This window comes from Elephas maximus, chromosome 18 (assembly GCF_024166365.1).
Source record: "Elephas maximus indicus isolate mEleMax1 chromosome 18, mEleMax1 primary haplotype, whole genome shotgun sequence".
Lineage (NCBI taxonomy): Eukaryota > Metazoa > Chordata > Mammalia > Proboscidea > Elephantidae > Elephas > Elephas maximus.
In genome coordinates, this window is record NC_064836.1 from 29,998,483 (window position 1) to 30,575,198 (window position 576,716).

General features: G+C 44.5%; 1 protein-coding gene and 1 pseudogene across 9 annotated transcripts; one reads left to right on the top strand and one right to left on the bottom strand.

Moving 5' to 3' along the window:
• The first annotated feature begins 33,124 nt into the window (after positions 1-33,124).
• On the top strand, positions 33,125-471,545 carry TIAM1 (TIAM Rac1 associated GEF 1). 9 transcript variants are annotated; one of them, XM_049858597.1, is made up of 31 exons: positions 33,151-33,212; positions 39,065-39,284; positions 47,154-47,337; positions 143,474-143,584; positions 266,270-266,462; positions 312,362-312,539; positions 323,149-324,122; positions 341,288-341,735; positions 348,796-348,968; positions 359,682-359,906; positions 362,000-362,185; positions 368,841-368,987; positions 371,392-371,466; positions 375,273-375,443; positions 380,934-381,038; positions 390,498-390,579; positions 398,685-398,771; positions 406,188-406,412; positions 425,774-425,877; positions 438,281-438,460; positions 439,826-439,894; positions 440,195-440,320; positions 447,415-447,523; positions 451,968-452,147; positions 452,233-452,351; positions 455,828-455,936; positions 460,873-460,931; positions 461,434-461,536; positions 464,128-464,215; positions 467,239-467,411; positions 471,024-471,545. In XM_049858597.1, exons 7-31 carry the CDS (start codon positions 323,160-323,162, stop codon positions 471,491-471,493), a joined length of 4,776 nt encoding a protein of 1,591 aa, XP_049714554.1. In that variant the 5' UTR covers positions 33,151-33,212; positions 39,065-39,284; positions 47,154-47,337; positions 143,474-143,584; positions 266,270-266,462; positions 312,362-312,539; positions 323,149-323,159; the 3' UTR covers positions 471,494-471,545. The 9 variants fall into 9 exon arrangements, with proteins under 9 accessions (XP_049714555.1, XP_049714558.1, XP_049714556.1 ...); XM_049858599.1 differs by lacking the exon at positions 39,065-39,284 and having other exon boundaries at positions 33,135-33,212; XM_049858598.1 differs by lacking the exons at positions 39,065-39,284; positions 47,154-47,337 and having other exon boundaries at positions 33,125-33,212.
• Positions 471,546-511,599: 40,054 nt separating this feature from the next.
• LOC126061746 (60S ribosomal protein L32-like) lies at positions 511,600-512,926 on the bottom strand (annotated as a pseudogene).
• Between the last annotated feature and the right edge of the window lie 63,790 nt (positions 512,927-576,716).

The following is a 576,716-nucleotide window of genomic DNA, read 5'->3' on the forward strand; positions in this document are numbered from 1 at the left end:
TGCACAATACTGGGAATCATGGCCTAACCAAGTTGATACACACATTTTTGGTGGAGACATAATTCAATCCATGACAGCATCTCAGGGACTGTAGCAGACACTGATTTCTGTAATTGCTCTTTAGTAGGTTCTGTAGGCTAGAAGGGGAGTTCAGAGATGGTGTTATTAGGGAAATAAGAGGGTAGAATGGGGCACAAAGAGAAACTAGCCAGCGGAAGAGCAGAAGGGAGGGGGGAAGGTGCCTGACATTGCAGCTCCTTTTGTTTCCTAGTTAATTGAGAAATACTATCTTACAGGGAAACCATTTTGCTTTCCTGGCATCTTTTGGAGACTTCCAAGTACCAATCCAAGTAGGCATCCCATTGTAGTTGCTGAATTCAGGAGCCCTTTTCTAATTTACTGCACAGAAAAACTACCTTATCCAGCTCAAAAGAGCCCCACAGTGGCCACTTTTTTTCCAAACTACCTTTAATAAAAGCATGCCAGCAATCCAAAGTGTTTGTTCATATAAGCAGCAGGGCACCCAAAGGCAGCCCTGCTGAGTCCCTGGAACTGGCATTCATCATTTTACTAAAACGGTAAACAACATGTACTATGAGACTTAATTTGCACCCAAAACCTAATGGTGCACTGAGACCTAAATATGTGTCTTAAAAAGATGAGTTCAAACTTAATGGGCTGAAACCTTGATTTTCCCAAAGTCAGCTAAAGTCCTATCAGGGCTCCTTGGTGCAGGGTTGGGATTAGGTTTTGCTTAAACCAATGTGTGTCTTTTGTTGAACGAGAATTTGCCTGCAGCCAGTGGGTACCCTAGCACTCTGGTCCATCTCACGACCCAGCTTATCCTGTCACAGGAGATTTTAAACACCTCTCAGCAAAGCCACTCATCAGCGGGCAACTGCCCTATTGGGTTTTACTGGTGGACCCATGCCCTGGGTTTCTGCAGCTCATTAGACCTGGGAGAATCACAGCAATCGCCTCACCAAACTTAACCTGGGAATGAACTCATCAAGATGTTTAGAACATAAACTGAAAATGAAAGTAAAGAAGAAGTCCAGCAATAAATCTTGAAGGGCATCACATAAAGAGAGCAGGGCTCTGACTCAAAAAACTGTTTACCTGGGACAACTTCTGTGAATCCAGGGAAGCAGCAACCCCAAGCAGCTCTGCTGGTACCAGGAGCCTGAGTCCTCAATGTCCCGGAAGCCACCAAAGGCAATGCATCTTCAAAATCCTATCACTGCCACCAAGAAATGTCTAAGAGTAAGAACACTCACTCTATTAAAGTAAAAGCAAAGAGATTTATTGAGATAATACAATTTGTGAACTGGGGAAACAGGACAGAGAGGAATCTACCAAGTGTTCCCACCTTCCAAGGGAGAGGTAAGTGCCTATTATATGGTAGGATGGGTAGGGTAAATGCCTGATAGCACATGACTAATAGTAAAATGGGGAGGAGTGAAGAGAAACCATCAACACCATAATCTTTTTTAACATCAGTGAACCAGTGAGGGGAAGAGACCATCAACATCATAATCTCTCTTATCAGCAAACCCTTCCCAGAAAAGCCATGGGCTACATTCTCAGGATGCAGAGGCAGAGGATTTGGTCAAAATAAAGTTTGATTCAAAATGAAGTCTAGTTAACAATTTGGAGTTTGATTCAAACCAGGGTTAGCTATCCTGTTCCAGCCAGGCGCCTCAATTTGGAATATTCCTACACACAATGAATACAAAAGCCTTTTTCTGACCTTAACAAAAATGTATATTAGTATTGATTTAATTATGTCATGACTGTATTTAATTAGAAGTCTTTCTGGTCAAAAGACATTTACCTATGAGTGAAATTGCTGAGTTATAGAGTGTCCTTAAAAAAAAAAAAACAAAAACCAAACTCATTGCTGTCAAGTTGATTCCGACTCATAGCAATCCTATAGGACACAGTAGAACTCCCCCATAGAGTTTCCAAAGAGCACCTGGTGGATTCGAACTGCTGACCCTTTGGTTAGCAGCCATAGCACTTAATCATTATGCCACAGGGGTTTCCATAGAGTGTCCATATAACCCAGTAATTCTACCTCTCTGTATAAACGCAACAGAAATGTGTGTATATGCTCACCAAAAGACATGAACTACAAGTTCAGCGCAGCACTATTTGTAATAGCCCCCAAGTGGAAACTACACAAATGCCTGTCAGCAATGGATAAATAATGTGCAGAAGCTTCACCCAGTGGAACACCACACAGTAGTGAGGATGACTGATCTAAAGTATGCACAGCAATGTGGATGAATCTTGAGAAAGTGTGTACTGTAGGATTCCATTCCTAAAAAATGCAAAAACCCGACGATTTCATGCCATTAGAAGTCAGCATAGATGTTACCCTTTGGGAGATATGGTGACTGCAATGGGCCATAAGAGACTTCTGAAGTTCTGCCTCTGTTCCATTTTTTTGATTTGGTTGCTGATTCAATGGGCATGCTTGGTTTGCGAAAATTCTTTGAACTCTGTGTTTTGGTATTGTTATAGATTGAATTGTGTCCCCCATGAAATATGTGTTGGAATCCTAACCTGAATACCTGTGAATGCAATCCCACTTGGGAATAAAGTTTTCTTTGTTATGCTAATGAGGCCATATCAGTGTGGGTGGGTCCTAAACCTAATCGCTTCTGAGTTATAAGGAGCAACACAGATGCTGAGACAAACGAACACATACAGGGGAAAGCAGACAATACCTGAAGACAACAGAAACAGATGAATCTACAGCCCAGGAACTCCAAAGATCACTGGCTATTAGAAGCTGAAACAGACCAGGAAGGGTCTAGCCCTAGAGCGCCACCCTGAATTCAGACTTCTGATATTCTAAACTGTGAGAAAATAAATTTCTTTCCTTTAAAGCCATCACTTCTGATATTTTTGTTATGGCAGCACTAGGAAACCAAGGCATTTCTGTATGTAGGTTTTACTTCTATAAATAGTTATTATTGTTAAAAAAGAAAAAAAAAGGACATTTATACCTAAGAGAAATGTTTTACCATCCCAAGGACTTGAGTTACCCACTCGGGGGGCAATAATACCGCACTACAGGCAGAGATTTTTGCTGAGACAGGAATCTGGGCTGTGTGCATTTCTCAGAGAATCTCCTCAAGCTTCTGGAAAATTCACTGAATGTTTTTATAGTCACCATAATAGAAGACCCCAAGTGCATCCCCTCAGTGCAACCAGGTTACATCCCTGTCTCTGGGGTTCCTGTCACTCTCCTCCCTAACTTGTTCCCTGATTTGACTCACAGCCTCCATAGAGGCTGTATGTACCCACTGTTGTTGAGTCTATTCCAATTCATAATGACCCTATAGGACACAGCAGAACTGCCCCATAGGGTTTCCAAGGAGCACCTGGTGGGCTTGAACTGCCAAGCTTTTGGTTAGCAGCCCAGCTCTTAACCACTGAGGCTGTATATAACTTCCTTTTTTGCTTGGCTGCTTTTCTCTTAGCTCGTTGAAGACACTTTTATGTCTTGCCATCTGGCACTTCCATTCCACTGAGTCGTTCACACTTTCAAGTGATTCTTCCCTAAACTCTTAATTTTACCACCTGGTTTGCGTGGTTGGAATTCTGCACTAGGGTTGCCCTATGTTTACTCATCTCTTCAGGCTCTGCCTGAATCAGGAGTTCCTCTCTGTCCTTCCCATCCATCAAGGCCACAGCTCGCCCAATTGGATTCTGTATTTCTCTTCTGGCCTTTTCTGGCTTTCTTTCCTGACACTGGAATCATTGTGACGACACAGACGAGGTCTGGCCAGAGGACAGTGGGGACTTTTCTTCTCTTGGGTAGATCAGAGTCCCTAGGTGATGAAAACAGTTAACACCCTCAGATGCTAACCGAAAGGTGGGTGGTTTGAGTCCATCAAGAAGCACCTCAGAAGATAGCTCTGACGATCAACTTCTGAAAGGTCACAGCCTTTAAAACCCAGTGGAGTACAGTTCTATTCTGTAAACATGGGGTCACCTTGAGTCAGAATCGACTCCATGCTACTGTTAGTTTAGTTTTGTTTTTTGGCTTGATCAACTTTTTTCAGCAAGGCCCAAACCCAGGGCTGTGTTGGTGTCACCAAACCCATTGCAGTGGCGTTGATTCTGACTCATAGTGACCGTATAGGACAGAGTAAAACTGCCCCATAGGGTTTCCAAGGAGCGGCTGGTGGAGTCCAACTTCTGACGTTTTGGTTAACAGCCGAACTCTTAACCACTGTGCCACTAGGGCTCTATGCTAGCGTTAGGGGGCCGCCAAGCCATCTTGTTGGTGAAGATTGAGATGGTGGTAGATGGAACATTCTAGGCCTTTTTCACTTGGTATTCTGAACCTGTGGGCCAGACTTTACATTTATCCTGATTAAATTTCAGATGTTAGGTTTCATCCATTATTCCAGCCTGTCAAGATATTTTCCAATCTTAATTCAATTGAACAAGGTAGCGTTTAACTGGCCAATAAGCTGCCCTCTCGGCATTCAGAGATGACAGTGCTTGACAGGGGCTGACAATCCTCTGGATGGTGCCAGGTGTGGGTTGCTGCTGCCTCATGTAGATAAAGAAAGAACAGAGGGCTGCAGGAGGCCCCAGCAAGGATCTGGCATTTCAAGGCTAAGCCCTTGGATCATTTTTTCTTAAACCCCTGGCTTCCAATTCAAGGCCTCGCTCCTGGGCCAGAGATGGTGGTTCTGAAAGAAAGTTTCCAATGTGAGTTTCTGACAGGGCACAGATGTGTTAAACAAGGAGGCTTTATGGTTGCCTTTTTTTTTTTTGGCAGTCATCATCATTACTTATTTCCAGAACGTTTTCATCATTCCAAACAAAAACTCAGTGCCCCGTAAGCAATAACTTCCCAGTTCCCCTTCCCATCCATCCCTGGTAACCACTGATAAACACTGGTCTCTAAACATTCATCTATTCCAGGTTTTTCATGTAAGTGGAATCATACGATATTTGCCCTTTTGTGTCAGACTTGTTTCACTCAGCACAATGTTCTCAAGGTTCATCCATGTTGTAGCGTGTATTAGAACTTGACTGCTCTTTATGGCTGAATAATTTTCCATTGTATACATATACCACATTTTGTGGATCCACTCATCTGTTGATGGACACTCAGGTTGTTGTGGTCACTTTTTTGGACTCCCCTTTTCTGCCCCTGGAGTCCACAACAAAGATGACCAGGATGGCAGGCTTCAAGAACTACACTGGTGTCCAGGCCCTGGATGATGCAAACTGTTAGCTCACTCAGCTGTTAACTGAAGGGTTGGAGGCACCTCTGAAGAAAGGTCTGGTGACCTACTTCTGAAAAATTAGCCATTGAAAACTCTGTGGAGCCCAGTTCTACTCTGACACAGAGGGGGTCACCATGAGTCAGAGTCAACTCTATGGTACCTGGTTTAGCTTTAGAGTGTCAGAAATCAGCCACCCAATTGTCCAAATTGGTGAACAGGTGTAGTGAAGTTAATTTCCTGGCCTAGGCCACCCTGAAACAGGGTGTCAGCTAGGACAGGGACCCCAGTCTCCCCGGTCTCCTCTCATTGGACCTCCTCAGTGACCACAGCCCTGTACCTGCCACAACTTCCTAGAGAGCCAAAGGGCCTCCAGTGTTGGGGGGAAAACATTAGTTTCTTTTCCTGGGGGTGGGGAGGAAATTTTTTTTTTTAATTGTGCTTTAGGAGAAAGTTTACAGAGCATATTAGTCTCTCATTAAACAATCTATAAACGTATTGTTTTGTGACATTGGTTGCCAACCCCTCAATATGTCAACACTCTGCCCTTCTCCTCCCTGGGTTCCCCATTTCCATTCCTCCAGTTTTCCTGTCCCTTCCTGCCTCCTCGTCTTTGCTTTTGGGCTGGTGTGCCCATTTAGTCTCATATACATGATTGAACTATGAAGCCCGTTCCTAATGTGTGTTATTATTTTAACCAAGTTCTTTAACTACTGCACCACCAGGGCCCCTATTGTTTTGTAGACCTGTCTAATCTTTGGCTGAAGGGTGAAACTTAGCAGTGACTTCAGTACTGAGATAAAAGGGTATACTATGAGTCAGAATCAATTCCATGGCAATGGGTCTTGGGTTTTTGGGGAGGCCACACTCCTGGGGTTTCTCCAGTCTCTGTCAGACCAGCAAGCCTGGTCTTTTGTGTGTGTATGTGTGTGTGTGTTTGAATTTTGTTCTACACTCTTCTCCTATTCTGTCCAGGGCCCTCTATTATGATGCATGTCTGAGCAGCCTGTGGTAGCCGGGCACCATCTAGTTGTTTTGGGCTCAGTCTGGTGGATGCTCTGGTAAGTTGCGGTCAATTAGTCTTTGTACTAATATTTTCCTTATGTCTTTGGTTTTCTTCGTTCTCCCTTGCTCTAAACCCTGTGCCGTCGAGTCGGAACGACCTTTGCTCTAGACAGGGTGAAACCAGTGGAGCATCTTACATGGCTGCTCACAAGCTTTTAAGAGCCCAGATGCTACTCACCAAAGTAGAATGTAGAACATTTTCTTTATAAACTGTCTTATGCCAATCGAGATAGATGTCCCTGGAGACCATGGTCCCCAGCCCTCAGCCCAGTAACTCGGTTCCTCAGTGAGTTTGGATGTGTCTATGAAGCTTCTGTGGCTTTGTCTTGGTCAAATGAAAACGTTAGATTCTTATTAAAACATACAAGGATAGATTACAGTGTCAAATGCCTTATTCACTTGAATTTTAAAGACAAAACCAAGGATTCAAAGAAAGGCTCTGCTTTTGCTAGCTACCTTGGGCCATGGACACCAGATTCCCAGGTAATACAAAAATAGATTATTTTGCTTACAGAACAGCTTTAAAGCAGAGAAATACACCTTTAAACAGGCTCAGTGAATGCATCAGCGCTGTGTATGGAGAAATGTCAGTGGAAGTGGGGGGTGTCGTTGCTCTCCCCCACCGCCATGTTATCGCTGCTGCTATTGTTGCTGTTGTTCTTTATTTGTAGGGTGTGACCAGGGCACAGACTATAAAACAAAACATGTTCTTTCGGATAAGAAGCTGTTGTGGAGACCTTGGGTGCTACAAACAGCTAACATACTAGGCTGCTAACAAAAAGGTTGGAGGTTCAAGCCCACCCAGAGGCACCTTGGAAGAAAGGCCTGCCAATCTTTTTATATATATTAAAATATATATATCTTTTCTATCTATAAAGAAAAAGAAAACCTTACGGAGCACAGTTCTACCCTGACACACACGGCATTGCCATGAGTTGGAGTGAACTCTCCAGCAGCTGGTTTAAGAAGCTGTTGCAGGGTTACGGTCACCAAGCCCCCTCTGATACACAGGTTCATTCACCTTCTCCTTACAAGGGCCTCTGTCAGTCTCACAACAAGGAAGCAGACTGGCTGCGTGACTGTGCCCTGGCTTATTACCCGTAATTAGCCATTAGTAACTTCGAGGGTGATAGCCTTTTGTAGAGGTGGATTTCTACCCTGAAAACATCCTTCCACTCTGAGCAGCTCTCACTGAATGTTGCTATGAGACAGCGGCTATTTATTCTTCCACGTCTCCCTACACAGCTCCTACCGACTCTGGCGACAGAGCGTATTTCTCACAGCTACGCATTCTTTCGTATTATCTCTTACATAGAAAGAAAAAATGCCATTTGTGTAACATCTCCCGTAAATACATTAGAATGTTAGAGGGGGGATGGACCCCAAGGGTCAGGGCAGGGGAGGCCCTTTCGACTGTGTCAATTCCTTTTTAGTCTGATGATGTGGTAGAAAGTAGATCTGCCTTGAAGAACCAAGGATCATCAACGTTTCATTCAATTCAACACACCAGTAACATGCACGTTGTTGTTAGTTGCCATGGAGATGATTCTGACTCAGGGCTGTCCCATGTCTGCAGAGTAGAGCTGTCCCTTAGGTTTGTCAAGGCTGTGACCTCTTGGAAGGAGATTGCCAGGCCTATCGTCTGAGGCACCTCTGGGTGCATTCGAACCACCAACCTTTCGACTAGTGTTCAGGCACTTAGGCATTTAGTCACCCGGGGACTGGCACAAATAGTTAAAAATCGATGCCTCTTAGAATAATAGATGCATTGGTTTTAGACTAACTATGCTATCAGCATCTTTATCAATCAATCAACAAACCCATTGCTGTGGAGTCGATTCCAGCTCACGGATGGAGTAGAAATGCCCCATAGCATTTCCAAGGAGTGGCTGGTGGATTTGAAGTGCTTTTGGTTAGCAGCTGAGCTCTTAACCACTGTGCCACCAGGTACATGACACATGTCTGTTCCCCGGTGGAGAGAATATCTGTTGGTTTTGCCCATCTGTTATCCATTCCTTCTTCTTTGGCTACAGCAACTCAGTTTTCTTTTGGTGGCCACCCTTCCCAGGGGCGATGGTCACAGTATGTTACAGCTGGAATGGTGTGGGCTTTAGCCACACCTAACTGGAATGGATGCTGATGGCAACAACTGGCTGAGCCCAGCCTTCCTGGACAGATACACTTTGGCAAGACTTGAAATCAAGGTGCCCTGACCTTCCTTACACATGGGCTGGGCATGGGCCACCTTAGGCCAACCCCACTCTCTGTCCCAAGATTTTGTGTATTGATCAGAGTGACACAGGCAAGGCTGAAAAGGATTTGGTACAAGTGTGTCCCAAAGGTGTTGCCCTGGCAACAACAACTTCCTGGATGCTTGGTCTTCCCTGTTTCCTGTCCTTTCCGAAACCTTTGTCTTTGACAAAGACACTAATGTGTCCATCCAATTCATTTCTCCTTCTTTTCTTTTAAATTTTGTCTACAGAATTCGTTTCTGTTGCTTGCAACCAAGGAACTCTATATAGTATGTATTTCAGAAAATAAGATATTGAAGAAAATTTCTGCAGTGAGAATTCTGTGTTCCTGTGTCACTGCATTATAAAAATTCAGAAACACTTTCTGGAAGAGAAAAATTCTCAATAGAATAAATCGGAAATAGGATTGGGAAAAAAAGGATTACGAGAAGCAACATTGTGTGGCGGAAGGGCCAGTCACCTGTCTGGCCTCAGTTTACTCATCAGCTTCTCTGCTGACTGCACTGTGAGGTGTAAAAATGCAGCAGAAGTGCTGGGCTTTCTGCCAGTTTCTAGCCTCCCCCCCTTTTTTTTTTCATTTCTAGAAGTAGCTCCCTCCTTCTACAACCCCCCTTTGGCCTTCAATCACCAGACTTTGTCTTCTATGAACTCTCTGCTCTTGGAACTCAAATCCACACGTGAATCACCCAAGGGGTCTCATTAAAATACAGAGTCTAACTCTACGTTTCCAACAAGCTCCCACTGATGCTAGACTGCTGACCCAAGGACTGGACCTTGAGTACTAAGGCTCCAGGCCAGAGGATTTCTGTCCTGCCCGTTTCCCCAGACTCTCCATCCAGGTGTTCTCTTTGACTGCGAGGAGCCCTGGTGGCACAGTTGTTAAGCACTTGGCTGCTTACCAAAAGGTCAGTGGTTCAAACCCATGAGCCGCTCTGCAGGAGAAAGATGTGGCAGCCTGCTTCTGTAAAGATTACAGCCTCGGAAACTCTGCGGGGACAGTCCTACTCTGTCCTATAAAGTCACTATGAGTCGGAATAAACTCAACAGCAATGGGGTTTGGTTTGGTTTTTTTTAACTGTGTGAGGGAGCCCTGGTGGCACAGTGGTTAAGCATTTGGCTGCTAACCAAAAGGTCAGCAGTTCAAAATCACCAGCTGCTCCTTGGAAACCCTATGGGGCAGTTCTACTCTGTCCTATAGGGTTGCTAAGAGTTTCATTGACTTGACGGCAACAGGTTTTTCGGGTGTGAGCGACCACACGTGTCATACCAAGCCCAGCCAGCAGGTGCCGTCAGTGCACTCTGAGAGTGCCAGCTGCAGGGATTCTTTGCTAAGGACCGCTGGTGTGTTCCAGAAGGATTCTTGTAAAGGAGCTTTAAGACCTCCCCCACACCCCAAAGGGTGCAGTGGTGGTTCAGTGGTAGAGTTCTCATCTTCCGTGCAAGATTCACGGCCAATGCACCTCACGGGCAGCCACCATCCTTCGTCAGTGGAGTTTTGCTTGTGGTTGCGATGCTGAACAGGTTTTAGAGGAGCTTGCAGACTTAGATGGACTAGGAAGGAGTTCAGCTAATGAAAACCCTATGGGTAGATCACAGGGTTCATTTAGTGGTGCATGGGGTCCCCATGAGTCGGGAGCCAACCCCACAACAAAGAAGCTCCAAACAGGCACACTCCATAGCATTTGGTTATTTATTGTGAGCCCCCAAGCAAAAGCCCAGTGAAGGGGTTCTTGCTAAGTATTTTTATAACCTTTTTTTCTCCGTGATTTTAAAATCATCTGTCTGTGCCTACCTGTGGAAATTTGGCTGTTGACATTTGTAACTGGAAAATAAGAGATGCTTTAGCAAAGCGGGAGCCCTGGTGGTACAGTGGTTAAGAGCTCAGCTGCTAATCAAAAAGCTGGCAGTTCGAATCTACCAGCAGCTCCTTGGAAACTCTATGAGGCAGTTCTCTTCTGTTCTGTAGGGTCACTATGAGTCAGAATCAACTCGACAGCAATGGGTTTGGTTGTTTTGGTTAGCTTACTGTGATTAAATCTTTAAAGTGTTTTCTCATACATTATCTTATTGGATTTTTTTTTTTTTAATAAACCTCCCCCCGCCCTCATAACCGCTAAGAAACTTTGGTCTCTGTACATTTGCCTGTTCTTGTCTTTTTATATAAGTGACATCATACATTGTATTGGATCTTTAGAAGAATCGTTAGTATTGTTATTCCCATTTTAGAGATGAGAAAACAAAGAGAGAAGAAAATTTAGCGACATGTCCAGGGCAACAAAGATAGTGAGGGGCAGAAATGAGAGGCAACCCTGAGCTTCTACTCAAAATCCCTCACTCTTCTTCCTACTGTTTATGAGAGGTAGAAACACTGCACCTGGGATCTCTCCTGCATTAAGCTTCATTCTTCTCAGTAAGATTGAAAGTGAACGCATCTTTACCAGGGACAAGGCTGTAAATTTTAGGAATCCCTTGTTCCTAATCGTTGGTGCTGGGCTATAGATAATTCTGAGCCTAACTCCTGGAATGCAAATATACACATTGGATACAGTTATCTTAGATGCCAGGGCCCTACGAACATTGTATTTATTCACAATAACTAAGGAATCCCTGTCCTACACAAGGTATCAAAGCCCCCTTTGAAAAATTTCTGGGGAGGTTAGAAATTAGTGAAAAGGTAACATTTTGAGAATGAAGCCAAGGCAGTTTAGTCCCTGAGTAGGAGGGAGTTTAGGAGGGTTGACCTACCATCCCTGAGAGTCCCCACAAGCTCTGTAGCCACAGCAATCCCTAGGGACTACTCTCAGCCTCCATCTCCCCACCCCTTACCCCCAGCCCCATCAAATCTGGCACAGAGATTGCTGTGCTTGTCAAGGCCAAGCTCAGCAGATTCTTGGGCATAAAATCCCAGGGTAGGAAGAGCTGGCGTCGGTGACTGCTTAGAGCCCTTACAGTTCCAACAAAAACCCGCTGCCGAGAATCGACTCTGACTCAGCCAACCCCACGTGTTTCAGAGTAGAACTGGGCTCTGTGGAGTTTTCAATGGTTGATCTTTCAGAAGCAGATCACTAGGCCTTCCTTCTGAGGCACTTTCTGGGTGGACTTGAACCTCCCACCTATCAGTCAGCAGTCAAGCTCATTAACCCTTTGTACCACCCAGAAACTGTCCGTCTAGCTCCCAAACCCATTGCCCCTTGCTTGTCACTTACAATGGCCATACAGTGTTCTAAGAGTTGATCATTTATTTAGCCAATCCGTGTTGCCATCAGGTTGATTAGGACTCATGGTGACCCTATAGGACAGAGCAGATCTGTAGGCTTCCATTGCCAAGGCCGTAATCTGACGGATTACATAACAATGATGGTGATGATGGTGAAGATGGCGTAGGGCTGGGCACCCTTCCCTTCTGTTGTCCACAGGGTTGACATGAGGCGGAGCCTACTCAACGGCACCTGACAGACAGACAGAAATCTTATGGAAGCAGACCACCACATCTTTCTCCCACAGAGTGGCTGGTGGGTTTGAACCACTGACCCTTTGGTTTGCTTTAACCACTGTGCCACCAGGGCTCCTCCCTTCTGGCTCCAGGAGCCTCAAAATTATCTACTTCAAACATTTTGCAAAATGTGTTCTGTTGGGTGTTAATATGGGGAACTGGGTGGAAAAAAAAATGTTTCTGTGGTCAAATAAATTTGAGTAACACTGGTTTCAGTTAAGTTACGCAAGTTTCGTCCCAGCAACTGTTCTTGGAGCTTTTTGTGTGCATTCTGGATCTTCAAGTAAGAGATGGGGCGTGTGCCCTATTTCCCAGCTCTGAGACTAAGGAAACTTTTGTTCTTGGAGCATCTGAGGCTCACAGAGCACCTTTTGAAAGTTCTAACCTAGTTTGCCTTCCCCTACAGACAGGGCTGGCTTCAAGGATGTTTGGTTTAATATTCTGCTATCAAGAGCTAATACTCTGCTATCAACTGCTCACCTAAAGGTTGGCAGTTCTAATCCACCAGGTGTTCCTTGGAAACCCTGTGGGGCAGTTCTACTCTGGCCTATAGGTTCACTTTGAGTCAGAATCGACTCAATGGCAACAGGTCTCTATATTGAAATTCTTTATACATTTGGGATGAGGAGCTCTGCATTTTCATTTTTTGCTGGGCCCTGCAAATTATGTAGCCAACCCTTCATATGGATGCCCCAGGGGAGGAAACAAAGCCCAGGAGAGAGGGGTCTTATCTTGAATATTCTCCTTCCTTTCTTCCTCTTTCTCTCTGCCCTTTTCTTTCTCTTTCTTCTTCCACCTCTGTTTGCTCTCTTCTCCCGTGTTTTCTACAGCTTCCCTTCTGTTCTGTGCCATGTGCTTTTCTCCTTGGCATCTTCCATTCTCTTCCTTCCTTTTTACCCTTTCTTCTCTACCCATGGACATAGTATCTTTGCTCCAGCCCCAGCTTTATAAATCACCGAGATGATGTCCTCAGAGTTCCTTTAATTCTTTTTGAGATTTTCTCATGGAAAGAGCCAAATTCCACAGTTTGGAAGTTGGTCATTATCCCCAAAAATTCCATAACAAAACTGGAAGGGAGGTTCAGGTTGGTCCAACCAGGTTATGACTCACAATTTGTGAGCCCACCCTGAACCAATCACAGTGACCAGGAGAATGGAGTGCACTCTGATTGGCGTGATGTAGGTCATGCAGTACAGGTCACATGGTGCTGGTGGTGGTGATATTGAGGGGAAGAATGAGCTCTAGCCAAATCATGTAGCATGGGTTCTCTATAAAAAAGAGGGCTCCTAATACTAGATGGGGCCAGCAGCAGCTCAGTGGTAGAATTCTTGCCTTCCATGTGGTAGACCTGGGTTCAGTTCCCAGCCAGTGCACCTCATGTGCAGCCACCACTCTTTTGCCAGTGAAGGCTTGCACATTGCTGTGATGCTGAACAGATTTCAGCAGAACTTCCAGACTAAGAGTAGGAAGAAAGGCTTGGTGGTCTACTTCCAAAAATCAGCCAATGAGAACCCTATGGATCACAATGGTTCCACCCACAAAGAACCGGGCAGGACCAGACAACATTTGGTTCTGTTGTGCATGGGGTCACTGTGAGTCGGTGGACAACTCAGCTGCAGCTAACCACAATCAAGTCTAAGAACAAGGGGCGGGGGAGACTCTGTGTCAGGCAGACAAAAGAGGGCAGCTACGGGTTGTTCTCATCTTGTTCCTTGACTCCCCGCTCACACCTTGCTTACATCTGTTGCAGGGTTTTTGTCGAGCTCTAATCACCTTCCTTTCTCACTTTTCCAAATCTAACCAGGTCTTCAAGGCTGAGCCCACAATAAATACTCGGAAAAAACCTGTGTACTCTTTTGTGGCCAGTGGAACACTGGAGAGGCTTCCCAAGGGAGGAGATCTTTCTTTGAATTGAAATTAATTGGCTCTATTCTTGCTAACTATTTTTATCACTCTTCTGTGAGATGATGTGCTGATCAAGGCTTTTTTGTTGCAAGGATCAGATAGACAAATGAGTTAGCACAAATAAAAGGGGTAGACAGAAAGGATTCAAGGATGTCTCACAGAATCAAAGAACAGAGAGCCTGAGAGGAATCTAGAAGCCGATAGGCTAAGATGAGGCTCAGTCCTTCCGGCTCTCTGGAAAGACATGGTCTCCCATCTTTGTGTCCGTCTGTCTGTCTTAGCCCCCCTCCTGCTTCCCTCAGCACTCTGCTATTGTCTGATTACCTACTCACTGCTGTGCTCTGTGGGAAAGATGCCAGCCTCAACCTGGTGACATCACCTTTAACTCCCACAGCGACCATTAAACTACACTCTCTGGGTCTCAGTGTTCAGATTTTTTGAGAAGGAGAGAATATGTTTGGTCACTGACCAGCCAACGTGTTGGCTTTCCCTGACATCTCCACATTAGTCTACTAATGTGTCCATCAGGACCATGTGGCACAAACATGGTGCCCAGGCCATGGGTGAGGAGGAGGTCTCAGGGACTTTCTGGTCGATGGGCTGGGCAGGCTCCACAAACGTACCTACTGAGAATTGATGGGGCACCTGTCTCACAGACTAATCAATTAAAGCTCAGAGAAGTTAAACGACTCAGGCAAGGCCTCTAGCAAATGAGAGGTAAAGTTTCTCCTTGGACCCAGGTGCTCTAACCACTGGTATTTGCACCATTTCTAATAAAGCAGAGATATCTGAAGCCCTAAGATGGACTAGCTGTCTGTGGAAGGCTGTGGAAAAGGAATTCGGGAACAAAGATTGGGCTTTGGTGAACCCATGGTAAGTGTTGAATGTAGGTGCCCATAAGAAGAAAAACTAAGGAAGATCCTTGGACTTGACTAAATTGCCTTGGGTAACCTGCAAAAAAGTTGTCTCAGGGGGTTCTAGGAAATGACAGTGAAGTGGGAGGTGAGGTGAAGAAAGGATGGAAAGAAATGGAATAGAAAGGAGAAATACATTATCCAGAACAACACACAGTGAAGCCCTGGTCCATGCTTGGGCATTATGGAGCCCAAGAGGACACTGCTCTCCACTCCACAGTATTCAAAGAAATTCCAGAATAGTGGGCTTTCTAACTGTTATGATAAAAATGAGTGGAAGAAACAGATGGATCCTGATCAGAAGGAGGAAAAGCGTGGAACTGAACTCCAAACTCGTATGAAAAGCAGGCTTACTGGATCAGTTGGGACTGGGGAACCCCTGAATCTATTGCCTGGAAATAATCTTTAAACCTTGAACCACCCAATTAAAAAACAGGCAAAGGATAAGAACAGGCACTTCACTAAAAAACACATTCAGGCAGCTAACAGATACATGAGGAAATGCTCACATTCATTAGCCGTTAGAGAAATGCAAATCAAAACTATGATGAGATTCCATCTCACTACAGCAAGGCTGGCATTAATCCAAAAAACACAAAATAATAAATGTTGGAGGTTGTGGAGAGACTGGAACACTTATACACTGCTGGTGGGAATGTAAATTGGTACAACCACTTTGGAAATTGATTTGGCGCTTCCTTAAAAAGCTAGAAATAGAACTACCATACCACCCAGCAATCCCACTCCTTGGCATATATCCTAGAGAAATAAGGGCCTTTACACCAACAGATACGTGTACACCCATGTTTATTGCAGCACTGTTTACAACAGCGAAAAGAGGGAAGCAACCAAGGTGCCCATCAACAGATGAATGGATAAATAAACTATGGCATATTCACACAATGGAATACTATGCATCAGTAAAGAATAGTGACGAATCTGTGAAACATTTCATAACATGGAGGAACCTGGAAGGCATTATGCTGAGTGAAATCAGTCAGTTGCAAAAGGACAAATATTGTATAAGACCACTATTATAAGAACTCAAGAAATAGTTGAAACAGAGAAGAAAATATTCTTTGATGGTTATGAGAGTGGGGAGGGAAGGAGGAAAAGGGGTATTCACTAATTAGATGGTAGATAAGAACTATTTTAGGTGAAGGGAAAGAGCACACAATACAGGGGAGGTCAGCACAACTGGACTAAACCGAAAGCAAAGAGGTTTCCTGAATAAACCGAGTGCTTCATAGGCCAGCATAGCAGGGGCGGGGGTTTGGAACCATGGTTTCAGAGAACATCTAAGTCAATTGGCATAATAAAATCTATTAAGAAAACATTCTGCATCCCATTTTGGAGAGTGGCATCTGGGGTCTTAAACGCTAGCAAGCGGCTATCTAAGAGGCATTAATTGGTCTCAACCCACCTGGAGCAAAGGAGAATGAAGAACACCAAGGACACAAGATAATTATGAGCCCAAGAGACAGAAAGGGCCACATAAACCAGAGACTACCTCAGCCTGAGACCAGAAGAACTAGGTGGTGCCCAGCTATGACTGAGGACTACCCTGACAGGGAACACAACAGAGAACCCCTGAGGGAGCAGGAGAGCAGTGGGATGCAGACCTCAAATTCTCATAAAAAGACCAGACTTAATGGTCTGACTGAGACTAGAAGGACCCCAGAAGTCATGGTCCTCAGATCTTTCGTTAGCCCAAGACAGGAACCATTCCCAAAGCCAACTCTTCAGACAGGGATTGGACTGGACTATAAAACAGAAAATGATACTGGTGAGTAGTGAGCTTCTTGGATCAAGTAGACTCATGAGACTATGCGGGTGGCTCCTGTCTGGAGGGGAGATGGGAGGGCAGAAGGGGTCAGAAGCTGGCTGAATGGACCTGAAAATAGAGAATGGAGAGAAGGAGTGGGTGCTGTCTCATTGTGGGGAGAGCAACTAGGATTATATGGCAAGGTGTATATAAATTTTTGTATGAGAGACCGACTTGATTTGTAAATTTTCACTTATAGCACAATAAACATTAAAAAAAAAAATCTTGAAACTATCCCATGAAGCCATTGTTAAACTAAATAACAATCTAGCCTAATTAATAAAGAATGTTTGCCTTGAACAGAGGGCTCTTATAAAGAATTATCTGTATGAGTTCAAACTGACAACATATAATCTAAAACACAGACAAGAATGTTAGGTGGCAGAGAGCCTAAATTAATGGTGATGAAACTATATAAGTAGGGTTAGTGAGAACGATGACGCAACGTGAAGTATGCAACCAGTGTTATTAAACTGCTCATGTAGAAATTGTGAATAGGTGTGTTTTTGGTTGTGTAAAATGCCATGAAAAATAAATAAAATTAAAAAAAAAAAAAAAGACTGGAAGGAAGCCCTCAACTTGCTACTCAAACATTACATCGTAAGGCTCTGCTTTACTTCAAAGAAACTAGGAAGTATGTGCTAAATATGATAAAAACAGGTGAAAAGGCACACTTAATAGAATAAAGTTCAAAACAAGTTGACAACTACTGAAGAGGTTCTTATTAACTCAGAAAAAGCCTTTTCTAAATTGTACAGTATAGTCTTTTTTCTTGCTGTATTAAATGCATTTTGCTCTCCAAAATTCTTCATCAAATAGGAATGTTCTTGGCCCCTCATGATAGAGATTATAACCAAAAGAGGTTTAGATAATGCATATGTTTTTTACGTATCTCAGCAAAAATACTGGAAGTTAGTGTTTCCAGGGATGGCTTAGGTGATCAATTATGTCATCCAGCATCCAGATCTATTTTTCACTTCACCCCTAATGGTTGGTTTTTTAATCCATACACTTGTCATGTCATAGTTTCAAGATGGCTGCAACCCCTGGAAGAAATGGCACTAACAACTTTCTTCTTATACCCGTCTCTTTTTATCAGGAAACAAATTGTCTTTCTGAGAAGCACTCTAGCAGATTTCCCTTAAGTAATGAGACTGTCAGTTGGCCAATGTAGCTGCAAGGGAAGCTGGGAATCTGAATATCAGTCACAAGGGAATGTGATAGCGATGACAGGTTCAGCCCAATCATGACTCATCCCCTGGGGATATGCTGGTTGGGTATATTATCACTTAAGCAAAATCTAAGCTCCATGAACAAAGAAGACGTGAAGGTATTAGTTCCCTAGGGCAGCCATAACAAAATGCCACAAACAAGGTGGCTTTTAAGAACAGAAATTCATTGTGTTGCAGTTCTGGAGGCTAGAAGTAAAAAAAAATCGATGTATCAGTGGGGTCATGCTCCCTCTGAAGTCTCTAGGGGAAGACCCTTTCTTGTCTCTCCCAGCTTCTGGTAGCCCAGGTGTTGGCTGGTTTGTAGATGCATCTTCACATGCCTGTTCTTCCTCTGTTTGGCTCTGTCTCTTCTCTTTCATAAGGACACCACTAGGATTGATACAGAAACCTTGGTGGTGTAGTGGTTAAGAGCTATGGCTGCTAACCAAAAGGCTGGCAGTTCGAATCCACCAGTCACTCCTTGGAAACCCGATGGGGCAGTTCTACTCTTTCATACAAGGTGGCTATGAGTCGGAATCGACTTGATGGCAACAGGTTTGATTTTTGGTTTTCAGATTGATACCATTATAATGATAAGCTTCCCCAGTGGAGACAAGCAGTGCTAAGGCTTTGTGACAGCATCTTTAGTTGTCTTATGATTGGCTTATGTGCCTGAATCAAGCATGGCTCTGTTAAGATCCAGAGTAAGTTCTATTTTAACACAAAACACCAGGGAATATATCAAATCTCCTATTTGTGAGATGACTTGACCAGCTTGGATTTGCAGATACAGTACTCTTTAGAAAAAAAGAGTAATTTTTTTTAAGTGACATTTCTTACAGTTGCTTCATATTAAGGATTTCAATCCATAACAAATGTGCAATGACCCTGTAACGTGTCACAGATGTCACTGATGTTGGTTTATTTCATAATGAAAGCATAACTCATATCCACCAACACCAATTACACAGTGTTTGTTCTGGATGGGATATGTTGCATTGATTTTGATTTCTTTTCGCCTCATTTTCAAATTCATTATGTATCAATGTATTTGTAATTGAGATTAGTTCATTTTTTGGTTAAATATAAGGTTTTCTGATTTGTTGATAATAAAAACTAAGACAGTTAAGACAGAAAACTCCTTGCCATCAAGTCAATTCCAATGCATAGCGACCCTATAGGAGAGAGTAGAACTGCCCCATAGGGTTTTCAAGGAGCAACTGGTGGATTCGAACTGTCAGCCTTTTGGTTAGCAGCTGAGCTCTTAACCACTGCGCCACCAGGGCCCCAGTTAAGTTAGAAGCTATGTTCAAATAAGTGAATGTTATTCAAAATCTAGCAGTTGCCCAAGCAAAGGCTCACAAAGGCTGGAGGCCTGGTGGGGATCTTTGCACACTGATGGGTTTGTGCCATGTCTGACAACTGTGACCCTGAATGGGTCGGGCTGAGTGTGGCCAGATCTTTTGACTTTTTAAGAGAACCAGAAATCTAGATTTTATGGGAAGTCTCCCAATTTTTGAAATATTGAAAACAAAGTCTCGAAATTTTAAAATACTGAGGGCCAGACCAAAACAGACGTATGGGCCTGATTCAGTCAGAAGGTTGCCACTTTTCAACCTCAACGTCGTTGTTACGGTTATTAGTTGCTGTTGACTTGGCTCCAACTCATGGTAATCTTACGTATAATAGAATGAAACGTGCCTGGTCCTGTGCCATCTTCATGAATTGTTAGTATGTTTGAGTCCATTGTTGTAAATATTGTGTGAATCCATCTCACGGAGGGTTTCCCTCATTTTCGTTGGCCCTCTACTTTACCAAATGTGATGTTTTTTTCCTAATAATTGGTCTTTCCTGACAACACATCCAAAGTGAGCAAGTCAAAGTCTTGCCATCCTTACTCCTAAGGAACATTCTGGTTGTAGGTTTTTTTTTTTTTTTTTTGAACATTTTATTGTGGTTTAGGTGAAAGTTTACAGAGCAAATTAGTTTCCAACTCAACAATTTATACAGGGCTTGTTTTGTGACATTGGTTACAATCCCTACAATGTGTCAACACTCTCCCCCTTCCTCCCTGGATTCCCCTTTTCCATTCACCCAGTTTTCCTGCCCCTTCCCGTCTTCTGAGCTTTGCTTTTGAACAAATGCTGCTCTATTGGTCTCGTATGGTTGACTGTTCTGAGGTACGCCTTCCTCATGGGTGTTAGCGTTTACTGTGTAGGCCTGTCTATTGTTTGGCTGAAAGGTGATCTCTGGGAGAACCTCTTTTGGAATTGTGTTGGCTCAAGAAAGCTGCATCACATGGAGACTTAGGTTTTTCTCAGGGATTGCCTGCATCCAATGAGCTACCATTGGTCAGGGCCTTTGCTGAGACTGAACTGCAGTCAGATTTCTCCCTCTGCCCAGACCTACTTCCTCCCCTCCCCTCACCTGCCTCCCCTCCCCTCCCCTTCCAGGAATGTTGATCCCAAGAACAGCCCCCACATGCTAATCTCCATCTCAGCTTTTCCCTCCCTGGACCTGTGATACTTAGTTCTTCTCTCTGTCTCTTTTCTGTTTCCCAAGTAAGTGTATTTTAATGAGCAAGGCCAACCTAAAATAGTAGCAAGATTTCATAAGGACATTTTTCCTAATCAAATCTAAGAAGGTTTTCTTCTCCAAGAGATGTAATTTGAAAAAGGCCTCCCACACACCAATTTTTTATAAAGCCCACAAAACTTCTAGAATATACCATATTTTCATCATTTTCCATAAAGCAGATGTGGTAAGCAGAATATTAGCCCCCAAAGATGGTCAAGTTCTAATCCCTGGAACCTGTGAATATGTGATGTTACATGGCAAGGGGTAATTAAGGTCGAAAATGGGATTAAGGTTGCTAATCATCTGACTTTGAGATGGAAGATTATCCTGGATTATCCCAGTGGACTGAATGTAATCACAAGGGTTCCTACAAGGGAAAGAGAGCGGCAGAAGAGAGTCAGTGTCAGAGCTGTGCTCTGGGATAGACTCCACTGGCCACTGCTGGCTTTGAAGATGGAAGAGGCCACCAACCAAAGAATGCAGTCGACATCTGATGTTGTTAGCGGCCATCTAGCTGCCCCCGGCTCATGGCAACCCCATGTGTTACAGACTCGAACTGCTCCATAAGTTTTTCTTGGCTGTAATCTTTACAGAAGGAGCCCTGGTGGTGCGGTTGGTTAAGCGCTCGGCTGCTAACTTAAATGCGGAGGGCATGAATAATACAGTCATTGAAGGGCATTTATAGATGGAGCTGTCAGAGACCTGAAACTCTGTGGGTTCTGTGAGATAAGGGCTCCTCTCTCTGGCTGAGGGGTCTCCGCCCCCATGTCCCCAGCATCCCCTCCTGCCCCCTCCCCAGGGCCTGTCTCAGTTTTGACACTAAAGCTCCGTAACAACCATCCTTCTTCACTTGCTGGCCTTCCAAAGAAACATTTAGAAATCCCAGTAAGGCATTTTTTCCCTATTCGGTGACCCTTTGCTAACCGACCAAAGAAGTCAATTCAGTCAACAGACACTCGCTGCACAAAGGATACTGACTTGAACCTGATGGCACGAGGGCATAGGTGCTGGCTCTAAATACTTGGCCGTGTGGGTTTATTCTTCACAGCGTAGAAGACATGGTGGGATGGTGGGTGCTCAAAATGTCAAACTATTACACCCCGTTGATGAGCCTACCATTGGGTTTGTGTGTATGTGTGTGTGTGGGGGGGTAGTAGGTATGGAGGTAACGAAACGTTGGCCATTTCAACAGTCTTCACGTGTGCAGCCCAGTGACATTAATGGTACTCATCGCTTTGCTCAGCCATCACCCTTACTCGTTTCCAAGTTTTTCTGTCATCTTTAACAGAAGCTCAGTGTCCCCTAAGCAGCGGGTGCTCCCTTCCCCCTTTCCCCTGCCTGTCCCTTGCTATTGAGATTAAATAGCAGCCCAGACTGAAACTCTCGGGTTCTAACTTGGAATGCTGAAGCTGGCTTCTGCCACACTTTGCCCATGCTCAGCACTGCCCGTCCTGGCCTGGATGTTGGGATTTCAACCCTTCCTTTCCTCCACTGGAAACTCTGGTGGCGTAGTGGTTAAGAGTTACAGCTGCTAACCAAAAGGTTAGCAGTTCGAGTCCACCAGGCGCTCCTTGGAAACCCTATGGGGCAGCTCTACTCTGCCCTATAGGGTCACTATGAGTAGGAATCGACTCGACAGCAATGGGTTTGGTTTTTTGTTTTTTTCCTCCTCTGCCTCCCTCTACCTCACCATGACCTTGGAGCTGGGGATTCTCCAGTTCGGCATTTCTCCTTTTCCTGCAGCCCCAGGATAGCACACTGCGCAGAGCAGGCAGCTTTAGATGCTTGCTCCCTCAGTCCATGTCTCTTCTTAGGCACATTCCTTACCATGTGCGTTTCCTAGGGCGGCCTTAGGGGTCACAAACCAGGTGGCTTAAAACAAAAAAAATTCCTCTTTCAAAGTTCAGGGGGCCAGAAGTCCAAGCCAAGGTGTCGGCCGAGTCCGTTTGTTCGTCAGGGCTCAGAGAGAGAATCTCTGGGTGGCTGCTGGCAACCCTCGGCATTCCTTGGCTTATAGCAGCCTGTCTCCAATCTCTCCCTCCGTAGTCACATGGCGTTCTTCCCTGTGTGTTTCTGAGTCATTATGTGGCCTTCTCCTCTCTGTCCCTGTCTCTCCTTCCTATTTTTATAAGCACACCAGTCACGGGATTAGGGCCCAACCACTCCAGTATGACATCTTAACTAATTCCATCTGCAAAGACCCTACTTCCAAATAAGGTCACATCTTGAGGTTCCGGATAGACATACATTTTTAGAAGGCACTATTCAACCCAGTTGGGGCAGTGGTGGCTCATTGGTAGAATTCTCGCTTTCCGTGTGGGAAAAAAACTCGGGTTCAATTCCTAACCAATGCACCTCATGTGCAGCCGCCACCCCTTTGTCAGTAGAGGTTTGCTCACTGCTACGATGCTGAACAGGTTTAAGGGGCACTTCCAGACCAAGACAGACTACGAAGAAAGGCCTGGCGATCTACTTCTAAAAATCTGCCAATGAAAGCCCTATGGATGACAATGGTCCCATCCACAACTGATCGTTGGGATGGCACAGGACAGGGCAACATTTGTTTCCTATGCCTAGGGTCGCCATCAGCCAGGGGCCAACTCCATGGTGGATAAGGACAGGAATGGAGAGGGTAAGTCAAAGCTGCTGTCCAGAGTTCCAGCTTGCATAATGCCTCCCTAGATGGTAAGGCCAGAAACTGACCTGGGAAACAAAAGGGAAGGATTTGTTTCTTGGCTGTTATTTGGGGAAGGCGCGGGTATAGATACAATGAGATTACGAACATGTTGAATTATGAGGCTTTTTGGTTATTTAGGGAAAGGTGCTTTTAAGCTTTCCCAGAGTAAGTCTGGCTTTTTGTAGATGAGTCAGGGATACTTAGTCTCTCTAACACTAATCAGGTGTGTTCTGTGGGCCAAGTGCTGTTCTGAGTTCTTTACCATATTAACTCCTTTAATCCTCATAAGTCACTGATGAGAAGGGCCCTTTTATGACCCTCATTTAAAAAAAAATTTTTTTTTATTGTGCTCTAAGTGAAAGTTTACAAAACCATGTCAGTCTCTCATACAAAAACTTATATACACCTTGCTATACACTCCTAGTTGCTCTCCCTCTAATGAGACAGCATACTCCTTCCCTTCACTCTCTATTTTTATGTCCATTTAGCCAGCTTCTGACCCCATTTGCCCTCTCATCTCCCCTCCAGACAGGGGATGCCCGCATAGTCTCATGTGCCTACTTGATCCAAGAAGCTCACTCCCCACCAGCATCATTTACTCTCCCATAGTCCAGTCCAATCCCTGTCTGAAGAGTTGGCATTGGGAATGGTTCCTGTCTTGAGCTAACTGAGTCGGGGGACCATGACCTCTGGGGTCCTTCCAGCCTCAGTCAGACCATTAAGTCTGGTCTTTTTATGAGAATTTGAGGAATGACCCTCATCTTGCAGATAAGGATAACAAACACAGAGACAGTAAGTATCTTGCCCAAGGTCACACAGCTGGGAAGGGACAGAGGCAAGTTTGGACTCATGACAGGATCTTTGCCTTTGACCACTGGCCTAGAAACTGCCTCTCTGAGGCAGTATGAGAGCAGGACCTGGGTAGAGGAAATGGGGCTGCCACCTGATCCCGAGAAGCCAGGTCGGTTTCCATGATTCCACTGCACCCGTTCACTGTCCTGGGAAGAGCCTCCTCCCAGCCTACTCATGGCCTTGCTGAGGCAGCATGGCTGCGTGCCAGCCCTTGTCAGGGCGTGCTGTTCCGAGTGGGGACAGATGACACTTGTGCAGAACAGAGAATTCACGTTCTTTTCCGGGATGAGGCAGGTGGAGTTGTCAGCACGTGTCCTGGCAGGTTTGCTCCGTGGAGCCTCGCCCAGGTGGTGTAGGTGGGAAAGGAGACCGCCCGACCTGCTTCCCCCTCACCGGGCCAGCAGGAATTCTCAGCATTGTGCGCAAGCGAAGACAGAGCCTGTTTGGCTTAGATCTATCTGGTACATGATCTCAGAAGCCCACTACCACGCAGTAGTTGTAGCCTGTTCTCTAAGAGGCGATTTGTTCTTTCTTATGGAGATGAATTAATAATTGAGCTGGAGCAGGCATAGAATACAATCAAATCGGTTTTCTTTTGGAAACCCGTGGATGCAGTGACAGCAATTTTTTTTTTAATTCCTCGCTCTTTCTCCTCTAAATGCAGCGCGAGGACTTTTTTTTTTTTTTTTTTTTATTGTTTGGTTGGTTGTTTGTCCCTTTGCCTTGAAGTTTCTGAAATATTCCATAGCACTGTCCTTGCCAATTCTGCAGAAGTGTTGGTGTTGCTCAGAGCCTGTTCACAGCCAAGTGGGAGAGTTTCTCCACAAACTGCCACTTCAGTGAAAACAGAGAAAATAAAATGCAATAAAGCAAATGACAGAGAGGAGGCCCAGTGACGCTCCTGGAATGTATTGTGGTCTGATTTGCCTGGCCTTGCCTCTTTGACCTTGAGGTTGTTTGTATTTATTAGTTGGGCATGTTAGTTTGCATACTGAGGCTTCCTTACTCCTTTCTCCATAACCGAAGGCTTTATCATGGCTGGGGAAATACTCTGTCTCTTCCTTCCTTTTTCTGGACCCCCGGTTACCCCACCCCCAAATTCTGTCCTTAAGTAAGAAAGCTTGGGTTAAGCTAATTCTTTTAGTAAGGAGTTTTTCTGTACCCTGTTACTCCTTCCTGTGGTTCTGCATTTTCAGAGAGAGGACGCTGTATCTCCCAGATTTTATACTGCAATACCAAACCAGTCCAGGGACATCTCAGCTTCCCTTCCCAGTCAGTTCAGACCTCAGCTGCCAGCAAACCCCTTTCTCATCCCTGTTCACAGACCCAGGGCCAGGTCAGTGGGTACTGGCCCCTTATCCGTTTTTTAGGTACAATGAATGATCTGTTGAATCACGACTCAAAAACTACAGGGAAAGGGCTATCTTTAATCTAGCAGGAAAAAGCAAACACAATGGTGAGGTCTAGGAAGGATCTCAGCGCAAAGCTTCCATGTCCCCAGGAGACGTGCTTATCCTTCTGAGACTAGGTGTTTGTTTTCTCCACCCAGGAAGCTCCAGTGAGCCTCCACCTTCCAAGGCTTTTTACTGGCCTCACCTTGTGGTCATGATAGATGACATCATGTCTGAGGCTTAGTCAGCTTTGGGCCCCTGGGGATCCCTCTTGGTCTGCCCAGTACCCCCCACTCATGGGCCTTTGGTGTGGTCTGGCTCTCAGGAACCAGGCCAAAACCCAAAACCCTAAACCTGTTGCCACTGAGCCGATTCCAACTCACAGCGAGCCTACAGGACAGAGTAGAACTGCCTCATAGGGAACCAGGACCAAAGGCAAATTGTTTACTGCAAGGGGGTTCCCTACCTCGCACAGACACAGCGGAACCCCTGAGAATCTCTTAAGATACAGCTGTAGATTCAGCGTCTGGGACGAGACCTGAGATGGTGCATTTCTGACTCCAAGTGATGCGGTTGCTGCTGATCCATGTGCCACACTTGAGGCTTTTGAGGAACACTGAATGGCTATAGGACAGCTATTGGGGTGGGTGTGGGTCTTCCCTGGGGTCCTTGCAGCCCCTGGCTTTTCCTCGCTTGTCTTCTTGGAATTCTCTATTGAGAAGCTCCAGCTAGGCCCCTTCATGGGCTGGTGTTTGTTGTTGTTCTGGATCTCCAGGTCCTTCATCCAGGCAGGGCAAAGGCTCAAGGGCATTTGACTATGGAATGTCTGGGCTTGCTCCACCAATTCTGGCATAATAAACAACAAATGATACTTTACATTTATGGTGAACCCTTTAACATACCTATATTGTTTGCTGTGAGAGGGGTGGAAACCGTGGTGGCGTAGTGGTTAAGGGCTATGGCTGCTAACCAGAAGGTTAGCGGTTAAATCCACCAGCCACTCCTTGGAAACCCTGTGGGGGAGTTCTACTCTGTCCTATTAGGTCACTATGAGTCAGAATCGACTAGCCTGCAACAGGGTTTTTTCTGGTTTTACTAAGAGTTACAGCTGCCAACCAAAATGTTGGCAGTTTGAATCCACCAGGTGCTCCTTGGAAGCCCTATGGGACAGTTCTCTCTGTTCTATAGGGTTTCTATGAGTTGGAATTGACTCAACGGCAATGGGTTTGGTGTTTTTTTTTTTTTTTGGTCAAAACTTATTAAGAATTTCAAGATTGCAAGAGGAGAGCATTAGAACTAGCATGGGGCCCTTCTGAGTGTGGTACTCTGTGTGACCCCACAGGTGGCATGCCGACGAAGCTGGCCTCAAGAGTGCGTGGAGGGACAAAGAATATATGAAGAGCTGGAAGCAATATGGCAGAAGGAAAGGAGGGCGAGTGAACTCAGGAACCAGGTCTGTTCAAAGCTCCTGACTGAAATGCTGGGGTATTGATTTGTGCCTTTTTTTCTTCTTTTCTGCAAGGTAGTTTTTTTTTTCTTAATGGACTTTTAGAGTGGAGTCTCTACCCGGTGGTACAAACAGTTAATGCATGTCATGGATTGAATTGTGTCCCCCCCAAATATCTGTCAACTTGGCGAGGTCATGATTCCCAGTATTGTATGATTGTCTACCATTTTGTCATCTGATGTGATTTCCCTATGTACTGTAAATCCTATCGCTATGATCTAATAAGATGAATTAGTGGCAGTTGTATTGATAAGACCTATAAGATTAGATAGTGTCTTAAGGCAATCTCTTCTGAGATATAAAAGAGAAAAGCGAGCAAAGAGACATGGGGACCTCATACCACCAAGAAAACTGCTGGGAGCAGAGCGTGTCCTTTGGACCTGAGTTTCCTGCACTGAAATGCTCCTGGACCAAGGGAAGACTGATGACAAAGACCTTCCTCCAGAACCAACAGAGAAAGAAAGCCTTCCCTTAGAGCCAGTGCCCTGAATTTGGACTTGTAGCCTAGTAGACAATGAGAGGATGAACTTCTCTTTGTTAAAGCCATCCACTTGTGGTATTTCTGTTAGAGCAATACTAGATGGCTAAGACACTTGGCTGCTAACTGAAAGAAAGATTGGAGGTTGGATTCCATCCAAAGGTGCCCGAGAAGAAAGACCTGGTGATCTACTTCTGAAAAATCTGAAAACTCTATGGAACACAGCTCTGTTCTGACACCCATCGCGTCGCCATGAGTTGGAATCAGCTCAACAGCAGCTGGCTTGGTTCTAGACACTAGGGAGCCAAAGCCAATCAATGGCCTGCCCTCCGGGCTTCTGCTGCAGTGGGAACTTAGCTCAGGAACAGAGGTGAGGCTAGGCTGCCTAGAGCAAAGGCGTGAGCTCATCTCTGGGGTGCTGCCTGCTAGGGGAAGGCATCTGTGGTGGCGACATGGCTACGGTTGTATTTAGTGAGGCTCTGAATAAGTGGTGGGGAAGCGTTGATTCGCCACTGAGGTTGGGTCATGCGCTAGAAAAGTAACTTCTGCTCCTTCCTCCTGCCCTAAACCTTCCATGCTTCATTCACTAGTCCCTTTTTCTTTCATAGAGCCCTGGTGGCGCAGTGGTTAAGAGCTCAGCTGCTAACCAAAAGGTCAGCAGTTTGAATCCACAAGCCACTCCTTGGAAACCCTATGGGGCAGTTCTACTCTGTTCTATAGTGTTGCCAAGTTGGAACCAACTCAAAGTCTATGGGTTTTTCCTTTCATGACAGTTCCATAGTCTCCTTAGATGTCAACGGTGCCCTCAGGAGACAGGACACTGGAAGAGTCTGCCAGATGGCATTCGTCTGTTCTTTTAATCAAAATGCCCCATTACCTTTGCCACAGTGTGAGGCAGCAACCCACTGCGCTAAGCAGGGACAAGAAAAGGCACAGAAGCAGGCAGAACTTCTCAGGTTTGAGAGGTCAGGGAATTTACCCGAAGGGAAGATCAGCTTAATTCTCTCAGCCCCAGTTGCAGCCCCATGACTGTGGGAGCAAAGCCTCCCTCAGCCAGCCCCAAGCAGATTCTGAGCCGTGAAGTCCAGACGCGTAGACGTAAGCAGGGTTCAGGGTGACAGCAAGAGCCCAAATGGCAGTTGCCTAGCTATCCAAGGCAGTCCCTGGGTGGTGTAAATGGTTAACATGCTCAGCTGGTAGGTGAAAGTTGGAGGTTCAAGTTTACCCAGAAGTGCCTTGGAAGAAAGGCCTGGTGATTTACTTCCCCCAAATCAGCCACTGAAAACTCTACGGAGCACATTTCTACTCTGACACACATGGGGTCACCGAGAGTTGGAAAACTGACTCCAAAGCCACTAGTTTAGCTACCTTCTCCCCTTTCTGGGCAGTGAGCTAAGCACTTCTTTTACACTGTCTCATTTAAGTTTCTCAGCCACTTAAAGTATTATTATCGCATTTACAGATGAGGAAACTGTGGCTCATAGAGGTTAGCTAACTTAGCTGAAACCAGTATCTTCTATGAGTGCTTACTATGTGCCATATGTGGGACCTCATTTTAATCTCCTCGACATCCCTATGGGTTAGGTCTTATTACCACTACTTAGAGAATAAAGAACTGAGGTTTGAGAAAGATTAAGTAACCTGCTCAAGGCTACAGAGCTGGTAAGTGGTACAGCCTGGATTGGAATCAGGCCCTTCTGACTCCGGGCTTCTGTCTCTTAACTGGCCTCTAGCTTTCTTAGAGAGTCTCTGGGTGACTCAAATGGTAAGCACTGGACCACTGTACTAACTGTAAGGCTGGTGGTTCAAACCCACCAGAGGTGCCTTGTTAGACAGGCCTGGACATCTGCTTCTGAGAGCTCACAGCCATGGAAACATGGCTCCCCATCAACTAACAACAAGTTTTCTTAGGAGCAGAAAGAGCTTTGCCCAAGGCAGCTGGATGGCTGATCAGAAGATTCCTCTTTAAGCTCACCTTGCCCTGATGTTACCTCCTCAACAGGAGGGCCATGAGGGCCACGATGGGGGCAGACTTCAGAAGAGGCAGGAGGAGGGGAGGGGCCCTCTGCTTATTTCTCGGGAGGCCTCTCATAACCTGCCACCAATTCAGGAGGCCGTGGCAGGTCCCAATGCATGTGTCCCTGGTGGAAGGTGTTAATTTATTCAACAAACATTATGTAAAGCTACTATATGCCAGGTCATCTACTTTACTGAACACTATGTCCTTTTTAGAGATCGGTCTTTCCTGATGATGTGTCCAAAGTAAGTGAGCCTGAGTCTCGTCATCCTTGCGTCACATCTGGCCAACGAAAACGAAGGAAACCCTCAATGAGACGGACTGGCATGATAGCCTCAACAATGGACTCAAACATATCAATGATCATGAAGATGGCACAGGACTGGACAACGTTTGGTCTATTTTACATAAGATTGCCAACAGTCGGAGCTGACTTGATGGTAACTAACGATAACATGTCAGGCTCTCTTCTGAGCACATTGCTAACATTAACTCATTCATCCTCATACCAATCTGTGCAGTGGGTGCAGTTACCATCTCAATTATATAGCTAGGGAAACTGAGGCACAGAGCTCTGCCAAGGTCACAGCTGGAGAGTGACAGGACTATGATTAGCATGCAGGCAGCCTGGCTCCAGAGTCTGTGCTCTTAAGCATGACCAAACGCATTTCTGAACTTCGCTAGGAAAAAGCCTTATTTTCCTGGATACATGATTATACACACATTTCCCTTCTAAAGATGGTAACAAGTTAAGAAATTGATTCTTCTTCAAAAGGAGGAAAAATGTGGACTAGAACATCAAGTTCCTATGGAAACCAGACTTACTAGAGCCATTGAGACTGGGGGAACCCCCTGGTCTACTGTCCTGAAATAATCTTTAATCCTTGAACCAAAGCTATCCATGTTTGGTTTAGCATCTGTAAACAAAACAACAGTGTAGCTCAATTAATAAAGAATGTCAGCCTTGAGTTATCTACATGTGATCACACCGACAACAGTAGCTCTAAAGCACAGATGAGAACTTCAAGGGGCACAGAGAGTACAAGTTAATGGTTGTGAAACAACACGGGCAGAGATGAGAATGGTGACACACCGTGAAGAATGTAACCAATGGCATTGATCTGTACACACAGAAATTGTTGAACGGGTGTATGTTTTGCTGTGCATATTTTCACACGCACACAGAAAATTAAAAGAAAAAAAAAAAGAAACCGATCTTTCTGCTTAGATTAAAAGTCTTACAAAGGAACCATTCGCCATGGAGAAGCTTGGGCTTGGTATTGGCTGAGAGGAAGCTAGTTTCGGAAAGAAACAAACATCAATGAGATCTGACTCAGCCATCTCCCTGTAACAGCCATCATGGACCCTGAGGGGCAGACAGATCACTGAGGTCTACTATCCGTCTCCCTGTAACAGCCATCATGGACCCTGGGGGACATACCACCCTGAGGTCTACTATCCGCCTCCCTGTAACAGCCGTCATGGACCCTGGGGGACATACCACCCTGAGATCTACTATCTGTCTTCCTGTAACAGCCATCATGGACCCTGGGGGACATACCACCCTGAGGTCTACTATTTGCCTCCCTGTAACAGCCATCATGGACGCTGGGGGACATACCACTCTGAGGTCTACTATCCTGATCATCTTCTAAAGCTGTTTTAGAAGCACTTCACATCCTCAAAGCTATTGCTTATAACCATAGCTCATCTACAATCCATTCATTGACTGAATTTTTGTGTACCCAGAATGTGCAAGTACTGTGCTGGGCGCAGGGATACAGCAGTGAGGGAGCAGGAGACCCTGGCTTACTGGAGGCATGGGCTATTGAGGGAGAAGACAATTAAGAGGCACCTTCAACACCTTGCGGGGCCCTGGTGGTTTAGCTGTTGAAGAGCTCAGCTGCTAACCAAAAGGTCGTTGGAAACCCTACGGGGCAGTTTTACGCTGTCCTATAGGGTCGCTATGTGTCAGAATCCACTAGACAGCAACAAATTTTTTTTTTTTTTTGGTTTCAACACTTTGTACAACAGGCCAGGCCAGAAGTAGGAGCAGCAGCAGGAGTATCTATTCTTGGCTGGTTGAGGAGACCTACAAGGGCATCTGTGCGCAGTCGTTCAGTCAACGTCGGCTTGGAGTCCCTGCTGACTAAGCCGGATCCGGAGAATGGGTTGTTGTTAGCTGTCACCAAAAGGCTGTACTGTTTACACAAGCAGATCGCGCAGCCGCTGGTCAGTTCAAACGCCAGCCTTTCACAAATCAATCACAAATGACTTGCGCCTTGCAGGTTCCTTCCAAGGCTGGGTAGGAATTAGTAAAAGGAAGGGAGGGCTCAGTGGTTGGGAGGGGGTAATGCGAACGTATTCCGGGCAGAGATGAGAGAGCAAACAGAGATGGATCCGTTTAGACGGGCCACTCTACAAAGACAGGTACAGATTTCCGGAAGCAAGGCCGGGGGTAGGGAGGCCATGGGAAGCCTTTGATGTGGTGAGGGTGAGAGACGGTGGCAGAGAGGACGCTCAGCAAGAACAGAGGGGTTTTCCGGTTTAGGTCTTCCCTCTAAGTCACAGGCTATTCCTTTTGAGTTTCATTTCTCTCTGAACAGGATAACCCCTCCGGGGTGCACTAGATATTCATGCCAGCCTTTGTCCCTGAGGGTGAAGCCTCGAGGAAAGGGGGAAGCACCAAGCCCGTGCAGGGAAGAGTCTTCCTGAGAGTCTCTACGGTCAGGGTCCCCCTGTCCGCCGCAACCTTGCAGAAGCAAAACTGCAAATATCGTTTCCGGATTTTACAAACAGAGCAGGCGGTCTCCGTGAACCTTGCCCGAGTCACTTAGGAACATGAGGCCCGCCCCACGCTGGGATCCCAAGTTCACTAGCTTGGCAAGGTGAGTCAAGCCGGTGCGTCTCGGACCCTCCAGAATCCGGTTAAGGTCATCATGCCCTACCTGGAGCCTGGCAAGTACCCACCGCCCTCCAACATCCACGGGCAGGAAGAGCTTTCGGGCTTTTTCTCTCACCCAAAAGTTCCCCTTAGAGCCAGGGACACGCCTCCCAAGCCAGATCACGTGCCGCAGGTACGGCGCTTTTTGGCTCTACCCCTCCCCCGTTCCGTTCCCCAGTCCTCTCCGCCTTAAAAATAGGTAGCAGGAAAATCCTTTACCTCCGACCAATCCCACCGATGCCGAGCCGCGCGCGCGCGCGCTAACCCGAGCCCCTTCCCTGAACATCATTGGCCACCTCCCCCTCTGCGGACTGACAGGCATCTTCGCCGGCCTATTGGCGGCGGAGGCGGAGGCCGCTCGGCCCTCCCAAAGCTGCTTTGTTTGGGGCTCCCTCGCCGTCCCCCGGCCCGCCGTGCCTCGGGTGCCTTCCCCGACTTCCGCGGCCCGCGCCGCCGGAGCCTCGCGGGCCAGCATCCCCGGAGCGCGCGGCGCCCGCATCCCTGCAGCGGGCCCGGGATGCAGCCGAGTACTCAGCGTGCGCCTGTTGCCACTGTTCGGGCCAACTCCGAACGCCCCGCTCCTGCATCCGCCGCCTCGGATTGGCCGGCCGGAGGCGGAGCGATCGTCCGACCAGCCAACCGAGGCTCGGTTTCCCACGGGCGCCCGCGGCTCCGCCCCCAAGGCCGCTGGCCAGGGTGCCCTGACAGCTCCCATTGGCAGACGGCTCGCGGGCGAGCGGCCTGGCGCGCAGCTCTGCAGCGCCGCGCACGCCTGGGCGCCCGCATCCCGAGGCCCCGCGGCCCGCATTGTCCCCAGCACCCTCCGCAGACCCGGGGCGAGCCTCAGGGGTGAGTACCGCGGGACTGAGGGACAGCGGCGAGGATGCCCGAGCCGCACTGCCCGTGACGGGCACGTCCCGACCCCCGTCTCCCGCACTCCGGGGCTCCGGCGGGTCCTAGCTCTCGCGATCGGCTGGACTCGTATTGTTCCCGTGCTCGCACACTTGGGAGGTGGGGGGACCGGGGAGGGACCGGGAGGCATCCCTCGCTCCGCGGAGGAACGGCCAGCGGGGAGGCGAGACAGCGGAGCCCAGCGCCCGGCGCCAATGGAAGTGACAGTGGCCAGGCTTTGGCACTTGGCCCTCCCGGCTCAGGTCAGCGCAGACCTGCGGCAGCGGCACTTTGTATTTGTCGGCTGATTTTGATCAACTTCGGGGAGGGCGTGTTTGTGTGCTTGTGTGTATGTGTGTGCTTCTGTCCCTGACTTGAGCGGCCCCGGGCCTGGGTTTTCGGCCAGGCTGTTTGGGCGCACACCTTGGCGAGCTGTGCTGCGCTCGGGGCCGGGGGCACGGGGCCGAGAGCCCGGGGGTCGCCGACAGGCGGGGAGGGGGCATGGAAAGCAGAATCCTGCGTAGACAATGACTCGCCCGGGTGGCGGAGGTCCCCGCGCCCGCTCTGGTCCCAGCCTCGCCCTCTCCTTGCGCTGCTCGTCGCCCGGCGGGGTCCCGCGTGGGGCCCGCTTTTGTTTACAGACCTCGCCATTGGGCGAGAGCGGGGCGCTGCTCTCCCCCGGCCCCCGCGCGGCTGCCGCGGGCCCCCTCTGCGCCGGGAGAAGTTGGTGCGCGCTGTCAGGTGACGCCCCCTCCCCGGGCCACCGCGCGAGACGCTGCAGGAAAGAGGCGGCGAGACGGCGCCCGCGCCCTGTCCCCGCCGCGCACGGCGCCCCCAGGCCCCCTACACCTGGAAGCTCCCCGGCCAGAGACTCTCAGGCTGGCGGCCTTCGGGGCGCCGACCGCGGCACTATCAACCCCATCCCTCCCAGTCGAACCCTCTGGTCTAGCTCCAGGGTCAGTCCAGGTTGACCCAGAGTGTGTCTTTCCCTGCGTGTTGGCAAGTCTTGAAGGACGAGCTCAAGCCCTTGAGGCTCTATCCGACTCGGGCCCGCTTCGGTAGTACCCACGCAGCAGAGCGGTCCGGATCGGGTTACCCATCCGTGCCCATTTGGCGCACACTTCGGGCTGGAGCTGAGGTTGAGAACCTGGCGCTGAGATCAGATAAACCCGAGTTCCAATACCTGCTCAGTGTCACTCACGAGCCCTGTGGTCTTGATGGAGCTGCTTAATTTCCTTGTGTCTCAGTTTCCCGAGTCTGTAAAATGGGAATGAATATTTGCCTCCTAGGTTTTTTTTTTTTTTTTTTTTTTTAGGGTTACTGTGGAGAGATTTTAAACAAGACATTACGAATTAACTGCTTAGCCCAGTGACTGCCACATTGGAAGCACTGAGATACTGTTGATTCCCTGTTGAAGGGAATGCGTTAGAGGACAGCCCTGTGTCTCCCCCTTTCTGTCTTGTACACTCCCCGGCTCCCATTTTATTTTAAAAGGCCTACAGCACTGCTCTTTTCAGCTTCAAACCCGGCGTGTTTTACTTGGCCTTGGGCGTGATCATACTTTCCTCATCGCTTGCAGCTCCTTTTTTGTGTTTCAGTTTCCATGAAGGTTTAGTTGCTGCTTCTTCCTTCCTTCTTCCCCAAGGCTAAACTGCAGGGCAGGCCTGAGGTCAGAGGAGGAAAACCCCCTCCAGAGGGCAGATGGTTCCAGGGAACCAGTTGCTTCAGTGCAAAGTGATTAGCGCCCTCTTGGAGGGAGGTTTGAGCTAGAGATACCTGGAGACTCTGGAGGGAACCACTCCACTATATGGACAAGCTGGTGGACTACTTCCTCGCAAAGGTGAACTTTGTGCTGGGTCTTGTAGCAGAAGTGTGGGGAAATGCTGGTCTCCAAAATACACCCGGATTGCACCTCATAGCAGGAAACCCTGGTATCCTAGTGGTTAAGAGCTACAGCTGCTGACCAAAAGGTCGGCAGTTCACATCCACCAGCCTTTCCTTGGATACCCTATGGGGCAGTTCTGCTGTGTCCTATAGAGTCACTATGAGTCAGAATCGACTTGACTGCAATGGGTTTGGTTTTGATTTTGGACACCTCACGGCAAAGAGCTGTGCAAGGGGGTGCCTCTGGGTGGGAAACACCTAAGTTGCTAAGTAATTATCTTTGAATAGAGAAGAAATAAACTTCAGGAGGAGGCTTTTGAAGGTATAAAGGAAAATTGATTTCACTGAATATCTTCAGAATGCTGTCAATGTGATTTTTGACTTGTTTTTCCTCTGTTCTTTAGGCAAAGAGAGAAGCCAATTTCATACGGAAAGAAAAAAAAAACTGAAAAATAACTAACCATAGTCAGAAAAATATTGAAAAAAAAAAAAGAAACACAGGCTTGTTGAGGAACTCTGGTGAGACTTTATTGAAAAATGCCTGCTGCTTCAACACCCTTTTGCCTGTTGGGGCAAATTATTGAACAGGGTCCAAGGACACATCCTTTGGCTGTGGACCCCAGGGGCCTTTATGAGCCAAAACAAGCAAACAAACAAGTAAAAAAAAAACTAGGTGAGGAGGGGCTTGCAGTCTGTTCCTTCGGAAGTTCCCAGGGAATGCCCCTTGTGCCCCTCTGGTCCCCTGGGCCTGCCTCTGTTGCCTGAGGTGGAAAGGGGCCAGTAGTGTTGTTGCTGCCTATCTATTAATAATGTGGCCACTAATATACAGTTTCACTCCCAGAAGTGATGCTGAATCTCCCCAGCACTCCTTCCGGGAATTCTCTGGCCCCTAAGGATGCTGAAGGCAGCTTTCCCCCTGCTGCTTTCTGGGGATCTAATCAGTTGGGGGCCTGGACTTCAAAGGAAGCACGTGGTTAGCAAATCTCATTAGCTGACAATTTAACTTCCCTCTAGTGCTCATCCACAGAGCTAGGACAAAGACGGCCTCTGCTTTCTTTCCTTCCTTCTGCAGCCCTGTCTCCCTGCTCTCCTCCCCTCACCTCCCCTCCCCCTCAAAACCAGAAAGTAAAGGCTTCTCTGGCCCTGTCCCTTCCCCCAAATGACCCTGCAGTTCTGCAGCTCTGGGCCAGGAATTCTGCCCAGAAGGCTTTGCTGAGGGCCAGCTAGGTGTGCCCTTTCCTTCCTGCAATGAGCTTCTGTCTGAAGGAGAAACATTTTTGTGAAGGTTGAATGTCACAAGACAAAATTTTAATGTAAGATGCGCAGAACAAGCCTCTGACTTTCCAAGGGAGGAATCCAGGTGCACGCTTATGAATCACATCACAACCTCACCTGGATGTTGATGATGGGACAGGGGCTTCTAGCTGTGTGAGGAGCACAGGACGCCTGAGGGTGAGAAGCCAAGAAGAGCATTTCGTTCCTGTGGGCTGTATAGATCTCTACCGCAAGTCCAGGCTGCCATTGAGAAAGATCTTTATTTTCCTTTGGACTCCTGTATCTGATACACTGTTTCACTCGGGGTGCGACACACACACTCACCCACCCACATGCACACATGTACATACATGTATACATATATACACAAATGGAAGAAAGGTCCTGAGATTGGCTTTCAAAAATCAGCAAATGAAAACCCTGTGGATTATATCAGTCTGATGCCCAGTAGATCATAGGGATGGCACGGGACTGGGCATCGTTTAGGTCTGTTGTGCATAGGATTGCCATGAGTGAGAGGCATATTCAGCGACAGCTAATGACAACATGCATACATAGCACACATGCATACATGCATACATATGTATACATGTGTATACATATGTGTGTGTGTATATATATATATATATATACACAAAATACATCTACACACATAGAAAGGCAACGCTGGTGGGGCAAACGGTTCAGTGCTTGGCTCCCAAATGAAAGGGTGGTTTGAACCCACTCAGAGGAGCCTTAGAAGAAAGACCTGGTGATCTATTTCTGAAAAATTAGCCACTGAAAACCCGAGAGCACAGTTCTACTCTGGCATGCATGGGGTTGCCACGAGTTGGAACCACCTCCATGGCCGCAGGCTTACACGCATGTACACACATCCATCTGTATACATTCTAGGTAGAGTGTATGTTTCTGTGTCACGTAGCCTGTCTTTTTTTCCTTCCCTTTCTCAGTACAAGAGCAGAAAAGTCAGATGTGAAAAGCCCCGGCAGACGTTTGTTTTTTTCTCAATTCCCAACGTCCATACTCTTCATCTCTAACTATTCAGTTTTATATAAGTAATAGCCCCTGTGTTGAAAAAATTCTCTCATTTTTTATTGTAGGCCATACCACTTATTTTTTAAAATCACTTATTTCCAAAGTTTTTTTTTTTTTAAATAAAGGAGGTACTCAGAAATAAACCAGTACTCAGCAAGGAACAGAGTGTTTTGAAAAGAAAACAATGTTCTAGTGTAAAAGGGTACAAGATATTAATAGTGAGGCAGGGTTTACCCTTTCCGTTCCCTTTCCAGCTCTGGCACCTTCTTCCACACCCATCCAACATAAGACCTTCCCTGTTGCTCTGGTCTCTAGGGACCTTGTTAAGGAATTCATAAAGCCTAGACTGTGGGTACCGCAAATCAGAGAGGTTCCTGTGAGATCCTCCCAGAAGACCTTGAAGCTACATATTTCGTTAGGTGAAGATCTCGCTGCCCCAGTTGAGCTGAGTTGGAACTGAGAGATTTGTCTCACCGTTCATTGAAACGGGGCAAAGAAGTGTTGGAGGGGCACAATACCAACAGGGTGGGAGAGCTGCCCATCAGTTGTGTCCTTCAAGGGTGTTAAAGACTGCCCATTCAGCCAGGAGCTCTGTGGGATGAAGGTTCTTTCAGCTGAGTGCACCTCAGTTGAGGAATGGGTCAGTGCCCTTTGAGCCTCTGTCTAGTCAAAGCCATCCCACCCATAAAGGGAAACGTGGCTGTACTGGGGTGAGGGGACAGGCATCCTAGCATATCAGAACACGGCCAACTGAAGTATAATGGTAAAACGTGAAAGGTGCCCACATTTCCTGCTGGGGCCACACTGAATTCCTGAGGTAGGAGAAATCAGGGGAGGGGAGAAAGTGTCTTTGGCTTAAACAAAACAAAAAACACATGTGTTACTGAATTCCAGCGTTCACCCCTACAGAGCATGATTTTATTAAAGACCAAAGGATTCCTAAGCAGGTGTGTGAGGGAGGACAGGGTGGCTGGGAGACAGTGAGTCTGGGTGCCAAACTTGGCTTGGTATTGGGTGGGGGGTGGATGGGAGGTTAGGCTATGGATAATCAATCACTTTTCGTTAGAAACCCAAGATGCAGCTGTCTGAGGCCGTAGGGGAGGCGGGGCCGCGGGGAGGCGGGGCCGCGGGGAGGCGGGGCCGCGTGGAGGCGGGGCCGCGGGACGCGGGGCCGCGGGGAGGCGGGGCCGCGGGGGCGGGGCCGCGGGGGGCGGGGCCGCGGGGGCGGGGCCGCGGGGGGCGGGGCCGCGGGGAGGAGCAGGGTGAAGAAGAGTAATGGGTCTGTGACTTCCCTCAGCCAGGTGTGTGGGTGGTTATGGGATTTTTCCACTCATTGCTTCTCAAAGCTCCGACGTCTGTGATACAAAACAGTTGCTGTGGAGTCGACTCCAGCTCTTGCGAGACCATGTGTATCAGAGTAGAACTGTGCTCCATGAGGTTTTCAATGCCTTTCTTCCCAGGTGCCTCTGGGCGGACTCGAACCTCCAACCTTTAGGTTAGCAGCTGAGTGTTTGAACCATGTACACCACCCAGGGACTCGTGTCTCATACATGCTGTTGAGAGCCAGGGGCCTGGAGGAGGGGCCTGTGTTGCTAAACCTCTCCTTTCTCCTTCAGGGTTTTGGGGGAGAGATTCCAGCCTGAGGCCTGAGCACCCCACCTTTTTCAGAGTTTGGGGACTTATCATTCAGGATCTCTTTGATCCGCATGGCATGGCCTGTGCTGGGTGGACAGTGCGTGGCTGTATCCTGGGGAGATGATGACTTCCAGCAGGACGGCCTAACAGGGAAGGAGCCCAGATGGTGTAGTGGTTAAGCTCTCAGCTGCAAACTGAAAGGTCAGTGGTTTGAGTCTACCAGCTGCTCTGCAGAGAAAGATGCTTCTGTAAAGATTACAGCCTTGGAAACCCTACAGGGCAGGGAATTCCACTGTGCCCTATAGGGTTGCTGCGAGTCCGACTCGCACAGAATCGTGGGGTTTCTTCTCCCCGTGGTAAAGCTTTGACCTTCAGGATTTTTTTTTTTTTTAACTTAACATAAGTGACCCAGCTAACTGAGGTAATGTGTTCTTTGTTGTAAAGTGCCCATCTTCATCTCTTCACGTGTAGCTATGTGGTAGCGTGGAGGGCAGGCTCTGAGCTTGTTTTTCTTCAGCATCATGGAGGTTCCCTGGGTTTGGTAACCTAGGGGCTCCTTTCTGCTTGTCCAGGCCCTAAGCTCTCTGGGTATCCCGGGACATTCCTGGCCACACCTGTTGCCTGGCGGGGACTATTCATTTTACCATCTGACATTCTCTAAAGTGCCCCAGTTTGGCGGCTGGAGTCCTGAGTCCCAGGTGTCAGTTGTAACCCTGATTGTGTTTTAAATAACACTATGCTAGTACTCTCCTGATATAAACTCTGCTGTGCTCTGGTGGGAGCCCCAGTGGCACAGTGGTTAAGAGCTCGGCTGCTAATCATAAAGGTTCGGCTCCACCACCTGCTCCTTGGAAACACTATGGGGCAGCTCTACTGTGTCCAGTAGGGTTGCTATGAGTCTGAATTGACTGGCTACAAGTTTTTTTTTTTTTGTCCCTAGGTGGCACAAACGATTTGTACTAAATTACAGGGTCACTCACTATGGGTCAGAATTGACTCAATGGCAACAGGTTTGGTTTTCTGGGTTTATAGGGTTGCTGGAGCCCAGGTGGCACAGTGATTAAGAGCTATGCCTGCTAACCAAGAGGTTGGCACTTTGAATCCACCAGTTGCTCCTCAGAAACCATATATGGCAGTTCTGTTCTGTCCTGTAGGGTCACTATGAGTCTGAATTGACTTGATGGCAATGGACTTTTTTTTTTCTTTTGGTATTACCTAAAGGTTGGTGGTTCAAACCCACCCAGCAGTGCTGTGGAAGAAAAGCCTGGCAGTCTACCTCTGCAGAGATTAAAACAAAAAAAAACCAGTTGCTCAAGTCAATTCTAACTCATGGTGACCCTATCTGTTTCAGAGTAGGACTGTGCTCCATAGGGTTTTCATAGCTGTGACTGTTCATTAGCAGATCACCAGGCCCGTCTTCAGGGCACGTCTGACTGGGTTCGAACCACCAGCCTTTGGGTTAGTAGCCCAGTGCTTACCTGTTTGTGCCACCCAGGGATATGGGCAGTTCTACTGTGTAACACGTGGGATCTCCATGAGTGGCAATCAACTCGAGGGCAGTGGGTTTGGTTTTTTCGGTTTTCTGGTGGTGAGCTGCCTCTATCTTTGCCTTTTGGTTTTTAAAATGTGTTCAGACTGGAGTTGGCGGTGGGGGCATAGCGGGGTGACACGTACTTCCCTTCATTTAAAATGCTCTGTGGGTCCCGAAGTTATTAGAACTTTCAATGTTTCTTCTTGTCAAGGTGAGGCGGTGGCCTTCTTATGAGGATCCTTACTGTCTGCCTTCATAGGGTCAGGGCTTTACAAATGTTTCTTGTTCTAAGAATCTAATACATTAAAGGTGACTTCGCAGTGGGAGGAAGCCCTGGTGGTGTAGTGGTTAACAGCTACAAATGCTGACCAAAAGGTCGGCAGTTTCACTCCACCAGTTGCTCCTTGGAAGCGGTGTCGGGGACTTCTCTGTCCTGTAGGGTACCTTCGAATTGGAATCGACTCAACAACAACAGGTTTGGTTTTTGGTTTTCACAGTGGTAGTGCAGTCTTTGGCTATTAAACTTGAGAGTCAGTTTTGCTTTTGCTTAAAAGTACGTAAATCACAATTTCACACAGTAATGATGAGCCAGTTTAGTATTTTTTTATATGAAGTGTATTCTTATTTCATTCAGATTCTTCGCCTCAAATGATGCTAAGTGTGATTTGATTTTAAAAACAACGTGCAAAGTAATAATTCCATGTAGTATTAAGAAGCTCATCGCTGAGATGGGCTTTTCATGAAAGCAACAGCTGTCTGTCCTCATCCTGATTTATTCAGATCCTCTCCAGAAACAATCTCTCCTGTTCGTTTTTGTCTTTAGTTCTGCTAGTGGTTCTTTTATATCTCTAAATAATACGCACATATCATTCTATTTATTGACTTCCTGTTAGGGTAAATGACAGTTTAGCTTACTTCTTGCCTCTCAGTGTCTTTTCTCATTCTCCAGATTTTTGGTAATTATATCGATGGTTCCCATATTGATTTTCCTTAAATCTTGGTATTGCTTGCATGGACCTCTCATTGAATCCATCACCTGATGCCAGTGACTTTTACCACCTGTTTTGTAAGGTGAGCGTCTTGGGGGCCTGATCTTCCTTCCCCTTCTGCTTTCCTCCCCATTATGCCCCAGCCTCCATCAGCTGTCAGGGCTGTTAACGTTCACATTCTGTCCTGTGATGAAGCCTTCTGTGCCTTGACCGTAGATTGTTTTTGTAACAGTTTTATTAAGATACAACACACATATCGTACAGTTTGCCTCTTTAAGTGTACAATTCAGTGGCTTCTGATATGTTTACACAGTTATGCATCATAGTAGTCAATTGCAGAACATTTTCATTGTCCCTAAAAGAAATCCTATAGGATGGCTGATCCTATACCCATTGGCACTCAGTTCCCTCCACTATCCCTCCAGCCACTGACAATCACGAATCTACATTCTGTCTCTGTAGACTAGCCTGCTGTGGGAATTTCATAGAAATTAAATCATACCATATGTGGTTTTTATGACTGGCAGCTTAGCATACTGTTTTCAAGGGTCGTCCACGTTCTAGCATGTATCAGTACCTTGCTCCTTTCTATTTCTGAATGGTATTCCATTGTAATGACATACTGCATTTCATTTATCTATTCATCAGTTCATGGACTTTTGAGTTGTTTCCACTTTTTGGCTATTGTGAATAATGCTGCTATGAACATGGGTGTACAAGATCTTGTGTGGACATGTTTTCAGTTATCTTGGGTATAAACCTAGGAATTTGGAATTGGTTGGCCATAGGGTTTTTCTGGAAACCCTGGTGGCACAGTGGTTAAGAGCTACGGCTGCTAAGCAAAAGGTCAACAGTTCAAATCCACCAGCCGCTCCTTGGAAACCCTCTGGGGCAGTTCTACTCTGTCCTATAGGGTCACTATGAGTTGGAATCGACTCGATGGTGCTGGGTTTGGTTTGGTTTGGTTATGGTATGTCTAGAAATCCTGGTGGCGCAGTGGTTAAGAGCTACAGCTGCTAACCAAAAGGTCAGCAGTAGACGGCTTTTTTTTAGAATCCACCAGCCGCTCCTTGGAAACTCTATGGGGCAGTTCTACTCTGTCCTCTACAGTCACTATGAGTTGGAATCGACTTGATGGCAATTTTTTTTTTTTAATTGTATGCCTATGTTTAACCTTTTGAGGAACTACCAGACTGTTTTCCAAAGGGGCTGTACCACTTTTCTCAGTATCCTACCAGCAGTGTTTGAGGATTCCAGTTTCCCCACATCCTTGCCAACATTTGCTGTTGTCTGTCTTTTTGATTACGGCCATCCTAGTGGGGGTGAAGTGGTATCTCTGGCTTGCATTTCCCTGATGGCTAATGATGCTGAGCATCTTTTCATGTGCTTACTGGCTTTTCTTATATTCTTTTTTGAGAAATGTCTCTTGAAATCCTTTGCCCATTTTTTAATTAGATTGTTTGTCTTTTTATTATTAAGTTGTAAGAATTCTTTATGTATTCTATATGTATTTAGATATATGATTTGTAAACATTCTTTTTCTATGGGTTGTTGAATCACTTTCTTGATGGTGTTCTTTGCAGATTGATTGTATTATTTTTACTTTTTAAATAATACTTTTTATGTTTTTGGTGAAAGTTTACACAGCAAATTAGGTTTCCATTTAACAGTTTCTACACAAATTGTTCGGTGACATTGGTTACATTTTTCACAATGTGTCAATATTCTCATTATTTCCATTCTGGTTGTTCGTTTCCGGTGGTCTAGTTTCCCTTCCCCTTACCCTCTCATCTTTCCTTTACAGTAAATGCTGACCACTTAGTCTCATATAGATGATTTTATAAAGGAGCATAGTACTTACAGGTGATATTCTTTATTTGATGAGCCAGTATGTTATTTAGCTAAAAAGGGATCTCAGGGGACAGTTTTGGTTCAGGTTTAAAGTGTATCTCAGGGTGATAGTCTTAGGGAACCCTTTAGTCTCAACCAATCCAGTAAATCTGGACTTTTTAAGAAACTGAGTACTGTTCCACATTTTTCTTCCATTCTGTCAGGATCCATCTATTGTGTCCCTGATGAGAACTGTCAGTTGTGGTAGCTGGGCACCATCTAGTTTTTCTGGTCTCAGGTTAGATGAGGCCATGGCTCTTGTTGACTTTTAGTCCTGTAGACTAGTTTCTTCCCTGTATCTTTAGTTTCCTTTTTTCTCTTTTGCCCCAGAGGAGTAGAGACCGACAGTTGTATCTTAGATGCCAGCTCGGCAAACTATGGTATTGAAGGAAGGAGTCCAGACTGCACTGAAGGCATTAGCAAGAAGCAAGGCTGTAGGAATTGACAATATATCAACTGGGATGTTTCAATAAATGGATGCAATGTTGGAAGCACTCACTTGTCTATACCAAGAAATCTGGAAGACAGCTACTGGGCCAGCCGTCTGGAAGAGATCTGTATTTGTACCCATTCCAAAGAAAGGTGATTCAGCAGAACATTGAAATTATTGAACAATATCATTAATATCATACACAAGTAAAATTTTTCTGAAGACAATTCAAAAGTGCCTGCAGCAGTACATTGACAGGAAACTGTCAGAAATTCAAGTTGGATTCAGAAGAGGATGTGGAACAAGGAGTATCATTGCTGATGTCAGATGGATCTTGTCTGAAAGCAGAGAATACCAGAAAGATGTTTACCTGTGTTTTATTGATTATGCAAAGTCATTCGACTATGTGGATCATAACAAATTATGGGTAACATTACAGAGAATGGGAATTCCGGAATACTCAATTGTGCTCATGACAAACCTGTACATAGACCTAGAGGCAGTTGTTCAGACAGAACAAAGGGATACTTTGCAGTTTAAAATCAGAAAAGGTGTGCATCGGGGGTGTATCCTTTCACCATACTTATTCAATCTCTGTGTTGAGCAAATAACCCAAGAAACTGGTCTATACAAAGAACATGACATCAGCATCAGAGGAAGACTCCATTAACAACCTGCGATATGCAGATGACACAACCTTGCTTGCTGAAAGCAAAGAGGACTTGAAGCACTTACTGATGAAGAACAAAGACTACAGCCTTCTGTATGGACTATACTTCAATATAAAGAAAATAAAAATTCTGACCACTGTACCATTAAGCAACATCATGATAAGTGGAGAAAAGATTGACGTTGTCAAGGATTTCGTTTTACTTGGATCTACAATCAATGCCCATGGAAATAGCAGTTAAGAAATCAAATGTTGTATTGCATTGGGCAAATCTGCTGCCAAAGACCTCTTTAAAGTATTAAAAAGCAAAGATGTCACTTTGAGGACTAAGGTGAGGCCTGACCCAAGTCATGGTATTTTCAATCCCCTCAGATGCAGAAGCTGGACAATGAATAAAGAAGGCCGAACAAGAATCGATGCCTTTGAATTATGATGTTGGTGAAGAATAATGAATATACTGTGGAAACCAGAAGAACGAATAAACCTATACATACAGCCAGAATGCTCATTAGACACAATGATGGGGAGACTTGGTCTCATGTACTTTGGACATGTTATCAGGAGGGACCAGTCTCTGGAGAGGAACACCATGCTTGGTAAAGTAGACGGTCATCGAAAAAGAGGAAGGCATTCAACTAGATGGATTGACACGGTGGCTACAACAGTGGGCTCAAACATAGCAACGATTGTGAGGATGGCACAGGATCGGGCATTGTTTTGTTGTATGTAGGACCAGTATGAGTCAGAACCAACTTGATGGTACCTACGACAACAACAACAATATTGGATATTGGCTGACTCTGAAGATATTTTTTGATCGTCACACTGAGGAGGTTCTATTGACTTCTAATGGGTGGAGGCCAGGGTTGCTGCTCAATACCCTACAATGCCCAAGACAGCTCATGACAAGGAGGACTTATTTGGCCCATAAAGTGAATAGTACTGAGGTTGAGGAAGTCTGCATTTGAATTGTTATAAATTGCTTCCTCCTAGAATCTACATTGGAATCCTAACCCCTATACCTGTAGATGCAGTCTAAAGTAGTATGATCACCTTCCATAACGCAATCTAATATAAGCACAGTTCACAGTGCAGCCTATCCGTTGAGATCCTGTCAGTGTAGGGTGAATCCTAGATCTAATGACTCCTGGGTTATAAAATGTCCAGAAGGGGTAAAGAAACAAGTATGAAAGACATGCCATGTGAAGGTCATCTGCAAGTCAAGAAATGCCCACGACTACCTACAACAAGACATGGCTGAGAACCTGATTTGAACTTTTAGCCTCCGGAACGTAGGAAACTAAGACATGAATCAAACAAATACAATTAAAAGTCATATATTTAAATCCCTTTACCCAGGAATGGTGTTCATGTTTTGTGGATCTTTGGAAGTAAGCTGTCTCTAGGCATTAGTTGTAGATATTGTTATTATTTTTTTTATTGTGCTTTAAATGAAGGCTTACAGAGCAAATTAGTTTCTCATTAAACAATTAATACACATATCATTCTGTGACATTGGTTGCCAACCCCACCATGTGTCAACACTCTCCCCTTCTTGACCTTGGGTTCCCCATGATCAGCTTTCCTGCCCCCTCCTGCCTTCTCATTCTTGCCCCTGGGCTGGTGTGCCCATTTAGTCTTGTATATATGGTTGAGTTATGTGTATTATTGTTTATTTTATGGGCTCTCTAATCTTTGGCTGAAGGGTGAGCCTCAGGAGTGACTTAAGTAACTGAGTTAAAAGGATGTCTGGGGGCCATACTCTCAGGGTTTCTCCAGTCTTTGTCAGATTAGTAGGTCTGGTCTTTTTTTTGTGAGTTACAATTTTGTCCTGCATTTTTCTCCAACCCTGTCTGGGACTCTCTATTGTGATCCCTGTCAGAGCAGTTGGTGGTGGTAGCCAGGCACCATCTAGTTGTACTGGACTCAGTCTGGTGGAGGCTGTGGTAGTTGGGGTCCGTTAGTTCTTTGGACTAATCTTTCTGTAGTGTCTTTGGTTTTCTTCATTCTCTGGATGTTATTTTTGCTGGAATTAATTTAATAAAGTGTATTTCTGTTTTATGATAGAAAGTTTTAAACAACTGGATAATAATTTTAGGCATTTTGGGATTCTTAGTGCTTGTTAAAAGCTCCCAGTTAATAATTTCAGATATTGCTAATAACTGTATCAGGAAAGCTCGTCCTTGGCCCTGAATTCTACTGTGGTTTGTATTATGGAGGTAAAATATTGCTGGGTGATCATTACAGTGTTATTCCTCTTAAACAGTTTATTGAGCACTGAGAATATTTAGAAAAAGTGTTCTAAGGTCTACTGTGGCATTATAGAAAGATTTTATGCGAGTTTGAATAATTACCTCATCTTGAAATGTCTGCAATTAGGAATTATAATTTCAATTCTACAATTATGTCAATTGAATTTTAACATTTCATTACAGTTTAAAAAATTAAAACCTCATAAGGATGGGTTTTCATTTTAACGAAACAATTTATCAATCTAATTATTTTAAAATAGAATTAAAAAAATTCACCCTGTGGTTTTTGTCATTTTTTTCCCCGACAGCTCCTTGCTTTGATTTGGGGTTTGAATCTGCCTGCAGCCTTGGCCCAGTGGGCTCCCTCCAGTTGTGTTCAGCAGGTCACATTCCCTTGGCCCAGTGAGCTCCCTCCAGTTGAGTTCAGCAGGTCATATTCCCCTGATGAAGACCTATCGTGGGAGCCAGTGGCATGCTTTCATCTCCATTCAAGTAAGAACTCCTGAATGGCCATCTCCTGGGTTTGCTGAGAGCAGATGGGGAAAAACCCAGGTGGACTTTGTCATAGTTACTCATTGGTGTTAAGAACCTGGTGTCTTCACTTGTAGGGGACACTGAGCTGCTGTTAAGGGTGCTGGGAAAATCTGGAAATGGATAATATTAATGGTTGAACAATATATTAAACATAAATAATATCACTGGATTGTACACTTGAAGAAAGTTGAAAAGGCAAATGATTATTAAAAAAAAAAAAAAAAGCATCTGGGGTCTTTTTGCCAAAGACTTTAGAGATCCCTGTTAATAGTCCATTTTTAACCAGGCCCAGTTTCTGTTTTTATGAGAGGTCTGAGATTACTCCTCATGGACCGCCTCTGAATTTTAATTGCCGTAATTTAAGCCATGGCTGTCAGTTTGTCGTACTGTGCTGGCTTGCCTATTGCTGTGATGCTGGAAGCAATGCCACCGGGATTTCAAATACCAGTGGGGTGAGACAGTAGGAAGAAGAACCTGGTGATCTACTTCTGAAAAAAATGCCCAGGGAAAACCATATGGATAGTAGTGTAGAGGGTCAGTGAAAAGAGGAAGACCCTGAACAAGATGGATTGACAGTGGCTGCAACAGTGGGCTCAAACGTGGCAACGATTGTGAGGATGGTGCAGGACTGGGTGGTGTTTCGTTCTTTTGTACATAGGGTCGCTATGAGTTGAAACCAACTCACTGGCACCTAATAACAGCAAACATCTTCATAGCCTACAATGCAGTAGTTCTGAATCCCATCCAAATCAGGAAAACTGAATTTATGGGTCTCCTAGCAACCAGACCTGGCTATTGAGTGCCCAGACCTTGTCTTTATGACAGCACACAGAGCCGACACCTCCGCCATTCTGGTTACAGGGGCTTGGGGAGACTGATTCTTAGGGTATGAGATACGGCCTTGAGTATTATGTTAAGGTTGCTAGGGAAACCATAACTTGGGATTTCCTAATTTGGGAAACCATTCAGATCTCTCAAGGAAATATTAAGGTACAGTTTTTCCAGCTTGGAAAACTTATTTTGTGGAATTCTGGAATGGAGAGTTTGATTACCACATGAGCCAAGTTTAATAGTTTGATACCATGAGTATTGCAGCTGGCCTGTAGAGGCCACGAGGTTCGTATCTTGAATTTTCTCCTTTGATACGAATAAAATCTCTCTTTCCTCTTTGGCAGAGACGGTTAAGTGCTTGGCTGCTCACCAAAGGCTTGGAGGTTTAAGTCTACCTAGAGGTAACTAGGAAGAAAGGCCTGGTGATCTATTTTTGAAAAATTAGCCACAGAAAGCCCTGTGGAGCCCAGTTCCACTCTGCCATACATGGGGGTCACCGTGAGTCAGAATCGACTAGATGGCGGCTGATCTAGAGAACAAGCCCCAAACCAAACCAGTTGCCGTTGGTTCAGTTCCGAATCGTGGACCCCCATGTGTGTTAGAGTAGACCTGGGCTCCACAGGGTTTTCTATAGCTGCTTGTTGAGAAGTAGATCACCAGGCATTTCTTCTGCGGCATCTCTGGGCAGACTTGAAGCTCCAACCTTATGGTTAGCAGCCAAACACTTCAACCTTTGTACCACCCAGAGACCCCGCTCTGTTCTCTGCCAGTACTGAAGTGGCTGCCGGCATTTGATCACGTGGGCCACCCTTCATTTTTCTCAGGCTTTCTGTGAGTTTTCTCTTTTCTGCCTGGGTGATTCTTCCCAAACTCAGTCTTCAGAGTTTTGGTTCTTTCTTTTTTGATTATACAACATTTAATTACATCAGGTATGCCAAAATATTGCTGTTGTTGTTAGGTGCCAGGGAGTCAGTTCCGGCTCATAGTGACTTGATCTATGTACAACTGAATGAAACACTGCCCGGTCCTGCGCCATCCTCACAATTGTTATATTTGAGCCCATCGTTGCAGCCACTGTGTCAGCCCATCTCGTTGAGGGTCTTCCTTTTTTCGCTGACCGTTTACTTACCAAGCATGATGTCCCTCTCCAGGGACTGGTTCCTCCTGATAACGTGTCCAAATTACATGAGACGAGGTCTCACCATCCTCACTTCTAGGGAGCGTTCTGGCTGTACTTCTTTCAAGGCAGATTTGTTTGTTCTTCTGGCAGCTCATGGTATATTCAATATTCTCTGCCAAAACCATACATAATTCAAATGCATTGGTTCTTCTTTGATCTTCCTTATACATTGTCCAGCTTTCACATGCATGTGAGGTGATTGAAAACACCATGGCTTGGGTCAGGTGCACCTTAGTCCTCAAAGTGACATCTTTGCTTTTTAACACTTTGAAGAGCCTTAGTAAAACAGTAAATATCTTTTAGTGTTAAGAATGAGGGTAGTTCTTACTTTCTTGTTTATAATTTTCTCTGATGTTGAAAGTTTTTACAGTGAGTAGGAGTTACGTCTGTATTCAGAAAATTTGCATTAAGGGATATACACATTCATCTTTGGCTGGGTCGTGGCTCGTGGAAAGCGAACTCCCCCAAGTCGTATTTTCCTGTTTTTGTAATCCACTTACACGTGGGGGTTCCTAGCAAAGTGCCCCTCTCAACACTAAGGACCATGAGAAGAATAAAGAATATGTGAATTCGGGCAGAAATAACCAAAAATGAGAAAGCCCGAGGGATGGCGCTGGGGGGCAGCGAAGAGCTCAGTGATTAAATATCAATGGAAGGATTAGCGCTATTGTTGATGGAGCCATTCAGGCTGGGATGGAGCCATGGCTGGTAGTCATCAGAAAATTGCTTCTTGACCTCGGAAGGTTGACTGTCCCTTCCTTTTTTCCTCTTTCTCCTCATACAGCGGTCTTACACTCCACAGTTCTAGTCATGGGCGTACCTCATGACCATAATTTTTCTCGAGATACCAGAAGACCAAGCAAAAAAACCAAGAGTGTTCCACCAATTTGCGTTTAATTCTGAGGTGAACTCTTCTAGTTCTGGACATTCTTATGGGCCATGGAAGATTGGGACAGTTCTGGGCCAAGCCTGCAGATAGCTTGGGAAGGTTGGGGAAGAACCTGTTTCTGGATACTGAGGGTTCATGGGTAAAAAATAATGGAAGATCCTGAGGGTGGTCATGAGGGTTGAGGGACAGGTAGGAATAATGAGAGACTGAGTTTCCTGACCTAAAGGAGGATACACTTTGGCCGGGAGGTAAGACTATCCCAGAGTCCGTTGGTGGTGCAAAGGGGTACATGCTTGGTTGCTAACCAAAAAGTTGGAGTTCAAGTCCACCTACAGGTGCCTTGGAAGAAAGGCCTGGCTATCTACTTCTGAAAAATCAGCCATTGAAAACCCGATGGAGCACAGTTCTACTCTTGACACACATGAGATCACCACGAATCAGGCTCTATGGCAACTGGTTACCGGTTAAGACGATCCTACGATAGCTGTTTACAAGCACAGAGTGAAACAGAAGGCTGAGGAAATCTTCACGAAGGGTGGTGCCTCAGAGGAAGGCTCCATAGCCTGTGGTTGGCTAAGGGGGTCGAGGGAATAGCAGTCACTGCACGTGACCACAGAGGAAGGGATGAAGGCTGCTGGTTTTAGGGAAGACGTACAGTTGCCGATTGAATTCAGGTCAGGGTCTCTGCTTGGCATTCCCACTTGTTTCGTTGGGCAGGGAGCTGTAGGTAAACACCTGGGTAAACAGGTGACTTTTTTTTTCTGTTTTTTAATTGAACTTCAGGTGAAGGTTTACAGAACAAACTAGCTTTTCATTAAACAGTGCGCATATTGTTTTATCACATTGGTTAACAACTGCACTACATGTCAACACTCCCTTCTCAACCTTGGGTTCCCTGTTACCAGTTTTCTTGTCCCCTCTTGCCTTCTCATCCTTGCCCCGGGGCTGGTGTGTCCCTTTAGTTTCATTTTGTTTTATGGGCCTGTCTAATCTTTGGCTGAAGGGTGAACCTTGGGAGTGACTTCTTTACTGAGCTAAAGGGTGTCTGGGGGTCATACTCTCAGGGTTTCTTCAGTCTCTATCAGGCCAGTAAGTCTGGTCTTTTTTGTGTGAGTTAGAATTTTGTTCTACATTTTTCTTCAACTCTGTCTGGGACCCTCTATTGTGATCCCTGTCAGAACATTCAGTGATGGTAGCCGGGCACCATCTAGTTGTTCTGGACTCAGCCTGATGGAGGCTGCAGTAGTTGTGGGCTACTAGTCCTTTGGACTAATCTTTCCCTTATATTTTTAGTTTTCTTCATTCTCCCTTGCTCAAGATGGGGTGAGACCAGTGGAGTATCTTAGATGGCCGCTCACAGGCTTTTTAGACCCTAGATGCTACTTGCCAAAGTAGAATATAGAACATTTTCTTTATAAAGTGTGTATTATTGATTGAATTATGTCCCCCCAAAATATGTGTCAACTTGGTTAGGCCATGATTCCCAGTATAGTATGGTTGTCCTCCATTTTGTGATTTTCCTATGTGTTTAAATCATAATCTCTGCCTGTGGTTAAAAAGGATTAGGGTGGGATGTAACACCCTTGCTCAGGTCACATCCCTGATCCAGTGTAAGGGGAGTTTCCCTGAGGTATGGTCTGCACCACCTTTTATCTTACAAGAGATAAAAGGAAAGGGAAGCAAGCAGAGAGTGGGGACCTCATACCACCAAGAAAGCAGTGCCGGGAGCAGAGTGCGTCTTTTGGACCAGAGGTTCCTGGGCTGAGATGCTCCCAGACGAGGGGAGGACTAATGGATCACAAGGACCTGCCTCTAGAGCCGACAGAGAGAGATAGCTTTCACCTGGAGCTGGCGCCCTGGATTCGAACTTCCAGCCTACTGGACTGTAAGAAAATAAATTTCTCTTTGTTAAAGCCATCCATTTGTGGTATTTTTGTTATAGCAGCACTGGATGACTAAGACACTGTGTTATGCCAGTTGAGCTAGATGTTCCTGGAGATCATGGTCCCCACTGCCCCCATTGCAGCAATTTGGTCCCTCAGGGAGTTTGGATGTGTCCATGGAGCTTCTCTGACCTTGCCTTGGACAAATTGTGCTGGCTTTCCCAGTATTGTGTACTGTCTTACCCTTCACCAAAAGTAGGTGGCTTCTAAAGGAACCAGCTGACTCCTTAGAAAAAGTATATTTATATTTATTACATTGTTATTATAAGAACAATAAAGTACCTTGAAAGAACACATTCTCCTACATGCCTACCATAGGAACACATTTGTTTATCTTTGGTTTTCTCTGTTCTTTCTTACCCATATTTTTGCAGACTTTTTATAAATTTGTAACTCTTGCACAGATACAACTTTGTATTTTGTTTCTTTCCAGGGAACCTTGCGTCTTTGGTTTTCTCTGTTCTTTCTTATCCATATTTTTGCAGACTTTTTGCAAATTTGTGACTCGTGCACAAATACAACTTTGTATTTTGTTTCTTTCCAGGGAATGTCACATCATCAGCATGTATAAGATAGCCACGCAGCTCTCCTACTTGTGGTTTACAGCAGTCCTACAATGTTCCAGGAGTTGATCATTTCTTTTGAGTCGATTCCAACTCATAGCGATGCTACAGAATAGAGTAGAACTGCCCCATAGGGTTTCCAAGGCATTAATCTTTAAGGAAGCAGACTGCCAATCTTTCTCCCACGGAGTGCCTGGTAGTTAAGAACCACTGACCTTTCTGGTTGGCAGCTGAGCACTTTAACCGCTGTACAACCAGGGCTCTTTATTTATTTAACCATCCTCCTGCGATTGAGTATTTATGTTCCCTCCTTTTTTAGTTGCTATTTTAAGATTCTTTTGAAAATGTTTTTATTTTTCTTAGGATCAGTTTCCAGGATGTGGTATCTATTAAATATGACATTTTGGCTTTTGATTTGAATTGCAAAACAGGCTTCTAAAAGTTTTCATCAGTTCATGCTTCAAATTCTTTGAATTAACTTATTCAAATAAGTTGAATTACCTTTCCTACAATTACAGTTTCCTACAAAAATTTTAAATTATTTTAGATTTTTTGTAGGAAGTTTAATTTAATACATGAAGGTATTGGGTTCACCCCAGCATAACCAGCACCAAGTCTTTTGGTTTTAGTTTTATTTTGTTGCCGTTAACTGACTTTCAATCTCTTTTTCTATTTCTTTGATTTTCAGGTAGACTGAACTTTTTATGTTTTTTTATTGTTGTTGTTGTGTGCTGTTGAGTCAATTCTGACTCACAGTAACCTGATAGCACAGAGTAGAACTGCCCCATGGAGTTTCCTTGGCTGCTCTTTGTGGGAGCGGATCACCAGGTGTTTTCTCCTGTGGAGCTGCTTTTGTGTTCAGACCTCCGTTAGCAGCTGAGTGCTTAAGCATCACTTTAAGTTTTCACTAAGCACTGCTTGGGTTATCTCTTAAAGCCTCAACATCCCCCAGACCGAAGTGCCCCTACCAAACAAAACAAGAAATGGCTTTCTTTAGATTCCTCACGTGTGCAACAACGAGTTTGAAGCAGATTGTTTCTGAGGTACTTCTAGATTCTGGGTCCTGTGTCGTTGATTTTATGCACCAGAAGCTTTAAAGGAGAATGGAAGGCAGCATTAGGAGATCATCTCGTGCCTGTGTTGGCAAAGTGGTTTTGGATGACCCATTGCTTTGTGTTTTGAGGAGACTGACATCACCCTGAGACGTTCCTCCTGGGTTTTGGAGAGACTGACATCACCCTGAGACGTTCCTCAGAGGTCTTCCCCCACCATTCCCTGCCATTCTACTGCGATTGACTTTGGGTTGGGATTTTAGGGTTACGACGTAGCTCAGTGCTCCCTCCCACCCCTAATCTACTCTCTGACCTCTCAGCTGAGGGATGTCACCTGGGCCTTCGTTGCAGGTCCTGTTATAGAATAGAGGAAAGAAAAGGGGACCCAGAGTCAGAGGTCTGGATTCAGCCTGAGTGCTGACTTGGATTAACTGATTGGCTTTGGGAGAGCCATTTAACTTTTCTGAGGCTGGTCCTCTCTGGTTCTTCAGCAGGGCGACGCTGGAGCAGCACCTGCTCTTGTGGGGATGACATGAGGTACATGTGGGCAGATACGAAAATCAGTTTAAAGAGGCTGATGTGGGCAGCGTTGTCCTGGTGTGAGCAAGCGAGCTGTTAGAAAGCCCTTAATCATGGGAATGGAGACTGGCCTCTCTGAGGCTTCCTCGCACTGATGCACTCACTCTTCAGGGGCTCTTTTCTAGTGAGACATCACATGTCCTTTGTGTAAGATAGATTCTTTAGTTCTTTGATACCTAAACCAGCATTTCAGATCTTGTTGTAGGAACGGTAATTCCACTTCATCCCCATCTTTATCACCTCTTTTCATTGCAAATAAACATTTGCCAAGTTTTATTGCAACCCCTTTTATACTTTTTTTTATTGAATTTTTTTTTTTTTGGGGGGGGAATGGATGAGACTTGTAGTTCAAATGTTGTCCTTAGAAATGAGGAGTCTTTTTTTCAAGTAAAAATTAATGCTTTTATACGTGGTGTTTATGACTGTAGTCATTATATGCCTGTACAAGTACCAGTTGCCGTCAAGTTGATTCCAACTCATGACGACCCTGTGTGTGTCAAAGTAGAATTGTGCTCCATAGAGTTTTCAATGACTGATTTTTGGGAAGTAGGTCGCCAGGCCTTTCTTCTGAGGTTCCTCTGAGTGGACTTGACCTGTCCACCTTTTACATAGAAGCCAAGTGCTATAACCATTTGCACCACCCAGGGGTACCTTGGAGCCCTGGTGGCATACTGGTTGAGAGCCGGGCTGCTAACCATGAAGATCGCAGTTCAAATCCACCAGCCGCTCCTTGGAAATCCTAGGGGGCAGTTCTACTCTGTTTATAGGGTCGTTATGAGTCAGAATCTACTCCACTGCAACGGGTTTTTTATGGGTCCTCTCCTTTGTGCTGGGCATTTTTGCTGCTTTACGTACGTTTCCATTAATCCTTGCAAGATGGGTATTATTGCCCGCATTTCACAGGTGAGAAAGTGGGGCCATGGACAGATTAGATGAAATGTGACCAGAGTCACAACCTGGATCTGCCTGAGTCCAGAAGTCCGTGCTCGGCAGGCTGATAACAGCACCTGTGTGGCCTGGGGGCTGGAATCTGCTGAGCCCCCCCCCCTTTCAAAACCTGCCTCTGCCAAGGCCATTACCTTCTCTACCCCCCCTTGTCATTTTATGTCCCTCTCTGAGCAGCCCAGCGTAGCCACCTAACTCCGCCAGACTGCACGAACCGTGCGTTGAAGAATAACCCATTTTTCTGTTCGCCTCTAATTTAGTGCAACCCAATCGCTCAGAGTCCTCAGGCAAAGGCATTTCATTTAGGCGAGACCATTTGAGAATGGCCAGGATTTCCTGTTGGAGGTTTTATGTATGTGGTGTGGGTGTGCTCTCGGAGGCAAATGGATGTTTAAGTGTGTGTGAGGTGACGTCCAACAGATTCCGGAGGTCTGGGGACCACTCCAGCATGTGACCTTTACCCTCACGCCAGCTGCCCAGCTGTGTGAGCCCGTCTGGGTTTTCCATTCGTGGGGCTCTTTGACAGCAGCGACACCTGTTTAAATCTGGGGTTTCCGTTCCCAGGAGGCAGGGTAGGTGGCTGGAATGAGTGGAGGTGCAGGGATGAGGCATGCAGGCTTCTGTGCCCGGGTGGCCCCCTCCTCCCGCCACTTCTTATGGAAAATCCATTTTTGGTGTTTTGTTTCAGCAAGAGAAGCAGAAAACTATTTTCAGGGATCGCCTTGCCTGTGGCTGAAATTTCAGCCTGTGACTACGGGGGCCAAAGCGCACAGCACGACATCTCTATACTCATATTTCTTCTGGGAGAAAGGTGGTCTTTGAAAGCACGTCCTGTGGGCTCAGTTCTGTGGAACTGAGTGGCGTTAAGCCTGCGTGTTGACAGCGTCCTTGGTCATTTCCCTTCCTGATGTCATCAGACAGTAAAGCGGGCTGATAGCATCCCTACTTCACAGACAAGAAGCTGTTCACCAAAATTTTTGTATGTGTTCATTTAAAAAAATATATTGAAATTGAAGTATAGTGTGCACACTGAAAATCATATACTGTCATTCTAAGCGTATAGCTGGATGAGTTCTTATAAACTGAATACAGTTGTGTCGCCAGCCCTCAGATCGAGAAACAGAACAGCCGGCACCCCAGGAAACTTCTTCGTGTCTCCTTTCCGTCAGTAAACCCCTGTGGTGGTTGATTGTATGTGTCATCTTGGCTAGGCTGGGGTGCCCAGGTGTTTGGCCAAACGCTAGTCTAGTTGTTGCTGGCAGGGTATTTTGTAGCTGAGATTAACATTTACAGTCAGTTGACTTTAAGTACTGATGATGCAGGTGGGCCTCATCCTATCAGTCAAAGGCTCAGAGCGAAAACTGAGGTTTCCAGGGGTAAGAAAAATTCTGACTCAAGGCTAAGATAGAACTCTGGCCTGAACTTCTAGGTTGCTGACCTGCCCTGCAGATCTCAGACTTGCCAGCCTCCACAATCATGTGAGCTAGTGCTTTAAAATAAATCTCTTTATATGTGTGTGTGTGTATGTGTGTGTGTGTATATTCTATACGTATACGTGCATATGTGTATGTTATATGTTTGTGTATATATTATATATTTATATGTATATACACACATATATTAACCTGAGAAAGCTGGAACTCGTATAAAGTAGAAACCTGTCAGAGAAGGAGAACTCAAATATTTTCTGCTAATAGAGAGCAATGGAAAAGTGGTAAGACTGCACCCTGTCAAAGGCAGAAACCTTGGGAGACACAGAAAAACAATGCCATCCTGTCAAGTTCCTGCTCTCTAAGGTTTCAGTTGCCTCATATGCATGCAAAAGCTGGGCGATAAATAAGGAAGACCTAAGAAGATTGATGCCTTTGAATTGTGGTGTTGGTGAGGAATATCCAGTATACCATGGACTGCCAGAATGAACAAATCTGTCTTGGAAGAAGTGCAGCGAGAATGCTCCTTAGATGCAAGGATGGTGAGGCTGCGTCTTACATACCTTGGACATGTTGTCAGGAGGGATCAGTTGCCAAGGGAAGAACACCATGCTTGATAAAGTAGAGGGTCAGTGAAAGAGAAGACCCTCAATGAGATGGATTGACACAGTGGCTGCAACAATGGGCTCAAACATAGCAACAATTGTGAGGATGGCACAGGACCCAGGCAGTGTTTTGTTCTGTTGTACCTAGGGTTGTATGAGTCAGAATCAACTTGATGGCAATGGGTTTGGTTTTATGCAGTTAACTTAATTGATAAAATCTGCAAGAAAAACCCCATTTTCCCAAACAAGGCCAGATTCACAGGTGCAGGGGTTAGGACTCCGCCATGTCTTTTTGGGAGACATAATTCAATCCATAACAACTACCATCTCTAGCAAGTCTTCTCAGACCTTCTCTGCTGGCATATCACCCATCATCTTCTGTTAATCTGTTTGTGTGTCTTTGTTGAGACCCTGTAGTCCTTGAGGGCAGGTCAGTTTTAGACCTTGGTCATCCCTGCTCCTGGTACGGGGGCTGGTACTGCTAGGCCTACAGTTGGGTTCTTGCTCAGGGAAAGAAAGTAATGAGTATCCTCCCTACAGTGCCAGTGGATGTACTGGGCTGATCCTCTCAATTTCAGCTGCAAACACTAGGCTGGTGGCTTTTCTGTTTCCATGAGAAGGGAGGCGTGGAGAGTGTCTGAGCTCTGGGAGAGACCATAGCAATGGGAAGGAGCAAAAGGCCAGGAGAGAACCAGCCTGCAGACTTGTTTACCATTTACAGGAATGACCGCTTGTAGGGACTTTCCAGTGTCCAAAAGCTCCAGTAGGCTCCGGCAGAGACTCAGGTCTTGGATCAGCAGGCCAAGCTCAGTTCCCAACTCCACGGTGTTTCAAATAGGGTCATCTTGTCACAGAGCTTGGCAAGCTTGGTGTTCATACATTTCATGGATTTTTAAAGAACCAGAGTTAACTGAAATTCACTTTAAGGTGATGGGGGAAAATGGGATTGACAAGGACTTCCTGGATGAACTCATGACAACAAGGACACTGAGAATAAATGTCTACCACTGCAAACCTGACAGTGATTATTCTTTTAAGCCTCTCTGGGGCTGATCGAAGCTCAGTGATGGCAGCAGTCTTGACCAGGCCGGCAGTTTTGCGTTTGTTACCAAACCTGGGAAGGTGGGTCCTCGTGTGGCGCACTCAGTCTTGACGGTTATCTGGACACTGGTCTTTGAGAAAGAGAAAGTAACTTTATTGCAATGTGCGGAGCAAGGAGCTGGAAGTTCCTCAGATCCGGCTCCCCAGGCTACGGGGAAGTAGGGCTTATATGTGATTTAGGCAGCAAGATGGTTGTTCCTCCGGGTTACTGGGGAGGAAATTCTGAAAGGCCGCCGGGAACCAGGAGGTGACGTGGTTCTTGTTGGACTTCTTGCTACCGAATAGGGTCTGAGTGATGATTTTCCATGTGATTCGTTCCTTCTGTTGCTGGGTCCTCTGTTGAGGTCAATTAGCTGTCACAGCTGGCCCTTCTGCGCATGCAGGGCAGGCCAAGTCTGGCTTGGGCTAGTTTACTGGCATTCTTGGGGTCAGGTTACAGGTTCTTCTTTGATTTTTCTTGGAACTCGGAACAAGACAGGTCATTAGCTTAGTAGGATCAGCTATCTATTGCTATCTAGTTGGTTTCGACTCAGAGTGACCCTGTAGGACAGAGTTGAATTGCCCCATAGCGTTTCCAAGGAGCATCTTGTGAATTCGCGCTGCTGACCCTTTGGTTAGCAGCCGAGCTCTTAACCACTGCATCACCAGAGCTCCAGTGGGCTCAGCTACCTGTAATTAAATATGGTTCCCTTCTCAATGTGTTGTTGTTAGTTGCTGTCAAGTTGGCTGCAACTCATGGTGACCCTGTATACAACAGAACAAAATGTTGCTTGGCTCTGCGCTATCTTCGCGATCATTGGCATGCTTGAGTCCATTGTTGCAACCACTGTGTATTTTGAGTGCGTTGTAGCCAAGGGGGCTCACCTTCCAGCACTGTATCAGGTATCAGACAATATTTTGTTGTGATCCATAGGGTTTCCCTTGATTAATTTTTGGAAGTAGATTGTCAGGACTTTCTTCCTAGGCTTCCTGAGTCTGGAATCTCGGCTGAAACCTGTCCACCCTGGGGTGACCCTGCTGGTATTTGAAATATTCAAATATGATGCTTCCAGCATCATAGCAATATGCAGACTGACAGATGAGTGGTAGATCTTGGGGTGGGCACTGAGATATAATAACTTTTTAATAAGGCATGAGGATCTATAAAATAAAGATTTGTGTAGTGTGTTAGGCTTAGATGATAATGGATAATGATGATTTTGAACATGTTTCATTCCAGCACCTGGATTGTTTTTTGTACCTGTTACTGTTGTTAGCTACCATCGACTCATGGTGATACTACGCACTCAGGAATGGACTGTTTTGATCCATAGGGTTTTCACTGTCTGATTTTCAGAAGTAGGTCCCCAGGTCTTTCTTCCTTGTTTTAGTCTGGAGGCTCCGCTGAAACCTCTTCAGCATCATAACAACGTCATAACAACATGCTAGCCTCCACTGACAGGTGGCTGCACGTGAGGTGCATTGGCTGGGAACTGAACCTGGATCTTCCACATGGAAGGAGAGAATTCTGCAACTGAACCATCATTACTCAATAAATATTTCATGTTTGCCATTGAATTGAGTGTGTTCGGTTTTTGGATGTGAGACTCAGGATACAGGAGAGGCTCTTGTGATTCCAGGCAGCTGTTGCAGACAGACCAAAGGGCCCATTTCCTCCTTGACGGTGCTGTGTGAAAGAAGATCTCAGCATATCCCCTAAGTGGGCATCGAAGAGACCAGCACTCCCTCACACTCAGGCAATTCCCTTCTGCCACACACTGTAATCACTGTGACGGCCCCGGGTCCCCTGTGTCAGCTGAGCATGTGAGACTACAGGCCAGATTTCAAAGATGGAGTAGGGAGGAGAACAATGAAAATTATTGCCATCATTTGTTTATATTGATTGTTGAAATGTTAACATTTTCAATATACTGAGTTGAATAAAACAGGTTATTAAATTTAATAACATTTTTTATTTTTTAAAATGAGGCTACTGGAAAATTTAAACTTATGTTTCTGTTGGACAACCCTGGTCTAGAGAGTGGTTGCCCACCTATCCTCCTGCAATAACCTGCAGGGGCTGGGGTTTATCTCTCATGGCAGCAAGCGCTGAATTCCCACAGACTGCCTACAGCCTGTTTGAAGCTAAACGTTGATTACAGCAGGGCATGGGGAGGAGGCCGAAGCAGAAGGGTAAGCAGCTTCCAAAGCTGAGTTTTCATAGCTAGTCCCTTGGAAAGACAGAGGAGTTTTCTCTGCAGCGAAGTTAATTTAAGTAAATATAAAAGATCAGGTAGATAGGGTATCAGTGCCTATTGTGAGTAATAATAGCACCAGGTATTTAATTGCTTGACTCCCCTTAAAAAGCTTAAGCATAAAGAGGTAAGAGTTGTTAATAAAGACCAAAAATAGTTTAGGGACGATTAATCAGGCTTGTAAGAGCACTAGCAGAGCAAAGGAAAAAAGGCCCAGTGTATCATGGCGAGATTTCTTCTTTTCTTTTTGTGACATTGGTTGCCAGCCCCACGACGTGTCACCACTCTCCCCTTCTCAACCTTGGGTTCCCTATTATCAATTTTCATGTTCCCTCCTGCCTTCTAGTCTTTGCCCCTGGGCTGGTATGCCCCTTTAGTCTTGTTTTGTTTTATGGGCCTGTCTAATCTTTGGCTAACGGATGAACCTTGGGAGTGACTTCATTACTGAGCTATAAGGGTATCCGGGGGCCATACTCTCAGGGTTTCTCCAGCCTCTGTCAGGCCAGTAAGTCTTTTTTTTTTGTGGGGGTTGCGGGGGGTGAGTTAGAATTTTGTTCTACTTTTTTTCTCCATTTCTATCTGGGACCCTCTATCGTGATCCCTGTTAGAGCAGTTGGTGGTGGTAGCCAGGCACCACCTAGTTGTGCTGGACTAGGCCTGGTGGAGGCTGTGGTCCATTAGTCCTTTGGACTAATCTTTCCCTTGTGCCTTTGGTTTTCTTCCTTCTTCCTTGCTCCAGATGGGGTGGGACCAGTAGGCATTATCTTAGATGGCTACTCATAAGCTTTTAAGACCCCAGACGCTACTCACCAAAGTAGAATGTAGAACATTTTCTTTATAAACTATGTTATGCCAATTGAGCTAGATGTTCCCTGAGACCGTGGTCCCCACAGCCCTCAGCCCAGCAATTTGGTCCCTCAGGGAGTTTGGATGTGTATATGGAGCTTCCATGACTTTGCCTTGGATAACTTGTTTTGGCTTCCTCAGTATTGTGTACTGTCTTACCCCTCATCAGAGTTACCACTTATCTGTTGTCTATTTAGTGTTTTTCTCTCCCATCCCTCCCTTCCCTCTTAACCAGCAAAGATTGTTTGTTTTTGTATATAAACCTTTCCATGAGTTTTTATAGTGGTGGTCTCATACAATATTTGTCCTTTTGTGATTGACTTATTTCACTCAACATAAAGCCCTCCAGATTCATCCATGTTGTGAGATGCTTTGAGGATTCGTCATTGTTCTTTATGGTTGTGTAGTATTCCATTGTGTGTATGTATCATAGTTTATTCATTCGTCTGTTGATGGGCACCTAGGTTGTTTCCATCTTTTTGCTATTGTGAACAATGCTATAGTGAATTTGGGTGTACATATGTCTGTCTATTCGTGTGACGGCTCTTATTTCTCTAGGATATATTCTGAGGAGTGGGATTGCTGGATCATACGGTATTTCTTTTTCTACCTTTTTAAGGAAGCGCTATATCATTTTCTAAAATGGTTGTACCATTTTGCCTTCCCTCCAACTGTGCATAAGAATTCCAATCTCCCTGCAGCCTCTCCAACATTTGTTATTTTCTGTTTTTTGGTTCGTGCCAGAAATATAGGGATATCTCATTGTGGTTTTGATTTGCATTTCTAGGGTCGCTATGAGTCGGAATCGACTCGAGGTCACTGGGAATGGCTAGTGATCGTGAGCATGTCCTCGTGTGTCTGTTACCTGCTTGAATATCTTTGATGATGAGATTTCATGCATTGCTTTGTTACCTCCATAATTACTGATGGGCTGTTTTGGTGGATTCATCTCTCTTAGTTACCTAGGACTGCTGTAACACAGATACCACAAGGGGTGGCTTTACGGAACAGAAGTTTATTTCCTCATAATTCTGGAGGCTAAAAGTTCAAGTCAGGATCTCAGCTGTGTGAATTCCTGGGCGTTTCTTGGCTTGTAGATGATCCTCATAGTACGTGCCTTCTCCCTGTGTGTCTCTGTGTCTATTTTGCTCTTTTTATAACTCAGAAGTGACAAGAAAAGGATTCTCCTTACTCTGGTATGATCTTGTTAACATAACAAAAGAAAACCTATTTCCAAACAAGGTTATATTCACATGGGGAGCCCTGGTGGCACAGTGGTCAAGTGCTTGGCTTCTAAGGGAAAGGTCGGTGGTTCAAACCCACCAGCTGCTCTGTGACAGAAAGATGTGGCAGTCTGTATCTGTAAAGGTTACAGCCTTAGAAACCCAATGAGACAATTCTACTCTGTCTTACAGGGTCACTGTGAGTAGGATGAGTAGGAATCAACTCAATGGCAACAGGTTTGGTTTTTTGGTTATATTTACATGTACCAAACCCATAATGAAACCCATTGCCATTGAGTCTATCCCTGCTCATAGTGACCCTATAGGACAGGGTACATCTGCCCCCTAGGGTTTTCAAGGAGCAGCTGGTGGATTTGAACTGCTGACTTTTTGGTTAGCTGCTGAGCTCTTAGCCACTGTGCCACCAGGGCACCTTTACATGTACAGGGGTTAGAATTTCAACATACTTTTAGAGGATACAATTCAATAATCCATAACAGCATCCAAGACTGCCTGGTGTCACTGGTCCAAGGGAATATTCTGTTTCATCTCTCCCCGTGCACCACAGCCAGAATATTTCGTCAGTCCTTGCATCACTAAATGGCTTTTTGCCTTGCTTGCTGTTGGTTTCATATGTAGCACTCTGATTTGTTCCTAATAGCTACCCAAATCCTTGAATGGGCAATCTTGTTTTATTCTTTTAACTCCTGTATTGTAACCATAAAATGAATATTCAATTAGTATTTGTTAATTGAAAAATAAACCAAATCCATTGCTGTTGGGTTGATTCCAACTCATAGCAACCCTATAAGACAGAGTAGAACTATCCCATAGGGCTTTCGAGGCTGTAATCTTTATAAGAACAGATTACCAGGTCTTTCGCCTGTGGAGCCGGTGGGTGGGTTTGAACAGCCAGCCTTTCGCTTGGCAGCTGAGTGGTTAACCACTGTGCAACCAGGGTTCCAATCAATAAGTACTTGGTGGTTAATAAAAAAAGAGCAGCTGATTCCCTTTGCTTCTCTTCCACCTTCCTTCCCTCTCTGGTCCCTGTCTTTTATTTCTTTCTCTCTCCTCTCCATTTCCTTCTACGTTTTTCTTTCTTTCTTCTAATGTATGGGTCTGTGTCAGCTTGCTAGAGCTGCTGTAACAACAGAAATTGTTTTAAAACAACAGATAATATTTATTCTCTCACAGTTCTGGGGGTGTCACCGGGGCCATGCTCCCGCTGAAGGCTTTACGGGAAAATCTGTTCCCTGCCTTCCTGGTAGCTTCTGGTGTTGCTGGCAATCCTAGGCGTTCCTTGGCTTGTAGACTCATCACTCCGCAGTCTCCATCGTCATGTGGTATTCTCCTCGTGTGTCTGTCTCTGTGTCTCTTCTCTTCTTATAAAGACAATGTTCCTATTGGATTAGGGTTCACCCTAAGGACCTTATCTTAACTTGATTGTGTCTACAAAGACCCGATTTCCAAATAAGGTCACACTCATAGGTACTGGGGGTTAGCACTTGAACATATCTTTTTGGGAGACACAATTCAGCCCATAGCATGTAGTCCCATGGAGAAGGCCTGAGAATTCTGTGTTCAGTGGCTTTCCCGTCCCTTTCTTTGACCTGGCTTTACCAAGCGTCACTTTAGTTTATATTTGACTGTTTCTCCTCTTCCCTCCACGGGGACTTCTCTCACTGAGTCAGCTCGCTAGAGCTGAAGGCCCTCACATGGTAGGTACCTGGTGGCTGGCTCGCTCAGAGCTGCCCTGGACAGGGGCCAGGCCCAGGGCTGAGGCTGGGCACACACTGTTCCTCCAGGGACCTGACTGGACCAAGGCCCAGGGCGGAGGCCCCATGGGCTCAGTGGAAGCCTGGTTTTACTTAAGATATTCCAAATCGTGAACCAGAGAGTAAACAGTCAGCTAATTAAATCTGTAGGTGGCAGTACATTTCGAGGCGTAGCAAAACCCTCTGCGTACAGGGGACACTGGGAAAACACAAAGGGCTGTAGGAAGGTGAGGCTTGGGGAGATCAGATCTGCCTGGAAAAGTACAGGCTGCCATCTGGAGGGAAATTAGTCCTGGTTGTGTGCTCTGTGGGGTGTAAGTCAGTGGTGCTGTGATTGACTTGGGGCCAAGATGGTTAAGTCCTGCAACATGTTCTTGATAGTCAGCTGTAATCTTTTATTTTTTTAACACCTGAATTTGTTACTGAGGAATAAACCAGCACTACTGTACTCTGTTTATAAGGCTGGGCCTTAGAGATGAAGAAGTAAGATAAATCTTCCAAAAACACTGCCGGCCAGCCCACTTACATTTTCTGTGGCTCTGGACTCTCTGTCAGCCTTGGACTTGGAGGTTGGATCTGGGGGCTGGAGGTGTGGCTGACCAGCTGGTGGGGCAGCTGACTGCTCAGCATGATGAGAAGTTGTCTTGCTTATGGGTGTGTCCACTGGGAGGGTTATGTAGTTGGTCTCTGTGGTACCCTAAGGAGTTCATGGCTCCATCTGCCTTTGTGGCCTTGCTTCTTCCTTGTTGTTAGCTGCTGTCGAGTTGGCACCAACTCATGGCGACCTTATGTGTAACAGTGAAACGCTGTCCTGTCCTGCACCAGCTTCATGGTTCTTGCTGTGTTTGATTATTGTTGCTGCTATTGTTTCCAGCACTATATTGGACAGTATTCTGCTGTGATCCATAGGGCTTTCATTGGCTAATTTTTGGAAGTAGATCTCCAGGCCTTTCTTCCTTGTCTGCTGTAGTCTGGAAGCTTTGCTGAAACCTATCCATCATGGGTGACCCTGCTGGTGTTTGAAATACCAGTAGCATAGCTTCCAGCATCAAAGCCACCATAGTTAGACAAACACGTGACAGACACGTGGTGGTGCTTCTTTGAAGGTTTATAATCACACACGTATGTGTTAGTACCTTGAGCTGGCTTCCATTTGCCAGTTTGAAAAACTACACTCTCACGGTAAGAGACAGAATAACATGGAGGCTGAAGAACAAGGTTTTTTGTAGTCTCTGGGAGATCTTGGCCAAGTTGCTTAACTTCTCAGCCTCGATTCCCTTATCTAAAATGGAGGTGATAGGATTAAATTAGACACTATCTGTAGAGAACTCTTCTGGGGCTTGAGCTTCAGCTGGATAGGCAGCAGCAGCTGCTCTTTCTTTTATGGTCTGTGTGGGTCCGTATTAGTTTGGTAGAGCTGCTGTAACAACAGAAATTTTTAAAACAACAGAAGTGTATTCTTTCACTGTTCTGGAGTTGTTAGCAGGGCCATGCTCTCACTGAAGGCTCTGGGGGGAATCTGTACCCTGCCTTTCTGGTAGCTTCTGGTGTTACTGTATCTCAGTTTGTCACACTGTGGTGTCTGTCTTGCATGTTACTATAGTGGACAGGTTTCAGTGGAGCTTCCAGACTAAGATATACTTTGGAAAACTAGCCAATGAAAACCCTGTGGATTCACAACTGAAGGTTGTCTGAGGCAGTGCGGGGAAGATGAGCCCTGCAGGTTGGAAGGTGCACACAGTGGTTGCAACAGTAGACTCGATCATGCCAGTGATTACGAAGATGATCCATGGCTGGGCAATGTATTATTGTGGAGCCAACTCAACAGCCACTAATAACAACAACCATTCTTGAAATACTTGTAGGTGATATTAAAAATCTTTTCAGTGTGAGTTCAGAGGAGGTCCTCCCAGGTGACATTGCCCAGGAAATGGTGGTCAAAGTAAACAGGAGCTAGAAGAACAATGGTGACATCAGGCGCCACAGAAGCTAAGATAATAAGGGGTTAGCTTCACCTTTGAGTTCCGTGATATGGTTGTGTGAACACCAGGTTATCTTGCTTCCTGACATGTTAATTTAAACAAACACTTGCAGGGAGGGGGCATACAAAAGCAGTGATAGGTCCTTGCTCGAGGCAAGATGGTAACAAGTAAATACCATCATGTCCACAGTACTTTACTGAAGGCGAGGCCACGTCACTGTGGCCACAGAAGGGTCGGAACTTCACTGTGGCCACAGAAGGGTCGGAACTTCACTGTGGCCACAGAAGGGTCGGAACTTCACTGTGGCCACAGAAGGGTCGGAACTTCACTGTGGCCACAGAAGGGTCGGAACTTCACTGTGGCCACAGAAGGGTCGGAACTTCACTGTGGCCACAGAAGGGTCGGAACTTCACTGTGGCCACAGAAGGGTCGGAACTTCACTGTGGCCACAGAAGGGTCGGAACTTCACCGTGAGAGCATTCTTCACTTTCTCTGCGGGCACTTCCTTGAGGAGGAAGGGGCATGACAGAAACTTTCCCCTAGAGCTGAAGGAGGGAAGATGACATGTGGTTGGAAGTTTTGGACTTCAGTTTATAGACACGAGTCTGTACAGCTGCCTTGAGATGTCAGCTGCTCTTGCATCTGAGGAGGACACCACCAGGAGGAACTATTTTGGGGAGAAGAGCCATATTGGTTGGGTGACCTAATTTGTTTCCTTTGTTTCTTACAAGCTGGTAGCCCTGACCTACAAGGTCTTACACTCCCTGAAGGGAAATCCATTTGCTGATAAAGAAGATGAGCTTAGAGATAAAGAAGAGAATGTTTTGTTTACAGCTTCCTTCTCATCCTGGGGAGCCTCGGGGGTGCAGTGGTTAAGAGCTCGACAGCTAACCGAAAGGACTGCGTTCAGATTTACCGGCTACAAAAAAAAAAAAAAAAAAAAAGAAACCCTATGGGACAGCCCTACTCTGTCCCTCTAGGGTCGCTGTGAGTGGGAATTGACTGGATGGCAATGGGTTTGGTTTTTGGTTTCTTCTACTGACTTTGGGTTGGATCAAGGTATTAAAGAGCTGGTGAATGGACCATGCCCCTCCCGTCTCTGAAATTCTATCCTTAGAACTCAGACAAGTTGAAATTACCCTGGTTAGTATTCTCTGATTTTAGTTTTATTTGCCTTGGTTTTCTCTCCCCAGCTCAAAACAAGGGAAAGCCTCCTGAGGATAGGTTTGCTGACTCTCTGTGTTCCACCGTGACTGGACTCAGTGAATACCTGTTCGAAGGATTAAACCCAACCAAAGCCATTGCCATTGAGTCAATTCCGACTCATAGTGACCCTATAGGACAGAGTAGGAATTCCCCATAGGGTTTCCAAGGTTGTAAGTCTTTACAAAGCGGACTGCCACATCTTTCTCCTGGGGAGCAGCTGGTGGGTTCAGATCGCAACGTTTCAGTTAGCAGCTGAGCACTGAAACAGGGCTTCTGAAGGATTAAAAAAAAAAAAAAAAATTTTTTTTTTTAAAGAAGGGTTTAATTTTCATAATTTATATTCTTCTTGTTTCTTAAAGGGCCATGATGAATATAACTGAATTTTTATCTTGAGAAATATTTCAAATGGAGGTCATATATTTAGACAGTACATAGCTATCTCCATGACTTCCTGGAAGAAATACCTTTCTTTACCCCACTTCCAGCCCCCTTCAGTCCCTACTCCCCTAGTTATCCATTTCCCTCTGTTAATGGTTGTTGGTGTTTAAATACTGAGGTCTCATCTACCTTTTCCAGTGCTGGGAAGCTTAGAAAGCTAAGAGTCACCACTGTTTGGGGCTTCACAGAGCCCTGGTGGTGCGATGGTTAACCAAAATATTGGCAGTTTGGCTGTTACCCAAAATACTGGCAGTTTGAATCTACCAGCTGCTCCTTGGAAACCCTGTGGTACAGTTCTACTCTGTCCTAAAGGGTTGCTATGAGTTGAAATTGACTGTATGGCAATGGGTTTGGTTTGGCTTTTTGGGGCTTTGCATCTCAGATAATATTAACACTGCAATACTTTTGCATCAACAGTGGACTAACAGACTGTTAGACTCAGGAGATGTGGGGCTGCTACCCTGTGTCTGTATATGACAAAGGAGACATTTCCTTGGGGAGAATTTATTTCCAAAGCGTAATGGTGGGCTTGGTCATGAACTTGACCATTGGGAGATTGTTGAGTATGAATGATTTAGGAGGGTGGGGCCTGGGAGATGGGAGGTGTTAAGGAGATTTCAGATGAGGCTAGGCTTGGTGACCTCTAAGATCCCTTCTCTATTTTAAGATTCTGGGATAAGTGGAAGGGTGCCATGGGGCGGGGGAGGTGGCTGACAAATGGGTGAGTTTAGCCCAGTTCCCTTCCCTCTGGGAGTGTCTCAGCCTGCCCAGAAGTTAAAGTTGGAGAATCAGCTCTGAAATCAATGATTCAGGCAAATGGTGAATTGGTGAAAATGCATGTTAGATAGCAAGCTCCCCTTTGTCTTGAGCTTAGCAGGTACTCAGTAATTTAAATTAAGGTTAGTGATTGTATGTAGTTTACACTGACTGTGCCTGAGGTTAGTTCCTCTCCTGACCTTATGTATAACTCTCCTGTTACACTTCAGTCTTTATGTCCTGTGCCATCCTCATGATCTGTGACAACCTAGGGAGGCTCATCTTCCAGCACCGTATCCAACAGTCTTCTGTTGTAGTTCATAGAAACTGGCTAACTTCTGGAAACAGATCACCAGACCTTTCTTCCTAGTCTGTCTTAGCTGCAAGCTCCACTGAAACCTGTGCACCATGGGTGACCCTGCTGGTATTTGAAATACTGGTGGCACAGCTTTCAGCATCATAGTAACATGGCAAGCCACCCCAGTATTACAAACTGACAGATGGGTGGTGGCCTGAAGTCATTAGTTGTTGTGGTTGGGTGCCGTCTTCTAGAACTTTCCACCACCCATCTAAGTATGAGGTAGGCTTCCTACAAAGTTGAAGCAAAAGATCTTTTTTAGTGTTGCTAGGTGATTCCACCAGTCGTTCTTTGGAAACCCTACGGAACATTTCTACTCTGTCCTATAGGGTCACTATGAGTCAGAATCAACTCAACTACAACAGGTGGAGCCCTGGTGGCACGGTGGTTAAGAACTACGGCTGCTAACCAAAAGGTCAGGCACTCCTTGGAAACCCTATGGGGCAATTCTACTGTGTCCTATAGGGTCACTGTGGGTTGGAATTGCCTCAGTGGCAATGGACTAGTTGGTTTGGGCTTCCTCAAAGGTACCAGTATACCCTGGGCTTTCCTCATCCTCTTCCTATCAGAACTTGTGGCTGTTGTTGGCTGCTGCTGAGTGGAGGGACCGACCCCATGTGTTACAGAGCAGAACTGCCCCAGAGGGTCTTCTTGGCTGTAATGCTTATGGAAGCAGATCGCTGGGTGTTTTCTCCTGCAAAGCTGCTGGATGGGTTCTAACCTTGCTTCCTAGAAAATGCCTGATGCGTCAGCATAACCAAATTTCATTGGAAGTGATGACATGTTCCCTTTAAGGCAAGGCAAGGCAAAGCAAGGCAAGGCAAGACAAGGCAAGGAAGCCCCAGCTGCTGGATTGCCAGAGGGTAGAAGATGTGGATGTTTTGTGGAGGGTCTGTATTGCTGTGAAGAGTCCCTGGGTGGCCCAAACAGTTAATATGCTTGGCTGCTAACCAAAACTTTGTTTGTTCGAGTGTACCCAGCGGCATCGTGGAAGAAAGGCCTGGCAATCTGCTTTCATAAAGATCACAGCCAAGGAAACCCTGCGGAGCAGTTCTGTCTTAACACATGGGCCACCATGAGGTGGAGTCGACTTGATGACACCTTTTTTTTTTTTGGATCGGTGCACAGTTTTTACACTCCTGCACTTACTTGCCTGGACGGCTGCATTTGAGCAGGAGTATGTTAAATTGATTCTCTTAGCTGGAGCCCCACTTTGCATGTGTCTAGTCCTGAGTGGGCACCTGGACAGCATTGGAAGTTTTTGGAAGCTTGACATAAGATGCGAGAATCAAAGACCATAAGCTTTCGAGAGTCTCAGATTATGTGGACCAAAATATGGTCCATTTGGTCTCAGATGGACAAAACCATCACAGAAATGAGGGACTCTCAGTGCCCAGTGCCGTCGAACATGGGAGGAGCGTCGGGCTCCAAGCTCATTGGAAGCTTTCCCTTGAGCGGGTACAGCAGACCCGTGTGAGAGTTGGGAGAGCATTATTGTACTATCTTAGAAAAACGGGGTGTCTTGGGACCTTCTTTGTGGGACTTCCACTCCCAGTGATTTGCTGAACAATTCTTTTTCTATTAAAAAAAAACCTTGTTGCCATGGAGTCAATTCTGATGCATAGTGACCCTACAGGACAGAGTAGAACTGCCCCATAGTGTTTCCAAGGAGTGGCTGGTGGATTCAAACTGCCAGTCTTTTGGTTAGCAGCTGAGCTCTTGACCACTGTACCACCAGAGGTCCATTGGTTCTACTTTATTCTATTCAGGTTTACTTAAAATGCTGTTGTTACGTGCCATCTAGTCAGCTCTGACTCATGGCGACCTTGTGTATAACAGAACAAAATGTTGCCCCATCCTGAGCCATGTTCATGAAGGTTGATGTGCTTGACTCCATTGTTTCGGATGTTGTGTCATCTCACTGAGCATTTCCCTGGTTTTTGCTGGCCTTCCACTTTACCAGGAGTGCCACGGTGGCATGGTGGTTAAGCAGCATGATGTCCTTTTCTGGTGACTGGTCTTCCTGATAACGAAGTGTCCAAAGTAAGTGAGCTGAAGTCTCACTGTCCTTGCTTCTAAGGAGCATTCTGGCTGTATCTCTTCTAAGACTGATTTGTTTGTTCTTCTGGTGGTCTATGGTGTATTTACTATTCTTCGCTAACGCCAGAATTCAGATGCATCAACTCTTCTTTTGTCCTCCTTTTTCATTGTCCAGCTTGTATATGAGGTGGTTGAAAAGACCGTGGCTTAAGCCAGGTGCACCTTAGCCATCAAAGGGAGGGATATCTTATATAGAGTTTTAAAGAGGCCCTCTGCAGTAGGTTTGCCCAGTGCAATATGTTGTTTGATTTCTTGACTGCTGCTTCCATGGATGTTGATTGTTGATCTAAGTAGAATAAACTTCTTTTTCATTTTTCATGATGTAGTTTATCAGCTTAGAAGGTTTAGAAGGTTAGTACTTTGCCAAATGAACTCAGCTTATGGAACCCCTCACCGTAGACAAAACGGTCATGCTTAACCTGGACCAAGCTTTCCACTAGGCACGTGTTCGTCAGAGTCTGCAGAAGAAGGTGATTGGTTGTTGACCTCTTTTGGTCAACGCTGCCTGCTTTGCACTTTCATCCTTTTCTGGTCACTCACTTTTTCTCTTTCCCTCAGTTGGCTGCTGAGGTTCCCTGCTGAGAGGACCCCGATCTGATCCTGCTTGGTCACTTGTCTGTCCAAGTGCCCAGTGGTGCTGTGTGGTGGCTGTCCTTCAACAGGCCTGAGAGAATAGCATCGAGTAAGCATGCAGGTGCTGAGGCCAGGTGGACCAGGTTCAAAGCAAGTGGCATTCACCTGGGTGAGGGATTTAACATCTTACCCTCACAGTTTCTTTCTTCATGCAGACAATGGTGGCAATATGAGCCTTTGGTATGGGGCCTCATAGCATGGATGCTGCCACCATACTAAGTGCTATGTCAATGTTTGCTCTAATGACCTACGTAGAGGGAGCATCACATGATGAAATGAATGTCAAACCTTTGAACATAGTATGGGCTCAGTATATTTCAGTTCTTTTGCTTACCAGCAACCTTGGCAGGGGTAAACTCTGATTGTTCCTTCTGGTGTTCCATCAAGTTTTCCATTTTCCTGTTTCAGCTAAGCTCTGGGGACCAAAACCGTCACACAAATGAGGGGGAATCTCAGGGCCTGTGCCGTTTAGTGTTGGGTGTCTGAATCAGACAAAATGGACTCTTGAGTCCTGGTCCTGGCATTGACTGGCTGTGGAATTTGGTTCTGAATCTTAGCACTTTTTCATCCCTGAGTAATGGGAATCATGGCAGGCAGGGTATGTATGATTATCTCCACTTTATTAATGAGCTAACTGAGGTTCCAAGATTAACGGACCTGCTCCTGGCCACACGATTAGCGAGTAACCCATCAGAGCCTAGAAAGTACGGTCTGTGTCCAGGGTTGTTTTTCTGTTACTTGGTGCTGTAGTTCTGAAATAATAGCCTTCCTTCCTCACTTGGAAAGCCCGGACATCTTACCTGACAGCAGTCTTAATTGGATGGTTCATATGACTCGCCTTCAGCTGGGAAGTTTTTTTTGCTGCTTACTGAAATAATAGCCTTCCTTCCTCACTTGGAAAGCCCGGACATCTTACCTGACAGCAGTCTTAATTGGGTGGTTCATATGACTCGCCTTCAGCTGGGAAGTTTTTTTTGCTGCTTACATAAATGCACTGTGTTTTTTAGACCTCTCTTAAATGCATTATTTGGGACTTTTTTTTTTCTGTAAAAGTAGTTAAATATTCAGCTCATTAAACCATGTTTAGTGAAAGTTGCACTCAATGAAGCTTCAGAGAGCCCTTTTTCTGTCTTGGTGCGGTAGCTCTGTTCTCTGATACCATTTATAAAAAGAAAGGAAATATAACAGGTACTTTGTTGGGTTTACTTCTCTTTGCAGGTCCTTTTTGTAAGGTGTGAAAAGTTGAAAAGAGAAATTTGGTTTTGCAGAAAGCTACTGTTGCTTGAGAACCGTGGTGCTGGGTGGCAGGACAAAGTTATTTAAAACGTGTCACAGAGACTGCACTAAACTCATTTTCCAGTGGCATGGAGACTCATACTGATTGCTAAATCGAAACGATAGATTTCGTGGTTGTAGCTTAAAAACTTGTTACGTTGAGATACTGGGTTCTTTTTGTCAGCTATTTTTAGGTAAACCAGAATGGGAAAATAAAATTTCAATTTGTTATTTAAATTGGTTGAGTCAAATGAAACTCCCTAGTCATTACTGTTTTCAACGCTTGCTGTGTTATTTCCAATTATCCCATTTGGATACGACTGTGTGTGAAGGGGAGCCCTGGTGGCGCAGTGGTTAAGCTCTCGGCTGCTAACTGAAAGGTCACCAGCTGCTCCATGGGAAAAAGATGTGGCAGTCTGCTTCCATAAAGATTTATAGCCTTGGGGCAGTTCTACTCTGTCCTGTAGGGTCGCTATGAGTCAGAATTGACTATACGGCAAGGGGTTTTGCAAAGGCCAACTTCAGTTGAAAAGAAATGGGCCTTTCAAATGTTGTGGGACTTTCCTGCTTGTTGTTGTGTCCTGTGGAGTGGCTGTCCTAGTGACCCCATGTGACAGAGTAGAACTGCCTCATAGGGTTTTCTAGGCTGTAATCTTTGCAACAGCACATCACCAGGTCTTTCTCCGGAGGAGCCAGTGGGTGGGTTCGAACCAGCAACTGTTCAGTTAGTAGTCAAGTGCTTAACTGTTGTGCCAGAGGGCTCCTAGAGGGCTGGTGAGGAGTCCTCTAGAAGGATCACTGAAGCTCACTGCTGACAAAGAGCCTGAGCCTCAGAGATGAAGGCTTCTCCGGCATGTAAACAAGTGTGCTGAATAATGTAATGGTGGGGACGTGACAGATAGTTTCCTTACAATTTAGGGTGGTGTCTGAGAGTCCTTGTGCTCCTTCACTTTTTTTCTGTTTTTAACTCCCTATCATCCATTTGGAAACCCTGGTGGCACAGTGATTAAGAGTTAGGTCTGCTAACCAAAAGGTCAGCAGTTCAAATTCACCAGGTGCTCCTCGGAAACTCTATGGGGCAGTTCTACTCTGACCTGTAGGGTTGCTATGAGTCGGAATTGACCTGATGGCAATGGGTTTGGTTGGGTTTGGTTTGGATCATCCATTCACTCATTTATTTTTGAGTGTGGTGAGATATATATAACATAAAATTTGCCATTTTAACTATTCTTGTGTATAATTCAGTGGCATTAACATTCACAGTGTTTTGCAACCATTATAACCATATTTAAAACTTGTCACCAGCTCAAATAGGAACTCTACCTATTAATAACTCCCCATTCTCACCTTCCCCAGCCCCTGGTAACCTCTAATCTACTTTCTGTTTCCATGCTTTGCTTATTCTAGATATTTCTCGTTGTTGTTGTTGTCAGGTGCCGTTGAATTGGTTCCAACTCATAGCGGCCCTGTGTACAACAGAATGAAACACTGCCGGGTCCTGTGCCATCTTCATAATCATTGTTGCGCTTGAGCCCATTGCTGCAGCGATTGTGTCAATCCATCTCGTTGAGGGCCTTCCTCTTTTTCGCTGACCTTCTACTTTCCCAAGCATGATACCCTTCTCCAGGGACTGATCCCTCCTGACAACCTGTCCAAAGTATGTGAGATGGAGTCTCGCCGTTCTTCTAAGGAGCATTCTGGCTGTACTTCTTCTAAGACAGATTTGTTTTTTCTTTGGCAGTCCATGGATGTTTCTCATAAGTAGGATTACACAATATTTGTCATTTTGTGTCTGACTTGTTTCACTCAGCATGGTGTTTTCAAGGTTCATCCATGTCATAGCATGTATGAGAACTTCCTTTCTCTTTATGGCCGAGTAATAGTCAATTGTATGTCTCCTTTACTTTTTAAAGAAGCTCAAATTGTGTGTGTATGTTTCACATCACTATTTATGACATGACAACCAAGGCTCAGAGGGGTTAAGTAATTTGCCCAAGGTCACACAGCTTGTATCAGAACCTTAGGTTTTCCGCATCAAGAGTCTGACCTTTAAGAAAAACATGGAAACCCTTTTCTAACTTAAATCAAGAATTTTGGGTGGATGTTTGGCCAGCTGGCTTGTCATTTCTAATTACCCGACCATGAAAGTGAAAAGCAACCTTGTTAAGAATCTTAGAAGGAGAGTTTCTTTGGAGAGAAGGTGGGAGCATTGAGGTAATTTAATAATAAATCTAGCAGTCTAGTTCTTCATTAGAAAAAGTTAAACAAACACATGAAAATATGCTTAACATTATTAGTCATTACCAAAACCCTTTGTCATGAAGTCGATTCCAACTCGTAGTGATCCTGTAGGACAGAGTAGAGCTGCCCTCATTGGGTTTGCAAGGAACGCCTGGTGAATTCGAACTGCCAACTTTTTGGTTAGCAGCCAAGCTCTTAACCACTGCACCACCAGGGTTTCCCCCGCCCCCCCCCAAAAAATTAGTCATTAGGAAGATGCAAATCAAAACCACAATGAGATCCCATTTCACCCCACCAGGGAGGCTATGATTTAAAAAAAAGGAAAATAACAACTGTTGGTAAGGATGTAGAGAAATTAAAACCCTAATCCACTGCTCCACTGCTGTTGGGAATGTAAAATGATAGAACTGCTGTGGAACACAGTTGGACTTTTCCTCAAAAAGAAACACAGAACTACCAAATGGCCCAATATGTCATCCCAATTCTAGGTATATACCCCAAGGAACTGAAAGCAGAGACTTACACACTTGTACACTAATGTTCACTGCAGCCTTATTCACAGTAGTCAACCCAAGTGTCCATCAACAGATGGTGGATACACAAAATGTGGTCCATACACACACTGGAATACTACTCAGCCATAAAAGGAAACCAAGTCCCGGTATATGGTACCACATGGATGAACCCTGGAAACATTCTGCTGAGTGATATCAGCAGACACAAAAGGACAAATATTGTTCAATCCCACTTATATGAAATATCTAGAGTCAGCAAAGGGATAGAGACCAAAGTTCATTAGTGGTTACCAAGGGTGGGCGGGAGGGAGGGGAAAGGGGGCTCATTGCTTAGGGGACACCGAGTTTCTCTTAACGGAGGTGGAATAATTTGGAAATAGATAGTGGTGATGGTTGCATAACGTGATGACTGCCATCAATGTCACTGAATTGTACATGAAAAGAATGTTGAATTGGCAAATGTTTTGTGACATATATTTTTATGATAATTAAACAATTAAAAAAAGTTTAAGGCATAAATACAAGGCCACTTGAGGTATAGGCACGTATCGGTGTGGAAGGAAAGGAAGCGGACATTTCTCATTTGTTAGTAGGCTGTGTTCTTTCACACACATCTGTACGACATGGGTCTTCTTGAGGGTTTATCAGCACCCCTTGGAGCAGGTGTTTCTCCACCTTATGGAAATGGCCACAGCTGCCTGGGAGTTTTTTTTTTTTTTACTTGTCCAGTTGAGGGAACCAGTGGAAGAAGGAAGTCTTGAACTTATCTTCTGTTTCCCAGGCCAGGGGTCTTTCTAAGACCCCACTACCTATGGGACATAAGGTTGCTTTATGTTTATATGGGAGGTGAATCTCCTGTTGGACTGCTGGGAAGTGCCTTTGGCTGGCCTTGTTGCTGCAGCTGTCTGAAAGGGATGGCTTTCATAAACCCGGAGAGGGGGTTGGATTTGCACTTTGTGATCATTCATATTACACTAATGGGGAAGGTCGCTACTGTGGGAATTCCATTAACCCCGAAGCAGTGAGTCCTCCATGAGTTGGTGCGTCCCGGGATAGTCACATTTCTTTCGGTGTTTAAAACCACCCAGAAAAAATTTCTTTTGGTGTTTAAAACCACAGATGCTTTTTTTTTTTTTTCCTCTTTAGAGAAATTTCATGAATGAAAATTTAGATTCAAAGAAGGAAGGAAGAAGGAAAAGGAAAACAGCCCATCCCCATGAGCCCATTGCCCTTACATATCTGTTGTTAGTACAGGAGAGACTGGGATGTCTGTCTTAGCCTCCTGGTGCTGCTGTAACAAACACCACACGGGGGTGGCTATAAGCAACAGAAATGTACTTTCTCACAGTTCTGGCAGCTGAAGTCCAAATCAGGGTCTGGGGGGAGCTGATTCCTCTCTGGTCGATAGCCCCAGGCATTCCTTACTTCCTTGGCTTGTAGTTGGGTCTCACATGGCATCTGTCTTCGCACACACACGGTGCATGCTTGGTGTTTCTCCATCTATTCTGCTCTTTTTATAAGTGGAAAGTGATTAGATTTAGAACCCACCCTGCTCTGGTATGATCTAATTAACATAAGAAAGAAAACCCTCTTTCCAAGCAGGATCACACTGCAGGCTAAGATTCCAATAATATTTATTTTTTGGTGTGGGGGGTGGGACACAATTTAATCCACAGCAGTGTCCTTCCACAGGGCTTTTATACCTCATTATCTGTTTTTTTTTTTTTCATGAATGTAATCATTGTCCGGAGGCCTGGTGGTGCAGTGGTTGAGAGCTGAGCTACACTGCTCCTTGGAAACCCTATGGGGCAGTTCTACTCTGTTCTACAGGGTCGCTGTGAGTTGGAATTGTCTTGACCACATGGGTTTGTTTTTTATTTTGTTTTAATCATTGTCTACACACACACATAAGTTAAATATATCCGGTATTTCCTACCAACCATCATCATCAACAGGTTTAGCGTTGCAGCAAAGTGTGAAGGTCTGTTTTGAATTCAACTGATTGTTGAGGTATGTACTGATAATTCCCACCACCCCGGATTCTTCTCCTTGGGAACCCAAAATGATTGGGGTTTTTAGCAGCCAGTGGTCAGTAACACCACATGGGGCCATGTTCATCGCGAATACTCTTCTGGACTTTAAGAAGAAGGGATGGAATTTCTTAAGGAGTGATGGGCCTTTGGTTAGGGTCAGTTGCACCTTTTCTTTAGATGCTGATGTCCAGGGGTAGGGCAAAGCCAGCCTGTGACTTATGTGGCATCATAGTTTAGACCCTCCAGTGAGGTGGTTAATTTCACTACTTTGACTTCTAAGTTGAAAAAACCATGCTTCTGTGGTGCAATGGTTAAGCACTCAGCCGCTGAAGGAAAGGTTGATGGTTCAAACCCACTCAGTGGCTCTGCAGGAGAAAGACCTGGCGATCTGTTCCTGTAAAGATGACAACCTAGGAAACACAGTCGGGCAGTTGTCCTTGTCACATGGGTTGAAATCGACTCGAAGGCACCTAGCAACATCAACAACTGGGATGGCCCCCTTCCTGCCATGAATGGTGGTGTTCTAAACTTGCTTCTGTCTTTTATTTGGACTCTGTAGTACAGTTTTTATAGAAGCAGTGTTACCGGGGTGATTGTTTCCCTGGCTACCCCTAAAGGCTGTGGAAGCCGCGTGTTGACTCACTGGAGCTAACGAGGCTTATTAGGGGTTCCTGGATTGGTTTAGTTTGAAGCTGGCTTTGCCCCAGAGATGTGACCGAGCATCCTGGTCGACCCCTCTGAGCCTAACCTTCCTGGCCCATACGATGAGGATAATGCTGGCTAGCCTCGTTGAGAAAAATACGTGGAAAAAAGGAGTGTACAGGTTTCTTGTGACTGCTGTAAGAGATGACCACAAAGTTCATGACTTAGAAGAACAGAAATCTATTTTCTCACAGTTCTGGAGACCTAAAGCCAGGAAGTCATGATCAGTGAGCTCCCTCTAGAGGCTCTAGGGGACATTGCGTGCCTTACCTCTTCTAGCTTGCTGGCTGCTGGCATTCCTTGGCTTGTGGCAGCATCACTCCAGTCTCTGCCTGCGTGGCTATAGTGCCTCCTACGTGCTCACGTTATTTTCCCCCCTTCTGTCTGTGTGGAGTCTCCCTCTGCCGCCCTCTTATAATGGTACATGTGATTGATTGCATTTTGAACAAGAACCTTAATCACATTTTTTACCATATAAGTTAATATGTACAGATTCTGGGGGTGGGGGCCTGGTATCTCTGGGAGACGTTTTTTATCCTACCACAGTGAGTAAAAGTAGTAAAAATACCACCTGTTTTTATGTGACCACCGCCACCAGTTGCTGTCGAATCGGCTCCTACTCATGGCAACCCTGTGTGTGGCAGTAGAACTGTGCTCCATAGCGTTTTCAGTGGCTGTGATCTTTTCAGAAGTAGATCACTAGGCCTTTTTCCCGAGGCTCCTCTGGGTGGATTTGAACTGCCAACCTTTCAGTTAGGAGCTGAGCTTGTTAACTGTTTGTGCCACCCAGACTGTCTTAGGGTTCTTCACACAGGTCACCTAGGATCGTGTGGTGGGATGGGAAGCTTGGCGGCCTTGCTCTGGAGCTCTTATGTTAACCCTGCAGCGTGAACATGTAATGCTGGTGTGGGGCCTGGCACGAGGCAGAAACCCAGTATGTACATGTAACTTCACATTGCTACAAATTTCATGCTACATTGGTCTGATTCCCATCCAGTTCTTTTTTAAAATTGTGCTTTAGGTGAAACTTTACAGCACAAATTAGTTTCTCATTCAAAAATTTATGCACACATTGTTGTGGGATGTTGGCTGCAATCCCTGCAGTGTGTCAGCATTCCCCCTTTCCACCCCGGGTTCTCCGTGTCCATTTGTCCAGTTTTCCTGTCCCTTCCTGCCTTCTTGTCTTTGCTTTTGGTCAGGTGTTGCCCGTTTGGTCTCCTATACTTGACTGAAGAAGCGCATTCCTTACATGTATTGTTGTATGTTTTCTAGGCCTGTCTAATCTTTGTCTGAAAGGTGGACTTAGGGAGTGGCTTTAGTTCTGAGTTAGAAGGGTGTCTGGGGGCATAGTCTTGGGGCTTCCTCAAGTCTCTGTCAGACCAGTAAGTCTGGTCTTTTTTTGTGAATTTGAATTTTGTTCTACATTTTTTTTTCTGCTCTGTCTGGGACCCTCTATTGTGATCCCTGTCAGAACGTTTGGTGGTGGTAGCTGGGCACCATCTCGTTCTTCTGGGCCCAGGCTGGTAGAGGCTGTGGTTCATGTGGTCTTTTAGTCCTTTGGACTAATACTTTCCTGTGTCTTTGGGTTTCTTCATTCTCCTTTGCTCTGAGTTCAACATGATAGGGCCAATAGATGTATCTTAGATGGCCACTTGCAAGCTTTTAAGACTCAAGATGCTACTCACCAAAGTAGAATGTAGAACATTTTCTTTATGAACTGTGTTATGCCAGTTGAGCTAGATGTCCTCCAAGTCATCCAGTTTTATTCTAGTATCTGCCCGGTTTTTCCTCATAGGTGGGCTTGGGTGCATGGGCACCCATAGCATCTTGGGTTTGTAGGGTTGGGGTTTGGCATGAGTGACTGTGTTGAACCCAGAGGGCAGCATGCCAGATGTTGTGGGTTAATCTCACTTAGGTAATTCCCCTTCCTCGGGGAGCCTGTGGGGGCAGTTCTCTCCTGTCCTCATGGAGTGAGAGAAGACCCCTTCTGAGACACAAACCAGTGTTCTTCCCAACTTTCCCTAGTGTGTTCTTACCTGTTAAGGAGTTTTAACATGGACAGTAGCAATGAATGGGAGCCTTGTGTTAATGTATCCTTTTTAGTGGCAAAAATTATGTGCCCCGTGGAAATTATAACCAACTTGGTTTCATTCTACAGGATTCCTGGCTACCATTGCTTGCCAGAGCATGGTGGTGGGGATTTGGTAGCCTGTAAAGTGCTGATTTCCCATTGCCCTTCCCAGTTCTACAAGAGGTTCATCAGGTTAATTCAACAAACATGCATTACAGGGTGCCTAGCCAGGTTCTGCGGGCTTGCAAAGAAGGAGCTCCCCAGCGTAGTGACTAGAAAGTATTGACTGTGAGTTACAGCAGTGGGCCCCAAGCAGGAGTGGGCATCAGAATCACACAGATTGCTGGCCCACCCCTAGAGTTTCTGATTCACTAGGTCTGGGGTGGACTGTAAGAATTTTGATATTGATGTTGCTGGTTCAGGGTCCACATTTTGAGAACCACTTTGGTATGAGTCATGAGGACAAAGTATCTAATTCAGCCTGGAGGTCAGGAGGCTTCATGTTGTTGTTGTTAGGTGCCCTAGAGGCGGGTCTGACTGATAATGACCCCACTTACAACAGAACGAAACACTGCCCGGTCCTATGCCATTCCCACAATCGTTGTTATGCTTGAGTCCATTGTTGCAGCCACTTTGTCAGTCCATGTCATTGATGGTCTTCCTCTTTTTTGCTGACCCTCTACTTTACCAAGCATGATGTCCTTCTCCAGGGACGGATCCCTCCTGATAACATGTCCAAAGAATATGAGACAAGTCTCACGTCCTCACTTAGAGGGAATGATTTTCTAGCTGGGGTTAGAAGGGTGGATCAGATTTTTCCAGATAGGCGAAAAAGGGGCACTTCAGGCAAATGGTTAGGAGATGGTGGGTCCTGAATTTTAGAGGAGTGTCTGGATGGCAAAGAAGGGAGAGTTGGAATAGAGTTCAGGAGGGTTATTCTGTTGAGCGTAGGAACCTTGGGTTTCTGTAAAACTATAGTCCCCTCTGTGGAAAGCTAAGGCTGCCCTTTGGCAAAAACACAAAACAAAACCAGTTGCCATGGAGTCAGTGCTGACTCATGGTGACCCCACACGTGTAAGAGTAGAGCCGTGCTCCATAGGGTTTCAATGGCTGGTTTTTCAGAAGTAGATTGCCAGGCCTTTCTTCTAAGGCACCTAAGGGTGGACCCCCCCCCCCAACCTTCCATTTCCTAGCAGAGTATGTTACCCATTAGCACCACTCTGGGATTCCTTTGGCAGTGAGTCACCAAACCAGGTGTTATGGATTGAATTGTGTCCCCCACACCCAGCACTAAATATGTGCAGGAATCCTAACCCCTGTACCTGTGGATTTAATCCTATTTGAGAATAGGGTTTTTTTGGTAGAGGCCCTGTCATGTAGGGCGTGTCCTCAACCTGATCCCTTCTGAGTGATAAAGACTAGATTAGACGCAGATGGTGAGCTGGGGAAGACGGAAGCACAGGTGAGGGTCGCCAAGGAATGGCCAAACACGGGGTTATAGAAGCTGAGACAGGGACCTTCCCCCAGAGCCGATAGAAAGAGAGCCTTCCTCTGAGGCTCGTGTCCTAACTTGGGACTTCTAGCTTCGTAAACTGAGAAAATACATTTCTGTTCATTGAGGCCACCTACTTGTGGTATTTTTGTTATACCAGCAGTAGGTAACGAACCCGGCCAGGCCCTTCAGCCTGCTTCTGTTGGACCTTTGATGGGTGTCTTGGGTGCCGGGTGGTGTCTTGGAAGCTTGCATGTACATGTGTGATATAAATAATCAGAGTTGGGTGAAGAAAGAGTGGCTGTGTGTCGCCTTCCATCTCTGACAGCTTCAACCACTGGCTTTCCACCCTCACAGAGTCAGCTTTGTCTCTGGAGGCCGGCTTCCTGCAGAGCAGGCCACACCGGCAGGGACTCTGCGGTCCAGAATCTTACAGGATTTGAGGACCGTGGTTGTATCCAAAGTCAAATAAAAATGATCTTTACTTTCTTTCTAACTTGTAACTGAACGTTTCTGGCCCCCAGGAATTATTGGTGACTTACCTTTGGAGCTGTAGACAGGAGAACCTAGAATTTGCAAAAGTCTGTCATTAAACCAGTTTGGGGGGGATAATCACCTTTTCAGCTGAAACCATTTTTACTTTCCTTAGTCTGGCCTTGGGTGGCTTCTTGGGGCAAATGTTTTTGATTCCACAGTGGGCGAGCCCCGTTCCTAATTTCCACTCTCAGATCCTAAAGCGGACAGAATTGGGGGTGAGGTGGGAGGAGGATGGGGTTGAATTTGAAATATGAAGGAGTTTATCCCCCAGAAATGCCCTTCTGTTGCACGTGGGAACATTGTTTTTGCAAGCAGGTCTGGTTAAATCGTAAAGAAACCTAACCAACAGGCGTGATCCCTGTAGTAGAGATTCCTTTACAACAAAGCCAGCAGTTTCTGAGAGCTTGTTTTGACAGTGTGATGCCACTCCCGAGTGACATGGAAGGAGTGACTTGTAGTGACTCATCCTGAGGGGGTGAGGGCAGCTTGTGGGTGGCCCTCTTGGGTGGCTGTGTAGCAATTAAGAGTTTGTACTTTGCAAGATGGTGTAACATTGAGACTATAGGAAGGAAGTCGGCTTAATACTGATCATGGATACCTGAGATAGTGAGATAATTGACTCAGAGGCCAGCCTAGTGGGTAAGAGCATAAAGCTCAGTAGCTTGGCCTTGAATCTTGCCTTGGGCTTCTCTGGGCCTCGGTTTTCTCATCTGTAAAAAGGGCATAATATGGTTCATCTAAGGAGCCCTAATGAGGCAGTGGTTAAGCACTTGGCTGCTAACTGAAAGGTTGGCAGTTTGAATCCACCAGCCTCTCTTTGGAAACCCTGTGAGACAGTTCTGTCCTGTAGGGTCGCTGTGAGTTGGAATCGACTCAACAGCAGCGGGCTAGTATAAGAATCATGACTGTTGGTTATTTTCTTTACAATCCAACCTCGTCTTCTATAAAGTGGGGATTAAATGGGAAGCACTGAAATACATTTAAGCCCTCAATAAAAGGGAATTATTTTTGGGATAAGGAGCCCTGGTGGCACAGTGGTTAAGCACTCGACTGCCAACTGAAAGATTAGCGGTTCGCCGTTCCACGGGAGAAAGACGTGGCAGTCAGCTTGCGTAAAGATTTACAGCCTTGGGAACCCTATGGGGCAGTTCTGTTCTGTCCTATAGTGTCACTAGGAGTCGGAATCGACTCAGCAGCTGTGGCTTAAGCTTATCTACCTCTTAGGGTCATTGTGAGCATTAAATGAGTTAGTGTTTGTGAAATACTTAAAATAATGCCTGATACATGGTACATGTCTATGTATGGGATATAAGTATTTGTTAAAATAAACTCTTTGAAAAAGATAGGAATAATGCCTAAGGAAGAGTAAGTTAAAATTTACTGACCCTCTTTTTGCACAGACCTGTTAGCCTTCTGGAAAATGGCTATTTATGTCCAGTAATAACTTAATGTGGTTTGATCAAAACATTCTGGTTTCCTCTGTGTTTAGAGAAGGCAGTCGTAGACTTCGGAACAGAAAGAGAATGACCTGAGATTTTCCTCAGAATTTAGTCCTTGAAGCTAAATACTTTGGAAAAATAGAGCAGTAAGGGGCTTAGAGAGTGCTTTAAACTATAGGTCACAAGCCATTCGTTGGTCTATTCAGTGCTGTTTGGATAACATGAAAAAAGAAATGAGCTACAAAAAGCAAATTTCAGAGTATGTTACATATAATAAGGCTTTGTTGTTGTGGTGTGCTGCGAAGTTGATTCCGACTCGTAGTGACCCCATGTGACCGAGTAGAACTGCCCTGTAAGGTTTCCTAGGCTGTAATCTTTACTCTGTCCTATGGGGTCGCTATGAGTCGGAATTGACTTGACAGCAACGGGTAATCTTTACGGGAGCAGATCGCCAGGTCTTTTCTCCTGTGCAGCCACCGGTGGATTTGAACTGCTGATATTTCGGTTATCAGCTGAGCATTTAACCATTTGTATCTCCAGAGCTCCTTATAATTAAGGCTTAGTGTCTTATAAAACTTTTGTTAGTGTTACGTTGCCATGGGTCTGTGTATCAGGGTGCCATGTGACAAACAATTCTTGCCATGAGCTGTGGCTCATCACTTGACCCTAATCTGCCCCCTCCTTTGTATCCATGGCGAGATAGTGTCTCTCTTGTATGTTTCTGTCAGCTCCAATTGACTTTTTTTTTTTAGGTATAATTTTATTTATTTTGCTGTTGTTGATACTATACACAGCCAAACATAGACCAATTCGGGTTCCTATATGTACAATTTAGTGATGTTGATTACATTCTTTGAATTGTGAAACCATTCTTACCCTCCTTTTCTGAGTTGTTCCTCCTCCATTAACATAAATTTGATGCCACTGAGGTCCTTACAGAGTCCTGGTGACTCAGTGGTTAAGAGATTGGTTGCTAACCAAAGTCGGCAGTTCGAATTTACCAGCCATTCCTTGGAAACCCTATGGGGCAGTTCTTCTCTGCCCTGTAGGGTCTCTATGGACTGGAATTGACTTGACGGCAATACGTTTGGTTTTTTGGTAAGGTTCCTATGTAATCTTTTGAGTTGGTGTTGTTAATTTGATCCCACATAGATAGTTCTTAAAAGAGCGTAATGCTCAAGTCAGACATTTTTTACTAGTTAAGCTAAACTGTTTGGTTTTAAGAAGATTTCTGGGGATATTTTTGGTTTAAGGTTTAAAGCATATCTCAGGGCAATAGTTTCAGGGGCTCATCCAGCCCTCAGGGCTCCAGGAAGCCTAGAGTCTATGAGAATTTGAAATTCTTTTCTGCATTTTCCTGCTTTTGATCAGGATTCTTCTATGGAATCTTTGATCAAAATGTTCAGTAATGGTAGCCGGGCACCATCCAATTCTTCTGGTCTCATGGCAAAGGAGGCAGTTGTTCATGGAGGTAGTTAGCCAGACATCCTATTTCTGACTCTCCTTCTTCCTCTGTTGCCTCAGGCAATTAGAGACCCATTGTTGTGCCTTGGGTGGCCCCTTACAAGCTTTTAAGACCCCAGGCACTACACATCAAACTAGGAGGTGGGACAGAGACACTAAACATGTTATTAGCCCTTTTAACTGGGATGTCCCGTGAAACCATGATCCTAAACCTCCAAACCAAGAAACCAAATCCCATGAAGTTTCTGCTTGTACATAATCAGCCTCAGCAGCTACTTTTTTTTTTTTCTATCGTTGTTGTAAATATATCTATCACACAGCTTTTGCCAATTCAACTTTTTACAGGCGTACAACTTAGTGACAGCAATCGGAATAATGAGCTGTGCAACCCTGCCCTTATTCAACTCGATATATCCATCACCATTAGCTCCCCCTTTCCGTCTCCCTGGTAACCATGCATAAAGTTTATTCCTTATATATTTATCTTTTCTTGTCTTTTTATATAAGTGAAGTCATATATTTGCCCTTTTGTAGTTGACTTATTTCACTTACCATAATGTCTTCAAGCACCATCCGTATTGTAGCATCTATCAAGACTTCGTTTCTTCTGCTGGCTGAGTGGTATCCCATTGTATGTACCACATTTAGTTTATCCATTCATCTGTGGGTGGACATTTAGGTTGTTTCTACCTTTTGGCTATTTGAATAGTGCTGCAGTAAACATTGGTGTACACGTTTCTGAGTCTCTGCTTTTAAGTCTTGAGTATATACTTTTTTTTTTTAATATACTTAGGAGCAGGATTGCTGGGTCATATAGTAGTCCTATTTTTAGGTTTTTGAGGAACTGCCACGCTGTTTTCCACAACGGCTGTACTATTTTGCATTTCCACCAGCAATGGATAAGGGTTCTAATTTTCTCACATCCTTACCAACACTCGTTGTTTTCTGTTTTTTAATATTAGCCATCCTAATGGGAGCGAAGTGGCATCTCTGTGGTTTTGACCACCTGACTTTTCAAATGGATTCTCAAATTAGATTTTCTTAAAAATATTTTTCCCTTGCTTAGCTTGGGGTTTTAATAATTTTGGGATATTTCTTTCGTATCATTACATTTTTTGTTTCTGCTCTTCTCTTCCTGGAACTTTGGTGAATTTTTGGGTTACAGGTCATCAGTCCAGGATTAGGGGGTCCTGGCTCAGAATTTTTAGCAATGTCACATTTGTGACTGAGAGAGACATCCCTTGGTGATTAAACCCTTTCATAGCTTGTGCTCTGTGCTAGGCATATAAAAGAAAAAACAAAAATCAAACCTGTTGCCTTCAGGGAGATTCTGAGTCGTGGTAAACCCACGTGTGACAGAGCATGACTGCTCCGTAGGGTTTTCTTGGCTGTAATCTCTATGGAAGCAGATCGTCAGATCTTTCTTCCATGATACCCTCGGGTGGGTCCAAACCACCAACCTTTCAATTACCTGCTGTTCTCAAACTGTTCAGTGCTTTACAAATTCAGTTGATTTTCATTATTCACGGCTTCTATATTTGTGAATTCACTTCCTGAAATTTGTAACTCCATATTCAACCCTTGTGTCTCTTCATGGTCATTCATGGATGTGATTGGAGCAGTGAAAAATGTGAGGTGCCTGACACATTCCCAGGTGGGGTTGAACAAGGTGACACTCTGCCACCTACTTTCAGCTCTCTACTGTAAGTCTCTTTTTTGCGGCCTATTTGGTGCCATACTTTTTTGTATTTTCATGCGTTTTTGGGGTGGGGGGCTTGCTGTTTAAAATGACCACAAAGCAGCCTAGTGATGAAGAGCTGTCTGGTATTCCTAAGCCAAGAAGGCTGTGGTGTGCCTTATGCAGAAAATGCGTGTGTTAGATAAGCTGTGTTCAGGAATAGGTCACAGTGCTGTCGGCTATGAGTTCAATGCTAATGAATCAGCAATCTGTATTAAATAAGGTGTGTTTGAACAGAAACACAACACAAGGCTGTGTATTGATCGAGGGCAGCGGTAGTTCAATGATAGAGTTCTCGCCTTCCGTGCGGGAGACCCGGTTCCGTTCTGGGCCAGTACACCTCAGTACAGCCTCCACTCGTCTGTCAGTGAAGGCTGCGTGTTGCTGTGATGCTGAACAGGCTTCGTCAGAACTTTCAGGTTATGGTGGGCTACGAAGAAAGGTCTGGTGATCTGCTTCTGAAAATCAGTCTGTGAAGACCTTATGGACCACATGGTCTGATCTGCAGTTGGTCATGAGGATGGCACAGATCTGGGTGGCAGCTCCTTCTACTGTACATGGTTCGCCCCGAGTCGGGGGCCCGCTTGACTGCAGCCAACAACACAGCAATGTGTCAGCTGATTGATGAAAATGTGTGACCAGAGGCTCGCAGGTGCCTAACCCTGTATTTCTGCTGGCACCAGTGGCCCAGTATTTGCTAATTCATCATTCCTGGTGACTTTACAGAGCACAAATTTGTGAATAGTGACATGGACAGTATTTATAGATGTTACCTCATTTGATTTTCGTAACACTATGTCATACTGTATGTGTGGTAAAACCTCGGAGAACCGGAACTCAGCGGGACCACCTTTTTTTCCTGGGTCTCACAAGTTTTCTGCCTTTGACAGGATGAAGTCTTACCACTTTTCTATCACTGTATTAACCCATTGCTCTCAAGTCGATTCTGACTCATAGTGTCTGTCATGGATCGAATTGTGTCCCCACAAAATATGTGTCAACTTGGTTAGGCCATGATTCCCAGTTTTATGTGGCTGTCCTGCATTTTGTGATTGTAATTTTATGTTAAAGAGTGTTAGGGTGAGATTGTAACACCCTTATCCAAGTCACCTCCCTGATCCAAAGGGAGTTTCCCTGGGGTGTGGCCTGCACCCCCTTTTATCTCTCAAGAGATAAAAGGAAGGGGAAGCAGAGCAGAGAGGGAGGACCTCATACCACCAAGAAAGTAGTTCTGGGACCAGAGCATGTCCTTTGGACCCGGGGTCCCTACTGGGTCTCTGCGCAGAGAAGCTACTAGTTTGGGGGAAGATTGATGACAAGGACCTTCCTCCAGAGCCAACAAGAGAAAGCCTTCCCCTGGAGCTGACACCCTGAATGTGGACTTTTAGCCTACTTTACTGTGAGGAAATAAACTTCTCTTTGTTAAAGCCATCCACTTGCAGTATTTCTGTTAATAGCAGCACTAGATGACTAAGACAGTGCCCCTATAGGACAGAGTAGAGGGGCCACACATGGTTTCCAAGGATGTTAACCACTGCACCACCAGGGCTCCTTGCCCTCTGTTAGTGGAGAATATTTGAGTTTTCATTTGCTGACAGGTTTCTGCCTTACAGAGATTCTGGCTTCTGCAGGTTTTACTGTATTTATATACGTATTTGTGTATGTGTTTCATTGTTGTTAGCTGCTGTCTAGTTGGTCCCTGACTCATAGTCACCCATGCGGAATGGAATTGGACGGTTGTGATCCACAGAGTTTTCACTGGCTGATTTTCGAAGTGGATCACCAGGCCTTTCTCCCTAGTCTTAGTCTGGAAGCTGCAACCTGTTCAACATTATAGCAACATGCCAGCCTCTACTGACAGATGGCTGGGGCTGCACAAGAGGTACATTGGTCAGGAATCGGACCCAGATCTCCCGCATGGAAGGCGAGGGTTCTACCAGTAAACCGCCACTTTCCTGACATATTTTATAACGGATGATTACCATTCTCATTTTACAGATGAGGGAAACTGAGGCATTGAGTGAGTGATTTGGCCTAGGTCAGGTGGCCGGTAAGCAAGTGTCAGAGCAGGGATTTGAACCCAGGCGGTCTGGTTACAGGATCTGTGCTGTAAACACTCTGCTACTCTGCTTCTCAAATCAATTTTTAAAATTAAAAAAGGTAATCTCTGATTAAGGCTTTCTACATATTGCTAAGTGTTTTGAGGGGTCTGATCTTTCAATACCCATTGAACTACTCAGTTTTGGGTTTGATTTCAGATTAGGAGGCCCTCTGGAGCACAGAAGGAGCTCTGGTGGTGCAGTGGTTAATGCACTCGGCCGCTAACTGAAAGATCGGCAGTTTGAACCCACCATCTGCTGAGGGAGAAAGATGTGGCAGTCTGTTTCTGTAAAGATTACAGCCTTGGAAACCCTATACGACAGCTGTACCTTGTCCCTATAGGGTCACTGTGAGTCGGAATCGACTTGATGGCAGTGGGTTTGGTTTTTTGGTATGAAGCACAGATCTATTTGGACATACATGGGGTTGCTGTGTGTTGGATTCGACTTAACAGCAGCTGGCTTCAGAGACTGTGCTGTTCGAAGACCAGCGGTCCGGCCTGTGAACGTGCTGGGAGCGGGGCGTCTTAGTTATCTACCACTGTTATAATAGAAACACCACAAGTGGGTGGCTTTAACAAATAGAAATTTATTCTTTCATAGTCGAGGAGTCTAGAAGTCCAAACTCAGGGACCTCAGGTCCAAAGGATGTGCTCCACTCTCGGTGCTTCTTTCTTGGGGGCATGAGGTCCCTCTCCTCTCTGCTTGCTTCTGTAATATTTCAGAAGAGATTGACTCAAAATGTAACCTAATCCTGTAAATTGAGTCCTGCCTCATTAACAGAACTGCCTCTAATTCTGCCTCATTAACATCATAGAGATAGGATTTACAACACATGGGAAAATCACATCAGATCACAAAATGATGGGACAGTCACACGATATTGGGGATACACCTCAGTCCGTAACAGTGGGGGTCAGCTTTCATGTCTTCCCAGCCGGGGCACTGGTGTACCTGCTTTGAATAAATAAACACAAGTCCTGTGTGGGGGCGGGGCTGGAGTTGGACGTCAAGACAAATGATTGGATGACTCATGGCTGGAGTCCTTGAGGCCTTAAAAGCCCTGGGCACCTGCTGGTAGGAAGCGCTGTCGTGCCAGGTAGCGGGGCTGCCAGGTAGTGGGGGCTGCCAGGTAGTGGGGGCTGCCAGGTAGTGGGGGCTGCCAGGTAGTGGGGGCTGCCAGGTAGTGGGGGCTGCCAGTGGGACAGGAAGGTGCAGTTCCATTCGCTGCTGGGAAGAGCCTCTGCCTGTTCTTGTCCTTTAGAGATAGATGGCCCCTCTGACAGAGCAAGGAGCTGTTGCCACTCAGGCTGCTGTCCCCTCCACCTGTTGTCCTGTCTCCTGGGAGGAGAGGTGCCCCTTCCCAGCCCCCTTGCCTGTGGAGGGGATGAGCCATTGCTATGAAACGGCTGGTTATTTTTACTCCTGCCTGGCAGTGGGTGTTTGTGTTGACAGCGGCGGGGGAGGCGCGGTGATGGGCACTGGAACACTTGGGTGCCTGGGAGCGGGTTGGGAGGGGGCGCCTGTGCCAGGCAGGTGACTTGTACTCACGTGGCCTTGGGGGAGGGGACCTGGGGGCTTTGTGAGACCCCTGGAGCACTGGATTTGCTCCTGCACCACAGTGTCCACTGCCATCCTCCATGTCACTTGCAGAGGGCTCCCCAATGCCACTGCAACACACCCCAGTGGCGTGGGACACCCCCAGCTGGAAGGGCGAGTCTCCCTGGGGTGGCCCCCCATCTCACCAGGTAGGGCTTAGCGGCAGGCCAGGCGGGAAGAAAGGCAGGTGGTGGGGCCCTGCCCCAGGGGCTTAAATACACTTCAGCTGTAGTCAGACATCAGCCTTAAGGAAAAAGAGTTGTTTGCTCTGCTGACTGTGGTTCAAGACACATCCCTTCCCAGTGGGTCTCAACTCAGAGGAGGTGCCACAGAAATATGTCAGGCAGAGTTTTTGTTCCTTACAGTGGGGGGGGGGGTACCCAGTGAGTTACTGGCATTTAGCACCCCCACCCATGGTAAACCCTGGTCGGGGTGTGGTTAAGAGCTACAGCTGCTAACCAAAAGGTCGGCAGTTCAAATCCACCAGGTGCTCCTTGGAAACTCTATGGGGCTATTCCACTCTGTCCTATAGGGTCACTGTGAGTGAAAATTGACTCGATGGCAAAGGGTTTGGTTTGCTTTTGCTGCCATGGTAAATGTCCTGTGGTGTGTCACACCTGAAATGCCACTAGTGTTCCCATTGCCCTCCTCCTCTGCAGACAATCTGAAACTGCCCTGTTAGAGGCTGAATGTATGCCTCAAAAAGATAGGTTCAAGTGCCAAAAGCCCTTCTCCCCTGGTGCGCATGAAGGTGACCTCATCTGGAAATAGGGCTTTGGAAGATGTTAACCCAAAAAGTCAGCGGTTCAAATGGCAGTTTATTTTCGTAAAGATTATGGCCTTGGAAACCCTATGGGACAGTTCTACCCTGTCTTACAGGGTTGTTATGAGTGGGAATTGATTCAAAGGCAACGGTGTTTTAGTTTATCAGTTAATCCTTTGGTGATTTGTGGGATAGGACTGTATCCCAACCACTTTTTATGCCTCTGGAGTTCTTTGGGGAGGAGGTAGGCAGATTTTAATGCATTTACCCTCAAGGTGGGAGCCTTTTGAAATGTGTGAAATTCAAGAGCTCTGAGTTGGAGCCTTATTTTTGTGTAGATTGAGCCTTGTTTTAGGTGGTGCCTCCTGGGGATGTGTGAATTTCCTAAATTTTGACAAGTTTGCCTTTATTTCTGTGAGATAAGCCTCCTCACTAAGTTTCCCAGTTACTATGTTCTTGTGAGAACGTACTTAGCTTGAGAGTAAGCTATTCCCAGTCTTCATTCAATCACAGTGGCCATTTTTTCCTTGATGCCATTCATTGTTTCCAGGTGTTACTGGCTCCTTGCTTTTCTAGCTTCTGAACAGTAAATAATGCCTTTGCCAAAAAGCAAACCAAACCCATTGCCATCAGGTCGATTCCGACTCATTGCTACCCTACTTGCAGTAAGGAGTAATGCAGTGCAACGGTGCTTTTCAAGAGACTTGCTCCTGTAAGTTATTCTTACCCACCATTCAATCTTAGGGCCCAATCATTGCTTCCACGTGTAGCAGGTGGCATATACTGCAGCTGTTTCTGCTTCTTAGCTGTTAGTACTGCTGTTGTTATAATGAAGAATGCATAGTAGTGGTAATTTGCCTGAGATTCAAACTCCTTTATTTTTATTTATTTGGCTAGTCGGTACTGATTTTCCTGTAAGGAAGAATGCATTGTAATGGTAATTTTCCTGAGATTAAAAAAAATCTTGGCTTTATTTATTTGGGCTGTAAGTGCTGCTTCTGTAGTAAGGAAGAATGCATCGTAGTGGTAATTTTCCTCACATGAAAAATCCCTTGGCTTTATTTATTTGGGCTGTAAGTACTGCTTCTGCAGCAAGCAAAAATGCATTGTACCATGTTTTAAAGTTTTGTGAAAAATAATAAGGCTACAGTAAAATGTATGTGCAGTCATTGCCTGGAGCCTTCATGTTTTAACTCATGTTTTGCAAATTTTCAGGAAATTAAAACAACAACAAAACGATTTTATCATTGACTTGAATCAGTAGAATTTACTACGTCCAGGGTTAGCTGGGACATATGGGATCCCAGAAAACGGGTATCAAAATCCATAACTCAAAACAAAAATTCTGAATTGGCCCTTTAATCAGCATGCCTTCTGTTCGTGAAGAAACACACGGGTATCCACAAAAAATTCAAAGGAGAAAGTAATTGGGTCACCAAGGGGTTACGTTGGCATGAGGCCATACTGGAGGAGGGTGGATCCTAATCCTGTTCTAGTGGTGTCCTTAGAGAAGAGACGCAGAGGTAGAGAACACAGAGGGAAGGCAGCTGCTTGGAGATGGAGGCAGAGATTGGAGTGGTATCAATCTCATAGGAACACCAGAAGCCACCAGATGTTGGAAGGGACAAGGAAGAACCTTACATTACAACCTTCCAAGGGAGTGTGGTCCTGCTGACTCCTTGAACTTGGACTTCTAGCCTCCAGAACTATGAGACAGTGCATTTCTGTTGTATTAAGTCACCTGGTTTGTGTACTTTGTTAAGACAGCCCTGGAAAACAACCACCCTTGTGGGGATTTTGAGACCAAGATCCCTTCAGTGTAGGGGTCACTGGTGTGGCTTAAGGAACCCATTCCTCCTACAGACAGAGGACTGAGACTCAGGCCAACAAGCCTGGGTAGTAAGTGGTTTGTTGTTGTTAGCTGCCGTTGAGTTGCTCCTGACTCATGGCGACTGGACACACAAGGGGATCAGACTGTTGTGATCCATAAGGTTTTCATTGGCTGAATTTTGGAAGTAGATCACCAGGACTTTTTTCCTACTCTCTTTTAGTCTGCAAGCTCTGTTGAAACCCTTTCAGCAGCATAGCAACACACAAGCCCCCGTTAACAGATGGCTGGTAGCTTTGTCTGAGGTACATTGGCTGGGAATTGAACCTGGGTCTCCTGCGTAGAAGGCAAAATTTTATGACTGAACCACCACTGCCCTCAAAAACCAGTTGCCACTGAGTTGATTCCGACTCATGGTGACAACCTTAGGCTTAGCAGCCAGGCGCTTGACTGTTTGGACCACCCAGAGTCTTCCATAAGTGGTTGGTTGGTTAGAAGTGTCGAGAGGAAAATCTAATTCTCTGTTTCTCCATCTCTCCTATCCCCACCCCAGGAAAAGGTGGAAAAGAATCCCAGTCTAGGGTTTTTCTACCTCCCACCCTCACCTCCAGGTTGCCGCTGTAAAATGCCTTCTGGTAATGGATTGATGTTAGACTCACTGCCGTCTGCATTGGTTTTGTTAGTCCTGTCTGTCTGTCCCTTTCCCCCTCCCCATTCTAGCTCAGAGCCGTTCTTTTGATGAAGTGGGGTTTTTCCTCCTTTCCCTGCTAACGTTGTTTAGTCATTATTCTTTGCCTCGTCGAGACCCCAACTACAACACGCTTTTTCAAGAATATTTTTGTTTCGTGCCTTTCCTGGGAATGCACATGTTCTCTGAAGGTCCTGCATGGCACAGAGTGAAAGCAGATACTTCCCCAGGATTCTGCCTGCTGGATTGATTGTAGGCCCCAAGAAGATGGGAACCCAAGAAGACTTCAGCTCACCAGGGATTGTACTGCCCGTACTCAGCACTGAGGCCTAGCACGTTAACCACAGTTAACCAGTTTGTTAAAAGAAACAAAAAAACCCAAACCCGTTGCTGTCGAGTGGGTTCTGACTCACAGGGATCCTAGGACAGAGTAGAGCTGCTCCATAGGGTTTCCAGTTTGCAGCTGGTGAATTCGAACTGCCGAACCTTTTGGTTAGCAGCTGTAACTCTTAACCACTGTGCCATCAGGGCTCCTAACATGTGGTTAGTGCTCAAAAAATATTAAATAAAAAAGAAACTTGCTTTTCTATTAATTCTAGTTATGGAGAGGGGTCCCTGGTTAGTGCAAATGGTTAATGTGCTTGGCTGCTAACCGAAAGGCTGGAGGTTCGAGTCCATCCAAAGAAGCACCTTGGAAGAAAGGCCTGGTGATCTACTTGTGAAAAATCAGTCACTGAAAATCCTGTGGAGCACAATTCTGCTTCTACACACACGGGGTCGTCGTGAGTTAGAGCTGACTCGATGGCAGTTGGCTATGGAGAAGCGTGATATAGTTCTTAAAAGGATAATGTGTGTGGCGTAAAAGAGACAGTCGAGAGAGACAGTCGAGAGAGAGTGCTCTAGAGGACAGGAAAGAAATTAGGAATGGAGGGGGAGGTAGCCAGAGGAGCTGGCTGATGCCTGCTGTGAAGAGAAGCTGGCTGTCGTGGGAGGAGGGGGACATTGGGCCAGTCGTCAGTGCCTGGGCTGTGATTGTAGTCCGCCTCCCCCCAGCTGTGGGACCTTGGACAAATCACCTGTTCCCTATTGTGGCATCAGCTCTTTAAAGGAGTTGGAATAGTAACCTCTGAAAGTCTTTCCAGCTCAAAAAACTTCAGAGATTTAAGCATCTGAAAGGTAATGCTGATTCACTGATTGCATTTATTTTTTCATGATTCTCTGCAGTACCTACACTCAGTGGATGCTCTGAGAATCCCCTGGCTCCAGAGTGTGCCTAGGTAAAGCACTCATCTTTTTGGTCAAGAATTTCCAGTGTTTTCTGATGGCATCAGTTAGTTTGGCTTCGAAAGAATTTATATTTTATTTTTCCTTGATCTCTCTCTGCTCCTAACAGTATTCAGCTATCAGGTCTTCTGGTTTTAAAATTTCCTTAGCACTTCCTTTTCTTAGAATCTTTTAAGATTTGTTAGACTTGGTCCGATGTTGTTGTTGGGTGCTGTTGAGTAGGTTCCGACTCATAGTGACCCTGTGCACAACAGAAGGAAACACTGCCTGGTCCTGAGCCATCTTTACAATCATGCTTGAGCTCATTGTTGCAGCCACTGTGTCAGTCCACCTCGTTGAGGGCCTTCCTCTTTTTCGCTGGCCCTGTACTCTGCCAAGCATGATGTCCTTCTCCAGGGACTGATCCCTCTTGACAACATGTCCAAAGTACGTAAGACACAGTCTTGCAATCCTTGCTTCTAGGGAGCATTCTGGTTGTACTTCTTCTAAGACAGATTTGTTCGTTCTTTTGGCAGTCCACGGTATATTCAATGCTCTTCACCAACACCACAATTCAAAGGTGTCAATTCTTCGATCTTCCTTGTTTATTGTCCAGCTTTCACATGCATATGATGCGATTGAAAATACCATGGCTTGGGTCAGGCACACCTGAGTCTTCAACGTGACATCTTTGCTCTTCAACACTTTAAAGAGGTCCTTTGCAGCAGATTTGCCCAATGCAACGCGTCTTTTGATTTCTTGACTGCTGCTTCCATGGCTGTTGATTGTGGATCCAAGTAAAATGAAATCCTTAACTTCAATCTTTTCTCCGTTTGTCATGATGTTGGTCATTGGTCCACTTGTGAGGATTTTTGTTTTCTTTATGTTGAGGTGCAATCCATACTGGAGGCTGTGGTCTTTGATCTTCATGAGTAAGTGCTTCAAGTCCTCTTCACTTTCAGCAAGCAAGGTTGTGTCATCTGCATAACGCAGGTTGTTAATGAGTCTTCCTCCAATCCTAATGTCCCGTTCTTCTTCATATAGTCCAGCTTCTCGTATTATTTGCTCACCATACAGATTGAATAGGTATGGTGAAAGAATACAACCCTGACTCACACCTTTCCTGACTTTAAACCAATCAGTATCCCCTTGTTCTGTCCAAACAACTGCCTCTTGATCTATGTAAAGGTTCCTCATGAGCACAATAAGTGTTCTGGAATTCCCATTCTTCACAGTGTTATCTATAATTTGTTATGATCCACACAGTCGAATGCCTTTGCATAGTCAATGAAACACAGGTAAACATCCTTCTGGTATTCTCTGCTTTCAGCCAGGATCCATCTGACATCAGCAATGATATCCCTGGTTCCATGTCCTCTTCTGAAACCGGCCTGAATTTCTGGCAGCTCCCTGGCAATATACTGCTGCAGCTGTTTTTGAATGCTCTTCAGCAAAATTTTGGTCTGATACTCTTTAGTTATTCATGCTGGTAATCATATCTCCCATGTGTGGCTAAGCTTCATGGGTGGTGCAAATGGTTAATGTGCTCGGCTGCTAACTGAAAGGGTGGAGGTTTGAGTCCTCCTAGAGGTGCCTTGGAAGAAAGGCCTGGTGACTTTCTAGAAAATCAGCCATTGAAAACCCTACAGAGCATAGTTCTAGTCTGACACACATGGGGTCCCTGTGAGTCAGAATTGACTAGATGGCAACTGGTTTGTTTTTCCGTGAATTATGTCACTCAGTCTTTACTACGACAATGTGAGGTGGTGTAAAAACGGTATGAGGGCAGCGTCTGACCTCCTCCAACCGCACAAGGGGGAAGGAGAACCAAGATCAATAGCGCAAGGCCGACTCCCATGAGGTGGAGGCCGGACAAGCCTCCTCTCTCTGCCATCTTTACCAATTCTGACACCAACCACCCCTCGCACAGCACTCTCTACTTCTCTGCTGGGTAGGATAATTCATTGCAATGGCCACACAGAATTCAGGCCATACTCACAATTATGGGGTTTACTAGGGAAGTAACAGTTACAATTCAGGCTCAGGAACACTCAGGATACAGTTCTTCCCTCAGGACAGCCTCTTCCCAGCCGTGCTCATAGGCACACCTCTCCCTGGCCCTAGGTCTCTGCCCAAAGTGCTCAGCTTTCTCTCTCCGTGGGCCAGGAAGCCCACTGCGCCATCTCCTGCTGCCGGGTCTCTGATGCTACCTCTTCTCACTGTCTTCAGGGTTACAGCTTGCTCTCTTTCTGTCTCCTGCTTCCAGGAGCTTCTCAGCACGGGGATCCTGGGTCCAAAGGACGGGATCTTGGCTCCTGGCTGTTCTTCCTTGGTGGTGGCAGGATCCTCTGCTCTGCTCTGGAATTGGCTCACCCCTTGATAGGCCACAATTACCCTATCACGCAGTCCCGCCCAGTCACCTGGGTGGGAATTACAGGACCATGGCTAGAAAGGCCACACACAAAGGTAATTAATCTCACTGCAGGTGGATTTTTTATCTGTTTTATAGACAAGGAAATTGAGTGGGTAGGTGTTGCTTGGCCTGTGATCACCTGGCTAGTCCATGTGAGGTGTGAGTTGTGATTGAACCCGGTTTGTCCTTAATTATGCATTTCAGGATTCTGTTCCGGGGCCCATGCTGTCCTTGTTCCTCTTGTATCCTGAGTTTCTTGATGGCAGGGAGCCTTTTTTTTTTTTTTTTTGCACTTCTGAGGTCTCCAGTGCAGAGCAGCTGGAGCCTCATAAAAAAGGTGTTGAAGGTACTTGTGACTTCTTTGTTGTTGTTGTTCTCAGTTGCACTTGAGTCTGTCCCCACTCATAGCAGTCCTGTGGTATCCTCACAGTTGTTATGTCTGAGCTCATTGTTGCAGCCACTGTGCCCGTCCATCTTGTTGAGGGTCTTCCTCTTTTTCACTGACCCTCTGCTTTTCCAAGTGTGAGGTCCTTCTCCAGGGACTGGTCCTTCCTGATGACATGTCCAAATTAGGTGAGATGAAGTCTGGCCGTCCTTGCGTCTAAGAAGCATTCTACCTGTGCTTCTTCCAAGACAGATTTGTTCATTCTGACAGCCCATGGTATATTCAATATTCTTCGTCAACGCCATAGATTAATGGCATCAGTTCTTCTTCGGTCTTCCTTATAATTGGCCAGCTTGTGCACAAATATGAAGCGATTGAAAATTCCGTGGATTGGGTCAGGCACAGCTTAGTCATCAAAGTGTCATCTTTTCTTTTCAACACTTTAAAGCGGTCTTTTGCAGCAGATTTGCACAATGCAATACATCATTTGGTTTCTTGACTGCTGCCTCCATGGGTGTTGATTATGGATCTAAGTAAAATGAAATTCTTGACAACTTCAGTGTTTTCTCCATTTATCATCATGTTGCTTATTGGTCCAGTGTAAGGATTTTTGTTTTCTTTATGTTGTGGTGTAATCCGTAGTGAAAGCTGTGTAGTCTTTGGTTTTCATCAGTAAGCGCTTCAAATCCTCTTCACTTTCAGCAAGCAAGGTTGTGTGCATATTCAAGGTTGTTAGTGAGTCTTCCTCCAATCCTGATGCCACATTCTCCTTCATATAGGTGTTGTGATCCATAAGGTTTTCATTGGCTTATTTTCAGAAGTAGATCACCAGGCTTTTCTTCCCAGTCTCTCATAGCTGGAAGCTCTGCTGAAACCTGTCCACCATGGGTGACCCTGCTGGTATTTGAAATATCTGTGGCATCATAGCCACATACAAACCACCACAGTACAACAAACTGACAGACGGGGTGTGTCCTGAAAGTCTTATGTCCTCTGTAATAGATTTGTCCCCGTCCTGCACCGGCACTGTCCTCAGCAAGGTGGCCAAGATGGAGAAGCAGCCATAAGAAACTTCTAGGCTGAGATGGGGAGCTGAGAAGAGGCATGTGCAACAATCCAGATAACACGGAAAGTGCTGAGCTGGGAGTCCTTGTACTCGGGGACCCTTGAGACTCCATAGAAAGCTGGAGCGACCTTCACAGTTGCTTCGTGCTCAGCGGATCTTGGTTTCCCTCGTGCATAGTCTGCATCAATCCTTGTAGGGCGACCTGTGGAGTTGCTCCTCCACGGAGTCTGTGTACACTAAGCAAAGTCATGGCCTGCTCTGGGTACCAGGATACCCTGACTGCTTTCTGACGAACCCTGGCAGGCCCTTCAGGTGTGAACACTGGGGGGCAGGGGTAGTCTCTTTAGAGGGAAGGTGGTAATTGGGTTTGCCCCATATTTCAAAGCCAAATACTAGCTTTCTCAGTAGAATTGATTTAATTGCTTCCCTCTGTGAGTGCAGTGATGGAGACACTACTGCCATTTTCACAGAGAACCACAGCCAGCAAGGCCTCTGGGATGTTCACTTTGTGTTTTAAAGACTCAGTTCACCTGGGTTTGATCCTGACTTGTGCGCTGGCCTCCTGCTGTGCCTGCATGTTCACCTCTCTGGGCAGGTACAAGGAGCACCTTGCTGGGGGTGGAAGACCTGGTTGATCCATTAACAACAACTAGTCTTGTAATTTGGGGCCATCCTCAGTACCCAGTTTTTTTTCTTTTTTTACCTTTGAAACAAGTAGGGAACTTGAATGGCATCCAGGTGTGAAATATTCTGATTCTAAAATTGCTGGGCCCAACTGGACTGGTAAACAACATCATGGTAGATGGAGAAAAAAAATTGAAGTTGTAAACTATTTCATTCTACTTATATCAGTGTTCATAGTAACTGTAGTCAGGATATCAAATGTTTTGCATTGGGCCAATCTGATAAAAAGACCCCTTTAAAAAGCAAAGATGTCACTTGGATGACCAAGGTGCTCATGACCCAAACCATGGTATTTTCAGTCGCCTCAGTTGCATGGGAAAGCTGGACAGTGAATTAGGAAGACCGAAGAAAAATTGATGCCTTTGGTAAAGAAGATTGAATGTACCATGGCTGCCAGAGAACGAACAAATCTGTCTTGGAAGAACTACAGCCAGAATGCTCCTTAGAAGTGAGGATGGTGAGATTTCTCTTTGCTTACTTTGGAAACGTGATCAGAGGGGACCAATTGCTAGAAAAGGAAATCGTGGTTTGGTAAAGTAGAACCCAAAAAAACCCAGTGCCGTCGGGGTCAGCAAAAAAGAGGGAAACCCTCCGTGAGATGGATTGACGCGGTAGCTTCAACTGTGGACACAAACATACCAGTGATCACGAAGATGCAACAGGACTGGGGTGTCCTTGTGTTACACACAAGGAGCCAGAGCCAGCTCCATGTCAGCTAACAAACTCTCTGAGATCTTTTTTCTTTCTTTTAATTACGTATATAATTTTTTATTGTACTTTAGATGAATATTTTTTTATTTTAATTTTTTTACTTTTCACTCAGCTCCGCCAAGGCAAAGTCATCATCCTAATTCAAGCAAGAGGTTAGAATGTGAGGAGTTTTTGCTTGACCGATTGCTTTTCCCTCCACTTCCTTTGCCCTCCCTTGGATGGAGCTGCTCCTAAGCCGAGAAGTGGCAGGCAGCCAGAGTTGGAGAGTTCCATCACCTGATTGGCAAGCCTTGAATGACTGGCCTCTGCGTGGACAGGGGAGCTATGAAGTGCATTAAAGGGTGTACTCCACGGTAAACCAAGAAACCGAAGATAGATGGAGTGGCCAGTCCTCTCCCTCTGACGCATGATCTGAGCCTCAGGGTCTCCTCTTTCTCTGGTGGAAACTTGACTCTCGGTCTCATATTGCACACTAGTGCCTTGTGCTGCCCTAGGTTTGGGGGGTGGGGGTGGTGGTGGTGGGGGTGGTGGTGGTGGTGGCGGCGGCGGCAGCAGCAGCGGCGGTGGTGGTGGTGGTGGGAATCAGTGTTGTCCTAACATTACTGGCTTCCTGGCCCAGATTGCGGGGCCTGAAGTGTCCCCTCAGGTAGTCCCCCCTTTCCTGTTCTCTAAGATATGTCCTCTAGTGGACCGGTTTGGCAACCTTATTAGACCAGGGCTCTTAAGTCATTATATTTGCAGTTGGATTCCTTGAAACTGGAAGTTTCTCCTGAGCCCTCAAAACAGGTAGAGGAAACCTGGACAATATGGTGGAATGAGGAAGGGTGGAGAATAGAAACACTGGCCAAGGCAGCGCCCTTTCTTGGTGAGTCTTCATCCAGTTGAATTCTTCAGGTGGCTGGTAGCGAGGCATCAGCCTGTGGGCCCCACGTCTCGCCATCGCTTCTATGCTGTCGGTAAGATGGTGTCATGGATTTTGCGTATCCCAGGGAGACAATACGGGCAGGCAGAGAGGAAAGGCCAAGGGAGTTGGTCGGACTCGGGCGACTTTGGTGGACGAGGTCAGGCCCAGGCATCGGTCCTCTTCTAGCTAAGCAGACGTCTAGGATAGCGATTTTCCCCCTCGGAGCGACTCTTTCCCCCATCCTTCCATCCTGATTGACCTGTGGTTTTGCTGAGAGCAGATCATGGTAAAGAAACTCCAGCCCTTCTCCCCCAACAAGAAGTTGCTGCCAGTCTTACCGGTGGAGTGGTTTGAGGGGCTTCTGGGAAGTGGAATGTGTGTGAGCATGTGAACCAACCTCTCTCCTGTGGTGGGATGTGCGACCTTGACATTCTGGACTGCATTTGAAGGTCATTCCTTAGCTGTGCCTTCATCTTTTGGGGATGCGTAATTGACCATTTGCAGCTGAGTTGATGCCAACTCTTGGAGACCCCACGTGCACCATAGGGCTTTCAATGGCTGAATTGTTGGCAGTAGATCACCAGGCCTTTCTTCTGAGGCACCTCTGGGTGGACTAGAACCTCCAGTGTTTTGGTTAGCGGCTGAGGGTGTTAGCTGTTTGCACCACCCAGGGACTGCAGAATGGTGGCTTCTCCCAACTGGACGGACAGGGAGGGGAAGGGAGGATTAGAAAAAACCATACTTCGGTTTCTTCTGTAGAGGCTTGTTACTTAAGCTAGCTTTTCCAGGGATGTCATTTATTACTTGTATTTGTAAAAGTGTCCTACCTTAAGATGAGTCAGGAATTTCACTGCTCCTTAAAAGGCGGAAGGGGAATTTATGCACTGAGCCCCAGGTGAGCATTGTTGGCAGAGGCCCAGCACGCAGGCACGATATTAAAACCACCAGTTGCCCTCCAGTCCGTGGAGGCCCCATGTGTGTCAGGGTAAACTGTGCTCCATGGGGTTTTCAATGGCTGAATTGTTGGAAGTAGATCTCCAGGCCTTTCTTCCAAGGTGACTCTAGGTGAACTCGAACCTATAGCCTTTTGGTTAGCAGCCAAGTGTGTTAACCACTGGTACCACCCAGGGACTCCAGGCACCATGTTAGGCATTTTAAATTTCACCTGCTTGATTTAATTTCATTGGTAGGACAATTCCGAAGGCGATGTTATTTTCGTTTTATAGATGAGGAAACTGAGCCTCAGAGCTTCAGTAACTGGCCCAAACACGTACTGTCTGTAGGTAAAGAGCTGGGCTGGAATCCTGGCCAGGTACGTTCTCCTTCCAAGTGCAGAGCCTTTCCTCCTCTTTTGCTGCCTGTCTTTGCTGAAGTCCATCATCCACAGGGGTAAATGCCTCCTTTGAGCACTGGAGTGGAACCCCGTGGGGAAGGACTGAGCGTACCCTCACATTTGTTTGTTGTCGATGTTTGTCCCCTTTTGCTAGACTGGGCGCTTCTCACCCCGGTCTTCCCAGGGCCTTGCTCACTGTTGACACATAGCTGATGTTCAGTTTATCTTTACTAAATAAAGATTTCATTAAATTCTGGGGGACCCAGGTGTCCATCAGCAGATGAATGGATAAACAAAATGTGGTGTATCCATATGCTGGAGTATTAGTCAGCCATAAAGAGAAATGAGATACTGATACTTGTGGCTACTGGGATGGACCTTGAAAACATTACGTTGAGTGAATTGAGTCAGACACGGAGGAAATGCATGACTTCACTTATATGAAATATCATAGAGACAGAGCGTATTAGTGGTTACAGGGGCTGGGGCAGAGGGTGGGGAGTTACTGCTGAAGGGACACTGAGTTTCTGTTTGGGGTGATGAAAACTTTCGGACATGGATATTGGTGACGGTTGCTTAACACTGTTAATGTAATTAATGTCACTGAATTGTGACTTAAAAGTGGTTAAAATGGCAAACGTTTTATTATATATATTCTAACATAATAAAAAAAATGCTTAAAAAACTTCTGGGGGAGAAGGAGGCTGTGTTACCCAACCTATATCATGCCTTCTCACTATCCCCCCACCCTCTTCCATGAAAAATAGTAATCGAATTTCTCATTTTAAACACAGAAATCTACAAAAGTGTACCCACCCAAATATTCCCCCAGAGCACTAGGGACTGAGCCTGGGGGCCTGGATCTTGGTTTTGAGAACAGCCCTGGATTTCCTCAGGGGAGAGAGAGGCACCATGGGGTCCCCTGCCTGATGTTCTGACCACTGGACAGCTTGACCAGCCCACAGCCGGGGGAGCTGGCCGCCTTCTCAGCCTGGCTTCCCTAGCCAGTAGCATCTATCTTCCTATTTGATGTCAGTTAAAGTTGCGTGTCAACTCGGCTGGGTCATGATTCTCAGTGTTTTTGCAGTTACGTGATGGTGTAACTTGGCAGTTATGTAATGGTGTAATCAACTCTGGGATGAGATCTGCTATAAGCAGCCAATCAGTTGAAAGGGAGTTTCCTTGGGGGTGTGGTCTGCCCCCAGCATATAAATGGATGTTCCAGCAAGGCTGTCATTCTGGATCCCCCATCCGGTCATCATCAGCTGGCCTCCGATTCTTGGAACTTGAGCTAACACCTTACCCGCTGGTCTTGGGATTCATCAACGTTCACAGCCTGTGGATCTTCAGTTCACCAGCCCCTGCAGCTGTGTGAGCCAGGAGAACCTCCGGCCTGACGCCTGACCCATGGACTTAGGAACTTGCCAGCCTCTACAACCGCATGAGCCATTTCCTTGAGATAAATCTCTCCCTGCGCGTGCATGCGCGTGCACACACACACACCCACCCACACGCACATGCACACACAAGTCGCTGGTTTGGCTTCCTAGAGAACCCAGCCTAAGCACGATTGTTGTCTGAGCATGTGCTCATTTCCCATGAAGTCTAACAGAGGCTGGGTCTTGACTCGCTCATCTCCCATCCTTAATTGCCCAGCACTGGAATCAGATTTGATCATCTTAAAACCAAAGAAACCCAAACCCCTTATCATGTAGTTGATTCTGACTCATGGTGACCCCTCATGTTATGGTCTAGAACTGTGCCGTGGTGTTTTTTTGGCTGTAATCTTTACAGAAGAAGATTGCCAGGCCTTTCTTTTGTAGCACCCCAGGGTGGGTTTGAACCAGCAACCTTTCTGTTAGTAGTTGAGCAAAACCATTTGCGCTACCCAAGGATCTTCTCGTCATCTTAACCAAAAAAAGAAAAAAAAAAAAAAAAAAGCTGGTTGCTGTCGAGTCAATTCCAATTCAGAGTAACCCGATAGGACAGAGTAGAACTGCCCCCTAGGGTGTCCAAGGCTGTAATCTTTGCAGAAGCAGACTGCCACATCTTTCTCCCTTGGAGCCGCTGGTGGATTCAAACCACCAACCTTTCCATTAGCTACCGAGTGCCACCAGGGCTCCTTGTTATCATTTTAGAAACGCTTAAATGTATTGCATAGATTCAAGAGTGTCTTTATTCTAGTGACATAACATCTGAATGGCTCGTTGACCATTATCTCCAAGGGGAGGGTGGCTGCCACTGAAGGTGATCGGCTGCTGTTTATATTCGGGTCTGAGCTGCGGATGGACTTGTGTCTACCACTGCCCAGAGCCGTTCCTCCAGGGGTTGGCAAGTCATGGCAGGTGAGACCCTCCAGTGCCGTGAAGGACACACAGACCAGTGCATGAGATGACTGAATCTCAGAGTGAGCAGCAGCGGCTATGGGGAATCATCAGTGGGAAATAAATAATTTATTTTAAGAGAAATTTCTATCCGATTTAGGCTGAAACTCGATAGAACCTACTTTTCCAAGCCCCCAGCTCTGATTGCCTGGAATGAGCCCTTTCTAAGCAAGCAGCTCTCCAAGCACGTTGGCCCATGGGGGTCACATCTGGCCAGCGCCACGCCAGGTGGCTTTAATTCCGTTGCCTATGTTTCTCTGGTCTAAGTTATCCCAAACCATCTGCTTGCACTATTATTTTTCCTTCACATTTTTTTTTTTTAAGGAAATTTTATTTTGTTTATTTATAATTTAAAATAGGCAATTTATTCACATGGCTCAAGATTCAAAGTATATAAAAGAGTTTCCAATGAGGAGCCATAATGGGTGCCATTGGAGACGGACCCTTAAGCGGGGGTGGAAGGAATTCATCAGAAATGAGGGGGCTGGCATTTCCAAACAGGGAGAACAGCTTGGGCAAAGGCAAAGAAACAAAACTTCAAGGATTCTGGGAACAGTGCTTAGCATCAAGTTGGGCTGGAATGCAGGGTACACATTCATGAATCAGATTAAAAAAGAGCTGGCAAGACATGGCAGAACTCAGTGCCAGGCTGAGGTACTACCTTGGTTGGAGACTTTTCCCCTCAACTACCCTGTTCCCCCTTGAGGCAACTAACGTTACCAGTTTCTTCTGTTCCATTACAGATATATCTTATGGTAACCTAACCTAACCATTTGCCGTGGAGTTGACTCTGATTCATGGCAACCCCATGTGTGTCCGAGTAGAACTGTGCATCATAGCGTTTTCAATGCCTGTGATATTTTGGAAGTAGATTGCCAGGCCTGTCTTTGGAGGCGTCTGTGAGGGTAGAAAGCAGCTTGGCTCTTGTTCTGAGTTCCAGAAAGGTGGATCACTCAGGGCCTGACACTGACCAAGTCTCATGAGGCATGATGAAATTTACCATGGCCACATGGTGAGGCTGAGAACAGTCCCGAGCACAGAGGCTTACCTTGGGCCCGATCCTGACAAAGCCTCAGGAGGTAACTGATAATGGCCATGTGACGAGGCCAGTAGAGGCTTTGGGAGAGGGTGCTCAGTGGAGCATCAGGGATGGAGAGAGTGAACATCTGCTCTTGGGAGGGTAAGCATGTTCCCTAGGGCACGGAGGCGCTGTGCTGGGACCTCTCCAGTGCCTCAAAATTTGTGTCTCTTGTATCTTTTCTGGTTATGATGAGTTGGTAACTATACGTTTGGAAACTCTCCATGAATTTGGTGAGTCGTTTCAGGGAATTATCAAACCGACAGGCGCAGTGAGAGCCAGCAGGGGCTGGCGTCTGGCTGTTTGGTTGCCTGAAGGACTGTGCTCTTTTAACTCATGTACCCTGACCTAGCCCTGGTGGCTGGGATGAAAGAGAGAGGGGGCTGGCAGGTGAGAAGTTAGGGGCCCAGGGACCCCTGAGCTTGTGGTCTCTACCCCCTGACCTAGCCCGGGTGGCTGGGATGAGAGACAGAAGGGACCGGTGGGTGAGAAGTTAGGGGACTGGGGACCCCCGAGGTTGTGGTTGGTATCCCGGACCTAGCGCTGGGTGGCTGAGATGAGATACAGAACGGGCCAGCAGGTGAGAAGTTAGGGGTCTGGGGTCGGTACCCCTGACCTAGTTCCGGGTGCCTGGGATGAGAGAGATTGCCCTCTTACAGTGGCTGGCGGTGAGGACGGAAGTGGGAAGGTGAGGAATGGATCCATTACCAGCTGGGGATTGGATTCATGCCCATCCAATTAGCTAACTTACCACGTGCTAACTTACCACGCAGTTAGCAATGAACGCCCACCGTGTCCCCTGTTCACTACAGCGCCTCTGGGTGGACTTGAACCTACAACCTTTCGGTTAGCAGCCAAGCATGTTGACTATTTGCACCAGCCAGGACTTCACATTATATGCATGTAACTGCAAATGTGTATGTATAGTTTTTTTTTTCCTCTCCACTTCTTCGCACAAGCTAAACATTCCACGTAATTCATTCTGCATCTTGTTTTTGTTTGTTTGTTTTTCCTCACTTAACAGCACACTTAGAGTTCCTTACGTGTGGATATATAAATAGCTTCCTCATTCTTGTAACTATTTGTTTTGATATTATTTCAAACTTCCAGGAAAGCTGCAAGAATAGTGTAATAAACTTATGTATTCTACCCAAATCCACCAGTGCTTGGGATTTTATCCCAGTTGCTTTGTCATTCTCTCTAGATACAGGTATATGTTGTCATGAGGTGCCATCGAGGCAATTTTAGACTCAGAGTGACCCTATGTGACAGGGTAGAACTGCCCCATAGGGTTTTCTAGGCTGTAATCTTTATGGGAGCAGATTGCCAGTCTTTCTCCCATGGAGCCGCTGGGTAGGTTCAAACCGCCAAGCTTTCAGTTAGCAGCTGAGTGCTCAACTGCTGCGTCACCAGGGCTCCTTATGTAGATGTATATCCATGTGCAATGACACCCACACATGCTTACACTCACACACACTTAAACATGGAGGCATGTTTTTCTTCTGAAACATTTGCGAGTACGTCAGAGACACCATGTTTCTTTGCTCTTAAGTCCTTCAGCGTCGTCCCGAAGAACAAAGACCTCTCTAGTGCTCAGAGAACCCTCTGTTGTAGTGCACTTTTCTCCAATTCTTATCCATATTGGTTATATACGCCTGTATTTTTGTTCATTTTTAGGTCCATTCTATGGTGGCTTCTCCCTTGGAGAAGGAGTGGAGAGATAGAAAGCGTGTTAGGTGTTTTTTTAAATGTATCAAGCAGATAAAACCAAAGACCAAACCAGTTGGTGTTGAGCTGAATCTGACTCCTGGCGACCCCACGTGTGTCAGAGTTGAGCTGTGCTCCGCAGTGGTTTCCACGGCTGTGACCTTTGGAAGTAGACCCTCAGGCCTTTCTTCCAGTGCGCCTCTGTTGATTTAGCAGTGGGGCACTTCACCGTCCATCAGCCAGATAGGTGCCCTTTTTTGGACTGTTAGCCCTTTCCCACTTTGGCCTTTTCTATGGTGTTTGTTGAGCTTCTGTACTTTCCCCGTGTTTGGTCAGGGGGAAGAACATTCTTCTTTGGAAAAGGAAGAAGGAAGGTTTTTTCTTCATCTCTGCTGCTTTATCTCTCTACTTCTTGGACTGAATCACTTGTCTAAGGAGGCAAGAGGAGCGCTCCAGGGGCACTTTGCATCGTTCTTTAGTGTCCAATGTGGCTTAGGGACCTGTGGAAACTACAGAAAAATCGGACCCCACCCCTGTCCACAGGAAACCCGTTCAGCTCCTCATGTACCTACGAAGCACCTCTGCTGGGCCTGCCCTGCTGTCGGCTCTGGGTAAACACTTAGTACCTCTGGCTGCGTTAGCGTGGGGGCCTCCAGGCGGGTTCCCCTTCTCCTGCTCTGGACACATCGCTCCTCCACTCCTTTTTGTAAAGCTCAGCACCCATCGTCACCGCCAAACCAGGCTCCTGCCTCACTCCCTGCTGCCTGTCAAACCAAGGCAGGCGCCATGTCCTGCCAGCCCGTTTTTAAACCTACGATTCACGGTTTCACCTATACGTACCCTATATTCCAGCCCAGCTTGATACTAAGCAGTGTTTCCAGAATCCTTGAAATTTTGTTTCTGTGCCTTTGCTCAAGCTATTTTCCTTCTCTTATAATGCCAGCCCCCTCTTTTCTGTCTGCTGACTTCCTTCCACCCATCCTTGAGGGTCCATTTCCATCGCCACTTCTCCCAGGAAGCCTTTTCTGAAATTCTTGTTTTTCTTTAAATTTTATTTTGTTGTTGAGAATCTACGTAGCAAAACATACACCGATTCAAGTTTCTACGTGTACCATTTAGTGACATTGATTACATTCTTTGAGTTGTGCAGCCATTCTCATCCTCCTTTTCTGAGTTGTTCCTCCCTCGTTAACATAAACTCACTGCCCCCTAAGGTTCCCATCCACTCTTTGCAGTTGCTGTTTTCAACTCGATCCCATATAGATAGTTCTTAAAACAGCACAATGCTCAAGGCAGACTTTTTTTTACTAGTTAAGCTAAACTGTTGTTTGGTTTAAAAAGACTGCAGGGGATATTTTTGGTTTAAGCTTTAAAGATTATCTCAGAGAAATAGTTTCAGGGACTCATCCAGCCTTCATGGCTCCAGAAAGTCTACAGTCCATGAGAATAGGAAATTCTGTTCTGCGTTTTACCCTCTTTGATCAGGTTTCTTCTATGGAATCTTTGATCAAAGTGTTCAGTAATGGTAGCCGGGCACCATCCAATTCTTCTGGTCTCATGGCAGAGGAGGCAGTTGTTCATGGAGGCAGTTAGCTACACATTCTATATCATCCTCCTGCTCCTGACTCTCCTTCTTCCTCTGTTGCTCCAGGTGAATAGAGACCGATTGTTGGCCTGGGATGGCCACTTGCAAGGTTTTAAGACCCTAGGCACTGTGCAACAAACTAGGAGGTAGAACAGAAGCACTAAAAACTTTCCTGAAATTCTTAAGGTAGTAAGATTTCTTCTTTTAAAGCCTTTTGTCACGTCTTGTCTCTTTCTCATCAGTGATTGTACACCTTACGTTATATGTGTGTGTACTTAACCTTCTCAGACCCCTTTCTCTCCTAATTAGGCTGTACATTCTTGGAAGATTAAATTCATCCTCTTCCCTGCTCTTCCTCATTTCAATTCCAGAGAGAATTCAAGGCCATCAGGCTGTATGTGAGACAGAGTTGAATTCTCTGCAGAACCTGGTAGAGCTGGCCCTCAGATATTTGCAGAGTTAACCCTAATGAAGGTAGAAGGTCACTGAGGGGCTTTGGTAGATTTATAGTTTTCAGGTACTGGAGAGAGCTGGGAATGAACATATACTAATTATCAACTTACAGAATTCATTTAAAAAAAGAAGTGAACACAAACTTCAAGGATCTTTGTCTGTCCAAATTTACTTCTTGTATTTTCATTGAGTACAAATGTGTTCTTATTTGAAATTAATATGAATATGTGATGTTGCTTTTGCTGGGTACTGTCAAGTCGATTCCAACTCCTAGTGACCCCATGTGACGCAGTGAAACTGCCCCATAGGGTTTTCTTGCCTGTAATTTTTACAAAAGCAGATTGCCAGATCTTTCTCCCGTGGAGCTGCTGGGTGAGTTTGAGCCACTAGCCTTTTGATTAGCAGTTGAGTGCTTTACCATTGAGCCACCAGGGCTCCTTTGTAATAGGATAGAAGGATTTCTGTCACTTAATAGTTTCATAAGCCCCCCCAGCCCCCCACACGTTAATTTTTTATAATACTTGTGGGCACATAGCACAGAGATTTTCTGTCTGGTCAGATGTGTTTGCATTTGTTCTATGTCTGTCCTCTGAGGGTGAGAGGGCTATATGAAATTCCTATCTGTAACAAGGTGTGTTCCCCAACAACCTCCATTTCTTGAAGAAATTGCTTTGGAAGTTTTCCTTCTCCCAAGTCTTAGAGGTTCATCAGTTTATTTGAAGTCTAAGTTCGAGGGTGACTTAGCAGTTGGGAGGAGCCCTGGTAGTGTAGTGGTTAAGTGCTCAGTTGGTAATCAAAATGTTAACGGTTCAAACCTACCAGCTGCTCCACAGGAGAAAGATGTGGCAGTCTGCTTCCTTAAAGACTACAGCCTTGGAAACCCTATGGGACAGTTCTACCCTGACCTATAGGGTTGCTATGAGTCAGAATGGACTGGATGGCAACAGGATTTTGATTTAGCAGTTAGTAGTCTGTGAATCTACCTCTGTTAGTTCTGGGTGGGGAAAATGGTTTGCACTCAGCTACTGACCTAAAGATTGGTTGTTTGAATGTAGCTCATGGTACGGCTGAAGAAAGGCCTGGCAACCTCCATCTGTAAAGATCCCAGCCAAGAAAACCCTATGGAGCAGTTCTCCTCTGTCACATGGGGTCATCGTGAATCAGAATCGACTTGACAGCAATGGGTTTTTGTCAGTGAATTGCTAAAACAAGAGATAGATGATTTAGATCTTTGGAATCCTGGCTTCCGTTGCTCCTCTGGGGTGATCACGAAGCATTTATTTTCTGCATCTTGAGTTTGTCTTAGATAATATCCGCTGCTTAACTTTCTGCCAGAGAAAGTGACATCAGGGTGTGGAGGAGGGAGAGTTGGGAAACAGATTGGTAATTGACAGAAAGTTGTCACGAAGGTTCTGGCCAGCTGTCCTCTCACTGCCTTCTTGGGGATCTAGTCTAGATGGCCTGACACTTCCTATTTCAGCTTTAAGGTATTTGCAAAACTGTAGACTCTTAGTAGTGAACCTTGGTGTAGCGTTTTATCTGCTCAGATGGATTTGACCACTAGAAACAAAAGACCCAACTAAAAATACCTTGAACGATGTGGGGTTAAGTATCTCACATGAGGAGTCCCTGAATGTTGCAACTGGTTAACGCTCTTGATTGCTAACCAAAAAGTTGGAGGGTCGAGTCTACCCAGAGGTGTCTCAGAAGAAAGGCCTGGTGATCTACTTCTGAAAAACCAGTCATTGAAAGTCCCACAGAGCACAGTTCTACTCCGATGCACACGGGACCGCCGTGAGTTGGAATCGACTGGACGACCATCACCGGTTATCTCACGTGAGGAGTCCAGGGTTAGTTCAGAGGTCAGTGATGCACCAGAATCAGGGCCTCTTTCCCTGTCTCTGCTCCACTGTCCTCAGGGCATTTGCCAGATCCTTGGGCTTGTGTCTTCAGGATGGCAAGGATGGCAGCTGGAGCTGCAGCATTGCAAGGAAACACAACATCTGGCTGAAAATGACAGGCATTTCCTCCAGCGTGTCTCCGCATCTGGAAAGCAAACTTTTCCCGGGACTGCCCGGCTGACTCCCCCGCCCCATTCTCTGGACTAGAGCTTGCTTGCAGGGCCACCTGACCCCAAGCACCGGCCAGGAGGAATGGGATGCTCACGACTGGTTTGCAGTTCAGGCTGGGAGGCTGTGTTCCCTCCATCCACTGTGGTCTGAGAATGTGAACTTGAGCAGTGAGTGTCTGTGGGCAGGAAGGGTGGTGCCCAGGGGTGGCTCTTGGGCAGACAACTAGGGATTTGTTATTATTTCTTTAAAGGATGGGTCTCGGCCTACTGATGGAGCCTAAAGCTTGTTCTTCTTTCTTTCTTTCTTTTTTTTTTAAATGATGGTAAATACATATGTAACTAAACATTTGCCATTTCAATATTTTTTGCATGTGTAGTTCAGTGTATTGTATTTATTGTGTGGTTCAACCATTGCTGTTATCTCTTTTCAGATTTTTTTCATCACCTTTAACAGAAGATCAGTGTCCCCTAAGCAATGACGCCCTCCCCTCCTCCCCTGGTAACCACTGTTAAGCTTTGGTCTCTATACACTTGCCTACTGTAGATATTTCACATAAGTGGATCATATAATATCTGCCCTTTCATGACTGACTGATTTCACTCAGCTTGTCTTCGAGGTTCATCCATGTAGCATATCAGAGCTTCGCTTCTCTTTATGGCTGAGTGATAGTCCACTGTATGCATATACCACCCTTGGTTTGTCCATTCACCTGCCGATGGACATTTAGGCTGTCTCTACCTTTTGGCTGTTGCGAATAGTGTTGCAGTGAACATCCATGTACAAGCATTTGCTTATGTTCCTGCTATACCTTGAGTCTATACCTAGAATTGGAATTGCTGGATCATAGGGTAATTCTATGTTTAACTTTTCAAGGAATGGCTGAACTGTTTCCCCCAGCAGGGAAACCATTCCACAGTTCCACCAGCAGTGGTTGAAGTTCCCAGTCTCTCCACAGCCTCACCAACACCTGTGGTTTTCCATTTTTTTCTTTTTTCCCAGTCACAGCCATCTTACTGGGTTAAGCCTCTGCTTTTTATTCTTGCCTCACCCAAGGGTAACCTTTGGCTGTTTTGTCTCTTTGCATTTTTTGGTGTGATACCTTAAACTTGGGAGGTTCTTCCTCAAACTTCAGGAGATCTGCGGGAACAATGTTTTGATTGCTTGGAAGCCAGTGACTCGTTTAACACAGGTGCAGTAGAGAGGAGGGCCTCATTATGGCCTCTGAATAATGGCGGTGGAGATAGAACAGACTGCCGCTGTTAGTTGGCAACAAGAATAACAATGAAGACGGGTAATTGATATCGGGTCCCCCCTCTGCACAGTCTAGGAGGAGCCCTGGTGGGGCAATGGTTAAGTGCTAGGCTGCTAACTGAAAGGTCGGCAGTTCGAACCCACCCAGTGGCTCTGCAGGAGAAAGACCTGGCCATCTGCTCCTGTAAAGGTTACAGCCTAGAAAACCCTATGGGCCAGTTCTACTCTGTCACACAGGGTCGCCATGAGTCAGAATCGACTTGATGGCACACAACGACAATAGCTGCACAATCTAGACTTTTACGGGGAGAGAGACTCCAAACTGAGAGTTTAAAATAACACAAGTACAAACTCTGGCGTGGGAAAAATGGGAAAAGCAAACTTTTCAGTGTACTCTAGAATTCTTTTCCTTGAGCAGACTTTCACATTAGACACTAGATAAAAAATCCTCGTTTCCTCTCACTCCGACCAGTTCATAAAATGGTTGAAGGAAAATTTTAGTGACCTGGAGACGTGGGTTTTCTGGAAGTTGTCTTCAGGCCCTTGGACTGTGGAAGCAGACTGCAGGAGGGGTTTTGCCCTTGTATCTCTGTGACCTCCCGCTTGGGTGCTTACGCTGGGAGACAGATGAGGAGCTGCCTCAGACTCGGGGCACTGTCTTTGCTCAGGAGCCGATCCCTGACAGGTGCCCATCCCTGACAGGTGCCCTGCAAGCACGGCCTCGAGAGGATGATGTCCAAAGCTGCTGTCCGGGGGGCTGTAATGGGCCTGAGCAAGCCAGGGGACCCCTCCACACCTGTCAGCAGGGAAGGCTGGCCCCCTTTCCTCTGCCAGGTTCTTATAACTACTGGAAGCCTTGCTGTGTATACTTGTTGGGTATTTATGTTTTGCTCATTTTTTCTTTCCTGATTATAGAAGACATTTTCGTTGGAGAGTATATGGTTAATACAGGAAGAAAACAAAAGTTACCCCTAATTCCACCTGTACATACCTGTGCTAACATTCTGATCTATCTTTTTGCAGTCTTTTTGATCATGAAGATTTATGTTCATCTGTCTGTCTGTACCTATGCCTCTCCCTCCCTCCTTCCTTCCCTTTCTCTCTTCCTTCCTCTTTCCCTTCTTTCCTCCCTCCCAACTCCTCTTCTGAGTAATGTGGGACCTTTACATGCCACAGTTTCCCAGGCTGTGAAATGGGGCTAGGCCGAGGGTAAAGGTCTCTGGAGTGCTTAGTCCAGTGCCCAGTGCTAAGGCCTCCTCTTGCGTCTCAGTCATCAAACTCATGTTCTGAGTTTCTCCAGCTTGGCACTGTTGACCCTTGGGGCTTGATCCTTCTTTTTCTGAGGGGCTGTCCTGCGCAATGTAGGGTGTTTAGCAGCATCTCTGGCCTCTACCCACTAGATGCCAGTAGTAATCCCTCCAAAAACTGTCTCCAGACATTGCCAAATGTCCCTTGGAGGCACAGTCTGCCTTGTTTGAGAAGCACTGGGCCGGACTACTCATGGTTTATCACTGATGGACAACCCTTTCTCAGTGAGTATCTACCAGGCACGGTTTGTAGGGGGGATGCTTTAGGGTCCAGTTCTCATAGAGTCCGAGGAAAGACCTGCCCATGGATGTATGACCACATCTTCGCCAGAGCCACTTTCTGTCCTTTCTGGACTCAAGGTTGAACTCCTGTGGCCCCAGTGACGAGCTGGACGAAGAGGCCTCACAGCAGGAAGTGGGGGCCGAGCAGTGATGTGACTCTTACTTTGTTTCAGGCTCTGGGCAAGGCAGGGTCATAATAGAATTGTTGTTGTTAGCTGCCTTTGAATGGATTCTGACACATGGTGACCCTGTGTGACAGAGTAGAACTGCTCCATAGGGTTATCAAGGCTGTGATCTTTCAGAAGCAGATCACTGGGCCTGTCTTCCAAAGTGCTTCTGGCTGGGTTTGAACCACCAGCCATTTGGCTTGTAGTCAAGTACTTAGCCATTTGTGCCACCCAGGGACTCTTGGTAATCAAACAGCCTTGCACAATGTCCTTCATGTCCAAGACTCTTCCAAGTCAACAGTACTTGAGCGTTCATGGTTGTTCTGATTTCTCATCCAGAAGGGCTGCCCAGCCTGTTCCCTTCTCAGCTGGGAGAAGCAGGGAACCCTGGGCCAACTCCCTGGCTGCTGATGAGTTCATTGAAGTGGCTTGTCTTGGTTATCTAGTGCTGCTGTAACAGAAATACCACAAGTGGATGGCTTCAACGAAAAAAATTTATTCTCTCACAGTCTAGGAGGCTAGAAGTCCGAATTCAGGGCATCAGCTCCAGGGGAAGGCTTTCTTTCTCTGTTGGCTCTGGGGGAAGGTCCTTGTTACCAATCTTCCCTGGTTGAGGAGCTTCTAAGCACCGGGATCCCAGGTCCAAATGATACACTATTCTCCTGGCTCTCGTTTTTTGGTGCTGTGAGGTCCTCCTGTCTCTCTGCTCTCTTCTCTCTTTTGTATCTCAGAAGAGATTGATTTAAAACACAACCAAATCTTGTAGATTGAGTCTTGCCTCATTAACATCGTAGAGGTAGGATTTACAACACATAGGAAAGTCACATCAGATGACAAAATGGTGGGCAATCACACAATACTGGGAATCATGGCCTAACCAAGTTGACAGATATTTTGGGGGGACACAATTGAATCCATAGCATGGCTGATGGAGGGGCTGCCACCGTGGGGTAGTATGACGTGATACTGGGTGGTTCAGACGCTGCGGAGCCCAGAGCAGCCCGTCAGGACACAGGCTGCCAGAGCAGCGACACTCCCTCTGCCCTCTTGGTCTGAGTTCAACCTTGGACTCACCTGGGTTCTGGGGGGCTTTGTGGGGGGAGGGAAGGTGAGTGTGCCAGAGGCCCCAGCCAGCTATCAGGGGGTGAGTGCCTTCATCCTTCCGGAATGGTCCAGAGTTGAGAACATTCAGCGCCTGGAGATGGGTGGCTGACAGTCTCTGGTCCTGAAGGCACGCTGTCCTGTCAGCCATGCCTGTGGCACGTCTCTCCCCACACAGCTCCACGCTTATGGTGGGCTAGAATCAGTTTTCATCCATGAGTCATCAAGTGGTGGAGGGCGGGCACATGCTGTGACTGCCACTTGTTGGCATACAGCTGATTCTTGAACTCGAATATGACCCATGTTGTGCTAATGAAGCTGGTCTCCAGACCCGGGGAATCAGATGAACCCTGTGGAAGGAGGCAGAACACAGCTAAGATGTGCTTGGAGTCTGGCTTGTGACTCTTGCACTCACCTGCTGGGTGACCTTACACAGGGGACTCAGCTTCCTTGGACCTCAGTTTCCTCATCTGCAGAATGGGGAGAATAGCAGCCCTATCCCTCAAGAGTGCTCCAAGGGTTGAGCGTGCTTCTATACGGAGGGCATGTGCTGGTGTCCCGGGGCCTCTGTAACAAAGCACCACAAAGTGGGGGGCTTAACACAACAGAGATTTACTGTCTCACAGTTCTGGAGCCAGGAGTCCACATTCAGGGTGCTTGCAGGCCGTGTTGTCTCTGAAGGCTTTAGGAAGGGTCATTTCTTCTCTCTTCAGCTTCTGGTACACTCAGCATTCTTGGCTTGTGGCTGCAGCACAGCTTCCCTGTCACATGCCTGTCTTTTTTCCTCTGTGTTTCTGTCTGTCTTCTGCTGTTTTATAGGCTGCCACTCAGATTGCCTTAGGGCCCACCTTACTCCAGTGTGACCCCATGTTAACTAATAACGTCCCCAAAACCCACTTTCCAAACAAGGTCACATTCACAAGTACCAGGGGGTTAGGACTTCAGCATACCTCCCCCCACCTGTTTTTATTGTGCTTTAGGTGAAACTTTACAGAGCAGATTAGTTTCTTCTTAAACAGATAATACACAGATTGTTTGTGACATTGATTGCCGGCCCCACGATGTGTCAGCGCTCTCCCCTTTTCCACCCCAGGATCTCTGTGTCCATTCGTCAAGTTTTCCTGTTCCTTCCTTCCTTCTTGTCATTGTTTTTGGGCTGGTGTGCGCATTAGTCTCATATACATGATTGAACTACGAAGCACGTTCCTTATGTGTGTTATTGTTGGCCCTATTAAAAAAAAAAAAAGAAGTGTTGTCAAGTTGATTCTGACTCATAGTGACCCTGTAGGACAGAGTAGAACTGCCCTATAGGGTTTCCAAGGAGAGCCTGGTAGATTCGAACTGCCAACCTTTTGGTTAGCAGCTAAGCTCTTAACCACTGTGCCAGTTGTCTAATCTTTGGCTGAAGAGTGAACCTCAGGAGTGATTTCAGTACTGAAGTAAAAGGGTGTCCGGGGCCATGTTGTCAGACCAGCAAGCCTGGGTTTTTGTTTTTTTTGTGAATTTGAATTTTGTTGTACATTTTTCTCCCGCTCTGCCTGGGACCCTGTATTGTGATCCCTGCCAGAGCAGTCGGTGGTGGTAGCTGGGCACCATTTAGTTGTTCTGGGCTTAGTCTGGTAGAGGTTGTGGTAGTTGTGGCCCATTAGTCCTTTGAACTAATCTTTCCTTTGTGTCTTTGATCTTCTTCATTCTGCCTTGCTCCAGCCAGGATGGGACCAATAGATGTATCTTAGATGGCCCCTCGCAGGCTTTTAAGACCCCAGTTGCTACTCAATACAGTCAGATGTAGCACTTTTTTTAATAGACTATGCTATGCCAATTAAGCTAGATGTCTCCTGAGACCATGGCCCCCAGGCAACATACCTTTTTTGGTGGACATGGTTCAACCCATAACAGGTGCTTAGACCAGAATTTTGCTGATGGTTGTTGTTGTTAGGTGCTGTCGAGTTGGCTCCAACTCATAGCCGCGCTGTGTACAACAGAACAAAACAGTGCCTGGTCCTGCACCATCCTCGTGATTGTTGTTATGTTTGAGCCCATTGTTGCAGTCGCAGTGTCAATCCATCTCATTGAGAGTCTTCTTCCTTTTTGCTGACCTACTTGACCAAGCATGATGTTCTTCTCCAGGGACTGGTCCCTCCTGATAACATGTCCAAAGTAAGTGAGGTGAAGTCTCACCATCCTCGCTTCTAAGGAGCAAAAGGTGTCAGTTCTTTTTGGGTTTCTTATTCATTGTCCAGCTTTCCATGCATATGAGGTGATTGAAAACACCATGGGTTGGATCAGGCGCACCTTAGTCTTCAACGTGACATCTTTGCTTTTCAACACTTCAAAGAGGTCTTTTGCAGAAGATTTGTCCAGTGCAATGGTTACTACAAAATAACTCTTGTTTGTATTGTTGGCACTATGCTGTGTCCCTGGGACATCAAATGTGGACACCAGAGTACGAGCTGTCTTTGGAGGCAGGGAGCTGTTTTTGCGTGTGGGGAGCTGTATTGGGGTTGCTGATGCAGCAGCAGCCACTGGAGTTCAGCAGAGATGACGTGGCCTTTGCTGCTGCTGTTAGTTGCCATCCAGTCAGTTTGATGTGGCCTTTGGGAGTTTGAAACTCCAGGTCTAAATGTTGACTCAGCCCTAGAGATAGTCATTTGGTTTCTCTCTGCCATTCATCCCCACACTCTCACACAACCAAACTCAAACCAAACCCACGACTGTTGAGTTGATATCTGACTCTTAGCGACCCTATAGGACAGAGTAGAGCTGCCCCATAGGGTTTCCAAGGCTGTAATCTTATTTTAGTTTTAATCTTTACGGAAGCAGACTCCCACATCTTCTCCTGCAGAGCAGCTGGTGGATTTGAACCGCTGTCCTTTTGGTTAGCAGCTGAGCGCTTTAACCACTGTGCCACCAGGGCTCCTTAGGTAACAGGACTATTAAATGTTTTCACTTCTTTGCCCTTGGGATTACCATGTGAATTTTACAGGTTCCTAGAAAACGCCTCAGTGAGTTATAAAATGTTTATGCAGCAGCCCAGCCAGTTCCCAAATCGTTCTGTATTCTCTATCACAAAATGAGAAGGTGGAAATGGCCCACTCTGAGAAGCACCGGGGGCTGTTTGCTGGAATGAATTGGAATTTAAAACCTGTTGCCATCAAGTGGATTCCGACTCATAGGGATCCCATAGGAACCCTGGTGGCACAGTGGTTGAAAGCTCAGGCTGCTAACCAAAAGGTTGGCAGTTCAAATCCTCCAGCTGCTCCTTGGAAACCCTATGGGACAGTTACTCTGTCCTACAGGGTCACTGTGAGTCAGGATCGACTCGACGGTACACAACAACAACAACAACTGGAATTTGGTGTGGGCTGCTTAGTGAGGAGAGGCCTTGCTTCTGGAAAGTCAGCTTGGCCTCTAGGCTTGTTCTTAATTCTGTTTCTCTGAATTTTTGTGCCACAATTTGTGCTGTCTTCAAGTTCAACCTTTGTGGCTTGCACACCTAATTCCCCACCGTGATCCTCTCTCTAGGCCATAACCAACCACTTGCCATCAAGTTAGTCCTGACTGATGACAACCCCGTGTGTGTCAGAGTAGAACTGTGCTCCACAGGGTTTTTAATAGCTGATTTTTCGGAAATAGGTTGCCAGGCCTTTCTTCTGAGGCACCTCTGGGTAGACTCAAACTCCCAACCTTTCCATGAATGCTGAGTGCGTTAATACTTTGCGCTACCCAGGGACTCCTGTCTCGTGGACATGGTACCTTCTGGAAGCTGTGTCCCTGGGCCTCAAATGTCCAGTGGGTAGGATATCCTTTTCTAGCTCATTACCCTGTCATTTCTGGGAATGCTTTACAACAGGAAGGCAACCATGGCTGGGGTCCTGGCCCCTGACAGTCTGTGGAGTCTCCTTCCCAGAGACAGCTCTGGGTTCAGGCAGTGACCTGAGTGAGCATGATCTGAAGTTACAGGGCACTCAGTGCTGTGACCTTCAGGGCTTGGTTTGACAGCTGGGCTTTGGGTAGTGGTGGATGGAGGATTTGAACCCCATGACTTCCTCTCCTTCCAAGCCAAAACCAAAGCAGCTGTCCTTGAGTCGAATCCACCTCAAAGCAACTCTATAGTGACCCTGTAGGATAGAGTGGAACTGCCACATAGGATCTCCAAGGCTGTCAATCTTTATGGGCCTCTGGTGGTGCAGTGGTTAAGCATTTGGCTGCTAGCCAAAAGGTCGGGAGTTCTAATCCACCAGTCGCTGCTTGGAAACCCTGTGGGGCACTTCTGCCCTGTCCCATAGGGTTGCTATGAGTCGGAATTGACTTGACAGCAATGCGTATGGGTTTTTTTTGTAAATCTTTAGGGAAGCAGACTGCCACATCTTTCTTCCACACCGTGGCTGATGGGTTCGAACCACTGACGTTTTGGTTAGCAGCTGAGCACTTTAACCACTGTGTCACCAGGGCTCCTCCCTCTCCTTCAGGCCCCCTCAAAATCCTGTCATGTTTGTTATCTCTCAGAGTTTCACATCGGGTTAGAAGATACAACAGTTACGTGAGGCTTTTGGCAGGAGGTGGACTGAGCTTGGAGGCCACCCACGACACGAGCGCCCTGGCGCTGACTCAACAAGCCTCTACTGATGTGTTGAACCAGTGCCTGCTGGGCTCTGGTACATGTCAGGGAGAAAGGCAGACATTTCCCAGCCTCTGAGACACATCCCAGAGTCTGGTGGGGGAGGTGATGAGTACAGGCAGTTGGGGTGCAGCATCAAAAACAAAAAAAGTTGCCGTCAAGTTGATTCTGACTCCTGGCAACCCCGTGTGTGTCAGGGCAGAACTGTGCTCCGTATAGTTTTCAGTGGCTGATTTATTGGCAGTGGATTGCCAGGATGTTCTTCTGAGGCACCTGTGGGTAGACTCTAACCTCCAACCTTTTGGTTAGCAGCTGAGCGCCTTAACCATTTACACGACCCAGGGACTCAGCATACTTAACGTGTTTTCTGAGTCCTTTTTCAGTGGCGATCCAAACCCACTGCCCGTCAAGTCGATTCCCACTCATAGTGACCCCATAGGACAGAGTAGATCTGCCACATAGGGTTTCCAAGGCTGTAATCTCACTTCTTTGTCCTATAGGGTCGCTCTGAGTTGGAACCGACTCGACGGCACCTAACAATAACAACAACAAATCTTACAGAAGCAGACTGCCACATCTTTCTCCCACAGAGTGGCTGGTGGGTTCAAACCACTGACCTCTTGGTTGGCAACCAACTGCTTTAACCACTGCACAACCAGGGCTCCTCAGCAAAGATCAGGGATCTGCAATTCCCTGGTTCACTCCCTCTTTCCAGGGTTGCCTCAATTCTGCCGGACTCTGCTCTCTCACCTGAGGGGGGCAGCACCCCGTTTTTGGTCCAGTGTGCAGATTTGTCAGGTTGTCCCTCAGCTGCACACGCCAACTCTGTCATGAAGTGCCTCGCAGAGCATCAGCTGGGGTGACCACGGTCTCTTCCCGTCCTTTACTCCGCAGGTCTCTTGAGCACTCACAGGGCCCACAGAGCTGCCGCCCTGCGTCTAACAGCAAATCTTTGCCCCATGGTCCCCTGGTTGTCCTGAAATGAATGGAAGAGACTGTCACAGAGCAGCTGCTTCTACTCTTAGAAATACGTTGCAAGAAATGAGTCTCACCACGTTGAAGCTGTGACATGTGTTTGAAAATAAAGTTTTAATTAGAAGGAGCATTTCTCAGCCTCAACCTGGTGCCTGCTGTCTTAACATTGAGACTAAAATAAACCCGCTGCAGTCTTGGCACAAGACCGGCTCTGCCGTTTGCACATTGAGGTTTTCAGGTTGAAGCCTGTGCTGCTGATTGCCTTACCATAAAACACACCAGGAGAGGGTGAGTGTTTGACCACAGTGGGGTGGGGTCTGCAGTGTCATTTGTCCCGGGGCCTGTAGGATTGGCTGCTGATGTTTACTTAAGATTATAAAATGCTTCTGGCCTGAAGAGAAGGAGCCACGAGAGATGGCATGGTCAGCCGGCATGGTCAGCTGGTGTCCCAAGACCATGACCTTGGGCTGGTCACTTAGTCCATGAACTTCAATTTCCTCACCTATAGAGTAGGTTGGTAAGTCACTGGGTGGTGCAAGAGGTTAAGCACTTGACTACTAGCTGAAAGGTTGGTGGTTCAAATCTACTTGAGAGGCACCTTGGAAAACAGGCTTGGTGGTTTGCTTCCAAAGGTCACAGCCTTGAAAACCCTTTGGAGCTGTTCTACTCTGCGCACATGGGGTCACCATGAGTCAGAATCGACTCGATGGCAACTAACAACAACATACAATAGGTACAACACTTTCTTTTTCAGTTTGATGGCAATGACGATAGATTAGATAAGTGCAGTGCTGAACACAGTAACTGCCCAATAAATGGTGTCCATTGTTACCGTAGATTAAAAAACCAGTTGCCATTGAGTTGATTCCAACTTACGGCGACCCCACGTGTATCAGAGTAGGACTGTACTCCATAGGGTTTTCAGTGGCTGATTTTTCGGAAGTACATCGCCAAGCATTTCTTCCGAATCACCTCTGGGTTGGCTCAAACTTCCAACCTATTGATTAGCAGCCGAGGGTGTTAACCATTTGCACCACCCGAGGTCTCCTATTATAGATAAATGGTTGGTAAAGTCCTTACCTTGCTCTGGGTCACTGCCAAGGTCCCCCAGGATGTTTTCAGCATTACTGTAGCTTTAATGGGGGATGCTTCTGGCATAGTTAGGAACTGGCAAGCCTAAAATGAACCGCAGCAGATGTACACAGGCTGGCAGGTAGGTGTGTTCCCTGAACGTCAGCTGGCGTGGTGCACTACCGTGCTGCTGTGCCTGTGTGCTGCCATCCTGTGTTCTCTCTTCCCACCTCCCTCCAGAAGCCACCAGTAAACAGAAACAAACTGGCACGGCACAGGGACCTAAAAATAAGCCCTGTCTTGATTTCTAATGCTGAGTTCATTAGCCCAGGTGAACAGAAGGTCAGGTCTTCAGATGCAGGTACAAGGCAGAATTTTCAGCCTGAACGTGTGACTAGCAACAGGTCCCCTAGCATGGAGCTTGTGACTCCGGTTGGAGGTATTGATCGGGCCCTTGAGACCTGGGTTGGATTTTATTGTTGAGCTGAGAAAGACATTGATGGGCATCCGAATTCACTTTCTTTTTAATGTGGGAACTCCTTTTACAACGCCCCTGACTGATAGGCTGCCGTCCGTTCCCCTTGAATACTTCCAGTGACCGAAATTCCATCGCAAAGCAGCCCCCATCCATTTTGGGGGGAAATCTCTAATTTTAGCTTATATTGATTTGAAATCTCTCTTTCAGTGACTTCACCTAGTTGCCATAAGAGCCCTCAAGTATCTGAAGGTCACTGCAATGTCTTTCCTTTGTCTCTCTGTGTAGGTTAAACTTTGCCATTTTCTCAAACTTACATTCCCTGGACTTTGGTTTTAAACTATGTAGGATCCTTGTTGCTGGCCTCTCAGTGGTCCTCCAGATTGCCACAGAACCCTAAACCAAACCTATTGTCTTCAAGTTGATTCCGACTCATGGTGACCCCTTGAGCTTCAGAGTAGAACTGTCCCATAGGGTTTTTAATACCTGTGTTCTTCTGGAAGTAATATTGCCAGGCCTTTCTTCTACAGCACTCCTGCGTGGATTCAAACTACAAACCTTTTGGTTAGTAGCCAAGTGCAAACCATTTATGCAAATCAGGGACCTTCCAGATTGTCATCCAAACCAAACCCATTGCTGTCGAGTTGATTCCAACTCACAGTGACCCTATCGGACGGAGTAGAACTGCCCCAAAGGGTTTCCAAGGAGCACCTGGTAGATTCAAACTGCTGACCTTTTGGTTAGCGGCTGAGCTCTTAACCACTGCACCACCAGGGCTCTTTAAAATGGCCCCCTTAAAATGGGGCTGGTTTTCTTATAAGTGAATCCTTTATCCTGATTGTACTTTGACTGTTATTTCCCTGGTTCTAGTTTCATTCTTTTAAACGATGCTTTGTCTTTTTTTTTTCTTTTTTGGCAGCCCCATGGCACTGTTGCCTCCTTTAGCCTCAGTCAGCTAGTTAGTGTGGAATCACATTGTACCAGGTCTCCTCAGCCTGTACTTGTGCTCTTGGTTGTATTTAAGCCAATGTGTAGAAGTTTATTTCAGCCTAGATTTAATTTTACTTCCACTGTATCCGGATCTTTCCATTGCCTCTATAAGGTAAGTTAATGAGACAGTAATGGTGTTCTTGTGTTCCATGGCCTGGACATAGGATGGCTTCCTGATAAGCCATCCATCTCACAATACTCCCAGTTCTTTTAACTTTGAAGTTAAATGATGCTGGCTGCCAGCAGCACGTCTAGACTATTAGCAGGTACAAGGAAAGAAGAGAAGAGAGAGAGAGGAAAAATGGGTCTATAGCTGGAAGTGATAAGTTCCCACCATTTTTTTTTTTCCATAGTGGCAGCACATTGAAGTCTACAGGCCATATACATACGTTGTTAATGTCCAAGTAATTCAGGCCTGCTACTTAGGCAGGACTGTACTTGAGCCAGTCTCATTAATAAGCCTAAAATAGTCTCAGTTTTTCCCCAGTTTGGAAAAGCTGTTCCTCTTGGCTAGTTTAGTAAGTGACTGGACATTATTTAGCTTGAAAGAGCCCAGGCCTAATCTTTTTTATCAGCTCTCATTGGTAGCTAACTGGACTTTCTCTGTTACCCCACTTACAATCTTTACCAAAGACATGGATCTTTTTTTCCTCTTCTTGATGAGTTCTTGCCCTTCTGTACTGCTAAGTCAGAACAGTGGCTTTTATTGGAAGAATGTAGGGTTTGCTGTCAGAGGGCCTGGGTGGGAATCTGGACTCCCATACTCAGAAGCCCCGTGACTATGGCCAAGAACAAAGCCCTCCTGAGCCTTAGCTGCTTCCCTTGGTCAGTGGAGAACAGTGGGCATGTTGTGAGGTTGCAGTGTGAAGGTCACTGCAATGTGGGGCCTGAAGGGTGATAATTAATCACCTCCTTGTCCTCACAGAATTTAGAGCCAATTGATGAATATAACACGGAATTCAGACAGATGGCGATCACAATACCAGCATTCTTGCACATAAAGTTGGCTGGAGAACAAGACTTGGTGGTGAAGGTCAAATGGGCTTGCTAACCGCCCCTCCTTATCTGTAGATGTCTTAGCTCAGGGCACAGAAGAAGGCAGTGACACCTGAGGATGGTCAGCTCCCAGAAGAGAAGACCCTGGGCAATGTGTGCTCAGTATCTTCTCCCAACCCAGCCAATCAGCACAAGTCCGCTTCCTCCCCAGGACGAATCTGTTAGGGGATGCTGAGGGGTCAGTTTTTTCCTCACAAACACATCCTGCCAGAAAAGTGGAGAAAGATTTGTGTCTTTTGTGAGAATACTAATTACCAGTTGCCATCAAATCATTTCTGACTCATGGCCACCCCACGTGTGTCAGAGTAGAACTGGGCTCCACCAGGTTTTCAGTTGCTGATTTTTCAGAAGTAGATCACCAGCCCTTTCTTCTGAAGTACCTCTGGGTAGACTTGAACCTCCAACCTTTTGGGTAGCAGCCCAGGAAGTTAACCATTTGTACCAGCCAAGGACTCCCTTGTAAGGAGTAGTAGGTATCATCGTAGCCAGTAGGCGCTTAGTAGTTTCCTACCTTTCTTCCGAGAGAAGCAGCTGTGGGCGACTCATTTGCAGTAACCTTGGTTGGTTGGCTCCTTTACCCTGCCACTGAGCAGAGCGATGACTTCTTGTCTGCGCTGTTCCCAGGCGCCTGTCTTCCTTTAATGGATTGGGTAAGTAAAGATGAGAAAGCTTAAGTAGTTTTCTCAAAGCCACTTTAGTGGATTAAGCAATGGGACGTGGGGGTGAATCAGAATGCCCTCAGAGCACTCTTGAATAAATCCAGGACAAATACGTTTAATTCTTTCTTTAAACATGCAATTCACAGTGACATGTGGATGTCACTGAGTTGCAGAAAAATGAAACAAAGTGGGTCAGTGACACACTGCGCTATTTCGTGACAAACGTAGGTTAACTGATTTAATGGAAAACCACAATCACAGGGAAAGTGGACTTGAAAAGCTTAAGCTCTTGAAAGTCTCCAGCCACCCAGTTATGGCTAGGACAGAGTATGTGCTGAGCTTTGAGGCTGAATCTTTTGTCATCAAACTTTTTTGTTTTTGCTCTGCTTTGTAGTTAAAAGTGTTGTTTTCATTCAGAGTACATTGATTGGGTGGTGGTTATGTGCCTGACAGTGCTAGGCATTAACCTCCAAGAACTAAAAGATACTGTTCCTATCCTGGAATAGCTGACAATTTAGTGGGGCCAACTAAATGCACAACACACTGTACTGTAGGTGTTACTTAAGCCAGTTGCTGTTGAGTCAGTTGCGACTCATGGCGACCCCAGGAACATCAGAGTAGAACTGTGCTCCAAAGGATTTCCAGTGACTGATTTTTTGAAGTAGATTGTCAGGCCTTTCTTCCGAGGGGCCTGAGGGTGGACTCAAACCTCCAACCTTTTGGTTAGCAGCCGAATGTGTTAACTGTTTGCACCACCCAGGGGCTCCAGGTATTAATTAGCCCAAGCCAAGCTGAGCCCATTGATGTTGAGTCGACTCCAACTCGTAGTGACCCTATAGGACAGAGTAGAACTGCCCCATAGAGTTACCAAGGAGCGCCTGGTGGATCTGAACTGCTGGCCTTTTGGTTAGCAGCCCTAGCACTTAACCACTATGCCACCAGAGTTTCTGGTGTTACTTAAGAGGGAGGTAATTACAGCATGACGTGGAGCACATGGCGGGCATCTGACTAGGCTGGAGGAGTGTCAGGCTTAGCTTCACTAAAAGATGTGATGCTTCAGCTAAGTTTTGAGTGAAAAAGTCCTGATTATCCAGCAATAGTGTGGAATGGTTTTTCAGACAGGGAAAACAGTAAGTGCATTGACATGGAGATATTGGGGATAGCCTACTTGTAGAACTGTGTACATCTTCTTCTTCCCCCTTCTGCTCTTCCTTCCCTTCCATTGGTCTTCCTTCTTTTCCACCAATTTTCCTCTCTTCCATTGATCTTTCTTCCCTCCACCAGTCTTCTTTCCCTTCCATCAGTCTTCCATCGCTTCCACCAGTCTTTCTTCCCCTCCATCAGTCTTCCTTCCCTTCCATCACTCTTCCCTCCCCTCCATCAGTCTTCCTTCCCCTCCATTGGTCTTCCTTCCCTTCCATCGGTCTTCCTTTCCCTCCATCAATCTTCCTTCCCTTCTGTCAGTCTTCCTTCCCCTCCATCAATCTTCCTTCCCCTCCATCAATCTTCCTTCCCTTCCATCACTCTTCCTTCCCTTCCACCAGTCCTCCTTCCCTTCCACCAGTCCTCCTTCCCTTCCATCAGTCTTCCTTCCCTTCCATCAGTCTTCCTTCCCTTCCACCAGTCCTTCCCTTCCACCAGTCCTCCTTCCCTTCCATCAGTCTTCCTTCCCTTCCATCAGTCCTCCTTCCCTTCCATCAGCCTTCCTTCCCCTCCACCAGCCTTCCTTCCCCTCCACCAGCCTTCCTTCCCCTCCATCAGTCTTCCTTCCCTTCCATCAGTCTTCCTTCCCTTCCATCAGTCATCCTTCCCTTCCATCAGTCTTCCTTCCCTTCCATCAGTCATCCTTCCCTTCCATCAGTCTTCCTTCCCCCCATAAGTCTTCCTTTCCTTCCATCAGTCTTCTTCCCTTCCACCAGTCTTCCTTCCCTTCCATCACTCTTCCTTCCCTTCCACCAGTCTTCCTTCCCTTCTACCAGTCCTCCTTCCCTTCCATCAGTCTTCCATCAGTGGTATGCTAGCACACTGGCTCTCTGGGGAGAGAAAAAATAAAGCCCTGTTTACAGCATTTGCAGGTTTCCATAATGTGAATATCGTTTCACAGACTATTCCAAGCTACCAACGTGATGTCAACTGGCTCACAAAATTCCTAAAACCAACCAACAAAAAAACCAAAACACACCTGTACAGTCTCACTCCAGTACACGCACCCATCCACCCACCCACCCACTGACCCACTCATCCACCCACCCACCCGCTGACCCACTCATCCACCCACCTACCCACCCACCCACACACATAGAGCTTTAACCAGATAGAACCATAGGAATAAATCGTGTCACAAATTTTAGAGTTCCTATAGTCAAGGTCCTCATTTTACAGCCTCATTTTATTTAGAGAAAGTGACTTCCTTCAAGTCTAGTTGAACAGAGATTAAGACTGAGGTCTCTACAATTCAAGTTTGTAGCACTTCCCTTGAGTAAAGCTAACACAACTCCAAATCAAAAAGCAAAAAAAAGAAAAACCATTACCGTTGAGTTGATTCATGGAGACCCCCACGTGTTACAGAGTAGAACTGCTCCATAGGGTTTTCTTGTTTGTAATCTTTCCCGAAGCAATTACCAGTTCCTTCTTCAAAGCTGCTGGGTGTGTTTGAACCATCAACCTTTAGGTTAGTAAACAAACAAACAAAAAACCCACTGCCGTTGAGCCAATTCTGACTCATAGTGACCCTATAGGACAGAATATAACTAACTGACCCATAGAGTTTCCAAGGAGCGCCTGGTGGATTCGAACTGCTGCCCTTTTGGTTAGCAGCTGTAGCTATTAACTACTTTGCCACCAGGGTTTCCTTAGGTTAGCAGGGGCGGGGGGGGGTGGAACGGACAACAAAAAACCAGTCATTGAGTCAGTTCTGACTCATAGCGACCGTACAGGACAGAGTAGAACTGCCCTACAGGGTTTCCAAGGAACTCCTGGCAGATTTGAACTGCCGACCTTTTGGCTAGCTGTAGCACTTCACCACTATGCCACCAGGGTTTCCAGGTTGGTAGTTAAGTGCAAACCCTTTGCGCCACCCAGGGACCCACAACCCCAAGCATGGCTTGTTAATTCCCGAGCTGAAGCGATGTGGAATTCAAGATGTGCGCACCAGAGTTCTGCTGTCTCTGCCTTTCGCCAACAGCAGCCGGAGCTCCTGAAAGTGTTTTTGCTGCTCTTCGCCTTGACTGTTGCCAGTTCTCGGCAGGCCCACAATTTCCTTCAGAGGTGGTTCAAAATGTCCTTGTTGAAATAACATTCTTCTCCCCAGCGTGTCGCAGTGCACCCCAAAATCTAGTTTAGCAGTTGGCTCTTGATATTTATTTAGTCTTTGGTGTTTTCTGCATTTCATTTAGGTTTTCTTTTCTTTTTTGGGGGGTTATATACATCTCTCCTTTGGGACTCCAGCTCAGGCTGTCCTGTTTGTTGTGCTAACCAGGTTCTCCTTGGGCGCCCCATTGGTATTGGGCTCAGTTTCCTTGGATATACATGAGGGGCTGAATAATTTCTTTTCTCCTTCTTCCTGGACTTCTAGCAGTGTGCCTTGGAGCTTTTGGGGGATAAATAATTGATCCTGATTTTGGTATTCTACAGACCCGTAAACTTGGAGGGAGGGAAGGCGAATCTTACTGTCTGAAGCTTTATTCTGAAAATGTGGACAAATCGTCTGGAGAATATGAACTACTCCAGAGGATACCACTGAAAACTAGCTCCAGTGCTGTATCGTTGGGTGAAATAAGCACGTTGCTGAGGTATCTGTTAGGATGTCGCTTTTGTGAAAAGCAAGCAAGTGTCCTGGCGGTTATCGCTGGGATGTGAAGATGAGGGTAGTGATGAGTCGAGAAGACTTTCACTTTTAACTTCCTGTATTGTTTAATTTTTTTTTCTTTTTAATTACAAGCATGCACTGCTTTTGTTATAAAGCAAATCCAGGCTACATGGAAAGCCTGCTTGTAGCTTAATAAGACTCATCTGGAAATGGGCAAGAAACGATGTGTCTTCTTCAGTTTGTCACTTGCCCAGTGCAAAGTTTACGTGTTTCTAGTTTATAATTTAGGAGTTCCTGGGTAGTCCAGATGGTTAGGTGCTCAACTTCTAACTGAAAGGTTGGAGGCTCCAATCTACCCAGAGGTGCCTCAGAAGAAAGGCTTGGGAATCTACTTCCAGAAAAAGATAATCAGCCACTGAAAACCCCATGGGGTGCATTTCTACCCCTAAATACATGGCGTTGCCATAAGTTGGTATTGACTCGACAATAACTGCTTTAGTTTATAAGTTGTTATTTAATAATCCCAGGTATAATTAGTTATGGTTGATAGAAAATTATGCTCGAATAGGTATTCAAACCTGTTCATGAAGCCCAGAAATCTAAACATGAACTTCAGTGTGAAGTTTCCCTTTACCTAATAATTTTTGCCAGTTCTTCCTTAATGAGCTTAATTATCTACCTGTATGGAGCCCTGGTGGTGTAGTGACTAAGAGTTCGGCAGCTAACCAAAAAGTTAGCAGTTTGAATCCGCTAGCCGCTCCTTGGAAACCTTATGGGGCAGTTCTATTCTGTCCTATTGGTTCATTATGAGTTGGAATCAACTCGATGACAATGGGACTTTGGTTGTTAGGCAGTGCCTGAACTGGTCATGATTCAGGACTTCCAACAGAGGTTCTGAAAACCTCTGAGGGATACTCTGAGTTGACATAGGGCCGTTAGGCTTTTCCAGCGCTCTTTGACACACAGTCATTGGCTGTCACCCGATTCCCAGGAGTAGTCTCTCGTCTTCCATGATACCAGCGGCCCTGCCTTCCCCGTTCCCCCTGAAATGAACTTCTTTCCGCCCTTGGCAGTTCCCTCCTCATCTTCAGGATGTCCTCTGCTGTTCCTGATCTCAAATTAGGAAAAACAAATTTAGTCCCTTTCACTGGGGCTCAAAGCATTTGAAAAAGGTAATGGACTATGTGGGTATCGTACAAGAAATAGTCACATCAGTCGGTAATCACCTAAAACGGAAAAACAAATGTGACTTCGTGTTCAGGCATTTGCAGGACGACGCAGATTGGCTCTCATCAGCTCACAGGAGAAGAGTTTCAGGAACTGCGTGGCCTAAGGAAATGGTGCGTCATTGATGAGCACTTCAGATGCGAAGCACAGTTGTGATTACCCAGGTGGATGAATAGATTTCCTCTATTTCAGAGTCTGTGGAAACCTCTTAAGTATTAGGTTGAAGCATCCGAATTGCCAGATTGAGCTACCAAAAGGGCAGTTTCATGGAGTCCGACCTCAGCTTAATTGTGGCTAACTTGTAAGGCCTGGGACATGAGGCAGGCGTGCTTTAAGGAAACCCAGCTTCCCTTTTTTATTTGGATCCGTTTCTGCTGGTTAGTGTTCTCCTAGCTGACACTTGGTTGTTGCCTCACTTGCTTTCAGAAAGTATCTAGAGCAAAATTGGTTGCCTAGCAACATGTTCCAGTCCAGGAGAGTTGGAGAACGGGCCAGTGATGAACAATTACGTACAATCAAGTTTAAAAATGCTTAGAGCCTGCAGCTGCCACGCGCTGACCACCAGACGGCATCTGCTCTGCGCCGTCCTGCCTCCCGGGTTGATGGGGATTGTGTGTGAATTTATTGCAGCCGTGGTCTTGACCTCATGGTTGCAATTAAGATAAACTTTGTTCTGGACCAAAATGGGCTTATGCTGCGCGGATCCATTTTGCAGAAGCATCTGACACCCATCGTTGGGTTGGCTGCCTGTCTGAACATTCACCCTTTAGAAAATGAAAAGAGAAGATGAAGAATCTGGGTATTTATGACTGTTGCCATCTCAACCAGTTGGCCCCTATTAGTGGATCTGTGATCTACGAAAGAGCAAGAACACAAAATGAGCGACATCGCCATCCTAGCTCAATGTCCTGAGCCCTTAATCATTTTTCTTCCTTCTGTTCCAGCAAAAGACAAATTTTGCATAATCCAGCCCTGACTTCATCTTTCTGTCAGCACAGATATCTGTGGTGTAAATCGTGGAGCCTGCGGTGAAGCTAGGAGGCATTTTTTCACTCTGGCAAAGCTAATAACACACATTTCATTGTTGAGAATCGAGTTTAATGGGCTCATCAACTTTTCGGCCTTTTCCACTTGTATTTTGTTTAATCAACAAAAATAAATCGCCCTGCCAACCTTGGATGCTCCAAGTCCGGGAACAGTGGCAAATACTTTGATTGTCCTGCCAAAAGTGCTTTCCAGCATAAATGTCTTCACTGAAGATGATTTACATGCGGAAGCACGGAGGTTTTGTCATTCGCCTGAAGAACGGAAATTTTTTGAAGAACGGAAAGGCTGTGTAAGCAAGCAGTGGGCAGCCGTTCTAGGCGATATTTTTGGTGTTTATCTGTTCTCTTTATCCCCAAAGACCTTCCCAGTCCTTCTTCCTAATGACTCAGACACCACCCCAGGAAGTATTAGCATTGTTGTTGTTGTGGTTAGCTGCATCTAGCTGCCCCCAACTAACGGTGACCCCCCTGCACAAAAGAGCGAAATGCTGCACTGCCTGCACCGTCCCCATGACTGGTTGCAAATTGAGCTGTTGTCATCCATGGGGTTTTCATTGGCTGATTTTTGGTAGTAGATCACCAGGCCTTTCTTCCTAGTCTATCTTAGCCTGGCTGTTTCACTGAAACCTGTTCAGCATCATAGCAAAACACGTATCTCCACTGACTGACGGGTAGTGGTTGCATATGAGGTGCATTGGCCAGGAATCAAACCTGGGTCTCCCACAAGCAAGGCGAGAATTCTACCACTGAACAACCCACCCACCCCAGTGAAGTAGCTGTCACACATTCCTCATAACCTTTGGTTAGAGTCAGACTTTACTGGGAGCACTGCCAAAACCTAGGCCTTTCCCTTATCTGCTGGGTTTTACTGACTGCGATTCCTGCACTCTGGGCCCTTGGTGGTGGAGGAGGGCTGGCATCTTAGTGTGGGAAGACAGGCCACCTGAGCGCATCTCAGTGAGGGGGGCTGACGTCTTGCTTTGTTGATGGGAAAACATCACTAGCCACACCTGGAGGTGGGATCTCAGGGTGCCCTAGGCTTCGATCTGGGCAGGTGGTGAACTTTCTTGAGAATTACAAGAATCCAGCTTTTGCCTTTGCTGCCATCTCTGCAACACAAGACAGCCACAGTGGGGAAGGGGTGAGAGGTGGTAAGAAGTACCATTTATTGAATGCCTGCGTGATATGTCCTTGTTCCTGGCAACATCCCTGTGATGTAGCTAGACCCCAAACTAGGAGGATGAGCTTCAGAGAATACCAGTCTATGTGCAGTGGCAGCAATTTGAATCTAGTTCTCTAATTGTCTCCCCACTTCACTGGCTGCTGGAAGCTGGAAAAGACACCCAGCCCCCACCTCCTTCACCCCGCACCCCCTACTGGGATTTCAATTCATTTCTCTGAACCAAGTTTCTCTTCTGGGAGGTACTAACCAACACCACCAAGGCTGTTGCCCTGGAGCTGGTGCTGACTCACGATGACTCCTTGTGTCTCAGAGTAGAACTGCACGCCAGAGGGTTTTCAAAGGCTGCAGTTTTATGGAAAGGAGCCTTGGTGGCCCAGTGGTTAAAGCGCTCAGCTGAGAACCAAAAGATCGGCAATTCAAATCCACCGGCTGCTTCGAGGGAGAAAGATGTGGCAGTCTGCCTCTGTAAAGGTTTTTAGCCTTGAAAACCCTGTGGGGCAGTTCTCCTCTGTCGTATAAGGTTGCCGTGAGTTGGAGTCGACTCCGTGGTGACAGGTTTGGTTTTTTGTTTGTTTAATCTTATGGAGGCAGGTCACGCGACTTTTTTCCCTGGTGCCACTGGGTGGGTTTGAGCTGCCAACCTTTTAGTTAGTAGCTGAGAGCAAACCGTTTGTGGCACCCAGGGTCTTGCAGGGTGGTACTAAAGGGTAGTAATGTCTGGCTGTTTGTGGGTGGTGGCCGCGTGTCTGCTTTGCTGAGACCTTTGCATCTATTCATGAATTTAATCCCCACTTGTCTGTTAGCTATTGCTGTTGTGGTTTTACAGATAAGGAAACTGAGGCACAAAGTGGTTGGGTGACTGGCCTAAGGTCACATGGCTAATATTTGGGGGGTCAGGATTTGACCCAGACAGTGTGACCCAGCGTCCACGCTCTTAGAGAACTGCCTTTCACTGAAGGTACCTTGTCTGTTCAGTATTCTCCAAGCCTCTTGTGCAGCGAGGAAGCAGCGAAGATGACAGGTGAAAGGAAGACTGTGTCGCTTTATGGACCTTACCTTAGACTTTATTAGGGACAGTAGCCTGGAGGATTTACCCATTGTCTCATGTCTTGGCTTATTCATTGATTGTCAGTTTGGCGCCTTTTGCCATGCTGCACTGGGATGCCCTTCCTTCTACCTTCTACCTTCTCTCCACTTTTGATTGACTTTCTAAAGCATCCTTCCTCGGGTCCCTCTTCCATGGGCCCTTTCAGACTTATGGGGGAGCTGTTATCCAGGAGCCAACAAGAAACAAACACGATGACCTGGAAGTTACTCCATGGGCAGAAAAAATTAACCTTGAATTACCCCGAGAACCGGTATGCAACTCAGCAACTTTTAAAACAATGCTCTGTAAGTAAGTACACCCACTCCTCACTTAGTGCCATGGTTAGGTTCCAAAGACCAGGTCGTTACTTGAAAATTAGCTTTGAGTGAAAATGGAGGGTGACCACGTCAGGTCACAAAGTGGAGGATGACTACATCATTACATAGCTACCGAATTACATTATTGTATAACAGCCAATTTACATAATTAAATAACTATCAAATTACATCATTACATAACTGCCAAACTATATCATTACATAACGGCCAAACTACATTGGTACATAACAGCCAGATTATATCATTACATAACGGCCAAACTACTGAGACTCATGGCCCAGCCAAGTTTGACACATAACTTTAACCATCACAGCCAGCGTTACTCTTGCCTTGCACCTCAGTTTTCATTACGGCCAGACGTATGTCGTTAATGTGCAGAATAGTTGGACAGTAGATTTTTTACTAGTGTCGTAAATGAGAAAAGTCGGATGATGAGATAGCGATGACTGAGCAGTAGGTGCAGTTTTCAGAAGAATGGTAACAATGCAGCAAGGGCTGGAAGCTCTGCTGCACCTATGTGTTTACCAGCCAGAAGCTCAGTGTCCCCTAATGCCCCAGCTTCTTGATTGCAGCAGTCCCTGGTACTGCTGGGAAGGGAACAGTGTAGTGGACAGCCACAATCGTGAGGTTCCCTGGGGGTGACAGTCTCTGGCCCCTGCTGGGTGGTGCTCAGATGGCTTGTTCACCCCCTTTTGGCATCTGCCCTGATGAGGACTTGGGAAGTGAATTATGTTGCTCTTGTAGCTTACCTTTCGCTCACACCCTTGCACACATGTTTTCTCATTTTTCTTGCTTACTGTCATGACAGGCCTGTGGGGTTCATGCTGAATGTTATTGTTAGTTGCACTTGAGTTGGTTCTGACTCATGGTGACCCCATGTGTGCAGAGGTGGAACTGCTCCATAGGGTTTTCAGTGGCTGAGTCCTTTCGGAAGCGGATCTCCAGGCCTGTCTTCTGAGGTGCCTCTGGTAGGGTTCCAACGGCCAGCCTGTGTCGGCTAGTAGTCAAGGCGCTTAACTGTTTGTACCACCCAGGCTGAGTATTATCTCCAGTTTGCAAAGAAGCCAACTGTAGCTAGTGAGGCCAAGTCACATTTATGGTCCCTCAGCCAGTGAGGGGCAGAGCTGGGCTTTGAGGCCACAGATCCTGGGTTTTTCTGTGCCCACGTGGACATTTTCCTGTAGGTCAGCTCTGCTATTTTGGTGTGTCTGGAGCATTCCCCCTCCTGGTGAGCTACCTCAATGCCTTCCTGTGCCTGTGCAGCCCAGAGCTTTTCAGAGCAGCAGGGTAAAGTTTTTTCCTCAGCCGGAACTGTTTTTGCCGTTGCTTGTGCATCTGAGCACCTGCTGAGCTGTGAGAGATGCCTGGAATGCACAATGCCAGCTGCCTCCCGGGGACAGGTGGGTGGAGGGCAGGAGGGCGGGCAGTGGGCCCTCCTCCAGCCCTAGCTCCCACAGTGAGGGGAAGAGGGGTAGCAGACGGTGTTCCCCTGCTTGCAGCTTACTTGGGTACCCACCATCTGCTGGGGTGCCTTCTCTTTTTCCTCTGCTGTGGTACGTGTATGTAGGTAACATGAAGGTTGGCGTTTCAGTATCTTCACATGTACAGTTCAGTGGCATTAAATATGCTTGTCCTGTTGTTCAGCCATCACCCTTCCCAGGAGCTCTGTGTCCCCTCATCCCTGGGCATCTTTCTTCTCCTGGACAAACAGTGGCTGTTTCTGTGCTGTGTTTCTTTTGCATTATTGGTTTTGCACAATTTTTGGTCAACTTTTGAGAATACAGTGAAATGTTTGACCCTCTTTTCAGCAAAGTGCACGTGTACACAAAATTCTACGTGTAAATTTGGGCTTTCACTGACACCCTCACAGACACATGATAGTATCTAGCTTAAAATTTGGGTTCTTTGCTCCCACCCCTTTCAATTGAGGGCAAGTACAGAAAGTGGAATTTTAGGCTCTGTGCCGCCCTCCTCTCTCCATGGTTACCTGGCCCCACAGGAAGATAGGCGGTGTACTCAGAGGGGTGATGGAAGAGAGGTCAGAACTACCAGTCTAAGAAAAGCAGAAAGGGGGAGTGAGATGCATTGGAGCAACAGTAGGAAGCCCCTCCAAGCCCTAGGGCACCTGGAAGGAGCTGTGACCTCTGACAGAGGGACCCCAGCTGACCCTGCGGGCAGGGAGCAGGGGAATAAAGGCTTTACCCTCTTTGAGTCCCTTTTCTAGCGGTTGGTCTTTTCTGATGACATGTCCGACCGAGGTAAGTGTGTCAGTCTTGCCATCCTCGCTTCTAAGAAGCATTCTGGTTGTGTTTCTTCTAAACCTGATTTGTTTGATCTCCTGGGGGTCCATGGTAGGTTTAATATTTTTTGCCAACACCACAGTTCAAACGCGTGTTTCATAAAGTCGAAGCCCAACGAGAATGAGGAAAACCTTCAGTGTGATGGATTGACACAGTAGCCGCAAGAATAGACTCAAACATGCCAGTAATCATGAAGATGGTGCCGGATCGGTCAATGTTTTGTTGTGTTACACACAAGGTTGCCATGGGTTGAGCCAACTCAACAGCAACTAAAACAACACCTTCTTTCCCTCCTCCCATGGGGTCAAAGGGCAAGAGGGCTTGGTTGATTCAGGCCATAGAGGTTAGCCTCCAGGGCACGGAACACAGTGGAAAAAGTTGGAAAGTAATCTGAACAGGCAGCTAGAGAATATTTAGCACTTTGCTGTTATAGATCCCTAAATAATATTCATCCAGTAGATGGCGCTTTTGGATGCACAAGGGAGGCAGCTTTGTTATCCTTAAAGGCACTGCTGGTATTTGGGCACCTTAGGAAATTGCTTAGCTTGTGCTCTGGCAGTTTTGTAGGGGGTTTAGCACTTCCTGTTTTTTGTCGTGTGTTTTTAATTCAGCTTTTTAGCTTTCTCCATTTGTATGCCTGTCTTCACAATGCCACTTTGAAAGGCGTCATTATGTTTGATGATGATGAACCAATCTGCCTCAGTCTCACAGGGAATTGTATGTAAGTTGCTCACATGATGTTATGTTCAAAGCTAAGTTTTCCCTTATCTAATGGCTGTTTGATGTATAGAAACTGGCATTTCTAGGTTTTGCAAAACAAGGAAATCACATGCGACAAAGCATGAGAGAAGTTAAGTGTTACATGGTGTAAGGTATTGAGAGGCAGTGGGTGGAACCAATACCACTGAGCTTGGGGCCAGGAGGTCTGGGTCCTGCTGGTACTTGGTCTGCACCCCTGTCTGTGAAGTTGAGTTACTCTTACCCAGCTTGTTGTTGTTGTGTACCCTCGAGTCCATTCTGACTCATGGCAACCCTATAGGACAGGGTAAAACCGCCTCAGGGTTTCCTAGGCTGAAGTCTTTATGGGAGCAGATCACCAGGTATTTTCTCCCACGGAGCGGCTGGTGAGTTTGAACCGCCAAACTTTTGCTTAACAGCCAAATGCTTTGCCACTGTTCCACCAGGGCTCCTTCTTACCCAGTATAAACCTTGGAATTGCTTGGGATCCTCAAGGACCTTTGACCCAACCCCTACCCAAGCTTGGAGCCCAGGTGTGCAGGGTCTGCTTCCATACCTCAGAGATGGGGAGCTCACTGCTTTGCAGCACAGGAGGAGACCAGGCATCTCCTTGTGGGTTGGTTTTCGTTGCTAGGAAGCTCTGCCTTTATATTAGGAGTCCCTAGGTGGTGCAGACTGATAATGCTCTTGGCTGCTAACTGAAAGGTTGGACATTCAAGTCTACCCAGAGGCACCTGGAAAGAAAGGCCTGGCTACTTCTGAAAATCAGCCATTGAAAACCCTGTGGAGCACAGTTCAACTCTGACACACGGGGGGCACCATGAGTTGGAATCGATTTGATGGTAACTGGTTTTTTGCCTTGATATGAAGCCTGAAATCTGCTTTAATTTCTACTCAATGATCTTAATTCTGCTGTTTTCTGAATCCTGATCCCCTACCCCATTAAGCAAATAAATAAGATTTTAAAATTATAACCATTTTAACTGAAAATATTTTTAAGTTATATCATGTATTGCCTTCCTCGCTTCCTTTTTTTACAATAGCTTTGTTGAGATATAATTCATATACCATACAATTCATTCATTTAAAGCATGTGATTCAGTGGCTTTTAATATGTTCACAGAGTTGTGCAATCAATTTTAGCACATTTTTATCATCATGTCAAGACAACTCTGTACCCGTTAGCAATCATTCCCCATTCCCTGCTCTCCCAAGCCGTGAAAAAAAAAAAAAAAAAAAAAACCCAACAAACCTGTTGCTGTTGAGTCAATTCCGACTCATAGCGACCCTGTAGGATAGAGTAGAACTGTCCCATAGAGTTTCCAAGGAGCACCTGGAAAATTCAAACTCTCAACCTTTCGGTTAACAGCTGTAGCACTTAGCAACTACCCCGCCAGGGTTTCCATCCCAAGCCCTAGGCAACGACTAATCTGCTTTCTGTCTCTATGGATTGTCCTATTCAGAAAACTTTGTATAAATGGAATTTTATAAAATGTGGTGTTTTGTGACTGGCTTCTTTCACTTAGCATTATGTTTTCAAGATTCATCCATGTTGTAGTTCGTATTAGTACTTTATTCTTTTTTTTGTTTTCAAGTTTTTATTGTGCTTTAAGTGAAAGTTTGCAAACCAAATCAGCCTCTCATACAAAAACTTACATGCACCTTGGTATATACTCCTAGTTGCTCTCCCTCTAATGAGACAGCACACTCCTTCCCACCATTCACTGTTTTCGTGTCCATCTGAGCAGCTTCTGACCACCTCTGCCCTCTCATCTCCTCTCCAGAGAGGAGCTGCCCACATAATGTCATGTATCTACTTGATCTAAGAAGCTCACTCTTCACCAGTATCATTTTCTATCCCATAGTCCAGTCCAATCCCTGTCTGAAGAGTTGGCTTTGGGAATGGTTCCTGTCTTGGGCTAACAGAAGGTCTGGGGACCATGACCTCTGGGGTCCCTCCAGTCTCAGTCAGACCATTAAGTCTGGTCTTTTTACGAGAATTTGAGGTCTGCATCCCACTGCTCTCCTGCTCCTTCAGGGGTTCTCTGTTGTGTTCCCTGTCAGGGCAGTCATTGGTTGTAGCCGGGCACCATCTAGTTCTTCTGGTCTCAGGATGATGTAGTCTCTGGTTTAAGTGGCCCTTTCTGTCTCTTGGGCTCATAATTACCTTGCGTCTTTGGCGTTCTTCATTCTCCTTTGCTCCAGGTGGGTTGAGACCAGTTGATACATCGTAGGTGGCTGCTTGCTAGCGTTTAAGACCCCAGATGCCACTCTCCAAGGTGGGATGGGCAATGTTTTCTTAACAGATTTTATTATGCCAGTTGACTTAGATGTCCCCTGAAACCATGGTCCCCAAACCCCCGCCCCGTTACACTGGCCTTTGAAGCGTTCAATTTATCAGTACTTTATTCTTTTTATTGCCAAATAGTATGCCATTGTAATGGCATACCACATTGTATTTATTCATTAGGTGATGGACTTTTGGGTTATTCCCAATTTTTTGGCTAATATGAAGAATGCAAGATTGAACATTCGTGTACAAGTTTTTAGTGGACATATGTTTTCAGTGCTTTTGGGTATATACCTAGGAGTGGAACTGCTGGGTCATAGAGTAATTCCATGGGCTCAGCATAGCAATGATTGTGAGGATGGTGCAGGACCAGGCAGAGTTTCCTGTTGTACATTTGGTCGTGGAGTTGGAACTGATCTGGCGGCACCTAACAACAATGGAGTAACTCTATGCTTTACTTTTTTTTTCTTTAATAATTTTTATTGAGCTTTAAGTGAACGTTTACAAATCAAGTCAGTCTGTCACATATACACCTTACTCCATACTCCCACTTACTCGCCCCCTAATGAGTCAGCCCACTCCCTCCTTCCAGTCTCTCATGACAATTTTGCCAGTTTCTAACCCTCTCTACCCTCCCATCTCCTCTCCAGACAGGAGATGCCAACACAGTCTCAAGTATCCACCTGATACAGGTAGCTCACTCTTCGTCAGCCTCTCTCTCCAACCCATTGTCCAGTCCCTTCCATGTCTGATGAGTTGTCTTTGGGAATGGTTCCTGTCCTGGGCCAACAGAAGGTTTGGGGACCATGACCGCTGGGATTCCTCTAGTCTCAGTCAGACCATTGAGTCTGGTGTTTTTATGAGAATTTGGGGTCTGCATCCCACTGATCTCCTGCTCCCCCAGGGGTTCTCTGTTGTGCTCCCTGTCAGGGCAGTCATCGGTTATGGCCAAGCACCATCTAGTTCTTCTGGTCTCAGGATGATGTCAGTCTCTGTTTCATGTGGCTCTGGCATCTGTCTCTTGGGCTCATAGTTATTGTGTGACCTTGGTGTTCTTCATTCTCCTTTGATCCAGGTGGGTTGAGACCAATTGATTATGCTTTACTTTTTTTTTTTTATTATTAACTTTTATTGAGCTTCAAGTGAACGTTTACAAATCAAGTCAGTCTGTCACATATAAGTTAATTTACATCTTACTCCTTACTCCCACTTGCTCTCCCCCTAATGAGTCAACCCTTCCAGTCTCTCCTTTCGTGAAAACTTTGCCAGCCTCCAACTCTCTCTATCCTCCCATCCCCCCTCCAGACAGGAGATGCCAACACAGTCTCAAGTGTCCACCTGATATAATTAGCTCACTCTTCATCAGCATCTCTCTCCCACCCACTGTCCAGTCCCTTTCATGTCTGATGAATTGTCTTCGGGGATGGTTCCCGTCCTGTGCCAACAGAAGGTTTGGGGACCATGACTGCTGGGATTCCTCTAGTCAAAGCCAGACCATTAAGTATGGTCTTTTTATGAGAATTTGGGGTCTGCATCCCACTGATCTCCTGCTCCCTCAGGGGTTCTCTATTGTGCTCCCTGTGAGGGCAGTCATCAGTTGTGGCCGGGCACCAACTAGTTCTTCTGGTCTCAGGATAATGTAGGTCTCTGGTTCATGTGGCCCTTTCTGTCTCTTGGGCTCTTAGTTGTCGTGTGACCTTGGTGTTCTTCATTCTCCTTTGATCCAGGTGGGTTGAGACCAATTGATGCATCTTAGATGGCCGCTTGTTTATGTTTTACTTTTTGAGGAGCTGCCAGACAGTTTTCCAAAGAAGCTGCACCATTTTACATTCCTACCAGCAGTGTGTGAGGGTTCCAAGTTCCCCCCGTCCTCCACAACACTTGTTATTATCTGTGTTTTTGGTTATAGCCATCCTAGCGAGTGTGAAGTGGTATCTCACTGTGGCTTTGATTTGCATTTCACTGATGGCCAGTGATGTTGTGCATCTTTTCATGTGCTTGTTGGCTATTTGTATGTCTTCTTTAGAGAAAAAAAGGAAACCTCGGTGTCATAGTGGTTAAGCGCTACGGCTGCTAACCAAAAGGTAGGCAGTTCAGATCCACCAGGTGCTCCTTGGAAACTCTATGGGGCAGTTCTACTCTGTCCTATCGGGTCGCTATGAGTCGGAATTGACTCAATGACAATGGGTTTTTTGGTTTGGGGTTTTAGAGAAAAAAAAAACAAACCAAACCCATTGCCAGTGAGTTGATTCCAACTCATAGTGACCCTATAGGACAGAGTAAAGCTGCCCCATAGAGTTACCAAGGAGCATCTGGTGGATTTGAACTGCCCTTAACCACTATGTCACCAGGGCTCCTCTTTAGATAACGGTCCATTCAAATCCTCGACCCATTTTTAAATTGGATTATTTCATCTTTTTTATTGTTGACTTGTAAAAATTCTTTACATATTCTAGATACAAGCCCCTTATCACATATATAATCTGTAAATATTTTCTCTGTCATATGGGTTGCCTTTTTCCTCTTTTGATGGTGTCCTTTGAAACAAAATTTTTTGATTTTGATGACACGCAATTTATGTATGCTTTCTTCTGTTGCTTGTGTTTCCTTTCACAGGTTTCTGAGCCTTGTTTGACCTACCTGTCCAGGTGAGTCTGGGGCGTTGCTACAATTAGAAGGCCGTGTTAGGTTGATCTCCTCGAGGATTTACTCCCTGTGGGACTGTTTGCCTCTGTTCCAATGGCCTGGATTGTCCTGCTCCTCTGCTGCTCACGCCCTTGCCGCCTCCCTCTGCTGTCAGCTCTTGCTGATGCCTGGGTTGATACGGCTTTAGAAATGAAGGGTGTCTTTTTCTTCCATGGAATGAAGTGCGTGCACTTTGTGAAAGCTCAGAAGCCTTTCTCACTCACATGCCTTTTTTTTAATTCTCAGGTTCACAGCTGTGTTCCAGATGTTACCCTTGTCAGAAGCCTGACCTCCACAACGGTGAGCAGTGTACGCTGTCATAAACGCCCTGTCACGTGCTTTGGAGGACTTTTTAGGGTATATAAATACATTTCCTTTTTCGTTTATGTCATATCCCATATAGTCCTAAATCTGTGCCTATGTTTGCTGATTTTTCACCTTCTATTCTTTCTATAAGCCCTGGTGGTACAGTGGTTAAGAGCTTGGCTGCTAACCAAAAGACTGACTGTTCAAATCCATCAGCTGTTTCTTGGAAACCTTATGGGGCAGTTCTTCTTTGTCCTGTAGGGTGGCTATGAGTCGAAATCGACTTGACAGCAGTGGGGTTTTTTTTGTATTCTTTGTATATATCACTTCACTCATGGGTATATTTGTAAGACAGTGACTTCTACAGAAAAGAGAATCAAATCAGCTAAGGGCATTTGTATCTTTGTTTGAAAAGGAATATTGGGGTGAGGATTTAAAAAAAAAATCTCGTTCATTTATAACTATTTCAGCATGGTTCTCTGAAAGAGGAAACTAGTCTGTATGAATAGCCTGCATGAACCAAGGCCTCACCTGCCTTGAGACCAAAACAACTAGATGGTGCCCGGCTACCACTATTGACCGTTCTGACCAGGGACACAATAAATGGCCTTGGATAGAATAAGAAAAAAATGTAGAACAAAACTCAAATTCCTAAAAACGGCCAGACTTACTGAACCGGTAGAGACTAGAGGAATTCCTGGGACTGTCCTCTTGGACACCCTTTAAACTTGGAACTCAGACCACTCCTAGAGTTCTACCAACCAAAAGACAGAGTGGCTCCTAAAATAAATGATATCACCCATGAGTACTGTGCTTCTCTAGACAGTCCTCTAAACGAGACTTAGCGCTCAACATTTACCCAAGACCAAAGCTGAGAAGGTCAGAGGGGACAAGGAAGCTAGATTAATGCAAATGGAACAGCCAGAATGGAAATAATGAGAATGCTGATACATTGTGAAAAACACAAACAAACAAAAAAACCAAACCCATTGCTGTCCAGTCGATTCCGACTCACAGCGACCCTGTGACTCACAGCGACCCTGTGACTCACAGCGACCCTGTAGGACAGAGTAGAACTGCCCCATGTGGTTTCCAGGGAGTGCCTGGTGAAGTCAAACTGCTGACCTTTTGGTTAGCAGCAATAGCTCTTAATCACTAAGCCACCAGGGTTTCGCATTGTGAAAAGTACAACCAGTGTCACTGAATAATAGGTGTAGAAATTGTTAAATGAGAGCCTCATTTGCTATGTAAATTTTCTTCAAAAAAATTTAAAATATTTAAAAAATCAATACATCTGTACATTAAAAAAGAGAACAGCAGTTCACTTGTTAATATCACTGGTATTCATGTTTAAATTTCACTTATTGTCTTATAAATATTTTTTAACAGTTAGTTAAAAATATCTCAAGGTAATCAAAGAATCTGAACAAAGCCTAGTCACTACATATGGTCAATAAGTCTCTTAAGTTTCTTTTAAGATGTAAGTTCCTGTCCCCAGCTTGTTCTGTCTTGTAAGTTATTTTTTGGAGAAGCTGGGCCATTTGTTCCGTCTTGTTCCACAGTGTCTTGATTTTGCTGCGACATCCCTACGGTGTCATTTAACATATGTCTTTCCTATAAAGGCTGAATCAAATTCAGGTTCACATTTTGGGGCAGGAGTATTTCATAGCTGATGGCACAACTTCCGTCAGGTGGCACATCTGTCACTTTCTGCAACATTACACTGACAGGTGTGGTCAGTCTGATCGATCCATTAATTATGTTCCCTATCAGCTTTTGCCCTTAGGGTTTTAGCAGCCATTGCCGATCATTGCTCAGATCCATTATTTCATTACCAAAAACGGTTGCTGTCATGTTACTCTTGACTCATGGTTGACCCCATGTGTGTCAGAGTAGAGCTGTGCTCCATGTGGTTTTTAATGGCTGATTTTTCTGAAGTAGATTACCAGGCCTTTCTTCTGAGGTGCCTCTGGGTGGACTTGAACCTCCCACCTTACTATTAGTAGTTGAGAACATTAGCTGTCTGCACCTCCCAGGGACTGCATTATTTCATCAGGAATTACGAAAAGGTGATACTCGAATTCTATCATTTACTCTGCATTTATTAGCTGGGAAATTCTATAAAGAAAACCCTCCAAACATTTTTCCTTTTAATTACCTTGGGGTATAGTTTATATGGGAAAGGCAGGGTAATGCCTTGATTCTTTCCTTTTACCCATCAGAATAATGAGTTGTCCCTGCCTCATTCTCCAAATGTGGTCCATGAGGGTTTTTTCTTTTTAAATATCATTGTAAACTCTTGGATTAATACCATGTTTTATATTGGGTTGAGAATTTGAAAGAAACTGAGTAAAAAAAGTAGCCCCCCTTCTTTAAAAAAAAAGAAGATTTCTAAATTGTAGTGAATAGATGCTTCTAGATAACAAGGAAAGACAGACAGAAAGGGATGATTTGGAGTGGTAAAGGAAGAGACAAGAAATCGAATCATAACTGAATGAAGATGGAAGTAGGATTAATTAAACTGTGATAAAAAACAAGAGCTTTAAAAAAAAAAAAAGAAAAAAGGAGTGGTCTGAGATACTCCAGTGCAAGTAGTTGTGAGGGCACTAGTTGAGTCAAAAACCCTCCTTTAGCACCTGCTCTGGGCCTCTCTCTGTTCTAGGCACCTGGGACAGAGTTCCTGCCCTCACGGGGCTTCCGTTCTAGTGTGTGTGCAGTCAGAAAAAGGAAATGAACGACCATGTAAAATGTATAGTGCGCCATATGGTGGGTGGTGGGTGCTGAGGAGAAAACTAAAGCAAGGAAGGACAATAGGGAGCCCTGGGGGCGGGATAGGAGGGCGACAAACCAGTTGCCGTCAAGTCCATTCCGACTAACGGTGACCCCACGTGTGTCAGAGTAGAACTGTGCTCCGTAGGGTTTTCAGTGGTTTTTTTGCTAGTAGGTGGCCAGGATTTTCTTCCAAAGTGCCTCTGGGTGGGCTGGAACCTCCAACCTTTTATTTAGGAGCTGAGTGCACTAACCATTTGCACCACCTAGGGCTTCTGTAGCAAGGTTGGGTTGTGATTTTAAAAATAGTGAGAATCTCTCTGAGGAAAAGTTTGAGCAAAGACGGGAAGGAGAGGAGGGAGCCAGCCCCGCGGATTACTTGGGGAGGAACGTTCCTGGCCGAGGGAAGAGAAGTACAGGGGCCTGAGTTTCAGGTGTGGCTGGGTTGTCTGAGGAACAAGGACGCCGCTGGGATGAGTGGGAGACAGCTAAGGGTGATTAGGGATGAGTGGGAGACAGCTAGGGGTGATTAGGGAGGTGGTGGGGGTTGGGTGTGTATTGGGGTCCAGATTGCATAGGGCCTTGAAGGACATTCATAGCCGGGACGTTGGAGGTCATTAGAGGCTCATGAGCTGAGGGTGGGCATGATCCGACTTGCCTTTTAACATGAGAATACTCTGGCGGTGGGGCGGGGAGTGGGGAGTATCAACAGCAGAATCAGGGAGACCAGCTACAAGGAGACAGTGACTGGGGCCCTGGTGGCAGAGCTGGTGAGGAGCAGGTGGATTCTGGATACATTTTGGAGGAAGAGCCGACAGCATCTGCTCATGAATGGGATGTGAAGTGTGTGAGCGGAAGAGGGCCCAGGAGAGGGAGGGGCACACGTATTTGGGGGGTGAGAGGTGACAGTGGTGGGCCTCAGCTGTTCCAGGCAGCCTGGTTATTCCTGGCCATTCAGGGCTGGAGGTGGGGAAGGTTGTTTAGTTAGCATTTCATTTGTGAATGGTTTATGAGTTGCTGGGTGGGTGCATTCCTTGGTGGACCAGATACTTCTTTCCACTCAGTGACCACAGGCTGTACCCCCAGCCCAGGCTGGCTCCCTCTCCAAAAAGTACTGCCCACTACAAAGAGGGTCTCCAGGCCAGACAGTTTGGGGAGGCCATAATAGCACCTCGAATGGAGCCCATTCCAGTTTTTATCTTAGAAGAAGTAAAACTGGAAAGCTTCTTAGAAGCGAGAATGGTGGGACTTCATCTTGCTTGCCCTGGACATGTCATCAGGAAAGACCAGTCTCTGGGAAAGGATATCATGTCTGATAGAGTAGAGGGTCCGTGAAAAGGATAGAAACCCTCAATGAGGCGGATTGGCACAATAGCCACAACCAAGCCAAAACCCATTGCCGTCGAGTTGATTTTGACTCATAGTGACCCTGTAGGACAGAGTAGAACTGTCCCATAGGGTTTTCAAGGAGCAGCTGGTAGATTCAAACTGCTGAACTTTTCCTTTTTTTTTTTTTTTTATTGTGTTTTAAGTGAAAGTTTACGATTCAAGTTAGTTTCTCATATAAAAATTTATACACACATTGTTATGTGACCCTGTAATGTGACGGTTTACTCCTCCTTTCCACCCTGGATTTCCCATGTCCATTCAACCAGTTCCTGTCCCTTTCTGCCTTCTCATCTCACCTCCGGACAGAAGCTTCCCATTTAATTTCAAGTAAATTTTTTTTTTTTTTTTTTTTATCTACCTGAGCTAAGAAGCACTCTCTTCACGAGTATCATTTTATGTCTTATAGTCCAGTCTAATCTTTGTCTAAAGAGTTGGCTTTAGGAATGATTTCAGTTCTGGGTTAACAGAGAGTCCAAGGGCTGTGTCTTCCAGGATCCATCACAGAGACCATTAAGTCTGGTCTTTTTACTAGAATTTGAGTTCTGCACCCCACTTTTCTCCTGCTCCAGCAGGGACTCTCTGTTGTGTTCCCTGTCAGGTGAACTGCCAAGCTTTTGGTTAGTAGCTATAGCTCTTAACCACTATACATCAGGGTTTCCTCTACGTCGCCAGGGTTTACTATAGTCACAACAGTGGGCTCAAATATACCAGTGACCATGTATGGTGCAAGACCAGGCAGGCAGCATTTTGTTCTGTTACACATAAAGTTGCCATGAGTCAGAGCCAATTCCACGGCAACTAACCACAACAGATGGATACCCAGTTCAGAAGGCAAACCCCATGATGAGATGGAAGCTGCTCCTGTTGGGAGAAACGCTTGCAACTTAAAACAAAGATTGTTGAGAAATGACTCCTACGCAGTACACCTAGACTTGGTTTTGGTCTTGGAAGATTGCTCATGAGTATGATAGTCTATTGTCATTGCCTTAGTTTATCCAATTTCAGATCAACTGGATCTCTTTGCTTATTTCTGCCGTTTTCTTACATCCTGAGCATCCTTCTGGAAACCCTGGTGGCATAGTGGTTAGGTGCTACAGCTGCTAACCAAAGGGTCAGTAGTTTGAACCTGCCAGGCGCTCCTTGGAAACTCTATGGAGCAGTTCTGCTCTGTCCAATAGGGTCGCTATGAGTCAGAATCGACTCGATGGCAACGGGTTGGGTTTTTTGGCTCTAAGCATCCTTCTGCTTTACCCCTCCTGCCTAGCACTCTGAAGACTAGAACAGGGGCCAGCAGATTACAGACCACGGGCTCTGTTTTTGTGAAGTTTTATTGGAAAGCAACCACACCCATTTGCTTCCCTATTGTCTATGGACTCTTTCGCAAAGCAGTGGCAGAGTTGAGTAGTTGCGACAGAGACCACATGGCCTGTAAACATAAAACATTTACTATCTGGCCGTTTACAAAAAAGTTTGCTTACCTCTGGGCTAGAAGATACTCAGAGGAAGAATAAACCTATTAGCGGATGGCTCACCCAAACATATCCCTCTCAATATCACTTAGCCTTACTATATGTGATTGTGAATTTTTTTTTGGCTCATTAGTAAAATAGTTTTATTTTTTGTTTATTTTTCTGCATGTCAGACAACATTATCCTTACACTTGAAAGCAAATGTAATTTCGCATGGGTCAGTTAACATTAAATAATGGTGTCATTTTATTGGGTTGTTGTTGGTAGGTGCCATCAAGTTGATTTTAGACTGAAAGCAACCCCACATAACAGTAGAAATGCCCCATAGGGTTTCCTGAGCTGTGTAGGGTTGCCATCAGTCGGAATCGACTCAACAGCAATGGGTGTGTGTGTGTGTGTGTTTTAATCTTTACGGATTGTGAGTTTGAACTGGATACTAAAACCTGTTGCTGCTGAGTTGATTCTCACTGATAGTGACCCTATACGACAGAGTAGGGTTTCCAAGGAGTACCTGGTGGATTTGAACTGCTGACACTTTGGTTGGCAGTCATAGCTCTGAACCACTACACCACTAGGGTTTTGTCATTGTTGTCAGCTGCTGTTGAGTTGGCTCATGGCCACCCATGTACAATGGACCCAGTGCTGTTTAGTCCTGAGTGGTCCTCACGATCACTTGCATGTCACTTAGCCTGGAAGCTCCTCTGAAACCTGTTTAGCATCATAGCAACATACAAGCTTCCAGTAACAGACGACCAGTGGCTGCGCATGGGGTGCACTGGCCGGGAATAGAACTCAGGTCTCCGAAGTTGAAGGTGGGATTTCTCCCACTGAACCACCCTTGCCTCCATGCCCAGCACTCCTGGTAGATACCGTAAAGTGTTCTCCTCTGATTTAGCTTGCTAGTGTGGGGTTCGTTTCTGCCTGCGCGTGATCCAGTGTTCTTTGTCCTTTTAATGAATGCCTTGTGCTAAGTAAGTAGACTTGCATTTTCCTGCCTACATGGAACCCAGCTAGTTTTATCTAAGCTGTTCCTTTTGTCTTTTGGCTATATTAGGTGCCACATTAGTATAGATGGGCGTGAAATTCTTTATGTTAAAAAAAAGAAAGAAATTTAAATAGATTAAAAATATAAAGGACTTTTCTCTCTTAATTGTATCTTCATGTAATAAAAACCAGAGTATAATTATTAAAAATGATAGAAGAAAAGAATTAAAACAGTAAAATTGATTAGCAAAGATCCTCTTTCATAATGCATTCAGATATAATTGGTATCATAATGCGTAATTAACAGTCTTTCTTTGAAGCATGAAGCCTAAGTTTGGGCAGGCAGGAGACCTCTTAAAACTCGTTGCCATCAAGTCAATTTGATTCTGACTCATAGCAACCCCACAGGATAGAGTAGAGCTGCTTCATAGGGTTTCCAAGGAGCGCCTGGTGGATTCAAACTGTCGACCTTTTGGTTAGCAGCCAAGCTCTTTTTTTTTTTTTTTAATTTTTATTGTGCTTTAAGTGAAAGTTTACCAATCAAGTCAGTCTCTCACACAAAAACTTATATACACCTTGCTACATACTCCCAATTGCTCTCCCCATAATGAGACAGCCCGCTCCCTCCCTCCACTCTCTCTTTTTGTGTCCAGTTCGCCAGCTTCTAACCCCCTCTACCCTCTTATCTCCCCTCCAGGCAGGAGATGCCAACATAGTCTCAAGTGTCCATCTGATCCAAGAAGCTCACTCCTTGCCAGCATCCCTCTCCAACTCATTGTCCAGTCCAATCCCTGTCTGAAGAGTTGGCTTTGGGAATGGTTCCTGTCCTGGGCCAACAGACGGTCTGGGGGCCATGACCACCAGGGTCCTTCTAGTCTCAGCCAGACCATTAAGTCAGGTGTTTTTATGAGAATTTGGAGTCTGCATCCCACTGCTCTCCTGCTTCCTCAGGGGTTCTCTGTTGTGTCCCTGTCAGGGCAGTCATTGATTGTAGCTGGGCACCATCTAGTTCTTCTGGCCTCAGGATGATGTAGTCTCTGGTTTATGTGGCCCTTTTTGTCTCTTGGGCTCGTAATTACCTTGTGAGCAGCCAAGGTCTTAACCACTGCACCCATAGGGCTGGAGGGGACTGCGTAGGACGTGGCAATGTCTGGACTAGTTCTTACGGCAGTACTTCTGAACCTGTGCGCAGCTTGTGGCACCTTGCTACCTACCTTATGCGTTGTTTTTGTGGTGAGAGACATAATGAGAGAAGGGCTAGGGCTGAGGGTCCGCAAAGCTTGAACAGCCACCTAGGGTTACTCGGGTTTGTCAGGGGGAGAGAAGACACACTTGCTACTGGCTATGGCTTTAGTGCCGCAATTCCCAAGGAGCCGGAGTAGACCAGGAATCCCTGGGTGGTTCAGGTCCACTCAAAGGTGCCTGGAAGGAAAAGCCTGGTGATCTGTTTCTGAAAAATCAGCCATTGAAAACCCTGTGGTGCACAGTTCTGCTCTGACACACACAGGGTCCCCATGAGTCAGAATCGACTTGACAGCAACTTTTTTTTTCTTTTTCTGGAGTAGACCAGGTATAGGACACCTTTGCCCCGGTGTCAGGTCGGCTTGGGGCTCATGTTTAAAGCAGGCTGAGGCTCATTTTCTAGACCCTCAGCCTGTTCCTAGCCCTGTGGAGCTCATTGCTGTGATGGACAGGAAGACTGAGCACCAGGAAGAAGCACCACCAGGAAAAGAAAAGGAAGATCCCCAGGCTCAGAGCCTCAGCCCCAGAGTCCCCGTATCCCATCTGCCCCATCTGACTCCTTGAGGATTGGGAGACTAAAATGCCCAATGAAACAAATAAAAATCCTGGGAGAGAACATGGCAGTATCTGAGCTTTTATTCACTGCTCCCTGAATTCAAGAGCTCCTGGCCCATGAACCCTACCCTGGGGCTGCTTCTCAGAGAGGTGGTGGTGGTGGGTGCACTTGACCACCCCCTAGTGGCAGAGTACCTGAGGCCTAGCCTAGCCTGTGTGGGAAGTTAATTGCTGTGTGACTGGCAAGAGGCTGATTTCAAAATAAACACCCCAGAGCTTGTTTGAAGGCATCAAATGCCGGTAGCACTGCCTCAGATGTGACAATTAAAATGTCTCCAGAAACTGCTAAATATCCCCTCTGTTGGTAAAATCACCCTGCTGAAAACCAGTGGTTTAGTGACATACCCTCATACCCGTCACCATGATTCTACATTAGCATTTTACCCTACTTGCTTTTATCACTTACCTGGTAGCGAGGATCACATTTGCTGATGTATGAGACAGTGCTTTGAATTCTCTAGGGGAATCCTGATCTGTGGATGACATAATATGATGCTTGAGATTTTCTTGAAAATAAGTAACCCAGTGTGGGGGGAGCATGGTGAACCAGGGTTGAATAATGGAATCTGGAGTATGTACACATGATTAAAAAAAAAAACCCAGAAGAAACGGTTAAAAAAAATTGGTAATTGTTCAACCTCTTTGCAGTTGAAACTAAAAGCTTCTTTGCAAAATACCAATAAACTGTGAGAACCTTTCAAGCTTTTTGATCTTATCTCCAAGACCATCTCCCAGCATGTGTGTCCTGGTTTCTATGGTAAAGGCCTCGTGCCCTGAGTGACAGGCGGATGTGGCAGTGGGCCTGAAGGAAGCTTGCCCTCTCCAGGGTGGCAAGTGCTGCCTCTCCCTGCACACCAGGCTGCTGGTTTCTGTCAGGCATTGCCCTGTGCCTGTAGGGAACCCACAGTGTTCCTGGGAGGACATCAGGAAAGGAATGTGGGGGCCTTCCTCCCTGCAAATCCCTCCTTCCCTTCCACCTCCTTCTTACCAGGTGTGGCTTTAACTCTAGACCCCGGGATGATCTGTTGACTAACTTAGCTTCTTCACGAGTTTTTTATTATTTAAACATTATGGGATCGCCATGAGTTAGAATCGATTTGAAGGCAATGGGTTTGGTCATTTTTTTGCTTGGCAAGTAATACATGGTACCCTCCATAGGCAGCCTACAACATGGCAGTTTGCTTCTTCATGGCCAGTAGGAGCATCTTTCTCTCTCCAGTCGGCCGAGATGGAATCTTATGTAATGAAATGTCATCATGGGATTGTCTCCTATCACCTTTGTTGTATAATGTAACTGAGTCAAGAGGATGGCGTCCCACCATCTCTGCCATGTTCTGTTGGTGAGAATCAAGTCAATGATCCAGCCCATACTCAACAGAAGGGGATTACACAGGGCGTAGATCAGTGGGGTCACCGTAGGGTGTTTCCTCCACAGGATGTCTAAGCAATCCGGGAAGTTCAACCTGAAACAGCAACTCACCACGTTCCCTCTTCCCCCTTCCTGGTACGTATTAATGTTACCACCAGTTGTCCTGCCTCTGGATTTTTAGCTTGTGGATTAGCATTGACCTCTCTTATTCGTTGTCATTTTTATTATCCTTTCACTTATGGCTTCAGTTCTGACTTGTAGTGGCCATTTGTACCACGTAATGAATTGTCTGGTCCCAAGTCATCTTCAAGATAGGCAGCATACTCCAGCCAATCCATCTTCCTAGCCCTCTGCTTCACCAAACACGATGTCCTTTTCCAGCGATTGATCCCTTCTGACGACATGTCCAAAGCAAGTGAGTGGGACAATGTTCTTTTCATTGGTGAGTTTTCGTAAGTAGGTCACCAGGCCTGTCTTCCCAGTCTGTCTTAGTCTGGAAGCTCTGTGGAAACCTGCCACCATGGGTGATCCTGCTGGTATTTGCAATACGGGTGGTAGCTTCCAGCATCACAGCAACGTGCAAGCCTTCACAGTATGATGAATTGACAGATGGGGAGTAGTTAACTTATTAAGTCCTCTCAAATTTTTTTGAGATGTCCTTTGAAATCTGTCTTCCTAAACACTGGTTTATGTATCTTTCTCATTGTCTTTTACATACACGCACGTACACACACACACAGACAGGTGTACACACACAGATAGGTGCACACACACAGACACGTGCACACACATGCAGACAGGTGCACATACACACAGAAACGTGCACACGTTGTGGAACTGCATACACTCCAGAGTCTGATTTCAGCTTGATGTTCTAGCCTTTTCCATGTTAGCCAATCTTTCCTTCCCCCATTTCTGCCCTGTTGGTTCAGAGCTTGTCTGCCCCTCTAGGAATGCCTCATCACCCCTCTGGTTATTCTCCAGCACCTTTCTCCCACAAGTTCCTGGGACTGCAACGTTCTCTGAAGTCAGATCTCTGGTGTATTTAGGCTCGGTGCTTTTCAACCTTAGCTTTATGTTCCAGTAGACAAAAATCCAAAACCAAACCCGTTGCCGTCGAGTTGATTCCATCTCACAGTGACCCTATAGGACAGAGTAGTTCTGCCCCATAGGGTTTCCAAGGAGCAGCTGGTGAATTTGAACTGCTGACATTTTGTTAGCAGTCGAGCTCTTAACCACTGCGCCCCCAGGGCTCCTCCAGTCTCCAGTGTCACTTGAATGGGACTGCGTAGCCCGGCACGCACTCAGCTAACTTCCCCGATACACAGTAGGTTAAAATAAAAGAAAAAAAAGTAATGTTGCTAAATTACTGGAATTAAAACATTCGTACATGTGATAGACTAAGTTGAACAAGCTCTTTGTCAGTCCAGTCAGCAAGGCCGCCTGTCCCATTGGCTGCCTGTGCCTGTGCTTGGCCACCCAGAGTGACCAGGCATGATTGATGTCCAGCCGCAGAGTGCCTGTGGCCCGCTGACTGGTGGGCCTGCTGTTCTCGGCCTGATTTATGCTCGGCTAGAGCCTTTTTTTTTTTAGAGCCACAGATCACCACATGGTACTGCAGACGATGGGGCATGTCCTAGCATGTGGGGCCCGAGTCCTATCTACCTTGTGCAGAATCTTTTCCTCTTGAAGGCTCAGTTTGGCATCTTAGCTTAACTGACTTTTGGATGGATTGTGTACTGTTTAGCGATGTCGGCAACCCACGAGGACTGTTCTGACTGACTCTCAAGGTGGGAGAGACCACCTTGTCCTCGCACCCCTCTGCGGGTCCACCCTCTTCTTTCCCTGGGTCTTCTGGCACCCTCTCTCTGCGCAGCACCCTACTGAGCTTTGGGAAGCAGTGTGCAGAGAGAAAGCACTGGTTCTGCCTTGACGGAGCTTAGATTTGGGTGGGTGCCAGAATACCCATGAGAAAGTGATGCTTTCTGACCACAGAACTAAAGTGGGAAACGCCGTGGATACATGGGACCTGCTTTCTGCTTCGAGACGTGTAGGAGAAATATCTTGGACCGGTTTCTCTTCCGAATGTTGTCGTTGTTAGGCACCCTTGAGTCTGTTCCTACTTACAGAGATCCTGTAGGACAGAGTCGAACTGCCTCAGGGTTTCCAAGGATGGGTTGCTGGGTTTGAACTGCCAACCTTTTGGTTAGCAGCCAAGCTTTTAACCCCTGCACCACCAGGGCTCCTCTCTTCTAAATAGGAGTGTATGAATTTCCTGTGGCTGCTGTAACAAAAGGCCACAGGCTGGGCGGCTTAAAACCAGAGAAATGCATTTTCTCACAGCTCTGGAGGCTAGAAGCCCGAAACCAAGGTGTCACAGAGCCTGCTCCCTCTGAGGGCTCTGGGTGGGAGCCTTCCATGTCTCTTCCAGCTTCTGGTGGCGGCCCCGCTCCTGGGTGTCCTGGGCTGGGTGATGTATCCTTCTCATCTCTGCTTCCATCTTCACCTGGCTTTCCTCACTTTGACTTTTAAGAAATGTTTTACTGTAGTAAAAAGGTATATAACAAAACGTTTGCCAGTTCAGCCTTTTTTACGTGTACAATTCAGAAACATTAGTTAGGTTCGTCATGTTATGAAACCATCACCACTATCCATTTCCAAATTATCCCACCACTGTTACAGAAAATCAGCTTGTATGCAAGGGTGCTCCCTCCCTCTCCCCGCGACTCCCCGCCTGCCTACCCCTTCCTTTCTCCCACCCCTCCCTTCCTCCCCCTCCTCCTCCCCGCCTCTCTCCCCTTCCCCTTCACACCACTCCTCCCTCCCTTTCAACCCTTCCACCCCCTCCCACCCTCCACTCCCCTTCCTTTCTCCTTCCCCTCCCCCGTATCCTAAAAGCCGTATTAGATTAGGGCTGCCTTTCCCCAGACGACCTTGTGTTAACCCATTACATCTGCTGTAACCCTGTTTCCAGGTACGGGTGCATCATGATTGCCCGTGGTTAGGGCTTCAGCATATCTTTTTGGGGGACACAATTCAACCCATAACAAGGAGGGAGGCACCGTTGTTTAGGATAGAGGAGTTGGGGGTGGTGTCATTGAGAGGAGGCGGTTCGTGGAGATTTGGGTTCTGTTGGGAGACTGTGGTAGGAAGGGCAGTGGAATCCTGCCTTTGTTTACTGACAGCCAGTGAGGACAGGGTAGCATTGCTCCCAGGGGCCAAAGAGTCCTGGTTTCTACAGCTGCAGTGTTCTCAAGCGGCTTCTTCATCACCCTGCATGTTCTGCTGGGAGGGAGGTAGGTAGGCTAGGCACGTGCCTGCTGCCTGACACCAGACTGATGGCCCAAAGGAAGTCCCCCGGGCCCAGGCCCACTGACCTACCCTCTCACTCACAGCCTGTCAGCTGTTTCTCTTCTGCAGAACCCAGTCACACCAAGGCAGGAACCATAGTCTTGGCCGATTTGCAGGGAGCTGTCCTAGTCTTTGCAGAGGAGATTGCCTTCACTGCAAACCCAGTCCCACCCCAGAAAGAGAAGGGAGCTGTGACGAGCGCCTGGCAGGCCTCTCTAGGGAAGTGGTTGGTACCCTTCTGGCAGGTGGTGCTGGTCGTTAGCTGCCATTGAGTTGGCTCTGACTCGTGGCCACCCCACGCACAAGTGAACGGTATGTCGCCTGGTCCGGCGCCATCGTCACGATCATTGGTGTACTTGGCATGCTCAAGTCCGTTGTTGCTGTGGTCACTGTGTGTTCTGGGCGCCTTCCAGCATGGGGGCTCTTCTTTTAGCATGGTGTCGGACAGTGTTCCTTTGTGACCTGTAGGGTTTCAGTGGCTCGTTTTGGGGAGTAGATCTGCAGGCCTTTCTTCCTAGGCTGTCTTAGTATAAAAGCTCCATTGAAACCTGCCCACCATGCATGATCCTGCTGGTATTTGAAATACTGGTGGCATAGCTTCCAGCGTCACAGCAACATGCTAGCCACCATAGTATGACAGATAGGTGGTGGCTTGCAATACTGGTCCACCATTACAGCAAGTGTGATTGCTGTCACTGGAGGCTCTGGGGGCTCTCTGAGACGCAGCACCCAGGAGTCTTAATGTCAGACAGATGAAACTGTGCGACAGTACCTCTGCCCATAGGCACGGTCCAGCCAGAATGTCCGTGTCTGTCTTCAGCAGATAGCAGCAGGAGGTTGCTTTTATTTTTCAGCTGTAGAAATTTCAGTTAAAAGCAGTGTTAGTTTAAAAAACAAAACAAAACAAAACCCCAAACAACCACAAAACCAGCTTCCCAAACCCAAACCCAAAAAACAACCAACAAAGGCCCAGTGCCCCCTTCTCCCTCCCTCCTCACCCTGTCTGCATTCATTTACCTGGGTCAGGGAGGGCTGGCTGTGTGGTTGAAAATTCAGTGGAAATATTCCAATTCAGGAAGCCGTGGTAGCCTTATCTCTTGGATTTTACAAGGATTTGGGATTGCCTAGGTCTCCTATGAAGATAAAAGCCTTGGGCTGCTGGCGGAGCGTGAGTGTCCAAGACCTTTGCCGCCAAACAGTCGTGGGCAGTGTTTCTGATCATAGAGTTGTATGCATTTGCTAAAGGTCTGAGCCTGTTTTACTCCGAATTATAGACAGCATCCAGAGTGGTAAGGGAAGCTTAACATCTGTGAATTTATCAAATTATTTTTCACAAAATTTGCATTTTCTCTGCAGGAGGCTTTGGGAGTGAACATGGCTTCTCCTTTGACAAAACCAGGGCAAACCCATTGCCATCAAGTCGATTCTGACTCATGGCCACCCCATGTGTGTTAGAATAGAACTGTGCTCCATAGGCTTTCAATGGCTGATTTTCTGGGAAGTAGATCACCACCCCTTTCTTCCAAGGTTCCTCTGGGTAGATTGGAACCAACCACCTTTCAGTGAGTAGCTCAGCACTTAACTATTTGCATTACCCAGGAACTCTTAAAATCAGGAAAGTGTAACAAAAACGAACTGTGGTTAAAGAACATTCTAGAAGTCACTTGTATTAAATAAAGCAAGGCTTGTCATGGCATTACAGAATGCCAGGAGAGGCCTAGTGATAAATGAGTCCATGTCCTTCATTTTACAGATGAAGAAACTGAGGCCCTGAAGTCTTGTTCAATGTTAAGATTCACTCAGCAACATAGACCGCTTCTGACCTTAGCTTTCAGTGACCTTTTTTTTTTTTTTTAATAATTTTTATTGTGCTTTAGGTGAAAGTTTACCAATCAAGTCAGTCTCTCACACAAAAACCCATATACACCTCGCTACACACTCCCAATTACTCTCCCCCTAATGAGACAGCCTGCTCTCTCCCTCCACTCTCTCTTTTTGTATACTTTTCCCCAGCTTTTAACCCCCTCCACCCTCTCATCTCCCCTCCAGGCAGGAGATGCCAACATAGTCTCGAGTGTCCACCTGATCCAAGAACCTCACTCCTCACCAGCATCCCTCTCCAACCCCTTGTCTAGTCCAATCCATGTCGAAGAGTTGGCTTCGGAAATGGTTCCTGTCCTGGGCCAACAGAAGGTCTGGGGGCCATGACCACCAGGGTCCTTCTAGTCTCAGTCAGACCATTAAGTCTGGTCTTACGAGAATTTGGGGTCTGCATTCTACTGCTCTCCTGCTCCCTCAGGGGTTCTCTGTTGTGTTCCCTGTCAGGGCAGTCATCGGTTGTAGCCGGGCACCATCTAGTTCTTCTGGTCTCAGGATGATGTAGTTGCTGGTTCATGTGGCCCTATCTGTCTCTTGGGCTCATAATCACCTTGTGTCCTTGGTGTTCTTCATTCTCCTTTGATCCAGGTGGGTTAAGACCAATTAATGCCTCTTAGATGGCTGCTTGCTAGCGTTTAAGACCCCAGACGCCACTCTCCAAAGTGGGATGCAGAATGTTTTCTTAATAGATTTTATTATGCCAGTTGACTTAGATGTCCCCTGAAACCATGGTCCCCAGACCCCTGCCCCTGCTATGCTTGCCTTTGAAGGATTCAGTTTATTCAGGAAACTTCTTTGCTTTTGGTTTAGTCCAATTGTGCTGACCTCCCCTGTATTGTGTGCTGTCTTTCCCTTCACCTAAAGTAGTTCTTATCTACTAATTAGTGAATACCCCTCTCCCACCCTCCCTCCCCCCTCTTGTAACCACAAAAGAATGTTTTCTTCTCAGTTTAAACTATTTTTCAAGTTATTATAGTAGTGGTCTTATACAATATTTGTCCTTTTACAACTGACTAATTTCACTCAGCATAATGCCTTCCAGGTTCCTCCATGTTATGAAATGTTTCACAGATTCCTCACTGTTCTTTATCGATGCGTAGTATTCCATTGTGTGAATATTCCATAATTTATTTATCCATTCATCCATTGATGGGCACCTTGATTGCTTCCGTGTTTTTGCTGTTGTAAACAGAGCTGCGATAAACATGGGTGTGCATATATCTGTTCGTGTAAAGGCTCTTATTTCTCTAGGATATATTCCAAGGAGTGGGATTGCTGGATCCTATGGTAGTTCTATTTCTAACTTTTTAAGGAAACGCCAAATCGATTTCCAAAGTGGTTGTTCCATGTTACGTTCCCACCAGCAGTGTGTAAGTGTTCCAATCTCTCCACAGCCTCTCAAACATTTATTCTTTTGTGATTTTTGGATTAATGCCAGCCTTGTTGGAGTGAGATGAAATCTCATTGTAGTTTGGATCTGCATTTCTCTAATGGCTAATGATCGTGAACATTTCCTCATGTATCTGTTAGCTACCTGAATGTCTTCTTTAGTGAAGTGTCTATTCATATCTTTTGCCCATTTTTTAATTGGGTTATTTGTCTTTTTGCAGTTGAGTTTTTGCAGTATCATGTAAATTTTAGAAATCAGGCGTTGATCAGAAATGTCATAGCTAAAAACTTTTTCCCAGTCTGTAGGTAGTCTTTTACTCTTTTGGTGAAGTCTTTGGATGAGCGTGTTTGCTTTTTAGGAGCTCCCAGTTATCTAGTTTTTCTTCTACGTTCTTTATAATGTTTTGTATACTGTTTATGCCATGTATAGGGCTCCGACCATTATCCCTATTTTTTCTTCTATGATCTTTATCGTTTTAGATTTTATATTTAGGTCTTTGATCCATTTTGAGTTAGTTTTTGTGCATGGAGTGAGGTATGGGTCTTGTTTCATTTTTTTGCAAATGGATATCCAGTTATGCCAGCACCATTTGTTAAAAAGAGTGTCTTTTCCCCATTTAACTGTTTTGGGGCCTTTGTCAAATATCAACTGCTCATATATGGATGGATTTATGTCTGGATTCTCAATTCTGTTCCATTGGTCCATGTATCTGTTGTACCAGTACCAGGCTGTTTTTGACTACTGTGGTGTTATAATAGGTTCTAAAATCAGGTAAAGTAAGGCCTCCCAGTTTGTTCTTCTTTTTCAGTAATGCCTTATTTACCCGGGACCTCTTTCCCTTCCATATGAAATTGGTGATTTGTTTCTCCATCTCCTTAAAGAATGTCCTTGGGATTTGGATTGGAATTGCGTTAAATGTATAGATCCCTTTTGGTAGAATAGACATTTTTATAATGTTAAGTCCTCCTATCCACGAGCAGGATATGTTCTTCCACTTATGTAAGTCTCTTTTGGTTTCTTGCAGAAGTGTACTGTAGTTTTCTTTGTATAAGTCTTTTACATCTCTGGTAAGATTTATTCCTAAGTATTTTATCTTCTTGGGGACTACTGTAAATGGCATTGATTTGATGATTTCCTCTTTGATGCTCTTTTTGTTGGTGTAGAGGAATCCAACTGATTTTGTATGTTTATCTTGTCTCCCAACACTCTGCTGAACTCGTATTACTTTGAGTAGTTTTCTTGAGGATTCCTTAGGGTTTTCTGTGTATAAGATCATGTCATCTACAAATAGAGATACTTTTACTTCTTCCTTGCCAATCTGGATGCCCTTTATTTCTTTATTTAGCCTAATTGCTCTGGCTAGGACCTCCAACACAATGTTGAGTAAGAGTGGTGAAAACAGGCATCCTTGTCTGGTTCCCGGTCTCAGTGGGAATATTTTCAGGCTCTCTCCATTTAGGGTGATGCTGGCTGTTGGCTTTGTATAAATGCCCTTTATTATGTTGAGAAATTTTCCTTCTGTTCCTATTTTGCTGAGAGTTTTTATCATGAATGAGTGTTGAACTTTGTCAAATGCCTCTTCTGCATCAATTGATAAAATCATGTGATTCTTGTCTTTTGTTTTATTTATGTGGTGGATTACATTAATTGTTTTTCTAATGTTGAACCATCCCTGCATACCTGGTATGAATCCCACTTGGTCATGGTGAATTATTTTTTTGATATGTTGTTGAATTCTATTGGCTAGAATTTTGTTGAGGATTTTTGCATCTACATTCATCAGGGATATAGGTCTCTAATTTTCTTTTCTTGTGGTGTCTTTACGTGGTTTTGGCAACAGGGATATGGTGGCTTCATAGAATGAGTTCGGTAGTATTCCATCCTTTTCTATGCCCTGAAATACCTTTAGTAGTAGTGGTGTTAACTCTTCTCTCAAAGTTTGGTAGAACTCTGCAGTGAAGCCGCCCGGACCAGGGCTTTTTTTTTGTTGGGAGTTTTTTGATTACCTTTTCAATCTGTTCTTTTGTTATGGGTCTCTTTAGTTGTTCTACCTCTGTTTGTGTTAGTTTAGGTAGGTAGTGTGTTTCTAGGAAATCATCCATTTCTCCTAGGTTTTCAAATTTGTTTGAGTATAGTTTTTCATAGTAATCTGATAAGATTCTTTTAATTTCAGTTGGGTCTGTTGTAATATTGCCCATCTCATTTCTTATTTGGGTTATTTTTTTCCTCTCCTGTTTTTCTTTTGTCAGTTTGGCCAATGGTTTATCAATTTTGCTGAGTTTTTTAAAAAAATCAGCTTTTGGTCTTGTTAATTCTTTCAATTGTTTTTCCATTTTCTATTTCATTTAGTTCAGCTCTTATTTTTATTTGTTTTCTTCTGCTGCCTGTGGGTTTCTTTTGTTGCTCTCTTTCTATTTGTTCAAGTTGTAGGGATAATTGTTTAATTTGGGCTTTTCTTCTTTTTGGATGTGTTCATTTATCGATATAAATTGGCCTCTGAGGACCTTTTTTGCTGTGTCCCAAAGGTTCTGATACGAAGTGTTTTCATTCTCATTGGATTCTCTGAATTTCTTTATTCCATCCTTAATGTCTTCTATAATCCAGTCTTTTTGAGCAGGGTACCAAGTGTTTGATTTCTTTTCCCTGCTTTTTCTGTTATTGGTTTCTACTTTTATGGCCTTCTGGTCAGAGAAGATGCTTTGCAATATTTCAATGTTTTGGATTCTGCTAAGGCTTGCTTTATGACCTAGTATGTGGTCTATTCTAGAGAATGTTCCATGTGCACTAGAAAAGAAAGTATAGTTGGTTGTTGTTAGGTGGAGTGTTGTGTATATGCCAAGTTGGTTGATTGTGGCATTTAGATCTTCCGTGTCTTTATTGAGCTTCTTTCTGGATGTCCTGTCCTTCACCGAAAGTGGTGTTTTGAAGTCTCGTACTATTATTGTGGAGCTGTCTATCTCACTTTTCCATGCTGATAGAGTTTGTTTTATGTATCTTGCAGCCCTGTCATTGGGTCCATAAATATTTAATATGGTTATATCTTCCTGGTGTACTGTCCCTTTAATCATTGTATAGTGTCCTTCCTCATCCTTTCTGATGGATTTAACTTTAATGTCTATTTTGTCAGAAATTAATATTGCCACTCCTGCTCTTTTTTGATTGTTGTTTTCTTAATGTATTTTTTCCGTCCTTTGAGTTTTAGTTTGTTTGTGTCTCTAAGTCTAAGGTGTGTCTCTTGTAGGCAGCGTATAGACAGACAGATCTTGTTTTTTAATCCATTCTGCCACTCTCTGTTTCTTTATTGGTGCATTTAGTCCATTTAGATTCAGGGTAATTATGGATAGGTATGAATTTAGTGCCATCATTTTCATGTCTTTTTTTGTGTGTTTACAGTTTCTTTTTCCCACTTGATTTTATGTGCTGAGTAGATTTTCTTTATATATTGTCCTTTCCTCATATTTGTCGTTGTTGATTTTCTTTCTGCTGAGGCTGTATTTTTCCTTTGTATTTTATTTTGACTAGTAGGATAGTTTATCTACTTTGTGGTTACCTTATTATTTACCCATATTTTTCTAAATTTAAAGCGAACTTTTATTTTTCTGTATTGCCGCATCTTCCTTTCCGTATGGAAGGTGTATGATTACATTTCTTAGTCCCTCTTTATGATTTTAATGTTGTCTTCTTTTATATAGTAACATCGTGGTTAGCCTGTGTTGGGTTTTTTTTTTTTTAATCTTGCTTTGTTTTTTTTGATTTCTCTGTCTGGGTTGACTTCTGTTTGCTCTGCCCAGTGTTCTACTCTTGGGTCGATACCTGATACTATTGATTTTCTAACCAAAGAACTCCTTTTAGTATTTCTTGTAGTTTTGGTCGAGTTTTTATGAATTCCCTCAAGCTGTGTTTGTCTGGAAATGTCTTAATTTCACCTTCATATTTAGGAGACAGTTTTGATGGATATATGATTCTTGGCAGGCAGTTTTTTTCCTTCAATTTTTTAAATATGTCATCCCATTGCCTTCTTGTCTGCAGTGGTTTCTGCCGAGTAGTCCGAGCTTATTCTTATTGGCTCTCCTTTGTAGGTGACTTTTCTTTTATCCCTCACTGCTCTTATAATTGTCTCTTTATCTTTGGTTTTGGCAAGCTTGATTATAATATGTTTTGGTAACTTTCTTTTAAGATCTACCTTATGTGGAGTTCGATGAGCATCTTGGATAGATATCTTCTCATCTGTCACAATATCAGGGAAGTTTTCTGCCGACAAATCCTCAACAATTTTTTCCGTATTTTCTGTTATCCCTCCCTGTTCTGTTACTCCAATCACTTGTAGATTATTTCTCTTGATAGAGTCCCACATGATTCTTAAGGTTTCTTCATTTTTAAAAACTCTTTTATCTGATTTTTCTTCAAATATATTAGTGCCAAGTGATTTATCTTCGAGTTCAGAAATTCTAGCTCCTACTTGCTCAGTTCTGCTCCTCTGACTTTCTATCGAGTTATCTAATTCTGTAATTTTTTTGTTAATCTTCTGAATTTCTGATTGTTGTGTATGCATTTTTCCAACTTATTAAACATTTCATTATGTTCCTGAATAATCTTTCTGATTTCTTCAGTTGCTTTATCTGTGTGTTCCTTAGCTTGTTCTGCATATTGCGTCATTTCCTTGCTGATGTCTTGAAGGGTTCTGTATATTAAACTTTTGTATTTTGCATCTGGTAATTTCAGGAATGCACTTTCATCTAAAAGATCCCTGGATTCTTTGTTTTGAGAGCCTGTTGAGGTGATCATGGCCTGTTTCTTTATGTGACTTAATGTTGACTGTTGTCTCCGAGCCATCTGTAAGTTATTATATTAGTTTATGCTTGCTTACTGTGTCATAGCTGCTTGCTTTGTTTTGTTTTGATATGCCCAAATGGGTTGCTTGAGTGAGCTAGCTTGATTATTTTCACCTTTGGAACTATGGTGTCCTGTCCCCAGCTGGCTAGAGCTGTTATCAGGTATATCAGTCTAGGAGTCCATTCAGTTTTCTTGTATGAATTCAGCTCAGGTTTCCAGGTAGCTGATATCAAGTGTGTGGTACAGGCTCTGTCCTACAGTCTTAGAGGGGCAGGGATGATTGGCGTGTATACCCATATCTGATTGCAGCAGGGGGTCACGCTCTGAATAACGCAGGGGGCTGAGAACCAACCTCAAAGTGTCTCTGAGGAAAACGTGTCTCTGTTCCCCAGAGCGTGCTGGTGGGGGGGGCTCTGCAGAGGGACCGTGGGCACCCAAAGTTTTTGTTGTTAGGACTGGGAGGTACCAGTTATCCCTGGACCCCTGTTGCGGGTGGCTGGGTGACCCTAGTGGAGCCATCAGTCCTTAGGTCTGTGTTGTGGGTAGGTGAGGACCTTGTTTAATAGGCAAAGCAATGTCAAATGTCAAACACCCACCTCTCCTCTGCACTGATGAAATGGTTGGAGTTTGCCAACAATTGCCTATTCTCCCAAAATAGGCCCACACAGGTCCATGCAGAAGGGAAAGGTGCTTAAGGTCCATGGACGGTTTATGCCTGAACAGGAGCCGCTTTTGTCCTGAGCTTCCCTAGTTAATGGAGCTAGCAAATTACCTTTTCCCCCCAGTTGCAAATTTGTCCCTTCCCTAAGCTGGGAGGATGGGTCTAGGTGCTCATCAGGGTCTATCCCAGGCCCAAGGAATTCAGCCGCTGAAGCCAGCTTGAGGGTGGGGGCTGTATGGTAAAATATACGCAAGTACTGAGCTTTTGCTGAGAGTGCCCTTCTCCTCAGGTTCAGGAGGTGTGAGTGGGCTATTTGGCTGGCTGCTCCTCTTCGATGAAACTGCGGTCTAACACTAGGACCAGCCCGCTGCCACCGCCGCTCTGGGAATGGTGCCTGAGGGCTCCCCGTGATTCAGGTCCGGTAACTCCTCTCCACTTCTGAACGGTCTCTTCCTCCCTCTGCCCCTCAGTTGTCTAAGCTTGCCTTTGATGCTCAGGGCTTCCAGCTTATCAGGAATATACTCGTTTCACTTGTTTTTTTTCGGGTCTTTGTGGTAAAGAGGGCTCGACGGAAGCGTCTGTCTATTCCACCATCTTGGCTCCGCCTCTTCTTCCAGTGACCTTTGATATTGCTCCTTATATGTGATGTGGATGCCCTGGTGGCGTAGTGGTTAAGTGCTAAGGCTGCCTACCCAAAGGTTGGCAGTTCAGATCCACCAGGTGCTCCTTGGAAATTCTATGGGGCAGTTCTACTCTCTCCTATAGTGTCGCTCTGAGTTGGAATTGACTCGATGGCACTGGGTTTAGTTTTTTTGGTTTATGTGAGCTGACATTTCCCATGGAAATGTTACTTCCTTGTTTCTTATCACAAAATTGTCTTTTAAAAAAACAGTAGTTGTTTTTGCATTCTCTTATTTCTTAGGAAAGATTGCTGAGTTTTTTTTTTTTAATATATAAAAACTTACTAGTAGACTCCAGTTTGCTTGGCTCCTTGGCTGGTGCAGATGGTTAAGCGCTCGACTTCTAACCGAAAGGTTGGTGGTTTGAACCCCCAGCTGCTCTGCAGAAGAAAGATGTGATAGTCTCCTTCTGTAAAGATCACAGTCTTGGAAATCTGTAGGTGCTTCTGCAGGTCGGTGTGAGTCGAAATCAACTTGAACAGCAACAGATTTGGTTTGGTTTACTAGCTAAAAGGTTGGCAATTCAGACCCACCTAGAGGTGCCTCAGAAGGCAGGCCTGGCGATCTTGGTCCTCAAAGGTCACAGCCTTGAGAATCCTGTGGAGCACTTGTGGTCAGCCACGAGTTGGCTCGGGCTCAACTGTCAACAACGAGCAGTTTATTTGGATATTGTATTGTTATCTGTCTGAGGTCCTGATAAACAGTCCAGTCTCATTGCCCCAGGCTGACAGATTTCACTTCAGGGCTTTGTGGGGAATATAAGTTTATGAAGTGAGTATTGCAGCAATTAGTCATCTAATGTGAATTTTTTTTCCTTATAAATTCCCAGAGTGCAAGGATGGAGTTCAGCGCCCCCAGACCTCCCGTGCTTTAAAAATCGTGGCTTTGTAGGTATCTCGCTCCTGCTCCGGAATTTAACGCAGTGTTATTTAGTTATTTAGTCAGGATGCGCCCTTCCTCAGTGCCCGTTTCTCTCGTGCTGATGCAGGCTGGCCCGGCGCTGCACTGCCTGCGTGCAACCAAAAGCCAGACAGATTCTACATTTTAGAGCCTTCCCTTAAGAATATATTAAAGTTGTCTGATAACTGCTGTTTTAATTTCCGTGGGGCGGCTTATCTCTAATGCCGTCCATATAAACACAGGTCCCTTGGCTGGGAGCTAAAGAGGTTTAGATTGATTTTCGTGAAAATTTCCACTTAATGAAATTGCATCAATTTCTATCCCCCTGGCTGTTTTAATTTGAGAACAAGAAGAACCCAAGAGTTTAGGGAGGCCACCACTTCTCTTTGGCCTTTGGGAGGCTGTGTCCCACGGGGTCCAGCTTATGAAATGTTTTAAGTGGCCTATGTGTGAGCCAGAGCTGATGTTTTATATTACATAACTGCTCAGGTTTTCTGTGGCATAGCATGCGTGTCAGATCCCAGTGTTTAGGGGTTTGCAAGAGGGATAGAGACGCTGGTAGCCTACTGTCATTGTTAACTGCCAGCGAGTTGGCTCCTGACCCATGGCGCAGTGAGATCAGACCATTGTGATCCTTTGGGTTTTCATTGGCTGATTTTTGGACATAGATCACCAGGTCTAATTTCTCAGTACCATTGGTTGCTAAGCTACTGGCAAGTATGACACAGGCTGGTGGATGATTTTTCAGCTGATATAGTACAGAGGACAACCAATATAACTAACTTATATACAATACGTACCATATATGTCCTTTGTTTTATCTTATTTACCCATCCCAATAACACTAGGATGCATCCGTACTCTTTCATCCCTGTTTTACCAGTTGGGGTGACTGAGGCACAGTACACATACAAGGTTGCAGGGTTGGTAATTAAGACCCTGTTGACAGTTGGGAGGCATGGGTAATCCATGGTTCTTAAACAACCAATGTGGTTCCTGGAGAGAGTGCTCTTTCTTCCTGCCTCTCTTTCCCTGGCTTGCTCCCTTCACCTCCCTCCCTAGCACGTAGATTACATGGTGTAGATTACATGGCGCAGGAGAAAGTGATTCCTTTCCTTTCATTACAATTAGGTTTGCTGTGTTAGCACTCAGTACTTTCAGCTTTTTGAGGAGGGGGGTCAAGTTACCTCTGCCTCTTACTTGCTTCTCATGGTGTACAGTATGCTCAGGGAGAGTAGGAAGCTTGTAAATATTAATGACCGGTCAGCTATAGTTTCTTTTAGCAATCATTTCATAGGATGTTACCAGTTAAAGTACATTTTAAAGAATTCTTTTCATGGGTTCAAGGGAAGATGGTACTGGGTCTCTTGGGGTCAAGTCCAATTTTAGACATTATCCAGCTGCTTCTAGTGAATTCTTGGAGGTGACAAACCACCCTTCTCTCACCAATTACAGCACTTTTCCCTGGACATGATAAAAGGCACCACTCCTAATTAACCATAATTAGCATATTAGTTGAAACTTAGTTCTTATTCGTGGATGACCATACCCTTTACTGTCAAACAAATGATCAACTTAGACCAGTGGTCCTCTGCTGGGGGTAAAATTATCCTCCATTTGGCACCCAACCAAAAACAAACCCATAACCATCAAGTCCATCCTGACTCTTAGCGACCTGATAGGACAGAGTAGAACTGCCCTAGGGTTTCCAAGGCTGAAATCTTTATGAAAGCAGACTGCCACATTCTTCTCTCATGTACAGCTGGGGGATTTAAACCGTAAACCTTTTGGTTAGCAGCTGAGTGCTTAATCACAGTACCACCGGGGCTCCTTCCATTTGACACAGTCTGGAGAAATTTTGAGTTGTCACATCTGGGGCAGTGCTGCTGGCATCTGGTGGGTAGAGTGCAGGGATGCTGCTAACCATCTTACAAAGCACAGGACAGCCCCAGCAACAAAGACTTACTTGTCCCTTAGAAAGTCCCTAACACTGACGTTGAGAAACCCTGATTTGACCTTTGGAGGGTCCCTTGATGGTTAGCTGGGAGTGAGTGGGGTACAGAAGAGAACTGGGAGAGAGCAGGATACCTGGAAGAGAAGGAGTGATAGCTTAACACATCAGCTTCAGGTAGGTCTGTAATTCTCTCCCTTGCCCTGTTTGCAAACCTAGTAAAGAGTGGTAGCTCATGGTGAAGACCGCAAAGACACAAATACATACTCAGGGCTCGGTAATGTGATCACGTCTGGGTATCTTGTTACCTGGTGTTTAAGGACTGTAGTAAAAAGTAGCTTAGGAGGGTCACTGCTCCATTTATATGTTACTGCCCTTTATCTCCAAAAGGTATTCAGAAAGCAGTCTTAGATTTAGACAAAGATCCGTCCCTATAGATGTCATTCCAAGACATTGGAAACCATCTAGCTGTCTAGAAAACAGAGAGATGGTTAAGTAAATTATGGAATTTCTATTTATCATCATGTAAATAAATTCTAAGGACATAGGAACATATTTAGAATATGTTACATAAAACATCAGATCTTGGATATATTTACATAAAAATAGACTGGAAGTAAATGGCTTGCTTTTTTCTCTATACTTTGATGTCTTTTCCAAATTTTCTTTAATGAAGATGGGGTACTTTTGAGATCAGGAAAATGTAAACATTTTAGAGTTTGTTACAGAGCTGAAGCTTCAGTGTTTAAAATAAGCAAATGTATCAGTTATGAAGTGGCTTCTGTGTGCCAAGGACTTTGCTAGACATTTGTAACTCAAAGATATGTATGTTATACGGTCCAGGGCTCCTTGAGGAGTCACAGTTAATAGAGGGTGGCTGAGAAATGAATAGATACATTCAATCATGGTGGGGTTTGTGCCTGTGTCATTAGCTGTTGTAGAACTGGCCCTGATGCATGACATCCCCACGCATAACGGAATGAAACATTGCCTGGTCCTGCGCCATCTTCACGATCGTCGTTCTGCTTGAGTCCATTGTTGCAGCCACTGTGTATTTTGAGTGCCTTCCAACATAGGGGGCTCATCTTCCAGCACTGTATCAGACAATTCTCTGTTGTGATCCATAGGGTTTTCACTGGCTAATTTTCAGAAGTAGATTGCTGGACCGTTCTTCCTAGCCTGTCTTAGTCTGGTATAGGGATGGGAATAAAACTATATGGGACAACAGAGGTCAGAGTAGCCAAGTTTCCTTATGATATGAAGGCAGGCTTCATGGAGGAGGTAGCATGTGAGAAGGATCTTGATGGCAGAGTAGGAGTTTATGAAGCAAAGAAATAAATGATTGTGTTCAGTAAACTCTGTAGCGTGCTTGTTTCAAATTTCTCTCTCTCCTTAACTCGGGGAGACCGTATGGCTCTGCCTGGCTCCCTCTCCCTCTGCCAAGGTCTGACAGTTAGTAAGCCAGGGCACTCGTAGGGCTCATTTGTGTCCGCTCTCTTAGAGACCTGTCCTGTTAACTGATGCCCCCTGTCTGAAACCATTTTGTGTCATATACTTTGTCCATTTTTTTAAATTGTTTGAGGTGGGGATATACACCCAGGCCTTGTTACTCCAACTGTCTAGATGTGGAAGTTCTGTCATATATCTAAGTTTTCTTTCCCTACAAGTAGAGATTTTAAGAAGTTTAAAATCATGTTTGGACATGTAAAAAATAATTAGTTTCAGTTACTCAGTAAATTCATGTATGTGAAATAGCTTATTTCCTGACAATACCTGGTAGTTTAGTTCCTTTTGTGTATGAGCTTGTTAAGGTGTATAGGAAGATAGGTCAATTATCACTCAGAGATTTTTTTTTTGATATTATTTTGTTACGTTTTCAGTGAATGGTTACGCAGCAATTTAGGTTCCCATTCAACAATTTATACACGAACTGTTCAGTGATATTGGTTATATTCTTCATACTGCATGAACAGTATTTCCATTCTGGTTGTTCTGTTTCCATTAATCTAGTTTCCCTCCATGCATACATTCTCATCTTTGTTTTAAAAAAGTAATTGTTGACCTCCTGGTCTAATCTAGATGGTTTTTTAAAGGAGCACAATACTCATGGATGATAATTGTTTATTTTGTGAGACACTCTGTTATTTAGCTAAAAGTTGACCTCAGGGGCTAGTTTTGGTTCAAGGTTTAAAGAGTATGTCAGGGTAATAGTCTCCAAGATTCCTGTAGTCTCAACTGGTCCAGTAAGTTTGGAATTTTTAATAATTTGAGTTCTGTTCCATGTTTTCCTCCACTTTTACCTGGGTCCATCTGTTGTGGCTCGGGTCAGAGCTGATGGTAGTGGTAGCTGGGCACCATTTAGTTCTTCTGGCCTTTCAGGGTAGATGCGGCCCTGTGTCACTCTCATCTTAAAGCATAATTAAAACCTCTCTTAACTATGAAGGACTATTCCTTTTTTTTCTTTTGTTAACTGTCTGCATCATCTTCATATGTTCTTAGAAATTTTTCTAAAAGAAAGGCTGAAGTCTCCAGAGCTGGGTATGTGCAATGCCCTATATTCTGACCAAAAGGATCAACCACACAACATAACTGCAGTTGAAGTATAAATCAGATTACTGGATCTGTTTCCAGAGCTTGTATTTCCAAATGGTGTGACTGATGTATTTATTTTTATTCTCCTTGTGCCGGGTTTGCTAAGTCTAATCAACCAAATATTGCTGATTTGGGATTAAGGCACATTTCAGAAAGATTTTGGCTTTTAAGGAGCAAGGTAAATTTGGCTCTTCTGCAAAGTCCCTAATGATACCAATAACTATAAAGGGCACTTTTCATCCTGGAGAAGTCTTCTCACCTTTTAAAGGCCAGGATCAAATCTGGGAAGATTTGCCCATCTCCCTGCCCTGAAGAGGTCTCACTCTCAACTTTTCTAACACTTATTGTTTTTCTTGCTTATTTATCTACCTTATGTTTCAGAAACAAGGTGAAAAGAAACTAATAAAAACCAAGCCTGTTGCCATTGAGTCGATCCCAACTCACAGCAACCCTATAGGATAGAGTAGAACTGTCCCATAGGGTTTCCAAGGAGCGACTGGTGGATTCGAACTGTCAACCTTTGGGTTAGCAGGTGAACGCTTAACCACTGTACCACCAGGGCTCCGAAACAAAGTGAGATGGGATAAAACAAGAAAAGGACCTTTACTTCAATTTGGATGAAAAGATACCCATATAAATTTTACTTTTACTATGTGTTTCTTTCCTTTGCAGTTGCTGTTGGTATTCCTTTGATCGCCAGTAAAGCAGAGCAGGGAGCCCTAGGGGAGCAGTGGTTAAGCGCTCTACTGCTAACTGAAAGGGTGGCAATTCGAACCCACCCAGCGGCTCTGTGGGAGAAAGACCTGGTGATCTGTTCTCATAGAGATTAGAGCCTAGAAAACCCTATGGGGCATTTCTACTTTGTCACATGGGGTTGCTGTGAGTCTACAATGGACTCAGTGGCACCTACCAACAACAACAACAGCAGAATATGTCTAACCCAACACCTCTCTCATATATTCTTCATCCATCCACCAGAGTCCTTTTTCCAATATGTTGGTCTAATCACTGTCACTCTCTTGTCATGAGTTACTGCCTACAGATCAAAGCCCAGTCACCATGGCATGGCATTTAAGATCTTCCACAGTCTGACCTCCAAATTTGTTTCCAGTCTCATCTCCCATTGAGCATTACATTTCCACCATAGGGCAAGCATCTTAATGTGGTTGGGACACGCCATATACTTAACACCTCTCTGTTAAAATCTCTGTCCCTGCACCTTCCCCTCCCAAGTCATCCATGTTGGGACATCTTCCCAGCCTTTGCAAATGAAATGATTTCTTCTCTCTCTCTCTCTGTCTCTTTTTATTGTGGTAAATATATAGGCAACAACTCATTCCCCATTTCCTCAGTCTTCATGGGTGCCGTTCAGTGACGTTGACAAAGTTTGTCATGCTCAACCATCACCCATAATTAGTGGCTGCATCAGCACTAAACAAAGTGCTCAAAGTGAGATTGTAAGACACCTAGTACGTTGCTTTTCCATCATCCTGAATTTTCCCATTGAATTGCTTCTTCCCTTGCCTGGATTCCTGTGGTGCATTGTTTTTATCGTTGGTCTAACTTGTCACAATCTTGTGGGAGGGTGTGTCTGGGAAGGTAATGGTCACTTGTACCAGAGAGGTAATTAAACCCACTCCTGGGTTGGATGCTGTTACCCCGTTGTAATTACAGAGTAAGACGAGGAGGGGCAGAATAAAGAAGATTGAAGGGCAGTTGGGAAAATAGCTTTCACTTTTAATATTGAGAAGTTGGGAACAAAAGAACAGCCGAGTCTTCTCTGTCCCTCGCTTTTTTTTTTTAATTGTTGTAAAGATAAATATAACACATTTGCCAATTCAAGATTTTTCATGTGTGCAATTTAGTGACACTAATTACACTGATCGTGTACAGCCATCACCAATGTCATTTGCAAATGACACCGTAAACAGAAACTCCCTACACGGTGACTCCCTCTTCCTCTCTCTCCCGTCCCTGGTAACCACTAATAAACCTTGGTCTCGACACATTTGCCTCTTCTGGATGTTTCATAAAAATGAGGTCATTGTCTATTGCCTCTTATTTCCGGCTTTTTCCCCTTTGCCTGGAGCAAGAGAGAATGTACAAAGATCATGTATAATGTGGGAATTTTTTTGCAGAGAGTGCTTTGAAAAAAAGCACTCTTAGATTTTTGACATTTCACCCCATATTTTAAGGTTTCCACGTTTCACAAAAACGACCCAGCAAATAGCTGTAAAATTCCGCGTGACAGCGCACGTGGGTTGTGCTGCATTAGCTGTGATGTGGGAAGGACGTTAGCCATGTGTGTGGGAAGGATTTTATTTATAAATAAATAAAGCAATATGTGTCAAATTTGTAAATAAATAAGGAGATCTCTAACCAATCTTGAGCACCTGCTAAGTGTCAGGTGCTGTCCTTGGGCCATGGGATGCAAAGATGAATGAAACATAGTCCTCCTCCTCAGGGATCCCGTCATCTAGCTCAGTGGCTCTCATGGTGTGGTCCCCAGACAGCAGCAGCAGCACCATCTGGGAACTCGTTAGAAATGCGTATTCATATGCCGTACCCCAGACCTGCTGCACCAGGGTGGGATGGGGCCCAGCAATCTGTATTTTAACAAGCCCCTTAGCTAGAGAGGAGTCCCTGGGTGGTGCAAATAGTTAGTGTGCTCAGCTGCTCACCGAAAGATTGAAGGTTTGAGTCCACCCAGAGGTGATCCAGAAGAAAGGCCTAGTGATCTACTTCTGAAAAGTCAGCCATAGGAAACCCATGTGGGTTCGTCATAAGTTGGAGTCAACTTGATGGCAACACTTTTTTTTTTGAAGCTGAAAAGATAGACACATAAAAATATAATTACAGTACATTTTATTACGAGCTACTGAGTGTACATTGAGTCTATTGCAGAGTAGTTGGGGAGATAAAGTTGATGGCTGTGAGTCAGGTGGGTCTTCACGGGAGTCCAGGTCGAGTTAACTCTTCAGCGAGGAGTGGTACTCAGGCAGATAAGGGGGAGTAGAAGGGCATTTTGGGCTGAGAGAACCATGCGTGCAAAACAACAGAGCACCGAATACAACCAAACTTTTAGAGGGACAGAGTAGCAGGGGCTGGGTTCTGGGGACCATGGTTTCAGGGGACATCTAGGTCAGTTGGCACAACAAGGTTTATTAAGAAGATGTTCTGCATCCCACTTTGGTAGGTGGTGTCTGGGGTCTTAAAAGCTTGTGAGTGGCCATCTAAGATGCATCAATTGGTCCCAGCCTACTTGGAGCAAAGGAGAATGAAGAACACCAAAGACACAAGGAAAATATTAGCCCAAGAGACAAAAGGGCCACATAAACCAGAGACTTCTGAGACCAGAAGAACTAGATGGTGCTTGGCTACCACCAATGACTGCCCTGACAGGGAACACAACAGAGAGTCCCTGATGGAGTGGGAGACAAGTGTGGAATAGAACTCAAACTCACATAAAAAGACCAAACTTAATGGTCTGACTGAGACTGGTGGAACCCCTGAAGCCATGGGCCCCAGACGCTCTGTTAACTCTGAACTAAAATCATTCCTGAAGACCACTCTTCAGACAAAGATTAGACTGGACTGTAAAACATAAAGTAATACTCCTGAAGAATATGCTTCTTAGTTCAATCAGCTGTTGTTGTTGTTAGGTGCCGTCGAGTCGGTTGTGACTCATAGCGACCCTATGCACAACAGAACGAAACACTGCCCGGTCCTGCGCCATCCTTACAATCGTTGTTATGCTTGAGCTCATTGTTGCAGCCACTGTGTCAGTCCACCTTGTTGAGGGTTTTCCTCTTTTCCGCTGTTCAATCAGCTACATGAGACCAAATGGGCAGCTCCTGTCCAGAGGCAGGATGAGAAGGCAGGAAGAGACAAGAACTGGAAGAACGGGCATAAGAAACCCAAGGTGGAAAGGAGTGTGTTGTCGCATTATAGGGACTGCAACTGATGTCGTGTAAAAATATGTGTATAAATATTTGTGTGGGAAATTGAGCTATAAACTTTCACCTAAACTACAGTTAAAAAAATCGAAGGGCTTGCTAACTTTCGGGGGTCACAATTATTACAGTTATTATGTCATTATTGTTGTTGTTATGGTGTCAGGGTAATGGGATGAGCTCAGCTGGCAAGATTAGTGACTAGACCATGCCGAGGGGTTTGGATTTTATCCTGGAAAGTGACTTAAAGGTTTTGTTTTTATCAGTGAAGCAAAGTGATGTCATCAGAGCTGCAATTTTGTTGAATATCTACCAAAAAACAAACAAAAACTACGACTTTTATTTTACATTAGAAAAAAGTTATTTTAGGATTCTATCTTTTGTATCATACACTTAAGGAGCTCTGGTGGCACAGTGGTTAAGTGCTCAGCTGCTAACCAGAAGGTCAGTGGTTTGAACCACCAGTGGCTCTGCAGGAGAAGGAGGTGGCAGTCTGCTTCCTTAAAGATTACAGCCCCGGAAACCCTATGGGGCAGTGTTAACTCTGTCCTGTAGGGTTGCTATGAGTAGGAATTGACTCGAGTGCAGTAGGGTTTTTTGGGGGCTAACACATATTTTGGGGAGGACACAATTCAATCTATTACACCAACTTACTTTCTAAAAAAAAAAAACGTTGCGTCTGTTAGTCTAGGAGAGCAGAGTACGAGAAGCCTTGTCTGAATTGCACAGTGGCCGGTACTAAGAACTCTGCTGCCTTTCCCTTAGCATCGGGAGGCTTCAGTCTGAAGGGTTTATTCTTATCCTTTGGGATGAAGTATCTCTTATTAAGCTGACTTTCTAACAATTAAGGACTGGGGGAAGGTGTGTGCTTTGTACCTAGGGAGAATCACTGGATGGGCAGTGTGAGTAACAGGTAAATCACCCTCTCCTGGAGCGAGGACTCGCTAATCACAGCAGCAATGAAATGAGAGGGCTTGTTAGTTGACGTGGATATAGGAATGGGTATTAGCTGTTGCAGTGAAAGTTAGCTCATTTGGTGCAAAGTTCTCTATAGCCACAATCATTCCACAGAGTATTTTGGGGTATTTTTTGATTGGAAGGAGCCAATTATTCACAGTGTGTTTTTTTTTTTTCTCCCTACAAGAATAATTTTAATTTTATTTGGTCACTTCTAATCCTAAGAAAAAGGAGCCTTGTTGGCACACTCGTTAAGAGCTAAGCTGCTAACCAAAGGTAGGCAGTTTGAACCTACCAGTCGCTCTGCAGGAGAAAGATGGGGCAGTCTGCTTCCGTGAGAGTTACAGCCTTGGAAACACTGCGGTGCAGTTCTGCTCTGTCCTGTAGGGTCTCTATGGGTTGGGATCCATTGGTGTGGTTTTGGTTATGACTCTATGCAAAGCAGAATGTTGAGACTCTCTGTGTTGTAGCTTTTGACAGTATGCTTTACTAAAGGATGTGAATGAGGTTATGAATCAAATCTTATAGCAAATTCCACTGATTTCTGAGTTTTAAGTCTTAAGTCTTTGAAGAATGGCAGAGCCCCTGGGTGGTGCAAACAGGGTTGGAGGTTTGAATCTACTCAGAGGTGCCTCAGACGGAAGGCCTGGCAATCCAATTTTGGAAGCCCACAGCCATTGAAAACCCTGTAGAGCAGAGTTCTACCGGGAAACACACACAGCGTCCCCACGAGTCAGAATCAACTTGATGGCAACTGGTTTAGTTTTTTGTTTTGGGTTGAGAGGATGGACCATGATCGATTTCTCTTCTTCCCCGACAATCAACCAACCAATGCACTGACTTGGTTTTAACATAAATCAAAGTTACGTTTTCATACACCATCAAATTAAAAAACATACATTTTCCAACCTAAAATGAACTACAGTGTACTAGGCTGTGTTTGTGTGCTTGGCTCTGCCGACAATAGTAGGGTCCCGTGGAGCCCCAAGGCCACGAAGGTGGCTTCTCCTGTGTGGTGTGGCGTTACATCTCTGCCTGGGCCACTCAGAGTGTCGAAGAGTGGTCCCTGGAACCAGCATTGTACCAGCGTCACCTGGGAGCTTGCTCGAAATGGCGATTCTCGAATCCGCCAGATCCGCTGACCAGAATCTCGATTTTACCAAGATTGCTGGGTGATGCTTATGCTTATTTAAGTCTGAGAAGGGTTGCCATGGAGGAAGCTGACCTGCTTGGCCCGCTACGCTTGACCTGTGCAGTACCCAGCTCTTGGCTGGCAGTCAAGTGCTTAACCACTGCTCCACCAGGGCTCCTTATCCCAGTGATAAGTCCCCTTTATTGAGGGCTTACTGGTGCCAGTCACTGTACTTGAGTGCTTTTCATGGGTGACCTCATTTAATCCCCACTTTTTTTTTTTTTTTGGTTACTGAAGAGGAGGTCCCTGGGTTTGTGCTGGGTAATAACCTACAGGTTGGTGGGTTGAACCCAGCCAGAGGTGCTGCAGAAGAAAGACCTGGCGATCTGCTTTTGTAAAGATTACAGCCAAGAAAACTCTGTGGAGCAGTTCTACTCTGTAACATATGGGGTTGCCATGAGCGGAGTCAGCTCAATGGCAGCAGGTTTGGTTTTTTGGTTTCCACACAAGAGAAACGAGGAGGCTAAAGGAGTTTAGTCACCTGCCCAGGGTCTCAGATGAGGTTGAGACTGAGCTGACCCCAGAGTGGAAGCTTCTACCCAGCATGCCTTGGGGCGCTGGCCAGCTCTGGTGGCCCCGACTCTAGGCTTTGGTTGCCCGTGTCTGCGGGAGCCCCTGGGACTCACAGAGAAGAGCGTTTCTTCTCACCTTCGCCTGTGATTCCTGGAATAGACCGTGCAGTGGGGGGCCGAGTGTCCCGAGACACAGCTGGGCTTCAGAGCCATCTGCCTGCTGTGTGACCCTGTCCCCTTTTCTTTACCTCAGCTGCACTAGAAAGAGGGACAGTTCTGAGAAGCAGCATCACCCTGCCCTCTCCAAAGGGCTGCTTTTTGAGTTGTGCACAGAGTCTGAGCTGTTGGTGTTTGTGGGGTGCCTTTGTTCTCTGGCAGTGTGTGTGTTTCCTGGGGTGCTCCACAGAGAAGGTTGTTTCTTGATTTCCTTTCATTTGAGGTGACCCTTCTAACTCCCCGTGGGTTTCATCCCGGGCCAAACTCATCGCTAATCTTTCTGGCAGTGGCTTCTGCAGCGGTGGCCCGAGAAGGCTCAGAAGCTGCCCTTTCATCTGAGTTGTGTGCTCTCTCATCAGTTCCTGCTGCTGTGCTCATACGCGGGTTATAGCTGCTGTATCAACCCTAGCAGCAGCCATGGACTCTGCACGTGGGTGCAGCAGAACCTTCTGCCCTGGGTGACCACGTGCCCTCCTGATTGGACCCTCTGCTTTGTTTTGCCCTCCCACCGATCTGTCTCCAAACAACAGCCAGAGTGCACCTTTTATTTCAGACAGTGTCACTCAGCTCAGGACCCTCCTGTGGCTTTTCAAATCCCCTGGCATAAAAGCCACTGTGCTTATAGGGGTTAAAGGGCTGGCAGGAGTGGCCCCTTCCTCGCCTCCCTTCCACCACTTCCACCCTTGTTCACTCCACTCTGGTTTATCGCCAGGCACGCTCCTGTCTCAGAACCTTTGTAGTTGCTGCCCTTTCTACCTGGATTCTCTTCTCTGAGGCAGCCACAGGGAGTGCACCCTCAGCGCCTGCAGGTATAGGCTCTAGTGTCTCTTGGTCAATGAGATTGTTCCTGATTATCCTGTTGAAAACTACCTGGAGTCTGTCTTCCACATCCCTGACTGTACAGAGAAATGTGAGTCCCAGGGGCATGCCCCGGGACTGTAGTTGTGAACTTATCTGCAGGTATTCTGGAACATAGGTGTTTGTTCTCTGCCGTCCTCGATGGCAAGAGCTTGCTTCTTTCTGCATATGGTGGTAGAATCCCAAGTAGACAACAGGCATTTCATTGCTGTGACTTGTTTTGATTCGGCTCTGGACCAGGATTTGCTTGGGTCATGTTAAATGTAAATTTGATCCAGGTGTCCCAAATAGTTGACGGAGCCTCCCAAATTGTAGTTGTTTTGGAAGATCTCCTAAGTTCAAGCCTTGAGGCCATTGCAGGGTGTTAAGTCTGTTTGTAGAATTTAAATCTCTAATCAGTGATAGGTTTTAGCGAGATATGTGTGTTAAACAATTTCCCAAGTTTATCTTGGCTTTTTGGGAAATATTTAGGCCTCAAAAACCAACAGAAGGTTTTGGGGCCTAGATTTCAGATAGAATGAGAACATCTCTTTATATATCCCAGGATGCAGGTTGGTAGCTTTGAAACTATTTGATACACTCTAGGCAGATTCCAAGGTGAGGTTAAGAGTATATTCGGACCACTTACTCTTTCCCTGACCCAAGCCGTGATATTTTCAGTTGCCTCATATGCATGCAAAAGCTGAACAATGAATAAGGAGGACCGAAGAGTTGATGCCTTTGAATTATGGTGTTGGTGAAGACTATTGAATATACCATGGACTGCCAGAAGAACAAACAAATCTGTCTTGGAAGAAGTACAGTGAGAAAGTTCCTTAGAAGTGAGGATGGTGCGACTTCATCTCACGTACATTGGACATGTTATCAGAAGGGACCAGTCCCTGGAAAAGGATATCATGCTTGGTAAGGTTAAAAGGTCAGTGAAAAGAGGAAGACCCTCGACAAGATGGATTGACACAGGGGCTGCAACACTGGGCTCAAACGTGGCAATGACTGTGAGGATGGCGCAGGACCGGGCTTTGTTTCCCTCTGTTGTACGTGGGGTCGATTGAAGTTGGAACCGATTTGACAGCACCTAACAGCAACTCTCTTTCCCAGTGTTTTAGTTGAATTTTTTCATTTCTGCTTCCGTATGTCTTTCTCAGTTGTTTACTGTGTATACAGCAGTGGAGTAAGTGGGTGCTGGGGTGTTGGTGGTTTTTTTTCTTTTTAATAATATTTTATTGTGTTTTTAGTGAAAGTTTACAGAGCAAGCTAGGTTCCCATTTGACAGTTTCCACACAAACTGTTCAGTGACATTAGTTACATTTTTCACAGTGTGTCAATGTTGTCTTTGTGTTATTTGTTCATTTCTAGTGCTCTAGTTTCCCTGCCCCCTTATTGTCTCACCTTTAGAGTAACTGTTGACCTTCTGGTCTCATACAGTTGGTTTTTTTAGTAGAGCACCAGTTGTACGGGCAATCTCCTTTATTCTGTGTGCCACTCTGCTATTTCATGAAAAGGTGGTCTTGGGATAGTTTAGGTTCAAGGCTTAGAGTGTTGCGGGGCAATAGCCTCAAGGGGTCCTCTGGTGGGTACTGGTGATTGGTGGTCACCGTTTTCAAGGGGCTTATGGTTTGCTGGAGAGATAGACATGATCCTAAGTGACTGCAGTATAACCTAATCCTCGTACATATCAAATGAAGTGTGAGCGAAGCGGGGTGAAAGCTCAGAGAAGGAGGTAATCACATTTGTCCAGGGATTAGAGGTCACTGTGGGACACACAGCATTTGAGGCAGACCCTGCATGGAGGTAAAAGTTCAGCAGTAATGCCTGGGGAGGAACCCTTGTGGGTAGGGAAGGCATACAGGGTTGGACGAGCTCTATTAGGGAAGAGGTGGGGTGTGAAGGTGCAGGACGCAGTAGAGGAAGAGAACTTGCCATATGGGGCTAGGGGTAGGATTATGAGGGACTGTGTGGGAGACGGAAACCCTGGTGACACAGTGGGTAAGAGTTCAGCTGCTAACCAAAAGGTCAGCAGTTCAAATCTACCAGTCGCTCCTTGGAAACCCCATAAGGCGGTTCTACTCTGTTCTATCAGGTTGTTACGAGTCAGAATTTACTTAACGGCAATGAGTTTTTTGTTTTGGTATGGAAGAGGAAGATAGAAGGTTCATGGATTTATGTTGTAGACTTTTTAAAGGTAAGATTTCGTTGTGGTTAGCTGCCACTGAGGTGACCCCTACTCATGGCAATCCCATACAGAGCGGAATGGAACTCTTGTGATCCATAGGGTTTTCCTTGGCTGATTTTCAAAAGTAGATTGCCAGGCCTTTCTTTCTAGCCTATCTTTGTCTGGAAGCTCCGCTGGAACCTGTTGAGCATCATGGCAAGCCTCCACTGACCAACAGGTGGTGGTTACCCATAAGGTGCTTTGGGAGGGAATTGAACCTGGTGCCATGCATGAAAGGTAGGAATTCTACCACTGAACCACCACTGTCCCCCAAAGACAACACTAAGGAGCTTGAATTGATTAGCCGGCAATGAAAAACCACTGAAAACCTTTTAGTAGGGAAGAACGACACGTGATTTGTCTTAGAAAAATCACTTGGGGGCACAGTTCTGCTCTGACACACATGGGGTCGCCATGATTCAGAGTTGGCTCAGTGGCAACTGGTTTTTACTAGTGAACTTTACTAAGAATTTCTAGTTTCATACTAAGTGTTTTAAAAAGGCATGTTATGCAGGAAGGAACTCTGTCATTCTTTGGAGCCTCACGGGTAAGAAAACCTAAACAGAGGCTCCTCCATTTGTTTCATTTTAAGGGCTAATTTGGTTATAGTTTTACTTGCACAGGTGGGAAGAGACACCCCTCACTGGGAGAACATTTCCTGTCTTTCAGGAGCACCCTGTTCTAATTACTTCCTGCCTTTATGGGGCCATTCGGCCTCACAGGGCTTTTTCAGGGGCCATTTGAGGAACGATCTTCAGAGCAGTTGGCTATTTCAAATCAGTGGTCACCTTTCTACCTCCTGGGGACCATTGTGTTCGCCTACGCACATTGGAGATCTCTTCATTTGTGTTGATGGATTTGTTTGGATGTGACCTTTCCCAGTTCCTCTTTCCTGGGTTCTTGCCTGCTGAGGAAATGATCCTCAGATCCCCTCCATCTGCGCTGGTGGCAAGAGAAGAGAGAATTTCTCTTTTCTGTGGTCCAGTTCCAACCATGCAGACACCGGTCCTTCACTGGCTCACGTTGTTCTGGTTGGTATCACTTCCTGACAGAGCTTTTCTTAAGTCCTGGTTCTGGAAGTCATCAAGTTGGAAGTGAGATGGGGAGGAGGCGGTGGAGGGTCCTCAGCTGACCTGGGGTGATTTTATTGATGGTGCATTTGACGCGTAGGAAGGGCTTTTTCCCCACCTCCATCCCCAACCGGCCCTTAGACTTGGCCTTGTTCGTAAGAGTTTCCCGTTTGTGGTTGATTCACTCTGAGAGCTTTTCATGTCCTTTGGGATTCTTCACTGTTAGATCAGAGAAGAAAAAGGACAGCTTCTCTTTTAAGTCTGATGAAAACCATCTGAACAAGACCTACATACATCTGCTGTCAATTTATACTTTTCTTGTGGACGTTTAACTGCTCCCCTGGTTGTTAAGGAAATCCATATAAGGATGGGAACCTTTGCATTGGGACCCTCAGATCACGCGTCTTCACGTTACAAAGAAGAGGAATTCTGACCATTCGTGAGGCTTGTCAAAGTTTTCCTTGCAGCTCTGGAGTTTTCTGTCTTGTGCTTTCAGAGTGGCAAGCCCCTGGGCTCCTGAGTGCTCTGCTCCCATGAGGGATGAAGGGAAGAGTTTAGGAGCCAAGTCATAACTCTCATTTAAGGCCTTTGCCATCTGCCCAATGTCATGTTTGCAGTCACTGTAAACTTGGAGGAATGCTCCCCAAGCACGGCTTCCATCCACCTGGGCCTAGGGTTGTTCTGCGGATTTCCAGATCGTGACTTGTGCAGGTGACGTAACCCCAGCTGGTGTTGCAGAGGGACTGGCCAAGTCAGGCTCACAACTTTGGGATTGAAACTCCATCTCATTTAGAGGCAGAAACCCTGTTGGAGGAGACCGTGTCTGGCTTGTTTGTGTTTGCTTGTTCTTTGCCTCAGCCTTCCCAGAAACTGGGACCTGGAGCTGCTGTTGAGTGTAAACATGTATGTGATGAAGGGACTGACAAGCTCTAGAAAGTAGGTCGTCATCAGCTTTGTAAAAAAAAAATTAAATTTTTCTTTATAGTGGTAAATATACATAACACGACATTTGCCATTTCTACATTTTTTATGTGTACAATTCAGTGACATTACTTGCATCCGTGCCCTGCACCCATCACCATGATTCATTTCCAGATTTTTTCATCATCATTTTTTGAAGGAACAGCATGATAATAAATTTTACAATATTCCCATCTTGGGTGCACAAGGATAGGGGCGTGGTGAGGAGAGGATGGTGTATCTACAGTGAGGTAGGCAGAAACAGGAAGCGGTGTACAAGCCAGGGGCGGATTAGTGTAGGTGAGGAGACCTTCCCATCCAGAGACAGAAGTGTCTGAGAAAGGGATGTTAGAATATCGTATTTTCTCAAATACATGTAGTATTATCATCCTGATTCATCAGAAAAGCAGATGAAACATACTTTCTAGTGCTGCCTGGTCCCTCGTTGTTAGCTGCCGTCCAGTCAGCCCCCAGCTCGTGGTGACCTCATGCACGATGCCCAATGGGATTGGACCGTTGTGATCCACAGGGTTCTCATTGACTGATTTTCTGACGTTGATCACCAGGCCTTTCTTCCTAGTCTGTCTTAGTCCACTGAAGCCTGTTCAGCATCAACACACAAGCCTCCACGGACAGATGGGTGCATGAGGTGCATTGGCTGGGAATTGAACCTGGCTCTTCCACATGGGAGCCCTGGTGCCTCAGTGATTAAGAGCTTTGCTGCTAACCAAAAGGTCAGCAGTTCGAATCCACGAACTGCTCCTTGGAAAGCCTATGGGGCAGTTCTACTCTGTCCTACAGGGTAGCTGTGAGTCAGAATCGACTTGATGGCACTGGGTTTGAATTTCTTCCGCATGGAAGGCAAGAATGCTACCACTGAGCCATCCGTCATTACATACACTCTTATACTTGGTATTGGGAGTTGGCAGCTGTGGTCTGTGGGCCAAATCTCACCCCTCTCCTGTTTTGGTAAATAAAGCTTTATCGGAACCTAGCAGTGCCCATTCATTTATGCACTTTCTCTGCTGCATTTACACTAGTGGTAGTTGTAGTCTGAGACCATGTGACTCACGAGGCCTGAAATACTCACTCTCTGGCCCCTTACAGACAGTGTGCCAACCCTGCTCAGTGTCTACCTGTACCCACGCAGTGAAATCTGGGGTGTCCCTTGTATTTAAAAATTCTGCTTTTTAATATTTGCTGCTTATTTTTTTAAAAAGTCCACTCATGGCTCCTCCTTGTTGCCCTCCAATTAGCCTCCAGGTCATTTAGGACTCTCAGTGGGCTCTACTTCCCTCTTGAGGATGTTTGGAACTGTGGGGGTGGGGGAGAGACTTCCATGATTGGGAGCCACCACTACTGGCAATTCTAAATACACCCTGGTGGCAGGACGGCCATACCCTAAGTGTCAGGGGCATACCCACCTTGAGGAGCATGGACCTATAATTTAAGATTTTCATGGGATCTTTCCACAGATGAAGATGTGTTTGCTCCTCAGTGTTTTACGCTCCAGGTGCTTTCATGCTTTCCTGTGCCTTAGTGTTATTGGTTGATTGGTGTCCCTCCAAAATCTGGTCAGAGCCCTGGTGGCGCAGTGGTTAAGAGCTCCGCTGCTAACCAAAAGGTTGGCAGTTCGAATCCACCAGCTGCTCCTTGGAAACCCTAGGGGGAGGTTCTACTCTGTCTTATAAGGTCGCTGTCAGAATCTACTCCACCGCATCAGGTTCAAAATATGTGTAGGAACCCTAATCCCTATACCTGTGGTTGTAATCCCATTTGGGAATAGGATTTTCTTTGTTATGTTAATGGGACTGTATCAGTTTACATTGTGTTTTAAGCCAATCACTTTTGAGATATAAAAGAGCAGATTAGGCCGAAGTAAGCAAGCACTATTGGGGGAAGATAGATGCCTGAGGTGGAGATTTGTGAGACTTCTACTGCAGAAGCTGAGATAAGGGTTTTCTTCCAGAGCTGACAGAGCCTTCCCCCAGAGCCAGTGCCCTGAATTCAGACTTCTAGCCTCCTAAACTGTGAGAAGATAAATTCCTTAAAGCCACACCCACTTGTGGTATTTCTGTTACAGCAGCACTAGGTAACTGAGACAGGTAGTGTAGTTGCTGTCAGACTGAGGAGACTGTCAGGTGCCTTATCCGCCTGGCTCTGACGGGGACGTCGTGTGCCTGTCGACTGGCTGACACGTTCTCTCTCTCTGACTCCTACACCCTCAGTCCTGCCTGCTGTGGACTCTGATGACTCTGCTTTATTCAGTTCCCAGGACAGGATGTTCTTTGATTTCTCTGGCTGCCGGTGGAAGTGCTGGAGGAATCTTGGACCTTTCTTCCTCTCTCATAGGAATCCCCAGCCTTTGTAAATCCTGCTTTGGAAAGAAAATAAATGACTCCTCAGCTCTTCGCCCCCTCACCTGGGGCCAGGCTGATAGCTTTCAGCCAGAGGAAGCCAGCTGGGCCTCTCCCACCAAAGAGGGAGGCCCAGGAGAGGAGAGGTGTTTCCTGCAGCCCAGAGAAGCCCCCAGGCCCCAGATGAGAAAGGTAGGGGGCGGGAGGGGAGGGTGGGCTGCAGTGGGACAGGCATAGCTATGGTCCCAAGGTGCCTGGGAACAGCAAAGCCCAGGCTGTGCATGTCCTAGAGGGGCGTCAGGGGTGGGTGGAACTGAGAATGAGGGGTCAGAGTGGTTGGCACCATGAAGTCGGGGTGCAGAATGACACTGGGCAGTGGAACATCAACCCAGAGAGATGTGGGGAGAAGTAACTAAGAGCGGAGGTGAGCACCCCGAGAGTCAACCCAATTTTAAGATGTGCAGAGAGACCCAAGAAAGGAGAAAGCTTGGGCTTCTGCCATTGGGTGAGGGGGTGACGGACTTGGGGGCCAAGGTATTTAAGAAGAGGTCCTTAGCATCCTTCACACTGGGGAAGCCTAAGGGACATTTGGGTGACTCAAATAATGGGGGCTTGGGTGGCCAAGAGCAGTGGGGCTTAAACTTGAGCGAGCAATAGAGTCACCTGGAGGGCTTCGTAAGATACACGTGCTCCAAGCCTGGAGTTTCTGAAGTAGCAGTTCTGCAGTAGACCAGAGGTTTGCACTTCTAACAGCTGCTCTTGCTGCTGGGGCCACACCTGGAGAACCATGGCCCAGTGCAATAAGAGTGAAGCCCGCTGTTGTTAACTGCTGTGGAGTCGACCAGGCTTGTGGCCACTCCATGTAAGAGAGAACAAATTGCTGCTTGGTCCTACGCCATCCCCATGATCAGCTTTGGATTGGACAGTTGTGATGCACAGGGTTTTCATTGGCTGATTTTCGGAAGTAGATCTCCAGGCCTTTCTTCCTAGTCCACCTTAGTCTGGAAGCTCTGCTGAAACCTGTTGAGCATCATATAAGCCTCCACTGAGGACAGATGAGGTGGTGGCTGTGCCTATGGAGATGCATTAGCCAGGAATCAAACCTGGGTTTCCCACATGGAAGGCAAGAATTTTACCCCTGAGCCGTCATTTGGCATCCTCAAAACAATAAGAAGATGACATCGAAAGCCACTTGTATTAAGAACACTAGTTTGAGCCCAATCAGGTTGATGACTGTGTCAGAGTTTATAAGTTCTGCAAAGGGTTAAGCTAGTTCAGCCACAGTACTATTGAGCAATAACACAATCGTAGAAACTTTCATTAAAATCTAATTCCTCTGCATTTTGGGAATTTGTTCACTATAAACAGGAAGAGTGTTTCAGAGCTGAGCGTTGGCTCTTTATAGTTTTGAATCTTTTTAGCTGACTGGGTAGAGAGAGCCCTTCATTTGAACTTTTATTTATAAGAAGATAATTCAGCAGTTTGAAATGCTTCTTTGCTTCCACCATCCAGGGTTTTCTGCTCAGTATCAAGATGTTGGTATTGTTGGTCAGTGGGCCTAAATCGTCACTTGATAAAAACTCATTTCTTTTTCTTTCTACCTGTAGCCAAGAAACAAAACCAAACCAGTTGCCATTGATTCGAATCTGGCTCACGGTGACCCATGTGTGTCAGAGTAGAACTGTGCTCTGCAGGATTTTCAATGGCTGAGTTTTCAGAAGTGGATCACCCACAACAAGTACTTGATATTAAGTTCTGGCTTAAAAAAAAAAAAAAAGCTACAAATGTAAAAACTAGAAAATAAATCAAAGACTGTTAGACAGTCAGGTGAGTAACAAAAAGAAGTATAACTATATGCTTCCAAAGACTTCCTGGGTAATGGCAGACTGCTAACCTAAAGGTTGGCAGTTCAAACACAGCAGTGCCTCGGAAGAAAAGCCTGGCAATCTGCATCTGGAAAGATTACAGCCAAGAAAACCCTAGGGAGCAGTTCAGCTCTGTCACACATAGAGTTACTGTGAGTTGGAATTGACAGCAACAGATTTGATTTTTGTTTTGTTATGTGCTTCAAGAATATCCTGAGTATTCTGGAAATAAACTCTAGGTCTTTAACAGGACAGATGCCTTTACCTAAGGAAGGGCTTACTTTCTTTGAGGGAGGGAGAGCCCTTTAAAATGCAAACGTGCGACACAGTTAATGGGTGTTCACTTCAGGCAGAGCAGTCATCCATTGATTCCTTAAAAATCTTTATAAGGCTTAGCTTAAGTGTGAGTGACGCCTTTGAAAAGGAGAGCACTGGAGACCGGCCCTTAGACTTGGAGCCTGTTCCTGATAGCTCTGATGGGTGACCGGCTTCCACCTGGGTCCCAACCCAGCACCAGTGGTTGTGAGAATGCCTCTCTCAGGTCTGAAGGTTCAGGCTTCTTGGTCCTTCTTTGAACGCTATGTTTATTTACAGTCGTTGGGATCTTGGCCAAGGCACTTCTGTGTGTTTGGTCTCCCCAGCTGCGAACGTCGCTCTACCGAGGTGTGTGAATTAATCAAGTGGTCCGAAAGCCCAGGACGAGAGATTTTCCGGGGCGCCAAGAGGAATCGTAACAATATGAAACAACTCTGGGGGCTTTAGCAGCTTGATAACTTGGCCTCACACACACAGGAGTTGGAATCCTTGCACAAAGCTGGCGTGAAGAATCATGCTTCACGCCCTCCGCCTGCGCCTGGCAACATTCCAGGAGGACAAGGCTGGGAGCTCCTCAGAGTTGTTTCACCGTGAACCCGGATGTGTTGTGGGGTTCAGCTTTGCTGGGTTGTTTGTTGGGAACCCCACTCTGGTTCACAGGGGTGGGTGTCCATGATGGAGAAGGGGGCGGGAGCAGACTTGATTACAGTGCCTGGCTGGGAACGGAGAGGCCTGAGTCTCCGTGTTCCTGGGTGGTTTGTCATAGATCAGCTGTGGAACTTGACTAACTCTTCTGGCGGTCTAGGCTTTTGTGGCAGACAGTGAGCTGTGTTCCCTGTATTTGGGCCACTTGCTGACTTTTAAGGTGAAGGGTGAGCGACAGAGGGCAGGGTGATACTTACCCCTGTGACTTGGCGCACTTCCCTCTTGCCAGGGTTTGGTGCAGACCTTTAGATTACTGAGTCTTTGGGAATCACTATCTGGGACTCAGTTTCTGCCTACGACGCTCAGGTATAAGCTCCTTTGTGTTGGGGTCCCCTGCATGGGAGCGGAGAATTCCATCACTATACCACCACTGCCCCATGGTGGGGTTGGGCTGAGGAATTTACTTTCTCTGACTCTTTGAGGACGGTGTGAACTCAGCCCCCTTGCGGGCTGTCCCTGCCAGGACTGGGGTCATGTGTTTGGGAAATTGTATCTGCAAGCTTTGGAGGTCAATATCAAAGTATTAAAACCTAGGAGGAAAAGGAAACTGTTGGATGTGGGCAAAACTCTGCCAACCAATAAAAATGATGAGTTTTTTTTTTTAAATTGATTCACAAGAAGTTGAAAAATAATACATAGGAAGGTGCTGTGTACCCATCACTCAGGCCTCCCCCAATATCTTACATAACTATAGTTCATTATCAAAACCAGGAAATTGATATTGACTCAATACAATTAATTAGGCTAGACCTTACTGAGATTTCACAAATTTTGCAAGCATTTTTGTCTGTTTTTAGTAGGTCTTTGTGTATAATTGGACCACTGATTTTTGGGCGGCAGGAAAACCTCTGAGTAAGGCTATATGATAAATACCTTATAGACACCTGGGTTTAGCACAGCACCACTCTCTCCTGAGTGTTCGTAACCCAGCCAGCAGGTGTGTGGAATGTGAAGCTCAGCAGCCGGGTTATGGAATAGAAACTCAGCGATTTGGTTGTTATCAGTTATGGTCTTGAACTTTTTCGGGGGGAAGGATATTATCTTTGCTTTTGTTGCCTTTTCAGACAGAGGATATTCAGTTCTAGAGAGAGAGGAGAATTCAAGGTCACTGTGTCATGTTAAGTTCTCCGGGAGGGAATGATAAACAGATGTTACTTTCCTTGGACAAGGGAGGGGTTTTGATTAATCAGTAAAAGGTATGGACTGATGGGACTCAGAGATCATGGCTGCAGTTTCCTGATAACTGTGAGTGTGAATTTTTTTCTGAAACGACAGCCTGTGCTGAGCTGGGGGTAAGTGGTGCCTTCCTGGCTCACCTCTGCGATCCCATCACGCCTTGTTAAAACTCCCAGTTAGCCTCTGTCACTCTCTGCCCTGGATTTGAGCTATTTGTGGGGACCCTTCTTGGCTAGGCTATGGATTCTTTGAAGGCAGAGATGTCTAGTTCATTTTTTGACTTTTCCCCTACTCTTTTCCTTCCTGTATCAAGCAGGGTGCTTTGAGCATAACCAAAACACCCATCACTGTTGGCTGATTCCGACTCATGGCGACCCTATGTGTTACAGAGTAGAGCTGCTCCGTAGGGTTTTCAAGGCTGTAATCTTTATGGAAGCAGATTGCCAGGCCTTTCTTCTGTGGACCTGCTGAGTTGGTTTGAACCACCAACCTTTAGGTTAGTAGTTGAATGCAAACCCTTTGCCCCACCCAGGGACCGGCTTTGAGACTAAGGGCTCTCCGTTCTCTTGCCTCCAGCAGTTTCAAAACTATGCCTTATTCTAGCTTTACTTCTTTATATATTTAACCAGATATCTGTTTGCACGTTATGTGTACTTGAAATTAACAAGGCTTAACTCATGATGGAAACCCTGGTGGCGTAGTGGTTAAGAACTGCAGCTGCTAACCAAAAGGTCAACAGTTTGAATCCACCAGGCGCTCCTTAGAAACTCTATGGGGCAGTTCTACTCTGTCCTATAGGGTCCCTATGAGTCAGAATCAACTTGATGGCAGTGGGGTTTTTTTTTTTTTTTTTTGGTCTTTTAGCTCATGATAGGAGCCCTGGTGGCACAGTGGTTAAGAGCCTGGCTGCTAACCAAAAGGTCGGCAGTTCAAATCCACTAGCTGCTCCTTGGAAACTCTATGGGGCAGTTCTACTCTACCCTATAGGGTCGCTAAGAGTCGAAATTGACTTGACAGCATCAAGTCAAGTTGGGTTTGGTTTAACTCATGATAAATTATTATGTAGTTTTGAATCATCATAGTTTAGGCTGGCCTTATTCTGCGGTTCTCTCTGGATAGTCAGAGAGCTTGGTATATTTTCTTCCTCAAAAAAGCTGTGGAAAGTTTTCATTAGTTTCTTTTTGCCCCATAGCATAGAATTAAAAAAATCTGTGTTTATTATACCGAACTGTTAACACTTGGGATAATTACTTAAAATTCTTCTGACTCATAGCTGCCTTTTGGGACTGGGCTTTTCAAGGATGTTGGCAGTGGTCTGTGATTGTGACATTTCCCAGTTGTCAGTGATGTTGTGGGTCCTTCTTTGAGATGTACAGGAAAATCACTCTCACTCACATTTTCTAATGTCGTTGTTGTTGTTAGTTGCCGTTGAGTCAATTCTGACTCATAGTGACCCCCTGTGTGTAGAGTAGAACTACTCCATGGGATTTTCAAGCCTGTGACCCTTTGGAAGCCGATTGCCAGGCCTGCCTTCTGAGGCTCCTCTGGGTGGGTTTGAACCTCCAACCTTCAGGTTAGTAGTTGAGCGCCTAACCGTTTGCACCACCCAGGGATGACTCCTTTTCCAATAGGAGAGCGGTAGGGAGGGTAAACACTATGTCTTAGGGATCGTTTGGTTATAATGAAATGTAAAGAAGCCTTCTTGGATGAACGCGTATAAAAATTGCATTTCTGAAGAGGATACGTAGAAGGGCCATGCATAGCCAAGCATGAGCAAGGCACGTATGTGGGGCCTGGAGTTGGGATATCAAGAAGGGGCGCTGCTCTTCCACCTCTCATTGGCCCGTGGAGTCTGTAATTTTTACTTTTCTCCATGAGGCTCTGCCTCTGTCTACAGACTGGCTTTCTCTCCTAACCTATAGCTTCTTGTAGTCTCAGATTTCCTTCTTGCCAAATGGCCTTGACTTGGTAAACATTGCTGTAGTTTGACACTACACGGTCTTTCATTTAGACAACTATCTTGGTCTCTCATTGTCCCAGTTACAAGTTTTTAAGTAAGACTCAAGATTGACCCCTCTTGAGTCATGTGTCCATCCTTGGCGCCCCCCCCCCCCCGCTATTGCTGGGATGAAGACGCCCTACAGACATTGTGTGGCCCCAGGCTTGTCTAGGCAGGCTGTCTAAGAAGGCGAAGCTGGTAGGAGGCAATGGTTGGCATGGCTACCATATCCCAATAAAGAAACAATTCACCATTGTTTTTTTTGGCTCTAGATTGCATTGGGAAGGTAGGGCCCATTCATTTTTGGCCTTGTGTTCACCTCCAACTTTTCCCAGTTGGAATTTCAGGTGTAAACAGTAGAATGACGAAGAGTTGCAGAAGTGGATACTCTGTTCTGTAGGTAATGAAGAGTTGGTTATTGATGCTGATTAGGGACAGGATTCATTGGATATGTGATGTCACCAATCAATGTTTACTTAAAAAATGGCTTTAATTCATGTCTTTGAATTAAATTAATGCATTTAGATTTTATCTTGTTTTATATGCACTTACTTAGTACTTCTTGTGTTCTCAACCTTGACTTAAAAAAAAAAAAAATATCCCCTGTGCAGTGGTTCCAGTTTTACAGCCAAGAACTTCTGCCGTGTGCTGGAGTCAGTAGTTAACAGGGTGGAGAGAAGGAGAAGAGGGCTGGATAAGACCTACAGGCTCACCTCCGCGCTAACTAGCTGTGTCACCTTGGTAACTAAGTTCTTTGAATCTCGGTTTCCTCAGCTGTAAAATGGGGGTAAAAATAGTAGCCATCTTATAATGTTGAGAGAATACGGTGAGGTGATATATCCGAAGGTACTTTTGTAGGCACTTGGGGTGCATGAGTGAACAAAATACACACAGATCTCTGTCCCTCTGGAGCTGATATTCCGGTGTGCCGCTACCCCTCTGATTTATAAATTTCCTTCCAGTTCTGTAAAAATTTAGGGTTTTCTTTCTTTTTGTAGTTGCAGATAGGACGACGTAGCAGAGAGGCAGGCTTATTTGTCTTATGGAAATTAGTGTGTGAATATACGCTCTCAAGAGATACTCAAAATCAATGAAAATGTCAATGTTCTTTGAAAAAGGTCCATTTTCCGGCAAATGTTAAGTTGGGTTTATTCAAGTTAAGGAAATAAATGAAGCTCGTGAGAGATGTTTATGAGCTGATATCTTGCCTTTGATGGCCCAAGGAATGGCATTCCTACTTGAGCAGTGGTTGCTCATTTTGCTTTTATGAAGGCAGAGTTAAAAATCTTAATGGGTCTTAATAGCCCTAAGTGTCATTCTGAATTTGAGCTTGGACAGTTTCAGATGTCACCTCTTTGTAACTGCAATGGTTTACATATCTCTGGGCTATAATATATACCTAATGACATAAACTCCTCCAGTTATAAAACCTTCGCATTTTGTAGTCTTTACTATGAGAAATAAAAACTTTTGGGGGGCAAGTTCTTTTAGATGGAAGGAAGTATTTTATTTTGTTTTCCCCCCCAGTGGATCCAAATATTCATTCTTCAAGCCAAAGGAAGCAATTTCCTTTTTTTGCCTTGAGATTTGACACAATAATAAACTGTATAAACATGTTGCCGTCGAGTCGATTCTGACTCATAGCGACCCTACAGGACAGAGTAGAACTGCCCCATGGAGTTTCCAAGGAGCACCTGATGGTTAGCAGCCGGAGCCCTTAACCACTGCGCCACCAGGGTTTCCAATATACTGTACGCAGTTACTTAATTTAGTTGACATAAAATTCAAACTATTTTCTTTGTATTTACAGTTTGTTTTATACCCTAAATTCAAATCATTCCTGTTTTAAATGATATAGAGAATTTAAGGATATTCTGGATGAAATTTGAAAGAGAGAACTCCTCCCAGCCACAATAAAAAACAATTTCATTGCTTTATAGACAAATCGTATCTCTACCTGTGAGGGGCATTGATGTCATCTAAAATGTCAAGGAGGATCTATAATAATAGTAAATTATTTCTCTTTATAATACATAGCCACACCCATTGCTTGATTCCGACTCACAGGGACTCTATAGGACAGAGTAGAACTGCCCCGTAGGGTTTCTAAGGTTGTTGGTGGATTCGAACTGCTGACCTTTTGGTTAGCAGCTGAGCTCTTAATCAGTGCATCACCAGGGCTCCATTCAGTCCAAAGGACGGCATAAAAAGTGAGATTGTTTTAAAAATTTCCACACCATCCCGAAAACAGGTGCTTCCTTTGTGAGTTTGAGTGAGTGAATTTATGTGGTCATTTCAACCCAGTTTCAACCCGAGTTCTAAGGAACAAAGATATTTTCTTCGCCCTGAGATTGACACTGGCCTGCAGAAATTAGGAACTCCTGTCGCCCTGGGTCCGGGTGCAGGGGGAGAGGTCACAGGGAAGCCAGCACATTGGGGTGCCTGCTCCTGCTGCAGCGGGGGAGGCTGAGGACCCTGCAGATTCACATAGAGGTGGACTGAAGTGTGCTTGGATACTGATCAGGTCTTCACGGGCCTGTCCATTCTGTAAGTCAGCAGTGAAGAAGTCTGTACTCTTTTGTTCTCCAGGTCTTCACGGGGCCTGTCCATTCTGTAAGCCAGCAGTGAAGGAGTCTGTACTCTTCTGTTCTCGGTAATTGGTCAGTGCTGAAGCCTTTTGCCTCTGCTCTGATCTCCCCTGGCCCTGTCCTCCTTCTGCCCTTCCATTTTCTCTGGCAGAAAGCAGCCCCAACATCTTCACATTCTGGCTTCTGGATTAGAATGAAAGGCTTTCTTTCTGTATAGAGAGGTTTGTTTTACACAGAACTTCCTTTGATGGGGAAAGCTTCCCCCAACAGATTTAGAACATAAAGTGTGGCACCCAGCCAGGAAGGACAGCCATAAATTGTGGTGGGAATGAGGTTTCATCGAGGCTTTGTCCTGTCATCTCATTTCTGGCTGTGCATGGTGTGCTTGTTAAAGCAAGAGCAACTTTGGTGGAATGCTGTAGGCGCCACGTGGAGACCTGCAGTATGTTAGAGTAGAAAGTTGAGGTGTTTGGGCAGTTAACAAAACGTTCTAAAGAGTAGGAATGATGATTACAGATCGATTCTTTTGATTTAGTAAGATAAAGGATAAAGCAGATAAAGGAGCCCTGGTGGCCCAGTGGTTAAAGTGCTTAAACAAAAGGTCGGTGGTTCGAACCCACTAGCTGTTCCATGAGAGGAAGATGTAGCAGTCTGCTCCCATAAAGATTCACCCAAAAAACGTATTGCTATCGAGTCGATTCTGACTCATAGTGACCCTATAGGACAGACTAGAACTGCCTCATAAGGTTTCCAAGGAGCTGCTGGTGGATTTGAACTGATGGCCTTTTGGTAAGCAGCTGAGCTCTTAACCACTAGCCTTGGAAACCCTATGGGATAGTTCCAGTCTGTCCTATAAGGTCAGTATGAGTCGGAATAGATGGCAATGGAATTTTTTGTTTGTTTGTTTTCTGGATAGTTTTACAAGTGGTAAACTGTCTTTCTAACATTTTCTTTGTTTAATCTTTGAGAAAGAAAATAGGTGATGTGATTTCCAGTTCATTTTTAAGAAAATGAAATTTGCTTTCCTGATGATTTTTAAATTTCTAGTGGAAAAAAGGTGATTTGAAGCAAATCTGACAAAATGTCATGTGTCCATTTTGGAGGGGCAGGCACAAAGATGTTTATATAACAGTTTCTACTTGTCTGAATTTTTTTCAAAAGAAAGAAAAATGGTGGGGAGGAGGAGAGAAAGGAAGAATGAAGAAAGCAAACAAATTAAAGCATGGACTCTTAAAAGTGCCTTTTTAAGGCGAAAAAGACCTGCCCGGAAATTTGACACTTACTGTAGGTGTGACTTTGGCCAAGCCAACTTCTCTGCCTCAATTTTGTCGTCTCTAAAATGGGCATGACACAACATGATGAATGTAATCAGTGTCATTGAACTGTACATGTAAAAAATGCTGAATCGACAAATGTTATGTATACGTGTTTTACCACCAAAAATATATATATAAGTAAAAAAACAAGCAGGCATGATCCTTGTTTAGGAGAAGAAATGAGGTAATACCTCTTTAGAGGCAAACGCATAACCTTGTAACCAAATCAAAAAACCTAAATCATTGCCGAAGAGACGATTCCGACTCATGGCAGCCCCTTGTTTTACAGAGTAGAACTGACCTCCATAGGGTTTTCTTGGCTGTAAATCTTTTTGGAAGCAGATTGCCAGGGCTTTCTTTCATGGAGCTGCTGGGTGGGTTCGAACTGACAACCACTGGGTTAGTAGTCGAGTGCAAACCACTTGCTCCACCTTAGTTTATGGCAGGTACCTCAAAAATCTTAGTTCCTTCTCCTTACCGTTTTGATGTTGGGGCACAAATCTGTACCTGAATTGAATACAGATGCCTCTTCGAGGCTCTTCTTCGTATCAGTCTTGCTAGAATGGTGTTCGTTTAAATAGTGCCAATACAATGACCTTTGCATTTGTCTCATCCCACCGTAAAAAGCTGGTAAGACAGAACAAGTTGTTATTATTTTTTCCTTTAACTTAAGCATATTTATTGAGGACCAGCTCAGATCCAGGCAGTGTTCCGGGCACTAGGAATACAGTGGGAATAAGACAGACTGAACTGCTGCTCTCACGGAACCAATGTTCCAGGGAGAGAGAGCTAGTGAAAACAAGTGCCGTTGGCAATAATGGTGTGAAGAAGAATAAAGTGGGGTAAGGGGATAGTGCTGCTATCATGCTGAACAGGCTAGCTTCCTGCCTAAAACAGACTTGGAAGAAAGGCCTGGCGTTCTCATTCCGAAAATCAGCCAGCGAAAATGCTATGGATCACAACAGTCCAGTCTGCAACTGATCATGGGGATGGCTCAAGACCAGCAGTGCTTCGTTCAGTTGTGCACCGGGTCCCATGAGTCAGGGGCTGACGTCACAATGGCTAACAACAACAGCAAAGAGGATAGATAGACCAGGAGATGATGGTGGTGTCTATTTTAGATAGGGTGGTCTGGGAGTACTTACCTGAGGAGGTGTGATCTTGGGTCTGCATGGAGGGAGGGAGCAAGCCTCATGGAAACTGGGGGGAAGAGCATGCGAGGCAGAGGGTACTGCTGGTGCAAAGACTCAGAGAGGGGAGTGAGTTTGAAGAGTTGGGAGACAGTGTGAGAAAGGCAGGAAGGGATGGGAAATGAGATCAGACGCTAAGGTGGGGCCAAATCACCTGTCTCCCTGCCTGGAGGCTCTGTAGTGTCTGCACTTTATTCACATAGGATAGAGAGAGGCCTAGGTAGATCCACAAAACAGGTGCTTTACTTCTCTTCACAGTCATTGTTAGACGTGTCTTGTAGGGAGGATGGAAACTAACAGTCTATCAGTGTATCTGTTATTTTGACTACAATTCCCTTCATATAATAATTAACTGTTAGCTTTAATTACAGGGCTTCCTATAATTTAGTTTAGCACTCTTGGGACCTCCATTAGCCTATATCTCAATCAATTTCACAGCCATTAAGGGGAAATAAGCGTGTTCTTGTCGAGTTTTAAATGGAGTGGTATTTTCACTCTCCAATTTGTTGTTCTTCATTGCTGTCTAGTCGGCTCCGATTTATGGCGACCTTCTATGTGTAACAGAATGAAACCTTGCCGGGTCCTGCGCCATCTTCATGATTTGATATGTTTGAGTCCATCTCTTTGAGGGTTCCCTTTGTTTTCACGGGCTCTCCGCTTTTCCAAACATGATGTCCTTTTCTAGGGATTGGGCTTTCCTGATGAGGTGAGATGCTAGACTGCCTTATTTTCTTTCATAAGGTTGCCCCCCTCTGCTCCAGCACCCTCTGCTGGTGTGCCGATTCAGGTGTGTAGTATGCTGCTTTCCCAACTCTCAGACGGTTGTTAATGAGTTCTGTGCATGTCAAGTCCTTCTTAGAACCTTCTATGTTTGTCTAAGAAAATGTTCAGTTGACAGCCCTGGGAACTCATCTGTCGCATCCCCAAGATGGATGTCTCAGTCAGGATTCACTCTCGTGTCTCGCTCTGTTTCTGACCCTCCTGCCTTCTCCGCGAGCTCATGTCCGTAGAGAAATGTAACCAAACAGATCGTTTGCTCAGTTGAGTTGAGAAGTTCTCCTGTCACAGAAGACGTAGGGATGGTCCTCCTTTTTGCCTCTTTGGCGTATCTGGTGATTTGCTGTGTTTGGATAACCTCAGCCTCTGAGGTCTTGTCTGATTTTCTCTGCTCCTTTTGTGGAGAAAGCTGTCCTGATGGTCATATCCCCCAGAGGCGTGTGCCTCTGGTCTTGGTGGTCGGGGCAGCAGTAACCTGTACCTCAGGAGGCCTGTGGGTTAGTTCACCAGGAAAAGTAGCCTCCCAGACATGGGGCCAGCCCCAGAAAGCTCAGCCTTACTAGTTTGAAGTGATGACTCTAGCTTGTGGGTAAGAACTAGAAACCAGCACTTGTGGGTGAGGAGGTGGAGGGAAGGGTTGCCCAGGGCCAGGCAGCCCCGGTCTTCATAAACATTAGCCCCATATCTGTTCTTGTGTTCTGGGGCAAGCCATGCATGTGAGAGAGAGAGTGTGTGTGTGTGTACGCGTAGAGCCCTGGTAAGGCAGGGGTTAAGAGTTATGGCTGCTGACTAAAAGGTCAGTGGTTCAAATCCACCAGGAGCCCCTCGGAAGCCCTGTGGGGCCATCCTGCTCTGTCCTGTAGGGTTGCTATGAGTTGGGATTGACTCGACAGCAATGGGTTATTATTATGGGTTATATATATGTGTGTGTATATAGATACATACATATACACAATTGTGATAAAAATATTTATACATTATATGTATATGCAGAAGAAAACATTTGCCAATTCAACACTTACATTATTCAGTGACATTGATTACATTCTCCGTGTTGTGCAGCCATTCTCGCTGTCCTTTTCCAAATGGATTCCACCAGTATTTACATAAACTCAGGGTCCCCCTATGCATTACTCCCCCTTTCCCCTCCCCTACCACCCCTGGTAACAACTGACGAGTTTTGGCTTCTGTGAACTATTTGCCTATTTCATGTAAGTGAGATCATCCACTATTTGTCCTTTTGTGACTGACTTATTTCACTCAGCATGATGTCTTTAAGATTCATGCATGTTGTGGCATTTCTTTTTATGATCGAGTAATATTCCATTGTACGTATATACCACATTTTGTGTATCCATTCACCTGTTGATGGACGTGTAAGGTTGTCTCTGGCTATTGTAAACAGTGTTGCAACCAACATTTGGTGTACAGTTTTCTGCTGGTGTCCCTGCTTCCCCTTCTTTTGGGTATGTGCTCAGTATTAGGATTGCCGGGTCATATGGTAGGTAGTTCTGGGTTCAGCTTTTTGAGGACCCACCCAGCTGTTTTCCATAGTGGCTGCCCTGTTTTGCATCCCCACTGGCAATGGTGAGGGCGCCCTTATATCCCTAATTAAGTTTTTTTTCGTCTCTCTTTTTTTTAATTGTACTTTAGATAAAGGTTTACAGAACAAACTAGCATCTCATTAAACAGTTGGTACACATATTGTCTTATGACATTGGTTAACAACCCCATGACATGTCAACACTCTCCATTCTTGACCTTGGGTTCCCTATTACCAACTTTCCTGTCCCCTCCTGCCTTCTCATCCTTCCCCCGGGCTGGTGTGTCCCTTTAGTCTCATTTTGTTTTATGGGCCTGTCTAATCTTTGACTGAAGGGTGAACCTCAGGAGTGACTTCATTACTGAGCTAAAAGGGTGTCCGGGGCCATACCCTTAGGGTTTCTCCAGTCTCTATCAGGCCAGTAAGTCTGGTCTTTTTTTGTGAGTTAGAATTTGGTTCTACATTTTTTTCTAGCTCTGTCTGGGACCCTCTATTGTTATCCCTGTCAGAGCAGTCAGTGGTACCTGGGCACCATCTAGCTTCACTGGACTCAGCCTGGTGGAGACTGTGGTAGCTGTGGTCCATTAGTCCTTTGGACTAATCTTTACTTTGTATCTTTAGTGTTCTAGTGAAGTTTATTTTTTCATTTCCTAGGCTGCCACAAACTGGGTGGCTTTTAGGAACAGAAACTTGTTGTTTCAGAGGTCTGGAGGCAAATTCAGGGTGTTGGCAGGGCCCCGTTCCCTCAGAAGTCTCTAGGGGAAGATCCTGTCGTGTGTCTCCCACCTTCTGGTAGCCCCAGCTTGTCGCTGCAGAGGCACATGGCCGTCCTGCTGTGTGTGTCTGTGGCTCTCTGTTACAGGACACCACTCGTACTGGATTAGAGCCCACCCTACTCCAGCATGACCCCAGGATAACATCTCTGAAGGACCTGTCTCCAAACAAGGTTGTATTCACAGGTACTGGGGGTTAGGACTTCAGCATTTCTTTTTGGGGGACACAATCCAATCCATAACAGTCTCCCAGCGCCTGGCAACACAAGTCATCATAAATTTGAACCTTGTATCTGCTCTGGTTTTCTGGCCAGCCATGCATATGTTAAAAAAAAAAAAAAAAAAGTATGTATATATATATATATATTCTTAATGCAATTTATTATTTTGTTTCTGATTATGAAAACAAAAAACAAAACCCACATGCTCAATTGGATAACATTTGGAAAATAAAAAGGGAAAGAAAATCATTCCGTACCAGTCTATTTATTAATTCAATGGAATAGAATACATGAAATTGGAACTCTCCTGGAAAATGTAGGACATACGGATATTATATGTTGTAACAGTTGGTGGTAAAGACAGGAAGGATTTAAGGTATTCCCAATGTGGTTCTGTTTCCACTAAAATTGCTCCTGAAGTGACTTTTTATGATACTTGACATCCAAACAAACATTGTCAGCTTTACCGAATAGCTAACCTAGAAGTCCTCTTGAAAAGCTGACCTCCGAGGAGATACTGGAATTCTCCTTTTACAAACCCAGGGCAGGGACCCTCAGTGCTGGAGGACGGGATTCTCAGCATTGGCAGGAATCTAGCAGTCCCCATTGCACACGTGTTTTATAACGCCTCATGTGACTGCTTTGGATCGTGGGAGCTTCCTCTCTCCTGGGTTAGGCACCCTCTGCGTGGAGAGGTGGAGGGTGCTATTGGGAGATGGGGGCAGTATTATTAGGCTGATTGTGTGGTGGGGGCGGTAGTTAGTTGCTGTCCAGTTGATTCCCACTCATGGCAACCCCATGTGTGCAGAGTAGAACTGCTTTGTAGGGTTTGCAAGGCTGTGACCTTTTGGAAGCAGATCGCCAGGCCTTTCTTCCGAGGTGCCTCTGGGTGGTTCAATCCGCTAGCCTGTTGACTAGTAGTCAAAAAACCAGACCAGTTACAGTCAGTTTGACTCCAATTCATGATGATTACATGTGTGTCAGAGTAGAACTGTGCTCCATAGGGTTTTCAGTGGCTGATTTTTTGGAAGTAGATTGCCATGCCTTTCTTCCCAGGTGCCTTTCTTCCCAGGTGCCTCAGGCTGCCCACCTTTTGGTTAGCAGCCAAGTGTGTTAGCCTTTTATAGTACCCAGAGACTCCAGTGCCAGCAAAGCCATCCAGAAAGATTTCCTTTGACCCAGGCATCTTGTTGCTTTTCACTTTTCATGGTTAACAAGGCAAACAAAACCTAACTAAACTTTTTGTGGCTTCCATGAATGGGAGTGTGTGCCTAGGGACTTTGACATAGTCTCTCTCTCTCTTTTTTAATATCTGTGATCTCATTTTGTGGAGGAAGGTGGACCTGGGGCAAGAGTACAAATGAAGGCTCATATGGCTAAATATTTAAACATTGTAAATCAAGCTAACAAATTATAAAATAAAGCATGTTTTATACTTCTACCTTTACAAACAAACTTTCACGATAACCTGGAGAGCTGGGTTGAGATTTAGAATTATTGGGCTCTGGAGTTCTACAAGGGAAAGCCAGCCCCAGCCCACGGCCAAGCCCTGTCCTCCCACCCCTGGCTCAGTATTGAACAATGAGGAGCTTCACCTGCTCAGGTGTGGATTCCCAGCCTACACAAACACGTTCCAAAAACCCCGCAAATGGCTGCCTGTGGCCACCTCTTGGGCATAGACGTGTACCTGTGGCGCCCACTCACACTTCAATAGGACAGACCTAGGAGAGAATCATATATGGCTTGGGTGTGAGCATGTGGTCCAGGGTGCTAGGGTGTGGTCTGGAAGAGCATAGGGCGTGGCCTCCAGGTGGGCGCAGCTGTGGTCCCCTAGCCCCATTAAGAAAAAGCGAGGCTGGTGGAGGGCCAAAGAGGACCCTCTGATGTGAGTGGCCCAGGTCAGATGCTTTCTTACCTGGCACTGGGGGTGATACTGGAAGAAAAGAGCCAGAGTCCTTTGCTGCTGGGGATCTTGGAGCTTTGGTCTAGTTTTAACCTTGGAAAAGCTGGCCATCAATTAACATGAAGGAAGTAGAGAGAGAAGCTTCCAGCCGTAAATGCTTTGGAACTGAGCAGCATGGAGCCCCAAAGTTGTTACTCTTCATAAGTGAACTGCTGACTGTCAGTGTATCTTGGCAGAGAGTCACGTAAAAAGCCCTGGGCGCTTGATCAAACAGAAAAGTGTACATTTATAACAGGTTTCCTTCCTTCCTTTTTTTTATGCCATCCATTACTTAAGTTAACCTAAAAGCCTTATATTCATAATACTGTATTCAGAGAATGAGGCATTGGTGGTTCAGTGATAAAATTCTTGCCTTTCATGAGGAAGACCCAGGTTTAATTCACGGCCAGTGACCTCATATGCAGCCACCACCTGTCTGTCAGTGGAGGCTTGAGTGTTGCTATGATGCTGAACTGGTTTCAGCGGAGCTTCCAGACTAAGACAGACTAGGAAGAAAGGCCTGGCAACTTGCTTCTGAAAAGCAGGCAATGAAAACCCTGTGGATCACAATGGTCCAATTCCCGACTGGTCATGGGGATGGTGCAGGACTGGGCAGTATTTTGTTCTGTTGTGCATGAGGTCCCCATGGGTTGGGGACCAACTGGACAATAGCTAGCAGCAACAACTGGTGGTATTGAGAATGAACAGGTATGATTTCTCCAAAACACAAGAGTGCTTCCTTGCATGTTCCCTCTCTGTTGCTTTAGGAAGTCTTCATGCTCTCTAAAGAATATCTCTAAAAAGATTTAAAGAAAAAATCTGTTTAAAATGGGAAAGTTTGTACAGAAAAGTGATATGTCCCAGGGTTTTTTCCCTCTGCTGGAAATATTCCTGATTACTGAATGTAATGAAATAAGTTTGTCATGCTGGACATAATGTAATGCCACCAGTGGCGGAGAGCAGAAAAAAGAGCTGGTAACTTGGAGTGGAAGCCTGACGTTTATAGTTATAAATATGTACTCTAGCAATTGATTTAAATAGAGGGATGCCAGTGCTAAAATAGACAAATTGGAGCTTGTTCTCACTAAGTAGTTTAGACAGTTCATCAAACACTGGTTAAACTCTCTGTGAAGGCTGAACGTAGGAGATTAAATGGCAGCGTTCAAGGCAGGCGACTCTGATTGCCCAGCTGACCGGTCTGTTCTGATGAATGTAAAACAGAGCCAACCAGCCTGCTTTTGCCATTTGCCGAAACGGTTGGCAAACTAGGGCCCGAGGGCCAAATCTGCCTGCTGCTGCTGCTTTTTTTTTTTTTTTTTTACCTTCTTAAATGGCTGAAAATAATCAGAAGGAGAAAAATATTTTGTGGCGCGTGAAAATTATATGAAATTCAAATTTCAGTGCCACGAATAAAGTTTTATTGGAAGTCAGCAATGCCCGTTTGTTTATGCGTTGTTTGCCCTTGTGCGTCAGTGGCAGAGTGGGGTAGCTGCCACGGAGACCGTGTAGGCTGCAAAGTCTAAAATATTTACTGTCTGGCCCTTTGCAGGAGAAGTTTGCTGAAGCTTGGCCCAACGAACCAGAGAGAGTTGCTGGTAGTTGATGCCTTTGCTCACCTTTCCTCCTTCTCTTCCTTTCTTTCCTTTACCTTACATTTGTCTTTAATTATAAGGACAGGTAACACACACACATATATATAAACTATTGCCCTTGAGTCGATTCCAGCTCATGACAACACCATGTACATCAGAATAGAACTCTGCTCCGTAGGGTTTTTAGTAGCTGATATTTCAGAAATAGATCACCAGGTGTTTCTTCCGAACACTTATATAGTGCTTACTGTTTTCTAGCCACTGGTCTTACTGATACATCAATTAATTTAATCCTCATAGTAACTTTCTGATGTAGGTGTAATTGTCAGGCCCTTTTTAGAGACTAGGAAATCGAGGCTCAGAAAGCATAAGTAACCTATATGAGGTCCTACGGCTAGTCAGCAGTTGAGATGGGATTCAAACCCAAGCAGCCTGGTTCCCTATGCTTCCCCCAGACTCCTATGTTCCCTGCCTCTCGGAGCTAAACTTTAGTGTCAGTGTGCTGTCTTCATCAGATTTGCCTCATTCATATGTCAGACCTGTGTGTGTACATGTTAATTACTTTACCTATTCCTGAGGTATTCTGTCTGTGAAAGCATGGATTTGATGTCCTGCTAATACGTTTTTAGTACACAATGGAAAATAGTTATAACTATAAGGATTTGGGGGACCTCATACCACCAAGGAAGAAGCACTGGGAGCATAGTGCATCCTTTGGACCCGGGGTCCCCACTCAGAGAAGCTCCAAATCCAGGTGAAGAAGATTGATGACAAGGACCGTCCTCCAGAGCTGACAGAGAGAAAAAGCCTTCCCCTGAAACTGGTGGCCTGAATTCGGATTTCTAGCCTACTAGACTGTGAGAGAATAAACTTCTGTTTATTAAAGCAAAAAAAAAAGAAAAAAAAAGAAGAATAGTTATGACTATAAGGATTTAACATGTTTTTCATGTCCTACCTAAAATGGTTTCCTGCTCCACTAGTGGTCCTGGTACCACTCTCTGTACCACTCTCTGGGGTCCACTCAGTGCTCTTGCCCCACAGGTGAGACTTAACCTTAAGATGTTTGTTGACTCCTGTTTTTTAAATTTAGAGCAAACTCAAACTGTACATTCCTGATGTATAAAATGACATATAGAAAACTTCAAAGAATTTTGGGAAAAAAAAATTTTATGTACACGTCTTCATCTTTGAGGGTTTTTTAATTTAAAATAAAATACAGATAAATTCAAGGAAGTTGGAAAAAAATTATTATTAATTTACGTACCTGTCTTCTTCATCTCTGAAAAATTTTTTTCATGTCATGATGTGTTTACTTAATTTCATTAATCAATTTGGTTATTTTCATCCATAGCCCCTTCAGATGCTATTTCCTTGAATATCCTAGTTGAGTTCATTCATTCAGTGTGAATGGACTGTGTGTCCTGCCTCCATGCTGGGCACAGGGACACGTGCATGAACACACCAGGGTACACAGACCAGAGCGAGTTACAAGAGTACGGTCATCAGCTAGCAAATGTCTTCACACGCTCTACTTAGATTTTTAGCAATTTGCATTGCTCCTTGGATGTTAAATTGCATATGATAATTTTGAAACAGCGCATCCCAGCAGATACAGCGGCAGCTGTCAGGTGGTGAAACCTGTCTGTCACTCCAGATTGTTCCAGTGATTTGTGGCATAACCTTGCACGTATTGCTTCTTTTTCTACTCCAGATTTCCATGGAGAGTGAAAAATCACAGCACATGAAGCGGGCTTAATAAAATCAAACTTCTCCAATAATCTAACAAGCTCCGCCTTTTCACATCTTGTACATTCCTTGTTTTCATGGACCTGTCGTACAGGTAGAACTTTTCTCTCCCTAGGCACACCTGGAGCTGCCAGGTGAAAGGACAGCCAGAGTTAGGTAGGTGTGTGTTGTGGACCAGGCCATGTCAGTTTTGGGAATCTGTAAAACCGCATTTTGAGCTCGTCTGTAAGGTAGGGTGAGATATCTGAGGAGTGTGAAGAGGTGTCTGGTCTGGATGGGTCCTGTCCCCGCTCTTTACGTTCTCTTTGAGTTAGTTACATGTAGCCTAGGTTAGGCAGAGAACAGGTGTTTACTAACTGTCATTCTGTGCAGCCTTGTGCTGCTTAGTGGCCCAGAGCACTTAGGGAATCATCCATATTTAGATTGTGAGGGGGATGGTAGTTCAACTGTTTATTCTGTTAAGTGTTCTAAGTTTATGGAATGTGATTACGTCTTTTATTTCGTTAGATGTCTGTGAGACCGAGAAGTACCGTTTAAACATCCCTGCGTGGTGCAGATTGTTAACGTGCATGGCTGCTAACTGAAGGGTTGAAGGTTCAAGTCCACCTTGGAAGAAAGGCCTGGCAATCTTCCAAAATATCAGCCACTGAAAACCTGTGGAGCACCGTTCTACTCTGACACACACAGGGTAACCATGAGTTGGAACCGACTCAACAACAAGTGGTTTACAAACCCCCCCCCAAAAAAAAAACCCCAAACCCATTGCCGTCGAGTGGATTCCAACTCATAGTGATCCTATAGGACAGAGTAGAACTGCCCCGTAGGGTTTCCAAGGAGTGACTGGTGGATTCAAACTGCTGACCTTTTGGTTAGCAGTCAAGTTCTTAACCACTATGCCACCAGGGCTCCTGCAAGTGGTTTAATTACATAATAATAGTTCACCAATGTGAAAATGATTAAGTTTCCATATTGAAGACACAAAAGCATAGTTCTTGAACTGGTAGTGTCGTGTGAGTTTTTTTTTTTTCGTGTGAGTAGCTGTTTTAAATTCCTTTGCATCACATGCTTTCGGTAATTTTTGAAGGTCATTTGCTATGTTAGTTGTAGCAAAAACCTTGACTTTTATTAAATCGTTTTAAATATCACCAGATGACTGACCAATCTTTCCTTTTCCTTAATTTGTTTTATGAATTGTGAAAAGAAAAAGCACAGGACGCTTCAGCACTGCCTCTTTGGGTCTACGCATTCCTCTCATTAATGATCCTTTCTGAGAGCATTGTTATTGGAGGTATCCAGTCTTTAGGGAAAAAGCAGGCCAAAGAGTTGATTGTCAGGCTCTGCGATAATTTATTATTCTATTTCTTTCATTAGATACAGAGGATCTGGTAGCTAATGGTCAGGAATGATGAGATTGGAGATATGTTGGTTTAGCAGTTATAACTTGGCTAAATATACAATTAATCTCTCTGTTGTTCCATCCTACCCTTAGATGGATACTCAGTAGAGCATAAACATTCATTAAAAAAAAAAAACAAACCGAACCTGTTGCTGTCGGGTTGATGCTGACCCATAGAGGCCCTAGAGGACAGCAGAACTGCCCCATAGGGTTTCCACAGAGCAGCTGGTGGATTTGAACTGCTGACTTTATGGTTAGCAGCTGAGCTCTTAACCACTATGCCACCAGGGCTCCAGGCTAGAGCTGTATTATTTATCATTTGTCCAGGATATTAGAGATAAGTATTCTCACTCTTTGGGAAACATTACTCTAGATTTCTTCTGTACGTTGTTTTTTTTTTTTAATAGGCTTTTTTTGAGCAGTTTCAGGTTAGGTTTATGGAAAAACTGTATGGAGAGCACAGAGAGTTCCCATATACCCTCCCTGCCCCTTGTACGCAGTTTCTCCTATAGTTAGCATCTTGTATTAGTACGGTCCATTTGTCACAATCGATGAGGCAATATTGATGTGTTATTACTGATGGAAGTCCATAGTTTTCCTTAGGATTCTCTCTGTCTTCCTAAGATCATGTGGTTGTAGCATTGGTCAGCATGTAGACAGTATAACTGGGTTGTCGTTGTTGTTGGGCACTGTCGAGTCTATTCGGACTCATAGCCACCTTATGTGACAGAGTAGAACTGTGCAGTAGGGTTTTTTAGGCTTATTCTTTACAAGAGCCGATTGCCAGGTCTTTCTTCCACAGAGCTGCTGAGTGGGTTCAAACCGCTAACTTTTTGGCTACCAACCAAGTGCTTAACCATTGCACCTCCAGGGCTCCTTATAATTGGGCTACATGTGTAATACGTATGTAGGTGTATGAGAGACATGTACACATACATTCAGACATACACTGTTTTTACATGAACGACTCTTGGTGTACTGGATATGGAAAATCTTGCTATATTATTTGAGGCCTTTTTTAACATCTCCAGGGGACGTTGGTGTTCAGTGGTAGAGCCTTTGCCTTCCATGTGGGAGACCTGGTTTGAATTCCGTCAGCTAGCGGAGGCTTGCTTGTGGCTATGATGCTGAACAGGTTTCAGTGGAGCTTCCAGACGAAGATGACATAGGAAGAAAGGCCTGGGAATTTACTTCCAAAAATCAGCTAGTAAAAACCCCATGGATCACAGCGATCCAGTCCAAAACAATTCATGGGGATGGTGCAGGACTAGGCAGAGTGTCATTCCATCGTGCGTGGGGTCACCATGAGTCAGGGACCAGCGAAGCCGCAGCTAGCAAGAATGTTTTACATTTCAGCCCATCGCCAGGGATCCTTTCCGTCATCCTCCCGCTCCCCCCCACCCCCGCCTCTGTGTGTGTTTGGTGGAACACTAACTAATTTTGATGGCAGCCTGAGCAAAATGCAATTATGGAAATCCTGTGCCAAACATACATCTGCTCCAATGTTTGCCTTCATGAGCGCGCGCAATCAGGAGTTTACTTTAAACATTACACGGCCTTTCCTGTGAAAAAGTGAAATAGAGTTTAGAAGAGGTTTGGGGGCCTCTGGATTTGGATATGACTGAGTCAAGACAGTGAACCCAGGCGCCCAAGAGAGCGCCCGGGGCTTGGGGGAGAGTCATTTTCTTGGCGATTGCTGTTATAGCTGAAGACTTCAGCTGCATGTGCAGGAATGGTATGCAAGCATGAATGTGTGTGTCTGCGAGCGTGTGCACGTCTGCATGCTGTGTGTTTTAGCTCTAGTACCAAAAAAAAAAAAAAAAAAAACAACCCGTTGCCATCAAGTTGATTGCGACTCACAGCAGCCCTATAGGACAGAGTAGAACTAGGGAGCGCCTGGTGGATTTGAACTGCCAAACATTTGGTTAGCAGCTGTGCCGTTTAACTACTACACCACCAGGGGTTCCTTAGCTCTGTTAAAAACGGAAGCACAGTTAAGGAAATAGAGAATGAGAGATGGGGGGGGGTCACCAAGGGAACAATGTGGCATTAATATTTATGAGACAGATGGTCAAAACTCAATTATAGAACTAAAAGACACTTGAAGGATATAGATAGCAATATTGATACAAAAGGGCTTTTATTTTCTTTTTACTCTTAGTCAACAGATTTAATTTAGAAATGAAGCCAATTTCTAATTTTTTTTTTTTACTGTATAGTTTATTTTTAGTGATAGAGGCCATGTGGGGTCTATTTAGTACATGGCTTTTTAATATAAAGATATAAGTGTACTTTATAAAAATGTAAATTTTGATATAAAGCAATAAAAAAATGGTTATTTCTTTTTCCCTTTATATGAATGAATGACCACGAGGGAAAGTTTGGCAAGAACAGAAAAAATAGGAAGAAGGGGAAAATAATTGCCGGTTGACCCAACTTTGAGAGACAGTGTGCTAATACTTTGCTATGTTTCTTGTTCTCTATTCTGTATTACTGGAACATACAAAGGTATAATATATGGTGATATGTACACACACACACACACACAAATGTATGTACATTTTTGTGCATAAATACCTCAATTACCTAGATAGAGGTGATTGTATTATAAAGTATTAGTATGTTGAAAGTAACTTGAAGTTGCATTTTCTCTTTTGAACAGTGGCTTTCTAGTATTTTATTTTTCTAAATGTTGGCCAACACCAACCCAAACTGGATGCTTCTTAGAAAATTATTTAACAGTGAAGAAATATAAAAAAATAAAGATCCAAAATTGAGAGTTCAAAGTGGGAACATTTCTCTGTGTAGAAAAACAAAAAGAATTCTAGCTCAAGACCAAAACTTAAGAATCTAAGGCAGTGGTTATAAAGTACAGACCATAGTGTTCTAAAGACCAGAAATACCACCTGTTCCATGGCATTTCTTGCTAAACTTCTCCTTGCTCCCCTCTTACCACTTAAATCAAGACCAAACTTCATTTTTAATCATTGAAAGTAGACTTTTCATCTTCTTTGGGGGGATAAATATGTTTAAAATAATTTAATGATCAGAGGAATAATGAATATTTGTTTTTCTTTTATAAACGCATTCCAAAATTATCAGTTGGCTTGTTGTAGCTTTGGCCTAGAAGTTAAATAAATAATTTCTGAGAACCAAATCTCGTCCCATGTTACTTTGGGGGAAGTCCATCTCCCTGCTGAGAACCCAGTGTGTTCTTTCCTGGTACTTTGAAAGGTCCAGCTTCTTAACAGAGGCACTGTGATGGTGGGAACACAGAGCAAGTATCAGAATGTCCTAGAGAGTCTCAGGTTACACAGCCCTCCCGTTCTTGTTCATCTCTTCCTTCTACCCGAGGTTCAGATCGATACAGGGAGTATTCTGAGTATTCAAAAGGCTAACATGCCCCAAAGGTTGGAGGTTCACGTCCATCCAGAGGCACCTTGGAACAAAGACCTGATGATCTCCTTCTGAAAACCAGCCCTTGAAAACTCTGTGGAGCACAGTTCCGCTCAGACGCACATGGGGTCGCCACGAGTTGGAGGCGACTGCGCGGCCACTGGTTTTTATCAGATTCTTTGGTTCTAGTATGTGGAGTGCAGTGTATGTATTGGGTTAAAAATGTGCCCCAGCTGGTATCGGTGTTGTAAAAGGAGAGAGCTCTGATAGGCATTTGGATGTAAGTGTACAGCGTATTCTCTGTACATAGATGTACAGGTAGGATGAAGAAGAGGAGCCAAGGGGAACTTGAGAAGAGATGACCAAAACCATAGGAGGAAAACTTAGACGCTGTTGTTGTTATGTTGTTGTTAGGTGCCGTCGAGTCGGTTCCGACTCATAGAGACCCTATGCACAACAGAATGAAACACTGCCCGGTCCTGCGCCATCCTTACAATTGTTGTTATGCTTGAGCTCATTGTTGTAGCCACTGTGTCAGTCCACTTCGTTGAGGGTCTTCCTCTTTTCCGCTGACCCTGAACTCTGCCAAGCATGATGTCCTTCTCCAGAGACTGATCCCTCCCGACAACATGTCCAAAGTATGTAAGATGCAGTCTGACCATCCTTGCCTCTAAGGAGCATTCGGGTTGTACTTCTTCTAAGACAGCTTTGTTCATTTTTTTGGCAGTCCATGGTACATTCAAAATTCTTCTCCAACACCACAATTCAAAGGCGTCAACTCTTCTTCGATCTTCCTTATTCATTGTCCAGCTTTCACATGCATATGATGTGATTGAAAATACCATGGCTTGGGTCAGGCACACCTTAGTCTTCAAGGTGACGTCTTTGCTCTTCAACACTTTGAAGAGGTCCTTTGCAGCAGATTTACCCAGTGCAATGCGTCTTTTGATTTCTCGACTACTGCTTCCATGGCTGTTGATTGTGGATCCAAGGAAAATGAAATCCTTGACAACTTCAGTCTTTTCTCCGTTTATCATGATGTTGCTCATTGGACCAGTTGTGAGGATTTTTGTTTCTTTATGTTGAGGTGTAATCCATACTGAAGGCTGTGGTCTTTGATCTTCATGAGTAAGTGCTTCAAGTCCTCTTCACTTTCAGCAAGCAAGGTTGTGTCATCTGCATAACGCAGGTTGTTAATGAGTCTTCCTCCAATCTTGATGCCCCAGTCTTCTTCATATAGTCCAGCTTCTCGTATTATTTGTTCAGCATATAGATTAAATAGGTATGGTGAAAGAATACAACCCTGACACACACAAGACACTGTAATGGCCATTTATTTATTTTTGAACATTGTATTATAGTTTTGGGATTGTGGTTTGGGTGAAAGTTTGGAGAGCAAATTACTTTTGTGACATTAGTTGGAATCCCCTCAGTTTGACAGCACTCATCCTTCCTGAGTTCCCTCTTTCTATTCACCCAACTTTCCTGCCCCTTCCTGCCTTCTGAACTTGGTTTCTGGGCAAATGCTATCCCTTTTGTCTTGTATGGTTGATTGTTCTGAGGAGCATATTCTTCACAGGTGTTATTGTTCATGTTATAGGCCTGTCTGTTGTTTGGGTGGAAGGTGATCTCCGGGAATGGGTTTTAGTCCAGGTTTGAAGGATGTCTAAAGGCCATATGTAGTCTTGGGGGTTCCACCAGTCTCTTTCAGACCAGTATGTCTGGTCTTTTTTATGAATTTGAATTTTGTTCTACATTTTTCTCCCACTCTGTCCAGGATCTTCTGTTGTGGTCCCAATCAGAGTGGTTGGTATTGGTAGTCAGGCACCATCTAGTTCTTCTCATCTCAGGCTAGTGGAGGCTATGGTTCTTGTGGTCCATTAATCCTTCAGACTAATTGTTTCCTTGAGTTTTTGATTTTCTTCACTCTTCTTTGCTCTGGATTAAAAGAAACCAATAGCTGTATCTTAGACCGCCTTTCACAAGCTTTTAAGACTCCCGACATTACTCACCAAAGTTGGATGTAGAACCTTGTCTTTATGGGCTGTGTTATGTCAATTGACCTAGATGTCCTCCAAGACCATAGTCCTAAGCCTTTAAGTGTAGCAGACGTTGGTTGGTTGTCTACCCAGCATTCACTTTCCTTCTTCTTACCAACACCCAGTGTGTGATTTGGGGGAGCCACCCCTGCCGATTATGTACTTGCCATGCATTTTCAGTGGAATTGATTCTACACATGATACTGTCATTTTTCACAGTGCCAGGACTCTGATTAAGTTGGGACTGAAGCTCACTCAAGGCTTTCCCAAAAGAAGGGTATGGCTAGTCATTTCAGGTGCTATGTAGGTCTCAAGGAGGGTGAAGATGCAAAGAGTCCATTTAGAATGACATTGGGGGAGGTTGGTGTCTGTGGTGACCTTTGCTGGGATTAAGCATGTGTGAGAAGAAAGGAAGCGTCTACATAGAAGCTGTTGCTTCTGTGAGTGTGGCTGTGGGGGTCAGGATGGGAGGAAGAGGTCAGCAACTAGATGAGGTCATAGGGCCAATGGAGGGATTATTATTTTAAAGATGGGGGTGTTTAATTATATTTACATAGATGAAATTCTAGGTCTGAACTTTTTCTTAAATTATTCATCCCGAGTTCCTTCTGTTCCTTGCACTTCATCTCAAACTCAGCATTTCTCTGAATGAACCTACTGTTCTTCTCATCTCTATTTCTCTCCTTCAGAAAAATTTCTGAAACTATTCTGATTCTCTTTCTGTGCTTCCTCCTCATTATATTCTGCTTTCTATTGTATCCTCAGTGCTCCGCACAGTACCTGTCACATGTTAGGTGCTCAAGAATAGTTGTTACATGAATGAAAGAAAGAAAGGCATTTCTGTATCTATGTGCCGCCTTGGTTTGTGGCATTTTCATGTACCTAGTTTCTTAAGCCCTTTCCTTTCCTTTCCTGTCCGTTCCCTTCCCTTCCCTTCTATTCCTTTCTCTTTGCCTTGCCTTCCCTTCCCTTCTTTGGCTGCTGTCTTGGTAATACATATTTTGGGAGGTCACAATTCAATCCACAGTACTGTCTTTAGGCGTGGTGGAAGTTAGGGAAAGTGAATGAGATGTACCAGCGTACGCGGCGTAACTAGATGATAATGAGAGTCCCCATTGGAAAGCTGGGAGGTCTACTTGTAGTCCACAGCCATATCTCATCTAGTGTCCCAGGGTTGTTTTAATTTTTCTTTTTACTTGTCTACAGTCGAATTAATTAAAATTCAGGAATTATGTGTTAACTGGGTAAGCTCCCTTGGGGAAGAGCCCAAGGTCACAGAAGGCAGAGTCTGATCGTATGGTAGTCACTGTGTGACCCTGAGAACTCCCTTTGACCTATCCTGGTGAAGCTGGGTCCCAGGAGGACGTAAATCTGAGAGCTGTTGCAGAGGATGTAGGATCCAGAAGAACCTTCTGAGAAGCTGAGGCATTGGAAGGACTTGCTGTCCCCAGCTCTGCTTATCTTGCTGTCTGCTGAACTGGCAACTGTACAAGTGAAGAACAATGGTCAGGTCCTATGAGATGTCGTAAATACTCATTCTACATAGGAAAAACCTAGTTGCTGTTGCATCGATTCTGAGTCATGGTGACCCTATGTGTGTCTGAGTGGAACTGTGCTCATAGGGTTTTCAATGGCTGATTTTTTGGAATTATATCACCAGGTCTTTTTTTCTGAGGCATCTCTGGGTGGACTTGAACTGCCGACCTTTCGGTTAGCAGCCGAGCACATTAGCTGTTTGCATCACTCAGGGTCTCCATTCTGGATAGAGTGGTCCATTAAACAGGAACACCGAGACCCAAGTGGTTTAACCTTTGTTTCTATTCAAGATTCAAAGCCTGTCTTTGTCTGGAGAAATAATGCTCTTGTTCCATTGTCAAGCCAGAACAATAATTTGAAGGAACTCTGGGTGGGGGCTGAGGGCCAGTACTCCGTCTCATATTACATTTTTGTCCCTATCACTTCCTCTAATGACCCCTTGGAAAGTAGCTTGGGTGGGTTGCTCAGCCTCCCTTGGCTTGACTCTCCTAATCTATAAAATAAGGGGGATGTTACTAAATGAACCCTTAACCCCCATCCTGCCTTTGCATTCTGGGTGTCTGTGAAGCAAGACAGGAGCCAGTCCTATTGCCTGGATGATAAGGGAAGTTAGCAGAGCTGCCCAGAAGTTCTCAAGCCAAATAAACTACATGAACTCCAGGGTTTTCTTCGGCAGCGTGTTGACGACCCATATGTTTCCAATCACCGCTTTGTGTAGTATAAACTAAAACTCCCAAAGTGCTTGTATCAGAGTTGTTGTCAGGAGCTTGTGGTACTGATCACCAAACAGAGCTCTAGTGGTTTGGCCTGACAGTGGGACCTGGCCTTCCTTTTGGCACTCAGATTCTGCTCTGAAGGACCCTGTAGATGGGGGGGTGGGGGGGGGGGCAAATTCAAATAGCCATATACATAAATAAGTGGGGGGCGGGGGGGAGGTCACACTCCAAGTGTTGTTGCTGTGACCGAGTGTTGCCAGATCTTCCTGTTTCTCAAGAGAAGTCGGAAATCCTAATTTTTATGTGAAGTCTCCTTATTTTGAAATGTTGGATCAAAAGGAAAGGGAAACCCATATTTTTGAACAGCCCACAGTCCAAACAAAACATGTCTGCAGGCCACACACATAACCCTCAGGCCACCCGGAGGCATTATCTGGCCATGCAGACCACAGTGTTCCTTGAAATACCATTTAAAAAAAAAAAAAAACAAAAAAACCTCATTTTGGACAATTTCAAACTATAGAAGCCATGAGAATAGTATAGTAAATGCCCATACAACACTCCTTGTGCCCATTACTGCACTTCAGTCATTATCAACCATGGCCAATCTCTTTTCATCCACATTATACCCACCTGCCACACACATACACACTGGATCGTTTTGAAACATATCCTCATATCTGTAAATGGATCCTTATGTATCATTAAAAGCCATATTAACAATAATTCCTAATATCAAATATCCAGTCAGTTTTCAAGCTGAACTTCTTGTCTCATAAATTTTGAGCAACTTATCTTTTTGAATCATGCGCCAAATACCACCCATACATTGCGACTGACTGGTAAGTATCGTACAACCTCAACAAAGACCTGTTGCCATTGAGTCACTTCTGACTCCTGGAGACGCCATGTGTGTAGAGTAGAATTGCTCCATAGGGTTTTCAAGGCTGTGACCTCTCAGAAGCAGATCACTAGGCTTTTCTTCCAAGGCACTGCCAGGTGGGTCGGAACCTCCAACCACTTGTTAGTTTGTTGTTGTTGTTAGGTGCCGTCGAGTTGGTTCTGACAGCGACCCTGTGTACCACAGAACAAAACACTGCCCGATCCTGTACCATACTCACAGTTGTTGTTAGGTTTGAGCCCATTGTTGCAGCTACTGTGTCAGTCCATCTTGTTGAGGGTCTTCCTCTTTTTCATTGGCCCTCTACTTTACCAAGTATGATGTCCTTCTCTAGGGACTGATCCCTCCTGACAACATGTCCGAAGTATATAAGACAGTCTCACCATCCTTGCTTCTAAGGAGCCTTCTGGTTGTGCTTCTTCCAAGACAGCTTGTTAGTAGTTGAATACAACCATTTGCGTCATTAAGATATGTGTCTTAAATCTCTTATAACCAAGAGCTGCTCCTCTCCCCCCTCTTCCTGTTTTTCCCCTTGTTCTTATTCAGGAGACTATGTCTTTTTTGTTCAGAGTTTTCCATATTCTGGATTTTGCTGATTGTATCCCTATGGTTTTGTTCAAAATTTACACACTAATTTCTTACCTTTATTTTTGTAGTATGTAAAAGAGTCTGGATACTTGTATTTTACCAGCTTTGCCTTCTCTCCATCTTGCTACCGCATATCCTTTACTATTACGAATTCCTGTGCTATAATTTTTTTCTCCTGGTAGTCAGGTACTAGGATTTTACCTTTACAAATAGAAGTGCATTGGTGATGATCACATCAAAGATCCTGTCAGCTTACATCTGGCTTTTGGGATCTGTTCGTGAATCCATTTGAAGTCTGTGTGCTTTCCTGAAATGCTCTGTGCTGTCTCGTGATGTGAAAGCTTGGTTGCTATTTTTAGCGTTTGAAACTCCTGGCAGCAAATCGGAAGACTGAAGAATAATTTTGGATTGGAATATTTTGGATTTGAAATCAAGGCACACGGTGGCACTCTGATTGAACCCGTTAGGTATGTGGCTCAGCTAGCTCAAATGAGTAATTTGTTGGGCTACAAACAGTAACAAATTGCAGGAAGGATTCACCTGGGTGTTTAGAAAAGGCTATTTGGAAAGTTTCAAAGAAATTATTTCCAACGTTAAAGTCCTTTTAAGAACAAAGCCTAAGAAACTTTGCTGTTGCTGTTATTTGCCTTTGAGTTGGCTCTGACTCACAATACCCGTTCTTGTGCCCTCTTCATGATTGCTGGTATGTTTGAGTCCATTGTTGTGGCTGTTATGCCAGTCCATCTCATGGAAGCTTTTTCTCATTTTCCTGACCCTCTACTTTAACAAACATGATGTTCTTTTCTAGCGATTGGTCTTTTCTGATGATGTATCCAAAGTAAGTGAGTCCAAGACTCACCATCCTTGCTGCTAAGGAACATTCTTACTACATTTCTTCAGTGACTGATTTGTTCATTCTTCTGGAAGTGCATGGTATAGAAATGAAGTAGGGAGTTATTAACATCCTCTTTAACCACAGGCAAAGATTAGGATTTACAACACATAGGAAAACCACAAAATGGAGGGCAACCACACAATACTGGAAATCATGGCCTAACCAAGTTGACACATATTTCTGGGGGACACACTTCAGTCCATGACATTCAGCTTCTGGTGTTTCATGGCAATTCCTGGCTTTCCTGGGATTGTAGTACAGCACTCCAGTCTCTACCTTCATCTTCACCTGGCAGTCTTCTCGCTGTGTCCCTCAGTCTCTTCTTTCTTTATAAAGACACCGGTCATGTTGAATTAGGGCCCCCCCTACACTACACTAGTGTGACCCCATGGTAATTTAACTATTTAATAATATCTTCACAGTCCATATTTCCAAAGGAGATCACATTCACGTGTACTGGAGGTTTGAACCTTGTTATATCTTTTGGGGGGACACAATTCAACCCATAAAAGATGTGAACAATGAGCTGATCTTTGACTATAATGTGATAAATGACGAAGCTACTAAAATTGTGAAGAAACGGTAATGTGTCTGCCTCTGTTGGTAGACAAATAGACCTTTATTGGAGTCCCTTCCCCATCCCAGGCAGAATATGCTAGGCTGTTGGATTTTTTTTTGGCTGCTTTTAACTGCGTTGTACCTTTAATGAGAAAAAAAAAAAAAAAAAAAACTATTCTTTTATTGTTATTATTGTGTGTTTTAGGTGAAAATTTACAGTACAAATTAGTTTCTCATTCAAAAATTTAGACAGAAATTGTTTTGTGGCATTGGTTGCATTTTCTGTGATGTGTCAGCACTCTCCCTATTTCTCTTTCCACCATGGGTTCCCCATGTCCATTCAACCAGTTTTCCTGTCCCTTCCTGCCTTTTCATCTTTGCTTTTGGGCAGCTGTTGCCCATTTGGTCTCGTATACTTGATTGAACTAAGAACCACTTCCTCATGTAGGAAAAACTTTTCTTGCCACACTTATTAGGAGGTAAGTTTGGGTCGAATACCAGGGTATTCAGGTTTAGTTGCTATGGAGATTTCTTCACAAAGAGAAAGGATACATATGCCATTTAAATGGATAGCTAGTCAGTTTAAAAATGTACTATGCAATTTTGGACAGTTTACCTGGGTACTTTTAGTTCCATTCTGCAGATTAGTAGACTCAATTGTAGTATAACTCAGTTTCAAATCAAGGAAAGATGTAGAAGTGGAAAAGCTTTGTTGGCAGTCTTTGAGCTGTGTGCTTTGTCTGCTCTTCATAGTGCGCACAACCAAATCATACTGCCAAGTCCTGTTACGCGGGCTGAGGTGGGTGGGCGAGAGGGTTAGTGCTTGAACCAGCCTCAGTTATAGTGTTGGTCCCTCCTCTACCCTCCCCTTCCCCTCCTCTCTTTCTCTCTTCCCCCTTCCTCCTTTCCTACCTTGAATTATAGTTATGCTTTTGGAGCCATACTCTGGAATCTCTCCCAATTGAAATAGCTATGATTCATTTCCTTACAGATTCTCCTGTGGGCCTTTGTGTTCCCTTCATACACAGATTTGATTCCTGGCACACTTTTATTCAAGATTTCCAATAAATGATTTTTAAATAGTCCCGAAGCATCCTATTTTTGTTAGGATCTGTCTTCCTGAGAAATGTACATTGTAGATGAAAGTTAGCAGGTATGGCTACAAAATGCTAGTCATGAAGATGACATTGCACTTTCCTCTGATGTTTGGCTGGTAAAGAAGGATGGGAGTTGAAGGGAAGGTGCCGTACTGTGTTCACTGTGCACTGATTGCAAAATTCAAGAGCCAGGGTGACCGTGTTCTTCATCCTCTGCTAACAGGGGGACGGACATGCTTCCTTCCGTCTGAGACATGCGTAAGTAACATCTAAGACACCATGATAAGAACAAGGTAACTGGTTCTTTGCCTTCTTTATTCAATTGTGGTATGATCAGCCTGGACTCCACCCTTCTTCCACCATCAACCCATGCCCACTCAGCTATAACTGTGTCATGGATTGAATATTCCTCTTTGTCTTAGTTATCTGGTGCTGCTATAACAGAAATACCACAAGTGGATGGCTTTAACAAACAGAAATTTATTCTCTCACACTCTAGGAGGCTAGAAGTCCAAATTCAGGATGCCAGCTCCAGGGGAAGGCTTTCTCTCTTTTGGCTCTGGGGGAAGGTCCTTGTCATCAGTCTTCCCCTGGGTCTAGGATTTTCACAGCACAGGGACTACAGGGTCCAAAGGATATGCTCTGCTCCTGGCTCTTCTTTTTTTGGTGGTATCAGTGCCCTCTGCTATCTTCTCTCTTCTTTTATCTCTTGTAAGATAAAAGGTGATGCAGGCTACACCCCAGGGAAACTCCCCTTTCTTATAGGGCTATGACCTGAGTAAGGGTGTTGTATCCTACCCTAATCCTCTTTAACATAACTTAATCTTACCTCATTAACTGCAGGCAGAATTTGGGATTTATAACACATGGGACAATTACATCAGATCACAAAATGGAGGAAAACCACAAATACTGGAAATCATGGCCTAGTCAAGTTGACGCATATTTTTGGGGACACAATTCAATCCATGACACTCTACCCCATCCCAGTCACTTCATCACTATAGTCCTTTCTTCAACTTCTTCACTGTTTTTTTTTATCAATTTCAAATCTTATCCCTAAGTGTCTACTATGGTACCTTTTTAATGAGACAAATGAAGGGTTACTCTTGGCAAAGGGCAAAACCCAGCTTCAGACTGCTTATAATAGCAAAAACATGGAAGCAATCAAGGTGCCCAGTAACGGATGAATGGATAAATAAATTATGGTATATTCACACAATGGAATACTATACATTGATAAAGAACAGTGAGGAATCTGTGAAACATTTCATAACATGGAGGAAACTGGAAGGCGTTATGCTGAGTGAAATTAGTCAGTTGCAAAAGGACAAATATTGTATAAGACCACTATTATAAGAACTTGAGAAATAGTTTAAACTGAGAAGAAAACATTCTTTTGTTGTTACGAGAGTTGGGGGGAGGGAGGGAGGGTGGGAGAGGGATATTCACTAATTAGATAGTAGATAAGAACTACTTTAGGTGAAGGGAAAGACAGCACACAATACAGGGGAGGTCAGCAAAATTGGACTAAACCAAAAGCAAAGAAGTTACCTGAATAAACTGAATGCTTCAAAGGTCAGCGTAGCGGGGACAGGGGTCTGGGGACCACGGTTTCAGGGTACATCTAAGTCAACTGGCATAATAAAATCTATTAAGAAAACATTCTGCATCCCACTTTGAAGAGTGGCGTCTGGGGTCTTAAATGCTAGCAAGCAGCCATCTAAGATGCATCAATTGGTCTCAATCCACCTGGATCAAAGGAGAATGAAGAACACCAAGGACACAAGGTGATTATGAGCCCAAGAGACAGAAAGGGCCACATGAACCAGAGACTACATCATCCTGAGACCAGAAGAACTAGATGGTGCCCGGCTACAACCGATGACTGCCCTGACAGAAAACACAACAGAGAACCCCTGAGGGAGCAGAAGAGCAATGGGATGCAGACCCCAAATTCTCGTAAAAAGACCAGACTTAATGGTCTGACTGAGACTAGAAGGACCCTGGTGGTCATGGCCCCCAGACCTTCTGTTAGCCCAGGACAGGAACCATTCCCAAAGCCAACTCTTCAGACATGGATTGGAGTGGACAATGGGTTGGAGAGGGATCCTGGTGAGGAGTGAGCTTCTTGGATCAGGTGGACACTTGAGACTATGTTGGCATCTCCTGCCTGGAGGGGAGATGAGAGGGTGGAGGGTGTTAGAAGCTGGCAAAATGGACACGAAAAGAGAGAATGGAGGGAGGGAGTGGGCCGTCTCATTAGGGGGAGAGTAATTGGGAGTGTGTAGCAAGGTGTTTTTTTTTTTTTTTTAGCAAGGTGTATATGGGTTTTTGTGTGAGAGACTGACTTGATTGGTAAACTTTCACTTAAAGCGCAATAAAAATTATTAATAAAAACAAACAAACCCAGCTTTAGGGTAATGGTTGCAGTTACTTTCTATGACCTTTGCCAACCGTTGCAAAGGAGTAACATTCATGACTGTGATACCAGGCAGTGGTAGGTCTGGTGGCTGGCGTGGGTCTCCTGGATTGCCCCTCAAGTCATACTTGGACAGTGGAGTTCTCTGGTTGAGGGGTGTGGTTCAGTTCGACAATCATCTACCAAGCCCCTGTTAGGTTCCAGGTGTTGTAACAAGTGCTGGAGATGGAGAAATAGTGACGCAGGGATCAGTCTTCAGGGAGCAGATCGCTCAGTGGGCGAGACAGGCACTTAAGCAAACACCTGGAGAACAGTCTGGCATAAAGGCAGGAGGCATACTTATAAACCAGAGTAGAAAAAGCTCATTGTGTTGGGATTTACTGAGGAGACCTCTTTTTGTTACTCTCCTGAGTGCTTGGAAAATACGTTGGGGGTCCTTAAACTACTGTTTGCAGGCTAAATCCTGCCTGTTCCCAGTTTTTGTAAGGCTCTGAACCAAGAATGGCTTTTACATTTTTTAAATAGTTGGGGAAAAAAAATTAGTGATGTGTGCAAATTATATGAAATTCAAATACCAGTGTTGTGAATAAAGTTTTACTGGAACAAAGACATACATTTAAGTGTTGTCTATGGCTGCTGGCCAACTTGAGCAGTCATGAGATACTGTATTATTGCCCATGAAACTTAACGTATCTACCATCTGGCCCTTCATAGAGAAAGTTTGCTAACCCCCAGACTGCACCATTACCTAACAATTGTAGTGCAGTTAGCCTGGCCTCTGCCTTTCTTCCTCCATCAACCCACACCCACTTAGTTATAACTGCCACTGTTCCTGCTCAGTCCGTTCATCCATCCATCCATGGTTTCTGGCCATCATAGTCTCAGTCACTTTAGTTGCCGTTGCGTTGGCCCCAGCTCATGGAGACCCCACGTGTGTTAGAGTAGAACCATGCTCCATGGGGTTTTCAATAGTTGATTTTTCTGAAGTAGATTGCCAAAGCTTTCTTCTGAGGAACCTCTTGGTAGACTTGAACCTCCAAGTTTTTGGTTAGCAGCCTAATACTTTAACCATTTACATTACCCAGGGACTCATCAGCTGCTCCAGGGCTTGTTTATAGAAGAGAATACAGAACTCTTGCAACAGTGCTTATAAGTGAACTCCACTTTATTCTCTGTCCATGGTTGATGGCTCAGTGCTTTTCCAATCTCACCATCCCACATCCAACCATCACCTCCTGTCCTCCCTACCACCCCCTGCAGTTGCTGGCTGCAGAGCCACAGGGAGATCATTCACCCGCTCCCCCTGGGGAGGCTTGAGAACAAGAGTGGGTATCCAGCGGAGACCTTGAAGGGCTTCTCATTTGATCACAGTTTCAGTTTGAGAAAAGTAAGAGAGCTCCCTGCAAGCAATTATGTTCTTAAATGACTCTTTGCTTAACTAATCTACTCTACCTGGGATACTTTTTATTTTTATGTGGCCCATAGAAACGTAAAACAATACTGCGCTGGGAAGCTAATCCTTCTCTAGAACTGGAGACATTGTGCAGCTCGCCATGGAATTATTTACATGGAATTACTCACACGGAATAACTGTGAGCGCACACTCACCTTTCTGTAAAATGTCGAAATTAATGTACTTTCTTACCAACATAACAGAGGGATGGGCTGCACTGGGCAAATCTGCTGCAAAAGACCTCTTTAAAGTGTTGAAAAGCAAAGATGTCACTTTGAGGACTAAGGTGCTCCTGACCCAGGCCATGGTCTTTTCAGTCCCCTGATATGCATGCGAAAGCTGGATGATGAAAAAGACAGTAAAAGAATTGATGCATTTGAATTGTGTTGGCAAAGAATATTGAATTTACCATGTACTGCCAGATGAACGAACAAATCAGTCTTAGAATAAATACAACCAGAATGTTCCTTAGAGGTGAGGATGGTGAAACTTTTTCTTGTCTGCTTTGGACACACTATCAGGACAGATCAATCCCTATAAAAGAACATCTTTTTTAAAAAAAATTATTTAGATGAAGGTTTACAGAACAAACTAGCTTCTCATTAAACAGTACACATACTGGTCCGTGACATAGGTTACCAACCCCACATGTCAACACTCTCCCTTCTTGACCTTGGATTCCCAATCACCAGCTTTCCTGTCCCCTCCTGCCTTCTAATCCTTGCCCCTGGGCTGGTGTGCTCCTTTAGTCTCATTTTGTTTTCTGAGCCTGTCTAATCTTTGGTGAACCTCAGGAGCAATTTCATTACTGAGCTAAATGGTGCCTGGAGGCCATACTCTTCGGGGTTTCTCCAGTCTCTGTCAGGCCAGTAAGCCTGGTCTTTTTTTCTTTTTTGTGAGTTAGAATTTTGTTCTGCATTTTTCTCCAGCTCTGTCTGGGACCCTTTATTGTGATTCCTGTCAGAGCAGTCAGTGGTGGTAGCCGGGCACCATCTAGTTGTATTGAAGTCAGTCTGGTGGAGGCTGTGGTAGTTGTGGTCCATTAGTCCTTTGGACTAATCTTTCTCCTATGTCTTTAGTTGTCTTCATTATTCCTTGCTCCCAGTGGGGTGAGACCAGTGGAGTATCTTAGATGGGTGCTCACAAGCTTTTAAGACCCCAGACACTACTCACCAAAGTAGGATGTAGAACATTTTCTTTATAAACTATGTTATGCCAGTTGAGCTAGATGTTGCCTGAGACCAAGGGACGTCATTTTTGGTAGAGAGTGGAAACGAGGGAAAGCCTCAGTGGGATAGATTGACACAGTGGCTCCAACAGTGGGCTCAAAAATACCAACGATCACGAGAATGGCACAGGACCTGAAGTTTGGTTCTGTTGTACATACACCACAAATCAAGCCAACTCAATGACAACAAAAGCAGGCAAGTCAATGCAAGTGACTGCAGCAGTTGCGACCATTCCTTAGAGTTGTCATGTGGCTGCTTTGCTCTGTACTTTACGCATGGTGTTTCTTTCTTGCGGTTGAACGTCACTGTTCTCTCTTTAAACGAAATGCTTCAGAAAATGTACAGGAAGAGGCTTTTCTCTGTGGTTCCAGTGCATGTTGTGTGGTTTTAGAGGCACTTCTGTTGGCTTCCTCAAGCTTGGAGTTTCCTCAAAACCAGAGAGCTTTCTTTTGGAAGAGCTCTGAGATGGTAATCTGGAAACTACAAAAATGCCTCCAACTACAGCTTTTTGTTCAGTTCTTAATTTGGGGAAGATCAGCACTTTCAGAGGAAATAGAAAAACCCGCAACATTGGGCGTGTGGTCATTCAACTTTTAGAAAAGGAAAACAAGGATTAAATGAAGAAATAAATAATGATATCACTGCGGGGAAGACATGTAAGGTACAGTTTCAAAAGATATAATGAGAGAAGGCTTTGGGACTAGCAAAATATCTTTTTGCAGATTTGGTATAGACATGTGCTGGAATCAGATAGACGGTTCCCTGCTTCTCATGTCTGCAAAATAGCAGCATCAAAAACAAACCCCTCAGAAAAGCCAAACAGAAAATAACAGAAAATCTCAACCCTTTTAGTTATAGCTTTTGATTGTCAGGTTAAAAAGCCAATGTGATTTAAGACAAAAGTAATCCTTTATAAGGTTTGGAGTCCCTGGCTGGTACAAATAATCAATGTGCTCGGCTGCTAACTGGAAGGTTGGAGGTTTGATTCCCCCAGAGACACCTCAGAAGAAAGGCCTGGTGATCTACTTTGAAAAACCAGTCACTGAATACCTGATGGAGCACAGCTTTACTCTGACACACACAGGGTTGCCGTGAGTCGGAATGAACTTGATGGCAACTGATATGCAAGAATCAGGACAAAACTGGACTTAGGGACTGCTGGATCCAGGGAGGTAAGTACCATCAGGCCTTGCTCTCTGTCTTTCACACATGTTTCTCGTGTTTCAGGTTAATCTTTCTCAGGCCAGCTTGGACTAAGCAAAGACGTGGCTGCCAGCAGCTCTAGGATGACATTCTTAGTTAAAAATAAATCCCAAGGGAATTCTCTGATTGTCTAATGTGGACCATAGACCCATCCAGGGACCAATCATTGTGACCAGGGGTTTGAGGGTCAATGATTATCCTACCCTGGATCACGTGCCCATCATGGGTGAGGGGTGCTAGAAGAAGAAGGAATGGAGGTGTGCTGGGGAGAACAGTAACGAACATCAAGGGGGAAAGGGTGGGTCCCCACCATCCATCCTCCTGAAAGAGAGATCAGAGAACTTAATGTCTGCATGTTGTTGTTGTTGGTTCCTGTTGAGTTGGTTCCAACTCTTAGCCACCCTGTAGGACAAAGTAGATCTGCCCCATAGGATTTCCAAGGCTATAACCTTTATGGAAGCAGACTGCCATGTTTTTCTCCTGGGGAGTGGCTGTTGGGTTTGAACTACCAACCTTTTGGTTAGCAGTCGAATGTTTAACCACTGTGCCACCAGAGTTCCTTCAGTGTTTGGATACTTATCAGAAAATATAGCACTTAGTAGCCTGCAGTACAGATAAGAAAGGTAGGGTGCTCCTTGCCCCGAGAACTGAGAGGGTTACTTTTTAAAAAAAATTTTATTGTGCTTTTAGTGAAAGTTTACAAATCAAATCAGTCTTTCACACAAAAACTTATATATACCTTGCTACATACTCCCAATTGCTCTCCCCCTAATGAGACAGCACATTCCCTCCCTCCACTCTGTCTTTTGATGTCCATTTCACCAGCTTGTAATCCCCTCCACCAGGGAGGAGATGCCAACATAGTCTCAAGTGTCCATCTGATCCAAGAAGCTCACTCCTCACCAGGATCCCTCTCCAACCCATTGTCCAGTCCAATTCCTGTCTGAAGAGTTGGCTTTGGGAATGGTTCCTGTCCTGGGCCAACAGAAGGTCTGGGGCCCATGACCACCAGGGTCCTTCTAGACTCAGTCAGACCATTAAGTCTGGTCTTTTTACGAGAATTTGGGGCCTGTATCCCACTGCTCTCCTGCTCCCTCAGGGGTTCTCTGTTGTGTTCCCTGTCAAGGCAGTCATCGATTGTAGCCAGGCACCGTCTAGTTCTTCTGGTCTCAGGGTGATGTGGTCTCTGATTTATGTGGCCCTTTCTGTCTCTTGGGCTCATAATCACCTTGTGTCCTTGGTGTTCTTCATTCTCCTTTGATCCAGGTGGCTTGAGACCAGTTAATGCCTCTTAGATGGCTGCTTGCTAGCGTTTAAGACCCCAGACGTCACTCTCCAAAGTGGGATGTAGAATGTTTTCTTAATAGATTTTATTATGCCAGTTGACTTAGATGTTCCCTGAAACCATGGTCCCCAGACCCCTGCCTATGCTACGCTGACCTTCGAAGCATTCAGTTTATTCAGGCAACTTCTTTGCTTTTGGTTTAGTCCAATTTTGCTGACCTCCCCTGTACTGTGTGCTGTCTTTCCCTTCACCTAAAGTAGTTCTCATCTACTATCTAATTAGTGAATACTCCTCTCCCACTCTCCCTTGCTCCCTCCCTCCTCTCGTAACCATCAAAGAATATTTTCTTCTCTGTTTAAACTATTTCTTGAGTTCTCATAATGGTCTTATACAATATTTGTCCTTTTACAACTGACTAATTTCACTCAGTGTAATGCCTTCCAGATTCCTCCATGTTATGAAATGTTTCACAGATTCCTCACTGTTCTTTATCGATGTATAGTATTCCACTGTGTGAATATACCATAATTTATTCATCCATTCATCCGTTACTGGGCACCTTGGTTGCTTCCATGTTTTTACTATTGTAAACAGTGCTGCAATGAACATGGGTGTGCATGTATCTGTTCTTGTAAAGGCTCTTATTTCTCTAGGATATATTCCAAGGAGTGGGATTGCTAGATCGTATGGTAGTTGTATTTCTAGCTTTTTAAGGAAGTGCCAAATTGATTTCCAAAGTGGTTGTACCATTTTATGTTCCAACCAGCAGTGTGTAAGTATTCCAATCTCTCCACAGCCTCACCGCAATTGATCGTTTAGTGCTTTTTTGATTAATGCCAGCCTTGTTGGAGTGAGATGGAATCTCATTGTAGTTTTGATTTGCATTTCTCTAATGGCTAATGATCATGAGCATTTCCTCATGTATCTGTTAGCTATCTGAATGTCTTCTTTAGTGAAGTGTCTGTTCTTATCTGTTGTCCATTTTTTAATTGGGTTGTCTTTTTGCAGTTGAGTTTTTGCAGTATCATGTAGGTTTTAGAGATCAGGCGCTGATCAGAAATGTCATAGCCAAAAACTGTTTCCCAGTCTCTAGGTAATCTTTTTACTCTTTTGGTGAAGTCTTTGGATGAGCATAGGTGTTTGATTTTTAGGAGCTCCCAGTTATCCAGTTTTTCTTCTGCATTGTTAGTAATGTTTAGTATACTGTTGATGCCACGTATTAGGGCTCCTAATGTTGTCCCTATTTTTTCTTCCATGATCTTTATCGTTTTAGATTTTAGATCCATTTTGAACTTGTTTTTGTGCATGGTGACGTTTCTTTAAGAAACCAAAGTTTAGGCCTATCAGGAGTCACGTATCTATGATTCTTCACGAGGAGAAAGGCAAACATTGGGTGGGTGGTCTAAGTCTTTGGCTCAGCGTGGGAAAGACCACTGCACGCTTTCCACGTCCTTTCTGGTGCCGCTGATACGGAAGTGTTAGTTTACCAGCCCAGTGACACTGAGGAGGAGGTGTTGGAACATGACGGGCACACTGTGCCCATGTTCACATCTTTATTTTTAAAATAAAGTTATGTCAAGGAGTTATATTCTTATGCCAGGCGTATACACATACACATACATTAGGAGCCCTGGGGATACAACGGTTAAGCACTTGGCTGCTGACTGAACCTGACAGTTCTCTCTGGGAGAAAGACCTGGCAACGTGTTCCCATAAAGATCCCCAAACCAAACCTACTGCCGTCGAGTTGATTCAGAGTCAGGGCAACCATATAGGACAGAGTAGAGCTGCCCCATAGGGTTTCCAATCTTTATGGGAGCAGACTGCCACATCTTTCTCCCATGAAGTGGCTGGTGGGTTTGAACCTTTTCGTTAGATGACCTTTTGGTTAGCAGCTGAGTGCTTTAAGCACTGTGCCATCAGCGTTCCTTCCCGTCAAGATTACAGCCTAGAAAACCCTATGGGTCAGTTCTACTCTGCCACATGGGGTCGCTCTGAGTCGAAATCGACTAGATGGCGTACGACAGCACCCATACACATACACACACGCATGTACGTGTGTATATATGTATGTATGTTCATGCATGTGTATGACTATATTCCTTAAGGAATAGTCACTTGAAACTATGAGTGTATGACTATTAGTTTAATAATTGGAGGAGAATGTTTTAATGAACTAAATATCACCTTCAGAACAAGTAGTTTGTCTTACCTGCCATTAGCAGTCTTGCTCATTGACACTTTGAGAGTTTCAGTGAAGTAGTGATATTTATACAGAATTTTTCAGCTGTAGCCTAAAATTAAAAGGGTTTCTCATTTGGGGGGGTGTTAATATTCACTAGGAGATATTTTTCCGCGAGATTTTATTAACCCTTCTTAAATCATGCAACGTGCCACATCTCCAGTTAAGTACCTAAAACCCGAATGCACAGTTTCACAAGCAGTGAGGTCTCCGTCGGCTCCAGAGATGGAGCATGGCCTGCCTCTCAGATGGCCTCTCGTCCGGTCCTCCGTCAGCATCCGCTATCCAGCTTCTGCAGATAACTGGGCCTGCCTTTGATGGATGCATGGAATGACCTGTTTACTGTCAGTGCATGCCCCTAAGCATTGTAGTTTAGCTTTGCTTGCTTTTGAACCTTATACGTAGAATCATACTTCATTTAAGCATTCCGGTTCTGACTTCTTTCCTCAACTCATCCCTTCATTCACGTAGTTACTTTTGGTGAGATTGATATCTCTTTTGTGTAGCTTTAATTTGTCCATTTTCATTATTACACAATCTCTTTTTTTTTCAACTTTGTTTGAATCTTTTTGTTTTTTCAATTATTGTACTTCAGATGAAGGTTTACTGAACAAAGTAGCTTCTCATTAAAGTTAGTACACATATTGTTTCATGACATTGGTTACCAACCCCTTGACATGTCAATACTCTCCCTTTCCTGACCTTGGGTTCTCTATTACCAGCTTTTCTGTCCCCTCTGCCTCCTAGTCCTTGCCCCTGGGCTGGTGTGCCCCTTTAGTCTCATTTTGTTTTATGGCCCTGTCTAATCTTTGGCTGAAGGACGAACCTCAGGAGTGACTTCATTACTGAGCTAAAAGGGTGTCCGGGGCCATACTCTTCGGGGTTTCTTCAGTCTCTGTCAGGCCAGTAAGTCTGGTCTTTTTTTGTGAGTTAGAATTTCGTTCTACATTTTTCTCCTGCTCTCTCTGGGACCCTCTATTGTGATCACTGTCAGAGTAATTGGTGGTGGTAGCTGGGCACCATCTGACTGTGCTGGACTCAGTCTGGTAGAAGCTGTGATCCATCGTTATTGCACAGTTTCATTGTGTGAGTAGAGTATAACTTCCCCACCCATTCTACTGCTGATGAACAGTGGGCTCCAGTTTTTGTCTTTTAGGAATCATGCTGTGATGAGCTTTTTAGGACATATTCCCCAGTGTACGTGCACACAAATTTTTGGGGTATATCCCCAAGAGGAAATGCTGAGTCTTCACCTTTAATAGATAAAGTGGTTGACCCAGTTACCCCTCCCTAGTTGTATAAGGGAGGTCCTGTTGCTTCTTGTTCTCGGGGAAACCTTGGTATTATCAGTCATTTTAATTCTAGCTGTTCTGGTAATATGTGGTACCATTGGTTTTAATAGATGTTTTCCTGATAACTAGTAAGTTTAAGCTGTTTTGTAGGTGTATTGGCCACGTGAATGTTCTTTCTTGTGAACTGCGTGTTCAAGCACTTTGACTTGCCATTTTTCTATTTAATTGTTGGTCTTTTTCTTATTGATTTGTAGTTGCTATGTATGTGTTGATCAGTCCCTCAAGAAGGATATCATGCTTGGTAAAGTAGAGGGTCCATGAAAAAGAGGAAGACCCTCAACAAGATGGATTGACAGTGGCTGCAACAATGGGGCTCAACAACCAGGAAGTGTTTTGTTCTGTTGTACACAGGGTCACTCTGAGTTGGAATGGACTTGATGGCAACTTACAACAGCAACTACACACACACTCATCAGTTACTGTCAGGTCAACTCTGACTCATGGCAGCCCTATGTGTGTAGAGTTGAACTGTGTGCACTAGAGTTTTCATTGGCTGATTTTTCAAAGTTAGATCATCAAGCCTTTATTGCAAGGTACCTCTGGGTAGACTCGGAGAACCTCCAACCTTTTGGTTAGCAGTGTAATATATTCTTGATAATATCCCTTTGTTGACTGTATGAATTGCAAATATTGTCTCCCAGTATGACTTGCCTTTTTATTCTCTCTTTTAATAAATAAAAGTTTTTAACCTTTTGTGTAGTCAGAGTTATCAGTTGTTTTTCTTTTGTGTGTGTCCTATTAAAAAAAAAAAAAACTCTTCCTGCCTCAAGATTTCCCCTGGTTACCTTAGATTATAAAGCTTTTGTGAATGGGTACTTTTATTCCATCTCAGATAATGCAAGGACATTAGAATATTTGAACTCCTTTTATGCCTATTGGTTTATATGATGTTGTTATTAAACCCCCCAAGACAATGACATCATTGTCATCTCCATCTCTCTGTCTCAAATGGTCTTTACTTCTTCATTCCTGCTGTAGAATGGAGAATGCTGGCGATTCTTTTCCTGGAACACTTGGAAGATATTAGTCCACCTTCTTCTGACTTCTGGTGTTTCTGTTGAGAAGTCAGCCATCGGCCTAATTGTTGCCTCTTTTTAGGCCTTCAGTCTCCTTATGCTTTCAAGGTTTTTCTCTCTGTCTTTGGCTTTTTCCAGGTCTGCTATGACATGTCTAAGTTTCTTTTTATTTATTCTGTCTGGAGTTTTTAGGGCTTCTTGAATCTGTGGGTAGTTCTATTTTGTCTGCTTTGAGATATTTCCAGCCCATACCTCTTCTGCCGAAGTCTCTTCTCTGCACATTAAATCTTTCCTCTGTGTTCTCTGTCTCTTACCTTCTCCTTTTCTCCTTCTCTCACTCCATGCTTCATTCTGCCAACCTAATATTGAGAAATGGAAATATTTTTTATCCAGTCAACAAATGTTATTTAGGGCCTTCTGTGTACCAGGCACTGTCCTAGGTACTTGGAATACTTCAGCGAATGAAAGACCCAAGGATCCTTGCTTAGTGACTTACATTACACAATAAAATACTAATAATTAAATGATACAGTGTTAGAAGGCGGTACATGCTGTGGAAAGAAGAGAAATGGAGCTGTGTTAGTGGGTGGGCAGTTCCATGGGAGAAAGTGGAACAAGGTAGAGCACAGTATTGAGAAGGTGCCATTTGTATAAACACTGAAAAAATGGAAAGAAATTAACCAACTGTATGTCTAGAATGTTCCAGAAAGAGGGAGTGTGTCTAGAAAGTATGGAGAACAACAGAGAGGCTACGTGTGGCTGGAGTGATGACAAGAGGAGAAGGATCAGGAGACAAGGTCAAAGAGGTGATAATGAGGTCAGAGACTTGACGACAAGGTTAGAGAGGGCACAGGCCTTGGTGGCTCCTGTAAGGAGCTTGGCTTTTACTCCTGGACTAAACGAGGAGTGATGTGACCTGATCTACATTTTAGAAGGATCTCTCTGGCTCCTGGGATGAGAAAGACCTGTAGAGGGGGCAACAGTAGACATGAGGAAACTTGTTGGAGGCTTTGGCTGTAATCCAGGAGTGAGAAAATGGTGGCTTAGGTTAGAGTGGCTCAGTGGAGATGGTGAGAAGAGATTTAGATTTGTGTGTGTTTTGAAGGTAGACTCAACAGAATTTTTGACTGATCTGATGTGTTGTTTGAAAGAAAGAGATATCAAACATGGGTTCAAGCATTTTAGCCTCAAGGATTGAGAGGACTGTGTTGCCCTCAGCCCGGTGGGAAAGTTGCCTGGTAGACATTCAGATGGAAATATTAGGGCACCGTGGGATATTTGAGTGTGGCATCTGGGAAGAGAGGTATGGGTTGGAGGTAGGAGTTGGGAGCCATTAGCATGTGGATGGTATTCAATGTCGTGATACTGGATGGGATCATCAAGGTTTGCAGGTTGACTTTTCTAGAAGCAGACAAGGAGATGGCTTTTGTGTGGAATGTATGTTTTTTGGGGTCCACATCTGTGAAAGGAAGGGGGAGGAAGTGAGATTGGGCAGGCGGAGAAGTCAAACTGGGGTGCTGTCCAATCTGGCGGGATCTCTGGAGCTAACATTGCTTATCAGAGTTGTTTAGTGTAGGCTGACATGCTGGTTCGCCCTGCCTGGCTCAGTCCTGGGTCATGGGCTGTCGTGGGAAGTGATCTCTGTAGCTGGAGCAGACCCTACAGTAGCTGACAGCTGGCTACTGACCATACTCCCCACAGCCTGGCAGCAAGTCCTTCCCTGGAAGGGGATTTGGACAATGCATCTGCGTGTCTCTCACTCTGAGAGACTGTAGATGGAGAGGAGAAGCGGGCTAGTGTCTTGGTCATCCAGTGCTGCTGTAACAGAAATACCACAAGTGGATGGCTTCAACAAACAGAAATTCATTCTCTCACAGTCTAGGAGGTTAGACGTCCAAATTCAGGGTTCCAGCTCCAGGGGAAGGCTTTCTCTGTCTGTCGGCTCTGGGGGAAGGTCCTTGTTATCAACCTTTCCCTGGTCTAGGAGCTTCTCAGTGCAAGGACCCCACGTCCAAAGGACACACTCTGCCCCCAGCTCTGCTTTCTTGGTGGTAGGAGGTCCCCATGTCTCTCTGCTAGCTTCTCTCTTTTATATTTCACTGTCACATAGGTTCAACATGAGTTGACCTCATGTGTGTCATTAACCAGATGGCAACTGGTTTAACTGGTCTGCCATATGCTAAACACTCTTCTAACATACATGATACAGTTGGGAGCAAAACAGATTATAATTCCTGCCCTCACAGAGCTTACATTCTAGTGGGGGGAGGGGGGTGAATAAACAATAAACAAGAAAATGTAGCAAAATACGAAAACAGTATATTTATAAAAGAGAAAAAAAAATAAGGCAGGAAAGTGTGAGTGAGGGGTAAGGGTTGGGGTGGAGAGATGGAAGGAGGGGGATGAGATCCTCACTGAGAGGGTGACATTGAACAAAGACCTCAAGTCTAAAGTTGCGTGAATACCCAGGGGCAAGTCCCTGCGAGAGCAAATAAAATGAGTTGGTGGCATGTCCTTCCGAAAACAAAACCCATGTTAAGGCCAAAGGCCGGGAATATGGTTTTTGGTTATTGAAACTGAATGATTCAGTAGGACCTGTGTGTGTGCCAGGACGTGTCTACCAGCTTGTGGAAATGGGTAGTTCGTTAACAGCTTGCTACCTTTGAGTTTTTGGGTGTTTGGTGGGTGTGTCTGTGGGAGGCACTGACCTCAGACCCAGCCAACCTGACTAATTTTTGCCAATGGAAAGTTACATGTGGAAGGGATTACAGCTGTTGGTTAATGAACTGAGTTCATCTCTGGCCAGGAGAACAAAGGGTCTCAGAGTCCAGGGGACTAAGCAAGGTGTGTGAGTTAGTTGAAGTTGAGAAAAGTCAGAGAGAGATGGCTTATCGTGGTCATAGCTGACATCAAAGAGTCCCAGCTAGGCAGGTTGGCAGTGCTGTGATCCAAGGCCAAGAGATGATTCTTCTCAGAAACCAGGTAGCTGGGAGTGAACGGAGGGCTATGCTTTGGTCTTCCAGGTGATCTGGGGGAACTGTTGTCAACGTGCTTGCCGGAGCCCACCGCATGCCAGTAGGTATGTGTAACTCTGGGCACCTGTGCCCAGAACAGTGTGTCATCCCATGAGTCACTGCTATGTTTAAAAGGGAAGTCTAGGAGAAGATGGCATGGTTGAGTTTCAAGCAAAATTCTGCTCATTATAGATTTCTTTAGATTGTAAACCAACAACATTAGCACTCTGAGAAGGTGCTGTAAATAGATCAATATAATACTATCTAATGGTGAAATATCTCTGTACAGACCTTGAACTTGACTCTTGCAGGAGACCTGGATTCTGTGAAAGGGGCCAGTGAATACATTTTTGCATTTCCTATACAGCACCAGGTTTTTATATGTGCATTATGTGTATTCATGGCCTCTTGCCCAATTTAATTTACTCATGGTAGGCACCTCATTCAGTCATCTTTCTCAGACCAAATAGTGATTAACTTCGAGGGGCTTCCTGACAAACCCTGAAATACGGTGCTGGCCTGCTAAATTTGTCCTTGAGAGGTGGATGAAATTCTCAGTGAGTAATCGTAGGCTTTGGGGATCAGGCTCAGCTGTCTGACCCTGTGAGCCCAGAATCTGTGACTGATGGCATTAAAGATGTAATAATAGTGATAAAAACAAATACAGTGTCTCGGAGGATGCTGAGGTCGATGATGACGACAAAGCTGTAGCCTGAAATGCAGCAATATGGTGGAGGAGGGCTAGGCTTGCAGACTGAGAGGGACCCAGTTAGAATTGCAGACAGGCCTACTTGTTGAATGGCCTTGGACAGTTCACTTTAACCTCTCTGTGCCTCAATTTTTTTTATCTGTAAAATGGGACTGGTAATAGTACCTTAGGAGGCCTGGTGGTGCAATGGTTAAGTGCTTGGCTGCAAACCAAAAGGTCGGCGGTTGGAACCACCAGCCGCTCTGAGGGAGAAAGATGTGGCAGTCTGCTTCTACAAAGATTTATAGCCTTGGAAGCCCTATGGGGCAGTTCTGCCCTGTCCTTTAGGGTCACTATGAGTTGGAATCGACTCAACGGCAAAGGATTTGGTTTTGGCATAGTCTCTTAGGTGTCCTTGGGTGATGCAGTTGGTTAAGCACTCAATTACTAACTGAAAGTTTGGTGGTTCGACTTCACCCAGAGGCACCTCTAAAGAAAGGCCTGACCGTCTGCTTCTGAAAGGTCATAGCCTTGAAAACTACCGAACACAGTCCCATTCTGCACACACGGGGTCGCCATGATTCAGAATTAACTCGATGATGACATCTGGTTTGGTTTCTGATAGCACCTTGTTGAGCTGTTGTTGAGGGGCAGGTACAAACTGGGCGAGTAGCCCCTAGCCCAGTGGTTTTCACAGGCTAGGCTCAGTTAACGCTGTGACTCATTGTTGTCAGCGTGTTGCTCATCCAGCCCCAGGAGGCCTTATGTTCACTCCACTTTGCAGATGAGGGACTGAGGCCCTACAGAGATTAAGTGATAGGCCTGTGGTTAGAAAAGGAATACCTGGCAGACCTAGGAGTCTAATCTGGACTGCCTGGAACCCTCGGCATGTCTTGAGCCCCTCTGAAATAAAGTCCGTTCAGGTCGCACGCCCTCTGCTAGCTTGGTCTGTTAAAATAAGTGCCATTCAATATTTTCAAATGATAGTTTGGGTTAGATTATTTTTTTCCCCACACCTGTGGCTCTGGGTCCCTATCCAAACCTGTCCAGTCTCTTTCTTTCTTTTTTTTAAATTGTGCTTTAGGTGAAAGTTTACAGGTCAAGTTAATTTCTCACATAAAAATTTATACCCATACTGTCATGTGACACTAGTTGCAATCCCCATGATGTGACAGCACACGCCCCTTTCCACCCCGGGTTTCTTGTGTCCATCCAACCAGCTCCTGTCCCTTCCTGCCTTCTCTTCCTACGTCCAGACAGGAGCCACCCATTTGGTCTGCTATAGCTGCTTGAACTCTTAGACGAGTATTATTTTATGTTCTATGGTCCAGTCTAATCTTTGTCTTAAGAGTGGGCTTTGGGGGTGGTTTTAGTTCTGGGTTAACAGGGCATCTGGGGGCATAGTTTCGGGGATTCCTCCAGTCTCTGTTAAACCATTACCTGTTCGGTTTCTTGAGCAACTTTGAAATTTGGGATTGGGATGGGCTGGTGGAAACAGATCCACGCAGAAGACTTTCCGTTGAGCTGAGACACCTGGCATACTGTGAATGCTCTTGATGTGAAAAGGCGTGCCGTGTTTTATCTTGATAATTGTGAAAGATTTAATTTGAATGGTTAGACAATCCCATTTCATCTCTTATAATCAGTGAAATGGCTCTTCTGCCTGTGTGATTAAGACCACAGAGACATGCCAGGGAGAAGAAGGACACTTAAAAGCTTGGCTAATGTGCGCATATTAAAGTTTTGATTACTTTTGTTTTTAGCAGTGGTTATTTTTAAAAGCTACGTGTACCTGAGTAAGTAGGTAGAAAATGAGGGTTTTTTGCAACATGCATAGACCTACTTTAATTTGGGGAGACTCCAGGAATAGGTTGCTGTGGAATTGATTCTGACTCATGGTGACCCTGTGTGTGTCAAGTAGAACTGTGCTCCACAGGGTTTTCAATGGCTGATATTTTGAACGTGGATTGCCAGGTCTTTCTTCTGAGGCACCGCTGGGTGAACTTGAACCTTCAAGATGTCAATCTATCTTGTTGAAGGCTTTCCTCTTTTTCGATGACCTTCTACTTTACCAAGCATGATGGCCTTCTTCAGGGACTGGTCCCTCCTGATAACCTGTCCAAACTTGAACTTGGACCTTTGGTCGCTGGGTGGCACACACGGTTTGCGTTGGCTACTAACCAAGAGGTTGGTGGTTTGAAACTCACTCAGTGGCTCTGAGGAAGAAAGGCCTGGCAACTTCCATAAAGATTACAGCCAAGAAAACTCTATGCAGCAGTGCCGCCCTATAGCACGTGGGGTCGCTATGAGTGAGAATCAACTCAACGGCAGCAGGTTTGGTTTCTAGGTGTCGGTCTTTCCTAACCAGGTGAGTGAGCCTGTGTCTTAGACCCAGGTTCCCGCCTGACCCCTTGGGCTTGTCCATACCTGCCTGATGTCTCTACCAGGCTTCCTCCACGATCTTGCCAAGCCTGCCGCTGTAATTTGGGAGGGTGCTGGCTGCTGCTGATTCAGACTGCCTCAGCCAGCCCGGTTTGACTGCGTCCTTCTACCCAAGGTCTCCTAGCCTCTTGCTTGCCTATCTGGGGTGGAGCCAAGAAGTTTCTCTTGAACCCATTTATTATGGTCTGCTTATTAGTTTTCAATGGGCTCAGTTTATGTTATTTTTATTTGCATGTACCCTTTGTACTGTGTCAGGACCTGCAATTACATATGTGTATACTGCTTGTTTTATGGATTTTTTAAAAGGAGATGATAATTGTGTGTGAGAATATGCTGCAGATTTGGTTCAGTAGGTCTGGGTTCCAGGCTCCAGCTGCCGGTGTGTTACTTTGTGAGTCCGAGTGAAGTCACTCAGCCCTTCTGACCTGAAATGAATGTGTGATTAGAAAACCTCTTCTTCAACTTTGCAAGTTGAAGTTTTGTTTACATTAGGGAAAATGGCAATAAGACAGAGTAGAACTGCCCCATAGAGTTTCCAAGGAGCGCCTAGTGGTTTCAAACTGCTGACCTTTTGCTTAGCAGTTATAGCTTGTAACCACTATACCACCAGGGCTCCAGGTGCTCCTAGAGACAATAAAATCTAACAAGTACATCCTGGAAGGAAAGCAGGACAAGTGCATTTTCACTAGCATGCTTCCCCTGACTCTCACTCATTAGAAGTCCCCTAATTTTAACGGCTTCCACCCATCTGTTAGTTTGTCATACTGTGGTGGCTTGCATGTTGCTGTGATGCTGGAATCTATGCTTCCAGTATGTCAAATACCAGCAGGATCACCCATGGTGGCTGGCTTCCAGATGAAGGCAGATTAGGAAGAAAGGCCTGGTGATCTGCTTCTGAAAATTAGCATATGAAAACATTATGGACCACAACAGAACATTGTCTGACTCGATGGCTTTGGGCACGCCATCAGGAGGGATCAGTTGCTGGAGGAAGACCTCATGTTTGGTGAGGAAGAGGGCAGGGAGGGTGAAGGAGACTGTTGGTGACATGGATTGGCACAGTAGCTGCAATGATGGACTTGAACATGCTGGCTGGTGATTGTGAGGGTGACACAGGACCAGGCAGTGTTGCGTTGTGTTGTACATAAGGTTACCTGAGTTGGAGTCAACTCGATGGCAGCTATCTACCTATCTATGTAATTTTAATTGATTATGCTCATTTCATTACAAGAGAGCTCTGTAAGGTGTCAGGTGCTATAAACAGAACTGTAGGCGGAGTCTTTTCGCTTCACCATTGAAGCCAAGGCCTAAGCTTCTCATTCCTATCCAGCTTCACTCCGCTCCCCACCTCCCCTCTCTCCAATGTGTTTAGGTCTAGAAAAATCGATATAACAGCTATCACTGTATCTTAATACCCATTGCCGTAGAGTCGATTCTGACTCATAGCGACCCTGTAGGATGGAGTAGAACTGTCCCACGGGGTTTCCAAGGAGCAGCTGATGGATTCCAGCTGCTGACCTTTTGGTTAGCAGCCGAACTTGTAACCACTAAAAAAAAAATTAATACTGTCTCCATCCATGACTAAGGGAAGCAAGAATTATTAAATAGGTCAGCATTCGGTGCCTGAATGGCTCATTGTATCAACCCTCATGATGGGGGCCTGCTGCTGCCTCACAACAGAGACTCTGTGGGGAAGACTTAAGTCTCAAGAGGCCCCACCATGGCCCTGAAGTCTCGGAAGGGCCCTCTCTCGTCTGACACAGGACTAGTGCCTCAGCCGCACTGTATCCATTGCCAAAATATGCAACATTAGCATTAAGACATTGAAAACATTAATCACACTAACATCACTTGAGATACAAACCAAACCTGTTGCCGTTGAGTTGATTCCAACTCACAGCGATGCTATAGGACAGAGTAGAACTGCCCCATAGAGTTTCTAAGGAGCGGCTGGTGGATTTGAACTGGTGACCTTTTGGTTGGCAACGAAGCTTTTAACCATGGCACCACCAGCACTCCATTTGAGGTACAGGCTTGGCTTCTTTCCTGATTGAAAATTGTCTTTAGTGCTCCTTAGAATTTAGGGAAAATGTTGAGTAGGTGCCCAGTACAAACCCCATTAACCCATGCACCCCAAGTCGGTAGGCATGCATTTAAATTTCACCTGGTTGTTGCTGGAGCCTGGATTTGCACCAGGTCTTCTTACTTTGTGTTCTTGCTTCTTATACGACCAGGTGAGACCTCCGCCATGAGAATGCTCCCTGACCTGGCTTTGTCAAAGAGCTCTGTTGTTGTTGTGTCCTGTTGAGTCAGTTTTGACTCACAGTGACCCCATGTGACCGAGTAGAATTGCCCCATAGGATTTTCTAGGCTGTAAACTTCACGGGGAAAACCCTGGTGGCGTAGTGGTGAAGTGCTACAGCTGCTAACCAAAGGCTCAGTGGTTCTTGGAAACTCTACAGGGGAGTTCTGCTCTGTCCTGTAGGTTCACTATGAGTGGGAATCGACTTGACGGCACTGGGTTTGGTTTTTTTTGTAATCTTCATGGGAGCAGATTGCCAGGTCTTTCCCGAGGAGCCACTGAGTGGGTTTGAGCTACCAGCCTTTTGGCTAGCCGCCAAGTGCTTAACCATTATGTCACCAGGGCTCCTTCATGGTGCCTTAGTGAGCGTTAAAGGCTATGCTGGTTACATATTCTTTGGAGAGAAGGCAGGGCTGAAATTAGAACTTGACTCCTTGTCTTCTTATTCAGCTTTATCCTACTTTTATTGCCAATAATAATTATTATTGTTTACTGCTGCCGTGCAGAGAGGTGCCTGCAAGATCCCACACCAGGGAAAACCCAGCTGCTCCCACCCCCACAGACCACATGTACCTCTTGTGTAAGGCACACACGGCCCTGGGAGTCAACAGCTTCACAGTGTGTGGGGGCAGGCCAGCATCTGGCCCCATATGGCTTATCTCTAGTGGATGCGAAAGGTTCATGGACTTCTCCTCTGACTTCTTTGTTACCTTTATCCTCCATGTGCACTTCCTTCCATTCCTCCTTCAACCTTGTAGTGGAAGCCAGCTCCAAGCCTGGCTAGAGTTACAAGTATGTGGGTCACCAATGAGGCCTGAAACTCTTGGCTTTGGCATATTAGATAAAAATTACTGTGCCGGCAAACCTAATTTGGGGCAAAGGAAGCAACAGGAGTTTTAAAGTCATGGAAACATATGATTGAAAGCTACAGCTAGGAGGCTAGGGAAAATGAAATTAAAAACCATCATTTTAGAGTTGAGGAAATTGAAGCCCCTGGATTTGAAGGAACTTACCAAGCCACTGGTACCCGCATACTCTGCCTGTGGCCTGTAAAGGCTGTTCGAGCAGTCTTGGGAGTCCCTGGGTAGCACAGATGGTTAAGCTCTAGGCTACTAACTGAAAGGTTGGTAGTTCAAGTCCACCCAGAGGTACCTTGAGAGAAAGACCTGGCTGTCTCCTTCCGAAAAATTCATTTTTGAAAACCCTATGGAGCACAGTGGTACTATGATACAAAATGGGGTAGCCATGAGTTGGGGTGAACTTGATCACAGCTAACAACAATAGTAACAACAACAGAGTTTTCATGGCCTCTTTTCAACAGACCTTGTGGTTTTTCCAGAAGATCTCTGCTTATTTGTTAGGTATTCAGTTTTCAGGTAGAGAAAAATATGTGAAGAGTTGCTAAGTCTAGTTGGTACAGGGTTTAATTTTAATTAGCAAAACACTCTCGTATCATATCAAATTTAATGAGGGCCTGTACTTTAAGACGTTACCCAGAAAAGCGAATCTTGTTTTTCTCTCGGAGAGAAGCAAGGCCTTGTTCAGGGCTGAAATAAAGTTTTTCAGAACATGTCAGTATTCCAAAGCAGAACCTCAGATCACCAGGCACGGGAGTGGGTGGAATGGTGCATATTTAGACCTTTAATCAGTTTCAAATATAAAAAATTGATTCTGGCAATCAGTAGGTAGCCAACCGCAAAACGTATTTACGAAAAAACCTTCTGAATTTCCATAGCGACACCATAGGATTAACGGAATCTGTATTTGGAGCGGCAATTATGCTGGGAAACTGTCTTTTTATCTGGATTGGACTAATTTGATCATATTAATTAATATCCCTGCTGGGCTTCACCTGACTTGACAAGATGAACACTTTCCCCAGCCTTGCTGCGGATACACGGTTGCTAGGTGACACAGGTTGGTGTAAGTGCGTCTTACCTTGTACCTGGGAACTCTCCCCCGCTCCCAGAGCCAGTTGGAGAAGGTGGAGGTATGTTCCAAGTGTTGCCGTCAAATTTGCAGACCGTGTCAGTTCAGCTGATTGAAACCCTTTTGCATGAAGACAAAAACAAAAACAAAACCTGTTGCCATCGAATTCATTCTGACTCAGGTGATCCCATGAGTGTTGGAGCAGAACGGTGCTCCATGGGGTCACTATGAGTTGAAATCGACTTGAGGGCACCTAACAACAACAGAGCCCCTTGACAAATCTGGGTCAGGGAGCATTCTCCTGACAGGTTCTCATCTGGTTATAGATAGGAGAAGCAACAACAAGAAGTAAGAAGACCTGGTTCAAGTCCAGGCATCACCAACAACCAGTTGAATAACTTAGAGCAAGTAGATTGCCAGGCCTTTCTTCCCAGATGCCTCTGGGTGGACTCAAACCTCCAACCTTCCAGTTAGCAGCTGAGCATATTGCCCGTCTCTCAGGAGCACCCCCCTTATATGAACCCGCTGCTGTGAAGTCGATTCCGACTCATAGTGACCCCAAATAGGACAGAGTAGAACAGCCCTCACACGGTTTCCAAGGAGCACCTGGTGGATTTGAACTGCCGACCTTTTGGTAAGCAGCCAAACTCTTAAGCACTACACCGCCAGGGTTTCCATAAGCTACCTAAATTCCTAATCAAGTGGATTCTAGAGACCCTTGAACGGAAATCCAGAAGTTAATAGCTTAAGAAGTGCTTGCTCGTCCTTGAGGACACAATTTAAAGGGAATCTTAAAAGTCAGCAATTGTAGATCTAATAAAAACAAGATTAAAAATAGAGTTAAAATCTTTTGGGGAAAATAAGCTTATTTTAAACTCTCCATAGTTCTTCATTTCTGAGTGTAAATTCACCTGATGAAGGGAAAAAAAGAGATTAACCCTCTGAGACCTTTTCTCCACAAAGCTAGTGTTGTTTCCCAACATGTATGTATTAGTTATGTATACGATCATCTTATATCTGCTGAACTAGCCCTTGCCTGAATATCCATTAACAGCAGAAAACCTTCTGAGAGTTTCATAGTTTATCATTTTCAAAATATTTTTACATAAAGCTTTTCAGGTGAGGTAATGGGTGATTATTGTTGTAACTTGTATCTTTGTCCCCAGGTTTATTCTCCTCTTGGGGAATTGTTAAAAACAAAAGTCCACTCTGCTTTCACTTCTGAGTACATTTCTTTGATGCAGGAAACTGTACATCCACAGATAAGTCCAAATAGGATTTCCAAGGCTGTAAATCTTTACAGAAGCCGAAGGCCACATCTTTCTCCCACAGAGCAGCTGGTGAGTTTGAACTGCTGACCTTTTGGTTTGCAGACAAGCGCTTAACCGTTGCACCACCAGGGCTCCTTGAAGTAATTATAGGAAACTTTTATCCTGAGGCCTAAGAGATTAGAAGTTGGTGAGGAGTGATTCAGTTCAATCCAACATGCGTTTGAGCCCTGGTGGCGCAGTGGTTAAGAGCTATGGCTGCTAACCAAAAGGTTGGCAGTTCGAGTCCACCAGCTGCTCCTTGAAAACCCTGTGGGTTAGTTCTAATATGTCCTATAGGGTCATTGTGAGTTGGAATTGATGTTGATGGCAACAGTTTTGGTGCCATATGTTAGGCTTCTGGGAGATTCAAGATGAGCAAACCCTTTGGTCCCTGCCCCTCTTTTCAGTAACGTAACACTGAGGCGGGGGCGGGGGGTGGTGGGGAGCAGAGACTGTCTTCTACCTCCAAGCAGAAGTTAAATTTTATCAGAAGCAGGAAAAGGAACATATATGGCATTCCAGGGCTAAAAGAAATACTTCTTAGACAATGACGAGCACAGGACACCTGTAAAAAGGAGTATATTAGTCCCTCTTTCTGACGGATGGACTTCAGAGTGCTTGTATTCTTTTTCCCATAAGTGACTTGTAACTTTCTTTTTGATAAGCTGTAATGAGATTAAACACCCTTCCTGTTCTAAGCAACATTTCTACTAACGATTATCTGGAGAAATCACTGATGTGGCCGCAATAAGCCTGCCTTGGTGTGTTTTTTTCACATCTTACCTTCCCCCTGGGACTGTGCTGATACAGCTCTAAAGCAGATCTCCTGGCTTTACATCAGCTTCTTCAAACCCCCTCCTTGGTTATTTGCATCCAAACACAACAGATGCGTAGTTCGTGTGTGGACCCCAAGGCTGCACTCCAAATCCTTCCGTGCTTCCCTGCGTCTGAGGCTAGCATTCGCTTTCTCCTGAGCCACACAGATGGGTCTCAGCCTCCAGAGGCTGCACGATAGAAGATGCATTCAACAAGTGGAAATATTATGCTCTACTTTAAGTTCCCATAGGGTCTCCGCATCATGGTGATGATGACATATGGAATGAGTGGGTGGCAGTTGTTGGTGAAACCTCTATCCCAGGTTTCTCACCTGCAGTAAGTACCGTTGGCATTTGGGGCTGGATAGTGCCTTGTGGGGGGTGGTTATGTGCTTTGTAGGATGTTTAGCAGCATCCCTGACCTCTCCCCACTGATGCTAGTAGCATCCCCGAGTAGCGACAACCCATAAAGTCTCCAGGCATGGCCGGATGTTCCTTGGGGGCAAAATCGGCTCCTGCTCAGAGCCTTCCTCTGTCCTAACACTTCCTCCTGTCTGTTCTGCTTCTTTATGTGTCTTTGTATGCCTTCTCTTCATGGGTACCTTTTGTTTATTTGCTTATTCCTTTATCAGATTCTTCTGAATTTCTACTAATGCTAGCCTTTATGCAAGGCACTAGGGATAAATACAAAGATGGACCCGAAATCTGCTTCTGTACACAGACACACACACAAACACATACATGCAGACACACACACACACACACGAGTCACTGGGTGGTACAATCAGTGAATGTGCTCAGCTGCTAACTGAAAAGTTGTGGGTTTGAGTTCACCCAGAGGCACTTTGGGAGAAAGGGTGGCAGGCTACTTCCAAAAAAGGAGCCATTGAAAGCAGGTCTACTCTGACACATCTGGGGTCGCCATGAGTCTGAATCAGCTTGACCGTGACTGCTTTGGTTTACACACACACACACACACACACACACACACACACACGTTGAGTCAATTTTGAATGTATCATGGTTTCCACCATGTTGCTTCTTACCGTCCTCAAAGTTCCTCTATTCTGAGAATTGCTCCCAGGCTGCAACTCTGGCTGGAATTTGAGTAATTATGACCCCTTTAATGGATGCAGCGTTTCTATTTTTGTAGCCCATGGCTTTGGGGAAAGCCCCTTGAAGTGTGGGTCAGTATCCTTGGCTTGCCACAGCTGTTACCTTGTAAAATGATAATGTTCAATTAATCTATCAATATCACCCACGAATGCAACCACACCATTCCAGATACAACCTCTCACTTGTCATTCCGGGCCTGCTCTTTTCTGATATTGTGATTTCTTTCATTCCTTTAACCAGCCACCTGAGGCTTCATTTAACATGTTGGTCATCTTAAGTTTTGTTTAATGAACCTTCTGTTTGGGAGCCACAGTCAAGCTCAGCAGAGCAATGCACACTTGGTTGCTTTCTATTTAAGTTAGCATGTTTCCTTTAGAGTTTTTTGAAACTGTGAAATGAAAATTGCTCATGGGAAATCAAATTTACCTCAGTGTTATTTTTAGGAGGAAAACCAGTTGGCATGGAGTCAACGCTGACTGATGACAACCCCATGTGTGTCAGAGTAGACCGTGCTCCATAGAGTTTTAAATGGCACCTGGGAGGGAGGCTTGAACTTCTAACCTTTTGGTTAGTAGCTGAGCACATTAACTGTTGGTACTACCCAGGGACTTCCAGGGGGTGTGATCAGGGGTGTTCTCTATGGAGGGGTTAACAGGTAGCTTCAACTCTGTTGGTATTTTTATTTTTTAGGTGAATGGTGGGCACTTGGGTATTCAGTATATTATTTTAAAATATATTTTTGTATATCCGAAATATTTTGAGATAAGTTTTAAAGAAATGATAGGCTGCTGAGAGTTTGGCTTTTGTTTTTCTGCCCTTCACTTTTTTGTAATAGATGCCTAGGAAATAGGTCTTTGCTTGCTAAACTCCCCATCTTCCTGCCTCTTTTTTTGGGGGGGGGGGAGAGGGGGCAATTATTTAGGATTTTTAACTTTTTAAATCCTGTAAGAGCACATTGGAGCCCTGGTGGCACAGTGGTTAAGCGTGTTCAGCTGCTAACCAAAAGGTTGGCAGTTCAAACCCACCAGCTGCTCCTTGGAAACCCTATGGGGCAGTTCTTCTCTGGCGGACAGGGTTGCTATGAGTCGGAATTGAAGCAATGGCAACTGTTTGGTTTGGTTTGAAGAGGACACTGCTTTCTTGCTATGTGGTGTCAAAAAACCTTTTGGCAGGAACTTATGTTTTCATCAGGGGAAGGGCGTTTATGTGTAAAAGTGTTAGGAGAAAATTCCCCCCTGAATGGGGGACTCTCAATGACAGCCTGCCCCGAGTTCTTGGCTTTGCTAATACAAACGGGGAGAGTTAAATTAGAGAAGGAGGTGGAGAGGAGGAGGGGAGGGGATGGTGGGCGGGGAACAGCCACAAACTCCCTACAGCACACCCAAATGACCAGATTCCTCTTAGCACGAAACTTCACAAGTTACGCCCACTCTGCCAGAAGCCAGGGAAGGCTGCTCGTGGCTTCCTCATTTCTGTTACTGGAAGTTTGAGTGATGTGAGCAAGACAGAGAGACATGTGCGCCTCCCGAGCAGTGGTGAGCTGGGATTTTAAAACCGATTCTCTATATTGGCTGACTTCTTTGTGTTGGGAGGCGAGGGGAGCGGGCAATCGTGGCTCTGGACCAGGAGCGGCTCATTGAGAGCCCCGAGGTCGCCTGGAGCAGGGAGGACCTGTACGATTCGGAGCCCCGGCCCAGAATTAGCCAGAAATAGCCAGTGGCGTCTCTACGCTGCGCCCCGGGTGCAGTCCCTTTTCCTGCTGCGTCCTGCGCGCCCCGATGTTTGTTCTGGATCCAGGGGAAAGGGGTTTGGGCTTTGAAAGGACTTCCCATCTCGTCTTTACTTTCTGTAACCCAGAATCCTATGGGATGGGAGGATCTTATGGGATACGACCTACACCCCCTACCCCCCCGGGGGTGCCACCAAAGATGCGACCACTTCTGGCTGTCTCGCTGTGCATTTAGTACTTACAGGGCTGGGTGGTTGAAAAGGAGCCCTGTGACTTGTCTTTAAAAGGTTCCCCAGGGGTATTCCGAAACTGTGGAGCTGACAGGCACCTGATCGGAGTCCTGGAGCAAGGCATCGGAAGTCTCATTAATTTTGTGTCTGATTAAATTAGCTGAGCTCAGGCTCCTGGCTGTGGAGGTGTTTCTTGTTTGTCTGGAACTTGTGTGAAAATGTCAGTCCTCTGTGGCAGCTGCTTTACCTTCTTCAGATTTGATTGCCTAAGTCAATTTTGCGTGGGGCAGGGGGAAGGGAGCTTGGGTAGAGGGTGGTACTAGGGTGGGATCATGACAGAGGACACTCAATGTGCCCCAACAGAGGATAAACCTGGCCAAAGATAGTGTTTCTGGCAAACTCTCCTTAGGTTTTAATTTGAGCCCATACGTCTAGCTTGAGGACGGTGCAGGACAGAGCAGTGTTTAGTTCTGTTCTACTTGGGGCCGCTGTGAGCCCAGCAGGCTCGCACCTAACGACAAAGGGACTTTCATTTGAGAAGTGGGTCTTTTCGCTGCCTGCCTGGAAGTCAGATTGAGGCTTTTGGCTTAATCGTTACCTATTTTTCTGTTTCATATCTGAATATCTGAACAGTAGTTTAGCAATGCACACCCGTCAGAATTTTTTTTTTTTAGGTCATCATAAAAATTTTCAGAGAATTGCCTCACTTTTAGGGCATGAAACAAAGGTGAATTGTGTGGCTCTTGGGTTGTTGTAAAGGGAGCCCTGGTGGCGTATTGGTTAAAGCTCTCACCTGCTAACGGAAAGGTCGGGGTTTGAATCTACCAGCTGCTCCTTGGGAGAAAGATGTGACAGTCAGCTTCTGTAAAAATTACAGCCCTGGAAACCCTCTGGGGCAGATCTTTGCTGTCATTTCCAATTCATGGCCACTCTGTGTGTGTCCGAGAACTGGGTGTGCTCTATAATGTTTTCAAGGCTGTGACTTTTCAGAAGCGGACCCTCAGGCCTTCCCCAGGTGTGTCCCTTGGTGGGTTTGAACCACCAACTTTTTGGCTACTAGCTGAGCGCTTTACGATTTGCACCCTCGGGGACTTACTGCATTTACAGCCATCCAAATTCTCGTTTTACAACAGCCTTTCTCCCAGGTTTGGGGTGGTGTGACTGGGAGGAGGTTAGCAGCTGATTGTATCACTTCCCTCCCGCCAGAGCAGGGTGGCCTGATTTTCTCAGCACACCTTGTTTTTGGGGACAGGCTGCTGTGGCCAGACTTTATTCAGTTTGCTTTGAATCCTGGCTTCCCTGAAGTTCAAGATCCAGAAGAAAAAGGAAATGACTTGTAATCCAAATCAGACAAGTCTCGGGAAAGAGCCGTAGGCTGTTCCATCCAGCTCTGTGGTGCCTGCTAGGGCCCCGGTTATGGCTTGTCAAGGACCCCAGGAGGGACACAGCAGGTGTGAGTCAGACAGGGTGTGTGGGCCCACCAGCCTCTAAAGAACCCCCAGCAACTCACTCCACCTGAAAAACAGGGGAACCGGAGCTCGTGATTGTGCAGGGGGCAGGGGGCTGACTAATGGACCCTTGCTCCCTGCGTTTTAGGGAACAATAATCCTTAGCTAGGGAAAGAGGAATACCTTACTCACTGCGTAGAGGCTTGCTGACATTGTCACATAGGAAAGTTAGAGGACATCATCCTGCAGATACTTGGAATTGGGGTTAATTCCCCTCTATGACCACGCAGGTGTGAGGGAAAGTTTTAATTACTCTATCATTCATTTTTCCTAGGGCCTTTTTCCTCCTCCAGTAAATTACCTGGTTTGGCTCCAGCTGTTTGCATTTTAATGGAAGCATAAACAAACACTGCCTCTTGAGTTTACATGCATTTTTAAAGCTCTGCCCTGTGGAACTCTGTCAGTAAGGTTTTAAAAGCTTTAAAAATAGGCGAAGTCTCTTGGCGGCACGGAGGAGGGCCTTACGTATTTCTATGTGTCGCTGACACAGAAAATGCTTTTCGCTTTTATCAAAACGTACCACACTCTGTCTTCCCGAGAATCAAACACATTGCATCAATTGTTCCAAGGTGGGTTTTGTATCTTCACTGGGGCACGCCCTGTGAAATTGTTTTGGAAACATCTGACTGGAATCGTGCATAAGACTTAGTGGTAATTTGGTAAATTGTAGGTGTTTTCAAGCCTTTTGACAATACAGATTTACTTTCTACTAAGGCAGAGCAAATTTGCTGTAATGACTGAGGAAGAACATTTCATTGTGTTGATATTTAATGCATGAGGCCTGGTACCTTAAAGTTTTCTCAGAATTTCCTCTTTCTGAGTATGTGTCTCAGGATAGGAGCAAGAATTTTGCTGTTAGAAATACTTGGATTTGAATTCCTGCTCTGCCACTTTTAGCTGTGTGGCCTCGGAAGAGTTATGTGCCCTCTCTGAGCTTACATTTTCCCCAGCTGTGTGAGCTGAAAATAATGAAAATGGCATTTTGGACCCATTGTGACAATTCAGAAGGAGCCCTGGTGGCACAATGGGTAACATGCTTGGCCGCTAACTGAAAGGTCAATGGCTGCTCATCAGGAGAAAGATGTGACAGTCTGCTTCAGTAAAGATTTACTCCCTTGGAAGCCCTACAGGGCAGTTCTGCTCTGTCCTGTAGGGTCACTATGAGTCGGAATCGACTCAACGGCAGTGGGTTAGGTTTGGCTTGGTGGCAGTTACAGTGTGAACATCCTGGTTTGGCACAAAGGAGTCACTTCATAAAGCTAGTACATCGGGTGGTTTTCCCTCCGACCCATCTCAGTGCCTTCCTTCCAGAATGTGAGTGGTTTTTGCAGTAGAATAGAGCAAGACCCACTTTCCTCCTTTGTCTCTGGGTTTGTTTTCTCTTCACTCTGGGCAAGTGCGGTTGCCTGGATGACTTTCCATATTTTCATCTTCTTATCCCAGTTGATTGCCACTAAACTGGCTGCATATTTCTCCCCTCCAGTTTTTATCTGACCTTCCTGAGTTTTTTTTTTCTCTCAGTTCATCTCATCTTCTTGAGGGCCTCACTGCCCCGTTCTTATTTTGTTTACTAACCGTCAGGCAGAAATGAAATGTGAAGCCCAAAACTCGTGAGAGGCTGGGATGGAAGTTAGTGGGGCTGCTTCTGTGAAGGCAACATTAAATTTAGGTAGTGAAGAATTGAATTTGAAGAAAGATGTTGACAGTTACCATGTCATTTCTGTATCGCTATTGCATTTTCTGAGATAGTTTTTCCAGATGTTGGAATTGCTACAAATTTTGGGGGAAGTCACTGGTGGTGGCTCAGTGGTAGACTTTTCACCTTCCATGTGGGAGATCCAGGTTCGATTCTCCACCAATTCACCCCATGCGCAGCCACCACCCATCTGTTAGCGAAGGCTTGTATGTTGCTGTGATGCTGAACAGTTTTCAGCGGAACTTCCAGACTAAGACAGACTAGGAGGAGAGGGCTAGTTGTCTAATTCTGAAAAATCAGCCATCGAAAACTCAACGGAGCACAGCTCTACTCTGATGCACATTGGGTGGTCATGAGATGAAATTCACATGACGGCACCTGGCACTGGTGCTGTAGTCAAATAACAGCCTGGTACGTCTTCTGGATTTATTAAGATACTAATTGCTGTTAGCAATTGAGTATTTACAGTGTTATTTAATGTTTCTAGGTTGAGCTTTCAACTTCCGTTTTTGTTAGTTGTTGTTAGGTGCCGTCGAGTTGGTTCCAACTCATAGGGACTCTGTGTACAACAGAATGAAACACTGCGCGGTCCTGCTTCGTCCTCATGATTGCTGGTTATGTTTGAGCCCATTGTTGCAGCCACTGTGTCAATCCATCTTGTTGAGGGTCCTCCTCTTTTTCACTGACCCTCTACTTTATCAAGCATGATGTTCTTCTCCAGGGACTGGTCCCTCCTGATAACATGACCAAAGTATGTGAGATGAAGTCTTGGCCATCATTACTTCTGAGGAACATTCTGGGTATACTTCTTCTAAGACAGATTTGTTCGTTCTTCTGGCAGTCCACGGTATATCCAGTATTCTTCGTCAACACCGTAATTCAAAAGCATCAATTCTTCTTTGGTCCTCCTTATTCACTGTCCAGCTTTCGCATGCACATGAAATGATTGAAAATACCATGGCTTGGGTCAGGTGCACCTTAGTCCTCAAAGTGACATCTTTGCTTTTGAACACTTTAAAGAGATCTCCTGTGATAGATTTGTCCAGTGCAATGTGTTGTTTGATTTCTTGATGGCTGCTTCCATGGGCATTGATCATGGATCCAAGTAAAAAGAAATCCTTGACAACTTCAGTCTTTTCTTCCTTTATCATGACGTTGCTTATTGGTCCAATTGTGAGGATTTTTGTTTTCTTTATGTTGAGGTATAATCCATACTGAAGGCTGTATAGTCTTTGATCTTCATCAGGAGGTGCTTAAAGACCTCTTTGCTTTCAACAAGCAAGGTTGTGTCATGTGCGTAATGCAGATTGTTGATAAGTCTTTCTCCAATCCTGATAACCTGTTCTTTTCCAGGTAGAACCATTTCTTGGATTATTTGTTCAGCATACAGATTGAACAAATATGATAAATATACATACAGATTGAATAAATATGATGAAAAGATACAACGCTGACACACACCTTTCCTGATTTTAAACCATACAGTACTCCTTGCTCTGTTTGAAGGAATATCCCTTGGTCTTGGTCTATATAGAGGCTCCACATGGGCACAATTAATTGTTCTGGAATTCCTATTCTTTGCAATGTTATCCATAATTTGTTACGATCCACACAGTCGAATGCCTTTACATAGTCAATAAAACACAGGTAAACATCTTTCTGGTGTTCCCCGCTTTCAGCCAGGATCCATCTGACCTCAGCGATGATATCTCTCGTTTCACCTTGTCTTCTAAATCCAGCTTGAATTTCTGGCAGTTCTCTATCAATGTACTGCTGCAGCCGCTTTTGATTTATCTTCAGCAAAGTGTTACTTAGTGTGATATTAATGGTAATTGTTCAATAATTTCCATATTCTGTTGGATCACCTTTTTTTTGGAATGGGCAAGAATATGGCTGTCTTCCAGTCGGTTGACCAGGCAGCTGTCTTCCAAATTTCTTGCAATAGACAAGTGAGCACTTCTAGTGTTGTATCCGTTTGTTGAAAGGTCTCAATTGGTGTTCCTTCAACCACTAGGGCATACAAAAAAAAAAAAAAAAAAAAAGAGTACCAAACACATTGTTTTCCTGTATCTGCTGTTATAGATAGAGCCAGCGTCGACTGAGGCCCACCTTTCTCAAACTGAAAGCCAGGAGGAGGAGGAGGGTTGGCACCGTGGGGTGTGGCACTTTGATTGCTAGTCTCTGAGCTAGGATGTGAGCAGCCCTTGTGCGTGGCACTTGTGGAGATCTGAGAAAGCCTATTCTGTGTGAAAGGGGTAAGTGTAGCATTTGCAGAAGACTGGGGAATGGACTTAAATGTTGAGAATTCTCGTTTGTTTTGTAATCTCTGCCCAGGTCCGGCCCATTCCGGGATAATGGGGAGTTCATGATTTGTGACTATTGGTTTGGCACAAAAGAAGGGTTGCTGATTCTCACTACTCACAATCTAAGGTTTTGAAATTGGTTTCTTGGGAACCTTCTGCTTAGGTCTCATTCTTGTTACTACATACCAGCCATTGTCATGGGCTTGATGAATGGTGGGGGGGTGCACACTTGTTAGGGACATGTGTGAGCACCTCTGCCCCCTGTGAGCCACAGCTGATGGTCCCTCTTAGCATGAGTCATTGATTCTTAGACTGTAGCGTTGTGGAGACTCCATAGGGTCAGTTTTCCCACCATTTCCTTCCAGAGTTCTCTTGGCCTCCTCCGTAACTGGCTTTATATGAATAGCGGGCAGGGGAAGAAGCAGTTGATTTGGACTGGGTTTGAATTCCTGTTTGTGCATGTTTCAAGATTGTTAGTCTTGAGATCATGGTACTACTCCTAACGAGAGGCTGAGCCTTCGTGTAGACTGCGAAGTGCAGTACTTCCCACGGGCCTCCGTGCTGTAGGCAGGCTGGAGGCCTTCACAGAGCTCCGTGCTGAAGGAACCACGTGGCACCTGCACCACGTTCACCATCGCTCAGAGAGAGCTCAGAGAGAAAAAACCGGCTGCAGGGCCGCCTTCCTGCTCCTGGGTGTGGCTCCAGGTTCCAAAGTGGCGAGTCCAGCACCAAGCCTGTGTGCGCATATACAGTGTCCCCTTCTGTGAAGTGGGGACAGTGACATCTGCCCCTAAAATGTGACACTTGCTCCATTTACTTTATGAGAGTGGATTGATTTAGACCAAAAGGGACTTTATAGCTACATGAATATTATGGATATTCTCTCCTTTCTTTTTTTTTACTTTTAAATTTAACCCTGGTAGCATAGTGGTTAAGTGCTACGGCTGCTAACCAAGAGGTCGGCAGTTCAAATCCGCCAGGCACTCCTTGGAAACTCTATGGGGCAGTTCTACTCTGTCCTATAGGGTTGCTATGAGTCAGAATTGACTTGACGGCAGTATGTTTGGTTGGTTTTTTTAAATTGTATTTTAGTTGAAAGTTTATAGCTCAAGTTAGTTTCTTATTCAAAAATTTATACACACAAATTGTTTCATGACATTGGTTGCAATCCCCACAATGTGACAGCACCCTCTCCCCCCTTTTCCTTTCCACCCCAGGTTCCCTGTGTGCATTGGTCCAGGTTTCCTACCCCCTTCTGTCTTTGCTTTTGGGCAGGTGTTGCCCTTTTGGTCTCGTATACTTGATTGAACTAAGAAGCATGTTCCTGCCATGTGTTGTTTGTTTTATATGGGTGTTCTTCTTGAGTTCGCCTCCCTCCTGTGATCAAACCCAAACCTTGTTAGTAGGTGACATGTTGTTTTTAGCTGCTGTCAAGTCACCCCCGACTCATGGTGACCCCATGCACAGTGGAACTAAATGCTGCCTGCTCACGTGCCATCCCCATGATCAGACTGTTGTGATCTGTAGGGATTTTGTACACCGATATTTGGAAATAGATCACCAGGCCTTTCTTCCTAGTCTATCTTAGTCTAGAATCTCCAGCGAAACTGGTTTGGCATCCTAGCAACACACAGGCCTCCACTGGCCGAGGGGTGGTGGTTGTGCATGAGGTGCCTTGGCCATGAACTGAACCTGGGTTTCCTGCTTGGGAGGTTAAAACTCTACCATTGACGTAATAATGCGTCAGTTACCATTTGTCAGGTATTAGTAATACGCTGGATGGTCCGGAATTTGAGCAAAATACTAGACTACTGACTGATGGAGCGATGGAATTCCAGACTTCCTCAGACAGTTCTACTGTGGGGCAGTTCTCCTCTGTCCTGTAGTCTCTGCAAGTCAAATCCACTCAATGGCAATGGGTTTTCCTTAGGCATGGTGGCTGATTCCTGCAGTTTCTGGTTTCCCACCTTGCATTCCAGGCCCTCCTGTGCAGTTCCTGCTGGGACTTGTTTCTCCTGTCTTACCTGTTGCTCCTCTGTCTGATTCCAGAGGCTGCCTAGCCACGCCCTGCTCTGCAAGTCTGCAGTGGCTTGCAGAGCCCTCTCTTTCTGTACTTACATTACATCCTATTGTCATCGCTGGGCTCTGGGCTTTTCACTCCCCAGTATTCCCGCTCAGGAGTCCCTGGGTGGTACAGATGGTTAAGTACGTGACTAGTAGCCCAGGCGCCTCAGAAGATAGGCTTGACGATCCATTTCTGAAAGGTGATGACAGCCTAGAAAACCCTGCGGAGCAAGTTCTGCGCTGCGACTGTTCCACCACCACCACCACCATCACCAACATATTCCCCCCTCGATAATAATAAAGACAAGAGCTGCTGGCTCTCTGGCCCACCCCCTGGGGTACCCTCTGACTTGGGCCCATGTTAGCTCCCCCACTGTGTGCGTTCTCACTGGACCCAGTTGCATCGGCCTCTCTTTGTGGCAGTGGCTGCCCACAGGGCTGGGTCCTACTTTGAACAACCAGTAACTGGTTGCGGTTGCTTGATTCAGACTGCCGGCAATCCCACGTGGGTAAGAGAGGAACAGTGCTCTGTAGGGTTTTCAGTGGCTGATTTTTCAAAATCATTACATATTATTTCTCAAGATGTTGGTTTTTGTCTTCTTATTCAATCCTCTGTCCCTCTCTATCCCCAACGTGATTGTAAATCCTTGAGGGCTGTGATTATACCCTGGACCACCTAGGAAGTGGTTAGTGGTTCTTTCTGGATGAATTGAAATCTGGTCAGAGCTGTGCAGAGAAATGCCAAGGATGTTTGTGAGTTCTACGAATGACGGGAAATAACAGGGTTAAAGAACAGAACTAAAAAAAGCGAGGGACCAATCTCAATTGTAAGCCGATTTTTTCTGTGTGTGTGCTCCCGTGTGTGCGTTTTTTACGCTGCAGCTGTTCACATTGAATCATAGACTGGATGTATCGTCTCTTGGCTCCAAGCACAATGGCTCCCCCATCTTGCCCCTAGAGGGAACTTGAGCAAATTTATCTGATGAATAATGCTGGTTCTCTTCTAACACTTGGGATGTGGTTTAATAATTTTCATGCAAACGGTAGGTGAAACATGTCAAGCATCTTTTTTCTCCCCAGAAATTGCTAATCTTTGAAAGATCACAAAGATCTCTCTCTTCTGTCGCCAGGGCCGGCAAGTTGAGTTTTAGCTGAGGGTCGGTCTAAGGGTCCACAGTAACCCCTTTGTTTTTGACGACTTGGACACCCTTTGGCTCCTGGTGTGCCTCCATTGTAGGGTATGGAAACAGGACTGTGCTGTGAGCAAGGGTGCAGAGGAAGGGAGGGTAACGTACACTGAGCACCTGCTGTGGGCCTAGCGTTCTGCTGAGTGTGTTCTCCTAGAGTATGTGATCGAACCTCACAGGGAGTCTCTGATGTGCATGCTTCTACCTCACATTGATGAAACCCCAGTGATTTGACTAAAATCACACTGTTTGGAAGTGGTGATGTTGGATTTGAACCACATTTTATCTGACTTCCAAGTCCATGACCATTTCCATTAGGTCTTGACCTTTAGTTCTGGATATAAATGGAAATGTTTAGATGGGTCTCTGGGTGGTGCAAATGGTTAATATGCTTGGCTACTCATCAAGACGTTGGAGGTTCTAGTTCACCCAGAGGTGCCTCGGAAGAAAGGCCTGGCAGTCTGCTTCCAGAAAATCAACCATTGAAAGCTGTATGAAGCACAGTTCTATTCTGATACACATGGAGTTGCCAGGAGTCGGAATCGACTCAGTGGCAACTGGTTATTGGTTTAGATGATGATAGATAGCTAATGTTCATATTTTTTCTAGACATCTATGATCACTGAGATCCTTGGGGTCACCCATGGTCTGTATCAGGGGCAGATTAACCAGTAAGGAAGGTATGTTCAGGCCTACAGTAAGCAGGGTATGCATGGGCTTAATTGTGTTTACTTACTAATCTGTGAAATTGTGCACTGCAGAATTGTAAATAAGCACCAGTAAGCCCATGTGTACCTTTGTACATGGCTTATTGGGTAATCCATACCACACACACACACACACCCCATACCTTTTCTACGTAAACCAAAAATCATCTTAGCATCTCACTGTTGTCAGTTTGTTGAACATTGCCTGAAAATACCATGTTTAGGTGGAACTTTTTGGAGGGAGAGTGTAATATTTGAGAAACTGAAAAATTGAGGCTCTGACTTTATTTTTAGAAGTTAATCCATAGGTAAACTATATCAAGGCCAGTTTCTGAATGTTCTCAGGAAAGTTAAATGGTTTTAGCCTTCTTTTTGGGAGTCCCTGGGTGGCGCAAATGATTAAGCAACTACTAACTAAAGACAAAGGTTGGCAGTTCAGACTCACTCAGAGGTACCTTGGAAGTAAGGCCTGGTGATCTTCTTTTGAAAGCTCACAGCCTTGAAAACCCTGTGGAGCAGAGTCCTACTCTGCACACCTGGGGTTGCCATGAGTTGGAATTGGATAGAGGGCAATTACTAACACCAACAAGAGGTCTGTTTAAGAAGGAGCCCCTCCAGCTAGACTGAGGACTTTCTTTCACTGTTGTGTTCCAGGGCCGGGCAGAGAAGGATCTTGGTGCCCTGGGTCTGAGGCAGTAGGATGCGCTAGAGCCTTTTCCTGCCCACATTGCATAAACACAGTGAGGCAGGGACAGATGGCGGGGGGGGGGGCGGGCGGGGGGGAGGTGGTGGCTCCTTTGATGTCACATTTGGTTACCTGGGTGGGGGGTAGGAGTGGTTGTGGCCAGTCTCCACGGGAGGAGCCCCTGACAGGGAAATACCCTCTTGACAGTGGGTAAACAAAGGCTTAGCTCCGGAAAAGCCGGGCACCCTGGCTGCAGGCAGGGCCCGTCATGGAATCAGGTTTGCATAGTGTATTTAGCTTGGGAAGAAGCCAGCGTGCTCAAAGCACAGCCTTTTCTCTGGGCACCAGCTTGGTGGAGTTCAGTTTTATTATGGGAACAGGAATGAACCTTGGGGGTGGTGGAGAAGGGAGTGATGGAAATGCAGGTAGTTACATTCAGAGTTAGAAAAATATTCTTTCCAGAGGCTGGCTTATCTTTGATGGCTGCTCAGGTGAACCAAAAAAGAAAAGGACCTAAACCCTTTGCTGTCAAGTTGATTCTGACTCAGGGTGACCCTGTGTGTTACAGAGTAGAACTGCTCCATAGGGTTTTCTTTTTAATCTTCACAGAAGCAGATTGCCAGGTCTTTCTTCTGAGGTGCTGCTGGGTGGGTTCAAGCCGCCAATCTTCATAGTTTAGCAGCCGATCACAAACCCCTTGCACCACCAACCCCGGGACAGTCTAGATATAGCAGTAGGTACCTTATCAGTGGGACTGTTTGCTGGTCAGGACATCAGGCTGGGTAATATGGACTGAAGACTTGGACAGAAAGTGGGAAGGAAGTAAGTGAAAAAAGAGCAGCACCCAGTCAGGGAAGGGGTGGGGCAGCAGACTCCCTCCTGCATGAAAGGTCAGGAGTTCAGAGGATGTGGACATCACATGGTTTTCATGGTTGCAGCTTTCATGGGGACACTGGAGGTAATTAGAAGCCCCCCGCATGCAAACCAAGTGTGAAGTGCAATCAGAGTGGAAAAGCTGAAAGCCACAGGGCCGATGGAAAGCTTTTCCTATTCTAGCCTCTTGGTAATAACTGTTGCTGTTTATTTTTCTCACGTATTTACGGAAGTCCCAACAAGCCAAATTAAGGTAAGGTATTCACGTTCACATAGTGACATCTAGTTATTCCTGGGCTTCACTCTGATTGTTGGGGGTGGGGCAAACACATTTATTTATTCTTTCAACAACTCCTTTTGTTGGTAACCAGTTGCTGTTGAGTTGATTTTAACTCTTGGTGACCCCGTGTGTGTGTGCGCGCGTGCTTGATTCCCCCCCCACAAGTAGATCACCAGGCCTTTCTTCCGAGGCACCCCTGGGTGGACGTGAATCACCAACCTTTTGGTTAGCAGCTGAGCATGCTCACTGTTTGTACCAGCCACCAGTTCTTTTTATTGGGTAGCTGTCGGTATTGTTCTGTGTTGGTGGCCCTGGAAGATCCATTGAGCTCTTGTTCTCTAGGAGATTACGGCGTAGTTGGGAAGAAAAGATCATGGCAGGGAAATAAAGGGACCAAATGAAGAACGCAAACTAGAATTTCCTGAATTTGAAGAGCCAGGACATCAGCCATTCAGTGGTGAGGGCTAAAGATGGGAACGTGACTACCCATAATATTATTAATTTCTGCTGTTCTTTGAGAGTTTACTCTCTGCCTGGTCCAGTTTTAAATGTTCAACATGTATTAACAGCTCTAATCTTCCTAACAGTCCAATGGTTTTACACATGAGGAAACTGAGGCAGAGAGAAGTAAAGGTGACGCAGTTAGTACTCAGCGGGATCCAGGTGGACACTGGCAGCCTGTGCTCCTAACTACTCCTCCCTTCTACGGTGAGCTGGCTGGGTCCCCTAGAACCCCTAGCCTCTGCCGTCCATCTGTTTTTGCTGTGTTGGTGGGACAGTCATTGCATTTACAATGTTTATTTATTTAGAAACGCCAGAGGCAAATAACCAACGAGGACCGCTAGTATTTCTGCTTCATGTTTCTCAATGTTTAGAGGAATGGAGTTTATGGGGGTGATTGATGGGCCCTTTAGTAAGGGAAAGATCTGACCAGCAGCCCCTTTTTTAGGTCATTGAAGGGTGATCTTAATTATCCTATTAACAGCGTGAGTATGAGTAGGAGTTTTATTACTCAGTGCCTTGGTAGAGGCTTCAAAGTTTTCTCTGAGTGGTTTTGGTGTCAGTGTTGAAGGCGTTAAGGACGGCTAGGAATTGTCCCCTGCTGGGGTATAGTCAGCTGGTGACTTTTCTCTTTTGGTAGGGGGGCCTTTTTGTTTTTAAAGAAGGTGAGTGAGGGCAGTTAAGGTAAATTCAGTCACTTACTATTAAGCAAAATTATTATAATTATTTGTCAGCTAGTCCTTCAAAATAAAATACGAAGTGGAGAGAGCCTTGGGCTGGGTTCTTCCTTAACACTTTGACCTTAGATGAGACAGTTGCTCAGGAAGGCAAATTGTATTCTCAGTATCCTTCTGATATACTGGAGTCTCTCTCTCTCTCTAAAATAAGCAAAGCTTCTAATATGGGTATTAGCATACCAAAACTCAACTTCAGCTTGATATTACTGTATTATTTATTTAAACATGTTTTAAACTCAGCTATTGTGGCCGGATTTTATATTTTTGTGCCATATCTAAAGTATGTTATCATAACTCCTTCCCTCCCTCCCTCCCTCTCTCTTTCCCTCCTTCCCTCTTTCCCTCCTTCCCTCCCTCCCTCTCTCCCTCCCTCCCTCTCTCCCTCTCTCCCTCCTTCTTCTTCTTCTTCTCTCTCCTCCTCTTCTTCTTTTGTTCTCCAGGAGTAGGAGGTTTCGTGTAGAATGAAAACGAGAACCAAAGAACAAGAGTACATCTGGAAGTAATTTTCAACAGTAAGGAAATTAAAGAAAATGGGAAAATATACCGATTTGTTGCGAGCAGGATGAAAGGAACATGGGAGTAGATAATTTGTTTTTCCTCTGTGATTGGATGCATTATACTCAGGTTACATTTTTGGTAGGGGGGACTGTACAGTTAAAAGCAAGCAAAAAGCAGATCTGAATGTTAAATGTCTCCCTGTTCTCTGGAGCAGGGACTCAGAAGCCTACCTCTTATTTTGCTAATTGAAGCCAGAACGAAGTCCCACAGGTGAGGACCTCAGTCTGTGACCCTGTCTGCTTATCTACGTGGCTCTTCCTCACCTCCCCTTTCTGACTTACAAATGGGAATGAGCGAGAATGCCCCGGGATACTTCTGGTGCGGTCAACACAGGATGTGGGAAATTCACCTGCAGAATGTCAGCCTTGAGTAGGAAAGAAAGTGTTGTAAAATGGAAGGAAGGCCAAAAGCCAGTGCCGTCGAGTGGATTCCGATTCATAGGGAAGGCCTTCTAAAATGCCCTTGGAATGTGTTTTCTATTTTAAAGCTAATTTGGTGCAATCGGGGGTTCTCAGTCCTGAGTAGTAGGGTACTGGAGGGTCTTTCATACCAGGCATGTGTTTTGATTTGAGAGATTTTTGAAAAATGGTTTCTTTTGGAATGTTGTTGGTGTTAGCTGCTGTTGAGTCGATCCCGGCTCATGGTGATTGCAAGCACAACAGAACAAAACGCTGCCTGGTCCTGTGCCATCCCCGTGACTGGTTGTAAAATCGGACCAGTTGTGAGCCATAAGGTCAGAATTAAAGTGCCAAGCCTTTCTCCCTAACCCATCTTAGTCTGGAAGCTCCACTCTAATCTGTTCAGCATCATAGTAACACGCAAGCCTCCACTGGTGCACTGGCCAGGAATCGAACCCATGTCTTCTGCATGGAAGGCAAGAATTTTACCACGGAATCATCAATGTCTTCTTCTTTTGGTATATCATGTTTTAAAGCACCTTAAAAAAAAAAATTTTTTTTTTTTTTTTTTTAGGGCTATTGGACACCAACTTTCCCCCTCCACATGAGTATGATAGTAGCTGGTGGTCCTTCTGAGCAGTTTGGACCTGACAGTCTGTGTTTTGATGGGGCCGACTCCCGTTTCCCAGGAGATAGGTGTCTGACTTCAGTGTCTGCATTTTTGTGTTTTCATTGTTGTTGCTTGTTTGTTTTGTAATTAGTATGTGGATTTTGATACCTAACTGGTGGAAGGGATGCTTATTTTCCTAATTCATTCCTATATTTGTGTCCTATGTTGGAATTTTTGTTTTACAATTTGTCAGAATAGTATTGGTTGAATGTTTGAAAGGCATTCATCAGTCGATCATTTTTTTAGCTCCTGCTTTATGTCATACTCAAGGTCCCTGGGTGTCACAAACAGTTCGTGCTTGGCTATCAATGTAAGAGTTGGTTGATGGAACCCACCCAGCAGTGCTGTGAAAGAGAGGCCTAGCGATCTGCTTCTGTAAAGACTAAAACCACTAAAAACCAAACCCCTTGCCGTTGAGTCGAGTCTGAGAAAGGGCACTTCCATAATGCAAGGGTAGTTAGCAAATGAATTTTATAATGAGTTCAAGAGTTCCTGAAAAATGCTTGCTGGTCATTTAGGGTTCTCTGCAGCCCAGTGTCTCATTTACCTGCAAAGCAGGAAAATCTTCCTCCCTGCATCTGGCTGTGTCCAAGAGTACAAACTACCCACTAAAACCCACTGCAAAGCAAAGAGATTTATTGAAGGTTCAATACAGTTTGAACCCGGAAAAACTTTTAGCTCACAAAGCGTCACTAGAATGCTGCGAGGTGGTGAGTTACGAAGACATATTTATGTGCTTAAATCAGGAATTAGCAATGCAAAATTTCTGATTGGTGCTCAGCAATGTAAGGAGGCAGAAGGCAGGATAACTCAAAGCAGGGAATCAATAGTGATTGGTTCAAAGTGTATTGTGGGCTTCTTGGATTGGTTACCTTAGATAATTGCTGAAGTTTGTGGGTAAAGGGGGAGCTTAGGGGTGGTAACATTCCTTTCTCAGAACATTCTGCAAAAATAGTATCCTTAGCAAACACCCTCCAAGAGCTGCTTGTGCAGGAGATTCTGATGAAGGGCTTGCATCAAGACCCTCCCTTTAGAAACATTGTTTCCACATCCGTAGTTTAACCGCAGAAAAAAACATTTTCTTAGTTGCAAGATTAAGTCTGTTCAAGGTTAACAGTTGCTAAGAAGAAAAGAGAAACAACATGGAGTCTGAACTTGGACCCAAGCCAGCCATTTTGCTTTAGTCAAACACCTGAATTTTAGAACACTTATTCTGCTATGTTTTGCTCCTTGGGGCCTTTGTGGTACCTGTAATCAGATCTGATGCCCCTTTACACTGAACGATCTCTTTTTGGTTCATGCTAGTTAGCAGGAACGTTTAATGCTGAAAAAAGTGAACCATTTGTCACGTTTTACCTTCTGACTGAAACCAAACCCTTCGCTGTCGAGTTGATTCCGACTCATAGTGACCCTATAGGACAGAGTAGAACTGCTCCAGAGGGTTTCCAAGGCTGTGTATCTTTACCGTAGCAGACTGCCACATCTTTCTCCTGTGGAGCAACTAGTGGGTTTGAACCACTGACCTTTCGGTTAGCAGCCAAGTGCTTAACTGCTGTGCCATGAGGGCTCTTTCAAAATCATGGCCTGACACATCTGGCAGATCTCTGAGCCTTTCAAAAATCCAAACCTGAATGTTTTGACTGTTGACCCTGGTTAGCCCATTGAAAGTGGCATGTGGTCAGTGTGTCCACAGAGGTTTGTTAACCAGTGGACTTAGGACAAAATAATAACAACTTTCACATCTGGCACCTTTTCCTTTGGGGAGCTTCAAACCCCAAGTGCACATTAATTAAACCTCCCATCACAGGGAGTTAGGGAAGGGATGGAGGGCAGTGGCTATAATCACCACTGCAGAGGACCTGGGAGAGCCCCTGGGGCCCTATGCTGTATAACAAGCATCTTGCATTTCACGGATGCCTTTCATCTAGCATCTTAAATGCCTCCCCAGCATTACCTGCTGGGAAGTGCATTATCATGCCATCTGCAGGGAGTGGGGAGGTAGCCCAGATTGCCTGGGCTGGCCTGTAGATTTTCAGTATTGTCACTTCAGAGGGCTTCTTTCTTTCCAGTTCATGGGCTTAGCGTGGAGTATATGGAGTCTCATGGTGCCAAGAGAAAGAGTGGTAGATTCCACTGGTGAGGCAGGTTGGTTGTCTTTCATCTTTTTGGTTTTGTATGCAGATAGGAAGTTTCCTTTCAACCTCAGCTGCCTTCCAAGCTGGCATGGGTAATTCTTAGGGAGGGGCCTGGCACATCCTCTTCACCTTAACTCCTTCCCTGGGGAAAGCCTCCTGAGTAGTTGGGAAAACAGAAAGGCAGTTTGGGAAAGGTTGGCAGCTGCTTGAGTTCATTCCTGGTAAATGAAGGCATAAGGAGCTCTGGTGGTGCAACAGTTAAGCACTCAGCTGCTAACCAAAAGGTTGATGGTTCAAACCCACCTAGCCGCTTCACAGGAGAAAGGCCTGGTGATCTGCTGCCATAAAGATTACAGCCTAGGAAACCCTATGGGGCATTTGTACTCTCACACATGGGGTTACTATGAGTTGAAAATCGACTTGATGGCACCCGAGAACAACAACAAATGAAGGCCTTGACTCTACTGGGAAGAAAAATGGAATGGTACAAAACCCAGACTAGAAACTGGTACTGTCATGTCATAATAGGTAGGGAATTCAACTGCTAAGCTGTGGGAGGAGGCGCCCTGGCTATCCCTGAGATCAGATGTCTGTCTATGTGCAGTGAGGGATGGCCTTATTCCTCAGGGCTCAGTCCTCATGATGTGTGGCGAGAGCAGACCTCAGGCAGGACATGGAAATGTGGGAGACATGCACCTCTTTGATTTAAATGGAAAGTCTTTTGCTCTTAGTTTCCTAGTGTTGCCGTAACAAAAAATACCACAGGCACGTGGCTTTAAAGGACAGAAATTTATTTCCTCATGCTTCTGGAGGCCAGAAGTCCAGATCAGGGTCCTGGCTGTGTCACTTCCTTCTGTGAGTCTGTCTGCTAGCGATCCCTGGCGTTTCTTTGCTTGTATACAGTCCTTGCATGGCATCTGTCTTTCCCCGTGTGTGTGTGTGTGTGTGTGTGTGCGCGCGTGCCTATTCTGCTCTTTTTATAACTCAAAAGTGATTAAGTTTAGGACTCAGGGTACTCTGGTATGACCTCATTAACATAACAAAACCCATTGCCATCAAGTGGATTCTGACTCATAGCGACCCTATAGGGCAGAGTAGAACTGCCGCCACAGGGTTTCCAAGGAGCGGCTGGTGGATTTGAACTGCCAAGGTTAGGAACCTGAGCACGTAATCACTGCACCAAAGAAAATAGCTATTTCCAAACAGGATTGTGTTCACAGGTACAGGGGCCAGGACTTCAGTACATATTTCGGGGGGACACAATTCAATCCATGACAACCCTGTTTTTTTTGGGGGGGGGAACAACCTCAATCCTAATGTATTTTTATTGATTTTTCAGTATGATATTGCTTTATTCACATCAACATGTGGAAACAAACAGCGTAATAGAAAAACGTTGAAAACTATGGGTTCCTTGCATGTCCACTTCACATGACCCCTCAAACTGGGTAAGGAACCCACTGAGTTTTGGTTTCTTTCCATCTCTTGACTTTAAAAGATAAACAGGTCTATCCATTTCTGCAAATCAAGGGTGAATGCTTACGTTATTTTAGATGAAAAACCTGAGTAAATTCTAAAAGCATACCTCATGAGAATGTATCCCTCCATGATTCTTGTCTAGTAGTGTTGAACTGTAAAGCAATATTTTTGTTCTTCCATGTAATTATTATAGTGTTGGTTGTGTTCTTTGTCCACCTCCGTGGAATTACAGTGGAAAGATCCCCTGTCCTTAATATGTAACTGTGGGGTAAGTATTTACAATTTCCTTGTTCTCTGGAGGCCTAGTTGGCAGGGACACTTTGTAAAAGTTTCTGAAATAGGTAAATAATGGGAGCAAAGAAATGACTTAGAAAGCTATTCTGTTGTTGAAAGCCAAAACATACCAAAATCTTTGCTCCCAGCATGAACTTCACACTTCGTAGTTGAGTAGTAATTCCTTTGTTCCTGGCAATGTCCTAGGGCCTGTAGGTGCAGTTCTAGAATTCTGAGATAGCCCAAAGGCTTGCTGTGTTGTCCAGGCAGGAGAAGAGATAGTTTAGGGCATTTTCACTGAGATCTCTCCCCTGCTAACTAGCTGTTTGTCCTTGGTAAGTTACTTAACCTCTCTGTGCTTCAACATCATTTATAAAATGGGATGGCTACCTTCCTTGTAGAATTGTTAGCAAGATTAAAATACTCCACTAGTGCCTGACATACGGTTGTTGTTGTCGGGTACCTTTGAGTTGATTCTGACTCCATATGACAGAGTAGAACTGTTCCATAGGGTTTTCTTGACTATAATTTTTACAGAAGCAGATGGCCGGGCTTCTCCTGTGGAGCTGCTGGGTGGATTTAAACTGCCAACCTTTCTTTTAGCAGCCTAGCAATTAACCGTTGTGCCACCAGTGTTCCTTGAAACCATGGGCCAAGTTTCTCTTTGGCATCAAGGAAGTGAAATTCAAGGGGACTGAATTAATCAGTGCCAAATATTAAGGCTTTGGTATTTTAGCCGAGTTTTGAGCTGAGAGAACATCAAAGAGGCCAGAATCAGAGAAGGAAAAAGGCTGGCAACTTTGTTTCCATTTCACCATAAAGTATGTCGTTGGGTGCCTTGGAGGCCATTTTCATCTCATGGGAACCCTATTGACAGAGTAGAACTGCCCCATGGGGTTTTCTAGGCTATAATCTTTATTGGAGCAGATCACCAAGTCTTTCTTACGCAGGGCCGCCGGGTAGGTTCAAACTGTCATCTGTTAAGTTAGTGGCCGAGTGTTGAACCGTTGCACAGCCAGGACTCCTTGTGACTTAGGTGCTCAGAAAGTGTTGGCTGCTAACGTTGTTTCCATCATTGGCATTATGTTTCAGGAGCCAAATGAGCACTATCGGAGATTTTACGTGATTTCTAGCCCCTCCCTCTCTTACTACACCATTTTCAAAGTCAGTTCTGTGGGTCTCCTTCTCGTGGGACAGAAGTATCGTCTTCCTTATCTAGGGCGGAGGGGCATCATGTAGATTAATTTTGGGGTTACAAATAAGTATTAGCAAATAGGTGAACGAGCAAATACAGAATCCGTGAATAACGAAGACCGACTATCCACAGGAAGGCTTGGAGAAGAACACCCTTTTAGGGGGAAAAAAAAAAAAATTTTTTTTTTTTTTTTTGAGGGTGGCTTTATATGGCTTCCGTCATGCCCAGAAGTCTCTGGTTTCTGGAAGGGGTTTAGCTGAGCTGACGCAGTTTCCATTGGCCAGTCCAAGCACCAAGCACTTGTCATACGTAACTTCCTGTATCGCCATGCATAACTTCCGGTATCCCCTTGCGTAACTTCCTGTATCCCAACGTAACTTCCTGTATCCCCGTATATAACGTCCTGTGTCTCCCTGCATAACTTCCTGTATGCTTATGGTAACTCTCTGAGGTTGTTTCCTCCCGTTTTCCGTTCCATAGCTGAGGAGGTTCTGAGAGGTTGAGTGCCCTGCCGTCCACCGCGTAGCTGGTCCCTGGGGAGCTGTGCTTGACACATGAGCTCCTGACACCCCTTAGCCTGGCTGCTTTTCCTGGGCCACCGTTTCCCAAAAAGAGAAGCGTGGAGAAGAGACGAGAAGGAGAAAGAAACAGGGACCCTACTAGCCACCGAGAGGTGAGTCCGGTCAGAAGAAAACCAGTAGCAGCAGTGGGGAAAAATAAAGCTATTTTATGTGTAAAAAACCAAAAAAACCAAACCCGTTGGCGTCGAGTTGATTCCGACTCACAGCGACCCTGTAGGACAGAGTAGAACTATCCCATAAGGTTTCCAAGGAGCGCCTGGTGGATTCGAACTGCAGACCTTTTGGTTAGCAGCCCTAGTTTCTAAACATGACGTCACCAGCGTTTCCTGTTTTATGTTTATACCTTCCCAAATAGAGACTTAAATAAATTATATACAGAAATAAAAGAGAAAAAACAAACCAACCGACCAACCTGCTGCATTGAGTTGATTCCGACTCATGGCGACCCCATGTGTTACAGAGTAGAACTGTTCCATAGGGTTTTCTTGGTTGTAATTTTTACAGAAGCAGATCGCCTGGTCTCTCTAAGGCCAGACTGCTGGGTGGGTTTGAGATGCCAACCTTTAGGTCAGTGCTTGGGTGCAAGCCATTTGAGCCATCCAGGAACCTTACAGTTTCCTCCCAAACCCAAAAAACCATACCCGCTGCTGACAAGTCGATTTCAACTCTTATCGGGACCCTATAAGACCGAGTAGAACTGCCCCATAGGGTTTCCAAGGCTGTAAACCTTAATGGAAACGGGCTGCCACATCTTTCTTCCACACAGTGGCTGGTGGGTTCAAACCAACAACCTTGACATTAGCAGCTGAGCACTCTAACCACTGCACCACCAGGGCTTCTTATCTTACATCCAGCCCCAAATCATCACCCACAGTTCTTCTCTGGATACCTCCATCTCAGTAAACTTAAATCTTACTGTTACAGGGTCTCCTGATTTTCTTTACTATTCAAATTCTTTTTTCTTTTTTCCTCTTCCAGGTAAGGGTCAGTGTGACCCCCACACCACAGCCACTTAACTGCCTTAGGCGACAGCCTTGCTTTTCCTCAGGCTTAGTTTCCTTATCTGTAAAGTGGCCCCAGCAGTAATAATATCCACCCCCTGAGGTCTGTAGGTGCGCTCGGCTACTAACCTCAAGGTTGGTGGTTTGAACCCACCCAGTGGTACTGCGGAAGAAAGGCCTGGTGACCTGCCTCCATTAAGATTACAGCCAAGAAAAGTGTGTGGAGCAGCTCTGCTCCCTAACACGCAGGGCTGCCATGAGTCGGAATTGATTCGCCAGCAAACAAGGGGATTTTGGGGAACATTAAAAAAAGCCTGCCTATGTAACATGCATAGCAGAAATCCTTAATAAACATCGATTGTCAGTAGTAGTAGTAGGTGTGATGTTTGCATGGCACGTAGGCACCATACTTTAGCTTCTCTTTAGAAGGTCTCGGAATGTCTTAAGTTGTCCGTTCTGGCTCCAGTAACCAAGCGCCCTGGGGCATAGTGTGTCCTTGTCTTAAAACCAGCTGCTTAGTCTTTTTTTTTTAAATGTACACTATTTAACTCGATTTATAATAAACCATTCTGCCCCCACATGTCCCTCATGACTTTAAAAGAACAGCCTGTCTTTCCGTTCTATGTATTGTGAACCCACATTCTGTTCATCTACAAATGTTGATTATTTGGAACCCAGATGGGAGTCTCCTCGAAGACTTGGAATGCCATTAAAACGCAAGTGCCAGAGTCTGTGATTAAAGTAAATGTAGTAAAAAAAATTGTACAAAGAAAAGCTAAGTAATGTTCTTAGTGTTTTCCTCCGTGGAAGTACCTGTAGCAGGTACTGTGTGGATCTTTAAGTCCTGAATTTCTAGGGCTGTCAAGCATACTCAAAGCAAATGTCTGTCCCAAATAAATCTATTCAAATTCTTAGAAAAGGTCATTCCTGCAGGAAAACCTTGCACCTCCACCCCTCTCATAGTATTAGAAGCAGAATTTCAGATTGAGCTTGTTGTATCTGATAAAATATCCCCTGAAGTCTTCTTTAAACCAAACGGTAGTTTAGCTGGTTTAGCAAAGAATGTCTGCCTTGTGCGTTATGCTTTTTAAAGGATTATCTATATGGGATTAAACTGACAAGAGCAATTCAGAAGAGTAGATAAGAAATTTAGGGGGCAGTGAGTTTACGTTAATGAGGGAGGAACAATTCGGGGCAAGAAGGGTGGGAATGGTTGCACAACTTGAAGAATGTAATCCGTGTCCCTGATTTGAACATGTGGAGATTGTTGGGCATTCTGCGGTGTATACTCTCAACAACAACAACATATAATTTTCGAAAAATAATATGTAAGACACACTCTTTGCATATGAACATTCTTTTTGCAATGGGCAGGTGAGTAACTGCTGTGATTTAAGGGTTGTGTGTGATGTGGGTTCGAGTAGATTGCTGAGATGCCTCCCACAGGACTGACTGACCCTTGTTAAAATTGAACCTTGTGACTTCTTTCTGTGCCATGACCCCCCCCCCCCTTTATTCCTTCTTTTTACATCATATTTTCATATTCTCTTTTCTTCTGCTCAGTCTCCCTGGCTATAAAAATCTTCCCTGAAGAAGGAATGCAATTACTAGTAACTGGCAAAATTCTGTAGGAAAGGAACACATACTTAGGGTCAAATGCACCTATGTCGAATTTCTACTCACTACTTCCAAGGACTTGGGTTTGTTAGCTAACCTCTTGGAGCTTCAGTTTCAGTTGTAAAATGAACGTTATTCCTATCTATGGGTTTAGTGAACACCTTCGATGCCAACAGTTAAGTGCTCGGATACTAATAGAAAGGTTAGTGGTTTGACTTCACATAGAGGTGCCTCAGAAGAAAGGCCTGGTGACCTATTCCAGAATGATCACAGCCATCGAAAACCGTACAGAGGACAGTTCTGCCCTGAAACACGTGGCGTCTCCATGGGTTGGAATTGATTCGACAGGGTAGCTAGTTTGGTTTTTGATTTTTCATACTGATAAGGCTCAAATTGATTTCTCCTAAGGTTTCGACAGCACTGGGTTAAGGTTATATGTTTCTTAACAGAAGTTATTAAAAAATTCACATCTAACAATGGGATCTTTGGTTATTAGCTGACCAGGTAAAATATTTTGTGAAAACTCAAAGAACGAGTTGTCCGTCCGTGGAGTTTATGGGTTCGTACATGCTCCTGCCGTGTGTGTCTGTCTCTCTGTCTCAGTTTTTGTAAGGCAAAGGTGATTAGTTTTAGTACCCACCTTACACAGGTATGGAGCCCTTGTGGTACAGTTGTTAAGAGCTCAGCTGCTAACCAAAAGATCCTCAGCTTTTCCTGGAAACCCTGTGGGGCTGCTGTCCTATAGGGTCACTATGAGTCAGAAGGGCAACAAGTTTAGTTTGTTTTTTTTACATTTGTATGGCCTAATTAACATAACAGAAGGAAAAACCTATTTCCAAAAAAAGGATCCTATTCACAGGTACTGGTGTTCAGATTTTGACACATATTTTGGGGGACACACATTTCAACCTGTAACAGATCTTTAAGAAATTATTCACTAAATTGAGTGAAGAGTGATGGTACCTATCTCCCCATTGCTGTTTGGGCCAAAACCTGTATTATGAGTCCCTGGGGACCCTGATGGGCATATTTAGAGTGATCTAATTTTTTAAATTTTTCATAATTTTTTGTTGTCATTGAGAATATACACAGTGGAACATACATCAATTCAACAGTTTCTACGTGTATAACTCAGACATTGATTACATTCTTCAAGGTGTGCAATCATTCTCACCCTCCTTTTCTGAATTGTTCTTCCCCCATTAACATAAACTCACTGACCCTAAGTTTCCTGTGTTATCTTTCAAGTTGCTGTTGTCAGTTTGATTTCCTATAGATACTTTTTCAAAGAACATTAATGCTCAAGGCAGATATTCTTTACTAGTTAAGCTAAAATATTGTTTAGTTTTAAGAAGAACTTCAGGGGATGTTTTTGGTTTAAGGTTTAAAGATTGTCTCAGGGCAATTGCTTCATCTAGACTCCATGGCTCCAGAAAGTATAGAGTCCATGAGAATTTGGAATTCTGTTCTGTGCTTTCTCCCTTTTGATCAGGGTAGTTCTATTGAATCTTTGATCAAAATGTTCAATAGTGGTAGCCAGCTGCCCTCCAGTTCTTCTGGTCTCTTGGCAAAGGAGGTGGTTGTTCATGGAGACTATTAGCCACACACTCCATTTCCTCCATCTATTCCTGACTCCTTCTTCCTCTGTTGCTCCAGGAGAATACAGACAGATTTGTTGTACCTTGAATGACAGCTTGCAAGCTTTTCAAAAATAATTTTTGTTGTGCTTTAAGTGAAAGTTTACAAATCAAGTCAGTCTCTCACACAAAAACCCATATACACCTTGCTACACACTCCCACTTACTCTCCCCCTAATGAGACAGCCCACTCTCTCCCTCCACTCTCTCTTTTCGTGTCCATTTCACCAGCTTCTAACCCCCTCTACCCTCTCATCTGCCCTCCAGGCAGGAGATGCCAACATAGTCTCAAGTGTCCACCTGATCCAAGAAGCTCACTCCTTACCAGCATCCCTCTCCAAACCATTGTCCAGTCCAATCCCTGTCTGAAGAGTTGGCTTCGGGAATGGTTCCTGTCCTGGGCCAACAGAAGGTCAGGGGGCCATGACCACTGGGACCCTTCTAGTCTCAGTCAGACCATTAAGTCTGGTCTTTTTGTGAGAATTTGGGGTCTGCATTCTACTGCTCTCCTGCTCCCTCAGGGGTTCTCTGTTGTGTTACTTATTAGGGCAGTTATTGGTTGTAGCGAGGCACCATCTAGTTCTGGTCTCAGGCTGATGTAGTCTCTGGTTCATGTGGCCCTTTCTGTCTCTTGGGCTCATAATTACCTCCTGTGCTTGCTGTTCTTTGATTCAAGTGGGTTGAGACCAGTTGATGCATCTTAGACGGCTGCTTGCTAGCGTTTCAGACCCCAGATGCCACTCTCCAAAGTGGGATGCAGAATGTTTTCTTAATAGATTTTATTATGCCAATTGACTTAGATTTCCCCTGAAACCATGGTTCCCAAACCCCTGCCCCTGCTACGCTGGCCTTCGAAGCAGTTTATTCAGGAAACTTCTTTGCTTTTGGTTTAGTCCAGTTGTGCTGACCTCCCCTGTATTGTGTGTTGTCTTTTCCTTCACCTAAAGTAGTTCTTACCTACTATCTAATTAGTGAATATCCCTCTCCCACCCTCCCTCCCTCCCCCCTCTAATAACCACAAAAGAATGTTTTCTTCTCAGTTTAAACTATTTCTCAAGTTCTTATAATAGTGGTCTTATACAATATTTGTCCTTTTGCAACTGACTAATTTCACTCAGCATAATGCCTTCCAGTTTCCTCCATGTTATGAAATGTTTCACAGATTCCTCAGTGTTCTTTATCGATGCGCAGAATTCCATTGTCTGAATATACCATAATTTATCCATCCATCCGTTGATGGGCACCTTGGTTGTTTCCATGTTTTTGCGATTGTAAACAGTGCTGCAATGAACATGGACGTGCATATATCTGTTTGTGTAAAGGCTCTTATTTCTCTAGGATATATTCCGAGGAGTGGGATTGCTAGATTGTGTGGTGGTTATATTTCTAGCTTTTTAAGGAAGTGCCAGATCGATTTCCAAAGTGGTTGTACCATTTTATATTCCCACCAGCAGTGTGTAAGTGTTCCAGTCTTTCCACAGCCTCTCCAACCTTGATTGTGTAGTGTGTTTTGGATTAATGCCAGCCTTGTTGGAGTCAGATGGTATCTCATTGTAGTTTTGATTTGCATTTCTCTAATGGCTAATGATCATGAGCATTTCCTCATGTATCTGTTAGCTATCTGAATGTCTTCTTTAGTGAAGTGTCTGTTCATATCTTTTGCCTATTTTTTAATTGGTCTATCTGTCTTTTTGCAGTTGAGTTTTTGCAGAATCATGTAGATTTTAAGAGATCAGGCACTGATCAGAAATGTCATAGCTAAAAACTTTTTCCCAGTCTGTAGATAGTCTTTTTACTCTTCCAGTGAAGTCTTTGGATGAGCACAGGTGTTTGATTTTTAGGAGTTCCCAGTTATCTAGTTTTTATTCTGCATTCTTAATAATGTTTTGTATACTGTTTATGCCATGTATTAGGGCTCCTAACGTTGTCCCTATTTTTTCATCGATGATCTTTATTGTTTTAGATTTTATATTTAGGTCTTTGATCCATTTTGAGTTAGTTTTTGTGCATGGAGTGAGGTATGGTCTTGTTTCATTGTTTTGCAGATGGATATCCAGTTATGCCAGCACCATTGGTTAAAAAGACTGTCTTTTCCCCATTTAACTGTTTTGGGGCCATTGTCAAATATCAGTTGCTCATATGTGGATGGATTTATATCTGGATTCTCAATTCTGTTCCGTTGGTCCATGTATCTGTTGTACCAGTACCAGGCTGTTTTTGACTATTGTGGCGGTATAATAGGCTCTAAAATCAGGTAAAGTAAGGCCTCCCACTTTGTTCTTCTTTTTCAGTAATTCCTTATTTATCCGGGGCCTTTTTCCCTTCCATATGAAGTTGGAGATTTGTTTCTCCATCTCATTAAAGAACGTCTTTGGGATTTGGATTGGAAGTGCATTAAATGTATAGATAGATCGCTTTTGGTAGAATAGACATTTTTATAATGTTAAGGCTTCCTATCCACAAGCAAGACATGTTTTTCCACTTATGTAAGTCTCTTTTGGTTTCTTGCAGAAGTGTACTGTAGTTTTCTTTGCATAAGTCTTTTACATCTCTGGTAAGATTTATTCCTAAGTATTGTATCTTCTTGGGGGCTACTGTAAATGGCATTGATTTGGTGATTTCCTCTTTGATGTTCTTCTTGTTGGTGTAGAGGAATCCAACTGATTTTTGTATGTTTATCTTGTATCCTGATACCCTGCTGAACTCTTGTATTGGTTTCAGTAGTTTTCTTGAGGATTCCTTAGGGTATTCTGTGTATAAGATCATATCATCTGCAAATAGAGTTACTTTTACTTCTTCCTAGCTTGCAAGCTTTTAAGACTCCAAGTACTACTCATCGAACTAGGAGGTAGAACAGAAGCAGTAAGCACAGTATTAGGCCAGTTAACTGGGTAGTCCCGTGAGACCAGGACCCTAAACCTCCAAACCAAGAAACCAAATCCCATGAGATGTTTAGTTGCATATAAGGAGCTTCGGCACCTGCTCTTTCTTTTTTTTTGTAAATATATCTATCACACAAATTATGCCAATTTAACTTTTTACAGTTGTACAACTTATGGACAACAATTACATTAATTGTTGTGGGCTGCTGTGCAATCCTACCCTTGATCAGTGTAATGTTTCTATCCCTGTAAACCACACCTAAGCAGTAATCCTTCTCCCCTTTCCTCTTCCGTCTAGCCCCTGGCTACCACTGATAAACTTTGGTCTCTATACATTTGTCTTTTTTATGTAAGTGAGGTCATACAATACCTGCCCTTTGGGGATTGACTTATTTCATTCAGCATATTGTTTTCAAGCTATATCCATACTGTAGCATGTATCAAGACTTCATTTCTCCTCCTGGCTGAGTAGTATTTCACTGAATGTATGTATCACATTTTGTTTATTGGTTTATCTGTCGATAGGCCTTTAGGTTGTTTCCACCTTCTGAGTATTGTGAGTAATGCCACTGTGAACACTGGTGTACATTTGTCTGTTCATGTTGCTGGTTTCAAGACCCTGAGTATATTTCTAGCACTGGACTTGCTAGATCGTGTGGTAGTTGTAGTTTTTGTTTTTTGAAGAACCACCACACTGTTTTCTGCAACCCAACCGCAACAGCTCTACCATTTTTCATTCCCACCAGCAACATACAAAGCGTCCAGTTTCCCCACATCCATGCCAGCATTTCCGATTTTCTGTTTCTTTTTTCCTCCCCTAATCATAGCTATCCTAGTGGGAATGAAACAGTTTTGATTTGCATCTCTCTAGTGGCTAATGATGTTGTGTGCATTTTTTCATGTGTTTGCTGGCCACGGTAATGTCCTCTCTGGGGCAGATGTCTGTTCAAGTCCTTTGCTCATCTTTTGACTGGGTTGTTTGTTTTTGTTGTTAAGTTGTCAAAGTTTTACACATATTTTGGTTTTTAGATCCTTATTGGCTGTGTGGTTTCTGAAGATATTCTCCCAGCTGCTAGCTTGTCTTTTCACTTTTTTGGTTAAAAAAAAAAAAAAAAAATTTTTTTTTTTTTTTGATGAAAAAAGCTTTTAATTTTTATAAGGTCCCATTTATTTATTTTGCCTTTTATTGTTTGTACTTTTGTTATTATATTAGATAACCCATTCTTAAAAGCTGGACCTGACAGCCTTGCCCCCTACATTTTCTTTTAAGAATTTTACAGTTTTTGTTTTCATGCTTAGGTCTTTAATTCATTTTGCATTTGTTTCTGTGTATGGTGGGAGGTATGCATGTATTGTGTTTCATTTTTATGTATGTGGAAACCCAGTTTTCCCAGTACCGTTTACTGAGAAGACTCTTCTTTCCTCATCTAATGGACTACCATTGTCAAAAATCAGTTGATTTCTGGAGTCTCAGCTCTGTTCCGTTTGTTTATGTGCCTGTTATCATACGAATGCCAGGCTGTTTCTGTTACTGTAGCTGTATTTTTTTTATTATTAGGTGCCATCAAGCCGGTTCCGACTCACAGTAACCCTGTATACAAGAGAATGAAATAGACCTGTGCCATCTTCATAATCATTGCTGTATTTGAGCTTGTTGTTGCAGCCACTGTGTCTGTCGATCTCATTGAGCCTCTTCCTCTTTTTTGCTGATCCTCTACTAAGCCTGATGTCCTTCTCCAGGGACTGGTCCTTCCTGATTACATGCCAAAGTATGTGAGATGAAGTTTTGCCATCCTCACTTCCAAGGATCATTCTGGCTATACTTCTTCCAAGACAGATTTGTTTGTTCTTTTGGCAATCCGTGGTATATTCAATATTCCTCAACAACATCACAATTCAAAGTTATGAATTCTTCTTCAGTCTTCCTTATTCATTGTCCAGGTTTTGGGTACGTATGAAGTGATTGAAAAGAGCTGTATAATATGTTTTAAAATCAGGAAGTATGAGTTCTCCTACTTTGTTCTTCTTCAACATTGCTTTAGTTATTTGGGGCCTCTTGCATTCCATATAAAGTTGGGGATTGTTTTTCCCATTTGTGTAAAGGTGGCTGTTGGAGTCCTGATCCGTATTGCATTGGGTCTATAGATCCCTGGTGTTGACATCTTGACTATATTAAATCTTCCAGTCCATGAACATGGAACATCTTTCCCTTTATTTAAGTCTTCATTAATCTCTTCCAGCAGTGTTTTATAATTTTCATTCTACGAGCCTTTCACATCCCTTGTTACGTTTACTTCTAGGCATTTTGTTCTCATAGATGCTGTTGTAAATGGAATTCTTTTCTCTGATTTCCCTTTCAGATTTCTCATTGCTGATGTGTAGAAACACAGCTGATTTTTATTGATCTCATTCTTTCTTAACACTGATTTGATGTAAATGTTTAAAGCTCTAGTGTTCTTTGGGGTGGTGTCTTAAAGAGAAACGATTTCTTAGTAATATGAGCCATTCTCCTTTTAAGGAAATGGCGGTGTAATCCGGAGCCCATGCCCTCCCTCTGGGGGTATTCACGCCCCTAAATCAGTAATTTTTGGTGACAGTATTCTTCTGGTTGTATCAACAAAGATGTTTCAGAAAACATTCCCTGAGAGTGAAGAAACCAGGGAAGGGAGCTGAGCTTTTTACTCCTTTGTTCTAGAAGACAGTCATTGGCAGTCCATTATTTACATACCATGGAGAGTCCTGCCAGACCAATGCAGGTGTTGCCGACTTGTTAAGACAAGTAGACTCTGTATTTTCTCTAAAGAAAAGTTGGAATGCAGTCCTTTGTCAAGGGGTCACATTGCTGTAGTCATTTGAGCTAAATGTAAATATGTAAAAATGCAAATTATACTTTGCTGTAGAAATAAATATTTTGACATACTGCCTTAAACACTTCTCCTCAGTGAGTATGGTGGATGCCCTTCTCTTCCTCTGTGTAACCTTTCCTTTAGGGTTCTTGGCTACAATAATGAGAATACTTTTCCAACTTGTCGGCCTTGTCATTTTGATGCCACTCAGTAGCTGGGGTTATCGTTTGGGAGTAGTAACTTCTAATTCTGAAAGGCAGCTGATATATCTGGGTCTTCAGGAGTCAAGTATGCCCAGGCTATAAGTCTGTGGAATTAGTTTAGTCTTCATGAGGCTCAATTCCCAAGACTTCTTTGGAATTTTTTTTGGTAGCTTTAGGACCCCCTAGAAGATTTTCACAAAAGTTCATTAACCTACCATAGATTTTTGCCAAGGTAGACTGACTCTTGGGAATCCCTGGGTTATACATATGGTTAACGTGCTTGATTGCTCACTAATAGGTTGGGGGTTCAAGTCCACGCAGAGACACCTCAGAAAAAAAAGCCTGGTGATCTACTTCCAAAAAATCAGTTAGTGAAAATCCCGTGGAGCACAGTTCTACTCTGACACACACAGGATCACCATGAATTAGAATCAACTCGATAGTTTTATATTTTGCTGGTATCCCAGGCCAAAGTGGGTTGGCAGTGGGCAGAGGTGGTGGCTGCCCTTTCTCTCCATGTGGTCATTCTGGGACCCGAGCTTCCTCCTTCTGGGGCCCTAGGCTCTCAGAGTCTTCCCTTGGCTTCTCTGCCTTTGGTGTGCAAGAAAGAGAAGACGGTGAGCCTGGAATATCTCAGGGGAGACGCTAGGGGCAGGGACTCACAGGGTGGTGCAGATGATCAAACCACTTGGCTCCTAACTGAAAGACTGGAGGTTCAAGTCTACCCAGAAGTGCCTAAGGAGAAAGGGCTGGTGATCTACTGCCAAAAAATCAGCCATTGAAAACTCTATGGAGTACAGTTCTACTTTGGTAGACATAGGGTCACCATGATTCAGAATTGACTCTACCCCAACTGGCTGCGGTCAGGGGTAGGGCCTGGAAGTAGCCAACGTTATTTGGGCCCACATTCCATTGTTTCTTAAAGCCGTGCATTAGGGACTTTTCTTCTCTACCTGATGATGTATTTATAACCTGTTCAAAGATGGAGGATAAACTTCTGGTCATGCATGACGCATCCCAGTTACAGTCAAATTTGGGCTTTCCAAATGATTCCTCATGTAGATCTTCAAAGCTTCTCTCAACGTAGCCTTACTCCGTGCTTCGCCCTGAGTTTATCACCCACCGTAGCTTTTCAGGGTTAGAAGGCCCCACCTTCATGTTCTGCCATTTCAGGAGCAGCTGTGCTGACTTTTCTGGAGAATTCCAGCAGACTTTCCTGCCCAGGAGTGTGAGATTGCGATCATCCATTTTCCACGATAAAAAATTTTTCCCCGTAAACACTGAAGCTTTTCGTTGTTGAGATGATTTTGGAGGAATCTTTAAAACATCTTGTACTTGTACCAGTTGTCTTCCACAGAACATGCTGCGCATAAATTGATGTTTAGTCGAGTTCTGCCCCCCGCCCCGTCAGTCCTTATACCCCCCGCCCCGTCAGTCCTTATACCCCCTGCCCCGTCAGTCCTTATACCCCCCGCCCCGTCAGTCCTTATACCCCCCGCCCCATCAGTCCTTATACTGTGCTGAGATTTCGTAAAGTACATCACCGCTGCTGTTGGTATTAGCTGCCTTGGAGTCAGTCCCTGATTCATAGCAATTCCATGGAAACCGAGAAACCCTGCCCGATCCTGCGCCATCCGTGATCTGTTGTGGATTGAACCATTGTGATCCATAGGGTTTTCATTGGCTGACTTTTCCAAAGTAGATCCCTAGGCCTCTCCTTCTAGTCTTAGTCTGGAAGTTCCACTGACACCTGTTCAGCATCACAGCAAAACGCAGGCCTCCACAGACATATGGCTGTGCGTGAGGTGCGTTCGTTGGGAATTGAACCCAGATCTCTGGTATGGAAGACAAGAATTCTGACACTGAACCACTTCATCCAACTGCTGTACAAGGATCAAAATAATAAAATTACCACAATACGTACTACTGTCTACTCCAAGGAGCCCTGGTGGTACAGCGGTTAAGCGCTTGGCTGCTAACCGAAACGTTGGTAGTTCAAATTCACCAGCTGCTCTGCAGGAGAAAGATGTGGCAGTCTGCTTCTATAAAGATTATAGCCTTGGAAACCCTATGGGGCAGTTCTGCCCTGTCCTATAGGGTCACTGTAAGCTGGAATCGACTCCACGGCAGTGAATTTGTTTTTTTTTGTTGTTGTCGTTACTGTCTACTCCTCAGCCTCATTCTAGGTGTGACAGTTGTCCCGAGCACAGGAAGGATGGTGCCCTTTATAGCCATTGTATCCAGGTATAACCATCTGTTGGGTTTTGTTGTCTTGACTCATTAGACTCTTTCAGTCAAGAACAGTTCCTTGGTCTTTCCTCAATTCTCATGACCATGACTCTTTGGTAGAGCACAGTTCCGTTATCCATGTGGATTTATGGGCTGTTTCTCGTGATTAGCTTTGGATTCTGCATCATCGGCAGATGTATCACAAATGACAGTGTGGTGTGTCTTTCTTACCAGTTACCGGCTGCTGTTGAGTTGACTCTGACTCATGGCGACCCCATGTGTCAGAGTAGAACTCTGTTCCAAAGGGTTTTCAATGGCTGATTTTTTTCTAAAGTAGATTGCCAGGCCTTTCTTTTCTTTTATTTATTTATTTATTTATTTGTATTGTACTTTAGATGAAGGTTTACAGAACAAACTAATTAAAACTACACATACTGCTTTATGACATCGGTTAACACCCGCACGACATGTCAACACTCCCTTCTCAACCTTGGGTTCCCTATTGCCATAGGGTTTTCAATGGCTGATTTTTTCCAGAAGTACACCGCCAGGCCTTTCTTTAGAGGCACTTCTGGGTAGTCTCGAACCTCCAACTTTCCAGCTTGCAGCCAAGTGTGTTAACTGTTTGCATCACCCAGGGCCTCCATGCCTTCTCAGGGAGCCCCCAATTTTTATTTGTCCTTTTTCTTCTCTTTCCTCACTCGAGTAAAATGGTATCTGTCAGCCTTCTCCACTGTAAAGTTGCTCTTTTCCCCTTTATACTTAGGAAATGTTTTGTGCAGGGATACTTAGAAATTGTGTAGATACTTTATTTCTCATCACTCTTTGAATTTATTTGTTTATACTCCTATGGACTCATGGGTTCCTATTTTTTCAGCAGGTTATAATCTGTTACTACCATTATTTAGTCACAGGGTGGTGCAAATAGTTAATGTGAGGGGCTGCTAACTGAAAGGTTAGAGGTTTGAGTCCACCCAGAGGTGCCTTACAGGAAAGACTTGGCAGTCTGCTTCTGAAAAGTCAGCCTTCTGAGACCCTGTGGAGCACAGTTCTACTCTGACGCACATGGGGTCCCCATGAGTCTGAATCAACACATCGGCAACTAGTTATTACTTATTTTCGTATCAAATCGCTCCTGATTTGGTTTGTGGGAACCCCCTTGAAGGTTGTACCCCTGTCCTTTTATGTCCCACTATTGCTTTCTGAGCCTGGACTGTACCCGAGCAGCGCGCCTCTGGGGACTACCCCCTCACCGTGGTTGGCTCCTCCAGGCTCGTGCCCAGGGGTGGACACACTCCCCACTCCTGTTACCACGTTTCTGAAAGGCATGTTTCTCGTTTCTATCGGGGTAGGTAAATCACTGAACTTTTTATGAAGGCTTTAGAGAGAGTGTTTTTGTTCCTAAATAGAAACAAAACAAAACAAAACAAAAAAAACTGAGTCCCATTGAGATCACTTGTAAACTGGAATGGAAGGGGAGCCTCCGTGCCTTCAGGCACATTCTTAGACAAATTATGAAAAGTCTTAGGAGAAGTTCAGTCATGTTAAAACCCAGGATTGGAAATGTCGAAATGGCCTTTTCTCTCCAAGATTTCCAAGGAGGTAGAAGGCCCAGCTTGTCCCGGGGAGGTGTGGGTGGGGAAAGGAGGGTGTACCCCCCTGTGTGGGGCGCTATCAGAGCAACAGGGGAGGGTTGTTTTTCAACTCTTGTCCGCTGTCCTTTAAGGAAGGAACAAAAGCTGAGAACCAGGTTTTCTTTTTATCGCCTGTACTTACTTGCTCTTCCTCCCTCCTTCTTTCTCCTGCCCCCTCCGCCTTATCAGTATTGTCACCCTTGCTTTTAAATCCTCTGACCTGGCCTCTTTGGCCAGCTGTAGAACTCAATGCTCCTTCATTATCACTCCATTTCCTCTGTGGTTTATTGTAGTGTGCCTCACTAAAAACGCTCAACTAAAGCTCCAGGCTCCACATTGAGTTGTTAAAGATTTCTTATAGACAGGTGTTTAAAACATACTAATGGACATTTTACCTGTGTGATTATCCTAACCAGCATTTGTGGTTGAACATCCTCATTAAACAAAATGTCAAAATTTTTTACCATTTATTTTATAAATGTCTACACACACATACACATGTACTTCCCACTGGCGAGTGCGATGAGAGGTATTTATCTGAGATAGGAATAGGATCAATTTAGAAATTCAGAGCCTGATAGTGAAATAACGTTCCAGATTGTTACGAGGATTTAAAACCATTTGCTGTTGAGTTGATTCCGACCCATGGCGACTCTGTGTATGTCAGAGTAGAACTGTGCTCTGGGTTTTTTTTTAAACTGAAGAACTGAATTTTTAATGTGATTTCTTTTTAAAATAACATTGTGTTTTTGGTGAAAATTTACACAGCGAACTAGGTTCCCATTTGACAATTTCTGTACAAATTGTCTCATGGCGTTATACTCACTCCTCGCTTACCGTCATGGTTAGGTTCCAAAGACCGGCTCGTTAGGTGAAAATTGCCGTTATTCGAGAATGGGGGATTTTTTTTTTCTTCCTGTTTTTAGACCATCCCTTTGTCTGATTTTTTTTTTTTTTTTTTTTACTTAGGAAATGTGATCATAGAAATAGTAACAGCTAAGATTTACTGAGGGGCCCTGGTGATGAAGTGGGTTTTGTTCTGTGTTTTTCTTCCATTCTGTAAGGATCCATCTGTTGTGGCCCTGAACAGAACAGTTGGTCAGGCCGTGGTAGCCGGGCACCATCTAGTTCTCCTGGTCTCAGGATAGATGAGGCCATGGCTTGTGCAGGCTATTAGCCCTGTAGACTGGTTTCTTCTCTGAGACTTTGGTTTCCTTCGTTCTCTTTTGCTCCTGATGAGTAGGTACCAAGAGTTTTATCTCAGATGGCTCCTCGAAAGCTTTTAAGACCCCAGATGCTACTCACCTCAGTAGGATGCAGAACATGAACATTACGACTTATATTACACCAATTGACCGAGTCGTCCCGTGAGACTAAGGTTCTAAGCCTTCAAAACCAGAAAACCAATCACCAGAGGTGTTTGGTTATGTCAGAGAGGTATTTGTAACCATGTCCTCTATGAATATATATGCACACACATACGTATCTGTATATACACGTACATGTAGATACTTCTTTCTGTGCACACATCCATACCTGTACCTACCAGTATACATATTTGCTTACACATATACATATGTGATCATATACTCGTTTGTTGGTTATTGCTGGTGTTGTTGCCAAAGGATATATGTCGTATTCATTATCCCAAACATCCTTTTCTCTTGTGTGTTTCTTAGGGTCATCGTTTACTTGGGTCAGGCTGTGCTCAGCACACCCACATTCTATGCTACTTTTCCCATCACCAAAAATAACAAGTATTTATGATGTAGAGAGTGACACCTCCCCCACCCCTGGTAAGCATCAATGAACACTGGTCCCTGTATATATATATTTCTATTCTTATAAAAGTGAAATCATACAATATTTGTTGTATGTGATTGACTTATTTCACTTAGCGTTAAGTCGTCCAGATCCATTCATGTGATCATATGTGTCATAGACTCATCATTGTTCTTTATGGTTGCATAGAATTCCATAGCCTTTTCAAGGGCTGGTTTTTCAAAATTAGATCGCCAGGCCTTTCTTCCAAGGCACTTCTGGGTGGACTTGAACCTGCAACCATTTACTCAGCAGCTGAGCAAGTTAACTGTTCATACCATCCAGGGACACCCCATGGGAATTTACTGGGACTGAAAGGGTTCTTTTTGTCCTCTCGAATTTAAGTAAACATGCTTTAATTGTTAAGCGAGATTTAAACAATCTTAGCCATATTCTTATTTTGGCACATCACGTAGACACGGTGTGTGGTAGTTGCTGGAATTGAACTGGATCGTCACTTTGAGGCTTACAGGATAGATTTCTTAAAAACAGATTCTCCTCTTAGCTTCCTGGATAGGAAGACTGAGGCTTAGTTGATGAATCCCAATTCCTTTTTGATGCTAAACTTTTACGGTTTTATTATTCTTATTTTGCCTCTTCCTTCATTTTCCTTCGCTCCAGCTTAGTGTATTTCTTATACCTCTGCTACTAGGGCAGTGGTGGTTCAGTGGTAGAATTTCCCTTTTCCACTGGGAAGACCCATGTTTGACTCCGGCTAGTCACCTCAGGTGCAGCCTCACCCATGTGACAGTGGAGGCGTGCCTGTGGCTCTGATGCTGAGCAAGCTTCAGTGGAGCTTCCAGACTGAGATGAACGAGGAAGAAAGGCCTGGCGATGGACTTGCAAAAATCGGGTACTGAAAACCCTGTGAATCACAATAGTCCGATCGTGTTGTGCATGGGGTTCCATGAGTTGGGGGCTGACTGTGGCCGCTAACAACAACAGCGTACCTCTGCCACTACCTTAGGAAACCTTTAGGTAGCCTTGGAGTTTCTGAGAAAATTGGAAAAGGGCCTTCTCTTTGCTATAGGAGTCAACAAATTATGTGAACATGTTTGTAGCTCTCATAGCCCCATGGAGCCATGTCTCTTAGGAGCCTGACCCAGCAAACGCCTTCTGTTTGATTGCTTTGGTAAACAGGCCTGTGGGGTAGACTTAAGTACGTATTCACTGTGTCATTGGCTTTCTGCTTTATCCTAGTTGTTTTTTCCCGAGAGTGTTTTTTTAAGGAGCTAGGTTTTTTTTCTTCCTTTTTTAACAATTCTAAATCATTTTGATGGTAGTGATTGTGAAGGCAGTGTTGCCCTGTAATGCACAGTATTCAGAAGTGACTTAAAATTGACTACAGGTAGCATTGCAGGACAGTTTTGCAAAATGTTTGATACCTCAATTTATATATTGAATAATAATGTTTTTGTTCTCTGAGCATAATACCCCACTTGGATAGCAGGGACAGGCAACTAAGAATTAATACTGTGTCTTGATCAGTTTACCTCGAGTATAATTCCTGTTTCGGTTTTGTTTTTATGCTTTACAATCCCAATCTTTTTCAGTTCCATTGGTGGTCTTCCATACTTGGGGGCTGCATAATAAGCAAGGAGCCCTGGTGGCGCAGTGGTGAAGTGCTTGGCTGCTCAACTGAAAAGTCAGTGGTTCAAACCCACCAGTGGCTCTGTGGGAGAAAGATGTGACAGCCTGCTTCTGTAAAGATTTACAGCCTTGGAAACCCTACGGGGCAGCTCTTCTCTGTCCTATGAAGTCCAGAAAAGCAAACTCGTTGCTGTCAAGTTGATTCCGATTCATAATGACCCTATAGGGCAGAGTAGAACTGCCCCATAGGGTTTCTAAGGAATGGCTGGTGGATTTGAATTGCCTACCTTCTAGTTAGCAGCTGAGCTCTTACCTGCTGCGTCACCTGTCCTGTAGGGTCGCTATAAGTCAGAATCGACTCGACAGCAACAGGTTTAGAGATGAATGAGAAATTGAACCCAGGCTTTTTATTTTATAGTTTTACATTCTACTGTAGCAATCTGGCTGTTACGAACTGGCCCCTGTAGAAAAGGCTACTGGTTTCCAGGCCTGGGCTCATAGTCTGGGTCTCTCTAGGGCAACTGACGTGAACATTTTATCTGTGTCACAGAGTTGATGCAGTGTCCCTTCCTGTCCCGGTGGTCAGTGTTGAATGTGCAGTGTGTCTTATACACAGTAGCCGTTGTTCGTGGTTGCCGACACGTGATCAGATAACCTCACTCTCTAGATGAACTCTGCTCTGGAAGTCCTGATCAGGTCGAGCCTAACTGCCACCCCATGCATAACGGGGGCGTCGGCTATGAGTCAGATTTTTGGTGCTGGCTTTTCAGCATCAGTTTCACAGCAGACTCTCTTTGCTGCTGGAATGTCTTTCCATGAGATACTGGGAATTTGGTTTTTATCACTCAAAAGTGTGACCTTTTAAATCTAACTCCTAGAGAATTGGTGTGTCGGTATCTGAGTATTTCCGTGTCACCGGATGTCTGATGCTTTATGCCTTTCTGAGGAGTTGCGGGCAGTCACTAATGTGTGGCCGTTGACGGTTTTCTTTATGGGGCACTTAGATTTTTGTCTCCTGTCAGCTTTAGTCAGCACTGGTTACTAATATTTAAAAGGTGACCTTTTTGTGACTTTTAATTTTGGGTAACGATCATTTTTATAAAGCTTGCAAAAACTTAAAATAGATCATTTGCATATTATTTTAAATGGTCTTTTCACTTCTCACTCTTATAATTTGTCTTTGAAGTGAGATACTGTATGTCCCTCAAGACTGTCATTACATACTGTGCCCATGGGTTACATGATAAGCAAGACTGAAGACCATTGTTGATTAACAATAACTGCAGTCAAAAAAAGTCAGAGCCCTGGTGGCACAGTGGTTAAGAGCTCAGCTGCTAACCAAAAGGTCGGTAGTTCAAATCCACCAGCTGCTCCTTGGAAACCCTATGGGGCAGTTCTACTCTGTCCTTTAGGGTTGCTATGAGTCGGAATTGATGACGGAAACAGGTTTTTTTTTTTTTTTGAACAGTCAAAAACTTCAGTATCTTGGAGAAAATAACTTCACAGAGCATCTCTTCATTATTGGATACATGTTTATTTTTTGAAAACTTCTAACTGGCACAGGAGCATGGAGATTATGATGACTAATAAACATCTAAAAAAAAAATCTAGGTGTAATTAAAGATCCCACATTTTTTCCCCCCAGGGCATCATTCATTGATGACTTCTGTGGCTCAGGCAGTTTACTGCGTGGTTTCCAGTGGATCGTGCTATTTAATCTTTCTGACAGCCCTGTTAAATGTCAGTACCCTCGTTATTCCCATTTCACCAGTGAGTGAACCGAGGCCCAGTGATGGGAAGTGACTTCCCGCCACAGTCATTTAGGTGTTGTTAGTTGCAGAGTCAGCTCCGACTCATCGTGACCCCACATGTGCAGAGCAGAACTGTTGCATAGGGTTTTCAAGGCTGTGACCTCTTGGAAGCAGATGGCAGGCCTGTGTGCCTTGGAGTGGGTTCTGACCTCCAACCTTTGGTTCGAAGTCCCATGTTTAACCATTTGCACCGCCCAGGTGTTAAGTAGCAGAAGCACAGTTCCCACCTGAGCCTGCCTGGCCCTAAAGTCCCTGCTCTGAGCAGTGATCTCTTCCTCCCCGCCACTTAGTGGCTAACGGAATGTAGCTGGAGCCCTGGAAGTGAAGTGGTTAAGAGCTAGGGCTGCTAACCAAAAGGTTGACAGTTTGAATTCATCAGCTGCTCCTTGCAAAGCCTTTGGGGCAGTTTTACTTTGTCCTATAGGGTCTCATTGAGTCAGAATCGACTGAATGGCAGTGGGTTTGGTTTCTGGTTTTGTTTTTTGGGAATGTAGTTGGTCTTGAGACTAAAGCCCCCCATAATAGAACTCTCATCGATCCTTATTTTGACTGATGTTTTTGAGTGTCTTTCATAAGCGCTCAAGACCTATTCATTATCTGTTTCAGATTTTGTTCTGAGATTAATAATTAACCCTTAGGGGCTTTTCGCATTGTGTCATATTCAAACAAAAAGAAGCTGACAAACTCCTATTATAAGCAGAACATACGTAACAAACAAACAGCACAAGCCCCGACAAGAACTAATGTTGACGGGTTTAGCGTTTCCTCCACCCAGGACTAGGAGAATGTCAGCAATAATTGCCTTCTCAGAAGTGTCATGGGGGGTGGGGGAGGTGTTGTGGCTACAGGTCCACCTTTACTGCTTGAACACCAGGGATGTCTTCTCCTTCATCCTGAAAGGCGTGGGGAAGATTAACTGTTAATTGAATCCCAGAAGAACATACCAAAGTCTTTTTAAGAATTGAATATACATACTATTTTACAAATTATTTTTGAGCAATTTGGTGCTAATTCTTAAAGTGTTTTTGGATGCATTGTGTTAGAAAAATAAAAACAGAAAAGAAAAACAAACCAAACCACATGATCAGAAATTTTAGTTTGTGGTCGTTGATGTTTTTGTTTGTAATTAGTAGGAGGAAAGTGCTAATGAGGGTTATCAGACTCCAGATCTCAGGACTGTTGCATAAAGTCACCTTTGAAGTCTGTGTTCCTGCTCACTGTATATCTCCCTCCTCCGATGTATTTATTTAGAGCAGGGTGATGCATTTGTTTATTGTTTATTTCTCTGACTTATTTATCCCACCTTGTAAAAAAAAAAAGGGCTGGGGGGGCGTTAATATACCATTATAATTTATTATTTTTTCTAAGGTATGTATTCTAGATATTACATACACATGTAGACACACACCGAGCCCTCCCTCGTCAAATGGGTCTGATCCATGCCCAGTGAGAAGAAGTGGGCAGGTCAGGGCCAAGGATGATGTCACGTTAGTATTATCTTCCTCATTTTCTGTGTGGTGGTTTTATTTAGTTGCTGTTAGTTAACACTGAGTGGGCTTCAACTCATGGTGACCTTATAACAGCGAAATGGCCCAGCTGGCTGTATGTTTAACAGGCCCAGTTCTGCACCGTCTTCATGATTGTTGGTATATGTTCTTGTCTATTATTATGGCTATTTTGTAATACCTTCTGCCCTAGGAGGCTCGTCTTTCTCCTCTGTATCTACAGCAGTATTCTGTTGTCAGCCATATGGTTTTCACTGGCTGATTTTTGGAAGTAGATCACCAGGCCTTTCTTCCTAGTTTGTCTTAGTCTGGAAGCTTCACTGAAACCTGTCCACTGTGGGTGACTCTGCTGGTATTTGAAATACTGGAGGCATAGCTTCCAGCATCACAGCAACATGAAAACCACCACAGTATGCCAAACCGACGAACAGGTGGTAGAAAGATTTGGAAGAAAGAAAATAGAAAATTGGAAAGAGGAGATTACCTATAAGGGTAGTGCAGGTGAGGATACTGAAATTTGGAATTCCAATTAAGTAAACACCTGATTAGCTTGTCTCTCTATTCTGCAAGTAGACTAAACACATGTAGTTATATAAATGAACACATTTCCTTGAGGTGAGTTCCCATAGCTGTAACTCATGAAACACCAGCTTTTCTACAGATTGTTAATAGATATTCCACAAAATAAGATTCCGTGGTTAAAAATGTTCAGAAACACTAGGTTAAATCTCCAAAAAGGAGATCTGGTTTAGAGTTTCCAAATTTGACCATTTTTTTGTTGCTGTTACTGTTGTTGTCAGGTGCGGTTGAGTCAGTTCTGACTCATAGTGACCCTGTGTACAACAAAGTGAAACACTGCCTGGTCCACTACCATCTTCACAATTGTTGCTGTGTTTGAGCCCATCGTTGCAGCCGTTGTGTCAGTCCATATCATTGAGGGTCTCACTCTTTTTTGCTGACCCTCTGCCTTACCAAGTATGATGTCCTTCTCCAGGGACTGGTCCCTCCTGATAACATGTCCAAAGTACATGAGACAAAGTCTTGCCATCCTTGCTTCTAAGGAGCATTCTGGCTGTACTTCCAAGACAGACTTATTCTTTCTTCAGCCGTCCATGGTGTGTTCAATATTCTTCACCAACACCACAATTCAAAGGCATCATTTCCTCTTTAGTCTTTCTTATTCATTGTCTAGCTTTGCACACATATGAGGCAATTGAAAATATCATGGCTTGGGTTAGGCACACCTTAGTCCTCAAAGTGACATCTTTGCTTTTTAACACTTTAAAGAGGTCTTTTGCAGCAGATTTGCCCAATGCAATACGTCTTTTGATTTCTTGACCATAGAATGTATATTTCTTAGAGCACTTATAAACATTTCCTGCATTTCTATAGAACATGTACAAATACATGTACAGAATACGTACAAATTTCTCCAGAGTATCGGGAGACAGTGTAGAGGAGTGAATGAGCACAAGCACATTTTGAAGGAAGTAGACCTGGGGTATCCATGGTGGCCAAGCCCCTCCCCATCCACTGAGCAATAGACCAGTAACTTACAGAGATGAAGTAAGAGAAATACGCATATCCCACCCCTCCTTGCAAGAGACTGTGATGATACAGGAGCTAATGTGTATAGAAATGCTTTTCAAATTATTAAGCACCCTGTCAATAGTAGATCTTATTATTCCCTCCTGGGGGTAAGCACTCAGCTGCTAACTGAAAGGTTGGTGGTCTAAACCCACCCAGTAGCTCTGCGGGTGGGACACCTGGATGTCTACTTCTGTAAAGATTACTAAAACATGATGCCGTGGAGTTGATTCCGACTCATAGCAACCCTATAGGATAGAGTAGAACTGCCCCATAGGATTTCCAAGAAGTTGCTAGAAGATTCTTAACCCCACTGCACCACCATATTTCAGCCTCCATGGTATCTAACAACAGCAGCAACAGTTTTTATGATATGAGATGGTTCTTTTTATTATTTAATTCCCTTAGTTCAGGGGCCATTCATTTAACACATAGCCCAGTGTGAGAAAGCAGGCATACGTTTCTACAGTGTTCCCTATAATTGCCCTAATAGTCAGAGTCCGTGACTGTAGGAGAGGGGCTGTCAAGGATGTGCCTTTGAGAAGAGTTCATCAAGAACCCAGTCCAGCCTCAGATTAGAACTGATAGGACCTGGACCTCTCTCTGACAAGAAGACACATTTTGTTTCTTCTCACACCGTGCATTTGAAATAGAAGAGATGTGCGTTTCAACACCTAGGTGTTGTCTCTTTATTGTGGGGTTGATTTATGCACAGGTGCGGTGGTTTTTGATGCCATATTTTGTCATTTTCCCTGTCCTAAAATGGTGGCTCTTGATAGGGAGGTCTTTTAGGGGAAATCCTCTGTAACTTTCAAGGGATAAAAACCATCCATTCCAAAATTAAATATCCTAAAATTTGAGATTACCTGTTCTTGTTTGGCTAAAATATATTAAAAGCGTTTTGCTAATGGAAATGACCAGAACACTTTTTAGAGCTCTTATTTATATAGAACCCTTGACTGTTTTTTAAGAATGAGTATTTCCTCCATATGGTGATTGTTTGTTTATTGTGGTAGATACGTATATGTAGCACAGCGTTTGCCATTTCAGCATTCTTCACTTGTACTTCACATGGACCATCAATGGCATTAGCTTATTTATGTTCATCACAGTGTTCCACCATCGCCCTTGTCCATTCCCAGTAGATCATGCTTTTTATAGTGAAATTGTGTCCAAATGCACAGTATTAACCCCTCCAACTTGTAAATGTTTCCTTTCCCAAGGATTTTAGCTGTATTCTGATGTGCATAGCTTGGTTAAATAAAACACCAAAATGATCATGAAATTTTTTTTTCCTTTAGTCGTCATAAAAAAAATTCTGGTCAAGTTAAACTGCCATTTTAGCCTATTGTATATATTCTCAAGAGATGCTTTTTTTTTTTTTTACCTTTGTTCTGTTAAAAGCAAATAATGATTTGAGAAGAGTATTCAGTGCATCAATGCACTTTTAAAAATTGTCATGCCAGCCATTTTTACACGTACGATTCAGTGACATTACTTGCATTTAGCATGTTGTATGACCGTCACCACTGTCTATTTCTAAATGTTTTCCTCACCCTTAATAGAAACTCAGTGCACCTTAAGCAATAAATCCGCCTTTCCCCCTTCCACCCACCCCTGGCAACCACTAATAACCTTTGGTCTCTATGCATTTGCCTGTTCTAGATATTTCACGTAAATAGGATCATGCCACATTTGTCCTTTTGTGTCCGACTGACTTCACTCAACATAATATTTTGAAGATTCACCCATGTTGTAGCATGTATCAGAGCTTGATTTCTCTTTATGGCAGAATAATACTCCAAAGTATGTGTGTACCACATTTTGGTCACCATTTCTCTGTCAATAGGCCCCTGGGATATCTCTGCCTTTTGACTGTTGTGAATGATGCTGCAGTGAACATTGGTGTCCCAGGCATCATTGTGCTTTTGGTATAAAGACGTTCATTAAATCGCACCCTGTCCTTCCATGGCTCTCCGAGTTTCTTGTTTGACACCTAGCTTTTAAGTCTTTTCTTATACTTTTTGGACCGTTGTCTTACTTCTCCCTCCTCGCCCCAAAATGAACGATTCTGAAGGCCCTTTTAGGAGTCATATGCCTTCCTCATCTAAGTATCGCTGATGGAGTCTCCATCCATGCTTTTCACAGAGCAGGTGCTCAACACACATTGAAATTGAATTGGGTTGAGTTGACTTGAGATTCAGATCTGAAAGCAGTCACTGAAGGGTTTTCTTTTTTTTAGATGAAAAACGACATCAGGATCTTAGTTACCTTTGTGAGAAAATGAGCTGAGCTGGGTGGTACAGCACAGATGGCGGGCTGTTCCTGTGCCTGTGGGGATGAAGTGACAGGAACAGAACAAAGCAGGTGGTTCAAGAACTGACATCCTGGTGCCACCATTAGTTCGGGCCACACACAGTCCCCACTTCCCTGCGTGTGAGCGAGTGAAGCATCAGCAGAACCAGAAGGCTGGTGTTATTTTGATCACCCAGCTCTGTTTAATGAATACACTTGATTAATCCCCCTCACGGATGCTATTTTGAATGGAAAATCACTGCTGAAAAAATAAACCAGTTGCCGCAGAGTCAGTTTTGACTCATGTTGACCTTGTGTGTGTCAGAGTAGAATTGTGCTTCATAGGGCTTCCAGTGGCTGATTTTTCCGAAGTAGATCACCAGGCCTTTCTTCAGAGGTGGCTCTGGGTTTGCTCGAACCTCCAACCTCTCTGTTAGCAGCTGAGCATGTTACCTGTATCACTCAGGGACTCCTGCTGGAAAAACAGATCCCCACATTTACTATGCACATACTATTTTTTCCTTATTCTGCATACCACACCCAGCCTTTCTCCCTTGTCATGGATTGAATTATTTCCCCCATGGCTAGGCCATGATTCCCAGTATTGTGTGCTTGTCTTCCATTTTGTGATCTGATGTGATTATCCTGTGTGTTGCAACCATGCCTGTGGTTATGCTCCTGTTTGGGAGTGAACTGTCCGTTTTGTTAATGAGGTAGGACACAATCTACAAGACTAGGTTGTATCTTGGGTCAATCTCTTTTGAGATATAAAAGACAGAATGGAGCCAACAGGAGAGGGACCTCCTCCCACTAAGAAAGAAGAGCCAGGAGTGGAGCATGTCCTTTGGACCTGGGGTTCCTGCGCTAAGAAGCTCCTAGACGAAGGGAAGATTGCTAACAAGGACCTTCCCCCAGAACCAACAAATAAGCCTTCCCTTGGAGCTGGCACCCTGAACGCAGGCTTTTAGCCTCCTATACTATGAGAGAATAAATTTGTCTTTGTTAAAGCCATCCACTTGTGGTATTTCTGTTATAGCAGCACGAGGTAAGTAAGATACTCCTTTTCAGTGACTCCCAACGTTTTTAAAGCAGTTACTAGATACTGCATTTTATTAAGGAAGAATTAGAAGCCTCGGAGAAAGTGATTTGCTTCAAGTTAACCAGTTATTGCCGCACCCAAAAGTGAATACCAATTGCTCACCCAAAATTGCTTGTTCTGTGGTTGGGCCCTTGAAAATTCGAGATCCCTCTGCCCCATGAAAAGGCAGAATGAGGAAGGACTCCTAAGCCAAAAATTTCAGCCTGTTTTCCTCTGGAGATAAAATTTTCCAGAAAGGGGCACACTGAGGGCCTTGGAAGACTGTGAGTGACTCTCTGGGCTCCTGAGAATTTGTTTGGTTTAAATGTTGACTTGTCAGTTCTAACTAGCTGGGAGGAAGTACTTTCCCAGTGTGGTGCCTTAGTCATCTGGAGGGTGTGGGAGGGTATTGAACAATCATTCTGACCCTCCTCCCATTGCTGGGCTTTCAGGCTGAACACACAGCCCAGCTGCATCTGAGTTGAAGACTTGCTGGGGACACCCCCTGCCCCCACCCTATTGTGTGCCTGAAGTCTTGGCTCAGAGGTGGGAGAGGGTGGTGATTGCAGATCAAGGCTAGAGCAGAATTGTCGCCACAGGAAGCTTATGTACCCAGACCTCCGTGGCTTGTGGGCAGGGGATATTGAAGGGTAGGAACCAGGTTAAGAATAAAGAGCAGAACACTCAAGAACCGGAAGCTGAGCTTTCTGTGTGCTTGTGTGCCAATCTGCAAATGTAGCTTTTTTTTTTTTCAGATGTCAAGAGTTAATAATTTTGCACTGTTTAAGTTTTAGCAATTTTAAAAAAATGAAGGAATTATATTCTTGAAGCCTTAAAAGAGTATTTGTGCCAAGATGATTTAATTTCATATGGAAGGTTCGAGGAAACTTGGAGATACGAGTTGTGATTTCTTTGAACTGAGGTCCAGAGCTGGTCCCCATTCCAGATTCGGTTCCTACAGATCACCTCTTGGTGGTTCTGAGTGCTCCCACGCATAAACACGGGGTACGATTTATTCCTGGCCTTCTGATCTCACTCGAGCTAAAAGAACAACCGATTAGAGGGGGTCTCTCTAAAATTAAATAGATCCCCCAGACACACAAATACTCAGATGTCGAAAAGGAGTACAAGTAACACTGTAGCGTGAGCCTCTGACTGCTGCAGCAGCCTCCTTCCAGGGAAATAATATTTATTCAGTACCCAGGTATCAGACACTTGACTTACATTATTGCCTTCTGTCCTGAAGAAATGAACCCCATTTAAAGACAAAGGGGGGCATTGGTGGTTCAGTGAAATGCTCTCCTTCCATGCAGGACACCTGGGTTTGTCTCTCAGCCTGTGCACCTCGAGTGTATCCACCACCCATCTGCCAGTGGGCTGCAAATTTATCTTTGATGCAGTTTTCCATGTTGAAGTCAAAGAGGGCCACAGCTGTTTTTGATGATGTTCGTTACTGTCTTAGGCTGGGTTCTCTAGAGAAGCAAAACCAGTGCAGTGTATATATAAATATATAAAGAGAGATTTATCTTAAGGAAATGGCTCATGCAGCTGTGGAGCCCGGCAATTCCTAATCTGTGGTCAGGTGTCAGGCTGGAGGCTTCTCCTGATTCACGTGGTTGCAGGGGCTGAGGAACCCAAGATTGGCAGACCAGAATACAGGCTGTTGGCCGGTGGGGCTGCGGAAGCTGAGGAATTCCAAGATCTGTAGGTCAGGCGGTGGGCTGTTGGCTCACCTCCCAAGAACCGGAGGCCAGAGTCAGATACGGGATCCACAGCAAATAAATGAGTTTTGCCAGAATGTCCGTATGTATATGTTGGATGCAGGTCACACTTCCAAGGAAACTCCCTTTACAACTGATTGACTGTTCACATCCGATCACATCATGGAGGATGGCTAGCTACATCATTACGTAACTGCCAAACTACTGAGAACCATGGCCCGGCAGGTTGACATACAACCTTAACTATCACAGTCCACCTTTTGTCATCTTGACACCTATACACATCACCTTAAATCATACACAGCTGCCAAGAGATGTGAGCTTGGAGGGATGCAGCTGTTGGAAATGTCTGGCTAAGATAACATTGTAGAGGCCACGCCTTTCTCCTCAGAGACCCCCTTCATGCCCTGTGACTCCCAGGAACGCCTCATGTAGACCTTCTTTCAAGGCTCAACTCTGGTGGACTTGGGGTTGGCACACTTAGTCAAGAGCCCTTAGTGGCTATTTTGTTGTAAACATTCTGTGGGGGGAATAAATTTTATTCCTTCCTTTGGATAATATTTATGAATTACACAGTGACCAAAAGTAATATGTTGCAGTCCCTTCTCTCATGGACCTTGTGACCCTACCAGAGGGGATGGATTAAGACAAGTATTCGAATAACTGATAACTGCGGGGATTCAGAGGATAAAAGTGGTGGAGAAAATTTTAGGTGGCGCTTGGATTTCTTCCATCCGTACCATCGGTTCTTGATCATCTGCTCCCTCCTGAAATGGTTGAATGTCGACCAGTTCTTTTTGGTACAGGGACTCTGTGTATTCCTTCCATCTTCTTTTGATGCTTCCTGCATCGTTCAGCATTTTGCCCGTGCAGTCCTTCAGTATTGCAGCTCCAAGCTTGAATTCTTTCAGCTTGAGAAATGCCTAGCATGCTTCCAGCATCACAGCAACTCATAAGCCACCACAGTACCACACACTGACAGGCCAGTGGCGGGAGCTGGGCTTAATGGGTATGTAAGCATTAAGAGAACAACAAGTCTAATGGCAGTTTGCAAATTAAAAAAAGAAAATTTTGGAAGAAAATTTGTGAAGTTTTCCAATAAAACATCCTCTGTTAAAAGAGAATGAACTTCTAACTACTTCGTGTGCCTCTTTTTTGTTTTTTTTTTGGAAAACCCATTGCTGTGGGTCGATTTCGACTCATAGCGACCCTATAGGACAGAGTAGAACTGCCTCATAGAGTTTCCAAGGAGCGCCTGGTGGATTTGAACTGCCATCCTTTTTGGTTAGCAGCCATAGTGCTTAACCATTATGCCACCAGGGTTTCCTTTTTTGGGAAGATGGGTATGTATTTAAGAAAGTGAAACAGATTAGAAATTTTATTCCATAATCGATTTGCCCCAACTCCCCGGTGCTTCCTGGGTTCCTGAGTAAATCTCTGAATAAAACTGACTCTTCCAGTAGATATTCCATTCCTCCTATGTTCCCAAGGCCTCCCTCCTTCTGACCTGCCGGCTATAAAGTTGGAGGGTGTCTCTACCAACTCAGAATACTAGCCATAGGCTTAGGGGTCTTCAAACCCCTCTCGCCTCTGCTCTCTTGGCTCCCACTACCCTCTTGGATTCTAAAATGCTAGAACGACTCACAGAACTCAGGAAAGCGTTATGGTTATAGTTTTATTATGGCAAAAAGGAGACAAAGAGACATGGTGAAGTCTGGGAAGGTTCCTAACGTGGATAGGGATGGATTGAATCAGCCTCCTCCCCTGAGGTCAGGCTGATGATGTCACTTGGTGGGTCCTTCTTTTGGGCCAGCCCCCTCCCAAGAGGCTCTTTATTGGTGTAAACCTTCAGTTGTGGTCTGAGGGCTCGTCAAAGACACTTCAATCACTGAGCAAATTCCAAGGTTTTAGAGATTATCTTTCAGGAATGAAGGGCAAAGATGAAATTCTTGGGACAAAGTTAAATTCTCTACCCAACAAGTATGATATGTGGGGAGTCTAGTAGAAGGCTGTGGAGAGACCCTGTGGTTAGGGGTGAGAGGAAAACCTGGGGAGATAAAGAGAATCCCAGGGAAGGGATACGGATGGTAGGGTCAGAGACTGCTGGGAGGCTATGGGTGTGTGAACTCCTGAGAGAGAGTGTCTTCTGTCAGGAGTGGCTTTCTGAATTGGAAGCTGGCCAGAGAGGAGTTTTGTTCTGGAAGATGAAACCTTTTACTCTCATCTATGAAGACCAAAGCTTTGTTCAAGAAAGCCATCTGAAATGATCTGACTTGGCTTGTTGTCATTAGCCTTTATTCTTCCAGATTATATAACCGGAATTTCTTGGCTACTCATCTGTGTCTGAGAGTACCCACACTAAAAGGTGTGGTTATGGTTGGAGCCTTGCTTTTTGGTGGCGTAGTGGTTAAGTGCTACGGCTGCTAACCAAAAGGTCAGCAGTTCGAATCCGCCATGCGCTCCTTGGAAACTATGGGGCAGTTCTACTCTGTCCTATACGGTCGCTATGAGTCGGAATCGACTCAACAGCACTGGGTTTGGTTTCTTGGTTTTATCTTGGCCAGTCATCTTGCATTGTACTGTCCTGCAGTGAGTGGGCATGAAGAGGTTGCAACATTGAGTCCTTACCTGTTTAAACATTTTCTACAAAGGACATTGTTTTGTTAACTACTGCTGAAGGGATATTTGTTACTGTCTTTGTTGCAGAAACACAAGTAAGAGCTAGGAGCACTGTTGGCGATGTGGTTAAGAGCTCAGCTGCTAATCTAAAGGTCGGCAGTTCGAATCCACCAGCCATGCCTTGAAAATCTTATGAAAGACATGGTTAATCTGCCTTAGTTGGGAAGAGGTGGAGCATTTGAGATAGCAGGGTGGGAAGACAGAATAGGTACTATCAGTGGTCCTGTTCTTGCTGGGGCCATTTGTATTCGTTGTCCACAGTCTGTCTTATTTTTTCTTAAGTTTCCAGGTTGGCCTTCTGTGCCCTAGAGCAGTGGTCTTTGAATTCAGATGGATGTGTAAGGTGGATCTATTAGGACGTACATAGGACATTTCAGAATTTTTGTGTTTATCTTGTGCATTTAAATTTCTGTGCACATTTGTAATTGCATAATTTATTTGAACAGTTGTTATTGTTAGTTATTGTCAGGTCGGCTTTGACTCATGGCAGCCACATGTACAACAGAATAAAGCATTGCCTAACCCTGCACCATCCCCACAGTCATTGGTTTGTCCATCATTGCAGCCACTGTATTTTGAGAGCCTCCCAACCTAGGGGCTCATCTTTCAGCACTATATTGGACAGTATTCTCTTGTGATCCATAGGGGCTTCATTGGTTCATTTTTGGAAGTAGATTGCCAGACCTTTCTTCCTAGTCTGTTTTAGGAAGCTCCACTGAAACCTGCTCACCATGGGTGAAACTGTTGGCATTTGAAATACTCTTGGCATAGTGTTGTCCAGCATCACAGCAATAGTCCAGATCCCACAGTATGGCAAAGTAACAGATGAGTGGTGATTTGAAAATAGTTCCTGGATATAATTTATACATTAGTTAAAATTACACACACACTGTTTTGGGTGGGCATATTCAAAAATATTTTATCAAATGGGAATGCCCATAAATCAGTTAACATACTAATACCCTGGGCAGAAGTGTACTCAGCCATTCTTAAAAGGCACGCCTGGTATCCGTTTCACTCGCTTTGTGTGTGGTCTTGTAGATATTACTTGGCAATGAATGTGGAGGTTTTAAGCGAGTTGCTGTCATACAAGAAAACAGATTTGCTTTGTGATTTTACATATCGGTGGTTCTGCATGGGAGCTTTGATGTGTCACTGTTTCCAGAATGTTCCCTGGAAGTGTGTCTTTATGTTGAAATAGACCCATTATCCTCTTAGGACTTCAGGGTGGGGCCTGTAAACGTCTGTGTATCATTTTCTTTCTTCTGTTTTTAAAACCCAGTGTGCAGCGACTCCTGCCTGCTTTTCTCTCCCAGTTTGTAATTCCCCAAAGGTGAGTGTTTGTTGTTTCTTCAGCCCAGACCTTACGCTGGCATTTACAGTGGGAGTTGCTTGTTCTTCCCTTCTACCTTCCCAGGATCCAGCTATTTGGCACTTTTTGCCTTAATTAAATCACATACTTACAAAAGAGGAATGCCTGGCAGAGAGGATCTCAAGGGAGTCCGCATGTGATGCTGATGGTTTTTTAGGAAGTTAAGAAACATGAAGTTCTTTTCAGGTGTAGGGAAAATAGAAGCTTCTAAATTAACTTTAAAGAGAGAATGGATCCTCAGAAAGGTGGGTTTGAGTTACCTGTGGCGTCGTTAGTCCATATCTTTCCTGCCTTCTGTCTGCCCCATTGCCACGTGCCCTGCTCCCAGGCTTGGCCACTGTCATACCCAGAGCATTGCCTGAGATCCTCCTGGTGTTACACAGCTATTGACTTCTGCTACTCACTCTTAGAAAGGTTAAGTGATTGCCCTTAGAAGCTACATTTGTTTGAAGTGGCACTTGGGTGCACTTCCTTATGCGTTCCAGATGCATTTTACTGTGATCGGCAATGGTTTGGAAGACAAGCCTTGCAGTAGATGATCTTATTTAAAATAATAAGCTTGATCCCAAAGAGCAGAATGTGTGTCCTTTGACCTAGAGCAGCCTGGAGGCTAAACTCAAATGATTTACTTTTCAACTTAATGGTACCAAACCCGAGGTGTGAGAATTGATTTTGTGTAAATTATTGGTACTGTTTAATCCATTAATTACGATGGGGTCCTTGGGTGGTGCAAGCTGTTTACACTCATGGTGTGGTGGTTAAGTGCTCGGCTACTAACCAAAAGGTTGGCAGTTCAAACCCACCCAGTGACTCTACAGAAGAAACACCTGGCGACCTGCTCCCATAAAGACGCCAACCTAGGAAACCCATTGGGGCAGTTTTACTCTGTCACGTGCGGTAGCCATGAGTCAGAATTGACTTGACAGCACCTACCAACAACCGTAACCTGAAGGTCGATGTTTAGAGCTCACCCAGAAGCACCATGGAAGAAAGGCCTGGCAACCTGCTTCTGTAAAGATTACTGACAAGAAAACCCTGTGGAGCACTTCTACTCTGTAACACATGGGGTCACCATGAGTTGGAGTTGACTTGATGGCAACAGGTTTAGTTTTGGTTTTTTAGTTTAGTCAATAAAAGGCTGTGGGTTGTGGTTGAGATAATGTTTCAAGGTCCTGCTTGGCCTCTCACAGGCTATTAGAGGTGCTTGTTTCAGCTTTCTTTAAAACTGTGCAGTGGAATTGGCCTGTATTTGCGTCTTGATTCTGAGGTCCCTCCTGGTCTGTGCTTTTGGGGGTAGATTTTTTTTTTCTTTTCTTTTCTTGGCGTGTCCATTTCTGTGAGACCTTCCGTGGGATGGATACTGAAGTCCCAGGAGGGTCGCTGTAAGGAACTCTGGCCTCTCCAGGGTAAGGTTTTTGAGTTGGGTGGACATTGTGCTTCAGAGTGGAAGGTGCTATCGTCACCCTCTGTTTTTTCAGTCACCCAGCTAGAAATGTCAGACAAGCCTCTACCTCCGTCCTCTCCCGCCTCTCTCATTCCTCACGGGAGATCTGTGACCACTATTTCCTGGTGGGGAGCCCTGGTGGCACGTGGTTAAAGGGTTCGACTGCTAACTGAAAGGCTAGAGGTTCTCATCTGCCAGGCACTTCTTGGGAACCTGATGGGGCATTTCTGCTCTGTCCTACGGCATTGCTATGAGTCAGAATCGACGTGATGGCAACGGGTTTAATTCTTGGTGGGAGTCCTTGGGTGGCGCACAGATTAATGCATTCAGCTGCTAACTGAGAGACTGCAGGGCCATCCAGAGGTGCCTCGGAAGAAAGTCCTGGCGATCTCCTTCAGAAAAATCAGCCCTTGAAATGCTGCAAAGCGCAGGTGCACTCTGACGCATGTGGGATTGCTGTTAGCGGGAATGGACACAGGGCTGCTGTAAAAATCCCTGGTGACTGATTCCACCTGCTCTTCTCATTATTCCCAGGGCACTCGCTCTCCCCATCTAGGCCCATCCCATCTCCTTAGGCCCCGCCTGATTGTTTGGCTCTAAGAAGCCCCCCATCTTCTTTTCCGAGATACTCAGAGAGACCAGCAAAACAAGCAAACAAGTTTTGATCATGTAATTCCCCTAATGAAGTGCTTCACAGCCTTCATCACGCACAGTAAAGTCAGGATTCCTTTAGACAGCATCCATAGGCCCAGCTATCTTCTCAGGTTCCTGGCCTCCAGCTGTCATCCATGCCCTGGCCTCTAGCAACACTGGGCTGATGGTTCTGTTGTTCCTCGGAGCCTTTGCGCTGTCCCTTCACACTCTGGTACAGCTCGGTGGTCTTAAGTGCACTGACCATGTTGTGTGACCACCACCACGACCTACTCCCAGAAAGCTGTCATCATCCCAAACAGAAACTCCTAAAACTGTAACGTAACCGTTTTCCCCTCCTTGCAGTCCCCAGTAACCTAGATTCTATTCTGTGTCTCTGTGAATTTGTCTCTTCCACGTGCCTCATATAAGGGGAATCATAAAAATACTTGTCCTTTTGTGTCAGACTTAATTGCCTCAACATAATGTTTTCAAGGTTCACCCGTTGTTGTAGCATGGATCAGAACCTCATTCCTTTTTATGGTGAATAATTCATCATGCTTTATTAATAATGTCAGTCTAGCCTTCACAGTCCTGTGTTAACTGTGGATCAGTAGCCAGAGTTTTCCCAGGTTGTGGCCGCCATCAGGATACGGCCTGTTTCGTCATCTCAAAGGTACAGTAGATGCTCGGTAAGTGTTGGTTGAGTTGAGTTGAGTGGGCAACAGTCAGTTAAATGCCTTATGTCGATACTTTGTTTCACCCAAACATCCTTCACGATCAGTGTTTAAACAGTCATACCTGCAAATATTTTAAAACCTATTTCAACGTATTCGATTTCATAAGCTGCTGTCACTGGTAATACCCGCTGCCGTGGAGTTGATTCTGACTCATAGCAACCCGATAGGACAGGGTAGAGCTGCCCCATAGAGTTTCCAAGGAGCGCCTGGTGGATTCGAACTGCCGACCTTTTGGTTAGCAGTCATTGCACTTAACCACTATGCCACCAGGGTTTCCGTAGGACAGAGTAGGCACCATTACTCTATGTACCACTAAGAAAAATGGTACCATTTAAACAACACGTCATTGTGATTGTAAGACACATCCCAATTTCAGAGATACTAAAAAGTGAAAAATGTGTTTTTAGAATCAATAAAATAAGGGACTGTTTCACCTGTTACGAGCATGTAGTTTTTTTTGTGTGTGCTTTAGGTGAAAGTTTACAGAGCAAATTATTTTCTCATTCAACAATTTATGCACAAATTGTTTTGTGATTTTGGTTACAATCCCTGCGGTGTGTCAACACTCTCCCCTTCTCCACCCCGGGCTCCCCATTTCCATTCATCCAGTTTTCCTGTCCCTCCCTTCTTGTCTTTGCTTTTGGGCATGAGTTGCCTATTTGGTCTCATTTACATGATAAAATTAAGAAGCACATATGTCGCGTGTGTTTTGGTTTGTTTTAAGTTGTTAGGTGCCGTCCAGAACTCTGACTCATAGTGACCCTGTGTATAGCAGAATGAAACACTGCCTGGTCCTGCGCTATCCTCACAATCGCTGTGTTTGAGCCCATTGTTGCAGCCACTGTGTCATTCTATCTTGCTTAGGGTCTTCCTCTTTTTCGCTGACCCTCCACTTTACCAAGTGTGATGTCCTTCTCCAGGGACAGGTCCCTCCTAATAAGATGTCCAGAGTACGTGAGAGAAGTCTCATCATCCTTGCTTCTATGGAGCATTCTGGTTGTACTTCTTCCAGGACAGGTTTTTTTGTTCTTTTTGGCAGTCCGTGGTGTATTCAATATTGTTCGCCAACACCACAACTCAAAGGCATCAATTCTTCTTCAGCCTTTCTTATTCATTGTCCATTTTCGCATGCATACGAGGTGATTGAAAACGCCATGGCTTGGGTCAGGCGTACCTTATTCCTTAAAGTGACATCTCTTCTTTTTAACACTTTAAAGAGGTTTTTTTTTTTTTTTTTTTGCAGCAGATTTGCCCAGTGCAATGCGTTGTTTGGTTTCTTGATTGCTATTTCCTTGGGTGTTGATTGTGGATTCAAGTAAATGAAATCCTTGACAACCATAATATTTTCTCCTTTTATCATGATGTTGCTCATTGATCCAGTTGTGAGGATTTTTGTTTTCTTTATGTTGAGGTATAATCCATACTGAAGGCTGTAGTCTTTGATCTACATCGGTAAGTGCTTCAAGTTCTCTTCACTTTCAGCAAGCAAGGCAGTGCCATCTGCATATTGCAGGTTGTTAATGAGTCTTCCCCGAATCCTGATGTCGCATTCTTCTTCATATAGTCCAGCTTCTCAGATTATTTGCTCAACATACAGATTGAGTAAGTATGGTGAAAGGATGCAACCCTGACGCATCCTTTCTTGATTTAAACCGTGCAGTACCCCCCTTATTCTGTTTGAACAACTGCCTCGTGGTCTGTGTACAGGTTCCTCATGAGCACAATTAAGTATTTTGGAATTCCCATTCTTCTAAATGTTATCCATAGTTTGTTATGATCCACATAGTCAAATGCCTTTGCACAGTTTATAAAACACAGGTAAACATCTTTCTGGTATTGTTTATAGACCAGTGCAATCTTTGGCTGAAGGGTGAGCTTCGGGAGTGACTTCAGTTCTGAGAGGAGCTTGTAATCTTAATTGTATATCTACAAAACAGATTTCAAGGGATTTTCTAATAAAAAATTGTGGTCATTTTAAAAGGGATTTTCATTTTAAAATGAGGAGGGAGTCAGGGTACATTTGGGTTCAGTACCCAGGGGGGTGACTTGGACAGTTGACCTACAGTTTTTTTTTTTGTCACTGTGTCTTGTGGTACCTCTAACAGTGTCCTCAGATTTGAGTCTCAGTTTCATTTCTTTCAAAAGGATGGGGATTTCTGGGTAAAGAATCTCCCTGTTTTGAAGACCCTTGAGTGGGATTCCTTTTATTTAGCTTGATAGTACAGAATTCTTTGATGCATTAAAAGATGTCATTAACAATGTTTTACTTAATCTTTTATTAACATCCTCGTGTTAGGTCGTACCACCTAAACATCTATCAAGGCTGATATTCAGAATAGCTCCTCAGTACTGGCATTACCCAGAATTCTTAGTGCAATTTCACCTTCTAAGTAGGGCAGCTATGTTTTCCAACTATCATAATTGCTCAGTGACTTTTGGTTATTAAATGTAATTGCTAACTGAATATTTACACACACGTATATACTGAATATTTCTAGATTCTGATTCTTCCTTTCCATTTCCAGTGTCAGAGCCATAAAACAAGACTACTTCTTGTCTGGATTATTATTATCTCTCTTTAGCCATTTTCTCTATCTCTAATCTTACACTGGAGCCCTGGTAGTGCAGTGGTTAAGAGCTACAGCTGCTACATAAAAGGTCAGCAGTTCGAATCTACCGGCTGCTCCTGGGAAACCCTATGGGACAGCTCTACTCTGTCCTATAGGGTCACTTAGGAGTTGGAATCAGCTTGATGGTAATGGGTTTGGTTTGGTTTTAATCTGACATTAGAGCTCTGGTGTTGCAGTGGTTACGAGCTTGGCTGCTAACCAAAAGGTTGGCAGTTTGAATTCACTAGCTGTTCCTTAGAAACCCTCTGGGGCAGTTCTCCTCTGTCCTGTAGGGTCGTTAAGAGTCAGAATTGCCTCAGTGGTATCGGGTTTGGTTTTTTTCATCTTACATTGTCCCTGGATGGTTGTAAATGGTTAACATGCTCAGCTGCTTACCATAAGGTTGACTATTAGGAATCTATCCAGAGGTGCCTTGCAAGAAAGACCTGGCAAATGTACTTCTGAAAAATCAGCCATTGAAAACCCTACAGAGTACAGTTCTACTCTGATGCACATGGTGTCGCCATTAGTTGGAACGGACTTGATGGCAACTGAACAGTGTTACACTGGGGAGGAACTCTTATCAAAGAGTTTTTCCATCTCGCCCATACCTTCCCATCAATGCAGCAACAGCAGCAGCAACAACATAATGAAGGAGGAAGCAGCAGCTCCATGAGAGGAGTGATTCTTTCTGGATGAGCCCTTTGGGCCCTAACTGACCAAGTGGCTTAGGTGTGCCCCTGCTGGGCGACCTTTCCAGAGTGTCTGGTGATGTCTTCTTTGTCTTCTGACCCAGGCAGTCCCAGCCCTCTTTGGTAACAGGCACACTTGCCACAGCGGTCACTGGGTGTGTGGCTTCACCCAGGAGCAAGCCCTCCCACTCTGTGTGGGCAGGCAGCTCCAAGCGAGGACCTGTAGCTTTTGAGGTGGTGAGGCGAATCAAGCCACCCGAGTTGTGAAGAACAGTTGACAATGACTGCATCATCTGGGGCTGGTCTGGCCCCTCTGTCTTTTCTTCTGTGCCAGCTCTGCTACCCGACAAAGTAAGGACCCCCTGCTACCCTGACTGCATTTGTGGCTGAAAGATTCCCTGTTGGCTGTGTGGTAAGAGAACAAGTTAAGGGGAGGTCATGGCTTACGGGGTTCAGAGCCCATCATAGAAATTGCAAGATGCACTTTCCTAGTTTAGGGGCACTTGGGTGGTGTCTTAGTTACTTAGTGTTGCTGTAACAGAAATGGGTGGCTTTATTTTCTCACAGTTCAGGAGGCTAGAAGTCTGAATTTGGGGCAAGACTCTCTCGTTCAGCTCTGGGGGAAAGTCCTTGTCTCAGCTTCTCTAACTGCCATCCTTGGGGTTCCTGGGCTTGTAGACTGGTCTGGCTCCATGGTCTTCTGTGCCTAATCTGCTCTTTTATATCTCAAAAGTGATTGGCTTAAGATACACCCTATGCTGTTATAGCCTCTTTCACGTAACAAAACCCTATTCCCAAATGGGATTACACCCAGAGGCCTAGAGGTAGGATTCCAACACATACTTTTGGGGGACAGAGTTCAGCCCCTAACAGGAGAGTTTGGAGAAGGTCTTGGAGGTGGAGCTGCTGCTCCCTGAGGCTCCCTTCCCCTGGCGTAACTTATGATTGCTCAGAAGGGGCCCTGTTCTCCAGAGCTTTACATCAGGTGTGAAAAATCAGAGAAAATTAGAGTCAGATCCCCTTCCTGGAGCTTTAACAGTGAAAGAGGGGCTCCCTTAGGCCGCCACCCACCCTGCCCTGGCATATGAGGACCCGTGGCTTCTGTTCCGGTCTCAGCTGAACCTGCTGATGGGATGGGAGGCAGGTCTGCCTAAGAGTGACTCGATTTTGGAAGATACTGTGTTGGGTAAAATGATTTAATTTTGAAATCTTTTCACAACTAAGGCATGCAGGTGTTTTTGAGAAGATTATTCTAGGGAGCCCTGGAGTTCAAGGACCTTACTCTCATGCTTCACAGGAGGTGCGAAGGCACTTTCAGCGGCATACCTTCCTGTCCCACTTCCTTCGCTCGGGCACCTAGATAGCGAAGGTGTCTATCTGGCACCCTGCGAAGCCACAATGTGCTGAAACAGAAGAGGACTGATTCCTGCGTTAGAGGTTAATTACACTCGGCTCCATTTCCATTTTCCTTTGGGATCGCATGCTCAAGTCTTTCTTGACAACAACGTGTGCTTTTGTGGATGTCACTCAAACCAGGAATAGAGAGTAGAGGAGCCGGGGCCCAGAGCTGGACCCTCGGATCACACGGCCACTCCTCTTGGATCGCAGGGTGAAGTTCTCAAGTGTTTGGTAAGCTTCATGGCTTTCAGAAATGGGAATGATGCTCCTTGGATTTTGGAGAAATTGCAAGACTCTTGTGGTCAGTCTTGAAAAAGCTATTAAATCCATTTCAGCAAGCTGGGGCCTCATGTGAGCCATTCTGAGGGTCTGGCTACGGGGGGCGGTCAGGAGGTTTGAGGGCCAGCTGTGTGTCAGCCCTTTGCAAAGGACCAGTGGTTTCCGCACTCCCTGGGATGAAGTCAGAAGGGGGCTTCTTCCTGCGTGATGATGCAATGTTAGAGCGCAGGGGCACCTGCCAGTCTGGGGCATCCACGTTTATTGCAAGACGATAAACTCCAAGGACGTAGAGAACCCTGAAAGAGTATTCTGGCCAAAAGCCATTAACACAGTGCCAACCAGAGAGCAAACATTGCATAAATGGTGCGTCTCCCTGAGTTGGGTAGAAAATATTACTTCATTTTGAAAGGCAGTGATTTTACTCCTAAGACACAGGGCGATGGCTGTCCCAGCTGAACCTGTTGGTTAAGTATTGCCACAGACTCGCTGCTCTAAAACTACAGTTTTTCTTTTAGTAGATAGTTCCTGACATACAGCTGTCTTACAAATATTGGTTTTATGAACACGTTTCCTCATGTAGCTACCTCGGGATATGTCTGAGTATACTAGGAGGTAGCATTGCTCAAAACTAGAGCAGTGGATATGGGAACTTCTGGGGTTCTTTATTTTATTTGGCTGATTTGAATGTTTGTTTATACCTGCCTTGGAAAATGGGCTAAAACCATTTTCCTCGAGCCCCCCCATAGTTCATCCTTACGGAGGGAGTTTTCACAGAGAACCTGGGTTCTGATCTGGGGCCTCAACGGTCATGTGCTTCATCTGAGAGAAGCAGCGCCACCTCTTCTTTGCGCATGTGTCCTTGTTGCAGTCTCAGTTTTCACAAAAGTCTGACAGGCACACCCTGGCAGAACGGTCCCTGTACCGCACATGGGGTGTGGTCATCTGGCAGCTTGATCCAGCCACACCTGGGCATGAACTAGAGAGCCTCATTGTAAGCTTTAGCTGTGATCCAGCGCTCGGTGGAGAGGAAACAGTGTTCATGGAGAATTTCCTGGAAGATACGGTCTCTCCATTCTTCAGCAGTATCGTTCCTACCCAAAACTGCTGTTGCTGAATTGTGATTTTTCTCTTTATCAATTATTGAGACGAGAAACAACCGTATAAAGTCTGTCGCTGAACCCGTGTATAAAGTTGTTCAGAACATTGCTCATCATATCACAGGGCCTCAGGACAGCAGTGGAAATTCTTGTCTGATCTTAGTACCAAGAACCCTTGTCCTTCTCACGAACTGATTTGGACGTTGTGAATTCTACAGCTCTCCTGCTTTTCCTGTTTGAGTGCTGGCTGTTATGAAGCTTCCTGTTAAATTGAGCCAGCTGTTAGCGAGTATGGTTTGCGTTGTTCTTATTCTGTCCCTTTACTTGGTCTTAACCTTTGGGTTTCTTTTCTTTTTGCAGAAGTAGTTTATTCTTCTTAGATTATGTATACTTGGACATCAGTCTGAGTCCTTTCTTGTGAAGTTGGGGTTAAAAAATAAGTAAAGAGAATAGCTGTTGCATTTTCTCAAACCTTAGTTTCTGAACCATTTAAAATTTTTCCAGAGCCCCAGATCCACCCCTCCATCCCTGACTTTGGGCTAAGTGTGAATACTGAAAACTAAGTCTTTTTGGTTTTTATTATGTATATAATAAATAGTCAGGATTCCAACTTGTTCAACATTTTGATCAAAGACTTTTCTTCCCCACTTTCCCTGCTTTTAGGTTCAGAGTGAGGGGAAAACTTCCTGATTCTCACTAATTATGAAACGTTTATGAACACTCAGCCATGATAAACAGTAAGAGTTCACATATTTACACAGCAGTTTAGAAGTCACAGTGTTTCGTGTTGATTCTGTAATTTTTTTTTTTCCTTATAATAACCTTTTCAGGTGTGTGTTAGATAAAAAAAAAAAAAAAAGTGTTAGATAAGGCAAGTATTATTACAGGGAGTCCCCAACTTACAATGGGGTTCCGTTAAAACAACTCCGTTGTAAGTCGGTTCTGATGTGAGTGGAATACCTCGTTTTTTTAGTTTTCGTAATTATTGCCTTTTATTATGGATATCTTTATAAATCTGATCTTTATTTGTCTTTGGGGCTTAGAAACATTACATATAAACTTAGAAGATATATCTTACTACATACTTAAAAAAATACACAAACTAAAATTTTACTCTGACGATGAAGAGTTGGATGTTGGCAATTTGTCAGTTTCAGTAGTAACTCCACTTGTGGAAGGTTCTGGATCATCCGGATTATCCCTGGGAATGGGGATGGCGTTTCTAGTCAGAAAATTAGTGAGAGTTGTCTGTGTGGTCCTTTTTTTTTTTTTTTTTTTTGCATATATTTTTCAGTAACATCTCAGTGCTTCTGGAACCTGACTTTGGACTTTAGCAAAGTGATCAGCGTTTGGGTCTGTTTTCAAGCAGCTGCAGCCCCTGATTCAGTTTAGAAAACTGAATCTATATAGCAGTGTTTTGAACAGTAAATCATAAAATTGAACGTCTGTGATACACATCTAAGAATAACAGCAGATTACTTGCTGCAACATGGTATGAAGTACATATTACTAAAAATAAGATACACAAAAACAGGACAGTCGTTAAGTGCGGTTTGTTGTAACTTGAATACATCTTAAGTTGGGGACTACCTGTATGTCCTCATTTTTTTTTTTTTATGTGCTCTAGGTGAAAGTTTACAAATCAAGTCAGTCTCTCACACAAAAAGTTATACACACGTTACTGTGTGCTCCTAGCTGCTCTCATTTTAATGAGACAGCACATTCCTCTTCTTTGCCCTCTATTTCCCTTGTCCATTCAACTAGCTCCTGTCCCCCTCTTCCTTCTCATTTCACCACCAGGCAGGAGTTACCCACATACTCTCAAGTGTCTACTTGAGCCACGAAGTTCAGTCCTCGCCAGCATCATTGTCAATCTTATAGTCCAGGCCAATCCCTGTCTGTAGAGTTAGTTTTGAGAATGGTTCCAGTCTTCGGCTATCAAAGGGCCCGGGGACCATGACTGTCATGGTCCCTCCAGTCTCAGTCAGACCATTAAGCCTGGTCTTTTTATGAGAATTCGAGATCTGCATCCCACTGTTTTCCTCTCCATCAGGGATTCTCTGTTGTGTTCGTGTCAGGGCAGTGATCGGTGGTATCTGGGCACAACCTAGTTCTTCCGGTCTCAGGCTGGTGGATTCTTTGGTTTATGTGGCCCTTTTTGTCTCTTGGGTTCATATTTACCTTCTGTCTTTGGTGTTCTTCATTATTCTCTGCTCCAGATGGGTTGAGACCTGTATATCCTCATTTTTCCTGGTGCCTTTCAGAATGGGTAATTTACTTGCCAAGGTCACATAGCCCAGTAAGTAATGGAACCTGGTACGTGACCCAGGTGTTTTGAGAGCAAGCACAGTACCCTTTTCTCTTTGATTCCCAGTATTTGCAAGGACTTAAAAATGACAGGATGCTCCTTGTGAGTCATTTTTGAAGGCGAAATACAAAGTTCTAGTCTGACAGCTCTTTAGGAAAGCCTATGGATTAAATGCCATGGATACAATATTTCTGACACTTGTCAAATTTTCTTCTTAAATCAGACTGTAGAATTTGAGCAGACTTCTCAGCCCTGTCAATGTCTGTAGATATTTGAAGTCTGAGATTAAAAGTCTGAGATTAGCTTTGGTAATTCCTTCCCAGCACACGCGCTCCCCGGTGGAAGCTGGCTATTTGACACCTGGCTACAGAAATTGACTGTGTTGAGGGTGAATCAGGGTGAGACTGAAGAAGCTGGTAGGATCAGCGGGCCGACTGGTACTGCCAGATTTTGTCAGCATGGTTTAGGAGTGTGCCTGAGGTGTGGTAACTTGAGTAGACCTCATTTTCCAGCTGGATTAATTAATTCCCCTTATTGTTTCCCAGTGAATTTAAGACAACTGGTTTCACCCAACTTACAGGTTCAGTTTCAATGAGTGGACGGAATGGCGTTGTTAAGGAAGCCTCCACAGAGTGACCGTTTCTGTAACATGTTCCTTATGGCCCATAAATGTTAATAACAATGGAAATAATAGGTAACATTTATTGGGAGCCGACCACAGGCTGGGTGCTCTAAACAAATTGTGTAACATAAAACCAGTTCCCGTCAAGCCGATTTCAACTCATCATGACTCCATGTGTATCAGAGTAGAACTGCGCTCCGTGGCTGACTTGTCAGATGTAGGTCACCAGGCCTTCCTTCTGATAAGCCTCTGGGTGGATTCAAACCTTCGATCTTCTGATTAACAGATGAGGAGGCTAACTGTTTGCCCCACCCCGGGACTCCACTGTGTAACATAGATTATCTCATTTAGTTCGCACAGCAATTTACAGGTGGGTAATGGAATCTGAAGTTTAGAGTTTGCCCCAAAGGTAAGATTTATCCTGATACATTCAGTGTGACTCCAGGGTGGAACTCCCAACACTGAGCTAGGTACAGGGCTGCCTCCCGGGAAATCCAGTCCCCTGCAGCTTTTGAAGAAAATCTCAAGTAGCGGTCGGTGTTGGCATGGGCATAAAATCACAAGGCCTTGGTGGAGCTAACCAACTACAGGTAAAATGAGTCCTTGTGGCATGTTGCAACCTCCCCGTATCTGATGATTGCAAGAGAACAAATGTGGGCTTTTCCTTTCTCCACATGATGGGGCAGTTACGTACCCAGGGTCACAGTTAACATTCTTTCCACCAAAAACATTGTACCAGATAGGCTACTTTGTTTTCCTGCTTATTTTCTAAATAGTGTCCTCTAACTTTCACCTCCCTCTCCGTGTACTTTTTCTGCTCAGGAATTAGAAGACGATACATAGGGAAAAATTTTAGTTTTGGTACAGAGAATGTGTATATTTTTTTAAGTGTGAAAAATGCATGATCAGCCACTGAGGTGCAGGTGGAAGGACAGTCGCCTGCAGGCCAGGTTTGCCAGCGAGAATTCAGCCTTGCAAATTATTGGCAGCTGGCACCATAATGAGTCCATTTCAATATAAATGGGCTGTTGCTTATTAATTTCTGCCAGTTCCTAAGCAATTCAGGAACTGCTTTGAAAATCTGAAAATTTGCAGAGAGCAGTTGAAGGAGGATGCCTAGGAAGAGGGAGCGGGCAGGCGGGCAAGGGGGGAGCGATGGAAAGGGCACGCATTGTGGGGTAATAACGGGGTGTTGCTGAGGACGTGCGCCTTTCCTTGGAGCGTTAGTCACGAACTTCACAATTAATTAGCACCCTTTCCAGAGAAGGGAGAACAGGAACTTGGTTTAGTACAGAATGTATGTATTTATTCACTGCCTCCCCTTCCACAAAATAGGCCGTTTTCTTCATGTTCCTGCTGAAAGCCTTTGTCACCTCAGATTCCCACCTTGCTGAAACCAGGAGCAACAGGTGGTGTCAGTGGGTGGCCCTGCAGAGAAATGCCTAGTAGAAAGTAATAAGGTAGAGAGCCGCCCTGAGGAATTCTTCAGGCCTTCCTCCTTCCTTAGTATTTGCAGTCTCTCTTCAGAGGCAGGCTTTCTGTCTGTCCTTCCTCCCTCCTTCTCTCCCTCCCCTCTTCCCCCCCTTCTTTCTTTTTCATTTTTTTAAGACTATTACTGCTTTTTATTCCTGGAGCTATCCATGTGAATCTATTTTCTGTGTTAAATAATGGTTTGGATATTTTACCCAAATTCTGTCCTGTGTATATTTTTCATGATTCTCCTCTGAATTCGCTGTTTGCCTGCTTAACATGTAGACAGTTAGAAGGTGTATGTGTTTAATTTGGTCTCTCATATTACTGTTTTCCAGCATTTTCTTCACCTCCCTTTTATAAACTTAGCTCTACTTTGAGAGTACCTGAGCCTCAGCTGTTTCCTTTCGCTTTCCTCTGTATTTTGAGCTCTTTTTGGAAGATTAGAGTGGACAATGGAAATCACCTGTTTCTATTATCCAGTACCTCAGAAACCAAACTCACTGCCATCGAGTTGATTCTGACTCGTAGTGACCCTATAGGACAGAGTAGAACTACCTCATAGGGTTTCCAAGGCTGTAAAATCTTCACGGAAGCTGACTGCCACATCTTTCACCTGTGAAGTGGCTGGTGGATTTGAACCACTGACTTTCTGGTTAGCAGTCGAGCACTTTAACACCCTGTGCACTGAGCTTCTTCCTAAATCTATAGAAATATATTAAAATGAATAAAATAACTTAGCTTGTAGAGCTAAATAGCATGAAAGCATGTAACCTGTGTGGTAGTAAATATTACTGCACGTGTAACATGCTTTCATGTATTTGCTTATCTAGTGAGGCATAGAATGTTACTGCTGAGACTAACTGTTGCATTGTTTGAATCAGGGGCTGGTATTTCTCATGAGGAGTCCCTGGCTAGTGCAAAACGGTTAAAGCACTTAGCTCTTAAGCAAAAGGTTGGAGGTTCCAGTCCAGCCAGAGACTTGTCAGAAGAAAGACCTTCTGAAAAACGAGCCCTGGAAAAACCTATGGAGCACAGTTGTCCTCTGACACACATGGCAACGCCATAAGCCAGAGTCTCTTGGTTGACAACAGGTTTATTTCACATGACTTTGGTGTTGGAGAGTTGATGGAAATGCTCAGTGGCTGACTATTTCCTTTCTTTTTTTGTCCTCGCTGACCCTCTTCTTTCCAGGTTTTTGGCTCATTCTCACAGACTCAGATGAGACCATGATGATGACCCCAAGGGGCAGGTGCTGACCGGCTGACAAGCCCCAGGCACCGTTCATCCTGACAGTATTTCCAATCTCAATATCTAAATGCCACAGTGCTCTTGGGGCAAGTTGGGCTGGCGACCACTGCTGCCTTTTAAGGTAGGCTTGTGTGTATTATATTTGAGTCTGTGTATATATGTATGAATCAATGAAAAATGTTTCATTGTAATTGGCATGGCTGTGTTGTTTTGTAGCTCGTGGGAAAGAGAATTTGGAATCACTTCTTAGGATTAAGGTTACACCCATTTAACAATTCAAAAGCATTAGTGTTCAAACTAAAAAAAAGAAAATGCAGGTACCTATGAAATCTTTTCTCCCCCCTGTGAATTTCCCTCAGGGTCTTTTAAATTTATCTCTGAGATTCAGCGTCTTGGATTAGGTTTGAAAAAGGCAGACCTGGCTTCAACATCTTACTTCGAAGCAATGATATGTTTTCTTTCTGCTTTGGAGAATCTTTAAAAAGCAGAAATAAACAAAATCAAACTAATGATCTTTTCTGAATCAAAGATCATCTTTTATGTGTTGCGAAATTTTCCTGCTTAGTCTGGTGTGTTAGGGGTATTTGTGTGTGACTTAGCAAAACGGTTTTCCTTGGTTTGTAAAGATTTAGCAGAAACTTTCAGAACTTTGTCTCAGTTTAATCTTAGCTCCCCCTCCCCACCCCAGCCCGCTTTTTAAGCTCAGCCTCCAGTAGGGAAGGAACAGGCTGGAAACCAAGACCTCCCACTAGAATCTAATTTTACATTTGCAATCTGTTGTCTTGTGATTTTTGCTTCAGATTTAACTTTGAAATAAATACATTTCATCCTTTCTCCTGCAGTTTCAGAGGTCTGTTTTCAAGTCATAGAAGGGTGATCGTTATGTTTATTTGAATACGTTTTTAAATACCTCGGAGGAGTGAGAAATTATATTATTAATTATAATTTATTTACATCATTAAATACCTTATGGTTGGATTTCAGAATACCATCACCAAGAATAGAGAAAGCTTGCTTTAACAGTTAATTTTTGACTTGATTGTGATAGGAATTGGGTCATTTTGGATCCACCAATAGGACCTCGCGTTTTATACATTCAAAATAGGCTTCCTAAGTTGGTTGCCATGATGCAATTCCCCACTGACAAGGGCTGTGGGACAGCCATAGTGTCCAGTGATGGCTCAGATACTGTCCCTGCCCTGGGAGATTGTGACTGCGTGAAGAGGGGGCACACGCAGAACAAGACAAGTGTGTCACCACACACATCACCCTGCACAGACATCGTGTGAGAAGACTGAGCAGAGTGTCATTGGAACTTAGAAGGGGATTAAATCCAAGCTAAATGGTGTTTATTTTAGGTAATTTGCCCAAGCCATCTGTTCTGGGTTGGGTTTGGTGTTGCTGTCTGTGGGTGGCAAAAGCAGTTTGCCCTTGGGAGCCCTGGTGGTACAGTGGTTAAGCATTTGGCTGCTAACCAAAAGGTTGGCAGTTTGAGTCTACCAGCTGCTCCTTGGAAACCCTATGGGGCAGTTCTGCTCTGTCCTGTAGGATCACTATGAATCGGAATTGACTTGATGACAGTGGGTTTGGTTTTGGTTTTCACTCGCCTAAAGGTTGGCAGTTTGAACCCACCCAGCTGCACCACAAATAAAAGGCCTGGTGATCTGCTTCTGTAAAGATCAGGGCCAAGAAAACCCCTTGGAGCAGTTCTGCTCTGCAACACACAAGGTCGCCATGAGTTGGAATTGACTCTACGGTACCTCCATCCTCACTTTCTTCAATTAATCAAAAATTAAACATGTGCCTTAAAACGTGACAGGTTTAATTTTCTTTTCTTACAGTGAATTACATGTTTAATGTAGAAAATTTAGATAATATTTAAAAACATAATTTTGAAAATTAAAGTTACGTATAATCACTCTATCCAGAATAGTTACTTTAAAAAACATTCTTACACAGCTCTATCATACATGTGTGTATGTGTGTGAAAGTTTTACTTATTAATGTTCCTAAAGAAAATTTTAATCTGCTCAAGGCAGTGTCCTGGATGTATGCCTCAAAAGCAAGCCTTTACTTCCTGAGGATAAGGAGAGTTTTGCTCCAGACATGTTTGACCCCAATGGTAGTGTCTTCTTGTTCATCCCCTCCTGAACAGGGCAAGCCCTGGCTGACTGAGCCACAAGGCTGGGATTTGATCTTGTGGAGCTGTCCGACTCCTCAGCTCAAGGGTGGGGGCATCCTGCTATCTGTTTGGAGCACTACTTAAGCCTCTGATCACATTTAAGGAATTAGGTCTCCCAATCCATGAAAATATTATTATAACCTCCTTTGACTCGACGGCACTGGGTTTTTTTTTTTTTTTAGTCCTCAGGGTGATGAGGTAATTTCCAGTTTCCCTTATGTCTTTTTCCTTCCCCCCTTTTTTTCCTTCTGAACAATCTGTGGCCGCGGGACTATTTTTCTTTGTTCTCTCCACCTGGGAACTTTGACCGTGGGGTGGCCTTCTGCTAACTGAAATGTTTTCTCATTCAGTACTGAGAAGATGCCACATCAGAGTGATTAAAAAATATAGCTTACGTGTTATATCTCAAGTCATACTAATTTTACCCTTTTTTAAAAATTGTGGTAAATACATGTGTAACAAAATATTGGCTATTTCAACATTTTTCATACATACAGTTCAGCAACATGAATCACGTTCAGCTTATTGTTTAACCATCACCACGATCTGTTTCCAAAAATTGCCCGACTCCTAACAAGCTCGGTGTCCCCTAAGCAATGACTCCCCGGTACCGCTCTGTCCTGCGCACCCCTGGTAACCACTGATAGACTTAGGTCTGTATACACTTGCCTGTTGTAGATATTTCATGTAAGTGGGATCGTGTGGTCCTTGTCCTTTTGTCTACCTCTCTTTTGTATGTGTTCTGTTTCTCTGCCCATGTATAGTAATAATTGATGCCCATGAAGATTGTACACAGGCTTTGCCAGAGTTTCGTTTGAGTGTTTACTTTTACCTCATGGAACACAGTGATAACAACTGCTTTGAAGTCTTTGTGTGATAATTCCAACATATGGGTCACCTTGGACTTGGCAAAGGAGTCTTGGTGGTGCAGTGGTTAAGCGCTCAGCTGCTAAACGAAAGGTCGGTGGTTCAAACTCACCAGCCACTCCTGTTTCCATAATGATTGCAGCCTTGGAAACCCTGTGGGGGTAGTTCTGTGCTGTCCTGTAGGGTTGCTATGAGTCAAAATCGACTTAGCAGTGGTGGGTTTGGTTTGGTGGCTTTTGGGGATGGCATCTGTTGATGGCCCTTTCCCTTGAAAATTGGTGATATTTTCCTGGTTTTTTGGAATGCATTGTGCACACTTGACTACTATGCTGTGAGATTTTGGGTCCCCTTAATATCATCTGGAAGATGTTGATATTTCTGTGTTGTTGCCTTGTTTAGCAGGCAATCTACTTGGTTAAGACTGCAAGTTTTCCTTCCCCTTTGGTGGGCAGAGGCTCTAATGCCAGTTCAGTTTTCAAAGCCTTTGCGGTGCTGCTTTGAGCTGGTTGCACACATGCGTCACTCAGGGGTTGGTTAGCCTGGGCGGTGGGCTGTGGCTTATGTTATAATTCTGCTCTCAAAGCCTTTGCTGTCTTGCTTTGGGTCGTTTCCACACATGTCTGTCTGAGCCTGGGTTTTATGTGGGTGTATACACAGAATTAGGAAATTTTCTTCTCCGGCTCTCTTTTCTTGGAGAACCCCTCAGTCTTTGGCTTGCAGGGACCACTCTTCATAGTTCTCTGGCCAGAAAGACAGGGTCTGTCTTAGAGATTTTGCTGCCTGTGCCAAAACTCCACTGGGTGCCTTGCTGCAAGGCTGGGAGAGAAAGTAGGGGAAAAAAAAGGAGGGGGAAGTCGCCCATGTATGAGTGCCTTCTTCAAGTAGTGACTCCCATCCCCTGTCTGCTTAGTTTTGATTACTTTGTAGAGTCCTCGGGGAGCAACCATTGTATTGGTTTACACTTTTGAGTGTAATCAGTGGAAGAGGGAAAGGGGCCATAGGGGGCTTACACCATCTTAGCTGGCACCAAACCAAAAAACTCACTGCCATGGAGTCGATTCTGACTTATATCAACCCTACAGGTCCTAGTAGAACTGACCCATAGGGTTTCCAAGGCTGTAAATCTTTACAGAAGCAGACTGCCACACCTTTCTCCCAGGGAGCAGCTGGTGGGTTTGAACTGCTGACTCTCCAGTTAGCAGTGGTGTGCTTTAACCACTTTGCCACCAGGGCTCCTTTGTCTGGCACCAGAAGTTAGCGATTCAGTTTTGTTGAGTAATTTATTAAGACAGAACCCTACCCCCGGTCAGTAGACTCTGCTTTGCTCTTCAGCCTCACTTTGGACCACTGGGCTGTGTTCGTTTTGTATTTTCTATGAACATTGTGCCAGACGATGCCCAGTAAACACTTATGTTTTGGGTTTCCTAATTTGGTGAAAATATATTAGGACAGTTAAGATGATTTTTTTAGCTAAAAGAAGGGCTAAAACAGATTTCATTTGGAAGAATCCTTCCCTTAAAAAAAATCCATTTTGTGAGAACATTCCAGTTAGTTAAAGTTTTGTTTGTTGTTTGTAACTTTGAATTTTGTAATTTTGAAATAATTACAGATTGACAGGAAATTGCGAAGACAGTACAGAGAGGTCCCGTACACCCTTTTCCCCATCCCCCCAGTTGGCCCATCTTACATAATTAGAACGTAATACCAAAGCCAGGAATGTGACATTGGTGCACTGTGTGTGTGTAGTTGCTTCTGTGTTGTTTATCACACAAGGCTTAGTAGGCTGGTAGAGCTATCAAGACAGCCCCTGTGACATGACCACCTAGGCCTGATACATGCATGAACACCCAGACCCACAAATGTTTGAACTTACTGCTAAAGCGCCTTAAGACAACGTTTCACTTTAGTTGATTATTTCCGGAGCCCTGGGTGGTACAGGTGGCTAATATGCTCAGCTACTACCTGAAAGGGTGGAGGATCAAGTCCACCCAGAGGCACCTTGGAAGAAAGGTCTGGTGATCTACTTCCAAAAAATCAGCTGTCGAAAAACCTGTAGAGCACAGTTGTACCCTGACACACACGGGGTCGCCATGAGTAGACGTCAACTCTCTGACAGCTGGTTCTGGTAATCAGCAATTAAAAATTGAATGAGTTTAAAAATGGTCACATTTGGGGGGGGCTTTAGATTTGATACCCTCATTTTGACACTCTTCAGTTACCGTCCCAAATTTTCCTTTCAGCCTGTCCTTTTTACCTAGTGACTGTGTGACGATTGTATTGCTGAGGTACTGATCCCGCACTTTTTGCTTTTGCTACTAAAATGCACAGGTGTCTATGGACACACTATCATGGACGGAAAGCTTCTAGTCTCAGTGGAGGCTTCAGAAAGAAGTGAAAGCCACTTTCTGCCCTAAAGTTGCTTTCAAGCTCCCAGGAAAGATAAGCCATGTGCCCATTGCAGCCAGATTTTGTTTCTTTCCTCCTTTAAAATAAAAATGAACAGTAAGTGTTGAAGGACATCGTGCTTGGTAAAGCAGAGGGTCAGCAAAGAAACGAGGGCTCGAGCACAGCAGTGACTGTGAGGATGGTGCAGGACCAGATAGTGTTTTGTTCTGTTGTACATGGGATTGCTATGAGTCGGAAATGACTTGATGACACCTAACACCAACAACTGTCTGGCCTTTTACAGTTGTACGTGAAAAGGGTTAGAAATTTCAGTTCACCACTGTCTGTGGCAGGGTTTTCTCCTTAAAGGAGATAATGCCACTTGCCTGCAGTGAACAATCTTTTGTGCTTAGTTCATTGCATTGTCCCCAGCGACCTCACCTGCACCTTCTCTGTTCTCACTGACTTTTTTGCAAAACCTTTCAAATTAATGGTGTTTCAGCAGTCCCCAGAAACTTACTTCTCTTAACTTTAGTTGCTTCAAACTTCTTGCTGGCTCTGCTTCGGTCATCTCCAGAGAATTTCTTTTGGTAGAATTAAGAGGATTTGGCAGGTATTGCAAGAGTTTAGTTCCGAAGATAAAAGTGACTTCTTTCCTACCTTGGCTGGCTGGACAGAACCTTGCTGCTAAAAATTCTTTTAGTATAACTGGCCGGTCAGCCTGATGCCTTGGCCTGCTGCGACTCTTGAAAGTTGGGGCCATTTCCTTTAGGAAACCTCTCCTGAGGCTTTTAACTTGATGAGTTTTCTGTTGGCAGAAATAGGCCTAACCAGAAATGTGCTGCTGAAAATACATCTTGTCAATTGGTATTTGCAAACTTTTGATATATATTTGATCAACAACGACAACAACCCAGAGGAAGGTAAATCCTAGCGTGCTCCAGGTAACGGTTTTGCCTTTTCTTACAGTTGATTTATTTTGCCTTAATTCTTTAACCTTTTAAATGTAAACTTCCATGGTTCTTAAAATTGGGACTGTGGCTAAGAGTTGTTCTAAGCCTTTTATTATTCACTGGCAAAACATATGGACACATAGACACCTCTTTCTCCTCCAGTTGCCGTCGAGTCAGCTCTGACTCACGGTAACCCTATGTGTCGTGGAGTAGAACTGAGCTCCATGGGGTTTTCAATGCCTGTGATCTTTTCAGAAATAGATTGCCAAGTCTTTCTTCCGAGGTGCCTCTGGGTGGATTTGAACCCCCAGCCTTTTGTTTAGCAGCTGATCGCTTCATTGTTGGTGTCACCCAGGGAATCTGTAGACACTTCTAGGTGTCTTAATTTACACTTAAATCAAGAATTCCAAGTTGTGGCTGTTGGTGTTACTGAAAGACTTATGTTGTCGCTTTTGTAACCTTTTTTTAGCCTCAAAAAATATAACATTATTGTTTAAGAGGTACTGAACTTCTCTTTGGGGTGATGGAAAACCTTTGGAAATAGGTGGTGGTGATGGTTGCACATGTTTAATGTAATGAACGTCACTGAAGTGTACACTTAGAATGGTAAGCCATGTTAGATTTTATGTTCTATGTAAATCTTAGCACAATTACATTTAGAAAGTGCAGCACATGCTGTTCTTAAGGATATAGATAACATCAGTGGTCACACATGGAAGATGATTCTTTAATTTTTCCTACAGGGTCGCTATGAGTGGGAATTGACTCAATGGCAACAGTATTTGGTTTTTTTGGCTGTATGTTGAGTTAGGAGCCTCTGGGTGGTACGAATGGTTTAACTTGCTTGCTGCACACTGAAAGGTTGGCGGTTTGAGTCCACCCAGAGGTACCTCAGAAGAAATCCCGATAATCTGTTGCCAAAAAAAAAACTCAGCCATTGAATACCCTGTGGAGCACAGTTCTACTCTGATACACATGGGGTCACAATGAGTCGGAATCGACTTGTAGGCACCTGTTGTTGTGTGTGTATGTTTTCATACATTAACTTCATATATTGTTTCTCGCTTCTTAAAGACACTAGAGAAGTGTGAACATATTGCTTTGAAATATATTTGCTACTAGTAAAAAGGAGCTTCTCTTTCTTTGAAAATTCCCTCTGAGAATCCTGTGACGTGTGACTTGCTAGGGAATGTTCCAGAATGGGAATAGCTTCACATCTGGTGTCTGCACTCATTGAGCATTTAAATGGACCTTTTCCCTGCCTGTTGGTGCAAATTTCATTCCAGTAACCATGTGCTTTTTAAGCAGTGTTTTAAACTGGACAGCGGGCTTCTAGAGTGATTCCTACCTAGATCGTTGTGGAAAAAGATGGTTGCTGTATAGTCAATTCCGACTCATGGCAACCCCATGTGGTGCACTGTAGAACTGTGCTCTGTAGGGTTTTCATGGCTGTGACCTTTCAGAAGCACATCACTAGGCCTTTCTTCTGAGATGGCTCTGGGTAGGTTTGAACTGCCAACTTTCCTGCCAGTAATTGAGCGCTTAACTGTTTGTGCCACCCAGGACTTCCATAGATCAATGTGAAGATACACTATATTCCAGGGAGTTTCAAGCCCTTTATAACATTTAGGCAATTTTACTCCCTGTAAGATCCCTGGTGACACACCGAAAGGTTGGTGGTTCAAACCCGCCAGCTGCTCCACAGGAGGAGGATGTGGCAGTCGGCTTCCAGAAAGATTACAGCCTTGGAAACCCTATGGGCAGTTCTTTGTCCTGTAGGGTCTCTATCAGTCAGAATCGACTAAATGGCAACAGGTTTGGTTTGGGTTAATGCCCAACACCAGGAGCCTTGGTGGTGCAGTGGTTAAGTGCTCGGTTGCTAACTGAAAAGGTCGGTGTTTCGAACCTGTCAGCCACTTCGGGGGAGAAAGATGTGGCAGTCTGCTTCCATAAAGGTTATAGTCTTGGAAACCCTATGGGGCAGCTCTACTCTGTCCTATGGGGCAGCTCTACTCTGTCCTATAGGGTTGCTATGAGTTGGAATCGACTCAGCAATGGGGTTCTTTTTATTTTAAGCTCCCTGGGGTGGTGTGAACAGTTTGGGCTCGACTACTAACCCATGGTTGATGGTTTGAACCCACTCAGAGGTACCACAGAAGACAGGACTGGCAGTCTGCTTCCATAGATCACAGCTAAGAAAACCCTATGGAGCAGGTCTACTCTGTAACACATGGAGTCGCCCTAAGTCAGAATTGACCCAATGGCAGTGGGTTTGTGCCCCCCTCCCCATGGCGCCAAGTACCCCTTCCCATTTTTGTGTATTAGGTGCCTTCCCTGGCTAGAATGTCAGCTCTATGCGTGAAGGGAATGTCTTGTTTTGCTCACTCCTGTGCCTCTGGCTTCTAGCACAGTGACCAGCACATGGTAGGTACGCGGTATATATTTTCTGAATGAGTCGTTGACTGTGTAGGTGGTAAAGAGAATCAGCCTAGGGAAGTTGCCCAGCTTCTGTGATTTTCCTTTTTCTTTTCTGCCATTTTCATGTGCGTATCTTAAATGTATGCAGTTGAAAGTGGTACAGCAAGACCTTGTTGTGGAGTAAGGAGAATATGCTAAATAGAGGCATGATTGTCAAGCATTGAAGATTTTTCTGTTTCCCACAGGTGGGGACGGAATTGTGTCATCAGGTCACCATGAGAGACTAGAGAAATGTCTTCGTTAAGGAGGGGCTTGAATTAACCTGGGTAGCCCCAAAAGACTGTGCCACGTTCGGTGGTTTCATAATGTGAATCTCAGGGCACTCTGTACCCGATGAATGTTTCGAGTTGGATTTGCTCCCAGAAATAGACCCATTAGTCAGCTGCCAAGTGGGGGGTGGATCTCTAGTTTGCTTTGTCTGTCTCTCCCTCACCCCACCCTCCCACCCCCCAAAAAGACAAACAGGGTCTTTAGACTGCTATGGAATTGAAGGTAAAAGCCATTTCCATTTGGTTTTGATTTATTGGGAAGAGTTAATTGGACTCCCATCGTGTGTTTTTCCATTCTTGATTGATTTTGAAAGTAGACAAAGTCCTGATGAAATAGGAACATACTGCTTTGACATATACTTGCTGCTAGTAAAAAGGAGCACTGGGAGGGAGGAAGGGGCCCCAAATCCCCTCTGAGTTGGGCTTTTTTTTTTGGGTCTCTCATACAATTCAGAGTGCCTAGTGTGGAGGAGCCCTGGTGGCAAAGTGGTTAAGCTCTTGGCTGCTAACCAAAAGGTTGGTGGTTCGAACCCACCAGCTGCTCTACGGGACAAAGATATGGCACACTGCTTCCGTAAAGATTACAGCCTTAGAAACCGTACAGAGCAGTTCCACTCTGTCCTGTAGGGTCGTTATGAATTGGAATCAACTGGATGGCAATGGGTTTGGTTTCTGGGTTTTTCAGTATATGTATGAGGGCAGTGGTGGTTCAGTGGTAGAATTCTTGACCTCCACACAGGAGAGCCAGGTTTGATTCCCGGCCATTGTGCACCTCATCCACAGCCACCACCTATCTGTCAGTGAAGGCTTGCTTGTTGCTGTGATGCTGAACAGTTTTCAGTGGCACTTCCAGACTAGAACAGAGTAGGAAGAAAGGCCTGGTGATCTGCTTCCAAAAATTAGCTAGTGAAAACCCTATGGATCACAACTTTCCCATCCTATTGTGCTGACCCAAGGGCAACTAACAACAGCAATATACGTATATTTCAAACAAAAAGTCACTCCTTTGGCCGACCCTTTGGTTTGTATTTTTAGAGTTTTCACTTTTGGAATAGGACTAGAATTCTAAATCTGTAATCGCGGAGATTCAGAAGACAGCAGAGGACTCAAGTTTTCCAGCCTCGCAAAAAGCAATACTTTTGTGTACCCCGTGGGCATGCACCCTCTAACTCAAACTAAACCTGTTGCCCTTGAGTCAATTCTGACTCTTAGCAACACTGTAGGACACAGTAGAACTGCCCCTAGGGTTTCCAAGGAGTGGCTGGTGGATTCGGACTGCTGACCTTTTGGTTTGCAGCCAAGTGCTTAACCACTGTGCCGCCAGGGCTCTGTGTACCCTCTGGAAGAGCCTAATTCTCTGATGTCTTATTCATGCTCTTACTTCAAATCCCAGTGGCAGTCTAAGCAGTGACATTAGCTCCCACCTGCTGCAGTGTGGGAGACCATGTACCTGCCAGCTGCATGTAGGGTGGTGTGATCTCAGCTCCCTGGCCCCCACAAGCTAAAGGCTTGGTGCTGCCCCATGCTGAGTTCAGGTATACTGTCTGCCCTTATTAGTGAGTCAATTAACTGCGCCCCTTTTTTTCTTTGCCACAGACCATAAAGCCATGGGAAACGCAGAGAGTCAGAATGTTGCGCATGAGTTTTATGGCGAGAAGCACGCCGGCCTGGGGCGCAAGCACACGTCTCGCTCGCTGCGCCTCTCGCACAAGACACGGCGCTCACGGCACGCCTCCTCAGGGAAGGTGATCCACCGCAACTCCGAAGTCAGCACCCGGTCCAACAGCACCCCCAGCATTCCCCAGTCCCTGGCCGAAAACGGCCTGGAGCCCTTCCCCCAAGAGGGCACCCTGGAGGACTTTGGGAGTCCGATATGGGTGGACCGCGTGGACATGGGCCTGAGACCCGTCTCCTATACCGACTCCTCCATCGCTCCCAGCGTTGACAGCAGCATCGTCCTCACCGCAGCCTCTGTGCAGAGCATGCCAGACTCGGAGGGGAGCCGGCTCTACGGGGATGACGCTACATACTTGGCTGAGGGCAGCAGGAGGCAGCATCCCTATACCTCCAACGGGCCCACTTTCATGGAGACCGCGAACTTCAAGAAGAAACGCTCCAAATCTGCAGACATCTGGCGGGAGGACAGCCTGGAATTCTCACTCTCTGATCTGAGCCAAGAACATTTAACAAGCAACGAAGAAATCTTGGGTTCCGCTGAAGAGAAGGAGTGCGAGGAGGCTCGGGGGATGGAAGCTCGGGTGAGCCCGCGGCAGCCGAGTACCTGTCAGCGTGCCAACTCCCTGGGTGACTTGTATGCTCAGACAAACGCTGGGGTGACGGCAAACGGGGGGCCGAGGAGCAAACTTGGAGGCTATTGCCGGAATTTGGTGTCTGATATCCCAAATCTTGCGAACCGTAAGATGCCACCAGCTGCTGCTGAAGAGGCTGCTCCGTGCAGTAATTACAACACACTTCCCTGTAGGAAATCACACTGTCTTTCCGAAGGTGCCGCCAACCCACAAATTAGCCATAGCAACAGCATGCAAGGCAGAAGAGCAAAAACAACTCAGGTAAAGTGACTGGAACTGGTTCCAGTATTTCGGAGACGCTGCATGGCTTTCTCAGGGCATGACTTTGCTCTCGTAAGACTCGTCTTTCGATCAGCCTTTAACCTGTTTGCCTGGCGGCTGCTGCAGCAGGTGCTGCTTCTCGGAAGCATTGTCTCTCCAGGTCCCCCCTCTTATAGTGCTGTGGTTAAGGGGTGGGGATTAAGGAAGGGTGCGGTGGGGGGGTGGTGAAGGGAGTGGGAATCAAGCTGGTAAGTTCAGATCAGGAAACTGCTTCTAACTCACTTCTTGAGCAGCATCTCACTCAGTCAGAGCTTCCTTAGGAGCGGTCCTTTCAGTGGGCAGATGGGCATGGTGGGTTGTGGGCTCTGGGAGTTTATTCCCTCAGCCCAGCAGGTGGGAAGGGGTTGGTCGCAAGCTCTTCGAGGAGGCATTTTTAATTCAGGTGGGGTGTGGGTCATTTGTCCGCCTCTCTTTTTCTCAGCGGCTGGCAGCCTTTCTGCCTTACCAGGAGCCATTTCAATTTCCTGTTCCTTGCATGGCTGGCCAGCCTTGTCTCCAGAGGGAGGTATGGTGGAAGGAATAACCTGGGTGGGTTCCAGTTCCTGCTTTCAGCTGGCGGGTTCTTCGACCTTGTGCAAACCCTGGCTTAGAGTTGTCCTCTGAAAAACGGAGTTAGGGATGCTCAGCCTACCCGTTTCGGGGTCTAGTGCCTGAGAGAGTGGGTGTGCGAACATTTAAAAAGATTTCTTTAATGAAGTCTCTTGCCAATGAAAGGAGGACCCGTTACCTAAATTAGTAATTATAACTAATAGGCAATCAAATGTCCATCAGTTGTGCATGCCTCGGTCACTGTCTGGGACTGCTTTCCTATAGAAGGGAAGTCTTGGCTCGTGCAGAGGTTGGGGAGGTGGTTTGCATGATGGTGCTTCTAGTGAAAAACCCGGATTGGGCCCATTTGTCCTGAAAGGCATGTTGGCTACCTGGGCGACCAGCAAAGAGCAGGTGCACTCTGACCTCTCCATTAGGGGATGGTGCTGTACCCTTGACCTTGCTGCATTGCAAGTCAGATCATGGGGGTCTAAATATAATGGGCAGATGGCTGAGCAGTTGGTGGTGGGGTTGGGGGAGCAAAGAAGATTGTCACTAGACTCCAGGCCTGCTGGAGGGCAGCTTTTGCTGATGGTGCCAGAGCTCGGCAGTCCCAAGTTGAATTCTAGCTTCACTTTTCTTACCTGATAACTTTGGGCGAGTTACATAAGACTCTCTAAGCCCTACTTTCTTCATCTGAGAAATGGGAATAATAGGTTATTTGAGAGTATGGAATGGAATAACTCCTGTGAAGCACAGTGTCTGTTTCATAGGAAGCAGTCAGTAAGGTAGTAACGGAAGTTGGTAGTTGTAATTTCCATCGTTTTAGTGACCTTGTATTAGGCAAGGGCCCAGGAGGAGTCGGCCGTTGGTACCAATATCTCATGTCATAGAAACAAAGACGTTCAAAAGGCTGAATCTGTGTTTTGGGGGTCAACGTGAAGCTTGCATCTGAGGCACTAGTTGAATTTTTCCCCATCCCTTTTCTGAAGCGAGGTTGTATGACAGGGTGACCCTGTGCTCCTCTGCCTAGCCCGTTAGGATTACCCCTGCACTGGCTGTTCTGCAGGTTGGAGAACTGGGTGGGTAGGTAGCCTCTGAAGTGGTCACCTGAGAGGCACCCGTGGCTCTGTCTGGAAGGCACAGGCAGGTAGGCGTTGCAGGTGTGATGCAAAGAGCTGGTCTGCTACCTCTGGCAGGTGGCACAAGGTGCATGGGCTTGCTGGAGCCTGCCATGGCTTGCGCTGCTGCTGGAATGAGGATAAATGAGCACAGTTTTTAAGGAAAATTTGGGAGAGGCGCCTGGATGTATTCTGCTTCTCCGTGTCATGTGTCCGGCACTGGGGTTGGCCTGACCTCTGCTTTGCCTCACGCCCCACGGATGGGGGCAGAGCCCTTGAGCCCATGGCTCCCACTGGGAATGTGACAGAGCAGTTCTGCCTTCACGAGCCCTGCCACGGAAAACTCTCCCTCGTGATTATTACACAGAATTTCCTTTCTTTGGTCAGTGCCTTCTTAGCATTGGTAATACATGGCAGTGAGGTCATCAGCTCCTGATGTCTCATAAGCCACTTCTCTGCCCTAACGAAAGGCGAAGCGCAAGAGACTTGGCATCACGGGACGTGCATTTGCATCCTGGCTCTGCTGCTGGAACCTGGTGACCTTGGGCAAGTCACTCAATCTTCTTGTCCCTGGGAATTGTGCCAGTCCCTGCCTGGGTCATTAGGAGAATCAAGTGGGATCATGTGTATGGATGGGTTTTTTTTTTTTTTTTCCTCGAAGAGGAAGATAATTCTATGTATTTATTTATTTTTGTGGTACCCCTCCCCCCGTTTGTCTATTGTGCTTTAAGTGAAAGTTTACAGAGCAAATTAGTTTCCCATTTAATGGTTTCTACAAAAAATGTTTCGCGACATTGGTTTCATTCCCCGCAATATGTCAGCACTCTCCCCATTTCTGTCCTGGTTTCCCCGTTTCCTTTTGTCCGGGCTTTCTACCCCTTCCTGCCTTCTCATCTTTGCTTTTGGGCAGATACTGCACCTTAGATCTCATAAAATTAATTGTTCTAAGGAGTACACTCCTCCCAGCTGTTACTGTTTATCTTATGGGCCCGTCTATTGTTCGGCTGGGAGGTGGTCTCCAGGAATGGCGTCAGTTCGAAGTCAGAAGGGTGTCTTAGGGCCATAGACTCGGGGATTCCTCCAGTCTCTGTCAGATGAGTAAGTCAGATCTTTATTGTGAATTTAATTTTTTGTTCTGCAGTTTTTCTCCCACTCTGTCCGGGGCCTTCTGTTGTGATCCCAGGCAGAGTGGTCGGTAGTGGTAGGTGGGCACCATCTAGTTCTTCTGGTCTTGGGGTCATGCAGGCTGTGGTTCGTGTGATTCATTAGTCCTTTGTGGAAGCATTTTGTGGGGGCTTTTTCACGCTGACTTATTATGTTCAGTGAGGTTCTTTAATGACTTGAAACAAGCCCCAGAACTGTGCACAACACTATCCGTCTGCCCACGCTTCCTTGTCTTAGTTTGTTATGTTCATCCAACGCGTTTCTTGAGAGCCCCTTATGTCCCAAACAGTGTATTTTAAGAGGCAGTGGGTGTGGAAACTTCCTTGAAAAGAATTCTTTTTCTTTTTGGTAGAAGTTTTTGACCCAGGGGACCTCTTCAGCAGGCTTGGATCATAGATGTTAAAGTCTCCTCATCTGCCCTGATGATGTAGTTGAATCTGTAATTGTCCGGTCGGTGGTTTTACTTGCCAGAAAAAGAGTTCCTGGTGGACACTTGGCCCAAGAGCATGGCCTCTAAGCCTGGGAGAAAATATCTTTTATTTGAAATAATGTGAATGCTTAGTTTGATTTGAAAATGATCAAAAAAGAGTTTTTGACTATTCTTCCTGCTTTTGTATCTGTTTAGTAGTTGGGTGTGTTTCTAAAACCTGAGGGTGATGGAGTTCATATTTTGTCTTCTGCACTCGGTTTGTAATCAAAGTGTTGGTGGTTTAAACTGTGCAGTGGTGCTGTAGAAGAAAGGCCTGGCAGTCTGCGTCTGCGAAGGTCACAGCCAAGAAGACCCCCTGGAGCAGTTCTCCTCTATAACACATGGGGTCTGGGGTCTCCATGGGCCAGAACTGACCTGATGGCAACAGGTTGGGTGGTTTTGGTTTATTAGGTGCCACGGTGTCTGGTACACGGTAAGTACGCCAAGGTTACTTAATTTGTGTATTTGAGCATGTGTGTGTGCTCATGGGCCACACATAAACGTGTGCATTGCAAGTCAGTCTGTAACACATTTGTCAGGGGCTTCGCTCATACTGGAGCCCTGGTAGTGCAGTGGTTAGGAGCTCAGCTGCTCACCAAAAGGTCGGCAGTTTGAAACTACCAGCCGCTCCTTGGAAACCCTATGGGGGCAGTTCTACTGTGTTCTGTAGGGCTGCTGTGAGTCAGAATTGACTTGATGGCAATGGGTTTTGGGTTTTGGTTTACTTATACTGGAGCCCTGGTGGGGCAGTGGTTAAGAGTTTGGCTGCTAACCAAAAAGTCGGCAGTTCAGATCCACCAGCTGCTCCTTGGAAACCCCATGGAGAAGTTCTACTCTGTCCTAAAATGTCGCTATGAGTTGGAATGGACTCAGTGGCAGCGGGTTTGGTTTGGTGTTTTGGTTACTCATATTACTTGAAGCAGAGTTTGCGTCTATGGCTTTCTCTTGAAATGTGTAATAAGTTGCCTTTTGGATTTAATTGATAGCTAGCTAATTTTTTGGCCTGAACTTTATGCTGTTGTCATTCCTAAGATCAACAGAGAGAGGAGGAAGTGGCCTGGTAGTTCTGAACTCCAGCAGATCTGAATTTGTGTGTTCTAACTCTGTTATTGGAGTCCTTGGGTGGTGCTCATGGTTAATGTGCTTGGCTGAAAGTTTGAAGTTTCAAGTCCACCCAGAGGCACCTCAGAGGAAAGGCTCGGCAATCTGCTTCTGAAAACTGAGCCACTGAAAACCCTATGGAGTATAGTTCTACTCTGACACACATGGGGTCAGCATGATTCAGAATTGATTTGACGACAGCTGGTGGTTGGTTGGTTGGTTGGTAGGTAGCTGTGATCATTACAGTTGTGTATAAACTTGGCTGGGCCATGATTCTCAGTGGTTTGGCAGTTATGATGTACTTTGGCAGTTGTAAAATGATGTAATCACATCCATGATCAGATCTGATTTAAAGTGATCACCTCCATGATGGGATCTGCTGTGAGTAGCCAGTTAATTGAAAGGGAGTTTCCTGGGGCTGTGGCCTGCATCCAATACAGGTGGACTTTCTGGCAAGTCTTTCCAGCTTGTGCTCGCTCTGGATCCTGCAGCTGGCTTCTGTTTGTCTGACCTCTGTCTGGTTCTTGGGACTTGAGCTAGCAGCATAGCTGCTGTCTTGTCTGTTGATCCTGGTATTCGTTGGCCTCCACAGCCTATAAGCCAGGGGAAACCTCCAGTCTGACCCACAGAGTTGAGATTTTCCAGCCTCTACAACTGCATGGGCCATTTTTTAAATTTAAATCTGTGTATATATATTTTGCTTTATTGGTTTTGCTTCTCTGGAGAACCCAGCCTAAGACAGTAGCTCTGTTATCTGCCTATTGGTTGTTGAACGTAGGTGGGTCCCTGTGCCCACATCAAGTGAGGCTGATGTGAGGATCACATGAGGGAGTGAAGGTGAGGCTCCCAGCAGCATGTCTGGCACATTGGGAGATGTGCGATAAGTCCTGGTTATTAGTCATGATGGTGAGATTTGGCTTAAGGTTTTGGAGTTCAGCACTCCTGTGTCCCCTGTGTCCCTGAGACGTTCCAAGATAGAGAGCTCTGCCATTTGATGGAGCACCCATCTACTCTGCCTTTTGATGCAGCACTCATCTATTCTGCCATTTGATGGAGCACCCATCTATTCTGCCATTTGATGCAACACCCATCTATTCTGCCATTTGATGGAGCACCCATCTACTCTGCCATTTGATGCAGCACCCATCTTTTCAGCCAGGTTCTATGTTTCATTTGGCTTGGAGCCTTTGGGTGTAACTTGTGAGGAGAGCTTCATTCATCCACTTAGGAGATGAAAGAATGCGGAGCGGTTATACTGAATACGTCCCAAGGAGCTGCAGCTTCGGGGATGCCCCAGCCAGATCCCCTCTCTAAACTCGTAGCTGGGATGTGGTGCTCCCCATTAGCTTTATGTATTTGCCTTAGTGGTTTCCCACCTCTAGCATTTCCAGAAATTTTATGCACTGTTATATGAACTAGAAGTGAGATAGAGTAGCGTTCTCAACCAGAGCTTATTGTTGGCCACTGCCTGGCTTTCATTTCAGTGTGATTTAGAGTCATCAACTCTTTGGAATTACAAGACCCTCACGTGTCATCCCTCTGCCCACCCATGTTACTTTTCCAAGGAAAGGAGCAGATTAATGAGATGAGGTGACAGGGTCTCAGAACTGGATTGAAATTCACATCTTTGACTCACTGACTAGGATCCTTCTTTCTGAGAGCACACCCCCAAGCCACACTACCTCCTCATGCTTGAACAGGTTTCAGCTCAAGTGTCCTTAGATTATAAGATCAAAACCCTCAACCCTGATACAGAAGCAAAAAAGGACGTGGTGGCTGAAAGAATGTAACAACTGCCCACTATAGCCACTCCTCACTTATTGACTATCTCATTATCTGACATTTTGCATTTAAGAAAATAGTAAAAAAAATCTACTATCCTACTATTTTGTGCACTAGCAACGTATGCCTGGCAGTAATGAACACCGACACAAGGCGAGAGTAACGCTGGCTGTGATGGTTAAGGTTATGTGTCAGCTTGGGTAGGCCATGTTTCTCAGAGGTTTGGCAGTTATATAATGATGTAATTTGGCAGTTATGTTATGATGTACTCATCCTCCATTTTGTGGTCTGATGTGGCCATCCTCCATTTTTGCATAACAACCTGGTCTTTGGAACCTAACCATATCCATGAGTGTGGAGTGGGTGTACTCTAATCCAAAACAGTGGTTGCTGAGAGAGATAAACAAGATAACTTCACAAGGATCCATTTCTGATACTTTCTATCTTTGATACTGCAGTGCAGTGAATTACTTAATATGGCCCTTCTAGCTGTAGTCTTTTTGACTCCCACACAGTGATTGAGTGAGACTATGCAAATAAGGTGCTTGTGGCCCACCAAGGGGATTGGACAAGTTGCTCCTAATGCATATGAGGTGCATGGAACCCTTGTGGGGGTGGAGCCATACAAATAAGGTATATGAAACCCTAATGGGGGATTAGTCAGTTTTGCCATCCCTCTAGGCTTAAAATGAACCATCCTAGAGGCAGAAAGGGGGGAATCTCACTACCACCAAGAAACAAGAGGCAAGAGTGAAGCATGTCCTTTGGACCCAGGGTGAGTGCTATACTGAGAACCTTCTAGACACAGGAGACAGCTATAAAACCAGAGATGACACGAGACAGTGAGAAGCGGCAGCACAGAAATGGCAGCAGTAGAACCAGGAAACCAACGACAGGCAGTGCAGTGGGCTTCCTGGACCATGGAGTGAGGTGGCTACGGTAGCTGTGCCGACCCATGGAAACCCACAGAATGAGAGAGCCGAGTGCCTTCGGGCTTAAGCTTACTGGCGAGTGGGGCACCTCCAGGCATTTATTGGCGGAGCCAAAGAGCTTTGTAACACTTGCCCTAGCCAGGCAGAGGCCAGGCCAGGGAGCTGAGACGCCGAGGGCCAGAGAGAAGCCTGCCTGTGAGCATAGCTGAGAAGAGGCTGTCCTGATTGAAGAACTGTATCCTGAGTCGTTCCTGATCCTGAATAGTAACCTGTTACTTCCCTAATAAATCCTATAATCGTGAGTATTGTCTGTGGGTTCTCTGTGGCCATTGCAGCGAACCCAGTAGAGAAGTAGAGAGTGCTGTGGGAGGGATGGCAGGTGTCAGAATTGGTGAAAGGGTTGGAGAGTGGAGGTGTGTCTGTCCACTTCACAGGGATCAGCCTTAGGCTGTTGGTGCTGATAATGATTCTCTCTGTCCCCCATGTGAAGTTGGAAAAGGCCAGACTCCTCATCATGCCACTTTTACGGATACCTAGTGGGAGAGTTGGTGATTTTAGCAAGACAAAGTGTGCAGCGTTGTTAGGAGAGAATCTTGGGTTTCTAGAAGTGTTCTGTTGACGTTTCAAGATTTTGTTTTCTTTTACAAACTTAGCTGCAATGGCTTAGAGATAAGTGTATTTCCTGAGCTGAAAATTGACAAAAGACATTCAGTTGATTCTTAGCCTTTGGTCACAGACTCCATTGTGAAGTGGGTAAAAAACGTGGACCCTTCTCATGTTAGGGAAACACGTGCACCACCCATTTTACATATAGTTTCCTGGGATAGGTGGAGCCCCGAAGTCCCTCCAGAGGCTTCTGGTTAAGAACCTCAGTTTAATTCTTCGTGAAAACAAAATTTTCATGCAAAGCCATTAAAAAAAAAAAAACAAACAAAAAACCCTCTCCTTCCTTTCTCCTGTGTCTAGTGTTTGATGCTCCTTTTTCACTTTCTTCTTTATCTTTTTTTCTGGCATCTAGGAAAGCTATGAGATATTTCTTTTGGAAATGATCCCATCAATTTTCAACAAGAATATCCCACTTCTTTGGCCCAGGTCATTTTTTGGGGGTGGTGGGAAGGTGGATGGGTAGCTGAAGGATGGTTTATGTCAACAGGTGTCAGACTTTTTGCCGTCAGGACCCTTTTATTCTCTTAAAATAATTCCTGCTCCAAAGGGCTCCTGTTTATGTGCGTTATATTTATAAATATGTATCACATGATAAGTTAAAATAGATTTGAAAAATACTTAATTCATTTTAAAATAACAGCAATAAACCTATTAGTACATGTCCACATAAATAACTTTTAATTAGGCAGACCTTATTGAAAATATCTCTGGGACCCCCAGAGCACACTTAGAGACCCCCTGACTTGTGTTAATGGAAGTTGAGAAAGCTCAGTCCTTTGAAAATCGCATTCTTAAATTAGTACCCGAGGAGAGGAAAGCCTGTGCCGCCCAACTCAGGTTGTGTTACAGCAGTAGTGTGGTCGTTGGTTTCGGAGCCTGTCCTCGGAGGAGGAAGGGCTGGAATCGGAGCTGAGAGCCTCTGAGCAGAAGCGGGGGACCCATCCTGATGTGACCATGAAGTTGGCCTTCCGTGACGGGCCGATGCAGTCTCCACGGGGCTCCAGTCGAGAGCATAGAAACACCTGACAAGCTTCTCATTTTGTCATTGAGCCTGCTTTGCTTTGGGCCACACTCAACATGATGTCTAGTTTGGGCCATAAGATAGCCTAACATATCTCTTACCTTCTCTACTTTTAAAAAAGTTGAAGAAAAAAAATTAACTCATGTGAAGACTGGTTGTATTCACGAGCGTCATCATAACCGTGGGTTGCTTACAGGTTGTCAATCAATCTAAGTCTTATAGTTTGAGCTCATTTCCCACCTTATCTTTATTTGAGTGCAAACTGAATGTTTAAAATCCTTAACCTTTAAACCCAGCTCAGACACATTCATGAGAAACAGTTTTTCTTGTTTTGAGATTGTGGTTGAAAGTGACAACACTTAATTCATTCCGTGAAGTGCTTGCCACGTGCCAGCTGCTATTCTTAGCCCCTGTGATCCATGAAAGAGAAGAGATCCCTGAGCTCATGGAGCTTGTTGAGTTGAAATGGGCTTTTGTGTGGAAAACAACTAACATAATAAATTATTGGCTGTGGAAGAAAAGAGCAAGGTGAGGGAGATCAGGCAGCGGGGGACTGTGGGTGGCAATTTCAAGTATGGTGGTTGGGTTTGGCCCACCCCAGACTTTAGTAGGACTTGGAGGAGGTGAGGAAGCTGGGTTTTGGGTTGTAAGGTGGGAGCGTGGCCGGTGTGTCTTGAGGACGGGTAGGAGGCCAAGGTGGCTGGAGCAGAGTTGGGCAGGGGATGCTGTGGAGAGGTTGGCGTGGCAATTGGAGGAGGGAGAGAGAAGGGGGAAAAGGAAGAACTTGAGCTGAGTCTTCAAGGATAAGTCCTCCTGGAAGCAGGAAAGGTTGGGAGCATGCACTGGAGGGAGTTCGTCAGTTGCATCGGTGGGTAGGACACACCCAGGGCGCCAGCACTGCTGCGGGACTGTAGTCTCAAGAGACCATGACACTGCTTTTGGAAATTTACGTAGCAGTGGTGTGTGGGATGGAGTAGCGGGGAGGAAGATAGAAAAGAGAGAGAGAGATTACTCAACTAGGGATGTTGCGCTAGGAAGGGAAGAAAAGGAGCTAGGTATGTGACATCTTATGGCATAGCAAGAGGAGAGAGTCCCTGGCTGGTGCAAACAGTTCAGCACACTTGGCTGCTAACCAATAGGTTGGCAGCTCCAGTCCACCCAGGGCCTGATGATCTACTTCCAGGGGGGAAAAAAAAATTGAAAACCCTCTGAACACCTTTCTACCCTGACGCACACGGGGTTGCCATGAGTTGGAGTTCATTCCATGGCAACTTCTGTTTGTTTGCTTAGCAAGGGGAGGGGAAGGAAGACTGCAAGGTTCCAGGCACATCCAGAGAAAAACAGACCAAAGGAAAGGAGGTGATTCACTTAACTTAGATATGAAACATTCGCCAGACAGGAATTACCTGAAGCAAAATTTTAAGCTTTTGCCAGCTTACTTCTGTGTCCCTTTTTGGCAACAGTGAAACTTGGCTTCGTGGTTGTGAATTGAGAGGCATGGTGAATCAGTCCCACTGAGAATCATTAGGGAGAAGGGAATGGGTGTTGGAAACTTAAAAGGGAGGAGAGATTTTGCCCTGGGAAAGGAAAAAGAGGGAGAACAGAGGTGGTTTCTAGAAATACTCCAAAGGGAGCTGGGATCTCTGTAAGGCGGGGCTAATAGCAGGAGGCTGAGGAGGTAGAAGTTACAAACTTTAGGATTAAAAATTCACAAAGGCACTGCCCATCTGGGTCGAGAGTCCCCCCCGCCCCCCATGCCTTAGCCTTAGAATGGTGGGAAACCAACACTATGCTATGTCTAGCAAATCAGGTCTAGCCATTATTGGTAACGTTGCCCATTAGTTATTAATTTACAGTGTAAAAATCGTGACTGTCTTCTCTGTTTATTATGTTGTTTTGTGAATGTGAAAATAATTAAAAGGTATTTCATGCTCATTTATACCAGCCTTGGTCTGATTTTCCCATGAGACCCCAAATTCCTCAGTTACAAGATTTCATACTGGATCGGGAAGCTAATAACTGAGCCAGGTACTGCCTTCTCTTGGGATGTAAGCAGTAATTATAGTGAAGAGTTTTGAGCAGTGACGGTGTGCCAGACACAGTTCTAGACAGCTCTCCTGAGTTAACTCCTTCAGTCTCACAGCATCTTACAGTGTATCCCTTAGACACTGTTGCTAACCTCATTATACAGTTAGGAAACTGAGGCACAAACTAGTTAAATAACTTGCTTAGAGGCACTCTTTGGAAGCCCTATGGGACAGTTCTACTCTGTCCTGTAAGATCGCTATGAGTCAGAATTGACTCGACAGCAAGGGGTTTGGTTTTGGTTTTTAGGTGGCGAAGTGGTTAAGTGCTCGGCTGCTAACCAAAAAGGTTGGCAGTTTGAATCCACCAGTCGCTCCTTGGAAACTATGGGGCACTTCTACTCTGTCCTATAGGGTTGTTATGAGTGGGAATCGACTCGACAGCAGTGATTGGCAGTTTGAGCCCACCCAGCGACACTGTGGAAGAAAGGGCTGGTGACCTGCTTCTTAACTGTTACAGCCAAGAAGACACTATGGGGGCAGTTCTACTCTGTAACACATGGGCTTGTAACCAGTCAGAATCGACTTAAGGGGAACAAGTTCAGGTTTTTTTGGTACTGAGATTACCAAGAGAGGTATGAGAACCAGAGATGCTATTTTGGGTGAGGGGTTGTGTGGGGGGGGGTACTTATATTTTAGGGGGTAAGAAGAAGATGATAGACCAAAGGAGGAACATTTTAGAGGCAGAGACTATTCTAATTGAAGGCTTCTGCAGGTCATAGTTTCCTTACCCCACTTTGAAATTCAGTAAACTCTCCTGCCCTAATTCAGCTTCTCTGCACAGCTGTAATTAAAGCTAAACTCTATCCATCAGGGATTTTAAACCAAGTGACCAACAAAACAGTTTCCAATTGCGTTCACATTGTAACTGCAAGTGGCCATTTGCTCCTACTGGTCCCTGAATTGTGCTGGGGCCCTTGCACTTTGTGGCTAGTTACCTTTACAAAATTGTGTCCAGACATTAACACAGAAAACCCATCCCCAGAGTATTTGTAAACGCCATGTGGGAACAACTCCAGTCCAACCTCAGTATATCATTAGCCTACACTCAGGCTGGGTCATCTTGCAGTTTTCACGGGAGTGAAAACAAAGCTGGAATTTGCCTCTTGGCTCCCCGCCCCCACATTTTAGATGGGAGCTCATTGAAACTTTTGTTGCCCAGCTCACATGGCTGAGAAAACTCCTGCCTGGTAGCTGTTGGCTGCTGGGGGCTACCGTTGCCCACTCGTGCATCCAGTAGGGGAGGGTGTATGTTTGTTTTACTAAACTGTCAGTGCAGTAGAATCTGATGAATACACTCCGAAAATCTGGTTTGGGAGGATTTATTTTGGGAGAGCAGGATTTAAGAGTACCCCTGTGCAAATGGTTAACACACTCGGCTGCTAACTGAAAGGTTCGAGGTTCCAGTCCACCCAGAGGTGCCTTGGAAGGAAGGCCTGGTGATCCACTTCTGAGAAATCAGCTGTTAGAAACCCTGTGAATCACAGTTCTACTGTAATACGTATGGGATCGCCAGGGGTTGGAATCAACTCAAAGGCAGCTTTTTTTTTTTGCACCCTCATGAGTGTGGCTTACAGTCAGAGCCTCTGAGGTAGAGTGTTTCTGCACGAGATCGTTTGAGTCATTTTCAGGAGGTCTCTCTGGGCTGTGAACCATATTGGGAGTTATTTCTTTGTCTAGCTCAGGTCCCTCCGTTTCCCATGGTCTTTTCCTGAGTTTCTGATTAAGACTCATTATTTGGTTAACTATTCTAAGACAGGTCAGCTGCTGAGACATTACTAACTAGATGAGAAGGGATATACCCTGGGTTCATGGCAAAGGCAGCAGAGGCCCCCGTGGGAGTGTTCCTTGGTGGCAATCTTCTGGATTCCAGTGCTGCTGGGAAGAGGGGGGAGGTTCAGCAGGTACTTCTGGGTGTGGGGAGAATCGAGTTTCTCAGGTGTGAAGTGTCCTTGAGGTTGAGGTGGGTAGGAGGAGGAGCCCTTCAAAAAGATGACAACCAGGACAGCTTGCATCATCATGAGGGGAAGAAACAGCAGTCTTGTTGCCTTTCTTCTGAGCTGTGGGAAGCTGTGTTAGTGTGGTGTGCATCCCTGGCATCTGAGAATGATGGCATTTGGCATGCAGCCTTGGAGGGGGCTGGTGTCTTGCCAGGAGGATCCCAGAGCCTCTGCGTCAGAAGCACCTGGCTGTGGTAATCATGGAGATCCTCCAGCCCTATCTGAGCGTTTCCGGGGTGAGCGGAAATCTGGATCCACTACCACCAGTTGCCGTCAACCTGATTCCAGTTCATAGCGCCCCGTGTGTGTCATAGTAGGCCTGTGCCCCATAGGGTTTTCAGAAGCAGATAACCAGGCCTTTCTTCTGAGGCACCCCTCGGAACTGGAACCTCTAATCTTTTGGTTAGCAGTCATGCACGTTAACTGTTTGTACCACCCAGGACCCCTGGGAATCTGGATGGCGTACCCCGACTATCGGTGTCTTTCCTGCAGTAAAGTTGGAGATCGCTGGCACATACATAGGATGTGGGGGCCTCTCATTGAGGACTCAGGTGTGGAGTACTTCCTGTGGCGGGTCATTGGTACTTCCCACGATGTTAGAGCCCTGAGCTGGCTCCGTAGGTCCTGGGCGTCGAGGTATTTGGGACATGCCAAACCTCATGACTGCATAGGGGCTGGGTCGACATAGCACCTGTTTCTGTATGGGCTGGGCCACGTGTTACTGGAGGGACATGTATGTGAGCCTGATTAATCACCCTTGGGACAAGGAAGCAGTCGCTGCTTGGATCACAGATAGGAGAGCATCCCCCAGTGGTTACTCCGGTCTGTGTGTGCCCCAAGTGTACAGATTGAGGTGGGCAAGGGCCTCTGACCTGCAGCAGTTGCTCCTTTCCTCACTGAGGTGTCTGTCCCAGAGTTGAGCACAGGCAGCCTGAGCCATTGCGGGGTTAGGGTCCCAGCTGGCATGAGCAGATGTTCAGGGCTCACGATGAGGGTGAGTATTCAGGTGGTAAGTCAGTTTACAGAGACACATAAGGGCGCTCCGTGAAGAGACAAAGGGCTTTAGGAGCGTACTAGATTATGAAGAGATTATGCTTGTGAGGTTGGGTTTCCGCCTCTCTTTCCTCCACCCTCCTCTTTGCCTCCTCCGTCCCCTCCCCTCTACTTTTCAGGTTTTGGCTCTTTGGTGGGCAAGTCAAGGCAAATCCGTGAACAGTCACTTAGCCTTTCCTGGGAAAATTAGAAGGAACACTGTTGGTAGATAAAGGATAAGGCATGGCGTTGAGTGTTTGTTTAGACAGAATCTGGTCCAGCACTGTCAGCAGCTGAGTGATGGGACAGCCGTGTTCTAGTGGAATAGGTACTTGGTTTATTTTCTTTTTTAAGTTTATTGTGCTTTAGGTGAAAGTTTACAACTCAAATTAGTTTCTCATTTAAAAATTTATACACATATTGTTTTGTGACTTTGGTTGCAGTCCCTGCAATGTGACAGCATTCTCCCCCTTTCCACCCCGGGTTTCCCATGCCCAATCATCCAGTTTTCCTGTCCCTTCCTGCCTTCTCATCTTGCTTTTGGGCAGGGGTTGCCTGTTTGGTCTCGTATATTTGAATCAAGAAGCATGTTTTTTATGTGTTTTTTGTTTTATAAACATGTATCATCCTTGTCTGAAAAGTGGGCTTCAGGAGTGGCTTCAGTTCTGAGTTAGAAGGGTGTCTGGGGGCCATAGGCTCGGGGGTTGTTCTGGTCTCTGTCAGATCAGTAAATCTGGCCTTTTTTGTGAATTCGAATTTTGTTCTACATTTTTCTCCTACTCTGACTGCAATCATCTGTTGTGATCCCTCTCAGAGCAGTTGACGGTGACAGCCGGGCACCATCTAGTTCCTCTGGGCTCAGGCTGTGATTTATATGGTCTTTTAGTCCTTTGGGAGTCCTGGTAATGCATTAAGAGCTCGGCTGCTAACGAAAATGTTTACAGTTTGAATCCACCAGCCTCTTCTTGGAAACATTATGGGGCAGTTCTGCTCTGCCCTGAAGGGTTGCTATGGTTCAGAATCAGTGTGATGGCAGGCTAATATTTTCCTTGTATCTTTGGTTTTCTTCATTCTCCTTTGCTCCGGATAGGATGGGACCAGTGGATGTATCTTAGGTACTTGGAATCATGGATTTTGACCTCAAATCTGCCACCAGATTTTTGACCTTCTGAGCCCCAGCGTCTTCATCTATTAATCCAGGAGGTGGTTTTAAAAGGCCTTCCTGTTCCAGAGCTCTGGGAATTACAAGATGCCTGTTGCTTTGGAGTCCCTGGGTGGTGCAAACGATTAATGCACTTGGCTACTAGGTGAAAGTTTGGAGGTTCGAGTCCTCCAACAGGCACCTTGGAAGAAAGGCCTGGCAATCTACTTCCAAAAACTCAGCCACTGAAAACCCTATGGAGCACAGTTCTACTCTGACACACATGGGATTGTCATGAGTTGGAACTGACTGAATGGCAGCTGGGGTGTTGAGTTTTCTTAAGCCCTCTGGCTCTTGGGGATCTAAACTCCATTTGAAATAGGGTTGATCTCGAGAAGCAAACTCAGCTATCTCTTGCTGCCACCAGCACCCCCAACCCCTGCTTTGTTTCATGCCTTGGTTTGAAGTATTTTCATCATCCACTTAGTATTTATTCATGATGAATGTGAACTTGAGGGCCCACACTTAGAACTGACCAAGAGACACGTGTGGAGATGCAGGCACGGTCCCTTTCTGGGTCTTCTGTGGAACAGTATTAGTTTGTGGCTTGGTTCCTTCTGCCTCATAGCCCCTCAGCAAAGGTATGAACCCAATGCATTCATTTTTATGGTAAATCAGAATTTCCTGTTACTTTTTACATTACCATAATTAGCTACTTATGGGACTAAAAGCTTAAAAAAAAAAAGTTTACACCCCCAGAGCACATATTACTCCGCTGTCCCTTCTGTGACAGACTCGTAGCCGCATTCTCTTCGTTTGAGGAAAATAAGTCTTGTTTCTCGTGCATAAGATTGTTGAGCTGCTGCGTCCAATGTCGCTGTCATCATGCTCTCTGGATTACTGTGGTGGTGGTGGTTGTGTTCCTTCCAGTCATTTCTGACCCACAGCCACGGTATGGGACAGAGTAGAACTGCCCCATAGGGTTTCCTAGGCTGTAATCTTCAGGAAGCAGACTGCTGCTGCTTTCTCCCACAGAGCGGTTAGCAGGTTCGAACCACCGACCTTTTGGTTGGCAGGCAAGTGCTTCACTACTGCGTCACCAGGGCTCCTTCTTGATTACTACCATTATTTAATGATTGTTTATGGAAATGCCTGCGGCACTTTTGTTTTAAGATCCTGACTTAAGAACAGATCTGTCTGTCCCGGAAATGTTCGGCTGGAGAGCAGGGGTGGTGGTTTGGACCTTCCAAACGATTTTCACTTGGGAATTGATACCCCAGCGTCCTGGCAGCTGCCCCAAGCTGTCACTTGGCCCAGGGGCAGTGGGGAGCTTCCTGCGGGCTCCTAGCATCCTGGCTTTGAAAGGGCAAGGTAATTGGAGAGCCCACGGTGGAGCTGTGGGCCCCGTGGACTGGCTCAGCACAATGCCGAGTGAGAGGCTGCTTGTTTTCCAGACGGGAAGCCGAGGAGAGCATGAGGGTTCTGGCTGTTCCTGAGACCAATCCTTGCTGGGTGAGTGGGCGAGGCGCACCAGCTGTCTTTCTAGTCACCACATTATAAAACGGACTCCTGTGCGGGCCCTTTATGAAAAATAAAAAGGGATCAGCTGTAAAGACCTGGTTATGTATTGCGAAGCCCTCCCTCTCACTAATCAGCCTGTAGCATTTCCCGGAATTCTGGGGCAGCTGATGAGGGTGAGGGTGCTGAGCCGCGTAGCGCTCTCCGCATGGCGCCAGGAGGCTCCCAGTAGCTGGTTTGCCAGTTCGTTAATTATCTCAGTCAGACAAATGATAAGGCCTTTGGAGTGGTCCTTGTTTCCTTTCTATCTCCCGAACATTTCACACTGGTCGCATCCGTGCTGGGATGGCTTTGCCCTTGCTGAGCGACTTTGAGGGCGAGCTGGGTTTGTGGGGGTCAGTGGGTGAGGGGTAACTGGTCCAGGAGAGGTGGGGAGCAGCAATGCCTCGTGGTGACTTGCTGCTGCTGAGCCCGACCCGGGTAACAGGACTCAGGATCACTTCTCGTGTGATGCATGTCTTCTTTCTCTCCCTCTCTGCTCCCAAGGATGTCAACACAGGTGAGGGCAGCGAGTTTGCTGACAGTGGGATTGAAGGAGCCACCACCGACACGGACCTGCTCTCCAGACGCTCAAATGCCACCAATTCCAGCTACTCGCCCCCTGCCGGCCGGGCCTTCGTGGGCAGCGACAGTGGCAGCAGCTCCACCGGAGATGCGACCCGCCAGGGGGTGTACGAGAACTTCAGGCGAGAGCTGCAGATGAGCACCACCAACAGCGAGAGCCTGGAGGAGGCCGGCTCTGTGCACAGCGACGAGCAGAGCAGCGGCACTCTGAGCTCGCCCGGCCAGTCGGACATCCTGCTCACAGCCGCGCAGGGCACGGTGCGCAAGGCCGGTGCCCTGGCCGTCAAGAACTTCCTGGTGCACAAGAAGAACAAGAAGGTGGAGTCGGCCACCCGGAGGAAGTGGAAGCACTACTGGGTGTCCCTGAAGGGTAAGGGCTAACTTGCATGCTGGGTGCACCGATTCCAGTGATATCTTACTGACTTTCTTCAGTCAAGCTAGGCAAGCATGTGATGTCTGTGGTACTCAATGGTGCTCTGTGTGTGATGGAGTAGAACTATCCCATAGGGTTTTCTTGGCTGTAATCTTTATGGAAGCAGATCACCAGGACCTTCTGTGATGCTGCTGGGAGGGGGGGTTCAGAGCGCCAACCTTTGGTTAGTAAATGAGCGCAGACCATTTAGGCCACCCAGGGACCTTATCCGATGTCTAGATGCCTAATATATACAGCTGGTTCTCATGACAGCTTTGAAAGACGAGATCCACGTGTATTGTTTGGGATCATTTAAGTTAGTAGAGTACCACTGAAGGTAACTGTTTTGGAGGGAAAATCATTGAATGCAAAGTAAGTGCTAGTTTTAGGTTAAAAGAAACGGCAGAATATCTCTAATTTCATAGGATTCCATTTAGTGCTTATTTGCACGTCTGAGCATCGTAGAGCCCCTGGGCACATAGGGTCCAAGTTAATGCCCTTGGCTGCTAACTGAAAGATTGGAGGTTCAAACCCACCCAGAGCTGCCTCGGAAGAAAGGCCTAGTTGATCTGCTTCTGAAGAACCAGCTGTTGAAAGCCCTGTGGAGCACAGTTTTACTCTGACACGTGGGTGACCATGAGTTGGAGTCTGCTCAATGGCAGCTGGAAAAAGCCGTCATATATTTGTGAAAAAGTCAATCACTGTTCTGTAGCTCAACTTTGTTTATGTGCATGTGTATATCACTGTATTTTTGTTTCATTAATGATCATGATTCTTTTATGTTTCTATTCATTGTCATTTTCAATACATTTATGAGGTCTGTGTCTATATTCTTGCACAAGTCTTGGTGGTATAGAGATGATAGTACATTTGTGAGCTCTGTGATTGAAAAAGAAAGATATTTCTCAAGCTTACATGATTTTTATCACAAGCTAGATTTAAAGCAGGGTGAGTGTATGGAGGATAGGGTAGATTGGTTAGCAGGAGAGAAGGAAGGGCACAGGAGGAAGAAGCCTGGGCTTGCCAAGCAAGGTGACTAAAGCAGGTGATACTGGATTTCACCAACTGGGGTGGAGTGCCTACATCCAATCCTAGAGGCACAGGGCAGCCTAGAGGTCAGCTCAGTGAGGTGAACACAAAGCCTGTGCAGTGATGTTCAGGCCAGCCCCGTGAGACAAGCCAGATTTGGGGGCCCCATCACTAATGGTGCCAGCTGCTGCTTCAGAGCCTGGAGAATCAGGAAGGGCGCATGTTACTTAGAATACAGGCCTTGCTGCATGTCACAGGGTCTCCCAGTGACAGTGCCTGGGGCAAGATAGAACTTGATTTCCCTCCTACCTACGATAGGTAGGCTGCCTAAGGTCTTTGCTATCATCTTGTCCAGGGCCCAGGTTCCTTCTGTCTAGTTGCTCATTTACCCCTAGTTCAGCTTGTTAGTCTGTATGGTCAAGATGAGTCCTTGGGTCGCGCAAATGGTTAAGCACTAGACTACTAACTGAAAGGTTGATGGTTTGAGTCTACACAGAAAGACCTGGTGATCTACTTCTGAGAAATCTGCCAGTAAAAACTCACAGTTCTACTCTGACACACATGGGGTCACCATGTCAGAGTCAACTCCACGGCGACTGTTTTGGTTTATGGTCAGAATTGCCTACCACCAGGTCCGCGTTCCACTCAGCAGGAGCAGAAAATTAAAGAAATGGAGAGCATATCTCTTTGCAGTGAAGGCCAACCTGGGATTTTGAGGAAACACTCTGCTTACATTTCATTGGCCAGAAATGTGTCAGACCTAGCTACAAGGGAGGCAGGGATAATTGCCTTACTCCTGGGTGGCTTTGGGTACCACAGAGCACTGAGTGTTCTATTTCTGTACAAGAAAGGGAAGATGCATTTTGAGGAACAATCAGCTGTCCACAGATCACTCTTGATCTTGTAGGGTAGCTTCCCCTTCTGCCATGTGGCCTGCGTGTCTAATGTTGATGCAGCTTTGGTGTAGAATGCTTTCTCTTCATGTCCAGTTTCCAGACTTGCAAGGTGGTTGTATCTTGTTCCACTTCCAAGAACGTCTTAGGAAGAGTCAGATTCTTTCTCACATCCTATTCTCGTTTTCAACGTCTCAGTGGCATTTAAGTTCAAACAGAAGTTGACATACTCGCAACCATAGTATGTTCTATGGAAAATCCCATGAAATATTGATGTTGAACTTTAAACTTTATTTAACGCCATCTTGTAGTATGCATAGAGTATGAACTAAAATTTTACCATGGATACAGAATAAGAACTTTAAATTTTGAAAAACTTCTATTCAGTTTGCACACACACCACATTTTTCCCTTTCCTGTGTGAACTGAGAAAAGAGTGTCATTTGATGGAGTGGTCCCTCTTGTGGAGTTCGATGGTCGTCCTGTGGGAGCGGTTTGGAGAACTGCTGGTGTTCTTTTCCTACGTGACCATCTTGGTTTACCTGGGAAGTGCTGCAGGTCATGTCTGAGAGGCCCTGGTCGTCCCCACTGCTCTGCTTTTGTGTGTGGGATGAAATGAAGGACAAGACCCCTTCCTCTTACACCCCTGTTCCTCCCCCAGATGTACATCCCAGTAGATACTGCAGCTGCAGTTCCCTGTAACAGCAGGTTTTAGCATTTACTTTATTCATTTGTGCTGGGTTTTTGTTTGTTTTTTTAATCTAAGACCCTGGTTTTTTCTGGTTTAGACAAGTCTGTCCGCCTGCCTGGCTGCCTGCCTGCCTCTCTCCCTCTCTTCCTCCCTCATGCATGCATTTATTCATTCATTTTTATTTTTCTGAGGGAAGAAATATTTTATTCCGTACTATTTTTTTATCGTAGTAAAATACACATGTATACCAAAACATTTGTTGACTCAACAATTTTTACATGTATAATTCAGTAACCATTATCCTTTTTCAATTTATTCTGCCATCTTGTGCTGAGTTTTTAAAAGCCTGATTGGAAGCCCACTTGCACCAGTCATGTACTTGGTAAAGACGTGGCTTCCTGGGTTTACTCCATACCTGCCGAATCAGAAGGTTTGGCTGGGGGTCCTTGAATTTGCAGTTCTTTGCAGGTGTTTTTTAGCCACACTGAATTTGAGGACAGCAGTGTTAGAAGTTTAGAATAAAAATAATGAGGTGATTTTTTTTATCTTGGACCTAGCAGAGGGGATTGTTTTGTTTCTGCTGTTCCCCTAGAGAACAAGTGACACAGGAGGCCAGTGTGCGGGCTTTTGAGAGCACAACCCAGGAGCACGTTGGAGGAAGGGAGCCTTCACTTAAGTGGTGACCCAGATCTGAATGACACCATCTGTCAGGAAACAGGCCCAGAACACAGAGCCACCGAGTCCTTTGCCGCGTAATTGTGACGGGTCCCCATTATATGTTGACGTACTCGGGGCTTTGTCACTCAAAAGCATGAATGACTAGCTGCTGACTTTTTCTTAGCAACTCATGGGTAGTGAGAAGTAAAAAGCAGAGCACCTGGGAACTGTGGGATAGACATTTTTCCAAATAATCTTTCAAATTAGGATAATTTCTCTCTTTTTTTTTATTGTGGTGAAAATATACACACCAGAACATCCACCGACATCATGACTTTCATGTTTACAACTGAATGACATTGATGACATTTTTCATGTTGTGCCAACATTATCGCTCTCCTTTTCCAAAATATTCCACCACCGTTAACATAAACTCAATGCCTCCCAATCAAAACTGTCCCTTCCCCCCCCCCCCACCCCTGGTAACCATTAATAATCTGGTTTCTATATATTTGCTTGGAAACCCTGGTGGTGTAGTAGTTAAGTGCTATGGGTACTAACCAAAAGGTTGGCAGTTCGAATCTACTTGGCGCTCCTTGGTAACTCTATGGGTACAGTTCTACCCTGTACTCTATGGCCGCTATGAGTTGAAATCGACTCGCCAGCAATGGGTATATATTTGCTTATTTCATCTAAGTGAGATCATATAGTATTTTTCTTTTTATGTTTAGTTTATTTCGCTTAGCATAAGGTTTTCACGGTTCACGCATGTTGTCACGTGCGTCAGGACTTCATTTCTCTTTATGGCTACATAATAGTCCATTGTATGTATATACCACATTTTGTTTATCCGTTCTATTGATAGAATTAATTTTTTTTTTTTTTTTTAATATTTCAATTAGAATTAGTCTCGGAAATGTCTCCATGGACAACCTGAAGGTATACAGATTAAGCTGAAGCGAAGGTCAAGGCACAGGGCTTTCAGATCTGCTGTTGCTTCCTGTTAGTCTTAAATCTTGAACAAGCTGATCATCGGGTAAAAGCTGATTTCAAACACCTGCTGCCTTGGAAATAATTTCTACAGCTCCTACGGATGATTATAAACCAGTGTCGAAAAATTTTAAACCCACAATTTGGGGAGACCATGAAATGTTCCATATGTGCACATGCTTGGATTTGTGGGTGTCCCCTAATTTATTATCCACACACTTCTTTCTTGGTCTTCAACTCTTGATGTTGCAGTGTTTCTTCTTTGATGACAAGAATCTGCTGATCGCTAGGGTGGTGTTAGTCCCAAGGATTATTTAGAGCAGGGTTTCTCAACAGCAGCACTATTGACTTTTTCCAGATAATCCCTTGTTATAGGGATCATCCTGGGCATTGTAGGATGTTTAGTAGTGTCCCATGTGGTGTCTCCCCACTCGATGCCAGTAGCGCCCTTCTCCCCACCAGGTTTTCACAACCAAAAATGCCTCCAGACAGTGCCAAATATCCCCTGGGGGGCAAAATTGCTCTACCCTTGAGAACCACTTATTTAGAAGAAAGTAGTTTTTCCCCTTTGATTTTTTTCTTCTTTGGTTTTTTTCTGTTAGCTTAAGGCATGGAAATAAGAGGTATAGACGATCTACTGTAATTTGTTAAATGTGTTCCTGAAAAACCTTGAAATCTTCAAAATAACAAGGATTATTGGAAAAACAGTTTGGGGGCAGAGTACATACAATTTATGCAATTAAAAATATGTGTGCAACTTTTTAACAATCGAGTGAACAATAATAACCCCACTAAAATATTTGCATCATTAGAAAGGTGCCTTAATATATAACAATAAATAAGTACCACAGAAAACGGGACATTAGCTTTAAAATAAAGGCAAATAGAGCTTGATGGACGTGGGGAGAAGGAAGGATTAAGGCTCTGGAGTTACGGAGACGAGGGCAGAAATGATGGACTCTTTAGCTCAGGAGCACCAGGCAGTGAGGACTTTTAAGCCGAGTCTGTGGGGACAAATGGGAAATGAGTGGGCACGGCATCCCCGTCTGCTGCGTTCAGCTGTATGTGGATCCTTTGCATCCAGCAGCTGTGACCTGGTGATGTAACCTATTACGAGCTGGAAGCAGTTACCTTTGAGCCAATATGACTTTCCCACTGATACATGCCATTTACATTGCTAATCACACATGAGCAACCTTGCTTTTACAGAAAGTCATGTTACAGCTGAAGTTGTGTTAGAACTGTGCTTTTTTTTTTTTTTGTGCTTGAGACAAAGGCTTACAAAATTAATTAGTTTTTCATTAAACAGTTAACACACATACAGATTTGTGACATTGGTTGTCGACCCCATGACCTGTCAACACTCTCCCTTTCTCTACCTTGGGTTCCTCATTACCAGCTTTCCTGTCCTCTCCAGCCTTCTCATCCTTGCCCTTGGGCTGGGGTGCCTATTTAGTGAATAGACTGTACATTTAAGGGCTGTGCAATTCACACAGAGTGTGGGCCATGCTTGTGATAAGATACTGAAAACTGACCTCGTAGCTTACGTTGAAGTTGGGAAAAAAGTCATAAAGCCGAACGCAGACTTCCCTGAAATTGGTTTTCATTAGTTGAGAGTGAGTCTTGAGCTAGGAATTGCTGTTAAAGTGAGCCAAGCCTGAAGTGTAGGCAATGATGGAGGATCTATGTTGAAGCCACCATGCCACAAACCTGTGAACGATTTCTGTCACAGCTGTCTTACTGGTTTGACAGCGAGAGTAAGTACGGGTCAGGGCTCTGTGCCGTGCACCCCCTCTTTCGGTAGGAAAAGGACATGGCTTATTTCTAGAAAAACATAGAAAAGATCTGAGCCAAAAAGTCCAGCATTCTTTTCTTATCCTTAAAACACATAAAGTCAGTATTATATTGATTTCTCCAAAGATGTGGTCAGGAAACCCAAATAAATTTTCTAGAGTTTCCTGGTTACATCTTGCAAAGACGTACTGGGAACAGGCTTTGATGGGGTGGTACTGGTTACTGATTCTCACACAGGGCTAGTGACAGTGATGACCCGTAGAACCGTATTTGCCATCACCACTGGACAAAGCAGCCACAAGATCCCCACATGCCTGTGATGATGCCTGTAATGAAACATTCCAAAACAGAAGTTAAGAAGAAAAAAGCGACAATTGCCATCAGGTCGATTCTGACTTTTGGTGACCCTATGTTTTTGGCCATGAAACAGAAGTTAAGCATCTTGAAAAACTTGTGCACGTGTGAAGGAGTTCCACAGGGGTTGAGAAGCTGTGATTTAAGAATCTTTGCCTTTCTCTAAGGAGCAGGAGACTTGGGTTCAATTCTCAGCTGGTGCACCATAAGCACAGCCACCACCCGTCTGTCAGTGGAGGCCTCTGTGTGGCTGTGATGCTGAACAGGTTTCAGCAGAACTTCCAGATTAAGACAGTCTAGAAAGAAAGACCTGGCAATGTACTTCCATAAAAATCAGCCAATTAAAACCTTATGGATCACGATGGTCTGATCCCGTTGCCTGTGGTGTTGCCATAAGTTGGGGGCCAACTCGACAGCAGCTGACCACAGCTTTCTCTAAGCCTGTCCAAGACTTGAGTACAAGTGTGTCCCCATTCCCTTTGCCTCCTGGGTTTCACACACTGAATTTCCATTCTCTTCTTGTTGACAGGACACAAGTGATAGTTTTCACTTCATGCTTTTTGTTCCACAGGCACCAAATACTCATGCAGAACCCACTGTGTTTCCTCAGGGTGCACACTCTTCTTCTACGAGAGTGACGGCAGATCTGGAATAGACCACAACAGCGTCCCCAAACACGCCGTCTGGGTGGAGAACAGCATTGTGCAGGCCGTCCCTGAGCACCCCAAGAAGGACTTTGTCTTCTGCCTCAGCAATTCCCTGGGCGATGCCTTCCTCTTTCAGGTTCGTTGGAAACTTCCTTGGCAGGGAGGGCATTTCAAACCTCTGGACTGGACACCTTCCTCTCCCACCTGAACACCGCATCCTTTTTTCCCTTTAGCAGTGGGTTTTACCTTTTGCTCATTATAGAAACAGAAAGGATGAATGACAAAAATAAGTGTCTGTACTGAATTCTAGGAAAAAGAAATCTCACCCAGAGGGGTCCAAAATAAAACATGGGGAGGGTGTCCGCTGGATTTGAGAAATTTGCTCTGTTTGCTGTGGGCCAAAGGGTTTCTCAGCCTCATCCCAACACCAATGTGTAGCACTTTAGAAAGTGGTCGTGGATTCTTTAATTTAGACATGATTTGAGCTGTCAACATTTTTTATTAGAATATTTTTTCTTCTAATATTAATCATAAAGTAATATAATAACATTCCAGAAATGACTTGCTATACCCCAAACAGTGTCTCTTCCTCACCTTATCAGAGCCTACTACTCGGTGTTCATCCAGTTTGACTGCATTGCATGAAAAAAACATTTTTCTGCTAATTGTTTCAGGGTAAACATTTGCTTTTCTAGAAATTCCTTTGAGTTTGGTCAGTTGTGATATGCCTACCAGGACTTATTGTGGTGCTAGTTAGAAGTCTTTGTTGATTCCATTCATGCATGAATTCCTCAAACCTTTATTTAATGCTTGCTATTATGTGTTATGGACAGTGCTATTGGGAATACTGAGATTTTGAAATGGTTCAGGCACAGGAACAGATCTTTATAATATGGTAAGGCCTGAGGGTGAATATTGCAGGAAAGGCAGGGATGAGTCAGGGGAAATGGACCTGCAGAGAAAAGAACAGGAGCAGAGGCATGAAGGAGAAATTGTTTAATTAAGTTCCTGGCTTTAGCCTCTCAGGTTATTTCCATTTGCGAAATTACGGTAAGAAATACAATAATTTTGTTTGTATATGGATAGACTGGGTATGTGTGTGTATTAATCTGTGGTATAAAACACACATAAAGAAGGGTGCACAAAACAATGAATGTACAATTCACTGAATTATCACAAAGTGAATTTGTAACTACCAACTAGGACAGGAAATACAAAGTCTCTGCACATAAAGTCAAAAAAGCTACTCCCCCCCGCACCCCATCTCTCTCACACACAAGCAGCCTACTAGTTGAATAGGGTGACCTTGTATTTTATCGTCTAAGTCAGGACAGTTTTGTTTATCTGAGAATGCCTTATTATTTCCCTCATTTATTTTTTTTGAGGAATAGTTTTGCTGGGTATAGAATTCTTGATTTATAGTCTTTTTCTTTCAGTGCTTTGAAAGTGTCACCCCATTGCCATCTGGTCTGTGGTTTGTGATGTGAAATTAGCTGTTAATCTTGCTAGGATCCCTTCCGTGTAGTGAGTTGCTTCTATGTTGGTGATTTCAAAATCTTTGTCTTTTGACAGTTTTATTATGATGTGTCTCGGTGTTGATCCCTTTGAGTGTATTCTACCTAAGTTCATTGAGCATCTTGGATGTGTAGATTAATGTTTTTCTACACATTTGGAAGTTTTAGGCAATTATTTCTTCTAGCATTGTTGCTACTCATCTTGCTCTCTCTACCTTCTGGGAGTCCTGTTATATTGGTGTATGCTTGCTGGTGTCCCACAGATTTGTGAAGCTCTGTTCGTTTTTCATCATTCTGTTTTCTTTCTGTTCCTTACACTAGGTTATCTCAACTGACCCATATTAATTTTTGTTTTTTTTCCCCTCTGCCAGCTCATCTTTACTGTTCAGCCCCACTAGTGAATTTTTCAATTCAGTGATTTTATATTTCAACTCCAGAATTTATATTTGGTCCTTTTTGTAATCTCTCTGTCTATTGATAATCTCTATTTGGTGAGATACAATTCTCATATTTTCCTTTAGTTCTTTTAACATATTTAAACTATTTTATTTAAAGTCTTTGTCTAGTAAGTCCCATGTGTGGGCTTTCTCATAGACAGTTTCTGCTGACTACTACTTTTCCTGTGCGTGGGCCATACTTTATTTCTTTACATAATCTCATAAGTTCTTGTTGAAATTGTATGTTTTAAATAATATAATGTGACAACTCCTGAAATCAAATCCCTGCCCCTCCCTGTGGTTTGTTGTTGCTGTTGACTATTGTTTGTTTGTTTAGATCCTTTCTGAACTAATTCTGTGAAGCCTGTATTCTTTGTTGTTTGTGACCAATGAAGTCTCTGCTCGTTTAGTTTAGTGATCATCTAATAATTGGACAGAGATTTTCTTAAATGTCTGGAAGCAATAAACCTGTGTGTGTTAGGGCATGCCTTCAAATGGTCAGTTAGTTTACAACTCTGCCTTAGCCTTCATTTCCTGTTTGGGTTGTGTATCCATGCTTTACTTCAAGGTCAGGCAAAGGTCAGAGTTTAGGGCCTTCTCAGGTTTGTCTTACGCATGAGCACAGCCTTGTGCATGTGTGTGACTTTCTAGATTCCCAGGAGTATGTTGGAACTTTTCAAAGTCCTCTATGGCCATCTTATTCCCAAGCTTTTCTTTTTAAGTTTTTTGATTAGTTCTTGTTACCACTGACTCAGGTAGCTATGATGTTAAACAGTTGCCTATGATTGTTTTTGGCAAATATCCCTGGGGTCTGAGTCAGGTCAATAAAAACAAGCCCTCTGAATGGAGCTGCCATTCTGGTCTAACAAGAACAATTATGAGAATGCAGTTCTCTAAGAATGGTGTTTTTGGGGAACTCCAGACCTGTTCTGTTCCTTCCAGTGGCTGCTAGGCTGCTGGTTTTCACTGTCATTATTGAGCTGGGAAGACAAGGATGGGAATAAGCCAAGTTAAAAGGCTACAAAGCTGTTGTTCTTACTGAAAGCCAGTTAGCTTTCTTTAACAAATGCTCCTTGGATTGTTACAAGTCTTGGATTAATTTCTGAAAAGGTTGATTTTGACAGTTTTTGCCAGTGTTCTCATTGCTTTTTTGGACTAGTGTCTTTTTGGAGGTCCTTACTTTGCCGTTTCTGTTGATAGCACTCACCAGGACGGTTTGGAAACTGGACAGCTTTGAGAGTGAAAGCAGCCCTATCCTTATTATAAATCAGGAATTTGAAAGCGTTTTACGCTGTGAGTCTCGTTTAATTCTCACAGTAACTCGTGAGTTGGCTTGTATATCCAGGCTTTTCTTTATTGATGTGGATTATAGACCCCATTTGGTGAAGCTGAGACTTACAAAAGTTAGCAATCGGACACCAAGTCCTATTGATAGGAAGGATAGTTATTAAGTGTTGGAGCCAGATTCAAACTCAGGCCTTCCTTTCTCCAAAGTCTGTTATTGTCTGGGTGTACTATTTAACCTTTTACTATTACCGTCTGCCCTAAAAAGGAAATAGACAAGTGTCATTGGCTACAGTAAAAAGTGACCAACTTTTTCTTGCCTTTAGAATTTACCCAAACATTAGGAATATCTCTAAATCTCAATTCAGTTTTAGCCATTCCTGCCCTTACTGTACTGGTTAGATGATAATCTATCCATTTCAGGAAGCCCTCCTTTTTACTTACCTCTGGTTCGAATTCCTTTTGAAAGGACCTGCATAACCATAAAATTGTCAGTAGAATCTAAATAACCTGATAGGTCACAGTGAATAAAACCTTTTGTGGCAGCATAGAACCTTATTTATGACAGCTTCTGTGTCTTTTTTTTTTACGGTGAAAATTTTATGCTACTTATGTGGGAAAGAGCACAAAATGAACCTTTTCAGAGGAAATTACTGTTGTTCGGGATCTACGAGGCCATTTTCTGCCTTCTACTTACTGTAATCCACATAACTCTAGAGGGGCTGCATATGAAAGGAACTGGTGTGTGTGGGGGGTGAGGTTAAAGCAAGGGAGATCAACTGTGATTGTGGAAATAATTTGTAGGTTATTCCAGCCCCAGGGCCCAATTCAATGCCCATAGTTTCCAGAGCCTGTATACTGCTGATTTGACACTATTACTCAGATACCCACAGATTTATCCGTGGAAAGGAGATTTATATTACCAGCAGAAGTAGAAAAGGGGTTTTGTGTGCAGGGTGGGGGTGGGAATCAGCATGAATGTTAAAGCAGCTTGTAAAAAGAAGTGATATACTGTCTGCAAAGTGAAACTACAGCCTCTGTATTGAAGCTGTTATAATTAGAGTCCTTTTCTCCATCTTTAAGCCAGAGATAGCACCCAGCACTCACAGGGTGCAGTTTCCTGTTGGGCCTTCATTCACCCATTACTTGAGGATACCACATCCAATTCCAAAAAGCTCAGCAACTTTTATGGTAACTTCTCCTAAATATTAGGTTTTAATTCGTATATTTAATGCCTTAGGAACATGGTTACCAGGCAGGTCACGAATGACTCTTGTTGTCAGGTGTCTTCGAGTCGTTCTACTCATAGCGACCCTATGTACAACAGAATGAAATACTGCCTGGTCCTGCAACATCCTCACAATTGTTGTTATGCTGGAGGTCATCGTTGCAGCCAGTATGTCAGTCCATCTCGTTGAGGGTCTTCCTGTTTTTCACTGACCCTCTACATTGCCAAGCATGACGTCCTCCAGGGACTGTCCCTCCAGATAATATGTCCAAAGTACATGGGACAGACTCTTGACTAGATAGAAAATTGTATGTAATTATGTATCTAAAAAGTGTAGAAAATATTATCGCTGGGGGAGGGGGATCATTGCCTTTCATTCCATAGAAAGTATTCTTATACCTCACAAGGCATTTGTATGAAGGTACAGTTTTTGCATCTACCACCTGTCTATTAGTTTGTTGTACTGTGGTGGCTTGTGTGTTGCTGTGGTGGTGGAAGCTATGCCACTCTTATTTCAAGTATCAGCAGGGTCACCCGTAGTAAACAGGTTTTCGTGGAGCTTCCAGACTAAAACAGACTAGGAAGAAAGGCCTGGAGATCTACTCCTGAAAATCAGCTAATGAAAACTCTAGGATTGCAAAGGGATGTTGGTCTGATACAGTGCTAGGCTGGAAGGCACTCAGAAATACACAGCAGCCACAACAGCGAACTCAGGCATACCAGCAATCTTGGGCATGGCTCAGGACTAGGCAGCGTTCCGTTCCGTTGTACATAAGTTTGTCACGAGTCGGAGCCAACAAGCAGCAACAACACTGTACCTGTTACAAAGAGACTAGTAAAAAAAAAAAAAAAAGGAAGAAGAATAGCATCTGCACCCTTACGTTGAACTGAGGAGTAAACCTGACAGTGCGTGTGGAGTGTCTGATACATATGAAATGTTCAATAAATGTTGACTACATTTATTATTATTAAAAAGAAAAAAAGGTATTTTCTAAGTCTCTGGCGTGTTTGGTAGCTTATCAGTACTAGGTTTTCCGTGGAGCCTGCCTGCTTCTGAGCCTGTATATCCTGCTCCAGCCTGGCTGCTCCTAGGCCTCATGTGTAACTGTATTCCTGGGGTTTCTCTTCACCACCTGAGTTGGTTTCCTGGATCCTAAGTCTTCCTTTTTTAAAAATAAACTCCTTCATTTTCATAAAAACAACATCTAGTAAGCTCCTACAAAATGGTGCATATTTGAAAATGTCTTAATTCTACTTTGTACTAGAATAATATTTTAGTAATTTAGAGTTTTGGTTTGGAAACAATTTCTTCTTCATTCAGTTATTTCCATTACTAGTTCATTGTAATCTGTTTTTTTTTTTTTTTTTTTTCCTTTAATATGTCCTCTTTCTCACGTCTCTCTGGAGATGTACAGCTTGTAGGAAAGGTTTCTCTGGCCCACGTATTGTCTGTTCTCCTGCTTCATGTTTTTTCTGCATGCTTTGGTCTCTGCCTTTTATGCTGGCGTCGTTCATCAAATGTCCGGTTTTCCTCGACTCTCTGATCAAATTGAAGTGTGAGATACCCAAAAACTGCTTGGAGACGGCCTGTGTACATGGTCAGTGACTGGGGCTTGTGGAGCAGAGACAGGTGTGGTGAGTGTTCTTTTTGTTGAGGACCTCCCAACTGACAGTATTTGTTGGTGTCTTTCCCCTCTGGGCCTTCTCAGCTTTGCCAGCTGCTCATTGGACAGGCTTCTGTTTATTCTCCTGTGTGTGGCACTGTTCCTAGCTCCTGCCTTCTGTGGGGTCCTAGAGTCTGGAGCTTCCCTTCCTTCTCCAGAAAATTACCTTGGGTGGGTGAGGGGATGGTGAGGCGAGGCGGAAGGGGTACAGCTGCATGACCTGTCCTGTGAACATGAGGGAAGCCCCTTTTCAGTTCTCTTCACAGGTAGTAAAAGTATCTGCTACTTCACGTTGATGTAAATACAGCTCTGAGATATGGTAGATATCTTATGGTAGAACCAACGAGAAAATAGACTTTTCAGAATTCACCCTTCATTCCCATTTGACCTGAAAAGCAGGCCCCCTTTTTCCTTTTCCTTTTTTTTCTTTGGAAATGAAGGAAAAAAATTTTTTTAAAAAAGAGTTCAACCTACTTTTTCTTGTGCTTATATAAAACTCAAATTATCCAAAATTTCAGTTTCCTAGATCTGGCATGTATTCTCTGGTAGTCCTCTCTTTTCCTGCCACTGACATAAACCACTGATTATCTGAAATCACCCAGTGTCTTCCATTCAGCCAGGGTAATTGAAGCTAGGTCTATTTAAATGCATAACCAAGCCTTGAGTTCCATCTTAACTCTGTACTCAAAGAGGCTTTTATGCAAAGTGCCTTTTTTTTTTTTTGCTGATTATTTCTGTGTTGGCAGGAATGTTGCTTGTCCCCCTCACTGAACTTCATACAGTATTTATAGCATCCCCCCAAGGTGAAGGAGAAATCAGGACATTCGCCCTCTTTACCTGTCTGGTGCTGTTAGTTTAATGGAAGGTGATGTGTGGGGAGGAAGTTGGGAGGGTACCACTGGGTGGCCTTCTTCCTGCTTTTGTGACCGCTGGGATCTGATGAAGGGCCCGTTAGCAAACCTGGAACCCCTAACTAAACTTGCCTGGTTTAAGGAGGATAGCGCAAAGTTAGCGGATTAGAACAGCATTAGAATCGAAACCTGGAGAGACCAGACTGGAAAACAGTGCATCAAGTTAGTGGTCTGCCGTGATCACCTCTAAACTGTTAAGCCTGTAAACTGTCATGTTTCTAGAGTTTTCTCCGCTTAGCTAGCTGTTTAAAACAGTCAGCCGAGTTTGCCCGCCCTCTCTTCTACACACACGGCTGAGTGTATGCCACTGAAAAGCACAAACTTTGTTGAAAAGCTTGTTTAATGAATTGTGCTCCTTAGACATTGATTTGGCTTAATGATAGAGAATGGCAGGGACTGCTGTTTTATTTAGACAGGACAGCAGGAGCAAAAATCCTGTTTAATGGAATTGCCGTCAGAGTGTTGACGGGTTTTAAGAGTTTGGAGAACCAAGGCATACTTGATGGTTAAAAGATTTTTTCATAAAGCTGTGATCACACATTTCTATATATGTTTCTCTAGGTTTGGGGGCTTGGTATGGTTTTTTCTTTCTTTCTATTCAGTACATAAGCTCCATGATAGCTGTTCTGCCAAAATTAGGTATACGCTTTTCCAGGGATGTTGAACTTCATCGGCTGGAATCAACTTCCTTCATTTCCACAAACTCTGACGCCTGATCGGAGTGTGTTGCCCTTGGCTGAGCTTGTCTGAGATCCTCACAGCTGGTGGGTAAAAGGGGCTCTCCTTTCATTAAATGAGGAGCGCAAAAGGCCATTGTTCTAAGGAGTATATCGGATGGTGGGGTTAAAAGTTTTTTTTAACTCTTACTTAAAAAGCGTTGCCTCCTTTAAAATGAAATCCTTACTTTGCTAGCTTATCAGTCAGGCTGGGTTAGGTTATGCTGCAGTAAGAAAAAAAAAAAAAAAAAAAAACAGTTGCCATCGAGTTGGTTTTGACTCAGGACGTCTCTGTGTGTGTCCGAGTAGAACTGTGCTCCACAGGGTTTTCAGTGGCTGTGATCCTTTTGGGAGTAGACTGCCACGCCTTTCTTTTGGGATGCCTCTGGGTGGACTAGAGCTGCCAGCCTTGCAGTTAGCAGTCAAGTGCATCAACCACTTGCACCACCCAAGGATTGCTGGGTCTCAACATACCTTCTCACTCTGCCATACCTGACCGAGGTTGGCTGCTGCAAAACTGTACTTGTCCTGGCCACTTAGGGACAAGGCTCATGGAGCTCCATCGTGACATATGCTCTCATGACTGCAGGCAGAGGGATAAGAATGGGGTAACCAGGCTTTTGTTTGGTAACGGCACGTAGCACTTCCACTCACGCGTCCCTGGCCACAGCCAAATGACATGGCCAAAGAGGGCAGCAAGGTTGCCTCCTCCCTTACTGTTAGAGGGGCCACACTAAAGACCCTGCGGCTCAGCTTGTAGAAGTATTGACGAGAACTGGGGTACTGAGAGCAGTGTGGCTTATTAATGTGATAAAATAAAAGGTACCAGTTAGCGGAGATCAAGATTTTTAGAAAATTGCTGCATCATCCTGCCTTCTTCTGGGCCTTAGTTTCTCCATCTGCGGAATGGCCTCCTAGGTCCCTTTTTCAGGAATATTCTTATTTCAAATTTGACATTCATAACGTGTATTTATGGTTTAAGCTGTCCTAGTCATTATTCAGGTGTTTTGTTGAGACTGTAGATATTCGGGGTTGGGGAGTGGAAGGTTGTAGTTGACGTAGAGATGACTGAGGAGTGTCTTGGTTAAAGCGTCTTTGGATTTGGCCTCCCGTTGAGGGTTGAAGTGCCAGGTGCCATGGACAAGAGATATCCCTGCTCCTTCTTGCTACCTCTGCAAGAAGGTCATCAAAACGCCCCCATGTGTTACCCACCAGCACAGAGCAGTGTGCCGTGGGGTGCCATTCGTAGAGCTTTAAGCCGTCACTCGGGAGAGTTAGTATACTTACAAGATGCAGTCAAGAAAAAAAAAAAAAAAAAAACAGTATTTTTGAGCATGAAAAACGTCAGCAGCTACTTTTGTATTGTAGTGACTGAACAGACCATTTCTTCAGGCCTGCTTCCTTCTGGGCATTAACTGAATTTTTCTGGGCTTAAGGGGAGACATGTTAAAGCCCAGCGCCCCCTCGCTGATTGATACTCCTTGATTAAGTTCCTACAAAATCAGTAAAAGCAAGTTATTACACAGGAGCCACCTCCCCCCAAATATTTACTGACTTCCACCCTTTTGAGACCATCCTTGAGTTACAGCTAAGGACAGCAGTCCCACTTTGAAGTTCCAGGCCCATTGGTGGGTGTTGCTGGCATTGTCTTAATGTCCCTGTGGGCTAGGCCAGTCTTGGCAGCCGTAACGCAGCTGGGTGACCTGGATACTCCCGGGTGGTTGCCTATGGCAGTACTCTTTCTGGCCACCACGAGCGACGCCCTCAGCCCTAGTTTCACTGTTGCTTCTTAACACAGGACTGAGGTGCAGCGGTTCGCTGGGGCAGGGCTGTTGTGCCCTTCGTGGTCTGTGTATTAGTGTCGTAGAGGTGCTGTGACGAAGTCCCACAGACTGGGTGGCTTAAAACAGCATAAATTTATTGTCTCACAGATCTGGAGGCCAGAAGTCCAAGATCATGTCGGCAGGGCCATGTGTCGGCGGGGGCCATGAGTCTGCGGGGCCCTGCACTTTCTGAAGGCTCTAGAGGAGGAATCCTTCCTGATCTTTCTCATTCTGGCACTTCTGGCAGCCTTGGCATTCCTTGGCTTGTACACACATCGCTCCAGTTTCTCCCTTTGTCTTATGTGGCTGTTGTCTTTGTTGTCTAGTGCTGCTGTAACACAAAAGCCACCGTGGGCGGCTTTAGAGAACAGACATTTATTCTCTCACAGTTCTGGAGACTAAAAGTCCACATCAGGGTCTCGCCATGTGGATTCCTCCCTTGTTGGTCGCCCTGGGTGCTGCTTGGCTCCTTGGCTCGTAGATGATCCTCGCGTGGCGTGTCTGTCCCGGTGTGTGTGTCTCTGTATCTATTCTGGACTTTTTATAACTCAGCTGTGATTGGGTTTAGCATTTACCCAGCATGGGTGTGACCTCGTTAACATCAAAGGAAAACCCCTTTTCCAAGTAGAATGACATCCACAGGTACACAGGTCGGGACTCTAGCACGTACTCTGTGGGACAACAGTTCAGGCTGTAACAGCCATTTTCCCTCTGTGATTCTTCTCTTTTCAGAAGGACCCCAGTTGTACTGGATTAGGACCCACCCTACTCCACTATGATCTCACGTTAACTGATCACGTCTTCAAAGACCCTCTTCTAGAAGTAGTCTCATTCACACATACAGGGTTTAGAACTTCAGGATATCTTTCTCTGAGACACAGTTCAATCCGCAATAGCCAGCAATGTCCCTCAGCTGAACTCACGCCTCATAACTGACCCAGTTCTCTCTGGAGGCTGCCCTTGGCCTCGAGCAACCCTCTTGACCAGAAGTTGAGCTGTCTATGTGGGATTTTCCCATGAACAAGTTAAGTTTAATGAGTATATTGGATGAACAGACGTGACGGCTTCATTCCAGCCAGCCCTTGGGGGCTGGTGAGTCTGACCTTAGGGTAACTTTTTATTGATTCTCTGAAGAAGGAGGTCAGAAAGGTCAGCTTTACCCAGGGGATCCATCACCTTGACCCTTACGGATTGCTTCTCTGGAAATCTGCTGTTCCTTTCTGTTAACTTCCTAAGAGGTGGCTGTTTCTCCTTGCCCTTTCCTCCTGACAGACCACCAGCCAGACAGAGCTGGAAAACTGGATCACGGCGATCCACTCTGCTTGTGCAGCTGCTGTTGCCAGACACCACCACAAAGAAGACACACTCCGGCTCCTGAAGTCCGAGATCAAAAAACTAGAGCAAAAGATTGACATGGATGAAAAGATGAAAAAAATGGGAGAGATGCAGCTGTCTTCGGTCACTGATTCGAAGAAGAAGAAAACCATATTAGATCAGGTAATCGCTCTTCTGTCTTTAGACATCGGTCGGCCTTTCAGGTTTTTCTGCTGCTGGAACATCTCCGGTTGTCTCGTCAGCCTGGTATCCAGGGTGCCGAAGTCTTTATTGTGACTGTCAGCTTTTCTCACCCATTGTTCCCAGTTGATTGTTATGAGCTAAAGGGAACAATATTAGGTTGAATGAAAGGCAGACATCTAATAGACAAACCATCCTTCTCCCCCCAGCAACACACTTTTTCTAGAAAGCCTGCCATTTCATTCCCCATATTAGCAGCCTGACTTGGAGCTGAACTGTGGTGCCAATTCATTTCTGACTCCTTAATAAATTTAGAATGGGTGGTTTCTCTCAGAGAAAGGCAGAGCACATTTAAGAAATCTGTATTAGCTGCTGTATGTTATTTCCTGCTAAAAAGGAAAGATTTAGCATAATGAACAGAGGGGACTTTTGCCCACTTTCCGTTGTTCTCGGATCATTGATAGCCGTCTAGTAATGCTTTGATACTTCATTCTTATGTTTAGGAACCAATTCTGTGAATAAACGATATTTAATTTGAACAGTTGATTATGTTAGGGTAGTATGTAATCTACTACATTTCTTTCTCTGTATTACCTGACACCCCATTTTTTAAAATTTCTTTTATTGCAGTAAAATATATGTAACATAAAATTTGCTATGGTAGCCATTTTTAAGTCTTTAATTCCATGACATTAATCATATTCTCAGTGTTGTATGACCATCACTGCTGTCTGTTTCTAAGACTTCTTCCTCACTCCATGCAGAAAAGCCGTCCTCGTTAAAATGTTAACTTCCTGTTCTTCCTACGTCCTCAGCCTGTGGCAACCACTCATCTGCTTTTTGTCTCTATGCATTGGCCTGTTTTAGATACAGGTGTTTTTTATAAGTGGGATTATGCCATAGTTTTTCTTTTGTGCCTGGCTTATTTCATTCAGCATGGTGTCTTGAAGGTTCACCTGTGTTGCAGCATTTATGAGAACTTTATGGCTGCATAATATTCCACTGTGTGTATGTACTGCGTTTTGTTTATCCATTCATCTGTTGATAGACACTGGGGTTGTTTCCACCTTGTGGCTATTGTGAATACTGCTGCCATGGACCTGGGTATACCTGACAATGTATTTTAAGTCCAAGTAAAAAGGTAGATTAAAAAAGGAAAAAAAAAAAAAAAACAAAACCTGTTGCCATTGAGTCGATTCTGACTCACAGCAAACCTATTGAACAGAGTAGAACTGCCCCATAGGTTTTCGAAGGAGCAGCTGGTGGATTCAAACTGCTGACCTTTTGGTTAGCAGCTGAGTTCTTAACCACATCGCCACCAGGCTCCATGTCAACCATTAATCGTGATATGTATCATTGGCAACTCCATGAGCCTTCAGTTCTTGCCCCAGACCCTGTACTAAGCCCTATCCTTGCATTGTCTTATTTAGACATCACATGAGCTGTAGGAAGCAGGCATTCTTTTTCCACTGTCAAAGAAGAGGAAATGTCTTACATGTCCTGTGATTGGAGCTTATATTCAGCAGTTTGGTTGCCCACCATCTAGTGTTTTCTGCTGCCCACCCTTTACTTTGTACCACCCACCTCCTCCCAAAAGCCTATTTGCCTCTGCCTCAGTTAGCCTCACTTTGCTGCTTCTGTTCCTGATCCTCCTGTGAAAAGCTACCTCTTAGCACCTCCTTAGTTCTCTTGTGCTGGAGGTCTCTACACTTCTGACAGCTTTTACTTCTTCTGTTTTGGATTTGTGGTCCACAGCTTAGAACTGATGGGTCTATAACGCCCACAAACATAAAATGTGTAATAGGAAGGCGCTGAGCAACTATTAACATACTTTCTATCGATCATACTGGATTTAGGACTACAGCTCTTTGCAGGGAAAGAAAGTGATGAAAGCAGCAGTACTAGCATGCTCCATACGGAAAAGCTCCGGGCACCTCCTGTTAACCCTTTTGTGGTCTAATTAATACCTTTACAATATATTCACTCGTAAGGTTTGTGTAGCATAAAGTTGTTAACATTTGTTTTCCCTTTTTCTCACCCTTGCCCCCCCCCCCCCCCAATTTTAACCACTGTAGATCTTTGTTTGGGAGCAAAATCTCGAACAATTCCAAATGGACTTATTTCGGTACCGCTGTTACTTAGCAAGCCTCCAAGGTGGGGAGCTGCCAAACCCCAAGAGGCTACTTGCTTTTGCAAGTCGACCGACGAAAGTGGCCATGGGCCGCCTTGGGATCTTTTCCGTATCATCTTTTCACGCCCTGGTGAGTAGAAGCACTGATGTATTTTTGAAACATACTTGTGTTGACAGGACTCTGAGGGTTTTGCTCGTTTTCCGCCCCACAGATTTCTGACTCGTCCCCCTCTGCAGCAGATGGAAATTTTTGTTTGAATCTGTTCTGAAATTTATTACTTCAGCCACTCTGGACGGGCCCTAAATGACTGTGCAAAGAAAATGCGAAAGACAGGGTCGTAGGTGATGTTTGCGTGTAGTGTTTGTTGATAGCTCTTGTTGTCTTTAGATGGTGTCCTGCTTTGAACCCAGCTACACATTTTTTTATATTAACCTTATGAAAATGGTGAGTGAAGAACTCTTGAGATCATTTGGAAACATGTTCTTTATTGATCTCTATCTCCGTTACACACACCATATATTGAGCACAGGTCTCTTTAGACTTCTTTGGCTTGCTCCATTTTCACTTTATTATTATCGTTATTTTAATAACCAGCAATTAAAACAAAAAACAAAACGGCGACTCATGGCGACTGTATGTGCGTCATAGTAGAACTGTGCTCCATACGGTTTTCAGTGGCTGATTTTTCAGAAGTAGATCTTGGGACCTTTCTTCTGAGTCGCCTCTGGGTGGACTGGAACCTCCAATCTTTTGGTTTGTAGCCGAGTGCGTTAAAAGTTCGCACCACCTAGGGACTGTAGTCACCATGAGTACCTGATACATTAGAGTCAGGCGGAGAACTTCCACCATTCAGCCAGACATATTGATGGCTTGAGGAAGGGAATTTCTATCTGAACTTCACAGTAGCAGAAGGTACAATTGCATTGTGTGTCTGCCGTCTGTGATTTCATGTACTTGCCAAATTGCAAACAGCTTTATGTACTTTTGACTGCTTTCTTTTTAAAAATTGCTATCCAAGTAATATGGTTTTAGCCTATCCAAGTCACCCCCCACTTAAAATGCATTCTAGCACATTTGCTGTGGAATTAAATCTTAAATCTCAGGTTCCAAAAGTGGCTTGGGAAAACCTTAGCTGTGCTGCTCTGTCTTGCCCTGTCGGCCTTACCCGTCAATTGAATTCAGGGCTGTAATTCAGTCAGGGGCGATTGTAGTCTTTATAAATAGATTAGCGTCATCATTCAGATAATTAGGGGTAGATTTACATTTTTAAAGAAGTCTTAAACCAGTTTCTGGAGTTATTAAAACTGGCACCCTGATTTGTTCTGCTAATTACAGCTCAGCTCTTGGTCTCCCTGGCTACCACCTCTCCGTATAGCTATTAAGTGCTGTGTTTTAGGAGTGGTTGGCCAAAGTGGTAGGATGAGGCAATCTCATGAGCCATTTTCAGTTTTGCAGCCCTGAATTTGTTTCTCTGAGACCCTGGCGCCAGTTTTTAACTTAGCCAAATCTCAGTTTGCCAATTCTGCAAAAATTTGGAATTAAAAATTCTTAATTTTCCCTTTGTAACAAAGTCATAAATTCAGCGAACATTTTTTTGAGGGAGTTCATGACGCCCGTGATACGGCCTCAGTATTAGCACTAAATCCTGAGCATACCAGCAGCTCCGTCCTTTTACTGCAGCTTGATAGATTTTGGGGAAAATAACTTTGCTTTATACCTAAAACTTCTATGCTGTAATTATTTTTTTCAAAACCCAGTAGAGCTAACCTCTCAGAGAAAGGGAAGTAAAAGCCAGTGGATCACCTTTCCTTCTAATTTGCTCTCTCTGTGTCCTGTGATTTGCATGTACTTCTCTTTGGATGGGGCGGCTATTAAAACCTGACTAGGTTTTAATTTTTTTATTTTGATGAAATATACACAGGCAAAGATACACCATTTCAACAATTTCTACATGTACAATTCAGTGATATTGGTTACATCCTTTCAATTGTGCTAGCATTCTCACTATCCTTTTCTGCATCACTCCACCACCACTATCTTAAACTCACTGCCCCCTAAGGTTCCCATCCAACCTTTCGAGTTGCCGTTGTCAATTTGATCTCCAAAAAAAAAAAAAAAATTTTTTTTTTTTTTGCTAGGCCAGGAAATCTGCCATTTTAAGAAAAGAATTACTAAGCTATTCGTGTATATCAAACACTTCAAAGTCTATTCCCAAATCCTAGCCCTTTTTATTAAAATTACAACATAGTTGGTTAGGTGAACTCTGTTATTAACAATATTCTATGAAACATTTTCTGATTTGTCAAAGATGAGAAAGCATATACTATTAAGGGGAAGTAAATGTTGTGTTAAGGGTCTTATCAGAAGAAAATAAATGAAAATATAGGAGGAGGAAACCTAACCAGCCTACGGTAGGGGTGGGAGAATTAGTAACTCTTTTAGGTTTTTTGGTCAGTGTTTTTAAAGAAGAACATTTAGTTCCAGATGTTCACCTCTGTGTGCCTGTGCCCTCTTGGCCAGCTGCATCAGCACCCAGAGACGACCATTTGTGTGTCCTTGCAAGCTTGTCTTTTCCACGAGTAGTTCCACTTCAGACAGAACTAGTTAGGGGTCTGTTCCTGATCGCTGCTTCAGCTGCTGTGGAGGACCCGGGCAGGAAATTTCACAGTCTGATTGATCGAATGCTGAATTTTTCCTTCCTCTGCTTGTCATTTGACCCCAGGATGATTTTTTTCCCTTGGAGTTGAAACATTCCTCAATTTAGCCTTTGTCCAGGATTTTTTTTCTTCTTCTAAGTGGGGGTACAGGGGGCGGAGGTGTGAGGGTGACAGGGCCAGGGGAGGAGATTTGAGCTCCCATTTAAGCACCATTCACTAGTAGAGCTTCCCATGATGCTGAGTGATTTGCAGTAATTAACTGAAGGGTCCCCGCCGTCCTCTTTGAAAGAAGGTTATCATTGTTCTTGTTTGCACAGATGAGCAGAATGATAGAGTCATCAGGCTCCGGCCACAAAGGGAGGCATTGTCTGGGCAGAGATGATCACTGAGAAACTCCAGCATTCTTGTCCACTTGTTTTACTGCCAGTCTTGCTTCCCAGTCCTTTTGCTCATTTGGAGTCATTATTGCCTCAGGGTAGTGGTTGCTTTCACAGTTTAGCAGGCCCCAAACAGTTTAGAATAGTTAGGATAAGAATTTGAATAAAGTGCCCATTTATGGAACAGACTAAACTCTCTGTCAGCTGGTAATAGAATAGTTGTGGTCCCTTGAATTTCCCTTCTGGAGTCTTTTTGTTTTTTTTTTTTTTTTAATTGTAAACTAAAGAGTTGGTATTTAATGATTGAAACCATGTTATTTTGGGTCTCTGCTTTTGCTTTTGGTGTTTATTTATTCAATCAACGAACCTTTGTGAGTATATACTTGGCATGTGCCAGGTGTACTCAGTGGTTAGTATTACAGCAGTGAGCAACACAGAATTCCTGCCTACAGGCATTTATATTCCTGTGCAAAGATGGATAGTAAACAAGTAAGCAATTAAATAAACATGGCAAGTACAGATTTTGATGTGTAGACAGGGTAATACGTATAGACAAAGGTGTATATATGGCTGTCTGGATGTGGTTAAGGAGCCCTGGTGGTGCAGTGGGTTAAGCACTTGGCTGTTAACCGGAAGGTCAGTGGTTCAAGCCCACCAGCTTGCTCCATGGGAGAAAGATGTGATAGTCTGCTTCTGTAAAGATTACAGCCTGGGAAACCCTACGGGGCAGCTCCACTCTGCCCTATAGCATTGCTCTGAGTTGGAATCCACTGGATGGCAACAGGTTTGAGTTTTTTGGGGGAGGATGTGGTTGAATGGTAGAATTCCTCACTTTCCACGCTGGGGACCAGGTTTTGGTTGTGTTTTGCCATGATGCTAAACAGGTTTCAGCAAGCTTCCAGACTAAGATGGACTAGGAATTAAAAAGTCTGGCAATCTATTTTAGAAAATCAGCCAGTGAAAACCCTGTGGATCCTAATGGTCAAGTCTGCAACTGATAACGGAGATGGTGCAGGACTAGGCAGCGTTTCGTGCTATAGTGCATGGGGTCCCATTGTGCATGGGGTCCCATTGTGCATGGCATCCTGCTGTGCATGGGGTCGCCATGAGCCAAGGCCTGACTTGATGACTACCAGCAACAACGTGTGTATAGATGTATCTATTTAGAGATCTATTTATTTATTTATTGATACATATATAAATAGGAGACTAGACAGGGATTTTTTTCTCTAGGATTTTAAAATTCAACTTTATTCAGTTCCCAGCCTCAGTTTATGATGATAATCTTAATTGATACTGACATAGTCATTCGAGGATGGGTGTAAGTCAGCATGTTATAATTTATTCCTTTACAGTCTTCCTTATCCTTGAACTTAGAAAGTGATGAAAATAGAGAATATTATCGTCACATCTTTAATATTACCTTATGTTTTATGATTTTATTCCCCATAACGCCGTGAGCATAATAGTAGATTAAAGAGCTTTCTCTCATAAAAATTCCCACCAGCGTCTTGGGTGCCCCATTCTTCCTTGCCCTGATCTGGGTTTTCTTATATGCTAAGCTGAGAAAATCCAGAGCCCCTCAGGCTGTTCATCGTCCCAAAGTCTCCCCTCCTCCCCTAATACTTGCAAAGAAGCTGTTTTAATTCCTGCTTGTAATGTAGGTGGGGGTTCTTGCCAACCCACTCATGGTGCCCCCATGGTGTTTATGCTGCCAATACGGAACACCCCAGCCAGGCATGCCTTCTAGCCAGTGTGCTGGCTGCTGTGGAGACCTTCTGTTATCCGACAGTGTTCCGTCTCCTAGGCAGCCTACCATTTGGCATGCAACATTAAGGGAGTTACCTGTGTGGGAATCCATGGCAGGTGATTCCAGGACACCTACTTGCAGCAACAGAGCGGGTGGGGAGTTTCAGTTCAAGTTAGACTTGCTGTATCTTCTGCCACTCCCTTGTTTGAAAGGAGAGCCCATGGGTGGCCTGTGGAGGCCTCTTGGCAGAAGTTACCTTCAACTCCTGGGATGTTGCTTGCAAGCTGTAGGGTGAAGTTCAAACCTGCATGTTTTCTTGGGAAAGAGACTTCATGAAGTTCTCAGGGAGGTTCAGCATCCACCTGAGCAGCTCCTGCAGTGGCAGATTGAAGCTTGGAGTGTTCCCATCCAAGTTGGTTGTTGTTGTTATTGTTAGCTGCTGTCAAATCAGCCGCTGATGAGTGGCGACCCCACGCAAAATGAGATGGAACACTGCTGGGTCCTGCGCCAGCCCTGTGATTGGATGCTGATCGGACTATTGTGATCCATGGGATTTTCATTGGCTGATTTTCCGGATGTAGATTGCCAGGCCTTTTTTCCTAGTCTTAGCCTGGAAGCTCCCCTGAAACCTGTTTGATATCCTAGCAACACGCAAACCTCCACTGACAGACGAGCTCTGGCTGCGCGTGAGGCGCGCTGCGGGGGCATCGAGCCTGGGTCTCCAGCATGGAAGATGAGAATTCTACTCCTGGACCACCCTTGCCCCCAGTTGTTGGTACCATGCATATATCTCAGCAGAGTTCAGCTCTCCCTCCCCTAAAGACAAATATCATTTTCCTTTTACCTAAACACAGGACAGGCAGGGCTAGTGAGGTGACTTCTGTATCTTCAGGGACCTAGGCCCCTTCTGTCTTGTCGTTCTGCCATCTTTAAAAGGCTTCTATCCGAACATGCTAGACCAGCTGTAATGCAGCCCTTCTCGCCATCAGAACAAGTGACAGAGAAGGGAAACCCTCTTCTCTAAAGGACAATCCCAGAAGTTGCAAATCCCATCCACTTACATCCCAGTGAGCAGAACTGAGTCACAAAACCATACTAAAGGGAAATGAAGTCAGCCTCGGGTGGCCCGGTGGTCATCCACATTTGGATGGCCCTGTGGGTGGCGCAGACGGTTAAGTATCTGACTACTGACTGAAAGGTTGGCAGTTTGAAACTGCCTAGAAGAAAGGCCTGGTGACCTGGTTCTAAAAGATCACAGCCATTGAAAATCCTATAGAGCGCAGCTCTGCTCTGCAACACATGGGTAGTCATAAGTTGGAATTGACTCAACAGCAAGATTTTGTGTGTGTGCGTGCGTGCGCTCACCTACGTTTGGGGTTTCTCTGACTGAGGAAGAAGAGAGAATGGATTTTAGGGGACAATTAGCAGATGGCCCAATATGGAAAGTGATTATACATAATTCTGAGAAAACTACATAGAAGAAATTAGTAATTTTAGACTTAATATGGAGTCACAGGAACCAAAACCTGGTGTTTTCATTATTTTTGCTGACACAGTGGTGCCATCTGCCAAAACTTTTCTGCAGCATTTGGGACAATCTCGGCAAAGTAAGGATAGTTTAACTTGATGCTGGATTTCCACCCAGTGACAGGAAGAACACCTAGTTCTTGGAAATAATATGTACATTTTATGAACAATTTTATGTATTTTTACCAATGATTTCACATAAAATAAAGATTTTCTTTTTAAAGCAAGGTACATTTTTTGAAGTGCTTTAAAATGATTGAGTTGGCCAACCTTTCATTCCCATTTTGAATCCACAAAGGGCCCTCAAATTTCCAATGTAGATGAGTCCCGGAATGAATGCTTTGGGTTGTGAGGTTGGTGTTGGCTGGGGTGACAGAGAAGGATGCTTAGGAGGGTGGGGTTTAGTGGGTTTGAGGAACAGGTGGACGTCTTGACCCATTTTCCTTCTTGATGCTCCTTCTTGCCATTATCAGGTGGCAGCACGGACAGGTGAGACTGGAGTCAGGAGACGTACTCAGGCCATGTCCAGATCTGCAAGCAAGCGAAGGAGCAGGTTTTCTTCTCTTTGGGGTCTGGACACTACCTCCAAAAAGAAGCAGGGACGCCCAAGCATTAATCAGGTAGGTGCCAGGCGGGGATGAACAGCAACAAGCCCCCACAGCTGGCTCCCGCTGCCACCTCACTCTGTGGGGTGTGTGAGTGTGTGTGTTTATTGAAGCCTGGTATTATCTAAAATCAACTAGTTGACACCAAGAAGTTGGTTGTGCTGGACAACTTTGACAGATAATATATACCCCTAACATTAAACTGTACTGTTAGTGATTCACCAGGCTGCCGGCTTCCACCTGCATCCTTTCCAAGCCCTTCTTAATTATAGACCTCCTGAAAGTACACTTTTCATCCTGAGTCTTCGGGAAGAGCAGGGCTTGATAAATAAGAAAGCCAAGTGGGCACCTAAGCACAGAGTCTGGTAGGCTGCCTCTGGTGCTTAATCAAAGGTAGCCTCCAAGGGAGCCTGATTGTTTCTTTGCCCTGACTCTTTGGGCCAGTCCCTCTGCCTGTAGGAATGAGGACCCAGGAATCTGAGTGCCTGCTTACTGCTATGGCCTTAGGTACTAGTGCTGAGAGGGGGTCTCAGTGCATCAGGAATGGCAACACTAGAGCAGTACAATGCCCAGCCTCCCACCATCATGCCATGGCCCCGTTCTTCCCCGTTAATTTTGCCTGACACCTCTTTTCCTGTTAGCATTACTTATGGTAACTCACCCTCCATTGTTACTGCCACTCTTTGCCTTTGAGAAATGAGTAGGTCCAGGACTGCTTGTTTAAATTTTAAGGAATGAGGGAACATGGGTCTTTGCCTTTTTGGGAGGAGAGTATCTAATTCGTGGGCTCCAGTGGCTACGAAATCAGGTGTTGAGCATTTTTAGGATAGGGCAAGAACTATCAATTTAATGCAAACGGTTTGTGATTGTCTATTAACCTAAAGGTTGAACCCATGCAGCAGCTCTACAGAAGAAAGGCCTGGCAATCTGCTTCCATTAAAGATTACAGCCAAGAAAACACTATGAGTCAGAATCAGCTTGACGGCAGTGGGTTTGGTTTTTTTGTTTGGTTAATGCAAGGTGAGAAGTTGGTTGACTGGCTTTGGTAAATGGATCCCTCCTTATTTGCTCTGATACTTCCTGCAACTAGTTTGCTTAGGAAATGGAAGTTTTAAAAGGAAGTGAAGTTGATCTTCTGAGTCCCTTTAGTGGACCAACATGCACACCATTTAAACGGGGAATGTCTCTAGCTTTTATGGAACCTCTAGGTGACCAGAAGATGAAATGATGAGAGAGCCCAAGGCTGAGCGATTGTGCAGTTTGTTCTGTGATCTCTGGGGAGAGTAGAATATCCAGTTTGCTGCCATGGGTTTTGCTCCTGTGTAAATCTGAAGAAGAAGCTGGAAGAAAGTCAACATTTCATTAGCACAATGGCATAAGAAATTCAATAGCTCTTGACTAGACCTGCAGAAGGAGACCATTAACAATCAGGGTTTCTCCTTCCTTTGGGAGGAGGTGGTGGTGTGCTGTAGCTATGCAGTGTCGTTACAGATGACTCCGATCACCGCTATAAACATACGTCAGAATTCGTAGTTGGAAGTTATCAAAATATATGGCTGAAGTTATCAAAATATATGCATCCAAGAGAATTTTTTAACCAACATCTTTGTTTTGTTTTGAACTCAAAAGTTGATATAGTGTCTTATAAGCAATTGTAATTCTCAAAGTAAGAGTTTAAAAGCACTTTTCCTTGATTAGCCATAAACACACCAGTAGAAATTTGCTTGTTAATTTAGTGCTTGGAAATGCACGAAAATGGCATGTAGATCTTGAGAGTGCCTGATTATTTTATGCCCAATGCCTGAAGTTCCACACATCCAAGGCTGCTTTGCCCTTGACCAGCTAGTGACATCGATACCTTTATGATTTTAGTCGTATCTTCAAGTCAGCCAGACTCATGAACCTCAAAGAATTGATGAATTCCTATTTTTTTAAGTGAAAAGGAAACTTTACTACTTTATATATATGTGTGTGTGTGTATATATATATACACACACTTTTTTATATACATATATATATGTAAACTTACATTCTTAGATCCAACTCAAAAAAATATTAAACAACAAATATCCGAGGCTATAGCAGAAGTTTTTTGTGGTGAACGAATCTAATTCATTGCTTTTGCTAGTTCTCTTTAGATGCAGATGAGTTGTCCAGCTCTGAAAGCAAACTTTTTTTGGGGGGAGGGGGGTGCTATCAAAGGATGTAGGATGTGGTCTAGGTAGGAGAACGCCTTTGTGGTCCATCACCATAAATCACATTTTTCTGCCTGCTTTAGGATTTGACGTGGGAGGGCCTGAAAACGTAATCACGTTTTCTAATATCACTGCACGTTCCCCTTCCTATCTCCGTGCTGCGTTTGCCCTCTTGCTCCGATTTCCTTTTTTTTTTTTTTGAGATGGAACTTCTATATTTGCAGGTGTTCGGGGAAGGAGCTGACTCCGTGAAGAAATCTTTAGAGGGAATTTTTGATGACACCGTTCCAGATGGCAAGGTAAAAATAAACATGTGCTTATTTTCTGAAAGCACCACTGTGCACCAGCATAGACAAATGAAGTGGTTTCTTGGGATGCTAAAATTAAGTAGACTCAATATGAAAAAACCAAAATTACCAGTCCTTTTAAGTTATGTAACAGGTCAACGAGAGATGGAAAATCATTTTATGTTTAGCATTTGGTGCTAATAAGCACATTCTGCTGCCGTGACATTTTCAGTCCCTGTCGTTTGTATGTGTACATTTCCGGATAGAATGTCAGAGGAAAGCTGGTCCTGAGCAGTGGGATATTTATGCCACTGCCAATTCCTTTTACATACACCTTCCATCCCCAATAGGTGAGCCCTTACTGCCCTCCCTCTCTGCCCACATGTGCTATTTTTCTCCCACTAATTTGCAAGCACTGTTCTGATGGTGTGGTCTTAAATGCATTTGCCTCCCAAGTCAAGTGTTCAATTAAAGATTCATTGGTTTGGTTAAATCTTGCAGTTGGATTTGACAGTGACTGTCAAACTGCTCTGATTGAAAGCCCATAAAGAATATTGATTTTTTTTTTTGTGTGACCACTTTTTTCAGCCTCTGAATAAATGGGCATACCTAGTTTCAAAGATCCTACTAGCAATACCAGTGGCTCTTTGTATAAGGGGATTACCTTAGTATAATCCTCTATTCTTTGGAGTCAGGATCAGTATTCCAGAATTCAGCTCTTGGTTGCCATGCAACCAAGCAGTTGTGGTTGTACCGCAGTGGCGGAGCCATCCTTGAGACAGAGGTGTGCCTCTGAAGCCAGAGTGTGGTGAGGAGGTCAGGCTGTTGGAGCAGAAGAAAAGAGTGCCATAGGAAGGCTTTTTCTCCCTTTTGTACTCAAACGAGTCACAGATTAATATCATTGTGGGCACAGAGGCATCTGTCCTTGGAAATGCCCATCCATGGCATTCTCTTTGAGTATCTTTATCGCTGATGAAATTGAATTACTGTTCCTGCCCCTGTTGCCATCAAGTCGCTTCCTCCTCCTAGCGACCCTGTGGGACAGAGTAGAGCTGCCCCATACGGTTTCCAAGGAGTGGCTGGTGGATTCGAACTGCCAACCTTTTGGTTAGCTGCTGAGCTCTTAACCACTGTGCCAGCAGGGCTCCACACCCGTAACCCATTGCCTTGAGTCAGTTCCGACCCATAGCGACCCTCCAGGACAGAGTAGAATTTATCCATGTTAACATAGTCATTTCTGAGGTTGGCTAATGTATCATGCCTACCATTATTAGAAAACAAACCAAACAAACAAAAAAAATCATTTTCCATCAAGTTGATTCTGACTCGTGGTGACACTGTCGGCATCAGGGTAAAATTGCATGCCGTAGAATTTTCCGTGGCTGTGACCTTTCAGGAGTAGATCACCAGGCCCTTCTTCTGAGGTGCCTCTGGGTGGCTTTGAACCACCTACCTTTCGGTTAGCAGCTGAACAATTAACCATTTTTGCCACCCAGACACCGCTATAGCTTTATTAACCCATTGCAGTCGAGTCGTTTCCAACTCATAATGACCCTGTTAGTACACTGTCAGTGTTGGGCTTGTGGTCTTGGTGGTTCGGTGGTAGAATTCTCATGTTCCATGCAGGAAACCAGGCTTTAGTTCATGGTCAGTGCACCTCAGGTGCAGCCATCACCCTTCTGTCAGCGCAGGCTTGCATGTTGCTATGATGTTGAACAGGTTTCAGTGGGGCTTCCGGACTAAGATGGACTAGGGAGAAAGGCCTGGTGATCTACGTCTGAAATCAGCCAGTGAAAACCTATGGATTGCAACCAGCTGATCTGCAGCTGAGCATGGGGATGGCGCAGGACCAGGGAGCATTTCATTCCGTTTTGTGGGGAGTCACCTGCCATGAGTTGGGCCTTGACTTGACGGCAGCTCACAACAGTCGCAGTGTTGGGCCGCCCTCACCAGGAGCGCAGAACCTGGAAATTGCCAGAGTTTTTCCTATTGATTTGTGTAGCGTTTTTGTTTTTCCGTTTTTCTCACAGAGCAGGTTAGATGCAGAGCTTGGGCTGATCCAGTGCTGAGAGCACCTATTTAGTATGGTACCTGGGAGTGGAGTGGAAGATTCCAGTTATAGCTAATGGGATTTAGACAAGGTGATTGGTTTTTGACACTTCCTTCCCTGGGGTCCAACTTACCTGTGAAAGCAACTCCATTCAAAGGCAGGGCTGAAATTGACTTCCGCAACTGGGAGTGGTTAGTGGCCCTCCCACATACCTATCCCCTGTTTTGGGATTTGCTTTTTTTATGTATGGAAGTTATTACGTTACCACCAATCAGCCTTTGTTTGGAAATTTTTTTTTTCTCGTAATTTGCTGATACCAGCCTAATCCTTGGTAATCTGTAGAAAGGTATTTACCAACCAGTGACTTGGTTATAAGCCAGTCATCAAGGCTGATTACTAGCCGAATCTTGAGCATCAACATTACATTTAAATTGCCGAAACCTAACGTGGTTCTTTCCACGCTTGTTTCTCTGGGCTCCTCAGATTTCATCAACATCTGGAGTGTTTTCTGTTTTATCCGTTGAGCTTGCCTGGGTTTACCCAGCTGCTGATTAGAACACAAGCCACATCTTCTCTCACACACACAGACTTAATGGCTACTCCTTGGTCACCAACAGTGCATGTGTCAATTAAGGGCAGTGTTATGTGGTATTTCTAGTAAATGTCTAAGGTCAGAAGAGGCAGAGAGAGACAGAAGAAAGACAGATGGCAGTACCCTAAAGGAGACTTGTTTTTGCCCCATTGTGCTGTGAGGCAAGTCTTGAAAGCTTCCTGAACTTCATTTGGGAAATAGAGCTGTCTCTTTGCTGGACTCGTGCTGCAGGTCCAATGAGTACACAAAAATGACACTACTTTGTAAATAACCCAAACCAGGCCCACTGCTGTCGAGTCTGTTCCGACTCGTACCGACTGCAGGACAGAGCAGAACTGTTCCATATAGTTTCCGAGGCTGTAAACCTTTACGGAAGCAGACTGCCATATCTTTCTCCCATGGAGTGGCTGGTGTGTTGAAACTGCTGACCTTTTGTTTGGCAGTTGAGTGCTTTAACCACTGTGCCACCAAGGCCCTTCTCCTTGTGAATAGATATTACCATACCATTATTATTATGTTAAAAATTCCTCTAGGCCTCATTGTTGCCTTTGAAATACGGAGCCCTCATGGTAGATACTTTGGCAGGGATTTTCTGCTGTAGGTTTGAAATTGGTCTACGTAATAAATAAAAGCAATGAAGCTGAGCTGGGTGGATAGCCCATTTCCTGCTTTGTCCCCCCAAATTTCTGTTCCCGGTAATTCACACCATGCCCCACCTGTGGCTGTCATGGGTCAGATGTGTGGTCTGTCTGATTTCTAGCTGAGGTTAGAAATTCCCCCCCACCCTCCATAGGACTCCTTTCTCAATAATTTCTCTCCTCCTCCAAGGGTTTTTCCCTATGCTCACTCTGCCATCACTTCTGCCTTGGGGCCCTTTTCGTAGTAATCTATAATCCCTGTCTGCAACTGCAGTCCCTGGGTGGGCCAAACGATTTACCTGCTCAGTTGCTAACTAGAAGGCTGAAGGTTTGAGTCCACCCAGAGGTGCTGTGGAAGAAAGGCCTGGTGATCTGCTTCTGAAACATCAGCCATTGAAAACCCTAGGGGCACAGTAGTTCTGCTGGAACATGCATGGGCAACCATGAGTTGGGATCAACTCGATGGACTGGTTTACTGGTTTAATGTGCAACCTGGGAATAGAAGATCATTATAGACTGCCTTTATTTGTCATTGTAGAGGGAGAAAGAAGTGGTCGTACCTAGCGTCCACCAGCACAACCCTGACTGTGACATTTGGGTCCACGAGTACTTCACACCCTCCTGGTTCTGTCTGCCGAATAATCAGCCTGCTCTGACAGTCGTCCGGCCGGGGGACACTGCACGCGACACACTGGAGCTCATCTGCAGGGTATGGGGTTACTTTGGGTGTTTTCCTGGAAATTGCCAAATGGGACGGACGAATCTTCTAAGGTGGACGCGGGAGGTCAGAGTCGTGGGGGGACAGGTGCCCTTTGACGCACTCTCTCCACTCCACAGCGTGTCATAGGAGGCCTTTGAAGTGATAACATGCGTAATAAATGTAGATGAATTCTTTACCTTGGTAAGGAGCGGAGTGGTTTCACATTGCTTCTTTCAGAATATGTATTTGATAGATCTATAATAAACCTGAGTATCTTCTACTAATTTAGCAAATACCTCAGTTCTATAACTCTACATAATCAGCAATTTTTGTTTTTTTTTTTTTTGAAGCAAATCACTAGGGCCTTTCCAAAAAAAAAAAAAAAAATAGGGCTGTTCACACGAGTGTGGAAATGAGAGTCCAGCTAAAGTCAAGCTTTTAGATGGTCCTATTTTTTTTTTATGTGGAGGAGAGGTGTGAGGACCACTTGTTTAAGGGCAAAGCTGAGATGAGCCCCCACGTAGGTGTTAAAAATAAATCAGATAATCTCACAGGCTTTGAATCCTTTATGTATGTGAGTTCTAGCTTTTGAAAGATGATGGTATTTTTTGTTCACAATTTTTCACTGTAATTACTTAACAAAATTTGTCTCTGGAGGATTTCTGCCTTCCTTTATTAATAAACAGGCAGGATTCTTTAGGGGCCCGTTAGCATTCTGCAGCGCCCTGGGAGTTTTTCTGCGAACTGCAGCTGAAGGTCCGCCTCTCTGGCCTTTTGTATGAGCAAAGCCCCAGAAGGCTTTTCCATCGGCCGGCGATGCTTTAAGGCATCCTGTGCGCGCCCCCTTTGAACTCAGCCTGGAATCGAATGTTAGGCTGCTTTTTCCCGATAACTTTTTTTTTATTGATTGCTGGAAAATTGATCTGTGGGTGGGGAATGAGTAATTGGACCAATTTTAGGTACTTTTCAATCGTTTGCCTGGATGGAAACCAAGAGACTGAGGAATAATATTATCACTGCAACTTAGAAGCCATCTTTAGATAGTGAAGTGAACCTGTTCCCTATAAAGCATTTATTTCTGTCATTTGAAATGTTTTTGATGGTGTCATTAAGGTCCAGATCTTTTCTCTGGCAACAAAAAGCCCACTGCTCCCTGGGTCTTCAGTTCTTTTCCCCAAAACATTGAGATAAAACAAAGACAACATGGGGCCAAACAAAGTCACGTCTTATGAATTCGAAAATGGAAAACATTGTGTGCGCTTTAAGAAGTCGATTGTTTCTGCAAAAACACCCATGTAGGGTAAATTACAAGGAGCCCTGGTGGCATAGCAGCTAAATTGCTCGGCTGCCAACCAAAAGGACGGCGGTTCATACCCACCAGCTGCTCCTTGGGAGAAAGATGTGGCAGTCTGCTTCCGTAAAGATTTACAGCCTTGGAAACCCTGTGGGGCAGTTCTACCCTGTCCTATAGGGTCGCTGTGAGTCAGAATCGAGTCAGGCAGTGGGAGGATAAATTACATAGTGTGCTCAGAGCCAGGTGCACTTCTAAAGCTTGCTCCTTCGTTGGAAAACACTTTATTGTAATTAGTAGAGCCAGTTTTATTCTGAAGGGGAAAGAGATGATGGGGAAATGGCACCGCATGTTACTGACGAGCTGATAGGTAGCAAGTGTTTGTGCTTTCTGGAGGAGCAGTTGGAAACAGGTGATTGTAAGAATGTTACTTCATTATTGTCATTCTCAGCATTGTGATGGTTGCTTTCTCTAATATTTAATAATCAATCTCTTTCTTCTGTCTCTTGCATTCAGCTCATTCTCTTTCCTATTCTATCTGATCCACATCATTTCACATCCGTTTGCCATCTGCCATCTGAGCACCAGTCAAGTTCTGGTATCGTACATGCTTTCCAGATCTGCATTTCATGTACAGCTCACGTTGTAGATGTTGCTAAGATCACTGTTGCTAAATACAGCAGGTAGACCTGTCGGCCCGCGGGTTCTGAATCAATTCTGATAATTGCAGTCATCAGAATATCTGCAAAGTGTTCATGCAGTCATGCTCACTGACATTCATGCTGTGTGGTAGTGGTGTCCGTTTTATGTACCACTTTCCCTACATTGGCCTGTTGGTTTGGATATTCTGTCATTGGTATTTGAAAAATAAAAGGTCACTTTGAAGGAACGGGACAGATCTTTGGGAATTCCGTATTAACACTTGGTGTGTGCGTGCGTGTATGTGCATGGATTTCTGTATGCGGTCACAGCATGCTTGTATGTTTCCCAGAGAAGCCCGACTGGAATGAGGGAATACAAGCAGAAATGGAAGAGAAAACAGGATGGATTGAAAGACGGATGGCCATGACTTCTATTTTAATTGGTTCAGGCTATTTGCTGGAAAGATCTACATTGTATTTTGCTGCTTTGTTCTTTGAAATAGTCATCATATCATGTGAATTAAAACTAATTAGTCTAGCTAAACTAGAAATTGTACAATAATATTAATCTTGTGATATACTTTGTGGCTGCATTACCTCAGAATGAATCAAATGCTCTCTAAGCGACTTAATTAAATGCACATTGGAAAACAAATTTCTACCATTTAAATGTTTTTTTCTAACCGAGTTTCCCATGAGTTAGGAAATCTTCTTTTGAATGCTTTACAAGTCAAAAGCAGGCCAAGTACTGAGAATTACTACGTTAAAATACTTGTTAATGTTTGGAATTCTTCTTGTACAAAAATGTATTTTGAACATGGCTAGCGATCTGACTTGCTTTGATATTGATTTGCAGCTATCAGAGGAGCATAAAATTCCTCTGAGGCTTCTCATCATCTGGTTTAGTTAATTAAGACTTTTCCTTTTATGTTAGACCAACCATGGCTAATCACGCTTCGTAATTTAAAATCACTGACCAACATGATAAGACACACTTTGTGTTGCTGACCCCACGTCCCGTTTTTAGTTTTACTGATCAATTTAAGGGCTCCGAAAAAAAAAAATTTTTTTTTTTTAGGGTGCTAGTATATTCATAACTTTTATGTTTGTTGCATGTGCTTATTTTTATTTTTTAAAGTTATCAAGCCATTATTATAACTTAAAGAAGTGAAGAAGATGGTGGTGGGGGGATGGCAAGAATCACCCTGAGCACTGTTGATATATTCATCATCTGTGTGTTTTCCTCACTGTGCTAAGCACTTTCAGTGAGGTGCCTCAGCTGTTGTGTCTGTTGTTGGTTATCGTCCTCTGTATGTATGTATAAATGTTTTCAGCTCCTAAGGGATGATGGCAGTCTCCACTATCCTGCACCATCAGGACCACTTTAAACTCCTTGGTCCCTGACAGTGGACCTTCTCTCTTTTACACGGAGGTTTTAGGAACCAGAAGCGTCTTAGGTGAGGTTGCTAGTTGGGTCTGATTTCGAAAGATGGTCTGTTCAAGTGGCAGACTCGTTAGGAGTGGCTGCAAAGCGTTTATTAAGGATGACCATACAGTTTCCAAGTGGATTTGTTTCTGTTACTAAGACCTCATGTGATTTCATTTCTCTTTCCATTCCGCCTCAGTTGGAAACAGATGGTGAACCACAATTTTGTGCTTCTAATTAAAGATTTCAGTGAGGACCTGGCTAGGTGGGATGCATTTGCAGCTTCTATCTCTGTGAGGGAAAACTTTCTTGCTTATCGTGTCACCCTAAGTGTTACTTTTTGTTTGTTTCAGTGGCTCTCCGATAAGCAGTAGGTAGCACACTTAAAAACTTCCGTGTGTTTTATGTTTTCCCAAGCTTGCTTATTATCTTTGACATCGGCAATCCTGGATCTGTCAGACAACGAGTATCTGGTCCCAGACACAGACACTGGAGGGACGAAAGTGGGGTACACAGGAATGTGTTAGCTGAATGGCGCCTGTGTTCAGCACAGCGAGCAGTGGGCTTTCAGTTCTCACGTTACTCCGAGTAGGGCACAGGTTGCGGGTTCTTGTGGAGCGCTGATGGGAAGCTTTTTTATCATGTGGCTGGATATTCAGAGCAAACTCACCTCCACGTTCTGGAAAAACGCTTTTGTAATACTGCAGGAGGCTTTTCCTGCATGTGTGTATATATTTAAAGAGCAAACCCACCACCGCTAGTCTGCTCCCATTTTCCGCCCGCCCCACCCCATATACCCACACACTTCTCAGGGCTGCATTTATGTCTTACCAATTTCTGTGCTCTCAGTGCTTCATATAGTGCTGGCACACTTACAGGTTTGCTAGATGTGACTGAATAAATAAATTGTAACTGCTAACCTTTTGATTAGCAGCCAAGCCCTTAACCACTGTGCCACCAGGGCTCCTTGGTATATGTGTGTATGTGTGTACATGTTTTATTTTGGCGGAGGATAGGGTAAGTGGAAAGGGCACTGAACCAGCTAAAAATTAATTTTATTTTGAATGATTCTCATCAGTAGAGCTTTTGGTGTGAAAAGATTTTATATTTATGAAAAATTTCAAACTCATAATGAAGTCCTGGGTACCCATCATTCAGATTCTAGAACTGTCAACTCACGTTTTGTCTTTTCTCACACTCCCACCCCCTACTCTGGACTATCTTGGAAGCAAATTCCAGACCTCCTCATTTTATCTACCAGCACTTCAGTTTGTGTCGCTAAAAGATGAGATGCTTTAAAAAATAATCAGCAGATTTAAGCATTTCAGTCTAGCTGTATGTTTCAGTTTTGCCATGCAACTTCTGAAGAGCGCTTTACTACTTTTTCTTCTGCGTCTTCTTGCCAGTATATGGAGGATTATTTATAAAGTCATGTTGTCCGTATTGTTTGTCTTCAAAGTTAACTCAAAGATGACTTCCTAGAGAGAGAGAGAAAAAAAAAAACAAAAACTACTGACCCATCCTAGACCAAAGGAGAAGCCCTGGAAATTTCAATCACAGGGTATTTTAGAATTGTTTTCTTTGGGCGAGCCATTCAGTGTTTCCAGAGCTGGACTCCTGCCTGTCTGTTCTGCCCCCGGAGGAATCAACTCGGGGAGCATATAAATAACACGGAAATCCAAATGCATTGACTTCACGCCGACTCCCTTGCAGATGAACTGCTAACAACTATCCCGTTGTCCTCTATGGTTAAAAAATAAACTCTGCCTGGGTATAGCCTTTTTTCTACCATTGCAAATGCTCTCTCGTCCTGTGTCTTCTCTAGTCGCCTATGTATGTTTGGAATTGTGTTCAAGGGCCTCTTTGCTCTAATGCCTGTTGTAAAAACAGTGCTGAAGAGCAGAGTGAGTCCAGTAAGTCCAATGAACAGAAGTGAAGATGTGACCTGCTTGTTTCCACTGAGTCATAAAATCTGAGAGGTATAGAACCTTACATTCCCCTTTGCTGTAACTAACATCACCCTCCAGGAACAAATCCCCAGTACATTTGGTAGGTAGCGTGTGGTGACATGCTGGTGGAGAGCGAATTATAGCATCCTGTTTCCTATTGAACATTTTCTTTTCTTTCCTTTTCTGTCCTAGACACATCAACTGGATCATTCTGCTCATTACCTGCGCCTGAAATTTCTAATAGAAAACAAAATGCATCAGTACGTTCCAAAGCCCGAGGAGGACATTTATGAGCTGGTAATGTTTATGACTCTTGTCCAAGGACGTTCTGTGGGAGATTATTTTCAAATTATGTGTGTACTCATGCTAATTGTGATTGGTGAAGTGGAACAAGCTGTAAAATAGATGAGCCTTATGCAGAGCTCTGAAGTTGGCAGAGAGACCCCTCCGTCTCACAGTATTTCTGCAGGGTGGAAATGTTATCCCTGTTTATCCACGGAGCAGTGCTGTGCTATCATGGAAAATTGAAGTCCAGAGCTAACTCTCAGATGGAATTTTAGGCATTATTCTTAGCTTCTCTTGCAGCTTCGACAGTCTTTTATTTTAAATTGGGGACTTAAAGATGAGCTGGCTGCTCTATGAGCTGGCAGCAGCCCCAATCGTGTGCGATTTCTACCTGCACATGGCAACTGTTGGGTGACAAGACTGCCAGCTCGTTATCCATCCCAGCCTGTTGGGATTGTATGTAGATAGGTTCTTGAGGACATTTGTGTTTGTTTTTCATTATAGGATATGGGTTCTGAAGCAGATTAGGGTTTGTATATATACTCTAAACCAAAACCAGACCCACTGTTGTTGAGTCGATTCTGACTCAGAGCGGCCCCATAGGGTTTCCAAGGCTGTAAATCTTTACTGAAGCAGACGGCCACATCTTTCTCCTGCAGAGCTGCTTGGTGGTTTAGAACTGCGGACCTTTTGGTTAGCAGTCGAATGCTTTAATCTCTGCGCCACCAGGTTTCCTTTATATATGTTCTACTGCTCACTAATTATGTGGTATTGGGGAAAAATAGGTGATACTGGTGAATTACAGGATTTTGACAAAGACCAGGGGTAATGGTTGACATAGTAGATGCCCAGTGATTGGTTGTTTTAATAAAATATGATCATGAAGATGGCACAGGACCAGGCAGTGTTTTGTTCTGTTAATACCTAAGGTTGCCATTGAGTTGGAGCTGACTTGACGACCACAAACAACAACACTGTAATAAAACAGTGAAAAGTCCCTTTCTGGTCAGCTGAGTGGTGCATTTTTCAGTTTCGGGAACATTTTAGGTGCGAGGCGCCTCTGTCTTGAAGCTCATTCTGCACTTAGTCATCCCTCTGGGGCCACCAGGCTGCTGGCCGTGAATATGTGAATGGTAACAGTCTGACTTCAGAAGGGGTTTTACCACAGGAAGCAGAACTGAACATTTAGTCTCTGTTTTGGAAAGGGGAAGCATGATTTAAAATTTAGTGGGAAGTTTCATTTTTAGTCAACTTTATTGAGGTAGATATTACATGCAATAAAATTCACCAGTTTCAAGCATACAATTTGATGAGTTTTGACAAGTACATATATACGGCCTTGTTTATACCACTACGATCATAATTTACACATTTTTGTCATCTTAAAAAGCCACCTCGAGCTCCTTTAAGTGTTTTTAATTAAATATAAGAAAGGGTGTGCTTTGTAACCCTTATCATGCTTTGCTGTAGAAGGAAGATCAAAATGACAGGTCCATTTTCAACTATCTCTTAAATCAGCAGGTGTTAATAAAAAAAAAAAAAATTTTTTTTTTGGTGTTAATAGAGAGGGTATATTCGACACAGAGAGTGGCTGATTTATTCTTCCTTTGGCATATAGGGAAAAGCCCAGTCTCTATGAGTGTGTGTTTGGGGAGGGTGGAGGGAGACAAACAAACCCTTTTCTTACATTTAACAGGAAAATACTTCACTGGAAACACTTGACTCATTATTAATCATGTATTCCGCATCTTGTGTTAATGAATCCTTCAAATCCTCAATGTTAGGGATCACGCCTAACCCGTTACCATGTACCCCATATATTACACATAGTGAGTGAGCTATAAAGGAGCCCTGGTGGCACAGTGGTTAAAGCACTCATCTGCTAACCAAAAGGTTGGTGGTTTGAACCTACCAGCTGTTCCACGGGAGCAAGGTGTAGCAGTCTGCTTCCTTAAAGATTATAGCTTTAGAAACCCTGCGGAGCAGTTCTGCTGTATGTTATAGGGTTGCTATGAATTGGAATTGAGCCAACGGCAATGGTTTGGTGTTTTTGGGTTTAGGTGCTTGATTGATACGTATCTTTTGAAATTGTATTGACTTATTATTGTTAAGATTTGGCCATCGTAGGGTCTCACCCAGCCGAGGAGACTAAGTTATGCCAAGCATAGTTTGTTGTAGCTGCAATTGTTCCATGTTATAACTATAATTTTTAAAAAGAATCTAAAGCAAAAAGACGGACTCACACACGTCAGTGGTTTGACTGGCTCAGGACCGGGCAACATTTCGTTCTATTATACATGGGTCACCACGGGTTGGAGCCGACTCGACAGCAGCTAACAACAGCGGTGTCGTTCCAAACCAGGGAGTCTTCTGAATGCACCACGTTTCTGGATGCTTTTGAGAGTTTGCGTATAGTCCCTTCGTTGTCTCTTAGTGAACAAGCATCAGACCATACATGGTTATTTCGTTTTCCTTGCTCACCTCCATCTTGTTTTTAATGGACTAGGGAAGCTCACAGATGTTCCAGGCAGTTTCCCCATAAATGACTCATTCATATTCGACTGTCCCAAAATATTCTATTCTCTGCCATTGTTTTGTCAAACGTTCTTTAGTAATAAGGTCAGTAGTTATTAGCAAAAGTATGTATTAGATTTTAAAGATTTTTTGGGGGTAATTTGTTTACTTGTGGGCATAGGAAGTTCTCTTACTTATGAATACCTAGGGATAGTTAGTCATCTACTTCTCTGCTTTGCCAGTTTTAATGTAAGCGATCCCTCCTTGGCTATGTTTTCCTGATGAGTTGGTTATTGGGCCCAGTCCATGGAATGATAATGAATATGGTTGTAATCCATGGAGACACTGCCTTTTCAAAAGCCCATACTTAATGTGTTTTTCTTAAAGTGACAGGTGGAAATAAAGAGTTTGCAGAAACAGCAATGAATTTATTTATTCATTCAGCAGATATTTATTTAGCATTTATTAAGTGCCTGGCACCATTCTGGAAACCCTGGTGGCGTAGTGGTTAAGTGCTGCGGCTGCTAACCAAGAGGTCAGCAGTTCGATTCCACCAGGCGCTTCTTGGAAACTCTGTGGGGCAATTCTGCTCTGTCCTATAAGGTCCCTATGAGTTGGAATTGACTCGACGGCAGCAGGTTTGTTTTTGGGTTTTTGGCACCTTTCTAAAAATCTCTGTTCCTGTGGAACCTATGTTAAAGTTTATGGAGACAGATGTGAAAACGTGTAAATGTGTAACGTGTCAGGGATGGTAAGAGCTATAAAGAAAAAGGGCAGGTGAATAGAGAGCAATGGGGCCTTCAGCAGTGCTGCTGCTGCTCTTTCAGATGTGATGTTCCAACAGAGAGCTGAATGCAGTGAGGAGTGAGTCATAGACGGATTTTGGAGAAAAGCGTTGTAGACTATATCAGTCAGGGTTCTGAAGAAGAAGAGTTTATACCCCCCACCCCACCCAAAAAAACCCAACCCATTGCAATCAAGTCAATTCCAACTCCTAGTGACCCTGTAGAACAGAGTAGAACTGCCCTATTGGGTTTCCAAGGCTGTAATCTTTATGGAGGCAGAGCACCACATCTTTCTCCTGTGGAGCAGCTGGTGGGTTCAAACTGCCAACTTTACTGTTAGCAGCCAAGCCATTTAAGCAGTGTGCCACCAAGGCTCCTCCAAAGAACCTGTATGATTAGAGGAAGGCTCATCAACAACCTTTGATATGCAGATGACACAACCTTGCTTGCTGAAAGTGAAGAGGATTTGAAGCACTTATTGATGAAGATCAAAGACTACAGTCTTCAGTATGGAGTACACCTCAACATAAAACAAAAATCCTCACAACTAGACCAATAAGCAGCATCATTATAAACAAAGAAAATATTGAAGTTGTCAAGGATTTCATTTTACTTGGATCTACAAGCAACATGCATGGAGGCAGCAGTCAAGAAATCAAACATCACATTGCATTGGGCAAAAAACAAAAAAACAACCCAACCCTCTATAAGACAGAATAGAACTATCCCACTGGGTTTCCAAAGAATGGCTGATGGATCCATACTGCTGATCTTTTAGTTAGCAGCCAAATGCTTAAGCCACTATGCTGCCATTGGGCAAATTTGCTGTAAAAGACCTCTTTAAAGTGTTTGAAAGCAAAGATATAACTTTGAGGGCTAAGGTGTGCCTGACTCAAGCCATGGTATTTTCAGTTGCCTCATATGCATGTGAAAACTGGACAATGAATAAGGAAAACCAAAGGAGAATTGATACCTTTGGATTATGGTGTTGGCGAAGAATATTGAATATATTGTGGACTACCAGAAGAATGAACAAGTCTGTCTTAGAAGAAGTGCAGCCAGAGTGCTCCTTGGAAGCGAGGATGGCGAGATTTCATCTCATGTACTTTGGACATGTTGTCAGGAGGAACCAGTTCCTGGAGAAGGACATCATGCTTGGTAAGGTAGTGAAAAAGAGGAAGACGCTCAATGAGATAAATTGACACAGTGGCTGCAACAGTAGGCTCAAACATAACAAATTGTGAGGATAACACAGGACCGGGCAGTGTTTCTGTTGTGCATGGGGTTGTTACGAGTCAGAACCGACTGGACTACACCTAACAACAACAATTTATATATGGAGCCCTGGTGATGCAGTGGTTAAAACGCTCGACTGCTTTAAACTCACCAGCTAGTCCATGGGAGATGGATGTGACAGCCTGCTTCCATAAAGATTACAGCCATGGAAACCCTTTGGGCAGTTCTACTCTGTCATATAGGGTCACTATTAGTCAGAATCGACTTGACGGCAGTGGCATATATATGTGTATACACATACATACATTCACACATACAATATGTGTGTGTGTATATATGTAGAGAGAGATTTTAAGGATATATGTTTGTTTCTACATACATACGTGTGTGTAGGTCGGTAGGTAGTTATAGGGATATATGAAGAGATTTATTTCAGGTAATTGGCTGATGCGATCGTGGGGGCCGATCAGTCCAAAATCCATAGCTCAGACTAGCAGCATGGAAGTTGAGGCAGGAGTTAGTGCTGCAGTCTTCACGCAGAATTTCTTCTTAAAGGAACCTCAGATTTTGCTCTTAAGGCCTTAACTGATTAGATGAAGCCTCACACAAGTGATTTAGGGTAGTCTGCCTTACGGAATGTCAGTTATAGATGTTACAAAATACCTTCACAGCAGCACCTGTGTTAGTGTTTGGTTAAATAACTGGGTACCTCATTGTTGTTGGGTGCTCTGGTGGAGCAGTGGTGAAGGCATTCAGCTGCTAACCAAAAGGTCGGCAGTTTGAATCCATCAGACACTCCTAGGGATGCGGCAGTTGGCTTCTGTAAAGATTACAGCCTTGGAAACCCTGTGCGGCAGCTCTCCTCTGCCCTATAGTGCTGCTATGAGTAGGAAGTGACTCAACAGTAGTGGATTTATGTTGTTAGTTGCCATTGAGTCACACCCTATTCATGGTGACCTGATGTGCAATAGAATGAAACATTGCCCAGTCTTACACCATCGTCAAGATCATTGTTATGCCTGAGTTCGTTTTTGCAGCCAATGTGTATTTTGAGTGCATTCTAACCTGGGGAACTCATGTTCCAGTACTATATTGAACAATATTCTGCATGATCCATAGAATTTCCATTGGCTAATTTTTGGAAATAGATTACCAAGTCTTTCATCCTAGCCTGTCTTAGTCTGGAAGCTCCACTAAAACCTGTCCACCATGGGTGATTCTGTTGGTATTTGAAATACCTGTGGCGTATCCTCCAGCATCATAGCAACATGCACACACAGTACGACAACCTGACAGATGGGTGGTCGAACTATAAGCCAGCCATGTTGACACATAAAAGTAACCATCACATAGGCCGAAGGTACAATGCTGTATGAGGCCTGGTGCAGGGTGGGCATGGGGGTGTGAGTGGCTTACTTGGGGTGATGGGAAGATCAACTTCAGGACGGTCAGCAAGGGGGAGGGTATGGAAGATGAGGGGATGAGGCCGCTGGGCTGGTAGGGTCTTGGAGGTCCTGCTAACATGTTTAAGTTAGAGGGAAAACTTTGAGAGAGGAAGGACATTATGTGACTTTTGCCTAAGGCTCACTCCAGCTGCTCTGTGGGCAGTGGACCACAGGGCATAGAAGAAGAAGAAACAGGGAGCAGGTTTGAGGCTAGTGAGGCAAGAGCTGTCGGTGGCTTGGAAGAGGCCAGTCCAAAGCAACGAGATAAGAAATGGTTGTGATCACTCAGGGTAAGTAGGTTCTAGTCTGATGGTCTAACCTGGTATCTGGAGAAGGAGAAAACATTGTCATTGATTTAATGAAATAGAATGTATGTGAGAATTCATTCTCAAAGATACTTATAGATATATATTTAAAAAAAAAAAAAAAAGCCAAACTCACTGCTGTCAAGCTGATTCTGACTCACAGCAACCCCACAGGGTTTCTAAGGCTGTAATCTTTATGAAAGCAGACTGTCGCATCTTTCTCCCAAGGAACCGCTGGTGGTTTTGAACTGCTGACCTTTTGGTTAGCAGTTGATTGCTTTGACCACTATGCTTAAAAGTGCTAAATTTCAAAATTTAGATATTGTGGTTGCATTAAAAATATGTCTTAACGGAACAACCAGAATGCAATTAAAAAGAATGTTGACACACTGTGAAAAATGTAACTAATTGTGGCGTTGGCAAAGAATATTGAGTATACCATGGACTGCCAAAAGAACGAACAAATCTGTCTTGGAAGTAGTACGGCCAGAATGCTCCTTCGAAGCAAGGATAGCAAGACTGCGTCTTACATACTTTGTACGTGTTGTCAGGAGGGATCGGTCCCTGGAGAAGGATATCATGCTTGGCAAAGTACAAGATCAGCGGAAAAGAGGAAGACCCTCAACAAGGTGGATTGACACAGTGACTGCAACAATGAGCTGAAGCATAATGATTGTAAGGATGGCGCAGGACAGGGCAGTGTTTCGTTCTTTTGCGCGTAGAGTCGCTATGAGTCGGAACCAACTCAACTGCACCTAACAACAATATCACTGAACAGTTTGTATAGAAACTGTCAAATTGGAACCCAATTTGCTATGTAAGGTTTTACCAAAAACACGTAAAATAATTACTTAAAAGTTATGTCTTCAGGCACAGACCTTTTTTGAAAATATACAGATTTTATTAGTGCTGTTTACTAAACTTGGCATTGGTCTAACCAGCCCAAGAAAGGACTTTGTGGGTAAGGGACCTGTCCAGATGACAAGTTATGGTCTGAGACTGGTAAGAGACATGAAGGTTGTCCCACAAATTACGAAGAAAAGTAGGAAGTAGCATTGTTGTTGTTAAAGTGCTGTTGAGTGGGTTCTGACTTCTAGCGATGCCCTAGAAGTAGGATTAGCAAAGACTGTTGAGAAAGCCATATACCCACTGGATCTTTGGAAAACTGGGTGGAACTGTGGGGACTTCATTAGAATGAACAGTGATATACTGCCACCTGGGGGAAGTGGTTGACTTTCAGGGAAATTTGTGGGAAAAAAAAAAAAACTAAGGTTCCAGGTAAGTTGAAGTGAGCAACACATTTGACAAAAATTTTTTGAGCAGTCTGTGCCATGAAGAAGTATATCAGAAACTTTATTGTATTTGGTACTTAAAATTTTGATGGCCATATTTTCTGAATAAGTCAGTATAACCGGTATCTTCTAATTTGGGAATTTATTTGCGTGAAAATTTTCTGAAGCATAAAAATAAAACATCATTCAGTTACGCCACAGTGTGTTTGGAAGGGGCTTTAGAGCAGGGTGTTCCGGAGGGCCTTGGCTGTCTAACATTCCTAAGCACACCCCTCCCCCCTTTGGCATTCCTGCAGCAGCCTGGTTTCCAGGCTTCTCCATCCTAAGCAATTTTACTCACCTTTCCCACCCCTCAAGTGCCTGAAGAAAATTAAGTTAGCCTTTGATACGTTTATTAGTTTTGGGATTTTTTTTATTGTAAATTTTGGAAATGGCCTTTGGCTTACTTACCTAAGAAGGTTGGTTCCCTTTATTTTGGTATCCCTGAGTGCCACCAGCGGTCCCAGGGTGGCGCACACAGTTTTCGCTCAACTAAAGGTTGACGGTTCAAACCCACCCAGTTGGCACCGTGGAAGAAATGCCTGGCGATCTGCTTCTCTAAAAGACTACACCAAGAAAATCCTGTGGAGCTCAGTCTCACAAGGTAACACCCGGGGTCATCATGAGTCAGAATCTACTCTACAGCAACAGGTGTGAGTCCCTCCCCACCCCAGGTGGTCTGGGAGGCATTGCAATGTCCTCAAAGGAGCTGTGGCTTTGGAGCCAGCAGTGAGGCCTGGAGTCCCTTTCCAGCTCTGCCCATACTGGCCTTGTGACCTTAAAACGTGTTGCGGTCAAATCGATTCCGACTAACTCATAGCGACCCTTTAGGACAGAGCAGCACAGCGCTGTAAGGTTTCCAAGGGGCCGCTGGTAGATTCAAAGTGCTGACCTTGTTCTCTTTATGTGTAAAATGGAGATCACAGTGGCCTCTTACGGTCAGTGTGAGGGATAAGGACGAATGGTAAAAACTTCCTAAATTATCGTCTTGACAATGATAGGTCCAGATATGTGAAAATTCAATTCAATTACAAAATTTTGAACTATAAATTTCTTATATGTGAAGTACACATTGATCTATTATCTTGGTGTTCCTAGGCTTCTTGGGTTTCTAGAAGGTTGATTAATTGGTGTATTTATGTTTTCTAGCTAAATTGGTACAATCCAGTGGCTAAGAGAGAATATTCTCAATCTAAATAAGCTGTTGGTCTGCTTCAATGCTATAATTTGTTTCTATCTATTTGTACCACCTGGAGCCCTGGTGGCGCAGTGGCTAAACATTCACCTGCTAACCAAAAGGTCAGAAGTTCAAATCCACCAGCCACCCCTTGGAAACTCTATGGGGCAGTTCCGATCTGTCTTATAGGGTTGCTCTGAGTTGGAATCAGCTTCATGGCAGTGGGTTTGGTTTTCGGTTTTTTATTGGTACTACGATGAACTTTTTGGTATGTGAACAGAAAAGAATGAAGCCCAGAGATTTTTATTTCCATGAATCCTATGTCAAAATCTTTATAACCTCTTTTTGATTTTAGTAATTTATTTTTTGCTCGCTGGCTGAGATTTTCCTTTACTTTGGGGTTATTTTTCAGGTCTCGGATGAAGATAAGGTGGGAAAAGACACACACAGAGTGATGTTGGGGCTATTTATAAACTAGAACTATAGCTAATTTTGCAGTGTGAGCTGCATGTTTCTATTTTTGACTCTTCATGGGTTCAGCTCATTAAAAAGGCTGGGATGTGATGAAAATTCGCATTCAAGTATCAGTTGTGAACAAATCGCTTTACAAAATGATGACCATAATGATTATACTATTTATAATGAAATCCTAATTAGACTCCTCTTTGTAATTTTCAGCTATACAAAGAAATTGAAATTTGTCCAAAAGTCACACAGAGCATCCAGATTGAGAAGTCAGATACAGTGGCTGATAATTATGGTACGTTTATTTTTCTTCCCTCTTTGGTGTTTGTGTTTCAAGTCAAAGCAATTCCTGTGTAAACATGCACTTATTTACAATTCGGTAAAATGCCTCTGGGGCCTATTTAAACAGATAGCTTGGCTGCCTTCTGTGCCCTGCAGAGTAGCCAGATTAGTAAAAAAGAGGTGTTAGCCCTGTGTACAATGAGGGTTTGGCCTTGAATTTCGTAACTTTAGCTATTGGTGTTTTACTGTCATAGAAAGCAAATAGATATATTAGGAGCAAATCATTTTGAATTATCTTATACGTTAGTGAACATACGCATTGTTCCCGCCAACTCAAAGTAATGTTGAAGGAAATTATTTTGGTGTTGCACCTGGGGTGCCCACGACCACTCCCAGATTTGCTGAGTCATAAGGAGGACTCCTCCCCGCAAAAAAACCCAAAACCCTAACCAGTTGCTGTCGAGTGGATCCCAGCTCTGTCTGAGGATTTGCGGGACTCAGAGAAACAGTCGTCCTCACGGCTGTAATATCCCCGTGGAAGGGTACAGACCAAAGTCAGCAAAGGGAAAGGGTGCATGGCGATGTCCAGAGGAAACCAGGCGCACGCCTCCACAAATCCGCTCCCAGTGGAGTCAGATAGGACATGCTTAATTCCTGTTGTGACAACACTTGTGAAATGCTGTCTACCAGGGAAGCTTGTGGAAGACTCGGTGCCCAGGGTTTTTACTGGAAGTTGGTCACCTAGGCAGCCCCTGCCTCTCATGTACCAAAATTCCAAACTCCCAGAGGAGAGTAAGTGTTCCCATAAATCACAGTGTTTGTACAGACAGTTTAGGTGAAGTAAACCACCCTTATCAGTTAGGGTGATGGGAACCCTCCCAAAATCTAAGTTCCCAGAAAATAGCCAAAAGCCAACCTTGTATGCAGGACTTTTAAAGGATAGCAGTCAGGCCTGCAATACTAAGTCTTTTCAACACGGGTGTCTATATTCTGGCACAGATAAATCTATACTCCTTTTCATAGGTTGAAAACTAGTCTCCTTAGCATTACACTGAACAACTTAACACGAATAGAATTGGTGCTTCAGTAAAATGAAGTAGGGAAATCCATATTACGCTGTATTAGTCAGGAGAGGTGAGGTTAAGCTGAGGTAACAAAGAGCCTCAAAGCTCAAAGGCTCAAAACAAATTTATTTCTGATACTTGCAGTGTGTCCATTGTGGATGTTATGGATTGAATTGTGTCCTCCAAAAATATGTGTTGGAATGCTAACCTGTATACCTGTGGATGGAAACCCTGGTGGCATAGTGGTTAAGAGCTATGGCTGCTAACCAAAAGGTTGGCAGTTTGAATTCACCAGGTGCTCCTTGGAAACCCTATGTGGCAGTTCTACTCAGTCCTATAGGGTTGCTATGAGTCAGAATTGACTTGTCGGCACTGGGTTTTTTTTTTTTTTTAATGCCTGTGGATGCAATCCCATTTGGGAATAGGGGTTTCTTTGTTATGTTAATGAGGCCGTATCAGTGTAGGGTGGGCCTTTAACCTTTTTTGAGGTACAAAAAGCATGTTAGGCACAGAGACAAGCAAAGATCTATGTCTCAAGTAGAGATCACCAAGGCATGGAGAAATGCCTGAGCTAGAGAGGCTGACACAAAGATTTCCCTTGAGCCAACACAGAGAGAGCCTTCCCTTAGAGCCAGTGTCATGAGTTCGGACTTCCAGCCTCCTGAACTGTGAGAAAATAAGTTTGTCTGTTAAATCACCTACTTGTGGTTGCTGTTACAGGGATACTAAGACACCAAAGACCCTGGGTTTCCTGGAGAGCTTTCTCTGTGTTGTTCTCACTCCAGGACCCAGCTGTGCTGCCTGGGTCCTTGTCTGTCACTTTGCAGAGAAGGGAGGCTCTGGCCAGTCAGCTGCTAGGTCACTCGCAGTTCACTGGGCAAAGCAAGTCACACGGCCACACCTACCCCCAGGGGCAGAGAAGTACAGCCCTACTGTGTGCCAGAAGCGTCTGGGGAAAAGACATAAAGGACACTGCGTGTGCTCCCTTAGATTTCTCTGGATGAGATGACTCAGCTCTTCAGCCTCTGAAGTTCTCGAAAAGCTTTACAGAGCAGTGGGACTTCATATTCCTTCTGCACCCCCTCCTACAGGCAACAGTCTTCATCTCGTAATGCCCACTAGGCTGTTAGAGTCTAATGAAGAGAACCTAATTTTGAACCCCTACCTACGTACATTGCACCTTCATGCTGCTTACTTCTTGACCTTGAAACTGAAGACATCATAAAGCCAGACGATATTTTTGATGGCAAGGGATAAATGTTTATGAAAGGCTTATTCCACAGCAGAAGCGTGACCTCAGTAATTAAGCCCTGCTTTTTTTTGGTAGCAGTGGTATAAATAAGAGCCTGTATCTTCCAGAGTAAAAAGCTCCAGGACCACTCCTGTTTTCTCTTTATTACTTAATATCTGTTGAATAAGGGTAAATTCTAGCTAGTAACAGGAGTCCCTGGGTGGTGCAAATGGCTAATGCACTCTCATGCTGGCTGGAGGTTCAAGTCCATCCAGATGTTCCTCAGAAGAAAGGCCTGGTGATCTCCTTTAAAAAAATTAGCCATTGAAAATCCTGTGGAGCAGAGTTCTACTCATACACATGGGGGTCATCGGGAGTCAGAGACAACTGCACAGCAAGTGGTTACCTGGTTCCGGTAGACGGTAGCTGGAGCAGGCTGAATTTTAGAGCTCTTGGGATCCAGTTCTAAGGCTGAGTGGGTTTTGGACTCAGAAATAGCAACTGAGTGTATAATCGCTGTATTCTTCAGTGGAGTGATTGGACTGCTCACAGAAGCCATTTACATTTGCACACTGAGGGTGTTAAACGGAGGACAGAGCCTCAGCCTAGAGACTGCAGGCAGTCCGGGTTACGAACGTCTGACTACGGACAACTCGTACTTAAGAATGGACTGCCATAATGACCACTGTATAAAAAGTTTGAGTTAAATACATATAGTGGTTCACAATAACAAATGCACATCCCACTTTGTGAAGCTCATGAAAACGTTGCACGGTTTGGGAGTGTTTCTTAAGTGTTCTGTATGCACAGAAAGGTAAAATACATACCATATACTAAGACAAACATTAGACTAACTGACACTAAATAAGAACTGCATGTGCCTGGTACAATTTACCTACAAATTCAACTTAAACGCAGACTCAAGAAGGGATCTTGTTCGTAACTGGAGGACTGCCATGTTGTAAACAGTTCTCACACTTTCTGAGGTGAAGGAGGTGTTGTTTTGTTTTTAATTTCCAACCTGTTATGGATCACCTGTGCTGTTGGATATCCTGACAACGTCACATTGCCGTAAAAGGTCCTCGGTGCGTAATCTCCATTTCTGTCCTCACTGTCAGGTACTCAGTTTGTACAGTCCTGGACTCCCACGTGGAAAACCCCGCTGTGCACCACTAGTAAACCAAGTCAAACCCCTTCTTCCCAGTGCCCAGGTTCATGTTGGCATTAGGTGGTCCGACAGCATATTCACTGAGGGGACTGAGTAGTCCCCCAGTCCTGGGAGACCTGGCTGCCTCTGACCTCAAAAGCTACCGAGGGTTCTAAATTCAGTCTATTTATAGCTAATATTAAGAAGCCCTGGTGACACAACGATTAAGCACTTTTCTGCTAACTGAAAGATTGATGGTTAGAACCCACCTACCGAGTGGCTCAGTGGGAGAAAGACCTGGCGATTCTGTTCCGGTAAAGATTACAGCCTAGAAAACCCTATGGGGCAATTCTACTCTGCCACACGGGGTCACTCTCAGTGGAAATCGACTCCATGACATCTGACAACAACATCTATAACGCTAGCGCTTTTCTAAGTGTGCTTCCTGGTATATATTGAGTTCAGTCCACGTCCAGGTTATTAGCATACCACACACACACGCACACAAACACACGCAAAAACCCACAGGGCCCTGCAGACCCAAGTGCTGTTTTTTGTTTTGAAACACTTCAGGGAGGAAAATATGACTTAAGTTTCCAACTGAACACATTTAAAGATTTAACACGTGCCTAATTTCTCTCTGTTGTTTTCTAGCCCGGCCCCTCTTCCTACGCTGGCTCGGTGATTCTTAGTCCTTACTGTCAGAATTAACTCAGATATTCCCCAGTTCAGCCCAGAGATGAGACTGCAGCTCTGGCTGACACCCTGATTGCAGCCTGTGAGAGACTCTGAGCCTGGGGACCCGTCTAGGCTGTGGCTAGACTTCTGACCTGTAGGAACTGTGACATAGTACACATCGGTGTGGTTGTAAGCCACTGAGCTTATGGGCATTTGTTATACAGCAGGGGATAGCTAACTGTCCGTCATCCCTGTGTGCCATTGAAATGTCTTCTTTTTGATACATGCAGCATTCAACCCTTCGGAATCTGAAACAATTCAGATAGACCTGTGGTCCGCTAAGGATGATCCCCTAGGCGGCCTTGGAGTGGAGGGATGCATTATCGCAGCTACTTTATTTTAGTGAGAACCCCTCTTTCTCTGGGGACTTCTTACACGATGGTGTTTTTGTTCACAGTTATCTGCACTTGTCCCATGTTCTGAATCTTCACTGTTTTCTGGACACTCTTATCTGTTGTCGTCATGATTTCTTTTTGACCGTTAATGTCAGTATGGAGGATATTCTGCTGGTTTATCATAGCAGTTTGGTCATGGTTTCTTCGGTGAGTTTTCATCACTTGCTTCATCGTCATGATCATTTTTCCTGCGGGCACTCACAGTACTTTCACCTCTGTATCTAAAGCCTGGTTGAGTGGATACATTGGGTTTATGTCGGATGACTTCCCTCTGCCCCCGTTGGCAGTAATTTTGGACTACATTCGATTTGTTTGCTGGGAGTTGGAATGTTGCGTTTCCTACTTCAAAGAAAAAAACCATTCTGACTTTGCAGATGACCTGTGAAAATCATTATGTTCTTCATTTATCTTAAAAAAAAGAAAAAAAAAATCCAGCTCCAGGATGTTTTCTTTGTATTTGTTAATGTAGGGTATGTTTGTAGTTCTTTTTTACCCCCAGTGTGCAGATTACTGTCAGCTTGAATTGGAAGCTGCCCCTTGGGGACTCTCAGCCCCCACAATAGTGCACAGCAGATTGGGGGGAGAACAGTCTTTTTTGCGCACAGAAAGGAACCAGTGTCTCCGTGACCCTAGATGGCTGTTGTCCAGTGGGAATCCTAGTGCAAACCTAATGTGTCATTGAGTGGTCTTCAGAGAGGAGCCTCTTGCCATCATTCTTTCTTCAGTCCTCTCTCCTACTGGGGAGATGAGAAGTCACATCTGTTTATTGCACTCATACTTTGCACCCAGATGCCCAGTGCAGATTGTGTAATCAGTTACAGTCATTAGACTGAATGGCTTCCTCCTTCCTTCGTTTATTTCTTTTTTATTTTTATTTAAAACAAACCAAAACTAGCAGTAACTTCCCACTGCCCCCACCCATCCCCTCTAACCACTGACCAACTCGTCATCCTGCATTCCCTGGCCTAGATGTTTTACGTAAGTGAAGTCATACAGTGTTTGTCATTTTGAGTCTGCCCTGTTTCACTGAGCAGCACGTTTCCAAGGTTCATCCATGTCGTCACATGTATCAGCACTTCATTTCTCGTTATGGCTGAATGAGATTCCATTGTATGTCTATACCACGTTTTGTTTATTCATTTGTCTGTTGATGGACATTTGGGTTGTTTCCACCTTTTGGCTCTTATAAAGAATGCTGTAGTGAACACGGGTATACAAGTATCTGTTTGAGTCCCTACTTTTCAGTTTTTGGGGATATACCTATGAGTGGAATTGCTGGGTCCTATGGTAATTCTGTTTAATTTTTTGAGGAACTGCCAAGCTGTTTTCCACAGCGGCCGCACTCTTTACATCCCCACCAGGAGTGGAGGAGGGTTCCAGTCCTTCCACATCTTCGCCAGCGCTTTGTGTTTTCATTCGCTTTTGATTATTAAGAAGGAGCACACAAAAAAGGAAGAGGCAAATGAACCCCGTCTTAGTTTGTAGAGCTGCTGTAACAGAAATAGCACAAGTGGATGGCTTCAACAAAAGAAGTTTTTCTCTTGTGGTCTAGGAGGCTAGAGGTCCGAATTCAGGGTGCCAGCTCCAGGGGAAGGCTTTGTCTCTCCAAGTTGGCTCTTGGGGAAGGTCCTTGTCATCAGTCTTCCCCTGCACTGGGAGCTTCTCAGCGCAGGGGCCTCAGGTCCAAAGGACGCGCTCAGTTCCCCATGTCACTTTCTTGGTGGCATAAGGTCCCTCTCCTCTCTGCTGGCTTCTCTTTTTTATATCTCAAAAGAGATTGACTCAAGATATAACCTAATCCTGCAGACTGAGTCCTGCCTTATTAACATACCTATCTCTAATCCTGCCTTATTAACATCATAGAGCCTAGGATTTATAGTACAGGATAGTCACATCAGATCACAAAATGGTGGACAACTGCACAATACTGGGAATTTATAGCCTAGCCAAGTTGACACACATTTTTAGGGGACACAATTCAATCCATGACAGAGCCATTTCCATTGACTTTGGCTTATGATGACTTGTGGCTGGCTGTCCACACATTGTGTCTCCTTCACCTTTTAGTCAAGCCCAGAATGTTGTGGAATGGTAGTATTTCAGAAAGGAAACCCTTCTATTTTGATAACTCCTGGCCATTCTTTCTCACTGACATAGCCTTTGCCTCTGTGTCTTACTGTTTTGTAACAGATAAAAGAAAAAAAAAAAATTCTCTGCTGAAACGCTGGTAAATCCACCTGTTAGGGGCTAATGTCACTTAAATGATTCTTACTTAAAAATATTTTTATTTGAGCAGAGTTTCTTGAAACTTAATCTGCAAAGTTAGAAGCATTGTTGAAAGGATGTTCATGCTAAATGGAATTCAGAACAAGAGAGTAAAATGAAGGCTCTGGAAAGTCCACAGGGTGGCCTGTGTTTCTCCCCGTCGCAGGGAGTGAGGGCAGCGTAGTGGGTGATGGCAGTTGGCAGTTTTACCAACGTGAGCTTATCCATTTCCTGGTCCTGTGAACTAAGCAACAACAGCAGTGAAAACATGTACTCATTGTGACATGGCCTGAAAAGTCTCAGTGACTCCCTGGGACCCAACCAGTCCTGTGATGAAATGTTTTGTTTTGTTGTGGTTTGCTGCTTTATTTTTTTTAAATCATACTGTTTCTTCTGCCCTCAGCAGTAAGACAGGTGTCTGTATTACGGGATTCTTTTCTCCCAGAGCTGAAATTCTGTCAGCTCTTTACAATTGCATTTATTCCCGTTGCCCTTCTAGGAGTGTCTGCCGAGGTGCTTTTGTCCAGCAGGAAAGTAGGTAATGGTGGGGACATTCTGCTGATTGACTAGGGAAGACTTTGACACGAGACTGTCTAGAAACAGAGGTGAACAGGGCTTGTAGCCATGGGAATGGAAACACCTTTGTTCCCTAAGCCACTTAGTACCTCTGGGTCTTGTTCTGCCTCCTTGCTGAAAAGTGAGGTTTGAACTCTGGGAGCCCAGGTAAGTATAGGATAGTCTTCTAAGCAGATATTAGTAGAGCTGTGAAATCAGTCAGTTTCAATAAAATGGGATTTGTAATATGAAAAGCTACTGACCCCTGGGTGCAGATTGTTCTTAAAAAATCAAAGCAGCGTCCATCTAGCAACACACACACCAAGCAGTTGTAATATATTGTAGGACAGAAGTTGGCTGAAAAAAGTCTAGGGGACCCATCTTCCTGCCCTGTGCGGTGGAGGAGGTTATAGAAAGAGCAAAACTATGGCATTTACCAGGAAGTTGGACAAAACAAAATAATCTCTTTCCATTTGAATTAATAGGTATAAAAAATAATCCAGGTAGATGTACCCAACAAGGTTTGTTTTTACAAGTAGTGACTTCTTTAAGACTGATCTAAAAATACATTGTTGTTTTGTAAGACAGTATGAACCAGGAAAAACAATAGCTTCAAACTATAACCAAAACATTGAACATACTGGGTTCACAGCAGGCACTTCCTGCTATGTGCTACAGGCTCACATGGTACAAGCTCGACCATTCTGTCTTTGTGTTTCATAGGGTTTTCACTTTCTTCTGTGGAAGAAGATGGTGTCCGAAGGCTCTACGTGAACAGTGTGAAGGAAACTGGTTTAGCTTCGAAGAATGGTAAATCAACGAATGTCTCTGTGTCTGTTGGTCTGTCTCTCTTAAATTCTCTTCTGGAGGTCTCTCTAGTTGGTGGATGAGACAGACAAGCAGAAAGGGTTCGTATGTTAAGATACTGAAACGTGTGAAGACACTGAAAACCCTTCACATGGACTTTATTTAGTAAACTCAGGTAAGCAAGAAGTGTCAAAGTCTTGGATGTTCTCAAACCAATTAAATCTGATTCTGAGCCCATTTATATGGAGCTGGCTGGAAATTCCATTCTGATCATAAGAGATTACCCTTCCCCACCTTCTAGTTTGATGTGGAGGTCTTGGAGGGCTTCCTGGAGCAGAACATTTGGGAAGACCCCTCTGTGCTTTGGTTCACACTGGTCAAATCTGACATTGGCCATCACCCAAGTCTGCAAAGCTTCTTCAAGACAGATGTTCAGTTGCTTCTATTCACGAGGGAATTCTTGTGTAAGTTGAGGACTGAGGGGTTCAGGAGAGGGCTGGTCCCTGCTATGCCCTCCATGAACCCCTGGTGCATTCTGAGCTGCTTGGGGAACCCTGACTCTCTGTAGTCCGTTGTACATGGCCCTCTTATGTGGATACCACCCATTGGATTTAGGGCTCACCTGAAATCTAGTATGATCTCACCTTAACGTAATTACATCTGCAAGGGCCGTATTTCCAAATAAGGTCACTTTCTGATGTTCCAGGTGGGCATGAATTTTGAGAGGATACTATTTAACCCATAGGAGCCCTGGGGGTGCAGTGGTTAAGGGCTCAGCTGTTAACCGAAAGGTTGGCAGTTCAAATACACTAGCTGCTCCTTAGAAACCCTACGGGGGCAGTTCTACTCTGTCCTATAGGGTCACTACGAGTCAGAACTGACTCGATGACAGTATTTTTTTTTTTTTTTTTAATTCAACCCACTCCTCTCAGTAGGCATTATTTCACCACTGCCTGGACTGGATGAAACTAAATCCCACAGCAAGAAGAAGGAAGCGAAGGTGCGTTTGAAGCCTTTCTTTCATTCTTCTTGCTGCCGGGTTTGGTTTCATGCAGGCAGGGGTAAGATTATACCTGTTCAGTATAAAAGACCAAGGCGTCTGGTTGTTGTGCTTGGGCATTGTACCTTGTCTCTGTTAGGGACCGCTGAGTGACACAGCCAGGAAAATGGTGGAATGCCACCCTCTTTCACCTCCTTCCATGTCCCGCTACAGCTTAGCTCTGGGTGGTTCCTGGCCCACGAGCCACCCGTGCAGGTTACATCACCTGTAAACATTGGAGAAGCGCAACCAGCAGACTGGGCGCAGAAATGACGAAGGGGAAGTAAAGTCACAGCAATGCCTCCATCGTGGACTGTAGTGAGAGGGACTTTCCTTCCTTGCTGTCTTGGCCAAAGGCAGCCCAGAGGCCAGAGTCTGACATATTCACTGAGCTCTCAGCCAATAGAGCTGATGGGATTTTTTCCCTTTCAAACCTAAAGACTGATTTTTATCTCTTTCGGCAAAATGAGTGTGCCAGTCAGCGTGGCATGGGGGCGGGGAAACTCTGCCACCACGGTTTCAGTCACATCCTGTCTTAGCTGTTTGAGTCTGAGAACCTGGCATTAGATGAACACTAGCAGTCATCTGCTCCAGCCCACTTACATCTTACAACACTCTGCAGATGCAGGAGTAATGTTCATCTTGTCCCCTGGTATCATGAAGGCCATTAAAATGCCTGGCACCTAGAAGGCAGTGTCAGGAAAGGGTCTGGTGGTGTTTTATAGCAAATCTAGGCTCCAGTTGAACACTCCCTGGCAACAGAGCTCACTGTGGGCCATACAGCCTCTTTGGGGGGGATCTCTGGTTATAAAAAAATCCTCCTTCTTCACCTTCCATTCACTGGTCTAGGTTCTCCCAGTTCTTTGTAGCCAGGCTTTGACATCATTGTATTTCAACTGCTAAGTCTTTTGCAGGTTCAACACTTCCACGTTCCTTCAGTAATTCATTTGATTGTAGAACCAACTCTGGTCATTACTCTCTGGATATGGTCAGGGTGCCCTTGCCCCTCTGAAAATGGCCAGAATATGGTAGGACCAGGGAGAGTCTAGAGGGGCAATACCTAAACCAGTTGCTGTTGTGTTGACTCCGGTTCATGGCAGCCCCATGTGTGTCAGAGTAGAACTGTGCTCCATGGGATTTTTAGTGGCTGATTTTTCAAAAGCAGATCCACAGGCCTCTTTTTCAAGGTACCTCCGAGTAGATTCCAACCTCCAACCTGTAGCTGGATCTGAGTAATCTGTTTGCATTAGTCCAGCCTAAGTTTGGTTTTTATTTGCTTATTTTTGTTAGCTGCATATATGGCTTTTTGCTTGTCATGAGCTGATGGTCAGTCCCCAGGTTCTGGCTTTACCTGGCCCTCTGCACATGTAGACTGCTATTAGTTGGATCTCGTGTTGGCTGTACTTGTGGAACCTACATGCTTTATCCCTGTTTAATTTGGGCATGTTTGTTTTGGTCCATTGTTCTACTCCCATCCTTCTGCTCTTGGAGACATCTGAGGTTGGTGTATTCATTTCCTAGGATTGCCATATAACAAATTACCACAAACTGAATGGCTTAGAACAACAGAGATGTATTGTCTCACTGTTCTTAAGTCCAATGTTGGGGCGTTGGCAAGCTCTGAAGGCTCTAGGGGAGAATCTGTTTCAGCCTCTCTCTTGGCTTCTGGTTTTGCTGGCAGTCGTTGGTGTTCCTTAGCCTATAGCTGCATCACTCCAGGCCCTGCTTCCGTTTGGCCTTTTTCCCTGTGTGTCTGTGGGTTTGTGTCCTCAACTTCCTTTCTTTTCTTTTATGAAGACATGATTCATTGGCTTAGGGTCTATCTCAATTTAGTATGACGCCATCTCAACTAATTATATTTGCAAAGACCGTATTTCCAGATAAGGTCACATTCTGAGGTTCCAGGTGGACGTGAGTTTTAGTGGGACACTATTCAATCCAGTGAAGCCCTGGTGACGTAGCGGTTAAGAGCTCCGCTGCTAACCTAAAGGTTGGCAGTTTGAATCCACCAGCAGCACCTTGGAAAATCTATGGGGCAGTTCTACTATGTTCTGTAGGGTCATTATGAGTTGGAATTGACTGGACGGCAATGGGTTTTATTCAATTCAGAACAGTTGGGATCAGGCATTTTCTTTGCTGTCATCTAAATTTTCTACCAATAGCTGCACACCAGGTCAAGAAAGTCATGTGCCACTCTGCTCTAGACAATTTGCACCCTGACCTGTAGGTGAATGTTCTTTGTGGAAACTTGCTCAGATAACTGTATATCCAGCTCTCTGTGCCATCTTGCCCACGATTCTCCTTCTCGCATTTTTAAATTTTACAAATCTGTGTATGACAAGCAGTGCTGAAATCGGGATTGCAGGTGAAAGACCAGTGTCCCACATGGAGTGAATGGAAGTGGATCTTTCCTCCCACAGTCTAACTGTGTTTTGGGTCTTGAGCAAAGATAATCTCATTTCATTTGCTTTTCCTTCTTAATCTTAGACATTAAGATTTTTTTATGTTAAGGAAGTCATGTGGCAAACTTGTATTTACTGCATTGGTTTACCAAACCCTTTAAATTCACCTCTTCTTCATGTGACTTGCTTTATTGCATATCTGATTCAGTGTATGCTCACACTAGCAGCTAGGGTGAGCTTTGTGCAGCTTGGGTCAGATTATGTCAAACTTCTGATTAAGTCCCTTGAAGGGATTCCCATTGGATTTTCAACAGTTGTTCTCAACCAGGGCCATTTTGTCCCCTCTTCCCTGTCACGAGTGGGAGATGCTACTGGCATCTAGTAGGTTCAGGCCAAGGATCCTGCTATACATCCCACAGTACAGATGACACCTTCCCCACCAAAGAATTATCCAACCCAAAGTGTCCACAGGGCTGAGGTTGAGTAACCCTGGTGCAGGGTCTAGTCCGAGTCACTAACTATGGGTGATTAAAAAAAAAAAAAAGGAGAAACGAACTTGAAGCCTTTGAGTTGATTCCAACTCATGACAGCCTTATGTAAGTCAGAGTAGAACTGTGCTCCATGGGGTTTTCAATGGATGTAACCTTCCAGAAATAGATTGCTAGGCCTTTCTTCCGAGGTGCTACTGGCTGGACTTGAAATGCCAACTTTCCGGTTTTCAGCCAAGTGCAAACCATTTGTGCCTACTGCGAGTAATGGGTCCTGCATGATCTTGTTTGCACCCACTTTTTTTTACCTCATCTCTTGCAACCCTCTCTCACATAGCCCTTCCTTTCCTCGTCACTGCTGCCCTATTTAAGTGCTAGAGCATGCCAGTAGGTCCCAGATAGTTGCCCGTTTCTATATTTTGGTCTTAGATTCCTGTTGGAAGGGAGATATTTGTTACCTCCCCACCGCCACCATCACTACCAAGTCATGAGTATTTTCCCAAGTGAGGAAACGAGGCCCTTCAGCCAGTCTCCAGAGTGATGTGGGAGTTCATCTGAAGTGAGGCGAGGTTTGACTTACTCGGATAGCCTTACACCTCCTGAACTGACGACATGACCCCTTACGTGGTGGCAGAGAGGCCCCAAATATACACAGCACCCTGTGACGGGGCTGCTTTTACGTTCTTTTCATTTCAGTTTGGTTAGATCAGTTCATTAGGAATGAGGGTTCAGTTGACTTGGCAAGGAGACAAGTCCACAAAGATAAAAGGCTTCTCAAACGGGAAGGAAAAGGTTATTCCTTAGGGTAAGGAACTCACACAACTTTTACCTGCTTCACAGCTCTCACTGTAGTTGTCAGGAATTGTTTCTGAGCTGCGTATGTGTTTGAGAGAGAGAATTTTCTCTCTCTTCTACCAGATTTTAACTGTGAGCACCATGTTTATTGAATATCTTCAATGTGTCAGGTGTAATGCTGAGAGTTTTACGTGGGTTCTTTTATTTAACCTCATTTAACCCATTATTCCTCTTACATGTGAGGAAACTGAGGCTGACAAAGATGCAGTCACATGCCCATAATCATGGAGCCCATACATGGCTGCGTTAGTGTCTAAGGACAGCCATAACAAAATACAAAGTGGGTGGCTTTAAAGGACAAACATTTTCTCACAGTTCTGGAGGCTTTACTGAAGCCCAAGTTTAGGGTTATCGTCCAGGTGGATTCCTTCTGAGGGCTTTGAGTAAGAGTTGCTCCAGGCTTCTCTTCTAGCTTCTGGCGGCTGCAGGCAGTCCTTGGTGTCCCTCTGCTGATGGTAGATGCAGCTGCCTCCTTCATCACGTGTGACTGTTTTCCTGTTTGTCCTTCTCTTTTATAAGGTGCCACTCAGAAGGGATTTGGATTGGGACCCACCCTACTCTAGTACGACCTTTTTTAATGTAGCCGATAATCTAAAACCAAAATATAGAAACCCTATTTCCCCAAACAGGGTCCCGTTCAGAAGTGCAGGGGTTAGGACTTCAGCCTGTCAGTTTTGGGGGACACAGTTCCATCTGTAACTGGTGAGGCTGAGACAAGAAGACTCCGTGAGGGACTTTGTTGCTCACCATCGCTCGGCTGCCTCCGCTCACTTCTTAATTCTGAGAATCGCTAGCTGAGGTCTCCCCCTGCATTGTTTCCTATTGCCGCCATGACAGATTACCACAGAGTGGGTGGCTGAAGGCAGCAGATGTGTTCTCTCACAATTCCGGGGGCCAGAAGACCAAAGTCAAGGCGTCGGCAGGGCCGTGCTTCTTAACAGGCTCTAGGGGAGAATCCTTCCTTGCTCTTCCAGCTTTTGGTTTCTCCGTGTGTCCTTCGGCCGGTGTCTGCTTGATGCCAGTCTCTGCCTCCATCCTCACACGGCCTTCTCCTCTTCCATGTGTGCCCTTCTGTTTCTAAGGACGCTTTGCCATTGGATTTAGGATAGGACCCACCCAGATAATACAGGATGCCTTCATCTCAAGGTCATTAGTTTCATTACACCTGCAAAGACCCTTTTTCCAGATAAGGTCACGCTTACAGGCTCTGGGACACGGACATATCTTTTTGGGAGGCCTCAATTCAACCCACCACCCCTTGCGGTCAAGTCGATTCTGACTTATAGTGACCCTATATACAGGACAGTGCAGAAGTACCCCATGGGGTTTCCAAGGAGCGGCTGGTGGATTTGAACTGCTGACCTTTTGGTCAGCAGCCATAGCTCTAAATTGCTGCATCCGCAGGGCTCCTTCAACCCACTGTGCCCTCTATGCTACTAGTTAGTGGAACTTCTTTTAAAAAGATCTCCGAGATGTTTTTAGTTTTTAAGACTTCTGTTTGGCCTTACATTACTTCCTTTAATATCTAACAAAAAGAAGAAATGTCTTTAAGAGAGAGTTTAAAAAAAAAAGCCTGCTTTTCACTTCAGATGCTCTGATGCCAAAGTCTTATACCTAAAAATGGAGTGGTCAGCTTTCCAGAATTCAGTAATTTCAGCTTCTCGTTATGGGAAAAATATTCTTATTTTTTCTTCCATCCTGTTCCCACCCATGATGTTTCTTGGAATATTTTACGATAAAAATTGATATCAAATATTTTGGAAACCCAAGTAGAGTTTGGCCGGGGCATGTGACCCACCCAAGTTGGGACTCCCTTCTTAGCCGAAAGAATACTTTTTTTCCTTCCATGTCATTCCATGACTTCTCCCTTTCTGAAACTGCTAGAATTTTCTTTTAATACCATTTGACCTTCCCCACGGGGCGGCCACAGCTTTTTGCTTTTCTAGGTTAGGCTTGTCTGTGGCTATTCCTTTAGATCACAAACTGTGGCAACTCCCCCAGCATGCTTTGCAAAAGAAGGGGAGCCTTTGGGGACCTACCAAAAGACATTGACCCCAGGGCCCTGAAGTAGTAAAGTAAAGGGCAAGAAACGATAGCATTTGGTTCTGTCAGTTGTGGTCTGTGAATGTGTCGGGAACAAGGCGAGCACACTTCTGCAGTCTAGTGGGGAGGCTGCTCAAGGCATCTGGGTTCCACAGACATGACCAGTTGTTGACGTGAGGCTGTGCCATATGTGTGTGCTGCAGTGTGAGCGTGGACAAGGCATGTCGGTTTCCTTCTTTCTCCCTCAGCTGTAGGAGGATAGCTGGAATTCACATTTGTGGAGAGAAATCGCCAGATGCTTAGAACATATTCAGAGACCTGTGAAAGGAGTGACTGTGTTTGGTCGTCATCTTCAGGGCTATAACGCTCTAGTCTGGAACCTTCAGAGACCAAGGCGCACACTGTCACTTAATAGTCGCTTTTGAGCACTGCAGCCTGTTTGCAGCACCTGGGCTGTGAGACCGGGGGTTGGAGAGCTTGTTGGAGTCTTTGCAACAGAACTTCTAAGGTGTTAAGATCTGATTTGATGGTGCTTTTTTCTTCTTCTTTTTTTTTTTTTTGAAATTAAAAGATTTCCGTCTTGCGTTGGCAGGCCTGAAAGCGGGAGATGAGATTCTCGAGATCAATAATTGTGCTGCTGGCACCCTGACCTCATCTATGCTCAAAGATTTCCTCACGCAGCCGTCGCTGGGCCTCCTGGTGAGGACCTGCCCCGAGCTGGACGGGGGAACGGAGCTGCTGGAGAGCCCACCCCATCGCGTAGACGGCCCTCAGGACCTCAGCGAGAACCCCCTGGCCTTCCTCACTAGCAACCCAGGTATTGCTGCTTGTGGTGTCGGGGGGCGCGTCTGAGCTTGGCTGGGCCAAGGACCGGGAGGTTTAACGTGTGCTGGCATATTTAGGTGGGCGGCCTGGGTGTGCCCACCAGTGTGCAATGTGTTTGTGAGGTTCACTGATTTCTGAGTGTGGATCTCCCATCAGAGTCTCAAAGGGGCAGTGAAATTTTCTTTCAGTGAAAGGCTGCTTTTCTAGAAATCTGCCTGTCACACACACAAAGCTTTATGATGCTGTTGCTGTTTGTCATTGTGGAGAAGCCACTGTGTCTTGGCTTTGGAAACAGCTAGGTGGACACAGAGCTGGGATTATTATGTAAGATGCTTGGACTCTGATTCCTACCCCCACCTCATGTTACCATCCCCCACACCGGCTGCCCTGCTTTCCCTGCTGTGTGACAGAGGACATGGGTTGGGCTGCCCAGAGTGGACTTGTGCCCAAAGCTCTTGCCCCATGTTCATCCCCTGGGCTCCTCCCATCTCAAGTCTGAAGGAGCCCAGCAGCGGAACCCCCTGCCAGACCCCATCTGTTGCTCTTCCTGTTTACAGTCATCCTTCCTTGCTTCCTGGCCACCTTGTACTCGCTCTAAAAGAAGCAGCTTGAATGCTACCTGTCCTGGGAAGCCTTCCTGGGACCCCACAGAGCTGGCTGTCTCCTCCCAGGGCCCTGCACGCTTGCCTTCACATGGGCCCTAATCATATCATCCTCTGCTGCCAGGCTCATGTCTCTCTTCTGAGTGTGTTTCCTGGGCCTGGGGTTGTGTTTCCTTGATGTTTATCTCCTCAGCTCTGAGTGCACGGTCTGCACACAGGTGCCCATTCTCGTTCAGCAGGGGAGTACGTGGACAAGGCAGCTGCAGATCGGTGTCACGTGTTTCTCCACAACCTGGTTCTGGAGTTTGGGTTGATTAATAAGTCAGCGGGGGTTTTGGAGACATTTTCCTTTTCCAAGACATAGGTTAAAAATAAGTCTTCAGTTTCAAAATTTGAGTGTAGGTATGTCAGGTATTCTTGCCCTGCCATTGCTTTTCAGATAACCTAAAGCTTGGCTTCCTGTGAAATTTTAAGTCCTGTAACGGTTCGTTCTTTTGCTCAGTGGTGCCCTGGACAAATTTGGCAAGTTGAGGCTTCAGGGAATGGAGTGTACTCGTTGCTGTTGTCTTCCTGGCTGGTGATGTCACTGTGGCACCCTCACCCTTTCCAAAGCCTTTAAAATTGGCTCCAGTAAGCTATGTACCCTTAATAGAAGGGAATCCAGGCCATGAAGAAGGAGCCCTGGTGGCGTAGTGGTTAAAGCAATCGACTGCTAACCAAAAGGTCGACGGTTCAAAACCAATAGCAGCCCCACAGGAGAAAGATGTGACATTTTGCGTCTGTAAAGATTTACAGCCTTGGAAACCCTATGGGGTCACTGCTCATGAGTTGGGATGGACTCGATGGCAGTGGGGTTTTAGACCATGAGGACTGTTCTTTTACGTGACCACAAGATGTCAGGCTTGATCTCTTAAAACTCAGCTAACAGATAAACAGTTGTTTCTGTAATGGGTTTGAGTGAAGTATATGGTGCCAGATTAGAGTACTTAAAAGGTTTTATTATAAGGCCTGGATGTATGTTCTCCAAACTGCAGTGTGTGCTCATCTTTGAGTGTTCTGTCTGCGCCCTTTCTGTGGGTTATGGGTAGAAGGCAGGGCTTGACAGGTTACTACCGACAGGCTGTGTAAGTCCAGACGCACTGTTTTTGTAAATAAAGTTTTATTGGAACGTATTCGCTCTCTCTTTTTGTGTATTGTCTGTGGTGCTTTCCTGCTACAGTGGCAGAGTTGACTAGCTATGACAGAGACTGTATGTTTTGTAGAGCTGAAAAAGTTTACTTCCTGGCCCTTTACAGGTGATCTCTAATATGAAGTATGACTGAAATTGCTCAACACAATTTATTCCTCTAAAGATTGTTGTTGTTAGGTGCTGTTGAGTTGCCCCGACTCAAAACAACCCCATGCACAGTGCACCAAAATGCTGTCCAGTCCTGTGCCATCCTCATGGTCGGTTGTGGATTGGTCCGTTGTGGTCCACAGGGTTTTCACTGACTGATTTTTGGAAGCAGATTGCCAGCCCTTTCTTGGTAGTGTGCCTTAGTGTAGAACCTCAGCCGAAACCTGTTCAGCATCCTAGCAACATGCAGGCCTCCACTGACAGATGGGTGGTGGCTGCGTATGAGGTGATTGGCTAGAGATTGGACCTGGGCCTCCCACATGGAAGATGAGAATTATAGCACTGAACTGATGGTCACTGTTAATATTTTGGTATATTTCTTCTTTTAAAAAAAATTACGTGTACACAAACATATACACATACATGTCTGTTTTACAAGTATTTTTTAAAACACATTTAAAATTAAAAAATGTGTTTGTGTTTAATATGTATATATCTGTTTTGCAAATATCTGTGTATATACCATATATACAGTTTAGTATCCTGTCTTTCATGTGATGGAATTTTAAACGAAACAGTAGACTTGTACATCTAACCACAATTATCCTTGAGTCCAGTCACCTTTGGAGGAAAAAGAGAAAAAAAAAAAAAAACCAAACACATTGCCATTGAGTCGATTCCAATTCAGAGTGACCCTGTAGGACAGAGTAGAACTGCCTCATAGGGTTTCCAAGTTGCGGCTGTTGGGTTCAAGCAGCTGACCTTTTGGTTCTCAGCCTAATGCTTAGCCACTGTGCCACCAGGGCCCCTTGGCTATGGGATTATTTCACTGGACCTACCATTGTTTAAAACTTAATAAAACTGTTGCTTTAGGATCATTCTGAGGGCATTTATTCATTCCTTTGTCTCTACCAATTAACTTTCATAACTTGGAACTGACACTTGTTAAAATTTCCAGTGTGCCAGGCACCAAGCTAGTGCTGAAAGGATGATGCCGACCATGTCACAATTCAGCCCTCAGACTCACATGTCAGGGTAGTTCTTGTTTTTTGCATCCCCGGGTGGCACAAATGATTAAGCGCCCAAGTCCTGGCTAAAAGGTTGGCAGTTTGTACCCACCCAGAGATGCCGCGGAAGACAGGCCTGGCGATCAGCCTCTGAAAGGTCACAGCATTGAAAACCCCGTGGGGCACAGTTCTACTCTGACACGCGTGGGGTTGCCATAAGTCGGAACTGGCTCAGTGGCAACTAACAACAACGTCTTTTAATATGTGGCAATGGTCACAGTCATTCAGAGCAAAGTCTGCTCAGTCTTTGGTAATCAAGCTGCTTTAAGGAGGAAGCATGAAAATACAGTTGTGGTGTTTATTTTCTTGAAAGGTTTCTAAATTGGCTTCAAATTTAGTAAATTCCAGAAGAATTCTCAAGTGCTCTCTGCAGGCAGCACTGTTGGGCTGGCTGGGAAGGAGAAGGTTGGGTCAGCCTGTCTGCTTCTGGTGGCTTCCATTTCCGGTTTCCCATTGAACAGTGAAAGATAAAAGGAGAGTCAAGTAAACAGGATGAAATAACCTGAAAGATTGCTCAAAAATGAGGCAGAGATACAGCGCTATTCAGAGACAGCTGCACATAAAATAGAAAACAGTTAAAAAAAAAATTACACAATGAGCAGGCTGGACCACAGCCTTAGTCTAAATTTAGAAGTAACTAAAAATAAGAAACATCCTGAGTGGCAGGTTTGAGGTTGGATGCAGGCCTGTCTTCAGATGATCATCTTGGATGTTTGGCCACCTTGAGAGGGCTTTGTGGCGTCTCAGGGCTCTGGGATCCACGTGAGCCTGTGATGTCTCTACTACTGGAGGCCAGCCCAGCCAAGCTCCACCTGAGCTCTCCGTGTCTCCAAAGCCCACATAGGCAGGCCTGGCCAGACCCTCACCTGAGAACCCTGATTGAAACATGTGATCAGTTTTCAAGGCTGGATTACTTCTGAACCTCCTTCACACACGGCAGGTTGTTTTTCTCTGTGTAGAAGCATCACTGCCCAGTGGCTAAGACTAGGTTCATTTTTCCTTGGGATGGAGTCCTCCTTCTCCTTCATTAGCTTCATGACCTTGAACAGGTTGCTTAATCTCTCTGTACTCCAGTGTTCATATCTATAAAATCAGGATAATACTGTATGACCTATCTAACTGCGTAGTTGTGAAGATTTAATTGGTTATATAAAGTAGAAGGAGCCCCGGTGGTGCAGTGGTTAAGCCATTGGCTGATAATTGTAAAGTTGGCAGTTCAAACCTACTCAGCAGCTCCATGGCAGAAAGACCTGGCAATCTGCTTCCCTAAAGATTACAGCCTAGAAAACCCTACGGGGCAGTATGCTCTGTTCCAATGAGGGGTTGCAATGAGTTGAAATTGACTCAGTGGCACCTAACAACAACCATATGTAAAGTGGAGTCTCGGGAGTGGACGGCTACTAACCAGAAGGGTGGCAGTTGAAATCTACCCAGAGGTACCTTAGAAGAAAGTCCTGGAGATCTGCTTTCAGAAGGTCACAGCCACTGAAAAACCTATGATGCACAGTTCTACATTGACACACACAGGGTCGCCATGAGTGGAAACTGACATGATGGCAACTGGTTCATGTGTAAAGTGTTTGAATAGTGCTTAGCAAGTGCTTAATAAACGTTGTAAACCCAAAACACAGTCTGTTATGGGGCTTGAAAATTCTCTGGCTTGTGTCCTAAGGCTGCTTGTTTTTTTTTAACTTCTTGTTGCCCTCTTCTCTTACCTAACCTGCAGCAGGTGAATTGTCTGTTGACTAAATCTGTGACTTACACCTTACTTAAAGGATTTTCCTTTGCCAAGTAGAAAAGCAGAAACGAATTCTGTAGTCTACCATGCTGAAATGGAAACCCTGGTGGCGTAGTGGTTAAGTGCTAACCAAAAGGTCAGCAGTTTGAATCCACCAGCCGCTCCTTGGAAACCCTAAGAGGCAGTTGAACTCAGTCCTGTAGGGCCTCTGTGAGTCGGAGTTGACTCGACAGCAACAGGTTTGGTTTTTTTTTTCTTCTTACAATGCTGAAATAGCTGGACCCTTTACAGAGGGCATAATCACTGGGTCTGGAGAGGGGCTGGCCTGTGTTTGTTGTGGTTGCTTAAAATAACCTCTGTGTTTCTAACAAGCAGCTAGGATGGGGAACTACTGCCTTGGGATCTTAGGTCACCAACTCTTCCTGGCTCATGGAGCCTCTTCTTTTCTTTACTGGTGGAAATGGGAAGATGACTGCAATGTGCGATCACACACAGACTTCTGTAGTGGTGTTGGTGGGTAACATTTCGTGGCCTGCCTCACTGAGATCTTTGTAATGAGAACTCTGTTAGGTGGGCCTGGGGTGTATCCCCAGCTCTCCTTTTCTGGTTAGAAGGAGCTGTGGTGAGTGGGGTGCCTTGGTGGCTTAGAAAGCCAGGCTTCTGGATGAAGAAGTGCTACCCTCAGTGCGTCCTGTAAAACTCATCTCCTGTTCTCGACCATGTGCCACCCTCAGTGTGTCCTGTAAAACTCGTCTCCTGTCCTTGGTCATTTACCATCCTCAGTGTGTCCTGTAAAACTCGTCTCCTATCCTCGGTCATTTGCCATCCTCAGTGTGTCCTGTAAAACTTGTCTGCTGTCCTTGTTCATTTACCACCCTCAGTGTGTCCTGTAAAACTCGTCTCCTGTCCTCGGTCACTTGCCACCTGCAAGACCTGTTGGAATCTTACTGGAGCTACTTTCATCACTTTTTAATGCCTTTGTTTTTGTACCACCTGGTGGGGCAACAGGGAGGATGTTCAGGAGAAAGCAGACAGTCTATTCAGTGGCTGTGATTCTGGGAATGTCCTTGGAGCAGAGAGGAAGCTGGAGGAGACCGTGGCAAAGGTGTCTTTGTGTTGGGTTTCCAAAAGGCCTCTTTACCCTTCTTGTCGAATTTATTTTGAATAATGACCTCAGCTTAGGTCAGGACTTTTCAGCAGTGATGCTGTTGATACTTTAGGCCAGATAATTCTTTGTTGTTGGGGGGCTGTCCGTGCATTGATGCTTAGGAGTATCTCTGGCCTCTGCTCACTGTTGTTGGGTGCCATTGAGTAGATTCCAACTCATAACGACCCCATGTGATAAAGTAGAACTGCCCCCTAGGGTTTTCTTGGCTGTAATGTTCATGGCAGCAGATTGTCAGGTCTTTTCTCCTGCAGAGCTGTGGGTGGATTCGAACCACCAACCTTCCCTTTAGCAGCCAAGTGCTTAACTGTCTTACCACTGGGGCTCCTTACTCCATGGCGATAAAACCTCCACTGCAAGCTGTGGCAGCCAAAATTACCTCCATACATTGCCCAATGTCCACTGGGGGACAGAATCACCCCAGTTGACAACTACTGGCCTAGTTGATTAGAAAACTTACCCACATCACTCCAGGAAAGAAAGGCAGTAAACATCAACATAGTAAAGTGAATCTTGATCTAAAATAAATAAATAAATAAATAAATTTTTTTATTAAACATTTATGAGAGGATTTCAACATAAGCACTCTTTGTTGGCATCTTTTTTTCTTTCCTTTTTCTTTCTTGGGACAAGGAAGGAGGGGAATACAAGTCATTGCTTACTCTGAATGCTGACGGTTCCCCACATGCCAATGAAATTGTTCCAGCGTGAGGTGTTGCTCACTTCAGTTAGCATTTGCGACAGAGATATGTCAACCAGCAACTGTGCAAAACCTCAAGTTTTATGTAAGTTATAAGAATCATGGGAATCCCTGGGTGGTGCAGATGGTCATTGTGCTTGGCTGCTAACCAAAAGGTTGGTGGTTTGAGTTCACCCAGAGGTGCCGCAGAAGAAAGGCCTGGTGATCAACGTCTGAAAACTCAGCTGTTGAAATCTCTGTGAAGAACTCTTCTAATCTGACACAAATGAGGTCGCCATGAGTTGGAAATGAGTTGATGGCAACTGTTTTTTTTGTAAGAATCGTCATTCAGCTGGCATCAGCGGTGTCTTTCCAAGGCTTCCAGACACGTCTTTGTCTCTCTCTTTCTGAATTCTTTTATTCAGGCGCAGATTTGTGTCACTTTGTGGCAAACTCAGCTCTACTTTATCTTTCCTATAATTCCACTTGACCAGTTGGGGTGCAGCCGGTGCTTTTGTTTAGTTCAGTGTATGTTGTTTTGTTGTTAGGTGTCATTGAGTCGGCTTCTGACTCATAGCGACCCTATAGGACAGAGTAGAACTGCCCCATAGGGTTTCCAAGGAGCGGCTGGTGGATTTGAACTGCCGACCTTTTGGTTAGCAGCCGTAGCTCTTACCCACTGTGCCACCAGCTCCACGGATAGCTCACAGTATTTCTGTATGAAGTGCGCGGAGCTCAGTGAATTGAAGTTGCTGCTGCTTTGGAAAATGGCTGCTCTTGATGTTGAGCTGGAAAAAGCTGAGTGCCTGCAACACCAGGCCTGTAGCATGTGAAGACAGTTAGGGCCCATGTTGAATTTTGAGGGTCAGACCCCTTGATATACCCCAGGCACATCTGTCTGATGCTTCGTGAAGATTGCCCTGAGTACAGATGCCCCTACTGTAGGAAGTAGATTAAAGATGCTCTCCTGTAACAGGAGAGGCAGGCTTCTGCCATGGCCTTGGTTCAGAGAGGGCGGGATTGTGAAGCAGCGAGCGTGGACAGAGCCTGCTCTCTACAGCACCCGTGAAATGGGAGGTTCTGCTTCGGCCTGATGTTCCCTGGAGATTTTCAGGGAGTGAGGTTCTGAAGACGGAAGCCCATCAGGCGGCGGGGGAGGGGAGGAACTGCACAGATTTATCTCCCCACAGACAGAACAGTCCTGTCCTTTAGACTCTCTGCAGTCTCACAGACCCTGGATATGTTTGTCAGTATAATTCGGAGCCATGTGCACTGGGTAAACAGCATGTGCATTGCTCGTTGTCATGCCACGAGCACGGAGCTGCTCCTAGAGGCCCTGCCTGGGGATCTGAACGCGTGCTCTTGATCTCTGTCTTAGTCATCTAGTGCTGTGCTACAACAGAAACACCACAAGTGGATGGATGTCTTTAACAAACAGAAATTGATTCTCTCATAGTCTACTGGGCAAAAAGTCCTAAGTCAGGGCACCATCTCCGGAGGAAGGTTTTCTCTCTCTGTTGGCTCTGGAGGAAGGTCCTTGTCGTCACTCTTCCCCTGATCTAGGAGCTTCTCAGCACTGGGACCCTGGGTCCAAAGGATGCATTCTGCTCCTCCTGGTTCTCCCTTCTTGGTGGTATGACATCCTTTGTCTCTCTGCTGTCTTCTCTCTTCTTTATCAATTAAAAGAGATTGATTTAAGACACAACCTAACCTTGTAGATTGAGTCCTGCCTCATTAACAGAACTGTGTCTAATCCTGCCTCATCATAGAGGTAGGGCTTATGTAGGAAAACCATGCCAGATGACAAAAGGTGGACAATCCCACAATACTGGGAATCATGGCCTAGCCAAGGTGACACACATTTTTGGGGATACCTTTCAGTCGCTGACATTCTCCCACCAGATGTGGCAGATGACCCAGACAAATCCTGTGCGTGAGGAAAAACGCTGTTTCAGAGAGCGAGAGCCTCTCTCCTCCTGTTTCTCACATTGGATATACTTTTGTGTTTTTAAAGTATTTAACCTACTTTGTGTTATTTGGCTTTCACCACAAGCTGACAGGGTCAGTGAGGGCTGTATCTACAGTTTCTATAGATGTTAAAATTGTTCTCTATAGGGAAAAAAAAAATGAGCTTTTGTGAAATTCATCTGGTAAGAAGTTGTTTCTGTACCAAGTTACATAAAGTTCTGTTTTCCCCTTTTAAAATAGTGTATATTTAGCTTTTCCTCAGCAGTCATCGTCTTCCTCCTCTGCCCTTGTCCTTCTCTCCCTCTTCCCCCCCTCACCCACCTTGTTCTTCTTTTGCTCTACAATTGTAGCTTCGTTGGGGAGGGAGGGCAGTGACACTGATTGTATATCCTATAGGGTTTCTATGGCAATGGTGGTTCAGTGGTAGAATTCTCACTTTCCATGCCGGAGACCTGGGTTCAATTCCTGGCCAGTGTACCTCAAGCACAGCCACCACCTGTCTGTCAGTGGAGGCTTGCGTGTTGCTGTGTTGCTGAATAGCTTTCAGCAAAGCTTCTAGACTAAGACTAGGAGGAAAGGCCTGGCAGTCTGCTTCTGAAAATCAGCCAGTGAAAACCCTGTGGATCACAGCAGCTTGATGCCGTTGTGCATGAGGTTGCCATGAGTTGGGGCTGACTTGGGCCAGCTAGTAACACCATGGAATTCTTATACTCACGTAACGTAAAATGACTGAAAAATAAAATTGTAGTCTAACTGTTGAATTTATTGTGGTGTCTAAACTTTTTGTGCCCCTTCCTCCACCTTTTTTTCCTCCTCAGATATTTAAATTCAGATATTAATAAGGGCCTTTAAAAAATCTGTTATAATTGGGTGCTCTTTGGAAATGTTTGAATCAGAGAATCTGCATATTTAATACACACTGTGGCATAGTGGTTAAAAACTGAGCTGCTAACCAAAAGGTCAGCAGTTCTAATCTACCAGCCAGTGGGGCAGTTCTACTCGGTCCTGTAGGGTTGCTATGAGTCGGAATTGATTCGACGGCAATGGGTTTGTTTTTTTTGTTGTTGTTGTTTAATGTATCTGATAAGGCGAGGAACTTTTTTCTTTCTTCCTCCTTTAAATTTAAGCCCCAAATGGACTTGAATGAAGTCACAGTGAAAAGTGTCTACTGCATCAAAGATGAATCTCAACGTAAACTTTCATTAACGTTCTTGTACTTTCCCTAATCTCAGAGTTCCTTATCCCACTAATGGGTATGTGATGTGTTAGTGGAGAAGGTTTTTGAAGTCACAAAAGCATTATTATAATGTGAAAATAATTTAAGAGGGAAAAAAATGACCTAACTCATTCACCACAATGAATTTTATTTATAGGAACTTTTGAGATATCCTATTCGTCCTGTCCCTGGGCTGGTCCCTCAGCCCTGCTAGCCCTGCTCTGTACTTGCGTATTTTCTAGGTCTGCCCACCCCCCTGTTCACACATTATCTGTTTAGAGTCAGTGCCACTCCCTTTCTGGATTCTAAATATTTAGTGGGTGGCCCCTCTATGCAGGGAGTGTGCTAAGCGCTTGGGGTTACAGAGGAGATTAGAAGGCATTTCCCTTGCTCTGGCTATTCCTTCATCCCTTCTCAGCCTCATCTTTGACTTCTTCATCTCCCTGCTCATTATCAGACAATCCATCTATGTGTTTGTGATAGGTAAATGGGGGAAGGAACATCCAGGACAAAGAAGGGTGTTCCTTCAGAGTCTGTTATAGAGGAAGGTCTCTTGTAAAGAGGAAGCTGGAGAAGGAAGTTGTAGAACTGTGTTTGTGTGCAGTTTCCAGAAAAAACTTGACAACGTTACTGTATAAGCCTATGAAGCTGGGGGTGAACAGAGACACCTTGAAAGACTGAGAGCAAGACCATGACTAATCTTACTTGAATTTCTTTTTCCTACCACGGTGTAATCTCTCCTCGGCTCTCTTGGGGTGCACCACTGTCAACTCCTGCCTCTTTGGTGTTTTTGATTGCTAAATTCCCCCTAACTGATAATTGGTTATCTATTGCTGTGTTATGATTATTGGTTACCTATTTTACTTGGGAGACCCTGGTGGCACAGTGGTTTACAGCCTGGCTGCTAACCAAAAGAAAAGGCAGACAAGACTTTTACTTCTCAGAAGAGACTGACTCAAGATACAATCACCTAATCCTGTAAACTGTCTCCGGTTTGAATCTGCCAGTTTGAATCTGCCAGCAGTTCCCTGGAAACCCTTTGGGGTAGTTCTGCTCTGTCCTGTAGGATCGCTATGAGTTGGAATCGACTTGATGGCAATGGGCTTGGTTTTTTTAATTTTTATTTTACTTGGATCCATAATCAATGCCCCTGGAGGCAGCAGTCAAGAAATCAAATGACACTTATTGCATTGGGCAAACCTGCTACAAAAAAACCCTTTAAAGTGTTGAAAAGCAAAGATGTCACTTTGAGGGCTAAGGTGCACCCGACCCAAGCCACGGTATTTTCAATAGCCTCATATGAATGCGAAACTGGGCAATAAATAAGGAAGACCGAAGAAGAATTAATGCCTTCCAGTTATGATGTTGGCAAAGCATATTGAGCATACCATGGACTGCCAGAAGAATGAACTAATCTGTCTTGGAAGAAGTACAGCCAGAATGCTTCTTAGAAGCACCATGGCGAGACTTTGTCTCATATACCTTGGACATGTTATCAGGAGGGATCAGTCCCTGGAGAAGGGCATCATGCTTGGTAAAGTAGAGGGTCAGCGAAAAAGAGCAAGACCCTCAGTGAGATGGATTGACACAGTGGCTGAAACACTGGGCTCAAAATGTAGTAATTTGTGAGGATGGTGCAGGGCTGGGCAGTGTTTCATTCTGTTGTACATTGGGTTGCTGTGAGTCTGAACCGACTTGACAACACCTAACAACAATTGCTGTGTGCCAAACAATCCCCAAACAACCATTTTATTGGCTCACTGTTCTGTGGGTAAGCAATTTGGACCAGGCTCAGCCGGGCGGTTTTCTGTTGTCTTTATGTGGGGGCCACTCATGTGGCCATATCACCTGGGAGCTTGACTGGGACCAAGTGGTTGAAGATGGCCTTGCTAACATCTTTGATGATTGTTTGGCTGGCCCTCTGTCTACTTGAGGTTTCTAATCCTGAAGATGGCTAGCTTGGGGCTTCTTCATATTTTGGGCTCAGGGTCACAAGAGGTTGAGCCTTGGTTAGGAATTGACACAGAATGACTTCTATCACATTCTGTTGGTCAAAGCAAGGCATGAGCTTAGCCCAACTTCATGGGGGTATGGAAAGAGACACAAGGGCCTGTGCTTACAGAGATGGGAGGCGAAATCAGGGTGATATTTACAAGCCATCTACCACAAACTGTACTGCCCTTTCCCTTTCTCTCCTATTAATTTTTATCTTTAGTTAAGGGTGGAAAGCATGGCAGAATGGGGTAGAAAAAGAACATAGGCTTCAGGATCAGATATACATGTAGTTTTTCATTGGTAGAAGTTTTTTTATATTCTCGATATTGCTATTTTGCTAGTTCTATGTGTTGAATTTAGTTTTCTGATTCTGTAACTTACCTTTTTGCTTTTATGGTGCCTTTTGATGGACAGAAGTTTTAAATTTTTGTAAAATCTATATTTCAATCTCAGACGGCTTGTTCTTATTGTATCTTGCTTAAGAAATCCTTAAGATTTGCAGTTTTGGCTATTGACATTCTGCTTTCCACCTTCCTGGTATTTATTTTTGAAACGATCTGAGCTGGAGCCCAATTTTATTTGTTTCCGTATGGGTAACCTACTATCTTAGGAACATTTATTGAATAGTCCATTCCTTTCCCTTATCTGCAGTGATACCAAACCAAACCAAACCACTGCCCTCGAGTTGATTCTGACTCATAACTACCTCATAGGACAGAGTAGAACTGACCCATATGGTTTCCAAGGCTATGAGTCTTTATGAAATCAGATTGCCACATCTTTTTCCCATGAAGTGGGTGGTGGGTTCCAACCACCTACCTTTCAGTTAGCAGTTGAGTGCTTTAACCCATTCACCACCAGGGGTCCTCTGCAATGGCACATCTGCTGTATGTCACCCTCCCAGACACTGTGGGACTGTTTCTGGGCCTTCTGGTTCCTTAGCCGTCTCCTCACCAATTCTGCACTGCTTCACATTCCTGTAACTTTGTAGGGAAATTTAGTACCCCAGTCTTGTCTGCCTTCTCGAAAACTGCCATTGGTATTATTGTCCTTCGACTCCTTTATAAAAAAGTAAGTTTCAGGACATGCTGTCTGTGTGGTCTGTCTGAATACAGATCCTTTGATATTTGTTCAAATTTAGAATGTGGCCTAATATATGGCCTGGTTTCACAAATCGTTTAATCCTGGGGAAGAATGTATATTCACTAATTCTTGGGAGAAGAGTTTGAAATACATTCATAGATTAGGCTTAATGGTTATTGATGTTACTGACATATGTGAACATCAGTAATTTTTTTACTGGTTGTTTTAAATTGCTTGATCCTTCTACAAGATAAATATTCATGTCCTCTCTATAATTGTGGGTTTGTCATCTTTTCCTTCAAATTCTGTCAAAATTTCCTTTACGTATTTTGAGGCTATGTTATTAGGTATCTATACCTGGTGTTTTGTTCTGGAGAATTGAATTTTCCACTAATTTTTTTTTTTATGTGATGGCCCTCTTTATACTTACTGAAGGCTTTTGCTTTTGAATTTGTTTTGTCTGACATTCGTAGAGCTAACATGGCCTTCTTTATGTTTGCTTAATATATTTTTTCTATCCTTTTAATCTTTATTGTCTTTATGTTTAGGTCTATTTCCAGCATATAACATATAGCTGGAGTTTTGTTTTAATCTAAACATGAAGTTTAGGTATTAAGTTTAGTTCATTTTGCATTTATTAAAAGAGCCTTGCATTTTGACTTGTTTCTGGTCTTATTTTGCTTTTTTTATTTGTCTTGCCTTTTTTCCTTCCCTTTCCTGCCTTCTTCTGGATTGAATTTTTAAATTCTGCTACCTTTTCAGTTTATATAATCTATTTCTACTATTTTGGTGGTTGGCCTTAACATTTTAACATGATTCTTACACTGTTACGGACTGAATTGTGTTCCCCCAAAATGTGTGTCAGCTTGGCTAGGCTGTGATTCCCAGTATTGTGCAGCTGTCTTCTATTTTATGATTGGATGTGAGTATCCTATGTGTTGTAAATCCTAATCTCTATGATGTTCATGAGGCAGAATTAGAGGCAGTTATGTTAAGGAGACTGGAGACAGTTTACAGGATTAGGTGATTGTATCTTGAGTCAGTCTCTTCTGAGAAGTAAAAGCAAGAAGTGTGCAGAGAGGAGAGGGACCTCATTATCACCAAGCAAGAAGAGCCAGGAGCAGAGCATGTCCTTTGGACCCTGTGCTGAGAAGCACTTAGACCAGGGGAGGATTGACAACAAGGACCTTCCTCCAAAGCCAACAGAGAGAGAGAGAGAGCCTTCCCCTGGTGCTGGTGCCTTGAATTCGTCTTCTAGCCTCCTAAACTGTGAGAGGGTAAATTCCTGTTTGTTAAAGCCGTCTACTTTCTGTTATAGCAGCAGTAGATAACTGAGACAATTAAAAAGCCCAAAGTTACATCTTATTTTCCTCTTGAAGCATAAAAGGACCATGAGATATTTTAAATATAATCACTCCATCCTTGTTACTGTCTTTATTTTAATTGCATCTTGTTTTTATTTTTAACCCTGAATTGACTTCTTCTCTGAGGGGAAGTTGTTCTCTGGGCCGAGACTCAGCCCTGTGTACATCCGCTTCTTTATTTGCTGTTTCTCCTCATACACCGGGTCTTGCTTCTCGGACTGCATTCCTTTTTCCTGAAGTGCAATTCCTTTAGTGAACTTTGAAGTGTAATTCCTCTAGGGAATTTTTGTATAGTAAGGTTCTTCTTGTGACAAATTTTAATACTCTTTGTCTTTCAAATGTCCTTAAATTTTAGTCACCTTGAATAATATTTTAGCTGGAAATTCAATTCTATATTGATAGTTTTAGCACTGGAAGATTTCTTTGCTGTATTAATATCTTCTATTTCTTCAACTTTTATTTTTATCCATTGAGTGTTTAATTTTAGTGGTTACAGTTCTGGTTTCTAGAAATTCTATTACTTTATCTGATCTTTTTTGAAGGTATCGCTTCTCTTCTTTTATTTTTAATATTTTGAGTGTCCTTATTTGACACTCGACAACTGCAGAATCGCATTTTCTGGAGGCCTAATTCTCTTGCTTGTTGCATCTGCTGCTTCTCATTTATGGTGACTTGGTTCTTTATGTGTTTTACAAGTTTGGATTATTATTATGTGCCAGGCTTTATCTGTAGACATTATAGGATACCGTCATTAAAGGTAAAGACTTCCAGAGTAGGCAGATTTATTTCTGCCAGGTGCCCTTGGAATAGTAATCCAGAATGACTTTAAGGCAATTTTTCATCTTGGAGTTTTCTGGATGGTATACTTCCCATATCTTTACTCAAATAACCTACACCTTCTCGTTTGCTTGCCAGCCGAGTCCCCCCCCCACCGCCATGAGGTATTTTCGTAAGCATCATTATGCCAGTTTTTTTTTTATATGTTGCTGTAAAAAAAAAAAAAGCGTAGCATACTTACAAAAATACCTTGCAAGGGGAGGGCGTGGTTGCTGCACAAACATAGAAGGTATGCATTATTTGCATAAAAATACGGTTGTGTAAATTTGAACCCCAAACATCCAGAATGTCAGCCCAGTGGTTATAATCTCAGGGAAGAAATCTTCCTTCCTTCCTCCCTGCTCTCCTATCCCAGAACAGAGGCAGGATTAGAAAACCTTTCCTGTCCTTATACTTTTTCTTTTTGTTGTTTTATATCACTTTAGAGAACGGCGTAGCCCTTTCAGAGACCCATGTTATATTAGTGTCCTGTGACTGCTGTGACAAACTACCATAAACTTGGTGGTTTAGGACAACAGAAATTTATTTTCACACAGTCCTGGAGCCCAGAAGTCTGAAATCAGGGACCGACCGTTGGGGCTGCCGTTCCTTCTGAAGGCTCCAGGAGAGAACCTCTCCTTGCCTCTTCCAACTTCCAGGGGTTTCTGGCGTTCCTTGACTGTGGAGGCGTGACTCCAGTCTCTGCCCCAGCCTTACCTTGGCCACGCTGCTTGCTGTCTCCCTGTGTCTAAGTCTCCCTCGCCTTTCTTTCATAAAGACACTAGTCTTTGGATTTAGAGACCATCCTAAATCCAAGATAATCTCATCTCAAGATCCTTAACTAATTACATCTTCATAGACCCTATTTCCAGAGGTCACATTCAGAGGTTCCAGATGGATATAAGGAGCCTTGGTGGCACACTGGTTTAGGAGCTAGGCTGCTAACCAAAAGATCAGCAGTTTGAATCTACCAGCTGCTCCTTGGAAACCCTATGGGGCAGTTCTGCTCTGCCCTATATAGGGTTACTATGAATGGGAATCGACTTGACAGCAATGGGTGTTTTTTAAGATGGATATAACTTTGGGGGCGTGGGGGACAAAAAAAAAAATTTTTTTTGGGGGGGAGGACACCATTCAACTCACAATACATGTGAATGTGGGAAATTCAGTTTCAGCTGCCTGGCTTTGTACAGACCCACTGCCAGTTCTCTGTCTCGTGGCTTCACAATTAAAGTCCATGGCTCCAGGGCAGTGGTTCCCGAGCTGGGCTGGTACAGCTGTTTGGAATGTGTGGCTGCATTTTTGGCTGTCACAGTGATATTTAGTGTTCAGGAGCCAAGTCACCTTCCAAGTGCACGACGCTGCCAACCAGAACTGTCCCCTTTGTAACACTAACAGCTTGGGAAACACTGGTCTAGGTCGTAGGTTTGTAGGTTGACAGATATGACCCAGCCCTGCCATGGCATTAGCAGGGACTCACCACTCCAACTTCCTGTATCTTCATTTCAGGCACTGGGGATTGCTTGGAGCTTAACTCTGTGTTTAAAATGGATACTTAATATATTTTATTTAGCATTTCTGAGTGTTCTGTGTGTTGGTGGTTCAATAGTAGAATTTTCACCTGCCGTGTGGGAGACGTGGGTTTTATTCCCGGCCAGTGCAGCCACCACCCATCTGCCAGTGGGGGCTTGTGTGTTGTTATGATGCTGAACACGTTTCAGCGGAGCTTCTAGACTAAGATGGACTAGGAGGAAAGGCCTGGTGATCTACTTCTGAACAATCAGCCATTGAAACCCCGTGGGTCGCAATGGTCCAGTCAACAGCGGATCACGGGGATGGCACAGGACCTGGCAGCACTTCCTTCTGTTGTGCATGGGGTCGTCATGAGTCAGGGCTGACTCAGCAGCAGCTTACCACAGGAAGAGTGTTTTGTAGAAGTAGGGCTTCTTTTTTTTTTTTTTTTCATGATACCTAGTCCATTGTTAAGCCTTTCTATCATTTTTTGACTGTTTTGTGAGCGTCAGCTGTGTCCCAGGCATTGTGTTAAGCAGTGTGACACAGAGCCGCAGTACTTGGCTGCACATCTGTGAGTTGCACAGCTCTGGGAGACCTCCAGTCTACAGACTCCAGTGCAGTGGTGCCCCGTGTGAGGTGCAACATGGCCCAGGATACGGTGCTGAGCAAGGCGCTCCTGTGTCCAGGGCGCCTAGCACTGTTAGCAGAGTGCCCCAGATGAGCTTGTCAGTGTCTCCATGTCAGAGGTCGACTCTTGCCCTTCTCGTTGGCCCAGTACTTAGGTCACTGCCCCCATATAGTCAGTGTTTAATCACGTTTTTTTCTGATGGGGGCAGTAGGCCAACATACTTGATGTCCACCGACTTAACTGAGCTGCTTTCTTTGACTGCTGCCGCCGCGTTGTAGAGTGAGCCAGCAATGAAAAGAAGTGCAGGAAAATCCAAGAGCCGGAGAGAGAGGGAGGGAGGGAAACAGATGAAACCAGGCCGCACAAGATGTGGTTGCGTAGTGGGTGCTGCATTCCAGGGAAGAGGAAAGGAACGGCAGAAGGCAGCCGTGATGCAAGGCTTTTCCGGAGGTGGCTTCTCCATTAACTTCCTGCCCAGTGCGGAGCTCGAATAGAAGGTGATGTCAAGCAGCTAATGGCTGAGGTGGTGTTGTGGGAGAGGCTCCTGCCACTCCTATTACTTCTCTGTCTCTCTCTAGTTCCATGATGGTTGTTGTTGTAGTTAGGCGCCGTCCAGTTGGTTCCGACTCATAGTGACCCTGTCCTGTGCCATCCTCAGAATCGTTGTTACGCTTGAGCCCACTGTTGCACCCACTATGTTATTCCATCTAGTTGAAGGACTTCCTCTTTTTCTGTGACTCTACCAAGTATGATATCCTTCTCCAGGGACAGGTCCCTCCTGATAGCATGTGCAAACTTTGTAAGACATAGTCTTGCCATCCTTGCCTCTAAGGAGCACTCTGGCTGTACTTCTACCAAGACAGATTTGTTCCTTCTTCTGGTAGTCCATGATATTTATTTAATAGTCTTCACCAACACCATAATTCAAAGGCATCATCAATTCTTTGGTCTTCCTTATTCTTTGTCCAGGTTTTGAGTACATGTGAGGAGATTGAAAATACCAGAGTGCCTGGTATATTCTCAAACAGTCGTCATTAAGTTAGGGAAATGTCAGAATCAGCAAGAGAAGGTGTTTAAATGCCCTAAAGGCTTGCAATTTAAAGTGTGGTCCACAGACCAGCAGTATTGGTGTCTTTCCTGGGAGCTGGTAAGAAATGTGAATCTGAGACCCAACCCTGTAACTACTAAATCAGCATCTGGGATTTTAACATGATCCCCCGGGGATTCAGATACCCTTTAAAGTCTGAGAACCCCTGATTCTAATGTGCTTTTCCCCACTGTAGGTAACCACTGTTGTTGTTAGCTAACATGGGCTCAGGCCCTGACTCATGTGACCCCATGTACAACAGAACGGAACGCTGTCCAGTTCTGTGCTATACCCGTGATTGGCTGTGGACTGGACCATTGTGATCCATAGGGTCTTCATTGGTTGGTTTTCAGACGTAGATCACCAGGCCTTTCTTCCTAGTCTCTTAGTCAGGAAGCTCTGTTAAAACCCATTTAATATCATAGCGCACATAAGCCTCCACTGACGGACGGGTGGTGGCTGGGCATGAGAGATGTTGGCCAAGAATTGAACCCAGGTCTCTTGCATCAAAGGCAAAAATTCTACCACTGAACCACCACTGCCCCCTTGGAACTACTGTAGTGGTGTTGCGTGCCATCAAGTTGATTCCAACTCATAGCTACCCTGTACAACAGAGTAGAATTGCCCCATAGGGTTTCCTAGGCTGTGATCTTTACGGGAACAGATTGCCAGGGGCACTGTAGCTGGCACTAAATAAATAGGAAGAGAACAAAACTGCCTGTACTTCTGCATAGAATATAGTGGGAATAGTGGGTGTTATAAGATGGTTATAGTTTGCCGTATTGTCAGAAACAGACGCTGCATGGTTTTGCAGACAGCGAATATAGGGCAGTCACTTCGTTGTTGGGCTGCTTGTCAGAATCCTTTATCCAATTATTTTAAGTTCAGTATTTATGATAAAACAATAACAGTAGCAGTAACAATAAAAGCTGGGATTTATTGAGCCGAGATCATGAAGCTAGTACTTGGAGATGCTAGCAGTGTACTTACACGCCATTAGCTCAGACCCTACATCCCTGCCTGCACAGGTGTGGCTTTTAGCATTTGCTCTGCTTCAGAAGAAACCCACATTTTCTTCGGATTCCATTTTGTAGGTCACAGCCTTTGCAGCGAGCTGGGCAGAAGTGCTGAGACTGCGCCTGAGGAGACGGAAGGGCCAGACCCAGAGTCCTCCGATGAGACTGACCACAGCAGCAAGGTGAGAGAGATTCATTTTCACGTCCTGTGTTTCCGAGCGACTACGAATCACAGCTGACACATCACCTTTGCCACGTGTGTGGTTAGAAGGCTTCCCCACGGGAAGAAGTGTTTTTACTTCTGAAATGTTGCTAAAACCAAAAAAAAAAAAAAAACCAAACCTTTTGGCATTGAGTCGATACCGACTCACAGCGAATCCTATAGGGCAGAGAAGAACTTGCCCCATAAGGTTTCCAAGAAGTACGTGGTGGATTCGAACTGCTGACCTTTTGGTTAGCAGCCATAGCTCTTAACTACTATGCCACCAGGGTTTCCAAGTAGTATGATATGAGATCCAAATTACAGCCTTGATAACAAGCCCGTATGTGAGAATATATGGCAGGAATCACTCTTAATGAATTGAACTGCTCTTTAATTTCTGCCGTTCCTGGGGTGCCCAGTCGACACTATAATTTCATCCGATGTCCTCCTTCCATCTTCATTTGGATCTGATGAGACAGCATCCAAAATGTGTGTGGTTGAGTCAGTTATAACTTCTTGCTATTTATGGTTTCTGTAATGAGCTACTTTAGAATTATCTGTGTTTTGACTCTTGTTAGGAGTGAACATCTTTTACATTAAAGGGAAAGAAACATCTCTTTCTTCATCTAAATGGACTGCATCTCAGTCGTTTGAGCACTGTAAGAAGGTTCTTATTTAGAATCTTTAGTGAAAATATTAAAACCGCTTCCCATAATTCATCATGGTTTCATTCTGCTTCATAAAGAATTCCAAGGGTCGATAGCCCCTTTTACATTAGTTTCCAACATACAACACAGTTTAGAAACTCTGCGTTGCTTATGCCTATGTCCAAAAAGCCCCTCCCCAAAAGTAATCATGTGAGATTATGCCTCTGTACTTTTTCATCTTTTTATAATGTTGACATATTTATGTCGGTTTCTCTCTAGCTGTCTGCACTTTATGTGTTTTGACACTTACTAGTTATTTAACCTTGAGCAGATGACATAACTCCGAGTCATACCTTTGTTTCTCTCATCTGTAAAACCAGGATGATCTTCACTTGTGTCCAAGTGATTGGATTACTGGGTGGGTGGGGAGTGCATACAGCTAATAGCAAGGCTACTGACCGAGAGGGTGGTGGTTTGAACCCAACCAGAGGCATCTTGGAAGAAAGGCCTGGTGGTCTGCTCCCGAAAGATCATAGCCATGAAAGCCCTGTGGAGCGCAGTTCAGCTCTGCGACCCGTGGGGTTGCTATGAGTTAGAATCGACTCGAAGGCAACTGGCTTTTCAAATAATACAACTATGGGAAAACACATTGATGATGGGAAAACACACTGATTGATAATACTATTCCAATTTGAACCATTATTTGAAAAGCTGGTATTTCTCCGTGTTTTCCTTTTTGTCTCTGTGTGTGTGTAAGTTTTCCTGTGTAACCTTCTTAGGTGCAGATATTTGGATGCCTTTCCCTATCTCCCTTACCCGTCTGTTTTGCTCTTTGGCCGTCATGTAGTCATCATTCTCCACGTCTTTTTAAGTTGGGCGTGGCGCCAAACTGAATATTTAAGATCAATTTTAATATTTAGACTAAAGGGCTTTATGTCGTTGGTTATTCATTACAAAGCAGGTAAATGGAAACACACGTTTTATTTAAAGCCATAAAAACCAAACTAAACAAAAACTCACTGAGTTACTTTTGATTCATGAAGCCCTGAGGTGATTTTTACCTGCTTTTGTGGGGTGTTTCAGTCACTCAGGAGAAACAGATCTCTCCCTGCTGGCCTGAGGTATGTTAATACCCATAAGCCTGTTGCTGTCAAGTCAATTCCGACTCATAGCGACCCTATAGGACGGAGTAAAACTGCCCCATAGAGTTTCCAAGGAGCGCCTGACCGATTCGAACCACCAGTCTTTTGGTTAGCAGCCATAGCACTTAACCACTATGCCACCAAGGTTTCCATGTTAATATAGTATGATAGTTAATACAGTGTAATAGTTATCCTATTATAGAAAGTAAATATGTCCTTCCTCAGTTTCTCATTTGACTTAGGAGAAACAACTGCTTTTTCTATATCCAAAACATTTATTTCTGAATACTTTGTAACTTGGATCATTTTTACCTCATTGTAATACCCCAGTGTTCTCATCACCTGGTTGATTTTGAGAGAGATTGTTTCCATTTTAGATTTAGATTTAGTGAGTCATGGGGTCCTAAACAGTGTCTGTAACATCAGGATGTTGCAGTGGAGAGAAGGAAGAGGCCCCAGCGTTTTCTTGCCTGATCCCGTCTGTCTCTCTGACAAAACCCGACACTTTGCTGACAGCCTCAAGCAGAGAGGGTCTTTGTAAGAACAGGTGAGGTTGTTCCTTGGTTTCCCTGCGGAAATCCATGCAGGGCTTTCTAAAGAGGGAAAGAATTTCCTCCCAAATTATTGACAAAAAGTTTGTGTGAAGATCTGAGTATGTTTTAAGTTCATATAGTGGACTCCATTCAAGCCAGTGGTATATATTCATTGCTGCTAGATTGGTTATAGGGAGAACTGTATAACTCTGTGGAGTCCCTGGATAGTGCAGATGGTTAAGCGCTTGACTACTAACCAAGAGGCTGGTGGTTCAAATCCACCCAGAGGCACCTCTGGAAAAAAAAGTCCTGGCAATCTACTTCTGAAAGATCACAGTCGTTCAAAAAAAAAAAAAAACACCCTTTTTTTTTTTTTTATGGAGTGGTTCTACATTGCAATAAATGGGGTCACCGTAAGTCAGAATCAACTCAACAGCAACTGGTAATTGGTGTAATTTTGTACTTGGAAGTACTTCCTAGTTTTGGTTTGATACAGATTTCATCTTCTTTATTTGAAATATTTTATTGTGCAATTCAGGTTACTTAACTGAAATAACCTTTGATGAATTAAATTTCTCACGTAGGATATTTGAAAGCAAAAACCTTTAATTGTGTGAACAGGTCTTGGAGACTGGGTAAAGTGTTCACTGTATATTGGGCATTGCTTCATAATAAGTAATCTTATCTTCATAACACCTCTGAGACAGAGAGGTGCTATTGTTTCCCTTATTTTAAAGATGGGAACTGAGCCAGACCAGTTCCTTGCTGAAGCTACTCGCTGAAGACCGTACAGCACAGTGATGGCAAAACCAGAGCGCAAACCATGCAGTCTGGCTCCAGGCCTTTGCCAAATGACCTTTGGCCAAAAATTTAAGGACTGGGAGCTCTGGCAGCACCGTGGTTAAAGGGAGCCCTGGTGGCACAGTGGCTAAAGAACTTGTTTACTAAGCAAAAGGTCAGCAGTTCGAATCCACTGGCTGCTCCTTGGAAACCCTACGGGGCAGTTCTACTCTGTCCTGTAGGGTCGCTATGAATTGGAATCGACTCGAAGGTTTACAGGTATTAACATATCTCAGGCCAACAGGGAGAGATCTGTTTCCCTGGGTGGTGCAAATATTAGGAAGTTGCAGTGGAGAGAAGGAAGAGGCCCCCAGGGTTTTCTTGTCTCTCTGGCAAAACCCAAGACTCCACTGAGTGTGGAGTTGAATTTGCATAACGTCACTTATCTATTCTTTCAGTCCTAAATGGCAGAAAGAAGCAGCATGTATTCTTAGTGATACTTGAATTTTTCCTCTTTTAGTTTCACTGGGTGGAAATGGTTAACATACTTGGCGGAAAGGTTGGAGGTTCAAGTCCTGGCGATCTACATCTTAAAGATCAGGATTGAAAACCCTATGGATCGCGGTTTCTATTATGACGCACATGGGGTTGCCATGAGTCAGAATTGACTAAACAACAACTGATTTGGTTTTAATTTTGGGTGGCACAAAGAGTTAATATGCTAGCCAAAAGGTTGGAGGTTCTCGTCCACCCAGAGGAACCTCAGAAGAAAGGCCTGGCGGTCTGAAAAATCAGGCATTGAAAACCCTATGGAACACAGTTCCACTCTGACATATGCGGGGTTGCCATGATTTGAAATCGGCTGGAAAGCAACTGGCTTACTGGTTATTAAATATTAGGCTTCAAAAAAAGAAAGAAGAAGAACTTGCAGGTTAATTAGAGATATATTCATTAGCTACTTAAGTATTTTCCTATGTTTCAGTTTTCTGAGCATCTTTTTTTTTTATTGTAGTTTAAAGTAGGCATAAGAAATATGTGAAGTTTCTTGATTAAAGTTAAATATTTTTTGATACATCTCTTACCCAAACTTGTTGCTGTCAAGTCGATTCCGACTCACAGCAACCCTATAAGACAGAGTAGAACTTTCCCATAGGGTTTCCAAGGAGGGTTGGTAGATTTGAACTGCCAGCCTTATGGTTAGCAGCCAAGCTCTTAACCACTGCACCACCAGGGCTCCACATTGCCTGTATCAGTATGTGATTTTCTTGAGGATAAACCGAAAGCTAATTTTTAAGGTCCAACTGTATAAACATGGATAAACCGAATAAACCTGAATAAACCGAAAACTAATTTTTAAGGTGTAACAGTATAAACGTGGGAAGACTGTCCCAAATTACCAGACTGGGTATAGAAATACAAACATGATTTTTAAAAATTCTAGCTTTGTATGTGTAGGTTGTTAATTTTTTTCTTTCACATGTTTGCTGTTCTTCCTAAATGAGTGATATTACAAAGTATCGGAAAGGGTGAACAGAAGGTGTATATGTTGGGAGTTTTAGGCAGTTTTCACTTTTGTTGAACGTCCATTTTTGTAGGCACAGCCTTTTGGGGTTGAGCAAGTAAATGATTGGGAGCTTGTTGTGCAGCCCTGGGGACACTGGAATGTCACACCCGAGGGTGGGTGGGACTGACACACTGCAGGGGCAGTCTGGCGGCCTTTCTCTTTGTGAGCTGCCTCCTGTTTCTGGTAACCCTAGGTGACAGCCTCAAAAGCGCCTGCCTCGTCACCGCTGGCAACTAGTATCCTTGCTTCTAATGGAAAACTCTTGTCCCTGGAAATGAATGAGCATTAGCTCTCCAGCCCTTGGTGTTGGGCATCCCAGACCCCCAGCAGCTGTGATGTTGTTTTCCACTTAGCAAATGTATTGGAGTAATTTCCAGAACATTTCCGTTCTATAAGAAGACTTCGTTTTTCTTTTTCATCCAGGTTGTTATTGTCCTGAAAGATCTGCCCTCATGACAGAGCATTAGCGGGAATCTGGAAAAATATATACTCCTACAAACATTTTGTTTTCTAGCACCCGACTCGGCGAGCAGGGTCTGTAAAGTTGTGTGTGGGAGCCAGGTGGGCAGTTTGGGCTCTGGGCTGGGTGTTCCTGTGCTGCAGGAGCCGGGTGGGCAGTTTGGGCATTGGGCTGGGTGTTCCTGTGCTGCAGGAGCCGGGTGGGCAGTTTGGACACTGGGCTGGGTATTCCTGTGCAGCAGGAGCTGGCCAATCAGCGGACCGAGGTCCGCAGAGCAGAGCCGCACACATCCCGGAGGGGGGAGGGGGGCCGTTTCCTCTTTGTTTTCTTTCCTGTTTGGGCTCTCCCTTTCTGGAACTTTTGTTGTTCAGCCAGGTGAAATCAAAGCATCAGCTCTTGTCGCTGGTGGAGTCTTTGGCACCCTCACTGTCTTTTCCGTGTGAGATGCGCCTGTAGGTTTCATGGCACAGCCGGCACGGGCTGTCTGTGCCAGGGGATGCTCTCGCGGAGCCGGAAGGCTTTTGGAGCCCTGGGCGTATTTTAAGAAACTTCCGTGTCCCTGCGGACCACGTCAGGTGGTAGAATTACCATGAGAATATATTGCTGATTATGTCTGCACTGTGGAAGATCAAGCGCAAGTCCAGGATTGCCAACAATGACAAGTCCAGTGGTTCCATATATCGGACGCTTCATCTGGTGAGCACGACTGGCGTTTGGATTCTGTCTTGGCAGCCTTGTGTATGTGATGACTTTCCAGTGGGATTATTTTCACATCACAGGATGGTCATCAGCCTTGTCCCATCTCCTCGTTTTGTTCTTTTGTCCCCTCGTTGTATAGGCAGATTGTAGCTGGTGTGGAATTGTATTTGCATAAAGTCACTTACCTATTCTTTCAGTCCTAAATGGCAGAAAGAAGTGGCATGTGTTCTTTTCTCAGTGATACTTGAATTTTTCCTCTTCTAGTTATTGAGGCTCTCGGGTATCTTGTGCTGTTTGCCTGGCAGTCTGGGTAGCAAGCAGTCTGGAAACAGTCTGGAAGCAGGATGTTCTGCGTGCCTCCTCACCTAAAGTTTTCAGTCTGTTTGACTTGTTAAAATTTCTGCTTTACTGAGAAGGTGGTAGACACTGAATTATAGGTTTGGGAGAATGTGTTAATGGTTTAACGTCAGCTGACATGCGTATTGAACAGGTCAGGTCCTATAGTAGATGTTGACTTTGTATCAAGGAAATTCAGCGGCTTACTGGCAAGAAATAATTTAACAAAATGCAGTGAAACCTTGAAATGTTGGTATTAGAGTCTGTAGACGATTATATTTTTTGTCATTTAATCAAACTTGAACTTTGACAGTGAATATGCCTGATTTAACCAAATAAGCTTTGGTTCTTCTTTGGATATTTCTTCTTGCAGGTTTATTCAGAAGGAGACAGAAGAGGTGATAGGAAACTATAAGGATTATCATTGCATATACTGGCCTCTGAAATGATGTAGTTCATTGCTTTGGTGTTTGTCTCCCAAAAAATCTTAAATATAGGTGCACATTCGGGCCACTCCAACCGCTTTTAAATCCGTGGGATGTCTCAGATGGGCTAGACACCAAGGGCAGCTTTGGAATTCTGAACTCTTCTAGAGACAGAAAAAGCCTTTAGTGATTACATAACAGGAAGCGCTTAAACAGCTGGGTAGCTTGAGTTGATATTGTGCATTTAAAAGCCTACCCCCCTCCTTTCTGTACTTTCTTTTCATCTTCCACAGGAAGAAAGGGATACTGTAAACACCAAGCTTCCTGCCATTGTCCTCTTCTCCTCTCTCTGTTGGTTGGGAGATCGTAGTCCTCACAGTGGACAGCTTTGTTGCCCTTCAGCAGTTTTAAAGCGGCAGCTCTCAAATGCCCTGGACTGCTCTTCCGGCTCCAGGGTGACTGCAGACCTCCAGTGGAGAGAGGTTTGCACTTCTCCCGTTGGAGAATCCTATGCTGTCTTCTGGCTCACAGGGATCTTTAGCTGCTTCCTACCTATAGGGTCGCTGTGGGTCGGAATTGATTCGACGGCAGTGGGTTAGTGGGACCTCCAGGAGAGGGGATTGGTGGGTAAGTGGTAGACATCTCACGGGAGACCAGGGTTCGACTCTCGGCAATTGCACCTCATGTGCAACCATCACCATCTGTCCGTGGAGCTCCCAGACTAAAAATTATTTCCAGACTAAGGCTAGGAAGAAAGGCCAGGAAATCTGTGTCCGAAAGAAAATAGCCAATGAAACCCCTATAGATAACAGTGGTCCGGTCTGTATCCGATCATGCAGGACCAGGCAACATTTCATTTCACTGTGCACGTGGTCAGCATGAGTTGGGGCCAGCTGGACTGCAGGCAAGGACAGCAACAACAGGCTCCAGGAAGCTTGATTTTCAGGAGTGCGTTGAGAATCTCCTGCTCTGACCACCATCCTGGGCACTTCTGGCTGCAGTGTTCTGTGTGTGAAGGACCAGGATGCCACCTCTGCACTCAGTGATGGAGCAGGAGAACGCTGCACTCAGCTCTTCCACGTCTGTCTTGGTGGAGCTGCGTGGAGAAGATTCTTGGGGAGTTTGATGTGAAAAAGTGTGGTCATAAGGGGAAAGGAAGATTTAAGCGCTTGGCCACAATGTGTAAAGTCTCTAGATTGGAAGCGTTCCAAAAAACCAGTAAAAACCAGTTGTTGTCATGGCAACTCCACGAGTGTCAGAGTAGAACTGCTCCATGGGGTTTTCAGTGGCTGGTTTTTTGGAAGTAGATCACCAGGCCTTTCTTCCAAGGTGACTCTGGGTGGACTTGAACCACCAACTTTTCCATTAGCAGCTGAGCACATTAACTGTTAGTACCACCCAGGGGACTAGAGTATTTTAAAGAAGTCCTGGGATTCACATTGCCTTCAAATTATTATTATTAGTATTTTTTCTTTAGTAATCGTTTAGTAAAGCAGAATTCTTAAACTTGATGGCATCCTTTTAAGTTAATTTTTTCCAAACAAAAAGTTTATTAAGAGCCTCATAAGTAACATCCTTTGACAGCACTTATCTGTATTATGATTTGTAATTGTGTTTTTTTTTTAATAATTATTATTCTTTAATTAAATGACCTAATTGACAGTGAAGAGATGCTGTCTATCTCGGCTCAGTTTCTCTGACAGTCTGAGAGTTTATACCTTGAATCAGAACAGGGTTGCCAGTGGAGGAATTGCCCTGCCGCCTGCTCACCCTCAGAGACCACCTGACTAAATCAGCCCTGGGTTGAGGAATGTCTCACAAGGAAGGTATGCCTAAGGCTCTGAACTGTCAGAAGATGACCCAGGGGAATTTCTAGGTGTTTTCTGGGATGCTTATGGCATTTCCTAAAATAACCCAGGACTAGGGGTTGGTGAGTGGTAAGACAGGAGAAAGCAGAGTAACCTGGGCTGTTTAGGAATAAGGTTGGGCAGGAGACAGGTGTGTTTGAATGCCAAAGCCCTAGCCCACATTCCACTGGTTGAAGCTTTCCCAAAAGCCTGCCTAAAACTAAGGATGCCAGACCTTGGGGGTGGTAAACGTCAGTCACGCAGTCTAAGTCAAGAACTCACACCGTTAAAAATGGAAATCTCGAGGTATTTATGGTGAAAAAGAGAGAATGAAAACCCTGCAACTCCATCCCATATCTCCCATTTTTATGCCCAGATGTAGCTGAGAATGGTGTGATACCAGTTGTGAGTACAAAGGAAAATATCTCTTGTAATTTCCTACCTTTGACATGTCACTGCGTCCCATGGTTATTACACTGGGTTTCGCTTGGGCAACTTTCCCGAATGATAAAACTGCAGAGCGGTTTTCTATGTATCTGATGGGATTGTGATGCTGCGTGTGTCTCTCAAGAGTAGTGGCTTTGATAGGAATTTGTGTATGAGTAGGAAGGACAGACAGCTGTGGTTACAGTTGGGACATTTAAGAAAGCTTTGCATAAATAAAGGTACCAGCCCATACGTTTGTTGCATCAGGTTTCTTTGCCAGGTCCCTAATCAAAGCAACCTAGGAGAGTTTCCGATAAGATGGGGAGCCAGATAGTTGTTAGTTGTCAGCATCTCTGTCTGTAAAAATTTTCATTTTGGTGGAGGTTCCCTTCTCTGCCCCTCATCATGACTGCATCATAATGCAGTTGCCTGTTCCAATTATCATTGGATCTTCTAAAGGACATGCAAATATTTTTGTTAAAATGGATGCATTTGTTCTTTTTTAATTTTTATGATAAAGCTATATTTGACTATATATTGAAGGGTGACTTTGAGTTAGTAAAGTCTTAACATGACTAATAAAACTGTTAAGTTTGTTTCTACTAAAATAAACTTTGATTAAAAGCAGTCTTTCTTTTAGCTTTATTGAGATATAAGGTTCACCCCATTTTGGTAGGTTTTTCCAGGTGTCACCTACAGGAAAGTTCTTTCTGGGTCTGTTCAGTGTCTGAAAGACACACTTCCACAGAGTACATTGAAGAGTGCTAGTAGGTGATTAATGCTTGTAATGCGTGTAAGACTAGGGTTAGCTCTCACGATAGGTAAGCTAAGAGAATTGGGAGGGTCGGAATGATGATTGTGCAGACTAGATGCTGGCTGTGCTCTTGTCCTGACGCTGCTGCTCTGTACCCTGCTCAGCTTGATTTCCCATAGCTTCACACTGTCCTTATTTCAGCTTCCTTCCTTTTTGGATGGAAACCCTGGTGGTGTAGTGGTTAAGAGCTATGGCTGTTAACCAAAAGGTTGGCAGTTTGAATCCACCAGCCCGCTCCTTGGAATCCCTATGGGGCAGTTCTGCTCTGTCCTATAGGTTCACTATGAGTCGGAATCGACTCAATGGCAACGGGTTTGGTTCACCCCCCGCCCCCTTTTGGATGCACTCATGAGGAAAGGGAGCTGTGGTGGCACAGTGCTTAAGTGACCACTAACCAAAAGGTCAGCAGTTCGAAGCCACTAGTTGCTCCTTGAAAACCCTATGGGGCAGTTCTACTCTTCCCTGTAGTGTCGCTATGAGTCGGAATCGACTCAGTGGCAAAGGGTTTGGTTTGGTTTGGGTTTTAATGAGGAACGGGCATGTTAATCGCGGCTGCCTTTTTTTTGCATTTAAAAATTGCTTCATGGAATATACTTGGTTGTAGCTCTCCTGCCCCCCACAGGATGCCAGTCTTGGCTTTAAGCTCCCTGAGCGCACGTCCCTGGGTGGCGCAAATGGTTTGCATCCATCTGCTAACAGAAAGATTGGCAGTTCGAACCCACCCAGCCACATTGCTGAAGAAACATCTGGCCCTCTGCTTCTGTAAAGTTACAGCCAAGAAAACCCTACGGAGCACAGTTCTACTCTGTAGCACGTGGGGTCACCCTCTGTACACCCAACATTGTCTTGGGCAGGATGTTCCTCATGTTCCCCAGGATAAGTGGATGGTAGAAGTCATTCTGTGTGCACAGGTGTCTATTGGAAACGCCTTGTGTCTTGAGTTGATCTAGACAATAGGAGCAGGGAAGAGAAAGCCATACCTGCAAGGCGATACCTATCAAACCTTTGTAGAGCGGTCCATTTGAATAAATGTTAATAGACTAGATTTTGTGCTCCAAGATAGCCCCTAGGGCAGTCGCACGGAGAGCTTTAAGAAGTACGGATGCCTGCACCCCCCACCGCAGGGATGCTGTTTGGATTGGTCCAGGTGTGCATCAGGTGCTGGGATGGTTAGACGCTCCCAGGCCATCCCAACATGTAACCAAGGTGGAGAACGCCTGGCATCATGGTGGCTTTTTTGTTTCTTTGTTTGCAAGCAGCCTGTGTTTTGGAGAACTGTTTTGCATAACTTGGAAAGTTGTAATTTGGAATCTTCGCATCCTAAATTTTAAAGGGATGGCAACATTTCTGCAGCCTTCCTGGTTGTCACCTGCATCATTCAGGAGAGAGGTCAGGCGGAGGCTGGAATCTTCCAGTGGGGCTTCTTCCAGTGCCCAGCTTCCCTCCCTCTTCCATCTCATTCTCATTCTTGTTCCAGTCTTTGGGAAAGCTGGAGAGTTGGAAGCTTTTTTTTTCCCCCAACTGTTTGGTGATTTTTTTTTTATCATGGTAAAAACGTATATAATAAACCATTTGCCATCTGAGCCATTTTCGCATATACACTTCAGTGACATTAATTACATTCACCGTGATGAGCAACTGTCACCACCGTTCAGCTCCAGATTTTTCATCTCCCTTAACAGACACTCAGTGCCCCTTAGGCAGTACCTCTCCATTTCCCCCTTCCCCGCCCCAGGTAACCCCTGATACGCTTTGGTCTCTGCATTTGCCTAGACTAGATATTTCATATATGTGGTATCATATAATACTTGAACTCTTGTCTCTGTTTCACTCAGCGTAATGTTTTCAAGGTTCATCCGTGTTGTCGCATGTATCAGAACTTATTTCTCTTTGTGGGTGAATAGGAAACTTTTTTTTTTTTAATGTATGAGTGTATGTTTTTACCCATGGCATTGCCTCGGTACCAATTATTACCAGAGTGGAAGAATCTTACCTTGTAAAATGGTCTCCAACATTGCAAAGCAGTAGATAGTGCACTGAATTGAGTCTGGTAATTAATTAATAAATACATTAAAAAATGTACTTTGGGTAAAATGTACTTGCTTTCCTGTGTCTCCATCTCATTTAAAACATTTGCTCTGGGTAGGAATATGGCTTTGGAGCCAGACTGCATGGTCCACATTCCAGCTCTGCCACTTATGGGCTGTGTAATCTTGGAAGAATTACTTAACCTCTCTGGGCCTCAGTTTTCTCAACTGTTAAATGGAGTATAATAGCCATTACTCACCATGTGGCGGGGGATTAAGTGCATCAGACCGGTACCTGGGGCACAGTAAGTGTTCAGTAGACATTAGCTATTGTTATTGTGGAGTCCCTGGGTGGTGCAAATGGCTAACATGCTCGGCTGCTAATTCAAAGGTTGGAGGTTCGAATCTACCCAGAGGTGCCTCAGAAGAAAGGCCTGGTGGTCTGCTTCTTTAAAAATCAGCCATTGAAACTCCTGTGGAGCACAGGTACTTGACAGTAACTGGTCCTGGTATCATTATCATGAGCATCCAGTGTTTGTGGCAGTCTAGGGAAGCATGAGGTGTGATTCACCTGTGTCGGCTCAGGAACCAGGAGGAGCCCATTCAGGAGAGACAGGTGCTGAGACAAAGCCCTTCATTAGGGCTGACTGCCTCTGCCTTGCCTTTTCTGCTGTGCACTGCAGAGCACAGAACAGGTGGCCGCATTTTGCCGCAGCCTGCATGAGATGAGCACCCCTGACCAGAGCCCGTCTCCCCAGGACTCCAGTGGGCCTCAGCTGGCAACCATGAGACAGCTCACGGACGCGGATAAGCTTCGCAAGGTGATCTGTGAGCTCCTGGAGACAGAGCGCACCTACGTGAAGGTACGGCTTGCCCTTCCTGCCTCCCCTTCCGCAGAGCCTGGTTTCCCCTGGCTTCTGGGGGGAACGTTGGTGTGTTTATAATGTCTCTATAACCTTGGCTAACAACAAAGCAACTCAGTATGAAGAGTCTCTTGGTCTTTCCTATGGAATTTAGCTTTATTCTGAATGTTAAAATCACCTCTTTTGTTTTAGCAGTCCCTGGGTTAATGCACTTGGCTGCTAACTGAGAGGTTAGGGGTTTGAGTCCACCCAGAAGAGGCCTCAGAAGAAAGGCCTGGTGATCTACTTCGAAAAACTCAGTCATTGAGAGGATTGCAACCAGTGTACACAAAAATTCGTGTATAAATTGTTGAATGAGAAACTAATTTGCTCTGTAAACTTTTAGCTAAATACATAAATAAAGCATTCTTGACTTATCCAAAAAAAAATCAGTTGTTGAAAACACTACGGAGCACAGTTCTAGTCTGACACATGGGGCGGGGGTTGCCATGAGTCGGAACCTACTTGATGGCAAACTTTCGTTTTAAGGAAGCATATCAGTATAACTGAATTATTGACAGAGGAAAGGAAATGGTGGTAGTTTATCCTCCTGACCTTTCTAAATATGTTGTTGAGATAATACGAAAGTGAATTTGAGTTTGACAAATGAGGGTATTATCTTTATAATCTGAGTCTAGGTAGAAGGGTAATTAGATTTGTTTTCACTTCTTCTGACATGTGGTCCCCACCTTAAAACAGTGCGATCTGTTTTTAATTATCTATTTCACTTTTTAGTTCAGGGATCAGCAAATGATGACCCTTGGCCTAAATCTGTTTTTAATGATCTGTTTTACTCTTTAGTTCAGGGATCAGCAAATGACAACCCTTGTCCTAACCCCAGCCAGCTGCCTGTGTTTGTAAATAAAGTTTTATTGGAACACAGCCACGCCCATCGTTTACATATCATCTTTGGTTACTTTTGAGCTACATCGGCAGAGTTGTATAGTTGCCATAGAGACCATGTGATTCACAAAGCCTGAAAGATTTACTCTGTGACTCTTCACAGAAATGATTGTCTGTCCCCTGCTCAAAAGGGACCTAAAGACTAATGCTAATGTTTGGGACATAATCTGCTTTTCTTCTTTATATTCTTTATAGGCTTTTAGATGTACTTAGGAGCCCTAGTGGTGCAGAGGTTAAGAGCTCAGCTGCTAACCAAAAGGTTGGCATTTCGAATCCACCAGCCACTCCTTGGAAGCCCTATGGGGCAGTTCTACTCTGTCCTATGGGGTCTCTATGAGTCGGAATCAACTTGGCAGCGATGGGTTTGGTTTTTCTTTCTTTCTTTTTTTTTTTTTTTAAATGGTATTTCCTTTCAACCTTTAGGACTTAAACTGTCTCATGGAGAGATACCTGAAACCTCTTCAAAAAGAAACTTTTCTCACCCAAGATGAGGTATGGTGAAGTTGTCTTTGCAAAGGTCACATTGCAGTTTTGACTTGTTGATTAAAGCATGTGGGGCTCACTGGCTGTAATCAGCAGGCCGTTTTATTGCCTGCCGAGCTCCTTGGCTTAGTTTTGGAGAGTGTGGCGCTGCCCCACCCTCTGGTGGGGGGATCATTATCTTCCTTGCTGAATAGCACTGGGTTTTGAATATTGATAAAAAAAAAAAAAAAACCCTGGCCATCAGAAACAGATAACATTTCTGAATACTAATGAAATATGCGGTGGATTAAACTCTTTTTCTCTTTTCAGCTTGATGTGCTCTTTGGAAATTTAACTGAAATGGTAGAGTTTCAAGTGGAGTTTCTGAAAACTCTAGAAGATGGGGTGAGACTGGTGCCGGACTTGGAAAAGCTTGAGAAAGTCGATCAATTTAAGGTAGGTCTCATCCTCAAATGGTGTAAAGCTGCCTCCTGATGTCCTAGGGGGGTGCACACATTCACTGTGTTCAGCTGCTAACTGAAAGTTTGGAGGTTCAAGTCTACCCAGAGGAGACTTGGAAGAAAGGCCTGGTGATCTGCTTCCAAGAAATCAACCCTTGAAGACCCCATGGAGCACAGTTCTACGCTGACACGCATGGGGTTGCCGTGAGTTGGAGTTAACTTGATGGCCACTGTTGGGGTTTGTTTTTTGTTTTTTTTTTTAATATCATGGGTGGAGTTGAGTCCTCTGCTAACACATCACAGTTAGTGTTTTCCTCTTTGATAAGTTCTTGTGCTCAAGGTACTGCAGTCTTCCTTGGGTTGTCCCACTTTGGGCCAGTCCCTAAAGGGTACCTGAAAAGGTCACTGATGGTGTGTGGTTTGTCTGGCTGACCGACTTGCATTAAACTGGTGCTTCTGTTTGCTTCTACTTTGGAAGATGTACCAACCTTGGCCTTTTGTGCTGTTTGCAAAAGGGCCTTTAATACGTTGGCTATTAGCAAATTAGAAAAGCACCCCAGGTCTCCCAGTAACCAAAATGATTTATCCTGTTCTGGGAAAATTTGTCTAATGGAAATGCTTATCGTTATCCCAAGGAAGACAGCCTTCCAGAACACAGTGTCACCTGGCCGTAACGAGTATGTAGGATTAGTGCCTTAGTTTGGTTGCTCTCAGCTTGCTTCCTCTGCCCCGCTGGCTTTCCTTTACTGCAGACATGTCCTGTGCTGAGCTTCCCACCAGCACAAACGTCGATTTGTGTGCGGCGGTGAGGGCTTACATGTCCCTTGAACACGTTTTTAGAAACAGACTAATTAAAGTATAACTGGCACATATTTAAAGTGTGCGGTTTGATAACTTTTAACATATGTATGCTGTTGTTCGGTGCCGTCGACTTGGGTCTGGCTCCTAATGACCCTGTGCACAACAGAATGAAACAGCGCTTGACCCGCACCATATCAGACAGTGTTCCACTGCTGTTCATAAGGTTTTCACTGGCCAATTTTTCAGAAGTAGACTGCCAGGTCATTCTGCCTAGTCTGTCTTAGTCCGGAAGCTCTGTTGAAGCCTGTCCACCATGGGTGACCCTGCTGGTATCTGAAATGCTGGTGGCATAGCTTCCAGCATCACAGCAACACACAAGCACCCACAGCACAACATACTAACAGTGTGGTGGGACATACGTATACACCTGTGGAACTACCACTGCAATTGAGATAATGAATGTAACCGTCCACCCCCAAAACCTTTCTCTTGCCCCATGTGGTCCCTCTCTCCTGCCCTCCCTTGCTCCTGCCTCCCACCTCCAGTCCCCAGGCAGCCATGCTCTGCTTTTTGTCACGGTAGGTTAGTTTGCATTTTCTGGAATTTTACATAAATGGAAATACCGTAGGTACTTTTTTTGTGGTCCGGCTTCTTTTACTCAGCGTGATTATTTTGAGATCCATCCAAGTTCCACACATATTAATAGCGTATTCCTTTTTCTTGCTGAGTAGTGCTGCATTGTATGGAGGTACCATGCTCTGTCTTTTCACCTTTGATGGGTGTTTGATGTGCTCCCAGTGTTTTTGCTGTTGCAAGCGGAGCCGCTATGAGCATTTGTGAACAAGGTTTTGACTGGATGCATACTTTTGTTCCTTGGGGAAATACCTTGGAGTGGGCTGCTTGGACCATGCTGCAGTTGTGTGCTTAGCTTTTTAAGAAATTGCCAGACTGTTTCCAGAGTGGTTGTATCATTTTACGTTCCCCCCAGCTGTTCCTTATCCTTACCAACACTTCGTATGGTCACGCTTTTCATTTTAGCCATCCTGACAGGTGTGTAGTGGTGTCTCACTGGGATTTTTCATTTTATTCACCTAATGACTTATGGTGATGAACATCTTTTTATATGCTTATCTGCCTTCAGCTTGTCATTTTTGGTGAAGTGTCTGTCCAAATCTTTTGCTCATTTATTTTGTTTTCTTATTATTGAGTTTTGGGTTCTTTGTATATTCTGGGTATAAGTTCTTTATCCAGATATGTGATCTGTAGTTATTTTCTCCTTGTCTTTTCATTGTCTTAATAGTGCCTCTCAATGAGCAGAAGTTATTAATTTTTAGAGAGCACAGTTTATTAAGGTTTTCCTTTCTGTAGCATGAGCATGAGTTTTCGTGTTACTATCTATGAAATCTTTGCCTAAATCAGGGTCAGAAGGATTTATTTTTTAAAGTGTGATTTAGATGAAGGTTTACAAATTAGTTTCTCACTGAACAATTAATACAAATATTGCTTTGTGACATTGGTTGCGAACCCCACAACATGTCAGCACTCTCCCCTTCTTGACCTAGGTCCCATTACCAGCTTTCCTGTCCCCTCCTGCCTTCTCGTTCTTGCCCCTGGGCTGGTGTGCTGCTTTGGTCTTGCTTTGTTTTATGGGCCTGTCTCATCTTTGGCTGAAGAGTGAAGGAGGGTCAAAAGGCTTTTATGTTTTCTCCTAGAAGTTCTGGGATTTTCATTTAGGTCTGTGATCTATTTTGAGTTAAATTTGTATATGGCTGACAAATAGATGAACGTTCATTTTTCTGGGTATATGAATATCCAGTTTTTCGATCAACATTTGTTGAAAAGGCTATCCTTTTATTCTTTCTTTGTAGAATTTCTTTGGCACTTCTCTTGAAAATCAGTTGTCCATACATGTGTGGGGCCTCACACAGTTTGACCTCCTGCTTCTGATGCTTGTAGAAATCTGGCAGTGTGATGTTAGCGTAACGTTTGTGTAAGGAGCCCTGGTAGTGCGGTGGTTAAGTGCTCTGCTGCTAAAAGATAGGTTGGCAGTTCAGACCTATCCAGTGGGTTTGTAGGAGAAAAGGCCTGGTGATCTGTGCCCAGAAAGATTACCCATAACCCTCCTCCCAAAAGAAAACTCATTGCCATAGAGTTGATTCTGACTGATAGGAACCCTATAGGACAGAGTAGAACTGCCCGGTAGGGTTTCTGAGGAGAGGCTGGTGGATTCGAACTGCTGACATTTTGGTTAGCAGCTGAGCTCTTAACCACTGTACCACCAGGGCTTCTGCCATAAAGATTACAGCCTAGAAAACCCTATGGAATTGCCATGAGTCGAAATATCGACTCTCTGGCACCTAACAACACCAACAGCTGAATAGTAACCACTCAGTAAATATTAATTAAACAAATGGGTGACTTTGGAACAGCTGAAGTGAGGATAACATTAGAACTTGTTCTTCTACAACTTTATTGTTTGGTTATTGACTGTGACTCAAAGGATAACACTACCCTAAAGGTCAGACTGCCTCTACTGATCCCTTCTAAGCAGACTGGGGTCTTGGAAAGTTCAGAAATAAAGGTGGATGTGTTAGTTTCCTATGGTCCTGGCTGGCTCGATGGGATGGATGTTTCTTTATTGGAACCCTGGTGGCACAGTGGTTAAGTGCTCGGCTGTTGACCAAAAGGTTGGCAGTTCAGATCCACCAGCCACTCCTTGGAAACCCTGTGGGGGTAGTTCTAGTCTGTTCTGTACGGTCACTCTGAGTTGGAATCGACTGGATGGTAACGGGTTTGGGTTTTGTATTAGTTTCCTACTAATACACTGAATACCACAAACCAGGTGGCTTAAAACAACAGAAAGTTATTGTCTCAAAGTTCTGGAGAGTTGAGTGTTAGCAGGGCTGTGCGCTCTCTTGTAGCTATAGGGGACGATCCTTTCCAGCTTCTGGTGACCCCAGGTATTTCTTGGCTTGTAGAAATCACATGGTCATCTTCTCCCTGTGTGTCTGTCTCCTCTCCTCTTTTATAAGGAGGCTCAAGAGAGAATCCAATCCCGTAGATTGAGTCCTGCCTTATCAACACAACTGCTGCCTAGCCCACCTCATGAACTTCAAAGATGTAGGGTTTAGGTTTACAACGTATAGGAAAATCACATCTGATGACAAAATGGTGGACAGTCACACAATACTGGGAATCATGGCCCAGCCAAATTGGTACGCACATTTTTTCCATGACAGACTCCTGTATCACCTAGTGTTACCTGATAACATCTTCAAAGACTTTATTTCCCAGCAAGGTCACATTCACAGGTACTAGGGGTTAGGACTTCCGTGTATCTTTTTTTTTTCTTTATAATTTTAGTTGTGCTTTAAGTGAAAGTTTACAAATCAAGTCAGTCTCTCACACAAAAACCCATATACACCTTGCTACACACTCCCAATTACTCTCCCCCTAATGAGACAGCCCACTCTTTCCCTCCACTCTCTCTTTTTGTGTCCATTTTGCCAACTTCTAACCCCCTCCACCCTCTCATCTCCCCTCCAGAGAGGAGCTGCCCACATAGTCTCAAGTGTCCACCTGATCCAAGAAGCTCACTCCTCACCAGCATCCCCCTCCAGCCCATTGTCCACTCCAATCCATGTCTGAAGAGTTGGGTTCGGGAATGGTTCTTCCTGTCCTGGGCCAACAGAAGGTCTGGGGGCCATGACCACCAGGGTCCTTCTAGTCTCAGTCAGACCATTAAGTCTGGTCTTTTTATGAGAATTTGGGGCCTGCATCCCACTGCTCTCCTGCTCCCTCAGGGGTTCTCTGTTGTGTTCCCTGTCAGGGCAGTCATCAGTTGTAGCTGGGCACCATCTAGTTCTTCTGGTCTCAGGCTGATATAGTCTCTGGTTCACATGGCTCTTTCTGTTTCTTAGGCTCGTAATCGCCTTGTGTCCTTGGTGTTCTTCATTCTTCTTTGATCCAGGTGGGTTGAGACCAATTGATGCATCTTAGATGACTGCTTCCTAGCGTTTAAGACCCCAGACGCCACTCTTCAAAGTGGGATGCAGAATGTTTTCTTAATAGATTTTATTATGCCAGTTGACTTAGATGTCCTCTGAAACCATGGTCCCCAGACCCCTGCCCCTGCTACGCTGGCCTTTGAAGCTTTCAGTTTATTCAGGCAACTTCTTTGCTTTTGGTTTAGTCCGGTTGTGCTGACCTCCCCTGTATTGTGTGCTGTCTTTCCCTTCACCTAAAGTAGTTCTTATCTACTGTCTAATTAGTGAATGCCCCCCTCCCACCCTCCCTCCTCTCTCTCGTAACCACAAAAGAATATTTTCTTCTCTGTTTAAACTATTTCTTGAGTTCTTATACTAGTGGTCTTGTACAATATTTGTCCTTTTGCAACTGACTAGTTTCACTCAGCAAGGTGCCTTCCAGGTTCCTCCATGTTACAAAATGTTTCACAGATCCCTCACTGTTCTTTATCGATGCGTAGTATTCCATTATATGAATATACCATAATTGATTTATCCACTCATCCGTTGATGGGCACCTTGGTTGCTTCCATGTTTTTGCTATTGTAAACAGTGCTGCAGTAAACATGGGTGTACATATATCTGTTCGTGTAAAGGCTCTTATTTCTCTAGGATATATTCCAAGGAGTTGGATTGCTGGATCGTATGGTAGTTCTATTTCTAGCTTTTTCAGGAAGTGCCAAATTGATTTCCAAAGTGGTTGTACCATTTTACATTCCTACCAGCAGTGTATAAGTGTTCCAATCTCTCCACAGCCTCTCCAACGTTTATTACTTTGTGTTTTCTGGATTAATGACAGCCTTGTTGGAGTGAGATGAAATCTCATTGTAGTTTTGATCTACATTTCTCTAATGGCTAATGATCGTGAATGTTTCCTCATGTATCTGTTAGCCACTTGGATGTCTTCTTTAATGAAGTGTCTGTTCATACCTGTTGCCCATTTTTTAATTGGTCCATGTATCTTTTTGAGGGACACAGTTCAGTCCATAACAGTACAACATGTAGGAAAAGAATTGAGACATCTGAATAGCAATTATATGTGGTTTTCAAAAAAAAAAAAGCATAGTTTTTTTTTTTTTTTGTTTAGTGGACAGTCTTATCAGAATTGTCTGCATATTGCAAAACCTTATTTCCTTGCATGGAACCTAACTTTTAATTCTAAGCATTAAAAAAGCAGAGATCCTCAGGCATATTAAAGCCATAACAGGGAAAGCCTCCATCCGGTTTGATCACATTGGATGAGGGTGTGGGCTGCTAAGACAATACGTAATGCTCAGAGTTGAGCCTGTTTCTTTCTTTAATATTGCTTATATTCTTATCAGCTTCCTGTTAGAAGAGAGATGTGGAATTGGAGGTGGTGGAGGTATAGTGGATAGGGAAACATGTTTTCTGTTTTTTTTGGGGGGTGGACATTGCCTGGAGCCCTGGGTGGTGCAAATGGTTAACATGTTTAGCTGCTAACTGAAAGGTTAGAGGTTTGAGTTCACCCAGAGGTGCCATGGAAGAAAGGCCTGGTAATCTACTTCTGAAAGATCAGCCATTGAAAACCCTGTGGAGCATAGCTCTACATCGACACACATGGAGTTGCCATGAGTCAGCTGACTCCACAAGAATTAGTCGGACATTCCTTACCTTCGATTTGTCACCTCTACCTCACGTACTTTGGTCGTGGTATCAGGAGAGACCAGTCCCTGGAGAAGGACACCATGCTTGATAAAGTTGAGGGTCAGCGAAAAAGAGGAACGCCCTCAACAAGATGGATTGACACAGTGCTGCAGCAATGGGCTCCAACAGCAACGATTGCGAGGATGGTGCAGGACCAGGCAGTGTTTCGTTCTGTGGTACATTGGGTCGCTGTGAGTCGAACCCACTCAACAGCATCTAACCAGAACAACATCTCCCAGTAGAACCTAATGAGAATATTCAAGAGCTTTCTGCCTTTCCCAAAATGCCATGCAATCTCATCAACATCCAAGCATCCCAGCTAGATCATTAAAGGACACAGGTCTCGAAAATGAATGGTGCCTCCACTGTAAGTACTGAGAAGACAAGCTCCCGCCTCTGTTACATGAATTTGTAAGCCACATGCCTTCTCATCAGCAGTCTTGGGAACATCAGTGGTCCGAGAAGGACCCAGACAGGCATGGGTGATGCTGACTCATTGAGGGGAGGGTCAGGGACTGTGGGCTCCCTGATGTGTCCTGTTGATGTTCCTACATAACTGCCAAAATGAACTAACTGTGCTTTTTCTCTTCCTCTCCAGAAAGTGCTGTTCTCTCTGGGGGGATCTTTTCTGTATTACGCTGACCGCTTCAAGCTCTACAGTGCCTTCTGCGCCAGCCACACAAAAGTCCCCAAGGTTCTGGTGAAAGGTGAGACTTGTGAGGGACCGGGTGGCGGGTGGTGGGCGTGTTAACTGCTGATTCCCATTTGTGTGGCTCACTCTGGTTGGGGCCCTTTGGACAGATAGCCTAGAGTCATTGATGTAGCAGACAGGATTCCAAGGAGCCACAAATACGGGTGCCGAGCAACAAAATGTATTCACGTCTTGGATTTGTGCTAGATAGACATTCCAGGTACACACAGGGGCACTGAGGAAAGGAAGTGCGTTCATATTTTGGATTAGTAGCTTTGTCAATTTTCTTAGAACAAAAGTTTGACTCAGCTACGTATTCTTGATCAAAATTGACAGGTCATTTTGCGATTATGCAAAATATAGGAGTTGAGAAATTGCTGCTTTATTCCTAGTTTTGTCATTACTTTCTCTTGTAACTTACCTCCTGCACTGTGTCTATGTTTTTGTGGAATTTCGTCTTCACCTCACCTAGTTTCCTTCCTAGGGGTGTGATAATAGCCACCACCATTACCAGTTATTCATGAAAATTGCTCAAGTGGCGATTATATTTTACATACAACGGAGCAGCGTTTTTATGCTTGTGGTCTGCGTTTCTCAAGTGTTGTAAGAACACGGTGGAATATTCTGAGGGTCTTTAGCAAGTAGTGGTGCTTCCATGGTTAGGAGACATTGAATCCTGTGAGAGCTGGAACTAGACAGGGAGGTCTTCTTTTTCTGGTTGTCGCATGTTTTCCACCTTTGACAGAATGCAGTCTCACCACTTTTCTGTTGCTCGTGTTAGTGGGAAGTATTTGGGTTTTCCTTATCTGACAGGTTTCCACCTTACACAGGTTTCAGCTTTCGTAGGCTTTACTGTAAAGGATTAAAGAAACATTTTCTTGGTGAACAGTGGAGCCAACAGGAAGTTTGACTTCAGGGAACCTCTGGAAAGCAGCCTGCTTTCCTTAACCTTTCACTGTGGCTGCTGTATAAAGAACTGCTGATCTAGTTCCTGAGTGTGTAAATAATTTACCAACTCACATCTTCATGTTTGGTGCTGAAGAGAACTGGCTTGAACTTATTTAAATTCTACTGTAGGAAATATTTCAGAAGCCTTGAAGGCACAGTGGTTAAGTGATCGACTGCTAACTGAAAGAGCCGTTGGTTCTAAACCACCAGTGGCTACGTGGGAGAAAGAGGTGTCAGGCTGCCTCCATAGAGAGTTACAGCCTTGGAAACCCTACAGGGTTGGTATGAACTGGGACTGACTCAGTGGCAGTGGGTTTGGGTTTTTTGGGTAGGAAATATTTAAGGAGCTCTGGTGGTGAAGTAGTTAAGTGCTTGGCTGTTAACTAGAAAGTCAGAGGTTCAAACCCACCAGCCAATCTATGGCAGAAAGATGTGGCAGACTGCTTCTGTAAAGATTACAGCCTTGGAAACCCTATGGGGCAGTTCTCCTCTGTCCCATAGGGTTGCTATGAGTTGGAATCCACTCAGTGGCAGTGGGTTTGGTTTGGTTTTTCGGTAGGAAATATTGGATGGTTCAAATGGTTGAACCTGGGTGGTTCAAATGGGTTAACGCACTGTAAGGCTAACCAAAATGTTGGCAGTTGGAGTTTACCCAGAGGAGCCTTGGAAGAGAGACCCGGCAATCTATCTGTGAAAAATAGGGCATTGAAAACCCTATGTAGCACAGTTCTACTGAGACACACACGGGGTCATGTTGAGTCAGAATCAACTCCATGACATCTGGTAGGAAATATTTGTACAGGGCAAGTGTGTGGATCGCAAAAGAGCCGTCTCAGATAGAGATGAATTTAGTGATGGCGATAGTCAGTGCCACAGAGTTGTAGTTCAGCACGAGAATGTAAGGGAACCTGGGGATTTCCTTGTCATGCTCTCTGACCTAAACCATGTTTTCACGTGTGCTGTGGAAACCCTGGTGGCATAGTGGTTAAGTGCTACAGCTGCTAACCAAAGGCTCAGCAGTTCACATCTGCCAGGCGCTCCTTGGAAACTCTATGGGGCAGTTCTACTCTGTCCTGTAGGGTCCCTATGAGTTGGAATCGACTCGACGGTGCTGGGGTTGGTTTTTTGGTGTGTGTGTGTTAGTCTTATAGCCTTTTTTTTTTTTTAAACTTTTTTGAATGCTAATTGTTTTGAGGAGCCCTGTTTGCACCGTGGTTAAGAGCTCAGCTGCTAACCCAAAGCTCAGCAGTTTGAATTCCCCAGCCACTCCACGAAAACCCTGTGGGGCAGTTCTACTCCGTCCTATAGGGTTGCTATGAGTCGGAATCGACTCTATGGCATCAGATACGCAATTGTCACGACATTGGTAAAGTAACGATACCAGAGCACTTTGCACTACAGTGAAATCGTATATTCACTCCTATCCTCAGAGCAATTTGTGTTATTTTTAATCACTCAATTAAAGTCTGCCCAAGTAGCTTTTTCTTAATAACATTATTTTTTGTACCTGAAAAATGTTATAGCGTATTTTAAAAGTATCCCTTAAAACAGTAGGTTTGACCCACTTTCCTCTAATTGCCAAACGTGCAAGAAAGATGCAGAGAACCCTTTGAGAACAACAGAAGACCTGTCTACCAGTCTTAACCAACTCCTTGCTAGGTCTGATGGAGGCGCTGCTCCTGACCTGGACAAAGTGCTGTGAACCATGCACTCATTTGCTGTGGCCCATAGCTGTATTTTTAGACTTGAGGATTTGGGGGCAATCTCTATGCTCCTTCTAGACATGGACCCAGACGTAAGGCACCCTGCAGAAGCCATAGCTTCCCCATGGATCAGCTCTGGCCTGGCCTAGCTTCCCTGGTTCATAGGTCCATTGATCACCTTGCTCCAAGTCCCCTTTCCATTCAGGGATCTATTCTCCAGAAGGAGAAACGAAGGTGGAACCCATGGAGTCTGACTCATCTTTAAGAAAACCATTCTCTGTCTAGTGGATTCTGATTAATGGCGACTGCGTGTGTGTCAGCCTAGAACTCTGCTCCATAGAGTTTTCAGTGGCTGATTTTTTAGAAGTATATTGCCAGGCCTTTTTTCTGAGGCACTCTGGGTGGAGTCAAACCGCTGACCTTTCAGTTAGCAGCCAAAGGCAATAACTGTTTTGTACCAACCAGCAGCTTCTGGCTCCTTTTAATGGGGTCTCAAAGGGTGAAAAAGATTGTGGTCTTTATGAAGTCTTCCTCTATGGTTGCTGTTTTCCTTAGTTGAATAAAGACAGTGAGAAGAAGCATTTTGTATTTTCAGGATGGTTGATTATAACATCTGGTCCTGGCTTACTCTTCTAACCAGTGGGAATGGACATTTTTCTGCAGAAACTGTTATTTTGCTTTTTAATGCATGCCCACCGATAAGTCACCTTGATATGTGGTCCTTCCCTCCTCACTTTCCACCCTCACCTGTCTCTCTCCTGCCCTGTTCATTCCTTCGCATCTGGATGGAAGGCATTAGTCACGTCTCCCTATCCACTGCCAGGTACCTCTCTGCTTATTTGGGGACCTGGAGTTTCTCAGGGCTGCCTTCCCACCAAGCAGGGACACAGGTGATAACCTGCTAGGGGGAAGGTGCTGCCTGGGTTGCATGAGGTCTGATGTAAGTTTCCCTCCGACATGACTCTGCAACCGTGACCAGCAGGCCTGCCCTACAGATGCTGATAGCTGGAGTGCTGATTAACTAGAACAGAGAGTTCAGTGGGACACCCAGCTTCTTCCTACTTACTGAGCTACGTGGAGTCATGTGCTGCTGCTTCTGGTTGGGGTTTTTTTTTTTTTTTGTCCTACCTTTTCGCCAGAAGGTTCCCTTGTTAACTGCCATTGAGTTGGCCTCTGACTCCTGGTGACCCCACACACAAGGGAATGAAATGCTGCTCAGTCCTGCACCATCCCCATGATCATTTGCAGTTCGGACCTTTGTGACCCATAGGGTTTTTATTGTCTGATTTTCCAAAGCAGATCCCCGGGCCTTTCTTCCTTGTCTGTCTCAGTCCGGAAACGCCACTGAAACCTCTTCAGCATCCTAACAACACGCAAGCCTCCACTGACACATGGGTGGTGGCTGCGTCGGGTACATTGGGCGGGAATCAAACTCGGGTCTCCCACACGGAAGGCAAGAGTTCTACCACTGAATCAGCACTGCTGTGGTAAAAGGAGCTCTCCTGGCAGCAAAATGCTTGAAAGAGTAGGAGAACCAGGGCCAGCAGGATGAACAATAGTCCCTGACAAACCAAGGCTGTATGTTTACAAATTCTGTTGTTTATTCACTCATCGTGCCGTGCCCCCATAAATAAATAAATATATCGGACCAACAGGCCCTTCCAGTTGTTTCTCTGAAACCCCCTCCCCCACTGCAGCCCACTCTCCACTCAGCCCTATAAAAAGGCTTCTCTGGAAAAGCGAGTGAACTTGTGAGAAGGGAGTGAGCTGGGCGTGCCCCTCTGACACCCTGTATTTAAACGGTTCCAGCCAGAACAGACTCGGCTTTCAAGGCATTCCTGGATGCCCAGAACCCGAAGCAACAGCACTCGTCCACGCTGGAGTCTTACCTCATCAAGCCCATCCAGAGGATCCTCAAGTACCCGCTCCTGCTGAAGGAGCTGTTTGCCCTGACTGACGCTGAGAGTGAGGAGCACTACCACCTGGACGGTGAGCTGCCCGAAGGGTTCCCCACCCCTCACCTCCCCGTGAGAGCCTCCAATAACCTCTCCATTCCTGGTCTGGTTCCTTCCAGTGGCCATCAAGACTATGAACAAAGTTGCAAGTCATATCAATGAAATGCAGAAAATCCACGAAGAATTTGGTGCTGTGTTCGACCAGCTGATTGCCGAACAGACGGGTGAGAAAAAAGAGGTGAGGACCCCCTTCTTCTCGGGGTACCTGTCCAGAAAACTGTGTATCATTTCATTTTGTTTTTTACCTGTTATTGGTAAGTACAATAGTTATGAAAATACTGTTTTTGTGGTAAAACTTTTATCCAAGGCTAAAACGTGCATTTTTTTACATAGCTGGCGTGTCTCTGACGCTCACCACTTCACCTGGGTGGGGGGATCTCCTTCTGTTCTATGTTAAGTGTGAGAGTAAATGTCTGTTACCACAGTCAGGCCGTTTCCATTAGCAGGTAAGAGCCACTCAGAGCCAAGGCTATACTTCCAAAGATTAGAATCCTGTATGCACATAGTAGGTGCTCAGTAAACACTTGTTGAGTGAATGGACGTTTCAAGTAATCATGAATCTTTTTTTTTTTTAAGTCCACCAAAACATCTACTTAGAGGAGACAGCAACAGGAGGACAGACATACTTGGAAAGGGTTTAGAGTGAACTAGAAGTTGCGCTTGAGTCGTTGAGAAGGACTCATATAAAAAAAAAATGCCCGGATGAGTCAGAGGGATTTCATGCTTAATAATACTCACAGATGCTTCCATATACTCTGATTAAATTGGAGTATTGTACTAGGTTTTGTTCTCCACTGTTACAAAAAAAAAAAAAAGAAAACCTGGCAAGGGAACTATGCATTAAAACACTAGTGCTGTGATTAGCAGGCTGGTTAAAGGCTTGGGGGTGGATAAGCTGTGGTTGTTTAGTCTAGATGAGAGAAAACCTCATCATCAGAGGTATAAAGGATTATTATCCAGGTTTATATTTATGGCCATTGTGAAACAAAGGAAGTTTTTTTGACTGTTAAAAGGTAATTTTCAGAAAGTGGTGAAATCAAGGCTCTCACACAGATGGAGGAGCCCTGGTGGTACGATGTTTAAAGTGCTTGGCTGCAAACCGAAAGGCCGGAGGTTCAAAACCACCAGCGCCTCCGAGGGAAAAGACGTGGCGGTCTGCTTCTGTGGAGATGTACAGCCTTGGAAACCCTGTGGGACAGTTCTGCTCTGTCCTCTAGGGTCGCTATGAGTCGGAGTCAACTTGATAGCAATGAGTTTGGTTTTTTGGTTTTAATCTTTACAGAAGCCGATTGCCAAGCCTTTCTTCAGAGACACTGCTGGCTGGATTCGAACCACTAACCTTTTGGTTAGCAAAGACCAAACCGTTTGTACCCCCCAGGGACCTCCAGAAAAGTTCTCCAGGATACTGCTATTCTGGATTTAGTTCTCATTTTCTTTTAACCTTTTATAATAGGGAAAAGAAAAAATGAAATTTTATTTGTGTTTATTAAAGAAAATAGCAAAATACAGAAAAAGACAAGAAAAACCATCTCATCTCAATATGCAAAACTTACTACTCATAATGTTTTGGAGTTTGACTTTTTAAAATTACATGTATACATTGCTTAATTATATTTTGAAAGTAGTTTTATACCTTGATTTTTAAAAAATTTATATTGAACAGTGACTTTTTGTGTTATTTTAAATTATTAAAAAAGAATCATTTTAATCATTGTGTAATATTTCATTGTGTGGCTAGACCATAATGAATGGATTCTTATTGTTTGAAAATTTTCTTGGCTTCATTTATTCACTGTTATGAACACTGCCACAAACATTTTGATCATAAGACTTTTTTCATCCTATATTTTAGTTTATTCCATTCTGACAGAAGTGGATTTTACTGGGTCAAAACAAACAAAGATTTTCATCGTACATGATGTATTAATTTCTAGATTTTAATGACTAGGAGTAAGTGATCATGCTTAAGACTGTAAGGTGTTGTGGATAGTAGATTGCAAAGAATTTAGAAAAAAGATGGATATGATTCAAAAGTCAGAGACTATAAAAGGGAATATGGCTTAAGTGGTCCCCTAAAATAAAATCCTGACAATCAAGTGAGAAATCTTCCCAGCATGGAACAAAGAGATACAGTGCTGTACAGAGTGTTCTCTTGTGAGCTGAGCTTGTAACAGGAAATGTACAAAAGATGGAAGGAGGGATATTTGACTGAGTACCAATATTAAAGAGAAGAAAAATACTGTATCAGTATCAGGAGGTCTGAAGCCCAGAAAAATTAAGGCTTGGAAAGTCTAGCAAAGAGAGCAATGAACAAAGATGTTTTAACACAATAAGAAGAACAAGAAGGAAAAAAGCCCCCACTGGGGGGCAGAGGTATAATAATCAAAGGTGACGGATTACTCAGCAAAAGGAGGGAAAAAAAAAACCTCTTCTTCTTTGAGGAGAATGGACTTCAAAGTAGAAAGGATGGAATGATTTCGATTCCACAAAAATAAAACCTGGGAGAGAATGGGTTTTAAGGAAGTCATATGCGAGGCATATCAGAGGGAAAACTTCCTGCAGTTGGGGGTGGTTGCAAATGGAACGGGCTGTGGGCTCTGATTCTTGTAGTGTCTTGACCTCTTTTCTTTTACACAGAGACCAGGTCAGAGACTAGGTGATCATCCCAGTTATGATTAGACTGTTAGAAGTGTCCCCACACTGGATGGGAGCTTGACATTTTGTCAGGCTCATAAGTGGGCCAGGAGTCCCTGGGTGGTGCACATGGTTAACATGCTGAGCTGCTAACCTAAAGGTTGGAGGTTTGAGTCCATCCAGATGTGCCTCAGAAGAAAGGCCTGGTGACCTTACAAAACCTCAGCCTTTGAAAGCCCTATGGGACTGAAGTGTACTCTGATACATAGGGGGTCGCCATGGGTCAGAGTCAACTCAATGGCAACTGGTGAGTGGAATGGAATGCGTAGAGAAAGGTGGACAGGGCTGCGAAGAACAGACACTGGAATTCCAGAGGAACCTCTGGAAGCATCCTGTCTGCATGGCTCTAAAAGGAGACGAAGGCTTGTCTATCTGAGATGGTTTAGCGTTAGATCACCTGAGATGGACAACTTGGACCTCGTGATCTTTGCAGACTCCAGTGCTCAGACTGCCCATGGTTAAAAAGGAATCTCCAGGCCCCTCATTTGGCTGCTGCTTCCTTTAAAGCAAAACACCTTTTTTTTTTTTTTTTTTAAATGAGTAGGAAGAACAAGAAGAAATAATAGATTCCACTGTTTCCCTGAAGACCGTGACTCCAAGGGGAATTTAACTCCCAAGTGGAAGTGTCTGCAGTTTTCTCGGTGGATCTTTGTCATTGGTAGCCAACCAGTAGCGTCTGCTTGAGACATGTCTCTATCTTAACATGAAACATCTCTAATTTTGTAACTCAGTTTTGACAGATTTACTGCATGTGAATTTTGGAGCCCCAATTAGTACCCTTCTGTCACTTTTATTCTGAGATTCAGGTAGATAGACACGGGGGAAAAAAGTGACAAAATGTTTTAGAGACAATGTTTCTATGAAGTCAAATTGACATCAGCCTGCTGAATTATAAGACATCATGAAAATCTGTGTATTGAAAACCCCTCCCGGTAAGTCTTCCGTGTCCCTGGTTTTCAGGTTGCGGATCTGAGTATGGGGGACCTGCTTCTGCACACCACTGTGATCTGGCTGAACCCACCAGCCTCGCTGGGAAAGTGGAAAAAGGAGCCGGAGTTGGCAGCATTCGGTATGTAGTGGTGGAGGGGTTTGAGGAGGGGTAAAAAGGCCGACTTACTTTCCAAAACAGGAACATACCTTTTCCAAGATGCTATTTATTAAAATAAAGTTAATTGCAGTTGTCTGAATTGATCTTCCTGCTGTTGCCACCAGCACCTCACAAATACTAAACCAAACCCTCCAGTTAAATATGTACAACATGGCCGACCAGCTACGTGGCTGTGCCCAAGTCTATTTCAGGTAGAAACATGCAGGCAGAGAAGGATTGATTGATTGATTTTTTCGACTACCACTTTGAGTATAATTTCAAAATAATGGGTTAGTAATTAGTCAAGGAAAAATAAAGTGAAAAATCAAGGCAATACTTCCTCTATTTCTGAGGCCCCAAATCTTCAATCCTTCTTTCCGTGTTGCTGTTTTTAACGCCAGGATTCAGAACACAGTTCTCAGCTGAACAGTCCCGGCAACACAGGTGTGCCTTGATCGGTTGAGAGTTGCATCTCGACCAACTTGTTACTAATAATAGTGAAAGTAGAGCTGTTGCCAGTGATTTATTTTGTAATAAACCAATTCAGATGGATGGTATTGCTGTAATTGGAAACCTCACGGGACTGTGTTGCAATTACCCTTTCTTGAGAGAGGACAATTTTGGATTAGCACACTGGGGATTGTGCAGAATACAGCAAAGATGGCTTTTGTGGAGTGTGAATGGTTGTGTACCACATTGCAGTGTTGCTCTTGAGTCTGAAACCATCAATCATTTGTACTTTCATTCTGTGTTGTGTGTTTTCCTAGACTCCCTTTAGAAGATTCATGGTAGGAACATAAAGGAATTCTGACACATTTTCTATTTTCTTATGTTATTTTTCTGGACTAGGGGGGCTTTGCTTAATCCAAAAAACCTATTGCCATTGAGTTGATTCCAATTCATGGCAACCCTATAGGACAGAGTAGGACTGCCCCATAGAGTCTCCAAGGCTGTGATTTTTACAGAAGCAGACTGCCACATCTTTCTCCCTTGGAGTGACTGGTGAGTTTGATCCACTGATTTTTTGGTTAGCAGCCGAGTGCTTAACCACTATGTAACCAGGGCTCCGCTTCTTTATCAGAGCCCTTTTATCCTCCATGATGAGAACAAAGAATTCCTAAATGGGACATCACCTAGTGATATTAAAATCAAAGTGTTTAATGCAGAGATTTATTGGACACTTTGTTAGCTCACTCAGCTTTTGTTGAGAAACTTAATGATATTCCTAAAATTTTCAAGGAGCCACTGCTTGTAGCTGTTGATGCCATTTCATTCAAAATAACAAGCATTTAAGTGGACAGGAAAGCATGAGACTAAAAATGATGTATAATGGAGAATTGGAATATTTTAACATGTTGGTAATTTTTGATGAGTGTCTTAGGCTCAGTTCTCTTAGAGGAATAAAACCAGTAAAGCATATATTAGAGAGAGAGAGAGATTTATCTCAAGGAAATGGCTCATGCAGTTGGCGGAGGCTGACAAGTCCCAAATCTGTGGGTCAGGTATCAGGCTGGAGGCCTCTCCTGACTCACATGGTTTCAGGGGCTGAGGAATCCAAAATTGGCAGGTCAGGTGGAAGGCTGATGGCTCATGGGGTTGCAGGAGCTGGTGAATCTGAAGATCGCAGATCAGTCAGCAGGCTGCTGGCTCATGTCCAGAGAACCTGAGGTCAGAAGACGACGAGTAAGATGCTGGATCCTGAGAGAGCTTTGCCAGAATGTGCATGTATATTGGATGCAGGCCTCACCCCCTAGGAAACTGATTGGCTTTCAGCCAGTTGACTGCTCACATCAGATCACAAAATGGAAGATGATTACATAATATCTGCCAAACCACTGAGAATCACAGCCTAGCCAAGTTGGCACATAACCTTATCCATCACAGTGGGGGTGGGTACGTTTGTTTTCTATTCAACATTACAGCTTATGATTCTTATATTTGCACTTTCCTCTTAGACGGGCCTGGGAGCTCCCTGATGCTTGCTTCTCAGTGGGTCACTTACAGGATGTAGGAAGTAAATGAAGAAAGACCCAAACCTATTTCTAATGTTGGGATAAAGACTAGCAAGCAGTTCCAGAGTTCAGTGTTTGAATGTTTCATGGCTTGTTCTCTAAATTTTATAGATTTCATGTAGTTGGAAGTAAGCAGCTTTAGAATAAGGAAATAATTTGCATGGCAGAAAGTGGGGGTCTGTAACCTTTTTTTATAAAGGGCCACATAGTAAATGTTACAGGCCTTGTGGTCCAAGAGGTCACCCAGAGAGCCAAGGTAGCCACAGACAGCTTGCAGACGGGTGAGCGGGGCTATGATGGTGGGCTGTACAAAACAGGTGGCAGGCTGGATTTGGCCATGGCTATAGTTTGCTAGCCTGGGTATTCAGGAAAATGCTTGTTTGGAGGTTTGGGGCTTTAGGTGCCAATTACCCTGCAGGCTCAGATGGCGGGCATGTGTACGTGTGTGCGTGTGTACGTCCACACGCGTGTGTGCTGTTTTTCTCCTTGTTTCTGTTTCCTGCCTCATGGACTGCTTCCGAGAGGGAAGTACAGGGTATGTGACTGGAAGGAAGTGAGCCCACGGCACCTGTCCGAGTTGTGAATGGAGGCTACACACCTAAACCCCAGTGCACAACAGTGGGAGAAAACTCCATAGGGCCCTAGTTAACAAGATGAAAACTGCGAAGGCTGGCTGGTAAGAGCCAAGGGTATCGTGGCTCAGAATCCTCTCGAGCAATCACAGAGACTTAAAGTAAGGATTATGAAAAGAGGCAGCCATCATGATGCGCTTACCCATGGATTCCCAGTCATTAAAAGCTGACACGGTGGGCAGTGTTGGTGTGATTCCAAGGTAAGGCCAAACTCCCAGAGCCTAAGAAGTGCCCTTTGAAATAAGGAAGGGTTGCTTTCCGGGAAGTAGGTTAATTACCACCCAGAAGGCAACTTTTGGGGTAAAATGTGGTTGTCTTTTGGTTTAAACCTCTAATCTCAGGAAATAATGCAGCTTTCTTCTGAAATTGAAGTTGGTTTGCTGCCAAGCAAAGTAAGACAGAAAATGAACCAGATACAGTGAAACCTGTGAGAGCCAGAACTCGGCAGGACTGCCTTTTTTTCCCCGGGTCTCGTGAGTTTTCTGCATTTGGCAGGGTGTATCTTAACCACTTTTCTGTTGTTTGTGTTAGTGGAAAATATTTGTGTATTCCTTCTCTGATAGGTTTCCGCCTTACACAGGTTCAGGCTTTTGCAGGGTTTTACTGTACTTTGGGCTGGTTTCCAGAGGGCACTGGCAGCCCGATGGCCCATCCCTCAGTATTCTCTGCATGGTCTTTTCCTCTCTGATTCTGCACCTGGTACACCCAGGCAGTGACCCCACCACCTGCCATGTGCCTAGGCCCCGCCTGTGCCTGGGTATCAGGAGAGGAGCCGGGATCACTAGTGTTACACGTTTGGCCTTGTTTAAGGAATTCAGTGAAAAACTATGCACAACTCCATTGCATCTCCCCAGTCGTCCCCAAAATAAAATTGCGCGCTCCCTCTCATAAAGAGCTCACAGTGATCCAATCTGTTTGGAGGAAGCGGTATTGCATTTTATGTCAGAAAGTAATTTTTATTTCTTCAGATCAGAAAGATGAATTATATTTCCTGAATTGTGATAAAGTGTGTGTGTGGGTGTGTGGGGTGTGTGGGGTGTGTGTGTGCAAGTATTAGTTTATATAAATATAAATCACCTTGAAGCAATTCTGTTTCTTCAGTTGGTAAACCAGTATTTTTTGCTGGATTTGTATCAGCTGAAGTTTAAAACTTGAAGTGGGTACTGCCTTAATTATCTAGTGCTTCTATAACGTAAATACCACAAGTGGGTAGCTGTCTTAGGCTGGGTTCTGTAGAGAGGCAAAACTAGTGAAGCATATGTATATAAAGAGAGAGAGAGAGAAAAAAAAAGGGGGAGATTTACCTCAAGGAAATGGCTCCTGTGTTTATAGAGGCTGGCGAGTCCAACGTGCACGGGTCAGGCGTCAGGCTGGAGGCTTCCTTCTCATGACTCACGTAGCTACAACTGGCTCAAGTCTCAAGAACAAGAAGTCAGATGATGACAAGCCAGATACAGGATCTGGAGCTTTGCCAGAGCGACCATACATATGTCCATACATATGACCATAAATGTGCAGGCCACACCCCTGAGGAAACTCCCCTTACAACTGATTGGCTGATCACATCAGATCACATTATGGAGGATGACTACATCATTATGTAACGGCCAAACCACTGAGAATCATGGCCCAGCCAAGTTGACACGCCTTAACCATCACAGTGGCTTTGAAGAACAAATTTATTTTCTCACAGTTCTGGAGGTGAAAAGTCCAAGTCAAGGTCTTGGCTCTGACAGTCCCTTTCTTGTCAGTTGCCTGGGCGTTCCTTGGTTCTCTGGCTTGTGGAGGATCACAACACATGGTGTCTGTTTTCCCAGTATATAAATGTGCCTGTGTGTGATCTGCTCTTTTTATAGCTAAGGAGTGATTGGGTTTGGGACACAACTGGCACTGGCGTGACCTTGTTAACTTAACAAAACTGTACTTCCAAATAAGAACACACCCACAAGTACAGGGGTTAGGATAACAATGTATATTTTGGGGCGGGGGTGGGGGACAATTGAATCCATAGCAAGTACCATAGTTAAAATTTTTATTTCAACTAGAAGTTTCAGGGGCAGGAGGTATTTCCACATGATGTAGATTGTGTTTATTTTTTGAATGTGGAGGCTTTTGGTTTCCGTAGATGTGATGAACAAATGGAAGGTTGAGTGGGAGTCCGTTCACTGGAATCCCCCTGCCCTCTTCATAACTGTAGTGTTTATTACTGCAAACGATTGAACTCAGGGGGAAACCCCAAGCATAACTGCCTTTATTTATTTATTGTTTTTCCAGTCTTTAAAACTGCTGTGGTCCTTGTGTATAAAGATGGCTCCAAGCAGAAGAAGAAACTTGTAAGACTTGTTATTTCACCCCATAGATTGAAAGTACCTCTGGCTCTGTCGTCTTCTCAGTAATGTGTGCCTAAGCTTCCCCTCCCTTAGTCAGGCTCAGTCCTGTCTGTGATTTCTTGTTTCAGTGTTGCTAATGACTCCCATCCTGCCTTCCTTCAGGGAGCCTGAGAGTGAATAGCTCTGGGGCCTGCTTAGCCCAGAGCCTTCCTAATGCTATTTCCCGTTTCCCGTTCTTGTGCTGGGGCCCATTTTCTCCTCTGTGCTTTATCTTTCTCTAGCCTGTATCTGGTTAGCCCACTTACTTGCATACCCCTCAGTGTATCAGTCACCTGACCTGTCACTTCCTCACTTTCTGCTGGACAGAGGAGCCCTTGGGGCGGAGTTCCTTTGGGTGAGCACTGGGCTCTAGGGTGAGGGTCAGCGATAGGTTTAGGAAATTCAGGGGTCGGGTCCAGGGGTCGAGCCAGTGGTTCTGACGCAGCTGGTTCCTTCTCTCCTGCAGGTAGGATCTCACAGGCTTTCGATTTATGAAGACTGGGACCCCTTTCGATTTCGGCACATGATCCCTACCGAGGCCCTGCAGGTCCGGGCTTTGGCAAGCGCAGGTAAATTCTGAGCCGGGCTGGGTGTGCATGTCTGGTGTGTCTGAGGCCAGGTGCTGGTCCAGCCGCCCTGTCAGCTTCTGGTATCCATGTTTAAACTTTGTTCCTCTTGATGATTCCATTCCCTTTTATCTACCCAGTCATTTATTAGATATTTGAGCGCGTAAATGAGCTGAGTAAACGGTTGTCCTGTCCTCAGAATTGCTCTGAGGATTCTAGTCACTCTGATATATATATATGTTAATAACGATACCAAAACCAAACCCAGTGCCGTCGAGTCGATTCTGACTCATAGTGACCCTATAGGACAGAGTAGAACTGCCCCATAGACAGTGACTGATATTTGAGTAGCAACAGGTCTTTTAATTCTGGAAAGAATCTTTGCGACCATGAGGACACAAAGCCCATGTAAATTGCTCACTTGCCTTTTAAGTGGGAGACCAAAAAAGACCACCAAGCTCACAGTAAATCAATTGGAGAAGCATTTTCTCTTTTTGCCCTGAGGCATTGCAAACACTTGTCTTTGGTATTGGCATGAAGGTGTTTGACATGGCGGTACTGCTTCTGCGAGCAGACGGTAGTGAGGTGAGCTGTTGGGTGGCCATAGATACTCTGGATAATGTTAGATGATGTTTTGAGACACGAGAAGAGATGTAAACTTCAGCAGGGTGCCGACCAAGAGAGCAGTACAGTGAAACCTGTGAGAGCCGGAACTCAGCAGGAGAGCCTTGTCTTTCAGGTTTTCCGCCTTTGACAGGGTACAGCCTTACTGCTCTTCCATCACTCGTTTAACTGGAAAATATGTGCATTTCTGCCTTATACAGGTTCTGGCTTTTGCAGGTTTTACTGTATTTACTGGAAACCTGTTGGCACAGTGGTTAAGAGCTATGGCTGCTAACCAAAAGGTTGGCAGTTCGAATCCACCAGATGCTCCTTGGAAACTGTATGGGGCAGTTCTACTCTGTCCTCTAGAGTTGGTATGAGTTGGAATTGACTCAACGGGAACGGGTTTGGTTTTTGGTTTTGGAACTCAGAGGCCCTGTCCAGAGATATATTTGGGGCCAAGGTCTAGAGAGGAGGCATCGGCAGAGAGGCCCTGGGTTCATGACGGACTGTATTTCCATTTTATGTTTCTGGCGTCTGATGTAAGCGCTAAGTTCCAAGTGTCCGATTTGTGCTGCTCGGCCTCTCCCTGTCCCCACTTGTCACCCTCCCTGAGCAATAGAACTGGGTCTGATCCTCACAAAACCCACTGGCCCTCGTCATGAGCGTCATGAGGAGAAACTTCACCGTCATTAAACTGGACGTGTTTTCCTTCACAGCAGTGAGGCTTTGCAGTAGGAAGACTCAGACTTGTAGATCATAGAGTAATTATTTGCTGTAGGAAGGCTCAGAAAGCTTTCTGTGCTCCCACCATGTGCCTTTTTAGTTATGATTTGATTGGCAGAATTGATTGACCTGTGAATTTCTGAGACCCCTATGTTGTAAGACTAGAAAAGGTTATAATAGCATTTTGAGGTTTAGGCACATAGCTACTAAGATTGCCTTACTTGGCAGTCTTCGTTTGTGAATTATCTCATTCTTAAGTTCCTTGTGCCTGGTTTATAAACAGTTAAACTTAGGTCTGTAGCAAGACTGCAAACTTCTCAGCCAGGAATTTTGCCTTCATTGAGGACTAAATGTATAAAGACCCTCCATTTTGAAAACAAAGCTATCTTTGTGATATGAGGTCCCATTCTCCACCTCCACCCCCCCCACCCCCCACTTTTCATTCAAATCAAGTGTAAAACCATCAAGATAAAAGGTTACTTTGATGGACTTGCCAACAAGTCCCTCCTTATGAAACACATTCCAGTAGATTAGAGAATCAGAAACTGGAATTTCTAGATTTCTCTCTTCATTTGGGAAATCATATGAAGCTCTCTGTAAATGGTTCCCAGTTGGGGTTACATGCTGGGGGCACAGGGAGGGTTTGTGAGCAGAGTTCTGAGCCACTGGGTAAGAAGGAGACCTCATGGTGGGCGGTGAGATGTCTGTATCAAATTGTTCCTTTCACAATCACTTTATTCAGGGCTGGAAAGAAAATGGTTTTCTAGGCTTTGCAAGGCCTAGAAATTACTTAATGACTGTCCCACACCTTCTTGGCCTACTATTTTGGCTTCGGAATGAGAGGGCTGAGAACGAGGAGGCCCATCAGGTTGCTGGGGCAGGCCCAGGGTACTCCGCCTGGGTGCTCTGTGGGAAGGCTCCCCATGGACCAGCATGGACTTGTTTCTTTGCGCCTCTGGCCTGATGAAATCTTCATGGGAATCGTGGGCTTGGTCTCGTCCAACTGTTGGCCAAAAAACTAACCACTTAATTGAAATAATTCAGCCAAATGCGCTAAGCAGCTGAAAAGTTCTTCAGCTAGGAGATTTTAGCAACGGGATGTACTCCCAGTGTTCTTTTTTTCCCGTCCATTAGGCTTGCAAACACTTTGTCTCTTCCCGTCACAGGGCCTAGTGAGGTTCCACTGGCAGAGTGCGGGAAATGTTTTTGTAAAAATGCAGATAAATCCGTTTCAGATGTGCCTTAATTTGTTTTAATTTATCTAGATGCAGATGCAAATGCCGTGTGTGAAATCGTCCATGTAAAATCGGAGTCTGAGGGGAGGCCAGAGAGGGTCTTCCACCTGTGCTGCAGGTGAGTCTGCAGGTGTGTGGCACAGAGGGCAGGAAGGTGGCTGTGCTTGGGGTCTTCCAAGCCCCTCTGTGCCCTGCAAGCCAGCCTCTGCCTCCCGGGATGCTGTGTGCTTTGCCTTATGCAGTGTTTCCTAAAACAACAGTAACTGGAGAAGTTAAACTAGTTTTATTAGAATATAGACAGTAACCTGGTTAATTTAATACCTTTTTGAAAGAAAATATAAATTTTCAAAGCTATTGAACATACCAAAGAGGGCTTTCTTCCCGTTTGATAAACTACAAGGGCGCAGCAGTCCTGTGGCAGTTGTTTTGCCATATGGATACGTTGTTTATCCCTGAGATGCACAGCAGAGGCAGGTGGGGGGCGGGGGCCTGTGAACGTCTCCCCAGGATTCCCCCTCACTGGAGAAATGGCAGCAGTGGCAGGGTGGCATAGGGTGCTCAGGATCACCCACAGATTCCGGGTGGAAGTGGAACTTCTAGTTCTAGTTCTCTGAGAAGCTGAGACCTTTCTCCATGTGGATCCTGTTACTGGTTGACTTCTGACCCCCCACCCCCATCCCAAATGTATTGGGACCTGAACTTATACCTATGGATGTGGTCCCATTTGGAAATAGGGTTTTCTTTGTTACATTAATGAGGCCATTTCAGTGTAGGGTGTGTCTTAAACCTAGTCACTTGGGTTATACAAAGAGGCAGAGAGAGGCAAGCACCAGTGGGGAGAAGAGATGCCATGTGGAGCTCGCCGGGGAACTGAGGAACGCTGGGGCTGTAGAAACAGAGATCTACCCCCCTGAGCCAACAGAGAGAGATCCTTCCCCTTGAGGTGGTACCCTGAATTTGGACTTTCAGCCTCCTAACCTGAGAAAATAATTGCCTGTTTGTTAAAGCCACCGACTTTGGTGGTGGTGTTACAGCGGCACTGACAAACTAAGGCACAGCCAGTTCTTGAGTCTTTTTTTCACCTAAAGATATTGAGGTGGATAGCCAGTAGCCAGCGTTCTAGTGTATTTGGCTTTCACTGTGATTTATGTTCAATCATGCTTTAATTGGCCTAATCAGAAGACATGGACACTCAGTAGTCTCAGTACTGACGTGATGCCCACATTGTGTAGTGGTGTGCAATGGATCACCCCCAAATTAAACCATGTCAATATGATGATGATTATTATCACTGTCTCATACTGCCATTGCCGTGTGGCGTACCGGTTAAGAGCTCGGCTGCTAACTGAAAGGTCGGCAGTTTGAATCCACCTGTCGCTCCTTAGAAACCCTATGGAGCAGTTCTACTCTGTCCTACAGGGTCGCTGTGCGTCGGAATTGACTCCACGGCAATGGTTTTTTAAATCGCAAATACAGGAGCGGGCACAGTTCCTGAGCATACCCTGCGCTAACACACCGCGTGCATTGTTGCAGTTACTCAGAGCGGGGGCCTCTTCTTCCCGTTGTACAGATGGGGATGCAGGGCTCGTAGAGCATCTTTGCCTGAGAGCTTACAGCAGGCGAGCACTGGGTTCCAACAGGTGGGGTTGACTTCAGAGCTCATTCTTTGTTTCTAATCGCCTTTCTGTGGGTGACGGGGATCAAAAAAGTAGGGGGAGCTGCATTCCCCAGCAAGTCATCAGGATTAGAATTGAAAATTTCCTCTGGTAGTCCACAGCTGGGTTGAGCTTCATCTTTACCATCTATTTAGGCCAATCCACTTGTGATTATTGTGGTAAAGTCTCCACGGGGTCCGGGGAGCCTGCCTCTAGAGAAGCCATAGAGACACCATATAAGTTTTCATAAGGAAGAATGATTCTTTTGAAACCCACCTGGGTGAAAATATTGAGAATGGGACACGAAGAGTAACCCGTTGTTGTTTGTCGCCAACAAGTGGGCCCCCAAAGCATGGCAAGCCCGTGCACAACTGAACTGTTGTGATCCTCAGGCCTTTCTTCCTAATCTTAGTCTGGAAGCATCCTAGCGACAGGCAGGCCTCTACTGACACATGGGTGGAGGCTGCACAGGAGGTGCGTTGGCCAGAATCAAACTTGGGTCTCTGCTGTGGAAGGTGAGAATTCTACGACTGAACCACCATCTCTTAACCTAGGAAATACGTTTTTACCATGCAAATTAGGATTTGGGAAGGTATTCTAGTTCTTAGCAATGTAGCTTTAATATTTATGTGTTGGAACAGGACTACAACTTTGAAGGAAACTAAGGATGTTGGGACATCATTCTTAGGGAGCTCTGCAGAACCACAAGGATCTTGTGCTTCATTTTGTCCCCCAAAACATTTTAGAACAAATGCTTCTGCCGTAAGTGCTGCGAGCAGAATTTGTCAGCTTCTGGGTGCCACTTCCACCTGTCTCTTCATTAGTGGACTATTGTTGTTATTGTTAGTTGCCATCGAGTCGGTTCTGACTCATGGCGACCCCATGCGTGCAGAGTAGAACTGCTCTGTAGGGTTTTCTTGGCGGTGACCTTTATGAAAACAAATCGCCAGGCCTTTCTCCCGTGGTAGGTTTGAACCACCAACCTTTAGGTTAGAAGCCGAGTGCAAACTGTGCCACCTAGGGACCTTCACAGATTCTTGTTGTTAAGTTGCTGTTGAGTCGATTCCAACTCAGAGTGACCCCATGTGTGCAGAGTAGAACTGCTCTATAGGGCTTTCAAGGCTGTGACCTTTCAGAAGCAGTTTGCCAGGTCTGTCTTCCAGGGTGCCTCTGAGTGAGTGTGAACCACCAACCTTCTGGCTAGTAGTTGAGCACTTAACCATTTGCACCACCCAGGGACTCCATCGTTAGTGGACTGCTCTGCCCAGATCAGCTGCAGGAGATGAATCACAAAGCATCAAGGGGAAAGAGTGTGCCTTCTCCATTCCCAGCTATGAAAATACCACTGAGCCTAGGCACGGGCGTCATACCCTCAGTCTTTAACCTTGGCTCCTGGGCGGTATTTGTCTGGCCGCATCTGACAGCATTAGTAGTGGCCCATGTGTTGAGCACCGCTTCCCTAACACTTGTGATTCTCTTTCCATAGCTCCCCTGAGAGCCGGAAGGATTTCCTGAAGGCTGTGCACTCGATCTTGCGTGATAAGCACAGAAGACAGCTCCTCAAAACCGAAAGCCTTCCCTCGTCCCAGCAGTATGTCCCTTTTGGAGGAAAGAGATTGTGTGCACTGAAAGGGGCCAGGCCAGCCATGAGCAGGGCAGGTACTGTGGGGATTCCGACGTTCAAGATCCCCGTCAACCCTACTCCGCTGTAGGGCCCCGTGAGCTTGACCTTGCCGAGCCAGGCATAGGTGTAGCCCTGTGGGGGCTCACGTGGCGATAGAGTTTTTCCCTGGTTGGTATGAGGGTCCTTGCCTTTGCCTCTGGTCTTGATGGCTTCCTGGGGATCTGCCCTGTGGTGACTCCTCCTGTCCCTGCTCCAGCCTGCCCTTCGCTGCCCTCCACCCCATGGCTGGCGAGCTCCTCTCTCATGCGCCAGCAGGAAGCGGGCACCCTCTTTCCGGAGAGGCTGTCCTGGCCTGCTTGTGCGATGAGAGCCGCTGCTTTGCATGACAGCCAGCTTCGTCTAGCAGAAAGCAGTGTGTCATGTCTCAGCAAGGCCATGGCCCGGTGTTCTCAGTAAGGACTCCAGGTGATGTGTGGGAGTTATACCCCCGCCTGTGCCTGCAGCTCTGTTTTTAGCCTCACTGTTCATTTGAGGAAGCCCTGAGCGCTGCTCTTGGAAAGGAGGAATCCAGAGTGTCAATGGTCCCGGGGTAAAAACTCCTTTAGGGCTTACCGCTCTGGATCATTGAGGAAGGAAGGTCAGTATGGCTACCCACAAGCGACAGGTGACAGTGCAATATTTCCAGGAAGAAAGATGTTTTCATAATATGCCTGTACTTAATGACATCAAGATGTCCACGTTTTTATAACGCCTTTCTTAGGAGGCAGCCTGGAATTTTGCAGGAGGGTTTCCCATGAAAGCAGCTACCTTTGCGTTTGCCAAGAAGGTCTCTGCCCACCTGTTCCCCATTGCGTTGAAGAGGCATAGATGGAACTGTGAACAGTGGAAGATTTTCATAGCTGTAACCTGCGTAGCGTTGGTATGGGATCATTGCATCCACTAAGCACCTTAGGTTTAACTAACGGTAGGGGGTTAGCTATCTTAAATCTGCTAATCCATTGATGAGTATTTATTGAGACTTAGTGTTCTGCTGGGTTCTCCAAGGTACCCTGATGGTATCATGTACCTCCCTACCCACAGTTTCTCACGGGGTCCCTGTAAAGAAGGGTTCATGTATCCTTTTATATTTCACCGTAGAGACTTTCATCTCAGAATTATCCTACCTGTGCCCTTTGCTTTCCAGGGCGTATTTCCTAAGGACTGGGAGTATTTGTCCCAATCTCAGGGAGCCCAGCCTGTCATTGGCTAGGTTTCACTTGCTAATCAATGAACTCAAATTCCTAACTGTGTTTACTTTGAAACTAGGCACTTTTAGTCTGTAGGACACTCAAAAGTTTTCCTGCCGAGACTCCTTTAGACCCCCAGATAAAAGAAAGCCCAGCCAACCGGTAACCTATACCGTCATCATGAACAGCAAGAGAACACCTTGAAGTTGTAGTCTATAGGATTTGGCTAATGAAAGGATTTTCTGCTCGTCCTATGGATGGCTCCTTTTTAGCTGAAGAAAGTATTTATCCCTCTCCTTTTTTAATTTTTTAATCCCTCACTTTCATCAGGGCCTCATTTTAGATGATTTTAAAATGGTTCCCGAGTGGATGGGTACAGCACTAGCCTGTCTGACTTAACAACGAACACTACGAATGTTCAAATCAACGTTTCTCTCCCTAAGAGACTGGGAGCAACTCAGTCAGACTGGCTGGTTATTAAGCATCTTTTTGATAGCCGAGAGAGAGACCTGTGCTTTATTTTGCATTGCCATGAGTACCCAGGTTGTTCATTTCTCTTGCTGTTCTGTTTGGATAGGTAGGAAAGCTAGATACCTTGACTCAATTCTAAGTCTCAAAAAACTGGACATCTGCCAATAACCCAATTAAAATATATACATATATTTCCAACATTTTCTTTGAAGCATTTCAGACACACAGAGCAGTTGAAAGAGTTCTACAGTAAACATACCAACCACCTATGCTCTGTAATTATCTCTCTCTGTTTTCATTATCATATAGCTATCCATCTATCATCCATCCACCCATCTTGTTTTTTGACATTTTTCAAAGTTGTAGACATGACTTCAGCATTCACACGTTTGCAATAACCCAGCTTTGATTTGCGGTAGTTCTAAATAATGATTGCAGTGAGGACTCAGCCTCCACATGGTGATGCTGAGGTGAATTAGGAAGTTTTGATTCTTCCCAATGGCAGAGGGTTTTTTCCCCTATCTTTTTTTCCATTTTTCCCTGGAAGTGGCTTTCATTTCCCTCCTCAAACCAGAGTGGTACCCATTTGTTGCATCTTTTAAGATAGTGGAATGTTCTGGAATGACAATGGGCAGTACAGGGGTCTCAGGGAGCAGATGCCTGAATGGGGGCCAGTTTAGGCCACTGTCCAGCTTCCTGACCCTGTGCCCACTGTGGTTGACGTCAGGGCTACCCGGGACAGAAATCAAGAACAGTTATCTAAGTTCTAGCAGCACTGAGGCAGTTTAAAGGTTTGTAGGCCTAGGTTTCAGGAAAGCAGTTTCCAACTAGTTTTTCGTTTGGGCCCTTGCCTTCCCTTTGAGCTCCATGTTACATTTTATCCTCTTGTCTCTGATGTGACAGGCACTTCCCTAGGGAGGGGGAAGCTACAGCCCTTGTGCGAGAGCCGTCTTTCCTGTACGTGTGAGTGGTGTGCTTGTTCGTTTGCTTGTTTGGGTGGTGTTTTTTGTTTATTTTTAATAATTCTGGCTTCCTAGAGGGTAGTAGGATGAAAGGATGGGTTCAAAGATGTCCTCTTCTTAACTCTTAGTTACTTTATATAGCACCTGGTTGGTCAAGTGCTTGCCTGTCTTCTGTTTATTTCTCATTTTACCCACTCAGCAATATTTTCATTGCTTTGTTGGGAAGAAATTGGGGATACACAGAATGCAGTCAAGGAGGGCTGAAGGCTCCAACTGGCTTCACCTTACGGTTCATGTAGGACTTTGTCATCGAGGGGCCGGGAGATAATCAGAAGCTTGCTCCTCTGAGAGCTGCTCTTTTCTGTCGACTCTCTCAGAGGGGTGACATGCCTTAATTCAGCTGCACGTCCTCAAGAAATACTGCATTTAATTCCCCAGAAAGCAGCATAACTTGAGCCAGTGCTTTTGCCTATTTGACACATTGTGGTGGTTTTACCATCAAAGGGAAACCCTAGAAGCACACTGTGCGCTACTGAAGAGTATCCCAACTAGATGAGCCCTGGCAGCCCTGGGGCATCTTCAGAGGTCAGTGCCTTGGGCAGGTGCTCAGGGCTGAGGACACCAACTCACTAATCCCCAGGTGAGGGGACTACTGAGAGGAGCAGGAGTCTGTTACCTGTCTCCCAGGTAGCACAGCAGAAGGTTCTTTCAGAGGGCGCTGAGTCCTCTTTTTCCCATAACCTACAGTTCTCCCGTGTCCCCTTCCCGCCTGTCTCCCCTTCCAGTCAGTTGTACTGACACCCTCTAAGCTCAGGCATCTGTGCAAAGCAAGGACTGTTGCCCACAATTCCAGGGTGGACCAGTGAGGTCTGGACCTTTCGTCCCCGATGCCATCAGTTTTTGCTGTCCTCTTTATTTGCTGCCTGGATTTCCATCTCACGTAAAGCGTGTGGGGGCTTTACTTTTATATTTTTGTGTGTGTGTGCAGTGTCTGCCCCAAGCAAGTCCCTTGGGAGGAGGAGGCGGCGACTGGCTCGGAACAGGTTTACCATTGATGCCGACGCTGTCTCTGCCAGCAGCCCGGAGAGAGAGCCCCAGCAGCCACCCGGTGGCGGGGACACTGACCGCTGGGTTGAGGAACAGTTCGATCTTGCTCAGTACGAGGAGCAGGATGACATCAAGGAGACAGACATCCTCAGTGATGATGATGAATTCTGTGAGTCAGCGAAGGGCACCTCGGTGGACAGGGACCTGCGGGAGCAGCTTCAGGCCGCCTCCATCAGTCAGCGGGAAGGGGGCCGGGAGGCCCTGGACAGTCACGCGTCCCGGATGACACAGCTCAAGAAGCAAGCTGCGCTGTCTGGCATCAACGGGGGCCTAGCGAGCACAGGCGAGGAGGTCATTTGGGTTAGGCGTGAAGACTTCACCCCGGCCAGGAAACTCAACACTGAGATATGAGTGTGCGTGTCCCTGAGAGTGTAGATACTTGTCCCGCCCACCCGCCACCCGCCGCCCGCCCTCCTGTGCCCGCGGGCGGACCGCCCCAGGGCACTCTTGCTCATGGTTCGGGCAGCTAACTCTGTTCTGAAGCCACGTAGCCACCGACTTTGTCGTTTCTGACAACAGCATCAGAAAGAATTGTTCCGAATTTCGAATAAGCTTGAGTCCTGTCTTCTGTATATTGCCAAGGGCTTTTATTTATTCTCCACTAATCAGGGCCTGAAGAATTAAAAGGAAAAAAAAAATCCTATAACACTGGAAAGCAAATTCCCCCCCCGCCCCCAGGAGTATGCACAGCAGAAAGGATGGCACAAACCAGTAAAAGATGATTGCTGCATCCGAAACCACCCTGAGCTCCACCCCTGGGCGGGCGTCCGCCTTCACACCCGCGGCGAAGCGAAGCCACCGCCCAGCCTGCAGTGTTCCCGCTCCTTTCCCTCTTCAGTGTCTGAGAATATCTGTGTATTTTAGGGGTGCGTGAGGAGAGGGTGGAGATTTATGTTTTGATGAGCCTTTTTTTTTCCTTCTGTTTTGGTCTACGGCTGGTCCTACTCAGTGCCAGTGTTCGGAGCTCTAGTTTTGCATAGAATTGTAAAGACGCCAAACTCTTTGCAAAGAGATCCAAATTTATCACTTGAAAAATAGAAAGAAAATAATATTTTTTGTATTTTCCCTGAGATGCAGGGCACACACAGGCGAGAATTTTACAGTGTTCGTGTTTAACTCTTGAGTTGGAAAAAAAATGAGGGTATAACCTTTTACAGAGAGAGTGAGGCATGGTGATTTTATATTTATATACGAAAGGCCAACAAGAAACTCATGCTTAGGGTTCCCTTTTTTTCCCGAGGAGACAATTTTTGTCTTTTTTAAAATGTCTGAATCTATATTTGAGATGGGAGTTTGGTTGGATTAAACAAGACACCGAATGAGCAGTGTGTGTGTCTGTTGCCTATGGCAGGGGAGCCTCCTTCCTGTGGGGTTGCCATGGCGATCGTTGGTTTTCTCTCAGAATCACATCTTCATCCATCCATGACCCCCTGTCCCCCACAGTCCATGACCAACCCTCTCAGCAAAACCACCTCTTCAAAGATATCTTCCGTGTTTAACACTTCTCTTCATGCCAGTGAAACAGGGTAAATCTGCTAAAACTCTTCACGTCCTAAAGAGATTTCCAATTAGGAAGAACAAAAACAAGTTATAGCACTTTCCATTTTTTTATTAATAAAAAAGGTTTATAGCTTTCTTCTGTCCCCATTTCACACCGTCTACTTCCTAAGAAGGGTTTCAATAATACAAAAACTTTCTTTTTGGGGGAAAATATCTCTTTGGTGTTTGACACATCAGTGGGTTCTTTAAAGACCTGGATTTTCTAGTCGCTTTAGGAACTCTATTTTATACAAATCAGTTCCGACTTTCTATTCCCAGATCAGAGAGTTCAGGTCATCACGCTCTTCTGCTCCTGCTTGCTGACCTGCTTCCCCCCGCCCCTCCTTTCTGGTCTCCAGGGCTTTGAGCTTGATCTTTTGAAAGTTTTATTCTATTAAATTTTTGCTATATCTTCTGGTTTTCTTAAAAGCTTTAGAATGGTTTCTATACCCTTTGTATCATTGCATTGTTCCATATCACCCCGGTTCGATTGTGTCCAGATGGATAACGGAAACAGAGGCTTCTAACATCGTCTACCAGTCCCACTGCAGCGGGGTCATTTGAAAATACTGGAGAGTCTGGTGCTTGGAGAGGGTGCCATTGTCTCTTGTACATAAGGTCATGACGTGTCTATGTCCAAAGTTCTTATATATTTCTTTTATAAGCTGAAAGAAGGTCTATTTTTATGTTTTTAGGTCTATGAATGGAACGTTGTAAATGCCTGTCAAACAATAAAAATATTGAAACATGTCTGGACTGTCCTGTGCTTTCCTTAAACAATGGGAGGATGAGTAGGGACCGTTGGCGGAAAGAGTGCACGGGAAGAATTCTTGGGGATGCCCTTTTTTAACAGTGACTGTCATGACCATCCAAGTGCTCGGCTGCTAACCAAAAGGTTGGCGGTTCGAACCCATCAGTAGCTCCGAGGGAGAAAGACGTGGCAATCTGCTTCCATAGAGATTACAGCCTTGGAAACTCTATGGGGCAGTTCTACTCTGTTCTGTAGGGTCACTATGAATCGGAATCGACTTAAGGGCAGTGAGTTTTTTTTTTTTTAATTGGATCGTGACCATCAAGGGAGAGGTGTCTTGATAAAGCTTGAGTTTTTAACAAAAAGATAACCCAGTTGGTCAGCATCTTGGTCTAAAGATGTGAAGAAAGATAAAAAACTAGTTTGGTAAAAAAACCAAACCAAACCCCTTCCTGTCAAGTTGATTCGGACTCATGGCGACCCTGTAGGACAGAGTAAAACTGCTCCACAGGGCTTCAAGGCGCAGCTGCTGAATTCAAACTGCTGATGTTTTGGTTAGCAGCTGAGCTCTTAACCACTCCATCAGCAGAGCTCCAGATAGATAAAACTAAAACCAAACCCATTTTCGTCTAGTCAATTCCAAGCAGTTTGTGATCAGCTGCTAACCTAGAGGTTGGCAGCTCAAACCTATCCAGTGGCTTCGTGGAAGAAAGGCCTGGCAAACTGCTTCCTTAAAGGTAACAGCTAAGGAAACCCTATGGAGCAGTTCTCTGTAGCACATGGCGTCACCATGATAATGATAGCTGCCTGCTGTCGAGTCTGACTCATGACAACCTTATGGTCGTGCACCTTCTTCATGATCAGTGGCATGTTCACGTCCATGACTGTGGTTGTTTTGCCAGCCCATCTTGCTGAGGGTCTCCCTCGCCAGCCTTCTACTTCAACAAACATGATGTCTTCCATCAGCAATTGATCGCTCCTGATCGTATATCCAGAGCAAGGAAGTGGGACAGCATTCTGTTGTGATCCGTAAGGTTTTCATTGGCTAATTTTTGGAAGTAGATGGCCAGGCCTTTCTTCCTAGTCTCTCTCAGCCTGGAAGCTATACTGAAACCTGCCTCTCATGGGTGATCCCGCTGGTATTTGAAATACTGATGACATAGCTTCCAGCATCATAGCAACATGCAAGCCCAGCACTATGACGAACTAACAGATGGGTGGCGGATTTGAAGACTAGGAAATATCATAAGTATGAATCTGTACGATACAGGGCTCCATTTTTTTTTTTCTCAGTTTCCTGCTACCTACCAGTGGCAAGGAAGTATTGGGGTGACATGGCAAGGTGAGTGTGCGTTGGAGTCAGTGAGCTCTGGGATCCAGGGTCTGCCTTCACATTTTATTGCTGGGGACTTGTTGCCCAGGTCTCCACAGAATCACAAAAAATGCACATGACCCTTGGCTACCTCCCCTTCCCTTTCAGAGTTCCTGATCTTAGTCCTCAGCCCCTTTCAAACCTCACTAAGTCAAGGTTCACCTCCCTGACACCTACCCTTCAGGTGGAAAGGTTTTCTCCTCCTGTCTGCCCCACACAGGAAGAGTTCCTCTCTACAGCCGCTGCGGAGCACTGTGCTGCTTATAACCAGCCACTTGCTGAGTGGTCTCTGCCTCATGGTGCCGCCATGTGTGTTAGAAGTGTGCTCCACAGGGCTTTCAATGGCTGATTTTTCCGAAGTAGAACTCAGGGATTTTTTTCTGTGTTGCCGCTGGGTGGACTCAAACCGACAACCTTAGCAGTCAAGTGCATTGACCCTTGGCGCTTCCGCAGGACTCCCTGTGCCGTTCAGTGTCTTAAAACTTACCGAGTGGTCCGTGGACCGGCTGCACCACCAAGAGCCTGTCAGGCAGACGACTGAACCAGAACCTGCGTTTTAACAAGATCCCCCGGTGATTCATACACACGTTCAAGTTTGAGAAGCATTAATTTGGTGGTCTCCAGGCTTTGGAGTTGAACAGTGGTTTTGAGTATGTATCTTCTTCTGGGTATTAGTTTTTTTTCATTATTATTGTGATAAATATTTTTGAGTATGTATCTTCTTCTGGGTATTAGTTTTTTTTCATTATTATTGTGATAAATATATATGTAGGAAAACATTTGAGATTTCAATAATCTTCACACAGTTCAGTGACATGAATTAGATTCATCCTGTTTGTCATTCAACCGTCATCGCCCTTATCTGTTTCCAGATTGTGCCATCAACAGAAGCTCAGTGGCTCCTATGCATTGAATCCTGAATACATGTCTTTTTTATTTTAAATACATATGTTTGTAGGTACTACTGCACCAATATATTCATTTTACAATACAAGAAGATTTTCTGTGCTCAGTGCACCTCTGGGGGGTGACTGAAGCCAGCTTGGCACTTCCTTGTTGGAATTATTTACATAGTTGGCGCTCTAATGTGAGAATCAAGCAATCTGTTTCCTGTCTAATTGCCAATTCTGTGAGGAAGCCATGAGTGCAAAATCAAACATACAGAAGTTATCAAAATGCGTTCTCCCCCTCCACAGTAAGGGTCAGCGTGAACCCAAATCTCCAAAACTCAGTCATCACATTCTCACTTCTCCATCCTTGTCACCAGCCGCCATACCCATGGTACTCTTGCTGTATGACCCTGACTGACCACCTGGAGCTGGGTCAGAGCTCACAAGTTAAAAGGACACTGTCCTTCTGACTGCTAAAATAGGCAGAACCAGCTACAAGTTTGGGGAACCCACATGGCACCCCAACCTTGTGACCTGCTGGTTACAAATTTGAAGCTGGTTTTCCACTACCCCTCTAGGACGCCCGCTGCAAGCTGGGAGTCCATACAACACCCCACTTTCTGACCTGCTGGCGTCTACTTCCCGTTTGGATTTGAGAATTTGCTGGAAGGGCTCACAGAATTCACTGGTATGACGCCATCCTTACTGCTACAGATTTATTATACCCAAGTGGATGCTAATAAAGAGACACATAGGGCGAGCCCAGGAGGCTCCTAATGTGAAGCTACCCTTCTGAGAGCAGGTGTTCTGGTCAACCAGGAAGCTCTCTGAGCCTTCATGTTCCAGGCTTTCATCGGTCCTGCGTCATTAGCTAAATCATGCCTCCTGAGGCTAGTCGAAATCAGCCTCCCCGTGAGTCTTTTCTGGTCTAGCTATCCCCCACTCACCAGCTCAAATCCTCAGGTGTGGCCTAGAAGGCCCAGACCACGGCACCCCAATTGTTTGAGGGTTATTTCTCTGGAGTCAAGGACAGAGGCCACCTTACTTGGGATAAAACTAGGTTCATACCCGGACTTAATTTCTTTTTCAGGATTGTATCCCACCAGACAGGCAGAAACCATTGTCCATTCACCCATCTGTCCCCTGGTTGTGATGGTTTTGGGGGGTTTGGGGTAGAGTCCTCCCCTCTAGTCTTTGGGTCACGCATTCTTAGAGGTTACCACAGAAAGGACCATTGCCTTTGTCCACAGCCTGTTTCAAGTTTGGTGGCGAGCTCTCTAGTGTTTCATTTTGTCCAGATCTATGAGGTTTGCCCACCTGCAACCAGTCCTGGGTCATGTCTCCTTCCTGGCGTGTTGCCAAGATGCCCATGTTACTGCCCCAACATCTTTCCAACTGACCTTCCCATATTTCCAGCCAATGGATGCACCTTTCAGTGGGCAGGTGGGTATGAGGAGGGAGGAGCCTTGGAGAAAAACCCTTCTCTCGTTATTTCCAGGCTTTTCATTGATGTCCAAGTTTAACTTGAGTTTTGCAGGCAGTTTCTGCTTTTCATCTTGCCACAAACCTATCCTGGGGTAGGGGATCCCTGTGACAGATGCCATCATAGAAAGGAGGTACTGGGAGGGTGGGGGAGAGGGGGACATGAAAATACAGGGAGAAAAATAAAAAACAGTCGACATATTCAGCCACTTTCCATGTACGATGTGTGAGATCAGAATTGCACCATCACTCTTCTTCATGTTGCTAGCCGTCATTAACTCACGGTGACCCCATACACAAGGGATGAAAACATGGTGTGCATGTGTTGGGGTGGGAAAGGTGTGTTGGCAATACAAACGTCTTCTGTACATTATCTAGCAATAATAGTGTGTTGTTGTTGTTAGCTGCCACTGGGTAGGCTCCCAGCACATGGTGACCCCGTCCACAATGGAACAAAATTCTGCCCATTCTTGTGCCATCCCCGTGATGGGTTCAGATAAGGCCAGCTGGTCTTGTACCATCCCCATGATCAGTTGAGGGTCAGGTCGTTGTGCTCCGTAGGGTTTTCACTGGCTGATATTTGGAAGTGGAATGCAAGGCCTTCCTTCCTAGTCGATCTTAGTCTAGAAGCTCCACTGAAACCTATTCAGCATCATAGCATCATGCAAGCTTCCACTGACAGAGGGGTGGTGGTCACACTGAGGTGCACTGGCCAGGAATTAAACCTGGGTCTCCTCCGTGCAGGGTGAGAATTCTACCACTGATGCACCTCCTATCACCCAGGCTACAAAGTGACTAGAGGGTGCAGGCTCCACTGCTGGCCTAGGGCATTCATCTATTTATTCAGTACCCATTTATCAAGTACCTACTCTGCCTGTGAAGGTGCTCTACATGCTAGGGGAGTCAGGGAGGAAGAAGACCAAGTCCTTATCCCCCGGAGCTTATGCTGCAGAGAGAGGAGATGGGGAAAGATACTGAGCTCCACTGTCTGCCCAGCCTGTCTCAGTGACTCACTGGAGAGCTTAGAGCAGACATTCTCCATTCATCTGTTGACGGGCACTTGGGTTGTTTCCACATTTTCGCTATTGTGGATAATGGTGCAAGGAACACTGCTGTACAATACGCTTTTTAATGCTTAAAAAGAATTCCTTTGAATGGGCACATCACAGATCCTTAAATATTTACTGAAAAAAATGAGGACTTCCATAATTTCAGACTTCTGGATCAGTTATGTTTTTGCCTACTGTAAATACAACTGTCTATTCCCTGTAAAGACTGAGTAAAACAGGCCTGTAGGGTTTCCAAGCCTGTAAATCCTTATGGGAGCTGACTGCTGCATCTCTCTCCCTCCCAGCGGCTGGTGGATTCCAACCGCTGACCTTTCGGTTAGCAGCTGAGCGCTTTAACCACTGTGCAACCAAGGCTCCTATATTTATGATACAACACCTTTAAAATAATTACAGATAACTTACGATACCTTTAAAATACTACACCTGGTGTTTGCATTCATATTACACTTTTCAAAACTTATAACTTTTCCCAAAATACATTATTCCCTTTGAATTGCAAAATTCTGTGAGATGAATTGGCCAGCTATCCTTGTCCCCACATTAGAGGTGAGAACAGAAGGCTCAAAGACCATGACTTGCACTGCGGCACGATTTTTGTCATGTGACCAGGCACTGGACCCCACGCTGAGGGATAAACTGCTAAATCCAACCATTCCCAAGCCAGAAAAAACATCAGTTGGCTGTAATAACAGCGCCTGAATGCCAGATTACAAGGATCAAGACGCCGTCCTGCTTCTTTTAAAAAAGGACAAACTGCATGTTCTAGTCTCTGAAAGTCTCCAGTGGCGTATTCTTTGTGGATGTACCCCAGTAATGAGGTTGGTAACTGAACAAGACCCGTGTTTAATGCCATGGTGAAAGCTTTCTGCCAGAGAAGCACACCACTGCCCCCTGCTGGATTCCTGCCGCATCGCCTCAAGATTCTCTTCTGCGGGGCTCCGTCGGGAGGGGTTGAACCTAATGCAGCAAATGGGCTGTCGGTTCGCTGGGGCGGGATGGGATGGCAGCAAGGGCGCGGGGAGCAGTAATTCGTCCTAATCTCTTGTTTAAACTGAAGGGATTGTTGCGGCCTCTCGCTCTGCTCTGGGTATGTTGAGCTCCATAAACGCTATCAGTGTAGAGAGGTGCAATACTTTTTAACTTTAATAACTTAATAAAGGAGCCCTGATGGCGCTGTGGAAACCCTGGTGGCGTAGTGGTTAAGTGCTACGCTGCTAACCAAAACGTCGGCAGTTCAAATCCACCAGCCGCTCCTTGGAAACCCAATGAAGCAGTTCTACTTGGACAGGGTCGCTGCAAGTGTGAATTCACTCAACGACCACGGGTAGTTTTACAGAGGAACCCCTGGGTGGTGCAAACAGCATACTCAGCTGCTAACTGAAAGGCTGCTGGTTCAAGTCCACCCCGAGGTGCCTTCGAAAAAAGGGCTGGTCAGCTACTTCTGAAAAATCGGTCCCTGAAACCCTACAGAGCACAATTCTATCGCTGGTTTTTCCTTACAGATGGGGGACTGAGGCCCAGGCTCACACACCTGGTAACTGCATGAGGTGGGGTTTTGCTGGGGCGGGGGAGTGAGCAGAGAGGGGATCGCAGGCCAGGCCTCCGGAGGGGGCGGCCTGAGCAAGGGCTTGGAGAGGAGAAGCGCTGGTGGTTGCTGGGTGCAGCAGGCCCCTGGGTGGTCTCAGCGCTTGACTGCTAACCTACAGGTTTGTGGTTTGAACCCACCCAGCGGCACCATGGTGGAAAGGCCAGGAGATCTGCTTCTGTAGCGATTACAGCCAAGAAAACCCTATGGAGCAGTCGGAATCGACTCTATGGCAATAGTTTCTTTTTGGCTGGATGCAATACACAAAGCTACCAGGTAACTGTTGGCAGCACTCACTGGGCCTGAGAACCTGGAAACTTGAGCTACAGGCTTAACAGGCTCGGCAAACTCAATCTTTCCAAAATTGAACTGGATTTTGCTAGAACTCATCACCCTCAGGACACAGACTTTGAATTGCATTTGCTATTTTATGGGCTCACTTTAGTGCAAAATGGGAGATTTATTAAACTTTGAATGTAATTATTTTCCAAATTCATGACTCATCCGTCTCTGAAGTTGAAATTCGACTGCGGTGAGAAAGTTCTTGAATTTCCTCTCTGTGACCAGAGGAGGGCGCCCTTTCACCATGAATGTTTTTAGAATACTCCGCAAACTCAAGAAATGATCGCTCTAATTCTCATCCTCTTTCTCTCTTCCTCTTTCCCTTTTTTTTATTTCCTCTTCTCCATTATATCAAACAATCAGCCTCAGATGTGATAGCAGGAGCGGGATATTTCTGCTTGGCACGTCTTCTGCCTCGTGCCTGCAGATACTATTTCCCTTAAACTATGAACCTCCCAAGTAAATGGACCAGGCGGCAAAGCTGTTTAGCCTTCCCCTTTAGCAGCTTTTAAGGATGAAATTGGACTTTCACTTGTCCTCAGATGAACAGCTGAACAATCCCCGAGGTTCTGCGTTCCTCTCCTCAGCTGTTCATCCTCCGAGTTTAATGTCTCCTGGCCCCAGACCAGGCATCGTGTCGTTCAGAAAAAGCCACCATCAAGTCTGGCCAGCGTTTGGATTTTGGCATTTGACAGTTAAAACTCATTATCTGCATGAAGACTATAACTTTCCGGAAGAAGTTCTTTTGTTAAGCAACTGAAAGGGAATTTAGGTTTTATTATTTCTTTTCCTTCTTTAAAAAACCGATTACTAACAAATCATTTAAAGAAATAAAATTTGTTTTTCAGTGCTTTCACTCAGGTTTCTGATCACCTTCACTTTTCCATCTTCCCAATGGTGTTACTCAGGAGAAGTCTCCAGCCAAGGCTTGTAACTGGGACATTAACAATCAAAGTCAAATTTAATTGGTTAGAAAAAACAAAAAGACCAAGTATTTATTAGAAGGACCTTTGAAGCCCGAGAGACAAAGAAAACATGGTGTGCATGTGTTGGGGCGGGAAAGGTGTGTTGGCAATACAAACGTCTTCTGTACATTATCTAGCAATAATAGCGTGTTGTTGTTGTTAGTTGCCACTGCGTAGGCTCCCAGCTCATGGTGACCCCGTCCACAATGGAAAAATTCTGCCCATTCTTGTGCCAACCCTGTGATGGGTTCAGAGAACACTGTTGTGACCCCCAGGGTTTTCGTTTTCAGAAGTGGATTGCCAGGCCTTTCCTTCTTGTTCATCTTAGTCTGGAGGCTCTGGTGAGACCTGTTTAGCATCAGAGCAACACGCCAGCTTCCACTGACAGACGGGTGGTGGCTGTTTGTGAAGTGCCTTGGCCGGGAATGGAACCCAGGTCTCCTCCACGGAAGGTACACGTTCTACCACTGAGCCACCACTGTCTCAGTAATTGTATATATAGCAAATATTATTTTTACTATTACATATAATAGTAATTTGGAGCCCTGGTAGCTCAGCGATTAAGCATTGGGCTGCTAACCAAACAGTCAGCAGTTCAAATCCACCAACTGCAACTTGGAAACTCTAGAGAGAAGTTCTGCTTTGTCCTATAGGGTCACAATGGATTTTTTATAATGGTAATTCACTATTATTTGTAATAGTATATGTCATTTGTAATCGTAAATAATAAAATCATTTACTTTAGCATGAAGTGCTTTGGAGCTGCGGAGGAATGTTGACGGTCTGCAGAACTGTCTCTTCACAGGCTATCGAGACCTTCGGGGACTTGGCATCTGTGTCTTGAACACAGCAGCTGAAAAGGACCGGACATGTCCTTGCGGGTTAGGAACGAGGAGTTTCCCCGTTTCCAGTATTAACCATCCTGGCCTTTCCTCTCATGGGGGGCATTCAGTCGAGGGAGAGGAGGCCAGTAGGGGCCCCTCCCACTGACTGGTTTTGACCACATTTTCCATTGCTGTGTGATACTGAGCTTGTCTCCTCCAGCAATCGGCCACGCTTTTTTAAAATTCCATTTGGTGATTCTTCCCACCTTTAGTCTTTGAGGCGCCATGATCCCACCCTGAATTACGGTTCCAAGCGTCCGTGTCATGTTACAGCAAAGGCAGAGATTATACCAGCAGTTGCAATATTTGTACTTACTTTTCTTGGTTCTGGAAGACCCCTTTGACCCTAACCCCAGTCTTCATTTGGAGAAGAACGGGAATAAAGGAAAGTGAAGCTATTAGATGGGTGAAGAAGAGCACAGCCTCTGGAGTCCAGCTTCCAGGGTTCAAGTCCCAGCTCTGCCACTTAATACCAGTAAGTGGGCAAGATTTTAAAATTCTTTGTGCCTCCGTGTTCTCATCTCCAAAATGGGATAAAACAGCACTTACATTATGGGATTGTTGCAAAGAGTAACTTATTTAAGTTTACATGCTTATGTTTAGTAAATGATGTGATCAAGAACTACAGCAACTAACCAAAAGGTTGGCAGTTCAAATCCACCAGCTGCTCCTTGGAAACCCTATGGGGCAGTTCTAGTCTGTCTTATAGGGTCACTGTTTGAGTTGGAATCTACTCTACAGCAACGGGTTTGGTGTTTTGGTTTTTAATCACCTGAATAATTATTATTCCTACTAACTTATAACTATGCATTTTAGCGTAGCAACTTCTTCCCTTTCCTAGAATGACCCATTAACAAATGTAAGGGGTACCAAGTTTTGTGGAAAACACTGACCTGGACCCAGGTTCTGAGGCTTGTAGTATTTACCATCAAGCTGGAAAGGTAAGCCCAAGATACAAATAAAATTTAAGCTAATAGTATGTTATGGATTGAATTTTGTCCCCTAGAAAGATATGTTGAAGTCCTGTCCTCTGGTACCTAGGAACGTGACCTTGGGTGGAAATAGTCTTTGTAGATGTTATCAGTTAAATTAGCATGGGGTCATACTGCAGTAGGGTGGGTCCTAATCACCTCTGAGTGCTGCTTTTATGAAAGAGGAGCAGAGACACAAGAGACAGATGATGTGAAGTTGCAGCTAAGCCAAGGAGCGTCTGGAGCTACCAGAAGAAGCTGGGAGAGACCAGAAAGGATCTTCCTCCAGAGATTTCAGAGAGAACATAGCCCTGCCAGCACCCTAGATTCATATTTCCAGCCCCAGAACTGTGAAACAATATATTTCTGTTTTCACAGGCCACACAGTTTGTGGTATTTTGTTATGGTGACCCTAGGGAAACAGTGCGTAGTCTGAGAGGCTGCTTTTTGGGGAGAGTATTTGGAGGTCACAGTCTTGGGTCTCCCCTGGTGGCTGGTTTGCTGACAGACCTTCGGCAACAGTCAGGGCTGGTGTGGAGAAGAGCAGAGGTGACACCAACGCACCTGCTCCTAGGGGCTGGAAACCATGGCAAGGCCGCTCTGGTCAAAGTGTGGCCCCTGGACCAGCAGTGGCATTTGGCTTCATCTTGGAGCTTGTGAGAAACGCCGACTCTGGACCTAAGAGCTAAGTCTGCTGAGTCGGTCTGTGTTTGAATGGGGTCCCAGGTGACTTATGCGCCTGTTACCGCTGAGACGTGTAGCCCAGGCTATTGTTTTCAGGTTCTGGTTTTACCCCCGATAGGGACTGTTATTAATGATAAAGTAGCGATCCCAAGCAACCCTGATCATCAGGAATGAGCTTGTTCACTAGGTGACGACGTGCAGTTTGAGCGTCAAGGAGGAAATGTGAAAATCCCCTTCACAGTAGCAGCAAAAACTGTAGAATTCCTGGAAATACATCTAGCAACTGACAGAAGATACTCTGGGGTCTTTATTGAAGGCTTGAAGGCACGGTGGCCAGAGTCACAGTGACCACCGCTCTGGTTCTCCGCGTTGGGATCTGTGAATTCACAGAAGAAATTTGGATTTACGTGAGGCCCAGGAAACTGACCTTCCTTCCCGTTCTGACTCTGCTGCTATGAGAAGGGAGAGAAGAATTTCCCTGCTCTTCCAAGTAAAATCAAAAGAGAAACTTTGTTTGAATATTTTAAAACATTTAAAATATTCAAAGTAGTAAATGTTCTGGTAAATGTTTCCAATTAATTGCCTTTTACCCTTGCGGTTCTGTTTCTCTTTTTAATTTGTTTTGATTTCCCAAGGACTACATGCTCATTTCAGGAAAGCTGGATACATAGATTACAAAAGAGAAAATGAAAACCATCAACCAGAAATATCCACTCTCGGTATCTTGTTTATAGATCTCTAGGATGATTCCCCTGTAAAACAGGGTTATACTGGACACACTGCTTCATGAACTGCCTTTCCCGGGTTTTCTATGCATTGTGAGTGTCATCAGTACTCCATACTACAGAAGTTGTTTAAACTGAGTGACCCTCAGAGTTACACGAAGGGGTTGTTAAGGCTGATTTCTGGCCACATCCCCAGAGTTTTTGATTCAGGAGGTATTATGGGTGACATTGTGTCTCCACAAAATATGCGTGGGAATCCCAGCCCCTAGATCTGTGGATATAATTCTGTTTAGAACTAGGGTTTTCTTTGTTATGTTAATTAAGTTATACTTGAATACCAGACCAAACCTGTTGCCATCAAGTTTATTCCTGTACTGACCCCTGTAGGACACAGTAAGTGGAAGGTTTAATGAAAACAGGTGACAGCCTGAAAGCCAAATGAGTACTGTAGAATGTGGCTGTTAGTTTAGAAGGCACGATGGCTTCAACAATGGACTCAAACATACCAACGATCACGAAGACGGCGCAGGACCAGGTAATGTTTCGTTCTATTGTGCATAAGGTCACCACGAGTCATGGCAACTAGCAACAACCACCACCAAACTTAATAATCATTGGAGAAAACTGACCTCCTATACCCATCCTCTCAGGGGCCCTGGTAGCACAGTGGTGAAGCGCTTGACTGCTAACTGAAAGGTAGGTAGTTCAAACCAAACTAGCTGCTCTTCTGGGGAAAGACCTGGCCATCTGCTCCCGTAAAGATTCCAGCGAAGAAAACCCTATAGGGCAGTTCTGCTCTGGCACATGGGGTTGTGATGAGTTGGAATTAACTCGATGGCACCACCCCCACCACCACCAATAACCCATCGTCTATTATTGTCTGGTATATATCTTCCCAGCCTTTGCTATGATGCCAAACAGAATGAGGAGACTGCATGAAATACATATTTTTGAAATAGTAGTTCCCTCAGATCGTCTGTAAGAAAAAAAACTTTGCATACCGTATGTGAAGTGAGTTTATTTTTACATCGAATATTTAAAAGTCATTATTACTTCCTGTTTCAACAGTTGCTGAGTGGGTTTAGGGTGTCTAAGGTGTCTGCCAACAGAGGGCACGTGCTGCGAACTCGTCTGGAAAATGCAGTTATACAAAGACCAGATCTGCTGCCAACAGTCGATTCCGACTCATGGCACACCCATGTGTGCCAGAGTAGAACTGGGCTCCCCAGGGTTTTCTTTCCTTTTTTTAAATTTCATTGTGCTTTGGGTGAAAGTTTATAGCACAGATTAATTTCTCATTCAAAAATTTATACACAAATTGTTTTGCGGCATTGGTTGCAATCCCTGCAATGTGACAACACAGTCCTTGTTTTCACCCCAGGCTCCCCGTGTCCGTTTGTCCAGTTTTCCTGTCCCTTCCTGCCTTCTTGTCTTTGCTTTTGGGCAGGTGTTGCCCATTTGATCTTGTATACTTGACTGAACTTAGAAGCATGTTCCTCACGTGTGTTATTGTTTGTTTCATAGGCCTGTCCAATCTTTGGCTGAAAGGTGGACTTCGGGAGTGGCTTCAGTTCTGAGTTAGCAGGGTGTCCAGGGCCAGCATCTCTGGGGCTCCTCCAGTCTCTGCTAGACCAGTAAGCCTGGTCTTTTTTTGTGAATTTGAATTTTGTTCTACATTTTTCTCCCACTCTGTTTGGTCCACAGGGCTTTCAATGGGTGGTTTTTCAGAAGAAGATTGCCACACCCTTCTGATGAGCTGCCTCTCGGTAGACTCAAGCCCCCAACCTTCTGGTTAGCAGCCGAGCATGTTAACCACCCAAGGACTCATTATACAAAACACTGCCTGAAATGGAACCTGACTGTTTTTAACTACCACTCCCAGGCAATGGGCTTGGTTTGTTGGTTTGTTTTGGTCTAACATGGAGCTTCCCCTGCTGTCTAACGTGGAGCTGATGTTCTACGTGCTGTCGGTGTGTGATGGCTCTGGCTGGTGAGGAGGGCAGTGATGCCGTCCAGGCCGTGGTTGTAAATACAACATGGAGCAAAGGTCAGACCCGGCTGTTTAGGACCTCTCTTCTCCACTGGCAGAACTTCCCAACTTCTCTCCTAGTTTGCTTTGAGTGAGATTGCAATGAATAAATGAAAACCCAAGAGAGCATTTCCAAATGGTAGCACTTGTGTTACCTTTGCTGTGAAGGTTTGTGGTGTCAGAAGGTCTGTCTTAGTCACCCAGTGCTGCTATAACAGAAATACCACAAGTGGATGGCTTCAACAAACAGAATTTTATTCTCTCATAGTTGAGGAGGCTAGAAGTCCAAATTCAGGGCGCCAGCTCCAGGGGAAGGCTTCTCTGTAGGCTCTGGAGGAAGGTTCTTGTCGTCAATCTTCCCCTGGTCTAGGAGCTTCTCAGCACAGGGACCTTGTGTCCAAAGGACCTTGAGTCCCGGCATTGCATTCTTGGTGGTAGGAGGTCCCCATGTCTCTCTGGTTGCTTCTGTCTTTTATATCTCCAAAGAGCTTGACTTAAGACACAACCCAATCTTATAGATTGAGTCCTGCCTCATTAACATAACTGCTGCTAATCCCACCTCATTAACATCATAGACATAGGATTTACAACACATAGGAAAATCATATGAGATCACAAAATGGTAGACAATTACAGAATACTGGGAACCATGGCCTAGCCAAGTTTACACACATTTTTGGGGACACAATTCAATCTATAACAGGGTCTTTGGATTTCTTTCCACCCTTGATTTCAGAAACAAGTTCATACAGTAGGTAATAACTTGTGATTAGGCTTTCAAAGAGGAGATGTGAATATCCTATTCACAATAGCAGAAAAACAAAACATACAAAAAAACTCAAAATGAAACAAAGAAGCTGTAAAATACCTAGGAATAAATCTAGCAGTCATTGGGTGCTACCTTTATGGAGAAAACTGTCCATCATTACAGAAAGACATCAAAGAAGATGTGAATAAATGAAGATGGCTACCATGTTTATCAATGAAAGACTTAGCATCATAAATATGGCGGTTCTTCCCATCTTGACCCATAAATTCAAGACAATTTCAGTCAGCATTTTAGGGCTTTCATGAAAATTTGCAAACTTTATTTAAATTTTATATGAAATAATAAAAGGCCAAAAATATTTGCCATACCTGATTTCACGATATATCATAATGCAATCACAACAGTATTGCATTGGCCTAGGAATATACAATTAGACAAGTGGAATGGAATAGAGAAGTCCAAACCAGGGCCACGCGTATATGGAAGTTGGATCTATAACACAGGTGGTATTGCACATTATGCGTTAAGATTCAATACCTGGAGCTCTGATACGTGGTTATCCCTTTGGACAAAAAGTGAGATCAGATCTTGTATGAGATCCCACAAGGAGCCCTGGTAAACGGTTGCTATGAGTCAGGAATTGACTCGATGACAATGGATTTGTTTTTTTGGTTATGAGTTATCTATTGCTCTGTAACAAAGTTACTACAACCTTAGTGGCTTAAAACCACACACATTTATTATTTCATAGTCTGTGGATCAAGAGTCCAAGCCCAGCTCAGCAGGGTCCTCTGTAAGAATACAAAGGAATTGGACAGGACTAGGGTCTCATCAGAGCCCTCGTGGTACAGTGGTTGAATCGATCAGCTGTTAACCAAATTTCAGTGGTTTGAACCCACTAGCTGCTACCCTGCTGGCTTTAAGATAGAGGAAGGGATAAGCAGCCAAGGAATACAAACCAAGAAACAAAGAGGAAACAAATTCTCCCCTCCAGCCTTCAGATGGAACACATCCCTGCTGATACCTTGACTTTAGCTCCGTGGGACCCCTTCTGGAAGTCTGACCTCCTGAACTGTAAGGCAATAAACTTGTGTTGTTTCAAGCCACGAAGTGGGTTGTTTTGCAGTGTGTGCACCACCACCTGTCAGTTTGTCACACTGTGGTGGCTTGTGTATTGCTATGATGCTGGAAGCTATGTCACCAGTGCTTCAAATATCAGCAATGTCATGGTGGACAGGTTTCAGCAGAGGCCCCAGGCTAAGACAGACTAGGAGGAAAGGCCTGGTGATCTACTTCTGAAAATTCAGCCAATGAACCCCTGTGGATCACAACAGGACATTGTTTGACTCTTTTGCTTTGGACACATCAGGAGGACATTGTGTTTGGTGAAGCAGAGGGCTAGCAAGGGTGAGGGAGACATAAAAGCCAAAATGATGGACTCGGACACTCTGGTGATTGGGAGGAAGACGCAGGACTAGCAACGTTTTGTTCTCTTGTACAGAAGGTTGCTGTGAATCGGAGTTAACTTGATTGCAGCTATCCATCCATCCGTCTGTCCGTCCGCCTGTCCATCTGTCCTTCCATCCGTCCTCCCACCCACCCACCTACCCACCCATCCGTCCATCCGTCTATTTACCAATTTATCTGTCTTGTGTTAGTTTGTAACAGCAGCCATAAGAGCTGATCTAGGAGGTCACAATATTACCTTTTGAGCTACTTATAGTCACTGCTTGTCTGTCAGTTTGTCACACTGCAGTGGCTTGCATGTTGCTATGATGCTGGAAGCTATGCCACCATCATTTCACATACCAGCAGGGTCACTCATGGTGGACAGGTTTCAGTAGAGCTTCCAGACTAAGACAGACTAGGCAGAAGGACCTGATGATCTGCTTCTAAAACAATTGGCCAGTGAAAACTTTATGAACAGCAGCAGCACATTGTCTGTTATAATGTCAGAAGATGAGCCCCTCTGGTTGGAAGACATTCAAAATATGACTGCAGGAGAGCTGCCTCAAAGTAGAGTTGACCTTTATGATGGAGATGGAATAAAGCTTTCGGGACCTTCATTTGCTGCTGTGGCTCGACTCAAAATGAGAATAAACAGCTGCAAATATTCATAAATAATCAGAATATGGAATGTTCAAAGTACAAATCTAGGAAAATTGAAGTTGTCAAAAATGAAATGGAATGCATAAAGATTGATATCCTGGGCATTAGTGAGCTGAAATGGACTGGTATTGGCCATTTTCAATCAGGCAAACATATGGTCTACTATGCTGGGAATGAAAATTGAAGAGGAATGACATCACATTCATGGTTGAAAAGAACATTGCAAGATCTATCTTGAAGTACAGGGAGACCTGGTGGCACAATGGTTAAGAGCTCAGCTGCTAACCAAAAGGTAGGTAGTTTGAATCCAGAAGCCTCTCCTTGGAAAACTTATGGGGCAGTTCTACTCTGTCTTATAGGGTCACTGAGTCAGAATCTACTCGATGGCAACGGGTTTGGTTTTAAGGGCAAAATATATACTTTTTATGATTTTTAAAATCAGCTTTACTGAGGTTTACATATACTAAAATCTGCCCGTTTTAAGTGTACAGTTCAGTGAGTTTTGACAAATGTGTACAGCTGTATAGCCACCACCACAATTAAGTTTTAGAACACTCCATTACCCCAAAAGTTCCCTCATGCACTTTTGCAGTTAACCCCTCCGTGTATCCCAGCAACTGACAGCCACAGCTGTTTGCTGTCACTATAGTCTCATCAGTTCTAGACGGTCACACAAGTGAAATCCTAAAGTATGGAGACTTTTGTTACTGGCTGCTTTCACTTAGCATAAGCATTTGAGATTTATCCGTTTTGTTGCAGACATCAGTAGCTCACTTCTGAGTACTATGCCATTGTATGGCTAACCAGTGTACCACAACTTATTTATCTCTTCAATGGATGGCTGGTTGTGTTGTTACCAGCTTTGGCTATTATCGATAAAGCTGGTATGCACATTCACTTAGAGATCTTTGTGTGAATGTATGTTTTCATGTCTCTTGAGGAAATACCTGGACTGTGTGGTAAGTTTACGGTTCACTTCATGAGAAACCGCCAAACTGTTTCCGAACTGGCTCTTCAATTTTGTGTTTCCACCAGCAAGGAAAGAGAGTTCTAGTTACCCCCTGTCCTAGCCAGCAGTGGGTAATGTGTCAGCCTTTTTAATTTTGTCATTCTAAGGGGTGTGTTTGGTATCTCCTTGTGGTTTTATTTGGCATTTTCCCGATGACTAATGATGTTTAGGATCTTTTCATGTGCTTATTAGTCATTGTTATATTTTCTTTGGTGAAGTAGCTGTTCACATCTTTTGTCCACTTTTTATTGGGTTGTTTGTTTTCTCTTAGAGTTGTAAAATTCCTGTATGTATTCTGGGAAAGATCCCTTAACAGATAAATGTCTGGCAAATATCTTCTCGAGTCTGTGCTTGCCTTTTCACTTTCTTTTCTTTCTTTTTTTAGTATTGTGCTTTAGGTGAAAGTTTACAGAGAAAATTAGTTTCTCATTAAAAAATTAATACACAAATTATTTTGTGACTTTGGTCGCCAACCCCGTGATGTGTCAATACTCTTCCCTTCTCCACTCTGGGCTCTAAGGGCAAAATAGTAAATGATGCAGGAAGCATCACAAGAAGATGGAAGGAATACACAGAGTTACTGTACCAAAAAGAATTGGATATTCAACCATTTCAGGAGGTAGCAAATGGTCAAGATTCAATGGTACTGAAGGAAGAAGCCCAAGCTGCACTGAAGGCATCAGCAAAATACAAGGCTCCGGGAATTGGCGGAATAACAATTGAGATGTTTCAACAAAAGGATGCAACCAGTGGTCACTCATCTATGCCAAGAAATTTGGAAGAGAGCTCCCTGGCCAACTGACTGGAAGAGATCCATATTTGTGCCCATTCCAAAGGAAAGTGATCCAACAGTGATCCAACAGAGTGGTTGAAATTATTGAACAGTATCATTAATATGGAAACCCTGGTGGCGTAGTGGTTAAAGTGCTACAGCTGCTAACCAAGAGGTCAGCAGTTCGAATCCGCCAGGCACTCCTTGGAAACTCTATCGGGCAGTTCTTCTTTGTCCTATAGGGTCGCTATGAGTTGGAATCGACTCGACGGCAGTGGGTTTGGTTTTTTGTATCATTAATATCATACGCAATTAAAGTTTTGCTGAAGAGCATTCAAAAACAGTTGCAGCAGTATATCGACAGGGAACTTCCAGGAATTCAAGCCGGATTCAGAAGAGGACGTGGAACGAGGGATATCATTGCTGATATCAGATGGATCTTGACTGAAAGCAGAGAATACCTGAAAGTTGTTTACCTGTGTTTTATCGACTATGCAAAGGCATTTGATTGTGTGGATTATAACAAATTATGGATAACTTTGCAAAGAATGGGATTTCCAGAACGCCTAATTGTACTCATGAAGAACCTGTACATAGACCAAGAGGCAGTCTGAACAGAACAAGGGGATACTGTGTGGTGTAAAATCAGGAAAAGTGTGTGTCAGCACTGTATCCTTTCACCATACTTATTCAGTCTGTATGTTGAGCAAATAATCTGAGAAACTGGACTATGTGAAGAAGAACACGGCATCAGGATTGGAGGAAGACTCATTAACAGCCTGTGATATGCAAATGACACAACCTGCTTGCTGAAAGTGAAGAGGACTTGAAGCACTTACTGATGAAGATCAAAGACTGTAGACTTCAGTATGGGTTATACCTCAACATAAAGAAAATAAAAATTCTCACAACTGGACCAATAAGCAACATCATGATAAGCAGAGAAAATATTGAAGTTGTCAAGGATTTCATTTTACTTGAATTCACAATCAACGCCCATAGAAGCAGTAGTCAAGAAATCGAAAGATGCATTGCATTGGACTAATACGCTGCAAAAGACTTCTTCAAGGTGTTAAGGAAGGATGCCACTTTGAAGGAAAGAGTAGTCCAAAGGACTAGTCCAAAGGCTGTGGTAGTTCGACCACAACTACCACAGCATCCATCAGGCTGAGTTCAGCACAGCTACCACCCCTGACTGTTCTGACAGGGATCACAATAGAGGGTCCTGGACAGAGCTGGAGAAAAATGTAGAACAAAATTCTAACTCACAAAAAAAGACTGAGCTTACTGGCCTGACAGAGACTGGAGAAACCTCAAGAGTATGGCCCCTGGACACCCTTTTAGCTCAGTAATGAAGTCACCCCTGAGGTTCACCCTCCAGCCAAAGATTAGACAGGCCCATAAAACAAAACAAGACTAAAGGGGCACACGAGCCCAGGAGCAAGGACTAGAAGGCAGGAGGGGACAGGAAAGCTGGTAATAGGGAACCCAGGGTTGAGAAGAGGAGAGTGTTGACATGTCGGGGGCTTAATAACTGATGTCACAAAACAATATGTGTACTAATTGCTTAATGAGAAGCTAGTTTGTTCTGTAAATCTTCATCTAAAGTACAATTAAAAAAATTAAAAAATGCCACTTTGAGGACTAAGTTGCGCCTGACCCAAGCCATGGCATTTTTAATCACCTCATATGCATGTGAAAGATGGACAATGAATAAAGAAGACTGAAGAAGAATTGATGTCTTGGAATTACGGTGCTGGTGAAGAATATTGAATATAACATGGACTACCAAAAGAAAAAATTTGTTAAGCAAAGTTGTCACCTTGAGAACTAAGGTGCGCCTGACCCAAGCCATGGTGTTTCCAATCACCTCATACGCATGTGAAAGCTGGACAATTAATAAGCCAGATTGAAGAATTGGTGCCTTTGAATTGTGGTGTTGGCAAAGAATATTGAATATACCATGACCTGGCAAAATGACGAACAAATCTGTATTGGAATAAGCATAACAAGAATGTTCCTTAGAAGCAAGGATGGCAAGACTACATCTCGCATACTTTGGACACATTATCAGGGGGGACCATTTCCTGGAGAAGGACACCATGCTGGGTAGAGTAGAGGGTTAGTAAAAAAGAGGAAGACCCTCAATGAGATGGATTGACACAATGACTGCAACAATGAGCTTATGCATAACAACAATTATGAGGATGGCAGGGGACTGGTCAGTGTTTTGTTCTGTTGTACATAGGGTCACTATGAGTCACAACCGACTCAATGGTGCCTAACAACAACATCGATAGTTAAATATTTATTGAGCTTCTATATGTCAGGCACAATAGTGAATAACTTAGGCCTGATTCCTTTCCTCTTGGAGATTGTTGTTGTCGTTGTTAGGTGCTGTCGAGTCAGTTCCTACTCATAGTGACCCTATACACAACAGAACGAAACACTGCCTGGTCCTGAGCCATCCTTATGATTGTTGTTATGCTTGAGCTCATTGTTGCAGTCACTGTGTCAGTCCACCTCATTGAGGGTCTTCCTCTTTTCCTCTGACCCTGTACTCTGCCAAGCATGATGCCCTTCTCCAGGGACTGAATCCTCCTGAAAACATGTCCAAAGTATGGAAGACGCAGTCTCGCCATCCTTGCTTCTAAGGAGCATTCTGGCTGTACTTCTTCTAAGACAGATTTGTTCGTTCTTTTGGCAGTCCATGGTATAGTCAATATCCTTCTCCGAAGCCAGAATTCAAAGACGCCAATTCTTCTTCAGTCTTCCTTATTCATTATCCAGCTTTCACATGCATATGATGTGATTGAAAATACCATGGCTTGGGTCAGGCGCACCTTAGCCTTCAAGGTGACATCTTTGCTCTTCAACACTTTCAAGAGGTCCTTTGCAGCAGATTTACCCAATGCAACGAGCCTTTTGATTTCTTGACTGCTGCTTCCATGGCTGTTGATTGTGGATCCAAGTAAAATGAAATACTTGACAACTTCAATCTTTTCTCCATTTATCATGATGTTGCTCATTGGTCCAGTTGTGAGAATTTTTGTTTTCCTTATGTTGAGTATGACAAACTGACAGACACATGGGGTCTTGGAGATTACAGCCTAGTAAAGCAACTTTCCTAACGAGTTCTCCTGTGTTCATAGTTTTATCAAATTTTAGTTGTTTGTTGGTTAGGATGTTTTGATGTTGTTGTTGTTGAAGATCTCCCAGGAGCAGAAGGGCAAAGAGACAAGGACTTTCCCCTAGAGCCAATAGAGAAAGCCTTCCCCTACAGCTGGCTGAATGGGGACTTCTAGCCTACTAAACCATGAGAAAATAAATTTCTGTTTGTTAAAACCACCCACTTATGGTAGTTTTGTTATACCAGCCACCAGATAACTAAGGAGCCCTGGTGACATAGTGGTTAAGGTGCTCGATGGCTAAGGTCAGCATTTCAAAACCACCAGGGCCTCTGCAGGAGAAAGATGTGGCAGTCTGCTTCCATAGAGATTTATAGCTTTGGAAACCCTATGGGCGTCACTATGAGTTGGAGTGAACTTGATAGCAGTAGGTTGGAAAACTGAGAGCACTATCATAGCAACACTCAAGCCTCCACTGACAGATATGTGGTGGTTGTCCATGAGGTGCATTGGCTGGGAATGGAACCCAGGTCTCCCACAGTGGGGGCAAAAATTTTACCAATGAACCAACCGCAGCCCCTCTTGTGCCCTAGTACTTTATTATATCCTTGGACCTTACTGGAGTCCCTGGGTGATACAAATGGTTAACATGTTCAGCTGCCAACTGACAGGTTGGAGGTTTGAGTCCACCCAGAGGTACCTTGTGAGAAAGGCCTGGCAATTTACTCCTGAAAAATCAGCTGCAGAAAACACTGTGGAACATAGTTCTACCCTGACACACATGGGGTCACCATGGGTCAGAGTTGACTGTAAGCCAACTTGGTGATTACCCTGGTGGAGTAGTGGTTAAGAGCCTGGCTGCTAACCAAAAGGTCCACAGTTCAAATCTACCAGGCGCTCCTTGAAAACCCTGTGGGGCAGTTCTACTCTGTCCTGTAGGGTGGCTATGAGTCAGAATTGACTGGAGGACAACAGGCTGTTTGTCGTTTAGGGGAAGAGAGGAGCCTTGGGCTCTCCCTAGAGGTCAGCCTCTGTATGGCCAGCTGTGCTAAGGGCATCAGGAGACTCTTGGAGTTTCAGGGGGGAAAAAATGCCAGGTGAGGGGTGCATCTCAGAGTTTGATGGATCACAGAACCTTTCATGGTGGGGGGAGGGGAATGAGTTGTGCCTCAAAGGACAGGAGGAATTTAAGGAGCAGAGAGGAGGACTTGGAAGTGCTCTCCAGGTGGGACCCTGAGATGAACAAAGGTGAGAAGTGAGCATCTGTGGGGTGCAGGGTCCAGATCCTAAACTTCACAGAACTGATTTTGCAAAAGCAACTTCAGTGGCCTGACTTGAGTCTTTCTCAAAATACGACTGTTACTTACAGAATACTGCTATAGCTATCATTCTTACAACAAAAAAAATCTAACCCGTTGCCATCGAGTCGATTTCGACTCATAGCGACACTATAGGACAGAGCTATAGTTCTTAGATGGAGTAAGAGTGATTATACTGAGAAAGCTGGGAAGCTTCAGATGTGGATATTGTCTTAGTCCTTTTTAATGGAAGCCCCTGAGGAAACCCAGCTGTCCCCAGCCCTTTGTTCACCTGCAGATTAAATGAGGCAGATATTAATTGACAATTTCTTCTGCCCTTGGTTAGAAAGTCTGTTTCATAAAACAACATAATGACATGCCTTCGAGATGCTGAGGATGGGGTAGTTTACCAGGATTGCGCCACGAGGGTGCAGAGATGAAAACAAGCACATGGGGCACTGCAGATGGACTCCAACCCCAGGAATTTACCATTTGAGGGATCTGCAGCAGAACCCATTCCTAGTACTGAAAGGGCAGATGATGTCTTTTGTTTCTTAAGTTAGAATTTTTTTTCTTCATAATGTTTTGAATTGAACCCCCATAAATCTGTCTATACTCAGTATGGAAGTGTATGGCATGGCAGAGCCTAAATGGTCCCATCCTTAGATAACATCCTTAGAGTGCTCAATAGTAGGTTAGTTAGGGATCCGTGCAGAGAAATTCCCTAAGTGTGAGATCCCACAATTTATGAAGGAGCTATATTGGGGCAGAGGGTCCTGCGTGGCACTGTGCAGATTACACAGAACAATCTACTGTAGATATTTTACTTAGAATATGTGGGAGTCTCACTTTTCTGGGTCTGTAACATTTTCTAGTTTTCTTGGGTTTCCTACCTAAAGTTTGGTGGTTCGAACCCACACAGTGGCTCCATGGAAGAAAGGCCTGGGGATCTGCTTCTGTAGAGACTATGGCCAAGGAAGGCCCACGGGGCAGTTCTACCGTGTGGCGCGTGGGAGCGCCATGAGTCAGAACTGACTGATGGCAATAAGTTTGGTTTTTAGTAGATTATAGGAGTCTCTGGGTGCTGCCAATGGTTAAGGTGCTTGGCTGCTAACTGAAAGGTTGGAGGCTCAAGTCCACCCAGAGGTGCCTCAGAAGAAAGGCCTGGAGATCTGCTTTTGAAAACTCAACCATTGAAAGCTGTATGGAGCACAGTTCTGCTCTGATACGTCCGGAGTCACGTCGCCGTGATTTGGAGTCGACCCAGTGGCACCTGGCTCTGGTTTATGAGATGTTACAATGTAAGCTATCAGCAGTCATTGCTGTCTTAGACGGGATCAGCTGATAATTGAACACCGACAGCAGAAATGCACGTCCTAAGGTAAGCAAGCACATGGGAAAGGAGTCACAGGTATCCAGGAAAAAGAGACTCCTGGAGCCCAGTGTCAGAGCCCTGGTGGCACAGGGGTTAAGAGCTATGACTGTTAACCAAAAGGTCAGCAGTTCGAATTCATCAGCTGCTCCTTGGAAACCCTATGGGGCAGTTCTACTCTGTCCTATAAGGTCGCTATAAATCGGAATCGACTTGATGCCAATGGGCTTGGTTTTTTCGGTTTGGAGCCCAATGTCACAATTTTTCCAAAAGCGGTAACATGAGAACGTGTGACTGGGGCCCCATTATCCTACCAAGGCTCAGATGTTCTTCACCCCTTCAGCTGCTCTGTTTTGCTGGCAACAGAAACTGCCTTTAGCTGATAAAGGAAAAAAAAATGCATCGGAAGTTGTTATGGATTGAATCGTGTCCCTCCAAAAAGATATGTGTAAGCAGTAACCCCCGTACCTGTGAAAGGTGACTGTTTGGAAACAGGGTCTTTGATGATGTGATCAGTTTACATGAAATCATCCCAGATTCCGGCTGGTCCTAATCCCATCTGAGTGCTGTCTTTAAAAAGAGGCAAAGAAACACAGAGAGACAAAGGAAGGGTTCTCTGTGACCCTAAGCTACAAGCCATAGGATGTCTGGAGCTCCCACAAGCTAGCGAGGAGAGAAGCGTGGGACAGATTCTCCCTCAAAGTCTTAGCAGAAACAAACACAGCCAACACGCTGATCTCAGGCTCCCAGCCTCCAGAACTGTGAGACAGTGCACTGCTGCTGTTTAGAGCCACCCACTCTGTGCTATTTTGTTAGCGAAGCCCTGGGAAGTGAATGTAGATGTCTGTGGGATAGCTCAAAGGACAGAAAAGTGTGTAAATAAGCCATGTGAAGGATAAGAACCAAAGCAGAGCTGGAGAAATAAACAGCAGTGTTCTTGGGGCCCCAGTTTTGGGATTAACCTGCTCCGAATATTTTCTGCCTCTGAATGTCTCTGCACAGCATTCAGATGCTGAGTGGCTGGGGCGACTCTGGCCTGGCTTATCTCCCCTTGGACAGTAGAGGGTAGGACATTGTGAATGACCGTTCCATCCAAACCACCCGTAACAGGGACGTTGGTTCTCCAACAGGAAAGCAAGGGGTTGTCCCCAAATTGAAGGACATGACTTGTTGGAAGTCAGCATCATCTGCAGACAGCTATATGTTTTCTAGCATTTTCAAAATGGGAAGACTTTTTTTTTATATTCACTTTCATTATTAACTTTAAGACTGAATAAATTTCGTCAGAGCTTAAAAACGGGTGCTTGTAACGTGGGTTTTAAGTGCTGGAAAGGAGGACCAATCAGCAGAGGCTGCAGACGATGCTAACATTTCTCATTTGAGATTCATGGCTTTGTTTTTATTCTGAAGCATAAAAGGGCTATTTGGGAGGTTTTCAGGAAAATTTGCATAATGTACTCAGAGTCAGTGTGATACGGTGGAAGATGGGTGGACTTTTGTGTTGGAGACGTTTGTAAATTCGTGTGATTTAAAAAAAATTCTTTCCTTTCTAACCTGCAGATAACAATACCTAGGGGTTGTAGTTAGGTTCGTAAAGCTTCTGGTGTGTATCTTAAGCCCTTTATAAACGTTAGCTTCCTTCTTTCCTGCTGTGCGTTTATATGTTTCTCGTTCCGTGTGAATCCTATGTACTTTTCCTTCCCCTGTAATGAGATGAAACCAACTTCTTCCCTTCAAGCCTTCTTTTTCTGTGTTGGCACTGATGTTGGTAATTCGAGCAAATGGCAGACAAGCCTGTCTCCATCCCAAGGTCCGTATTACAAGGATGTGATCATCCTTCCCTTGACTGTAGATGAGGCAATTTATTTATCTGGTTGTCTTAAACATCACACACAGCAGCAGTCAGCTGTAAAGGAAAAACAAACCCTCTATGGATGTGAATTGTAGCTGGAAGCACAGTCTTCCAGTTCTGAGTGCTTGATTGAGCAAAAAGGAAAAGAAACGTCTCCGAACACCTAAACCACGATGCACGGCAGTGGTGTGTCAGTCACTGCAATTTAAGTGTTTGGAAATATTTCTTTTCCTTTGCTCAACCAACGTCTAATATCCAAATGACTCAACGGACAAGTCTTTCTAATTTTTAAATGGACAGAAGTAGGAACTGGCAGAGAGATAAACAAACTCTTTTAGGGAGACATCTAGAGGGAGAAGAACAAACAAATAATCTTGGGGCATGTTGTAGAAGAAGGAACAAGTCATCTTGGAAGATAGGGTAAATAAAATTCACCACCTCCATCTCAGTCTGAGTGAGAACATAAACCTCAGGTGCCCAGACATGGAAAGTGGGCTTCAACGTTAATTCTAGAATGAAATTTGTGTTCCAACCTTGCCACTTACTAGTGCTGATTGACTCAGGAAAGTTTCTTAGCTTCTGTCATTTTCCTTGTGTTCATCTGTACAAAGAGGCTAAATTATATCTAGGTTTGTGAGGTTATTGTGAGGCTGAAGTGTGAATGTTTGCAAAGCACTTTGCAGTGATTGGAATGTCCCAAACTTTCAATAAATGATGTAATGTTGCTATTTTAATATATTTACTAGGATATCTATTTTAACATATAAATTAAAATACACATTCTTTAAGATTATAGCAGAAAAATTTCAAATTATGCTTCCTGGGCACACATCTTATTAATTCTCACATAACATTGCTGGAATTTGACCTGATGTAACATAAAAGGACTAACACGGGCTCTGAGGTCAGGCAGATTTCTGTCTCTTCGGCTTGGTAGCTGAGAGATTTTGACAAGTCACTATAACTTGATGAATCTCAGTGTCTTTATTTACACAGTGGGGATAATAAAACTTAGTTCAGAGTTTGGGGAGGATTATAAGATAACCTATGAAAATTGCCTGGTGTATAGCCCATTGCCATTGGGTTGATTCTGACTCATAGCAACTCTATAGGACAGAGTAGAACTGCCCCATAGTTTCCAAGGAGCACCTGGTGGATTTTAACTGCCAGCCTTTCTGTTAGCAGCCCTAGCACTTAACCACTATGCCACCAGGGTTTCCACCTGGTGTATAGCAAGCAATAAATGCTAATTCTCTTCTTCTTTGGTATTATTCTGAGAGTATCATAATCCTACTGTACATAGTAGTCACCTAAGAATATGGAGAGAATACAGAGTGTCAGAACTTCACACATGTCCTGTAACAATTTACAATAATGGAATCATAGGATACAAAATTTAGAAGAGAACCTGAAGAGCACATGGTTTACACACTTCTAACTGATACACCGATGTCTTCTATACATTCCTGGCAAGTAAGTTGCTAATTGATTTCTTCAGGAACTCGCTGGATTCGGGGAGAGAGGCTATTCCATTTATAAACCAAAAGACCAGTTGCCATTGAGCTGATTCGGACTCATGAGGACCCCATGTGTGTCAGGGTAGAGCTGTGCTACACAGGGATTTCAATGATTGATTTTTCAGAAGTAAATTGCCAAGACGTTCTTCTGAGGCACCTCTGGGTGAACTTGAACTGCCAACCTTTTGGCTAGCAGCCAAGTACATTAATAGTTTCACCACCCAAAGACTCGATTCCATTTAAGGCACAGAAGTCAGAGAGTTCTTTATATCGAACTGACTTCCTCCTGAAAATTTCCACTCTGTGGCTGCAGTTGTGGATCCTGATGGGTTTCACATCATGACTCCTCGTTTTTTGCCATGGCTGCTCCCTTTGAACAGCAAGCTATGGGCACTCAGCAAATATTTCCCAAAGGAACAAGTGAGTGAAAAAAATGACATAAGAAATGAGAACTGTTCAACAATATTAATGCCTTATCATCTATGCTGAGAATGTTAGTACTTTCTCAATTGTAATACACTCCGCCAGACAGGGCACAACAGGGGAAGTAGAACCATTAAGAGTTTTATGGAATAGGAGATTTATTATTGGAAGAAGGCCTTACACAATTAAGGGAGAAGCCGGGGAAGGGAAGGTTTGAAGGGAGGAGTTGAGGATCAGAGCAGTGTCTCTAACTAGTGCACAAGGATGAGTCAGGGCTTTCAGGGAATGTGGGGAGACAGGGACATCCCGGAGGAGTGAGGCTGGGGAGGAAAGAAGTGGTGGAGTCTGGGGAGGGCTGTTGTTTTTGCATCTGGCTGTAGTCCTGTAATGGGCACTGGTCAGCAAGGCTGATGGTCAGGAAGAGTTGATGCATGGGAGGAGGAGCAAGGACACGGGGAACCTACCAGCACCACTGCACCTATTTCTCCTGGCATCTAACCATGACGGCCTTCAGGGAGCAATGGCTGCTGTTCACTTCTGCCTTCCAAAGTTTGCTCGAGCGTCCCAGGAGGGGATTCTGGGAATCAGAATTCCAACATAAACAAGTTGACACAGTGTAAAACTAGCACAGTCCGCCCCTTGTTGACTTGACATTCTCGTAGTACAGCTCAGGCTTAACTTTCATGCTTTACATGATGTCACTATTCATCAAACATCCAAAAACATGCTAATCTTTGCCTCAAAAAACCATATAAAGTCCTATTTGTCACTTAATCCGTCTCTGGGTGATGGTATTCCTCTTTCAGCTGCGTCACGCTCTTTGTAACTTAAATCCTGAAACACAAGGCTAACCGCTATTAACACGTCTTATGTTAGATACTAGGGAAGTGGGAAAGGGGGAAGAAAATGAAAATAATTGGTTAATATATACATAAATATACTTGTATAAAAGTAAGAAAGCAATATTCATCATTACTGCAGTCCTTGTTTCTGTAGCTGGTCAGGTGGGTATAACGGCTGTTAGAATTTCCTTCTTCTTCTACTCATTCCAAGCAGCATCTCAGCTGGTCGTGTCTCTTGCCTGGCAGCATGACCTAAACTTATTCCCGAAGGGCCTGTGCCATTAGCAGCCCTGCCTGTGCTAGGCTGTTTTAGTTTTACGTTTCCTTTAGTCGCAGGACTCAGTAAGAGGTGCTCCAAGGATCTCTCTTCTCCTGTACCCATTGTGTAGTAGAAAAGCTAAATTCCCTTCATTGTCAGGATCAATCACTGCAGCTAGTATACCTGTTAACCCATTGCTGTTGAGTCAATTCCGACTATAGCAACCGTATAGGACAGAGTAGAACTGCCCCATAGGGTTTCCAAGGAGTGGCTGGTGGATTCGAACTGCTGACCTTTTAGTTGGTAGGTGAGCTCTTAACTCCTGCACCACCTATAGTAATGCCCTTTTTCTGCCTGTTGTTTCCAAGGTGACCAGATGGTAGTCTCAACTCTAGTTTCATGGGACTGCTGCAGTATCCCCTGGTAGAAACATTTCTCCACTGGGAACTCCTGTTACTAGCTGCCGTGGAGTCGGGCCCGGACTCATGGCGACCCCATGCACAACTGAACAAAATGCTCCTGGTCCTGCACCATCCCCATGATTCATTACAGATTGGACTGTTGTGATCCACAGGGTTTTCACTGGCTGATTTTTGGAATTAAATTGCCAGGCCTTTTTTCCTTGTTTGATTTAGTCTGGAAGCTCTGCTGAAACCTATTCAACATCATAACAACATGGAAGCCTCCATGACAGACAGGTGGCAGCTGCACATGAGGTGCATTGGCCAGGAATTGAACTTGGGTCTCCTGCATGGCAGACGAGAATTCTACTACTGCACCAGCAGTGTCCTCCCACTGGGAACTAAGACCCCTAAACCAGCAGAGCCTAAAATCATAGGGGCAGGAAGCAAAAGTTTAGCTAGTAGATTATTAGTGGGAATAGTGAAAGGAGCTGTTCCCATTTTTGCACCTTGATTCCCAGGTCTGGCCATGGCTGAAAGAGCACCATATGTTAATTGCTGCTTAGAGTGCACATAAAGCAACCTGGAGGACATTACCCTGCCCCTGCAAAGTGTTGTTCCCATATGGCACCATAGCTGTCAAAAGGCCACTCAACTGTCTATCAGACCAATGGCTGATCAGGAGCTCCATTAGACTAGTAATTCTATGGGCATGAGCTTGTTGTCATACTTTATTTGATGTAAAATTATTTCCCAGGTTGGACACAGGGCTCTGTGGAATACTAGGATAATTAATGAGGCATTCCATGAGCCCACAACTAGTGATTTCCGCAGAAAATTATGGACAGGAAAGGCCTTTTCCAGTGAGAATAAAGCACTACCTCTTCCATGATGGAGGTAGTCCAATATAATCAGCTTGCCTCCATACGACTGATTGATTTCCCGAGGGAATGATGGTATCAGAGACTCAGTGTTGGTCTCTGCTGCTGGCAGACTGGGTACTCAGCGGTGGCTGTGACCAACTCAGCTGTGGTGGGTAGAAGTCCATTTGGCTGAGCCCATGTATAGCCTCCATCTCTGCCATCATGGCAGCTTGATTAACGTGGCTATTGGTCATGGAGTGAGGTGGCTGGAAAAAGAGCCAAATGGATATCTACAGAATAGGTCATATTATACACCTGACAATTAAGATCCCTCTCTGCTGAGGCCGCTATTTAGTGGGCATTCTCATGAAATCCAAATAACTTCACACTGTGCTGGTTCGGAGGGGTTCATCTATATACCTTTTCTTCAGACTTACTCCGTCACCATTTTTTCTAATCATGCTCCTTCCAAATCCCTGCCCATCCAGTCAAACCAGAAGCTACTGCCCATAAATCAATGTATAGCTCTTTCTATGGCCATCTGTTCCCATTTGGATTTCTGCCCACTGGGAGGATTTTACTTCATTGTCGTTCAGGGCCACTCCTGACTGGGGCAAGGGTGCCACAGTTGTCTATTTTTGGGAAATGCCAGCATACCATCCAGAGCCAACTTTTCTTCCTCAGTTGGCTGATTGTGAGGAACTCCCTGTGAGACCACATCTATTGGACATAACAAACACCCTGTGAACTTGGTGGCTCAAATAACAACAATTTTATTTGCTTACTCTTCTGTGGGTCAGGAATTCAGAAAGGGCACAGCTGGAACAGCCTGCCCCTGTCCCATATGTGATGTCTCCCAGGGATGAACCACTCCAGACGGCGCTTTCACTCACGTGTCTGGTGCCCCGCCTAGGATGGCTTGACTGAGGTCATATGTCTAGGGATTTGGTCCTCACTGTCAGATGCGTTCTTTGGTTCTCCTCCAGGTTATCCTCAGTGGCCTTGTTCTTTCCTTCTGGCATGTCCACATTATCTCCCCAGCAGGATAGCTGTACTTCTTCCATAGCTGCTCAGGGCTCCAAAGAGCAAAAAAAGGGTTGCTGCTTGGCCTTTTGAAAGCTTAGGCTTAGAACTGGAATAGTGTTGCCTTCTTGTGTAAAGAAAAACTTGACTGGCCTTTGCCCCTTGTTCCTGGGACCAAATCAAAAAATAAATAAATGAATAACTCAAACCTGTTGCCGTTGACTCGATTCCAACTCATAGTGACCCTATGTGTAACCTGTAAATTCTGGAAATTCCTTGAGCGATAGGAATGCCTTTCTTATTTGTCGTGGACCCCTTGGACCAATGTGATAGTTTGGGCTAACAATGTGACTTATCGGAAGTTTATGCTGATGAGATGACTCGGGATGGCACTGGCCTTGGCAGAAAAAGCAACCATGTGATTGGAGGGTTCAGTCCTGCCTCCAGGGAGTGGGGTGGTTGAGTGGAGATGGTTTTCAATGACGTGGCTATTAATTCAGTCAGTCATGCCTGTGTAATTAAACCACCAAACACCCCGGACACCGAAGCTCACGTGAGCTTTCCTGTTGGCATTATTTTGCATATTGTCACACTTCCGTGTGCTGGCAGCAAGGTGTCCTGATTCCCTGGGAAGAGGATAACAGAATCTTTGCTTTTGGGACGCTTTCAGATTTCCTGTCTGCACCTCCCCCTTTGTCTGGTTCTTATTTGAATCCTTTTGCGGTAATAACACTGTGAAAGTACAGCACTTTCCTGCCCTCTGGGTCGTTCTAGTGAGTTATCAAGCCCATGGGTGTACTGGGGTCCTAAAGATTTGTAACCAGGTGGTCAGAAGTGAGGCTGGCTTGGGGACCCCTGAACTTGAGGCTGGTATCTGAAGTGAAGGCAATTTTGTGAAAAACTATACCCTTAACGGAGCCCTCATTGCATAGTGGTTAAGAACTTGGCTGCTAACCAGAAGGTCAGCAGTTCGAATCCACCAGCTGCTCCTTGGAAACAGTATGGGGCAGTTCTGCTCTGTCCTATACGGTCGCCATGAGCTGGAATCAGCTTGATGGCGACGGTGTTTTTTTTTTTTTTTTGGAAGCCCTTAACCTGAGAAGTTTGCCCTGACTCTAAGTAGCAGGCGTCAGCAGTCATTGCAAACTTCCACTGTGTCTAGTGTTTATAAAGCAAGTCACAGCCCGGCACAGACAGAAGATGTGGGGCTACACCAGGCTGTGGATACTGGGAGACCCAGCTCCTCGGGAACCCCTGTAACAGATTACTATATATGCTTTCAGATTTTTTTCTTTTTAAGGAAAATTTTGTTGCTCATGTAAAAATCTTAGCCTAGCAGTTTTGTGACCTGAAATATGTAATTTATAGACAGGGGCATAACATATGCAGCAATAGTCAGGGCTTCTCCTAACATTAGGCTACAGGAGAAATACATTGAACTATGGAGTAAAATAGCAACGAAGTCTCTTGTTTCTTTGTTGGCATAAATGAAACATCCTCAACCACAGTCAACTTATTTTTCTTGCAATGGCCATTGATTTTCATCAGACTTGCAGAATAAACTTGTATAAAAGTCAAAAGCCATTGCCGTCAAGTTGATTCCGACTCATAGCAACCCTATAGGACAGAGTAGAATTGCCTTACAGGGTTTCTAAGGAGCAGCCGGTGGATTTGAACTACCAACTTTCTGGTTAGGATCCAAGCTCTTAACCACTGTGCCACCAGAGCTCCAAACTTGTGTAAAACCAAAACCCACTGCCATCGAGTCGATTCCGACTCATAGCGACCTTATAGGACAGAGTAGAACTGTCCCATAGGGCTTCCAAGAAGTGCCTGGTAGATTTGAACTGCCGACCTTTTGGTTAACAGCCTAGCTCTTAACCACTGTGCCACCAGGGCTCCAAACTTGTATAGGAGGGTAGTATTTTAAAATATTGCATGGAAAGGGTCAGTATGAATCTAATCCTCAAAACGTGGAGGTTGATCGAGTTCTCACATTCCCGTTTCTCCGCCCTCATTGTCAGCTGCCCCCGTGGCACTCTGTCTCTCTCTCTCTGACCCTAGCCGCCAGGAGCTGGGTCAGAGCTCACAAGTTAAAAGGTCAATTATCTGGGTAAACAAACTGTAGTACATACACACGATGGAGTATTACGCAACAATAAAGGACAACAATGAATCTGTGAAGCACCTCATAACATGGATGCATCTGGAGGACATTAGGCTGAGTAAAATAAGTCAATCACAAAAGGACAAATATTGTATGAGACCACTGCTGTAAAAACACATGAAAAGTTTTACATACAAAAAGAAGCAATATCTGATAGTTAGGAGGGAGGGGAGGGGGAAAAAAAAAATAAAAGGACAACTATCTTGCAGACTGCCAAATAGGCAGACGCCAGACACAGGTTTGGGGAGTCCACGCAACATTCTAACCTCTGACAAGCTGGCCACAAATTGAGGCTGGTTTCCTACTAACCTTTCTGGTTGCCAGCCATAAGCTCAGAAGTCACAGGAGACACCCTTACTTTCCAACCTGCTGGCTCACTTTGGGTTTGGTAATTCACTGGAATGACTCACAGAATTAACGGAGAGTATACTTGGAGCCTTGGTGGCCAGTGGTTAAGAGCTTGGCTGCTAACCAATAGGTTGGCAGTTCAAATCCTCCAGCCACTCCTTGGAAACCCTGTAGGGCAGTTCTGCTCTGTCCTATAGGGTCACTATGAGTGGGAATTGACTTGATGGCAATGGCTTTGGTTTTTGATACCATACTTATGACTACAGATTCATTATAGCCAAGAAGGATACAAATGAAGAAACACATAGGATAAGGTCCAGGAGGGTTCCCAAGGTGAAGCTTCCATGTCTCAGGGGACGAGCTACCCTCCAGAGAGAAGACTGGGAAGCTCTCTGAGTCTCCGCATTCAGGGTTTTTATCGGCCAGCCCTGCACAATAGGCTAAATCATGCCCGCTGAGGCTAGTTGATATTGAATTCTTAGTTATCTAGCACTGCTATAACAGACATACCACAAATGGGTAGCTTTAACAAACAGAAATTTATTTTCTCACAGTTTAGGAAGCTAGAAGCCTGAATTCAGGGTGCTGGTGGAAGGCTTTCTCTCTCTGTAGGCTCTGGAGAAAGGTCCTTGTCTTTTTGAGCTTCTGCTCCCTGGCTTGGCATCTCTCCTCACGTCTCCCTGCTCAGCTCACTTGTTTAATCTCTTTTATGTCTCAAAACGGATTGACTCAAGATACACCCTACACTAATCCTGCCTCATTAAAGTAACAAAGGCAACCCATTCCCAAATGGGGTTATAACCTCATAGAGGTTATGATGTACAACACATATTTTGGGGGACATAATTCAATCCATAGCAGCCTCCCAGGTTGTCTTTTCTGGGAGCTTGCCAGCATAAATCCTCATGTGTGGCCTGGAAGTCCCAGACCAAGGCACCCCAATTATTCCAGTAGTTATTTCTCCAGAGCCAAGGATCAAGGCCTCCTTACTTAGGGTAAAACTAGGTGTATTATCTCATGTGATTTCCTTCTCTTCACCCTGTTGACATTGCAGCTCTTTTACCATTTAAATTAAGCCACAACTCTTAGGCCCTCAGTGAAGGGAGGACCAAAAACAAACAACACAGAAACAAATACCACAGTGTGAACAGAGTCAAATTCTTGACTTTGAGTCCTAAAATATGCTTTTGACATCGTAAGTAGAGTCCATAGAGCCCTTGTGGTGCAGCAGTTAAGAGCTCAGGGGCTAACCAAAAGTCGACAGTTTGCATCTATCAGCTGCTTCTTGGAAACCCTGTGGGCAGTTCTATTCTGTCCTATAGGGTCGCTAGGAGTCAGAATTGACTCGACGACCATGAGTTAGTAGAGTCCATATTCTGAACGCCACAGCACTTTAATTTGTAAGGTCTGGATTTCTTGATAGAGAAAAGTAAATGTGGTTTTAAAGCAGCCATTACCTGCAGGACTTAGAACACAGAGTTTATTTCATAATCAACGGAGCAGGCAAAGGTGTGAGGTGACCAAATAGGATAAATAAAGCCACTTTGAAAAACTGGCAGTTTCTAACAAAGTGAAACTCATTGTACCCTATGATCTAGCGATTTCACAAAATGAACATATATGTTAACAAAAAGATTAGTATGTGAAAGTTCAGAGCAACTTTATTCATAATAGCAAAAAAAAAAAAAAAAAAAAGGGAAAAAAACCCAAATATTGATTAGGTGGCTGGATAAACAAACTGTGACATATTCATACAGTGCAATGAAATGGAACAAACTATTGATACACACCACAATGTGGATGAATCTCAAAAACATGGCCCTGAGTGATTGCAGCCAGGCCCCAAAGAATACACACCACTTAATTCCATTTACGTGAAATTCTAAAGCGCAGAATCCCAAAGCCTAGGGGTGTGGACTGACTGGGAAGGGGCATGAGAAAAATGTCTGCAGTGATGAAAATATTCTATATCTTGACAAGGGTATAGGTTACACAGGTATACACATTTGTTAAAACTAATTGAAATGTACACTTGAAATGCATACCGGGCACTTTGTACTATATGTAAATTATACCCCAATAAAAAAAAAGAGGAGATAAAAGCTAATCAAGATGTGTGAGGGGGAGACTTGGAGAGAGACAGTAAGTATGGTGTGGACGCTGGTGGGTGCTGGAATTGCCTTTCTCTCTAGCCTTGATGACCATATTTACTCTCCTTACCTATGAACGTACAACGTGGCATCTTAGGCTTAAGTATACTGCTGAGGTGCCCGAGTGGACGAGCTGAGAGATCGTATAAATCATTCCCCAGGAGAATGGGGCTGAGAAATAGAGGTTTGAAATGTCTGAGTTTATTTATTTATTTTTGTGGTAAGAATAAATACAACACATTTGTCATTTCTACATTTTTTTTACATGTACAATTCAGTGACATTGATTACATTCATCATGCGTGCAATGATCAAAAACAAACCAGTTGCCATCGAGCTGATTCTGACTGATGGCCACCCCATGTGTTTTGGAGTGGAACCATGGTCTGTAGGGTTTTCAATGTCAGTGATCTGTCAGAAGTAGATTGTCAGGCCTTTTTTCTGAGGTGCCTCTGGTTGGATTCAAACCTACAACTGTTCAGTTAGTAGTGAAGGGTTTAATCACCCAGGCTACCCATGCAGCCATTTCTAAATTTTAACTCTTGAACTGCCACATTTTAAAACTGTAGTGATTGACTTCATCTTGAATGGCAAAATTAGGTGTTTCAACTGCCCAAGAGAAACAGGCTCTCAAGAACCAAGTTGATTTCAGTTAAAGAGAAATGAGTAAAGTTAAATGAATCTGGGTTTCTATTATGGACCGGGTGGGAGCAGTCTTTATCCCAAAGAGTCCTCCCCTTTCTTTTCCCCTTCCAACTAAACATTAATAATTTCAGACCATAATTGTAAAGGTAAAGTCTAGAGCACCGTCCAGAGATACCAACCCACTGCTGTCGAGTTAATGAGGTTTAATTGAGGTAGCAGGGAAGAACTTCAGACACCCAATTGATAGGACTGCAAAAATGAAAATGCAGTGACATTTAGAAATACGAAATTACCCATGGAAAATAATTCCTGCCACTGCGGACTGAAAGATGATTTTTTTCCCTCAAGGATGAATGGCATTTGGAAAATACATGTTTAAAAGTAAAAATTACTTTGCTAGCAATACTTTGTAGTTTTTTAAAAAATGAACATGCTTCACTTTAGGCTCTGACAATTTCAGTTATTTGCTTCAACAGATAATTTATTAGATAAATTTAATGATTTTTCAACACCAAAGTCTTCACTACCTTATTGAAAAACAACCTCTTCATGTAGGATATGGCAAAGCCCCAGTGAGGTGATATATATTTAACAATAAAAACAACTCATAGCATGACAGTTAATGACATGAAAATGGAGAATTCTTAACTGTGGAGTTAGAGTAGGGTCTTCTATTTTTTTTTTTTGTCTGTGCATATGTTTAGTTTTAATAGTAAGGTGGCTGTACAGTTCATAGGCCAACAAGCAGGCTATATGAATGTACCGGTTTTTCCATACTAGTTTTTCCATAATGTGGCCAATACGTGGTGTCAAACGGTTTCTCAACTTTTGCCATTATGTTGAGTGTGTGGTAGGATAACCAATTAAAAAAAATTAATTAATAATAAAGTAAATTATTTATTGTGGTAAGCATGAAGCCCTAGTGACATAATAGTTAAGAGCTATGGCTGCTAACCAAAGGTCGGCAGTTTGAATCTACCAAGCGCTCCATGGAAACCCTGTTGGGCAGCTCTACTCTGTCCTGTAGGGCTGCTATGGGTCAGAATCGACTCAATAGCACACAACAACAACAACAATGAACTTTTTGAGAAACACCAACTTGTTTTCCACAGCAGCTATCCACTTTGCATGCCCACCAGCAATGTGTGAGGGTTCGAATTTCACCATATTCTTATCGACACTTGTCCCATACAGGTTTTTCACTCTGGGATATTTGGTTAAAATTGACAAACAGAGAAGCCTTGAAAGGCACATTGTGAGGGAAGTAACCAGCAGCTGACGGAACCACTTCCTTCCTCTCTTTCCCCACCCCTTTGCTCACTCTCTCAGATCCCTATTCATTTCTCACTCAGTTGTTCATTTATTGAAGCATCATTTATTGAGCCTAGTGGAGGAGAAAGTTGGTAATGAGGACAGTAACTACACACTGGAGCAAGCACTGTGCTGGGGCGGCGGCAGGATGTGTTTGAGGTACGGTGGTTGGCTATCGCTTCTGTGGGTGGTGACATTTGGCAGAGACCTGAGCAATGAGAAGGAGCTGGTCTCATGAAAAGTTGAAGGAAGAGATTTCCACACAGAGGGAATAGCTTGTGCAAAGTCTTCCACGAAGAAAGGGTTTGGAATGTTCTAGAAATTGTAAAGAAACCGGGGTGGCTGATGCAGAGTGAGAAAGAGGGAGAGCACATGAGGCTGAAGAGGAAAGCAGGGGAGAGTGCCCAGAAACTGTTGTTCGTTGGGGAAGGACCACAAACTGGGGGCCCCAACGCTGTTTTCTTTGCAAATACCATTCAGGAGATGAGCTTCTGGCAGAGGTAATGTTTTTTAAGGCAGATTAGGTGGGTAACTGTGTAGTAAGATCTGAATGAAGCCGAGGGACCCCCTCACCCAGAAATTCCAGCTCTCATGACCCTAAGCAGTTTGCTAATACTGCCTGTCATTCCATCACTGAAGAAACCTTTATCTTTTAAGTACCTTTGCTTTTGTCTGAGAAGAGGCCCCAGTTTATGTCAGATAATCCTCGCGGCATTTCCCCTTAAGCCTATCAGCAGTTAACACCTTAGCAAGAATTAGTTTTTCGGATCATCCCACTGTGTCAGCTAGCGGCAATAGCTTGTTAGAGAACGAGATGTACTCTGGGCTCTGCCTGCACTATTTCTGGCTCTGAAATTTGCCTCTTTAACTACATCATCTATTCTTTTTGTGTGTGTGTGTTTTTGTGGTTTTATTTAGCATAGATAAAATCTGTGAATGAGCTATTTTCTTTGCTGTGACACCTGGCGTTGGGATTGGTGACTCTGATGGCAGCTGGGCTGCTCTTTCCACGATGGCTTTGCAATTCTTGGAAATGTGAGCAATCTCAGCACAGTAAGGGTTAGTTGTACATTGGCAGCACCTCCAGCTCCTTGACATTGTGGACCAGGAGCTTGCGTTGGCCACTAGGCAGCATGAGCTTTGTTTTCTTGTTGCTCCTGTAACCAATGTTCAGCATCAAGATCTGGCCCTTACACTTTGGTAAGTAGTGTCTAGGATCTTAAAAGCTTGTGAGCGGCCATCTGAGCTATATCTATTGGTCTCATCTGGTTCCGAGTGAAGGAGAATGAAGAAAACAAAAGGCACAAGGAAAATATTAGCTTAAAGGACTAAAAGACCACATGAACCAGAGACTCTACCAGCCTGAGACCAGAAGAACCCAGATGGTGCCCAGCTACCACCACCAACTGCTCCAGCAGGGATCACAACAGAGAGTCCCAGACAGAACAGGAGAAAAATGTAGAACAGAATTCCAGTTCACGAAAAAAAGACCAGACTTGCTGGTCTGACAGAGACTGGAGGAGCCCCGGAGACTATGGACCTCTGACACTCTGCTAACTGAAAACTGAAACCGTTCCCGAAGCCCACTTTTCAGAGAAAGATTAGATAAACCTATAAAACAAAAGATATAGCACACATTTAATCAAGTATACGAGACCAAATGGGCAATTCCTGTCCAAAAGCAAGACAAGAAGGCAGGAAGGCACAGAAACTGAATGAGAGGACACAGAGAACCCAGGGTGAAAAGGGAAAGGGGAAGAGTGCTGACACATTGTAATGGTGATTGAAACCAATGTCACAAAACAATATAAGTTTTTGAATGAGAAATTAATTTGAGCTATAAACTTTCACCCAAAGCACACACACACTAAAAAAGATCTGGCCCTTATATCTTCTCTGCACCCTGTGTCAGTGCCTCTGGGCCCATGCCAGTTATGCTTAATTTTGACATAATGGTCTCATTGGTGCTGGATGAACTTCTTGGTCCTCTTCTTGATGCTCCTGGGCTTTACCAGGGGTCTGAGAGCAGTCCTGACGCAGGTAGGAGAAGGTCGCCACCTCTGCAGGCAGTGCCAAGGAAGAGTGCCCATCTAGTCTTTATCTTGAGGACCTCTGATATTTTTTTCTCTGTCTCCCCACCCCTTCCACCCCCCAGCCTCTTTCCTCAGACTGCAGAGTCCCAGTCTGTCCCCGTCTCTTCTGGCCTTATTTACCTTTGTGCCCAGCTGGGACTCCATCCTGCCCTCGTTTCTGCCCCAGCTTTCCTCACCTCTAGGACTCTGGCCTTACCCATCTCACAGACCCCAAAGAATTCTGGGCAACCAGATCGTCTGCTTCCTGTCTTGACTCCACAGTTACTGAGACTGGAGAAAATCTCGTAAGCTTGTTGGTAGTTATGAGATCCTGTACTACTGATCCATCCTCCCCAGTGGTACCAATGTCCTTTTCCAAGCTCTGTTGTTCTTGTTAGTGGTCAGGTCAGTGCTGACTGATGGCAGCCCCATGGACAAGGGAACATTCGCTGCCGGGTCCTGCGTCATCCCCATGATCAGTTGCAGACTGGACTGTTGTGATCCATAGGGTTTTCATTGGCTAATTTTCAGAGGTAGATCACCAGGCCTTTCTTCCTAGTCCATCTTAGTCTGGAAGCTCTGCTGAAACCTGTTCAGCACCATAGATATCACGCAAACCTCCACAGATAGATGGGTGGTGGCTGCAAACAAGGTGCATTGATCAGGAGTCAAACCTGGGTCTCCGCCATGGAAGGTGAGAATTCTACCACCGAACCACCAATGCCCCCTAAGACTAAACGCAGGCCCAAACTCTAGTTCATTGTTTAACATGTTTCTCCTTTCTAGGCTTCTTGGCCAGATACCCTGAGAAATAACACGTGCTTTGGAGTCACAGTCCTTGGTTCAAGTCCCTACTCTTCTTCTTACAGCTGTGTGATCTTGGCTGTTATTTTACTTCCTGAGGTTCAGGTTTCTTGTGTTTGAAGAAAAAGCAAACCCGTTCACTGTGTTCTTATAACTTTGAATGAGATAAATTCCGCAGTGTTTAGTGTTGTGACTAGACTGATAATAGGTGATCAGAAAAGGTAGGCTCATTCCCTATTCATTTCCCAATACTCAAATGCAGATGCCACATTAGTGTAAAATCTAGGCCCAAAGGGACATTATTGCAGCCTCTTCACAGCAAACCAGGCCCAGCCCTGGCTGTGAATCCCTTGTGATTGCCAGTGTCAGAGGAAAAGGTCGCCTGGACTTTTTTGATGTGGCAGCCAAGCCCTCTGGAGCGAAATCCTATCTCCAGCCATCGCAAATCACTCTGCAGCCTCATAAATCCAAGGAGCGGTGCTAGATTTGCGTCTCCTTTTGTCCAAGGCCAAAATCCATGCTGAATTTAATCAGGACTGAAGTGGCCACAGGCGTAAGCATCCCGCAAGATATATGTGTGACCACTAATAAATGTATGTCAGTACAACTCTTCTCAGGTAGTAGAGGGGAAGAAAGCAACAGGGCCACGATAGTCACAAAAAAAAAAGCAAAGAAATTAATGGCATTGACTGGAAAACAATTCTAATGCAATTAGGTGTAATCCAATACACAGACTAGAAAAATTAATTTAAAGGGGGTTCCTTCATTTCTTCTGGGTAGGTGTCAAGGATAAAATATAATTAAAACAAGGTATGCAGTCTTTTATGATGGCTACTTGGCCAACTCTAAACTACCTACTCTGTATAATTCAGGGAGTGAGGAAGTAGAAAAGAAAGATCTACAGTGACTTTCAAATAAGCAAGTAACTATTTAGTATCTACTGTGTGCTTAGGAAACCCTGGTGGCATAGCAGTTAAGAGCCGAGGCCGCTATCCAAAGGGTTAGCAGTTTGAATCCGCCAGGTGCTCCTTGGAAACTCCATGGGGCAGTTCTACTCTGCCCCATAGAGTCACTCTGAGTGGAGATCGACTTGACGGCAATGGATTTTTTTTTTTTTTTTTTTTGCTGTGCTTTGAGTATGAGACATTGTTGACTCAGGGGTAGAATTCTTGTCTTCCACGCGGGAGACCCGGGTTTGATTCCCAGCCAATGCACCTCATGTGCAGCCACCACCTGGCTGTCAGTGGAAGCCTGCGTGTTGCTATCATGCTGAACAGGCTTCAGCAGAGCTTCCAGACTAAGGTGGACTACAAAGGCCTGGTGGTCTACTTCCAAAAATCAGCCAGTGAAAACCCTATGGATCACAGGGGACTGATCCGCAACCGATCAGGGGATGGCACAGGATCTGGCAGTGTTTTGTTCCATTGTGCATGGGGTCACCCTGAGTTGAGACTGACTAGACATTAGTTAACAACAACAACAACGTGCTTTGAGTAACCTCTAGGTTAAAGGACATAAAGAAATGAAAGGCAAAACGTTATAGAGGTAGCAAACGACTTAGTTGCTGCAGGCAGGAGGTGTTTGAAAATGGGAAACAGGAATGAGCCACGGAGGGCAGGGAGAATGGTAGAGGTTTTGAAGCAGGTCTCAGACTGGAAGGCAATCATTATTTCTTTCTCAAGCTAAGGAGGACTATCAAATCCCACCTATCCCTTAGAAGAAAACCTTTGAAGAAAGACACTTTCAGGTGGCCTTAAATTTGAAGAGCATCTAGAAAGTGGTCCTTCTAGCATCTTAGCCTTACTAGATCCTGTCTTAGGCTGGGTTCTCTAGAGAAACAAAACCAGTGAAGTGTGTGTACATGTATTTATATGTGTGTGTGTGGAGAGAGAGAGAGAGAGAGAGAGATTTACCTCAAGGAAATGCCTTGTGCAGTTGTAGAGGCTGGCAAGTCTCAAGGCAATGGGTCAGGCATCAGGCTGGAGGCTTCTTCTGACTCACATAGCTGCAGGGGCTGACAAACCTGAGGTCAGCAGGTAATAGAGCGAGCTGCTGGCTCATAGGCTGTGGAGGCTGACGAATCCCAGGATCAGCAGGCAATACATCAGGCTGCTGGCTCAAGTCCCAAGAACTGGAGGTCAGATGATGATGAGCTGAATGCAGGATCCAGGGCAAGAAAGCAAGCTTTGCCAGAATGTCCATGTATACATTGAATGCAGGCCACACCCCCAAGGAAACTCTCCTAACAACTGATTGGCTGGTCACATCAGATAACATCATGAAGGATGACTACTTCATTACATAACTGCCAACCTACATCATTACATAACTACCAAACTGCTAAGAATCAGGACCCAGCCAAGTTGACACACCACCTTAAACATCACAGAGCCAGATAAATTTGATGAAGCCTTTGAAATGAGGGAACAAGACAATAATAATGATACTGTTGATGACAAATGTGAAAGTAGTAATTTCCATTTATTGGGCTTTTTTTACATGCCTGACACTGGTCTACACACATTTCATATAGTGATTCATTTAAGCTTTACAACACGTTCTTAGAGTCTTGGACCCTCAACCTCTTCACTTATAACTTTCTGCTTAATCTTACCAGATTTTTGTTTTCTTATCTGAAATATGGGGCCAATAATTTTTACTCTAACATTTTTTGCAAGGAGTATATAAGACACTGGGCATAAAATCCTTAGCACAGTGCCTGTTACAGAGAAAGCAGTCAATCAAAGTTGCATTTATTTTTGTGACTATTACATGAGAATGCCTTATGTGTGACTGAGGGCTCCCAGAACTGGCCTCGTGCTGAATCTCTACAGATTTAGCCTTCATGGAAGAAACTCTAGAATTCGAGTCCACCAGGCATATTTTTTTGACATTAAAACCTGTTGCCATCCAGTCGATTCCGACTCACAGCAACCCTGTAGGACAGAGTAGAACTGCCCCATAAGGTTTCCAAGGAGCGGCTGGTGGATTCAAACACCCAGCCTCTTGGTTAGCAGCTGAACTCTTAACCACTTTGCCACCAGGGCTACTCTTCCTTTTTTTGATATTAGAATTTCTTTTCCCCCTATGGCTGTCATTAACAAATTGCCGCAAACTTGGTGGCTCAAAACAACATAACTTTATTCTTTCACAGTTCTGGAGGCCAGATGTCTGAAATTAGGATCCATGAACCTGAATCAAGGTGTTGGCAGGGCCACGCTCCCTTCAGAGGCTTCCTCCAGAGGCTCTAGTGGAGAAGCTGTTCCTTGTCTTTTCCAGCGTTGTGCTGCCGGCATTCTTGTGCTTGTGGCTGCATAATTCAGTCTCTGCCTCCATGGTTACACGGCCCGCTCTGTGTTTGTCTAGATGGCCAATAAAAAGTGAGTTATTAAGGCAGTTACTGCAGTGGAGACTGGAGCTTAATCCCAGGTGGGAACGCAAGGAACAGCGTAAAACACATGTGGCAGGGGTATCCCATGTCTGAACATCAACTCCTAGGAGTCAATGATTGGAGGTTGCTGGGGGAGAAGGGGTAACACTGATTCCCTGGCACTTCCAATCCATCTCATTCGTGGGCAAAATTGCCTTCAGTGGTTCAGCAAAAGCCTTCAGGTGTAGATTCAGTCAGTGTTCAGACAGTCCAGGGCACACTGGAGGTCCCAGTGGTCTAGACAGGGGCGAGCATCTACAACAGGACCTGGGATAGCGCACGTGCAGTATTACATAAAAGAGCCCTGGTGGTACAGCGGTTAAAGCCATTGACCTAAAGGTTGGTGGTTCGAAACCACCAGCAGCTCTGCAGGAGAAAGATGTGGCAGTCTGCTTCCATAGAGATTTACAGCCTTGGAAACCCTATGGGGTCGCTATGAGTTGAAATGGACTCCATGGCAGTGGGTTTTTTTTTTTTTTTTTTTTTTTGTAGCATTACATAATATGTCCTCAAGACAGAAATGGTCAGCACACAGCCTTCAGGGTCAGCTCCTTCAGGGACCACCTCAGCTGTGAGCTGCTTCACCCAAGCCATGCTCCTTCTCAGGTGGCTGCACCCCATGATTGATCAGTATGGGAGTATAACCAACTGACTCATGGCGACCCCATGTGTGTCAGAGTGGAACTATGCTCCATAGGGTTTTCAGTGGCTGATTTTTCAGAAGTGGAGTGCCAGGCCTTTCTTTTGAGGCCCCTCTGGGTGGACTCAAACCTCCAACCTTTCAGTTAGCAGCCGAGAGTGTTAAGCATTTGCACTACCCAGGGACTGAGTCTGTGGGAGATGAAACACCTGGCTATCTCAGTACATCTTGGCAAAACACTGAAGGGCCATTCTAGCTGCAGAGGGCCTGTGCGGTCAGTTGGGGCTGTTGTGATGGCATCATAGCTCTGCTTCAACTCTGCGACCTTCTGGTCCCTCCCTCAGTGTTGATCCCAAGGGCCCTCCTTAATAAACATTCTGCACCCCAAATTCCTTTCCCAAGTCTAGTTCTCAGAGAACTCAATCAGCTTTAATGTGGAACCAGGGATTCCCAAGAATGAAAACACACTGGCTTGATATCCTAAGATTATTGCCCCTGCCAAACAGCCTTAAACAATCGATAAATCTTGGTTTCTCCACAGTAATGGTGGTGAAGCTGTCCTAAGGGTAATAATCAATGTTAGTAATGATTTTCCCCATTTCTCTCAGAAAAAATTCTGTTGTCTTCCAGTCTGGGTCCTTTTCTTTGTGTCTCAGCTGGCTCTTGCTTTGGAGTGTCTTTTTATTGCTTCAAGAACTCTATTTTTTTGTGTTTAGAGGCAGTTCTTCTAGTCAGCAGCTGCATCTTTATCAATGGATTTCTAAGGACATTTTTCTTTTTCTGCAATATCTGCCAAAAGCTGGCTGTCTCCTCAAAGGATGCTGCTCTGGGTCTCCCTAGCCTGAGTGTGTGGAATCTGTGGTCTTCTTTTACCAGCTGCATTTGCTTTTTCTGCTAAGATTGGAGTCCTGTTAGCCGTGACAGTAGGAGAGGTGTTTGGATTTCCTTTAGTGGGAAGAGTTGCTGCCTCTTTGGTGACCAGGATGAAGAAAACACACATCATGGGGCCATGTTCGCTAAGACCCCATGAAATGACCCTCTGGCCGAGCTGTTCAGGGGTGTGGTCATGGGATCTCATACTATCCAGTATCTGGACTATGCTTTTACATCCTATAATGTAGTGTGACCTGTAAAATGGGAGAACAATAAAAGAAAAGTGTATCTCAGAGTCTTTATGTAAACACGAAATTAACTCTTATAGTCATTCACAAATAACCTCCTTTCACAACTGGCCATGTATGTATATGCCATCTAGTCAATTCTGACTCATAGTGACTGTCTTAGTCATCTAGTGCTGCTATAACAGAAATACCACAAGTGATGGCTTTAAAGAACAGAAATCTATTCTCTCACAGTCTAGGAGGCTAGAAGTCCGAATTCAGGGCGCCAGCTCCAGGGGAAGGCTTTCTGTTGCTGTCAGCTCTGGGGGAAGATCCTTGTCATCAATCTTCCCCTGGTCTAGGAGCTTCTCTGCATAGGGACCCCAGGTCCAAAGGACACACTCTGCTCCTGGCACTACATTCTTGGTCATATGAATCCCCATGTCTCTCTGCTCGCTTCTCTCTTTTATATCTCAAAAGAGATTGACTCAAGATGCAACTTAATCCTGCAGACTGAGCTCTGCATCATTAACATAACTAACTCTAAACCAGCCTCATTAATACCATAGAGGTAGGATTTGCAACACATAGGAAAATCACATCAGGTGACAAAATGGTGGGCAATCACAACACTGGGGAATCATGGCCTAGCCAAATTGTCATACCTTTTTGGTGGACACAATTGAATCCATAACAGGGACTGTATAGGACAGAGTACACCTGTCCCGTAGGATTTCCAAGGAGCAGCTGGTGGATTTGAACTGCCGACCTTTTGGTTAGCAGCTGAGCTCTCAACCACTGTGCCATCAGGGCTCTTTGCCACAAATATCAGGCCAGTAATTTCCAGGTATGATTCACACAGGTTATTGAAATATGTTTTAGATTTTATATTTGTTATGTTGAACAAGTAGAACTCGATAGGGAGGCAGTTATAAGATCACTTAATTTTTTTTTTCCCCACAGTTGCCACCGAACGTTATCTGAGGGCTATTTTTTCTCTGTCCCTTGAATCAAATTTCCGGTGCCATACAATTTGTTTTCTCTCTCAGATCAAACAAAAACAAACAAATGCACACAAAGTCTTCTGATCATTTTAGTCTCAAGAATAGTTCCAGTTCAAGACTGAACAGGCCCAGTTCTGCGTAACAATCAAACTTCAAAGACCTTTCAGAGGTAAGCTTTCATTCTCCCCAAGCCGGTGACAGTTTCGGCCAGAAGAACACAGGTTCCGTGCGGCGGTGCAGGGGAGAGATGAGTCTGAATTTTTCAGTAGGCTTCTGTCTCTCTTCCTTACTCTCCAGTTTGCTCCGAGTCCCCCAGGGTTAACACAGGGGAAAGCAGAGACACAGGCCTCTGTGAACCTGGAAAAGGAGTCCTCTTTCTGCGGTGGATATTTTAGAGCTGACTGTCCCTCACATGAGTCTCTGGGTGGTGTGAACAGTTAATAACTTGGCTGTTAACTGAAAGGCTGGTGGTTCAAGTCCACCCAGAGGCACCTTAGAAGAAAGCCCTGGTGATCTACTTTTGAAAAATCATCCATTAAAAACCCTCCAGAACACAGTTCTGTACTGACACACGCAGGGTTGCTGTGAGAAACGACTCAGTGGCAGCTGGTGGTGGTCCCTTGCACGGGCATTTCTGTGCTTCTCAGAAATTCTCTGCTGGGATCCTAGGATTGCCGTCCCTCTGGGTAACTGCTCGTATCCTCTCTCACCTATGCTTCCCATGGAATCATCCTAGACTCTTTATGCTGAGGTTTCTTCACCTTCCAGAAGAGCCCTCTCGGCTTGGGCCCCCTTTAAGACAACCCAGACTGACATCTTACCATAGATTTCCATCTGGTGGTCAAGAACCATGTATGTACCTTCGAATAACCCTAAATGGAAGTGGAGTTACTCTGAAACTCAGCTGTCTGCTCCCCTGCCATTGTCTGTAGACTTCCGTCTATAGACACTTTCACAGGCCTGAGCCAGTAGGACAAGTCTGCCAGGTCCCCACAAGGGACACGATAGAGTGAGCCATTGTGAGGTCCATGTCGTAGCCTGAGGTAAAGAGGAAACACGTGCCTTCACTTTCTATGAGAGTCGGTCAGAAAACGCCAAGTCAGTGTTCTTCAGAAACCTTTCCCAGAGAAATTCCTCTCGTTTCTAAATCTTGCCTTGGCCTCTCCAACATCTTTAATGGCTGAAGGCAGGAGCCTAACCAAGGCTGCAGATTTGGGTTCCTACTGGCTTCTTTGCCAGCCGTACTTAGGTGGACTTGTTGTTAGTTGCTGTTGAGTTGACTCCAGCTCATGACAACCCCATGCACAAGGGAACAAAATGTTACCTGGTCCCATGCCATCTTCATGATTGCTGGTATGCTCAAGTCCATTGTTATGGCCACTGTGTGTTTTGAATGCCTTGCAACGTAGGGGCTCATCTTCCAGCACTATGTAGAACAATATTGTGTTGTGATCCATAGGCTAATTTTTGGAACTGGGCTAGAATCTTCCATTAGATTTCAAGAGCAGTTGCCTCTGATGATCTTGAGTTCTCAGCTGAAACTAAGAGTCCCATTTAGCATTCTGCTTTGCTCTAATATTTACCTCTCAATGAAGAAATATACTTTTAATCCCTTGGACAAGAAAGAGTTGGACTTACATTTTCCACTCTAAGACTTTTGGACTTATTTTTGCTCTTTCCTCTCAGTTTTACATCTCTTGAACATTCAAAGCAACAAGTGTCTTGATTGTAATCTCAATGAGAATAAGCGGATTATTCTCATTGAGAATAAGTTACTTTCAGTTCCACTTGCTAATTTTCATCCCTCGAGTTCCAGCCAAGAGGAAAAGAAGATGCCAATCAGCACGTGGATCAGAAGTCAGAATCGGGGAGCTCACCAGCGGAGAAGGCAAAAGAGAGCTGCCATTCTTCTGTGGTGATGATGACATGTTCCTTGCCCTTCCCCTTGTTACACAACATCTTTACAAATGTAATAAAGAGTGTGGCACAAAGGAAGATGAAACAGAGGAGAGTGAAAGTCTGGGGACCTGGTTTGGACTGGGCCACGCACTAGTGAGCCTCTTCTAGATCAAAGTTTCACCGTCTGTAAAATGACTGTGTTAAATCAGTTCTAATTTTAGTCTTAGAAGAAATACCACCAGAATGCTCCTTAGAATAGAGGATGGCAAGACTTTGGCTCACTTATTTTGGACACATCACCAGGAAAGACCAATCGCTGGAAAAGGACATCATGTTTGGTAAAGTAGAGGGTTGGCAAAAACAAGGAAAAACCCTTAATGAGATGGATTGACATGGTAGCTGAAACAATGGGCTCAAGTATACCAACAATCATGAAGATGGTGTAGGACCAGGCAACGTTTTGTTCTGTTGTACGTAAGGTCGACAAGTATTGGAGCCGACTTGAAGGCAACTAACAGCAACAACAACAATCTGAAGTTATTTTTAATATTACATACAATAGTTCTATTGCTTCTTTTTTTTTTAAAAAAAAAATTGGCTTTGATACAAAAGGCTAAGTCACAGTGATTCCAGCCCCTAAGCATGAATATTTTAGTGGGCTTTATTCTTTAAAAAGAAAATGTCATATTTCTTTATTTTACAGCTTCACCTTTTTATAAATATTATACAGTTTAGCTCAGACTTCCTTAGAGAACAGAAAAATGGAACCCCAGACTTTTGGAAGACAGCTTTTCCTGCCCTCTTTGCTGATGGTGTAAGAAATTCAGAAGGAGAAAAAAAGGGTTGCTGTCTTCTACAGGAGGCTGCAGGGGCAGCTGGGTAGGGCCAATGCCTGAATGTTCATCTCTTTGGAGAAGCATTCATTTAAAAAAGAAGATGGTGAAGAATATAGTGTTATTAAAAAACAAAACAAAACAAAAAACTCCTACAACTCATGCCCCCAGGGGTATTTGCTATTTTCTTATATAAGCATTTAATAAAGGAAAAAAAAGCTTGTAGTCAGAGCTAAGGGCCATCAAAAATTTCATAAATGGCACAGAGCGAGGTGTAGTAATGTGTATGGAACCAACCTTTTGCCATTTGGTGTTCCTTTTCTCTCTCTGTTTTTAAAAACAAATTCGGTCCTATTGGGCTGTTGACTACATTTTGTTGGATTTATATAGTGTTAGTTCTTCTATTACCTTGAATAACAAAAATGGAGGGGATTAAACTCATTGGTTTGGGACGGATAGTTCTTATTTACAACTGTATCTCCAGCTCTAAGCATAGTGCCTGGGTACATTGTTGCCATTGTACACCCACGAGTTGATCTCCACTCACAGCGACCCTGTAGGACAGAGCAGAACTGCCCCTTAAGGTTTCCAAGGCTGTAATCTTCACAGAAGCAGATCCCCGGGTCTTTCTCCTGAAGAGCTGCTGGGAGGGTTCAAACCGCCTACCTCAATTAGCAGCCGAGTGCTTAACCATTGCACCACAAGATCTCCTTGGGATACTTTAGGTGGGCAATACATATTTGTTAAGTGGCAAAATCAAGTAAAGAATCGGAGATGCTGGGAAGGGATGGTAAGGAAAGAACAATTTCAGCTGTTGAAATTGGAGGTGATTGATGCTGTGAAGTCTGATTACAGAGCTTCAGATATGAGGGTCAAAGCGAGAGGGCTTTGAAGACAACGTAACCATTCCGTGGAATCCAAACTGCACAGAGATCAAAACACCTGTAATGAGTGTCAGGAGTTGTCCTAAAGTTTCACCTAACAGGATGCATGAGATTTTTTTCATGCAATTTTATCTATGCAATCAGAACTGTGCAAGTCTGTGTGGCTTGTCCCACCCATCGCTGAGGGTATATAAAAGCCCCAGGGAGCTGGTGACAGTCACACTCGGGAAACTTACCTTGATATCCAAACAAATCTATAGTTGCTGACACCGTGAGTTACTACAGCATCTACTACAGAGGCCTGGGCTACGGCTATGGAGGCTTCGGTGGCCTGGGCAATGGTTATGGCTGTGGCTGTGGCAGCTTCCGCAGACTGGAGGCCACGGATATGGCTCCAGCTTTAGAGGCTACGGATTTGGCTACTGCTGCCCATCTTACTGTGGACAATAACGATGCTCCAGCTTCTACTGAAAAGTGAACTCATTCTGTGAATCACCGGACTCCTCATAGCGTGCTGACTTAGTTCTACCATCCGATCGTTTTCCCCCCTATGCCATTGCATAGCTGCTGTCTTGGTAAGCCAGATAAACCAGCACAGACTGCTGTGTGTGTTCTTCAAAATCAAGGCTCAGCTCTGGCAACAAACACCAGAAGTGAGGGGAGCTTTTCCCATAGAATGACCTGAGAGCTCACCAGTCAAGCTGTACGTCTCTCTCTTCCTTTTTAATTTACCAATATGTCACCAACCCTCATATTTCAATAAACTAATTTCATTGGCAGAACAAACTTGGTTTCACTTCTCCTGATTCATTTCACAGAGCTAGACCAGAGCTCCTGGAGTCAGGGCCTGTAAGTGCTCATTTATCGTGGTTTGCATCTGTGCCTGTGTCAGTGCCTGGCACACAAGGCAGTCAGAGAGTATGTGTGGGCTAGGAAATCTGCTCGGGGGTTTGATAACACAGAGCCTTTCTCATCTATCCAATAAGCATCTGAAACTTCATCCTAATTTGGGGGTCATGGTGTTCTTCCATGCCTCTCTACCCTCTTCCTGCCCCGTTTCCCCTATACACACACACAGACACTCTCTCTCTCTAGTTGAACACCTTTTCCTTTGGGTATAATTTCTGTTTGTCTCAGGAGCTAAAAAACAAAACAGAACAAAATCTCAACAGTCCTATATTTGAATCTCATTGGACAGGGCCAGGAATATTAAAATCACCCGAGTGCTCAGTTATAAATATGTCACCATTTCTCATCTCTAGTGAAAACGTGCCATCTAAAGCTAAATTCAGCACACGGGAGAATTTAGCTTCCATTCTGCCAGATTCGGGGGAGAGGGGCAGGGTAGAAGGTTGATGGGTGGGCAGGAAAGCTAAGAATGTTGGTTCTAACTGAGTAGTAGTACTCTGTGTGTTCCCCTTTACACGGCCAAGCAGAATATCTGGCAATTTGTCAAAAAATATAAGGTTTTTTTTTTTTTGCTGTTAAGGCATGCCACAGGATGGGAAAAGATGTTTGCACCACATAAAACTGATTCATGTCTGCACGGGGCACCACGACAACCAGGTAAGAAGAAACAGTGTACTTTGCAATTGCAAAAGCTTGAGACAGCCCAAATGTCTATCAGTTATAGAAGGGCAGCATCAACTGTAAAATATTCTTACAATGAGATACTACACAGCCATGACAATGATCAATCTAGAGCTACATGTAACAACCTGGATAAACTCACAATCATAACACTGAGTGAAGGAACCCAGGCATAATAGAATAAATGCAGTATGAGCCCATTTATTGAAGTTTCAGATAGGAAAAACTAGATTACAGGGTTAGAAGGCAGGGTAGTGGTTGCCTTTAAACCAAAACCAAACCAGCTGCCATCAAGTTGATTCCAACTCATAGCCACGCTATAGGACAGAGTAGAACTGCCTCATAGGGTTTCCAAGGAGCGGCTGGCAGATTTGAACTGCCAACCTTTTGCTTAGCAGCCGTAGCTCTTAACTACCGGGCCACCAGGGCTCCATTAGGTTACCTTTGGGGAGCTAGTATTTGGGAGAGAGCCTGAAAGGGCTTCTGAAGTTCTGGTAATTTTCCATTTCTAGACCCAGGGTGATTAACGGTGTTCTCTATGTAATAAGTCATTGGGCTGTTAATTTAGGTTTTGTGTGTTCTTCCTCATGCTTGATATATTTAATTGGTGGTTCTCATAATTTGAGAAGAATCAGCGAGGAGCAGATAATTCAGATTGTTTACCAAACATTTTTGTGAGTGCCTACTGTGTGTTTCTTACTGGCTAGGATATAGAACCACCTTCCTCTGCCAGTTTGGTGGTTTATCGGCTGCAACAGTGCGTTCATACATGGCAGTAGTTGTGAGGGTGGTGTAGGATCCGGCAGTGTTTGGTTCTGGTGTACATAGGGTTGCTGTGAGTCAGAATCTCAACCGCAGCTAACCACGACAACAACCATAATCACCACCACAACAGGACATAATGAGGATTTCAAATGAGTAATACATCGCTTCTGGCGTTCTACAATAGGGACATACATGGGGGGGCGGGAGGGAGGGTGAATTCCTGCTCTAAAGTCTAGGAGAGAATCAGGGAAGTATTAGGGACTGAGGTGTGGCTCCCAAAGATATGTGTTGTAAGTCTTAACCCCTGTACCTGTGGTTGGAGCCCCGGTGGTGCAGTGCTTAAGTGCTTGGCTGCTAACCGAAAGGTTGGCAGCTCAAGTCCATTGCCACTCTGTGGGAGAAAGATGTGGCAGTCTGCTTCCAAAAAGATTTACATCTTTGAATGCTTTGAAGGCCAGCATAGCAGGTGCGGGGGTTTGGGGACCATGGTTTCAGGGGACATCTAAGTAAGTTGGCGTAATAAAATCTATTAAGAAAACATTCTGCATCCCACTTTGAAGCGCGGTGTCCGGGGTCTTAAACTCTAGCAAGCGGCCATCTAAGATGCATCAATTTGTCTCAACCCTCCTGGAGAAAGGAGAATGAAGAACACCAAGGACACAGTGTAATTACGAACCCAAGAGACAGAAAGGGCCACATAAACCAGAGACTGCATCGGCCTGAGACCAGAAGAACTAGATGGTGCCTGGCTACAACCAGTGACTGCCCTGACAGGGAACACAACAGAGAACCCCTGAGGGAGCCGGAGAGCAGTGGGATGCAGACCCCAAATTCTCATAAAAAGACCAGGCTTAATGGTCTGACCAAGACTAGAAGGGCCTCAGTGGACATGGCCCCCAGACCTTCTGTTGGCCCAGGACAGGAACCATTCTCAAAGCCAACTCTTCAGACAGGGATTGGACTGGACAACAGAATAGAAAAAGATGCTGGTGAAGAATGAGCTTCTTGAATCAAGTAGACTATGTTGGCATCTCCTATCTGGTGGGGAGATAAGAGGGCAGAGGGGGTTAGAAGCTGGCAGAATGGACACGAAAAGAGAGAGCGGAGGGAAGGAGTGGGCTGTCTCATTAGGGGGAGAGCAATTAGGAGTCTATAGCAAGGTGTATATAAATTTTTGTATGAGAGACTGACTTGATTTGTAAACTCACTTAAAGCAAAAAAAAAAAAAAGGACTTATAGCTTTGAAAACCCCACGGGGCAGTTCTACTCTGTCCCATAGAGTGGCTATGACAGCAGTGGGTTTGGATTGGTTTTTTTGGTATACCTGTGGTTAAGGAGCCCTGGTGGCCTGGTGGTTAAGCACTTGGCTGCTAACCAAAAAGTCTGTGGTTCTAACCCACCAGATGCTCCTCAGGAGAAAAATGTGGCAGCCTGCTTTCGTAAAGATTACAGCCTTGGAAACCCTATAGGGCAGTTCTACTCTGTTATATAGGGTTGCTATGAGTAAGAATTGACTCGATGGCAACGGATGGGTTTTAGACCTGTGGTTATCAACCAGTTTGGGAATGTTTTTTCTTTGTTATGTTAACGTGGCAGTATTAATGCAGGGTGTGTTTGAGGTCAATTTCTTTTGAGACGTAAAAGAGCAGATAAAGTAAGCAAACAAGCCAGCACAGAGGGGAAGATACACGCCACATGACCGCCAAGGAACCTAGGACCTGAAACTGGAAAGAAACAAGGATCTTCCCCCAGTGCGGAAACAGACAGAAAGACTCCCCCTGGAGCCAGCACCCGGATTTTGGACTTCTAGCCTCCTAAACTGTGAGAACATTAACTTGTATTCATTAAGCCACAGATTCCTGGTATGTCTGTTTTTAGCAACAGTAGATAACTAAGACAGTAAGTTTTTCCTAATGTACATATGCCCCAATTTTAGGATGACATCTATACTTTATTGATATTTTAAGTCACAACACTAACCATGCCAGAAAGAACAAGACCTAAAGAAAATGAAAACAGTAATCTCAAAGAAAATCAAGTGAAGAAGCTTAATTAGGACACCATCTTGCTTTGCTTGTCTTCTCTGTCTAGCGTGGATTGCAGGTGCATTCTGCTCTTTGAGTACCGAGTAGTTTTGCTGTATAAAGAATGTATCATTGTTCTGCTGATATGAATAGGAGATGTAGAATGATTTTTGAAAATTATGTAGTAGGCTAATCATGTGCAAAAATTGTTACGTGAACATGGAAGATATGCATATATTAAAGAAAATTGCCATTCCTTCAATTGATTTATCTACTCTATTGAAGAGGTTTGGGAAAGGAAAGGCATAAAGCTAATACCCTTTGTGCTTCTAAATAATATTTCAGTTAGGCAAAATTTAATGATTTGCACATAAAGCCTTCAGTATTTCAACAGTGTGCCTGATGGGTTTGGGATAACTGATCAGAGGTTTAACAAAATCAATGTTGATATCAACCATTTCTCACACTACTGAATATGTCTGACAAATGTCTGTGGAAAAACAATGACTGGGTAATGAAGAGTTACTCATGAGGGCTATAAATATGGAGATAAGCACAGCCATTGCTTTTATGACCCCACTGCAGACTAGTATCTACCATTTGACAGAAATAATACACCACCCATGAACCACTCCTTAAATCCAACTTTCCCTGAATATTCTCTGAGATTTATCTTGCATAAAATGGGCTATACTTTCAAGGCTTAGGAAAAAATGTCCATCTATTCCCATCTCACCAGCTACACAGAATGCCAAGCTCACTTCATACACTAAAGGAAGACTTCGAGAACCATTCTGATGTCCCAGGAAGGGATGACACTCCTACCACCACCCAAGATGGTAGGACTAAGGCTTTAAGAACACCCCTTAGTGCTAGAGGAATACTAAGTGGTACAAATGGTTAATTGCCTAGCTACTAACTGAAAGGTTGGAGAATGAGATCCACCCAGAGGTGCCTTAGAAGAAACTCCTGGCAATCTGTTTCAAGGTCACAGCTATGAAAACCCAGGTGTACACGGTTCTCCTCTGCAATATATGGGGTTTTAGTCAGTTAGAATTCACTGATGGCCACCGTTTAGTGTTAGAGCCCAAATTAGCACGAATCCTGTATGATAAAATAAGCTGGGTTATAAGAAGGTTCAGATCTCGTCTTAGGAAAAAATTTTCAGCATCGGTTGAGAATTAATAATTTTTCATTAAAATTTGGGTGACTATCAACTTGAAGGTGTTTAGAGTAGTCAACGGAACTCTACAAATTTTGTAAATGCCCCTAAATTAGTGGTTATTTACCTATTTAATATCACTTGACTATAAAATGGAGTCCCTGGGTGCTGCAAATGGTTACGTGCTCAGCTGAACAGGAAGAAAGGTCGGGCGATCCACTTCTGAAAATCAGCCAACGAAAACCCTGTGGATTACAACGGTCTGATCCCATTGTGCATGGGGTTACCATGAGTTGGGGGACAACCTGACAATAGTTAACAAAAAAAACAACAATTTCTTTTTGAGTATTTACTTTCTGTGATTGAATGTCCATGGTTACACACCACTTAAATGACAGGCAATACCTTAAAAGAGAGTATGATGAGACTTTGTCTTGCTTACTTTGGACACATCACCAGAAAAGACCAATCGCTAGAAAAGAGCATCATATTTGGTGAAGTAAAGGGTCAGCAAAAAGGAGGGAAACCCTCCATGAGATGTATTGACATGGTAGCTGCAACAATGAGCTCAAACATACCCACAACTGTGAGGATGGCGCCAAGACCAGGCAACGTTTCAATACAAAAGTTCCCGTGAGTTGGAGCCAACTTGATGGCAACGAACAACATTATCACCTATGAAGGAAGCTTATCTCCCTTAAAGATGGGTCATAGACATCTATCATTTTCTTGTCCCACCCCACCCCCAGTCCTTTCCATAAACTATTTCTTGGAGGTGATGTACGGAAAATATAGGTTTTTAAACTTGGTGCCAGAGAGAAAGCCTGAGTCAGCCCTCCCCTAGTGGAAATTTTAAGATGAAAAACAGAAGCTGTCAGTAGTCATATTTCTTTCCTGCTGGAATAACGCAGTCTGCAAAGAAAGGTAGTGATATCAGTTTTCAGAGTGAAGTAGATCCAAGAAATGGAGAGAAAGAATGCTAAGAGCAGCTAGACCCTAATTTCCATGTCTGAAGCACAACTGCATTACTGACTTTCTGACACTTTGGCCATTCAACACTTCCTTATATTCTACATTCACTTTCTTGTCTAATGTACTTTGAGTTAGGTATCTGTCCCTTACAACTTAAAATGACCTGATACAAGAAGGGATATATGCTATACCAAGGTCTTGGAACATGTTGGAAAACATTGGAACAATGGTTGGTAATGGTGGTGTGATATCCTTTGGATGGAAATAAAAGGCAATAGAATACTTCCTGTGAATCTGGAAGAAAGAAGATAGTTGAAGATAGTTGCACAACTCAAGTGTGCAATAAATAGAAATTATTGTTTTCTGTAAGTCAAGTTAATTCCTGCTAGAAGCCCTCATTCCACTGGATGAGTCGAAATTTTATCCAAGTTGGTACTTGTCCACCCCTGCTTCCTCCACCCTACCAGCCTTTTCCAGAGTTATATCAAGGTTCTGGGGTATTTAAACCAAAAAACCAAACCCATTGCTGTTGAGTCGATTCTGACTCATAGTGACTCCACAGGACAGAGTAGAACTGCCCCATAGGGTTTCCAAGAAGCAGCTGGAGGATTCAAACTCCTGACCTTTTGGTTAGCAGTGAGCTCTTAAGCACTGCACCACCAGGGCTCCATGGAATACTTACAGAAGACTAAAATATAGTTGGAGTCCCTGGGTGGTGCATAAAGTTAACACACGTGGCTGCTAACCAAGAGGTTGGCAGTTGAAATCCACCCAGAGGCACCTCCAAAGAAAGGCCTGATAACCTACTTTTGAAAATCTGCCGTTGAAAGCCCTATGGAATACAGTTTTACTCTGACCTACATAGGGTCACCATGAGTCGGAATTGACTCCATGGCAACTGGCTTATTTAAAAAAAGAAGAAAACATGTTTAGGGTGGTAGAGGTGCACATCTGGACATTGGTCCGTGAAGGTTTCCACTAAGACATGTCCGTTTCTGTGCTCCTGGTGCCTTCAAGTCTGGTGGCTTTCTCTGCAGTTTCCATATCATGCCAGTGGCAGGGTACTCACACTATTGCCTCTGCATCCTGTCAGGGCAGACTAAGTATAAGGGGGAGAGCTTGCACTCGGGAGAGAAAGAGAGGAAATGGATGATATAAGGGGGAGAGGGAGAGCTTGCACTGGAGAAAGAGAAATAGGAAATGGTTCCTACTGGGGTTCCTGACTTGGCAGTTAAACGTTAATAGGGGGAGGTAGGAGAAAAGGGTATAAAGCTCTAAGAAAATGGCTGTATCGGGACACTCAGACTCTGTCTTTGTCAGAGTAGCCCATTACTTGAAACTCCCTGGTCAAGTGTACTTTTGCTACTAACCCTCTGCTAGCTAATAAACCTCTGCTTACTTGACACTATTTGCCTCAGTGTTCGAATTCTTTCCTACACCAAAGACAAGAACCAAGGCTATTCTCCGGTAACATAAGGACCCATCTGCTTATGTACCATGACACCATCTTTCTCTCTCCTGTCCTGTTAGACAAGCAGGTAGCAGACCACCTCTCCCCTGGATCCACAAAGAATCTCTATTCTCGCCATCAGCCCCACCTCTGAAAAATCTTCTCCTAATTTGGATAAGGGTTGGGGTGGGGGATATGAATCCTTTTCTTTTCATGTTTCTTCTAAACATTGTGTCTATTCTCAACTCTCTTCCTTCCTCTAAGGGCTCAGACTCTTTGAAACCAAAGCCAGCAAGACCCACTCTGTCCTACCCTTCCACTGAGACAATGAACATGGAGTCAAAGGATGTCTATGGATGGGAACCAAAAGGGGAAAATACTAGAAGAAAAAAAAATCAACTATGTCAATCTCTCCAAAATATTAAAAAGACATTCATAGAATTTTAGAGATGAGAAAAGAAATTGAGAGGGATCCATGTTAGAGGGACTTGATCTTCTCAGCAAAGTAAGTGAGAAGAGTTTTCTGGGGGAAGATATGAAGAGCTGAGGATTGACAACTGATTCAGAGAAAGATTGCTGAGCATCAGAGGGCATCCAAGAGACCCAGATAACTTGAATTTGCCTGCAGCCCTTCAGTTCTGTTCCTCAACTTCCTCTATCCATTCATGGCACCTGGGAATGACATGAGAAAGGGTTCAATGAAAAGTATCCGTAGATGGAGGTGACAATGGGAATGGTCAAAGGCTAAGTGGTGGCCGATGCTAAGGTGCTGATGAGAAACTTGTGCTAACTGAGCCGTGGGGTCCAGGCTGAGAAGAGAAAACAAACGGAGGCAGAATGGGATAAAGAACTTGGGCAACAGGGAGAAATTATGGGACCAGGTGTTCCAACCAAGATGAAGAGCCAGGTCAGCAGAAACGTGTATTTGAGGTGCAGAACAAGAAGAAAAGTCAAGAATTCCAGGTATGACAAATCCGTGCCTATGCTGAGATCCAGACCTGATCTGAAACCCAGAGACATCCACCCTAAGCCAACGACCCCCAGGGCCTGACCTTCCTGAGGGTCAAGAACTGTCTGAAAATAGGTGGGGCCCAGAATCCCTCAAGGGGCTTGACCAAATATTTACCCCTTTCAGGGCCTCCAAAGTGCTAGGAGGACCAGGACTAAGAAGATTCCCAGACCTGTAACTCAAACACAGTGAAACTGGCAATTAACACAGTTGTGTGGTAAAGAAATCCACACAGTTTAAGATCTACTGCATTGATGACTGGTAAGTATTTCCAGTAAGAGGCATTGTGTTTTTAATCCTCATTTTGCAAATGATTTTTTCTCCCTGGAGGCAGGAAAATCTCATCACTGGTTTTTATGTTTTAAGTGTTTCTATTTATGGAGACAAACACCTTCCAATGAGAGACATTGTTCCAGGGATTAAAGCCCATGATGTATTTTTAAAGCTTTTGAATTGGCAATCATCATTATTTTTCAATCTCTACTAAGGACCATTATTGTGCATTTTTAGAGAAATGTGTAACTTCCAAGGGTTTCAGTGTCATTAGCTGGCCAGTGCATATGACCATCCTATAGAATGAGGTAGTGAATTCTACGTTTCAAAAAATAAATGTAAACAACAGGCATATCCCCAACAGAGCTGACATTTGAGACACAACAGATATCAGCTTCCTGTCTTTTATTCACACAACTCAGTTTCTCGTCCTGCTTTATAAGCTCCATCTCCCTTTTTTCTTCCTGTTGGTGGTATACTTCAATTGTGTCTGCTTGTTGAGGTCCTCAAAACACAAATTCAATCATCTTCTCTGTGACTTGGTTATGTTTGTGTCTCGAAAATTGTATTAATCTTATAGAAAGTCTATCTTCTTTAGTAATATCTGGGACTCTCAGTAGCTGCTAACTAGTTACGTACCAGGCATGAAAGGAAAAAAAAGATTACAGGTACGACCCTTAACCAGTGGTGAGAGAACTTTTCTTTTTTCAAACTAGATTGGTTTCAGGGTCTCTCTAAGACTTTGTCTCAGGCATAAAGGAAAACGGTGCTGTTGGAAGAGAAAACCTAAAATTTCCCAAATCTTACTTTAAAAGAAATAGACAATGAAGATGGCTGCATAGATAGATCATCTTTTTGACCGTCCCTCAAAAATACAACAAAAAATACAAGGAAACAGCTCTTCCGCCTTCCAGTTGGGGCTGAGGACTGCTGACTGTGGCTGCTGCGTGCTAGGAAACAGTCACCTCCATGATTGTGACGATGATGCAGGACAGGGCAGTGTTTCTTTCTGTTGTACATAGCATCGCTATGAGTCAGAACAGACTTGCCAGCACCTAAAAACAATGACATGCTGAGGGCCAGACCTGATCTGAAACCCAGAGACACCCACCCTAAGCCAACATCCTTCCCAGGGCCTGACCTTCCTGAGGGTCAAGAACTCTCTGAAAATAGGTAGGGCCCAGAATCCCTCAAGGGGCCTGACCAAATATTTGCCTAATTCAGGGTCTCCAAAGTGCTAGGAGGACCAGGACTAAGAAGATTCCCAGACCTGTAATGCAAACACGATGAAGTTGACAATTAAAACAGTTGTGCAGAGAGTGGCAAAATGGATAAAAAACATGATCCAGCTCTATGCTGTTTACAAGAGACACACCTTAAACCCAAGGGCACAAATGGGTTGAAAGTGAAAGGGTGGAAAGAATATTCCATGCAAATAATAACCAAAAGAGGGCTGGAGTGGCAATCTTAATATCAGACAAAGTAGACTTTAAGACAAAATCTATATAAGATAAAGATGAACATTGTATAGTGATAAAAGAGACAATTAATCAAGAAGATTTAACAATCATAAATATATGTACCCAACATCAGGGCGCCTAATATATAAATACTGATAGAACTGAAGGGAGACATAGATAGCATTGCAATTATAGTTGGAGACTTCAATACACCATTTTCAACACTGGGCAGGACATCCAGAAAGAAGATCAACAAGGAAACAGAGGGCTTGAATGACACTATAAACCAACTAGACTTAACAGACATATATAGAACCCATAACCAAAACCCACTGGCATTGAGTTGATACCAACTCATAGCAACCCTATAGGACAGAGTAGAACTGCCCCAAAGGGTTTCCAAGGAGTGCCTGGTGGATTCAAACTGCCTACATTTTGTTTAGCAGATGTAGCTCTTAACAGCTACGCCACCAGAGTTTCCATAGATGGAACACTCCACCCAAAAGCAGCACCATATACATTCTACTCCAGTACAGATGGGAAAGAAATAGACAAGAACACACAGATACTGCACTGTGATAACTCAACAAAGGATCTCAACAGAAGTTGGCCAGCATCTCACCAGTGAGTTACCGAATTGCCAAATTCTCTGAATTAACTGGACTCAGAGCCAAAACCCTGAGACTAGGAATACCAAATGGAACCCATGTTTACTATGTAAGCTTCAAATCAGAATCTAAAAACAACTGATTTCATTTCATTGTTGGCGGTATGTTGTTCCCACTTTAGTTTATGATTCTTTTGAAATATCTGCTGCTTTGCTCCATTAAGTATTCGTGACTCATACTTGTAAAGTACAGTACATCGTGCTTTCAATTTCTTTTCTTATCTCTTCTCTACTTCATTCTTGTGATCATTAAGTTTGTGTGTCAACTTGGTTGGGCCATGATTCTCAGTGGTTTGGCAGTTTTAATGTAGTTTGGCAGCCATGTAACGATGTAATCACTTCCATAATGAGATCTGATACAATGTGATCACTTCCATGATGGGATATCCTCCTTTCCAATCAATTGAAAGGCGTTTCCTTGTGGGATTTGGCAGACATCCAATATAGGTGGAATTTCTGGTAAGACTCGAGGGCTTTTGCTTGCTCTGGATCCTGCAGCTGGCTCCTGTTCATCTGATCTTCGGTTCTTGGGACTTGAGCTAACAGCTTACCTGCTGATCTTGGAATTTGTCTACCTCCACAGTCTGTGAGCCAGCGGCCTGCCCGCTTACCTACCAATCTTGGCTTCATCAGCCTCTGCAGCCTGTGAGTCACCTTACCTGCTGATCTAGGGGTTTGTCAGCCTCTACAGCCTGTGAGACAGAGGCCTGTTGTCTGACCTGCCAATTTTGGGTTTGCCAGCCCCTTCAGCTAGGAGACCCTGGTGGCCTGGTGGTTAAGAGCTACAGCTGCTAACCAAAAGGTTGGCAGCTCGAATTCCCCAGGCACTCCTTGGAAACCATGTGGCATTACTCCTCTGTCCTATAGGGTTGCTAGAGTTGGAACTGACTCAACGGCAATGGTTGTTTTGTTTTGTTTTTTAGCCCCTGCAGCTACATGAGTCAGGAGAAGCTTCCAGCCTGAACCACTCACTTGGGACTTTCCAGCCTCTACAGTTGTGTGAGCAATTTCCTTGATACGAATCTCTCTCTCTCTCTTTATATATATAATATATATATATATATATAATATATATATATATAATATATATACACACACACACACACACACATATAGGGTAGCTCTTAGCTATATTTCACAGATGAAACTGAGAAAGATTAAGCGATGTCTTAAGCAGAGTTCACGGCAGAAACCACCACGCTGGGCTAGGTGTGGGAGGAAGAAGGGTGAACCCTAACCTCTGATTCAATGCTCCCTCAGTCTATGCATGCTCTGTTGCCCAGGCCATGGGACAATGTAGAGTGAAGCCGTGAATGCTAACATCCACCGGGAAAGTTGTTATGAGCTGACACTGAATCAGCCCCTTCACTCGCGGTGATCCCATACATGATGGACCAAAATGCAACCTGGTCCTATGCCATCACCATGATCAATTGTAGATCAGACCATTGTGATCCATAGGAGCTTTCACTGACTGATTTTCCGAAGTAGATCACGAGACCTTTCTTCCTAGTCTGTCTTATTCTGTAAACTCTGCTGAAACCTATTCAGCATCACAGCAACATGCAAACCTTCACTGACAGACAGGTGGTGGCTGCACATGAAGTGCATTGGCCAGGAATCAAACCTCGGTCTCCTGCATGGAAGGCAAGAATTCTACCAATGAACCGCTAATACCCACAGAGTCCCTGGGTGGTGCAGATAGTTAACATGCACTCTGCCGCTAACTGAGACATTAGTGGCTTGAGTTCACCCAGAGGCACCACAGAAGAAAAGCACGGTGATCTTCCAAAAACTCAGCCGTTGAAAACCCTATGGAACACAGTTCTGTTCTGATACACGTGGGGTGACCATGAATTGACCAGAACTGACTCAACAGCACCTGGTCACAGAAAGAGGGACTCTTGTTTAATAAAGCACATCTGTCGTCTTGTACTCACTCCTTAAAATTAAAATAAGCTGGGGTCGAGCAGATGAAGGGTGAGGTGAGGGTGGTAGAACTGTCTCCTTTTAATGGAAGATCCTCTAAAACTGACTTCCCTTGACAGAATCACTTCAGGAAGCTCCCAATGACCCTAATGCCTGCGCTAACCCTCCTGTACCTTCACAAAAACGTCCCATTTGCAATCAACATGATTTCTGAATTGGAAAACCATCTGCTCAGCTTGAATCATCCCCCCGGGTTGAAAGAGCAGCAGAGAGCAGAGAAGAAATGGCCCGGCTGATGATGAATGTCTAAATGAAGCCATCGCAGTAACCCTCCTCAAACATCCTCATCAAAAGGTGCTTCCATCAGTTCAGGGAAGGAATTGCTTAGAAGGTGGCTTAACTTCACTACAACTTATTTGCATTGCAATGGGCGCATAGGGCACCTACCTTCCTTCTCCTAGGCCTATATTGGAGATATTGTTGAAACCAGAACAAGCCTTTGGGATTTATTCTGAGGTTGGCAGTGGGGGGATGGGGAAGTAGCTGTGGTCTTTTTAATTTTCTACTAGAGGTTTTCTATACAAGACTGCAAGAGAGAAGCAAAAAAAGTTCCCTTCTATTTGAAACACAATCTGCCTGTTGTAGATTGCTTTTAAGGTATTCTATTCCTCTTTTAATTTCAGATAGCAGTCACGTGAAAACGGGAAATTGTTAGCTATTCTAAGAATCCTATAATCATAATTATCAATTTGAATTCCTATTGTGAATACTTGCAACCACAGTGAAGTGATTTATCATCAGATACATCGCGGGGTTTTAATTGTGTGCTCTTGAGTGTATTTGCATATTCTCAGCGCACTTCATCATTTTCATTCCTGATAAAGCCCTTCAAAGGAAACAATGCAGTCAATCCAAAAATGTATTGTTCTTGCATATCTCTAAAAATCAAAGGCAAATTGCTATCATATTCTGAGTATGTTTAGGATTAAAGGTTACCTGCGTTTCATAAAATAGTGGTGCCACAAAGCTAAGAGTTCAAAAACGTTGCTCTTGGTGTCTAGAATTTAATGTTATTCACATCCTCACTCTGTATATTATTCAATGATTTCCTGTGCAGCTGTTGAAGCCAGGGCATAGTTTTTCCCCTTAAAAGGAAACCTTTCTAAAAGCCCATCTCCCTCCTGTTTCCTTAGGGAGCCAAGAAGTTACAAAAGAGAAGGCAGATACCAAGAGGACTCTGCAGTCTGATATTAACCTCCTGGATCCTTTTCTGGGACTCCTTCCTTCTCGTTCCTTCTACCACTGACTTATGCCCCCAGCATCGTGGCGCCCACATTTATCCTCTGGGAGAGGGTGGGAGAGACTCAGAGTCATGACTGAGTTAATGCGCCACATATGAGAAGAAATGATATTAGGTCTATTTTATGTGATTCAGTAAGAGGACTACAAACCCAACCTCCTCCTCCTCCTCTTCTTCCCACCCCCCCAAAAATAAAATTAATAATTTGGACAAATCCTGTTTGTATTACGAGATGCACTTAATCAAAGCCTTATTTATTTGTGCCCCTAAAATGCACACCGCTGTAAATTCCTAAACAGTAGAAAGATGTTGGCAGAGATGAGAAGGATTTATTGTAAAGTAAAACTAATTTAGCAAATATATTGAAGTCTCTGGGTGGCGTGAGGAGCCCTGGTGGCACAAGGGTTAAGCACTCAGCTGCTAACCGAGAGGTCTGTGGTTCAAACCCACCAGCTGCTCCATGGAAGAAAGATGTGACAGTCTGCTTCCATAAACATCACAGCATTGGAAACCCTATGGGGCAGCTCCGTTCTGTCCTATAGGGTCACTATGAGTTGGAATTGACTCAAAGGCAACAGGTTTGCGTTTGGGTTTTGGGTGGCGCAAACAGTTAAGCACTCAACTACTAACTGAAAGGTTAGCTGTTCAAATCCACCCAAAGGCAACTTGGAAGAAAGGCCTAGTGGTCTACTTTCCGAAAGATCACAGCCACTGAAAACCCCTTGGAGCACAGTTTATTCTGAAACACACCGGGTCGCCATGAGTTGGAATCAGCTTGACAGCACCTGTTTTGGTTTTTGAGCCAAATACATTAACTCCACTTTCCTAGGCACCAATAGCAAGAGAAGCTGATGCTGTGATGCACCCAGACACTAAAAAGCAGAGCTTCAAAACATTTAAAGCAAAAATTGACAGAAGTACAGGGGAAGTAGGCTACTTCGTCATTATAGTAGAATCTTTTAAAATATCTGTCCCAATAATGCATCAAACAAAATAAGTTGGTAAGGATATATATTTGAACAATACACAAAACATTATCTAACATATAAACAGTTATATATGTAATATAAAAACAATACTCAAAATTTTCAGCCACTTAAATGTACAGTTTGTGAGATTAGAATTTCAGCATTGCTATTCTCCATGTTATTGTCACTAAATCAAAAACAGAAAAAAACCAAACCCATTGCCATTAAGTCGATTCTGATTCATAGTGATCCTATAGGGGCTGACTTGTTTATTGTTGCTAGCTGTCATCAAGTGGGTCCCTGACTCATGGCAATTACGTGCACAACCAGAATGAAAAGGTGCCTGGTCCTGTGTTATTCCCATGATTGGTTACAGACCAGACCATTGTGATCCATAGGATTTTCATTGGCTGATATTTGGAAGTAGATCACCAAGCCTTTCTTCTTAGTTGATTTTAGTCTGGAAGCTCTGCTGAAATCTGTAATGGCTAAGGTTGTGTGTCAACTTGGCTGGCCCGTGATTCTCAGTGGTTTGGCAGTCATATGATGTAATCACTTCCATGATGAGATTTGATATAATGTGATCATCTCCATGATGGGATCTGCTGTGAGTAGCCATTCAGTTGAAAGGGAGTTTCCTTGGGCATGTGGCCTGCATCGACTATAAGTAGACATTCTAGCAAGGCTTGTTGCTTTTTGCTTTCTCTGGATCTTGCAGCTGGCTCCTTGTTCACCTGACCTCCGGTTCTTGGGACCTTAGCTAGCAGCTTGCCCACAGTCTTGCCTGCCAATCTTGGGATACGTTGATCTTCGCAGCCTGTGAGCAAGAGCCCTGATCTCTGACCTGACGATCTTGGGTTCTCCAGCCCCCGCAGTGACCCAAGAGAAACCTCTATCCTGACCCACGGACTTGGGACATTTCAGCCTCTACAACCGTGTGAGCCATTTCCTCGTTATAGATCTCTCCCTATATATATTTTTACACTTTGCTGGATTTGCTTCTCTAGAGAACCCAGCCTAAGACAGCATCATAACAAGACACAAGCCTCCACTGACAGACATGAGGTGCAATGGCCAAGAATTGAACCCAGGTCTCCTACATGGACAGTGAGAATTTTATCACTGAACCACTACTATCCCCCAGATTTTATAGGTAGACACCCTGAAAGAAATTAAAGTGACCTCCCTGATGTCTTTTTTTTCATCAGTTCAGAACCAGAAATAGAATCCATCAGTATTAACTTCTTTTATCAATGTCATCGCTAGCCTATGTTCTTTTGTTCAAAACGACTTTGTGGTTACACACAGTCTGTGGAGGCAGTCATAATTCACAGGCCGAGGGGTGAGAGGCTAGGCTTGATTTCCTTGTTTTCATGATTCCCATCTTTTTTATGGTCTGAAAACAGCAGCTGTGCCAGACTGTAGTCAACAGAAAAAGAGAACTCATTTACAAAGCAGAGCCCCAAAATAGTTTATTCACCATTTATACTGCGCTCTTCAGGGTTCAGGGTCAAAGAGTTTGGGTTTAAGTTTTCTTTAGTAACCTAAACTTAGTTGCTTTCTGCATCAGAATGGTTTTCAGTGTCTATTCATATAACGATAGATATGAGGATCTATCAAATGCCAACTACTTGGATCACTAATGAAATGAAAATAGCACGGTTTAAACAAATCAAGAGTGTATAATTGAGGTCACTAAAAGACGGTTTCCTGGCAAAACTGTGGTAATCAAATATGCCTAAAAATGAGAGTAGAAAAACAAGCCATAAAATATTTCCTTAAGTAAATGTCACAAATCACGAGACATTAAATTCATGCTTGGAAGTACCCTAGCCCAAAATAATATTCCTCTGCTTCCTAAATAAAAAGATTTTTTTAGTAAGTAAAAACACATTTAGACAACCCAGATCTACCACTAATTTACTCTGTGACATTATGCAAATCTGCTAACCTCTCTGGCTTCTGTTTCTTGCTGGTCAAATGGACTTAGAGATATCTGCTATCCCTGGTTCCCGAAAGAGGTATGAAAGCACCTTGACGAGTATAAAAAGTCATTCCAAGTGTGTATCTGAAATGTAACTGGAATTGATTCCATGGAATTGTCTCATGATACCCTTAGGAAAAGATAGAGAAATAGAACAGCTTTTTGATTCACAATTAGTTCATCAAATTACCCAAAGAAGGTAGACTGATATATTAGTTTGCTATTGCTAGGTAACAAAAAAAAAAAAAAAAATTTTTTTTTTTTTTTACAAGTTACCCCAAATTTAGCAACTTAAAGTAACACCCAGAAGTCCAGTGAGCTTGGCTGGGTATTCTGCTAAGATTTCACAAGGCCAAAGTTGGAGTGTTGGCCAGGCTGGGCTTCCATCAGCAGGCCCTGGAGAAGAGTCTAATTCCAACCTCATTCAAGTTGTTGCCATAATCCAGTTCCTTGCTAGCTGTCAGCTAGGAACTGCTCTTGGCTCCCCTTTATGTCTTCAAAGCCAACAATAGCTTGTCAAATCCTCCTCAAGCTTCAAATATCTTCCTTTCTGCTAACAGTCAGAGGAAGCTCTCTGCCTTTAAAGACTCAAGTGATTAGATCATGCCCACCTGGATCCCTATCGTAAAGTCAACTGTGCCGTATAATATAACACAATCACAGGACTGATAGCTCATCACAGCTTCCAGAATTAGGGCAGGACATTTGGGGCAGTCCGCTGTAGAAATTCTGCTTACCACAGAAGAAGTAGAGAATGAAAGTTAAGAACATGGATTTTGGTGAAAACTGACTTAGTATTTAATTCCAGCTCTGTAATTTGACTGCATCTCTGTTTAAATTCAGGTAAATTGCCCAATCTAAGCTTTACATTAAGAACAGGAGGCACCAATTATTCCTTTCCATATGTTCTGCCTCATATCGAATACATGTCAGTGTTCAAAAATATTTTGAAGGGTGAATGAATGAGTGACGACATAGAAGGAATATACATTAAATAAGTAAGTGAAACAAAGCTGGGCCAAGCATTGGATGACAGAGCCAGAATCAAGAAGAGTCATAGAAAGCTGGAAAAATAAACTTACCCAATCTAGTAAGATGAAGAATACACCCACTCTTCGCTTAGGTTCCAAAGATCAGGTCATTATGTGAAAATCCACATTATGTGAAAATGGAGGATGACCACATCCGATCATAAAATGCAAGATGAATACATCATTATATAACTGCCAAACCACTGAGAATCATGGCCTAGTGAAGCTGACACATAACCATCACAGCCAGCATTACTCTCCTCTCCCACCACAATGTTATTACAGCCAGACGTACGTCATTAATGCCCAAAATATTAGGATAGTAGATTTTTTACTACTGTTGTCAATGAGAAATACCTGATAAGGAGATAGTCGATAAGTGAGGAGTAGGTGTAACAGGTTTCCTTAATGCCCTCGACAGCCAGGGAGCTTGGAGCTAGGTTTTTTGCTCAATTGCCGTACTTTTTCCTTAGCCTGGGCTATGTGTTATAGTTGCCCCTCTTCATTACTCGTCTCTTGTTCTTTGTCTCTAATGCTTGATGGCCTTATTGTGACTGCTTTTTATTTGTTTGTTTTTACTGTAAATCACCTAAAAGCTTCTTAGGAAGTGTATAGGATACAATACCTTGTAACAAGACAGAGAAAAATTTATTTGCTAAAATTCCAGGAGACTTAAAGAAAGCCATATCTTTATAGACGTAGACAGCTATTTGAACAAAAATATCTGCTTGAGTCTTGGAATGCCAAGAAGACAGTTTGCACCATATTAAAGCGACAAGAAAGCATGTCAGCCTATTGATAACAATAGAGCAGTGAACTTTTTTTTCTGTCAAGGGGAAAAGTCCTTTCCTTGTCTTTCTGCTTTGTCATCATATTGAGTTTTCATCATATTTACCCTTGGGCTGAACTCACAAATTAAAAAGAAGAAATTGTTTTTGCTTATCTCAGGGCCTCTGAGATATGGAAAAGCAATGTGGTTCTGGTTGAGGCTGAGGAAAGTACAAGGTGCAAAGATCACTACTCCCCTCCTTCCTGGGCACACAGAACAATCTGGCTGAGTGTTCACCTAAGGCAAAGAGAACAAAGCCAACGTACCACTTCCCATCCAAAGCAGTAAAGAATAGGGTGACTTCTCCATGTTTCTGTCTCGTCTCCCTTCTGTGTGTTTAGAATGCTGAGTTAGACGAGCGGCAAGATGGAAGCTTGGACAATGCAATGTAAAAGGAAGACTGAAGAAGAATTAACACATTCAAATTGTGGGGTTGGCGAAGAATATTGAATACACCAATGAGTCTTGGAGGAAGTACAGGTAGAATGATCCTTAGAAACGAGGATCATCTCACTTACTTTGGACATGTCGTCAGGAGGGAACAATCTCTGGAGAAGGACATCATGCTTGATAAAGTAGAAGATCAGTGAAAAAGAGGGAGACAGATTGTCAATGAGATGGATTGACATAGTGGCTGCAGCCACAGACTCAAAGATACCTACTGTTGTGAGGATGGCACAGGACTGAGAAATGTTTCATTTCATTGCTATGTGTCTGAGTCGACTCAGTACCTACCAACAACAACAAAGATGGAAGCAACCCAGATCCTTGAGCCACTCTAGAAGAAAGCCCCAGGGAGAACTACCTGACCGGAATAAGAGTGAGGCAGGAGTGACAAATAAGCTTTTACTGGATTAAGCCACTGAGATTTGAGGGCGTATTTGTTACTGCAGCATAGTCTAGCTGTTCTGACTAATACATAAATACTATTCCAAGCCCTAAACACAAATATCACGTGATCTGAAATCAAAAGGCATTCAGCTGTTTCACCACAAATTATCTCAAACACAAGTTGGACATTATAGAGGAGTTAGGAACAGCTTGCTTCTTCATTTGCGTAGATTTGCCATTTATACTGGACTGCGCCAATTGCCGTAGAGCTGACTGTGATTCATGGTGATTCCCTGCGTGTCAGAGAAGGACTATGCTCCATAGAGTTTTCAATGGCTGATTTTTCACAAATAGATCACCAGGCCTTTCTGCCTGTTCAGCATCATAGCAGCATGCAGGCCTCCACTGACAGACAAGTGATGGCTGTGCGTGAGGGTTGTTGTCTGGAAACCAACCCTGGTCTCCCGCAGGAAGGAACTGGAGTACATTTTACTCCCTGCTTCTACTCATCTCCATTTACTCTCTTCACAGTTTCTTCCAATCTAACCTCTGCTTTGATCTCCCTAAAGAATTTTTTCTTAAAGGCCGCTGTGAATGACCTCATAATTCTCAAATTTCGCTCTCTCTCCTTTTTTTCAGGAGCCATCCTTTGTCTCTCTACAGCAGTTGACTCTGTTAACGGCCTCATTTTGCTGAAACATTTTTTTCCCAGCTTAGATGCCACGTCTTGTTTTTCCCCTGGTTCTCTTCCTACCTCCCAGATAGAGTCTTCTGTCTCCTTTGCTGGTTTGTGTTTCTCTGTTTGCCCTGTAATTATAGGCAATCTTCACATTTCTGACCTCAATCCATTTTTCTCTACTTTCTCTCCTACAGTGCTTTGAAAACTTCAGTAGCTTTTTATTTTCTACAGAATAAAATCAAAAGCATTAAAAGCCTCAAAGACCTAATGCAAATTTAACATTCCATAATAACAGTGTGACAGACAGTAATAGCAACAGTAAGAGTTGACTGTTATTGAAGACTAGCCACTGTTCTAAGCCCTTCACTTGAATTGAGTCATTTGATTCTCACCCTATGAGATGAATACTGTTTTTTTTTTTTTTTTAACTCCCTTTTTAACAGATGAGGAAACTGAATTGTGCAAAGGTCAGATAATACCCAATGCCAAATAATGAGAAAAGTACCCCTAAGCATGCCTGAAGCTTCCTTGCGTTCTCACTTTCGCTTCATCACTCAACATTCTGCCACTCCTTCAAGGTAGAAAGTCCCAGATTATCCCCTTCCAGTGCCTTGTTAGACGGGGTTCTTTTCCTCCTTTGAAGTCTCTTGGCATTTTATTTGTACCTTTCTTATAAATTTATGGTTCTACTTTCTACTTCAGTTATTTACTAGCATGTCATCTTGCTTAATAAACTATACACATATGTAGATTTGTGTCCCCGCTGCTCCCCACTCCGCCACACTACCTTTCAGCTCTTGATACCATTGTGGATGCTTGCTATGGGTGAATTTGTGCCCATCAATAAGATGTACTCAAGTTTGGTACCTGGGAACACAATCTTATTTAGATGTAGGGTCTTTACAGATGTAACTAGTTCACACATGGTCATACTGGAGTATGGTGGGCCCTAATCCTATACACTGGTATCCTTAAAGAAGAGAAGAGATATAGAGACAGAGAGACACACAGGGAAGAAAGACATGTGACGGCAGAGACAGAGGCTGGAGTTACAGACCCATGAACCAAGGAAAGCCTGGGGCTACCAGAAGCTCAAAGAAACAAGGAAGAACCTTTCCTTAGAGCCTTTGGAGGGAGTATGTCCCTGCTGACACTTCGAATTTGGACTTCTCATCTCGAGAACTGTCAGACAATGAATTTCTGCTGTCTTAAGCCCCCCAGTTTGTGGTACTTCATAATGCCAACCCTAGGAAATGAATACAGTAAAACCTGTGAAAGCTGGGTCTGTGTAGTGTGACAACCTGTCAGAGAAGGAAAACACAAATATTCTCTACAAAAAGGAGTGATAGAAGAGTGGTAAGACTGCACCCTTGCAAAGACGGAAAACTTGCAAGACCTGGAAAATAAGGCAGTCTGGTCGAGTTCCTGCTCTCACTGTACAATGTTAAATTGATGTTTATTAAATGAATGAGCTACCATTCATCTGTCAGTTTGTCATATTGTGGTGGCTTGTGTGTTGTTATGATGCTGGAAGCTATGCCACCAATATCTCAAATACCAGCAGGGTCTACTATGGTGGAGAGATTTCAAGGAGCTTTCAGATAAAGACTAGGAAGAAAAGCCTGGGGGCCTACTTCTGAAAATTAGCCAACCAACTCTCTAGGGATCACAATGGAATATTTTCCAAGATAGTCCTGGAAGATGAGCCCTTTAGCTTGGAAGGCACTACACAATAGCTTAACAATGAACTCAAACATACCAACAATCATGAAGATAGTGCTTGACTGGGGAATGTTTTGTTCTGTTATACATAAGCTCACCATGAGTAGAGCCAACTTGATGGCAACTAACAACAGCAACAACCAATGAATGAATGAACAATATAGAGCAGAGATTTGTCAAACACCAAGTATTTATTGAGAATCTTTTGTCAGACTCTAAGAGCAGTGCTACTCAAGGTACCCCCTGCAGATAGGTGCTCTTCTCAGAAGGGCATGTCATGGTGAGATAAGGAGCTGGTGTTAGAACATAAATCAACACACTGCTTCCTTCATTGAGAAAGTCCTACTTTGAAAAAATTTCTGTTGAACTAAACAGTGTGCTTAGTGACGTAGCTTATTTACCTGTGGCTGAATTACATTTCCCTGAAAGCTAGTACTGGCCTCAGCAGGAGCCAGTAACAAATAGTTTGAGGACTAGAACTTTAAGCAGCACAACTACAGGGGATATGAAGCAGATAAGGCATGATTTATGACTCTGGGGCCTTACATTCTAGTTGAAGAGACATAAGAGGAATTTTAAATCAAGAACAGTAACAACGAGATTACAAGATGATAAACATCACAGGTTGGTAAAAAAGAAGAGAGGAATTAAAGGACCTCCAAACTTTTAGTTCAACTCCCTGATTTTTGCAGATCAAGAAACAAAGGCTCAGATAGGCTATTTTAAGCAAGTCTTAATAGTGAAAACTGTTTCCATGGAAACAAAGTTAGAAATACAATTTAAAATACGACCAGATGTTAACTGTGATTTGAACATTCACAGTTATAGATGGGTGTGGGTACCACAGGGAAAATGTTCTGATCTTTATCTGTGGATTTAATAAGATCCAAAAGTGCATGATGAAATATAACAATTAACATGTGCAATATTTAAAAATATATATTTTTCTTTGTTCTACTTAAAAATTTTAATTTATCTTATTAAAAACTGTCAATATTTAAGAAAGCAGTTTCTGATTGTCTATATTTTCTTACTTTGGACACGCCATCAGAAAAGACCAATGGCTAGGAAAGGGCACCATATTTGGTAAAATGGGGGGTCAGTGAAAAATAGAGAAAGCTTCAATGGGATGGACTGACAGAGCCACAACAATAGGCTCAAACATATCAAAAATCGTGAAGCTGACACAGGACTGCAACATTTCTTTCTGTTATACTTAAGATCACCTCAAGTTGGAGCCAACTTGATGACTACAAACAACATCAACAAAACATTTTCTTTAAGGGGTTTCTAAACTTATGTCATGTGCAACGAGGCTTTCCAACATTTTCCTTGTTGGTGACAAATCCAATTTTAAGTAGTCTGACCATCATTAAATTTTCTGAAATATTACCAACAAAAGAGTAGATTACTGAACTAGACGTTGCTCCAAAAGTAAACTGATTGCAAACACTGGGCTGTATGTGCCAGACTTCTTGAACAGTCATTTCCTAGATACTGGCGAGTTAAATCAGCACATTGCTATGGAAATAGAAAAAGAAATGAATACATCTTTAAAAACAAAATATATAATTTGGCAGTACAAATTTATGGGGTCACATGGAAAGGAGAAAGAAAAATTTCTACTCCAAGACAAAGTCAATACTGTTGTTGAGTCACGTGGTTCTTGATAAAATATTTGATCTGCTTGGGCACACAGAAGTCGGGCACAGCTGGCAAGGGCTAGAGAGAGAGTCTAGCACAGAAATAGTCCAGTTTACTCTTACAAACGTGTTATAAAAACCATTTGATTGGCAATTCTGTCTTCTATTTTAGCTCCATCCCTGTCACTGAGCCATAAGGACACACAGTGGAACTCACACATTAAAATGAAATCCCAAGGAAATCTAAACAAAATGTAAATAGAAAAACAAACAAACCCTGAAAAAGGGTAATTTGACAGTCACAATGAGGGAATACTGGGTGATTTTGTCCAAAAGCTGTTGCTTTGTTCAATTGGACTTTGGAAAAAAAAAAAAATTGAGATACTCATTAATAAATATATTTTAGATCTTTTAGAAATCCTCTGGCTTGGTTGTTAAAATTATCTTTTTTTTTTTTTTTTTGGCATTACTGAAACTTAGCTTTATCTGGAATTTAAAGAGAGTGACAATATGTTTCTGTGTTAATGATTTTGCAAGTAGTAGCACAAAATTGGAGTTTCAATGCCTCCATTTTAGGTTAATATATTTATCTCATAGTCAGCTAAATAGACAACAGGAAAATCACTATAATGTGATTCAAGGACCATCTTTTAAATTTGAGGGAGATGTCTTTTTTTTTTTTAATTTTTAGGTTTCTGTCTTAGGTTGTGATCTCTAGAGCAGCAAAACCAGTGAAGTGTATATATAAACACAGATAGATTTATCTCAAAGAAATGGATCACATGGTTGTGGAGGCTGACAAGTCCCAAATTCATAGGTCAGGTGTCAGGCTGGAGGCTTCTCCTAATACATGAGGTTTCAGGGGCTGATGAACCCAAGATCAGCAGGTCAGATGACAGGCCGCTGGGCTGTGGGGCTGTAGAAGCTGGTGAATTCCAGGATTGGCAGATCAGATGGCATGCTGTTGGCTTACAGAATTGCAGAAGCTAGTAAATCTCAGAATCTGCTGGTCAGACAACAGGCTGCTGGTTCAAGTTCCAAGAACCAGAAGTCAGATGATGATGAGCCGGAAGCAGGATCCAGAGCTCCGCCATAGCATTCAAATGTATTGGATGTAGGCCACACCCTCAAGGAGAGTAGCTATCTGCAGAGGATGGCAAGACTTTACTCAAAAACCCTAGAGGTCTGGGCTGTGATTCATCAATAGGGGCCTGCCAAAGGCTCCAAACAGCATCTCTCTCTGCCACTGACACTTCAAGCATCATTGGATCAGCTGGATCATATGGCCCAAATGGCAGAGCAGCTTGCATGGCAACCTGAATCTGTTGCAGAGCCTTCTCTTGTTCTGGGCCCTACTCAAAATTAACAGCATTCATGTCACTAAATAATAGCCCAGAGTAGCACACCCAAATGAGGGGTATGTTGCCTCCAAAATCCAAAGAGGACCATTAGGCATTGTGCTTTCCTTTTAGTAGTGGGAGGGGCCAGATGCAATAACTTATCCTTCACTTTAGGAGGAATATCTCAACATGCCCCACATCTCCGGACTCCTAGAAAGAAATTTCACTGAGGAAGAAGGTGCCTGAATTTTTGTCAGATTAATTTTTCACTCTCTAGCACTCAATTTTTTTTTTATTTTAACGTTTTTTTTAAATCATACTTTAGATGAAGGTTTACAGAACAAACTAGTTTCTCATTAAACAGCTAGTACACATATTGTTTTATGACATTGGTTAACAACACCACAACATGTCAACACTCTGTCTTCTCAACCTTGGGTTCCCTATTACTAGCTTTCCTGTCCCCTTCTGCCTTCTAGTCCTTGCTCCTGGGCTGGTGTGCCCCTTTAGTATCATTTTGTTTTATGTGCCTGTCTAATTTTTGGCTAAATGGTGAACCTCAGGAGTGGCTTCATTACTGAGCTGAAAGGGTGTCTGGGGGCCATAGTCTCAAGGTTTCTCCAGTCTCTGTCAGGCCAGCAAGTCTGGTATTTCTTTCTGAGTTAGAATTTTGTTCTACATTTTTCTCCAGCTCTTTCCAGGTCCCTCTATTGTGATCCCTGTCAGAGCAGTCAGTGGTGATAGCGGGGCATCACATAATTGTACTGGACTCAGTCTGGTGGAGGCTGTGGTAGATGTGGTCCATTAGTCCTTAGCACTCAAATGTTTTACCACTAAGCCTAGAGCCATTGATACTTCTTTCTTACTAGGTTCAGTCTGTGTAATGTCATCAATGTAACGGACCAGGCTGCTTGTTCAAGTTCCAAGAACTGCAAGTCAGGTGATGATGAGTTGGTTGCAGGATCCAGAGTGAGAGAGCGATTTGCCAGAGCATCCATATATATTGGATGCAGTCCACACCCTCAAGGAGACTCCCTTCACCTCAGATACTTGAGTAAGGCTGTGACTTGAGTAATGGTGTGACTTCAGTAAAGTAGTGACTCCGAGTAAGGGCATGACTTGAGTAAGGGTGGGACTTGAGTCACGCCCTTTAGTAAGGGTGTGACTCAAGATACACCCTACACTAATCCTGCCTCATTAACATATAGGGATTTAGGATTTGTAACACATAAAATGGAGGATAATTACACAATAACACAAAATGGAGGAGAAGTGCATCAGATCACAAAATGGAGAACAATTACACAAATTTGGAAATTATGGCCTAGCCAAGTTGACACATAACATTAACCATCACAGTTTCATTTTTTTTTTAGTTTTATTTATTTTGTTGTTGTTGAGAATATACACAGAAAACATATACCAATTCAACAGTTTCTACACATGCTATTTACTGACATCGATACATTCTTTGAATTGTGCAACCATTCTCACTCGTTTTCTGAGTTGTTTCTCCCCTAAAATGATCTTTTCTGACAGGGAATGAACTGTTGTTGTTAGTTGCCATCAAGCTAGCTCTGAGTTATGAAGACCTTATGTATAACAGAACAAAACATTGCCTAGCCTTGCACCATCTTCATGATCATTGTTCTACATCTCATTGAGGGTTTCTCTTGTTTTCACTGACCCTCTACTCTACCAAAAGCAATGTCCTTTTCCAGAGATTGGTTTTTCCTGAAGATGTGTCCAAAGGAAGTGAGTCAGTGTCTTGCCACCATTGTTTCTAAAGAGCATTCTGGTTGTATTTCTTCTAAGACTGATTTGTTTATTCTTTCAGAAGTACATGGTATATTCAATATTCGTGTATGAATTGTAGTCAAGGTAAATGAATACTATGTGTAAGTGATTTTTGGGGGGGGGTGATGCACATTTCAATCCTTTCTGAGATGAGAGAGCATCCTCAGGTCTTACTCTGCAGACTATTAAAAGGAGAAGGTGGAGAACTACCACAGAAACTTGTATGAGTTTTACTCTAGAGCTGTGCTACTTAAAGTGTGAGCCAGGGATCACTGCCAGCCTATGAACTCTTTGTTAGCAGACCAAGGTAAGTTCTGAAATTAGAGAGTAAGACTTTGGAAACTTAAAAAACATCAAGAACAACAACAAAAAATATGACAATTACTTTATGTCTGTTGAATCTAATAATAAAATATTATGACAAGTATTTTGTATGCTTTTATTCATTTTATTTTCCAAAAATTAGTTTTTATTCTATCTTATAAAAGTATCACTCTGTGATGGATTGGGACAATCTGGCTCTTCACCATAGACCCAGGTTTGGAAGGAAGCTGGTCCCCCGACTTTCTTTCCTTGTTTTGATTTGTCTTGGCCCTGAATCTGATACAGAAGATTAAATCCTGTGATCTCTGAACTGATGTACGTCTTAGAGATCAAAGATTGAGTTGTGTCTTCTCCACTCAGATAATGGCTGAGCAATGGCTCAGCATTTGATGATTATACATATTCCGTATTGAATTGTCTCTTTCTTAGATTGAAAGGGTACCATGTGAGAATAAGATGCTGATTGGTTTGTTTTTAGGTCAGATAGATATTTTGAGGCTTCCCTTAGCCTCAGCGTAGCAATAAGCTGAACTCAATGGTAGAATTGCTGGTAGAATCGTTTCAGGCCACAAGGAGAGAGAAGCTCTGGTAGGAACTGGGTTCAGCTGTATATGTCAAAAATTCAAATAACAGTGGCTTATATCATATAGATGCTTTATTATTCTCTTGAAAAACAAAGGGTATAGAGTCTGTAGTTGGTGGAGCAGCTCAAGGATATCAAGGCCAAGATCTGTAATTTTTTGATTTTATCTTATTGCTAGCTCCTATCATATCAGCTTTTCAGGTAGGAAGAAAGTGGGAAGCAAAATGGACTAACATGCCAACTCAGCCCCCCGATTTTTAAGGAGCTTAATGGAAGCTCCATGTAAGAACTTCTACTTATTATTGGCTAGGTCTGTGTCACACTGCTATACCTATCTGTAAGAGGCCCTGGGGACTGTATGGTTTGTTGTTGTTTGTTTTTAGCTAGGCTCATTGAGCTCCATTTGCAGGGAAAAAGGGGAGAATAGATATTGAGTAGGAAATTGACAGTCTCTGCTACAATATTAATGCAAATGATTTAAGAGTACAACTTCCAATTCAAGAAGTGAGCAGAAGATGGAAATTCTTCTTACCTGACTACCTTACTATTCATTAGATAGGGTTATTGGGGATCAAGAGACAAAAGAGTTAAGGTAAATCTCTATGTGGAGACTTGTCTACATAAGGACAAGTGTGCTCTGGAAATTCCATACTTCTATGTAAGAGTTTTTCCCTTTTATCTTTTTAATTTTTTTTAAGCAATTTTTGCCATAATATGCCTAAGTATGATTTTCTTTGTATTTGTCTTGTCTGTGGTTTATAGAGCTTCTTGTGTCTATGGCTTAATGTCTTTCACTAGTGTTGGAAAATTCTTAGGCATGTTGTTGTCATTAGGTGCCGTCGAGTTGCTTACAACTCATAGTGACCATATATATAACAGAATGAAACAGTGTCTGGTCCTGCACCATCCTCACAATCATTGCTATGTTGGAGCCCATTGTTGCACCCACTGTGCCAGTCCATCTCCTTAAGGGTTTTCCTCTCTTTTGCTGACCCTCCATGCTACCATGCATGATGTTCTTCTGTTGTTTCTTCTCATTTTGAGTCTTGCCACATCAGCAAATGAAGATCCTGAAAGCTTTACTCCACCGACATCATTAAGATCCACTCTATTTTGAGGAGGCAGCTCTTCCCCAGCCATATTTTGAGTGTCTTCTGACCTGAGGGGCTTATCTTCCAGCACTATATCAGACACTGTTTACTGCTATTCATAAGGTTTTCATTGACCAATTTTTTAAGAAGTATACAACCAGGCCCTTCTTCCTAGTCTGTTGTAGTCTGGAGGCTTAGCTGAAACCTATCCACCATGGGTGGCCCTGCTGGTATTTGAAATACCGGTGGCATAGCTTTGAGCATCATAGCAACATGCAAGTCAACACAGTAATACAGACTGACAGACGAGTGTCCTAACCTCTTTAAATATTTATTCTGTCCCACCCTCTCTTTCCTTTCCTTCTGAAACTCCCATTATACATGTGTTAGACCTGCTTTTCACTCTGTTGCATAGAACTCTTCTACTCTTTTATGTATTTTTCCTTTTTTCTTTCTCTCTTACTTCAGTCTGGATATTTCTCTACTAAGAAATATCTTTCAGCACATTAATGTTCTCCTCTACTTATCTAATCTGGTGTTAACCCCATTTATTTAGTTCTTAATTTCGATTAGTGCATTTTTAATTCAGGAAATTTCTATTGATTTTTCAAATATAGATTTTAGCTCACTGATGAAATCCCTCACCTTGCCAACTATATATTTTTTAAATATTAGTTACATTTATTTTAAAGACTTAGCTGTGGGTATCTTTCTATTGTCCATTTCCTTTCCTCCCTCTCCTGTTTTTCAGTCACTTGATTCTACTTTTTGGCATGCCTCGTATATTTTCATTGAATGCCAGATACTATGTGTGAAAAATTGTAGAGGCTTTGGATGACGTTATCTTTCTCCAGAGAGGATTTACCTTTCTTCTGGAAGGTAGTTAGAGTAGAAACAGATTATCTTGATCTAGTCAGTCTTGTGAGGTCTGGTCTTTTTCTGGTTATCCCTACTCCCAGTGTGTAGACTTTCAAGGGCCTTGAAGCCTTGAACTCCAAATTTTGTCTCTATACTAGTTGGAAGCTGACAAAAGCCCTGCTTAGCTTTTTGGCCCCTTAGCTCCCTGTTTCAACTTGGCTTTTTAGCCTCTTTTTCCATGCAACTAAAAAGTCAGTAAGTGCCTGGAAGAAAAATGTGTCAGAGAATTGTTATGATCACATAAGTGCATTTCCTCTCTCTCTGAATCTTGACCCCTCAAGTCTTGGTTACTTCTCCTGCTCTCTCATGGCTTCCAACAGCCACTTTTTTGAAAAAAAAAAAAAAAAATTATCCAGCCTTTAGAGTTTATCTGAGGAAAAATTGTTTGACATGAGCTACTTCATCATAGCCAGAAGTTGATATTTCATAGTTTTTAGTCTTTTCTGAGGTGAGCAGTCACCAGTCCTCAGAGTTACTCAACTGCAGGAAACACATTTCAAAGCCCCCTGAGAGTACCATAGAAGCCCCTTTATCGGGCTTGAGATGAAGAATGTTATGGATTGACTTGCACCCCCGCCCCCCCGCCCAAGTATGTATTGGAATCCTAACCCCCTACCTGTGGATGCAATCCTGTTTGGGAATAGAGTTTTCTTTGTTGTGTTAATGAGGCCATTTCAGTGTAGCCTGTGTCCTAAACCTAATCACTTCTGAGTTAGAAAAAGAATAGATAAGACACAGGAGCAAGTACAAGCTGGGGAAGATAGATGTCATGTGAAGACCACCAAACAACCAAGGAACACTGAGGCTACTGAAGCTGAAAGAGAAAAGAGTCTTCCTCCAGAGTTGACAGAGAGAGGGCCTTCCTCTACAGCCAGTGCCACGGATTCAGACTTAAACTGTGAGAAAATAAATTTCTGTTCTTTAAAGCCACCCACTTGTGGTATTTGTGTCACAGTAGCATGAGGTAGCTAAGACAAAGAGACAAAAAAAAAAAAAAAGAGATAGCACCCCATAATTCTCTCCTACTGATGGGGATTCAGTTCAGAGAACGAAAACAGCTCTAGCCAAAGAAACTTTCCTTCTTAATTGCCATTCTCCTCAACCTTTTATATTCTTGAGGTGAGGGGATTCGAAAGTCATAGGGCAGGTTCTCCTCAACTACCAGTATAAATTTTCTTTGTGGAGTTTCTAGTCTTACACTCACCTGGGTATTTTTCAATAGATGCCCAAGTGAATAGCATTCAGAACCAGCTCCATTCTCACCTCCTGTTAACATGCCAAACCAAACAACATACTGAAGCTGTCAAGGATTTCATTTTACGTGGATCCACAGGCAACAGGCATGAAGGCAGCAGTCAAATCAAAAGATGCATTGCATTGGGCAAATCTGCTGCAAGAGACCTCTTTAAAATGTTGAAAAGCAAAGATGTCACCGTGAAGACAAGGGTGTGCCTGACCTAAGTCATGGCATTTTCAATTGTCTCATATGCATGGGAAAGCTGGACAATGAAATAGAGAACTAAAGAAGAACTAATACCTTGAATTGTGGTGTTTGTGAAGAATATTGAATATGCCATGGACTGCCAAAAGAACGGACAAATCTATCTTGGAAAAGGCATGACCAAAATGCTCCTTAGAAGCAAAGATGGCAAGACTATGTCTCATATACTTTGGACATGTTATCAGGAGGGACCAGTTCTGGAGAAGGACATCATGCTTGATAGAGGGTCAGAGAAAAAGAGAAAGATCCTCAATGAGATGGATGGACACAGTGGCTGCAACAATGAGTTTAAGTATAACAATGATTGTGAGGATGGCGCAGCACCAGGCAGTGTTTCATTCTGTTGTATGTGGGGTCGCTATGAGTTGGAACTGACTTGATGGCACCTAACAAGAACAAACAACATATATATATTTATTTATTATTTTCCCTTCTGAACTACATGAACCCCTGCTTCCAGGGCCTCAAAATCAGTCTATTATTTTGAGACTGAAAGTTCACTGACAGTCTCCCTAGGTGGTGCAAATGGTTAAATGCCTCACTATTGACTGAAAGTTTGCCAGCTCAAATCCAACGAGAGGCACCTTGGAAGACAGGCCTGGTGATCTGCCTCTGAAAGTTCGCAGCCTTGAAAACTCTATGGAGCAGTTCTACCCCGCATACCTGGGGTCTCTGTGAGTTGAAACCAACCCGACAGCAACTACAACAGTTCAACAACATTATGGATTAAATAGTGTCTTTTTCTGATCTGCCTAGGATTCCAGTTTTCATTCATACTATTATTATTAAGGGAAAAAACCTCGTAATGTATTTATGAATTTAAATACATCTCTGGAACATAGTCCACGTGGAAGATGTGGCTTATCCTTGTGTTAAACCTATAAATTCAGAAATCTGAGGATTCGGAGAATGGAATTGGACCCCTTGGGAGAAAACTGTGCATTTCCTAAAGTCATTTTCCTCATACCACTCAAATAAGGCACGCGAGAGCATTGCATCTTCCCACGGCTGTCGGTGTATGAATGGCATAAAGAGAAAGGTACATTTTAAAGGCCTGTTTTGTGCAAACTTTGGAGCCTACTCCAAGAAACAGAAATAAGCTTTGGTGGTAGGGAAGGAAAACCAGCTTCAGAGCTGTAAGGGCCAATGGTTTGCAGCTCAGTTACATAAATGAGCTTGGCTGAAACCTGGAAGTCCTCTGGGAAGTGTCAGAATTCTTAAGGCATCTGGGGCCTGATGTGACTGCGTAGAGCTGAGTGCTGGAGCTATAAGCATCTTTTAAAGGTAATTTGTCTTGGTGCCACCTTTTACCTTCTAAGTGGGAGGTATTCTTGTAGCCTTGTCCTGGGTTGGAGGAAAGGTCATTTTGCCACAAACCCTCGATGTACCCAGAGAGAGGTAGATTAGAGCAGGAGCTGTCATGTGTCTTCAAGTCCATTCTGACTCCTAGCAACCCTATAGGACACAGTACAACTGCCCCATAGGATTTTCTAGGCTGTAATTTTTTTAATCTTAATCTTCACAGCTAGAACCCTAGCGGCACAGTGGTTAAGAGCTCGGCTGCCAAGCAAAAGGTCAGCTATTTGATTCCTCCAGCTACTCCTTGGAAACCCTGTGGGGCAGTTCTACTCTGTTGTATAGGGTTGCTGTGAGCTAGAATCTGCTCGACAGCATCCGGTTAATCTTTACAGAAGCAGAGTGGCTGAATGGGGTTGAATTGCCAACCTTTCGGTTACTAGCCGAGTGCTTAACCATTGTGCCTGCAAGGGCTCCTTAGAATGGGTGTGTGTGTGTTTATTTATTTTATGTATTTAGTAACTTGAGATTCCCAGATCCTCTGCCCATATCTGCATGCCCCACGCCAGTGGGTGTGAAAAATCAGTGACACGGCACCTCTGTTCAGTTAGCTGTAGTGATTCACGTGGCGTGTGAGGCACCGGTTAACGGACTTTCCCCAGTAACAGGAGGGGTGATCTATTTATGCAGCGAAACTTGAAGGCCACAGCTTCCCAGAGTGAGCACCAGCTCCTGGAACCCTTTATCAGGTGTGCGCAATTGTGTTGTTTGATCTCCTGTTTTTAGAAACTAGCATTTTACAGCCATTCATCTTCAATTGGGTAATCAGGCTGATTAAACTCTGACAAGCATAAAAAAAAGAAAGAATAACTCTTCTGCCAGTTTTTAACTGAAGAAGAAAGCTGACAGCCTAGGAGGGAAACTTGATGGGTATTAAAAAAAAAAAAATGAATAAATAAAGCTCAAAGAAACAATGGATGTCTGGAGAGTACTTGTTAGAATACTTGTTAAAACAATTAGTGAAAAGCTTTGAATCTCAAATCATCTCCAGGTTCTTCAGCTTCATTAACGTCGGTAAAGGGCCTAAAGTGATAAAGGAGGTGCTGGGTTTGATTTTTTTTTAGTTTCAGCTCCTTTGAGTTTAGACCAGTTTCTAGTAGTTTCTACTGTCTTGAATCTACTCCAGTGGTTCCCAAATGGGGGTGACTTTGCCCCCTAGGGGACATTTGGCACTCTCTGGAGCCCTGGTTAAGGGCAGTGGTGCAGTGGTTAAAAGCTCAGGCTACTAACCAAGAGATCAGCAGTTCCAATCTACCAGCCTCTCCTTGGAAACCCTATGGGGCGGCTCTACCCTGTCCTATGGGGTCACTGTGAGTCGGAATTGACTCAATGGCAATGGGTTTGATTTGGAGATAGTTCTGATTGTCACAACTTGGGGGTTGCTATTGGCATATAGTGGGTGGAGGTCAGGGATGCTGCTAAACATTCTACAATGTGCAAGACAGCCCCCAACAACAAAGAATTAGTCCAACATGTCAATAGCGCGAAGACTGAGAAACCCTGATCTCCCACATGGTTCTAGACTGTGAGTCCTGGTTCTGCTCTTTTCTACTGTAACCCAGATATCATCCAGGTTACCCTGTGCTTGGAGTGTTGGGTGAGATTATGTTGGGGTCGCTGAGGGAGGACCACTGCTGTCATCCTCAAAAGTTCTGAAAATGGCTGGGGCTCATGGCTTCAAGATCACTCAGGCTGTAGGCACCTGTTCCTAGCAAACTTATGCATTTCCACCCCAGCTTTCTCCTACTGTTCTTCTCTCTCACCTCCAAACCAGATGTAGAACTTGACCTCCCCACCTTTTTATATTCACAAAAGCCTTCTTGATTAAGGTATTTGCGCGTGCAACAGGGGAGTCCCTCGGTGATGCAATGGTTAATGAACTTGAGAAAGACTGGTGGTTTGAGACCGCCCAGAAGAGTGTCAGAAGAAAGTCCTGGCAATCTATTTTCAAAACATCTGCCATTGAGAACTCTTTTGGAGTACAGTTCTACTCTGACACACATGGGGTTGCCAAGAGTCAGAATCAACTCAACGGCAACTAGTTTTTTTGGGGGGGGGGTGCAACTGAAATTTTTTTTGGGGGAGGTGGTATTTCTGGGGGGAGGGTATTTATTTTTTCACAGTCGCTGAAAAACAGACAGCAGGCTATTAAAAAATCTTTAGGCATCCCAACATGCTTTTGGCTCCCTTTCTGCTTTCCCACAGCTCTCTTCTGTAGTTTTACAGGCCCTCAACACTTCCTTGGTTCTCAAGTGGAATTCAATTCTCCTGGACTTTACTGTGCATGATAACTTAATAATCTAGTTTCAGCTTGGCCCTGAACTTTCCTTTGCAGACTTTGGTCTCATTAGTAAGCTCAACTCTGAGTGGGGCCATCTCCTCTAGGTTCTTCTTTAATTCACACCAAGATCAGGCAAATGTTTGGCATTCTGATTGCTTCCTTTCTTGCTCTCAAGACCAGCTCCCTGGAGGAGATGTAAGAAATGGGGACAATTTTGCTCCCGCTCAAATGGTGATGTAGTTGTACTCCTGGTGCCCTTGGCTGGCTATCTCCTGCCACTCTTTTTCCTTGTTTACAAAACTATTTGACCCTGGGCAAGCCACTCAATTTAGAATCATGGAAAGATTAGCTTAAGAAACCTCAGAAGCATCAATTTTAAGCCTCTCATTTTAGAAGAAAGATAACTACTTGGATTAAGCCAAGGCTAATTAATGGTGCTCGGGATCTGAATAGATACCTGTGTCCTGGTGCTCCCATCATGGGTTCTGGGAGGAAAAGACCCATATATAAATAAGTTCTGTTTATCATCCGAGCTTCAGTCTCCTCATTAAAAAATAGGAAGGAGTTGGATGAGATGATCTCGAAAGTCCTTTATAGGTCATTGGTGGTTGGAATCCAACCAGTGGCACCACAGAAGAAAGGCCTGGCAATCTGATTTTGTAACGATTACAACCCAGAAAACTCCCTGGAGCAGTTCTACTCTGTAACACGCGGGGTCTCCATCAGTCGGAATTGAGTTGACGGCACTGGGTCTGGTTGGGGTTTTTTTTTTTTTTTTAAGTCCTTTAGAGCGCTAATGATCAAATAACTATTGAAATATTAGCAGGCACTTCACTTGGAGACCTCAAACATCTCTCAAATTAGCAAAACAAACAAAAATATTTTTCCAACCATGTTGAAAAAAATTTAATTTTTTTACCCAAGTGACATTTTTAGAGAGGCATAACAGTGCACTGGGCAAATCTGCTGCAAAATACCTTTTTCAGATATGCACACCCATGTTCATTGCAGGACTGCTTACAATAGCAAAAAGATGGAATCAACCAAGGTGCCCACCATTGGATGAATGGATAAATTATGGTATATTCACACAATGGAATACTACACATCAATAAAGAACAGTGATGAATCTGTGAAACATTTTATAACATGGAGGAATCTGGAAGGCATTATGCTGAGTGAAATTAGTCAGTTGCAAAAGGACAAATATTGTATAAGACCAGTACTATAAGAACTCGAGAAATGGTTTAAACAGAGAAGAAAATATTCTTTGATGGTTACGAGAGGGGGGAGGGAAGGAGGATGGGAGAGGAGTATTCACTAATTAGATACTAGATAAGAACTACTTTAGGTGACTAGAAAGACAACACACAATACAGGGGAGGTCAGCACAACCGGACTAAACCAAAAGCAAAGAAGTTTCCTGAATAAACTAAATGCTTCGAAGGCCAGCGTAGCAGGGGCAGGGGTTTGGGGACCATGGTTTCAGAGGACATCTAAGTCAATTGGCATAATAAAATCTATTAAGAAAACATCCTGCATCCCACTTTGGAGAGTGGCGTCTGGGGTCTTAAAAGCTAGCAAGCGGCCATCTAAGATGCATCAATTGGCCTCAACCTACCTGGAGCAAAGGGGAATGAAGAACACCAAGGACAGGAGGTAATTACAAGCCCAAGAGACAGAAAGGGCCACGTGAACCAGAGACTACATCAGCCTGAGACCAGAAGAACTAGATGGTGCCCGGCTACAACTGATGACTGCCCTGACAGGGAACACAACAGAGAACCCCTGAGGGGGCAGGAGAGCTGTGGGATGTAGACCTCCAATTCTCATAAAAAGACCAGACTTAATGGTTTGACTGAGACTAGAAGGACCCTGGTGTTCATGGTCCCCAGGCCATCCGTTGGCCCAGGACAGGAACCATTCCCAAAGCCAACTCTTCAGACGTGGATTGGACTGGACAATGGGTTGGAGAGGGATGCTGGTGAGGAGTGAGCTTCTTGGATCAGGTGGACACTTGAGACTATGTTGGCATCTCCTGCCTGGAGGGGTGATGAGAGAGAAGGGGGATTAGAAGCTGGCAAAATGGACAGGAAAAAAAGAGTGGAAGGAGGGAGCGGGCTACCTCATTGGGGGGAGAGCAACTGGGAGTATGTAGCAAGGTGTATGTAAGTTTTTGTGTGAGAGACTGACTTGATTAGTAAACTTTCACTTAAAGCAAAATAAAAGTTAAAAAAAGTATCAAAGTATCAAAAAGCAAAGATATCACTTTGAGGTCTAAGGTATGCCTGACCCAAGATGTGGTATTTTCAGTTGCTCGTATGTATGTGAAAACTGGACAATGAATAAAGTAGACGGGAGAAAAAATGATGCATTTGAATTATGGTGTTGGAGAAGAATATTGAATATACCATGGACCGCCATGGACTTCTTGGAAGAAATACAGCCAGAATGTTCCTTAGAAGCGAGGATAGCGAGACTTTGTCTCACGTACTTTGGACATGTTATTAGGAGGGACCCATTCCTGGAGTAGGACATCATGATTGGTAAAGTAGAAGGTCAGCAAAAAAGAAGCCCCTCAATGAGATGGATTGACACAGTGGCTGCCACAGTGGGCTCAAACACAGCAATGATTGTGAGGATGGCGCAGGGCCAAGCAGTGTTTCGTTCTGTGGTATATAGGGTACCTATGAGTTGGACTGACTCGATGGCATCTAACAACAACATAACAGTGCAATAAGTAAGAGCACAAACGTTAAACCTGGAATGTCTGGGTGTGAAGCCAGGCTCTGCTGCTTACTGTATGTGCTGTGTGATCTCGGGCAAGCCACTTAACCCTTCTGTGCCCTTGTTTCATTATCTTTGGACCAGGATGATAACCATAATGCCTACACTAGTTTAGGACATTAAATGAGTTCATAAAAGCATTTAAAACAGCGGCCGGCACCTTACAAGTACCACAGAAGTGTGAACTCATTTCAGACAAGTGCACTTAGTAGGATACAGATCGTGGGTTAAAGTAATTAGGCTGGAACGGAAAGAACAGACGGATATAGTCTCCACCTTAATACACCTTTCTTGTATTTTTAAGAACTAAAAAGCAATGAACTCAATTGATTTATAAGAAGCCCTCACCCTATTATTTTCAGACTCTTGAAAAGAAAATTCTAGTCTTGCACTTGACATAAATCATTCACATTGTGAGGACGTATCGGCTAAAGGGGCGGGCCGGGAGCATAATTCTGCTCTGTAAGCATTTGGCTTGTGCTGTTGGGGAAACTCTTTGAAAAGCGTTGCAGACAATTTACGTTTCCTGCAAAATCCAGGGGAAAGCCAAAAGTGTGCATACGCCAGGGCTTGATAGCATTGGCCTTTCGAATGTGATTTTTTTACAATCTTTTGCAGTCAGAAGAGATGTCATTTACCCTGGGAACCCCACCTGTATTTAACTGAAATTGCTTTTAATTAGTTTCAAATCATTTGCCTGGGAGGTCTTAGAATTGCAAATTCTTCCTTCTCTCAATTATCTGACGAGGGAGCATCCAACCTGAGCTACAGATCAAAAACCTTGGGCAAGATTTTATCTGCAAGTCATCTGGTTTTAGAACATTTACTAAATGAGATCCAAAAGTGAGAACAGCTTGGGGATGGTTCTGGAATAGAAATCCCCCAGTTAGGGCCCTGCTTGCTGTAGCACCTGGTGATGGCTTGTGTCACATGAGATGACGAAGGTTCTTGTGTTGTCCTTTCCTCCCTCTGCATCTTGGAGGTGGGAGCTCAGGGTGAAGCTGTGGGGAGGTGAACACAAACCATCAGCAACCTTGGCCTCTGCCAGCAAATCCAGGGAAGAGCGAGCAGGCGCCATGAATTACAGGTGCAGAGTCTCCAGGCGGGCAAGAAAGCAATGTTCCAAGGCTTCCTTGGGGCCCCTGTTGAAAAGGAAGGACAGCCAAGTCACAAGGTGTCACCTGTTATGCGGAGACAGTTTATACATAAATCAGTCTCGCTAGGGGTGAATGTCAGATAGAAAAATGTGCCACACCACTGAGTTTGCTCACTGCTGTGCCAAGTACCAATCTGTGATGTGAAAAAAAAAAACAAAGTAGGTAGAGAAATGTCAGAGCAAGAACAAGGAGGCTCAGAGGGTGGTCATCGTTGTTGTTAGTTGCCTCCCAGTCGATTCTGTCTCATGGTGACCCCACATGTGCGGAGTAGAACTGCTCCATAGGGTTTTCAAGGCTGTGACCTTTAGGAAGCAGTTTGCCAGGCCTATCTTCTGAGTCATCTCTGGGTTCAAACTGCTAAACTTTTGGCTAGTAGTCCAACCCTTAACCATTTGCCTTACCCAGGGAATCCAAAAGGGAGGTCAGGGCTTCCTAAATCATCTGAGAGCTCTTTCTAACATTCTCTCTTGGCTGCGAACTTCCACAATGCCTGCCCTTGGTTTTGTTTATTCTTCACAGTATATCTCGGCATCTGCTCCCTGTACCTGTCTTGGTGATATATACCAGAAACCAGTTGCCATCGAGTGGATTCTGACCCATGAACTGTGCTTCATATGATTTTCAAAGGCTGATTCTTTGGAAATAGATTGCCAGGACTTTCTTCCAAGGCACCTCTGGTAGACATGAACCTCTAACCTTTTAGTTAGCAGCTGAGTGTGTTAACCATTTGCACTACTCATAGTAATTTAATTACTATGAATCCCAGGCCCTTTCCCTCTAAATGCTCCCATTCTTTCTACATTGGACCCTGAATTCTATTCTAGACCCTCCTTTGCAGTGGCATTAGAAGGTCATTGTGGCTCTGTAGAAACCTTACCAATTCCTGAGAGGTAAGTCAGTGGTCTAGTGCAACCCGTCAAGGACAACCTTGGTTAAGAAGTCAACTTTACTAATCTTAGTTCCCGTGGGAGTTTCCAAAGCTTTTCTGGGGACAGTTGTTTTTTTTTTGCGGGGGGGGGATGAGGCATTGGGAATCAGATCTCAATATAAAGGAGAGCCAAAGAACATCATAAAAAGCAGAGGGGCTGGAGTAAGCGGAATCCTGCGACAGAAAAACAGGAAGCTGGGCAGTGCAGAAAGTTGATTTGAAGACTTGTAAGAGATTCCTGGGTGAATCAACTGGAAGGGGCCCAGGCGTTTCGGGACCTTCTGATTCTATGGAAAGTACACAGATAGCATAGGGAGTCCCTGGGTGGTGCAAACAGTTAATGTGCTCAGCTGCAAACTGAAAGTTTGGAGGTTTAAGTCCACCCAGAGGTGCCTTGGAAGAAAGGCCTGATGATCTACTTCCAAAAAGTCAGCCATTGAAAACTCTGTGGAGCACAGTTACATGCTGGCACACGTAAGTCAACACAAGCTGGAGCTGACTCGATGACAACTGCTTTTTAAAAATTAAACAGCTACAGGACTTGGAGAATATATCTCTTTCTAAACAGTCGATGCTTTGGGGCTAAGAGATAACACTTGAGGACAAAACTTAGTTCACGCAGGAGCTCAGGCTTCCATGGCTTGAGGGCCTTGCCCCTGGTGAGTGCTGGCGGGTCCTGAGGACAAACTGCTTTTTACCTGTAAGTCACGCAAATCCACCATGAGGCCCAGAGCCTAGGCTGTATTTTTTAAAAATAAATAAATCATTACTAACCAGAATCAGCCAAATTTTGGAAAAGTGACCTCCAAGAGTGAGTTCTGCTGACACAGAACAGACATTTTGTAGCATTTAAGCTCCCCACAAAAAAGAAAACGAGCGTTTTTCTTCAGTCATGTGTCTTTGAGGTGATCTTGTTGACCTTGGGAGTGTTTGCTCTGTTTCTTCCCATCTAGGCTGTGGGTCAGAACTGATTCTCTTTTTATGGTATTTTATCCAGTAGGAGGAAACCCTGGGGGCGTAGTGGTTAAGTGCTATGGCTGCTAACCAAAGGGTTGGCAGTTCGAATCCTCCAGGCACTCCTTGGAAGCTCTATGGGGCAGTTGTACTCTGTCCTATAGGGTTGCTAGGAGTTGGAATCTACTCGACGGCACTGGGTTTGGTTTTTTTGGAGCCGGTAGGAGGAGTTCTTGGGTAGCACAAACAGTTAACATGCTCGGCTGCTGAGCAAAAGGTTGGAGGTGTGAGTCCACCCAGAGGTGCCTTGGAAGAAAGTCCTGGTTATCTACTTCCCCAAATTCAGCCTTTGAAAATCCTGTGGAACACAGTTCTGCTTGGACACACATGGGGTCACCTTGAGTCAGAACTGACTGACCAAACAACAACAAAAAAAAACGAACCTGTTGCCATCGAGTCGATTCCACCTTACAGCAACCCTATAGGACAGAGTAGAACTGCCCCGTAGGGTTTCCAAGGAGCGCCTGGTGGATTTGAACTGCCAATCTTTTGGTTAGCAGCCATAGCAGCTAACCACTACACCACCAGGCTTTCCGAATTGACTGATAGCAACTATTATTTCTTCTCCCTGGATCCCGTGGTCGACAGGCACGAGGATAGTGCATTTCTTTCCTTCTGGACAATATGGGACCCAACAGCCATTACAGGGCCCACCTCACCTCACCAACACTCCCACACCCCAGTTCCTCCATCTCTGTGGAGCGTCCATCCATGTTCCCAGGCATTCAGCCGCAGTCAGCTGCCCCTTGCCCTGTATGCCAGCCTCTGTTAGAACGTAGGTCGCCATGTGTGTTTGGTGTTTGCTCTGCTTCCCTCTCTGCCACTTGATGGTAAATCCTTCATGAGCTAGAACTGTGCACAGGGCGTCTGGCATGCACAAAGTAGGCACCATTTGTTTGTTAAATAAAAACAATACTTCTTCCTCATCCCCATGAAAGCTGCAATCTGAACCAGCTTACCTAACAATGAAATTCACTTTAGAATTACTGTTTACTTTGAAACTCTATTATAACTTTTTTTCAAGGGGTAGGGAAGCTAGGATAAATTGAAAACTTACTAAATGCCTGGCACTGTGGAAAGCGCTTTACATTCGTTATCTCATTTAACCCTGAATTTAACATATGGGAACCCTTTGCCACCATCTTAGAAGAAACAGAAGGGTGAAGTCTGTAATGGGAGTTGGGTGTCATATTGTCGAGAAAGGAAGGAGTTCACTATCTACATGCCTGCCAAGCAAGGATTCAGAGTAAAAGTGGCTTCCCAACTAAGTTATGGAGCTGCGTTTCACACCTACTTCTGGCTTAGTGAGCTTACCCTTTCCCCACACTGCCTCTACAATGGAGACTTTTGTCTGTATGAGTTTTTATATCACAAATCAGACTTTCTGTAACTGGGAACATGCTATTTCTAATTTTTGTAAGAGCTAGTTCTAAGCATGAGGAACTTAGTCTGTGTGTACAACATGTTTAAAAAGATAAGCGTACCCCTTGCAATTCATGGGTAAAATGCACAAAGCTAGCGCACTTCTGGAGCCCTGGTGGCGCAGTGGGTGAGAGCTCAGCTGCTATCCAAAGTTCGGCAGTTCAAATCCACCAGCCGCTCCTTGGAAACCCTGTGGGGCAGTTCTGCTTTGTCCTACAGGGTTGCTATGAGTTGGAATCGATCAGATGACAACCTGTTTAGGTCTTTTTTTGTTGTTTTTTAGGTTGCTTCCTAAATGAAATTCTTCTTCCCCCCTCTGTTTATATTATTTTTCCTGAAGCCAAGTTAAAAGCAGAGTGAAAGCGGGGACGTTGGTAGCAACCATTTCACTGAGGAGAGTGATTTGTCTTCATTAGTATTCCAATTTTTAGTATGCAAATTGCAAGCTCTTTTCCTTTCTCTTTTTACATCAGTGACAAATTATAATTCACTCCCACTGAGGGAATGCCATTGAAAATAAAAAGAGTCTCATCTTTAAAATTAGCCAGAGTTTCTCTGATTTGAGTGGGAGTGTGGGGGCCTGCTTGAAGGCCTGGGGTCAGGTAAAGGACTTTTCAAGGTTTTTTTTCTAGTCCTAGGAGCTACTATTCTGTTCCCATGGTACTTTTTATCTCCTCACGTTTTAATGTTTCTGAAATTTGCGAAGCCCCTTACGGTTGAAGTAGATATTTAAAGTTTGGATATTTCTGGATTCGCCCCAAAATTTTTCTGTTGCACCTCACAAGAACTGAGTAAATAAGGAGACCTGGTGGCTCAGTGGTTAAGTGCTTGGCTGCTAACCGAAAGGTCAGGAGTTGGAACCTACCACCCACTTCGTGGGAGGGAGATGTGGAACGGCAGCCTGCTTCCATAAAGATTAAACCAAAGAAATCCAGTGCTGTCAGGTCCAACTCATAGTGACCCCATGGGACAGGGTAGAACTGCCCCATAGAGTTTCCAAGGAGCGCCTGGCGGATTCGAACTGCTGACCCTTTGGTTTGCAGCCGTAACACTTAACCACTATGCTACCAGGGTTTCCCCATAAAGATTACAGCCTAGGAAACCCCATGACCCAGTTCTACTCTGTTCTATAGGGTCACTGTGAGATCAACATTGACTCAACAGCAACAAGTTTGGTTTTTGGTTTTTAGTAGTCTTTACTGGGAAGTTCAGAAGCTGTCTGGGTTCCCTTTGTCTCCCATTTCCTTTAAGGAATGGAGGACTGTGGCCAGGCTGCTCTTGTTATTTCTTTCTGATTTTTTTCCTGGTTGAATAATGCCAGGATTCTCTCCATCCTTTTAGCTCCTTATCTATTAAATAATATAATAATGATAACCTGCTGTTCCTTTGTTGTTGTGGGGTGCTGTTGAGTCGGCCCCCAACTCATGGCAACCTCACATGTAATCTTCATGGGAGCGGACTGGCAGGTCTTTCTCCAAAGGAACCACCGGGTGGGTTCCAATCACCAACTTTTTGTGAGCAGCTGAGCACTTAACCATTGCGGCACCAGGGCTCCTTTGCTGTTTCTTACATCTTAGAATGGTCTACCGTCATTTAATATGTAGGATCTATGCTGTCGCAGTATACTCGGATCTACTGATGCTGAACGTGGAGAAGGATCCAAATGCCAAGATGTAGAGTTGAGCAACACCAGATCCCAGGTGCTCTCAGAGAGAAGAGAGAAGACCTCTGTCTTAGTCATCTAGTGCTGCCATAACAGAAATACCACAAATGTATGGCTTTGACAAAGAAATTTATTTTCTCACAGTCTAGTAGGTTACAAGTCCAAATTCAGGGTGTTGGCTCCAGGGGAAGGCTTTCTCTCTCTGTCGGTTCTGGAGGAAGGTCCTTGTCCTCAATCTTCCTCTGGTCGAGGAGCTTCTCAGGCACAGGGACCCCATGTCTGAAGGACACACTCTGCTCCTGGTGCTGCTTTCTTGGTGGTTCGAGGTCCCCAACTCTCTGCTTGCTTCCCTTTCCTTTTATCTTCAGAGATAAAAGGTGGTGCAGGCCACACCTCAGGGAAACTCCCTTTACATTGGATCAGGGAGGAGACCTGAGTAAGGGTGGTGTTATAATCCCACCCTAATCCTCTTTAACATAAAATCACAATCACGAAATGGAGGACACCCACACAATACAGGGAATCATGGCCTAACCAGGTTGATACACACATTTTTGGGGGGACATAATTCAATCCATGACAACCTCTGAGGATGAACATCTCCAAATTAGTGCCACGCTGATTCCTCCTGGTTGTCACCGTGAGGGGGGGTAGCTAAGTTAGGAGCCAGTTTTGCAATGTTGGGATGGGATGAAGGTTTTTCTTTTTCTCCTCCTTCTGATGTGAGCCTGGCTCAGGTTTTCCACTTTAGAGCTAGACAACTTGCTCATGCCCCAGCTTCCTTACAGGGGCATCGAGTCAGCAACACAGTCTCCCCGTTTCTGTGGGTCAGCCTGATCTTTCTTTCCTTGTGTGACTCCAGGACCCCAAGCCACCAGGGGGGCCTGGTAACATCTTCATGGTGTTTGTGTGTGGTAGTTTACTTACTCCTGGGGTTCTCTTCCTACCATTGCCACCTCGAGTCATTAATGCTAGTTTGCATATCTTCTATCACATCTGGTGAGATATGCCCTCTACCTCGTCAATATCTCACACTGTCAAGAGTTTAAATGGTACTGCACAGTGGTTAAGAGCTATGGGTGCTCTAAAAGGTCAGCAGTTCAAATCCACCAGCTGCTCCTTGGAAATCCTATGGGGGTAGTTCTTCTCTGTCCTGTAGGGTCGCTATGAGTTGGAATCGACTTGACAGCCATGGGTTTGGTTTGGGATTTTTGGTATTTATAGCATAGCCAGTTGCCGTCAAGTCTGACTCATGGCAGCCCCATGTGTGTCAGAGTAGAACTGTGCTCCACGGGGTTTTCGATGGCTGACTCTGCAGAATTAGGTCACCAGGCTTTTCTTCCGAGGTTCCTCTGGGTGGGTTCCTGCTTGACTGCTCACTGAAAGATTGGAGGTTTGAGTCCACCCAGGGGTACCTCAGAAGAAAGACCTGATGGTTTATTTCCAGAAAATCAGCTACTGAAATCCCTGTGGAGCACAGTTCTACCCACATAGGGTTGCCATTAGTTGGAGTTGACTCAACAGCATGTTTTTTAAAATTTTTAAATGTATAATAAATATGGCTAGGCACAAATAGCAAAATGTTGAAAGGGTCATTTCCTATCGTCCGAACCTTCAGTTAAAGCCCCAAAGCTGAGGATAATAGGTAGTATTTCTATAAGAGACTACTAGGAAGTGGCCGGTGCCTCTCTCGTTCCCTTACTAGAAGATAACGGGTTGTTCTGCTACCCCTACGCCCTGTGGAAAGAGAAGACTAGAAATTTGAGGAGAATTCATTCAAGGAGCAGAGCCTATAGAAGAGGGATTCCTGGAAGGAAGCAGTGATTGATCTATTGATCTATAGGGAGCCTTAGAAGAGAGCCTCTGTAAGCCAAGTGAGGGGCTAGGGCACCAAGCAAACTCTCAGCACGTCTGAGTATGCCCACAGGGAGGGAGAGGGAATCTCGGGCTGGAGGGTTGCTTCTCTGAAGAATTCCAAAGACCCTTCCCACTAGACTGGGGGTGATGAGAGTGTTCTTGGCAGAACCTGACATGTTTCCTGAACTTAGCTCTTAGATGTGGATGTACTGACTTGTGCCCCGTGCCTTCAGTCTGTGACGTCAGGAAGAAGAGGGCAGGCAGCTGGGAGGTCCACACTCATATCTTTTGTTGCCGTTAGTTGCTGTCTAGTCAGGTGTTTGGTAGACTGTCTTTCAGTCTAGGTTTCTCTGATGTTTTCCTCATGGTTTGACTAGGGTAATAGGTTTTGGGAGGAAAACCACAGAGTGCCATTTTCATTACATCATATCCAGGCTATATGCTATGAACATGGCTTACCACTGTTGGTGTTGACCTTGATCACCTGGCTGAGGAGCAGTCGTCAGGTTTCTCTATGTAAGGTTACTTTTTACCCTTTTCTACACTCTCCTCTTTGGAAGTAGGCCACCATGTGCAGCCCACACTTGCACAGTAGGAAGGGATGATTCACCTCCGTGAGGGGCTGTCTGTACACATTACTTAGAGTTCTTTAACGTGGGAGATTTGTCTACTCTCCCTGGTTTGTTTACTTATTTATTCAAATTTATATTAGTGTGGACTCATGAATATTTATTTTAGATTTTGGGTTCTACTGCAACACCCTGCTATTCATTTTGTTGCCCAGATCATTCCAGGTTTGGCCATTGGGAGTTCTTTCATTTGGCAGCAATAGTTGTTATTGTTGTTTTTGCAAAAATAAAGATAACACAACATTTGGCAACTCAACATTTTCCACGTGTACAATTCAGTGACACCAGTCCACCAGTTATGTTGTGGACTCACCACCAATATCTGTTGTCAAACTTTCCATCACCATCAATAGAAACTCAATGCTTTCTCAACAGTCACTGCCCCTCTTGTTCCTCCTTCCTGCCCCTGGTAAACCAAAACACCAAACTTGTTGCCATCGAGTCGATTCCAACTCATGGTGACCCTATAGGACACAGTAAACTTGCCCCATAGGGTTTCCAAGGCTGTAATCTTCATGGAAGCAGACTGCCACATCATTCTCCCATGGAGCAGCTGGTGGGTTTGAACTGCCATCCTTTGGTTAGCATCTGAGTGCTTAACCACTGTGCCACTGGGACTCCTTCCTGCCCCTGGTAACCACTATTAAACTCTGATCTCTATGAATTTGCCTATTCTAGGTATTTCATGTTAGTGAGTTCATATAATATTTGCCCTTTTCTGATTGACTTACTTCACTCTGCATAATATTTTCAAGGTTCATCCATGTTGTAGTATGCATCAGGACTTCATTTCTCTTTGTGAGGGAGTAATAGTTTTTAGCAGGCCTTGCTGCCTCCCATCCTGGGGTACGATCCTGGTACTCTGCTTTGTGGAGCACCTTTACCCACTCTCTGCAAGCACCGTTTCGGTGGTCCAGGCCTGGTCCTATCTGGTGGTGCCTCTGTGTCAGACCTGCCTGGAGCCAGGCCATCTCCAAACCCTGAAGCAGGAGGTGACCTCCCTATTCCTCCTTAATCATTCTGCCACCCATCACACCCAGGAGCTTATGTACCACTTTCCAGAAGTCTTGCCGGCAGAGGGAAGAATTAGGCAAGAATGCTGGCACCATTCAAGTTTTTCTACGCCCTAAAATTTTTACATGTTTTAGCAATGTACTTGTGTAGCGTTAAGGAGAGGAGGCAGAGGCAAAAACGTGCTTGCAGACTGTTTCAAAGGTAGCCTCCTTAACCGCTTGCTGTGTTGCCATGGGGAAGGCAAACTGAGAGGAAGCTCTCTATTGGCAAATTAGAAATTTCAGGGACTTTATATCAGACGTGTCTTTAGCTGCCCTTAACGAGAGCCAGCATCCAAGTCCTTTTGAGGAATGTTCTTGAGTTTAAGGATTACAATTAGAGTTGCTCTTCAGTTGTAATATAAGGAAACAAAAAGTTTTTTTGTAATTTGATACTTTCTCTGTGTGTAAGCCGGAGGGCCTTGGTATCCAGTTGCTACACATCATGTAGAATTATTATGTTTATCTGCTTCACAGCCAGCTCGTTTGCTCTGAGAACTGAAAGTGATGAAAAGAGTGGAGATGATGCTGAGAGATAATGAGAAGGCTCGGTCTCTTTTCTGCAAAATCCTGCACCCTCTTCCAAATTCCCTGTGCTTGTAAATGCTCCTGGTTAATCAGCCTTGAAGGGGAGCTTGGATAGCACAAATGGTTGGCGGTTGGCTGCTAACTGAAAAGTTGGCGCTCAAACACACATAGTGGTGCTGTGGAAGAAAGGCCTGGTTTTCTGCTTCCTTAAAGATTACAGCAGGGAAAACCCTATGGAGCCCAGCTCCAAAATGTAACACATGGGCTCACCATGACTCAGAATCGACTCAATGGCAATAGGTCCATTACCCTTGAAGCTGGGTCTGCCCTTTTCCTTTTTCCCTTCTCCCTTTCCTTTTCTTGCTTCTCCTTCATTCTCCCCCTGCTCCCTCTGAATATGGAGCACAGGCTACTGTTACGTCTACAAGCTTGTGTCTATCTGGTAAATTTACTTCTCTCAACCATCACCTTAAACCAGCATCACCCTAATCCAGGCTCTTACCACCTTATTTCTGGAATATCGCAAGGCTTCTAAGCCACTTTTAGACTCTCCAGTATGTACCTTAGTGCGTAATTATGTTTACTAAACACAACCCGTGTCTAGTCATTCTTCAGCGCATTATCCTTCAGCGTTTCCTCAATACCTGGACGAGAAAGCCCACACTCTTCACCGTAACTTTAATTTCTTCCAGATCCCGACAAGCACACCCGTCCAACTGTAGTCCCCGTAACTTGAAAATGACATGGAGCTTATGTGCTCACTGACCTGATTAATTGACCCTGGACAGATGCATATTCCTGCCTACTATAATTTTTCCACATTCTTACCTCTGTCTCTAGTGCCCTTTCTTCTTCTTTCCATTAAATAATCCATAATTTAAATGTTCCTTTGAAAATATGACCTGCTTTCTTAAGAATCTTACGTGCTGTTCCAGCTTCAAGTCATCATCCCTTCTTTAAATTCTTGTGTTCTCATTGTTGCTGTTGGTTGCTGTTGAGTCGACTAAGACTCCTAGCAGCCTTCTGTATAACAGAAGGAAACATTGCCTGGTCCCACACCGTCCTCACGATCATTTGGTGTGCTCGAGTCCACTGTTGCAGCCACCATGTCAATCCAACGCGTGGAGGATTTCTACTGACCTTTACTTTACCAAACATGATGTCCTTTTCTAGTGACTCTTCTTACCTGATGACGTGTCCAAAGCAAGCTAGATGAAGTCTCACCATCCTCCCTTCAAAGAAGCATCCTGGCTATATTTCTTCCAAGACTGGTTTGTTCGTTTTTCTGGTGGGCCATGATATATTCAGTATTCTTTCCCAACACCACAATTGTAATGCGTCCTTTCTCATTCTACCTGTTTCATTGTCTCCCATGTATATAAGGCAATTGAAAAGACCACGTGTTCTCTTTGGCCATTCCAATTTTTTCCAAGTTAAGGTCTGCAGAAGCAGTCTACAGCAGTGCTTCTCAAATGTCAGTGTGCGTTAGAATTATCTAGAGGGCTTGTTAACAGAGACAGCTGAGCCCACCACCAGAATTTCTGATTTAGTAGGTCTGTGGTGGAGTGGAGAATTTGCACTTCTAACAGATCTAGGTGATCTGGATGCTGCTGGTCCTGGAACCACCCTTAGAGATCAATGATTTTCCAGTTTTACTGTTCATCAGAATCCCATGGGGTGCTGGTTAAAGGTGTAGATTCCAGAGCACCCACCTTTGGCATTTGGGAGTCTGATGAGGTAGGTCTGGGCGGGGCCATTCCTTTTTATTAAGCCTGTGGGGGTTCCTGACCCATAATCCTCAGCTCTGCCTGTGAAGTCTTGTCTTGGGAATGCAGGAGGTCTCGTTTCTGCACACAGAGGTGGGCCTATGTGGCTCTCACCCCTCAGCACCCTCTGGTGCTTATCTTTGGGCATTTGACCTATTACTCCAATTGTAGTTTTCAGTCTCTTGGGAAAAGTTTTTTTTTTATTTTCTAGCACAGTTCTTCCCATGGGATAGATACTCAAAACCAATATTTTGGATTTCACCTTGTTAAGAAAAAAATTATTCCTTTGTGTTTTAATGCACTAGATTGTGGGTGAGAGGGCTTGGGTTGGGCTGTGTGAAATGAAGCTCAGTTCCTTTTGAATTTCCAGGTGATGCGTCTGATTTCCATGATGTGGCCAGGTCTCATTTTTTCTTCTACTTTAGGTGAGAATTGAACATCCACATTCCTGTGTTCAAGGTGTGTCCTGATTGCTATGTTATGAGGAAGCCGCTTTCTCCTTTACTTTCAAGTAGTTTCTTATGAATGACAAACTTTAGAAAGGGAATCCAAATGTCACTTTCATTTCAGCTTTAAGAATAAGGAAGATTGAGGGTGCAGGATAAATGAGGGAGGTGATTTTTGACTTCTATCATGACTGATTGCTTGATGTTTTTGTAAGAGACAGTGTGTGGGGGAAAAAAGAGCAGAAAGAAGTGGTGGCAGGAATGCTGAAGGCACAGCTACCTTTGCCTGGTGACTCCAGGTGCCTTCTCTGGGGCTTGACCTGGCCATGGTTCTCATGGTGTACCTGAGGTCCTCTCTGCACTGTACTCACCAGACTGTAGACGTGTCTCCGTCAGGAAAAGGAAAAGCTTGGGAGGAGATTAGGAAGTGACGGCCTTCACAAGAAAATCAGAATTGAAGCATACAAAAAAAAAAAAAAAAAGAATATTTAATTGAAAACAGTATTTCCCCAAAGTTTTTTGATCTCTTAGAAGCTGCAGTCAAGAAATCAAATGACGTATTGCGTTGGCCAAATCTGCTGTAAAAGGTGTCTTTAAAGTGTTAGAAAGGAAAGATGTCACTTTGAGGACTAAGGTGCACCTGACTCAAGCCACGGTGTTTTGAATTGCCTCATATGCATGCAAAAGCTGGACAATGAATAAGGAAGACCAAAGAAGAATTGATGCATCTGAATTATGGTGTTTGTGAAGCATATTGAATATATCATGTAGTGCCAGAAGAAGGAACAGGTCTGTCTTGGAAGAAGTGCAGCCAGAGTGATCCTTGGAAGGGAGGATGGCGAGGCTTTGTCTTACGTACTTTGGACATGTTATCGGGGGGACCAGTCCCTGGATGTTCAATAATTGGAAAAGCTGAAAGAAATGATAATGCACCTATGTAATAGAATATAATCCAAGTATTATGAAGTATTATAATACTTTATAAAATATTATAAAGAAGAACAACCGGTAATGGTGACCTGGGTAACTGTTCCTGATGCATTGCTGAATAAAAAACAAGATGCAAAGCAATACTTATTGTATAACCCAATTTTGTAAAAAACACAACAAAAACAAAAACACAACAAACTATGAGAATAGACATATTTTGTTACATTTAGGCATCAAGAGAAGCGTGAAAAAGTACTTCAAATTGTTGATAGAGGTTATCTAGGGAGAATGGGGTGGGGAATGAGCTCTTTGGCTTTTTTTTTTCTTTAAATGTCTCTGCATTTTTTTTATTTGTGGCAATAACTGTATATTGGTTTTATAGGTAAATGTAGAAAAGTCAGTATGTTACTTCTTTCAGTATTTAAATTTATTTAATTTTTTATTTTGTTTTAGATGAAGGTTTGCAGAGCAAGCATTCAAAAGAGGGAACCCTCAAAGTATTTTGTTAGAAAAATCACTAGTCTTTTTCCTCCTCTTCTAAGTGAGAAGCGGGTGAACCTGTCAACTCTAAAGCGAAGGAAGACTTAGAAAGTTCTTGAGCGTGCTTGGTTTATCTTCAAGTATTTCCAACGTCCTTCTCTGAAATGTTGTTTAAAGGATTAACCTTCATTACAGAGTAGGGACTCTCAAGCACTAAAGGTGAACTTGCTTTAACTGCTGCCTACGTTATTTCTAGGAAATTGCTCAAAATGTTCTAAGTTTTAAGATCGGAAATGTTCAATTAGCAGATCCCAGATTGGAACCGTTTCACCCTACAAGGAATCTACTGATGCCCATCACTGTGCTTGTCCCAAAGGGAACCCAAAGCAGTGCTCATAGACATTGTCCTTGGCCTCCAGGGGTTCATCATGGAGAAGAGGAGAAAAGTCTAAACACACGTAAAATGTAGAGGACATGAGACAAAATATAATCTATCTGTGCAGTGTCCACTTTGCGCACTGTTAGACTTTCAAAGAATGACAAGATCAGTGAAGGCTGGAGGGTTTGGCTAAGTGCTACAATGAAAATTTTTGCATACCCAGAAATAAAAAATAAAATAAAAAATCCAAGTTTCTGCAAAAAGCCACCATTGCTTCAAGGACAATAATTTATACAAAAAAGCAAAAACAGACTGTAGAGGAATTGGCATTCCTTTCATAAACGTGCTGGTGAACAAGGCCTGCCATTTGCCGTTGTTGTCTTTGGAGTCTTCTTATCCCTGTTACATGCGGTTATGAAGGCAGCCTGCAAGGGGGGCTGACCCTTTGTCCCATGGAAATATTTTCTCGTTTCTGTTTCTTCTAGGGGTTCTGAAGGAGACACTTTGATACCAGTTTTGTGTATCTATAAATGAGGTTCCTGCTCTGAATATTCCTTAAGGAAACTGAGTGCTTTTACCTGGCAAAGTTTGACTCTTTCAATTGAACTCTCTGGAATCATCTCCATAGCTCTCTAGTCTTGTCGTCTCTTCTGGGAAGACTTCCAGCTTAGGCAGGTGTTTGAGAATAATTTATGCTTAGTTCTTTGGATGTTAGTGGTTTCTCTGCCGAGGTTACCTATCTCTAAACTGCTTCTAGAGTATTGTGATTACCTAGAGCACCATTTTGATTAATGACAGGTACTCATAGAGCCCTCTCCGTTCAGCACTATTACTAATGACAGGT

Bases quoted from the DNA above. Each gene is read 5' to 3' on its own strand.
- TIAM1 (XM_049858598.1), top strand. From the start codon at position 323,160: ATGGGAAACGCAGAGAGTCAGAATGTTGCGCATGAGTTTTATGGCGAG. The intron at 460,932-461,433 runs GTAAGACTTGTT...TCTCTCCTGCAG, and splicing joins CCAAGCAGAAGAAGAAACTT to GTAGGATCTCACAGGCTTTC. The intron at 464,216-467,238 runs GTGAGTCTGCAG...CTCTTTCCATAG, and splicing joins GTCTTCCACCTGTGCTGCAG to CTCCCCTGAGAGCCGGAAGG.